At 43.8% G+C, this 576,716-nt stretch overlaps 1 protein-coding gene, 1 non-coding gene and 1 pseudogene across 3 annotated transcripts; 2 read left to right on the plus strand and 1 right to left on the minus strand.

Moving 5' to 3' along the window:
- Nucleotides 1-72,489: 72,489 nt before the first annotated feature.
- CREB5 (cAMP responsive element binding protein 5) lies at nucleotides 72,490-452,798 on the minus strand. 2 transcript variants are annotated; one of them, XM_040965059.1, is made up of 11 exons: nucleotides 452,710-452,798; nucleotides 386,441-386,512; nucleotides 381,250-381,343; nucleotides 367,441-367,562; nucleotides 305,762-305,934; nucleotides 164,609-164,735; nucleotides 159,047-159,157; nucleotides 86,226-86,543; nucleotides 81,709-81,936; nucleotides 74,235-74,343; nucleotides 72,490-73,373 (listed from the first exon to the last, which is right to left on the minus strand). In XM_040965059.1, the coding sequence occupies exons 2-11, from the start codon at nucleotides 386,492-386,494 to the stop codon at nucleotides 73,210-73,212; spliced, it is 1,500 nt and encodes a 499-aa protein (XP_040820993.1). In that variant the 5' UTR covers nucleotides 386,495-386,512; nucleotides 452,710-452,798; the 3' UTR covers nucleotides 72,490-73,209. The 2 variants fall into 2 exon arrangements, with proteins under 2 accessions (XP_040820993.1, XP_040820994.1); XM_040965060.1 differs by lacking the exons at nucleotides 305,762-305,934; nucleotides 367,441-367,562; nucleotides 381,250-381,343; nucleotides 386,441-386,512; nucleotides 452,710-452,798 and adding an exon at nucleotides 197,102-197,313.
- LOC121145572 lies at nucleotides 266,288-266,723 on the plus strand (annotated as a pseudogene).
- A 24,112-nt stretch (nucleotides 452,799-476,910) lies between the features above and the next one.
- Nucleotides 476,911-477,028, plus strand: LOC121145946. Its single transcript, XR_005882108.1, has one exon. It is a non-coding gene; the product is annotated as a U5 spliceosomal RNA (small nuclear RNA).
- The last annotated feature ends 99,688 nt before the right edge of the window (nucleotides 477,029-576,716 follow it).

Genomic DNA, 576,716 nt, shown 5'->3' on the forward strand with positions numbered 1-576,716 from the left:
AACGTTACAACGAACGGCCCCTGGATGGGGGGAAGAAAAGTGCCTGCCCGGCAGAGAAGCAGAAGCCTGCTCTGGGAAGTCTCTTCCAGGAGGGAATCCTTCAGCTGCCTCTCCGTGGGGGTTCCCTGTCTCAGGCCCCGTGCCTGTGATGTAGAATGTAGGACAGTTTGTTTCCAGACATTCAGACACTCTGGGTTCTTCCAGCAGCTCTGCTGTTCAGGCTGCTGCAGGCAGGATGGGAAGTGGTGGGCGCAGGCCTGGTGAAGCCAAGCGGGGCGTGGACGGCTGGAGGCGGGCACCGCTGGACCTGAGAGGATCCAGGTGGCCCTTCTCGGACTCTGCTCTCTCTAAACAGAGCCTACAGCCACCCCCCTCGCTCCCCGTCTCTCCTCGGGTGCTCAAGCTGTGTTGGAAAGCCTTGTACCAATGCTTTATAAGGGCAAGTAGAGACCAGGCATTTGTTCTGACCCCCTGACACCCTGAGTCTGATGTGAGGCTCTGGGCATGGAATGCCTTCGCCAGGCATGGGTAGCGTGGAGTCAGGATCTGCGTGGCGGGCATGTCAGCACCCTCAGGGGCAGGGTGGAACCACCCAGGCTAGGATGGCCATGAGGTCCCCAGCTCCAGAGGACATGCCCTCACCCTGCCCGGAGCTGTTAGCCGTTGGCAGCCGAAGTGATCTGTGACCAAGGGAATAGGATGCATGGGAAACTTCTAGAACAATCAGAGAAGCAGATGAGGATAGAACAGCTCCCAAGTGATTGTTGCTGGTTCATGACGCTGAGAGGGAGGTCCAGGCCATTACTGCGGCACACCCCAGCAGTGAGCTGGGCGCCCAGCAGCTCGGGGATGAGAACAAAGCTTGGCGGTGGCCTGGGCAAGATTGCGCTAAGCACTGAGGTGTGGGGGTGAACTTAGGGTGCTTCGCCCAGGTTTGGGGTTTCTGTACAGGACACAAGCAGCTGAGATAAGTCCACCCCACATTCCCGGCCTGCAGCCATCAGCCTGTAGACCTTGGCTGGTTTAAAGAGCATCTAACTTTGGTCCTAGAAGTTATTGGCGACCACTCCTGCCCTTCCCGACTCCCCAGCTGCCTCCCGTGGGGACTGCAAGGGGCACAACCCAGTCCCCGGTTAGCCTTCTGCAGCCTGGCTTTGCTGCTATCACACAGTCTTTCCCAGTGAGCACCGTGTTGGGGTTTCTGCGGTTTTTCCATCAGAGGGAGTGGATTCGGGAATGAGATTTCAGCCCCCAGCTGAAGGGTGCAGGCTGAATAAATTGTTCTGCCTCCCGCGGCTGCCAGGCGGGCCTCCCCTGGGCTGTGCGATGGGCGGGGAGGGGACCCCAGGGATGTGGTCTACTCTGGCTCTTGGGGAATGAATGGGAACCCCAGCACTCAGCCCCAGCCCCGTGGGCGGGTGTGTCCTCAATGATGGCCCGACCTCCTTTGTGGCCATGGTTTCGTTCCAGTTGCATTTTCTGTTTATTTGGTAGCTTATGTTTATAGTTAGGTTTTCCTGGATTCTCTCGCTGCACTTGGTCGCTGTGGCGTCTCCGTGTGGAGGGATGGCGCCACCGTGTGGCCTCGGGCCTTCCCGCGCCCGGTGACTGCTCGAATCGGACTCTAAGTCCATGTCAGCTGGTCTGTGTTAGGGCCAGATAACACACAGGTGCTGTTCTACCTGCGCGAAGGGCATGCAAAGGATGGAAAGTGAGGAAGAGCCGAAAGCGTCTCTCCTAGCTGCCTTTGTAAACAACCGTAAAAGAAAGAAGTAAGCGCTTGTTCACTTGTGGTGTGGGTGTGTTGGTCGATTCCGGACTAGGAATGGGCTCTGTGTTGGGCACCGCTGGCTTTTGGGGTCGCTAGGAAGCGCATTTTTTCTCCAGAATGGCAACTCCCCCACGGAAGAGAATGTGTGCCATGCGTGTATTTTACCAAGTACATTTTAGTGGGGGGCAGGAAGATATTGAGCAAAAATTAATCAAAACATTTCAAGAACACGTAGCTGTCAAGAGGTGACCACAGTCTCTCGAGGCTGACTGCTTTGGGAAAGGCGTGTTAGCTCAGTGGGGGAGCCTGAGCGAGGGCACACTCGCTAGGAGTAGGGTAACGGCAGTGGGGCGTTTTGGATGTAAAACTCATAACCAAGTATTTTAGATAAACAGTACAAAAACATTCAACGGCACTGAGTAAGGCATTTCATCTGCAGTGCTGAGCTAACTAACTGGGGAAGGGACTCTGATTTCAGAACAGGACGCTAAGATGGGCAGGCACACCCCACTGAGGAGCTCAGCAGGTGCTTTGCACGCTCGGCGTGGCTGGTGCCCTCTGGTGGCCACTGTGGGAACTTACACATGCAGCGCCAGGAGGAACCCCACCAGGGCAGGGTCTTCCCCAGGGCTCCTGATGCCATCACAACCAACTGGTGACGTTCGTAACCTGCTGCTGTAGGGTAAGGAAGTGGTGAGTGAAGTCAGACCCACTCGTGTGAGGATTCAGTATGAAATGAGGGGCCCCGCTGAGCATAGTGGTGGAGGCTGAACCCGGAGCTGACATAGCTGTCCCGTCAGCTGTGAGATTGGACACGGAGAAGAGCAGACAGGGCCTCACGGTGCTGGATAAGGGAGAGAGAGAATCTCCCGTGTGCTGGTTCGCTCCCCAAATGGCAGCAACAGCCAGAGCTGGGCTGGTCCAGAGCCAGGACCCCCCCTCTGGGTCTCCCCTGCGGGTGCTTTTCCCGGCCAGTAACAGGGACGTGAATCAAAAGTGGGGGATTTGAACCAGCGTCCGTATGGGATGCGTGCTGTGTTGCAGCACGGGCCCTGAAAGCTTGCCTCTGGAACAGCCCTCACCTGGAAGCCCAGGCACGCTGTCTGTGAAGGTGAGAGGGCTCGGCCGGATGCCAGGCGCGTGCTGAGGGTCGTGACCCCTGAGGGTTAAGCTGGGGAGGCAGGGCTGGAAGGCTGTGGCCTTTTCCTGACTGCTCATTCATTTACTGTAAGTGTGTATTTCTTTTGTTCATAAAATACTCTTCAGTGTGGCGTGGCAAACAGAACCAGTGGAGAATTCCCTGTCTGTCTCTGTCCCTGCCTTTCACGTAAATGCAAGAACTTTTTTTTAAAGGTTTATTTATTTTTGAGCCCACTACAGTAGCCTAGTGGCTAAAATCCTTGCCTTGCACATGCCAGGATCCCATATGGACGCCGGTTCATGTCCCAGTGGCCCCGCTTCCCATCCAGCTCCCTGCCTGTGGCCTGGGAAAGCAGTCGAGGATGGCCCAAAGCCTTGGTACCCTGCACCCATCTGGGAGACCTGGAGGAAGTTCCTGGCTCCTGACTTCGGATTAGCTCAGCTCCAGCCGTTGCGGCCACTGAGCGAGTGAACCAGCAGGTGGAAGATCTTTGTTTCTCCTTTTCTCTGTAAAAATCTGCCTTTCCAATAAAAATAAATCCTTTTTTTTAAAAAAAAGATTAATTAATTTTTTTATTGGAAAGCGAGTGCAGGATCCCAAGGTTTGGGGCCATCCTTGACTGCTTTCCCAGACCACAAGCAGAGAGGTGGATGGGAGGTGGAGCAGCTGGGACATGAACTGGCACCCATATGGGATGCTGACAATTGCAAAATGAGGATTTAGCCACTTGGCTATTGCACTGGGCCCAATAAAATGAATAATTAAGAAAAAGGAAAGTATAACATGCTGACCATCAAGGCCGAGTTGTGTCCGTTCCCTGGTGTTTTTCTGGTCCTGAACGGATGGACTAGAAAGGGCTGCTTGATTGCAGGTGGCAAATATTTTCCTGACCTGCTGAGGACTCCGAAGCAGCAGTCTGAGCAGAGAACTTGGAGTCCTTCTTCCAGGTTCCTCTGAGCTATTCCTGGAGTTGTTGGACTAGGGGTGGGAGTGGGCAGTCTTTCTTTACAAGGCTGACACAGCAAGGCCAATCCCATTTCCAAGACCACCATGGCTCAAAGTCATGCTGAGGTCTTCTTTACTGGAGATCTTCGCACCAGCACATTGTGTGTGTGTGTGTGTGTGTGTGTGTTTTTTTCTTTAGAATCCATAAAGCAAGAACGGTGGGGGTCGGGAAGTGCTTCCCCTGGAGTGAAGAGAGATGAGCCTGCACTCCTGAACAGGAGGTGACATAGAGGGAGCTTGGTGAGGTGAGTCATGGGTTTGGTTTGGAGGTGGGCAGGGTCACTCGCAGGGGCTGGAGGTGGCTACGCCAGGCACCGATGAGTCAGTGAGGAAGCAAGAGCCACTGCACTCTGAAGACAGACCCCGCCTCCTTGCTTGATTGGCAGCTGGTGAGAAATCAAACATTGTCCCTCTGATGCCGGGGAAGTCATGAGAAGCAGGTGGGATGTGGTGCTGGTCCACGGTGCCTGGACCCGAGGGAAGACAGCTGGACAGCTGCTGGTCGGTCCTAACCCACCATGTTGTAAAGTCTGGTTTTGATGGCCTGGCTCCAGCCTTACCTTCTCCCTGGGAGGCAGGGTCCCTTTTATCAGGCTGAGCTCCATGCAATGGATCTGCTAGACATTTCGGAATGTGTAAGTGGCCAGCGATGCTGCGTTACCTGCTCCCCACCTGGGGCATTTGTGTTTGGTTTTTTGTTCTCTTGGTTGTGAGGGCTGGGCAGCAGGTGGGTGTCATTGCACGTTCATGACAGTGGGTCGCCTGTGCGAAGTCCCCGTGACTGTGGCATCACACATGAGCCCTCACTGGTCACTTGAAGGCAGCGTTCTGCAGTGCGTCCCGCCCAGTGGCTTCTCCAGGTCTTATTTCAGGACTCGTCGTTTCCGCACAGCCATTGCCCACTGACCCCCACGTCCTCGCATCGCTCATCACACAAGGCCATTCATCTGCACGGGCTAACGGTGTCCTCTCCTCCGTGCGCTGCCTGTGAGCGCGTCCAAGTTCACCTAGAAAAAAACACATTGCGTAATGGCAAACTGTGACGTCCTGACGTGGGGCCATCAATGGACTATTCAGCCCACCAGTGTCTTGGCCTCAGAAGGAGACTTGAAACGAAAATAAACAGAGGCATGAGTTAGTGCTGGTGGACCGTGCACATTTCCTTTCCCAGACAGCACCAGAAAAACCAGGGCTCCATGCCCGTGACAGTGGAGGCCTTGGCACCCTTGGCTCCTGTCTGGCCTTCTTAAACATGGCGTGGACAACGCTGCTGAGCCCATGAAACTTCATCAGCTACACTGTGGGCAGGCCAGTGCAGGGCATGGGGACTCCTCAGTGTGACCGTGTGCCCAGCAGTTCTCTGGAACCCTGAGGGGCTGCCCAAGGTCAAAAGGCAACAGACCTTATATGAACTTAGGCCTTATATAACCTCATCCCCAGTGCTCACTAGCCATATTACTTCCTGGCCACCTCCCAGGCCTCAGACCCCATATGACACGCTCACAAGGTGTAACTTCTCTAGGGAGGAGCTGTGCACCTGTTGATGCCATGGGAAGCAGAGCTGATTTCTGATGCAGTAGGGGCGGTTGGCCCCATAGGTGGACCATTCACGCCGCCAGAGGTCCTGCTGCTGCTGGGAACTCTGTGGTGTGTTTAGGGTTTGGCGTATGTGTGGGGTAGGCTCCACCCTCATCATAGACTTTTGGTGAATATTTTCTCTTTCGTGTACGTAATGAAACTTGATGCATAGAGGTTTGCAGTTGGCTAACCTGCTGTCCTAGAAGGAGCATGCTGAGTCCTGGGAGGCTCCACACCATGGATCTGCCTTTTCTTGTATTCGGGTCACTGCCTCTGCTTACGTTCTGTTTCTTTGAGAACACTGCTGATCATTTTTTAAAGTGATGTATTTATTTTCCTTGAGAGGCTCTCTGGCATGGCATGGGGGCCTTGCTAGAGGCAGCTTAGCCACTGTGCCAGAGCGTTGCCCCTGCACTGGCGGCTGTCTGCTCTCATTCATCTCAATGCATCGCACGCTCATTCATGGCGCGGCACAGAGCAGGAGTGTACTGACACGCTCGTTCCTGAATAGACAGCCGTTCCATTCACTCTGCTGCACTTCATTCATTTAACTGGCACGGTATTCTGGGACAGTTCCAGGGCTGGACAATGGACTATTGCTGCTAGGAACATTCTTACCCTTGTCGCCTGGGCATGCACCTGTATGGTTTTTTTTTTCAAACTGGATTGGAATTGTTGGATCATTGGATAGGCTGAAATGAAGAGTTTATAGAGAGCCGGGCAGTCTTCTGGCATACTTGTAATGATTTCTCTCCCAGCAGCACTGGGTTCGAGCCCCAGCAGCCCCACACTCTTGGTCCTGTCAGCCCTTCCACTTGCAAGTGACCTTAGTCAATACGTGGTGGCATCTTATTGTGGGTTCAAGGTCAGTGTCCCTTATGTGTAATAACATCAGACACTTGCTCACTGCCTATTTACCAATTGAACATTCTCTTCTATAAGGCTATTTGAGCCTTTTCCTCATTTTCCTTTGTTGGTAAGGTCTTTTAAAAGTATCTATTTGTTTTAAAATCAGAGGGACAAAGAGAGAAGGACAGAGGTCTCCCAGTGGGTGGACCCAAGTGCTTGAGCCATCACATGCTGCCTTCCTGCACATGGGCAGGGAGCGGGCCTGGGGAGCAGAGCTGGGCGCTCAGCTGGGGCTGTGGGTCTTCCAGGCAGCACCCTATACAAAATGCCTACATATTGCCTATTTTTCTCTTTGGTTGTATGCCTTTTCCGCAACACTTTTTAAAATTTATGCTCTTTTCATGAAAAGGTCCCATCGTGAATGCAGAGGGCGGTGAGATGTGCTGGGATCCGCGTTCCTGCAGCTGAAATGACAGGCAGGTGTGGCCCGGCTCCAGGTAAGGCAGGTGTGGCCCGGCTCCAGGTAAGGCAGGTGTGGCCCGGCTCCAGGTGAGGCAGGTGTGGCCCGGCTCCAGGTGAGGCAGGTGTGGCCCGGCTCCAGGTAAGACAGGGCTCAGAAACCCTGTGTTTATTTCTGTGGAAGGTCACAGGGCACAAGACCACTTACATCAGACAAGTGTGGGGTGCCCAGAGACGGCATGGCCAAACTACACGGACACTTAAACACCAGGAAATTTTTAAAGATTTATTTATTTTTACTGCAAAGTCAGATATATGCAGAGAGGAGGAGAGACAGAGAGGAAGATCTTCCATCCGATGATTCACTCCCCAAGTGACTGCGATGGCCGGTGCTGCGTTGATCCAAAGCCAGGGGCCAGGAGCTCTTCCGGGTCTCCCACACGGGTGCAGGGTCCCAAGGCTTTGGGCCATCCTTGACTGCTTTCCCAGGCCACAGGCAGGGAGCTGGATGGGAAGCGGGGCCACGGGGACACAAACCGACGCCCATGTGGGATCCGGGTGTGTTCAAGGCGAGGACTTTGGACACTAGGCCACAGTGCTGGGCCCAGGGAAATTTTCAAACGAGAAAAGTTGGTAGTGTGAGTTTCTAACAAGATCACTGTTTTGAGGGTTTTTTAACCAAGCCAATCAGAATTGAAGATGATTTAGTAACCAAAGAGGGCCAAAAGTAGCCAGAAAGAAAGTAGTGTTTTAAGTATGTCTTCGAGCTGTTACCTCCTAACCCAGGCATTACTGGGGCTCTGTGTGAGAGAGGGTGCGGGGCATCGTCTGGTCCTCCGTGTTTCACCTTCCGTAAGCTCACAGTCGTGGATTGCCATGCAGAAGGGAACACTGCGGCCCGTGGAGTGATTTCTGAGATCTCGGGGAAGCAGCAGCTGTCTTTGAGGGTCACAGGTTGCTCTGAGAATTTGACAAAGCCCAGCCACACAGTCGGTCCCCTTGCAGAGCAGGAATCCTGGCCCCGCTCAGATGCGAGCCGTGCTGGAGGTCTTAGGACCAGGTTGACTACACCAGGGCTGGGGATCTCTTCTGAAGATTTTCTGAGGGCAGAGGTTCTCCAGGTCCACTTCTGTGGTCGCTCCCAGCATTCTTGGTTACCGCGCTGGAGGGTTCGGTTTCTCCTGACGTCAGCTGTAAGTCAGCACAGGTGCTAATGCAGTGGATGTCACTGTTTTCTAACCTGCGTCAGCTTCGCCACAGACAGACGATTAGGGGCCAGCTCCTTGTTCCAGCCCACACACAGAGGAAGAGGACAATATGCGATCACAAGTACCAGTGTGCTGCACTGTGCTGGAGCGGGTTAAGCTGCAGCCTGTAGAACTTGCATCCCATGTGGACACTGGCTTGGATCCTGCCTGCTCTGTCTCTAACCCAGTTCCCTGTTTATGTGCCTGGGGAAGCAGTAGAAGATGGCCCAAGTGCTTGGGTCCTTGCTGCCCACATGGGGGGCCTGAAAGAAGTTCCTGGTTTCAGCGAGGCTCTGGCTACTGTGACCATTTAAGGAGTGAAACAGCGGATGGAAGATTGGTCAGGGACTCTTCCCCTCTCCCTCCCACCTTCCTCTTCCCCCTCTCACCTTCTCTCCCCCATAGTTCTGTCTTTGGATAAATAAGTCTTTTTTAAAAAATCACAAAACCAAGAGGCGGAGATCTCTGCGGGTTACCTTAGAAGTCTGTCTATTGGACCTGGCCCAATGGCTAAATCCTCATCTTGCAAGTACTGGGATCGCATACGGGTGCCAGTTTGTGTTCCGTCTGCTCCACTTCCCATCCAGCTCCCTGATTACGGCTTGGGGAATCAGCAGAGGAAGGCCTGAGGCCTTGGGACCCTGCACCCACGTGGAAGATAGGAAGAAGCTCCTGGCTCCTAGCTTCAGATCAGCTCAGCTCCGGCTGTTGTGGGGAATAAACTGGCAGATGGAAGATCTTTCTCTCTGTCTCTCCTGCTCTCTATAAATCTGACATGGCTTTCCAATAAAAATAAAAATAAATTTAAAAAAAGTCTGTCTACTACACCAGCATAAATGGCAGGACCTCAAATGTACTGTGATGTGTTCTCTCTGCTACAGACACGATACAATTGAAGTAAAGGACAGTGACAGCTGTCAGACACTATCATATCAGAAATACAGGTGATGTCTAGTCACATGGTTATTCTTTTATAATCTCATACATTGCTTAGCAGTTTAGTGAAGTGATTAAAGCTGCTTTCACTACAGCAGCCTGAATCCAAGGGCCTTTTCCCTCTCCTCTCCACACTAATCCACTTGAAGTGGATAGATTTAACCTCTGAGCTGGGGTGCACGTGGGAGAGTGAGGCGGTGCCCTTGGTGACTGCGTGAGAATCTTCGGTGGTCAGCCGGTGCCATTCCCGGGTCCATTGGACCATGCAGCCACCTAAACTCAGTAAAAACAGAAAAGTACTCATTGTTCCCATGTGCAAGGTCAAAGCTTGGATGACGAGGGAGGAAAGAGGCATAGGACCCCTCCTGGCCAGCCACACGGCCAGAGAATCCTGCATTCTGCATCTGAGTTGGCCTCTCTGGAGACTGTTTACGAAACCCGGAAATTCTGAGAGCATCTCAGATGCTCTTGCACCACGCCCCTTTCCTGGCCCCCTTTTCACTCTGTGCTGTTTTTATGAATGGGTAAATGATGAACAGTTTGGGGATGGCTTGTTTTTCTTGGTTTGTGAATTTATTGGGTCTGAGCCCTTTTGTCTGTTTGCAGACAAAAACAGTTCCAATGCAGTTGTTCAGGTCAGATGACTGGGTTTACCAGGAATTGATATTTGAATGAATGGGATATTTCTTGATGAGAGATCGATATTCCACTTTCAATGGAAAACGGTGTTTCAGCAAATACTTATTTATTTAAAAATGAACTGTGAAACAAAGCTGTTTCACCTTTGTTCACTTCTCTTCCCCTTTCCCCACTCCTGCGATGTTCTTTCAAACTCAGTGCCTCCCAAGCATTTGTAGAATGAACTGTTAGCTCCTGAAAGGCAGCGAGCATTGGAAAATATGTGATGGCGCTCATGGAAATGATTGCTGATGCAAAGTGTTTCTTCAGTAACACTATCTGTTGAAATGAATACTTTCACTGGGAAACCAACTCTGCTAAAGCACTTACTTTGTTGGAATTGATTTACCTTCAACAGAAGTTAGACGTGGAGATCATTTCAGTATGTGTGTGGCATCAAAGAAAAGTGAGATCCAGAGAAATGTCCCTTCCACGGGGCCTTTCGGGATGGAGAGTCACTGTGAGTGGGTCGCGTGCAGGGCAGTTCTTGAAGAAGAGCGCTCCCTTTGTGTCTACTGCCTGCTCAACTTCTCACGCTTGTTTTCCGTCCACTTAGCTCACGGAACCATCGTCATCTCCAGGGTCATCAGTACATGTGTATACTGAATGGGCGTCAACATTTTATGGAAGTGTGTATTTCTTTTTGAATTTCATTTCCCACAAACTTTTTGAAGCCCTCTTATATGCAATTGTATGTGTGGATTTTTGGTATAGAAGTAAGCTTATAATTTAATTTTATTTTTTGTAAGCATTAAATTTTTTAAAAAAAACTTATTTATTTGAAAAAAGAGAGAAAAAAAAACAAGGGAAGAGTGAGCAGCTATCCACCTGTTCGCTTCCCCAAAGCCTGCAGTGACAAGGACCACCAGGGGTGACCAAGACTGGGAGCCAGGAACTCAGTCCCTGGCTGTGGGTGGCAGGGCCCCAGGGACTTGGGCCATCACCTGTTGCCTCCCAGCTTCCCCATTACCAGGAAGCTGCCATCAGGATATAGAGCAGAAGTCAGGTATCCAGCCCAGGCACTCTGACGTGGGTTGCAAGTATGCTAACGCTCATGTTAACTGCTAGGCCAAACACCTGCCTCCATGTGTGTGCGTGTGTGTGTGTAACTGACAAAATACTTCCAACAAAAAGGCCTATAACCAAAGGCAATCATCACCCCCATTTCCCAGAGACAGACATTAACAATCCCTTGTGTACGCTTCTAAAATGTTGCTACATATTTACATATTTATTGACGTGTTTCCTTTTACACTAAGGGATGGATAGTATCATAGTCTGCAAAGCTTCACAGTATTCTTTGATGATTTCTCCAAGTCAGTCCATATTTATTCATTGGCCTCGTTCTCCATAGCAACACTTCTAGTGTTCCACTAATGGACCTACCGTATTGAGCACAGGCCAACCCTGAATGTTTCCATTGCCTTCTGTGGTATAATCTTGCTTGTGCCAGCATTCCTGCCCCATGGGTTACTGCAAGGTTATTCATTTGCAACCCCCCAGAAGTGGAAGGGCAGGACCAAAGAATATAAATATCTGTTTTATTAATTTTTAATAATAAATTTATTTTCGATGTTGTTTACATAGTTGAGAAGGATGTATATCTATATGAAGCACTGATTAGGGTGGGGGTGTTGAGGAATGGAGGAAAGTGGATGAGACAATTGCTTCCAATTTTTAAAAAATTTTGTATCTGGGGCTAGTGTGGAGAGAAGGGGAGAGGGTCGCTCCCAGCCCCCCAGCACCAGTACTTGGGGGTGGGGTATGGTCTCTTGATGTCATCCTGGGGTCCCCAGTGAGGGGCATGTTCTGAGGGTACTGCCTAAGTGGTTTCGATAGTTCTGAGATGTTGTTGATTTTGTAGCTCCAAGGTTGAGGAAATTCTTCCAAGGTTCACTGACTGACATGGTCCACTTTAGTGTCTTGACTCTCCCAGATACTTGCTGTCAAAGCTTGGCCAGGAGGGTGGCCTAACTTGTTCTTCCCTCCGTCATACCAGATGTCCTCCTTAAGCCTCAGGTACCTGTCATGTGCTCCATGTCATGTGCTCCATGTGCAGCTGGGCACACGGTCCACAGCACATTTATTCAGATGAATACTGCCAAGCTGAGACTGCCACTGGCACTCACTACATCTGAGTAAGGGGCCAGCTCACATGTTCATGTATGAAGAGAAATGTCCTGACTCTCTTCTTATGTCTTACGAAGGCATCACTAGCTCGTCACTGTTTTGCATGTTTTCTGGTTAGATTAGTTTGATGCACTGGTTCCCTTTATATTCATTTTCTGTGAGCTGCATGCTTTCACATCTTTTTCCCCATTTCCCATCAGATGGATGGTTTCCACCTTCTACAATTTGACAAGTTCCCCGTGGGTGGAGTCACACGTTTGTACAGTTCTGTACCCCATCCTGGATCAGCCTCCCTTGGGAACAGCCTAAGCACCATCATATTCTTATATATGATTTTTTTATTACCCTTCAGCTGCGATAGCTCTGGGTTTAAAAAAAATGAATGTTCTAAGTCTGTCTTTTACAGAATGGGTTGCAACTTTAATGTTAGCTCTTAAGCAGGCCTTACTCCTTTCTTTGCCTTAATGAAGTGTGGGCGCTTAGCGTCAGGGAACAGCATTCTGTTCCTGGGAAGGCACTGCCCTGGTTCTGCCTTTCATTGCCTTTCTCTGAATTGCTCTCAAACAGTGTGATGTTAATAAAAGCAACCCTGGGCTTGACTTTGAAGTGTGAAAGTTGAGGGTCACTCGGAGACTGGTTTTATCTGGCCAACCTGGAAAGGGCTTGCGCAAGGAGGATGTGTGCGTTTGTCTTGCTCTGGCAAAGGCTACTCCTCTGAGAGGCTATGCAAATAGAATCTATTTATCCATTCTTTGCATTTATATGTTTTCTTAAAGGTCATCATTTACATTCTGGCTGTCTCCTTAAGCTGCTTTCTGAGCAATACAAAAAAACCAACAGGCTGGGGATAGGGGCGGGAAGAGGGGGAATCCTGAATTCCAGGATCCGGCTTTGGGTCGATTTTTCAAATGCAATTCTTTTTCATAGCTTTGGGGCTGGGGCTCCCCAGCCCTTCTCACCGAGGCTGAATGCCTGGAAAGCAGTGGACTATTGTCCTCTCCGCAGACTCCATAGGAGATAGTCTCAGTGGGCTGTGCGTGCTGGCTGGACTGCAGGGAGGAATCCTTCTGTGTTCTCCAGCACAGGTCCGCTGGGAGCGGGTCTGGCTCCCCGAGTGTAAACCCGTGTACTGTGGAAGGAAAATCAAGGGCCGAGTTGACGTGAAGTGGTTGTTCAAAAGTTTCCAACTGTTCTAAGTTTTCAATAACAGAGAGTGAGCTCTTGTTACATGAGCCTTAGGGAATGCTCGAAGGTGTCTTTAATCACCCTCTCCAAATGCCCAGATTTTAACTGGAGAAGAGAAAACCAGAATGGGAAGCAGAGCTATCCATTTCACTTTGTAGTAAAAAAAAAAAAAAAAAAAAAAAAAACCCAGAAAGGCCGGAAAAGAACTCACAGAATCTTCCAGAACAGATTTTTTTTTTCTGTTTCAGCAGGAGGCATTTTCAAACTGCAGCCAAACAATGGGCGATCATTTGATAGCTCACAAATATCTCCTTGACATGTAATTGTATTACAGTTGAGTTTAGGTATCTATAACATCCTTTGTGAAGAAGCAAGAGCTATGTTTAGTATATGAATAATATGCTTTTGGGAAAACCAACCCGAACAACTTTAAGTGCAATCTAAAGGAGCAAAGGAACTTTCTGGAAAATAAATAAATGAAATTCTCTGAGGTGGAGTTGTTTCTGCCTGACAGTCCTGGGTGGGATATTGGAAGATGGACGCTGTTACTGTGCACAGTGTCAGGTGTTTGTGGTGCTTTTACTGAGCTAAACGACAAAAGGTTAGCAAACCCTTACATTACTGATCACGTGAAGCTTTTGTTTCGTGATCCCCAGTCTCTGGGGAGGCTGACAGTTTTGGGCTTGAATTGATAGAAAGCAGATTCAGGGAATTACTTATTTTGCTCCTTTTTTTTTTTTTTTTCATCTGTGCTTCCACATTAATTGAGTGAATTGATTTGGTGGCATATTTTGTTTTCGTTAAAATTTTGGTCCTGAAAATTACGAATCGCAGTTGTAGCATCTCCGTCGGTGAGTCATGGCAGGATACTTTATGGCTCTGACCTTTTTGGTTTTCTCAGATTTGATTTGCTGAATTCTTTCCTCCTTTTTCTTGCAGTTTACTTATTATGATTATTAATGAGGAAGCAGAAAAAATGGCCATTCAGTCAAACTTCAGGGAATGGATGTAATAAATGGTCTCTGTCTAGGATCTAACATTTGCCCCTAAATACAGTAATTATTAGGTTGTTTGATGATATGCCGAGTTTTACTAGGCTCTTATTAGGGAAAGAAAAAGAACATAATAAATCCACTAATGTGGGGTAATGACTGGTATGGAAATTGAAAATGGTTCAACATTAACCCACTCCGTTTTTCCATCTTCTAAATGCCCTGTGGGCTGTAATATTATTCATCATGTAAGTATACTTTCTTTTCTCTCATTTCAACTAACTCCATTGCCAAGAAGTTCCAGAATTATTTGCAATTAAGTGCCTTACTCAGGCATTGCCAGCAAATTAAACTGACTCTGAGGGAGAAAATAGAGCACATTTGCATTGGTAGCTTGATTCATACACTGGCTGGGAGCCCTTGGTGTCTTGGTTAGTTCCACAGAACTGACACCAGGACTGGGAGGCAGCCACTGAGGGGCAGCCTGTGGCCTTAGCAGTAGGTGCTCCCTGGTGACTGCATTTCCACTTTTGCATGACCAAAGGCAATCCTGAAATGCAGGACTTTGTATGTGCTATATGCAGGAGCCAAAAGACAATCCATACAGAGGGCATAGTGGAACCTGGGGAGGGGAACGGTGGGGTAAAGCCAGGAGACTCTTACAGGGCTGAGTCTTGCTGCTGACTTTCAGGTCCTCAAAAAGTGTGCTGTTGACACAATGTGTCTTTGGGATAAATTACATGTTTCTCCAAATGTAGTTGTTTGTTGAGGGTAAAACTGAAAAAAAAGTATTGAAAAAGGACCCTGAAGTCACCTCAAGTTCCCTTTCTATGTATTTCCCATTGGTATTTGAAAGTTTTTAAAGAATTCATTGAAATTAAGGTAGGGCAAAAGTTAAAACACAACTAGGAGTGATTTCCAGCCCTAGAAAATGAAAGTGAAACAACAAAATAATAACCAGATACAGAAAAATAATAATAATAATAATAATAATAATAAGCCAAAAATAATCTAGGCCTTTAGTAAGCCATGAAGTTAAGGAATTTGGTGAACTAGAGATCTTTCACAAAACAGTGGCAACCATCAGACTGAGTTGGGAAATGTTGGAAGTCTCCCTGTTAAAATTGTAAAAAAGAAAAATATGTTATTACCTTGTAATTCAACACGGTATTAGAGAGCCTTACAGTGTAATAAGACAAGAAAAAGAAATAAGAAGTATAAATAGAAAAGGAGGGAGAGCGAACTGTCACTGTGGACAGCCACCCCCTACAATCCCCTCCCTCCAAGCTGGTGTTTTGAAGTCCCAAGTGTTGTATCTTGGAAAGACATCGGCTCTGTTAGGGTGATTCCTAATTCCCTATGCTGGAACAAGGTGTTTGGACACGGACTTTAGAAGCATTCCAGCAGAGGGACTGCCAGGTGGGGACATGGCAGCATAGCAGCCAGACAGAAAGATTTAAGAAAGCAAATTTTCTGATACCTCCATCTGTGATTGAGATAATCTGCAGAACTTTGAGAAAGTAAATATCTGTTGTTTAAGCCACCCAGTTGGTGGCATTTGTTATGGACAATCTAGGAAACTTTACTGAGTGGGTAAAGCAAACAGTATGGGCAGATGAGTGATCAAAGCATGAAATCAGTTATGTTTTCCTACACAAATGTATTGAAGAAAAGATCCTATGCAGTACACCAAAAAAAAAAAATTAAGTTTTATTGAAAGACATTAGAATGACTTATATAAGGAAAAAACTATCACATTCTCGGAGAGTGATATCAATGGTAAAAGTGACAGTTATTCCAAATTAATCTAAACTGTAGTGCAATTTCCATAAAATTCCCATCAAAATGCTTTTATAAGGTTTTCTAGAAAGAATGTAAAAATGTAGAAGGGAGCTATAAAGGAATTGATAAGCAGTTTTTGAAAAGTTAGAAGAAATTTTCTTATTAGGTATTAATATACCATAAAGTTAAATCATGTTAATGAGGACTAGATCAAATGAGCAGAATAGAATGTTTATATAAGTATGTGGGAGTTTTTAAAAAGTAGACGACATAAAGTGAGTGAGAATAAGAGGTGACTGGACAACTGAGTCACCATTAAAACTAAACTTGAACCGGTGTCATGGCTTAACAGGCTAATCCTTCACCTTCAACCATTGGCATCCCATAAGGGGGCCGGTTTAGACCCGGCTGCTCCACTTCTGATTCAACTCCCTGTTTATGCCCTGGGAAAGTAGCTGAGGATGGCCCAAGTCCTTGGACCCCTGTTCCTGCATGGGAGATCTGGAAGAAGCTCCTGGCTCCTGAGTTTGGATCAGCTCAGCTCTGTCCATTCTGGCCACTGGAGAGTGATCACAGTAGATGGAAAATCTTTCTCTCTTTCTCTCCTTCTCTCTGTACATCTGCCTGTCCAATAAAAATGAATAATTCTTAAAAAAAATAAAAGTAAACTCCTACAACACCAGGCTCTTAAGTAGCTTCCTGACATTTTAAAATATTGAACATTGAGAATGAGCTGAAGGAACGTCCAGAAGAAAATGTAAGAGTTTTTGCCCTACTGTAATCCTGATGCAAAGTGAAGACTGGGAAGAGGCTGAGCTGGAGGGTAGAGTAGGGGGTAAAGGCCAAAATGAAGGCTTTGCTCTCTGTATTCTATTTGCTTGAATATTTACTATGGGAATGAAACACTGAGTACTTAAATAATCCACCCACATATCCCAAAGGAAATTTATGATCATGGAACACTGTGCGTGCTTTCCAGATTCTGCTCTATATGGCTGGGAGCAGCCCTGAACCAGTCTCGCTTCTCTCTGCTATTTGTTTCCAAGTGGAAGATGGATCCAAGCTCTGCTGAACTGGCCAAGTGAGATTGATGCACACACTGCAAGGGTGGGACTGCAAGAGGTGCCTCTGGACTGTTTCCAAGGAGACACTCCTCTGGCAGGCAGCTAGGAGGACAGGCATCTTGCTAGCCAGGCAGGGCCAGTCGTGATTTTTCTGGTTTTTGTACCTGACCTTGGCCTGAGATCCAAGGAGGTGTCAGTGAAAGATTATGGTAGCAGCTGGCTCTGAGCTAAATCTTCAGGACTGGCTGCAGATTAAGCCATGCCTGTTGGGATGCTGGGAACTGGGGCTCGGCAGGAAATCACTCCGATGGAGAGGGTGCTCCAGGCTGGCAAAGCTCGTAATGCAGACATGAGCTGTCACCCTCACACAGCCTTCTGAGAGAATATCTCCATCATGGTCATCTAGCCCATGGTTTAAGCAAGGGTGGGAATACATGATTTGTCTTTTCGTAGAGTGTGACTTCTAAGGCCCTCGCCTTCTCAGCAAAGGTGGATCTATTTAGTTATTTATTAAAGATTTATTTATTTTTATTGAAAAGTCAGATATACGGAGAGAAGGAGAGACAGAGAGCAAAAATCTTCCATCTGCTGAATCACTCCCCAAGTGGCTGCGACAGCCGGAGCTGAGCTGATCCAAAGCCAGGAGCCAGGAACTTCCTTTGGGTCTCCCATGCAGGTACAGGGTCCCAAGGCTTTGGACCGTCCTTGACTGCTTTCCCAGGCCACAAGCAGGGAGCTGGATGGGAAGTGGGGCATCTGGGATATGATCCTGGTGAATGCAGGGCAAGGACTTCAGCCACTCTGCACCAGGCCCTTTTTAATTTCTTTTTAATTCCAAAGTGGTTTCTTCCCACAGATACTGCCCAGGCAGGGGAAGGAAACAGTACATGTAACAGGAAGGACTTGTAGGTGTTCAACTTTATTCAGTAGAAGTTCAGTATATATATATTTTTTTAATGTATCATGGGGTTAAATGCGTTAGCACTGTGGAGTTTTCTAAGGAATATGGAGCTTGCCCTGTGATTTCAAGGGCACGGTAGGCTCTCCAAATGCTGAGGGTGGCCGACTGTTGTGGTAAAATAAGTGGGAAGAAGGGAATTAGAGCGAAGGTTCAGGTGTGACAGTGTGGTCAATTTTTTTAAGATTTAGTTATTTTTTTATTGGGAAGGCAGATTTACAGAGGAGAGACAGGAAGGTTTTCCATTTGTTGGTTCATTACCCAAATGGATGCAGTGCTGGAGCTGAGCCGATCCAAACTCAGGTGCCAGGAGCCAGGAGCCAGGAGCCTGGGTCTCCTGTGTGGGTGTAGTGTCCCATCCTCTGCTGCTTTCCCAGGTATATCAGCAGGGAGCAGGATGGAAGTGGGGGAGCCGGGACATGAACTCGTGCCTATATGGGATGCTAGCGTTGCCAGTGTGCTGGCCTGAGTGTGGTCAGTTTCAGGACCTGTGTGCAGAGGGTGGAAGGTGTTCCCTGGGGAGGATCAGGTTGCTGATGCCAAGTACTTTAGTCTTGTCATGTGACTTTTGGTGGTTTTCTAACATGTCTTCCTTCATTTTCTTGGTTGGGAGAGTCCTGTAGCCAATGCTTTTACAGCTTCCTGGGGATCTCTAAATCCAATCTCTGTTGTGTTGTGAATTATCGAAGCTCTCGTGATCACACACACTGTTTTGTTATGTGACTGTTGTTAGAACTTCTCCCAATTTCCTGGAACAGTGTGGTCGAGGGGCACTGCCTCTGAAGTAGCCCAAGGAGGTAAAAAAAAAAATCTGCTTTTGCAGTGGCCCCCACTGCAGCCTCCCTTCCATGAGAGGCACAGCCAGGAGAAGGGGGTTATCAGAAATGTGTACAGTAAGTGAAGCCATCCGCATTTCCTCCTTCTCGTCTTCTTTCCCAATGGAAAGGACTGGAAGGAAGGAGATGTGCTCAAATGAGTGTCCGCTATGGTGATCATGGCCCCCGAGAAGTGGTCCTGAGTGACGCTGATGTATAGTCTTGTCCATTGTCCCTAGCATTCACACCTGCTCCAACCTGCAGGTATGTGGGATAGGGCGGTAGTTGGAATAGATCATGCTTGATAGATAGGCACCACTGGGAACTAGACCATCTGATCATGGACTCCTCCTATCTCCCTCTTTTTTTTTTTTTTTAACAAAGCCTTTATTTATTGAAATCTAATTCATGTATTCAGTCCACTCATTTTTAAATGGAAATTTAACAAAGTAACTGCATGGAAATAAAAATATAAAATCCCCATTCTCCTCGTGCTTGCTCCCCATCCCTAAATTTCTCTTGAAGGTAACCCCAGTCCTGACTTTTACATCTGTGGGCTTATTTTTGCTTGACTCAGATCATTCCAGGCTCTTCTGCCTGGCTGCTTTGCTCAGCTGCACGCCTGTGAATGTCTTCCCCTCGGTTCCCTGAAGGGATGCTCTTTTGACTGTTCTGTAGCATCTCCTCACATGGCAACAGAAGCCAGTGTGAGTATTTGTTCATTCTGTTGGTGAGGCATGTTAAGGTCTATCTACAGTTTTGGACTTGAACTTTTATGGACACCTATCACAACAGGATTGGAACTATTGATCCATAGAGTCTGTGTCTATAAGCTTTAGCAGGTACTGACAAAGGTTTTCCAAAGAGGTTGTACCAATTTATACTGCCACTAACAGTGTGTGAGGTTTTCTTGCTTTCCAGGAATTTGAAACTTTTGAGGGCTACCAGTCAGTTCTTTTGTAGAATTGCCCCAACTTGAGTGTGTTGGATGTTATCTCTTTTTGGCACATGTGCAAGGTCATCTTATGTCTTGTCAGGGGTTCATGTGTTTGTAAATCTTACTCGTGTTGACATAATTTCTGACTACTTGATAAAGGTGGTGTTTCTATCTGCCTTGTAGTAAATACTTCCCTTCAGAGCCATGCTTGCAAGAGCAAAGTCTACCTGGTTTTTACAGACAGGAACATCTGCAAATTTCTTCTTCTTTTTAAAATATTTATTTATTTTTATTGGAAAGTCAGATTTACAGAGAGAAGGAGAGACAGAGAGGAAGATCTTCCATCTGCTGGTTCACTCCCTAAGTGGCTGCAACAGCCAGAGCTGAACCTATCTGAAGCCGGGAACCAGGAGCTTCTTCTGGGTCTCCCATGTGGGTGCAGGGTTTCCAAGGCTTTGGGCTGTCCTCTACTGCTTTTCCAGCAGTTGGATGGGAAGTGGAGCAGCCAGGACACAAACCAGCACCCATATGGGATGCAGACGCATTAAGGCAAGGATTTAACCACTGAGCCATATGCTGGACCCACAACCGCATATTTTGAGATCCACAGGGCTCCCATGGTTCCTAAGGGATTGATTGTCTTCCGTGTCACTTCCATCTTTGCCTACAGGAGATGGTGGCTCCTGACTGGTAATGCCTTTCTGTTCCCATCTCCATCATCTCTTCTGTCATGGAAAGTTCTCGATACAGAAGCATAATCCCGGGCATGGCACAATAGTGTAGTGGTTAAAGTCCTCACATTATATGCTCCAGGATCCCATATGGGCGTTAGTTCTTATCCCAGCAGCCCCACTTCCCATCCAGCTCCCTGAATGTGGCCTGGAAAAGCAGTCAAGAACGGCCCAAAGTGTTGGGGCCCTGCACCTGTGTGGGAGACCTGGAAGAGGCTCCTGGCTCTGGTGTGGATTGGCTCAGCATTATCCCTATTCCCTATCTGAGCTAGGTGCTAATGTGTACCCTGATGGGTCCACGGCTATCAGTTCTAGCTCTGGGTTCCAGTCCAAAGCTATTGTCACCAATCACTCAAACCTTCCCAGCATTGGCCCTGAGGAGCAACTTGATATTGGCTCTGGGGTCCTTTGGAGAAGACCCCACACTTGGAACATTTCCATATTTTCTGCCACCACAGATATTCCAGGCTCAGTTAATTCTTTCCTTGCCCAGCTGTGAGGTCAACCACTGCTTCCCAGAGCAGTGGCTCCTTTAGGGGGACAGTGTTCACATGTGAGGATCCAAGTGCCACATGGACTGGCTGTTTCTAGGCCCTTTCAGCGAAGAGGTATGGAATAGATCCTGTGTGGGTACGTGTGAGTATCAAAAAAATGTATGGAAAATGTGTAGTATGGTGTTTAAAACAGATACATGGCTTAAAAAAATGTTTGTACTAAAATGCACTGATCTTTGAATTCCCTTTTCTGGGATCGTTTGGAGTACTCACTTATACTTCTAAAATATCAAATTATAATGAAAGCTCAGACCTCCGCCAGCACCGTGGCTTTTGTTGTTGTTTTGGTTTGGTTTTGCCTGCCCTTGGCTTTGTCCATTTATCATCTCTTTCTCTGACAGTGAAACTTCTAGTTTTCATCTTCTACAATGTATCAACCTATTTCCTCAGGCTTAGCAGACACGTACTAGCTGCAGAACTGTTGGCCTGTGCTTATCTGAGAAGCAAAGTTACTAAGTAGTCTGCATAACTTGGGTACTTCTTTCTCCAGCCTCCTAGTATCATCACAAATCCTGTGTTCTGGCTTGTCCCAGGCCCCTCAGTGCGGTTCTGACACTCACTAGTAATGCAGTTAAATTTTTTTTCTAGTACTTTTTTTTTCTTTTATTATCAGATGATACAGTTTCATAGGCTCTGGGATTTCCCTTATCCCCTCTCCAAGTTCCCCTCCCTGGCTCTACTAGTTTCCCTATGTTATTATAATATTATAGTTCTTCATAAACAGTCATAAGTCCATCATTCTGCTATTTAAGTGTGGCCTGAAATTGTGGGTATGGACAATGACAGAAGAGTTCAGCCTCTGATTGTCAAGATATATTTAACAGTTTCATTGGGAGTCCATCTTTGATGTGGAAATAGAGATGCATACTGCATTGTATCTTCACATCTGGATATGATAGTCTCTATTACAGTTACTATACATCCCCTTAAATGAAAAGCCACAAAACAAAATCAACAACAGGAAGAAAAATAGAAATTCACAATGCCATGAAGTTAAATAACATGCTACTGAGTTTCTATTGTGTCACTAAAGAAATGAAAAAGAAAATCAAGAACCTTCTTGAAGCAAATGATACTAATATATGACCTATAAGTCAATGGAGAATTTAATGAGAAAAAAACTGTTTTGAAGAAATGAAAAAAAAATACATAAAAAAATCCATGAGATATAGCTTCTGCTGATCTTTGTTGCTGAGCTGTCTCTCCTGTAGGCAACAGATAGATGGGCTTTGCTTTTTTTTTTAAAAGATTTATTTTTATTATTTTTTTATTGGAAAGGCGGATATACAGAGAGGAGAGACAGAGAGGAAGATCTTCAGTCCAATGATTCACTCCCCAAGTGAGCGCAACAGCCGATACTATGCCGATCCAAAGCCAGGAGCCTCTTCCGGGTCTCCCACGCGGGTACAGGGTCCCAAAGCTTTGGGCCGTCCTCGACTGCTTTCCTGGGCCACAAGCAGGGAGCTGGAAGGGAAGCGGGGCTGCCGGGATAGAACAGGCACCCATATGGGATCCCGGGTGTGCAAGGTGAGGACCTTAACCACTTGCGCCACCTCGCCGGGCCCGGGTTTTGCTTTTTAAATCCAGTCTACTAATCTATGATGTTTGATTGATGGGTTTAAGCCATTTAAATTCAGGGTTAATATTTATGAGTGGTAGTTTGGTCCTGTCATTTTAGCAATGGGTTTGTTTGATTTAGTCTTCTATTATACTGGGATGCTCTTCACATTTGCCTTTGGTTTTGGTGGGTGCTATTTTTTTTCTCTGTCAAGAGAACATCTTTAAATATCATTTATAGGACAGGTCTGGAAGAGGCATATTCTTTTAACTTTACTGTGGGAGATTTTATTTCATTTTCAAAGACAAAGGAGAATTTTGCTGGGTACATTGTTTTGGGATGACAATTTTTTGCTTTTAGAATCTGGAATATGTTGCTCCATTCTCTTCTGGTCTTTAGAGTTTCCTGTGAGAGATTAGCTGTGACTCTGATTGTCATTTCTCTACATGTCAGTTGATTTAAGAATCTTTTCCTTATGTTCGATTGAAGAGAGCTTGGTTATCATGTGTCATGGTGAAGATCGCTTTTGGTTAGCTTTGTTGGGAGTTCTGTGCCCCTCCTGTATTCTGTTTCCCAATTCTTTCTCCATATTAGGGAAGTTTTCATTTATTATTTTGTTGACTACATCTTTAAACCTAGCTTATCTTTTTGTGTCTTCTGGAACTCCCATAACTCTTATATTTGGCCTTTTAATAGTATCCCTTAATTCTTGGATACTTGTCTTAGTTTGATCAATTATTTCTACTTTCAGTTCTGACTATGTGTGTTTATTTTGAAATTCAGCCTTGCCATGTGTGACTGAGCTGCAGTGTGCCTCTGTCTGTGGTCCTACGCTGAGCAGAGTGGGCCCTGTGGTCCAGGGTGTGCAATGCAGATTCTTATTTTTTTGGCGTTTGGTATTATGTTTTGTTCTGTTTTGTTTTGTTTTCCTCCCTGTCCTGTGTACAACATACCCATCTGTGTGTGCTTGTGTGATTGTCAACCCTTTTTAAAAATTGGGCTGATTTTTGCCCAGCGATGATCTTTTTGCTCATGTGAGTGTTTCGAGCATGTCCAAACTGCACCAGACTACGCTGTGATATTCAATAGGTTTGGTTTCTTCAATGCATTTGCGACTTAAGAAATTTCAGCTTATGATGGATTTTATTACAAGGGTATATAATTCAAGAGTCAACTGAGGGGTATTTATTCACTGGCCTGTGTTCCAGTGAACTAGCTGCAGAGTCTGTGTTGGTAATAGGCTGTTGAGTAGAGTTTTCTAGGTTGCAGGGCACCAAGAACTGTGTGAGGAGACAGGGGCCTCTGCACCTGGGAAGGATGGGGAGTTTGTGAGAATTGAGAGAAGCCAGGCACTTTGGAGCACCAAAGCTAAGTTTTTGAGTATTGATTTCAAACTATTCCTACTTACCAAACATATGAAAAGTCAAACTTGGCTTTTGCTGCTCTTCCCCTGTTGGATCTCATGCATTGTGACCTATTTGTCATGACAGCACCCGTGGAAAAGGTCCGTGTCTATGGACACCTGCTATTTTCTTGTTCAGGCTGAGGGTTCTGGAAAGTCATCCCGTTTTGTGGTCGTACTTCCCTTGGCTGTGGAAGAGGCTTCTTGATGGCTGGTTTCAACTCTGCTTCCTTCACATTGTTTCTTTTGCTGCCTTTATTCCCTGCCTGTACCTGACTTTTCATGTATCTGTCCATTTTCTTCTTAGTAGTCCATTGGTTCCCTCTCTTGAAGTATGATCACTTTCTCTCCAGTGGGTTCTATTTAAGTATATTCCAATTCTTTGTCTCTTTACTATTTGTTTATACATCAGTTATCAGTGTTCCTTAAGGACCTCCTGGACATAGAGTATGTCCAAGGCAACTTACTGTGTGTTCACCATGCCCTCAGGTGAACTGTGAGTACTGTGCATATCACATTCTCTTTCTTCCCACACCTGCCTAGAGGATAGAAAACCCCATTTGTACACATGAGTTGAAATGCATATCAGGCAGCACGCTTAAAAGATTGCTTGGTTTGTATATCTCTACTAAAGAAGGCCAAATAAACAGCCTAAGGAGTCTGTGTCACCAGTGAAAAGATTTTATTCAACATTCACCACATGGAAAATGCTCAAAAATGCTCAAAAGTTCTGCTGTTTACACAGAAGGAGTTGTAAAGTGTGTGGTCCACAAAGAACCAGGAGAGTTTGCAGCAGACTCCCTAAGGCCCCCCTGAGCGAGCTCCCAGTTCATCCAGCCACCTTGTCCTGGTTCTATAAACACGAGCCTTGTGTAAATAACACAGAAAAGCAAAGATACACTGGCATAGCCCTCCCTGGGGAAAAAATGCCAATAACGTGTGAAGGTGGCTTCATTTTCTGAGGGAGGAGAATGGGTTGATTTTTTTTCCCCACAAGGTCACTCAGCTGATGGGTTAACCAAACCAGGAAATGTCAAGTCAGATCTCACCACCTTCACTGGGATCCCTGGGAAGGCTGAAGGATTTGTATGGCATGCAACAGCTTGATTATCTGACAAGGAAGTATACACAGCAGCTATAAAAACTAACATGCAGTTGCAGGGGCAGCTATTTTATGACAGCCTTAAGCAGCAGGAGCTAGGTAGCAGATGTCATTTGTCAATAAACCGTGTGCCAAAAGCTCTTTATCATGGTCTCCCTTGTTTTCTTGGTTAGATGGTTTGAACCTTATTATAACACTTAAAATCCAGTTGTAACCCAGTCGTAACAATAGGAAGCCTTACCAGACATCAAGATGAACTGTAAAGCCAGGGTAATTGAGAAGGTGTGGTTTTGGTACCAGTCAAAATGAATGAGCTAGCACATGGAAGATCTCTTTCACTCTGCCTCCACCCTCTGTCCTGCCCCCATCCCTTTCAAACAAATAAATAAATAAATCTTTAAAGAAAAGTACAGAGCAAAGTTGATACCTCTGATGATATCAAAGCTGAGAATTTCTGTTTAGTAAAAGTCATCCATGAAAAATGAGGGGAAAGAGTTGTCACATAGAGGATAAAGTATTTGACCACTCATAATCAGCAAAAAGATAAAAAGTAAAGGAAGTAAGTCAAGAAACTACATCTCACTGCCAGGAAAATACACATGGTAACTTGAACTGTGAAAAGATTGTGCCTCTCACCATGAATCAGGGGAATACAAACAAAACTACTGTGAGATTTGTTTGATGTCTGCTTAATTGGCAAGGATTTGTATAGTGTGTTTGATAGCATACAGTATGATGAAACTGTGGTTCAACAAGGACTCTCATGCTCTCCTTCTGGCTTTATGAATCAACACAATTACTGAGAATTACAATTTTAAATATTTGAGCACTCCATAATTCAGGAATTCCATTCTAAATGACATAGCCTAGAGGAAACTCTTAGACATGTGTTCTTGGAGATACACTCAAGTTTGCTTGGAAGAGAATTGTTCATGATCCAGAAACAGAACAGCTTAAATGTTTATGAATGGGAGAATGAATGCATAAACTAGGGTATGTGTCTAATAAAGCATAGGGTGTAGCCATGGAAATGAAAGACCTGCAATAGTGTCTCCACAAATGAATGATAATTTCATGGAAGACTTCAGGAACCACCGCACAGGAGACTCTGTCTATAACTTGGAATCAATTTTGGGAAATGGAAATTACAAGGCAGTGGAATCAGCACCTTACCCAAGACTCTACATATACAGGGTAACACATGTTTACACAGCGACAAGAGAAGGACAGATGTAAGACTCTACTAGTGGTTTCCTTCAGGTAGGAGATAGGACACCCAGGAAGATGCTGTAGGATGCTGGTGTTTAGGTTGAGTGGTGAGGTCACTGAGTGGTTATGTTTCAAAGCTGCTGTGTGCAAAATAGCTTCTCTTTCATGTGTCAGATACTTAATTGTCATCATCGTCATCATAGTCATCAGATAATCTTACAGCCTTTAGCTGTAAGGTCTCAATTTTAGTCTTCTTTAAGGATGAGTCATGTGAAAACTCACTCTCCTCACACTTGTCTTTACAGAAGAATCTCCTCAGGAATGGCTTCTGTGCACCTGGCTCCTCCACATTCTCCAGTATTTTGCTTTTCAGCCTCATAAAATGAGCATACCCATTTTCCAAGGCAATGCTTGGTCTATGTGGTAACTCCATTCAAAGCCTTTAATGGGTCTTGAATTCTCTTGAGTAGAGGCCTTCTGTCTAGGCTTCCCACACCACAGTCACAGGTGTCTTTCCAAGGACCACTACCTGGCTGTGTTGTTGAACTCCTGCTTCATGCACCTTTCCTGTGAAGAATTTCTGGCTCTCCCCAGCTATCACAGATTCCCTGGGAAGTGATCTTTGAGTGGCAGTTTGGCATTCAAGATGTTCATAAGGAGCTCTTGGGTCAATTCCCACAGAAGAGAGAAGAAAGCAAGAGCTGCAATGAATAACAGATTCAGCCAACAAGTAGGGAGGTTTGGGGAGGGTGGCCCCTAGGTGCTGTCCTGAGTGCGTGAGGTGATCAAACCATTTCCTGTCACCTCAGTCAGTGGATGTGCACTTGGGAGGGATCATGCTCTCAGAGAAGGTGGCTTTCTGTGGGGGATGTTATCTGCAGAATCTGATAGCTGAAGGTCTTGTGTCACCAGCACTCAAGGCAGCTGGGACAAGTCCTTCATCATAAAGGGATTGTTTAAGTGTCTGGCCACATCAACTGTATGGTCCAATCTCTTTATAAACCCTTAGCTTAAATGTTCTTACACGATTGATTTAAATTTGCTTTGTAGGACAGTTCTATGTTTGCTTGTGTCTCTATATTTCCATAGCTCTATCATTCTTTTCTGTGTGAGCTTTTTATATGGTGTGGCATGGAGAGAGCATGAGTGACAGAGTCTGATACTGCTGGTGTGGGTCTCAGCTTTGTGAGTCTAGGAAAACTTATGCCCTCTGGGGTTCTGTTTCCTGATGTTCAAAACTGCTGTGTTTTTTTTTCACCAAGTCATTATATGAAAAACAGAACATGATACGTACAAGGGGACAGGCTCAACTGAATAGTGGATAAATGTTAGCTTATTCCTTTGAAGGGAAGAAACTCATTGTGGTATCACTTAAAGCAACTCTCATGGTTTATGAACATATGTCACTTGAGGCACCTTTGTTAAGTTGTCTTTGAAGGCTTTCTTAAGCTCATTTCTGCTACTGATGTAAATGTTCATGCATAGGAACCCATGTGGACTCTAATATGGAGACACTAGAACGAAAAAAAGAGAAAGAGAGTAAAGGATGGGGTTGCAATGGGAAGGCAAAGGTTGCTTAAGGTTGATTGGTTTGTATGGTTTTAAGTGTTTGTATATGCAGAAGGCTACTGGGACCACTGGGTAAACACTTCCTGAGTGTCTGTTGTGGAAAATTCATTGCTAAAAAGCAATCTGTCTTAGGAGCCATGGGAAAGCAACGGAATCACCAAACTGTAGCCAGGGTCTTTGTTCTCATTGCTGGCAGTGCAAATGACAGTGCTGGCCCTCCTCTGGAGGCTGCAATCTCTTTCAGCGCAAACAGCAGTAAATGTCAGCTCTGAAAGCTACCCAGTTTGACAGCAAATGATTTAAGCACTAAGGGTGACGAGAAGACTATATTTTACTGAGCTATTGGGCTGGCTTTGAAAACTTACTTGGCGTGTTATATTAGATGAACGAAAATGCGTACAGTAGCAATGGGGGTGTTAGCTTGGGGTTTATGTTGTTTTTAATATCTCATTGAGCTATTTTGCTACATAAAAAACACTCCAGTTTTAGACATTTTATCTTCTATGTGTTAAAGCCAATTATTCCTGAGAAAGACAACTTCCCTATTTCCAACTAAAAGCTAATCATGTACCTTGGATGTACTATCACTCATAAATTTCCACTTCCTGATTTATCAGGAGAAAATCATTTTATTGAATATTATCAACTGAATATTCCAAAAATGAAGCTCAATAACACACATGCCTCTTTTCTTTTAAAAAGTATTTTATTTATTTGAAAAGTAGGGTTGCAGAGAGATGGAAAGAGAGAGAGATCAAGATCACGCTTGATCTTTTGATTCATTCCCCACATAGGTACAGTGGCTGGAACCAGGCACTGGAAGTCAGCAGCCTGGGACTCCAGATGGGTCTCCAACACAGTGACAAGGAGCCACATTCCTCTGCCAGCCTGAGTGCGTTAGCAGGGAGCTGGTTGGAAATGGAGCAGTTGGGACTTGAACTGGCACTGTGATGGGATGCTGCATTGTAAACTGTGACATAGCCTACTGTGCCACGACACAGCCCCAGTGCCTCTTATCACTGTTGATGCCTTGACTGCAGAACTGCAGCACACATTTGGGTAGCTGTGATCTGCACAGAGGGGCCCACCCAGGGAGGCACACAGGGACTTAAACCCAGTCTGTTGTCAGAATTCAACTCTGGCTGCATCTACCACAATGGGAAGCATTTCCCCCTCAAAGCTCAAAAGCTTTCAATGGTGGTAAATCATTTTCGTAATTCTGTTTCTCTGGATGATGCATCACATTTCAAAAAAGGTTAAATAGAAGTAGCTACCCAAGAGCAGGGGAGAGAAGGGAAGTGCGCGTGGTTATCAAGGAGCAACAGGAGGGATTCTTCTGCTAGGTGGGCTGTTCCAGATCTTAACTTTGGGAGATTCACAAATCTACCCATGGAATAAAACTGCATAGGATCTAAATAGCTATGACAGGTGTCATAGGGAAAATAGAAAATGGATGTAGTCTATCAGTCGATAATCTCACTGAGAAATCATCTTTTTTTTTTTTTTTACTGGATGTTCACATAAAGGATACAGGGCACATGTGATTTCTATTGTATCTTACAACTCCATGTTAATTTTCTATAATCTCAACATTTAAAAATGTTTCATTTAAACAGGAAATAGATGCTCTGGGCTACATACTTAGCTATGCCTCTCCCTGAGTAATCCCCTCCCTATTGATGATAAACCTTGCTCAGAAAGTGGGAAAAGGTGAATGACCAATGCCATTTTATTAATAGTAGCATAGCTCGGCCAGGAAGACGGGGAAATGATTCTTGAGCACTGTCTCTGTGCATTACAACGGCTTCATTGCCAAGAGTTCTTCCATTGACAGTTAAGACAGCGTATAAATATGGGTGTGTGTGTTTTAAGTAAGTCCCAAGAGGCAGAACTAGAGATTACAAATCTTCGGAAGTGTTTTAATTGTCTGTCAGATTCAGTTGACAATGTTTTATCAATTATGGAAGCTATTTCCATAATGATAAAAATTAATGGGTTAGGAGGAGATGGAGGATTTTTTTTGACATCTCAGCACAAAAGTCATCCCGAGAGCTTGTGAATAAATCAACCCAGCATTCCTTCAGTTAATGAAGAGAACCCCTTTCCAGAACATTCCAGAAACATCAGTGGGGGGAGAAATTATTGAAGCACACGGAAATGTTCCAGGAAGCCAGATAAAAGGCAGTCCAGAGTTAGAGAGAGAGAGAATAGAGAGAGATATATTTTCCATCCATTCTCCAAGTACCACACTCTCCAAGTACCACAATGGCCAGAGCAGAACCAATCTGAAGCCAGGAGCCAGGAGCTTCCTCCAGGTCTTCTGTGTAGGTGCAGGGGCACAAGGACTTGGGCTTTCTTCTGCTGCTTTCCCAGACCACAAGCAGTGAGCTGGAGTGGAAGTGCACGAAAAGGCATCCATGTGGCATGTTAGCACTGAAGGCAGAAGCCTAGCCTACTATGTATGCCTTGGCGCTGGCTCTAGATGTCACCAGTTCTTGTACTACTGTCTTTATTATTTTATTTTATTTTCTGTTCAGGATCTCCCATTGCACTTAGTCATTCCTTGGTCTTGAAGCAGTTTTCATTGGTTTTAATTCAGACTTGAGTGGCCCCTACTCAATGAACATGATGCTGTGGAGTGTATAAAGCCCAGTTGAAACCCACTGTGCCTTCCCTGATTCTGAGCACAGCCCTGTGAGTGGCCGCTGTTATCTGCCAGCCTGCAGAGGAGAGGTGGGAGGTCTGGCCAGGCAGTGACTTATGCTTGTCACATCCCAATTGAGCACTAAAGTGGCTGAAAGCTTCCAGGGCTTTGTGTCCCTTGCATGCATTTTGCACTCCAGCACAGCTGCTTCCCCAGTGACACAGGGTGGCTTGAAGCTCACAGGAGATGCTGCAGCAACATTTATTACTAAGATATGTGGCAAAATCTATATGGCTTAGGACATCATTGCAGAAGCAAACAGCCCTTTAGAGTGGAAAAGGTCTCAGTGTTATAGAGGGACAGCCCCTCCCCTCGCTGACCTGCAAATCGATATTGGATCTGAGGCCCCAGTCTTGGGACCCCGTCTGTATTTACGCGCTCTCCCTAAATGATCTCATTCTCTTCTGTGGCCTTAAATAATGCTTCTCAATTGATGAGACCCAAATTTATATCTCTGAGGCCTAACCTTGCCCTGGGACCCCCACCTGCTTCCCTTCCATGGTCGCGTGCCTGTCTTACCAGGCTTTGTAAATGTAAGTCTTGGTAGCTCATTCTCCCCCATGCTGCTGGCTCAATGGCACCTGCTACGCTTCTCTCATCCAAGCCAAAGAATTACAAGTGTTCTTGACTCATTTTCCTTTCATTCTCACCTGCCACTTCCAAGCTGTCTGTTTCTCCAAAATATAAGGTACATCAAAGCAGTTCAGAGATATTGTGTATTATGAGAAACTTATGTACAGATTTCAAACTTCTTTGCACCAAAATAAACTGTTTAATTTTCAACAACTTTTGAAACACCCTGCTATACCCATGATCATTCACTTTCTATGAATCCCCATTTGTTCTTACCCAGCTCCTGGCATAAATTCCCCCTGATCAGTATTCAATCAAACCCTCCTTTAAGTCATCACATGGCTTTCAATTGCTCTTAAAATACTATCCAACCACCTGGATGGTTTAACGGTCCTAAATGCTCTTTCTCAGCTCCCACGTCTCATTCTTTTTATGCCAGATGTTCTGGCCAATCTACACTTCCATCAGATTGAAAGCTCAGATCCATCCACTAGGAACCTATCTCCCTTGCAACTGGGGGTCTCTCTGCCTAAAGTTCCACCTGCACTTCTTTTCATGGCTGAGTCCTGTTACAAGGGTCTTCATTTATCCTCAGAACTCCCCTGCCCACCCACTCACCATCTATAGCATTGCCCTTGACTGTTTTCCTTGTAGATTCTCTCCACTTTGAAATGACCTGATTTATTCTTTTTGCTTCCTTGGTTATCCTAACTAGACCACTAACTCCATGAGACCAGGGATCTTATCTCTCTGGGGGACTGTAACTCAACTGTCTGCAGACACTATATGCTTAGAAGCCTGATAAGTCCTGTTGAACAATGAATGAAAGAGTCTTATTCACTAATATTTGTGTGTTGCACCCTCGTTAGTGATAGAAATGCTTTTCTGTTGCCTGCTTAATGATGTTTTTGTGTGTGTGGCACTCTGGGTTCAGCGTATTATTAAATGTCTCCCTGTAGTGAGATTATTATTGTGGCCAGCCACAGCTCGCTGAGTCTCATAGTTGTACAGACAACAAAAATGACACATCAGAGGTCAAAGGCTTTGGATTAGTCCAGGTTGAGCAAGGCACTCATGACAAAGATCCTCCAAGCCCCAGGGGCTTCATGCAATAAGCGTCTCTATTTACACCTACTCCACAGTCGGCTGGGACCCTAGAACAAGTCTGTATCATGGAAACCATGTCTTCCTGTCTGCATGTGGCAGGGAAAGAGAGCTGGCACTTCACTCTTCTACGTGCTTGACTGCAGAAGTGACAAGCCCTGATAGCTTTACAAGAGGGTTATCTCACAAGTGGTGCCCGTGAGCTTTCCACGAACATGATCTGGTCATCGCTTCAAAATCAAGGTGGGGTGTCTAAGTGATGGGCTGTGTATGATGCCTCAGGACAGCAGGAGGCAGGTCATGGGTCAAAGACCTAGGAACCAAGGTCAGGGTCAGAAATACATTACCTTTGGGAAAAGAGAGGATGAGGCCACATAGAGCAGTTGTGTTGGTAACAGCCTCCTGCGGTCCGCATGGCTTCAGGCTCACCCCATGAGTCCCTTCCTCTTCCCAGTTTCCTTGGCTTCGTGAGTGCTGAGGATTACGCCCTCAGTTTTCTCACCCATCTGCCTCCAGTCAGTTCTAGGATCCAGCAACCACACCTACCCACAGTTCTCATAGAGAAGTGATCTAATCTTTTTTCCCCTCGCTTTTTAATTCCCCTGGCCCTTGATGTCTCAACTTGATGGAGCTTCCTGCTTTGGTGAAAAGCTCCACCCATGTAGTATTTGCCTTTAATGTTTTTATCCAATGAAGGCTTATTAGGTACCATACCATTAGTCTAATGTTTTTGTGTCCTGAGTTGCTTTTTTGAATCTTTATTGCTCTTACGTGTTCTCAGTACTATTAAGAATCAAGAAGTACACCTTAGCCAGCGATCGGTCTCAGATTTTCTGGATTACGTTGCCTTTCTTTCCCACTTGCACAATGGCCATTTCTAGCTTGAGCTCATCTCCTTCTAAAGCCTTGTCATGCATCGTTGGTGGAGGCTTCTTTTCTTGCAGCTCAGTGTTCTTAGCCCTGCCGTCTCCCACCTCCTGGCCTCCTACCTTATAGCAAGCCGCAGACCGCACACCAGCCGTCAGCATTTTCTCAAAACTTGATGATCATTTCCTCACTGTCTTCAACCTAACTAAGACAGTGTCACGTATTTCAGCTCCGAATTCTTGTACCCCAGATTAGGTCCAGATCCCTTCTAAGATGCAAAGATGATGATGCATTTTGGTTGCTCCTACAGTGAAACTTTATGGCTGAAACGTTATCGTCAAAGCGTGTGAATTACACTCAGAAAGAAGCTAAACATGGAGTAAGTACTGCAGTGTGCTTTCCTTCTGTGTAGTGGTAGAAAATATGGAGGAAAATTGAAGGAAAATATGGAGGAAAAATGACCAATGACAAAAATTGGTCATACCCAGGGAGAACCATCATGAAGTTTGAAGTATTTGCTTCTTCCAGTCTTTGTTTTAAGTATGGCTATGGAAATGTGTAAGGATGTACTTTTAAGTGCAAATTTCAGTTTTTCATACTAAAAGGGGAGCATTAGCGAGCTGGTAAGTTTCCTTACTCTGAGTGTAACGGTTCCATGTTAATCCAGTAAAGGAAGGAAGAGAGGCAGAGAGCAATGGAAAAAGCAGACCATCATGAGAGCAAGGGAGGCAGGGAGGGACAGCATGCACAAGAGGGTCATTGAGAGGACTAATTTCTATAGTCAAAGAGGGTGTGGTGGGCGGAGGCGAGAGGGCCCCACCTTTCAATGACTCTGGCAGTCACTCGGGCAAGGAATTTATGGCAAATTTCAGAAAATGACTCCATAAAAGAAACCGAGAACAGGGTCTTAAAGAGTGCTGGTGATGCCGCCTCCAGTGACTTCTTTGAAGGGCATTTGAAATTCTCTTTGTCTCAGACTTGGAAAGAACCAGAGTGAAGTTGGGGGGAGGCGAGGAGAGGGAGGGGATGTGATTATGGTCTTGGTGGCAGGTGGCAGAGCCCACGAAGGGCCCTCAGGAGATGGTATCTTGTTGAAGTTTCCAGAACTGCAGGGGAAGTGGTGTTTCCCTAGAGAGACTCAGGGTGGTTTAGGGTGAACTCTAGCATTAGATTAGTGACTTGGCTTGGGGAAAGTTCCTGGACCATCTGGCTGTTACTTTCCTCATCTGGAAAACATGGATAAACAAATCTTTAGGTTGTGGGCCGGAATAAGACAGTGTCCCTACACAGCCTCTATTGAGTGCTCCCCAGTTACGAGTGCTGGTGAAGGTGATGATGCCACGGAGGACGTATGGGGCGTTCTCAGCTTTGAATCCCCATTCAGAGCTCCAGGGGAGCTTGTAGCAATATGTGTCACACCCATTACATCAGAATTTTCCGGGGTGAAATCCAGATATTAATGCTCTAATAGCCTCCCAGCCGACACCAATGTATAGTCAAAGAAGAGAGCCATGGGTTAAATGAACACTTGGGCCTGGCCTGGATGGGAAGCAATGCCACCAGGATTAAAACCAGCACCCACATGGGATCCCAGTGAATTTAAGGCACTGGGATCCAGCTCCCTGGGATCCAGCTCCACAGGGATCCAGCTCCCTGCTTGTGGTCTGAGAAAGCAGTGGAGGATGGCCCAAAGCCTTGGGACCCTGCACCCACATGGGAGACCCAGAAGAAGCTCCTGGTTCCTGGCTTTGGATAGGCTCAGCTCTGGCCATTGCAGCTGCTTGGGGAGTGAATCATCAGATGGAAGATCTTCCTGTCTCTACTCTGTAAATCTGACTTTGTACTAAGAAAAGTTTTTTTGTTTTTTTTTTTTTAAAGAGGACACTTCTAGAAAATGTGATTAACTTATTAGAATCAAATACCCTTGAAAACATATTGTGTTAACTGGGTAGCATTTGGGGAGATTGCATTATAATGTGTTGAAGGATTGCCAACAAGAACTGTGTGTGTTGATTCACTCATGCATTGGTTAACACGTATTCACTAGGTCCCTTTAGGTGCCAAGCGAGTACTAGGACTGCAGGAGTGAGCAAGGGAGAGAAAGAATTCCTGGGAGTAGACTGTGAAGGGCAGGAGCTAAGTGAAAGTAATCCACACACTTGAACTTCAATGCAAGATTGACCACTACAGGATCCAAGCTGTCCCCTTGAAGTAAACTTCTTTCACAAAGTACTTGAATTGACACATTGAAGATTTGTTTCATTTTGGTAGAACAAAATGTGGTTATTTTTGATGCTGTTTTGGGCCACTTCTTGGGTGTATGAAATATTTCACTGAAGAGGAAAATACTGCATGATGTTGATGGCTAACGATTGTGGCATAGGCTTAGGATACCATAGGATGTGGGGAAGGCCTCCCATCCATCAGCCCCAAGCAAGGCTGGGATGATGGGGAAAAAAGGCATGCAACGGTGGTGAGGAACCATGGACGCTTTTAGAAAGCTCCAGTTTTGCACCCAGCACAGTAGCCTGGTGGCTTAAGACCTTACCTTGAATACACTGGGATCCCATATGGGTGTCAGTTTGTATCTGGCTGCTACACTTCCATTCCAGCTCCCTGCTTGTGGTCTGGGAAGGAGTCTGGGATGGCTCACAGCCTTGGGACCCTGTGCCCATGTGGGAGACCTGGAAGAAGCTCCTGTCTCCTGGCTTCAGATTGGTGCAGCTCTGGCCGCTGTGGCCACTTAGGAGTGAACCAGTGGATGGAAGATCTTTCTCTCTATATCTCCTTTTCTCTGTATATCTGTCTTTGCAATAAAAAAATAAATCTTTTAAAAGAAGAAATCTCTAGTCTGACTTGGCAGATAATAAGTCTTATGACACATGCATCCAGTTTGGAATGACTGAATGAGGCCAATGTGTCCATCTCTTTACTGCTTGTCATTTTATTGTGAGAGCATATACCACCTGCTTTGTCAGTAATTTTGAAATATACGGTACATTATTACTAACCATTTGAGTGTGTTGTGTGACACATGTCTAGAGCTGATTCCTTCTGTCTAACTCAGCTCTGTACGCTTTGACTAACATGCCTCCATCCGCAGACACCACTACCTCTGGCCATCACTGTCACACTCCTTCTGTGAGGTCAGCTCCTCTAGGTCCCACACATTGTTGAGACCTTTCTGTGTTTGTCTTTTTGTGTCTTTATTTAACACAAAGTCCTCTAGATCCATGTGTCATGTACAGTAGACAGAAAATGTATGTGTACCCAATGGAATACTATTTAGCTTTCAAGTGTAAGGGCATCCTCTTGCTGACACTTGTGAAGCAGGAAGTATGGCAGGGACCTCTGCATTTGGGGAGGTGGACTGGAGAGAGCAGAAATCTGGGATCAGGGTCAGGGCTGTCACAAGAGGACCCTGTGTCCCCAAGAGGAGATCTGTGGTCAAGAAGTCTTTTGTGGAGACTAGAGACACTTGGCAGTGAACCCATCAACCTTGCATAGTACCTGGATGTAGGGGTGAAGGAAGAGGAAATGGGAGTGTCTCCAGCACTAGGGAGCAGGGCAGAACATAGGAGTTGGGGCCATTGATTCAGGGTGGAGCTTTCTGCAGGGACAGCAGGCTAGAAGCAGCGGCAGGAGATGGCGAATTCTGCTGGTGAAATGCTGAGGTTGTGATGGTTGTGGGACACTCAGGTGCTTACAGCAAAAGAACACATGGGTTTAAGAGAGGAGTCCGAGCTAGAGAAACAGGTAGTTGTAAGAATGCCAGTCAGAGGGAAGAGATGGACAGGAAGACAGCCAACACAGGGTCCCCAGATACACCTCATTGTTTTTAAAGGAATGAAATGCTTATCCTTTAAAAAAATATTTTTGAGGAATTGTTGTGGCCTAGCATGTAAAGTCACCTCCAGCATCCCATAAAAGTACCGGTTCATGTCTCGGCTGCTCCATTTCTGATCTAGCTCATTGCTAATAGCCTGGAAAAAAATTCTAGACAATGATTCAGGTGTTTGGGTCCTTGCACCCAAAGCAGAGATCTGGATGAAGCTCCTGGCTCCGGACTTTAGCCTGGTCCAGTGGCTATCTGGGGAGTGAACCAGTGGTGAAAGATATCATCTTTGTGAATTTCAAAATACATAAATATGTAACAAATTGTGTTCCATTTGCTGGTTCACTCTCCAAATGTACACAGTTGCCCACTCTGGGTCAGGTTGGAAACAGGAGCACAGAATCCCATCTGGGTCACTCCCATGTGTGGCAGAGGCCCATGTGCTTGAACCAGTGCCTGTTGCTTTTCAGAGTGTGTGTGAGTAGGAAGCTGAGGTAGAAAAAGGGCTGGAACTCGTACCCAGGCACAATGATATGGGGTGCCAACACCCAAAGCAGTAGTCTTCATTTTATTAAGACTTATTTATTTGTTTATTTGAAAGGCAGTGTTACATGTGGAGAGATATATAAACAAAGATAGAAATACTCCATCACCAGTGGTTCATTCCCCAAATGACCGCCATGGTCTCAACCGGGAACCCAGAACTCCTCCTATCTCCCACATGGGTGGCAGTGGCCCAAGCACTCAGGCTACCTTCTGCTTTGCCAGGCACATTAGCAGAGAGAGGGATCAAAAGTGGGACAGCTGAGACTTGAACTGGCCCTCACATGGGGTGCTGGCATTGCAGGCCACGGCTTCACCCATTGCCCCACAGTCCCCCAGGCAGTGTTTTAGCTGCTGTGTCAAAGACCTGTCCTGAACATGCCTGTTTTACAGCAGGGAAGATCGGGGTGAGAGGAAAGCCCTCCAAAGAGGGCTGCTAGGGAACAGACTAATAAGAAGTAAAACTAGGTAAGACTCATAACTCTTACCCAAGCCCACAGGACATGAATCTGCAAAAGTCAACAGTCTCCTGATGAAGTTGTCACTTGCAGGCTGACAGTGATGGTGGCAGCTAGTTTAGGACTGCTGATGTGGAGTGTGGGAAGGGCCTGTCACACAGTTGTGAGGTTGAAATGTGCTAACATCTTGCAATGATGGAGAAGGCCTTGAGCCCAGGTCAGCAGTAAGGGACATCAGAGGAAGTCTTTCATCAGAGGTTCAAGTGTGGCCTGGGACCAGTGGTCCTGTTGACATCTCCTTCCCGGCCTGGCAGGGTTGGCTTTTGCCAACATCCTACAACACTGACCCCTGATTAATAAATTCTGCCTCTGTGCCATCTGTATAGAAACACCCGTGGAAGCAGAGGACTCAGTGGCTTGGGCAAGGAGATAAACAGACATTTTACCTCTAGTGGTGACACTGGAGGCAAGCAGTGTTGTCTGCCGTTCTTCCATGCATATTCTTGTAAAGCTCTAAGCATGCCACTAGCCCCCATGACAAGCCATTCATTCATGCTGGCTTCTAGTGCAGGTTTGACAACCGTGGTATTGCTCTATTGTGTGTGTGTGTGTGTGTGTGACAAGCTGTATGTGGGACAAGCTTCATGACACCTGACAGCCACTGCTCACTCAGGCAGGACCTACTTCTCACTCTAACTTCACAGCAGGGACTGAAGCCCAAATAACAGAAGACACCCATGTGCTCTGCCCCACATCCACTCTCCTGTGCCTTCCAGATCGTTGGATTGACGGTGGGGAGGGATGGGCTGGAGGTCTTCTGCCTGTTGGCGTGTCCTTAGTATTTTCTCTGATGTGGGCTGTGTGAGTTCAACCAGAGCCACAATCTATCCAGCCAAACTTCTATCTATGCATCCTTTCATCCATTCATGTATCCACCTGTCATCTATATTAAGACATTACAAGGGGATTTATGGCAACTGTGTAATGGAGACTATCATGTCCAGATGTGAGGATACAAAGCAGTATGCATCTCTGCTTCCAAAGATGGACTCCCAATGAAACTGTTTACTATATCTTGACAATAGGATGCTGGACTCTCTGCCAGTGTCTATGCCCACAATGATGGATATAAGACTATGTATGAAGAAGTATACTATAGTAATGATATAGGGGAACTCAGTGAGGGGAGAGGGAATTGGGGAGGGGATAAGGGAAATCCCAAGGCTTATGGAACTATATCATAAAATGGTAATAATAAAAAGAAGTGTTTTTTTTAAAAAAAAAAAAAAGTTACAAGGAACTGGCTTATACTGTTGTGGAGAGCTGATTAAGTCCAAAATTCAGAGGTCAGGCAGGCAAGAAGATAGCCAGGCGAGTGGACTCTCTTTCTTTCCTTCCCCTGTTTTCAGACCCCCAGCTGGTTCATCAGGTCCTCCCACAGTGTCCTGTGTAATTTCCCTTGTGACTGTTTAGTGACTTTAATGGCACCTGCAGACCCGTTCTTAGCAGCACCTGGGTTAGCATCACATGGATGAACTGGCGACTTTAGAACAGGCCTTGCGCACATGGCCCGGTAGGTTTACTGTTATCTTCACGCCTTGCCCAGGGACCTGGCAGAAGCCAGGCTTTTATTCCAGGCGCAGCACATCCTGCTCTCTGTGTAGCAGAACTGTTTGCCTCCAGTGCGAACAGGGGAGGAGACGGACTTTCCCATCAGGTCGCCAGAGGGCGCCCTAGCTGAGCAAAACACCGCAGGGAGCCTGGAGGAGCGCGGCAGGTGCTGCGAGGCCCAGGACTCTGGGGCAAGCAGGGCTCCCAGGCTCTCGCTGCGGAGCCTGGCTGCCTGGGCACCCGCAGCAGAGTCCCTCCGCTTTGGCGTGGGTGGATGGACTCCGGGTGACGGGAGCCTGTCACTTGGGTAAGAAAGTGGCTCCTGCTAGCCAGATGTCAGGATCAGGGGCGAGGGACAGACCGGGACATTTCCTGCTTGCCAACCAACCTGTGTTTTCCACTCCTATTCAGAATGGTCCCGGGTGTCGCGCAGAACTCCATGTCCCCTAAGATCTGAATCTTCCTGGCGTGGAAAGCCTTTGGGGTCAGGGGCTGTAGACAAGGACGAGCAGGTTCCGGTTTCGTAGCTAGAATCTGGGGACTCAATGAAGGGCGTTTGCTAACGAGTCTCTACTTGAACATGCAGCATTCCAGAGCGAGAAAACCCGCACAGGCAGTGAGCAGCGGGCCTGTCCCAAACCGCCGGCCTGCTGCCTGGGCCTAGAACGTGTCATGTATTCCCCCTGACCAGGGTGCAACTAATCCTGAAGCTTCAATCTGGAAGTGAATGCCACCTGTGAGAGGCTGGTGAGATTTGTACGGGAAATATGCAAAGATATTCTCAGATCAGGAAATATGAGAGAATTTTATTTATTTTTATTTATTATTATTCTTTTTGAGAAAGTAATGATTTGAGCCATGGAATCCCAAATCTCCTCTCACAGGCTTTGAGGAAATAAGTATCATCTTTCTCTCTCTCTCTTTCTCTCTCTCTCTCTCTCTTTTTTTTTTTTTTTTGAGTCACTTCGGAAGATGTTTCTAGACAGCGCTCAGCAAGGAGGTTCTTTGAAAAAGCTTGCTAATGTCTGTTACCGAAAGGCCAGCCCTTGGGTCTGATTTACTTTTTCTTTTCTTTGCTGAAATTGTAGACCCGCATGAAGGATTTTCCGCGTCCTTTATAAACAAGAGCACAGCCCCATAACTTCCTTTACTTGCACTCAGTTTATCCCATGGTTAACAAAGAACTGTTCAGAGGGGGGAAAAATGTGCCCTCATGAAACTCAGTGATTCTTTATAAAAAGAAAAAAGGGTCTTTTATATGCATTTTTTATATGCATTGAATATTTAGGCACCAAGTGTCCCTGGTCAAGCTGATTTCTGCTGATGGCGGGGTCCAGGTAATCAACATGGAGTCCACAGCGCACTACAAATGCACTTTATGGGGTTTTACCTTCAGGTAAAGGCTTCTATTAAGAATATACAAGTGGCTGTGCACCTAGCCTGCCTTGTTTTCCATGGCTGTGTACATAATCCTGCTTTTCACGTTTCTTTAATCAGCGCTGGCTATGTTGAATGCGTTTAATTGGAATCCGGCGGGTCAGAAGTATAAAACGTTTACTGCCACAGCGCAGTTTTCATTAGTACTTTCCATTGGTGAGTGTTGTGGAAGAAAGCCTCTCCCAGCACATTTGTATTCAGACAAGAACCGACTCGGCCCAAGCGGTGATGCTTTCAACTGCACCAATATATTATTTCCCATAAATATTCCTAATGAAGGAGGTGGTCTGTCTCCGAGGAAGTAGCTGCACAAAGGCTCTTCAGTAATCCGGGGGGGCACGCGTTGCCCACCTTGATAAATGTGTCAATGGGGACTTGGAAGGTGAGTGAGGAGGTGCGGAAAGGTAAAGTCTAGAAACTTCTCCCATGTCCAATGGAAAATAAGCCCCATGCCAGCATGGCACGTGTCATCTGCAAAGCAAGATCACTGTCTCGTCTTTGCTCTTGTGGGTGTTCGGGGTGATGGTAAAGGTCCTGCTCAAGTGGCACGTATCCCACGTCAGAGTGCCTGCTTTGCTTCCAGCCCGGCTTCCGCCCAGCACGCACCCTGAGGAGCTGCAGGTGATAATGGCTCGTGGGCTTGGGTCCCTGACACGTGTAAGGGAGACCCTAGTGGGATCTGCGCTCCTGGCATTGGTCCGACCCCAGTCCTGGCTGTCGCAGACCTCTAAGGAGTGGATCAGAGGGCGGAAGATCGCTTTCTGTCTCTCTGCCTTTCAAGTAAAATCAAAGGTACATTAAGAAAAATTTTAAGAAGAAATAAAGTACAAAGAAAGCATGTTTTACCTGATGTAATGTTTTGGGCATAACATAGTTTGTGCTGGAATAAGGCTTCACTGGGAAATAAAGAAGATAAGAAGGAGATATTTCTAAACAAAACTAAAATGCAAAATCTTTGGCTCTGAGGCTTTTGGCTTGATCTTCATGCCATGCTAGTGATCAGCTGGAGTTCACTAGCTCACAGCAGAAGAAGATGGGGCTGTCAAGGGATGGTGGCCGCTTCTGTTGCAGTTCAGGAGGGGCTTGGTGTTTCCACCGCAGGTCTCAGGGTAGCCTCAAGGTGGGCATGTCTGTGCTGCTGGCCAGATGGTCAGGACAAAGCAGGTTCTGTGTCTCACGGACAGCGGACTCCTAACAACATGTGGAAATGCCCAGGTACAACAGTGACAGAGTTCACATCAAAATTCCCTAGGACAAAACTCCAGCCGTTCCTTGGGGAGAGTTAAGGGCGGTGAATAGTGCTCAGTTTGTGGCTGTTGCTATGCTCTGGTAAATGTTACAAGAGTAATATCGTGTGTGTGTGTGTGTGTGTGTGTGTGAGAAAGAGAGAGAGAGAGAGAAAGAGAGAGAGGGAGGGAGGGAGAGAGAAGCCAGAAATGGGTCACGTGGCACTGGCATTGCAGATTCAGCAGGCAAAGGCTTGGAATATTTTCTGCCACCTTTTCCACAATGAATTCGAAGAAAGGGACATAAATCCCTTCTTTTTCAAAATTGGTGATAGTTGGAGAAGAGGCTTCTGTTCGTCCGTGTTCTGATGCAGTTGTGTACGGCATGGTGTATGCAATGAATGGCTGACTGTATGTGTGATACAGATTGAAAACCAAAGATGCTCCGAGGGACAAACATGTGCACGCACATTTCACTCTGTCTCTTGAGTCAGCATCTCGGTTGACTGGCATGGAAACGTGGCCAGCTCATTTTTTGTGGCAACTCTGTATTCTTTCTTCACAAAATTGATTCCTCAAAGGCACTATGGTAGTTCTATGACAATGGGGGAAAATGCTCAGAACAAGGCTGTGTAAGGAGAATGTGCAGTGTAGGAGTTCCTGGCAGGAAAAGGCCATCTCATCTCAGAACTGTTTGATGTGATTGTGCTAGAAGCAAGATGTTCATGTGTTCAGATCGAATAGTAAGGAGGCAAAGAAGCAAAATGCCTGGAAGAATCTGTTTTCAAATGAAATACAACTGACTCCTCCTCCTGTATCACTTCGCTTCCATTCTCAATGTATTCATGAAATTTAAAGTTGCATACTTGTCTTGTAGTTGAATCAAGGAGGAGTAGTTGAGAGCCTGAATGGGATGTGCTTGGATTACTTCTGTGTGTAAAAGCCCCTCCTTACAGCAGTGTCATGCTGAGTGGCTTTGACCCAGTGAACATTGATAGCTGGCACTTGTAGGAAGCAGTGGGGCCATTGTCACGCTCCACAGCAGGACGGGGACTTCTTTGATGTGGTCCCTGGGACGTCCCTGCTCAGCACAGAGCGAGTCACACACCAGATGACAGTACGGGGTCGCTGCCTTGGCCCAGCCTGGGGCTGCCTTCAGGAGATGGAACAGCTCATGGTGGAGCCCAGCCTCCTTGTTGCTAAGCCTTTCTTAACTGCTGACTTTTGAAAGGTAACTTCTAACAGTCTGCCCCAGACTTTGGGCAAATTCTGAGTTTGAGAGGTTTGAGCTGACGCACAGGGTTGCTAGCATTTGAACTGTTGCGAAGAACTGTTCAGGCAGAGAATTTTGAAGCATTTGTATTCAGTGCCTTCTTTATTGCTGCGCATGCATCACACCAAGTTGCCTGTGCAGTTTTCACCCCCGTGCCATTGTTGTTCAGAATCAAGCCCTTCCCGGTCATCCACGAGCTGGTGTTGAGCGAAAGAACGTGTGAATGAACTGTATTACGCTTATTCTTTTCCATGATGCAGTTTTGTAGGGTAGGGGTCCCTCCTTTCCTTGTCTTATTCATTCTCCCCCTACCCCATGTCATCACAGTAGTATAATTCTGTAGTAACAGTTACAGGTTTAACATCCTGCTATTTATGCGCATCATGGCATTGTAGGTAAAGGCGAAGGTATAAAATCTTGTAACATTCTGTCAAGGTGTATTTAACCTTTTCATTTCCTTTTGTTCAGGAGTTGGAATGCCTGGGGCAGTGTATCTTCATTTCCAGTAGGTTCATCTCCTTTATCTGTGATGACACATACAAATGAACTTTAGAAGGGAATGGCTAGAACCACTCTTTTTTTTTTTTTTAAGATTTTTATTGCAAAGTCAGATATACAGAGAGGAGGAGAGACAGACAGGAAGATCTTCCATCTGATGATTCACTCCCCAAGTGTCCACAACAGCTGGTGCTGCACTGATCTGAAGCCAGGAGCCCAGATTCTCTTCTGTGTTTCCCAAGCGGGTGCAGGGTCCCAAGGCTTTGGGCTGTCCTGGACTGCTTTTCCAGGCCACAAGCAGGGATCTGGGTGGGGAAGTGGAGCTGCCAGGACTAGAACCGGCGCCTGTATGGGATCCTGATGCTTTCAAGGCAAGGACTTTAGCTGCTAGGCCATGGCGCCGGACCCAAGACCACTCTTTAAGAGAAAAATGCCTTCATTGAAAATATTCTTTTAAATGCAAAGTCATGGATATTTTAAATGGAAATGAAAGTCATATCATAAAGAAAAATCCGAAAAATAAAATTAATGTTTCTTTTATTATTATTGTTTTTTTTTTAATAATCTGGCTTAGTTGATTAGGATACAAAGGGTTAAGAGCTATAGGAAAGTGGGTAATACCATGTTTCCACACTAATATCATCATTTTTCCCCCTGTATCTGAGGTCAGGGGAGAAACAAAAGGAAAAGCCCCACCCAGCCTCCCACCCAACCCAGGTCCCCGATGTGAGACATGGTCTGAGGGTCCTGCTTAAGCAGTTTTAATAGTTCAACATGTCTGAATTGCTGCCAATCTCGCCATTCCAAGCACAATGAAACCTATTCAGAATCCCCTGGCTGACATAGTCTCTTCATGGTTGGGGCTCTGAGATCAGCAGTTCAGTTGGAGGGATCTCCAAAGAAACTTCATCTGAGGTGATCCCAGACCTGATTCTTGTGTGTACTTGCCAGTACAGGGTCCGGCACCATCGGTCGCCCCAATCAGCTTATTCACATGCTGGGCGTTGCGATTACTGGGTCAGTTCTGTTTCCAGCCCTGTCTTCCACTTGAGCCAATGGGTGTTGTAGTCCAGCTCTAAATGTTTCTTATAACAGCACCCAATACTCACGAATAACCACTGTTATAATTTTGACATATAACAGTGCAGATATTTTTATGGATATATATATACATGTTTTCAAAGTGAAAATAATCCTTCAAAAAAAAAGAGTGGCACGGGGCACAGTGGGCTATAGTTCCGACATGCCAGAGCAGGGTGCCAGTTTGAACCCCAGCTGCTCTGCTTCCCATCCAGTTCCCTAGTGGCATGCCTGGAAAGCAAAGGAAGATTGGCCAATCACATGGCCCCTGTTATCTCTGTTAGAGGGGACACTCAGAAGGAGTTGCTGGCTCCTGGCTCCAGCCCTAGTGTGGTCATGGCCATGGAAAAAGAACCAGTGAACAAAATGTCCCTCTCTCCCTCTCCATCTGTCACTCTGCCTTTCAAATAAATCACATAAATCTTAAAAAGAAAGAAAGCAAAATGACATTTGCACTGTAATCTAACCTGCTTTGACATTTACCAATGTCCCAGGAGAATATTCCTGATATCAATAAACACAGCTCTTTCTCACCACTTTAAAGGGTACCACAAATGTCTTTTAAATTACATGAAATAGTTCAGCCATGATGTGTAGCCACTTTGTTTTCTCAAGTTTTCTTGTTTCTCCTAAGTTATATAAAATATTTCATCCTTGATCTAGACCCATTTTGTTATTTCAGGTTCTCTTGGTTTACTATTTTTGTTTGTTTGTTTGTTTTTGGATGAAATCACAATTTAAAAACAGCGACTAGGAGGGCTTCACCCTTCGCAGTGCAGGACTGGTTTGAACAACTCCAGGCAAACTATCAAAAGCCCATTTGGCATTCCTTCAGGACTCTGTGTTGCAATGCGGTTCCAAGGTCAACGTGATCAAGCTCCTGTCCCTGACTGGAGGGTGAGAAAATATCTCGGAGGATGTGTACTGCCTGCTCAGATTGCTTGCTCGGACTAAGACATTCGCAGAGGGCAAGCCGATTATCAGTCTGCACACTTGTCCCAACAGAGCGGAACACCCTGCTGAAGTCAAGATTTAAATGGAACCACATAGTACATGAAGAATCCAATTTCTTTTTAAGATTTTAAAAAATTTATTTGAAAGGCAGAGTTAGAGAATGAGCCGATCATCTGTTTTTTGGTTTACTCCCCAAAAGGCCATAACAGCTAGGACTGGGTCAGCCTGAAGCCAGAAGCCAGGAGCTTCTTCAGGGTCTCTCTTGCAGGTTCAGGGGCCCAAACACTTGGGCCATTCTTTGCTGCTTTCCCAGGTGCATTAGGAAGGAGCTGGACCAAAAGTGAAGTAGCTGGGTTTTGAGCCGGTACTCAGTATGGGATGCCAGCATCGCAGATGGCAGGTGGCTTCACCTGATATGCCTGAAGAAACCTGTTTCTAAAACCAGTTACCTGGTTACATAAGTAGCATTGACAAGGTGTCAGAGAAAGCCGTTTGTCATGTACCTGCTTCCTTGTTTGGAAATGATAGGTGATCAAAATAGATGACTTTTAAAAAGGACTCTTATTTTGCAGATGATCAAATCACAAAGTGATTGCTTCACAAAGTCAAGAAAGAAGAAATATTTAGAAGATTTCTCTGCCTTTGATCTTTGTTTCTCAGGGCCTTAGGCGAATTACCCAGCTGTTGGCTTCAATGCAGCTTTTCTGTTCCTTTGCTGTTCCACAAGAGTGGTCACTGTTGTCCCTGGCCTACAGCCACTGGACTTTTTCTAGAATACTATGGAGTGGACACACCCAGGCCACTCCCTGGAGAACATGAGCCAAAGCAAGAGGGGACTCTTACTTCCAGCTGTATTCAGAAAGTTCTAGAAAGAAAAGGAATGTCCCTTAGTCAAGATCACTTGGGATCATTCTCATGTGGCTCTGGAGTTCTCGTGTTTCCTGGAAATCTGCACTTAAGGGTAGGTCCTAACTGCAGCCTCAGCCTGGCCATGGACTGGGCCAGGAGGCCGGATGCTCTTGGTTCTTGTACTGACTCAGGAGGTCAGGCCCCATTTGGCTGGTGCTCTGCACTGTGCTGACTGAGGCCTGAGCAGCCTCTTCTGCCATCAGAGCCTCACATTTCCCTCCTGTTTGTCTCGGGCAGAGGAGGAGGGGCGAGCTTCCGAGGGGCAAGGTTCTGCTTCTCTTTTTAGATGTCCACTAGGGTTGATGATCCCAGGCCTGGGTGGAGTAACAGGGAGGACCTGGCTGACACCCTGACTGGGGTCGCCTAAGAGTGCGCCCCACCTACAGACTGACAGAACACATGCTCCCAAGCCAAGCTGTTGCACAGATATGAGGGCCAGCTGAGCTGATGCTTTCCTCTTGGGAACTTCCATCCATGCTGCCTGCAAGGTAGTCTGTCACATTCATCCCTTGGGTGATCTCAGAAAAGGAAAGGCCCATGACAGCTAAAGTTCCCAGGTAGCCGTATCCCCTCCTTGTGGGTATTGAGAGCACTGCTGCTGGTGTGGGAGCTGGCCTGTGCCAGGACTGGGATGGGGCAACAGAACAGGTTAGACCCCCATCCGCCTCTGTGGCTTGGGTGGGTATTTATTATTTTACCCTGTCCCACTGGATGACAGGGCTTCCTTCATCCCAGCAGGCTGGCATCCATGGAACATATTTCTGGTGTGAATCGCCCAAGAAATAACAAAACTATGAAATGGCTAATTAGAGAACCGGCTCCCCAGAGTCCTGCTGGATGACAAGGTCAGTCTGGCTGTATGCTGATTTCCAAGTAGATGAAGTCAGGACCCCTGGATCCTGGGCTCAGCCTGGGCTGTCGAGGTGGAGTGGTGGGGGCAAGCAGGAATGAAGGGGTGAGGTAGAGAATTCTGAACACACAGAGATGCTCAAAATGAACTAGGTGAGTTCATGACTGTGGGGGACACGCAGGTATATGGTGGGAGGCATGGGCCCCCACTCACGTAGCTTTGCTAAGTCTAGCCCCATATTCTTGTCCAAAGATGGTGCCTTGAGATGAGACTGCAGCTTCCTGGGAGATTTCAAAACCCTTATCACAGCAAGGCACATGAATCAAGTCACAACAGCTAGAGCTGCAGCCACTAGTTATCCAAGCTGACTTCTTCCCTTCCATGCCTGATAGCGCTGGGCCTCTTGGCCTGTACTGTCCTCCTGTTCCTCCACTCCCCTCTCCCTGCCTATCCCTGCCATCCTGTGAAGCCTGTTTGCAGCAGCATGCAATGGCTTGAGCTTTTCCCAGTGTGCTGCACTCAGGCCAGGTTTGCTTCTCCCCGGGGGGCTGTTGTCCATGAATCAGGGAACAAGTGGAAGCAGCCAAGCCAGTTGCAGGCTATGCCCATAACTGCCAAAGGTCACTTCTGTCATGGTGTTGATAAGAGCAGTATCACAAGACCCATCTCCATCCAGGGCTGGGATGTTCACTCCTCTTTGTGGGATAGTGCGGGTAGGTATCTGGGATGGCGAATCCTTAGATCTGTCATGGGGCGAGGCCAAAGTCTACAAGCAAATCAGAGCAGAGTCTGTGGTCAGGGGCCAAGGCACTGCTTGGGATGCCCATAACTGCGTATCAGACTGCCTGGTCCAAGGCCCAGCTGCTCTGCCTCACATCCTGATAATACATCCTGGCAGGCAGCTGGGGATGACTGCAATATTTTGTTTCCTGCCACCCACATAGGTGGCCTGAAAGGAATTCCTGGCTTTGGCTTGGCTTGGCTTGGCACTGGCTGTTTCAGGCATCTGGGAAGTAAACCAGCAGATGGAAGATTCTCTCCAGTGTTCCCAATAAATAAATACATCATAAAAATATAAATCTATACATGAGAAGATTAGTATTTTATTGATTTTAAGGTGTAATTTACAGGGGTGAGTGTTATGGTTCAGCAGGTTCAAAAATGGAACAAGTTAGGGTCAGTGCTGTTTAGGGTCAGTGCTGTGGCAGAGTGCATAAAGCTGTTCCCTGTGATGCTGTATCCCATATGTGTTGATTTGAGCCCTGGCTGTTCCAATTCTGATCCACCTTGGAGAAGCAGCAGAAGGTGGCCCAAGTTCTTGGGCCCCTCCCTGCACCCACACTGGGTACTCCAAAGATGCTCATGGCTGCTGGCTTCTGCTAGGTTCAGCCATTGAGGCCATTTGAGTCACCAGTGATGGAAATGTCTCTTTCTGTAACTCTACCGTTCAAATAAATGAAGTACAAAAAAAAAAAAAAAACAAACCCACTTAAAAAAAAAAGAATTGGATTACTCTAACACTTGTCAAATCTAGATCATCTTAGAGGGTGTTTTACCCACATGATTTTCTCCAAGTGCATTTTTACCAACAAAGGAACAACCCGAGGACCAGGCTAGGTAGACTTTGCCTGCCTGGGTGTGGGAAGGCAGAGCATGCATATCTCCTTCTGTGGTGACACCATTGATGAAAGAGATGTGACGGCAGCTGACCACTGTGATGGCAGCTGACCACTGTTGCTTGTTCACATCCAGACTTGAACTCACCATTCTCCTCCAAGTTCTAACTGGTCAGGGTCTGGGCTGCTCTGGCCACCAAGAATTGGGAGACAAGGATTGGAAGAAAGCTAATTTTCTCCATCTCAAAATAGGAGTAAGGAAAACATGGAAACAAATAGTTTTGATCTTGTGTTAGGCAATTTTAAAATTCCATAGTCAACACTCTGTCTGCTTTTACCGTTAAACCAAATGTTGCTTTTGCTTCAAAGATTTTAAGGTAGTTTTAGGATGTTTTTAGAAAATTCGCTAATCTGAAAGCTCTTGTTTGATATTACATATCCCCAGTACCCACATCAGAGGGTCCTGGGCCAGACTGAAACTGGAGAACCAGGAATTGAATCTGGGTCTTTCACATGGGTGACTGGGACCTGACTGCTCAAGCCATCCCTTGCTGCCTCAGGGTCTGCATTAGCAGCAGCTGGTAACAAGAGTGGAGCTGGGACTGAAACCCAAGTTCCAACTGGCAGGTTAGCCACCGGGCCAAATACCTGCCTGCTATGTTTTTGCAATGTATCTCCTTGGAGCTTTGCCGATTGTGTAGAATGAAGACTTTCTTTGCTACATGGAGCAAAGTGCAGATGCAAGTTTGAGCTTGCTTCTTTGTGAGCCAGATTGGAGTGACCAGAGTGAGAGGGTAAGCTGGTGCTTGGCTGTCCATGTGCAGAAGGTCCTCAGCCAGGGGAAATTACTTTACAATCTTGTTTTAAAAAAAAACCAAAACCAAAACTGGGCAGTTAGGAAGCCCCTCCCAACTTCTGTGAGCAGGATTGGAGATAATCACTAACAACAAGGTCAGCTATTGGGATGAAGCTAGAAAATGGCTGATCTGGGGAAAGGAGAACCCCAGGTCTGAGGGAGGGTAGCCCCATTAGGGCTGAGGGGCTCCAGGGAGCTCAGTGTGACCGCATGAAGCAGTGTATGCTAGGGGCATTTGGGGCAGAGAGTGCTGGTGCATGAATGGGCTCTTCTGGCACCAAGTCAGTAGGAGATGGTCAGAAGCAGCACCTCTCAATGACACAGCTTCCATGGAGCTGGTGAGCTGCCTGTGCTTCACGCTGGGATGCGCCACCTGCCTGGAGGAGAGGCCGAGTAATGTGAGGGCTGTTAGAGAAGATGGTCTTCGTATCAGTGCCAAAGTCCCCAGGTAGGGTTTCCCTGTCGTTCTGCTGTGTTGGGGCTAATTGTGTGTGTGTATGCTACGTGAAAGGGTGCCTCAAAAGCTTTCTGGAAAATAGAGTTAAAAGATGGGTTTATTTTGGTGCAAAATCTTTTGAGATTCATGTATAGATTTTTCAGAACACACACTTTTCTTGAACTTTTTTGAGAGTCCTCCTAGATGAGAGACTTTGCGTAGATGGAAGATGATTAATAGATGCATGCCAGATAAAATATCCAACATTTCCATAGAGTTTAATGAGATTTATTCAAACATATTTCTGAGCCATTTCTTAGCGTGGGGCTCAGTGCTCGATGCCATATGGGATTCTAGAAATGAGTCAGCTACAACATTGATTTCACAGATGCTATGGTCTAGTGGGGAGCAGAAAACACATGGAGATGTGGATTTGAAGCATATTGTAATAATGCGATGAGAAAAGCTTGAAGACAGCACTGTAAGAGTAGGCAGACTCCACTCGGCAGTATCTCAGAAAGGCTATGTGGCAGAATGGGCAGGTGCCCTGGGCTGGGACGGTGTGACAGCTGGTCGGGCAGCCATAGAGCTGGAGGGACTGGTGGAGAGAGGCCTGGCAGTGGCAACTGCACCAAAAAATCCAATCACAGAGGAGTTTCAGGCTTTGTACTGAGAGACGTGTCCTTGGACGTGGCATGACGGTGGGAGAGGCAAGTGAGGATGACAGGTGCTAGGGGCACAGGCAGTGTGGGGGTGATGCTGCAGAATCTTAATGCACCAGTCACAGTCTAGACTTTGTTGGTGCTGAGTGAAGAGGCACGAGAAATGTGCACGTGAAGTGTGCATCGGGGCAGGAGTACACGTGTGCCAATTGTCTGTTTTCAGTTACCATAACAAAAATACTGGAGATGGGAGCTTCATACGGAGAGGAGGCTTGTCTGGCTCATGGTTGGTTAGGCATCCAAGGGAACTGCACTGGCAGGGACCTCATGGTGATGATATCACGTAGGTGGGAGTGTGTTTGAGGGAGGCATCACGTTGTGAGACATGAAGTCAGAGATCAGGCAGAACGGGGTGTTTTTGTAACAACAACCTTCTGAGAACTAATCAAGCCACAAGAACTAGGTTTCTAGCAGTAGGACTTCTCACTGGGATCCACCCCTGCACATTTGGCACTGTCCTCCACACTGAGAACCAGTGTCCCAGTACATGGCCCCTGAGGGATGCTGTCAGCCATCTGGGAACGAGGAGAGCATGTTTGGTCAGGTGTGTGCATGCATGTGTGTGCATGCATGTGTGTGTGTGTGTGTGTGTGTGTGCATGCATGCATGCGCATGCGTGCTATGTGACTTTGTGGTGAATGTCACAGTTCAAGGGAAAAGGTGTTTGAGGGAGACAAACAGATTTGAATTAAAGTCTGTATTTTTAAAGGAACTTCTGTGGTGAACGGTATTTGGCTCAGTCATTAAGATTCAGCCAAATGTGCATGTTCCAGATTGGAGTACCTGAGTTCTGCTGTGGACTCCGGCCCCTGACTTCAGCTTCCTGCTAATCCAGACCCTGGGAGTCAGCAAATGACAGCGCAGGTAGTTGGGTTCCTGCCTCCTGCCTGGGAGATGTGGTCGAGTTCCTGGCTTTTTGTTGAAACCTGGCGCAGTCCTGCCTGTTGCTGGCACTAGGGGAGTGCACAAGCAGATGGAAGGGCTCTGTTGGTCTGTGTTTGTGTCTTTCATCTTTCTGCCTCTCAATTATAGCAACAAAGGTGTAAAAGGAACTGGCTTGGCAGTTTAGAAACAAGGCGTGGATGGAAACAGGTGAGGTCAGTTAGAATACTGCACTCATGCAGCTTAGAGCTTTGGAGAGTCTGCAGAGCAGAAGTGGATATGCTGAAGAGGAGGCAATTTGAGTTTTATTCTGAAAGCAAAAGTAACTTAGAAAATACTCATCCTAACTGAGAGGGATGGAGGAGGATGAAGGAATAGGAAATCAGAACGGGGGCTTGTCACAACCACGTCTGCGGGGGATGAGAAGGAACATGCTCACCTGTCCGTGGAACTGCTCGTTAATCCATTCAGAGAAGACCCAGTGTGCTGCAGGCACGGGAGCAGAAAATGGGATACCACCGAGGACTAGCATGGACACAGCCCTCCTATGGCACCGGTGAATTTGGGATCAGGAAAGGATAGACCAAATTAGGTTCTGAATCACAAGCTTGATAGTTGGTCTTCCAGAAGTGATTGGTGACTGAATGAATGACGGCTCAAGGAGGTCAGTCACCGCAGAGGGTCTCAAAATTACCCGACCCGAACCTCGTTCTCCAGGTTTTGTGCAGCGTATTTGTGGGTTTGTTCTGTCTTTTTTTTCTTTGCTCAGAGAAAGAAAGCATGAAGAGCAAATTTTTTCAGAGAGTTTCCCTACTAAGGAAGAGTCTAAGAGGCGTATGTGTGTATTTGTAAACACATGTACCGCTGTGTGGCTCTTGAGAAACACTTGAAGTAGATCACCTTTCTTTGCTTTTTCCTGCCACTGCAGTGGCATAGGCACAAATATTTAGTTTTTGTTGAGTGACATTCAGCCAAATGCAGTGTCTCTTGAACCTGGATTGCTTTCAACTTAGATGAAATCCCAGCCCTTGGAGATTAGCCTGCTCAGGTTCATTAGCCACTGGACTTCTCTTGGTATCTGGTTACATCACACTGTCAGGACATAGAGCTTCAGTATTTTATCAGACTTAGAGGGGAGTTTTCATTTCATGGCATATGTGACCAGCAAAACTGGCTAGGAAGGAGAAGGAAGGGTTTTGGTCTGTAGTAAAAGGCATGACTTTGATGTGCATTGGATACTAGGCGTGTGACAAGCAGGTGCAGGTGGACCACTGTGATGCTGCCTTTCCCTGTGTAGTGAGAGCCACTGTTAAGGCACCGTGCATGCTACTTATCTGCATCTCCCCCGCCTGGAATGACAGACTCCTGAACATGCAAATCACGTGGTCCTGAGCTGCGCCCATGCTGCCCTTGTTGTAGAAATCAGGCTGGGTCAAACTGCATGATTGCATGATTTCCAAAAGAAAAGTTCAAAAGCAATATTTTTTTTAAGAGTGAGCACTTGGAAGGAAATATATCCATTAGCTGAGAGGGCTGGATGTACTACTATAGGAAGCAGAAGAACCATTCTGTCTGATAATAATCAGTGTTTAGTTAGCAGAAACTGTTAATAAAAATAAAATGAAATGACCTGGTTAAAATCTTAAGATGAGAAAACAGCTTCACTTGTGGCTACTCAGAGGCTGTGAGGTTCTTTTAGATATTTTCTAGTTTGCTAGCTGATTATAAAAGTGAATCTGCATTAAAAGCATCTTTGTTTAAATAGATATTTCCTCCTCTTGCATGGTGCATAGGTTTGAAGAGAGGAGCTGGAATGCCTGTACTCCCTGCGTGTTGATGCTATCTCTTTAACATGCCCACCTTCCCAGGATGCACCTGGTGTCATCAAGACCACTCCAAATGCATATCCAATCAGGGCACCGCCCCCTTCCAGATAAAACGAGGCAGAAGGCGGGATGAGAGCTCAGTTTCTGCTGCGGCCTGGCTTGGAGGTGCCGTTCCCGGTTCGCGTTTCCGCCGTCTCCCCATGGCGCGCTCGGCTTCTGCGCTTTCCATCTCAGACCAGTGTCGGACAGACTTCTCCCACTCTCCTGCTGCCCCCGTGTCGGGCCAAACTTTCCCGTTTCAGGTACTGTTTTCGGATTTTGCTTTCTCCTTTACGGGCAATAGTTTGGTCCAGTCATGTTGGGTGTCTCTCTGTGTGGTGGAAAATCTCAATAATTTGCGTTGGACTACGTCAGCTTTGAGAGTCGGCCGTGATCAGAGTTGGAAAGGCTTGTCGCAGGCATATTCTAGTTTTTGCTTGTAAATTTTATGAGAGGTCAAGAGAGTGGTTCCATCTGTGTGTTGGCTCTTCTTATTGGCTGGAGCTGGGTTGGGAGCCAGGGACTCAATCCAGGTCTCCTGTGTAGGGAGCAGGAACCCAGTACTGTGAGCTATGACCACTGCCTCTTAGACTCTGTTAGCAGAAAGCTGAAGTGGGGCTCTGACCAAGAACCCATGGAGATGCTTTGATATGGGCTGCCCTAACTGGCAGCTGAACAGGGTCCACCTGCTCAATGAGCAGTTTGCAAATTTGAGTCACCTGTAGGGTTTGACTGAGCGCCTCTGTGACTTGGAGCGTTCAGTGGGTGCTGAGTGTGGGATGTCTCCTGGTTTTCAGGTGGTGCTGCTGCTGGTGCTAGGCTCACATTTGAAAAACAAAAAACAAAAAACAAAAACCACTGGCCTTAGTGATTTCTAGGACTCTTCAGCTGCTCTAAGCAACCCAATAAGCCTAATGGAAACTCTACTTTTAAAATTGATCTTCTGAACCCTCTCCACCTCCCACCAAACTCCTTCATTTTCCCTTTAATCACGAAACTACTTGTTTTCTACGAGAAAATAGATTTTTTTATGATATTTCTAGATGTCTGAAGGCACTTTAAAAATTCACAGAAAAATGAGGTTGAAAGGACAAAGTCTATTTTGACGCAAAATTGTTTTTGAAACCTATGTATGTTTTGCCTTGAGAGACTTTTCATTGCATCAGAATAAACTCGTGTTTTAGATCTGTCCGTTTTTCACTAACTTTTCGAAGTACCTTGTGTTTTTGTGGAATAAATGTTAGATTAATGTGACCTGAATTGTTGGACTCTGTGCCCATGAAGAGTGAATGGGCTCTTGAAATCCCTATACAAGAGGTTGTTTCTCAACACAGAGTTGCTACTTTATAACAGACAAACACAAAAATGGGAAGGGTATGTTTAATATAAATAATCTTTTCTGGTGATGGAGGCCAGTGAACTAAATTTGGACTGAGTGGTGCTGTTGAATTAAAGGAAGTTCTGAAGTACCTGTTGGGCTAGGGAGTAGAAAGGCAGCACACAGAAGCAAAATGAGAATAAACTGAGAAGACACACTGCGTGGAGGAGCGATGGCACCTGCTGAAGCGTAGTTTTCTTCAACCAGGGCCACCTGGTGGAGAAGCTCCAACTACAAGAATGCCTTTCAGCCTTGCATATGCTTAGCAGTGACCTGGAGATTTTGTTACGGTGTGGTTTTGGATTCACTGGTCCTGGCCTGGAGTTGAACACTTGGGAGCCGATATAATATCCCCAGGCAGGGCTGGCTGCCCCGGCTGGCACCATGATGCTGTGCAGGGAGAGATGCTATAGCATCAGATGGCTTTGTTTTCATCTTGGTTCTTGTCTTATGGCCACACTGTGCACTACTGTTGGCCTGCAGAACTACTGCATGCTAAGCGAGAGGATTTCTGTTCCTTTTCCGCCTTGATCTTAGGGCTCCGCAGACTGTGTGGTTCCATGTGTAGATTATTTAGCAGATGCAAACCCTTGAGCTTTTTTTTTTTTTTTCCAAATTTCTCTCTGATAGGCATCTTTTCCTGTTGTGATTTGTTCGATGGCTTCATTTTGCAATTGAGTATGATTAACTAACTGGCTTGTGGATTTTGAAGTCAGGAGTATTTTGCTGGATCTTTCCATTGCTTCTGTGTGGTAAAGATGAACCAAGACAATTCAGGTGAGGTTCACCCTGCCTACATTTTGGTGTGTGTGTGTGTGTGGGGAGGGGTCCCTCCCTTCTGAGGGAGTGGTTGAAATCTTGTGATAGCATGTCAAATTTTGTTGGCAAAGTTTTAGTTCTTTTCAGTGCCTGATATCTTCAACCCCAGCATGCTAGTCAGGGCAGATCAAAATGTGTTTATAGAGCACATTCTAGATTTAAGGTACTCAAGAGTTTGTTCATCTAGGTTCTTAAGTTGGTTATGAACCAGGAGAAAAACTTAGATGGAAGGGAACTTTGTAAAAGTGCAGACTTGGTGTGCTCCTTCTGCATGTTGGTGTGAGAACAAAAACCCCACAAGTCAGCATGGCTAGGTAAGGTTTCTTCTCCGTGATCCTTCCAGAAATGTCCCAAATTAAAGGGCTCAGCATCCACAGTAGCCAAAGATAGCTCTGGCCACTTCTATGAAATCTTAAGCTTTTGTAGAGTTTTCCTATGGGCAATATACTAAGTGACTGGATTTTGTAATTAACTTGAACTTTCCCTGCGCCAATTTTTTTTTCCCATGGTTTTGCAAAACTGATGTGTCCTCAACACAGCACTGGCGTTCGTCTTGTGTCTCAGACACCTTATGAGATGTGTGTTGCTGTCCTGATTTTACAGGTGCAGTCACTGAGGCCTTTTGGGAGAGTGATTCACAGGGGGGAACAGCCAATGGCAGAACCTGCTTTCAGCTTAGAAATGCTGACTTTTGGCCATTGTACTTTTCGACCGACTCATGGAACTTAGGAAGTTAAAAATGTTCCTTAATATGGTGCACATTTTCAATTTGTTTCATTTCTGATGAATTCACGCTTTACTTCACTGTTCCGAAGAACTTTCAAAATTCTTCATTAAATAAACAGAGCTAAGTGACTTTGGGAGATTGGTTTTGAAAACAGTTTAATTTGAATCTAAATATTTAAGTATCTTATTAGTTAATGGTATTTGGATTTAATCAAGAAGTGGCCATGACACAACAGGGTAAATGCCATCGTTGTGTCTTTAGTGTTGAGTGCTCAGTGCTTGGGTTTGAAGGTTATTTTTGTAGTAACCAGATCTCAGTCCATGGTTCCTAGGATTTGAGAAGTTGCCTATTCAAACATCAAAGATGGTCCATGTCACTTGGACAATGTTAGATTTTCTTTTGGATGAACCAAAGCAGTAAATGTGTAACTAATTTTATCTTTGCGGTTAAGTGCCATCTCCTATCCCCTTTCCTGTTTTGTTTTTACAAGAAAGTTCCATTATTGTGCATTAAGCTTGGATCACACATATGTTTAATTTCTAGTGCCAATAGGAAAAGAGAAACAAAATATTGATCTAGAAGTCAGGAGATCTGGTGTCAAGTTTCAGCGGTATGACCTTGAATGAGTCTTGTAATGACCGTGGGCCTCCAATCCTTGACTGTAGAGAAATTTGGACAAAATGCTCTCAACATGTTTCATCCAGTTCTAAGTGTTACTTTTCCTATTAGACAAAAAGTGTGAAAGTAAATTCTCCTTTTCTCTCTTCTTTGGCATTCATTTGACTGCTACTTTAAAAATTCTACACTCTCGGGCTCAGCACAATAGCCTAGCAGCTAAAGTCCTCACATTGTATGCGCCGGGAACCCATATGGACACCGGTTCTCGTCCTGGTGACCCCTCTTCCCATCCAGCTCCCTGCTTGTGGCTTGGGAAAGCAGTCGAGGACAGTCTAGGGCCTTGGGACCCTGCACCCATGTGGGATATCCAGAGGAGTCTCCAGGCTCCTGGCTTTGGATTGATGCAGCTCCTGCCATTTTGACCACTTGGGGAATGAATCAACAAATGGAAGCTATTTCTCTCTGTCAGTCCTTCTCTCTGTATAACTGACTTACCAATAAAATTAAAATAAATCTTTTTATAAAAGCACTTCTACATTCTCAGTGGGTCAACACAATGGAAGTCAAGTTCTTGCTTCTGGAAGCTCCAGCATGGCTATCTGGCCAGTTAGTTCTCTTGGGTACCTGTCTGCAGCGCAGTAACTCGGACATCAAGCACCCTCCCTCTGGTACTGCTTTTTCATCCGTTAGGGCCACAGAGTCCTGTGAGGATCCTTGTCGGGGGTTGTGAAGAGGGTTCGGAGTGCGTTCCACCTGGACTGAGTGGGTTTAAGAAGTTAGTCACCTGGGATTGCCCAGGAAGGAAATGGAAAGGATGAAGCCATGCCTTGAGTTTTATCTGTGGTTTGTTCATTCAACAGATACTGAGTGGCAACTATACTCTGCATGCAGCTGGCACTGGAATGTTGTTGACTGTTCTCTTCCTGTGGGTTTTGATTCTATGAAGAATGTGCCTATGATGTATTTGTGTGTGCCTATGATGTATTTGTATCTGTAATATTGATTCAAAACACTCATTATGAACTCTGAGATTACAAATATTTTCACCAAGGAGTACTTAAATTGGGTTTCTTATGTCAATAATGAGTCTAAGGACTGTATTTATCTGTTCACACCTTTTTTTTCCCATGTAATCATCCCAGCAACCCTGTGGGTAGATACGATGGTTAGCCTCATCTTGCATATTAAGTAGCCGAGAGAATGAGTTTAGGATACTGCCTGGTTTCATACAATTAGAAAATGATGGAGCAGAGATAGGAACCCAGGGGGTCTGCAGCCAGAGCTGTGCTCTTCCTAGTTCTGAAAACCTGTGCTTGACAGGAGGGTAAACTCACTTAGCTGTGACTCGCTTGGTGCTTGCCTCTAGTTAATTGCCTGCAAACCTACGAACACAGAAGGAATGTTAAAGCACTTTGTGTCCTGGGAAACAATGTGTCATAACCTGGAATTTCCTCAAACCATCTCCTGCCTCAAAATCTTCCTGTTGTTGGCAATTTAAAGCTTGCTTTGTTTATTTAAATAAAGACTTGCTTGTTAGGCAGAGTTCTAGAGGAAGGAAGAGACAGATTTTTCATCTGCTGGTTCACTTCCCAAATGGCTGCAGTAGCTAGGGCTAAGCCAGGTGCAAGGCAGGGACTACCTCTGGGTCTCCCACGTGGGAGGCAGAGGCCCAAGTGCTTGGATCCTTCTGCAGCTTTCCTAGTTGCATTAGCAGGGAGCTGGATTGGAAATAGGGCAGCCAGGACTAGAACTAGGCTCATATGGGCTGCCAGCATTGCAGATGGGCTTAATCTATCATGCTTTAGTTTCCTTCTCCTCCTGCTTGCCAGCTTCTACAAATCACCTTTCCAAAATCGGACCTGCATAGACTCACTTGTTTGTCCAGTTTTTCTCTCTGGATATTTCTTTTTTTTTTAAAGATTTATTTTTATTATTTTTTTCATTGGAAAGGCGGATATACAGAGAGGAGAGACAGAGAGGAAGATCTTCCGTCCGATGATTCACTCCCCAAGTGAGCGCAACGGGCCGATACTATGCCGATCCAAAGCCAGGAGCCTCTTCTGGGTCTCCCACGCGGGTGCAGGGTCCCAAAGCTTTGGGCCGTCCTCAACTGCTTTCCCAGGCCACAGGCAGGGAGCTGGAAGGGAAGCGGGGCTGCTGGGATTAGAACCGGTGCCCATATGGGATCCCGGGTGTGCAAGGTGAGGACCTTTAACCACTTGCGCCACCGCTCCGGGCCCCTCTCTGGATATTTCTTTGAATCTAAAACATCTGTGGATCCATTGTCATCCCCCACATAAAAGAAGCATTAAAAGAGGGCTTGACTCAGTGAGAAGGGAAGCCCGATTAGTACAAATTTAATGTCAGCAAAGTAGAATAAACCTAATAGAAAATCAAAGGTAATTAAGATCCTCCCGCGCAGTCCCCTTGCACCATGAAATACAGGTAGCTTGACTTTGCACAAGACATTTTTTCTTGCAACTGTTTTCAGAGGCTGAAAAGGAAACACTGGCGCTCCCACAGTTCTGCCCATATTTTCCGCTGATGCTTTGCAAGGGGGTTAATCCGGATTACTTGGCAGTACTGTTACGAGGGCCACAGGACCGCTCTCTGAGATGTGTTCCTGGTGGGTGGAGCTATACAAGTGTGGAGAGACTTCATTTGATTGAGTAGCTCAGGGGTCCTAGCCTATCTTGGGATACTTTTAAATGCAAGCCAAAGCAGAAAGCATGTACAATTGATGCTTTGAATTCACTCATGGAAATGCAGTATGCACTGTGGTAGTTGCTACGTTCTCTGTCATCTTTACTGAAAGAACCTCAGTGTGTTTGAATGGTGATGCTGGGGCTTGGTGCTGGGTGGTCTCGGCTGCTGTTGTCGAGCTTTCTTCATGACTTTACACTTAGGATGGGATTCTATCTTCCTAATGCCCTATGCTAGTCTGGAGCAGATTTGGAAGCATCAAAATAGGCTTGCAGGAAATTAAAAAAAAAACTGTTATGTTCCCTTTTTATTAAGAAGAAAATATCTAAATATTTTGAAATTTAAGAATGATTAAATCCAGATACAGTACTCAAATTCTTTAATATTTTAAGGTGAGACGCTAATCTCACTGCCAGCAGCCCAAAATAGAGTGTCAGATTTTAGACTGAAAATGGTAAAATATCAGTTCTCATCCAGCATTTTTGCAGTGATCTTTTCAAATTCTTGGTAGTCATCACAATTTTGCTAACACCAACTGGTGACTAACAAAATTAGAACCATATTTATAACCATTTAGAATTTATAGCAGTTGAAAGGACTTTTTTTTTTTTAAAATCTAGCATCTCTGTGCTTATGACGTGATGGGCACACAGCATTGTGCAGTGCTGTTCTTCATCCATCCTCCAAGGAGCTTGGAAAGAGCAGAGCTGCAGCCCTCGACAATCCTGGTATACCACGGAGTGAGGGCATGGGTTTGCCTTGGGGTAACTGCATCTCACAGGTCTCCCCAAGAAAGCACACTGGTTGGAAATTTTAGGTGCACACCAGTGTGAAGAGCCGTGACCAACTTTCTGGCCTTCTTGGAGCCTAAAGGAGGCAGAGTGGCCCAGGAACACCCAGCTAGATTTGGTTGTTCTATGAAAGTTGCTGTTTAGTTTTCTAGACATGAAAGGATGTTGCTGGCACTGATCATTCCCTTTTATTTCTGCCTTGACTGGGAATGAGATGGAGAGTTTCAGCGACTATCTTGTGATCAGTAGGTAGAAAATCTGAGGCCGAGAGTGTACTACAGAGCTGGGGGCACTGACATGACCCAAACTCAGGGATTCTGTTTTCAGTTTGCTTATTAAGAAACAAACTCCCATTTACTCAAGCTGCTGGAAGCTAGGTTGTATTATTTATAGCTAAGTGTACTCCTTACGTTTATTTTACTATGCACCTGAGGACATACAGGGAATGAAAGACATTAGTTTGTTAGCCATTCATCAAAGTGTTGTTTAGAACAGTTCCATACCTAGGCAAGTACTATGATTATTTTGTAAACATTCCATAAGCAGAGTAACTTGAGTTTGACTTGTCACTGTGAAATAGGCATGGATAGCCTACAATACCTGAAGAATGTTGGTCTAGAGGCCACCTGTGTCGTGTTCTCCTAAGGTGTGCAGAAGGAGTGCATTCCTTTGTGTGGATTGTGTAATATCTCATCTTCCTATATCAGTGTGGTACAGATGCAAAGTGCTGAAGGAAATCTGCAAGAAGATTCTCATGGAAGATACAGGCACAGAACCTTGGGTATCTAGTTTCTAGTGGTCAAGAACCGATCTGAGCTAGCTTGTGTCAAAGCAGGCATCTATCAGAGGGGCTGCAGGCTATCTTATGGTGAAACCATGTGGTGAGGATGGGTGTGGTGGCAGTGAGTCATCGAGAAATGCTTAAATAGGAAACTGCCATTTCCAGAGCTCTCCTTTGGTCTCATGTATATCTGTGTTGACTCCATTTCTCTTCCTGGCTGCGCACTTTCTTTGGTAAAATGATCCCTGGTAATGCTAAGATTTGTGTCTGTTAGATTCAGCCACTTGAGAGACAGACAGTTCAGCTCTTTCTGTGTTCTCTGTCCTGGTATCCAGTTGTTCTCATGATGGCACTGTGAACTAAGGGCAAAATATTAGCCAAAGTGCCTAGGGCTGGGGAATGAGGCAGGGGCTCTGTTGTGGGAGTCAGGTGGATAGGGTTGGTGGGAAGAGAACTTTTGGAGAGGAGGTGGCAGTGGGCAGAGTTGCATAGTGAGCCATTCCAGAAAGTCTTCCCACACCATCCTAGACAAGGCACAAGAAGTGGGTTTATTTAGTACAGGAAGTCAACAACAAAGTGTAATGAAAATGTGGAGCTGTTCACTTTTTAGAAGTTATTTGAGGGAAGGACAGGCAGAGAGAGAAGGAAAAAGGTTTCCCATCCTCTGGTTCCCTTCCCAAATGTCTGTAATGGTCAGAGTGGAAGTTGAAGCTGGAAGCTAGAAAATACAAGTCTGCTCTGTGGGTGTCAGGAACTCAGTTACTTGAGGCATCACTACTTCCTGCCAGGGCCTGCATTACTAGGAAGCTAGAGGGAGCAAGGAGTCAGAGCTGGGAATCAAACCCAGGGAGTTAGATGTGGGGCAAGGGCATAGTGAGCAGTGGGTGTCACACCCACTCCAAAACTCTTATTCCAGGTTGTTGGATTCATCTTAAAGCTCCTGTGCTACTTTCTCTAGAAACTCCCATTGCTTTCTTGGAAGCTTGTTGGTTAACATCTGTCCTGTTTTCCTTGCTACAAAGATCTCTTCGCATTGTTATTATAGTACCTGGCTAGAAAAATTGAGAGGCAGGAGTCTTAGCCTTCTGAGAAGACATTGTGCCATCATCCTTACAAAGTCAAAGACATTAGAATCACCTATGTAATTCTAAAAAAATATGACAATGATATTTCTTGGAAAATGTACATGTGAATTCAATTTGAAATGAAACCCTCTCCTTTAAGTTTTGTAGTTTACTGTTGCCTAAAATAAGCTAAGCTGCAAAATCTAGAAAATCATTTAGTTTTATCAAATTACTTCTGTGTACTTTTAAAAAAACATTTATTTTTGATTGGAAAGTTAGATTTAGAGAGAAGGAGATATAGAGAAAGATCTTCCATCTGCTGACTCACAGCCCAAGTGGCCACAAGGGCTGGAGCTGAGCCGATCTGAAGCCAAGAGCTAGAAGCCTCCTCCAGGCCTCCAACGGAGCTGCAGGGTCCCCAAGGCTTTGGGTCGTCCTCAACTGCCCTCTCAGGCCATAAGAAAGGAGCTGGAAAGAAAGTGGAGCAGCCAGAACACAACCTGGCACCCACATGAGGTCTCTGGCACATGTAAGGCTAGGACTCTAGCCACCAGGCTACTACACTGAATCCTCTTCTGTGTAATCTTTAATGAATGCTTCTTTCCATTCCAAGTTTTCAATGTAACAAGAGTTTGTCAACCATTCTTTCATTCAATATGCGTGTGAGGTCATACTGTATGCCTAATTTTATGCTACTGTCATTGCACTTCCATCTCGATGATATAAGGTAGTTTTAGAAATACCAACTTTTAGGAATCTTTTGTAGGTTTTTGTTCTTGCTTGAAAGGTAGAGCTCTTCCATATTCTGGGCCAGGCCAAATCCAGGAGCCTCATCTAGGTCTCCTACGTGGGTAGCAGTGGCCCACATACTTGGCTATTTCCTGTGACTTTCCAGGTGCATTAGCAGAGAGTTGGATAGTACACAAGGCAGCTGGATTCGAACCAGTGCTCCAATAGGGGGTGTTAGTGTTGCAGGCAGTGGGTGCCTGTGTCATGACCCCATCCTCTTTAGTAATCACCTATTCTGCTTCCAGGAGTGGGAGTTTTAAATATATGTAGTCCTGCTTCTCCGGATGTAGCAGAATGGCCTAGAGAGACAAGGTTGTGTTGGTAACATGCAATCTGATATTTTCTGGGGAAAATGGGATGGAAAGCTGGAGACACTCCAAGTTGGTATTGGGTACTTGTCAGTCATAGGTAGGGTGTTAGGTGAGGTTATCATTGTGGACTAGCTCTGATGGGTCCCCAGAGAGGCAAATGAGGGAGTGCACAAACCAGTCCATGCATGAGAGAGGCAAACCCAGAGAAGAACGGGAAACCATGTGGCCTCATGTCTAGACTTAAACCATAGAGATTAACCCTGATGATTTCTCACCAATCTCCTGATTACTGACTGCTACAAAACTGGGCTGGGCACCAGAGCTAACCCTTATATCCTTATTAGAGACCCTTTCTCACTGGAGCCTACTCAACTATAGTTTTTCAACCAAAACTCACTGTGAGTAGGAGATCAACCAATCAAAGTCAAAGTTAGCTCATTTTAAATAGACAGAGCTCCTATTAAAATAACTCAGGAAATGACAGTGGACCAAGGACTGGTCCTGTGCAAATGCAACACAATCCATTGTAGGGATTCGGAACAGTTTGCTTGCTGTAAAAGTATTGAGGACTAGGAATGTGTTGTGAATGATCTAAGATCTTCCAATTGAATTCATTGCAAGCAACATGCAGCCAGATCTCCTTTGAGAAAGTACAAGTGACATAAAGGAGGGCTTTTATAGGCTTGGTGTTGTGTTGACGTTAGTTTCAAGAGGTTTATAGATGGATGGCTGCTGCCATGGCTCTGCCTCCAACTGGTATGAGGAAATACGGTTCATGACAGGTGTAAGTATATCCAATTTCAATAATAGTATCTCAGTAGGAAAACTAGTTAACAGGAAGCTATTTTTGTGTAATCTTAATTATCCATTCTTATGACCATTTTAAAAAGTCATCTATGATAGCCACAAGGAAGCAGCTTCTGAACAATCTAAATTCAAACGTTGTCTTTAGGTTTAAAATTAGTTTCCTCCTACCCTTTCCAGCTTTATTTTCATGACTGTTTTGATAAAGTCTGCATTCCTCTACGAAAACAGGTTTTTTCAAATGACTTGCTTTCAATGACTTAAAGACTGGGCCCATGCTCCTTCAAATTCTGTGAGTTTGTAATGAACACAGTCATGTATTATTAAATGTTGGGAATCTATTCTGAGAACCGGGCCACTAGATGACTCTGTCATTGTGTGAACATCAAACTAAGATGATTTCAAATGCCAGGTGATGGAATTTTATGGTGCCACCATCTCAGGTGCCACAATCATGTGCAGCCTGCTGTTGAGTAAAATGTTATTTTCTAGTGTGTAATTGTAGTTAAATCTCCAAACACAAGATTCAATAAGTAACTTGTTGGATAATAGGTGGAGCACAACTACACTATATCTGGTAACCTACATGTATTGAACTGTAATTGCAAATATAAGATAGAGGAAACTCCAGGGACACACAGGCAGAGAAAATGGAATAGGCATTAGAGCCTGAGTCTTGCAAAAATATAAATGTGAGATTACAAGTGATTTTTTTTTAAGATTTGTTTTTATTATTTTTTTTATTGGAAAGGCGGATATACAGAGAGGAAAGACAGAGAGGAAGATCTTCCGTCCGATGATTCACTCCCCAAGTGAGCGCAACGGGCCGATACTATGCCGATCCAAAGCCAGGAGCCTCTTCTGGGTCTCCCACGCGGGTGCAGGGTCCCAAAGCTTTGGGCTGTCCTCGACTGCTTTCCCAGGCCACAGGCAGGGAGCTGGAAGGGAAGCGGGGCTGCTGGGATTAGAACTGGCGCCCATATGGGATCCCGGGCGTTCAAGGTGAGGACCTTAACCACTTGCGCCACCGCTCTGGGCCCACAAGTGATTTTTTTTAAAAAAAAATTATTATAATGACTTTTGGGATTGTAGGCGAGTGCGGAATGAACATTGGAAAGATTTATAGGAACTATGGGAACCCTGAGCAGTCTTAAGTGTAAATGTAGCTAGCAGGATTGTTATTAGAACAGCAATCATTTCCCCAAATTGTGTGTGTGTCGGTTTGAAATACCCTGTCCCACTCAGGCTGTGTGTCAGCTGACCTGTCCTTGTAACAAGTTTTAAAGTATGACTGCTATGGCCACAGGATCAGGGGGGTTCATTTGGAATGTTCTGAACACAAGGAAGAAGGCAAGAAAAGGGCTAGATCAACCATTCCACAAATCCTTATCCTGTATCCATTGTGTGTCCACTCTTCTAGAACTTAGATCACAAGAAGCAAAATTGAAAATGTCCTTTCTATTGTATAACCCCTTTTGAGATGCCCAAATTGCATATTAGAGTGCCTAATTTGGGGGCTGGGCAGGGCTAGAATTCTGAACTGCTGGCTTTGGCCCTGCCCAGCTGTTGGCTGTTGCGGACATCTTGTGTTGCAACTGAAATAAAAAATATTGGCAAAACTTAATTAGATAAAACTGTGTTACATACGGTCAACACTGTGGAAAAGATAGTTGCAGCAAGGCAGATGAGAATGAAGAATGAAGATGCAATGATTCCCCGTGGGACGCTCTGGCCTCCATTTGACAAGGGTTCCTCTGGTTGCTGGTTTGGAGATGCTTTCAGTAAAGCAGGTTGGAGAAGTTGATGGGTTGGAGAGGACATAATGATAGCACTGTGGTTAAATGGTGGTCAGAATCGTACTCGGTGTAAAAGAATGATCAGGGTGTCTTAAAAGGAATAAAGAAAGGCAAAATTGGGAGTGGTCCAGGAATGTTTAGAGCACTTAAAGGGGCTAAGACTTCATTGGGAGTGGTCCAGGAATTGATTGTTTGAATAACCAGATGTGTCTTGGTCTGAGTCTTGGTTCTCAGACACAACTGGAAGTTGGAGGCTGACTCTATTGACTGTGAGACTACAAATTCCCAAGTCCCTTTCCGTCAATTCTCCTTAAGTAGAAGGAACGTAGATGGAAGAGGTGGTGGTACTTGAGTGATCTAGGAAGAGGAAAATATCTTTTTGTTCCTAGATCATGGAGACCTGTAAGCTTTGGTTTACAAACTGTGACTGTGACCACATAAAGAACATGTGTCACCATCCCCACCCCCAAATCACACAATGGCTATGTATATTATTTGCATTTGAGTGCTTTATTATATTGGAATTGCAGTGATATTAACATTTGTACAAATGCACAAAATCTTGTCTCTTCTTGCTAGAAAGAGATGTAAAAATCTGACCTAGTCAAACAGTCTTAATGAGTTCATTGTCCATTGGTAACAATAAATGTGTTCACGATGCAACGGAAAGCTTAACATAAAATTAAACATATTAAATGCTGTAGCAAGTATTTACATGTATGTACCCCAAATTTGTTTTTCCCCTTCCAATAAGGAAGGTGGTTTTGCTTTACAAATAGACAAACACACATACACACACACCAATGTTTTGCTCTTCCATACAAATACCCCCCAAGTCCGGAACTTAGAGTGACAGCACCTTTTTATTTATTTTATTTATTTTGTTTTGGGACTTCCTTAGTTAACACTCTTGACAATGCTGAACTTTTTCCTTGCCATTATATTTTTGCTACTAGCTATAATCCAATTTTCTTAGAACATGGTGCTTGAAGTATGTTTCTGTGCCTTTTCAGAAGATGCTAATCCCTCATCCTCTCCAGGGAGCACGGTTCAAGCTCAGGTTTGCTCAAGACAAATTCAAAGGCAGCACTCCTGGTGAGGTGTGACTTAGCAGAATTCAGGAGGGATGAGGGGTGTAGGTCTTATCTCCTGGCTGGCTGCTTGGAAAGAGTTCCTCCTCGCCCTGAAGTCTCCTCTTGTCGGCACTCCTGATACCTTTCCTTAATTCCTGTAGTGTCTCGTATTGGTGTTTTCCCAGAGCAAACGGGAATCTAATGAGCACAATGTACATAAAGTTCTAATGATGTATTTAAAGCTAATTAATTCAGGTTCCACATTCTCAGTCCTGAGGCTAAATGATTATATCTTTTAAAAAAAATTCTATAATTTGAATCTCAATATAAAAAAAGATTTTAAGTGACTTCAGAGCTTTCTAGATTCTGGTTTCTAATGAGCTACATATTGTAAATGTTCTAAATATAACAGTTGGGTAATTATTGATTTCTTTCTGCTGATAAACTTGGAAAGGCATCAGAGCGCCACTTAAGAGTATTAATCTTTTAACAAATGCTAGCAATTTGGCCTTACTCACCTCTTCAGCTTGTGGTTAAATAGGTTTGTTTATTTTCTTTAAAAAATAGACCATTTATAAGGAAAAAATATATAGAGATTTGGCTTTAAATAATTTGGCTACAAGCATTACATCACTGCAAAGTTCCACAACAAATAGTATGATATTTTGAGCAGACACACACTGTACACGTCCACAACCCGATGGGCCAGGCATTTGGTTTCTCCATCGTGTGTGTGTGTGTGTGTGTGTGTGTGTGTGTGTGTGTGTGTGTGTGTGTGTGTTTTGGTATAGGGATTTTCCTTGTAAGTTTATTGCTTCTGTGTGGTGTTCTTTCCTTAGATTACAATTGTAAATCAGAGGTGCTGTCCCTATGGTACAAGGCAACGTTGTAGTTTTGAGACTTAGGAATGACACTGATAGGGCCACTGTCATTTCAGCAGCCTCCAAGGAACTATGGCTAGGACAGCAGTCAGATGCGCACAAATGCACGCGAGTGAAGTCTCCTGGCCTGATCAGGACACTTTGGTTTGCAGAATGAGATACAAAACTCTTAGCTGCTGCCTCACATCTGTTGCATAATAGAATATTAGAAAAAAAATCAACTTGCTATGGATAAAGGGATCAAGAAATAAGCCACGCAGGGTACTGGCTCTTCTTGGACTTCTCGTAGCAGGCTTCTTCTAGGCTGATGAAAGAAGTCTTTGCTATGCTGCTAAATGAACGCACTCAGTTGTGCCTGGTGCGGAGGGTCTGTGGAGGGTGCAGCTCAGAGCCTTGAAGGAAAGGCAGGGGAGTGGAGAGAAGAGCAAGAACAGGTTGGAGGACAAGGAAGAGGTTAGTTAGAAAGCAAAGATGAGAATTGGAAAGGGATCAAAAAAGCTAAAGTGCAATCTTAAAATATAAATTATTTTAAAAACAGAACAGAGATCCTAAATTGCTACGGTTCACATAGGCACTGTTGTATTCAAATCGAGATGCACTGTTCTCTTTCCCTTCTCAGTTTCTGCTGCATCACGGAGATTGCATGGCTTAAAGCTACTGCATATTTTCTTTGTGGCGGGGGGGAGGGGGGATAAAAAGCAGTAAGGAAACTGAATATAGTGCAAGGCATTCCAGGAAATTGGGTGGGGAGGAGAGAAGCAGAGTGGAAGTTATCTGTGCACTTCTACAAGAGAGCTCTTCCAGTTCCAGTTAGATTCCCTTTAGCAGAACTCTGCTTCTTAAATGAAAAAGCTTATTTTTAAAATAAAGAAAAAAAGATTTTTTTAAAAACCTATTCAGAATGTAGATTTAAAAACAATAAAAATTCTTGACAGGTGTACACACAGAGATCTAAGCAAATATATCTATCAAATGATGGAGAAGAGCCCTTTGAAACCCTGAAAAATGAAAATACACACAACCAGTCTAGTTTATTATGGACTAAGAACTTTAAAAAAAAAAGTAGATCCTACAGAATATTGTTCAAATGGAATGTTTGAAAATAACATTTATTAATAAATATCTTCTAAAATTCTAAATAGATTCCTGTTTGGATTTTGCTTTGGTCCTTGAATTCCACTGTATACACACATACATACATTATATATTTTCTTAGATGGTTTTTTTCTTAACTAGAGAGAAGCACATTGTACCCTCACTGGATATCTAGTTTTATAGCAGTTATTGATGCGTAAAACTCCCGAGCCAAGGACTGGTCTTTTACTGTGGCTGGTTTAAGGTTTCAGTGAGGACCCCAACTATCATGCTAAAACTCACTTAACAGGCCCCTGAATCTAAAGCATTGATGCTCCTCTCAGACTAAGGCCCCCAAGAGCAGTGAGTCTTGAATAAGTCCTTCTGATCATAGTAGCCTGTGCTGTGACAGCACACCAGTCTGTTGTTCCCCAGGGACTGTGTCACATTGGTGGCTTATGCGTTGCTGTGAGCGGAAGAGGTATAGGACTATAAAATGAAATCACTTGGCATTCACATCACTACCTTCATGCACAGCTGGGTTTTTCACCAGATCTGTCCTGGATCATGGATAAGAAGTGTGTCAAAACGAAACAAGACAATGTGGATGCCTCGGTGTGGGCAGGGAGTCCCTGCCTGGGAAGGATGGTCTCCAGTGAACCTAAGTGGTTAGCACCCACACAGCAAGTGTGGGTGGGGAGTGTGGGTGCTGACACTATTTTTTTTTTTTAATACCAGAGGCAGAGCCTGCCCTTGAAGGCAACCATCAGGGAGGCGGTGAGGCAGTGGCACAGCAACCTCTCTTCTGTAGGATGAACACCTCCAGGTTGTCACCATGGACTTATAAAAATAGGCCTGGGGGACCCAGTAACTAGTTGGGAGAGGAGGATGGAAAAGTCTCCCATATTGGATTAAAGTGTTGGGCCAGAAGGAATTTTTAGGCAGACTGATTTATTCTGTGGTCTGGTGAAGGTTGGACCTTGAGCTGAAATTCCTAATGTTGATAACCCAAGTGTTGAACTTGACCCACCAGTCTGTCTGTCTGAGGAGTTCAAGAAATACTGAGAACTGGCTGCTTCCTTTACTGACTGCATTTCCACTCCGTGAATGAACACACCTAAAGGCCTGAGGTTTACAAGCAGACGGTTTACTCTAATTATAGATTGAGGCTGGGCTTGCTAACGTGTGAGGTTGGTTTGCCTACTTAGCATAAAAAACAGACATAATTGAGCTCTATATAATGCACATCAGTCAACCTGTCAAGTTGCTGAATTAAGAAAACTCGGGCAAGTTCTTCATCGCAGAGGCTTTCAGTTTAACTATTTTAATCAAGAAGTGGAAGAGAAGTAAGCTGAACTGAATTTTAGGGGTAGGTCGCCCCCTTGGGCCTTGTATTACCAGGGACTTTTCTTTTAAAAAAATCCATTTAAGTGCTTTGCATGCAATACAGAAAGAATAGCTTTGTTAAAACAAAATACAAATTAAAAATTTAAAAACCCAACAAACATACACTCCAATACTTTTTCCTTTTCTGGGGGTGGAGGCGAGTCAGGGAAAGAGAGGAGATATGTGGATGATCCTAGAAAGGAATTTTTAAAATATTTCTGATTCCAAACAGCTATAAGCAAAAATAAATATTTCTTATGAAGCTAGTCAGGTTTAACCTGACGACTATTGCTGCTGGAATAACAATTTTAAAAAACCCTATGAATTCATTTAAAATACTGATGTTTGTCTAAAACATAATAGAAAATCCTTTTTCTTTTTCTTTTTCTTTTTTTTTTTTTTTGGTATTGGATCCTATAACCAAGTCCTAAGTTTCACTGAACACCCAAAACTGTCTTTTGAAAGCGCTTTCTACCCCGAATGACTGTTGATAGACATTGCTTTGAAAAGTAAGTTATTTGATAAAACTGAAGCTAGGTATAAAAATTATGCTTTTGTAGCCCTCGTGTTTTCTTTTTCCTTTCCTTTAAAATAGATTCTTATACCATAGTAAGAGAAACAGGCATATCCTTCCCTTTTCTGAACTCTTATAAAAAGCTACACCTTTTATGCAAAATACTGTTCTTTTAAAACACACACACACACACACACACACACACACACACACACACACACACACACACAGCATTCATATGGAGATGAGAACCAGCACTCTTGAGAAACCTTGGCCCCTGTCATCTGAGATGTGACGCTAAAAGGTTAGCACAACACAATGGTGTGTGAATTGTGTGTGAAGGAGGCACGACTGTGGCTGGGGTCTTCCTGCTTTTTATAAATGGGTAGGTCTGCAGAAGTTGTTGAAAACAGACATCAGGATTATGGAGAAGAGTGGGGTAGCCTATGGCAGACCCCTGGGGGTTCCTTCAGCAGCCGTGGGGTGGGGCGGGTGCCTGACAGCACCCCGTAGAAATGCAGGAGGTCCTTTGTTTCTGCAGGTTACTTACACCCACCCTAATGGCAAAGCCAGTTCCATAGGCTTAAGAGAAATAATAATAATAATAATAATAATAATAAATCTTCGGCTATTAGCAGCTGATGATTCAACAGTGTAACCTGTGGAGTGAATAGAGCCCTTCTGACTTATATAGTGCATGGATTTTCAACAATATAGACAGGCCACATAAAGCCCGTTGTAATTCAAGGGTGTGATGTTATAGCCCAGCATCTTAATTTGGGCTCACAATGGAGGCTTACAGAGCACCCCGCCCCACCCCCCCCAACCTAGTGTCTCCACAGCTGGCATTTAACAGTGCTTCACTGTAATTCAACCACCTTTTATTTGCTCTGATTATTAAAAGCATTAAATCAGGCACATTAAACATCTCCCAGTTACTATTTTGTGAAAAGCAAAGAGTTGAATGAACTCCAGCTGTGGGTTAATGCTAGGTCCACATTTTTGAGGTTTACTTCTTTTTTTTTTTCCTTTAAACATTATTTTCTTTGCATGCAGTGCTAAAGGGAAAAACAGTAAAACAGGAGTCCGGCAAAATGCTTAGCAAATGGGGAGCCTGAGGAAAACTGGAAGTGGACAGGAAACCTGGGTGTTTGAGCAGATGGACCAACAGGAGGAAGGAGAGGGACTGAGATGCCTGGCAATTTTATTTGCATATTGGTGGATCTTAGCATCTTTTTTTTTTTCTAGTAAAAGAGAAAGTAGAGGGAAAGGCTTTGTCTGGGATTCTGGTGCCATTACAGCACAAAGTCGACATGAATTGCAATATCACCAGATTCCTGAAAAGTTACCTTGGATCTGTATTACTTATGTATGCCTCATTTTTGGCTTAAAAGCTGTGGTTTCACACGATTCCTCGTCTCAGGCAAAGGCTTGGGCCGATAAAAATGAAACCATGACTATATACAGACAAGGTTCAGTTTATAAACAAGTAACTGGTACCAGAAAATGGGAGGAAAGCACCAAAGCATTCCCCAAGCTGATAGATATTAATTGCATAACTCCCTTTTGTGTTTTCTTAGATAACTAAGTATAAAAGTCGACATTTTCATAGTAACTATAAAAATGAAAGCCAGTCTTTGAAGGGCTGAGGAGTCTTCCAGGTCGGAGTTAATTCTACAAATGCCCTTATGAGAAAGGATGCATGGTACGGGCTGGGTCTTCTTAGAGGCCAGATGTGAGCCTTATGTTTTAAAGGATAGGATTCAGGTCTGTTCTGTGTGAGGTGAGCTGACTGAGCGTGGAGCTGCCCACCACCTCACTGACCGCTGAGGAGGTGGTGATGGTGTTATGCTGGATGACTTGCTGCTGGGAGCAGGCTGGCACAGGACTTGGAGGAGGGCTGCTCTCCGGACCTAGGAGAAAACACACACAGACACACACCCCAGTATAGCTCGCTCTTGTGAAGACGAGGCAGGCACTTTCAAACAAATGGTATTAGATGTTTACTGGAAATAGAAGAGCTTCCCACATGGGCTTCTGGAAATTAATTTCAAACCGTGGTGGTCACCAAGCTATGCCTCTGCCCAACGTTGAGCTACGAGCAAAGCCATGCTTTCTAGGTTGGCAAAATCATTCGATAGGGTGGAGGCCTGGTATGTGAACTAGCCCATCCTGTGTTTTCCAATAGCCATATATCAAATGTGGGAAAAATACTCACATGAGGTGGGAGCATCTGTGTTGCTCAATCTAAAAAATTATTTGAAAATAAATTGACCTTCAGTCATGAATCCTTGCTCCTCCCACCACCCCATGCTCAACTAGCATTTGATCTTTTGATCTTCTAGATGCATGAATTGGGGTCTATGAGAAGTGGTCCACTTGGATAAACACTAGCTTTTTAGTTCCACAAGGAGCATACACTGCATCCTGAGGCAATGGAGGCATTATGTACCCAAAGCCTGGTCCCCAGCCCACAGACTATTCCAGAAGATTCCAAGTTCCTGATAAATGGCCTCAAGAAACTCTTGCCTCAGTTGGCTGCAAAACTGAAATTTGGTAGGATTTTGCAATTGTTAAGACAGGGAAAATATGACCAGAAACTAGCAGGGGGTAGTGGCCATCGTGTTTGGGACTAGAAAGATTACACCCAGTTGAGTAGTCTGGAAGCCACTGGAAACCTAGTGTGACATCTGCCTAGGCATACTAGTTTTTCCTCTTAAATTCAATGCAGAATTAGTGGCAAAACACTGGACATGAAAAATTTTGTGACTTACTTAGATAGCCTTGTGACTCTTTCTGCATGGCTGTGATTGGACAATCTTTGTGTGTTAACAACAGCTGTTTCAGTTGGGCAACCTCGTTTTTCAACATGGACACCTCGTTCTGGAAAGAAACATTAAAGCCACATTGAGAAGACCAGAGAATAAAACCTAGAGCCTTGTATACCTTCAACAAACTATCCCCATAAAATATTTCTTTGTGGCTATATTCAAATGTCTAAGAAAATTATCTAGCAAGATTCTCCTGAAAAATTTTTAATGTGCCATTAATTTGACCCTTACATTTGCCAAGGGTTTCCTGAAGAATTTTGGGTCTAATTGTAAGACTGAACCTTAATAAAACGTCACAGCACACCCATGAGGTGCTGGATTCTGGAACCACAAAAGAATCCCATTCCAGACTTACTGGGTAATACTTGACAAGTAACAGTGCACCTGAGCTCCAGCAAACTCATGGCAAGAGGAGGGTAGAATGCATGAAATTCCTTGGGCTGCTGTCATCAATATAAAATACTCAAGGCAGTCATGTGGAAGGCATTTCCTAACCCAAGCAGTGCAGACGGTTTTATGTAAGATGGGTAGCTTCAGACTGAAATGCAACCTGGAAATATTGACAGTTTTCCCACCAGATCTTCCCCCCACCCCCAAGAAGTTCCATATGGCTGTAGGTGAGAAAGACTGACTGACAAGCCCACATCACCCAGAGGCTTGACATACATGATGTGAATATCTGTCCTATGCTGATGGGGTGACAGCAGGGCAAGAAGGTAAATGGCAGTGAAGTTTGGGACCCCAACCAGATTAATTCACCAGTGTAGGGGTTCATGGGGCTCATTGTAATCTATAAGCTTCTCTCCCTCTCTGAGCATTCTAAATCATTTCCCCCTCTTACTTATGCAGAAAAAAAGTCTCAGACCTCTACTAATTCTCAAAGGCATGTTTATAGCTTTGCAGGATGATGGACTGGGCACCTGATGTCCACAAGTATCGAGGCAGAATGGGTCATTTGCTCCACGGTGCTTCCACTTGATAAATGTAAACTGCACTCTCTCCAGTAAGCTATTTAGAAGTTGCGCTAACTCATATGCTTTTCTTTGGCCGCAATTCATTAGCAGCTGCCAGGCAGCTTGCATACAGAAAAGGGCGTTTAACAGTGGCTGTCGTTACATTGTGTCTACACTTGCAACATAAACCTGGCTTTTCAGGCATGTATTTATCACCTCGAAAAATAAAGTTTTGGAAAAACTGAACCCATTTTAATGAAATTCTCCCATTTTCAAATTCACTTCAACTACATCACAGGCAAACACATAGTAACATAAATAACCGAGTAATAGAAATAGAAACACAAAAAGGCTTTTTCTTTCTGCTTATGAACTATAAGAAATGCTTATTTGAGAAATTGGCCTTAATGAAGATTAAATGCCTTAACTGCTTTGCTACTTGATAGTGTTCTTGAAAATGAACGACACCTACTCCCAAGGATAGTGATTGAGAAGGGCCTTTGTCACCGTTCCAAATGAACTTTGTCAAATCAGGCTCGACTTTATGTATAGGACACTGCATTTTAGCCTCAAATGCTAACCCAGTGCTGTCTGATTTTTCCACCTATCTGAACTCCCATAACCTTCCTCATTTTCCTTCTCCTTCGAACAGCATGTAGAGAAGGAAAGCCACTCATAGACATTATATGAAAGCAATTTCTGATGCAAAACAGGAAACTGAGAGAGTGTGTGTGTGTGTGTGTGTGTGTGTGTGTGTGTGCATTTGGCTCCATGTGAAATGTCATGTTGTTTGCATTTGGATCACAGAGCAACACTTGGCTGAAGCCACCACAGGCACTTGGACTCTGAATTAGGAGCTCTGAGATGCAGATACTAGAGACAAGGATTCTTAGAAAATGGAATTCCAGTTGTTAGTGATTCCACATTTCTGGACTGCTACCTATAACATAGTAACTGGGGGGAAATATTAAACACAAAATCAGATTCTCTTGCTTTCCTGTGCCTCTGGCCAGCTTGCATAGGATGCATTTAGGCTCCTTTTTGTTTCTCCTGCTATGATGGGATCACCAAGTGTTCATTGCCTCTCCTTTAAGAGAGCCCTCCGGATTCCACTTTCTTGGTTTCTACATGGGATCTACTGCCTATGCTACTTGGTGCACTGCAAAATGTTTCACAGTAGTAAATGTTTTGCTATAAAAGAGCCCCAAACACAGCTCTGAACAGTGTACTTCGTGATCTGGCATTAGTGAGGCCCTATAGAGAATGTCTGACTTGAGTGGAATTTTATCAATGGATAACAAGATGTTCTATTCATAAACTGGTATGTTGTAGGGCTAGAACCCAAGGCAGTGCATTCTGTAAGAAAGTGGGAGTCGTGAGTACTGAGACAATTGATGACCACTTAAAGGTATATGTGCTTCCTAATGCTACATGCTTGATGATTCCATCAGCACAGCAGGTTGAGCCACAACTCGGGATGCCTGGATCCTATGCCACAGTGCCAGTTTGAGTCCTGGAAACCCTGCTTACAATCCAGTTTCCTTCTAAGGCAGCTGGGAGACAGGAATGACGGCTCTAGTGCTTAAGCCTCTGCCTCCAACTTGAGAGACCTAGATGGGGTTCCATGCAGCCCCAGCTACCACAGGCATTGGGATGTGAACCAGCAGACTGAAGATCTCTGTCTGAATGTTTTTCTTTATCTACTGGAGAGGCAAAGACATAAAAAGTAAACATGGAAAAAATGAACACCCGTAAGTATCCTTGGTAGGGCACAATACATCTCCTGTGTAGGTTGCACACACATTGAGGGTCTAAGAACCAAATAAAGGGACTATAGGCAAAGGAATTCTCAACAGAAAGTTGAGAAGAAGGTTTGAGGCGGAAGCACTTGATCTGGCAGGGAAGTGGTATCTTGCGACATCTATGCTCCACATGGGAGTGCCTGGGTTCAAGTCCCAGCTTCAGCTTCTGCTCTTCCTATCAGGGAACAAGTTGTGTAGGCAGAACTGATATATCAGGTAGGTTGTTCCCTGCCACTTATGTGGGAGACCTAGATTTGTATTCCTGGCACAACTTTGGCCCTGCCAGGCCATAGCTATGGGAGGCATTTAGGGCATGAAGTAGTGCATGGGAGAGCTTTGTGTGACTTCTACCTCTCAAAATAGCAATTAAAATAAATAAGGCTTGAGTTCCCAATCTGCTGTCACAACCAAAGCTGCTTAGCTTAGTTCTGCATGTTCCTTCCAGAAAGGTGTTTTTTAATTCAGTGTTTTGGGTTCTGAGAAAGCACACTGTCTAATGAAGGATTCGATCTTGACTTGTATACATTAAATACTAGGCTTGTATTTCCTAGGAGAGCTTGTTGTAGCAGCTTTGGTACCTTTAGATCCTATCATGGCAGACTCCAAAGCGGCCTTCACAGTTTTAGTGCAAAACTTTGCCGTCTCCATGTGTGTGTCCACATTGTTAGGGAAGTCTACAGAACTGTTACCAGAATCTGCAGGGGCCTTTGGCTTCAACAAGATCAAGAACCCCCGTTTTAGAGAAACAAAGATAATGGTGTGCTGTGTGCTTAATCATCCTCGGGATTTCATAAGGAAAGACTGGCTGGTCTAGGGAATGCACAAATGACTAGCCTGTATTTTAAGTAAAACTCCTTTTTAAGGTAATGTAAGTAGAATCACCTTGAATTCATTTTGGAGGACAATGGCCAGATAGCAAGTGTTTTTAAATGCATGAAAGGAAGCAAATGTGGCCCACTAGTCCAATAGGGAAATAACAGCCAGGATTCCCGGAAACATTGGCTTGCTCTGAATTACCTTGCTTTATGACTCAGAAAACCACTAATATCTTTATTCTCCTGTGTAGGGATAAATAATAATAGTCTGGTTTTTGCAAACAAGTATTCCAAAGAAGCCAAGTACTGATCCCTTTACTGAGATCAACTTTTTTTTTTTTTTTTTGGTTATTGTTGTTGTCTAAGCTCATTTGCGTATGTTACTCATAAGCAGTTGCTGCTTGGTGACCATCATCAGACTATCAGATGGATCTGTTTGAGTTGATCTACTTGTAAATCTGTAAATTCTCTTTAGGATGGAGTCATGCCTTAAAAGCAATAGTCAATACTGTAATAACACTTCAGACAACTAGTTTCCAAGTTGAGCTTTGGGTATGTTATCTTGCTATATGACAAATTCAGATTGCCTTTGCCATAAATAGAAGTTTGCTCCCCAAAAAGTCCTATGATAACACCTCCTTCCCCTGCCCCTTAGAGGTTTTTCTTTTTTTGTACATTAGTTGAGACCTAATTTGATTTTGTGTGTGTGTGTGTGTGTGTGCAACAAAGGACTTTGAATCTCTCAACAACAGTTCCCATCTGGCCTATTCTTTTGCCAAGTCTCAGACCTGGGCTCTTGTGTCTAAAATTTCAGCAGCAACTCTGACCATGTGTCTTTGCACTGAGAGAGAAAAGCAATTATTTTCATGGGTGACCAGATGAGTTCCATACCCTCTACTAAGCCCTGACGCTATAGCGAGGGCCACAACAGCAGCTGATGGATTGAGAAGTGGTCTTAGTCATTGTGGCTTCGAAAAAGAATGGGGAGTCCTTACGTTTCAGAACTTTGTAGAATGGAAAGCCACAAGGTGGTGGGTTGTGTCACTGGGAGACTTGAGTCCCCACTCTGCCATTTACGGAGACTCCTCATTTCCTTGACCTCGGCGTCTCCCTCCGTAAAATGTCAAATTGGGTGGATTCCAATGCTTCCCCCTATTCCTTCCTACGCTTGTGCTGACCTCTTGGGCAGCTATTTATTGTGAGATTAGGAAATGAAGTCTGGGAGTCTGATTTTGTTTTCTTAGGTCTGGTTTTTCCAATCGAATCTCTGCAGCCTAGGTAGAAGGTTCTATGCTGGGAAACAACTCAAAAGTGGCAACTGGCCATCCAGACCTTGGATATTCCGTTTGGCTGGAGTTTGTTTGCTTAGCACCTTCCATTTCTGTTTACTTAAAGTTTGGCTCACTGCAGCAGCCTCAAGAGAGACACCTTTTTCTTTGGACAAAGTTTCAGTGAAAGGGAAAGGTCACTCAGAGGTAGCCGAGTCGGCTGCACCCTCTCCAGCACAGCAGGGCAGGAGCTGAGCGCCTGTGTTCCAGACAGCTCCACTTGAGGTTTCAATCCCCCTGGAGCAAAGCAGTGCCTGGAAAAGGCCAACTGTTCAGACTTTGTCGAGGTCCTCCTTTCCTGGGGCATGTCTCTCAAAGCAAAACGAACCAAACCAACCAAACTAAAGAATTCATGCCTTTTATTGGCTTCAGTAGGAATCTACATAGTTCTGTCTGGTTTTTGAACAGTTAAGAGTGCTAGGATCTTTGTAGCTATGTTGACTCCAAGGAAATGTTTTTATTACAAAAACAGGCTTAGCATAAATTCACCTGAGTGCGCCACAGAGGCAGTCATAGCTGTGTGCATGCCACATCATCATCACATCTGACCTCAAAGTCAGCTGGTTGCTTTCCATTCCTGGCCCTCCACAGTGAGCCAGACACGGTTCCGTGGACTGAGACGTCGATGCCCTGGAGTCAGGCTAAAAGGGCTCATGTCAAAGCCAATGAAAAGAGCAGGTGGCATCTGTGACATGTCAGCTGGCTGCTGACAGCTCCCCAGGTGAGGAGTGGTTGTCAATGTTAGTCTGTTCTGCACCACCACCCCTTTCCCATTCAGGAGACAACTGGCTAGCTCTAGACTGTCACAATCTCACAGCCATCTAATCAGTGGGGGGCCAACAATGCTGCTAGATACTCTACAATGCACAGGAATCAATGATGCCAACACCAAGAAGACCTGAGTGTGCCCATCAGTCTCCCACAGACCACTGAGCTACTAGAAAATGCTCAGTCACCCACTGCCACCCCTGCAGAGCCACTGCTGTAGTGCTTGCTGGGTTCATGCAAACCAGCATGCTACAGAACGTCACCCATGAACTCATTTTTAAGGATTTAACTTTGCCCTTACCAGAAGGATGGCTGTGAAATTATGCTTTGATATTCTTATTGCCTTTTCCTATATTCATCAAAATAGAAATAGGACTCAGTATTTCAAAATGCATATGTATGATTTCCCTAAAAGTTTCTCAGATGCTGCCGTACCTGCCAGGATTTTACAAGTGGCTTTAAAGGTGTTTGCACAACCATTCCCTGTGGGCTTAACTCCCTGAAGTCATAGCATTGCCAAGTGGGTGGGCAGCCAATTCTTGGACACTCCAGGGAAGGGAAACTTAGTTGTTTATCAAATAATTCATGTTTTAGACCCTTTGTCAGCAGAAGGGGATAGATGGAAAGGGGAGTAACAACACCCATATGACATTCTGGTAGCATACAAGTAGGGGGATTCTTGCCTACTTGATTCAATTTCTGTATATTTTCCAGCACGAGTTTCTTGTTCACTTCTATCACATATGGAATGAAATGTCTTGAGGGCGAGGCAAAGCCTCATGCAAGATATTGAGCCTGTGCATAGCTTATATACTTTGTACACTGGCTGTTCCAAGGCCCTTTCTGGGGATGCACAGAAATCCAGGTGGCAGCAGAGGGTGACAAAGTGTTCTGAGCTAGACAGGTGTAACTTTCCCTTACTTGCAGCCATCTCCTTTTTACACAATACTCTGGCCATTCTCTGAATTCCTAGGTTGAGTGCTGGGCTAGTACTGAGTACTGCACACTGACTGCTAATCTCTAGACTGTCAATTGCCTGGTGGAAGGGGAAGCACTTGATGCAGAATGGATGTGTTTTGAGGTCTGTTGGAGTTCTCTTGGGAACCAGACTTTCTTTCCCTTATCTGACACTTACAGAAGAGGCCTCATTAGAAAATGTCCCCAGTCAAGCTACCCATGGAAAGCACAACTCAGGTGAGATTTAGGAAATAGAGTAATGCCCCAAAGCCTGTCTTTCTTTGAGGGAGTTGCTTTGGTTTATACTAGAGTGTCTATTTTCTTCAGTCAAACTCCCTGCTGGATAGAAGTATGGCTGTTCTCCAGGCGAATATTTCGTCTTACATGCTAGGCATGGTGCTACTTGCTTTGCATACCTTAGATCATTTATTCCTCTTTGAAGCTCTATAAAACGGTTTCCCACATTTTATAAATGAGGAAACAGGGCCAGAGAGGTTAAACTCAGTGAGGCATTGCCAAAGCAAGGTTTAGATCTCAGAGTGATGGGAGCCTAGGCACCCTACCCCATGACTGAGCAGGCATGTCCTCCTGCTTAAAGGAGATGGACTGAAAACAGAATGAGTCATTTGGGGTTGAGCATTCCAGAATTCACAGGGCACCATGAGAAGACTTCAGTGGCTCTGGGGGTAAGGTGTGTGGCATGACTGTAGAGGTCAACAAGGTCCCGTGGAGCTGGCTATACCAGCTGTGCCCAAGGCCTTTGGAGTTCCCAAGAAAGTGACCGTGGCCTGCACCTGAAGCTGCATGTTGGTCTGGGTGAGTTCTTCTGCTTTCTTTTCCAGTGACATCACCCAGACCTTCCTCTTCTGTCTGCAGCGGGTAGCAGCTGCCCGGTTCCGTTCCAGAAATTTCCGTCGCCTCTCATCGGGATCCTCATCCACCACCCTCCGCCGCCGCCCCCCTGTGGGCTGGGGTGGCTGTATTGTCTGGGTGGGCTGCATCTGTTGTGTTGCTGGTGAAACCTGTGGGGACAGAGAGGTTGTGGGTGAGGAGGGTTGGGGAAAACCCAATGTGAAAATGCAAAGTATAGCAAATCAGCTGCTCTAGTGAACACATCAAATTTGTTCACTGTGAATAAAGTAAATGAAGTCACACTCCTGAAAGATGAGTGCTAATCTATATTCTAATTTGACATGTACTGTGTAGGCTCATGAGAAGACAGGAGAATTTTTCCTTGAAGTATTGGCCAAACACTGGCAGAGGAAACATTTTTCCCCCCCTCTTTATGGCATAACATTTTTTAAATTACAGATTTAAAAACTTTAAAGTAGGGCTAGGTTAAGATACCACCTGCTTCACTGGTTTCTCACCAAGAGTGCAGATGGGAGTCCTGGTTGCTCTGCTTCCTGTCCAGCTTCATGCTCATGTTGCTTGTCGAGCAGCAGAAGATGGACCAAATGCTTGGACCTCTGTCTCCAATGTGGGTAACAGGGATGGAGGTCTGGATCCAGGCTTTGGCCTGGCTCAGCCTCAGCCATTGTGGAGTAAAGTAGCAAATGCAAGATCTCTCTCTCTCTCTCTCTCTCTCTCTCTCTCTCTCTCTCTCTCTCTCTCTGTTATTTGTATTCATTTTTGCTCTTTCAAATAAATAAACTTAATATTTGAAGTAGCCAATAGATAGCTATTGAGTAAACACAGAAGGGTCAGGGTCATTACCATAGTAGTGACAAGACACTGGTCATATGCAGAAAAATGTCCTACCCTCAAGGAAGGCAGTTGCAATCCTGCCTGCATAAGACTTGGTTCAGAGACCTGGACTGGGCCTGCAGATGGCAGAAGGATCTGCTCACTCCTTAGGGCTCCAAGGTGGAGATCCAGGGGGAAGTGGGGCCTTTGGAAGCATGTGTCTGTACCCGGGGAAACAACGTGGAGTGCTATAGGCTGCATGTGTGAGATATGAGTGTGGTGGTGCCTAGCTGTGTTCTTACATTATTAGGAAATCCTAGGAGTGGCTGACCACTTCATTAAAAAGTTTTACTGTGCTTATGGATGCCTTGTAAGGTCTGCACAAGATTCAGCAACATCTAAGGTTTGGGGAGACCCCCACACATAGAACTTTATTTGCCTCCAAGAGGCAGACACACAGCACCTTGTGAAATTTGTACGACTGAGTCTTTATATGTCTGGACACCTAATGCTTTCCCTAATGCACTTTCCTCTTTCCTCTTTTTTCATTTTCCATAAAGGCTGGGTGTTTTTTTTTTTTTTCTCCTCATTCCCCCATTTCTCAGTCACTCAGGTTTATGACTGTAATACCTATAAAGTTGTTTTACAAGAGACATTTAACCCACAGAAATAACAGGCACAAAGTTTGAAAAATGAAGCCCAACAACCTTTCCTACCACATTCCAACCCCATGATTGAAATCAATCAGACTGACTGCAATGGCACTGATAACAGCTACGGGTTGACATCAGCTGACTCACGGTGATATATTTTCATCCCAAACGGTATCAAACTTTGTTACTGTCAAAGATATAAGTTCAAGACGGAGCTTGGATCACATCTTGTAATCTTATTTAAAGAGAAAGTGGCTTCTGAAAGTGGTGGTTCTTTATTTCCTCTAGATAGTAAAGGAGTAACAAATCAGTGGTCTCAGGTCTCCCATCACTAGAGTGACTAGTGAAGGACTGAGTGGGTGGTGTTAGCAAAGCTTTATCTCTTGTCCATTCTAGATGCTACTACAGTGACACAGCATAAAGAGATACTTGCTGACTGCGTGCTGTTCTTGCTTTTACCATTTTACTTTATTGTGAATTAGTGATCTCCTATTGCCAACTCTAGGTAAAACTGGTCTTTAATCTCCAGTGCAAAGATCTGTCTTTCAATGCCAGATTTCTTTCGATACCATATCTTCCTATTCACTTGTGCTTTTGTTTAAAGAGGTAAGAAATGGGTCTTGGTACTATTCAGGGTTTAAGATGTAGATCAGCTAAACTGTTTCTGCTGGCCACAAAGGGACTCCAGGACTTTGAAACCGTGTCCTTATATGTAGGATAATCATAAGAAGCTAGGAGAGCTGGCAGATGTAATCCTGAAGCCAGAATTCATGTGCCTGGTTGAGTTACTGTTAGTTTTCTTTTCAAAATGAGCTTTTCTTGGTATAGATACTCAAACTTTAGTTCAAAAATAATAATAAATTGTGGGGCCAATGTTGAGATGCTGGCATCCCATATCATATTCCTGTCCTAGTCCTGGATGCCCCCTTCCTATCTAGCTCCCTGCTCTACCGCTTGGAAGGCGGCAGCAGACGGCCCAAGTGCCACTCCTGTAGGAGACCCAGACGGAGGTCTAGGCTTTGGCTTAGTCCAGCTGTGGAGGCCATTTGGGGAGAAAACCAGAAGATGGATGATCTTGGTCTTTCAAATACGTACACTATAAATCTTTAAAATAGCAGTCATCAATAATTACACAATGACAGATGAGATTCTCAGTTGAAGGAAGCAGAAAAGTATCTACTCGCATTATTAATATAATTATCAGATAAAACTCATTCTATGAAGCAAAATGACACGACCTCAGTAATTGGCCAAGTTCATACTTTGAGTGAGATTTTTGAATCTTATGTAAGTCAACTTGTTCAAATTTTAACCAGGCCAGTCTGGATTCTTTGCTTTTAGTATAGAATAAATAAGCAACTGTTTGTGTAGCTAATTACAATAGCAATTAACTAATTGCATATACAATTGGCCACTTACTGACTTGAAACAGAAGGCAATTGGCTAATTGGTACTCAGCTAATGAATGGCTTTTACATTCAAAGCACTGTTAAACTTGTTTGCGTAATAACTTGCCCATAAAAGCAACCAAACCTTGGTGCTCTTTTCCATACTAAATAAGCACAGTGTGAAGTGATTGGCCTACTCTTGGCTTCGTAGTTCTACTTATCCCTTGTATGGCATTTTACTACAAAATAGCACTCGAAAGGTAAGGTTTTAGACAGCATTTTATGGTTAGACTATGGTTTAAACTTCTATAAAATTACTTTGGTTTGGAATGAACCATGACTAGCATGTCAAGACAGTGCTGAGGGTTTTACACAGATACTGTGACCTGATTTTCATGGACCTAGTATGTTATTGTTACCCCACAGTCACACACCAGAAAAGGTGGAAAAGAAACACTTCCTTACTCTAAAGCTCCATTATTATTGGCTGTGTATAACACATCTGGGGATTTTTCAAAAGAATGGACTACAGCCCTATTTAGGACATGTCAGGATTGGGGGTAGGATTGTTCTTAAGGGCTGAAGGCTGCCAGGAGTGTGATCTTAGGTCCATGGCAGCTGCTGGAGGTGCATAGTGTTATTTGGAGATCCTCTAGCTTCTGCTACCATGGGACCCAGCTTGCTGGAACTGTGCACTATGGCAAGGGAAGAGGAGCTGACAAAAGCCTGTCCTGCTTGAGGATTCAAAGGGTCTAGTGCTGGCAAAGGTCTTGGACAGGGCCTTCATGCACTTAGGAAATATCCCCTCCCGACTGGGGACTCATCTGTCATTTGGGACTGAGTGACATCACGTCTGCCTGGTCCCCAAGTCCCTTCAGTTTAGTCTAAATACTGGCTTGTTCTCAGCTGCTTTCAGTGACTTTACACCCCTGGGATTTGGCCTTTCTCCTCACAGTCCAAGCATCGACAGAGCCTGGCTCTCTGCTCCCTCCAACGCATTTCACAGTCGGGAGATGAGTCACCTCTCTTCACCATTCACACAGCACCTTACACCCTACAGCATCGTTTCCCCTGTGTGTGCGTCTGTCTTGAATTGCTACCCTTGAACTTCTTAACATCCATCTATCTAAATAAAAAAGATGCTCATTGTATTTCCCATTTTATGGGGGACAAAAGTCTTTATGATGTTATAAAGCATAGAAGCTGGGACTGGGGTTTGGGTGAACTTGTATTTTTCTCACACACTTTAATTCTTCCTAATCCTCTGATTAGCATTATGTGTTTTAGGTCTAACTTTGTAATATACTACAAAAATAGAACAAAATATCAAAAAACCCCCCCAGATTTGGAATGACCTAACATTTACCTTTGACCCTACATGAGACTTTCAGTTTGTTCTTTATAGAAGTCAATGTTTAATAGGCTCTTGTGAGAAATGCTTACCTCCTAGACAATGAACGAAGCCCTCTTGGAGGTTAGGGACACCTGAGCTTGTCAGACAAGGCTGCTGCGATGACCCTTGCATTAGACATTGTGCTGTTAACAAGAACAAGAAGGGACAAGGAGAACATGGAAGAGGCCTACCTGTGCTTGGTTGCCGGTGTGCAGGGGTGGGTGGGGCGAGGTCTGGTGATGTGCTGGATGTGCATGAAGGTGGGAATGGGAGTGGTGATGTGGGTGGTTCTGCTGGTGATGGGGCTGAGGGTGAGGATGGTGTGCTGGGTGCTGGTGCTGGTGCGGGTAGGGGTGATGGGGCGGCAGTGACTGGTGCTGATGCGGGTGCATGTGATGGTGCGGCGTCTGGTCCTGCCGGGAGCCCATCATTTCCATCATGTGTCCCATGGTGTTCATATTCCCATTGGACATGGCAGCAGGGTGATGAGTCAGGGCCGCCTTCAACCTCTGCAACAGAACAGAACAAGAGGGGACAGCCGAAGTCAGTCATGTACACAGCAGGCGTGTTGAGGCACAGTGACTCACATTCAATTAACATCTGTTGGAAGCAGAATAGCTTTGGTGTCCATCACAGATTGTGACAGGTAGAATGGGGTATGGCAAATTCAGCTATCACAGCAAATACACAGGATGTCCTATCACAATATATGCATTCCACTAAAAGGTATGTCCTGCTATGTATCCCATCAAGAGTCAAATTCTTGTACAAATCTAATAGAAGCAAGCAATTTAATAACGCCAGTGAATGTAGGTTCCTCTTTGAACATGCCACTGTGTTTTGAAAGGATCTCAAGAATGAAAGACTTTGCCTCGCAGAATATTTGTTTTTATGTGAGGAAGTAATAGCTGCAAATTTGAGAATACTCATTATTGCAGGGTTTCCAGGCAATGTTCAGGGTTTTGCCATTTGTTACTGTCCTGCTCCCCAGTAGACCAAGTTTTATGATGATAACTTCTATCTAACTTTAAGAAAGTGAGAAGTAGAAATAGTTAGGATAAACACATTAGTCATTAATGAGCAAAGAGGCACACACACAGGTAACTGTTACCTACACCTAAAGCAGGTGTTCAATCAACATCTTCCAGGAAGAACAAGATAGGACTTTGATCCTCACACTTCAGTAGTGTGAGGATCATTGTGGCTCAAATACAGCTGTAGACAATATGGAAATGAATGACCAACGTATGTTCCAGTGCAACTTGGTGTAGCGGCAGAAAGTTGGAATTTCCTATAATTTTCAGATACCATCAGATGCCATATACCTTTGATTTTTGTTCCTCAGTTGCTTAAATGTAAAAGCTATTCTCAGCTTAAGGGTTGCGCAGTGTGAGGCGGTGGCCCACATTTGGCCCACAGGCTGCGGTTTGCTAGCCCTGTCTTAGCTTAGTCTAGGTGCCTGCAAAACAGTGTTTTCTTCCACACAGGCAATTAGCACCCTTTCCTAAGGGGCACAGAGTGCTACGCAGTGTCTAATGCATTCACTCCTTGGAAATGTATCTTCGGCAGAGATGGCGTGCCTGGCAAGCTTGCATGGGTCTCATGAAGTATTTAGGAGGAGACTGAGCATTCCCTACTGATTTGTGATCTTATCTGATGGATGGGAGTGCTGTGCAGTCACTGAGAACATGAGCAGTGGTCCTGAAAGGATAATCAAAGCCACCTTGCTCTCGCCCTCAACAACAGGAATGGCTCTAACACAAATGATTTTCACCAGCAAAACAATTGGAAAATGCCAATTCATTTAACCAAAATTTGTAGTTGCACAGAGGGAGCAGAGAAGGAGGGAGGGTAGGCATGAAGTAATCATCACTTAAAAGCATTTTCCCTTCCTGAAACAAAACCACTCCATCTTCTCTCCTCCTTCATGAGCCACAACTAACGCACAACAGAAAGACCATCCAGAGGAAGAGAAGCTTCCGGAATCCCTGGGAAAGATTTGATGCAGGGTGTTGTTTCCTAAACAGAAAGGTGAATAAAAACGCCTCCTCTCCTGTGGCTAGAAATGATTTCATTGTTTTCATAAAAATGCTCATTATAAAAAAATGGAAGCAATGTTTAAAGTACAGTGAGGTCAGTCCCAAATGTGCCAAATGCATTGTTTGTGTTCCAGACAGCTCTAAACATGCACATGTAGATATGGAAGAACAAACAGAATAATTGTATAATAAGATCAGAATAATTCCCTTGTGAAAAAAATTGACCATGGTATAGAACAGAAGTGAAAAATCAAATGAATTATGGACCTCAGACATGTGTTACTTTGCCCCAAGAAAAGTTTCTGTATGATTTTAAGGATGAGAAAACACAGAAAAATATGGGGTTGGCATCATTTTAAAAATCAACATATAGAATAGTCTTTGATAGTCTAAGTACTTCTTTGTAGTTTTTTTAAAGCTATACAGCCATAAACTTTTTATAAATTTAAAAATTTTTTAATTTTTAATTTATTTTTAAAAATATCTATAAAACTACTAGGTGAAAGCGTAAAAGCCAGCCACCTGCTACCTGAAAGTCCCAAATCCCATTTCTCGGTTGTAAGAACCATATATATCCAGGGACTGTGAATATGTTTGCACAAGCTCTTCCTAGGATAATTTTTATATTCTGCTTTTTGTCATGAAACTAACTTACCTGACATCTTTCTATATTACTTACATAGTTTGGCGTACATAGTCGATGTAACGGTTAATACATTGCTATAGGAGCCCCTGCTTCTCATCTCACGATGCCTGGGTTTGATGCTTGGCTCTGGCCCTGTCTCCTCATTCCAGCTTCTGGCTAATGGGTCCCCTGGGAGGCAACAGGTGATGCTCAAGGACTTGGGTCCACACCACTCATCCTGGAGAGACCTGGATGGAGCTTCCAGCATTAGCCTGGCTCAGCCCCAGCAGTTTTAAGCATTTGGGGAGTGAACAAATAAGTAATACCTCATTGCCTGTTTCTCTGTCTTTCAAGCAAAATACATGAATTTTAAACATAGCAAATGAGTAGCATTAATTGAACATTCGTGATGTAACAGATCTCCTCCTATGTCTTACAAACAGGAGTGCCCTCATCTGCAAGACAACCCTGTGAGATGGAAAGAAAAGTGAAACCATGGGCATACGCTCTACCTCTGCAGGTATGTGCTCTCTTGAAAGCCTGTTCTCTCAGTAGGTGTGAAGGTGTTGGAAGGCATGTCATTTCACAGAAAAAAAAATTATTTCTGTTTGGGTTTTTTTTTTTATGTCTCCTCCCCCAGATCCTGAGTTTGTATAAAAAAAGTTATTGTATAAAAGTCATTTTTTGAAGCAGATTGTGAGCATACAGCTTTTTCCCATTGGATCAGGGCAGTCAATCCAGATTAGCAGAAGCAGTGACAGAAGTCCTGGAGGCAGATGAGCTGACAAAGCATTGCCAGTGGAGTTCACACGTATACACCTACCTGACCTCCAGAAAAATGACAGAAACCATGAATACAAGCACAAGGAACACACACTGACTTTGTCTTGCCACATTTCAAGGAAAATGTGGCAAGGCAAAGTGAAGCACTGCTTAGGGGTGGGTCATTCCACGGTCCCCTTCAGTGCTGCAAATGACTTTTCCACCTTTTCATTAAGAGCAAATGGAGCCCGACAAATAAATACCACAGCCCAGATCTTCATCTCTCCAATAATTAGCTTGTACTGTTAAGGGAAATTACTTGATTGCCTCAAGTCTATTCTTGCATGCTTCATGCCAAGACAATAACACTAAGCAGTGCTTATAACATTCCACTTAACTATTTATTCACTCGACAAATATTTATTGGGCTCTGACGAGGTGCCAGACACCACGCTAGGCACATCATTATCTGCCTGCTATCGGGAAGGAAAAGGGAGGCATGAAAAATCGGGGCCTCTTAAAAAGCAAGGATACCCCCAGGCCCTGGGTTGAGCCCACCCTGCAGGCCTTAGCCTCTCTCTTATTCAAAGGGAAGAAAGCAGTGAAAATACTTGTTTCCTGAGCTGCTGTGTAGATGGCACATTTAATGTTGTTCATGTCATTTCCAAACAGCTTGCGACTCTTCTGAAAGTGCTAAGGAGCCAAATGCCTCCTTGTCTGTGGGTGCCAGCCAGGGCACCACACTGTAAATCACAAAAATATACAAATATAGATCTTTGTACCCTACTCCCTTGGGGATGATAAATGACCAGTCTATGAGTCCACGCTGAGTTCTGCAGAATGATTTTTTTTTTCTTTCTCAAGCTGAATCTGTGTCTTGTTTTAAATAACATTCTGCCAAGAGCAAACAAAAGGCAAGGGAATGAGAAAGAAATGAAGCAAATAGAAAGAAAATAAGCAAATGTTTTTTCAGTTTTTAAAAGCCAGGGCCAGGACTAAGACGACGACTATATATGAGGGAGAGGATTCTGTGGATGGGCGATGCCTTAAACTAGGCAGATCGAGGGGAGACGTGAGAAGCTACCACACAGCTGGTTTCAGGCTGCAGGGGTCATTTTCATCCAAGCAGCAGTTTTTACCAGCTCTGTTGTTAGTTCCCAACGGGGAAGGTAGGCCTGATAGCTGGGATTCACATCCTAGTACAGTCCAGCTCTTCCCATCCCCACATGGCTGTAGCTGCACTGGACCAGCCCACACCCCTCTTTAATTTTCTGCTTAGCTCAGTTGTGTCTTTAGCACGCTGTGTGAAGCCCAGGTACGCTCACACATCTTTCCCACACCGCTTCCCCCCCCCCCCCCGTGTACATGCTTGTATGCCTGCATGAATGTACAAGCACGCTACACACCCACCCACGCCCACCCCTGGCAATTTCTCTATTAGCAACACACTCCTGCCAATGAGAAACATTTGTGGAACTGTAAAAACGTTTCTCCATCCTCAGCAAGGCTGATTGTTCAGATATACTTAGCTGAATTACTGCATATGATACGAAATCCATTTGAGGTGGCAGTGAGGAAACTGGAGCATTTTTTTCTAGAAAGGTCTTAATAACAGCTTTTGTTAATAAGCTTTTGTTCCAGGAAAGAATATGACCCTCTCAACATGTAGTGCTTCTGGGTTGACCACAAGTAAGAGGCTATCTAGAAACAAATACAACAAGACCAGAGTTCATATTTCCTTTCCAACACAACATATTTGCTGTTAATGGCCTCTCAAGGGGTTGCTATCAAAGCTAACCTGTCTCATTCCCAGACATATTTGGTCCAAAGATATGGTCAGTACAGGTTGCTGGTTGAACCAGACGGTCGGGGGTTGAAGACTAGGACCTTTTGTCAGACGGGTGCACTTCACATCAGTGATGACTGACTTGTTCTTAGTGTCTAGGAGTTCTGAGATTAAGTTGCTGAACTAATAAATTATCAGGTTTTCTTGACACCTAATACTTACTGAATTTAATGCCCATAAACGACCACCTTAGATCTCCCAGTTTTTCTAGACTTGTGAAGCAGGTGGAGAGAGAACTGTCCATGTTGACCATGAAACAGCTGCCTCAACTGCTCTGGTTGAGTTTTAATATCCAGGACATCAACTCTGAAATTATCTCTTGACCCTGACAGCACAATGTCTCTTGAAATCCTCATATATAAGGAGTTTGTAGTTATCTTAAGAGCAACTGAAATTATACTTGACTTAACCACTCAGAATAAAGAGTGTTCCTTTCAAGATTTTCCTAAGGTACTTCAGCTCCGATGTGTTCACAATTTAAGTAGAATAGCTTAAATAGTTTGCAGAACAGAGTAATTAAGGTTTATCTTAGTGCGAAAATGGAAAATTGTCAATTTTTTTTCATAATGTGCATTTTCCATGAATTTTCTGGATACTCTTGTATTTGCCTGCTGTAGATACTGGTTTGGTGATGAAATGCCAACCAAAGCTCCCAAGTTGGGAGGTAAAAGACCCAGAAAGGACTCGCATGCTTTTCCTGTTACAAGACTAGAAAGTATTCAGACTGATGCTATTAGAAATGAGGTAATTTCAAGCTCCATAATTGACTTTTTGCATGATAAATCAGAACTGTAGTTCACTGGAAAATAGTGCATATCCCTCATCGGTGGCTGTCTGTTACAACTCAGTAGAATGGGGAGCACTTGAACAGCTTGTGCATTGTAGTGAATTTCACAAAATGCTGCTCTAAGATTTAGTTCTGCTCTGGGATCCTGGAAAAGTAGACCAGTTCTCCATGTGCATTCTCCTGCCTAAGGAAGGAAAGCTGAATTAGAGAGAGGGTTGGAGTCAATGTTGGTCAATCAGTGGGTGTCTATCAGAGAAATGAGCTGTGCCAACGTTTGCAGTTAACATAGGAAAACCATTATTGCTGAAACTTAAGGACAGACTTGGAGAGCAAGAAGTCTTGATTTTAAAGCCCAGTTCTACCAGCTCAGTCACCTGGTGCTTGGCATTCTCCCTTTATGAAAAGAGGATTCAGAATGAGACGAAACTATACCTATATCTGGATGAACAGGACACAGAGATGGACGGAGGAGTGTCTGGATTGGGGTTAATATCAGCTTTTGACCAAAAAAAAGCCTTTTTGTCTTGGGAAAATGTATTTGGATTTTTAAAAATCCATGATAAAGCAAAGAGAAAATTATATCTAAAAGAAAATGAAATGCTAATGCAGTGCCATAAGAATGAATCTCAAAAACATGATGTAAAATGAAAGAGGCTAAATGCAACAAGTCACAATTTTATGACTCCATTGATGTGAGGTATCTAGAATAAGTAAATCCCTAAAGACAAACAGCTGGCTTGTGGTTGCCAGGGACTGGGAAGAGGTTTGAATGACTGCTGAATGGTTATGTGGTTTCCTTTTTAAGTGATGAAATCTGTTGGATCTAGATAGATGGTGACATTAGCATGTTGAATGAATTAAATGCCACTGAAACATTCCCTTTGAAATGGAGTGGGTGTTTGGCACCGTGGTTAAGGTATTGGCTTGGATGGCTGCATCCAAACCCAGGAGTGCCTGGGTTTAAGTTGGCTCCTCTCGCCTTTCTAGCTTCCTGCCAGTGTGTACCCTGGAAGGCAGTGCCCCGACATCTACCTGGGTGACCTGGATTCAATTCTGGGCTTCTGGCTTTGGTAGACATTGGAAGAGTGAACCAGTGGATGGTAAGTCTCTCCCTGCCTGCCTTTCAAATAAATACATATTTTTAAAAATGGTAAAATGGTTAATTTTGTGTGAATTTTACTTCAATACTTTTCTTTCAAATAAAACCAAAATAAGAATGTCCTTTCCTTGCATAAGGTGCTGACAGGAACTCAACATTATCTGAGAAATACACTTGTTAATAATGCCATTTTGAGTGACAAGTATTATGCTGTGAAACAAAGGCCTAGGATAGATTTCGGCCTAGTGTGACTGACTGGTCAGTGCCTGGTTTTCAGTATTTGTCTCATGGACTTTGACTTCTTTGCAAGATACTGTCAGCTTCTTGTTCTTGTGGTTCTTTTCGCCCAGCTGGCTTAGCACTGAATTGAAAATGCAGATGCCACAGCCATTAATTGTGTATGACACATAGCTAGGAGAGCTGGGAAGGAGTGTTTAATACACTGGTTGAGGAATCAGGATATGCAAAGAACATGTCTAATAAGAAATTAAACAAGACTCAGTGTTAACATCCTAAGCTTGGTTAGCAGAGACAAAGCAACAACAAAAGCACCTGCTGGATAAAGCAACTTATGATGGATTAGCTTAGAACCAACATTTACCAAGTGCTTCAAAAGGTTTGTGGAATTAAAATAAACTCCTTATGTGCAAAATTTGAATCCATACATAGTTACATACTGCATAGATTTTCCATGAACTTTTTGAAGGCCTTCGTGTACCCGAAGGGACAAGATATTTGGCTTTGTGTAGTATCATTGCATTATGCAGCCATCGAAAGAGCTGAGCAATGAAACTAAATTAGATAATTTGATACCTGATACTTGAGGTCCTGGCTTGCTCAGCTGAAGATGTGCTGTGTGCCCTTTGAGTGCAGGTCCCTTACATGCCAGCCCCACCAGCCATCTAAGCATCACATGTCACACCTGTTGGATTTTTCCCTAGGGAGTCTCTCAGTCCTCCACTGATAGGCCATATGCTGTTTGCAGTTTTCTCTCACAACATTAGGGTAAATATCTTGTGTTCACACATCCTGGCATGTTTGCCTATTTTTTTAAGAGTTGATTACTGATAAAACTGGTGCAGGCATTTTTGGCATAGTGGCTAAGTAATTGCTTTGGATGCCCACAACCCATATCAGAATGGCTGGTATGAGTTCCAGCTATTCCACTTCTGATCCAGCTTCCTGCTAATGTGCACCCCAGAAGGGAGCAAATAAACCAAGTCATTGGGTTTGTGCTACACACCTGGGAGACTTAAGCTGAGTTCCTGAATCATCCATCCCAGCTCTGGTTTGACCACGTTCTGGTTGTTCTGGACATTTTCAGCATGAACCAGTAGATAGATCTCAGTGTTTTTCTGTCTCTTTTTCAAATAAAGAAAAAAAAAATTGAAAGCTTCTGAATTGACTCATCCATTTGGGTTTACTATCTGGCTAAAGATGGGGGACCTCTGATAATAAAGTTTTCAATGTTCTGCTGTGTTTGTGACTAGGGGGTCTGGTAAGAAGAGTGTAAAGGGAAGATGGGGCACCTGACCAGTTAGGGATTTAAAGAACCTTTGCTAGGTTTCACTTTCCTACTCTCTCAAATTCCCACATTCAGATGGAATGTTCTCAACTGATGTCCTGTTTCCTCAGGGCAGGTCCTGCAGCGTTATGAGATGGCCTCTGTGCCAGTGGGGCCTCCTGAAGTCTTGTGCACTGCTCTCCCTGGGAATGTGCAAAGCACTAAATACACAACGGCCATAGTTTGCTGGTTGCCTGCCTGCTGCCTACCAGGCTCTGGCAGTGATGCCGACCCATGGCAGGGTTTTGAAGTACTCGCCTCTAATTTTCCCCACAGAAAGAACACTTCTTGTGCTGAATGCTGGGAGTGGAATGACCTTGGTCTTGTGAGCACACATTCTTCACACCCCAGACACCCAGCACCTGCAAACGTGGGCAACATTAGGGGAGAGGCAACTTCCAACTTTGACAGAAGAAGAAATTTCTATTGGGGAAAAAGTAATCCCTCGTTATTTTATGTGGGACGAGCTTTTAATCAGAAACACAGGTGGTAATATATGTTAGAAAAATACCTGAGACAGAGCTTTGCATTTATAACTCACTATGGAAAATCCATGCTAATACAGCACTCAGTTCAGGATTTTAATTGCCCAGAAGTCAGAAAATGCAGAGTTCAAGTTCCCACAGCAAACTCCATTCTACATGTGCATCCTTGAGCCTTTCTTGAGTGGGTGACCTAATGATCTGGCAAAAGGTGGTGCAGTGAACAGGATCTCTCTTAAAAGCCACACTTCCCATCATCCACAGCAAGACAGAGTCTAGCAACTGTAGCTATAGCACTTAAATACTTTAAGACATTTTTAGTTTACTTATTAGAGAGAGGTATCTTCTGTATACTAGTTCATGCTCCAAATGCCCACCCCCAACAAAGTGGGGCAGGTAGGGCTTGTCCAGGCTGAAACCAAAGGCCCTGATCTCAATCTGGGTCTCCCACATGGGAAGCCATTCCTTACTGCCCTCTAGGGTGAACATGAACAGGTAGCTGGAATCAGAAGCACAGCCTGGTCTCAAGCACAGGTGTTTCAAAGTGGGGTACAGGTATCCCAAGGGGGCATTTTAACCACCCTGCCAAGTGCCCACCCTACCATCTCTCCTTAAGAATGCCTGCACAGTGGTCCTCCATCACTGTTATGACACCAAACTTAGTAAAGGGCCTAACTCAAGAGACACAAGACTTGGCAGACTGCTGTAACTGTCATCTCAGGCAGATCTTTCTGTGCACATTGGCAAAGGCAATGGTGCTCAGCAGGTGCTGCCCACACAGCGCATCTCAATAACTCAGATGGCCACACCCAAGAATTTCAAAGTTTGATGAAGAGGCCCTGAGGTCCTGGAGGAAGAAGCTTCTCCGAACAGACTTCTGTGTGCCACTGGGAGAGTTGGCCAGGGCAGCTGTTCTAAATGTCATCTCTGGCTTCACACCATGAGTTCAGTGATGGCACAAAATGCCCCCCATTGAATGATTCCTATTAGAGCTAGTAGATGTTATGGCCCTAAAGCCTTGAACTTAGAGTAAGCAGTCTCAAAATGTTTCTCTTGAATTATGAGAGAGTTCATCATAGGGAGGGATTGGGGTTTGGTTGTCCTGTCCTCAGGTGCCACATCTTGGTCTATCTAACGTGCTTTAAGCGTCTGTTTCTTTTTTTTTCCCTCTCCTTGGGAGCATGGCAATGGTAGATTCAGATCTGTGCTGGCTTCTTCCACCTTTTCCTTTGAAGCCTGCCTAACACCCCCAAAGTCTTTTTAATATTAATATTTACCACTTGACACTGGGAAAAAGACTGGGAAGAGAAGGAAAGCATTTGTAAAAAGGCCTGATTCTTAAGCACCTGTTTCACTTTTTTTTTCCAAGGCTCTGTGAGTGTTACCGGTTCAAAGTCACTCAATTGAGAGGGAAATCAGCTTGCTGAGCTGGTTGTTCCCAGGCCTGCCTCTGTGTTATATGGCGCCCACTGCAGTGGTGATGCAACAACACACAGCACACTTATAAATAGTTCCAAGCTCTGAACACATCACTCATCCAAGAGATCGCTTATAAACAGAATGGTGTCCCCGAGAAGGGAGGACCTGCAGACACCTCTAAGAAATTCAAAATAAAGGCGCAACTGGAGCAATAAATGCCTCCACCATCCCACAGTCTGTAGCACTTCAGACAAAATTACACCAGGAAGAAAAGAGAGCTGAGCATGTGGAAGCAGAAACCAACTGTGGAATCTTTTCTTTCCACCCCCTGCCCGTGTATGTAAGGCATCCAAGAAGAACCACTCATCATTTGTGCAGAATCTGGCCAACTGCATGAGTGCATAGTAGAAAGTAGCTTTAAGAACGTTGGAGATAGGCCAAGAAGATGGAGGCACTGAGCATTTCCAACCAGACACTGAAAACGACATCCGACTGAACCGAAAAGCATCCACATCATGTTACTTCTCACCTATGTTCCTGAAATGCCACGAATACAAGGGGAATGGAAAACATTGCGTATTCTCTGCTTTTCTGTAACTGCATGATTTGGCTGATGTTTGTTTTTCAGTGCTACAACAGTCAGAGTGCATGAACTGTTTGGCATACTTTTCACAACGGAGTCCCAGGCCCTTGCCAGCTTCTAGTCCCTCTCCACTCCTGTTATCACCATGCTGGACAACCTCTGTGAGTTCAAATCTAAACTCATCGCTTCACTGCCTGCAACACAAGTGACATAACTGGTGGGTTGTGGAATGTGGGACCACCTCTTTTTTAGAAAGATCAACTTATTTGAAAGTTGGCAAGACAGAAAGAGACATAGCGGAAGGGAGGGATAGAGGGAATGGGGGTAGAGAGCAAGCGAGAGAGAGCACAGTTCCATCTTCTGGCTCACTTCCCAGGTGGCTACAACTGCCAGGGGCCAAGAGCCTCATCTGGCCCAAGTGAATGGCCCAAACACTTGGACCATCTTCCACTGCTTCTCCCAGGCTATTAGCACGGAGCTGGATCAGCCGTGGAACAGCCAAGATAATCATTGTTGCCCACATGAGGTGTTACCACGGGTAGTAGCTTTACTCACTACACCACAGTGCCAGCCTTAAGGTGGAACCATCTCTCTTTTTTCAAAAAATATTTACATTTATTGGAAAGGCAGATACACAGAAAGAAGAGAGACAGAAAGATCGATCTTACATCCATTGGTTCACTCCACAGCTGGAGCCAAGCTGATCCAAGGCCAGGAGCTTCTTCTAGGTCTCCCATGAGGGTTCAGGGTTCTAAGGCTTTGGGCTGTCCTCTACTGCTTTCCCAGGCCACAAACATGGAGCTGGATGGGAAGTGGAGCAGCTCAGACATGAACTGGCGCCCATAAGGGATCCTGGCAGATGCAAGGCGAGGACTTTTGCCACTAAGCTATCATGCTGGGCCCAGAACTCTTCCTTAAATCACATTGCCATCACTCAGTGCCCTTTTGAACATGCTCAATAGAAAGCTTTCTGTCACATGTATTCATTAAAAGTGGCCTTTTAAAGAACTTATCTTCATATAAACATAAAATATAATTTTTCATGATTGATACTCTTGTAGCACCTGCTCACTGTAGACTGACAATCTCAGAGTAGAATATTTCCCTTAAGGTCAGTCCCTTCCTGTTAGGACAAAGCTCTCTGCAGGTGTGATTCCTACAACACAGGTGACAAAGCTCATGTCTGCCATGTAGGAATGTGGAGAAAGGTCCCTGCACAGGGGTTAATCAAGATCTTGCCTCTTGCTGCTGTTTTTTTCTGGTGCAATCTGCCATGTCAACAAAAGATGATTCAAAAAAAAAAGGTGGCAGAAAAGATGTTGGAGAAGTCAAGAAGGAGAAAAGATGTAAGATTGGGCCGGCGGGGGGCAGGGGGGAGGATGGCAGGGAGAAAACATGGAGAGGAGCGAAAGTGGGAGAAAGGGGCAGCAGAGCGAGCAAGAGAGCAAGAATGCTCTTAAGGGTTCTGGAATTTGTTAGTTTACAGTGAAAAGGCAAAATCAGTATAAAAGAGAAGGGAAGACAAGCTTGAGTCAAAGCATTCCAATCTCAAAACAAGTTTGATTCCCTTTTTTGGTGTGCATGCTGCCCAACTTTCTAGATAAATTAATCACCAAAAGGGTATTATTACCAAAGTTTTTCTTTCCACCATATGCTAGCAAGAGTCTGGATTTGGTGTAGAAGACAAGTAATAATTACATCCTGTGAGTTTTTTTTTAATATATACAAAACCTTATATATAGAACTGTGCCCACTTCTGTAAGGTTTTCAAACCATGCGTGGTTAACCAGAGGCTAACAGGATGGTTAACCTCATGTGTCAACCATGAAGCCAAATGGAAATAGTGATGGTGCGTTCTAGCAACGGAGAGCTGTTCTCCCCTTTCTGTGACACACTCTAACCAGCATGCCGCCTGGCTCTCAGATACTGTCTGAGTTCAGAGCATGTTTAAGTCTGCGGAGCCCACGTGGGAAAGGCCTCCCACGTTTAAGGGCTACTTCTCCTGCAGGGCAGATATTGCCCCCCTGGGTATAGGTTGAAAATATTTCTTCACTGTGTCCAACATGTCCACCTGGCTTTGGTCTGACTCACTGATGGGACCAAGCCCTTTTGAGAAGGAATATTTAAGAGTGTTTTTCTTGGTACCATTTCAGTACCTGCTAAACTTTTCCCTTTTCTTTCTTTCTGCTCAAAAGTATCCTTTGATTGCCTTCCAATATCCATTTGGCATGGGAAGGATATCATCATCAAGCTTCCTTGGTGGGAACTACTTACTGGATGCTTAGCCAAAAGGACAACTGCCAGTCAAATTCTCAATTTATTACACCTGGATAATGTCATCTGATTAGGATTACTTTTTCTCTTTTGTAATGTTGAATTTGTTTTAGAAGCAAAGAGATGAGAGATGTCCCATCTCTAATTCATTTCCCTAATATCTACAACAGTTGAGACTGGGCCAGGCTGGAGCTGGGAGTCCCAGATGCAATTCTGATCTCTCATGAACATGGTAGGAGCCCAATGGCTGCATTCGAGGGTTCTGTATTGGCAGGAAGCTAGTGTCAAGACCAGGGGATGGGAATTGAACACGGGCCTGAATTCTGGAGCACAAGAATCTTAACCATTAGGCAAAGTGCCTGCTCCAGGACTGTAGTATTTAGTAACTCAAAATCTTTGAGGGAAGTAGGATACACACACACACCCCATTTCAATTTGTAAACCAAGAAAGGAACAAATAAAAGGTTTACAATCCAGTCTAATAAAATACATCTAAGTACATCTGCACATTCTATTTCAGAATATTAAATTCTGTTTGAATGCCCAGCTTTGCCTCCTCTGCTGTTGCTAAGTTGAATATGGGAGAGATTGAGCTAGGGACAGAGGAAGAGACTGGGAGAGACAAAGTAGTGGTATTGGCAAAAATGTAAAGCCCTTTGACTGCTTCCTCTTTCCATGCACTGCTCATTGCCTAGCTTTGATCTTGGATGTACTTCAGATCTCTTTAACCCCAGAAGTCAATGAATAAAGAATGTTCTTGGGGCCCAGTGGCGTGGCCTACTGGCTAAAGATCTCGCCTTGAACGTGCCAGGATCCCATATGGGCGCTGGTTCTCATCCAGGCAACTCCACTTCCCATCCAGCTCCCTGTTTGTGGCCTGGGAAAGCAGTTGAGGACAGCACAATGCTTTGGGATCCTGCACCTGTGTGGGAGACCTGGAGAAGGTTCCTGGCTCCTGGCTCTGGATGGGCACAGTACTGGCCGTTGCACTCACTTGGGGAGTGAATCATCGGACAGAAGATCTTTCTCTCTACCTCTCTTTCTCTCTATATATCTGACTTTGTAATAAAAGATAAATAAATAAATAAATCTTTAAAAAATAAAGAATGTTCTTGGAAGGATACTACAGTAAAGAACTTCTAACTGGTGCTGATACAGCATGGCATCTCTTACTGTTTAACTCAACAAATGAATGATCAGCTGAAAAGCATAATTATTTAAAAAGGAAGACGCCACTAACAAGGCTGCAGGAAAGGGACTGGAAAGTCTGGTGAAGCATTATTTGAGTAATTTCCTCCTAGTTGACATTAACGACTCAGGCAAGAGACAAACACCCTTGTGTGAAGTCAACTTAGATCATTTCAGAACTTAATGGCTACAAAACAATGTCATCTGAAATGCTAAAATTTCATACATCAGCCACATGACTGCCTTAAATGATTCAGAAACTTAGATTTCACATTTCTGTGGCACCTAGTTTCAGCACTGGTTCAAAGAATACCCACAAAACCAACTGTGAGAACAAACTTGATGTGGTCCTAGTGTCCATATCGACAGATGTAGGTGGATTCTGTTTATTCAGAGAAGAGTTGTCAAGACAACGAGTGGAACATTTCAAATGTGATTTAAAGTCACACTCCTTGAGTATACTAGGAAAAACAGTGAGTGAGAGTACCATTTTAGAGAGAAGAACATGTCAGTTGCACATCTGAGATTTCCATAATCCCATGCTACCAAAATATAAAATCAAGTACTGTGGAAGCCCTACGGTAACTAATCTGCCCTCAACACTTCTTGGTGGAGTATGGATGATGCATAGCTTGGGCACTGAGGATTTGAGGCTAGCCACTAAATGTTCCAGGACTTTTTTCTTTTAACCAGAAGAGGGTTTTAACCTGGCTGCACTTCAACTGGGGTGATGGCAGCCTGCCTCCTACAGATTCCTTCTGCCCTTCCAACTGGCAAACACTTGCTCCCTTCCTTTCTGTGGATCATGCAGAGTGACTGGCTGGGCATGGCAGCTTCTCCTTCAGCACTTGCATGGCGTTTGAGGGAAAGATATTCATTCTTTCAACACACACTTACTGAACATTTGCACCGTGCACCATAAGACAGGGACTGGCTTTGTGGCACTGTGGTTTAAGCCACTGCCTGTGAGGCTGGCATCCTTTATTCAAACACTGGCTCAAGGCCTGGCTACTCTGCTTCCCATTTAGCTCCCTGCCTTTGGATGTGGGAAGGTGATGGGAGATGCTCCAAGTGCTTGGGTCCCTGCTGCCTAAGTGGGAGACGAGGTTGCAGTTTCTGGCTTCTTGCTTGGGCATGGCCTAGCTGTGGGTATCTGTAGAATGAACAGACACATGGATAGAATCTCTCTCCTTCTATCACTCTACCTTTCAAATAAAACAGATCTCTAAAACCAGAAAGAAATACTGGGACAGAGAAGACGCTGCCCACCTCCAAGTTTCCAAATGTATCATCATTGTCTGTGACACAATGTGGTGAGATCGAGGAAATGGCTTTTCTCTCTCAGGATTTCAGACAGGTTAAACTGCTCTATTATGGATGAAATAGGGGCTGTTGATGCTCTGGGGGCGACTAGGGTGTTGGCATAAAATATTAAAACCAACTAAGTAACTTTGGCCTAAGCGATGATTTTTAAGTCATGGTTTAACTCAGTGGTTCTCAATTTGAGTAATTTTGCCCACAAGGGACACCTACAAAGATCTGCATTTTTCATTGTCACAGCTAGCTGGAGGGGATGGGAGAGGTGCCACCAGGGCATAATGGGTAGAAACCAGGGGTGCTGATAAATATTCTACTCACGCATATAAGGACAACCCACCAAACAAAAAAATGACCCAGTCCAAAATGTTAGTAGTATCAAAGCTGAAAAACCTTGCCTTTTCCTGACAGCCAAATAAACAAACATGACTAAATGACACTTATCAATTGGTTATCTATTTTATGGCTCTGAAAGGAACACCATAGTCCACTGTGTTAAAACTGTTAGCAAAATCAAAATAAATAACAATATATCTTCTTTGTGACTATTCCTGTTCTTTATGAACGCATTGATTTACTCTTTGGCTCAGGAATGGCCATAATAGCAACATCAAGAATTCAGTTTTTTATAATCACAGACCCTGATAACTGGAAGAGTTTGGCTGCTCACTTGGTCCAAAGCGGTTTTATTTTACATGAAAATGCTGAGGGCTTGTGAGATTAAGGGTCACACGTTCAAATGACAGGTTCAGGTTGAAAGAGTATTGGAGGAGCCTTTGGATAACTGCTTCAGGGTTCCTCTAGACACTGGGACTAGTCCAGCACTCAACTACATCTTGAATGTTAAATAAGAAACAGAGATGACATCTGAAAATGCTCACGGGCCATGTGCTGCATGTTTCTCGTGACATTGACTCATTGTGTTTAAGGCTGGAGCCTCATCAGCAGCTGCAGAGATAGACTGAGCCACTGAGCCACAGGAGAGAAAGGGGGCAGGGTTTGCTAAGCCACAGGCATCTGTGCCTCCTCAGCAGGCAACAGGTGCTGCCTTGGAGGATCTGCCGACCTTCTGGTCTGCACTGTAGGGAAGGACAGTCCGAGACTGCTAAGGGAAGAGTTCTCAGAGCTGTCCCAGCCTCCCTGTTAACCAATGAGAGCTAGAACATTTCTCTGAGCTTTCTCTCTCTGGCTTCCTACACTGGTTATTTGCTTACATTTTGTTATGTTTCAAATAACCCAGTTCTGGGAAGGGCACTAAGTGAAACCTCGGCTCTGACAGCCTTACTCCTTTAGTACAGGAGCGGTAGCCTATAGTATCCCAGGAGCACAGACTCCATCTGTCTGCAGAAAAGCTCTGCTTGTGGGCTCGTAAGGCAGTAGTGAACTCAACACTTGTGCTCCTTTCCAGGCATCAACCCAAACACGGCTGTGACAATAGCATTCTCATGGGCCTTTTTATCAGTAGACTCAGAATCTGTCTAGTCAGGAAAGGAAGGGAGGGAACCTTTCCTCCCGTGCCTACCCTACCTTTAGTCTACAAAAGATTTCCTGGGCCTAGAAATACCTAGAGAGAAGCATCTATAGAACTGCTGCTCATTCAGGGTATGTCAAAGCCGACGTCATTCTTTAGCTTTCCTGTTTTCATGTTGCTCTTTTCTTTATTGTAAGACATGTGCTCATGAAGGTCAATGCAATTGGGCTGCCTCCTCTTAGCCTCTGCTAATATCAACAGCATTCTTAACCTGTCACCTTCTGTCTCTCTGACACCATTGGGACTTGGAACTGCCAAACAGCCGAGGAATGGGAACTCACTATGAGGGTGGTGGTGGTAGTAGTAGTATGAGAGAGAGAGAGAGAGAGAGAGAGAGAGAGAGAGAGAGAGAGAGAGAGAGAGAGTGTGTGTGTGTGTGTGTGTAGGGTGATACAGAGGTCAGGGGAGGAGAACAGCCCCTGCCCAGGTTCTAGAAATAATGTGGAGGCCAAACCTGGGCTGAGATTTTTCTCTGGCCATTTAAGAAGGCTCCTTACTGGAATGTTTTGGCTTCTGTCCCATGGAGTTCAAGTGCATTCTTCAGGGCAACCTTTATAGTGCCACAGAGGTGTGAATGTCCGGGAGTTTTCAGGAGCACAATGCTTCACGTTGTTGGTTCAAAATGACTTTAATTCCTCTCTTGCTCTCGGCCCCACTCCCACCCCATTAAGAAGGTATTGGACCTGCAGTGAAGCCTAGCACAGCTGGAAATGAATATGCCAGTGAAAGTATTAAACAATAAAACACAAAAGCAACTAGTAAACCTTCTAGTCTAATAATACAATCAAACATTAACAAGCATCAAGGTTCCTATTTTCATTTGATAATGACTGAGCTCTGACTTTACCAATTACATGAAGTTTACCTGAACAGTTCCATTTCCCTGGATAAACAAATACAAGCCATCACTTTTCCCATCTCAAAGCAGTCTCTTGAAGGGGAGTAGACTGAAGTTCTGATTTCTACAGACAGGGAAGCCAGAATGCTCTGGAGAAACTCCATGGAAGTTTAAGCCTTGGAAGCGCCAGAACGCAACAGAAGAAACACTCAGCATTTACCCAGCTGCCCTCCGATGCTAGTTCTGTAGAGTTGCCTGCCCCTGGTGTGTGTATTATTTCACAAGGCAGCATCCTCAGATGCATGCATCTTTTATGAGAATCAGCAATGTGAAACAGGGACAGATACTCCAAATGCATCAGTTCAAGTGAACCCAGGAAGGTCTCCCCGTCCAGAACCAACGGACCAGGAAGCCTAATGCCATTCACTCATGATGGCCCCAGATGGGGATTGTTTGTCCAACATTGAGAAACCGCACTGGAGACCATAGCAAAGTGGATGAACTAGAAAACTGTCCTGCAGAACAGCTTGTAGGAAGTCAGTGACTTTACCAGTGGTGACTTGGGGTGAAAACTTAGGACTCCGAAGGGGTGCAGGGGAACGCCAAAGGAAGTTGCCAAGGAACAAAGATATGCACACAAGACAGAACAAAGTCTCCAGTGACTGCTTCCACTCCAGGGGAATCCCCGTGCACTCAGACCGTGGGCCCCTAAGCTGTCTGCCGTTCCAGGTGGGGCAAGAGAAAGCTGGCATCAGAACTCCTCTCTCCTACACTGCATCCCGACTCCTCCCTTAGTCAGTTCAACTACAGTCTCATAGGAAATACTCCTGCCAGGGCACAGCTCCTTTCTACTTTCCTACAGGTCAGCGTGGGGGCTCAAGGCTTTAGCCTTCCGGGTAACCCAAAGTGTTTGTCCACACACACAGAGTAACTCCATCCTGGACCTCGGTCAGAGAGAGAAGACCAGAGAGGGAGAGACAAAGGGGAACAGCAAAAAAAGGGGAGGAGGGGTTGAAGTGGCTAATTTTTCCCACTTTTCCTTCTGCTGTGGTTAAAGAAACAATGAATAATTTATCACATATTTTGATTGCATGCCAGCTGGCTGTTAATATACATATATATATGTACATACACACACACATATATATATATGTAAGAAAGTTGTTTATTAATTCAGTTAGCTGGCTTATTTATCAGGGCTGGGTTAGCAGGGGCGGTGAGAAGGCTGAAGGACGGCCGTGTCAAGCTGTCTCTCGCAGGCCCTACAGGCAAACAGAGACACACATTCAAGACTTGCCATGTCCCAGAGCTCACTGTGTGTCCCTGGATGCGCAGAGCGTGGCAAGAAGCCCATCAATTGCAATGAAATACGAGGGTGGGAAGAGGCTCGCAGCAGGACAAAGTCATCTGAGTGATGACAGTCATTAATGTTTATCACCCTCGCACGGGCCACTCTGAGACAGAACGCCGCATCCCTTCCCCAGTCATTTGGCTGGTTGCTTTGGTTGTTTTTCCCCTCATTCGTTGGTGGTTGCTTATGCACAAGGCTGCCAGCATATGCACAGCCTGTCCAGGCTAGCATGCTTAGGATCAGGGATCTCACTTATTCTCTTATTAAGGAAAATCCACACATGATTATTAATCATCTGTTTCATGCCAGGCTCTGTCTGCAGTTTTTTTGTTTTTGTTTTTGAATAGGATGACTGGTTAGAATGAGTCCTCCTGGGGTGGATGTGATTAGGCCCATTTTGCCAGCACCTCCCCCAAAGTAGAGGATTTTAACTCATTTATACGAGGTCTTCTCCAAGGCCTTCCTGCTGTCACTGTCCCTACTGCTAAGTGGCCCTGGGGACTCAATGACGTCAGACTGCATCTGCCACTCACCCAGTGTTGTCAGGCAGTAAAAGAAGGGGAGAAGAATGAACAGATCTAATATTTCATTTTTTTTAATTAAAAATTTCAGAACAATGCAATTGTTGGTAATGGTTATCATGGACACATGTAAATGTGCTTTCATTTAGAATATTGCGTTTTCCCTCCTGAGCCTTACCAATAAAGCATCTCACAAACTGGAAGAAAGATGAGTCTAAACCAAGATCAGTATGGTAACTTTCCTACCTGATTTAATCTATGTGATATTGCAGAAAACACACGATGAGAGAGGAATCTACTAGAATTTGATAAACATTCTGGTTATCGGACTAATTAGGCAGCAAATGTGATGTAAAGATGATGTCACAGGGAAGGTCACAGCGGGAAGTCACCTGTTAAGGGGACAATGTGATCTCTATGTCTATACTAGGGTGAGAGTGATAGCATTGAGGCCTTCAGATGTTTTATTAAACTTTAGTCCAAGTCAAGCACTCATAATCCAAAGATCTATGAAACCTGAAATTCTCTAGAATCCCAATTCTCTGCAGTATCAACATGACACTACCAGTGGATGACCTCACCTCTGGCCTCAGGGGATGAGTTGTAACTGAAATGTAGCAGAACTAAAAAATACTGGAGAAAATTACTTTGAGGCTCTGTGTATAAAGTACATATGAAATGTGAATGGATTTCGAGTTTAAACGTGCATCTCAGCTCCGAACTTTCTCACTATTTACCAGGCTAATTCAAAATGCTCCCGGGGAAATACTTTACTTTGATGAAAAAAACTAATTGAAATCCATATGCAGAAGAGCTCTTCAAGATGTTCACGGGAAATCACACATGGATTTCAACATTACATATATCATCCTTCCTAGTACTTTTTGAGGTGATTTCCTATTTTCAAGTATCTGAATCCAAATACACACACACACGCACACACAATATCCTTGAAATCTAAAATAACTCTGGCCCTGAGAATTTTGCATAAGAGACATACAACTTCTGTTCTGGAGCTACATGCACCTGTTTCTTCTCTATGTCAAGCTGATAATAGCTCTTCATTGTGTCATATGAACCACTCATTACAAGGGCAAAAGGGTTCTCCCCCAGCTTCTGTGGTATCTTAAATCACCACAACTCCCTCCAGCTCTACCTTCCTTTCTTCCATATACCTTGCCTGCCTACATTACCATGGTTAAGAATGAGACAAAGCCACAGGTGCATAAGTGAGTGTGTGCCATCTGCCTATCCCACACCACCTACCAAGGAACTTCTGTCCTCCCTTCTCATTGGCCGACTCAGGTTTTGGCCTCATTGGTTGCTACCTGTAGCTTTTTGATTGCTGATTTCTGGATGGCCCCCAAAGCCCTAAATCTGATCCCAACACCCCCCATACCTGCCTTCTACTATAAAACACATCTGCTGAGTTGGAGGAAGTGAAGTGGCAGCAAATCTCTCTGGCCCCATCAGTTGCCACTAGTAGGAAGCCCCTGCTTTCCAAACCAGGAAGGAAATTTTAGGATATGTCAAATAAACTCATTTATTTTCAGACCAGTTTTAGTTAAAAAATATTTAAGTGATATTTTTGCCTCGTTTTGAGTATGCTCTTATCTTTCCATGTTTCTAACTTTTCTAATCAACTCTGCTGTTTGCAGCATGTCCACGTGGCATTTCACACACTCTCTGGGACTATCCTGTCTGGCCAAAATCATCATCACCCATTTCTTTTTATAAAAGTTTCTACATCCTTACTTAGTCTCCAAAGCCTTGGTTCCAGCAAACACAGAGGTGTCCCTTCAGTAGATACGCGTGCAAGCACTGCTCACTGTTTTGAAAATTCACTTAGGTATAGGAAAACCTGCTCTATGTAAAATTCACATGGTTGATTCCTGATACATCCTTTTGACTCAACATCATCTTGGGTAAAATGTTCAGTTTCTGAAGTTTGTTTTCAGTTTTCTAAAATATAGGAAAGTCCAAAGCCACTGTTTCAGCACAGTCTAAGTCCTATGTATAGCATTTTCAGGAAAGAAAAAAAAATCTTGTACCAGGTAATAAACTACTTGATTGGTAGGAAACTTCACAAGTGGATTCATAGCTTCTCTATTTTGTCTGATCTCTGGGTTAATTTCAAATAAGTGAGGGTTTTCATGGTGAGGCAAATATTCCTGCAACTAGTAGAAACCACTTTAATGGCTGATCAGTCTGGCTTCTCCTACTTGGTAACAGGTACTATAGACAGTTCATCTCTTACTTAAATGAGCTACCCTTCTCAGATTGAATTCTGGGGTTTTCCTCCAAATGATTCTTACAAATTGCTAAACACAAGTTCTATATTTTTTTAAATCCTTTTTAAAGATTTATTTCTATTGGACAGTCAGATATACAAAGAGGAGCAAAGACAGAGAGGAAGATCTTCTATCCACTGACTCACTCTCCTAGTGGTCACAACGGCTAGAGCTGAGCCAATTCAAAGCCAGGAGCCTGGAGCCTCTTGTGGGTCTCCGTCATAGGTGCAGGGTCCCAAGGCTTTGGGCTGTCCTCGACTGCTTTCCTAAGCCACAAGCAGGGAGCTGGGTGGGAAGCGGGGCTGCCGGGATTAGAACTGGTGCCCATATGGTATCTTCATGTGTGTGAGGCGAGAACTTTAGCCACTAGGCTATCATGCCAGGCCCCTCAAGTTCCACCTTTGAACCTCATTCCCTTGGAAAAGGAAACTCTGCCAGTGACTTTTATTCCCAGAGATTCCTCAACGCCACACACAAACATGTTAGGAATCCCCAATTTTCCCACTAGAGCCTACTGAGAAACTCTTTTGAAAGATGACTTAAAATTTCCATATAAGTTGGACACACTAGCAACCACTTTTATTTTGTGGATTTCTGTTCCTATCTTCCTGAAGCTTGGGAATCCCATCAGCTTTGCTGAATATTTGAAGAACAATATTTGAAAGAACTTCTAGTTATCAAAGTAGTGACCTTATCAGATTTGATGCGGGGCCATTTTAACACAGTAGTCATTGCACTCTGAAATGTGGAATGTTTCTTTCTATTACTTAGTACAAGGCTGTTCCCATCCAAGGAACAGGAAGGTTATGTTTTCTGTCCAGCAGTACACACCAACTAGGGCAGGGGCTTGTTGGGGTGGTTCTGTTGCCATCCTGTTTGCTCACCTTCTTTCCTGCGAGGCAGTTAACTTTATCAGAGGCACAGGAACTGACCAGTTAGGATCAACATTATGTGAGAAATGGCTAGAATCAGAGATACGCAGGAGACCCAGCTGCTTCCTACAGGAAATTGCCTTATTAGGGGACACAAGGCCTATACGTTGCAACTTAATCATCAAGGCAATCAGTGCAGGTGCCACATCAGTGGCTGAAACACAGTGGCTTGAGACTGAGCCCAAGGCACCCAGGGGGCCAGAACACAAGCCTCAGACAGGTGATTTTCAGCTGGGTCCCACAGGAAGGTTGGAGGGACACACATTCCAAGGCTTAGTGACCTGGACTGGGTAACAATCAGAGATTCTTGGAAGTTGTCTTCTGTTCACTGCCAAGACTCATTATTAAAATGACACTGGATGGGGGCCCGGCGCGGTGGCGCAAGTGGTTAAAGGTCCTCGTCTTGCACACCCGGGATCCCATATGGGCGCTGGTTCTAATCCCAGCAGCCCTGCTTCCCTTCCAGCTCCCTGCCTGTGGCCTGGGAAAGCAGTCAAGGACGGCCCAAAGCTTTGGGAACCTGCACCCGCGTGGGAGACCCGGAAGAGGCTCCTGGCTTTGGATTGGCATAGTATCGGCCCGTTGTGCTCACTTGGGGAGTGAATCATCGGATGGAAGATCTTCCTCTCTGTCTCCCCTCTCTGTATATCCGCCTTTCCAATGAAAAAATAATAAAAATAAATCTTTATAAAAAAATGACACTGGATGGTTATCACCTACTGAAGTCCACGCTCTAACCAGAAGCAGGTCATGTCTTTATTTGAACAGTATCATTGATTAGAAGAAAAGCATGGGTCACTGCTACCAACAGATGGAGGTCAGGGTAGGCTGGTCTGGACAGGAGAGTTTGTGCTGGAAGAATATTCATTTTCTTTCTTTTCCTGAACTAAGAGCTGTATGGAAAAAAAAAAATCCTCCCTGTTCACACGCATCCTGGGACAATACATCCGGTGAGTCCTTTATGGATTTTAAACTGAGGTCTCGCTTTGTGTCTTCCCCTCCTCCCTTCTTTTGCCTCTGTATCCAAGCTGGAGCCCGCAGGCTGGGTTCCAGACAGTACCCTTTACTCCTCTTCCAGGAAAGAACTTCTCAAACAAGGTTCTCAAGGCTCACGCCGTATTAGTGAGCACACACACACCTACACATGGCTACTGCGTGCCAGCTGCTGGCATGGGACGCTTCAGAAGCACACCAAAGTCTCTGTTTGATTCAAATTTATTTTTAATCACATGAAATCCAATTTGGAAAATGGATCCCCGGGATGCTGTGAGTCACCAAGGAGCTCTTTAGAAGACTGAATGCACAGAGAAGGGAGAAATCTGTCTTGGCACGGCCCTTGTTTCACAACAAGGATAAAAATGAGCAGTTTCCTTAGTTTAGAATGGAGGAGTTTTAAAATTTAGAAAAAAAAAATAACATGCTAATAAATCCTAACATAAATTCTAACTCACTTGAGCTATTTGACTCATGAAGTTGAGAAGTCATCGTTTTGAAACAGATTTGTTTAACTTTTTGATCTTACTTAATTATCCAATTGATATTTAATACTCTGAATCATATTAATTACCAACTAGTTGTTGTTGTTGTTGTTTTGGGCAGCATATCTGTACATTTTCTGATTTCTTATGGAATTCCCAAAGGATTCATCTCCTTCTCACACTTGTCATTTGTGTGTTCATGGAGAGAGTCCTAGTATCTGTGAATTAATTTCTTGTAGGAAGACATGAAGATTTTATTAAGTCTATTCTACCTCCAATGCGACTGAAAAGCAGGTTTTCAGCAACAATTATTTCGAATGGCAGTTGATAGTCATGTTTCTAGATGGGGTTGCAAGAGGAGGAGTTTCATACCCTTACGTACTTGATGTGTCAACGTCTTTACTATGTTATTTGGCTTCTTGGTGTGCACCCGCGGTCCCCCTGCCTTTAAATTACAAGCTATGGCCTTGCAACTGGTAGACTTAAACATTTCACAACTTTTCCTTACCTGCCCATTAATAGCAGAGGGCAGCTAGTTAATTCTGTTCACGTGAAAATGTTTCTCAAGTTACTACAAGTTCTCCACATTTTCCTAGGAAATTTCCTGGGATGGTTGGGTAAGTTCTTTATGTCTGTGCCCCCTTTCCCACCTAATGTGAGAAGAAGTTAAAGGTATTCGCCCATCAGTGTGGAAACATCAACAAGCAGTAAGGAAAAGATCAATAAGCAACTCCCCATCAGGGCAGTGGCCCCATCAGTCACGACGACGACGTATCATTCAGCCAGAGAAATCGTGTTTTCAGAGAACACGCATGGACAGACAAAAGACCAGAAGAAAATGTCCTGTTGACGGCAGTTGCCTCTGAGTAACTGAGTTATAGTTTGCTTACTTCTATGCAGGTTTATTTGCTTTTATCTTTCTTCTGCCTTTTTGAAAACTTGTTCTTGCCATTCATAGGTATTGTTCATTAAAAACAAATATAATTTTAAAATGTTCCAAGTCTCAAAAAACAGTCAAAAGACACACTGTGAAGATTTATGTTTATGCAATTAAAGTGCTCCCTCCAAAACAGTGATGATTCACAAGTCCCAAGAACTTTCAATGGGCAAGCATCTGGCCAGCAGATTAATTTGTTCCCTGTCGGATTGTTTTGCAGAACTTCTATCTTATTTTTGTTTCTCTTCATGTGAATAAGAATCCCTTATTTTGTTACTGCCATGTGATTTCATATATCACTCTGGCGGTACTTTTCTACTCAACTGGTAAACTTTGGATGGGAATTACTATAAAGATTTTCCCTTTACTAAAATTATATCAGATTTGGGTTAATATATAAAATGCAGCCTGGAAGCAGATTCCTTCTTTACATAAAATGGAAAGGCAAGGATAAACTTGTTTGGCAAGTAAAAGCACACTTGCACGTCAAAGGAATGAAACGGCGAGTCCAGATTTTTTTTTTCAAAACTCAGAACATTAAATTGGTGACCACAATAATGACAATTAAGCTAGGAGTGACTTTGGAGTGTTGATTTTTTTTTTTTTAATGAAGGAGCTGCTTTGGGAAACAGTTTGGCAGGTTCTCAAAAACTTAAACAGAGTTACCATATGACCCAGCAAAGTTTGCTCCTAGGTATATACTCAAGAGAATCGAAAACATTTGCTCACACAAAAGCTTGCGCTAAAGGTTCATAGCAGTGCTATTTATAATCATCTGATGTGGAAATGAGCCAAATGGCCATCAGTTGATGGAGGGATGGGTACAATGTGGACTAGCTGCACAAAGGCACACTATTTCACAATTACAGGCAGTGAGATACGGATGCACGCTACAACATGAACTCTGACGTTGACACATAAGTGAAAGATACCAGTCATAAAAGACCAAATATACTAGGACTCTATGAATCCCATACAGATGATCCATGGAAACAAAAAAAGTCCATTGGGGTTGTCAGAGGTAGGAAAGGGAAACGGGATGAGTGACAACTCAGGGTTAAAGATCTTTAGGGGAAAGAGTGTTGATGATTCCAGAACTTTGTGAACATAAAAGTCACCAAAGTGTACACTCCAAAAGAGTGAATTTGGATATGAATTATACATCAGTTAAACATTAAGTTTTATTATTGGTTTTCCTATTATGAGAAGTAGACAATATGATTTCATTATGAGAGGCAGACAATAAGAATTTTACTTTTTTCCCCCCCAAAAATGTCAAACTCTTGGCTTAAAAGTTTAGTTTTTTATGACTATAATTAGAAAAATATTTAGAAAAATTGCGGTCTGCACTAGTAAGTGACAGAAGTTAACAAGATTGCTTTAATTTCCTAGTCAGCGGAATCACACGGTCTAGCTTCTAGTTGCATATTAGAGGTTTCCTTGCTATGCTCATGGCACCACGTCATTGCGCCATCCATGAAAAGCAGATAACACTCGCTGATTCTCTCACAGGGAATTGATCCAAAGGAACGTGAATATATGGAGATGGCAGGATGGTGGCCAACTGAGAATAAAATCCATTCAAATAGCTGGTCTACAATACAATGTAGTAGGCATCAGAGCATTTATTTAAAAGTTGTTTGAAATGGAGTGGAAATACCTTAAGAGACTGGGCAATTACTTTTGAGAATGGACTATCAGATAGCAGTACAAATAAATACATGATGATTAGTGTGAGGGATCTGATAAACAGAGTGAGAAAAACAAGATCAAATTTCCAATGAATACATAAGCTATAAAATCATTTATAGAAAGCTTAACGTATGTTAACAAGCACTTATGATTAAGGAATATGCAGATATATTAAATGAGCGTAAGAATGAGAAGAGTAAAGATGGAGGAGAAGGTGGTCTTTGAGTCCCCCGAGACATAAGTATGGGGTTATTGTTTCTTCTATGATTTCTTAAATAGTGTATGACTGTTACTTTTTTAAAAAACGGGTTTAGAGGAAACCACATAGGTTTTTTTTTTTTTTTTGTCCTGGGTGAGGCTGGGGAATGAGGGCTGACTTCATAGAAGAGATGTCTGAGTTGGGCCCACAAGCCCCACTATCGCAGCAGGTAGAGGGAAAGGCAAGGGACTGTGAAAGAACAGAAGAGTGTCAGTGAAGAAAACCAGAAGGGTTAAGCAATAGGAACTTCAAGATTTTTTTTTATTCACAGACATTTTGTATTTCAGCTTCTTGCAGATCTTTTTTTTTCTTTTAGATGCTAGAACACAAAAGCCAAGAAGCTGGGCATCATGCTTGGTATGCTGAAAGGCGGGACCAAACCAGAATCTCCAATGGAGTTTGGAGATTTGTAAACTTGTTCTTCTAGTGACCAGTGAGAACAAATTGGGATGCCTGGGATATACCACTTGGGAGATGGCGGGGAGAATAATTTTGTCCCCAAGTATTAAGTTGTTGCCTGAGGACAGCTGAGTAAACACATTGCTGAAGTCTGTTGAGCACTGCCAGCTAGTTACACCCATAATTTCATCTCTATTAACAAAAACAACTCAGACCGCCACAGTGCCCGGCGCTGGCTACCCCGTGGTTTGCAGGGTTTGAATTATGGAGTGTCACTTGAGGAACATTCTATAGCAGTGGGGGCTGTGTTTTGATGTCCTTTCATTACCCACCCCCACTCTGCTGATTTATGGCATCCCACGCAGAGACCTAAATCAAAACTAGAAAATAACGTGTGAAATAATGCAAAACAGAGTAGAAGGGCTGGCCGTTCAATAATTATACCTAAAGGGAAAATAATTATGTAATGCCATATGGCAACAGTAAGTCTCAGAGTAATACATGCCCATACTGTACATGTAGATTTCTGGGAAAGATGGGCCAGGTCTCTGTGGGGGAGCCAAGGGAAAGCTTGCCTGCATCAGAGGGTCCAGACACAGCTACTTGAGTGACATCTGGCCTTTGATAAAGATGTTTAAGCCCAAGAGAGGAAGGCCCAAGTGAATCAAGTGACATAGCCCTGACAAATGACTGCAGGAAAAATGGGTCAAAACTCGAGTTATTTATTGTTTCTGCTCAGTCTAGACTCTCGCCTGCGGTAGCCATTGGTTTTAGCCACGGGTGAAAAATCTGTCAATGGGAAAGTAGCATACTGATGGAAAACAGAGAACCTGCCGACTCTTAAGAGCAACTATGAAATGGAAACTAAGTCAACATAAGAGGCAACACATACTGGTGACCTTTCCACTGGAAATAAGAAAGGAGAGAAAGATGAAAGAATTCCTCAGTAGTCAAGAATAGGAAATTCTCCCCCTATAAGTCTATCAGTTAATGAACAACCTTTAAGTAGAGGGAAATATGAGAAAAATGACCCTGGGCAAGGTTCCAGCTTAAATCTTCATGTTCAAAAACAAGCCCCCATGCACCTCTGCATGGTGAAGCCCTGGCAGGAGAATGGAAATGAAAGATGCGAGGGAAAGATTAGGTGACTAAAGCTCCAAGTGGCCAATTTCCTTCATGAACAATGAGTCCCGAATGCACATATCCCAGTCAGTCACCTGGGTGGAGCTGGGCAGAGGCTGGGCAGAAATCGTGTGAACTCAGGGGTCTAGGGTGACAATCAAAACCACTCCAAACAGAGAAGCCAGCAGAAAGAGGTGGAGAAGACAGGGCTTAGCAAAGTGCAGCCCTCAGGCCAAATCTGGCCAGCTATTTACTTTTGTAAATTAACTTTTATCTAAACGTAGTCATGTCCATTCGTGCAAAAGGATCGTCCGTGGTATGGCAGTCACGGGGGACACACAATGGTAGACTGGGTAATTGTCACAAACACCAGTTAGCTCTGAAAGTCCCAAGATACTGGTTATCTGGTTCTTTTCAGAAAAACAGAACACAACAACCAGAAAAACTTGCCTGCATCTACTTTAACATAGCAGGTATCTGTAAGAAGTTTAGCAAGAGTAGCTGAGGCCAGGCACATTGTCAGGGAATTCAACTTAAGATTTAAAGCTGAAAACGACATTCCTAGTTATCATCCTTTCCTAATTAAATGTATATTATGTATTCAGTCAGGCTATAAGAGCTGAAACCCAGTCTTCTTCATCATTGTCATCATCATTATTATTTGCTCCACATGAAATAATTTGATAACAGAGGTAAAGACAGTTCAGGAATCATAACAATCTTAAGGTGGCTTGCTTTTGGAAACCAAACCGTTTAAGAAAGAATTAATAAAACCAGATAGCAAAAAGAAGAATGTGGAATGGCAGCTTAAAAGAGGAACTTACATGCTAGAAGGTTGCAGGAACCATGTTTAAAGCTGCTGAAAACATTACCTTGTGACAAGAACACGGCTTTGTAATATGGTCTTTGCAATATGGTAGGAGCTGGATGCTGGATTGGCCAGCTTATGAAAGTGACATTGTCCCTAGAACTATAAAATCTATCATGGGAAATAAAAAAATCCATAAAAAAGTAAGTGAACTTGAGATTAGAGAGGTTAAGAAAACTGTCAGTCAGCATTTCCGGGGCACAGGTGTCACTTGCAAACTCTAACTTTCCAGTTTTGTCCCCTCGTTTCCCGAAAGGAAACAGATGGAAGAGGCAGCCTTGCTAAGGTTGAGTGAGCTTGGCCAAGTCTTTTAGTCTCCTCCAGGATCAATTTATCAAAAGTGCTAATGTTTTCAGTGAAATTGAGAATGAACCTACTCCATTTATATGAAAAAATGTTTTTGAAAGAAAATGTACTATCCCCTGCTTCTGCCACTTTCCACTCCTGCTGCCCTTAAAAGGGCTGGGATGAGGGGTAGCCTCAGAGCGCCCAGTTTCTCAGTCCTCAGGCACTCCAGTGTACCCTGCTCCCTGTGTCCACTTTTGCCCCCGACCAGCTGTCCCCCTTGTGGTCCGGGTCACACTGCTAATGTGGTGATTCTTGGGCTCCCAACTCTTTGGGTCATGGATTTGAGCACTCCTACAAGTCCCTTGCCCCCAGCCATCTGCCCAAGCTGGGAAACTGCATGTGTGTCAGCTCTGCAAGAAGGTAGGTTTGTAACTCACAGTGCCTCCTATCCCCTAGCATCTAGGCTCAGCGGCGCAGAGATGGCTGCTGAGAAAGTGGGTTTCAGAGGATGACCAGCTGCCCTTTGCTCTCGAGTGTTTACCAGGCCAGGAAGAAAAAATGACCCTTCCCTCCTGACAGATTTATTACTGGGGGAAAATAGAGACTCACACACCAGCCATGCCCGCAGAGGAGAGCTGGGTTGCTCTCTAATCCCACGGAGCATTTCTGTAAATGACCAAAGCAAAATGCCTTTTCCTGAGAGATTGGACCCCACCTTCCTATCCACCCACCCACCCACAGGGAACTATAAATCAGATATTACAAGCACAGCAAATTGGCAGCCAATGCTTTAAACATTATGAAGTGCCAGGTCTGGACCTCAGCACAGATACTTTTTTGTTTCAGGTCCTTGCCACTTTGAGAAAAAAAAATGCACTTAGAAGTTTCTGGAAGGGGTAGGGCTAGAGATGAAGTGCCCACACAGAGAGAGGATGCTGTGAGTGGGGACGTCCTGCTCTTTGTGTGTCCTGGGGGCCTGGTGAGAAGGCACTAGATGAAGGCAGATCACATGGAGAGGACCTCACCCTGGATCACTTGCTATCCTGTACCCCATTAAGAGACATTTGAGCAACTTGCCCTACTCTGTGTCCCCTCCACAAAGGACGTTTGCCTATGCTAAGTTCTGGGAAATGTGACCTGGAATTTCAGGCTCTCAACATCTTTCTTTCCACCAAGATCTCAGAAATCCCTTCAACCTTCATTGTCCACCAGGCTAGTGATCCTTTACTGACAAGGCCCCATCCTTGATGTCACTGCCCTCATCCTCTTTGGGTTTTCCTCCTCTTCTCCTCTGCTAACCCAAACTGACTAGACTGTTCTTACATATATGGATATTTTTAAGAGTTTCCTTCTTTCTCCTTCTGAGGCTTTCTTCAGGAGGGCTGACTTACAAAGGTGGTTTGGGGCAAGGGAATCTGTCAGTATTCTTGTTTTTGTTTTTCTTCCTTCATTGCCCGTGTTGGCAGTGGCATCTAGTTTTCCTTGGTAACCAGCAGCAGGTGCTCCTGTGTAACAGATTTCCACATAAATGCCCCAGAAAGCTTGGAGGGAGTGTGGGCCTCCAAGGACCACAGTCCTGCTCTCCAACACAGAACAGTTGAAGCCCTACGGGTCACCTCTATTCTCTCCCCTTTGCTCCAGGGCTCAATTTCCTTGTAGCTCACTGGCCCAGAACCCTCCCTTCTATGGTACTCCATTTCCATTGGGGCAGGAATGAGGATGCTGTGAGAAGTCACTACTGAGGTCCCTTGTAAGTCAGTGGACAGCAGGAACTCATGCTGGGCATCCTTGGGAAGCTTCTTGCCAAGAACTGGCCTAGTTTTGCCTCTTGCCAGCATTGCCTGTCTTCTGTAGAAACAGAAATGTTAAAGATGAAAGAATGCTCCATGGATCCTATTCCTCTTTTAAGTCTAATTCCCATTTCCAGCTTCCTAGATTGTCTGACGGAACTGAACCACACATCTTTTGATTTTGCGTAGGTCAACAGGTTCAATTGTCTTCCACAAGGTCCAGGAAATTCCATGTCAATCAGAGATGAAATAAACCTGATGCCCGATCCTGTCCACCTGAATGTGCAGTTAGCTAAAACTGTTTATAGTTTCAACTTGGGAGCTCTATGACAAGTTTTTTTTTTTTGCATGCATGAGAGGTTCAAAAACCAGTAAGGGACCCACTCAAGGAGGCTGTGCAGGAGCAGTCATGATCAAAAGAGGGGCAACTTATCCAACCACATTTCATGGAAAATAATAAAGTTAAAAAGACAGACTGGTATTATGGAATAGCAGGTTGGGCTGCTGCTAGCAATGCCAGCATCCCATTTCAGAGTACCAGTTCTAGTTCAGGCTGCCCCATTGCTGGTTCAGCTCCCTGCTAAATGTGCCTGAAAAAAAAAATAGTAAAGGATAGCTCAAGTGCTTGAGTCCCTACCATTCATGTGGGAAACCCAGATGGAGTTCCTCGGTCATGGCTTCAGCCTGGCACATGGCCACTGGGCCCATCTGGGAAGTAAACCAGTAGTTAGAGGATATCTCTTTGTCTCTCCTGTTCTCCCTCACTCACTAATGTTCTGTCTTTCAAATATAAAAAAATAAGAAATTTTAAGAGTATGAAAGCACATAAATCTCTCCAACTGTTTGCACATTAATTTTTTATCGCTTAACAAACAAACAAACATATTTGCTTCATGGGGTTAAGTTTTACTCAGGGGAACAAGGCTGGGAATCTGTATTCACTTGTTCACAGGACAGAGTCTTCCAAATGTTCTGGAAGACTGCATAAGGTCCTGCTTTGCCCAGGGGACTTCCTGAGGTGAGGGGCTGAGACTCAGGGAAGGCAGACCTCAATTTCGATCTTATCAACTGGTCGAAACTGCCTCGCTCTGGGAAGACGGCCAAGGCGAGTAACTCATTAGGGCAGAATTTCTCCATATGGCTTCATCGTAGGTCAGAATAGAATGGACTTGTGAACAGAATCAGGGTCTGTGGGACTCCTCTGACAATTGCCAGGAAGTGAACACTTAAAACCTTAGCAGTCATGACTTACTCATAGAACTATAAAAGAGTTTAGGCAGGAATCCTTCCCAGACCCCCAAAACACTCTCTGCAGATTTTGAAACCCACCATATGACTTGTTACATCGCAGGCTAAGTTCCTGGTCTCCCCTTCTTCATACAAAGTGGCACGCCAATCCTACAACCAATTTGCTGAGGGGAAAGTTCTAAGAGCTTCACCCTATTGCCCATCCTTAGGAGTGGACAGCACAGTGGACAGAGGTGTTCCCACTCAGCACTGTCACCTGCCTGAAACCTCTCTCTGTCTCGAAATCTGGCTTCCTCCCGAGAATCTTCCTCTGCACAAGACCAAGGTTGGACTTTCACCTTTGGTTCCTGACTCCAGCATCCTAGGAACGCAACCTTGGGAGGCACCTCGATGGTGCAAATAATTGTGTTCCTGCCAACCACACAGGAGACTTGTTCTGAGTGCCCAGCACCCAGCTTCACCCTGGCTAGGGCCTTTTGTAGGCATCTGGGGAGTAAATCAGCAGATGAGATTTCTCTCTCCTCAAATAATCTTTAAAAATTTAAAATGGGTCATGGTCAGGTTTGAACTTTCAAAAACTACTTTTAGGGGAAGTGGTTTTGGATAAAATGGCCTCCTTTCCACTATTTAATTGAAAGCTCTGAGGCAGAGGCTGGATGGGCACAAATGCTATGAAACTTAGTAATTTTGAAAGTATCTTTCTTTCATATGGAAAACAGCACAAAAATAAAATTGAGGGTGGTAGAAAGGGTGTATCCCAATACACAGTGTGCCCATCCCCTCCCAACTCCCAGCCCACCTTAAAGGTCAAAAACGCTCATTAGCTCATGCCAATATCTGCCCTGACTCATCTTGGACTCTTAAGGGCCATGTTGGGTAAATGGTTATTTTGCAACAGCTTTCATCAGAACCACTGCCAAGCTCCAAATAAACCCATGTTTGTTGAGATATTTACTAACAGGAAGATTGCTTCGAAGATAGAGCAAGAGCAAAACACAAACAAATGAAAAATAGTGTTGGGGTGGCGGTGGTGATCATTAGCCTGCTGATTAAGATGCTCAAATCCTACACGAGGGTATCTGGGCTCAAGCCTAAGTCCAGGTTCCTGCCCAGCTTCCTGCAAACATAGACCCTGAGAGGTAGTAGTGGTGGTGGTGGTGGTCAGGCTCCTGCTGCTTGGTGGGAGACTGGGACTGAGTGCCTGGCTTCCCGCTCTGTCCAGCTGAGCACCAGATGGGCATTTAGGGAGTGAACCAAAGGAGGGTTAACCTCTTATTTTTTCTCTCTTCCTCTCCTCTTGCATACATAAATCACTTAAAATAATATTTTGGATACATCTACCCAAAGATGCTAGCTAACCCATCTCAGAATTTCCATTCTTTCTTACATATGGTTTCCAATTTGTCAGTGTCCTGTGGGCCATATAAACAGGGCCTTCATTCCCTCCGCCCTGGGCGTTGCTGGTATATCATAACACACAACCACAGGAGATGAAGAGCTAAGGGCTAAGTCTGCTCCAGGGCCTCCTTTCAAATACTTCATGGTAAAAATCATGAAGATGACACTCCCATAAATGATACTCAGGCAGCTCAGTTTTGTCATCATTTTGATGACAAAGTTTCTAGAAATTTCATGGCTGTTTAAGCAGAGAATGTGACTATAAACTTTGTGATATGCAAGTCTATGAAGCCCACGCAAAGCAAAACTGATCAAGAGAATGTTCAAGTGACTGAAGGTGATTTATTTGCTATCGCCAGAGTGAAATGACAGTTTTAAACCTCATAATTGTCAGAAATAAACTCTTAGCAACGACAGAAGCAGAGTGACCGATATTTCTATTAAATTTCCAAAAGGAAGGATGAAATCTTCAGTTACTTTTTAAAACAGATCCAAATGACACAGGTTTTTTTTTTTTAATTTTCTATAGTCTAACAGTCGATCCACAGAGTTTTACTTTAATCACCAGGTGATAGCGGCTTTACGAGCCAATAATATTTGCAAGGAGTTTAAACGTGGAAAAGTAGAATATGAAAATAGAAAATAAATAAATTACAGCTTAGATTTTCTTTTTAACCCACCAGAACCAAACAGCCTAAGACCATCCAACAGGAATATTTGCACCAAGCAAATATTTGTACGTATAAACTCTGTTGCTTCAGTTTTGATCTTTCTCTTACACATTACGAATTTTACAGCTTGGCAAAGTGTTATGTTTGCCATCCAAAACCTAAAAGCCTAATGGTAGATTCAAAGTGTACACTTCTAGGTCAGCCTTTTTTTTTTTTTAAACAGATGACCTAGAACTTTTCCTGTATTTCAGCTCTGCTTTATGTGTAACACCAGACAACTTATTATCATTATTTATTATATAATTTATACCTTGTTGAAATTCCAAAAAAAAAAAACCCCAAGTAATGTAGGAGATTGTTAGAGAACTTAAGCAGCTGAACTCAGGTCAACAGAAATTAATTTTTAAATCCAGTAAAAGAAATCTCTCCAGCACTATGAATGCAATTTCACTTGTTTGCAAGTGATAGTCCCCAGTCCTGATTATATTATGCTTTCAAGATCTCAAAGAAGAAGGTAAAAAATTGTAAACAATTTGAATGGGAAAATTGTCTGTTATAAACCAACAGACCCGGAGAGTAATTAAGTGCAGGAGACTTTGTAGGAATGTTGAGAATCTACCAAATATATAATTGAGAGCTCCTCTGATTTTCCAGTCGATGTGAGGAAGTGGCGAAACACAAAGGGAAAGTTGTGTGTGGAGGCAGAGCAAGCGTTTCCAGGCTGCCGTGGGAGGATCGCCGACAGCCCAGGGGGAAGGGTGTTTATCTGAAACCTCCCAGGTTGCCTGAAACCTTCAAGCCTCGAGCCCAACGAATGTGTATTCCTGAGCAGCGGCATTCCTCCCCTGTGTCACGCTCCTAAGAAAAAGCGGTCTGTCTTTAGAAACCAAGTACAGAAAGAAAGGCAGGCACTCTTGCAAAAAGCTGGGAGAGGGCTCCGAGAAAGGAGCCATGTCTGCAGGACGTGCGCACAGCTCAGCACGGCTCTCCTGTAGAGGCGGCAGAGGCGTGGGTCAGGGATTCTCATGGTTGAAAGGGCCGAAGTGATTACTGGGAGAGACTGTTAGGAAAGACAGGTGCACCTCTGCCTGGGTTACTCTCGGGGTGCTTAAAGGCCACTGAAGGTACATCAGTTAAGCTTTGAACAAAGTTGACCAACTTTTTGTTACAATTCCAACTTTGTGCTAACTGCTGACAATGGGTATCTTTTTGGGCTAAACTCTTGGGAAGAAGGTAAGGACCAAGACCTACCTTCTGGCTGAACATGCTAATAGAAATGACCATTTAGAACCTTGTGTTTATGTGAGTCACTCATTAAAACCAAGAGTCTGCAGCAATGGGTTAGAGGTCTCAGTGGTAAAGCAAAGTGAAGCACTAAAGACATAAGGGGAAAGAAATGAATAAAAACTAAATATACTGTCTATCACTCAGTTCTTTATAAAGCTCCTCTGTGAATTTCAAAATGAGGGAAAGATCCCCAAGTTTAGGCCAGACTATTATTTTGCCAAAGGAACAATAAATCCACTTAAGTGTGTTGGGTTTAGATTTTGCCTTCTTTTTCTGTTGAGTAGAAAGAATGGTTCAAGCTGCAGAAGGTTACAGGTACCTGGTAACATGAAAGCAAGAACAATTCTCCAGGGGTCATTACAAAGACCCAAATCACATTGCAGCACTGTTTCAGGTTCCACAGAACTAGTGACCATAATGGCAGGACATTTGCACTGGATCCTGTGAAGACAGCTTCAGGTCACCAGCATTCTTTGCAGCAGCAACAAACTAGCAGGGCCCTGTGCTGTAGCCTAGTGGCTAAAGTCCTTGAATGCACCAGGATCCCATATGCGTGCTTCTTATAATCCCAGTGGCCCTGCTTCCCATCCAGCTCCCTGCTTGTAGCCTGGGAAAGCAGTCAAGGACGGCCCAAAGCCTTGGGACCCTGTAACCATGTGGGAGACCCAGAAGAGGCTCCTGGCTCCTGGATTTGGATCAGCTCTGGCCATTGCAGCCACCTGGGGAGTGAATCATCAGATGGAAGATTTTCTTCTCTGTCTCTCCTCCTCTTTACATATATCTGACTCTGCAATAAAAAAATAAATAAATCTTAAAAAAAACCTGGTAAAGCTGCTTAGCTAAAATTTCCCAGAAAATTCAAGCCACCAAATGGAACATATTGAACGTAGCTTAAAAATCATGTCATCTGTGTGGCCTGGAAAGATGAGTACAACACATATTCCAAATTTAGAAAGCTGTAATCCATGAGGTTATCTTGATACTTGCTGTGAAATTCAGGTTTAGGTTTTTGTTTGTTTTCCATTTCAGAGGGAGAGACAGAAAGAAAGAAACAGATAACAGAGATCCTACCCACTGGGTCACTTTTCAAGTGCCCACAATAGCTGGTATTAGGCCAGGCTAACGTCAAACCAGGAACTCGGTGTCACCCACCACTCTCAGCTGCCAGGGGACACGTTGGGAGGAAGCTGAGCTCAAGAGTCAGAGGTGGGAACTGAACCCTGGTCCTTTGAGAGGAGGCCAAATGTGGGGGGTGGGGTGGGAATTAATTGCTATAAGTTGATAACTAAAATAGAAGTTTGACAAATAAGGTAACTTTAGAAAAACAAATATGGGTTGTATCTTTATAACGCTGCATAGATATTTGGGAAAAATCCATATTTTTAAAATATTTATCTATTTTTATTGGAAAGTGAAATATACAGAGAGGAGAGACAGAGAAGAAGATCTTCCGTTTACTGATTCAGTCCCCTAGTGGCCACAACGTCCAGAGGTGAGCCAATCTGAAGCCAGGAGCCAGGAGCCTCTCTGGGTCTCCCAGGCAGGTGCAGGCTCCCAAGGCTTTGGGCCGCCCTTGACTGCTTTCCCAGGCCACAAGTAGGGAGCTGGATGGGAAGCAGGGCTGCTGGGATTAGAACCGGCATCCATATGGGAACCCAGCATGTGCAAGATGAGGACTTTAGCCACTAGGCCACAGCATTAGACCCAGAAAATCTATAGTTTTAATTTAAAGAACACAGTTGGTGAGTTTGCCTTTCTCATCATTGCAAACTTTCTTCCTATGAGAATCAAAAGTTTGATCCTCAACCAGTTGTAGCACAACATACATTCAGGCATCTCCCACTCTTGTATCTTTATGTCACCAAATTCTATTTGAAAAAACACCCTGCTTCCAAAATCAACCAGGAGGATCACACTGTTTTTAAAGCGTGATTTACGTAGTTAAGAAATTTTCAAAAATCGTCTCAAGCCTTGGAATATGTAACTGGCTCATTTTCCCAAGTATCACTTTTGCCCAACTTCAATACAAACATTTCCATAGAACAAATGCTAACCACACACACACACACACACACAAACACACACACACACACACACACACACACACACACACTCCCCCCCCATCAGCTCCAGTGATGTGGAACCTCTCCCAGTCACCCGAAATCTTAGCTCTACGATTTGTTCCAGGGAAAAAGCCTCCACTCCATCTGCATTTGTGAGGTTGGTCCTGTGCCATGAGAGAGTAATTGTTAATGAAGGCTGGAGTTTCAATCTGATTGGAAAAAGTACTGGGTAAAGACTTATGCCACATTCCTGCTCAGCATCTAAAAAGTTACTGACCCAGGACATCTTCCACGGAGGCCCTTCCTAGGAACTAAGCCAGACTCCGACACACACCACGCTTCGAGCAAAAAACTGTGAGTTTTAAAAGCAGAGGCACAATAGAGTCCATCTCTCCCACATCCATAGAAACCTGAAGTTGAATGTTTAAGGTGTTGCTCAGGAGGTCCACTCCTGGGTAAAAGCAGATGTGGACGTCCAACTAGGTTTCACCCGAGTTCTCCTCTGTTCTAAAGAACACATGTGACAACTGTCTATGAGCCTACATTTCTTTCCACTTCCAGAACCTGGGCTATTGGGCATGGCTGCCTTATTCAGAATTCCTGGATATTTGAGTCCCTTTCCTTTGGCTCTCTTCCTAGCCCTGTTGATCTTACCCTGTTTACACCTGTCAGCACGCACCCCTTGGCAATATCCACTTAAACAGGTGAGCTACAAGAGCATGGCTGCGCGGGGTCTCTGTGCAGTGAGCACCCTAGACATACTGCCCATAGTTCAAGCAGAATATATTTTCCTGCCACAGGGAAATACAATGGAGTGTTCATTAGTTAGCAATTTCAACATACGTTGAAAAAATAAAATTACTTTTACTGCATCTAATTAAATTTCCACTTATATATTCAGAAAGAACAAAAGAACAGCACTTCATCTGTATTTGTTTCTGTACCATGAAAACAGGTGTCCATAGGGCATCACTAGGAAAACTAGTCCTTTGGATATTGTGTCCTTTTTTGTTCTTATTCTCTTGCTTTGTCTTACCATTTGCTACAAAGCATGCACCAAACGGGCATGAATCCGTACATTGATGCTGTAGCTTGGAGTGAAGTGTTTTTTAATAAATAGGTTTTCATGTGTGGCAAAACGATCTCCTCACGAGGCAAATGCTGATTCACAAAGAGACAACCACAAATGATAATATTTGTCCCACATCAGTTACGGTAAGACTGCCCATCAGATGAATGCAAACATGCAGAGGCAACACTGGTGGAAGCGAGCACTTTGGCTCGTCTGAGTCATCCCCTGGGATCTTCAAGGTGGTATCGTCAGGAGGACCTTGTAAACACCTTTGCCCACTGGGCAGGCTACTGTCCTAACCTGCCAGGATGCCTTAGAACTGCAGAATAATTTAGTCGGTCTGGTTCTGCTGCCACATGTAGATACCCAACAGAGTCTCCAGGGAGAGGAGGAGGTGTGTGTGTGTGTGTGTGTGTGTGTGTGTGTGTGTGTGTGGAAACTCAATCTGATTTAGAAATCAGCTCCCCGGTAGGTAATGTTGTGTTCTAATAAAGACCTGGAAATACAGACTCAGAGGGTGTAATTAACAGAGTTGGGAAATCAACAAGCCTGAAAACTGTTGATAGAGAAGTATTTCTATTGTTCCAAACATGTTTTGTTGCATTAGGAAAACAAACCCAAATTCTTTCTCTTGGCATCTACTTTTCAAAGCACACCAGCTAATGAAGGGGGCATCAAAACTGACATCACGGCATAACTAGCAGTCTCCGACCTATTTCTGTGTGGTTCCATCCTAGCTCCGACTCTACCGCTGATGTCACTCGCCAAGCTTGCATGGGTGATGTGGGCTGGCAAGCTCTCCACTTCTTCCACATCAGAAACAAGCAAGGCCTGTCACAGACATGAACCTGAGCATGTCCTGGGTGGTGTCAAGTTGCATGGCACCTCCTTGCTGAGCAGCTCCCAACTGCCCAGAAGCAGGGACGGCAGTGATGACCCGTTTGCCTTCTCTCTCCAAAGGCTCTGGGCCCTCTCTCCCCGCCTGAACACAACGGATGCAAATGGTTTTGCGGTGACTTAGTTCACCAGATAAAGCTGGCAGCCGGTGCTCTGCTCAGTACACAAATTTGGCAGGGGCCGGGGAGAGGGGGAGGCCAAGCCCTTATTTAAGCAGCATGGTCTGATCAGCCTGAATGTGGACATTGTAAAAATCTAATTGTGCATCTCTAATTTCTGGTAGACTGCACGTATCTCCTGGAAAAGCCACAAAGCGCACAGCACAGCTGCTCTAGCTGTTCACATTTGCAGACAGCCTTCTTCAAATACTTTTTTTTTTTCTAAGAAATCCCATGTAAGGATAAATAACTCGAGTCAGACTTCGCAGATCTGGCAAAAGTAAATGTCAAAATTGGGTGAATTTATATTTTATTGCTCACTGTCTTTATTTTGGACTGATTTCCTTTCTACTTGGCACAGACGTGGGTGTTAGAGCCCAAACCCAGTTGAGTTTCCAAAACAATCTCTGTGGTGTATAAGTTAACAGAAGTACGCAGGGGAGGTCTTCCAAAATCTCTGAATTTACTTGTTACAAGTTTAAAAATGTGAGTGAGTATGCCCATGTCTGTATCCATGCATACGTGTGTGCACATAACACACATCTACCCACCGCTTCAATAATCTGCAGGGGGTTCTCCTGGAGTGTTCTCTACCAAGAGAAGGTGCACAGCTAATTACTCCAGAACAAATTAGGGGTACTCAGGAGTGACCCATTTGCTTCTCCAGCGGCCTCCTGACAGCGGGTATTTTTCAGCAATGCCATAACTTCAGTGGAATAACTGACGTCTCCCTTTAAATATACTTTTCTGTAAGTCAACTAACAAAACTAATTAGGAGCTGTGAAAGACCACATTGAGAGGAAAAATACATAAAGCAGCTCTGACAATCCTCCTGGAGGACTCCATACATCATGGGGCTGTAGGCTCGACTTTGCACCCCCTTTGGGCTAGAATATAAATAAATGAAAAGTAAAATCTCACATTTTAAAATGACTTTAGAGAACCACACATTTCCTGAAAGAACCATTTTCAAATTACATATAAACACGTTTAATCAGTCTTTACTGCTCTAAGTGGCTGGAGGATTTCACACGGGCACAGCCTGGGGACCTGGCCAAGGAGGCACAGACTCTGGCTGCGTCCACGTGAGGCCAAGGCGCAATCAGTGTCATTGAATCAACGGGAGGGTTCTGTCTCAATGGCTTTGATTGGCACAGGGCTCCTCTGCAATCACATGGTAACTTGTAAAAGACAAGAGACTCAAGCAAGGACAGGAATCAGAGCAGAGCACTCAGGCATGGCACAGGGAGGCGGTGCTCTGCAGGAAGCCAAAGCACTGCCTCAGTGGGATCCACCGGCTGTACAGATTGGCCGACTCCACCTGATGCAGAGGACTCAGGCATGGGTGGGTGCAGGTGCTTTCTGCCCCTTTACGATGACAGCCTCAGCTGTGAAGGAACGGTGCGAAGACTAGGGCCAATAGAGACAACCACATTCCTACTGTTGCTGAGACAACACTGCTGTGCTCACACTGCTGCTGCAGCCATGACACCATCATTCTGGTAACGGTTACGTTACCGCACTTGGCTATGGCAATACGGCCACCGTTGTGACTCCCATGACAACATGACTGCCACTACTGCTGCTACGTTGTTGTTAAAACTACAACATGACCACTTCCGCACCCACCACCACGACTTTGTTCACTCCTGACACTCCAACTCTCCTACCCTTACCAGACCATCTCATCACTACATTATTTCAATATGATGATATCACCACCAGCACTACTATTACCATTATTACTATGATTCTGTCGCTTCATTATGACAATGTTACTGGTAATATTAGGGGCACTACTGTCATCATTTCTAATATACTATTGTTATGACTGCAATACTTCTGCTACTCCCACTATGGCTTACATTACAACTACAACCATACTGCTATTACGATACTCCCATAGCACTACAATAAGAAGATGGGTCTCATAGGTTGTTAAGAGACCATTTCAATCTTCAACCAGTTTAAAAGATACTTTCTTATTTGAAATATTTGGAGTAGTTGTACATAATAACGTATCTTCCAGATGGAACCCAGGTTTAAACAAGAAATTCACTTGTGGTTTATGTCCATGCTAACATGAAGAAGATAATTTCATACAACATTAATGATCATGTGCTTGGAATGGAGTTTTGCCCTGCGTGGAAATTTGTTTGTTGGCATCATTCAGCACCCAACATTTTTTGAGTGGATTTTGAAGCATTCGTTCCACAGCTCAGATTTGCAGATTAGGGATATTGTTGTTGCCATGATCACCACGACTGCTGTGGGTGCTTTACTGTCACTAAAGCATCGCAATGCCACCAGTCCTGCCACCACCATCATTACTGCCCTAATTCATGACGAGTCTGCACACTTCTTCCCTCACACAGCTGCCTATCACTATAGTTTTAAAGTATTTAGAAGCATGAATGCTAAGAGTAAGTCAGCTAGGTTTTAATTTTTTTATTTTAATGTTATTTGAAAGACAGAGAAAGACGGAGAGGGTTCTTCTGTTTCCTGGTTACTCCCCCAAATGACTACCATAGCCAAGGTTGGGTCCAGACGGAATTATAGTCTGGAATTCTACTGGGTCTCCCACAAAAGTTACAGGGACCCAAGTACTTGTGCCATCTCCTATGTCTTCTGGGTGCACATTACAGGAAGCTGATCAGGGAGTAGAGCAGCTTGGTGTTGGAAACAAGGGGCTCTGCTCTAGGGGCAAAGGCAGTCCCCAGTGGCAATTTAACTGTTGCATCAGACAGCTGGATTGAAATACCAGTTCTTCAGTTGACTATCTGGGTGACCTGGATAAATCACTTAATCTTTCTGAGCCCCGGTCTTCCCTGTAAAATAAGAATGGCCTTGGTAAATAACTCAGGAGACTGTTAGAAGACTCCTGTGTGTTCATACTCATAGAGCATGTAAACAGGGCTTGGCTCAGTGTGCTCCCAAAATGAGCATGGGAAATTGATAACTGGCAGTAACAACGCGATGGGCAGTGCCTGTGCTTGGCTTGGTCCCCATAAACAACCTGTTGCAGACTGTCACAATTCATTTATTAATGGTTGATTACACAATCTTGGGAAGGTGAGTGTCTAAACCAATTATCCTCATAGCTGCTGAATTGCTGTAACTAGTGATTTACACTGCTTCTGGCAGTGACCTGCCTTCAAGAGCATTCTGTCTCAGATGCAGGCTTCCAGAGTCACAGACCCTCAGCATGGTGAGGAAGCCAGTTCTAGTAGGTAAGAATGTCCACTGAAGTCAGAAAACTTACACGGTGTCCTATGAATTCTTATCTCTGCACCTGCCTACGTTCTACACACACACACACACACACACACACACACACACACACACTATAGCAAGTACACAGGAGTGCTTAGAATAGAATATCTCATTTGTCTCGACATCCTTATCATAGTGATCAGCACATAGCAGGTTTGAAGAAACGTCTCGTACATGAATGAATGCACAGACTTGAAGATCTCTGAACACACGTCAGAAGTCACTCTCACCTCTAACACTTACAGGCTTTAGGGGTAACAACTGGGTCTTTGGTAGGCAACAGTCATTTAATTCGTGTCCCAGTCAGCAGCTGTCAGGAACAATGTCCCGCAGTCAGCAGCAGAAATGAGCAGCGTTCATTGTTTAATCATCGTTTACCACTGCTCAAAGTGGGACTTGCAATATTCCCAGGTTTGTGAGGATTTTTTTTTTCTCCTTATTAGCTGGTAAGTGCTTCTTGCTCATTATTGCCAGATTCATCTTCCAGAAAAACTGATTTCATCCTTTCCCTCTCTACTCATAATCCTCGAATGACTCACCACTGCCTACAAGATAATGACCGTTTCCATAGGCTGGCACTGCAGAGCCCGCATGGCCTTGCTGGAACCCCATGTGCCCTGCCAACTGGACCTCTAGCCTCTCTCATGGCTCAGAGGTCAACCAGTGATTCTATCCAGAGATTTGATCATCTGTCAGTTGAATGATCTATTTGTGAGTGTGCACCTTGAGCAGTTATTATAAATCAGCTCCCTTTCTGCACATGCTGGCCCCTACTGGAGGAGCCGATGCCTGTTCCCCATTCACTGACCTGCTCACTTCTCACTTCCTTTACCAAATCTGCTCTGTGCACCAAGGTCAGATGTGTGCTTCCTCTCCCTGAACACCTGCAGCACATCCTCTAACTACCATGCATGTGGAGTACGTCAAAGGGTCCTCAAAATGTACACGGAAAACACATAGTATGGAAAAGCTATGTATTTTTGGGGGAGTAACAAAAATAAAGCCATCTTTTAGTTCTACCTTCTGTGAACTTTTAGGTTGACCTAGGGTTGGAATCCTGTTCTTCCACTTGAATGAAGCTATATATTACCCAAGGCCTTGGAGCATGTCTCTGATGTATCATGATGTGCAACATAGCTGTAGGCTTTCCCTTACGCACTTGAGGCAGAAATCAGCCCCTTTAGGGAATCAGCCTTACGCACACTTACAATTTCACACTTTCAGCAGGGAGGGAAATGAAGAGTGTATGTTCATGCCTCAGGTGAGAGTTTTCCAGGAGAGATTTTTTTAAGCTGCTATTGGAGCAGACATTCAGCCTAGCAGTTAAGACACCTCAGTCCCACACTGAAGAACCTGGATTTGATTCCTGCCTACCACAGACCATGGGAGCCAACCACGACGGCTCAAGCACTTGGGTCCCATCTCCTATGTGGAACATCTTTATTGTCTTTCTAGTTTCCCATATGGGCCCTGACTCTAGCCCAGCCCAAGCCATTGCAGGCATCTGGAGAATGAACCAGCAGCTGGGAGCTCTCCTTGCTCTCCCCCTAACCCCATCCCCTTTCCCTCTGTCAAAGCAGAAACAAATTGAAATCCAGTGTTATTCCTCCTATGATGACACAAACACATGGTATCTGCATTTTGGAAATTTCTTCTTTAAATTGGATAATGCTTAATGTTAGATGGAGGGGGGAAAACAGCTCTCTTGCTATGGGAAGCAAGAGGTGAAAAGGTTGGAGTACTTGCTCATGGAGAGAAGAAGCGGAGTTTTTCGGTGTTCCCACAGCTCTAATAAAGATGAGGTTGGCAAGGGCTGTTTGCCAGTGTGTTCTTGGCAATGGACTCACCCTTCTGCGTAAGTGACTAGGCCGAGTAGGTAATGCACAACCTGACATGCATCTCAAACCCTTGTGTGGGTGAGTCAGCCTGCAGCTGCGCAGGAGGCAAGCCGCCTGTTGCGAGGTCCGCCAGTTGCAGCCCGGGGCCCTTGTGCTTCTGGAAGTGGAAGGTGCAGTCTTTGCCCCCTGGGAACAGGTGGCCAATGTGCATGCTAGCGGCAGGAGCCCTGCTCTGCTGTGGTTCTGGCCACAGGCTCCTCCTGGTGCTCTCTCAGAACACTTGAATTATTCATGATGCACCGTGCCATCGCCACACACAGAGGCCAGCAGAGCCGCAGCCCGGCACAAACAAACCGGGGGCCTCTGGTGTGAGAATGGCCGTTGTGTGGCTTTAAGAAGGAGCTGGTGCACCACGCAGCAGCAAAGCCTGTAGATTCAGCTGTGGTCTTACCTCATCTCCCTTCTGTGGTGACCTCACCCGGTCACAATGCTACCATTCATGCAGATGGAGTGGAACACGGCATACAAAAGTTTCATTTAGACACATAAACATGAATATTTAGCCTGTTTGATTAAAACTGAGACCTAGATTTTTGGCTTTCTGTGATACGATGGAGTGAAAGGATTTTAAAAATAAGTTGAAGGAACTACCTTAAAAAGAAGTAAGAATAATAGAGTGACCATATCCTCTCTTTTTTTTTCTCTTGAAAGCCTATATTCCCTGGTAAGACCTGCCTTCTCTCATTCTTTTTTGGCATCATAGTTCTTAGATCTTAAAGACTTTCTATTTTCTTCTATTTACTTTTGAATAGTCAACTGTGGAAGACCTAGGAGGCTTGCCTCAGATGCTTTTTGTTTTTCAAAGCCTTCATTCATTTTAATCAACCAGTAAGTTCATTCTGGCTGTGTGTATGTCCATAGACTCACATAAACCCAAAAGGCCCAAGCTCTTAGGTTGCTTTCCCAGTTATAACCCAGACAGGGTTGACACAGGGAACTGGAAAGAAGTTTCAAGAAAACACATCCCTGTAGAGGGTACCTGTGGAACAATTGCTAATTTCAGTTTCTCCCAAAATACTTTTTTTCTTGACCAAAGAATCCCATAGCAGAAGAATTGGCAAACAAGTAAGCAAAGAAGGGGGCAGCTTCAGTTCTGACTTTATCACTAAAGATAACTTTCTGATCTTTAGTGTTCTTGCCTGTGTGTGTGTGTGTGTGTGAGAGAGAGAGAGAGAGAAAGAGAGAGAGACTAATATTACATAATATTACAGACATACTACACAGACAAACATTATTTCTATTTTTTTCCCCATGTAGGTGATTACTATGATTGTATGTGAAGATTTTGTCATGGCATTATTTGCTTTTTGAATGCACTATTTTAATTGTTACCTGACATCCCATTATTTCCTTAATATTAGGTATGTAGATTATTATCAACTTCCCTGGTTACTGTCCCAACATGTTATCATGGCACTGCAGTGATTATCCTGAAATATGCATCTCTGCTTGGATCTGGGATGATTTTCTTAGGATGAGTTCTGTTAGATAGAACTGAAGGCTACAGGTAACACCAAGGCTAACACCTTCAGAGTGCTTGGTGTATCCCAGTGGCTTCAGAAAAAGGAAACATGAGTATAGTGTATATAATTAATATTCTGAATAGCATCTTTGGAAACACTTATGTAAAAAAATTTTCTTTCCCCCGAACTTCTATCTATTCCTCACACTAGTCTATCTTCAGAGTGACCAGCAGTAGTACATAGTGCCTCACTGCTGTATGAGAAATTCTACTCATTTTTCTAGTTGTAAGAGGATGAAAGTATACACATGCATTATTGGAGGAGACTGACATTTTCCTCAAAGAGGACATGGCCAAAGACATTGTCTGCAAACGCTGCAGAATTCTAAGTATTTATTAGAACAGCCATATTTAAATGGATTAGGACTGAAATCCCTATTTAAAATGGAATATGTGGATGAATCCTTCAGAAACATGAAGACTTCCTCTGCTAACACATGATATGACATCAATGCTGATTTCACAAGTTCAGATTTCTGTGTAAAGATGATTCTCAGAAGAGTGTTGCTTCCTCTATATCATTCTCCTGGGGCCAGCATTCGGTGAGGTGGCTTGGGGTGCCCAGGTCCCATAATGGAATACCTGACTGGAGTCCCAGCATTCTGCTTCTAATCCCACTCCTGGTAATGTGAATCCTAGGAAACAGCACCTGCTGGCTCAAGTCCTTGTGTTCCCATTCTTCAATGGCAGGCCTGAGCACATTTTGGGTCTTCAGTCTGGCCCAGCCCTGGGTGTTGTAGGCATTCGGGAATGGACTAGTAGCTGGAGATCTCTCTCACCATCAGTCTCTTTGACTTTCAAATTTAAAAAAAAAATGAATAAATAGACATATACATTTGAAAAAAATTCTCCCAATATATTAATTACAAAAGGAAAGACAGAAACTTTTACAATTAGGGAACTTGGAGGCTGACACCTTAACCAAGTGATCAGGGATCAATATCACCAGTAAGGACATTTCTCAATGCCATGTGCTTCCCAGCATGGCACACTGTAAAGGGTACAATCACACCTTTGGAATACTCTTCTAAAGCCAAGGAAGCTTTAGGCCAACACAGAGAGAGGGACACGGTACCATGTGACTGACCAGAACTCTGAAGAATGTCAGTATCACCAATGACAAGGAAAAACAGGAAGTTGTCATGGATTGGAAAATGCAACATAGCTCCAGGTATTGCAACAGAGAAAAAGATGTTAACGAGAAAAAGATGTTAACAAGAAAATGTGGAAATCTGAAAAAGTTTACAGGTAAGTAATTACATTGCAGCAATGCTTTGATATATTATTACATTACATAAGATGTTAATATTAGGGAATGCTTGGTACACATGGAAACTCACTATACTCCATTAACAACTTTCTATGAGTCGAACGTGATCCAAAAGCTTAGAAATTTCAAAACTACAGAAAAACAAAACAACCTAGATGCTCTTGCAGTACACAAAATGTTCATGGAGCTAAGTAGGTTGTAGACGCCTGCAAACCACACATGAAACAAGTGGAAAGCCACTGCAGTTCTGAAATGGGCCCTTTTAACTTCCTTTGCTAGAATCCAAGAACAGGTTCTAGGTGGAATCCACTGGATCTTCACCTGGCCAAAGTGCAAATCCCAAATGTGTCTGCTTCTTTTTTTGCTGACAAATGCTGACTATGGCAATCTCTCCACGGAGGGCTGTGGCTTTCTTGGAACGCTGGGAATGATGTAGAGAAGAGGGGGGAGGGAACACTTCTCCTTTGCACACCATGCCCACTGGCCCATGCTCAGTGAGCATGTGCCACCTGCTGTTTCCCAGGCTTGTGGGCAGCCTTTACTTCTGTTTTTTTTTTTTTCTAATGAGGAAGGGGGAAAAATTACCTTGATACTTTGCTTGCAAGAAACCTAGAAAATCTAAACTGAGATCTTTCACTTGCACATATGTCATTTGCCTCTTGAATATCAAACATTCCCTCTCTAATCTTAAAATTTTTCAGAATTTGTACTCAACCAGCTAACTGAAAGATTCCATAGGGACAATTAGGCCTATATTTAGCATCATTCTGATAGCTCCAGGTGTCATTATCTGATAAATCCATTCGAAAAAATTAGATTACACTTCATAACACTTCAATTATATATTTAAAATGGGTAATTAATATGTACTTAATTTGGTGATTATTAGGTTATAATTAAGTGTCAGTATATTGTCGAAAATATATCTTCTCTAGATTTAATTACCAGCTACAGAAACATCAAAATAAGACTTAATTCTTACATTTCAAACATCTTCTACTAATTAAAATATAATAAGCATACAAAGCAAATCTAACTCTAATAGCAACAGAATTAATTGTTACATTAACCCTCAAGATGTATTCCTGGCAGATCAAGTACCTACAGTACATATTAAAAAATAATCAGTATATATATATATATTCTCTTCTTTAAAGATGAGATGCTCACATTTTCTTGTCAGAAACTTGAAATCCAGGTAATTCCTTATCATGCACCATTTCATATAAAGCTCAGAAAGCAAGAAAAATTGAACAGCAAGGACAAGCACACACATGTGACACTAACACTCTTGAATACCAAGGAATGCTGAGCATGAATTTCTGGACAGTGGTGACCTCCAGGGTAAGGGAACAAAGACGTTGGAGAAAGACATCAGAAGTTGGACAATGACAAGTATGTTCTCACTCTGGGCTGGGGTCACAGGGACTTATGTCATTGTGTGTGGTAACATACACATATCCTATAGATAGTCTCATCTCAAAACTACACGTATTTCCATCTATCTATCTACTATTGTGATCAACAGTAATGAAATAAAATAATGCTCTCCCCTTTCCACAACTTCAACCTGAAAACATCACATTGGAAATTCCAGAAATATAGGATTCATAAGTTTTAACTTCTATACTATTTTGAATACAGAATGAACTCTTCTGCCCTCTCTGGCTTGCCTGGGGGCGTGAGTCATTCCTCTGTGTGGGGAATCCACACAATATACTCTGCATGTATTTTAGTTACTTACTGGCCATCCTCATGGCAAGACCAACAGTATGAGCACATTTCCTATTCATGAAATTGAAGAGCAAAAAGAAATTGGTGCTACTTTTTGCTGACACACCTCAAACTGTGGAAGTTGTGGAGGTCATTTGTGATGAGTGCTTATTTAAGATGAAAAAGGAATAGAATGACAAGCCTTGGTACTATCCATGGTTTCAGGCACTCACATTCTAGGATCTTATAATGTGTCACTAAGCTGATAAGAAAGCCTATCATATACTTGATCACTTTTATACACAGATCATGAAGATATTTTATATATTTTAGTCTAGTATCTAGAAAAGATATAGCATATTTTCTACACATTAAAAAAAACTATTAGTTGCCAAGAATGATGTCAAATTTCAGCTTTTGGCCAACTGGATTCTACTTCTAAGACATATAAAACTATCTTGCATAAAAATCTGGCAACTACATTAAACACTTTACTCACACTGATGTATTAGGTACCCCCTAGCAACCTACTAAACACAAAACAACCTTCAAGATGGTTCAAAAATCAGCCGATTTCATCTTTATGGACTTTGGTATAATGAGACCTAAAAATACATGATGATTCTTGATAGCATTCAAAAGAATATTTTCAAGTCTGACATAATAGTAGCATCTGTAGACTTTTGTTTTAACATGGGCAACACAGAGTGAATCTGTGGAAATGATCTGGCTAATATACATCTGCCCCACAATTTGTAGTTATCAACGATTTGTTGTTCGGGAATAAAGTCATCGAAGTTTGTTTTGTTCAACTCACCCACTTCTGTTAACTTTCACTTTATGAGGGCGGATGCACCCAAAGCTGAGTGTCACTCAGCAGCGCTCACCAGAGAGGAGGCAAGAATGACTCAGCGGAGCCACAAACGGCACGGAGACACCCATCAGGGTGGTGAGCCCTTTCTGCACTAGATCAGCCATGAAGTCATGGACCTGCTGTGCAGCTAACATATGATTAAAATAAATCATTGGCCTGAAGACTTGTGTTTAAATACCAATTAACTCATAAGTAAATGGGAAGGAGCTGACTTGTCTCACCCAGAACGTTGTTTGGAGCAGTTGCTGAAATTAGTACTCTGTTGGGTCCAATGCTTTCACAGATGCCAACATGCTCAGAGAATGACGGGCAGAGAATGAACTTTAGAAGGTCAGCTTTGGATTCTAGTTACAGATTTCACACCCCCTCCTCCCCACCTCCCATCTCATACACTGTCCTACTTCATCCGTATGGGAAAGTTACAAATAGCTCAAGATTGCTTTAGCACCAGCCTGAACTTACAAGACCATTACATCCTGATCCCCGGTTGAATAACCCCAGTAACTACATGGCCACTGGCCCTTTGGCTGCTTGCATTTATCTATGTAAAACAAGCTGTGAAGGCTCTGGGCCTTTGACATACGGATTAATGTACAGGTTGGGACATTAGTATATAGTTTATGTTGGAGTGCCTGGATTAGAGTGCTGACTCCATTTCTGATCCCAGCTTCCTGTTAATGTGCACCCTGGTGGCTAACAGGTGACGGTGCACAGGTGACTCAAGTCCTTAGATCCATGCACTTACAACGTAGATCTGCATGGAGCTTGTTACAGGCATTTGGGGAGTGAACCAGTGGATGGAAGAGTTGCCTGTCTCTCTCTCAATCTCACTTTTCTCCACCTTTCAAATAAATAAATGAAGCTTTAAAAACAAAACAAAACAAAGTAGCTTTGATACTGGAGAACCCACTGGATATAGACTGTACTGGAATTTCCCTACCCTTGCTTTTGTTGAGTTTTTCTCTCAGGTAAAATAAATCTCACAGAGGAATAAAAACTCAGTCTGTAAGACCTAAGACTCACAAACAACCCCACAGTCCTAACTGGGCTGCGTGGGCTGCTTTTCCGCACTGGCAAGCCACTGTAACTCAGGCTGTTTAACAAGACATTTCCTTGCTCCGCATTAGGCTCCAATGCCAAGCTCTAGCTTCTTTTGCTCTGTGGATATGGGGACTCACTGATCAGGCATGCTTCCATCAAGGATGCCCCAGGAACCTGAAGACATCTTTTTCTTCCTGTTGTTTTGTTTTGTGGCTTTTCATTAAGGGGATTTATGGCAACTGTGTAATGGAGACTATCATATCCAGATGTGAGGATACAATGCCATATGCATCTCTACTTTCACACTATAGATGGACTCCCAATGAAACTGTTTGCTATATCTTGACAATAGGATGCTGGACTCTATGCCTGCAATGATGGACATATGACTGTGTATGAAGAACTATACTATAGTAATAATATAGAGGAATTCAGTGAGGAGGGAGGGATTTGGGAAGGGGATAAGGGAAATCCCAGGGCCTTTGGAACTGTGTCATAAAATGATAACAACAACAATAAAAAGAAGTAAAATTAAAAGAAAAACTTAGAACCTACAAAGTCCTTATCTTTTATCTTGCACTTGCAAAGCCCTGTAGGAAGCCAGACCCAGGGCCCCAGGCCCAAGCCTTAGATTCTTATGGACTCAGGACTAAGGCCTGACTTTCCCCTGCAGCCCCAGGAGCCCCATGCTTAGTGCTGACTCTAGAGGGGCCCAGGGCGTCTTTAGCATTCTTGCGCCCTGCTGGTTTCCAGCTGAGAAAGCGTGTTCTTCAGGGGAGGGGTGCTGTTCACCAATGGAAGAGCAGATCTGTTCAACAAAGGCTGTTTTCAGCATCTAGAACAGACCCGAGGCTTTGATCTGTGTGTTATGCAAAGAAGGGTTAAAGTTGTGCCTCTCCATCATTTATGGCCAAGGCCACAGGCTCCATTTCAGTCTGGCTGGCCCAGCCTTGCCTTGTGTCTGCCCCACACTGAGGGAGAGACGGGAAGACGTGCTGGGACTGGTCCTTCTAGCCCGAGTGTCTGGCTTCAAATTAGGGTCCAAGAACAAGAATGTGTGTGTCTTTTCTCCGCTGGGCTTGGGAACAGAAAGAGGAATGTCTTTAGCCCTTGCAGGTTCCAGGCAGGCAAAGGAGCCCTAAGGACGTGGCTTCCCTCCTCTCCGTTCCCGGGAGCCAGCCCTGACTTTGGACAAAGTTCTGCCTGGTGGCAGATAACTGCTTGGTCACACAAGCCACACTGCATCTTTAAGTGCTGCTTTCTCATGATGGGATTTGTTTTGGCTTTAGCCTTAACGAGGAGTGATTGATCCATATCCGAGATGCCGGCACCCATATGGCACTAAAATAACATGGCATCGCAGAGCAAGCACTATGCATTTTCACATGTTTGTGTGTGTGTGCACACGTATGTTTCTATGTTTTCTTTTGTGCTTCTCACCTACCTGCCTTTCTTGTTCCCAAAGCATTGCACTTGGGGTAAAATGTGTATGTATTTACCTATGGCAGAAGTAAAGAGTTCCAGAACTTTCTCAGGAAAGAAAGTCTTGTTTTCTCCAACTCAGGATATGATTGGAAACATGAGGTCCAAAAAAACAAAAGCCTTATTTGATTTTTTTTTTTTTGAAGGGGAAGGTGTATCGCACTTGTTTTGAACTGAATATCATCTTCACACCACAGGCCAAAGCTCCTCCTGCTGCAGTTTCTGCCCTTACATCCTAAGACTTGTCTGCAAACCAATAACCTTCCCTCATGGGATTTCGTTACTGAAAGGGCTCATTAGGAAAGACATTACAATGCGAATTACCTCATAAACTATTTAGCTGTGTTCCCAGGGGGAGTGCGCTTATGAGGGTCCAGCTCCCGTACAAACAAAGCTCATCAATTAAGCTTCATTAGAAAGTAAGGAAGACTCCAGGAGCAGGGAAAAGCCAGTCCCTGGACTGCAAAAGGACCCAACAGGGAAGGCCCAGTAACCTTGTTGAGGCGTCACATGGGTGTCTGGGCCATTGGGTGAAGTCCCTGCTGAAATGAAGACTAGCACAAGGGCCCTACCAGAGCAGAGAAGAAAATGCTGGCTCACCCCTGAGGGCTGCCTTCCACCCAGGTGTCTACTGGAGGTAGCTCCAAAATGGCCCCCAACACCAGCCATTAACAAGAAGGCCTGATTTCAATTCCTGCCTCTCCCTCGGCAGACCAATCAAAAGCGTGTATTTCCAAGAACCTTTCTGATTGGACAGAGCTTCAATCCTTCACACTGGCCAATGAAAGAACAACGTGTTCCTTGGGGACCCATTTGGTGATGAAAGAGTTCTCCCTTATAGGCACATCGGCAGCTCCTCTTTTGGGGATACCTGCCTGATCACTGCAACACGTGGCTTCTTGATTTCAAGGAAACATCTACTTTGTTCACTCTTGCTTTCCACATGTTCTCCCACATGGGTCTTCTCCCATGTGTTCACATCGCACAATGCAGAGATGCTGGGACGGGGTGAAGCAACAGAAGTACCCAGAGCACCAGCTTTAAAGAGGGTGAATCCTCAAGGGTCCTGCACATGTATCAAGGGCATTGCCAGAATTCACACAAGCCTTGGAGGAGTACTTTCTTTAACGTACACCCTGGATGCCTCTCTGGTCTGCATTCAAGCTTCCGGAGTGGACATGATGCTAAGATCTTGGTCAAGGAAGAACTGTTGACTGGCAAGATGACCCCTGCACAGCCAGGTGTAGGGTGCTCAGAGAACCTCAAGATCTGGCTCGTGGGGATCTGGATAAGTTTTTGCTTTAGATTGTAAGCCTTAAGTCACTCTCAGCCTCTAATCGCCGTGGACCCTGTGCCGTATGACTAGGTTCTACACGACCATCCATTTGAATCTCCACTCTCATTCAGTGCAAGGGCAGCATGGAAAAGCAACGGTCTATGACATTGGCTGAAAAACTGCCAAGGACAATCATGCTGGGTGAATGAGGGTTGGTGGAGCACTGATGTGTGTCTGGAAGATCCATGGACACAGTTTCTAGGGGGCTACAAATGGTAGAAAATGGTGGCATTGTTAATAACAAAGGGTGGATGAACAACCAGCTCAATTTCTACATTAGAGCAAGCAATACAATTTCTTCCAACAGCTTGGCTCTTACAGGAGTGGGTGAGTGGCTAAGTGACTGGGTACCGTTAATCCTCCTGTGGAACACCTCCATCACTCCTTATCTCTGATTTTGACACTAAAAAGATTCGCTCAATTGCTCTCACATCAAGAAGTTCCAACATGACATTCGGATAGCGACAGCACACTGCAGCCATTTTTAAGTGCTATGACACTTTCTTCAACTAGTGGTGTCACATGTGTCCCTGCTAATCAGGGACATTGATTTCTATTGTAGTCTTCATTCCTGCAGGGTCTAATTCAAGCAACCGTGCAGGGCAGTCACAATGGAACTTGAGGTGATAAAAACAAAGTTCAGAATGTACTTAATTCCAGGGTGCTAGGGCTATCTGAAGGTAAGTGTGCATGATCTAGAAGGCTGTGCCAGATATCATTAGGCCAGGAGGTGGGGAGAATTATGCTTCTTCCCCTTCTCCTTGAGGTGCAGGTAGCAGTCTTCAGGGCAAACAACAAGTGCTGTCCTCATTGGTGGGGGACAAAGCCTGGTCCCTTCCGCTCCATCTTCTGACAACACACGTAGGGGCACCCTTGCAGATACGTTGGGAAATAAAAGGCTTTTGTGGGAAGCCCTGGGAACGTAACCATCTCTGGCATTTCTTGCGAGGAGAACTCTGTTTTGAGTTCTGAATGACTGAGTTTCAAACATACGCTGAGAACACCACCCACGTGTGAGAAGCCAGGCTGACCTTGACTGGAATGATTTACAAAAAATCCACCTTGGAATTAAGTTCTAGGGGCAACACTGAGTCTTTCAGAATGCTCTCAATTCAACCATCTTTAGTCTGGATGAAGCCAGTTCATTTAACAAGTGTGTAAAAATAAACAAAAAAATCCAACTCCGTTCATCCTGTGGGCCAGTCCTGGGAAACTCCAAACCTAGGACCCCGACAAAACATGGGCCTTTGAAACAGCAAACTGCACTGAACTCAATTTTAGAAATTGCATACCAGGTGACCTTGGGACAGTGGGGGCAGGGAACAAAAATCACTCATTTTTCCCAAACCATTCGTGATGTCTTTCCAATTGCCCTTTTATGTCTGAAAGAGGGGGTATATGTCATGAAGGATTTTCCACTGGAAAAAAAAAGTGTTCCCCCATTTCAAAAGTGAATCATAAATAGTGATTTCAAAATCTTCCCCCCCCCTCTTTATTGCACAATTTTTAGGGCTCTGATCTCAATCTAAATCATAGCAGCTTTGAGTGTATTTCTGGGGGGAGAGGGGGAAGGAGATCTCTTTCATTTTCACAGATCTTTCTGGAGGGTTTCTGTGACTGGAAATGAAAGGCCGCCTGGTATGTGTGATAAGCAAGACCTCACTTGCACTTTGCAGGCGCTCCCAGCCCAGGAAAACTTGCCCGCAGAAAGGGGAAGGATACAGCTTTGGCTACCAAGAAATCTGCGTGTAATTTCAGGAAAGAAACAACCACGGACGTGTGTTTTGTGCGCTGAACAGCACGATTCAGGGAATTACAATGTATGTGCCTTCCGTGGTTGTTGACTGCCATTGTCACTGACCTTGCCTCGCTTGTCTAGCTCATACTCCACCTAGAACTGCTCCCTCACCTACTGGTGCATAAAAGCTGCCTTTTCAGACCTCTGCAGCTCCCCTCCTGCACAGCAGCCAGTGATCTGCATAATCCGTAACACCCGCCTTCCCTAACCAAATCCTTTTTTTTCAGCCAAGGAATGCAAACAAAATCTGGCTCAAGCTTCCCTAAACTAATCCTTGCTCCTACCATTGACAAGGGAGACTATTCCGGGTAAGTTGGCACCGGCAAATAAACTCCCCATTGTATGAATGGCAGTCTTAGCAGAAAGAGAAATGAGAATGCCAGTGGGGGGAGCCCCAGCCATGCTTGCTGGTCCCCAAAGCTCTAAGAACTTTGGGAAACTTAAACATTTCATCCCTCTTCCCTACCTGAATCCTAACAGCACTTCAAAACGCACATAATAGCAGCAACTTCACTAAGAAGGAAGACTGGCCTGGCCCTCCCCTTCTTTCCCACCCCTATACACACTTCCTCACTCTTGAACTAACCAATCTCTTCTCCCATGGAATATGATTTTTGGGGCGGCAATTTCCTATGAGCTTGACCTTGTCCCTAGGTGGGTGTGCCACTTAAAGGCCAAGACTGTGCCTCCTGAACCTTTGTGAAAATTTCACCCTGAGACAGACTATAGCATGGTCACAAATACTGCCATGGAGGCTCAATCCAGCTCTCTGCTTAAGGCCTGGGAAAGCAGCAGTTGATGGTTCAAGTCCTTGGGCCCCTGCACCGATATGTGGAAGGCTGGGAAGAAGCTCCTGGCTTCCAGTTTTGGATCAGCTCCGCTCTGGCAGTTGCACCCATTTGGGGAGTGAACTAGCAAGTGGAAAACCTCTCTGTTTTCCTTCTCTCTGTTAATCTGCCTTGCCAATAAAAATAAATAAATCTTGTTTAAAAAGGTAGTTTATCTTAATATTATTGATTTTATTTTGAAAGGTAAAGACAGTGAGAGAGGGAGAGAGAGATTGAGAGCGAGTGCTCTGCCATCTGTATATTCACCCCCCCCAAGTGCCTCCAACATCAAGCACTGGGCCAAGGCCAAACCAGGAGCCAGGAACTGACCTTGGGTCTCCCACTGGGGCTGGGACACAGCTATCTGCATCATTATGTTTGTTTCCTAAGAGTCTTCATTAGCAGGAAGCTGAAATCAGGGCCAGAGCCAGGGCTTGAACCCATTTCAACATGGGGCACAGACATCCCAAGTTGCGCTCTAACTGTCCACTAAATGCTCACTCTTAGTGTAATTTCCCCTGGCAGCTCCAGGGCTCAGCTTTCCATTTACACTCCCTGGAAAACCCCCGACCTCTCAAATCTGCATGTACTATGACTACTGAATGAAAATGTCTGTCAGGATAGACACAATCCAGTGTGACAGGACTGAGGAATTGCAGTGTGGCTCATTGGATTCAGTTTTCAATTTCCTTTCCTTTTCATGGGTTTAAGCTTAGTCACATGTCACAGGTAGCTGCAGCATTGGAGAGGTGTGTATGGCTCTGACTTCTCTTGGAGGGACCATTTTTGCAGGTCTCACTGCTGCCACCGGGAAAGTGGATTAGCCACTGAACTTGGTACTTGTCTTCATCACATTTATCACAACTTACTCAGCCCTCTGCTTGTTCATTCGACTCCCCCACTGGACTGTTGGTCCCTGACAGTCTTCGGGGAACCAAGTTTAAGACTGGCTCCTTAAAGATTATTTGAGTGAAAGAATGAATGAGGGAACAGATTTACTCAATGGAATGCCAAGGACATTTCACAACATACAATAAATCTACAAACCAGATCTCTTGGAAGGAAGGAGCTGGGAGAGATTAATAGTGCTGATGTGACAAATTATCTCTGCTGAAGGAGCACATGCAGTTCTTTATCTTATCTTAAAAACTCAGACCTTGTCTTCGGCTTCGCTGAAACTTAGAAGCAACTCATGTGTAGCCCCCCAGCTAGGAAGCCATGACTCCGTCCAGGCTTGCTCTTTAAGAAAATTCCCAGGAGATAAAGTTCACTACAATGATGGAGTGAGATAATCGGGCGTTTTGTTGCGATCCCATGTTCTCACATACCCCATACTGGTCTGCGCAACAGCTGGACTCATTCATCAGATTTGAAAATAATCAGGTTTTCACACCCCGTTATCACGGGTGTGCTTGTTCCAAGGGGAATGTTGGCAAAGAGCCTACAGAACACTGTCCCAGATACTCAACCACCTTTTTTTTTTTTTTTTTACGAAGAGATCAGTAAGATCCATCTTCCTAACTAAGCATTTCTTCCAAAGTTACATGCAGAGCATAAGGGAAACTCTCATAGAAACCAAAAATGGTCCTAGGTACTTTGGAAAAAAGAAATCAGTGCCACAGTTGGCACGGCAGTACTTGTGTCATGTTAGGGTACCTAGCTGAGTCTCAGGACTACATATATCCCCAATATATATATATAATTTAAAGCAGGTTGTATTGTATAAAATCTATTTTAGGCAATGTAATATGTATCTTGATGAGCCGCTGGTCTTCTGTGTGATTTTAGCCTTTAATGTTTTAGCATTAAAATATTTAGTGGCATAAGATGGAACTTGGGGACATGTTTTTGTATGTTTGTGAACTAATAAGCTATAATAGAACAGTAACATGTTTGAAATTTTAAAAATATGATGCACTGAACTCTATTTTTAAAAATAAGTTTAACTGAAAAGCTTAACAGTCATCTTAACTCGTACGTGTTTCCATTAATTGGCAAATTCAAAGTAGCAGCTGTACAACTCCTCTGGGTTTTTATGGCCACATCTCATTAAAGGCACAGTATAAAACACACACCTAAGTGTGTTCAGCAACACGAGGAGCCGAGTTCTAGAACTGGCTTTTACCATAGCTATGCTGGACAGCTAGAAGTTACCGAATCTCTCCTAGTCTTAGCTTTCTTCTGAGGCTGTGTATCTTGTGCGAGTATGTTTCAAAAAGCATGAATTCAATCTGGGAGTAAAAGAGAAGTGTCATTTGAAACAGGAAAAAAAGAAAAATATCAAAATCACTGTAAGGTAAATAATGTCCCTATGGTACTTCACTTCATCATCAAAACAGTAAGACAGGCCCCACTTTATTCCCTTTTTATAGATGGGAGAGTGAGTAACAGAGACAACCACGCCACACAGCTAGGCTCTGAAAGCAGGCCATCTGACTCCAGTGTTTTGCTTTTTAACTAATGTTCTATTCCTGCATTTCAAAAAGAAAAGAAAAAAAAGAAAGAAACCAAACCTCTTCTTCCTGATTCTTGTTAGAGAGCTCCAGAATGCATAGGAGGAAAGGGTTATTGGTGAACTGGTTAAGGAGTGACATTATGATGAGTGATATAAGAAAAAGGCATCCAGTGTGATAGGAAGGGGCGCTGAGGACCCAGACACTCAGAGCAGGCCATGTGGCCAGCCAGGGAGAAGGCTGGAAGAGAGGACCCAATAGAGCCTTGCTTCCCCAGTCCTGTGAAGGAGCCACCTGTACTGCTACCTCTCTCTAGGCCTTCCAGTCTCAAGCATCGCTAGACCATGCATTCTGGTGATGTTGTAGCCTCCCACGCTGTGACTCTTTAAGGCAGCCTGACCAAGCCAATCAACAAACAGGCATGGAAGTGTGGCCATTGGGGTGAAGACACTGCTTGGCATGTTTGGATTGCACATTGGAGTGTGTGATGTTGGAGTCTGGACTCTGCCTCCTGCTAGTGCAAAGCCCGAGAAGCAGCTCGTCGAGGCTCAAGGACTCGCCAGGAACTGAGCTCTCCTGGCAAGAGAATGTCTCTGTGCTTTTCAAAGGAAATAAAAATAAAAATGAGAAATAGATTATTGAAACCCTTCAAAATCTGTGACCTATAGCAAATTATAGCAAGTTTGATCTGCATTTTCTCCCCAATGGGGTATGCCAGTCAGTCTGAGTTTCCCCAGGCAGGGTTAGGACTGCAGTGGGCCTCCAGTCTCTGCTTGTTGGCCTGGGTGTAGTGAAATGCTTGCCGCACGCATGGCCCTGGAGGATTCACAGCAGTGCCAGGAATACCTACTGGAATAATGAAAGACCTTGTGGAGAAGAGATACTACTTGCTGAGAAGCTGTCACGGACTCCACACTTCTACCCCTACCAGAATATGGCCACTGCAGTGTTTAGATAAACAAAGCATAGTTCTAACCTGGAAGGGTTCTACGAACCAGAACTGGGTTCCAGTCCTTGATCTGCCACTTGCTGAGTGGGTGAGATTGAGCACTGTTGTCTGTATATGAGTTCATCTCCCTGCTTAAACAGGGATGCCTAGCTTGTCCTGAGGTTGGGAGGACACATAGGAAAACACTGGCAGGTGCATGGTGTTCTGGGCTCCCTCAAGGACCCCCGCCACACAGAGCATATTCTAACGTGACGGCAGATCAGCACTGAAGACGTGCTTGCTACGATTACATAGCGAATCCCTCACAGTCACTCATCAGAAGAGCAGGAATTTTGCTCCAGCTGCATGCCAAGCATTCAGACCTGCCCCTTGGGGAGTTGAGGATTCTAGCAAGAGGACCACAGCCTGGTTAGCAGAGGACTTACAGCCCTAAAATAGTGCTCCACTAGTATCATCCCCTGGGATTCACACTGTTTATGTGCTTAACTCTCTAGCTTGAGAACAGATTCAGCAACAATAAACTAGGCAGTAATGATGACAAGGCTCAAACTAGTGTAAATCTGTAATAGGCAGACCATGCCTCATGAGACGAACATTTTTGGGGGTTGATTTTGTCATCAATGGAGCGAGGACTGCCTCTATGTGATCCCATCTCAGGCAATTGCGAATGACAAAAGCACGTGTCTTTGGCTTAGCTAAGTTACGCAGGCAGTAGGTACACATTTAAGTAAACAACGGCTTGGTGAGATGGAAACAAACATGGCAGAGCTACGTTCATATGCCTAGGGAGGCCAATACTGCAGTGACAGACAAGTTGGGTAACTATTGAAATGAGAAAGCTTACGAAGACTAGAAAACAACAAACTTCAAATGACTGCTTCCAAGCCAAACAGGGAAACACACAACCCTCCCCACACTCCAAGAATTATGAAACATATTGTGAAGTATTTATTAATCTTAGAGAACAAAAGTATAATTAGTAAAGTAAGGTAGTAAAGCCAGTTAATTAGCCAGGATTTTTTTTAATGTCGTAGGGGGAGGTCCAATTGCTCTGCCATTAGTGTTCTGGGTTCTGGCACTAATTCCAAATAAGAAAAAAATCACCCTGATGTATACTGTTATCGAAGAGGAAGAGCAAGGGGCCAAAACACAGCGAGAGATATTCAACATCACCTGTAAGACATGACCAACTTGCTTAAAATGACAATGCCTAATATTTCTGAAAATGTTATGAGATGGACATCCTCGTGTATTATTGGGTGGAATAAGATATTTAAGAAATTTGGATGTATACGAACATATAGAGAGAAATTTGGCTGAACACATGCACGCGCACACACACAAACACACATACACATGCACGCACACACACACAAACACACATACACATGCACGCGCACACACACACATACACATGCACGTGCACACACACACAAACACACATACACATGCACGCGCACACACACACACACAGAATTTTTCATATAAACATTTATCTTCAACATCTTTACCTTTCGACCTGCTAATTCTGAACTTTAAAAAAAATTTTTTTTAAAGATTTATGTATTTTTCTTGGAAAGGCAGATTTCAGAGAGAAGGACAGAAGGACAGACAGAAAGATCTTCCATCTGCTGTTTCACTCCCCTAAGTAACCACAACAGCCAGAGCTGAGCTGATCCGAAGCCAGGAGCCAGGAGATTTTTCTAGGTCTCCCATGTGGGTGCAGTGTTCCAAGGCTTTGGGCTGTCTTTGACTGCTTTCCCAGGCCTCAGCCAGGGAGCTGGATGGGAAGTAGAGTCGGGGCACAAACTGGCACCCAGGTGGGTTCCTGGTGCAGGCAATGCCAGGACTTTATCCAGTAGGCTTTTGTGCTGGACCCAATCCTAATCTTGGAATCAATGCTGATGCAATAGTTAAAGCAGTAACCAAATACCTTTAGATAAGTTTTTTTGTCATTTTATTTTTTGATAACCAAAGGGCTACTTGTAGTAGAGAACAGGACAATATCCAGAAATAGAAATAAGTGATTAGTTAAATTTTTATGTGGTAGCAGTGAGATAATTATTAACATATGTAAGTCTTTCAAAAGCACAACTCAGGATAAAAGAAAATGCTCTCACTGTAATATAAAGTTTAACAAGGAAGAAACTGGGCATTTAGTATGAATTTGTTTTTATGTACTTGTATTACATGTACAAGTATACATAAAAGTTTGTGGAAGACTGAATTAAAACAATTTTGATGCAAAAAGTTTTGAAACTCAAGCATGGTATGTAGTGGTTCATTATATGTGCTTTCCATGAACTTTTTAAAGTGCTCTCATACGAAGAGGAAAGAAAATCTGCATTTTAACATATTTCCAAAAGCTTCCTATCATTTATTATAACTGAAACTGTGTTGGAACCCACTAATTTTTAGTTGCTAAGTCTTGGGCCACAGTGGAGATATGTCAAAGCACTTGATTTAATAACTACCTCAAATTCTGCTGATGTAATCCCACAACCCTGAAGGTCTCCTGCAGGGCTTCCATGCAGGCCTGGCTGCATGTGGCTGTGACTGGCAGTGCCCGGGTACCCATTCAGTGATTTGGAACATTGCCCAAATATCACCCTCTCACACACTTACTCTGGGTGCTTAAATTCTACTACTATTTACCAATCAGCGATTTGAATTAAGTCCATTTTTGTTGTTTGTTTGTTGGTTTTTTGTTTGTTTTTTTCCCCCGTAGGAACTTGACAAAGCCAACAGGCCACAGCAGACTATGACAAAGTCACAAAAGCACTCCCTCAAGATGAGTTTATAAAACTTTCTTTCCTTTATTCCTGGCATTAACATTTGCTGTGTACCTAGCATGTATGTATGTCAAACTAGAGACTTGGGATGGCCTCATTAAAGCTCTTGAGTAATGGACAGACAAAATGCAAAGAGTCTGCCCTAGCAGGAGGCGGGTCTCCTGTCCACCAGGGCAGGTGAGAAGACGTCCCAGGAAAGCTGCCTTTGAGCCAAATCTGGAAAAAGAGTAGCAGTGACATTGGCAGAGACAAAGGGATTTCCAACTGATGAAAACAGAGCAGGATAAGCAAGGTAGCCAGACAAAGCCAGAGGCCCTGGGGGAAGGACCTGCTCCTGGGGGGCTTCCGAGAACGATGGCACTGTGCAGAGACGAGTGAGGGAAGGGAGGTTGGCAGGGGGACAGAGAAAGGTGCAAGCCAAACACTGTGCCAACTTGGGAATTCTACCCAAGCATGTTCCTTGCTTCTCCTGAGATCCTGCCTCTATATGGAAATCAGGGACTGACTTGTCTCTGCGTGTACTTTCAATTTCTGGAACTGAAGGCCAGAAGAATCTCATGTGTTTTGAGCACATCTCTATCTGAGGATAATGCTTATGGGTTCACAATGAGACAGATGACGTATGCCTTTACTGTGTGGGACTGAACAAGTCTGAGACCCTAACAATTCATCTTCACACTAAGGCAAATAAAACCATGGCATGGTACTAACCAGCTAGACTTCCACAGACAGGAGGTAAAAAGAAAGTTTTCCAAGGATGCCAACGTGGAAACAGTGCTGTCTGTTATTTTTTAGATTTAAATATATTGTAATCCTTCTTTACTTGATTTTTTCTTTCTCTCCTTTTTCAAGAAATAAAAATCCCACATCTTTAGAAAACTTGGCTTCCTCTATCCTACCCCAAGAGTCCACCTCCCCTCCTCCTTCTCCCACAAATTTTCTAACAGATCCTTCATGTTTCCCCATGAAAAACCAAATCAAGGTCGAGCTGCCATCACCCCAGAGTGTAAAGCAAACTTTTGTTCTTAGTTGTGCCGGCCAAAATCTTGGAAAGGGGAAGCTTCATCCATTCCAAGAAAAAGACTGGAACCTATCTTTGCAAAGCAGAACTTCCCTGTAACAAGATGTATGAGGTTTCTGTCTTTGTCTTTTTAATTTCCTTTGCTGGCTTTTCTGATACAAGTCAAACTCACTTGAGCCATGTTCCAAAGCATACCGGGACACACGTGTGTGCACACATACACAGACACGCAGGGAAGTCACACCTGTGAACTGTGTCTGTGAGGTGTTCAGCACCACCCCTCGTGCCATCTCCTTGCCCGGATTCATCTGACTTCAGGCTTGTGAATGTTAAACACAAAAACGAGACCCAGCAACGCTGTGCGTGCTGGGCTGGATGACAGGGACAGCCAGCAAATGTTGGGGTTGGAGTCCACCCGTTGCCATGGTTACTACACAGGGTGGATCCTGACAGTTGGAGAAAGACAAAACTGGGAAGACAGCAAGCCTGTGGGGACTGGCTGAGGGTGTGCAGGGGAAGCGGGCGGGGAGGGTGGAGAGGGCAGAGGGCGGAGAAGAGATGAGGCAAGGGATGCTTTCATATCCCTTTGTGTTGGTGTGAGCAGGGGGCTCAGGCACCATTCCACACTCAGCACAACACTGGGCTCCATTCGCCAAGGACCAGGATCCAGGTAGGATCAAAGAAAGCTGGGAGGAGGTACGGCAATGCCAGCTGGTGGCAGGCAAACTCAAGGCAGTGCCTGCAAGATGCCCAGAGATGAGACACTCAATGTGTGTTCACATGCTGCCGGCACACAGGACAGTGTGGATGTCTCATGTTAAGACCACCAAGCGTCAGGAAGGATCCTGAAGACCTGAGCCCCCGCAGCCAGGGATGGGGAACCTTTCCCTGCCAAGGGCCATTTGGGCATTTGTGACATCATCCGTGGGGCCATGTAGAACAATCAAATTAAAAACGAGCCTGCTATAGATGTAGTGAATATCCAATTCTGTCTGTGGTCTCCTTGGCAGGGCCAGAGCCAATGGCTGCATGGTCCTTTTGCAGCCCATAGGCCAGATTTCCCCACCCTCAAGGTTAGCTTTAATTCCCAGTTGACGTGGAAGGGAAGGTGACTTGACTTTTTCTCACCCCGGTTGTTTGTCATGCGGGCCAAACTCTGTAGGAAACATTTCCAGAGCGGGTCACTCCCACAGCAGCCAGCAGATGGCTTTCCTTGCCTGTTCCTGACTGGACTCCTGACAGCAAAGTTCAAGGAACTCAGACATCAGGAGTCAGTTGCTAAATCTCCTTTGCCTGTTCAACAGCAAGTTGCTTGACCTGAAGCAAGTTATTAAGTTGAACTTTAGGCTTATGTTACTCAAAGAAAAGTATATTGTTAAAGTAGTCTCAACTCCTTTCCTACTGTGGGATTTGGTGATTCAGAGCTAATCCACGATCTCTAAATTCTTGTCTTCAATACAAATAGAACCAAACATAGAATCTCATGTATTTGGGGTTCTGACCAGCACAGGAAATGTAAATTCTGTTGGAACTTAACGGGCTCTATTGCAATACAAATAAAGGCTTGATTGCTGTCCTCTCATCAAAGACTTCCAATCATTTATATTTTACAGAAAAGGATCATGGTGTGTATTCCTGAATAAAACCTTCTATGGTGAGAGGGGAGAACTGTCAAAGGCAGAAGACTACACATTCCGCCAACAGAAGGGGGCCGGAGCTTCTACTCACTCTCAAAACACTGCTGCTTTTAGTTCCATCAATCTCAGCACTGCATTTTGTTAGCTGTGTGTTCTTGCACAAGTTGCCCAACCTCCCTGTTTTCACATTTATAAAAAGTGATTAAAAATAGTAATGCTTTCCTCAGACTATTGTCAGGATTAAATAAATATGGACAGCAACAAGCTCAACACACTTCCTGCTATGTGCTTGCCCAATTTCGACAATTACAGGTTTCTACCAAGGTGCTTTTGTGAAAGACAAAAATTGTCCTTAAAACGAGACACATCAAACAATGTCAGTGACTGTGCTGTTTCTACCATTGCCATCGGATCTTTGTAATTTCGATTCGTCCCATGTGGCGAGGGAAGAGAAATGCAAAAAGTGGTCACCTTAGTTCATTCTCTCATGTTAGGATCACTGGCTACAGGCATGCATGGCTGCTGGCCCCATTCACAGCTTGGATACCGTTTCTTGAAAGTCCACTGCATTTCCTGCCTGGCCATCAAGTTTCTGAGAAGCCGACAGCCTTACTCATTCACAGCTTTTTCTCCTTGCACTTGCAGGAAGTAGAGCCACAGGATGATGACAGTAAACAGGCCAAGGGCAGAGTGACGTGTCTCCTGCATGCCCGAGGGTTGTTACCTGGAGACTGTCTCTACACGTGCAGAAACTTTGCAGGCAACCCCACTTGGAATCGAGCACCTCTGGTTTATTTGCAGGACAGTGGGTGGCCAAGGGGCACAGTAGGCAAACAGCTATCCAGCTGGATAATTAGGGCGTGGAAAGGCAAACACAAACACACCCAGGGTTGACATTCAAAGCAAAGTAGATATGTAAGCTTGGATTGCTCAGTCTACCACCCCAGGTCTTGTCTGCTCATCTGCAAGGAAGGACCCAGGAGCCAAGAGCATCACTGTTCAGGACGCATCCAGGGTAGTGGATAGAGACGGCACTGATGCTGGCAAAAACACCAAAGCCCAGCTCGGTGTGTAAGTGACAGCTTGACTACCTCCATCTTCAGTAGGCCTTGAGGCCCTCACTGGAGAAAATAGGGTACCTGCAAAGGGGTTTTGGCATGTTCCCTTTCATTCCCGAATGTATACATCTTTTCACTCAACAGCAAACCCAGCTATACAGGAGGTATTGGCAATCTGTGACCAAAATACTCATGACCAGGCCATCACCTGTAAGACCGACATTCAGAATTGATAGCTTGTAATTCTTGCCACTATTTTCTGAAGAACATAGTGCTTTTTCAAGGAAAAAATAATATGATGGATATTATTTCTGTTGTTTTTAGAAGAAATCATAATTAGTCTCTGCTGATTACTCTTTCAGAATTTATCTAGCTTTATCCTTTCCTTTTCAGCCCCACCCTTCCTCACCACCCACTCTAGTCAACCTCTTCCCTTTTCTAGAATTTAACTGCTTCTCATTATTTCAATTCAGTTCAGCTCAACTCAGTCAGTTCTCAGGGCTACTGTCTGGCACCAGTTGGGATGGCCACATCCCACATCAGAGTAAGTAGCTGAGTTGAAGTCCTGTTCCACTTCGGATTCTTGCTTCCTACTGACACTCACCCTGGGAGGCGGCAGGCAGTGGCTCTCCTTGTCTAGTGCCTGTCACTCAAACAGGAGACCCAGCTTGAGTTTCAGGCTCCCAACTTCAGTGTGGCCCATGCAGACTGTATTGGGCTTCTGGAAAGTAAGTGAATCGGACATCTCTGTCTATTCCCCTGCACTTCCAATAAATAAAACTAGACCACTAAAATTGTTTTAAAAATTCCCAAGGCTTTCCAAGGAACAAGGAGCTTATGAGGCATAAGGATTATCTTCCAGTTCACCAGATGAGACACACGTATAAATTAAGAAAAATCAGACAAAATCAAGAAACAGTGAAGTTGACCATTCAGTGAAGCCACAAGAGTCAGAGGTCGGGTAATCCCACACTACCAACCATTCATCTTCTCCAGACTACTGGGGTTCTGTGTTACCATTGCCATTTATGTCTCCAGTTTGTGGGTAAATACACATCAGCCTTTTCAAATCAGGTGTAATCTCCCTGGTGCTGACATCTGGTCACTGTCTACTTTTACCCAGAAATCAACGTTGTGAACAAACAACTTTGGCTTTTGCAAGATGACTCCGTGGGCAAGAATTTTCACCTTGTGCAGCCTCAGTTGCCTCTGAGGTGAGAGAGGGGTCTGCCATGGGACTGAGGACAGAGCCACATCCCAGCTACACATAACTCCTTCCTAGTGTTAATACACCCCACCCACTCAATTGTCCTGTCCAGACAAGGTCCAACTGAACACAATGGCCAACATGCTCCCCAAGCAGTCCTTGGCATGCCTTCCTGAATGGGAATCAGTTTCCTGTGGGAGTAGTCACCTCAGTGTTAATGAGACACGAGATGGGCCATTTTTCTCCCTCCCTTGGAAATCACTAGGCTTCCAGAACCTATTCCAATCACTTTCAAGCAAAACCTTCTTCCAAAGCCAGAGAGCTAGTTGGTCCGATTTCAAGAGAAACGCACACAGATTGACACAACTCTGAGCATACCATAAACACATCACTACAGAGCCAGGAAACGCGTCTCCATCCAACAGCTAGAAACAGGATTGGCTAAATCTTAAGCCCTTTCTGATCCCATATGTCCATCTCCTGACCTGACTATGCATCCATCTCCAACTCCAAACCCATCAGGATCAAGGACCACCTAGTCTCTAATGGCAAAAGTTTGCCTACTTTCCTATTAGGGACCTCCGATCCCAACCTGTGCCTGTCTACTAGCTAGGCTAGTACTACTGGAAATACCCCCCGTCCACTGGAATGTAGGTGCATGCAACAGCTGCACACAGAATGTGCTGTGTGCCACAGCAGCAACCGCATCTGCACAGGACAGTGAGCCCCATCCGGACCCCAGAAAACCCCTGTTCAGCTCCCATTCAAAAGCTGGTTGACTGAACCCTTTCCCACTGTATGTGTTTCCTTGTGTTCAGGCAGAAGCTCCTAATACACCTATCTGGATTACACATTGGCTCCCTTGTCAATTTCCATTACAACTGAGTCAAAGAACTTAGGGGGTCAGTATTACCAGTGTGGCTCGTTCTTGCCCTAACTTCCCTGTCTCCTTCTCCCTTCCTTTTCTCATTGCTCTGCCTCTTCCTTTGCTCTATTTTCCCTTTGAATGCCGAAATGCTCACCACATATCCCAAGAATCTGGAAGATTTCTTTCTAGTAGATTCCATTTTCATCGAAGACACACAGATCCCAGGACTATGGAAAGAAGAAATCTACTATTTCGGTTTGTCACATACACAGAGATCCTGGACTGTGGCTTTTCTCTGACCCTCAAGCAAAACGCACTGTGTACATCTGCACAGATATTCTTTGGAAAAAGAACAAATCCAACTAAACTGTAATCAGTTGGAAGCATAATAAAACTTGCTTGGAGGAGGAGACATCATGTGTGTTTCTTGACTTGGGATAGCCCAGAACCATGCTCCACAGAGCTTGTTAAGAAAGTCCATGTTGCTCTCTCCTACAATAGAAATTACAGATATGGGCCAAGCAAAACAGACACACTGTAATGTAAAGCCACTAGTCAGGGTTCCTCAGAAATCCGTGCATTTAAAGCAATTCTGCTGCAAGCTTTTGTCCACCTGCAAGATCTCAAAGTTTCACCGGCGATTCAGGATGAGGGCTTTCGTGCATGGCCAGCGGGGAGTCAGAAACGATCAATCGGACACACTGTCCCTGGGAGAATGGGGCTGCGGGGCTGTGGTGGGGGCCACACCTCCCCTGTAATTCTCAGAACACACCCTGCCGAGTGCATTCATCACCATAGCCCATGTGTGACCTTTGGAAAAGTCCTTGAAAACAGTGAAACCAGAGTCTTAGTTGAAATCTGGAATCCATTCCAGTCTTACACAGGAAGAAAATTAGGCATAGAACAACAAAGCCCACAGTTCGTAGAATCCTGGGGAGGCTCTGGCTGACATTACAATTGGGGAAGTTTCTTTTTTCTACACTACTTTGTATTTCATAGAAGTTTTTCATCTGAGCAGCCCTTAAACATGTTAGAAAATACCACATGGTTAGTGGATGGCAAGCACAGGTTTCTTCAGCAAATAAAGCAAGATATTAAGCGACATATTAAAAATCTACTTAATATGTTTCCAAGTTACTATTGAAATGCTATTCTTCCCAGCTTAAGTGGGCAACACGACTATCCTTCATTTTAGATTGATGTATTGGCAATAACAGGGATAGTGGTAGGGGCTTAGGATAGAGAAAACAGCTGCATTCCCTAAACCCCAAGTCTATGACCAAGTTCATTTGCCCAGACATTCTGGGCCTGGAAATATTTATTCACTTAGAACATGAATCAGCATAGTAGTGGGCTTGCTCAGGAAATTCAACTTAGCAAACATTTTGTGGGGTGATGATATTTTTGTAAGGACCGACCCATTCCCTTTAGTTTCTAGTCACTGCTGCTCCTACTAATATGTCATACATGTGATTTATTTCTTGGGCACCAATAAATCATAAACTTGCACTACTGTTGGAAGCACTTCCTTTTTCTGCCAGCAAGAAGAGAGGAAGGACATTTGTAAATCAAGAGGAGGCATGAGATTCAGTGAAAATCAACTGGCAGAGAAACCTGGCTGGGAATGACACCTTAGAACCCCTGTGAAGTCTGTCTGGAAGGTCCCTCAACAGGGACCCTGAAGCCAAGGAGAAGATTCAAGAACAATCCAGCCAAGGGGCAGCCTCTGACACCAACCCAGAACATTTCTTCATTCACACGAAGAACTTAATTTTGTTGTTGTCTTAAGTACATTTACAGCTCATTTTTTATTTTCCTTACAAAAAAAAAAAGGTAAATGGCATTGCTTTGGTCTCCAAAACAGATGCCAGTCTGAACTTTATTCTGCCAGCAAGTATTTGGTTTGGCTCTGCGGAGCTTGGGTTGAAAAAATATTTGCCAATTCCAAAAAGATTTAACGAGCTTTGCAGCAGATGCTGGTGCCATTTGGCACGTCCCAGGAACTGTGGCCCAGCAGAGAGAACTCTCTAGACCACAGATTTTATTTGCTTGAGGTAGCCAACACTGAGAGCTTAGTTGAGTTCTCGGATCAAGAAGCTGCAGGCCAATGAGTAAAGTTTCCAAGAGAAAGTGACCAGCTCAGGCATCAAAAACCCTTCTTGTTGACACTGAAAAGGAAGTCACTGGGCCGGACTCCACCCCCAATGCAGGAATTGATGGCCAAACTTCAGAACTGTCAGTTGCATCCCAACTGTCTAGCAAAGCTATCCTCATCCATTATCAGACATGGCAAAGTTTGCATGCAGTGGTTTTTTGCTGTCATCTGATGCCTTACTAATTATGGTGTAAAAATTTAACTAACTTAAAAGCATATGACCTACTTCCAGTAACTCCACTAAAGATCACCAAAAAAAAAAAAAAACCAGTTAACTCTATATGATAAAGATGGACATGCACTGCTTTTGGGAATATTCAATGGAATATAAGTGTTTAAAACTATCACCGTGGTTGGACAGAATGAACCACCAGCACACAAAAGCCTAAGTTAAAGGTCACTGAGGTTGCCACCTAGAATTGCACATCTTAGTAAGAGCTGCAAGAAATGAACACCACATGACAACCATAATGCAAAACATTTCCATAGTGGTATGGGTATAAAATTCACACGCAGCATTTTGTGGCACTGATGCTGTGACTGCTTACAGAAAAGAGGAGTTTACACCCTTCTCATTACTCCACATGTTGCACAAACACCCTCCAGGAATGCCAACTTCTTGCAACTGCCTTCCAAAATAGACTTAGTCACCAATGCACAGATGGAGCCTTCTACCTGCGTAGGCTGACATGCTGGAATTTGAGTAGAAGTCAAAAGAAAAAGTCATGCAATGGAAGGAGGAAGATGACAGTGGCTATTTACCATTTTGGCTTCTGAGTGCATTGGCTGGACTTGGGGAGACGCACAGGGGTCACTGAGATTTGGCCCTTGCATGCCCATGATGCTGGAGTTCACTGACATTTGTCTCTCCATCTAAGAGAAAGGAAAGCAACAGAATTAGAAGGCGGAGAAAAGGCAGTCTAGGTGCTAGACAAAGCTGTTTCTCTTTTAAATGGATCATTCAGCATCCTTCTGAGCAAGTGCAGAGCAAACCCGCACTTTGGCAAATGGTCAGCAACAGCACCCTCACACCCTGAATGCGAGTGCCTCAAAGACTCCTTGAAAGCTGTGTCTATTGTAAAAGATCCCTCATGCCAGAAGAAACTGCACTCTTGGTGGATCATTTCCCAGCAAAACTATGGCAAGACTTCCAACGACCACTAGTCAAGCTAATGTTTAAGACAGTAAGGAAAAATGCATGCATAGGAAAGTGCTGGAAGAACATGTGCTATGCCAAATGGTCATCTCAGGATATACATAGCACTTTTTTGCTTCCTAGATTTTATATGGGTAAGTGAGGAAAGCAGTTGAGAGCTCTGCCTCAGGTATCTACAAATGCTCCCACATGGTCCTCCTGCCAGCCTGTCTATTAGTAACACTCTTCAAAGCACCAGAATTGAGTTCTGGCAACTGGTCTACAGCATGCCCTATTCAGGCCAACAAGTAGAACACCCTTTGTCCAAAATACATGGGACCAAATGCGTTTGGGATTTTGAATTTTTTTTTTTTCAGATTTTGGAATGCTTGCAAATACACAAAATTTTCTTGAGGATGGAAGCCCAGTCTGAACACGAAATTCACTTGTGTTTCATATAGACCTTGCAGACGCATTGTGGAGGAACTGTAGGCAGCAATTTTAGTGGCCTCTGTTTTGACTCTGCCCCATCCTGGAAGTCAGGTACAGAATTTCCCATCTGTGCCATCACACTGACACACACACGATTTTGGGTTTCAGATTAGGGATGCGAACTTGTACTGCAAAATTTCCATTTGAGTCCTGAAAGGATGTGTCTGATTAATAATGTTGTTCAGCTACCTGAAAAGTAAGACTTTTTACAGAACGAGCTCAAGCATGTGCACTGGATATTAATCACACAGAAGATAATTTTAGAGGGGAAAAAATAGGCCCTTCCACACGAATGTGATTTGTTTGTCAAAAGACGGAAGAGCAAAGGAAGGTTTGGAATTTCAGGAATCTGATTTCTGTTCAAAGGCGGCCTGGTTACTTTTCTCTGAGTTAGAGAGCTTCTTGGATTGGTGTTGTGGCACAGCAAGTTAAGTCACCATCTGTGATGTGGGCATCTCCTATTGCAGCACTGGCGTGAGTTCCGCTGCTCTCTTTTCAACCCAGCTCCCTGCTAACATGCCTGGGAAAGCTGCTGTAGGTGACTCAAGTACTTAGGCCTTGCCACCTACATCAAAGACCAGGATGCAAGTCTAGGTTCCCAGGTTTTGGCCTGATCCAGCCCTGGCTATTACAAACATCTGAGGAGTGACCCAGCAGAGGAAAAGTCTCTGTGTCTTTCAAAAAATAAAAATAAATTAAAAACTTGAAAGCTTCTGGGCATCCCAGGCACTCATATTTTTTCATTTAAAAATCCTTTTAAAAGTATAGAAAATACATCATAAATTTTACCACTTCAGCTATTTTTAAGTGCTGCTGAGTACATTAGCATCAGTGGCGTTAAGTACACTCTGTGGTCTAACTAGTAAGTTGTAGAGAATTCTACAGGTTGCAATGCTTTTAAAAAGATGTGTTCCCCTTGTAACAGAGTCTGTGAGATTAGGAAAATTAGAACAGAACCTAACCCTATTCTAATTGGCAACACTTGAGAGGCAGATCAAAGCCCAAATGAGCTTTTGCTTTAGGTTTTGCAAAGAATGAGCTTCCAGAAGTGGGATTGACATCCAAGAGCTATACAAGCTGCTCGGCCTAGCAAGAGGTAAGCATGGACTCCTTGGGGCTTCTGTAGCCAGTCCAATAACACTTCCTACTTCCTGGAAAAGTTACCATCTATGACCATGTCTATCCTGCAGCTACAGAACACTGGTTTTACTTTGTAAAGATGAATTTATTTGAAAGCCAGGGAGACACAAAGAGTTGGAGACTGAAGAGGAGAGGGACCAGAGAGAGATCTTCCATCCTCTGGCTTACCCGCCACATGCTTGCAATAGTCAAGAGTGGGAACAGCCAAAATCAGCAGCCGGCAACTCAGGCAGCGTCTCCCAAGTTCATGGCAGGAACCATGGGCCATCATGCTTGGCTTCCCAGTGCACATCAGGATCGGAACCATATAGTCACTGGGACTCAAAGCATTCATTCTGGTATGGCATGTGGATGTCCCTTAACTCACTGTGCCACAATGCCCACTTCCAAAACACTGGTTCTAAACAGACTGAATTCTCAGTGTGAAAACCGTGAAGGGTTTTTGACACAGAGGTTAATACATTGCTTGGGAAGAATGCATTCCACATCACAGAGCTTGGGTTTGGGTCACCACTGTTCAGATTGCAGCTTCCTGTTAATGTATACCCTCGGAGCTAGCACGTGATGGCTCAAGAGCTTGGCCCCTGCCACCTGTGTGGGTGAGATGGAGTCAGCCTGGCACAGCCCCAACTGATGGGGGTACTTGGGAATTGAACCTTTTCCCTGACCTCCCACCTTTCAAATACATAAAGAATTTTAAAATGGTTTTTTGTCCATTTTAATGACTGCTGACTTACAGAGCGCCAACCAAACCTCCTGAAAACAACTATTTGCTGCTTTGTGCTAGCAAGGCCCTGTCTGCACCGTGGGCTCCACTTTACTGGGTGGACTAGAATTAAGAGGCAGAAGACGGGTGTGGTTTTATGTATCCTGAGCAACACTTACTACTGGAGGTCAGACAACCAAGGAAAGGATTTATTTTTCAGACATGAGAAACCAGGAGCTGGGGTTGCAGCTGGGTTGAGCTCTGCAGCTGACACAGCTTTTGTAATTATAAATGGGATTCTTGTTCCCAAACTGTTAAAGCACTTGACTTTCAAGATAAGATGTCACATCTCAGCGAACATTTTGCAGGTACTGCCTGTCTGCTCTTCCCAGCTTTGCCAGCACCTAGGAAGTGCTCAACAGAAGAATGAATGAACCAACAAATCCATTCTTTGGGCTCAAACCTAGGCCCTGTGGATTGTATGATCTTGCAGCACGCATGTCCCATTGAGTAAGATATACTTAGAGACAAACTTCCATTCTCTACTCATGGTATCATGATTCCAAGAGTAAGAATCTGGGGGAAGAGGTGTGGTCACACATGCCATGCCCAGCACAGGACTCAGTAGATACGAAGGAAAAGACTCAGACCGATTCCTACGACTTGAACACTAGGACTTCTAGCCTCAGCACTGTCTACAATCTTGGGCCTGACAATCCTTTGTTGGGAGTGGCGGCCCTGATCCCTTAAAGATGTTTAAAAGCATCTAGGGCCTTCACTAACTAAATGCCAGCTCACCACTCCCTCCAACTGCAGCTTGGACAACTGGCCCTGCCTACAGACAGTACTCAATATCCCCTGACAGGCACACCACTTGCAGGTAAGACTCACTGCCCTAGCCTTCCATGTATTGCCCTGGCTTCCGTACACATGTTGGGTATAGATCTAGAAACTCCCCACAAGGGTAACATCCCTTTCTGTCTTCACTGGTTCCTAACCTTGCCCTTGAACCTTTGCTTCTACTGTGAAGCCTACATAGGACCTCAAGCTGTAGGATAAGAGATGATGGAGTGCAGAAGTGCCACCACCTTTTTCTGGGTCACTTTTGGCCCAGGTAGCCCAGCTTTGTTCTTGGGAGTAGGACACAGGTTAGACAAGTGGAAAGTCTGTGCAGTGCTAATTGTTTGAGTGACACATCACAGTCCTGAAAGGAAACAAGCTTTGGACAGGAGAATTTACACTCCGGATGAAAACCACGAGCAGTGGAGGTCCTCATGTGATGACGTAGGTTCCAGATAAACCTGCTTGGATGGCATTGTTCTTCTTTGTCAGAAAGGATCTAAGACAGGAATTGCATCCAAAGCCAGTCATCTCAATGTCACAAACACTGCTGCCAGCCTGGACTACCCAGTATTAAGAGAAGGAATGTCCATTTCTCTAAACCAAGTCCATCAAGCCCATTTCCCTGCCCATACTTAGACAATGAAGTCAATTGTTTCACCAGGGATGATCTGAGCTACTTTGTTTGTTGGGATCATCCAACATGAGTCTTCACTCATACACCGTGGAACATGGAACACCCACCACCTTCTCCAAGGCAGCACGGGGGAGAGGACAGGGAAAGGGGCAGAGACAAGACCATCTGGGATGAGGCGGAAGTTCTCTCTGCCATGTCTGTAGGTTTACCTATTGAGTTTAGAGGAAGGTAGTGAATAGAATCATTATGAGTGGAGACCAGGCATCCAGACAAGGATTCAAATTCTGACTCCACCACATGCTAACTCTGTGACCTTAGCCAAGTCATTCAGCCTTCTGCTTTATTCCATCATGTGTACAATGGGTACCATAGCAACCATGCTTTCCTCACGAAAGTGTTGCAAGAAGGAGAGAATGTACACATTATGCTGTGGTCAAGAAACAAGTTCTAGGGCCAAAAGTCTTGGGTGCAAAACAGCTGCCAGGCTGGCCAGCCAAGCGTGACGTCTGCCTTACTCTCGTCACTCCAAGAATGGGGATAATAACAAACTTGGTGGTGGGAGGGTTGTCATGTGTTGAAAAAGTGTTTGAGAAGTGAGTAGTGTATCCTAAGTACTTGGTTAATGCTGCTAGCATGATTAACAGAACACAATATGCATGGACATATGCTAGCAACTTCTATACTCCTGCTATTGTACTAATTATTATTCTGAGATTTGACTTGTCCGCTCATTGACAAGGTGAGGGCACTTTGCACACGGCCCATGCTGAGAAATCTGTAGAGCAGTCATCCCTTGGCATTTTGGGGACACTGGTCTCAAGGGGTCTGCGAAAAATCTATGAATGATGAAGCCCCTGATATAAAATTACAAAGTTTTGCACACAAACTGCACATATCCTCTCTGTACATTTTAAATGATCTCTAGACCGTTTTATTCCCAACACCTGTTGATGTTCTAGAAATAGCTGTTATAGCATATTGTTTAGGAATAATGATCCAATGAGTACATGTATTCAGTACAGTTGCAATCTAAAAGCAATTCAAATCACAATTGGCTGAACAGTAGATATGAAACTCACAGATAATAGAGGACTGAGTTTGACAGCATAAAACACTGTCATACCACACAAATTCCATTCCCTTGGTAGCACAAGCTCCCTTGATACAGCAGGAAGATGGGACTGAGTCTTATAGCACAGCATGAAAAGAAGCAGAACACTAAAGTTATCACCTGGGGAGAGGCAACAGGGACCCCCAGTCAGCTAACTCACAGCTTCACTCTCCATTCTCTGCAGCAGTCAGTTCCTATCCTCATTCTAGCACGGCACCTCAACATGAGCAACAAGTCCCAGCAAAAAACACAAGAACACTTACTGGCATCAAGACGGCCGAAGAGCCAGGCATGGTAGGGTTGGGCAGTGTCCCGGGCATGGAGGCGGGCATGGGTTGTCTCTGTCTGTTGTGGAGGTGTAGCAGAGAAGATAGAGAGCCTGGGACAGGCCTGGGAACAAAGAAAAACACAAGCGTTATTCCCGGTGGCCTGAGCCTGTGTAGCTCGTGTCCAGCACCAGCAGGGACATTGACATCACGTGAGCCACAGATCAGACCCACTGATGGGAGAGCCACATAATTGAGGATATTAGGGAAATAATAACAAATAAGAGACAAGCCTGGTTTCCTTTGCTGCTTCCTACTTAATACATCAAATTTCATTTCATTTCCTGACCTCTGTTATCTAACTAATGTGCAGTAGGAACTAGCCTGTAAACCTCCCCTGTCCCCTCAACCCCCGTTTTAAGGAAAGGGCTTCTGTGATGAAACCCTGAGGCTGTTCTGGGGTTGCAGCTCTCTGCAGTGCCTTAGAACCAAGATCCAAGTGAGCACATGTGTCCAAATCATACGCCGCCCTCTCCTGCACCTCTGCCTGGAAGCCTGCCTGCTTGACTTTGGGTTTGTTTGGAGCTTGCAGAACAAACCTCATTCAGGAATTCCCAAAAGAAATCCATTTTGGCTTCATTATTTACAATTGTGATCAGAATAAATACCTAGGGCACAAAACAAGGCAGCCAGATCTTGGGTCAGGGCAGTTGTGCGGCCAGTTTTTCTGAGGGCAAGTCCAAAGCCTCACCCCATTCACCCATCTCTGATTTCATCAAAACTCGAGGTGTTAGGCCATTGGATGGAAAATGACCTGGAACTGACCTGCAGACTTGAGCAAGCATGCCTCAAGAGGAGGGTATAACATTTGCCTCCATTTGCAAAAGAAAAGAAATTTTAGGATCTTAAATTGATTTCTTGAGCCAAGGAGCATGGGGCCCAGGGAATGCAGGGATTATTTATGTCGATTAAATATGGCAAACAAGTGACCCCCTGGCCAAGTTCTGAGTTTCCTGATGCTCTTGCTCTGGGGAACTATACACATGTCAACCATTTGAATTCAAGACTTAACAACAAACAACAGCAAACCAGCAAAAACCTGGGGTCTCTGAGTCTCCCCCTCTAACAGATTTATTCTGGATTTCATTCTGCATGGCATGAAACTCATATTTCCAGAACGTGAGTATTGGGAGATTTTCTGAAGAAAAAGAAAAAAGAAAGCTCCTGCATGGTAAGACCCTAGATGTCCAGTGTCAGCCGACAGCTTTCTGTACTGCATGAAACAGCCTGTCCAATCTCCTGACCCCGATCTGCAGGAGGAGCCAGAGGGGAGACTCCTGGGATGATGAGAGGACAGAGCTGGGAGGAAGGCGGCCTCACTTTGCAGCTAGCATCCCTGGGAAGATGAACTTCGGTACTCTCTTTGCCTGAGAACTCATTTGGAACTGGAACTATCACATTCGCACCCAAACCACAGAAGGACCCGTCATAAGTCAGTCTGAATTCATAGGCTCAGGAAAGCGTTCATAGGAGAATGTAAAGGTTATATACACTGTAGGGCCCGGCGGCGTGGCCTAACAGCTAAAGTCCTTGCCTTGAACGTGCCTAGGATCCCATATTGGCACCAGTTCTAATCCCAGCAGCTCCACTTCCCATCTAGCTCCCTGCCTGTGGCCTGGGAAAGCAGTCCAGGATGGCCCAAAGCATTGAGCCCCTGCACCCTCGTGGGAGACCTGGAAGTTCCTGGCTCTGGGCTCTGGATCAGCGTAGCACTAACTGTTGCGCTCATTTGGGGAGTGAATCATCGGACAGAAGATCTTCCTCTCTGTCTCTCCTCCTCTCTATCTGACTTTGCAATAAAAGTAAATAAATATTTTTTTTTTAAAAAAGGTTATACCCTGTGTACCAGTGGTACCCCCTTTTATTAATAGAATGTGTTGAACTGATATACAGATAAAAGTAAGTATTTTTTAAAAATGAAAAAAATGTTTTCTTATGAGCAGACAAAGGACTATGGGTATTTCTTGATTCATGTCCGGGGAACTTCTGGAATACAGGTTAAAGACAGGAGCAGCAGAGCCTGGGAAGGCCTGTTAGCTTTTACAGTTCCAGAAGACTTCTAGCTTCAACAGTTCCAAGCTATTACCATGCAGGTGACTTCACTGGGCCTTAACATCTATCCCATGCTGAGGCAGACAGCTCAAACCAGACGATAGGGTCTGTGACTTAGTCAACGGAAATTTGCTTGAAATCCTCTAGTCCTAATGTTTTGTTGGGGAGTTTCATCGTGAGAAAAAACACCTGAATAGCAAAGCATATAATGTTTGGTAAAGATCAATTATTCTAAGCCCAATATTAACAACCTGAGTTCCCTAATTTCACACTGAAAGATTCAGGTAAAGGACCTGCACATATGAGCATAATTATCATGCAAAAAGATGCCCACACACATATCTAGACATACAAATGTACAGCCTTATATTACATGTCTGCTTTCCTGGTCACCAGGGGACAGAGTTTGAATGCAGATGGGGATAAGCAAAAACTGTCATAGGACAGACAGCTGAGAGCATGTCTTTTCATGATGTGGGGTGGCACTGTTAGCCTCACATAAGCCAAGAAATGATCATCATTTACCTTCTGTACCCTGCCTGACATCTTAGACATCATCTCGGTGATCACTTTTTATTGATGCATTCTTTTAAAAAAGAAACCAATTAGATAACTTCATGACTATGTGAATGGGAACGTAAAAGTAAGTAAATCCAAAACAAGCTTTTAATCTTCCCCTAATAATGGAAACTTTCTGTTGTACAGAGCTGCCGAGGGAATTTAATTCAGCTTTCTCATTAGATTGGTTATTTCCATAGCATGTGTAGATCTCCTAGATTTTAAAACATCAAGTATGTCTTCATTAGTTAAAAAAGCTTTTTAAGATGCAGGGATCTCTTGGGATTATAATGATAATTTCCTAATAATACTAATCAGACCAGTTAGCAGTGGATTCTTGCTCGGGAAAACGACTGAGATCCTTGTATATTGGGATTCAGAAGAATTCTGAAGTCAGTCTTTTACAAGCAGATTCTGTAATTTCCCCAACCCCTAACTATCAAACTACTGGAATTTTCTAGACTTCTTGCTTGTGTTTGGAAGATAAACATGGGTTGGGGGGTTTCGGGGAAAGGGAAGGGACAGTGGGTGAGCGAAAGTGGCATCTGTACCTACCTACTAATCAGAAGGGACATAAAGGACGAGATTGAGTGTTATCTAGAGTGAAGATGAAGAAACACTCATTTGTCCAGATTAGGCATGTCATCGCGGCAAGAATATTGAAATAATTAATTGCCTAATTCCTTTTGTGAATATAAATTCAGAATTGAAACAATAACTTTTAATTGCTACACTATAGTTGCATCCAAGATGATATTGCAGACAATGCTTCATTTTTTCAGAAGTTATTTGTTACTATTTTCATGTAATTTGAAATAGTGCAACATGGCAGGCTGGTCCTACTACTCTGAATCCAGAAATACAGAAATTTGTTTATGGTTCCACGTATCACACAGGCCAACAAGGCTTCTGCTCAGCTTGCCTGATATGGCTTCCTGCTTCACACTTTGACAGCTCCAATGACTGATCATGAATTTTGTTGCTGTTGTTGTTAAAATAAATTCATAGTCTATTTCCCTTGATAATCACATGGCTCTCTGGTCTCACAAAATAGTAGAATCCTGTAGTATGGCTAACATGAGAAATAATTCATTTCTCTGAAATTATTATTCTCCCTTAATACAAATACAACTTCCCTAGCAACACATCAATGAGACTCTGAAAATATGATGGTAAATGGCAGTCAGGTTACGCAGACAAAGACCCAACAGTCTTTCTCCAGTGCAGGCTTGCTGCCTTGAGCTAGTAACTGCAGACTTGGAACACGCAGAACCTCCTTTTTAATAACCACATGCCTCTAGGTAAAGTATTTCTACTAAAAATTATTGAGGCATGGAACAAGGTAAGATGTGTGAGCTCATGTTGAATTGTTCAATTACTGCACACAGGCCTGCAGCATTAGGAGTCTTCCAACGTGACAGATTAGGCCTCCTTCTACACTTGTATAAACATACTGCTTACAGCTGAAATCTGTGTAAGCTTTTCTTTCAATTAACATGTCAAGGGTGACAAACTGTGTTTTCACTGTCCTTTGCCGAATGGTAAGTACCGCAGCAAGCGACTTCACATCCTAGTGCTTCCACCCCCCAAAAAGCGTGTGCCAGTCTCAGGTGTCTGAATGGCCAGTACTGTCTGCCGGTCTTTCTGCCCTTGAACAAACCAACTACTTGAGAGGAGTTAAGTTTGGTGTGTCAGTTTGGAGGTCTGGAGATGGTCTTAGCGGACTGTTGTCTTACTACAGGTCTCCCAGTGTTTGCTGGCATCCCAAACTGTCCCTGAACCTATCAGGACGCAGAGGCCAGGAATGTAGAGAAGCAAAAGGAAGAGTGTGAATATCGAGGTCTGCCTAGGATGCAGACAACAAACATAAAAAGATGATGTTGAGAAGATAGGAATTAACACCAAAGGAATTGGTAGGGGAAGATAGATTTTTTTCAAAGCTTCAAAGCAAGTATTTTTTCCTTCAAGCTCCAGAATAAGAAAACAGGAATAACAGTGGGCATAGAGCAGGAGATTCAGGTGTCATAGTTGCCAGGAAATGTCACAAAGTTTCTAGAAAAGTGGAATGAGAAGTATGAGTTTATTTTGGTGCAAAATCATTTTTAAAAATATATGGAAAATACATATCATGAAAAAGGTACTGTGTGAGCTCAAGATAGTTTGCACCAAAACAAACTCACTTAAAAATATCTTTTTAAAAAAATCATGCTTATCTAGAAGAAAGTTGGCTGTCAGAAACTTTTCTTCCATCCTCTAGTTCACTCCTTGAATACCTACCCTAGCTGGTACTGGGTTAAGTTGAGTCTAAGAATCAGGAACCCAATTCAGGATGTCCCTGTGTATGTCAGGAACCAAGTACTTGAGCCATCACCTGCTGCCTACCAAGATGTCCATGAGCAGGAAGCTGGCACTGGAAGCAGAGCCAGAATTCACACCCAGGCAATCTGACATGGGATTTGGGAGTCCCAAGCAACATCTTAACCACCGTACCCAACCCCCAGCCCTAGACTTTTTTGAACTTTTGAACTTCACATTTCATCAGTGTAATGACCAACCCCAACTGAAGCTCTAGCATTCAGATTCTAGGATTTGACATAGTGAACCGGATGTTCTTAATCCAACTGGCCTGTAGCTGCCCTGCGATGAGGGGAGTCACTGCTCTTTGTACCCTTAGTGCCTAACTTAGCATCTGGCACACAGCCGGTATCTATATGGAAGAACACTGAGCCAGTCAAGCACCTGATTCTCAACATCAAGACCACATCTGAAAGACAACTAAACTCTAAGTAGAAAATGTTCTTGAAAAGCAAGTGACATTTGTGAAAAAAGGGTTATATATTCCATAGATTATACTTGCTTCTCCCTGGAAGGTAATACCATTTCACACACATTGGGGGAAAGTGAGTATTGTCTATTGTGTTTCTATTTCCCTAGGACAAGAAATGTGTGCTTCCTAGGCATTTTCTTGAGGGAAGTATTGTATCCTACACTGGCCTAAGCCTTTGCTTGGGATGCGGAGGCTGAAATAAAAGGCCACACAAACTCTTAAATCTTAAGTGGCGCCAGTTCCTAGGCAGAATGCTCATGACTCACTCTTCTCTGAAGTGGAATTTTTAAATTTACATTTCTGTAAAGGAAACAAATCTGAGAATAATCAAGTAGAAGGTGAAACGGAAGGACAATATACTCTCTTCTGCAGTAATAATTCTAGCATCAAACTGGAGACTGGAAGCTGTGGTCTCAGGAGTCAGGCTTCCTAGGTTAGAAGCTGAATTGGGTAACTGAGGAAGCTGTGTAACCCCTGGACAGTGACTGGGCCTCACTGGGTCCCAGTTTCTTCAACTATAAAAGGGAATGGTAGAGTTATTCCACGGAATAGAATTACACGTTAAGTACAGTGAATATGCTTAATAAAAATCAGTTGTTGTTTTTATAATTATTGCAAAACTCTGCTCAAGCAACAAATTAATCCCCGTTGTTCAAGAAACTGTGTTTTAAGCCTAGGAAATTAAAGAACACCAGTTCCTTTGCTCTAACATAGCAGCTACAATCAGGCACGTGTTGGTCTTGCGCATCTAAGTGATTCCTTTAATAAGCCATCCACTTTAGATCATAAATCCTTCTATGGAGGCAAATAGACATCTCTCACCCACAACTTTAGAGAATTGTAAGATGACTTCACATTCTTTCTGAGAAAGGGCCCTTGAAAATATTTCCTCAAATGGAACCGAACTAGTTCCCCCGAGAGCCATCCTCGGTATTTTGTTTTTCCTGAAAACAATGACAACAATCCAACAGAAGCAATAATTAGGGAAATAAGAAAGCTGTCTGACTTGTATTTAAAATGATATCATATTACTGCCCTTTTTTGGAATGAGTTCACTCCCTGTACCAAGTCTCATTGCTAAGCCCCTAAACAGAGATGGCAAGGATGAATTTCCTCTTGGAACAAATGAGACAAAAGCATTTGACTCTAGAAACAGTACCAAAGTACCAGCAGTTTCAATGAACGTATATCCTCTTGTAGTTTTCTTCAATGTAAGAAAGGGCTTCTGTTGAGAGAGCAGATATTCCCCTGCAAGAACTCTACCCCATCAGCTTTTACTTTTGCAGACAGGTAGGGGTAGGGGAGTTTAGAGAACATGGTTTCTTAGTCTGAATCTTTGGTCTTATTCCTAGCCCTCAGGTGGTCTGCAGTAGTGAAGCAGTCAGTGTCAAAGTTCATGGCATGTGTTCTGCAAGGACACCAGGAAACCAATCTCCATGGGATGCAAAATTTCATGGCTGCCCACCACCTAGCCTCTGCCTGTTTCCCAGCTCATGGCCTCGGGTACTGCTGCCCCTGCCACAGCCCTTCCTTCTAGGATCATGGAAGTCCCAGCTTCCCGCTGTAGGCCCTTCACAGGAGTGAACCTCTCCTCCCCCTCTCTGGGCTGCCTCACCAACCAGGTAAGAGCCTTCGTTGGGCAGCTCTCAGTGTACTCTGTACTTCCCCCAGTATCATCTAGCACTATTCAGTCAGCCAAGGACTCAGTCAACCATGAAATTACTAAGCACCTAATATGTGTAAGACAGACTCTGCAAATCCCATTTCAGAGAGGAAAAAAAAAAACAGTTTGATTATGCAGCTCATTTGCATAATAATTCTTTCAAACACTTAAAATAGGTGAGAGTTAGTGATAAGTTAGGTATGAACTGTAGTCTCTTAGAATTTACCATCTGAGCTTCCTGATTAAAAGTTACCCAGGAATTTTTGAAAATGCTTGTTTTTCTTTTTATTTGAAAGAGTTGAGACAGATCTTACACCTTGCTAGTTCACCTCCCAAATGCCTGCAACAGTTAGGAGAGCTTGTTTTTCTTTCTTTCTTGTTTTTTTTAAATTTACTTATTTTTATTGGAAAGGCAGATGTACAGAGAGGAGGAGAGACAGAGGGGAAGATCATCCCTCCGGTGATTCACTCCCCAAGTGGCCACAACGGCTGGTGTTGCGCCTATCCGAAGCCAGGAGACAGGAACTTCTTTCTGGGTCTCCCATGAGGGTGCAGGGTCCCAAGGCTTTGGGCCGTTCTCGACTGCTTTCCCAGGCCACAACAGGGAGCTGGATGGGGAGCAGGGCTGCCGGGATTAGAACTGGCGCCCATATGGGATCCCAGCATGTTCAAGGCAAGAACCTTAACCATTACACTATTGCGCTGGGCCCAGGAGAGCTTGGTTTTCAATCTGATTCTCTCACACGGGTAGCAAGAATCCAACTACTTGAGCTAGTATTTACTGCCTTTCAGAGTGCAACTTTAGCAGAAAGTTGAGTCAGAGCAGAGTTGGGATCTCAAGGATGCATTCTGGTATGGAATGCAGGCATCCCAAGCAGCACCCTCACTATTGCAGCCACTCCTGCACCCAACTAGACCATTAAACTTCATCAACTGAGATCCTATCTGCCTTGTCTCCCAGAGAAGATACTTCTGAAGTTCCAGAAAGCCCAGGGTACCTATAAGATGTGTAATAAATAAATCTTGAATGAATGAAAACACAGATATAAAGAATCCAACTGGCAATGTACATCGCAAGATCAGAGTTCAATAAGTTGTCTTTGCTAAGAATTTAATTAGCTTACAAGTCACAAGCGAAACTGTAGCTTACATGAGCAGCTCTGTGCAACCCATCCCTGTCCTTGAAAAGCATGGTTAACTCAAGGTAATCTATTTCTATCAGTGTCCCTTGAAGTTTTCAGATGAGTTCTAGAGTGATTTAACTTGGAAGCAATTAAATCGATTCCTTTTGAAAGTATAGCTTAGCTCTTTCCTAAGAGGCTCAGAGTAATTCAGAAATATTCATCTGCCTCCAATCTCTACAATGTTCTAAAAACTGGATGTGTGCCCTGCAAATAAAGTTGCACTTTCTATTTCTCAAAGCTCTGTGCCCCAAGGTACCAGTTACGGCTATCCCATGGTTAACTAAACATCCCCTTTCTGCTTTCCACAGACAAGAGCACTTTTGGACTCATCATCACCAGGGATGTTGGAAATTACATTTATCACACAAGGTAAATGTAGCCCTCTTTTTTTAATCAACTTTATACTGGAGATACTTCTTTTATAGCTGTAGTATTTGCTGTCTGAGGTCTTGGCAACATCAATCTCTTTTTCTTTAATGGATGCCTGGTGATGAGAAAGCCGAGAGTGGTAATAAAAGTAATACGGCTAACGGATCTGCGTCCTGCTGGAGTCTTTGCTTAGCTTTGTAGCGTACGTTCTGCCCACATTGAGGGAGAAAGCGGGGTTTACTAGAAATTGCAAGTGTTTTAAAGAGAGAGTGTATGCATGGTAGAAATCCAAATTTACTGCCATTATGTTAAAACTATTAAATCTCTCTCCCCACCCCCTCTCCCTTCTTCCTTTCCCTCCTCTCTCTCTCTCTCTTGCCTCTTTAATGACTGATTTCTGCCCCATTAATCTGAATTAGTCGTGCAGTCAGCCTGATTCATTTAAGTTAACCAAAAACATGGCTGGATTGGTTTTTGAGGTACGATTGCAAAATTAAAAAAAAAAAAAAAAAAAAACAAAAAACCTTTTCTCAAAATGTGATCTTTGTTTCCTTGTAAAAAGCTAAAGGTTCTTTCTGAAAACCTTTTATAAAACATCCTAAATGCCGGAACAGTTTGATTGCAGCAGGGGTCAGATATAGAAACACGAAGAGATGGCTCTTCCATCAGCCAATGACTTCTAATAGGCATCAATTATTCATCAAGTTACACTTAGACAAGGCAAGTCAATGAAGATCCTAAGACAGAAGACACTAGATGATTCAGAGTGCTGTTCAGAGGAGTTGGGCACACCTGTCTACGGCAGAGGGATGCATGTTGCTCTGAAAACTGTCTTCCTGCTGTGAGTTGTTAGTAAGCTTCCTGCCTGCTTCCTAGGGACAAATAATCACCCTCTGATTATAAACCTGATCATTCACAGGGGATTGCTGCTTGCATTCATTTGCCCAAAATGAATAATTCATGAATGTATTCACCAGTGCTTGTCTGGCTACTCCGCCAGCTTACAACAAGCATCGGGGAGCCCCCAGGAACCCAGCCTCTGAGTTCTAGCCAGCAGTGATGTTTTAGTTCTCTCCTGGCCTGTGCACTTGCAAATTGTCATATGTAACTGGTTCATGAGTGGTGGAATCACAGCCCAATCTTCACAGTATCTCTGTTTCCCAGAGACACCAGCCACTTGCAACAACAGCTCTGGTGATAAGTGACATCGGGAAGAGCATGAAACTCTTGCGAGGGTCTGCTGGCTCCAAGGGGCGGCCTTTGTTCATCCTGCACGCTGTGTGATGCTGCTGCCAGCGATGCCCCCTGCTTGTGCCCTCCTTGAACCTCTCTGTTTGAATCTTGTTTCCTCACCTCTCTCCTGGGACACAGAATTTACGATGCCTTTCACCCAATCACTCGCCAGGACCATCTCAGCTCTGTAGGGGGTGGTGCTAGAATTTATGAACTCCACTGATCCACCAGCAGGAGAGGGGACATGGCAGAGGTCCCGAGGGAGCAGCTCTTGGCAGCTCTTACTCTCTGCACAGACAATGCACCTTTAGGCTGCTCAAAGCTTGATTTCTCAACTTATATAAGGGCACTTAAAAAAAAACGCATGGAAAAATGAAAAGGTAAGCTCATTTTGGTGCAAAACAAGACAAAACAAACTAAAATTTCTGCATAGGCACATCTCCAAAAGGAAGTAAGTGTTATGAAAAACTGATGTATAGTTTTAACTTTATTTATTTGCTTTTTGCTCCAAAATGGGCTTCTTCTTTAAATCTACTTCTTACTGACTTCCTGTTGGGCCACATGTTCAAGTAGCAGTCATGCTCTGAGCTTTAGTTATCCTCCCAGGAAACACACACAGTAAAACTGATTCTGCAAATGGAGTCTCAGCATGCTTCTCCCTCAGTGCAGCCCCACTGTGAGCTGCAAACTCAGTGGCCATCAATCATGTAAGCAATCAGACAGCAGAAGCCTAGTGCATGAGTGGGGTGTCCTAAAGAAATCCTAGCCAAGCAAGGGTTAAACATCAAAGAAGGGCCAGGGTAGGAAGGAGAAGACATGGAGAGCTTGGAAAAGGTCCCACCCCATGAAGAGGAAAATGCTGAAGGGCTAGGATGGAAGATCCAAGAAGAAAGTAAAGGAATTAAGCACTTGTTAGCCAATGGGGTTGACATACAGTAAAGTGGTTAAGTCTGTGCTTGGAACTCGCACGTTTCATTTTGGAGTCCCTGGCTTCAAGTCCCAGCCCTGCTTCTAAGCCTTTTCTGTGTTAATGGACATTCTGGATGGTATTAGGTGAAAGCCCAGATACTTGGGTCGGTCCCTGACATACCCACCAAAGGAAATCCAGATTGAGTTCCAGACTTTTGGCTTTGATCTGGCCCAATCTTGGCTGATTCAGGCAACTGAGGAGTAAACTAATGGCAGATAAGAGATACCCCTTTCCCTCTAGAACTCTGCCTTTCAAATAAGTCGACAACAATTCTTTAGTCAATGAAAAGACAGAAATGACAATAACAATCCTAATGCTTCTAGATTTTTAGATTCAGAGAATAGTCACCAGTTACTCTAAAAAAAAGTATGTTATCTATTTGAAAGGCAGAGTGACAGATTAAAAGAGAGGATGAGAGAGCCTGAGTGAGCTTTTATCTGCTTCATTCCCCAAATAGCTGCAATGAATGATGCTGAACCAGACTGAAACTAGCAAACTGGAGATCTACTTCTTTTCCCCCACATTTGTGGCATTTGAGTCAGCTTTCTACTGCTTTCCTAGGCATGTTATCAGGGAGCTGGATTCGAAGTGGATCAGCTGGGACTTAAGTCAGCTCCCCTTCTCTGGAATGCCAGCATCACAGGCAGAGACTTAACCCACTGTGCCACAAGGTTAGCCCCATTATCAGTCCCTTTCAAGCCCAACAGAAGCAAAATAACAATAGTAGATTAATGGCACATGGCATTTCCATTGGAAAAGAGTTTTACTCCTTAGAACAAACAATGAGCCAACAGTTCAATGTCTAACTGTGGTTTTGGAATTTCCTGATTAGGTTCCTATGAAAATCGACATGGCCTTGTCTGGTCCGGCTTCTGGGAGAAGGAGGAGGATCTGGCCGATCTCTCTTACCCTGAATTGGGCCTATTATGTTCCCTTTCTCCAGTGTGACTATCGGAAATGATGGAGATAATGCTGGCTACCATCATTAGCCAGAAAATCGAAAAAAGCAGCTCTGTGTGGCTGACAACGTACAGGCAGTGGGCTGTCTCCTGCCTCTGTGGCAGACCAAGAATGGGTTAACTCCGCAAGTCATTTATCCTGCTTTGTCATTAACAAAATCTATGTGGTCATAATTCCATAATTCCCAAGTCACCGGTACAAAGATTACAGAAAATATTTCAAGTGTGTGGCTGGCTCTTGGAAGGTGATGGAGAGATGATTAACTTGCTCTAGAAAAAAAATGTTGAGTATCATTTAAACAAATGGTATTAGGCCATTGCATTTTGTGCAGGAGTAAAATACCACATGGAGGGGCCAGTGCTACGGGCGCAGTAAAGCCAGCACCTGTAATACTGGCAACTCATCTGGGCACCAGTTCGTGTCCCAACTAACCTGCTTTCCATCCAGCTCCCTGCTTGTGGCCTCGGAAAGCAGTAGAGGATGGCCCAAAGCCTTGGGACCCTAGATTCACATAGGAAATCAGGAAGAAGCTCGCAGCTTTGGCCTTAAGCCATCTAGGGAGTGAATCAACAGATGAAAAATCTCTCTGTCACTCCTTCTCTATCTCTGGCTTTCCAAATAAACACATTAGAAAAAAAAAAACTACCTGGAATTCTTGAGTCCCTGTTTAAGGCCTGAGCTTGACACCTGACTCCAGCTTCCTGCTAGCATGCGTGCATGCTACAAGGCAGCAGAAGGTAATTTAGGTATTTGGCGCCTTGTGACCTACATGGGATGCCTGGATTGAGCCCCAGGCACCTGACGTTAGCCTGGCCCAGTCCAGGCAGTTGTAGGTATTTGGGGAGTGATTCAGTGAATGGAATATCCCTTTTTCACTCTCCACACGCCCCACTCTCTCCTTCCTTCCTTTTCAGCTGATGAAAATAAATTAAAAAGAATAAAAGTCCTGACCTTTTCAGGTTTTTGTTACATAATAAGTAAATAGAAATACGATTTCCAACTACGATGGTTTGAAACTGGGGGGTGGGAGGAAGGAGGGGCAGTGTAAACCATTTGAGGAAAGATCTGGAAGCATCTGTCTTCTCCAAAGAATGTTCTGTGTGGCCACCATTGTAACTGTGGACAAGCCTATGCTGAGCTCTAGGCCAGGAGCTCAAAGCAGGTACCAATCTCCTCCCTGGACTACAGTGCAAGTCTTTGAGAACACTGAGGTTAGAACCTATAGGAGCCTTATGGAGGCATGCTGAATGACTTAATGAAGTCATCGCTCACTATCCTTCATCTCCTGGCACGCTGAACCCCATGACACATCAAGGATCTTTTTGAAGGGCTCTGAAAACGTGAAGCATTATTCTGATTTCTAGGCACTGTCAACTCCTCAAGACTTGGGCAAGGGGCATGGGGTAAGGGCAGAGTTTCTTGGAAAGTGAGCCCTGCATTGTGCAACATTCCCCGAGTCACCTTTCAAGTTCTCTAACTTTGCAAGAGCACTTATCACAAAGTCCAAGTGATATTAATTTAAAACACTTAAGAAAAGAGTAGCAGCAAAATATACAATAATGATAATTGGCATTTATCCTGTGCTTTTCAACCAGGCCTTGCTGGAATCCAACCTACACGTGGACAGGCACTTAAGAAAGTACTGATTGTAGCTTCCCTGTGGACAGATTTGGTTCTGGCACTGTATCCTAAGCTTGAGATTACAGTCATGCTAAGCCCATGAACGTACTCATTACCCCTACAGACACAGACAGACATCTACATGTTTAAAGGAGAAAAAAATAGTTGAAAACTTTTAGAGCTGGTGTTGTGGCATATGAGGGAAAGCTACCACCTGCAGTGCTGGCACCCCCCAATGGACACTGGTTCCAGGCCCAGCTGTTCCACTTCCAATCTAGCCCCCTGCTAATGTGCACAGGACAGCAGAGGACAGCCCAACTGCTGGGGAAGCTACTGACTCCAGGTTTTGAATCAGTCCAGCTCCAGTAGTTGCAGCCATTTGGGAATTGAATCAAAAGATGGAAGAGCTCTCTCTCTCTCTCTCTCTCTCTCACGCTCCCTCGCTCTCACTCTCTCTCTCTCTCTCTGGCTGGCCTTTTAAATAGATAAATCTTGAAAGGGACAAAACAAACAAACAAAAAAACCACTTTTGCTCTCAAAGCTTGAATCTCAGGTTTATACTTTTCAAAGACATTTTATTTGCTTCTGTTATATATTTGAGAGGCAGGGTGACAAGAGATAGATCTCCCGTCATTGCTCTACTTCTAAACCATGACTCACAACAGCCATGGCCAGGCCAGGCCAGGCCAGAGACAGAGACATCTGGTGTCCCATGTAGGTGGCAGAAACATACCTCCTTAAGCCATTGCTTGTTGCCTCCCAGGGTGCGCACTAGCAGGAAGTTGGAATAGATGAGGGGCTGCAACAGGAGTGCTGTCACACCAATGTGAGCCTTCCCAACAGCTGTGTCACAGCTGCCCCTAAGCACACTGCTCTCCTGTCCTGCATTTAGACTCTCACAGGCTTGCTTCATTCCGATATTTCCTTTAACTCCCTTCTTCGGATATTTGTAAGAGTAATTGAAATGTCTGTGTCTGTTCTTTAGAATTGTGACATTTTAAAAGGCTTTTTTTTTTTTAGTTCATTCTGAACCCAATTTTGTTTAGGTTTAAACGATTAGTTAAAAGCCACACAGGGGTTTACATAGAACGTGTCTCTTTCAAGGCACTTTTCCCTTCCCTGGTGGCCTTGCATTTTGCCAGAGAGTGACTTGCTCAGTCTTCCCAAATTATTCCCCAGACAGTCCCACTGCTACTTTCAAACAAATGTGGTATTTGGGGTTTCAAGTTTAAAATGCAATTTGGTATCATTTGAGATGTCTTCTTAAAGCTTAATAAACATCTTCCCCTGAGGGACTTGGGGTCTGATTTTAATTTGTGGTAGGGTTATGGGCAAAGTAAATGTCAATTGTAGCTATAGACAGTAAGTCCCTAATATAAATAGAAAGAGAACGAGATGGACAGTGCCTTTAAAGACCATCTATCTCACTACACTTGCTCCTGGGGAAGTAATCGTTCCCCAAGACATTACTTCCTTAGTTTCTCCTCTGAAATTCAGCCCCTGTGCCCAGACAGAAAGGCCAGAAGGTACTTTCTTGGTCTGCGTCAATGAACATGTGATCACAAAATGAGGAAGCAGAGGGACAGCCCTTTGTGGTTTGGTTGTGTTGATGGAATCTGCTCCCAAGGGTTCTACTGCCTCAGTTACTCATCTGCTTGGTGACCTCAGGCTGTAACCTTGGCATCCCTGAACTTGTATTTCTTCAGACTATGAAGTGGTTGCACCCACAATGCTCAAGGATATTTCAAGTACAGGAGGGATTGAGAGTGGGTCACCCAACTTTGAGAGAGACCCAGAGCTCTGTGTGTCAGGGAAGTGACACAGTCATTGTGAGCAGATTTTCCATAATACAGGTGACATGTGGGTGGGCAGGGCATCATGGACCATTCTTTGATGGAACCCTCCTTAGAGCCTCCAAATAAAGGCACACAGCCTCCCCAGGTCCTGTTGGGAATGAGGGGGTAGCTTCTCCTCACATTGTAACGGTGATCCTTCGAGTAGGCATGAAATTGAGTGTAGTCTTCCGTCCATAAGAGCCAATGGTTTATTATCAACCAGAATAACATCTACAGTAAGAAGGAGGACAGGCCCCTAAATAAGTTAGTTCTGCCTTTTCAGTGTGGTGGTATTAGACCCTCTGCATTTTAAACTTGGCAATGGCAATCATAAAAGTCCTCCAAGCCTCTGAGCCACAAGAACAAATATCGACACCAGTGCAATGCAGACACTGTCTGAATCCACCTGCTGAAAGAGCTAAGATGACATCTGGAAGTGCCTGCCTGGTTTAAATGTTATGGGTGGTGCCATCCTTGGTGCAGGTGATAGTTAATTTTGTGTGTGTGTCAACTTGGCTGGGCCCAACTTGGCTGGGCCCAACGGGCCCAGATTGCTGGTCCAAAATGATTCCTGGGTATGTCTGTGATAGTGTCTCCAGGAGAGAACAGCATTTGAACCGGTGGACAGACAAAGGCAGCCTGCCTTTCCCAAAGTGAGTGGGCTTTCGGCAGCTCACTGAAAGCCTGTGTAGACCACAGAAGGGGACAAAGAGTTGATCTATTTCTGCCCTATTACTTAAACCTCTGTCTTCTGCCCTCAGTCTGGGAATAAACTTCCTTGAACATGGCTGCTTCTCAGCCCTCCAGAGCTCAACCAATATTCACCCCACAGGCTTTCCTAGGTTTGTGCCTGGCGCAGAGTACAGCACAGAACTTTGCAACCTCGATAATTCAGTCAGCTAACTTCCTAGAATAGTTCATAGGTCTTTGATAGGTAGGTAGCCAGGTTCTGTAATTACAATGGAGTTCCATACCATTAAAACCCTCACAAATTGAAAATATCATGTTGATAAAAGCTTTACTATATCCAGCATATCAAACACACATGGCTAAGCTGCCTCCAACATGCTCAAAGTGCTTGCATTAGCCTATACTTATGAAAATCATCCCACACAAAGCCTACGTTGTAATAAACTGTTGATTAGTTATTGACTACACAGTATTGACCCATATTAGTTCTATGGGTATATTTTTATGCCATCATAAAACAGAAAAATTGTAAGTAAAATTATCATGAAGTTTGGTACCCGTTTTAGCTAGCTATCATTTATCCGATTTTCTGCCTGTCTTTAAGTGCATCTGTCACCCATCCATCTGTAACTCTTCTTGGTTTATTGCTACGGAAAATATTAAAACCCAATATTTAGATCCTTTTCCTTAGCAAAGGTCCTATACCCACTTAAATGTATTTGGTAATATTGAGAGAATAGAATTCATACATTGAAGTTGGCATTCCTCATTTTGTACTTGTAATCATTCACCAAGTTCTACTTATCCTATCCCCCAAACAGACCTGCAAGCCAACCAGTTGGCTCCACCCAGTGACGAAAGGCCTGGTCCAAAACCCTGTCATCTCTCACTTAGTTTCTTTCAACAGTGTCTGCCTTTACTTTTGCTTTTCTCCAATTGACGCTCTGCATTACAGACAGAGTGGCATTCATGGACCAAAGATCATAATGTTTTCCCATTCAAAATCTATCTAGGCTCAACTTCGTTTCATTAGCATACTGTAGAATTGAGTAACAAAATCCTTCAGGCATTCAAATGCTCTTTAAAAAATAATTATCAGCTACAGGGAAAGGGAGAGAACGGAGAGAAAGTGAGGGGAGCTGGAAGGAAAGAGGGAAAGAGAGTGAGAGAAAAGACTTCCAAGTGCTGGTTCATTTCCCAGACGATTGGACCAAGCTGAAGCTGGGAACTCACTTCAGGGCTTCCATGGAGACAGCAGGAACGCAGTAGCTCAGCTGTCATGGTTGCCTGCTGGGGCTAGAATAGCAGGAGGTTGGAATCGGGAATTGGAGCCAGATATTGAACCCAGTTACTCTGATGAGGGATGCCATTGTCCTTACTACGACACTAAACTCCTCTCCCTGTTTTGCTTCTTCAGTATTTGGTACTGCTGCTTTTCACTTGGTCTAATACATTCCACATCTGTCCCATGTCCTCCTCCCCTTATTCGTTTCCTAAAATGTACCAGTCTCTTTCCCAACCCAGTTCCTTGACATGTCCTACGGCATTTGTCTGGGACATTTTGGCACCTGTTCTTTTGTTCACCAGCTTTCACTCATCCTTTAGGAAGATTTATTATATTCTTGGAACTTTTCTCTGATGCTCCAACCAGAGGGAGCTCTAATTTAAAAGGGCCCAGCCCCCAGCCTCCAGCCCCCTCTCCTAGCATCTTAGCTGCATGCCATTTACAGCAGTAGTGTTTCTGTGTCATTATGCTGCTCTCTCTCCTGACGGCAGGGCCTGAGTGTCTTTGCACTACAAAAGGCTCCATGTGGGTAAAGAGGAGATGACAGCATAGCAGGAAAAGTTTCTAGAAGCTAAGAGGATTGATTCAGCATAAGTGATTCCCAGAGCATTCTCCTACATGCTATCAGTAATAGACCCTTCTGGTTTTCTGAAGCCTGAGGTTATTTCTCTTGACAAGCATGAAAGCAAGAATACCAAATGATACGTTCATTCCAGAGCTCAAGATTTTTGCTTTACTTAATGCTGGAACTGTCAACTGTTCTTACAATAATTGAGTGTTTTCCATTTTTTTGCCAATGGTTTCCATAGCGGAAGCTCTTCCAGAAGGATCAAAAATCATAACTTTCAAAGTTCCCAAGAATCAGATACATACACCACACAAACCTCTTTAATTAAAATGAGGTGGAAAGAACTGCAGTTCTACATGCCATGGGCTGCTTCCCTTATAAGAAAGCCAACGGAAAAATAGATCGTCTATGTTTTCACTCAGGAACAAAGTAAACAAACCCAGTGGCTTCAGAATCCAGCATGGCTGAGAGAATTCGTTTTTTTTTAATACGGAGTGAGCTTCAGCGTAGTGGGACAGAGCGTGGACATGTGCGAGTGGCTGTTGGATGCAAACTTTTGGCAAAGTCTTGGCCTCTTGGGCAGAAGCCAGTGTTAGTCTTCATAAATGAATTCCACATCTTTGTTAAGTTTAGTAGTTATCGTGCTCTCTTTTTTTAATTATTATTTGAAACATACTTTAAATATTTTGTTCTATGAAGTCCTGGAAAGTGATACAATTCCCTCAGAGCAAGGGAAATAAAAAAAAAAACAGTGATATTTTTATAGGTTTAGAGTGATTATACTCAAATTATGCTCCAATTGATCAGGACAAATGTCACTGGATGTTATAGGTGACCAGCACAGACAGCCAGAAGTAAAGGTGTCCTTCTGATGACTTAAATTTGTCCAGCAAAGCCTGAAGTGATTCCCAGGGTATTCAACAGGAATACCTTCCTAGCCATGAGACAACACAGTAAGAATCACATTTAAAAGGGAAATTAAACCTGTACAAGAAAAACTTGTACAGGAACAAACCAAAAAACAAAAAAGATTCACATTAGCTTCCACTGTCAGCTTCTTCATAAGCCAGAATGTAATCCAGAGAGTGGATCTAATTAAATGAATTTTATCTGACATGGATGGAATTTCAAAGTTGGCCCCTTTACAGATGAGTTAATTGGCTTTGTCCAAAAGAGGAGGAATTTTTAGGGCCATTTAAATCATTAGAATGACTGGTTGAGAAGGCAGAGGAGGGCCAGGGAAACAGCCTAGCCCCAACAGAAACTTCACTTGGCCTCCCCACCCTTTGTCCAAAACCCAGTCCTTAAAATCTCCTAATGGGTTTCACTGTTTTCTTTCCAGTGCTTATCATAATCAGGGAACCACACATTTGCATCCCTAATGGACTCTTTTCATAAGTGTGTTGACATTTCAGTAAGTTTTGCATAGCTCTTAATGCTGCTCACAACTTGGGTAGCTGCCCACAAACCACCTTATATGGATCTTAACATATAGACTGTCTGCTTTACTCACAGAGTCATTATGACTTTTTTTTCTTCTAATCCCTGGGAACCTATCTTAATTATACTCTGAAAAACAGTGAAAACTCCAAAGTCAGATGACTCAGACGGCCAGCATCCATGCAGGTACCCATATACAAGGCAGCAAGTGAACAGCTGAGAAACTCAGGCCCCAGTCAAAAGTATCACCTGCTGTGTGATGCACTCATTTTGCTTTAAGCCATTATTTTTACCAATTAAGGGCACTGAGATAAACATAGGTTGTTGGAGAAAGCTGGGCTCAAGTAGGAAGCTCATCATGGGAGCACAAACTTCCATGCACTTGACTCTCCTGTTTTCTGCAAAGACTGTGACCCCAGAGAACCTGCAGAGGGGGTAGTCTGGATCCCACTAATTATTTTGTGTATGTGACTTCAATAAAAAAAATGAAATCCAACATATACACAACAAAAAAATCATTTTTTAAGTTTTTAATTTAAAACATTGACTCAGCTTCTGCTGTTCTAGGAACTGTGCTGGGAGCCTGGCTTAAAAAAAAAAAAGACTATCTGTGTTCTTAGGAAATTTATCATCTCTCAAGGGAAATTGACAAGGTATGGCAGTCAACTTAGGTTGCAGTGGGAGACAGCTCCCTGGAGTGACACCTGATATCCTGAGAAGTCCTAGAACAGGAGCCATGGGAAGTATAGAAAGTGTTCCAGGAAAGACAAGAAATTAGCACTTGCACCCACTGCACCTGCACAGGTATCTGAGTGGTGCACACACACGTACGTGTGTGTGTGTGTGTGTGTGTGTGTGTGTGTGTGTGTGTGTGTGTGTGTGTGTGTGTGTGTTGAGTGTGGGGGTGGAACTTGGTGATAGGGATTCCAAGCTTAATTAACTCTGAGGGTAAGGCAATTTGTTACAGTCTGTCTGCAAAGGGTGAGAAGGTATTCAATAACGACCACCATTCACAGCTTAACCTGAGTTGAAAGAGACTCCCTGGATGGAACCAACCCTCTACAGAAATGGCAGCTATCTGACAGATCCCATGTCATTCAGGTTGACCAGCCATAGATGCTAAACTGGGAACCACTAACCACTTAGAATGTTTGCATCTGGTTTTCCAGTTGTTTAAGCAGGTGATTGAGGTGCAGGTTAAAAAGAACCAGTGGAGATGGTACTGTGCAAGCTTGGTGCTGCAGGGATTCAAAGGCAAAGAGATAAAAGGAGAGACCATGCTTAGGTGGGAGGGCAGAACTGGGAACTCCTGTACAAGACCCGTGTGTTTTTCAGGCTCTAGGGGGCCCCTTTGGGCCCTACTGTTACATCCTTAGTGGCGTTGGAAAAGGTACAACTGGAGCCAGAATTTGGGCTAACATCTGATTCTGGAGCCTTTTTCCAAGTCACAAGAGTAGCACAGCCAATTTTTCTGCCTAGCCTTTCTAGTTTTCGTCCATTTCTTATTTTGAGCTCAATGAATATGGACAAGAGGAAGATGGTGTAGGCGGGTGACTATAGCCACACAGTCACTATTCTGTGCTATTTTCCCCCACTGGCAGCACAGCAAGCAGCTGGCTGAGTTGAATGTGACTTCTACTCTCCCTTTTGGGTATTTCCCTGGAAACAGATTAATGTCGGCTACTAGAGAGAAAGACGCAGCCCAAACAAGATAATATTTCCTTCCATGGCTTCTAGCATAGAATTTTAAAAAGTTTAAGGATACCAATTAAAAAAAAAACTACAGTGACTTGAAACCTTTGGATAAAAGACATTGTTGTTCCCAAGTTTCCAAACCGATACTGGCAGTCATTGAATGCACTCTTTCTTTGAAAAGGAAAAGAAAGGAAGCAAGGGAAAGGAAGGAAGCAAGGAAGGAAGGAAACAAACCTTGGTCATCTCGGCTTCAGCGCAGAAAAGAAACAAGGATACAACCCCGGTGAGCTGTACAGAACAAATGGCCCAGGCCAACTCCACTCACTCACTCACAGTTCCAACCTTTCTCCTTCACTGCTTTTGCCTATGAAAAATGAGGCTGTAAGAGTGCCAACCTGCTTTTGTCAGGAATATCCTAGTAAAAAATAATTGGAGGCACTTCATATACACGATGCACAATGTTCATTGGATAATGAGCCCAATAGATCTTTACTATATTGTTTCCTCTAGCCAGTAAGAATTCCAAGGCGTGGAGACGTCATCATACAGCTGATCACATAGAGAAGCCAGAACAGAACTCAAGGGACAGAGACCAGGCCTAGCATCTTGGCAAACCTACCCTGAGCCCTGCTGCCATCTCGCGTAACACAGTCCTCCACTACAAACGTGGTCAGGCGTCAGTGGGTCTTCCCCTCAGATGTGCCTTCACTGGGGTTTTCCCCTGTTCTCCAAGCAAGCTGGCACTAATGACTAGAATAGGCAAATTGCTCTCGATACCAGTGAATAGAATGCATCAGATACTGTACTTCCATAGCGTGTTACTCCACTTAGAAAATGGTATAACCAACATTGGGAAGTAAGGAGTAGGGGGAGGGGAGAGGGTGGAAGTTCAAGTCCTTTTGAGATGTGGGGTTATTTTGGGGTAATTGCCTTGCTAAAAACTTTAGTTTGTCAATGAGTTCTCTTAGCCTTTTAAATGCAGGGTTTCATCAAAGGAGAGCTGGGAAAATAGCTGAGGCCCCCAGGCTTTTTTTCACTTGTCACACAGTTGTCCTCAAAGAGTTTCACTATTATGTCCCGGGACAGGGAAACTCTGTAGCATCTTAAATTCCATAAAAATGTTTGAAACCATTTTTCAAACATTTTGAGGTTTGGCGCAAACCTGAAATCCATCTTGGCAAGTACTTTCCCCCCTCTGAAAATTTTAAATGAGTGTGTCTTTCAAGGGAAATTTAATCCGTATGTTTCTGATTCATTTACACTTAACTCATCAAAATGGCGTTTTGTAAGAGCCATTTACTGCTCGAGAAGTCTTCTCCCTTTTTAAGCCTGACAAGCCTTTCTTTCTGAGAACTAGAAAACCTTAATTGAGCAGCTGTAAGCCAAATGATGGGAGCTGCCTTACAAATCAAGAACCTGCTGGATTGAGGTAGCTAAGAAGGCGGCAGACCCACAGGCACAAAGGCACAAGCCAATGTCCTCACCTGTCAGTCCCACAGCTTCCAAAGACTTTCAAACCCACTGTCCCTGAAGAAGTCTGTCCCTAACGACACACAGCGAATGACAATTCTGAAGCAGAAAAGCACTCTCTCATCCCAGAGCAAAAATTCCCCTGGAATCTGGAGGTGTGCAATGGAGTTTCCCAGCTTCGACTCAATGGAAGGGAAACCTACTGCATTTCATGAGACAAACCTGTTACCCAATAAGTTATCACTGAATAACCAGAACTAGAGGAAATTTACAAATTTTTTGATCCAGTAGAATTTCTAAGTCAAAGGTTGCAGGTACCTGAGTGGGATGGGATCTTGGACTTCTCTGAGAAAAATAAAAATCCCTGAATGCTCATTCCAGTTAGAGAAATGCAAGCACAGCATTTACATATGACTTGCCGACATCTTGCCGCATATCTTAAACCATCTCTGGGTTATGCATCACACCAAATACAAGGTAAATGCTATGCAATCCTGGGGTGCTTAGAAAATACAAAAAAAAAAAAAAACCAAAGACCTATGACAATACAGTACAGGGGCTGGGGCTGGGGCATAGAGAGTAAAGTTGCCCAGCCCTGCAATGCCAGCATCCCTTATGGGCACCTGTTGAGTCTTGGCTGCTTCACTTCTCATTCAGCTCCCTGTTAATGCACTTGGGGAAAGAAACAAAAGATAGCCCAAGTCCTGAGGTTCCTGAACCTGTGTAGGAGACCAGCTTCTGGCTCCTGGCTTTATGTGATCCAGCCCTGGCCATGAGGAAAGATCATATGGATAATGGATAGAAATATCTGTGGATAGAAAATATCTGTCTTTCCATTTGTGTCTGGAACTCTGCCTTTCAAATATATAAAAACAAAACCTTAAGAAAAAATTCTTCAGGACAATCATTTTCTGGATGTTTGTAATCCACAGCTGGATTAAAATCCATGAATACTGATCAACTGCACATACACATAGAAACAGCCACAGCTGAGTACAGTGGGTGGTGACATGAAATGTTTCTCATGAAAGTTTCAAGGAGCAGGCATCTGACACAGAAGTTAGGATGTTACTTGGGATGCCAGTACCTCCTATCAGAGTTCCTCCACTTCCAACACAGTATCCTGTTAAGATACACCCTAGGACACAGCAGAGGATGGTCCAAGTACGTGGGTCCCTGCTGCTCCTGTGGGATGTCCAGACCACATGGTAGGGTCCTAGTGTGGCCCAGCCCAGCCTTGGCTGCTGCAGTTATTTAGGGTACAAGCCAATGAGTTCTCTGTTCATCAGTCCCTCTTCCTTTTAAATAAAATCAAAGATAGCTGAAAATTTTTTAAAAGTTCCCCAAATGACTTTACCATACAGAAAACCTTATTTTGTTTACTGATGGCTCAGCCAATGGCACACCTCAATTTGCTGTACTGAATACCACATGGCAAGGGCATGAGCTGTGGCATAGAAGGTAAGCAGTTACTTGGCGTGATTACATCCACCATCAGAGTGTAGTTTGAGAATCTGCTCCTCCATTTCCAATCCAGTTCCCTACTACTGCCCAGGAGGCAGCAGAGCATGGCCTATATATTTTGAGTTGCTGTCACCCACATGGGAAATGCAAGTGCAATTCCTGGCTCCTGGCTTCAGCCTAGCCCTACTCTGGTTGTTGTGGGCATTTGGGAAGTGAATCAGCAGAGGAAAGTGCTCTCTCTTTCTCTCTCCTTCCCTTCCTTTTTTCTCTATTCCGGCCCTTCTCCTGCCCCCCAATATTCTATCTCCCAAAAACTTGAAAACTTGAAAAAAAATCACATGTCAGAAATACTCGTTGTGGCCTTTCTCATTTCATGCAGGAAATCCTACAAAAATGTGGTCTGCTTCACCAGAGGTGGCTTAAGACACGGCTTGGTAGCAGGGGGAGCAAAAAGGAAGGGCAGATCAACAGCTAAGAAGGGATCAAAGTCAGCTCACCATGACTGACACACAGCAAGAATGATTTCCCATTTGCATTCCCTGCACTGCTCAGCTGCAGCACCAGCACAATTCCTAAGTGCATTTCGCAAGCATTCAACAATCATTAATTAGTTAGAAACATCCTTCTGAGGCCACACCTTCGGAGACCCCTGTGCCACTGGATTCTTTTGTACCTGGGAATGACTGCAGGAAGATTAATTGGGCTGGCTAGCAGTGAAGAGTCTCAGAATAAAGCATCATGAACAAGGCCACTCCCTTGCACTGGCCCAGGTCAGGGGCACCCAGAGTTCTTTGTGGGAAAGGATGCAAAGTCAGGAGAACAACACTGAATTTCCCTTTTGCACGCGGTTTCCACAATTGTCATGAAGTGACAAGGTTGCGATTCAAGTACAGAGTGGGCTGGTTGGCAATCAGGGACTAAAACTGTTCCCTCTGTGGGGAGGAAGAGGGAGGAAGCAGTGCCATTCAGAGCCCAGAGGTCACATCCTGTAGGTGGGTGGGTGCTGGCCAAGGGGCAGCTTCCAGCTCTGGGCTCAGTGCAGCCAGAGCTCTGGCAGGGAGAGGACGGAAAGAGGATGATGGTAGGAGCACAGAGCCTGACTAAGGGATGATTACTTCCTCTCATTCATAGCCACAACTCCTACACTCAGGGCAACAGGCTCCACCCCCTGACCAGACCCCTTCTCTTGCTCAGGGTGGAGTCTGTGCAGCAGGTGCCTGAATGCCCTCCAGCTTCTGGGAATGTGGCTAACCTGGGGCACCTGCACATGTCTCATCTGTGCTTCTCCCATCTCAGTCTTTGTCTGCATCCTTCTCACCTTCACTATATGCAGGAGCCCTTTAAAGAAGGATGACAAGTAGAACAAAAGGATGATGTTCTCAGCACTAGAAGTTCACTGGCCTGGCTGGATGGAAGTGCACTTGTCACAGCCTTGGCTTGGTCCTAGTCCCCAGCTGTAGGGCTTTCTGGTCCTGAATAATCCTCTTTGCAAATACTGGGACTTCATATATATTAATTGGTCACCTTGGTTGGGCCAGTTAGCCTCAAAGGCCCCACTTCATCGATGTATTGAGAATCGGGAGGTCATAGTTCTGCTGCTAAGGAAGTTCTGGATGGTGAGAGTGAATCGAAACCAATGTGGTCCTCTGTGATATGTGCACTGGGGCTTCCGCTTTGTGCTTAGAGGAAGGAAATGGTAGAAAGCAGCTGTGTACTAAGCTAAGGCAAGATCTGAATTGAGAAAGAAAATTGGCTGGAGGGAGGCCATCACATAACCTGTATTAGGGCGGATGTCAGTGACAGCAAAACTAAAGGCAAAAATGCAACACGAGAGCAATTTACATCCACATTTATACTAAATGGGTTTATTATAATTGCGGCTATTATGATTAATTCCAGAGGAATTAAATGGGATCAGCCCTTTACTCACAGTGTTGCTGAGTTGACTGAAGCATTGCAACAAATAAGGTGGTCAAGATAAGGGCGATGCAAAAGAAAAAATACTTTTATGCATTAAAAAAAAAATCTATTACTTAACTCTGAGGGATGGGAAAAAAAGAGCCAGCTCTTTCTAGTGCCTAGATATACTGAAGTGAGGTTTTGCAACCTCATTAATCGCCCAATGAAGAGATGGTGGAATAGGGCACAGCCAGGAGTCTGATTTTTCCCTTCACCTGCTCATGGCTACACCTGCACCAGCTTATCTTTACACAAAAACACCACAGCTAAATGGTAGTTTTTTGTTCTACATTTCTGATGTCAAAAAATATTATTCAGATCCCTAAAGTATCAACTGGTTTCATGATTAAATGATAGTAAGAACTAACTTAACGAACTCTCGCTCTGCTAAGCACACTGCAGTCATTATCTCCTGGACTGCATTTCATAAATGAAATACCTGGGGCCCAGGAAGTTTCAGCTGATATTTCTCCCCCAAATCACAAGGCTCAAAAACAGCAAAGCTAGTGCTGGCATTTGGGCCATATCTGCCTGACTGTAAAAACGACATACACAGCACACTCACAGTGGGTACACAGACCATTGAGACTCTACCTTTGCAAAAACAAACAAACAAACAAAACCCCTCATTTTGTAGACCTTTCTTGAGAGTAAAGGGACATAGCCAAGTGGGCAACCTAGTCCAGCAGGCTGCATATGAAGGTCAGCTGGCCTCTGTGCCTTGTCAACAGCCTGGGGCCAGCCCCGCAGGATTTCAAGGCTTCAACGATCTTTGCTTTTTAACCATAAGAAAAAACAAACAAACAAAAAACCTACAAAGTTATGGACTCCTAACACACCGTAACTCAGGGTAGGCATTCCAGATTGTACAACACAGCCTCTTGGTCCTTTTCCCTCTGAAGATGAGTGACTGAGTCCATGCATTCATGGATACCCTGGTATTCCCCTGGAGTCATATTAGTGCTTGTTCTAGGTGTTCTAGGTGTTGCACCTAGTGCTTGTTCTAGGTGTTAAAAGGTAGATTGCAATGCTGGTTATCACTTGGAAAGATAAGACGATTTTGTGAATAGTTGAGTGGGTCTTGGCTCTTCTATAACCTTATTCATAATGATAGCACCCAGTATCCATAATGATAGCAAACTAGTTATTAAATCTTCTTGGGTACAGTGCGCTTGCATCAATCACTCAAAGAGCCCTCTCCTGCCCAGGTATGTCTGGGAAGAAAAGATGTATGACCTTGTTACAAAGTGTTTGTGTACTATATTGTGGACTTTGGACACAAGTCAACTGCAGTTCTTAAGGGTGTGAGGTGTCAAGCAATTTCTATTTGTGCAGCAAAAACTCATGCACCCAATATTTCAGCATTCATTTGCATCAGACTACCACAGTACGCTTAAAATCATACTCTGAAACTCAGGTCACAGGCTTTTTGTTATTCTGGCCAACATGCCCTTTTGTCTTCTCACTTTGGCCTGCTTCCTCTCCCTACTCATAACTGCCCTCCCAAGACCTTGCAAGCACATCTTCCTACCATCCAGTGCAAAAGGATCCCCCTTTGAGGGTCAGGTGCTTGTGGGAAGAAGAAGAGGGCAGAAAAAACCAGCTAAGACTTCAATTCACTGATGCTTCTTTGTTTGAAGCTCAGCTCTAGACTGGCCTAACTTCCTTTCTGCCAGACACATGATAAGTCTCATCCCTAAGTGTCCACATTGCTTCCTCTTGAAGTTGCCCTGGGCTCCCTGATCACTGGTAGCTAAGATTCCCAGAAGATTTTGTATGTCCAGCTCCCCATAGCCCAGGGCCCACTACTAGCACCGACTCAAAGAGCCAGCATATCCCCTGAAGGTGCTTCTGAAAACACGCTGATGTCATGTAGTTCCACTGAGGCTGCCATGCTAAGTCTTTTCCACCTGTTCCCTGAGGGTGGGGGGCTGCCCTTATCATTAGTCTCTGAAACATGATTCTTACCACTGGAAAAGATTTGTGAAGGGGAGGCTGCACATTTAAAAGCTAACCTCATCCAGTTAAGGAAACACATCATACACTCACAGGCTATTTTCATTTTTAGACAAGCCAGAAATAGAATCCAGCTCTCATGACTAAATTCCTCACCTCCACCTCACTTCATTTTCCCATTCACAAAGCCACAGTCAAGCAGGAATGGGATTCCAGAGTCCCTTTTCTAAGCCACTTTGTGCTGTAACTCACCCTCCTCCGGTACATTCTATTGGTGGCAGTCCTCACTTTATTTACATCAGAATACTCCGTTCTCTGTTCTGTTTCTAGTACCTGATAGGATCTCGTGCTTGTTTGACTGCCGTGAATAAAAAGGAGGACACAGCAGAGAGGCAGGTGAAAGAACAGACCTGGCAACAAGATGTGGAAGATGGAGTTCCATGGGCTGCACCTGCAACAGCGAATGAAACCTGGAGAAGCCTGTACTGGCATCGTCACTGGCAGCAAGCTGTAGCTGGGACCTCTTTTTTGCAGTCCTGCTGTGTGCCAGGAATCTTTGCACATGATCTTCACTGTAACAACTTTACAAGGTAGGTTTGGTGATCCTTACTTTATAAAGAAGAAAGATCCTATGGTACAGAGAAGCTGTTTTGTTCTTTTACTTTCTGATAGGGAGCTTAGGTTTTAAATATGACTTGGGGAGAGAACTTCCATGAGAAATGACTGTCTAGGTGCATATATCCAAAGAGTGGCAGTGTACCTTAACCAGGACTAAGTCATGTAGCTGTAACCTGGGCCTTTTTGATCCCGAAGCAGTGCTCTTTCTAGTACATGCCATGATGCTTCTTGGTTCAGTGTGCCCTTGCTTCCTCCTTGGCGTCATCTCCTTCCGTCAAACCAAAGATGTGTCCAACCAGGGAGGCACAGAGAAAGAAGGGAAGGTGAGCACTGACTACACCCACACTCCGACATGGCAGTTGCCAGTGTGCACTAATTGTAAGCCTGGTGGCAGAGGGGAGAGATCTGTGTCCCTTCTACCATCAGTGCCAGCAAAGCCAAGCCTCTTCCTCAACCTGCTGTCATGCTCAAGCATGGCCCCTGGGTCAGCTAGGGAAGGCAAACTTGTCATCAGGCCATGGCCCAAATGAAGGCAAAACACGGTCAAGGAGTTGTTGGTGCCTTTCATCTACAGGTAGAGCCATGAGGCCCTGCCTTCCCTCAAGTTACCATGGTGATGGTGAACCTGCCGGTGGTGGTAGGAGCTAGAAGGAATTGGACTAGAACGTGTGAACATGGGTGAGTCTTACCCTGAGTTTTCATACCCATTAAAATACAAACATGAAGGTTAGTACAGAAAAGACCAAGAAAGCTGGATATGATCAATGCCCATAAGCTGGGCATGATGATATACTAGAGTTTGACAATATACCCCCATTGTGGGTAACTGTGTGAAGGCCACACAGGATGTCTCCATATTCCTTCTTTCAACTGCATGCAAACAATTATCACAACAAGTATTTCAACGAAAAAACGACAACAATGCCAAATGAGATTCTCCAACTAACAGTCACCAAACAGTGCGATTAATGATTTTCACCCAAATGGATTGCCAGGGTACTGTGATGAACAAAGCAATTATTAATACTTTAGCTGGCATGGGCTGGGCACAGCTAGCTCAGCACTCCTGGCCTTGTCCAAGTGTCACTTACAAGCAGAGCATCTCTGATTGTGGGTGAACTATGCAGAATCAACCACATAAATGGTGATTTCCTAAAAAGATAAAATTGTGCCCTCTTTCCTCCTGAAGAGGTGTCAGCATGCCACACAAGGTCACCAACAACCTTCACCATTGGTTTTGGGTCAGGTCTGAGTAATGTTTCCCCATAGATGGGTATGGACATTGGCCTTCCTTATCTACAATTAAGCTAGTTCCATAAATACTAGATGCTTATTTTATACAATGAAGTCTTTACCCTGGATTCATCTATTTTCATCCATCATCCATTTGTGAGAGGCAGAGAGAGAGAGAATGCATACTCATTGGTTTACTTCCCTACATGCCCACAAAGACCAAAGCTGGACTGGCACCAAAGCCAGGAGCTAGAAACTCAATGCAGATTTCCCAGATGACTGGCAGGAATCCATTGATGTGGGCTCTCACTTGTGACTTCTCAGACTCTACTGGCAGGGAGTTAAGCCAAAAGTCAGGGCCAGACTCAGAGAGGGAACTCAGACATTCAGACTTGGGATGTTGGCCTCCTAACAGCATCTTAACTGCCTGGTAGGCCCAATTTCTGCTTCAGATTCATATACATTTTAATAGGGCTGTGAAAGCTTGGCTAAAGAATGGACGTACTGTCCGGGAAAATTATCTTTTTAATAAGTGCATACAGTTTGCCTTTCATGATTGCTGAAGATTTTATCGTCTAACCTCATTTAAAAATGAGAGCGTATGTTCCCATTATGGAAGTCTATCAAGTTACCATGAAGTCTTTGGGGGAGAATAAACCCATTCCAGGAACCCCACAGCCCACCTGAGCATACACTTCTCCAGTGCTCCCAGCACTGTCCTATGCATTTCAAGGGCATGACATACTGTTGGGAATGTTGCTTGTGCAAGTCACTTCTAGCTGATCTTTTCCGCCACTCTTTGGACAGATGCACCTAGACAATCATTTCTCATAGGAGTTCTCCCCTCAAGTATTTGAAAACTAAGCTCCCTGTCAGAAAGTAAAAGAACAAAACAGCCTGCAACATGGAAAAAGGTGCCCTGCTCCTCACCAACCACTCATTTCTTCTTTAGCACCAATTCAACAGCAATTTAAATTGTATGCCAATCATATTTTAGCAATTTTTTTTAATAGATGATGGACAGAGACATGGAATTTTGAAGCTGGAAGAGACGTTAGGGTTATCTGGGTTCCACTTTCAGGAAAGGAACCTGTAAGCCCTTCTCTCATCTTCAAGCCCAGATGCTTTGGTCACTTGTTCAAGCTCAAGGGGAGAATTCCCATTCAGGTTTGTCCCCACTCTCCTACACTTCATGCTGCTTTCTAAAAAAAAAAAAAAAATGGTTATTTGCCCTTCCACTCCCCTTTCCAACCCTGTCGGAAGAAAAGAGGAGAAAAGTCATGATTCATTAGCTACCAAATGTGCATTAAACAAACACCTTTTTGGTCTGTACCCCATGCCTCAGTAGGTAACCAGTTGCAAGATCACAGCCGGGGAGAAGCTGTGGCAGGGAGTGTGGGACAGGCTCTGTTCGAGCCAGCCTGCAGGTTCACAGACCGCCACCAGGCACTACATCCAAATACTACATCTTTTCTGGTCTACTTTGCAAAACACACAGAAATGTGCCAACAATTTTCAGAACATAAACGTTAGTCTTTCCTGCTCTCTTTCCATCCCCAAGATCCTTATAGCATTAAGAATACAACCACCTCTACCTCTCTCTCATATAGCGTGTCCGTTCTAGACTCCCAGTATTAGCTAGCTATTCCTACGGCCAATCAGTGCCAAAGTTTCAATCGACTCTCCTCGTTATTGCAGGATGTCATCTCAAAATTCTTTCGCAAATACAAAAAAGCCTTAGAGACAGTATCAGAACAAGTTCATCGCAAGTGGAGCAACTGAAAGTTAGAATAACACACTGGCTGTTAACTTCAGCTGAAATAACGGCTGGGAGACTGCACGCATGTCTGAGAACCATCCTACATCATCTCAAAACCTACAGCACAGTCAGAACGATCAACAGAATCGCACCACCGCATACTCCTTACAGCAGCAGGTTACAGCAAACAGTTCTCCCAACGTTCAGAATTCACAGGCTCCCCTCCACTCTCACCGACTCCCTCTAAACTCTTACGAAGAGACGACCAGTTTGAGTCATTGAGAAAGCTAGAGTGAGAGATTGACAATCCTGTTGGAAAATAATACACAGCTGTGATAATAATATCGTGGGTTTCTAAAAAATACTGTAATACAGTTTTACTTTTAATAATAAAAGATAAAAAGGTGGCGTCTGTGAATAATTAGAGATTGCAGTCTGAAGCCAGTTACAGTCACTGCAATTGATAATAAACTGAAAACCCCTGGAGAGCAGGTAAATGCTTTGCAACCCTGACCCCCTGGCTCTCACGTTACTTAACCACCCTGCGGTTCTTGCATTACATCACCATTCAAGCGATTGGTTCCTGCGTTTTAACTCTCTCCCTGTCTCCTCTGATTAGGAGCCACACCACGGCAAAGAAACTTCGCCGAACTTTGCGCTTTCTCGCTTCGCTTTTCATTGGTGGCACTGCCGCCCCCCGCCCCCCTTTTATTTTATTTTTTTTTTCCTCCTGTGGCTTTGGTGTGCTCAGGCTTCTTTTTCGCCCAGCTCTGGGGCCTCCATTCTACTCTCATTCAGGTCTCCGTGCTACAACAAAAACTCTGATCAAAGTGAAAAGCGGATGCCTCTTCGGGCGAGAAGAGGAGCCGAGAGAAGAGAAGGAAGAGGACAAACAAAGCTGGCAGAAAAGCGAGACTGGGGGTGGGGGGCGAGGAGGAGGAGGAAGGCGCAAGATCAGAAAAGCAGTTAGGGGCCAAAAAGTGCCTAAAATTGGGAAAAGGAAAATAAAGTGAAAAACAAACCTCATGGACATCACTGGGGCTGAATTTCCTCCTGAGGTGCAGAACATGAGAGCTCTGGAATGAGTGTGTGTGGAACTGGAGCCAAGGCTTAACTAGCTTGAGTGAGTCACATCCTTCCCACTTGATTCCAGGCCAAGAGATGATGTAATGCGCTGGCCCTTCTTTTTTGCGCCTAGCTCTGGCGCTCTGGCTCCCCTCGCTGCTTTCTTTCTCCCGGGCTCACCCTCCTCCCCCTTCTCCTTTTTAAGCTCAGTGCTGGTGAAGTCACCATTTAAATCTGGCAGAACTGAAGCAAAAACTTCAATGTAACCAAAACAGCCCCAGGCCGAGTTCCAGGCTCGGGGAGCCTTCGCGGTCCGATTGCCCTTAGAAACGGGTAAACAGGGAGAGAAACAGTGTGGGCTCCGGATGGCCCCATCTCTTGCCCTCCAACGGGGACCCTGAAGTTCTGCAGTGTGGAGTCCCCTGGTTCTGATAAAAAAAAGTCACGTCCTTTGTGTTTGGAGAAAGGGGAAGTGACGAGGGAGGTGTATGTATAGAGATGGAGAAGTGGCGAGGAAGATCATGTTGGGAAATGCAAAGAAAACGCAGGACCAGTAACCTGGGGTCCCAGTCCTGGCCGCCTCTGCTGCAGCAACAGGTGACAAGGTTTCCGCGGCTTGGGGGACTTTTCTTTTTTTTTTTTCCTGGAGTTGGATGACATTTTCTGTTGTCCCATGCTCTAGCCAGCCAGCCTTCTACCATCCTTCCAGAGTATTCTTTCAGCTGACCTCCCTGTCAGCCAGGCTAAAACCCTTCCTGGTGCAAACACATGTTTGGAGCCCTCAGTGACTGGGAAGTCAAAGTCACTCTGCTGGCTTGTGCTGGGGACGGACCTCCTTGAGCGCGAGGCTAGCCTGGTGGACACGTGCGTGCAGTGCGCTGGCTATCAGGTGAGCCATCCCAAGAAGGAGTGCAGGAAAGCTCACGCCCCCCCTCAAATGTCAGTGACGGACCGGGCAGCCCCGCACCCCACTGACAAGCCAGCGCAGGCAGGCAGGCAGTGGATCAGGGTGAACAGTGTGTTTCTTTTGTAATTATGGGGGCAGAAAAGCCAGGCTGAGCTGGGCTGGGGGGAGTCCAGTATTTTCCTTTGCAGCTGACAAGGGAACCCTTCTCGTGGCTCAATTCCACCCTTGCTAGCTCAAGTCTCTACTCAGCACTTCACACCATCTAGGATTCCAAGAGCCCTGCTCGTTTTTTCTGCCCTGTTAAGTTTCTATTTCTCCTCAACCTTCATGTCTCCTTCTACAACAACAAAGCTTTTTTTTTTTTTAGTAGGAAGTTTGACGGACTTTTTTTTTTTAAGACCACAAAAGCAGAAGGAAAACATGAAGCTGCAATGGATTGCAATTTTTTCTTCCACCTATACCCACGGCTTTTGCCTGCGCAGCTACTGCCCACTCCTCATCCATTGCCTTTGTGGTTAGCCAATCAGGCAGGTGCACTGGACATCCGTCTCTGCCCATCACTAAGCAGAGAGGACTTGGACTTGAAACTCAATTTTTGGTATCTGTGGCCTGCAAGGGGTCAGGGTTGTGGATCTGAATCCCTTGGAATTTAACTCATAGCTTCCCAGGATGATCACTGTGTCCAGTGTTAAGTGCTAAAGAATTTACCCCAGTCAGCCTAACACCCTCCCCACCTTGGGGGTGGGAGGTGGTTAAGGCTGGAGTGCTGGGACGACCATAGGGAATGGATTTGGGGAACAGCATTCCCCAGCAGGCTGTCTGTTAGCTTGACATCCTCGGTTCACACTGAGGCTGGACGGTGGCTCACTGTGACACCTTTATCAAGGCAGGCAGCTCAGAATTAGAGGTGATCGTCTATAATTACAGCTGGCGCCACCAAAGCCCCGTGGCCTGACAGCGGCAAATGCGGTTGTTATAAAGTTGGGTCCACCATGTCAGCAGCCTGTGTAACTCATTTACGTCTGCCTCACCAAAAGCCATCAATTTTTCATCCATTGCAGGGAATAAATAAAGCAACGTGCCCCATAGCTCCTCTGAACCTTCACAATGGGAACAGGCAGGTTGACACGATTTGGTACAAACGGCTTTCTCCTCTGTTAAGAGACATGGTTCATCACTGCGTTGGGCAGAGGCCTTCTGTTTTTTTTTCCTTTGCTCTCTCCTGCAGCAAACCCACATCACATTTGTACATTTAAGCGTTTTCTGCCCATTGTTTTCTTAGGCATATCAACGTGCCCATGTGATAATCTTCCCATAAACTCCAGGGAAGAATCAGGGTTGTTTTTCTGGGTGTCCCCTCAAGAAAGGAGACAACCAGGCAGCTTGGAGTACTGGGCAGGCCCCCAGCTGGTATCCCTGCTCCAGCCAAGGAGAAGGAGCGACCAGGAGGCAAGCAGCTATCTTCTGCTCAACGAGTCATGTGGCCCATGGGTTTAAGCTTCTAGAACCCAGACAAGATCATATAGTTGGAAACAGAATGTGATTGTACCCTGGGAGGGTGATGTCGCTAAAAGCCACCAACCTTCTGAACACATTGCCACCCCAGTGAAAGTCCATCAGAGGGCTGGCCTGGGCACAACCCAACATCCAAGTTCAAAGGCGTCTGGATATTTCCCTTTGGAGCTCTGGAATCCCCTCCTGCCACTTTCCAACCCAGGCACACATGTGCTTGTTTGCAGTGGCTTTTGGGTACCTCGGCACATGAAAAGAACTGCTGCTTTCCCATTTCCCTTCCTATGACAGAGTATATCCTGCTTTCCCAAGCAGGTCCCCTCTCCCCTGACTGCAGAGCTTCCCCTCTTGTTTTACCGTGGGGTCCTCTGCTCGCCTGCCTACCTTCCCGCCCTCAGCCATTACTTCCTTCTGCATCTAAGCTGCTCCCCAGAAGCAGAGGCAGGATTTGGAGCTAGGAGTCCTAAGATGCTGCAGCTCCAGCAGGGGAGCAGTGAGCCCCTGGCCAGCAGGCCAGGCCAGCAGATGAGCTGGTCTGTTCAGGAATGCTTGCAACACCCTCTTTTGCACAGCGCGTCATCCTCAGGGAGAGGGTGGCGGGCACTGCACAGCTGTTCCCCGTAACTCACTCACACACTCCCAGCTCCTGATGAAACGTTCGGCTCTGGGGAAGTGGGACCTCTGAGATCTGAGCTCCAAGTTCAAAACATTCTTGGCCTTTCTCCAAAACAACCCAACAGAGAAGGCACACTATGAACGGGGGTGGGGGGGCACAGCAGGCAATGAGCGGGAACTTATGGCGTGCCTGGCTGAATTTCTCATTGCAAGCGTGTTATAGAACTCACCACAAATCCCCCTCTCTCTCTCACCCCGCACACACAAGATCCCTTTTCCAAGAGAGCTTTCTCCCCCTACCCCTTAGGTTTGAACTTACTCTCTGCAAAGAAAACCATATCATCTTCTTTCAGACACTGTTTTTAGAATTTAACCCGTGATTCCCGCAGTCTCAGTGGAATTGGAAGGGCCAGATTATTTCAGAGTTAAATAAGCCGTAATGACTATCACATGGACCCAGCCATAAACCTAGCATTAAAAATTATTCAGGAAAAAAAAAGTGGCATCTCTTCCTTTTTTCATTTACAACAAGGCATCCAGGTGGTTTTCTCTGGGCCCCCTTCGCAAATTGCTTCCAGCGAACCTTCCGGTCACAGACTACCGCACACCCACGCGGTGTCAGCCAGCAATCGCTTCAACTTGGGTGTCCTGGGTGTTTATCGTGGACAGAGGCAGACAGGCTGTCTGCGTGACCCTGTGCAGCGCGAATCCTAAACCACATGGAAGCAGGCAGGATCTGATAGCCCAGATGGTTGGCCTTGTTAAAGCCAACTCCAGGGGCTCCCAGAGAGAAATGCCGGAGCCACCTCTCTTTGGTTTACTCCTCTCTTGTGCATAGATACAGTAACATCTCTAGCCCAACCCCAGCTCCAAATCACCCTGGGGTCAAAGTGGACTTACAAGTGGTAGCATTGAATGCACTTCTAACAAAGGAATGAAGCTCTAATGATGGAAGCATGGGCAGCTTTAGAGCAGCCACAATGAGGGAGTTAGAACTCTCTGATTAGCTCTAAAACTATACCATCGATTCAGCCTACTTAGAGTTCTTGGTGGGGAGTGGTTTATAACTTGGACTACACCAGAGAAACATGTAGACTGTTACATCTCTGAAACTTAACACGGGATATGCAAGGTAACTGATGCTAAATGACAAATAAGTGAATGAATGAATGAATGCATCCATCAACTCAGGTTGGTTCTTTTTCACAATTTTCTTGCTTGGCTACCAGGCTGGCATAGGAATGCTCAGGCCTCTGCAGAACCAGGTCATCCTTGCTCAGACTGTATGCCAGCAACAAGCCAGGAAGGGAACATGCCTATGCTGTCTTTTGCAACAGTTATTAGTTCCCTGAGTCAAAGGCTCCTCTTTGCCTGTCCAGTGCCCAGCAGGTCCTGCCTCCCATGGAACAGGTGCTTAAGGAATCCTGCCACTGTTCCTGGTACTCTCTCTTGGATACAGAAAATCTAATACTACCAGAACTGGACCTGAACCATTATTTTTCAGGATTTCCTTCTTAACCTCAAAAACCATTCATGGAACATTTCAAAATCACTGAAAAACACCATCCATTTATAGAGGATAAATTCAGATAATTCTGGTATCTTCTTTTTTAGTCCTCTACTTCCCTCATCCTCTCCTCCCCCCGTAATACCTTGCAACTACACATAAAGGCCTTCCAGAAAAAGGCTACAGTCACCCATTGGTGCCTACAGGAGCACTGGCTGTGGAGTCCCACAGAAACCAAATCCACAAATGCCCCAGTCCATTATGTTATTTGCAAGAAATTTACATATATCTCCTGTATACTGTACTCCCCTGTCAGAGTTAACAGTTCCTGCAAGTATGCTCTGCTGGCTGTTTTCATTGTTAAACATTTTTAAATGGAAGAAACAAGTAACCAAAGTCAGAATGAGCTTGATGAGGTTTGGAGGGTATTAGGAATACAAAGGCAGGCTTAAACGAAGGAATTGTATTTGTGGTTTCGTGGCTTTTCACAAAGACTTCAGCTGCGGGGCTTTGTGTGTTTTTAATAACTGACCTTCCCTTCCACTGAGCAGAGAAGTTCACCAGCACTGATTTATTAAGAGGGGGGGACCTGCCAGAGGGATTAACCCTCCAACACTCTTGCCTGGAGGGAAAGGGAAGACTATTTTTTTCCTTTTTAAACCCCAAACATGAAGCTCATGGGCCTTCCAAATGAAATTATCCATGTTTTTATTAACTGGACCCCGGAGTTTAAAAAAAAAATTTGGTTTTGATAAGGGAGAAAAAAAAATGAAAGAGAAAACTGCTGACATAATATTTTGCTTTCCAAACCCACTTCCACATTCTATTGCCCTTCTCGGGCCTGGACACAACTATGGTGTCTCCGTTTACACCACAGTCTTGGAGAGAAAGGTACCATTAATCCTACCTTATTCTGAAATGCCTTTCCACTTTAAGGGAATGACTGGAGCAACGCCTTCTAATGCATTTGTATATGTATCTTTCTGGAGGATAGATGCTACAATTTACATGGTGTTCTTCAGGTATGGTGATCCAAGATCTGAAACTTATCATCTCTCATCCTGAGAACGCCTCTGACATTACAAAGGGAAAGGAGGAAGAGAGGCACACACTTTGTCAAATAGTCCCAGGGCCTGCCTATCATCTTTGCATTCCATAGAAATGCAGAGAGAGAACTTAGAGAGGTGAGTCTTAGCACCGTTCAAGGCTGCTCTCAGACCTGGGACTCTGACCAGCCAATATGGGTCTGTCTTTGGCTCAGGGGTTTGTAGCCTTGGTGTGTCTGAGGCCTTCTGAGGGAGCCAATGATGCAGATTTTCTCTTGCCTCAGACAACGTATAGGTCAACTGATACCTGACAGCATGTGTTTCCATATGCTTAGTTATCTATTTATTTTTTGAAAGACACAGCAGGGGAGCAAGTGTAAGCACACTTTCATCAGATGCCACACTTCCACGATACCTACCACTCGGACAAGGTCAGGGCCAAAGTTGGGAGCTGGGGATTTAATCCAGGTCTCCCATTTAGGAGGTAGCAACTCAACCACGTGCATCATCGACACTGCCTTTTAGGGTCTGCATTAGCAGGAAGCTGGTGCTAAGAGGGGAGCTGAGTAGTTACCCCATGTAAAGCATTCCAATATGGGGCAAAGATGTCTTAACTGGTATTTTAACCAGTAGGTCAACCACCTGATCCAAAAATATTTGTCCTTAATTAATATTCCCAAAAATGTTGATGCCTATGATCTAAAGACCACATCTCAAGAGAGATTGAATTCTAGGGAATCATTTTGTGGTCACATAGATTTTATAAATCAGAAATTTAAGTGAGTAAGTACAGGAAAAATAATACAAACATATGGATATTTTCCTTCTGATTAGAATCTGAAGGAGCTGTGATTTTTCTACACCTCATTTTTAAACATATACTTTTTATTTGAAGGGCAGAATTACAGACAGCATGAGAGGCAGAGAAAAAGAGAGCGAGCGAGAGAGAGAGATTGATGTACATTCACTGATTCACTATTCAAATGGCTGCAGCAGTTGGAACTGGACCAGGCTGAAGCCAGGAGCCTGGAATTTTATCCAATCTCCCACATGGGTTGCAGGATTCCAAGTACTTGGGTCTTCCTACCAGGTGCACTAGCAGGGAGCTGGCTAAAAACTGGAACATGTGGAATTTAGATTGGCACTCACATTGCAGGTGGCAGCTGAACTTGCTATGTAGCAATGCCACCCCCCATATCTTTTAGTTCTTAAGATTAAAAATTATATAGTGTCCTGTGCTAAGAAGATCAAACCTTTAAATATTGGTTATAGAAGCATTTTCTTCCCAAATGGAATGCCTACCTGGGGTGGACAGAAAGTACACATGTTCACAGGAACCTAACCACCATCTGAACAATCTATAGAATTGCAGTCTCCAAGACCTGTGGTAAGACTAGGAGTTTTTGATCTATTGCTCCTGGTGTAAGCTATCTCTCTTCTGTGTTGACCATCAATTCTTTTGATGTTTCTTTTGTAATATTCATAGTTTCTTAACGAGACAATCATGCAGAGGTTGCCACATGGAGGGGCAGGGTGGTGACTGATGAGTCTGGTGCACAGTGCTAATCCAACACACTTCTGGTGTATCCTGGTTATGTTCTTGAATTTGACCATCAACTCTGGTCATGAGCCTGGATACTGATGAATGCCACAAAGTTCCCAACTCCTTGACTCTTTTCTCCTTATACGCCCCCCAAAAAGATGTGAAAAGCACTTTCCCAAAGTCTTTCATTGTTAATTTTGTTCAGCACCATGTACTTGACAGGACAAAGTGCCATTTATCTATGGGCCCAAAGACAAGAGTGACTGATGAAGGAGCCTGAGGATCAGCACCTGTGAGTCACCCATAGCTGCTTTCACGGCTACGTGGGAATCCAGCGTCTGCATTGCAATGACCCTCCTTGCAATACTTCTGTTTTCCCACCTCCGTGTCATACTAATAGGGTTACAGACCGGCAGAGACAGACACCACACACCAGCCCAGGGAAGAGACACAACAAAAAATCTTGCCGAATGTCTGGGAAAATATGAACACTAATATAATAATTCCCTTGCAGATACAGGCAAGGATGTGTGTACAGACAGAACATGGGGCTTTCTCGGAGGTAGAGGGCAAAGCAGAGAAGATAGTGATGATTCTGACCTAACCAGGAAGGCCTCAGAGAATTTCTTTGGTCTCCCTCCCACCTTTCTAGCCTGGGACCATTCAAGCCTCTTCCATCTGACAGCTAAGTTTTTCACCTCACTTTGCCCTGAGAAACTCTGTGTTCATAAGACAGAGTATCCAAGATTGCCAGACTGTAGAAGCATGAATTCTTGTCAATGTCACCAATCTCTGGATGACACAGAGTCATCAAAATGATCTCAGATGACATATAATATGAAAAATGATTTCAACATTATGTGCACCAAAATAAGCTTAGCATAAAATTCCACTTTTCCATGACTGTTTTGACGTAGCTATCTAAAGATGTGTGTTTTCAGAAAACAATAGCACACAATAGCCAGCAAATTTCATTTACCATTTGGTAGGGGAAATATTTTTGGTGGTGAATTCAAGGCAAACCCAGTCTTCCCTGTCTTAAATTGGAACAGGTCTCAGGTACATGAATTTATATGCTTCCTGTCCCAAGTTGAAACAGCATCCACAATGCATAATTGCATAGGGTAGTATAATTTTGCCAGGGTAGATGCTTCAGAAAAAAAATATATCTTAAAAAAAAAAAACCAAAATGAAAATAACCTCCCTTCTCCCCCCCCAAAAAAAACCCCAACTTTTGCAGTGGTCCAGATGAGAAGTGTTGGAGGAGAATTCTTGGCTTGAAATAAGGGTGAGGACAGAGCCAGGAGGGACTGTGCTGGGGACCCATAGCACAGTGGAGTGAGGAGGAGGATGCCCATGGTTTTGACCTCATTAGGGCATACATGCTGCTGCCACTCACTGAGATGAAAACAACTGCTATTCTAGAAGTTTACAGAAGGTCAAGAGTTTTGTTTGGGCCATGTTCTACAGAAGCCGCCTAGGAGCCACACGGTGGGAGGCATCTGAAAGGCAAAGGGTGGAAACTTCTGAGCTCAGCAGGGTGGTCAGACCTACCCACGTCCACCCGGCCCTGGTACTGCTGGGTTGACTCAAAGGCTCAGACTCAAAACTGACTCATACAGGATGCTGGCTGTAGGACGTATGCAGAGCAGGATCGGCCAGAGAGGGGGGAACAACAGATGAGCTCAGGAGGGTCTCGGAAGCCTGTGTCCAGGCCCCAGAGATGACCCACCCAGGGAAAAGATGACATGAAAGCTCACTCTCAGTGGAGGAAAAGATATAGAGATACTCTAACCTTTCTAGAACCACCCCACCCCATCCCATTTCCCTGTGGTTCAAAACATCGGGCGTTTGGCACAGTAATTCCAATATCGCTGGGGATGCCCACATTGTGTGTCTGGGAGTGTCTGAGTGGCAGGTTCCTGGGCCCCCTGGGAGGCAGTGACAGGTGTGTGAGATCCTATCACTCAGATGGGAGGGCTGATGAGAGCTCCTGGCTCCAAGCTTCAGCCAGTTCAGCCCCAGGCATTGCAGGTATTTTAGAAGTGATACATAAGATGTGATCTCTCTCTCTCTCTCTTCCTCTGTCCTTCTGTCTTTCAAAGGGAAAAGAAAAAAATAATAACGAAAGAAAATATCATGGAAAAAAAACCACATCACTTGTACTGTGGGAAATTTGAAGATCGTCTTTGGAAACAAGAACGAACAGTTTTAAAACACTGCTTTGAGGTACCTACTGCTGTTCTACAAGGCACTGCTCCCTTTTATAATTACTGTCTTTGGGGAAGCTAAAACATTGCTCTAACACCTACATAAATACATGTCACTTTTATTTGCGTGAGACAAACTTCACATTGGCAAGGGATCTGCTTTGTTCATTACCGCCTCTGAGACAGCCAAAATGATCCCATTAGAATTATGGGTGAGCGTTTGCTGCAGACCTTCTGTTATTTCTTCAGGCAAGGAGGAAAGTGGAAAAAGAAAACCCACAGCACACTTTACATGGATGAGCTTTGCCCGTGTGTGTATGTGATTTTAATACTTCCATGGCATTTCTACTTCAGGATGGGGTTAGGCAAGTCTGAGAGTGGGGGTTGCCCAGGAGGTTCTGAGAGCCTCTTTTCATGGAAGAATAGGAAGCAACTTCTTGTACAGTTAACAGGTATCTGGGGAGAGGTTTTAATGTGGGAAGGTCTTTTAGATGTTGTGTGATTCGTGTTGTGTTAAACCCAGGGAGTCCTGGGTAAAATGAATGGAGAAATTGAGACATTCACCACTCCAAATTGTAAACCCTAAATAACATCTAAAAGGTAAAAGCTAAATTGTGGCTCGTTGTGAAAAATCTTTCCATTGTTCTAAGATAAATCAAAGCGGACTAAACAGTGGTGGTGTTAGGTCTTCTATGTAAGGTGTACAAAGTGCTCTCAAAGTGTTTTAAAACTGTTCTTTCTTGCTTCCAAGACAACACTTTGTACACCTGTGGTTTCCTTCCACCCCATCTTCGCTTTGGGCTCTTGGGACTAGAGCTGGTGCCCTGAGCATGCAAGCTGAGCCTGTGTGTAGGGGCCCTGGGCATGACCGTTAACCGGGTCAACACAGCCGGTCTCTGTCAGCAGAGTTTGTCAGAGCCTGTTTCATAGTGCATTATTAAATGCCCTGATGTTTCTTGTAACCGAATAAATGCATTACCAACAGGACACTTTTCCTGCAGTTCTCTGTAACATCCTGGATCTGTTCTCAGAAGCGAATAAAAGGCAGTAAAGACTCTGGCCACAAGGCTAACGATTCATCCAAGTCACAAAGCAATTTGTTACCTTGTGTAATCCTCTTCAGGCTCATCCCAAGGAGGATGCTAAGGTCAGAGAGGCCACCCCGCTTGGCCAAGGACACAGGGTTATTAACCAGATCCCAAATGCTTGACACCTGACACCTGTTGTTCTCACTAGTGTCCTAGATGTGTGTTTTATTTTGAGAAGTGATTCTTGCATTCGATTGGCTGGAACTTTCATTCATTTCTATTTATTTGAAAGTCAGAGAGAAAGAGATGGAAAGGAGAGAAGGAGAGAGAGGGGAGGGAGGGTGAAAGAACAGACACCTGTTGAACACCACATCCACCTGCTCACTAAATGCCTGCAACAGCTAGGTCTGTGCTATGCTAAAGCCAGGAACAACTTCTGGGTCTCTCACATGAATAGCAGGGACACAGTACCTGTGCCATCCCAACTGTCTCCAAGATTGTGCATTAGCACGAAGTAGAGCAAAGTCAATTCGCATTCCAAGTGAGATCGGAAGCACTGTGTCAAATGCCCACTGTGCAACTTTCTGCACATTGATTTGGTCAAATATACACAGCGTAAAACTCACCATCTTATGTGTACAATTCAGTGGTTCTAAGTACAAGGTTGAAAACATTTGAGGAAGGAAAGAATAATAAGGGGGTGATTTTAAACAAACAAAAGCTGATAGTATATCCTTACTGGATGCCAAACAATACGTCTGGAAGACCTCACCAAATTGCAAACTCCAGGATGACTGCCATTCCTGCCCCGCTTTACAGAAGCAGCAGCCAAAGTTCAGAGAGGTTAAATCACTTGCCCACGGTCACACAGCTGACACATGGCAGTCTCGTGACAAACTCAGAACCTCGATCTCTGTGTTAACCATCTAACCCAGCACACCTTAGTTTTTGTTTTGCTTTTCTTTTTCTGAAGGCAATAAGCAAAACCAAAAGGGATTAAAAGACCCCATTTTGCTGTACTCTATACTGGTATATGCTTACAATGAAGGAATCTCAACTGAACTTGAACTGTGGTCACGCAACAAGGTGGAGGAATCTACCATGGGGGGAGGCCTATGGGAGGGGTGTGGAGAATCCCAGTACCTATAAAACTGTGTCACATAATACAATGTTATTAATTTTTAAAAAGACCCCATTTTCTTGCTTTTCCTTGTCTGGTTTTAACCCTCATATGTTGACTAGCAAGTATTCAAACAAATTCCCACTTGAATCTTAGAAAAGGTGCCTGAGATAGAAAAAGCCAACTGTCTTGCCTCTCCCGAGACCAATCTAAAATACAAGGTTAGCCACTTTCTAGATCAAACTGGCAACATTAAGATTGGCCCCAAAGTCCCCCAGATCATGCTCACACTGATGCAAGTTGCAGAGAACTAGCAAGAGCTCACAGGATTCAAGAAACATCTCTCAATGGGATGAGTTTCATTTCCCGGTATATGGCAGTTATTAACTCAACCCAGCACACTCTTTTGATAGTAGGTAGTGGCAGAAAAGAGAGCTGTGGCTTCATCAATAAAAGAGGCTTCTGCAGGCTGGAGGAACCCACACACCTGCGTGCTTTTCTATCAGTGAAAGTTTTTGTTTGACTAGTATTTAATTTTAGAAGACACATGGGAGATAGAATTAAACATTGGGCAGTTACTTTCTACAAGCTACCTATTTCCTCACACCCTTTTCTTTGTATATGAACATTCCTGCATGAACTGTGTAGATATTATCTCTGGATGGACAACCAGCTTCCCTTAGTGTGTATTATGGCTACAGAACACATTTCTAATGAGAGAAGAGCAGCTGTTCCAATTCAGGTAAATGGTAGTGGTGGAAAGCTGTATTTAAAAGTCCCCGTCAAAAGGCAGTGAGCTCAAAGCAGCACCTTTCAGCTAGCTGGTCTTAAACACTTGTACTTCCTGCACATGTGGCAGAGAAATTCCACCTGCTGTCTCAGCCACAGGGCTCGCAGGAGAATGGCTACCACAGTAAGAAAAGCAGCCTGAGTTTCAGTGCTTTTTCTGCAGGACTTGGTTCATCTGTACCCAGAGCAGCCTGTGGTTTTGAACTGAATTGCGTCCTTATTCACAGACGGAAGCATATCCGAGGGGCAGGTGGAATCACAAAGAGTCTTGACACAGGAAACAGAGCCCGCAGGAAAACAAATGCTTCACTTCTATGAGCCTGGCTTGGAGCCAGTAATAAAAACCCAGCCACACTGTCCAGTGATGTGCCCTCCCTGTGTTGGCGACAGAGTCCCAGGGGGCTGTGGTGTTGCTGTTTGTTGTTGTTGTTGTTTGTTTTGAAACAACTCCCCCTTATTCTGAAGACAAAAGGAGAGCCCTGCCTTCCTGTAAGCCCTTCCCTGGGTTCCCCTGACATTAAGGTCTTCCATAACCTGGTACACTCACTGACCAAAACTCAGACATTATTCTGGGTCTAACATTATTAACTCAACTACAGATGGTATTTGGATTTCATCCGTCCTCTTTCACTAATTTCTTTTCTTTTCCAGGAACCAATCCAGGACACTAACATAATGGGATTTTAATCACTTTATTCCCTTGCTCAAAAACAAGCTTTCAATTGCTAACCAAAGTAAATGCTGCCCAGCTATTGGGTCACATCCTATGGTTTGAGAGTCATCTCCCACTGTATACCCACATGGACCCTACAAAGTTTGGCCAGAGCCAAACCGGATATGCTGACTTTGTCTCCAGCTACCCCATTTTTGACTCCCTCTACAACTTTGCTGCATCTATTTCCTCTGCTGCAATAACATGCACTGTTGGACCTTTCAAAGAGGCTCATATCAAATGCTTCTGCTTCAACAGGTGCATTCTTTCTTGCCTAAGAATGCGTGGTGCGCAGTATTAGCCATTTCTTGTACTGTAGGCTAGCAGCGACACACTTATCAAAGCAGGGTCAAGGTGAAGGGCAAGGCTTGAGCACAGGGTCAGCAAGAGGGCCTGCCATCTGGCAGAGGGAGAATGCTCCGGATGTAGCCATCTCATGACCTTGAAAAGAACTTCCACTCTCACTGGTAAGGCCCCCTGCCATAGTATGCTTGAGGCATAGCATTATAATTTGATTCTGATGTAGATTGAAATCATATCATAAAAATGTTATTAAAAGAACCAGTTACGCCTACCTGTAATATTGTATCACTCTGGTTTGGAATGAAGATCTGTTTTCATCCAACCTCTGTTTAGACAAAAACAAAACAAACAAAAAACCCCAAAAAACCCTACCTCTTTGTAAACTTATTTTACATTTTGTTTTTGCTTCTCCCTTTCTTATAAATGTTACAGATTAAGTCAGCAATTTTATAACAAATTAGAGGGGGAAACATATGTGTCATTGATTACAGCACTTATTTAGCAGTTTTATGAAACTACATTCACTTCTGCATAGTGACAATGGAATTCTATACAGTCATATACAGCTAATAACAGTGAAAGAAAACTTTCCATATCCAGGGATACTTGCAAAATGCACAGAATGATGAGGAATGTGTAGCCATGCACACTGGAATTCAGATCATTGATGTGTTTTCCTCCATTGAAAAGATGTTTTTTATTAGCTCCTTCTCATATCTTTACACATAAAGATAGCAAAGAAATTGACTAAAAATGAAATCATTTATTTGAGCATAATGGTCTCTAATTGGGACCCTCTAGTTGCAAATTGTATAATTTTACTCTTTTTAATGGCTGGATAATATTCCATGGAGTGGATGTTTAGTTTTTTTAGCCACTCCTCTTTGGATGGGCATCTGGGTTGTTTCAATGTCTTTGCTAGTGTAGATTGTGCTGCTGTAAAAATAGGATTACAGATCCTCTTCTCATATGTAGTTTTAAGTTCTTTTGGTTATATTTCTAGGAGTGGGATAGCTGGATCATATGACAGGTTTAATTGCAATTCTTTAATCACTCTCCATACTGATTTCCGGTTGTACTAGCCTACACTCCCAGCAGCAGTTAAAGAGGGTACTTTACTCCTCACATCCACACCAGCAGGTGTTGTTAGTTGAATTCTGAATGAAATAAGTCAATCACAAAAAGAGAAATACCATATGTTCTTTCTAATATAAGGAATCCATCGTGCAAATTGGAATGTATAGTGGTGGAGTAATGGAGACTATCCTTTCCAGAAGTGAAGACATAATGCAACATGCATCTCTGCTTCCAAACAAAAGATGGACTCCCAGCGAAAGTGTTGGATATGTCTAGACAATGGGATGATGGTCTGTCTGACATTGTCTCTACCAGCAATGTCGGGGCACACTTAAACAGCAGACTGATGCAATTGTAACTCCTTATGAAGACGTGTGACATAATGGCTAAGATCAATTGGGGGTGGGAAATGGGGGTGGGAAATTCCAAACTATACAGAATTGTATAATAAATTTCAAAACTAAAAACTAAAAAAAAAAAAAATGAAACCACACCCTAGACATGCGAACTTCATGAAATTTCTTTCAGAGTCCTCATGACAAGTTCTAAAGCAAGTAGAGTTTAACAGAGACTTAGAAGTAATCCCCCTGACTATGGAACAATATATGAAAAAGTTTGACTTTTGTATACAGTTATGGACACCAAAATACACGGTATTCAATGTTGGGGAAATGATGCAAGGAAACAGATGGGTAACTTAATGCAACTCAAAGCCAGTCATACATGTTTCAATCTTTAATTATCTTACAGACTACGATTCTTTCTCTTTAAAAGGCAAACCAAAAGCTTATGGAGAGAGCTGTTATTAAAAACCAAATATTTACTGCTGGTAGTTTTTTAGAAAGTGCAACACATTCTTCACATAGAAACAAATACACGCAAACTTGAGGCTGGGAACAGATGTTTGTGTTGTTTCCTGGTCTTTATCATTTTAGGGAGACATGTTGGATGTGACTTCAAAAATGACTGCATAGAAAAATGTTTATTTTTGGTTTTGGTAAGTGTAGAAATATTTTGCAAGTTAACAAATAAATAGAATTTGCCTTTGTAATGTCAAGATAATTTTTTAAAGGTCTGTTTAATTTTTTTTTACTTTTATTTCATTTTTTTTAACATCTTGGAGTTACTTGGAGAATGATTCTTCCCCCAAAGAAAATATTTGAGCAGATTTATTTGTATCCTGTGTTTAATAAGGATCTAAGCAGAAGAACCATATTTCATTGAAGAAAGAAAATATACCCACAGTTCCTCTAACATATTAACAAGTGCTTTTTATTACAAAACCTCAAAAACCTTCTCTATTTTTAAAATTTTGAACATTCTCAAGACGCCAGCTTTCTGGAGAATCCCAGTAGCATTTTAACAATCCATGGCAGTCTGATGGAAATCTCATATAAGTGGATATCAAAGGTAAGGACATTAAAGAACACACTTACACTAATAAATAGTATCCTTTTCAATGTATTTTAACTTATAGGATCATGAAGTTCTCAGATCTAGGGTGTGGTTTCATTTTTTTTTTAAAAATGATGGTCAACATTAAAAGCCTGTATTTGCATGTCAGCTAACTCAGAAAAGATTCTAGTACATGGAATCTATTGGATGATAAAAATGTTACAAATACCTTTAAATTGCTATTAATAAGAAATGTGTTTCTATCACCTCCAGATGCTGGCATGACTTAGAATATAAATGTAACTAGTGTATCATAATTGTTTTACAGATACACAGTAACTTTTCCAATGAAGTGTTCTGATTTCCACCAAGGCTCTATCTTCTTGGGTTAATCTTGAAAATTCACACATAAATGAACATAGAAGTACAGCCAATACCTGATTTCATTCACAAATCATAGGTTTAGGTCCCTGTTGATTTCACAGAAAAAAAATGATCCAACATACAGATTTATTAATAACACAAGTGGAGAAAAACATCATTTTTTAGACCTGACATGTTTCCCATAAGAGTGGATTCTTCAGCATGTTCTCCAGGTAGAATGTCTTTTGCGCACATTCAGTATGGAAAGCACCGAATGGGTGTCTACTAAAAAGCAAATCAGACATGCCTTCCTTCCCCTTGCTCATCACCAATAGTGGTGTTCCAGGAACACAGATCTATTTTGAAGTCCTGGGTCATTTCTTACCCAGACACTGAAAGGGGAGCTTGCAAATCATAATTTGTTTATTTATTTCTGCAACATCTGATATCATGGACCAGGCCCAGAATGACGTTTCTTCCCTCTCCTGTAGATGGCATATTCTTTTTTTTTTTAGGATTTATTTTTATTGAAAACTCAGATTATATATATATATATATAGAGAGAGAGAGAGAGAGAGAGAGAGAGAGAGAGAGAGAGAAAGAGAGAGAGAGAGAAAGAGAGGAGAGAGACAGAGGAAGATCTTCCATCCAATGATTCACTCCCTAAGTGACTGCAATGGCCGGTGCTACGCCAATCCAAAGCCAGAGCTCTTCTGGGTCTCCTACGTGGGTGCAAGGTCCCAAGGCCTTGGGCCATCCTCAACTTCCCTCTTAGGCCACAAGCAGGGAGCTGAATGGGAAGAGGAGCTGTCAGGACTAGAACCAGCGCACATATGGGATCCCAGCACATTCAAGGTGAGGACCTTAGCCACTAGGCCATTGTGCCGGGCCCTAGAGGGCATATTCTTATTAACAACATCTGTAACCACTGACTTTTGGGTACTTTCCCTTGGGTCAGTTGGTAGGCAGACTTATTTTATGAATCCTGGTATAGACACCTGCTTACTTGTTCCATTTTACATCAACTGGAGCTTGGTGAGCTAGGGGCAGCGCTGGCACTATAGTATGGCCAAGAAATTTTGTCCTTGATAACTGTGGCTGGCACTGCAATGCTCACAGTGGAACTAAAAGCTCCCCCTAGACACACCACATGTGCCAGAATCTTTTGGGAGAAGCTTGTCTCCTGGATGTCTGTACAGTGGACCTTCAGGGGCAGGTCAGAATTTTCCAAGAGCACTTTGTCTTGATTTTATTCTCCATGTAAAAGCCGATGTCCGAACCATGTCATTGGCAACCAACTGGATTCAAGCAAAACCTCCTATTTACCAAGTCCCTATATAATCGGACAATCCAAGTTTGTAGGAACACAGTTTAGTCTCCAATATGTCACTCATCTCCTGTTTTTGCTGCTTCTTTCTCCCTTATCTTCCCCCTCTAGACAACCCCATTCTAACTTCCATATTTTTATACTTTATTTTTTAAAAAGACTTTGGGCTGAGTCTCAAAAAAACACGCACACCTGCCTGTGGAGAAGACCCGTTAGCACCAGGGAAGGAAAGTGATTTAGGCTGACTCAAAGCAGGGAACTACACACTGAATCATCGCTGACACCTCCAGCCTTTCCTTGGAGGTCTCCCATAAGACGCAAAACCAGCCCAACCCTGCTCACTGATGGGAGCTCAGCTCTAGGTGGTGTGGCCGCCAGCCACATGACTCATTGGAGATACTGAGTCATACATGTTTAGTGGGGTGGGCACAGAATGTGAAATATCCCTAAGGTGTTTTGCAGCTGGAATGATGGGGCTGAACCAGCAACGGTGCTCTGTGTCTGATTCTGAACTGAACAAGCCAGATTCATCTCCCCAACATGCCTGCTTACGCCACCCAGCATCTAACAATCATCCTTTGTAATTACGATTCACAAATGTCCAAATTAGAATGTTTACCACTGCTTGTGCGATGGAAATTAAAACACACACACACACACACAGAGCAAAAAAGTGGATTCTTTCACTGTTTAGACCATTTGATCCACTGTGAATAGAATAAACTATATGTAAGGGACACTCTTGCATACATCAAAGGGTATGAAATCCATTCCCAATTCTTTCTTGGGTTTTCAACTTGCTTCTTAACCCTACTCATATGAGTTACCTTCAAAAGTTAGATAAGGCTCTCAGTATCCTGCACAAGTTTCTTCTACCAGATACCTGCACATTACTTTGCATTTAGGCTGGGGGTAGAGTTTGAATAGTAGCTTCACAAGGGGAGGAAATCTCTGCCATCTATCTTCTTGACCACTCTTTGCTGACACTTAAGTGGCCAAGCCATTTCCCCCTGTCTGCCACAACATTTCCTAATTCCTCTTTCTGAGAGAGAGAGAGAGAGAGAGAGAGAGAGAGAGAGAGAGAGAGAGAGAGAGATACCTTGCTTGTCTGTCCTCCCTACCCCTACCCCCGCTTTCTTTATAAAGTTCTTAAATACATTCTTTTAAGTTGCATTGAAACTGGGGCATTTGGTAAGCTGATAGTTATAGCATGCTCACAGCTGTGGGAAAACTGACATAAAAAATAACCAGCTCAGAAAAATGGCCCCATGCACAGCATCTTTGAGTTTTTATGTTTTATTAGCAATTTGGACTCATTACTGTTTGGGGGAGGAAGGAAAGGGAGGTAGATGTTTCTGCAAGCTGTTTCTTTAATGTATTAAGCAGACTTTTCCAACTGGGCTGAATGCAATGCTGCCTGGCCCTGTTAGCAGGGCTGCAGGGGAAGCAGGCAGTGCTAACCAGCAGACCCCACTGTCCCTCCACAGCCCTCCTCCCATTCTCCTTCACTGCCAGTCATTAGCAAGTGGCAGAGGTCAATCTAGGTATTTTATTAAGCTTCCATTAAAACAACAACGAGATAACCTTCTTATCACAACTCAATATGCTCTCTGATCTTCCCCAGCTTTTGTTGTTTTCTTAGTCCTTTGGGCAATGGCAAGATTGCTCACATGGGTCCCAACCACTACACCGTCACTGTGGTTTTGAATTATGATGGCCAGAAAAAGCAAAGATAATGTTTAAGAGCCTGAGATCACAGACTTTGCTGATGTAATACTCCGCTGGGTCTGTCTGCCTCACTGTTTGTACCTGTGCTGTGACTTCTGGCAGAATTCACTGTCTCTAAAACTTTTCTTGCCCTTCCCTGCTTGCTGAGGGGTGACTCTTCCCCATCCCCACCCAGAAGGGAGGCTCACTGGGTTATGGAAAAGCACCGATATGGATTAGAAGCATTCTGTTCCTGATCTCTCATGATTCTGGGCCAATCTTTGGAATGTCAAATCCAACTGCACGCTGAACAATCATCCATAGCCTGCCTGGAAAACATCATCAGTGACCACATTTTGAGAAAACCTTGAATGCAAGGACACAAGCCTCAGGTGCTCCAACTGCATGCTACCTCTCCTTGGAGAGAATGGCAGACACAAGAACCAGAGAGACGAAGGAGGAAATTTCATCTGAGTTGAACCCTTGGCCTTGCAGGGAGGGAGGAAGGAAAATAGGGGAGAGGGAAACGGAGAAAGAGAAGGGAAACGACCTGAGAGTACTGTCCATATTTCCTTAGACATTCTTAAGAATGCTATTCAGAATTGAAACTGGAAATGATTTTGAATCCAAAATATCACATTTTACCAGAAGGGCTGAATTAGCTCAATTCTCTTTTATTTGAGGCATGACTAAGCCACAGGAGCACTAACTTTACCTCCGTGACTACAATCACTGGTCCAGCTTTTCATGACCACACTGATGGCTCTCAGACAGGCTTGGAGCTGAATGGGCAGAAAAGTTCTGGATGACAGATTTCTATGGTACTGTGAATCACTCTTATGTGTGTACTTACTAGAACCATGAAATCTTGGATCTCAAGCCAGGCTCAATGGCATGGGGTCCAATCTGTGAAACAGCTTTCCAGGGTAGTTCTGCATACTTAGTGTGAGAGTCCCTGAAAATACCTTATCCTCCAACAATCTGTCCATAGCAGAAATACTGAAGTACAAATCACACACAAGAATACAAGATAAGGCACAGAACATGGTCGTTGGAGCAAATGAGAGTAGAGTATAGAATAAAACAGCACACATGCACACAGGCTAGAGTCTAACTACAAACCAGAAATGCTAGAAATACATGTGATGAAGAGAGATCACCATGGGAGTAAAAGATTTTCTGTCTTCAACATCTCTGTGCAGAAGTTAGAGACAAGGTGCCCATGAGTGAGAGATGACTTGAACCAGAGAGAAGTGTGGCTCCCATCTTGCCTTAGAGAATCCTTTAACCTTACTCGGGGAGAGAGGTTCTTCCAGGTCTTACCATCTCCAGTCTACTGACACAAAGAGTAGATTTGAGCATTTGGGGGATATTCTGACCTTTTATCTGTGCTGATTCCTGCATATATGTCTTCCTCCACAGCAGTCAAGGGATATTAAACAGTGACCTTGGCAGGCAAGGTCAATGGGGAGACAATGGCTAACGCATCATCCAGTGGCTCCATACTCCTTCAGTACTCCCCAGACTGATAGCAAAAGACAGAAGCTGTCCAGTACAGAGAGGTCCAGACTGGCTTCCCTCATGTCTCACAAGCCATCAGGTGTGTTTGTGTGTTTATGCTTTGCAGTCTAGACCCCAAAGACTCCCTATGGAGAGTGTTACACAGGCTGGAGGGGGCCAAATCTAACCTCTACCATTTCCTGCAGGGCTAGCACAGAGTGTGCTGTTCATGTGGCCCTGGAGCCCACCACCCCCACTACCCCCCAACAGTGGGGTGGGGATTCCTGAGTAGCAGCTAGTGGAGGTGAAGCCACCTGGTGAAGTCACTGACTGGTAGAACTGTTCAGGCACTCGCAGTTCTCCAGCTCACAGAAACTCAGATCACTGAAATATCTCATCCAAACCCTGGCAGGCTTGTTCCCATCTTTTCCATCAAAATCAACAGCTGATCTGAGCCAGCAATACACTGTTTTAATTTATAACTGTCCAAGGAGTGACTGGCTTTCTCTACCTGCATTCTTGTACCCTCCTTGTCTAATGCAATCTTACAGACCTCTCTGAATGACCGGGTCTGGGCAGCTGGAAGAGCAGCCAATGTTTTCCTGCTATTTGCTTAGGGACACCATCCTGTCCCCAGGGGCTGGCAGGGACAGGCCTAATAAGAACATCACCCGTAGGAAATGGATTCAAAGCCTTGTGTTTCCCTGTTACACGATATTCCGGCGCAAGCTCAGTCTGTTTCCTTCACAGCTGGCGTGTTTGTCTATTGTTCCAGGAAAGATAGTTGTCATTGATAACCTGAATAATTTGCCTGCAATTTTCCTATTAAACTCTCATTATCTTTCCCTTCAAAAAAATCATGTATTAAATTTCCAGCATTTTGTAAACCCCAGGGAAGGATCCTGATTCTTTGGGCAAATGAATGAAAGGACACTAGAAACTAGACAGGAACCAAAACCAACCTGAGCGAGCAACTCATGTATGTTTACTTGAGAGAGAAAAACCAAGCTGAGAAAACACCAACACTCCCCTGGATTTGGTGACTCCACGTGAATAAAGAATTCTGTTTGTAAGATGGACTTGCTCTACACCCAGAAAGTCATTTATGCTATGAAATGTGCAAAAAGGCCAGAGAACACAGAGGAAATGATGATAACATTTGACTTCTGTGCAGAAAGGCAAAGAAGCAATTTCCTTCTTGACATGATTGACATGGAGTCTGGGCTCCCTGGAAGTCAGAAGGGTTGGAAGGGTGGAGAAAGAATGAGAGACAAGTTCCAGAAAAATCTTTATGCCCATTGCTTATATACATATATATATTCAAGAGACATATATTCCTTATATATATATTCAAGCAGCTAATGATAGCCATGCACATAAGTCATAAACAACTATGATGTCATAATTGTTATGGGGGTGGGCATCTGATGTAGGCAGTCAAGATGCTGATTAAAATTCAGGTTCAAACCCAAGGCACCTGGGTTCAAGGCTGGACTCCGACTGAATCCGAGTCTGGGCTCTTCTCATCCATGTGGGAGACTTGGATTCAGTTCCCAGCTCTGGGCTTCCACATGTTGCATGCATATATATGAGTGTGCACATGCACACACAGACACACACACACAGGGCCGGGAAGACATCTTCAAAAATTTCATGGAAGCTGCATATGATGAAAAAAATCCATGCAGATAATTTTAAAATGTTTGTCTTACAATAGACTGACCATTTTTGTCTATTTTCCATGAACTTTTTGAAGTATCCTAGGAGGCATCATTTCCCTGTTTTCAAAGGAGAAGAGGAAGATGGGTGTCTAGATTGGTGCTTGTATTTGTGCTTTGTATTTCATCTTAGGATGTGATAATCCTCAGTCATTAGCAGTATTTTAATCACACTGAAATTTAATTAGATACTGGAGTGTGTGTATGTGTGTGTGTATGCACGTCCATGTTAGGAAGCACTTTAAAAATTAAAAATAATGGCAACATAGGTTGTCACAAAACATTGTACATTTTTATGACTCAGTTTCTAGCTCCTCAGGCCAGAAGGTATGAGTAGCAGCAGTGAAGTCCTGCTCAGGACCTGGGGACTCCATACACAGAGTTGCATGTGGCCACAGAACGCTGTCATGCTACCTTCAAGGGAGAACCCAGGAGTCCCTGAAATGGATGCAGGAAGAATGTTCTGCATCTAAGACCTTCCTTCCGTTTCCCAATTCGTGCATCAAGTGCCTCTCTGGATGTTCAATTTGCCCTCTTTCGCTTCACACATTCCAACACCTTACCAAGCATTTGACTCTATAACACCATCCCCAGCTTCTGAAGTGCCCCAGGAACCAGCTCCAGCTGCTGAGGTTGGGGGTTAGGGACTTGCCACATGCTAACTCTGTGCCTGCGAAGGCTTTGCTGCAGCATGCCTAATAAACAGGAAAAATCCCTTCCGCTCAGGACATGGACGGAGAAGGCTGCTCCAAACACCCAGCACTTTCCACATTTGTGTAAGGAATGTGATCAGTGTTTGGAGCCCAAGGACCAAGCCATGTCATTTTCATTCTAGAGTTCTCAGGGTAGGTACCAAGATTTGCTACAAATTAGGACTGATGCCATACATGGTACAAGGATGGAAAGACAAGACTTTACTGGTAAAAGGACACCAAAGGAGGCATTCATTTATGGAAATGGTCTACCGCATAGCTCCGTGCCTTTTGCCCCAACAACAGGCGGCTGTGATGTCTACTCATGTTTTGCACCAGTTGTGCAGCAGCTGTCAGCCCTTTCCGTGCACCCCTCCCCAAACGAGAGACTCAACATGGCCTTCCTATCACCCCTGGCTCTAATCAGCCTGGAGTCTGAGAAAAGCAGGCTGCATCCTCCAGGGAATGCCCGGAACTGCTGGTGGGCCCCTGAGCCAGGTCCCGGTCAGCTCTCTTTGATAGTGTCGCTCAGTCAGTATGTGTGCCTGTGTACAGGCAGGCTCTGCTCTGGGGGAGGGGTGCGGCTGAGCTTCCCGGGGTTAGTGCAGGGCCTGGCTTCCTTGGCGTGGAGGATAATTGCTGTGTATGCATGGCAGAAAGCCTTACCTCCTGCACCATTGCTATGCATCTACAGCCTGGGTGACTTAATCAGTTTATCTACTCAAATAACCCTTTACAAAGAGACAGACATGTACACTACATTAGTTCACAGGCAGAGGGAGACAGCAGCTATTTCACTATTTTGACCACAATTCTCTGTCTGGATTCATTCTTTGACTTTGGAAAATGTGTTCATCTTCTTGATAAAAATGAAAGCCTGGGGCTTGGGTGGAAGAACTGGCTCCAAAAAAGCCATTAAAAAGTTATTCTGTCATTTGTCCCGAGCCAGAATTCCTGATGTGTAAACTGTCTTCCTCCCTTATCAGTAATTGGCTTATGTCGTGTGTTCTGCGTTAAGGAGGATGGAGGTGCAGAATGGATGATGCCCACTGGCACAAATACACCGTGCAAGAGTATCCTTGGATAGGCTGCATCACGCCTACGCTGAGCAGACAGCAAACAGAGCCAGCATTTCATACTGTTTGGTTAAATCGGTGTTCTCTGTATGCAAACAAGGAGATTTACACACAGAGAAAGCAATAAAAACATCCTTCGCAATATCTCTATGAATGAGTTTATGATGGCATTCAAATGAGCACAGCCGGGGTATTTTGAGGCAGCTGGCTTAGCATAGCAGATTGGTTCCACTCCTTTACCAAGGAGACACAATTACCAAAATAGAGAGCTTTGGAGGATTTTTAAAAGTGTAAACCAAAAGATATTGAGAGGGATGGTGGTTTGGAGCAGAGCTGCAGACAGTAAGAAGGACCAAGCTCTGATATCGCCAGCAGGAACTGTCAGAACAGGCGCTAGCCTGGCCCCCATATTCCTCCTGACAGGTGCTACCAGCAGGTTTCAACAAACTCAGAGAACTGAAATTAAAAGATCAGTTTATTTTGTGGTGAAACATTTATGAAATTCATGTGATTTTATTTTTATAATGTAGATTTTCTAGGAACTTAAAAAAAAAAGAGTAGTTATTTGAAAAAATAGTTAAAGAGCAAGACAGGGAGAGAACAAAAGAGTATCTTTCCTCCCCTAGCTAACACCCCATATGGCCACAATGGTCAGGGCTAGACCAGGTCAAAGCTGGAGCCAGAAACTCCACTTGGGTCTTCCATATGGGTACTGCACAGATACCTAAGCCATTTTCCGCCACCTTTCCAGGATGCGTTAGCAGAAAGCTGGGTCACATGAAGATCAGACAGGACTTCAGCTGGCTCTCTGATACAGAATTCCAGAATTACAAGAGACCCTTAACCTGCTGTCCACAAGGCTAGTCCTACCGTGAATTTTCTGAAGACTTTACGTTTGGAAAGCAGGTATTAAGAGATACCCTACTGGAACTTCGAACTGGTCACCTGCTTCTTCACTCCCTGGCATGAAGCACGTTTTACATCCCCGTTCAACACGCACTTAGACCCTTTGTAAGCAGGGCAGGTGAGGATAGCAGAGTTTTTACATGTGATTCAGGAGGAATTCCTGTGTTTGGGATTCTGTCTGCATGGAGAAACATACCATGCACTGCATCATTAGACACTCTCTCTGAAAGTTCCCTTTTCTTTACTTTCATTCTCTCACTGATGGTCTCGTGTTGTCCTATGATCTAGCTGCTCTGAAAGATTTTTGCAAAAGACACTGACAGAATAATCAAAACCTTCTTACAAGCAATGCACATGGTCTTAGCAGTGGTTTCTCACAATCAAGGAGAAACACATTACAATCAAGGGCCCAGGAATCAAACGCTCTCAATGAGACAAACGGGCGTGCTGGCTGAGGATGGCGTACCTTACAAAGATCTTTCCTGTTCTCGAGTTCTTCAGCTCTTCTCCCAGAAGGAAGCAGTCTGGAGTTTGAACTGACATGTGCAGAAGGCCCTTAAGGCTGTATGTGATGAACCAAGCTAGGATATTGCTTTCTGTTTCACAGGTTGGATCATTTGGGCATCATGCTGCTGGGAAAATCATCTGGCTTTAGCTTCAGAACATGGCAGAGGAGGCAATTCTGACATGCATAGGAATGCAAGGGTTTTTTGGTGGGGGTGCGGCAGGTGCAAAAATAGGGTGAATGCTTTCCCTTAGGAGTCCAACATCATACTGATAATGGGAATGAGTGGCGCTCTGCCTAAGAGTGAAGTTAATTTGTTAGGTGCGATGATTATCCTAACAAAACTTTTTTTTGTGTCCTTACCTTCATGAATTTTTTTATCTGGTGCTTTCATTTCCAGCTAGCTAACTTTAAAACACAAATTTGTGTCCAATCAGAATCTGGCAAATGTGATGGACTGTGATGTGATCAGTTCGTGCTGTGGCAATGCTAGGTTGAATTTTATTTTGCTTTTTAATCCCATTGTATTGGGAAAGTAGAGATACAGACAGACTTCCATCTGCAGGTTCACTGCTCACTGCCTGTAAGAGGCAGGGCTGGGCCAAGCTCAAGTCAGATACCAGGGACTCAGTCCGAGTCTTCCGTGTGGGTGGCAAGGACCCAACTACTTGACCATTCTCTACCATCCCCAACAGGAAGCCAGGACTCACAACACACACTCGAATGTGAGATGCATGCATCCCAAGTGGCAACTCAACTGCAACACCACATGATCGCTCCTAGGCTGAATTTCATAGAACTACCTAAGCATATCATTATTTTTTTTCTCCGTATTAGTTAACAGATTTATTATACAAAAGGCTAATTTTCCTACATTAAAAAATGTTTTAGTATGTGTAAGGAACTGCTGGATTTGCTAGGGATTCAACCCCTGGCTGTTATTCCTGATGGAGTCACTGTACAACACTTAAGACCTTTACAGCTTCCCAAACTGCACCTACAGGTAAAATGAAGACATGAGGGTTCTTCAGAAAGTTCCTGCAAAATTGAGTAAAACAGACACATGAATTCCGGTGTTTCTGAAATCTTCACGTTAGGATTTCAAAAAGTTCATGAAAGTCAAAAGGGTGGAGAAACTAGACACAGCTTTAATTTAATGGTTTTTTTTGCACCAAAATAAGCTCATGGTCTAATTTCATCTATTTGCAAACTTCTGAAGTGCCCTCATACAGACAAAAATTCCTGTGCATTCATTAGGGAATACGATGCCAGCAATGCGAACAAACCTACACAGAGGCTAACAAAAATTATTTTTTGTGATTTAGAAAAGAATCCCTCCTCCCATTCTGAATAGCATAAGGATATAGCATCTTAGCCATTTAAAATGTATAGTTTAACAGAAACCCTTTAAATTGGATTTAAAGGCTTTTTGGTATGAGTTTTCAGACAAGCCAAAAACAAAAACAAAAAACAAACATTTAAAGGGTAATACCATTGAAATCTGCTTGCCCACCATAGAAACCAAGAGCTAAACTCTTATGCAGAAGACTGAGTGTTCTCTATAAAGCCCTCCCAGTTGCTCATCCATCATTGCTTTTTCCTGTCACAGAAGTCACAGGGCCTTCCAAACAGTGATGGTCACCTACGCCCATCTAGAGACATTAGCGCCATATGTGTGCACATCTCGGCCTCACTTTCCATCAAGAAGCCTCATTGATATTCATTATGATGCTTGATTGCATGGCACATAGGAAAAAAACAACTACTTCTCTAGTTAGAATACTGCCCATGCAGCATCCCATGTCCTCACCAAGCCACCTATAATGCCATTGCTGGTAACTCCACTGCACACACATACCAGGCTGAGCAACTCCACTGTGCACACACAACAGGCTGAGCATGACAAGGCAATCAAGAGTCACAGGCCATCTTGGTTGTAGGATGCAGAAGAAAAACACACAGCAAAGGGCTGCCATCCTTGCTGAGCTCTAACTTCATAATATATTTATAAGCACTCCACAATAGTAATCAATCATTATGTATTGATTTAAACAGTGCCATTTGCAAGCCTCAAAGTGCTGTACTGTATGACAGCCATAAAGGAATCAAACCATCTTGCCAGTCTCTGACATGCAGGATAGCTCTGTTTGGAGCACCAGCCTGTTTGATGGGTGTCAGCAAAACTCCTATGTAAGCTGAGATTATAGGAGGGGAAACATGTTCCATCAACTCCACGAGCAGCAGGCTTGTGCTAATTGCTGAGAAAGTATGCAACTGTCTAAGATTTTTAACGGTTTTGATAGAATCTTTTATTACCATAAATCAATGTTTTCATTAGCGGTATCCTCTGAAAATTCACAGGTGTAATGGATAATGGCTCCTGGAAATGAAAGCCAGCTTTACACTATGCCATAAAATCCAGTAAATAGGAAAAAATCTACATCTCAGGTGCAGCCTCAAGTGACACACTCCCATCAGTTTCACTGTTTGGATCCAAAAGAGAACTTGCACCAGATGTTGGGAGCTTGAGATGTCAACCCATGCTCCGAAGGCAGGACCATGCTGGAGTCAGTTGCCACTTCACAAGAGTCACTGGTGAAATATTCAGAAAACTTGCACGTAGTTTCTTAAACTATTGCCAGCTTGAAATAGACCAGGATGAGACCATTTACGTGATGCAAATGAACAAACACTGCAAATTAGAGGCCTGAGCCCAGGGAGCTGGCTTCCCAGCACGTTGCGCCTTCTATGTGTCTTTGGGTGGAGATTACACTCAAAACTCATTTTTTCCTGGATTCTGAAGAGAGTCTTTTGGACAGCCTATGCATTCACATCCACAGATAATTAAATAGAAACAACTTCATTGTACCTGACAGGTAAATAAAGTGATGTGAGGTCTAGCATGTTCTCCTGGGTGAGGGGGGAACTTCTATTTTCCCAAGTATAGCACAGGAAATGGCTAGCATGGAAATAGCTACTTCTAAAGAAACAGAATAAATGTGTAATGAGTATTTTCACCCACGCTCAATCAGGTCCAATAAAACACTAGCTGCCTTCATGCTGGAGATCTGAAAGGGCATGCCACATCAGTGCACTGACATAGATTTTCCTAAGAAAATTGTGCGAACCTCAAAACCCCATCACCTCAAACTGCCTCAAAGGGAAAAACAACACAAACCTACACACAGTGTGTTTAGAGAATCGACTTGATTCTACTTTGCAAATGGTAATTGCAACTTAATTATCTATGGATGGCTTTTCCAGAATAATTCCTGTTGTGAAAGTGGTACCGTTGTGTTGTTTGAGCAAAAGAAGCATCTGTACTTGATGGTAGCATTTCACATGGACATGGTTCAAACTAATCACAACAATCCCTTGCCAAATAAAACACCATTTTTGTTACTCACTTTACTAATTTTACTTTCCTCCTAACTTTAGTTCCGCTCCTATCTGAGGCTATAGAGCTTAAAGCTGTGACTCAAAGAGAAAAGAAACATGATTGGACTTGGAATCATTGTCATCAAGGTTTTCACCTTTGGGCAGGTGTGTAGAGACAACTGGATTCCAGTCATTTTTTGGTTGAATCAGGTTTTCCCTATTCGGAAATGACAGCCTGCAATGAAGTGGCCTATGGGGGTAGCATCACAGGAATTCTTGGCAATGCTGTTGTTAGCCACAGGAACCTATTCCCAAGAGATTTCATTCCAGGAGAGTGAGTTAGTAACAGCCAGATGAGCAGCTCATTTGCGCATACAGCCTGTAGCATGCATCCTGCCCAACCCCTACATTACCAAAAGATATTACCTAATTCCCTTGTACAGATGGGGAAACTAAAGTTCAAAGAACATAGACAAAGGGTAGGAAGGAGACAGAACTTAGATCTGGTATGGCTAGCCTCTTTCTGTTATATCACTTGTCTCAAATAATGTTAATTTAATTAGACCTCACGATAATACTCTCCCTTCTATATTTGTTCTCCATTAATTCATGTTTTGACACTTAAAACATTAGAGCCATTAAAATGTAAATTAGTAGAATAAATTTCCTTTTAAAAACAATTTTTTGCAATTATTTTATTTTGACAATCTTAACATAGTTGATTAGGGCACAAAAGTTCAAGGGCTACAGGAAAGTGGGTAAGACCTTTGTTTCCACATTATTATTATTATTTCTGTATGTAGGATAAGGGGAAAGAAAAAGGGAGAAGCCCCACCCAGCCTCCCATCCATCCCAGGTCCCTGATGTGGGGCATGCTCCACGGGTCCTGCTAAAGTTGTTTCAATCATTCGACAGGTCTGAATTGCTGTCAGTCTCACCATTCCAAGCACGATGAAATCTCTCCAGAATCCGCTGGCTAACACAGGTCACCTTAGAGTCTCCTTTTGCCCAGATTTTCACTGCCAATACATGGCTGAGGTAGTTGATTTGTTCCATCCTCCATTCTTTGTTGTGATAGCAGGTATCCTCTGCAGGTTCCAATGGACTGCCATATTCTCCATGTGCACCTGGATATATGCTGTCCACTGCTTCATCTGAGCCTAGAAGGAAGCTCAGCTTTGACAAATGCACTCCATGGTCAGTCATGGCACCTGTACTTCTCTTTATGATTGGGGTTCTGAGTCCGGCAGTTTGATTGGAGGGATCCCAAAAAAATCTTCATCTGAAGTGATCCCAGACCTGATTCTTGTGTGCTTGCTTGTACAGCGTCCAGCACAGTCTGTCGCCTCAATCAACTTATGTACATGCTGGTGGTTGCAATGGCTGGGTCAGTTTTGTTTCCAGCCCTGTCTTCCACATGAACCAATGGGTGTTGCAGTCCAGCCTGATTCTTCTGCCCAGCACACACTCGGCCCTTACACAAACCAGTGGGAGCTGCAGCCTACTTGGAGTGACCCACAATACCCATCACCAGGCCTGCCCCCTGCTCTTGATCCCATACTGGCCAATATGTATAGCAGACTGATCCAGTCTGTCCCACATCCCATTCAGCTCTCATGCATGTCAATGGGCATTGAAGCCTAATTCAACCCAACCTGCCCTCCTATCCAGCCCACACACATACTGGTGGGTGCCGTTCTGTCTAGCCACCCCTGTCCCTGTCCTGGTTTTCATGCTCTTCTGTAGGAGTGATAATGCAAGAGGGAGGTGCCCACTATTTTCCTACTGGGCCATTCCCACTCCCCGAACATGCACTCTCCAGGTGGTTCTGCAGTTTAACTTGACAGAATTAGCCCCCAGTGCCAGCATCTGCCAGCTGATGCTGTGGCAAAGCCCAACCAACCCTCACCCACTCCAATTTATGCTTGTACCAGTAGAAACAGTCAGCCCCGCCTGGCTTTTCCCTGATCTAGCTCACATGAGGCCCACAAGTGTTACAGCCCTGCCTGGTCTGGTCTGCCCCCATCCTAACTCCCACTCGCCTCCTCCCTCCCTGGTTCCCACATGTGCTGGTTGGACACTGCAGTCCAGTCAGACACAGCCCCCCTGCCTCGGCATTTGCCAGTGGGTGTTGTAGCCTGGCTGGACCTGGCCCACCACCAGTTCCAGCTGACGCTGATAAGGGTTCTAGCTTAGCCCAGTCCAGCAAGCACCCAATCCCAGCCGTAACGTGTATTGGTATGTGCTGCCACCAAACCTGGCCCGAGCCACACTCCTTTTAAAAATAATTGTTATGTTTTTATATGCCATGGAATTTTACACACTTTTAGGTTAACATGTGACACTTCTACATATTTATGGGGTACATGGTGATATTTCAAGACATCCATTGTATGATCAAGTCACAGTAGTTAACATTTCCATTTCGTGATTATTTCTTTATGCCTGCAGCCTTCGAATTCCTATCTCTTCATAAAATATATCATAGATTATGGTAAACCACAGTCACCCTGATGCTGTGAAACATGAAAGCTTATGATTTCTGTCCTTGCTAACTTTGGTACTTACTATGCACTCTGATTCACTTGCTTACCTCCCAACTTCTAGTAATCACTGTAAAAGAAATTCCTTGATAAGTGTAACAAGTGTGTGTGTGTCTGGTTTAATGAAAACACAAGCGACCCACATGACCTGACCATGACCCCAGCTTGCCATCAGTGCAGAACCCCGGGAGGCACCTGTGGTGCCTCAAAACCCTCGCTCCTGCCACCCTCGATGGAGACATGGACTCAGCTTCACTCCAGTTCCAACAACGGGGGAGTGAGCCAGTAATCCAAGTACGCTCTCACACGTGTGCACTGGCTCTCTGGGCCTCTCAAATACATAAAATAAAACCTATGTTGCACCCTAAATTCTGCTGTTACATCGACCATGCCCACAGCTAGGCCACTTTGTGAATGGATTCCTGGAAAACATTCTCTTCACTGGCCTCAGGCCTCAAGGATGCAGTTATAATATTTGTCTTATTTTTAGCCTGGTTTCCATCCTATTCTGAAAACCTAGCTGCAGTAGCATATTCCTAAATTAGCCTACAGTTACTATTGTGATTTTCAGTAACAATTAGCTCACATAGGCTCAAGTGTGTTTGTTAAAAGATGTTTTTGCTTGACCGGTTCATTTCCCAGGAGGAACAAAGCTTGCTTTTCTCAGTAATTTCAAAAAAGAAAAAATCCACCAAAAAACAAAACAAAAAAGTAAAACCAAAGTCACGGCACACAGCAATGAGCTGACTTTACAGCCCCATTCTCCTTCCACCATCAATACTGACCTTGGACGTCAGCCATTCCTGAGAACGCTCATCACGGAGCGCTGTCTTCCCAGGGTATATAGCTCAGCCATCTCTATGGGAACCACATAAACACAGCAGGCAACCTCAGTCCAGTAAGAAACAGGTATTGTCAAAATCTTTGACTTCACATTATAACATTCTGATGATTGGTTTCCGACTCATCTTAACATTAATTTCAGAGGGGGAAAAAATGTACTGGGCTAATTCTTCATGGGCTGCTGTTCTGGTGTGTTAGTGTTTCATCTGAAGGATTTTAGACTACCCAAGTCTATGGGAACAGCACTGTGTGACTGCATCCCGGCAGAAGCAATGAGTTCAGGCAGCTAAACGATGGGTAGTAGAAATGGCCCCACAATTGATCTGACCAAGGCAATCAATACTGCTTATGGAGATGGTGTGTGCACGCACGCACGCACACACACACACACACACTCTCTCTCTCTCTGAATACATCAGTTGGACACCAGTCACAGCAGCTACACACAGGTGTACAGGGAAGGAACAAGATAAAAGAAATTCATTCCAGAGAATGAGGGTACTTTTACGTGTAGTTGAAATGCCTAAGTCATTCTGATAACATAATTTTAAAGCATTATAACTTTTTAAAAGTTTAACAACAAAGGGCCACTGTTGGAAATGGATACCAGGAATACTGACACGGGTGCCACTCCCATGGTGGGAACCCATGTGGAAAGGAGCCACAGGAAATTACAGCCTGATTGTGTGTATTCTCAGGGATGCAGACAGGGCAAATTTTGAAGAGGGTTTGTGAGCGCCCATTGATGAAAGGGAGTGTCCTTGTTACATCTGCTTGGATTTTATGGTATCCTAAATGTTTTCTAGTACTTAAAAGGCTAATTTGCTCATGACTTCATGAACATATTCAAATGCTGATATTTCATATGAGGCAACCAAGAAGAGACGAGATATCTGTCCAAAAAAAATATGGTATTAAGTCATTCATTTAATTGCTTACTTGCCAAATGATTACTGATCACCCTTCTATGTGTAATGCACTATGGAAGACCTCAGAGATAAATTCAGCTCCCCAAAACATGAGAGTTTACTGAGAGGATGGTGAAAAAGTCCCAATTGAAAAAGCAAAATCACTCCTTCTGACAGAGTCTAACACACCCCAAGTGGAATAAGTAACCTCCAGTGGCTTGGAGAATGACTCCTACAGCTGCCCCTCTCCAACATCAGGGGACTGGCAGGCTTTGCTGTAAAATACCAGGAAGCAAATATGATATTCGCAGGCTGTGTGACCTCTACTGCCTCTTCTCCACTCAGCACAGTAGACAATAATGCCCAATGGACACGGCTGTGTCCCAACACAACTTAACTTAAGGATGTCCAAGTTGGAATTTGGGTAGGTTTGTACAAGCCAGGGAATACTGTTCTGCTTTTGGTTTTCCCAACCATTTAAAAATAGAGAAGCTCTTTTGAAAATGTCTTTTCTAAGTTGGATTCTGGTTTCCTAAGGTCACCTCCATTGTCCTTTATCTCCTCTTCAATTTAAATACTACTGACAGAAATCACACATTTTGGTGCTAATCTCTGGTTCTTTTTCAACATATACTCCTTGGGCATTAGTTACCATCCATCTTACCAAGGGAATAAGGGCCTCTACATCAGGGTTTCCTGGTCACTCGTACCACATACACACCTCATTACTTTATAACCAACATACTTTAAGATGAGAATAACAACATTCATGTTTTCTAGAGGAATTTCAATTACCTCTTCCAGTTTTCTACTAAGAAGCTATGACTTTTTTAACTTACAAAGCAAGATTTATTTAGAAAATGGAGAAAGAGGGCTCCTGTCATAGTCGAAGCTATGCTTTTCAGTAAGATTTACTGTGTTAGAGGTGACATTGTGGCGCAGCACATTAAACTGCTGCCTGCAAGAACAGCATCCAATATTCACACCAATTTGAGTGCTGGTTGTTTCGATTCAAATTAGTTTCTTGCTGGGGAGACTGAGAAAGCAGTGAAACATGGCCCAACTGCTTGGATCCCTGACCACTCCCTGTGCGAGAACTGAAAACAGCTGCTAGACCTTGACTTTGGTCGGTCCTAGCCCTAGCTATTTGTGGTCATTTATGGAGTGAACCAGTGCATGGAAGATGCTCATTCACTCTGCCTCTCCTTCTCTTTGTAACTCTGGATTTTCAAATAAATAAATTTTAAAGATGTATTTATTCTTCTTGGAAAGTCAGATATACAGAGAGGAAGATAGAGAAGAACATCTTCCATCCACTGATTCATTCTCCAAGTGACTGCAATGGCAAGAGCTGAGCCCATCCGAAGCCAAGAGCCAGGAGCTTCTTCTGGGTCTCCCACATGGGTGCGGGGTCCCAAGGCTTTGGGCCATCCTTGACTGCTTTTCCGAGCTACAAGAGGGAGCTGGACGGGAAGCGGGGCTGCCGGGATTATAACCAGTGTCCATGTGGGATCCTAGCATGTGCAAGGAGAGGACTTTAGCTGCTAGACTACAGCACTGGACTCAAAACATTACCAGTACAAGTGATGTTTTAGTATTAAAAGGCAACCCTGTACTAGGATGCTGGGATGCTTTTTTTCAGTAAGCCTTTTAGTTCAAGGGCTTAGCATACTGATTCTACTCATAGGATAGGCAATTTTAGAGAAGTATCCAGCAGCTACCCTACCATCCTTTTTGGAGGAAGTCCTGCTGAATTAGGTCTTTGTAGACTCTATAATGCAGACCTAAGAAAGGGCAGATGGAGCCACTGGGAGCCAACTTGAGTGAAGACATCAGTGGTGAAGGTAGGCAGTGGCCACTGGCCAGTGGCAGTGGTTGGGCTCTCCTGGCCTGACTGTTCCTGCTGCAAACATCCAGGACCATCTGGACAGGCTCTGATTGCTGCCAACTTTATCAGGCTCATCCCCTCCAGGCTCTGGCTTCTAATCTTGGAGCGCAGAATGTCTTTGAAAGATTCCTATTTTCTGCTTACAATAACAGGAATGTGCTTTTCACACCAAGGACTCCCCACTGACAGATACCTCCTTGAATGACTTTTACAGGTTAATCTGGTGCTTGTCTAAAGAAAAAGACCGGAATGTAGAACATTTACCATCACAACTAACTGAAAAATAAATATGAAAGCAACACACACTTCCAGAATGGATTCTTTCAACCAAGAAACAATGGAGAACATGCCAAAACAAAACACATTCTGTTATCTTAGTGGTATTTCAAACCTGATTTTGGGTTTCCATGTCAATCCCACTGAAAGTGTTTTTTCTTCATTTTTATTTTTGTTTATGTTTGCATTGAAATGCTTTATTCTCTGTTTTCCTTGGTTCTTGGCTAATGCTCTATGTGGGGACTGGCATAATCTTGCTTCCAAAATACTTTACATAGTCCCAAGCTTAAGGCACTCAGAGGTAACCTTTGTCACAGCCCTCAAGGGGATGGTGTGAGTGGGGCAAGCCTTGAAAGACAAAGTAGCACCTTGAACAATTCTTTCTAAACATAAGGATGGGACTAGGCCTTTGCAGGAAAGTGGGCCTGATGTTCGTGACATCTTCTTGGCATCTGTGGACTGAATATTTGCTCATGGAAATACAAGTTAGAGAAAATTTTCTCAATGAAGTGAAGACTTCATATTTTCCTGACTCCTTCCCAGGACAACCCAGGTTTCTTCAGAAAAATGAAACCAGTAGGATGGACAGAGATATACACAAAGATTTGTCATCAAGGACTGCTTCCTGGGATTACACAGACTGACCTGCTGCCCACGAGCTTGATGTCCAGGAAAGGTAATGGTGAAGTTCTGGCCCAACCTAAAGGCCAAAGAACCATGGCAGCCAAGACTGTGGGTCCTACTCTGAGCCCCAAAGCCCAAGAACCAGGGACACTGGTGTCCAAGGGCAGAAGATGGAGGTCCCAGATCCAACAGAGAACAAACTCAATCTTGCTCTGCTTTTCGATTCTACTCAGCAGATCACAGGATGGCCATTCATTTGGGTTAGGGTGATCTTCCCTCACATGACTGACTGAGATGCTTAGTTCTTTCAGAAACACCTTCCTACATCCAGAAAGAGTACATTATCACCTATCTTGGCATCCCTTTGGCCCAGCTGACAAGCAGCATTAACCATTAGGGACCATTTTCCTCTGAATGGAAGAGGCATCATTTGCATATCACTCATATCCTGGTACACATTAACATCAGTTTATTTAATTATTAAGAAAACCTGAAAGCCCAACCATTGTTACATAGGATATTTTCTTTTCATATTTCTTTTTTTTGAAATCTGTATAAATTCAGATACTTTCAAGATTTATATAGCAAAGATTCTGGGATCAGAAAATACTCTAAGTGAACACAGTAGCATATCACACTAACAACCAGCTCCATCCAAAACTCAGTAGCAAACCAGACATTTCATCAGGTTTCACAGAAAGGAAGTAAAGCAGTGATTGGCAGAACAAATGTAGTTTTATGCTAATGTCCACAGATATCACACTGTCAGTCCACAGTCTTCTCTCTGAGGAAGACTCAAAAGTATTTAGGGTTTTATCACAGTCGTAATTATAATATCCAGGAACCTACAGTTGATACAATGAGATGAAAAGCCACCGTCTTTTCCATGGCTTCAACTCCTTCTAGGCTTACTCTGTATTACTCTTCCACAAGTTGGGCCGAAGCCTGGACACATGACTGAAGAAGACCAGTCAGTGGTACAGAAGGAGAGCTTGATTTAGTTATTCTTATCTTAAAACTGGCACAGGAAATTGTCTATCTGAAAACAGACTTGTCCACAATGAAAGAATTTCCATTCAGGTCTCTTTTCCTATCTTTGTTAAAACAAATATATATACATGCTGGATTTGTAAGCTGGGTATAACTGACTAGCACTCTTAAGGAAGAACATTCTAGAAAAACTGGTAGAAAGGCACTTTGGTAGGGTGACAAAATAAAGTAGTGTCTTCAATAGAGTCCTCTGACTTCTATTTTTTCTTTTTAGCCTTTAAGTAATTTCTGCCATTAAGATTCCTGATTTTAATCTGTTTTGTAATCCATCAGCCCTGCACTCTCCACCCCTCTAAATTCATTCATCGATGGAATGCTGTGCTTTCTGGTTTGTAAGGTGGGAGAATGATATGAACCTGAGGAAGGCTCATATTTCTAGAGAGCGTTATATTTTTGCTAACATGGGAGTCAATTTCACTGCTGAAGTCTGGACTCCCAAAATGGGCTCACACAAACTGATCTGAAATTCCTTCTGGTGGGCCAGAAACACTTGTTCTGGAGCTATAGCGGCAGGTCTGAGACAAGCATCATGACTGGGGTCCTGTTTTTTGAAGTGATAGTGAGTTCTCTTTCATTCAGCCTAGGCTGTGTGTGAAGTGTATTGTTATGGATCCACTCATTCCATGACACTCCGCTGCTTGGTAAGGGCCAATGTTCTTCCTCTTTGTTGTAGACGTCTGCCTGTAGCTCAAAGTAGTGATAGTGATGATGGTCAACAGGAGAGGCTTTCTGAATGCCTACAAGGCACTTCCTAGGCCTGTTACATATACAAGACTCCTCAAAAATTTCATGGAAAATGTATACTGTGATAAAAGCTGGGTGTGGATCTCCAAATGCTTTTCTGACCAAATCAACTTATTCTGTAAGTCTGTTTTTCCCATAGACTTTTTAAAGCCTTTTCATACGATCTCATGTAGTCTTATAATGATCTTTGAGAACGGGTACTCCTATGATCCCCTGTTACAGGAACAGACCTGAGTAACCTTTTTTTTTTAGGTCATTCAGCTTCATCCAATTAAGGGAGAGCGTGTGGTTGTGTGTGGGGCATAGGGATGGGGATGGCCAAAGGCCACTGTTGGGACAGGGTGGACACTTACAGGGAATGAATGACAAAACATTCCTATTGTCTCATGCATGTGGAATGGAAGACGCATGCCAAACACATAGAGACACCTAGAAATTCGACCCATTTATTCCAACCTCTCAGTGACCTTGGACAAATATGTTCTTAGCTTAGCGGGAAGATTCCCTCTGGGAGTTGTGAGCATTTTTAGAACTTTCCAGAAAGGCGGGTTCCAAGGATAGATCAGTGATTCTGCTGCAAGGCACTCAGAGATACTCACATAATCACGTAAAAGGAGAGAGGGGAAGTTTCTGGGCCTAGAGGATCAGAGCAGGTGCTGCTGCACACCTTTAGGACAGACCAATGCAAATTTAGTCTTAAGAAAACCAATTTTCTTATAAGGGCTCTAGAATGTAAATACCAGCAAGCAGAAGGTAGTGTGGTGTGTGTTAGAAGAGAGGAAGCTTGCTCTTGGAGAGTAGGAGACCAACATGAAAATAGGGCTAAAAGCCACTCCCAACCCCGCAGTGTGTGTGGAACAAATCCATCCTAAGAAAAGGGGTAAGTGTGCCTGTTGTTAATCACTCCAACTAAACACTGGTTATAACACATTCATGTCTTCCCTTATTTCTTCTTTATACATGAATGCATTGGAAAGAATGAGAGAGTGACAGGCAGACAAGATTTTCCATTGCCTAGTTTACTCCCCAGTTGCTTACAAGAGCTGGGCCCGGTTGGAGCCAGAAGCCAGCAAGCCCAAGCAAGTCTCCCATGCGGGAGCAAGGACTCAAGTACTCAAGTTATCTGTTGTTTCACAGGCACATCAGCAGGAAGCTGGATTAAAAGCAGTACAGCCAGGACTTTAACCAGGTACCTCGATATTCCAAGTAGTGGATTACTCTTCTAAGCCACAAACCTGCCTCTTCACTTCTATCTTTCTTCTGACTCATACCAGCCTTACAGAGGATACTTTTAGTCCATCAGGACTGAATCAATGAGAGATCAATTTAAACAGTTCCGGTAGGAGTGAAATTCACATCTTCAGTACATATAATAGTCTTAACAGGTATTACACATGGCTGAATAACATGTTTATTCCTTGAGAAATATTAACAAGCTCAGTGGCAAATCATATTGAAGTATCTACTTGCTAAATGAAAAAAAGGCCTTTGTGTGTGAAAGAGAAAAATAAAGTTCAGCTTGGACTCTTTTAAAAGATGAAGTAAAATGAAGTTGGGAAATGCATGAATCAGTTGCACTAAATAGCTATGTTAGTATTAGTAACAGCTTTTCACTTCTCACTTTCTGGAGTTTTAATTATGTCTCCTGGGACTGGGAGAAGGGTGAGGGTGGAGCATATAGATTTTAACAGCTTATTTGGTTGCGCTAGCCACCTTTACTGCTGTGGAACTTAAAAATAATAATAATTATAAAAACCTCCACAGGCGAAAATTCTTTGCATTGCAAATAAAATAGTTTTTCCCTGGTTTTTATCAGCCTAAGTCCCACAAGGAACCGACAGCCGGTTTATGTCAATGAACAAGACTTATTGTTTTCACATTTATTATTCTTTTTTATATAGCAAAGAAAAAGACCTGTTTGTGTTGGACTTGAGACAAAGACAACCAAGAACAATGGAGAATCCAGGTTTGAGTTCCAGCTCTAGTGCTGGGTTGAGTAAAGGCCGTCTCATGTCCAGCTACTTGGGAGAGAACTCATTAATTTCAGATCTGCTCTAACTGGTTTCCCACTGTGGCACACACATACAGGAAGACGCGCAAATCCCCTCTGCCCCCCTACACATACACACATGCTGTTCTTTCTACTCAATGGGTAGACACATTCGCTGTGAATGTAGCTCTCCTTGCTAGGATCCATTAGTAAAAACTAAAGGAATAGGAACGGGAGATCAGAGCAGTAGAGAATGAGGGAGAAACCCCGGAGGACTCAGGATGTTTTCTCTGGGATAAGAAGGGGAGGACAGAATATCCCCTCACTGAGCTGGAATCAAACAAACTTTTTCTGACTTTATTCTAACTCACAATTCTCTTATGCCTAGAAACAGTGGTGTAGCTAGATAATATGAGGGACTGAAGCCCATGTTTGCCTCCAGAAACCCGTCTTCACTCCCCTCCTACCTTTGCCACCCCCGAGAGCACTTTGCCTTGCGAGAGGAAATAGGCTGAACGTTAAAAGAGCTCATTGCTGATTGGCTAAGTGGATATGGGGAAATCATGAAACTCCTTGGGTGTTAAGTTCTCTATTTGACCAATGGACTGTCCCAGGGAGCCAGCTGGGATTACTATTCCCTGACTCTATACTTTCTCTCTCACGGTTTTAGTCCCATCTTTCTTAACCCAGAGCTTCCCTCCAATGATAGAATATTTGTGATCACTTCAATACCAGTTTCTCTATGGATTACTTACAACTTTATTTTTATGAATTGAAACAATGTCCTTTTGTATGAACCTTTACTTATTTGAAAAGAAAAGCAATGGGAGGGAGGGAGAGAACTTCTCTTTGTCAGTTTGCTCTTTAAATGCCCACAACAGGTAGGGCTGGGGCTAGCAACGATCTTGAGTTGGGGTCTGTAGTGGTGGAAACTGCTATCATTGTGTTCGTGATTTTCCAAGTTGCTTTATCAGCTTTGTGCTGCTAACATGGCACTTTTGGCATTCTTAGAGCCCAGGTGTGATCAAAGTCAAAACACCACCAACGTATTGTCATTGAGTTCATGTGGCACAAATGGAAAAATTCCACACGATGCCCTTGGAGGGCCATGGAGGTTTCTTCTCAGATTTTTATGGTGTTGGCAACCTGAGTGGAGAACCCATGTGGAGAATCAGGGCCCTGATTTATGGTCCAGCTCAAACCAAGAGGCTGAGCTGGTTAGACCAAGCATGCAAACGAGGAGGGAAGGTGCCTTGAGTCTGTGAAGTCAACATTCTCAAACAAGTTCTTCCCAGTCCTGCAGCCTTTGAGGCTCAGCATTTATGCAGAGTGGATAGGCATGAGAAACACAGGGAGACACAGTATTCCTGACACTCCAAGGGAACAGCTATCTAGGGTGTCCCACCAATGCTAATGTGTGTGTGTCATTGAGTTTTTGTAGGAGTTGATTCCTAGAAGTCACAAGTACAAAGTGTCATGGGTTCTGAAGTCACAGGCAGGATTTAGTGGCTTCTATTTTGACCTCACAGTACTGAGGCTGGGCTCAGGTTGGGAAACTTGGATTAGCAGCATGTTGTTAAGAACAAATTTTGGCCTGGCTCAGTTCAGACTTACTGGGTAGCTCAGTTCTCCCTAACACTTCAGACACCTCTTGTGGGCTATTCTTGATGACTGTCAGATGAAGCTTTGGGAGACATTTCACCCACATTTACTCAATTTCAGGAAGAAGCCAAACTAGCCAGGAAAGACGCATGGTATGCTTTTAACTCACATGCTACTAATTTTTTTTAAGTGTAGATTTCTTTGATTCAATTTGAATATGCTCTTCAATGTTCATTTTTGAGAAATATTGCACTGCTTGAGGTAGAACCTCAGAAAAACCACACCATCCATATTTATTTATCCATCTTATGTCCTTTGGAACAAAAAAGTCCGTAAGCCTCCTAGGATGCTTAATCCCTTCCCCAGAGCAACAGAAAGCCCTCTGTATTGTAGGACAGAGATTTTGTTCTGAAGGATATAGTTTTGCTGCATTCTGATTTGTTTCCAGCAGAAGCCCATGCTAGCATCAGAATGTTTGTCTTCTTTTAGTAACTGCTGGAGACCAAACAAAGAGAAGACTAAAGCCAAGAAATATATCACATCCTGGTTAAGGATCAGGAGAAATTGGAGCTATATGCTGGATCAGAATTACTCAGTTGATCATAGGAAATCACTCTGGGAAGTATCTGGGGGGGGATATGAGATCAGGCTGTGCACCAGGCTCTTCCAGCTGAATCCATTCTGTATATATTATATACATATGGACTGGTCATTTCCCTCCAATATAACAACTAATTAAGGCAGAAGAAAAAAAATGGACAAGCATTTCTTTTCTATGGAATTTAGGAATAACACAAAAACAACACAAAAATTATTTGCTACCTCCTCAGAGGAGACAAAATGTTTAGCTTTTGTTCTGATTTTCTGTATGAATTGAGACAGGTTATTTGTAGATGATCAGCTTTAGGTATTTCATATCACGACATGGACACATGTCTGCAGGCTACATGGAGCTAATTTTTAACGTTTTATTGATATATTGATGCTCCATCCCCTAGTTCATTCCCCAAATGCCTGCAACAGCCAGGGCTAGGCCATGTTGAAACCAAAAGGGAGGGTAGGAATTCTTGTACAGTTGGCCATGGGTGTGACAGTAACCCAAGCACTTGAGCCAGCTTCTGCTACTTCCCAGGCACATTAAAGGGAAGCTGCATGGGAAGCAGATGTGGAGCTCAGTCCTAGGCATTATGATATGGAATACAGCAATCTACGTGCCATGACATTCACTCCACGTGTCATCTTTAATTACAGGATTTGTTAAGAATAGTAACTGCATTTGTTCTAATTCAGGTGAAAAAGAATATGTATCTGTTCTTAATATGCAAACTTGCATGTCTCAGTGCACTTGTGTGCATGCAGCTCTTTTGTTGAAGCAGTCATTTGAACAATGGCTAGGATCAAGGTTTTTTTTCACCCAACACTAGTTACTGCTATATGTACAAACTCATAGTCCATATCTTTGCTGAAATAACTCACAAGCTTCCCTGCTTCCAACACATATAGTCCTAGAAATTGATATCCCTTGAAAAAATCCAGAAATTATCATTAATCAAACATCATAAATCCAATGAGACTGTATGTCACAAGGCCAGTAATGAAGATTCATAAAAATATATTGAGCTACAAAAAGAAAAGCCATGATTTAACCAGATCATACAGTCTAAGGCACTGAACCATCTGAATTCCTCTTTATTTATGGGTTTAGTCTATTCTTCCTACTTAGCATGCACTTTTGGAAAAGCATGGAAACCCAGTAAAATTTAAAATAAAAATTGCTGGGGCCAACATGGTAGCTCATATCCCATATCTGAGCATTGGTTCATGTCCCAACTTATCAGCTGCTGACCCAGCTTCCTGATACCTGGGAAGGCCATGGAAGATGGCCTCAATGTGTGGTTGGTTCTCTCCTGACCCTTGGCTTTGGTTTGGTCTGATCTCACTAAAGTTTGGTCTGATCTCAGCAGTCTTTTTCTCTCTCTGTTGTTTTGCCTTTCAAACAAATGAATCTTTTAATTTGTATTTGGAAGACAGATTTCCAGAGAGAAGGAGAGACAAAGATCTTCCATTCACCAGTTAATTCTGCAAATGGTCACAATGACCAGAACTGAGCCTATCCAAAGCCACGAGTTTCTTCCGGGTCTCCCATGAGGGTGCAGCAACTCGAGGCCTTGAGCAATTCTTCACTACTTTGCCACAGGCAGGGAGCTGGATGGGAAGTGGAGCAGCCTGGGCATGAAGCGATGCCCTTGTGGAATGCGGGCACTTGCACGTGGAGGATTAGCTAATTGAGTTATCATGCCGGTCCTCCAAATAAATAAATCTTGAAAGCATAATGAAAGCTCTTAATCATTCAATTTTAACTATAGGTTCCTGCATGGCAATTGTGTCAAACTAGATGATCTGAGATAATCACCTACAGGAACAACCTCAAGTCACAGACTGGACAGTGTAAATTCTTCCAGCCTGCTGTGCTACCAGTACAAGTATGTCCTATGGTGGAGATGCTCAATGAGCTTGGCAGTCACTCCTATCCTCATCTGTCCTTCACCATAAAAGCTGGAAATGAAGTGCTTGAAATTCTAGCTAAAAGTTAGGATAGAGTGACATAGTTCTGACGGATGAGCGACAATGGGACAAAGTTTTGAAATAAACAGCCCTACATGAATTCCTTCATAAATGCCTTAGGCTAGCAGCCTAGGATGGCCTACCTCTAGATGTCTCATTTCCTCCCCTCCCTTTTCTCCCATTCCCTCCTGTTTCAGAGTCACACGGAGAGCTCCTGTCCACTGGTTCATAGCCCAAATGCCTACCATGGCTGAGGTTGGGCCAAGTCTAAGTGGAGATCCAGGTACTCAGTCCAGTTTCTCATGCAGATGGCAGAAATCTGATAACTTGCATCATGATTGCTAAAGTCTGCATTAACAGGAAGATGAAGCCAGAACCTAGGGCAAGACATTGAACCTAGGCACTCCAATACCAGCACTTAACTGCTAAGCCAAAGGCAGCCCCAAATTCCTACTCAGCCCCAACCCTTCATTTACAGGCAAACTCATTCTTAATTAGTACAGTGCTATAATATGAAGATGTTTATAGCATTTCAAAAAAGCAGTAATAATAAAGGGCACTTAAAAACAGTGATAGAAAATGAAATTGAAAGATGCTAATACTGGAGCCAATTTTTTAAATGCATGCAAGTGTTTTTTTTTCATACTATGTATGTTTCATAAACTCTTCTAGTTGCCTCATATGCATGGTTTCCAAGATGTTTTACACTGACATTAATGTATTTAAATTCCAATTTCCATAAGCGTCTTGAAGTATCGCAGTATGTAATAAGAAAATGCAGTCATCCCTGGATATCTGCAAGTGATAGGTTCTAGAACCCCCATGGATACCAAACACAAAGATGTTCAAGTCAGTCCTATAAAATGGCATAGCATTTACCTTAATCTATGCATATTCTATATATTTACAATCATTTCTAGATTACTGCTGTTATCTAATACATTGTAAATGCCACAGAGATAGCTGTTACATTGTATTATTTAGGGAATAATAGCAAGAGGAGAAAAATCTGTACATGCTTAGTACAAATGCAACCACTAAAGACATTACTAGAATCTGGAGCTGTGATTGGCTAAATTCAAGGACAAAGAAATCCTGGTGTGAAGGCCTACTGTAAAAACAACAAAACCTAAAGAGAGGATACTAAGGATATAGAAGGCGTGTCTTGGGATTCAGAAAGAAACATGGGCTAGAGATGATGAGTAAGGGAAGAAGGCAGACCTGAAGGATGAATTGCTATAATTTCAATCTACAAAAAAATCCAAGAAGAGCCACATAATTCAGTCTGTAGGCAGGAGGTATTGAGAAGAACAAAGCATGTGACTGAAGCAATAATGCAAGACACAACGAGAAGGCTGGCACAGCCTTAAAAATCAGGCAATGAGAAATTGGTACCATTCACAGGTAAATGTACTTGTTTAAATTTTTATTTGAAAGAGAGAGAAGGAGGGTGGGAGGGAGAGAGGAAGAAAGGAGGGAGGAGGATGGGGAGAGAGAGGAAAGGTAGGAAGGTGGAGGAGAGAGGGAGAGAAGAAGGATATGAGGAGAGAAGGGAAGAGTGGAGAGAAAGAAGGTGAGGAAAGAAAGAAAGGGAAGGAGGCAGGGAGGGAAGTAGGGGTAAGGAATAAGGAGAGAGAAAGAGAAGGAGGTGGGGGAGTGGGAGAGACCTCCCATCCATTGATTGGCTCCCAAAATGCCTACAGCAGCAGGGACTAGGGGGCCGGTTGAAGCCAGGAAGTAGCACCCATTCTGGACCTTCCACATAGGCTGGCATGGACTAAAGTACTTGAGCCATCACTTGCAGCCTCAGGGTATATATACCAGAAAGCTGCAAGCAAAGCAGAGTTGGGTCTTGAAGCCAGGCACTCCGACATAGACTGTGGCATCCCAACATCTTAATCACTATGAAACAAATGTCCGTCTCCATTAAAGGTTTCTGAGCAGCAAATGACTTGAAAATAGTTTCATGATGTATATAGTTACAGTCATTTTTAAAGTTATCAAACTACGACATACTCTTCAAAATAGCTTTCCTGATGAAAAGAGTGAAGCATACCAAAAGCATCCATGTACTTAGCTCTTCCTGTTAAATGTATCCCTTCAATTCCTAAACATGTATTTGTTGATTTCTGTGGTCTGAATCTAAAAGAGATGATTAAAACTTTGGGTGGCAATGTTCTCTTTTTCAAAAGAAGCTTTCTTGGGGGCCATGAGATTCCAGTCAGTTTCCAGGGATGGGCTAGTATACTAAAAATCCGGTGAAGTTTGTGGGGAAATTCATCTCCCATTTGACTAGGCTGTAACAGGAAACACCACCCTCACATTTATAAAACACAGTCTGTCTCTGGGAAAAAAAGGAAAAAGGAGGCTGAGCACTGTTACCAACTACCTTCAGTTTGCTTTATCATTCTGGGAATCTTAACTGATCTGAGAGCCAAGAGCACAGGCTACAACTTCAGACTCATCGATTTCCTTTCTACCCTTTTGTTGAAGAGGCAGATGCCCGGCTACAGATAATGGTGATTTAGAGATCTGGTCTCATTTTATAAGCAGCACTGCATGGGTGCTGGCCAGTAGTCGGAAACAGTTGGACATCCTCAGATTTTAAGATGCATGGTCAAGGGGACCCTGTGGGGACTCAGAGACACTCCTGCATTGTATCGCCTTAAACAAGCTCACAAGCCCATACACTCATAACCCTCCTTTTTCCTACTCCTGTGTCATGAATCCCACTACCACCATCACATTCTAGGTGGACCATCCACTAGGCCAATGGCGCATGGGAAGGATGACCCTGGGAAGGAAGTTCACAGCTCTTCATTCTTAGCCTGTCTTGACTCCTCCATTGTGAGCACTTTACACAGTGTGACCTGACATTAGCTGACAAGGGTCACTTTCTCTTTAGGAATTCTCAAGATTATCTGTGCGCATAAGAGTCATGGAAAGAAATGCAGATGCCTTCAGGTAACCTCAAAGTTTAGATAGGGACATTCACAATGTTGGGTGTTCTGTATTTTGTTTTCCTTGCACATGTTCATACGTGTGTGTACACACACACACACACACACACACACACACACACACACACTGAAACACTTGGGTTATACTGACCACGCTTCTTATTTGCAGAGAATAGTTTTATTTTTACAATATTTATTGGTTTTCTTTTAGTATTACCAGTGTTTCTATTGGAATTGCAAGATGTTCTATCAAATATCAAAACAAAGGCTAAAAACCCAGACTCTATGGCCAGATAATCTAAGCTTTAAATCTTAGTTCTACCACTTATTACTTATGCAACCCTGGGCAATTGATTTCACCTCTCAGTGCTTTAGTTTACTTATTTGCTAATAGCAATCCTACCAGCAACTGCTTCATGTGTTTATCTCAGATTTTAATGAACTAATATGCCCATCATTACTTGGATAAGCACCTGGAACTTGATGAGAATAGTGGCAGTTGGAATTTAATCACTTGGAAAAATCATTCTGCAACCACTGAGTACCTGCAGCATGACACACCTATTCTACAAGCTGGGGACTTGGGGGTGAATAGACAGATCAAAGTTTTGAACTTACAGTGCTTAAGTTGTAGTGGGGGAGCTAGACGATACACAAAATAAGTACACATCATCATTTCCGACAATGATAAATGCTACAAGGAAAATGACACAGAGTGATGTCATAGAGGGTGACTGAGATCAGGGCAGAAGATTCTCTCTAGATGTCACTGAAGTTGAGACCTCAATTACATCCCAAAGCAACACTCAGCAGAAGCAAGTCCCAGCACTCTCTGCTCTCCAAGGATCTCATTACAAAATGAGCTTCCTGATTTTCTAGCTTCAGGCATTTTCTTTAGACATCATGGACGTGTTTAGGGATGGTGAACAAAATACTCTAAGGACAACACAGTTGCCAAGAAAACAAGGGCAGCACTGTGCAGTGCAGTATGTTAAGCTGCTACCTGCAAAGCCAGCATCCTGAAGGAGCACAGTCAAGAACCCTGGCTGCTCCACTTTCAGTCCATCTCCCTGTTAATGTGCCTGAGAAGGAGACAAATGATGCACATGGGAACCCCAGATGCAGCTCCAGGATCATGACTTCAGCCATGCCCAACCCTGACTGCTGTAGACATTTATGTATTGAACCAGCAGATGGAAAATCAATCAATCAATCGATCTCTCTATCTCTGGCTCCACCCTTTAAACAAAAACAGGTAAACCTCTAGAAAAATAAGACAAGTGGACACCCATTCCTGTGAACAGTCAATTCCCAAGAAAACAGTAGCAGGACGGAGGCAGAGAAAAAAGCAGAGGGAGCCTGTTCACCAGCTCCCATTGCAGTGTCCTTTCCTAGCCCCAGCTGGGCAGGTCTGACTAAAATACCCATGTCCTGCCATCAGTCAACTGCAGGAAGCTTTTCAAAATTGCTGCCCAATCTGCAAGGGCAGGAGGTGGGGGAAAGTGCGAGAGGGAGGAAGTCCTGCTCCTTGGCAGATGTTGGCAATCAGGCAACACATCACTCCCTGTGTTTGTTCAGCACAGGCTGCCATTTTGGTGTGAGGGGATAAAGGCTGTTATCTTGTGGAAATGGAACAAACTTCACTGAGTTGGAATGTTACTCTTAAGAAGTAAGCTGCGTGCACTGCCTGTGCCTAAGGCAATGCCAGCTTCGTCAAAGAGTTCAGATTCCTTTTTGTTTATAACACTCTCTTGTACACATTCTGATACATGGTCACTGAATCCTGCTTCCTTTGCAGACAGCACTCCCAGGGGGCTGAACTCCTCCCTGTTCTTCATTTGGCAGGTGGCTCTTTATCCTTCAGACACATTCTCCCTAGGGAGACTCTTGTCTACACAGCTGCTCCCACCCACTCAGTTCCCCAAAGCTGAGAACTCTCCTATCTTTTGGAACCCTGTCTCAGTTCATCATCACTCCTGCGTTTGCTTGCTTCTTTCTTGACTAATCCTCTCACTTGACTGCAAGTTCTACCCAAGAGGCAGCAGTGGCACCTCTTGTGCCTAGGCGCACACACACACCCGGAGCTTAACCAAGCACCTGCCACACACCAGATAGTCAAGGCTTGTTGAATGCAAGAATCCACAGCACAAGCCAGGGAGATGGACATTTTTGTAAAGGAGGAACCTGCATGTCAAGGGATTGGGTGCCTTGCTCAGTGATACACAGCTTGGGACATGGCTGGGGCACTACTTGGGACTTTTTGTGGGTTTTTTTTTTAACATTTATTTATTTATTGGAAAGTCAGATATATAGAGAGGAGGAGAGAGAAAGAAATATCTTCTGTCTGATGATTCACTCCCCAAGTGACCTCAGTGGCTGGTGCTGTGCCCTTCCAAAGCCAGGAGCTAAAAGTTCTTCCCGGTCTCCCACATGGGTGCAGGGTCCCAAGGCTTTGGGCTGTCCTCGACTGCTTTCCCAGGCCACATGCAGGGAGCTGGATGGGAAGCGGGGCTGCCGGGATTAGAACTGGTGCCCATATGGGATCCTGGTACATTCAAGGCGAAGACTTAAGCCACTAGGTCACGGCACTGGGCCCATAGTGTGAGATTTTTAAAGGCTCTTTCTACTCTACCTCACACAGAAGGTAACATGCAAATAGTTATGGAGGGAGTTAAAGGCAGATGCACAGGTTTTCCAACTATCCCTGGGTAAGATGGGGCAGAAGGAATTCACAGCCCTGAAATCTTTCCCCATAGAGAGGAACCAAGGTTCATGCCTGAGATTCATTCTGAGAGCACCATACTAGAAACTTTCTCCATATCTCTGGGTCCCACTGGGGGTTCTATGTGGCTGGCAGCTGAGACCCTGTGCTCAGGGGGCACATCTCAGAGGGCTAACCACCCATTAGACCTGATACTTTGGGTAAATTATTCATGGATAATCCTCACTGGGATCCTCACTGCTAACATGAGACCCACTGTCCTAGAAAGGACCTTCAAATAGTCCATGGAAAATGCATAGTACAGAAAAAAAAATAGGCAAGGATTTCATTTTTGGGAAATGAAATAAACTTATCTTATAAGTCCATTTTTTTCCATGAATGGGTTGATATTCCTTTGTACATATCTTGTGCTGTGGATCCCACATGTATTCTGCTTAGAATACAAGGGATATATTCCATATATAATTGTTGAGTAAATACTCAAAGAACTTAGAAACATCTCCCTTTTGTGCACAAAAAGTCATTCTCTCAGGCAGTAGGGTGGTCATCAAAGTGAATAATGCTTGAAAACAGAAATTTCTGAGACTCTTGATCACATGTAGCCCTTTTACACAGCAATCTATACAAAACAGTCTACACCTTGCCTGCTTTGCCTCTCCCTATGTCCCTATACTGCTATAATTTAAATGCTTACATTTTTTTCCAAGTTTCTCAGCTGCTGCACACCCCAGCATGATGACTTAAAATGCAATATGTCAGGTGAAAATTAAACCCACATGTCTCTCAGTGCTTGGCTTCAAGTACTCATAGGTTTCCAAAAACACAGAATTGAGAGTAAGATTTTCAAACAAGCTGGACAAATGTAGATTTCCCATTGTTTCTAAAGTTATCAGGACTAGATCATTAATCAGCTAGCTGACACTGGAAGTGAGCAAAGTCTGTTACTTTCACAGAGTGGGCAGGCGTTACCAGAGCAATGGGACAAAGTGAACTAAAACCTTTACCAAGCAGGGATATTGGGACTGAAAAACAATCTCAGAAACAACACAGCCATCTTTTGGGAGGATGGACAAATCACTTTAGTATTACAGCAGGTGACTAGAACAAGTCCTAAGAATAGAAATCCCAGAAACATATCATTGGCTCCATAAAAGCCTTATTTCCTAAAAGCTGAACTTACTCAAGTTGAGCATGGTAGGAGCAGGGGTCCATAGGAGCTGCAAAGTCTGTAGTGCCATTGAATGGCTTAGGCAGGAGGTAGGCAGCTGCCTCTCAGGGCACATGAGACAGGCAAGGTTGGGTTGGGAGATCGCCAAGAGTCCTTCTAACCTTGGGAATCCATGTGTCTTGAGTAAGAATCCCATCCTTCCAAATGTTTGCTCGTTCATCCACCATCGGATCAATGTTTAATGTTTACACAAGCATAATCAATACCAAAGCTTTTTCTGAGCGACGGTGGAAACTGACCATAGCCAACAGCCCTGTTGTGTTTATGTCATCTCTGATAAGTAAAGACTAATGTCTAGAAGGCATTTGACACCATCCCATACACAACTCTGAATGGGCTATCCAGAAGAACTGCATTGAGGAGGGCCACAGATTTGCAAACATGATGCACAACCCCCAAGAAGCAAAGTTTATCCCAGAAGTAGAATATTGTGGTACTGTGGTACAGGCACCCTTCCTAACCCATGGCAGCCAGTGAGATTTCTGAAAGCTGCACTGTTCAGTGCTGCCTGTCCCTGCTATCTTTTGGAGCAAAAAACCTCCCTACTTGCCAGCTTGCCTGCTCAATAGAAGAGAAGACAGAATTGTTTGTTGACTGTCCCAGATCTTCTCTGCTCTGTTGAGGCCAGAGAGAAGAATTTGGGGACCAACAGCAGCTGAACAGCTTGGCTGATCCGCACATTGGGTGTGTGACTCCAGAATAAGTCTCCAAGGGAAGGGAGGAGGTGGAGGGAGGATGGGGTAATAAATTAGTCATTTGGATGCCCCCTCAGGACCTGTCTCTGTATGTCCATTCTTCAGTATTTCTTTCTTAACACATTCCAGTGGTTTAGAACAAGCAACCTAACCTCTGTTGAGTCCTCACACTACGTGTTGATCATGTCTCTAAGGACTGGGCACGGATCATGTCATTTAATTTGCATAACAGCCTGTGGATGCTTCTATTGCATCAGTGTCAGACAAGCACACGGCGGCACTATTGGGCCCATGGTGACACAGGTGGAATGGGGTGAACCTAGCACGGAAACAAACAGCCTGATTTAGGAACTTGGGCGAACAAGCTCGTAAAGTAACTGGATAAAGGACTTGAAGTCTGACTTAAGTCTTTTTTTCAGTTTGTTTTTTACATAGTTAAATGTAACAACTACATGCACGTTTAATGACTATTTTTTTGGAGAGACAGAGTCAGACAGACAGAGCTCTCATCTACTAGCTGCTCCTTCTCCTTAAGTCCTCCGCAGGCAGGGTGCATCAAAGCTGAATTGAGGGCGAGACCTCCATCAGTCTCCTATGTGGTGGCAAAAAAGTTCTCTCTTGAACCATCATGGCTGACTCTCAGGGACAGCAGTTGCAGGAAGCAGGAGCCAGAGCTGGGAATGAGTTTTCAGCCCTCTGCCATGGAAATGTGGGCATCTTAACCAGCACCCGAACCATGAGGCCAAACATCCAGCCCCACTGATCTCCTCCACTGGCTGTGTTCCACAAGCCCCAGATTTGCCTCTTGCAGCTGCTTTTCTGCTCTTCCTGCCATACCTGGCCAATGGTGTGCTCTGTCAGGGTTTGGGGAATGAGTGAGCACACTAGTGGCAATGGAAACTTTCCTAAAGAACTTGGAAAGGCATGGAATGGGTCTCAGACACTGTTGTTGGACAGTGACCACCGGCCCTCTGATCTCCACCACAGCCACCCATTCTCCCATAGCATGTGGTAGCCTGCGTCCATGCTTGCCTCTGCCCCATTTCTGCTGCTTCTGGCTGCTGCAAGAGAGACTGCTGGTTTCCACTACAGTCGTCGCCTCCTTGTCTTACCCCTGGAAATGCAGATTTCCTGTGCCATGCCCCCTGGGCACTGGAGGAGCCTGTTTATTTTCTGTCGGTACTGAAACATCTTCTGGAAGGTTTTGAGGGCAAGGAAGATTGACAAATGCTAAGCTCTCTGGGAAAAATCACGACTATGAAAGGTGACCAGACAGGAGACGGACACTAAACAGGCATCCAGGGTTGCTGTGGTGGCCCTGGCAGTAATAGGTTTCAATAAATAAACAGAAGTGAGTTCAGGAAATCTGTACAGTCTTATCATGTGTGCACTAAGTGCAGGCCACTCATGTCGCTGGGTCGCTGTTGACTTCAGGGTCTTCCAAACGAGGGATGTGGAAACTTCTCCCCACCACATTCCTGAGAGATGAAGCTGATAAAGCCAGCCAATGCCATAGGAATAGGAGGTGTGGCCTGTTAGAATGTGAGACATGCCTTCATAGAAGTTTCCAGATCGGTGCCAGAGAAAGGCATTTCCACTGTGTGGTAGCCAACAGACCAGGGGCATTCACCTACCCGTTATCATTTAGATTGCAAATATGCCTATAAGGCAGATATCATGGTGCCTGCTTCATGGAAGAGAAACTCATACGCTTTGGCAAACTTACACAGTAGCGATAGCTGCCTGTTCCTGGAACAAAGCCACTTGCACGTTTTGACTTCTTCAGTGCTCTGAAGTCACCACACGTTGTTCTACAGAGTAATTTCTAGAGATTACCCTGGTGTGTCCTGGGCTGAATATAAGCCTTGAAAGCTTTTGGCCACAGGAGGCTTTGGAAGACACCTGACAAGTGTGGTGGCCTTCATGGTTTTCCACTAACCCATGAGGGACTCCAATTGTCCAGGACAAGTTCTTTCTCATGTTGTAAGAGACAGGTCATGGGAACAAGGATTACCCATTGAAATGAATTTTACATATTTCTCAGTCAAGACCTTGAAGGGTCTTGCTATTCACATTTCAGCCAATAACCCTAATTTAGCCTAGTGTTTCTCAATCATGACCTCATAAAAAAAGAATACTGGTGCCTGGGCTCCAACCCCAGAAGAAATGATTCAAACCTTCCAGGGACGGGCCTAAGCACTGGGACTTTTCAAAGCTCCCCGAGTGATAGTAACAGGTAGCCCAGGCTGAGTCTCTCGTTGAATGGTCCAAGTGCCACTGAATTTAAGTTCAAGCCACACTGGAAATTCAAGGTGATCTTACATTTTTCTCCATCAAATGTCAGCTATCGGAAACTCCAAGCCCACAACAACAAGGTGACTGTAACGGACATTTTAGAACAACTGCCCAGCAGGCAGGGTGGAAGACAGGGAAAGAAAGATGATCCGAACCCTCACGTTAATTACGAAAAACCAGATGCCCTGGCTGCAGGCCAGGGGTGGCAGAATGGAGAAGGGGTGGGGGACATGAGAAATTTTAGGAAATTAGAAATGTTAATAACTTTGACTGTCAAGGGTTTGCAACTGGAGGCCAAATTATTCCTAGCTTATTGCAAGGCTTGAGAGCAAAAACAGACAATGAAAGAAAACTCCCGTATCACATTGTACTGCTGTTCATTTCTCAAGCTCAGGGGGGAAAGGAAATAAAACCTTCCTCGGGCTCTTTTCCCCTATACCTGATTCAGAGTCCCCAGTAGGCCCCCTTCCTGAACACCAGGGAGAATAGGCCATATTTTACGTGGCTCACTGGTCTTTCCATTGAGCATGACAAAGAGCTACTTCTTACTTATTGTGCACAGACCTGCTTAATTGGGCTCTACCTGTACATGCTGGCTAAGGTTGATAACTCACAAAGTAAACTTCAAGAAGTTTTTGAGAAAAAAAAAGGATCAAAAGGTAAGTTTAATTGTGTGCAAACTTTTTTGAAATCCCTTGCTTTTCATAATACACGGTTTCCATGAACTTTAGGCAAGCCCCTTGGTATGTGCGAATTCCGAATTTTTTTTACCAACACAAACCTTTAGCATGAACTTTTAGAAATAACCCTCTCTTTGTGGTTATCTGAAAACCTGAGCAAGTACTCTTTAAAAACATTAAAATGGGTTCTATTCTATCAGCTCACAGCTTAAGTTTAATCGACGGGCAGAGTTAAAAGAGTAGAAGGCTTGGTGAGTTGCCTCTTGGGTTTGAATCTCAGAAACAGTACTATGTAGCACCTGGCCAAAGGCGAATTGTTTAATCTCTCATGTCTCTGCTTTCCTACCTGTAGAATGGGAATGAAATCATAGAGATCCTTGTAGGATTACTGTGAAGATCAATGGTGTTGGCATGCATAAAGCTGGGGACCACACAGTCAATGACTATTATTAGCTATTTTGGTTATCAAGAGACTTCCAGCGAATTTCCACTTGAAATTTAAACTCTACTGTATTTCGATCATTCTAAAATCTCGTGTTTTAAAAAAATTAATCTGAGAAGATTGTTGCGGTACAGTACATTAAACTGCCACTTTGGATGCCTGCATCCCATAATGGAGTGCTGGGGTTGGAGTGTTGGCTCCACTTAGAATCCAGCTTCCTGCTAACACACACCCAGAGCGGCTGCAGGTGAGGACAGAGGTACTAAGTCCTACAGCACAGCTTGGAGCAGTTCCTGGCTTCTGGTTTTGGCCTAGCCTGGCCCAGCTCAGCTTGCTGAATGCATTTGGGGAGAGAACCAGTAGATGAAAAATTTCTCTGCCTCTTTAAAATAAATAAAAACAAATGAACTGCAAAAAACATAGAATTCATATCACAAAAATGGCAAAGCCAGTGGTGCATTTGACTAAAAGAAGTAATCTTTTAAGGCAAAAATAAGGGACTTATATTGTAGTGTTCTATACAAGAATATATAGAAAATAATGAAATATAATACTTCATGATGGCTAATAAGAGGGACCTTTAGAAAGTTCATGGGAAATGTGTACTATGAAAAAAAAAACCTGTATATAAATTGTAAAAAAAATTTGCACCCAAACATCTTTTGCTTCCATTTTTCCTAAGCCTTTTGATGTACCTTTGGAAATCCACCACATACAAAATGATGTACCCTCAAAGCAAGAATTCCACAAATGAGCATGCTTGAAAGAAGGCAATACACTGTTAGGATATATTTTTTTCCATCACTATTTCCCAGAGGCAGTAGAAATTAGGTGGAGAAAAGCAGCATGTAATACTTAAGAACAACTGATGCACTTGATTAGTTTGGCAAACAGACTAACAGCTATTCCACTACAATACATGTGCTTTTATGACGCTGCAAGCTTGTTTTCATTGAGACAGATTCGCCTTTTTGATATGATGCTGTCTGAATGAAACAAGGCCAACGAGGGGGACTGATGTTGGTTTTCCATGCTTCACGACTAGTGACACACTATGTGTGGCAGCAGGCCATAGAACCACCACCACCTTACTGGGCATTTCTGACACCGAGGGAGCACTCTGCTCATATTTCCTTTCTGAGCACATAGAACAGTTTTTCCCTGTGGATCTTTAGTGAAGTGGGGCAGTTGCCTTGGCTGTATGGAATTCAGCAAACAGAAATGCATGACCAGTGACCGCATGCTCCCATCTGGATGAGGTTTGGCTAACAATGCCTTGGGATTTTAACTACAGTCACCAATAAGAATCCCCTGCTTTTTGACTATATAAGTCAACTCTGAGAACCACAGGGTAGACCGTTTTTTTGGCAGTTCCTTTCTTGTCAGCAGAGATGGTCTAGAAAGGACAGACTAACTCTGGGATCCTCTGCACTTCTTAGAGTTGAAGGTAGCCAAAGTATGGCAAGACAGTTGAATGATGGGATAGGTATCGTCAAAGGCAGAGTGAAATATCCTTGCGTGCCCATCGGGAGGAAATAGCTGAAAGTCTGGCAGCATCACAAAGAGGGTAAAGCCTCGCCCAAACACCCTAGTCCCATTAACATGGAATGCATTGGCTAATCTCCCAAGCCTCATTTCTTCATCTGTGAGATGGGAGTCAGAATAGATACTGCCTATAGATCCTGTCAATAAGGTGGCCTTACAAAACTTTTACCCCACACATTGTATTTTTCAATCTACTGAAACATCACAGAAGCTTGAAACTACTGCAACGATTGAGCTGATAGGAAGCTGAGGTTTAGAGCCACTTTCTGACTGGCCCAGAGCTGTATGCATCTCAGTGGAAGTGGCCAGGCACGAACTCAGGGCACTGGCTCTTGAGTTGGCGCTCTAGGCACTCACAGACCCCCATCACAGATTCCCTGAAAGGGAGCAGAGGGAGTTCCCTGACTTTCTGGGGCTGCCCGTCCTGGTACAGGGAAGGGAAAACAAAGAGACTCAGAGATATAAAATCAACTTGGAAGTAGGGGATGGATACAAAAAGCCAGCTCTTCAGACACTGCCCAGTTGGACTTTCATTGAATTCAAATTCCTTGCAAGGAACAGCAAACAGGAAATTGAGAAAAATCCTTAGCTTAGCCACTGAAATAGTGATAGCTAGGCAGGAATAGATTAAGAATACTGGAGGAAGATAGAAGTGGAAGATTAAGGGAGGAGTCAGGCTTTTGTAGAAAGCTTGTTGGTTGAGTACAGAGGGATACTGGTTATGCGTGGTATAAAATCCAACCATTTTGAACCGCAGACAAGTTTGAGGTTTCCAAGCCCATTATTATTTATTAATCATTCATTAAATGGTTGTTATCAAAAGCTAATAGATCTTCGCCAAACCAAAGAACAGCTAATGTGTGTGACTATAAACAGAAAACTAGTTTTCAAATTCCAAATTCCCTGTAATGCTTGCCTGCTTCTGACATGGATCTCCACGGTACATGCTCAAAAACTTGGGCAAGAAATTTGGAATGAGGTGCTAAGTGCCTCATTCTTCTTTGTCTTTATATTTCACAGGAATTAACCAGAAAAGCACGAAAGTCTTATTTAGTTGACCTTAATATTTAATTTGCAGCTGTACAGCAGTATGTATATTTGAGAATGCTTATTCTATTTGTTCAGGTTTAATGTTATCCAGTCTAGATTGAGAACCTGTAGGGGGCAGCATGTCATATTCATTCAATGAATGAATTTATCTAATGAATGAATCTTGCGTCTTCACTAGTTGTGATGTCTAATGGTTGTTTTCAATTTTTCCTCCTCCTCATGCTCATTGTTGTTCCAATCCTATCCTGGGGATCCCATCTTGGAGAACATTTCTATTACAAAACTGCAAGGGAGACAACAGATGAACAGTCTTTCTTCCTTTTACAGATTATTCATACTTTTCTGCTGATTTTTTTTTTCAAAGCAGAAAAGTGGCTAACTCGCCACACCACGATACTCCTCTACTGTAAAGGTTGTTCACATACAACCCTACCTTCCTGCTCTCCAATCATTTAAGGCTCTGACAGGCCACTCAAAAACCTATCACCAACACAGGGCCACCGGCAGAGAAATCAGATGCAAAGGAAAAAAAAAAAAAAGTTGTTCACCAGGATACGTTTTCACTCCTATTACTCTGTGGTCAGAAACAAACACTCCCTACAGAATCTGTTTCTTTAAGATTGTAAAAATAAATTGATCTGTAAGTGACTTTGCTGTAATACATACAGTGAGTCAGACAAGGAGTTAGAGTTGTTGATAGAATGTGAACTAAGCACCGGCCAAAGACAACCAGCTAACTCACACACACAGAAGCTGCATTTCAGATTCGGCAGAGTTTGATCTGTGATGTCAATTTGGAACACAAAGACTCCGTCTTATGACTTTGCCTGAAACTATTAGAATATAGCTAGAGGCTACCATGAAGTCAAAAACATTTGGTAATCAGAAGATTGGGCGTGAGAGTTCCATGAGTGCATCTGTGTGGGTGTACTTAGAGCATACTGTGGGAGCTGATGCTCTGGCCCTGTGGATTAAGCTGCCACCTCTGACACTGGCATCTCACGAGTGCCAGTTGGAATCCTGGCTGCTCCACTCAAAATCCAGCTCCCTGCTGATGCACCCAGGAAAGCAGCAGAGGTGACCCAGGTTCTCGGGCTCCTGGCGCCCACACAGAAGACCTGGATGACTTCTGGCCATTTAGAGTGAACCAGCAAGATGGAAGATCTCTGTCTTTTCCTTTCTGTCACACTGCCTTTCAAATCTCTCACATAAATATGAAATTAAAGGAATACATTATAGATATGCCTAGTTCAGCTCTCTGTGACTAAACATTGTATTTGATGTAGAGTAACAAGTTGCCATGGTGAGATACAGTGATTTAGGAAACTGTTGTATTACTCTTAGTATGTCATTTCACTTCCTGGAAGTTCAGTTTCTCTATCTGTAACATGAAAATAAGTGCTCCCTAAGCCAGGAGATTGATGTGAGGATCAATTAGATTCTACATATGATGCAGGCAATGTGCATCACAGCCTTGTAAAACACTGTCAGGGATGATGTTAGCCCTCGTGCAATTTCTTCTCGACTCTGGTGCATGTCTTTGGGTGCCCCATCTTAACAGCCTTGTAAACAGTTGCCTTAGGGAGAAAGCCTGATGGCTACAGGTTGGTAAATATGGCTGATATAATGAATATTTTTAAAGGGATAGACACTGGAGGTGTGTGTGTGTACACTAGAGACAAAGAGAATGAATGCATGAATAGGAATTTACATAGGAATTCACCTTCCTGTCTTGAGTTTCTCTCGCACACACATATATACCCTTGTAGGCAAACACTCTTAGGGGGTCTCACTGTCCCAGACATATGGATCTCAAGTTACCTTTTACATGGAGCTGTACCACATCATACATGACTTCAGAGTATAGGGCTGATCACTGACCCCTGCCATGCTAATTAGCACTCTTCTGGCCCTGGAATAGCAACCATTCACCTGAGATTCCCTACTCATCTCTTTGTAAACCAACAAGCAACAAATATTGAAAAAAGTCACCTTGATGTGTGGGTCATTTCTATTAACATTGCTAGTTTGGATTACAGCTTTTTCCTCAATTAACATAATACAGCAGCAATTTTAGTTTTCTTCTCACCTCTGGGCATGTTGTCCTTACTACAGGAAGTAGCCCGGAGGTGACGCCATCATGCTGTCTTTCAGGTGTGGGCTGAGGGTCACACAGAACACGTGTCTCTCTGGGAGGATGACTTCAGCAGTGCACCACGTTCTGCTCCTCAAGTGAGTGAGATCATGTGCTGGCATGACTGTCTTGCTCCTCTGAATGAATGGGGTTGAAGTCAATCTATTGACCTTGGTCAGGGGGCTAGCGATGCAGGCTGTGTAAAACCCAGCAAGACAAAATGAGCAAAAGCAAAGCATGACACATGGGGCCACACTGTTCATAAGGTGACACTACGGCATTTAGTCTGTGAAGGTCTTGTCACACGAGCGCCTAGAAATAGCTATGACTTAAGCATGAAGGTAGGGGCCAACCCATTTAGAAATGAATGGATACATTCTATTGTGGTTGTATAGTGTTTAAAATCTATTTTGGAGCAAAGGCGATATTGTAAATGTTTTTCTCTTGCTCATAAGTGTCATGGCCCAAACTTTGGCGCTATCAACATCTTTTTATAACCTTGCATATCAATCGTTTTTTACATACCACCTGATTTGGCAAATATTATTCTACTGGACACTCCAGATTCTCTAGTCTCCTTACATAGCCCTAAGTTCACTCAGTTGTGGTGGTCGCTAGAGGATGCTGCCCTGTTAGGCATGTGGAAATGTCAACATCATGAAAAGGAGATTTAACTTAGTTTGGGGGAATCTTTATGTAATTTCAAATTTGGGACTGAGATTTAAGGTAAATAAATTTCAGGGACTTGCCATTGGTTTTGTGAAATTCAGTACCAGCAAGCATGCCCTTTTTCTTAGGTACCATCCAGGCCAGAGTGTGGTCCCTCCCCTATCTGATTCTTTGGTGGCAGCATTTCTGTGGCCAACGTCACAGCCACCCATGTTGACTCTAAAGTGGTCAACTGCCAGGCTTATCATGAAACTCAGATCATTCTGTGGCCTCCTTTCATCACAATGACTAAATGAAACATGGCTTTCCATCTGGAGAATGTCATCTGTGGGCTTACCAGGTTTGCATTTTAGTTTGGAAACATGTGTGCTAAGTTTGACTCCCCAAGTCTCTTAAGTTAATGTCACTGAGGTGATAGAAACTTAATCCACTTACAGGAGGGCCTTCAGGAGGTGATTTTCTGAGTTGGATTGATCTTTTCACATAGAGTCCCCAGGAAAGCGATTATACCTCTCACCCAACCCTACATACACACCTACACAATTGTTCTTGCCATGCAATACTTCTAGGATTCTGCCAGCAACAATGCCTTCACCTGATGCCTCAACCATGGGTCACCTGATCTTGCACTGTGAACCCTCAGAACCACACGCTTCTCCCCAGCATTCCGTCACAGTCACAGAAGGCTGACACTTTCACTGCTTGAGATAACTCATTATGGAAAGAATGATGGCTGGCAACATCAGGACATGATTTCACAGGGAAATTAATTCTGAATTATTTCCCTAAAAATGAAATCTTTCTACAGCACTTGTTTAATGGAACATTCAACAATTGGGTGAGGGATATGCAACAACTTGAACACCCCCGCAACCCATCCCAAGAGGGCTATGGTGTAAAATAAATAAATGGCATGGCAAGACAGCTTTCTTATCTGCCAACCCTACAATAAAGATCTCAATGATATTAGCCTAAAAATCACCCAAATAATTTTCTTTCTTTGGGCAGAGAAAAAGGACAAGGTGCTTTTCTCACAAATAGATTCCTTCTGTTTCTGCTAACTTGATAATAACCCAGAGATGGGCTTGATTTCTCTGCTAAGCTATTAATCTTTTTTAAAGATTTATTTTTATTATTTTTTTTTATTGGAAAGGCGGATATACAGAGAGGAGAGACAGAGAGGAAGATCCTCCATCCGATGATTCACTCCCCAAGTGAGCGCAACGGCCGGATACTATGCCGATCCGAAGCCAGGAGCCTCCTCCGGGTCTCCCACGCAGGTGCAGGGTCCCAAAGCTTTGGGCAGTCCTCGACTGCCCTCCCGGGCCACAGGCAGGGAGCTGGAAGGGAAGCGGGGCTGCCGGGATAGAACCGGCCCCCATATGGGATCCCGGGCGTGCAAGGCGAGGGCCTTAACCACTGCGCCACCGCGCCGGGCCCTAAGCTATTAATTTTTAAGCCTCTCCTTGATTGCAGGTTCCAACTAAAATGTGACGGAAACAAATTTTATTTTTAAGGCATCTCCCTGTTCAGATATTATACAAGATTGATGCTTGCTATTGAGTAGGACTAAGTTTCAGGTGAGGATTCCTTGGGACACATGCCTGAAATTCAACAGAATCATCCTTTAAATGACACCAGCAGGCTACATCACTTGCACAATGTGTCTGAACAGACAAGCTGCTTCATTCCTCAAGATTCAATGCCCTTAAATGTGAATCTTCTAATACAGAAAAGCTACACACACACACACACACACACACACACACACACGAAATATATGAAACATATCCCCAGTTCAAACTAGTACTATTTTTGTGATTTGCAGAGGCAGGTGTTTTCATTCAGCAGGTTACTGTCCCACATTTGGGTGACAGTTTAAGTCCTAGCTGCTCCGTTTGTGGATTCACTCCATGCCATTATACCTGGGAAACAGTGGGTATAGCTAAAGTTCTTGGATTCCTGCCATCTACACAGGAGACTCAGATTGAGTCCTGGTTCTTCCCTTTAATCTGAGTCAAACTAAAGGTTGTGGCTATTTGGAAAATGAACCAATGGATAGAATAGCTCTATTCCATGTCTCCTTGTCATTTGGCTTTTCCAGTAAACCTTCTTCTAATGTGCTGTTTGGAGAATCATCACTTAAGTGCATTTGATCAAAGTGATACCCAAATGACATGAAAGTTTACAAACCTATCAATATTATTTTGAAAGTAGGGTATGCCACATTTCAAGATAAATTTTATAAGTTATTTTGGGCATCAACTGGGCAGAAGAGGCACTCTTTGATACAACTGAGTGTTCAGGGAGATGCGACTATTAACCTAGAATCTCCCCTTTAGCGCCGTGATTTTCTGGCTGTATTGTTCAGTGTTACTTTCCATGTGCCTCTGCACATCTGGAGTACCAGGGGGAGGCTTAGATGTGTGATTTTCTGAAGAGGATGGTGTCTGTCTCAATGCAGAATGAGAAGGAAAACCCAACAGGCATCACATACTTCCTCTTTCCTAGCTCCCTCAAATTCTGCCTCAGTTTTCATAGGCCAGTGACAGTGAAGGTTATGCTCAGGAGAAACATTTGGACTGGGGAATGGTTCCTATGTTGTCTGGGCATTCTCTTTTTTCAGTCAACAACAAGTATGGATGACCCCTGTGTTGCATACCCAAGTGATGGGTCATGTGAGGTAAGCTTGAGCTGCAATGCCTGAGTACAGATCCCATCTCTGCTATTTACAACCTGTGGGCCGTCAAGCCTGTTTTCTTCACAGCAAAATGAGGTCAAGAAAGATGGTGTCTATCTCACAATGCCATTGAAGAACTTAAATGAGCTCCATGTCAAGTGCCTAGAACAGGATTTGGCAGTGTGTCCAATGAAAACAGCTAGTTTTACATTTTGACTTCAAAAAAAAAAATTGTCTTTAGTTCAGAGTAACAGAGAGAAAAAAAAAGGAAGAGTTGGAGATTTTTCATCTGCTGGTTCACTTCCCACATGCCTGAAACTGCTGATTCTTTGCTAGGTGGAAGTCAGGAGCAAGCATCTCTAAGTTGGCCCTGTGGTGACATCTTCCATTGTCTCAAGAGGTGCATTAATAAGCACATCTTCAGACTTAAGTCAGGTTCTTCACATGGGGTGCAGATTGCTGTGAGAATAAGTGTATCATCCTTTTCTTTAAAAAAAAAAAAAAAGGTGGGGAGGGGTTATTGAGGCCTGACTTGTAGCCTAGTGTCTGAAGTCCTCTCTTTGCATATGCCAGCATCCCAGATGGGTGCTGGTTCATGTCCTGGCAGCCCTACTTCCCCTTTCCAGTTCCCTACTTCTGGCATGGGAAAGTAGTTGAGGATGACCCAAACCTTTGGGACCCTGAACCCATGTGGGAGACCTGGAAGATGCTCCTGGCTGCTGGCTTCAGATCAGCTCAGCTCTGTTCTTTAGATGAATCAGTAGATGAAAGATCTTTCTCGGTCTCTCCTCTCTGTATATCTGACTTCCCAAAAAATAAATAAATCTTTTTTTTTTTTTTAAAAAAAAGGTTTATTTGAAAGGTAGAGTTACAGAGACACAACAGAATAGACAGAGATCTTCCATCTGCTGGTTCATGCCACAAATGGTCACAAGGGCCAGGACTGAACCAAGCTAAAGCCAGGATTCAGAAACTCCAACCCAGTGTATGTGAGTGCTGTCCTCAAACACTTGGGCCATCTTCTACTGCTTTTCCAAGCTCATTAGCAGAGAGCTGGATCAGAAGTGAAGCAACCGGGGCTCAAACCAGTACCCTTGTGGGATGCTGACATTGTAGGCTTCAGCTTAGCTGAATATACCACAATGACAACTCCTATTTTCATCATCTTACTAAAGAAGCTTCTCAATGACTTATCTATATAGTGAGAATGATAAATTCTTCCTTCTATCAAGGATCAATGTAGTTCTTATATCTGAGGTTCTTTATACATCATAAAATGCTTTAACAAATTCCTTTGGTGTGTTAAAGATTGTAGTGCCTAATTGTCCCTGCCTTCCTGCTGCAGCACATCTCCCCTTCCTTGTTCAATCAAGAAGAAATGCCATTTCTCTTCACATCTCTAGCCTACACCTGTTGCTCACTTGTTATCCAAAAATCAAGGAGTTGGAACTATTGCTAAGGCAGGGTGCTACCAAGTCAAGGCTTGGTGAATTTTCAGCTCTGAGGGAAAGCTCAGAGAACCTGTTGAATGCTTGGAGGAGAGGCATGTCCCAGCCATGTGGGTCTGTATCTGCATACAGATCTAAGAGTCCTACCGGTCCTACAGGAATTACCTGGGCAGAGAAAGCAGGCATCCAAGAGCCCTAAAAAGCACAACCATTTACTCTGTGTATAGTGACTCAGGGGAGCCTTGGGCAATGCCAGAGCTGACATCAGAGCTGCAACTGATGGAGAAACAAGGCCAGGCTGGCTCAGAGCAAAGAACAAAAAGAAGAGGACTTTTCTGCAGGTTGAGTGTCATGTCACTTCTGATAGGATGAGCAGACCTGCAGTTGGTACAAATGAAGACACTTTTCTCTTGAGTCCATAGCTGTGTCCCTGGTGGCATCATGGGCTTAGCCAGTGACACACACATGGAAAACCAGCTCTGGTGGTCTTCAGGGAAGACCTAGGTGCTATGTGGGGATGGCTATATCCCAATCCCGGTCTTGAATCAAGATACACACTCCACACTGCCACCTACCTGCTGGCCTCTTTGGTTGTAGTTCTACCCAGTTCTCCATATTTTATGCAGTCTCCCTAACTAACCTGTGCTTCCACCCTCTGCTTAGAAGTTATCTATACTTACTGGGGCCTCAGAACATGTATCTCAGTAACCCTTTAATTCAGTGCTATCAAAGTTGGCCTAGTTTCCAGTTGTGGAAAATGTCTCTGCCATGCTAGCTTACAAGCACCTGCTTCTCTTCAGTGTCACAGTGACACCCTATACCACACGCTGCTCCCGAGAGTCACTTGATACATATTTATCAGGGGAATAAATGAATATTTGTTGGTGATAATGAGCTTGAACTGAGATCTTGATGGCTTCCACAAATGGCTCTGAACTGTTGACGGGAAACATTGCTCTTTCTGACCAGTCTCCTGGGCTGTTTTGTGACATCTCGTGTCAGAAAATGCTCCCAACTCCTTTTAGTGAATTATGAAGTGTTAGGAGAACAGTAGCACCTTCTACAGTTAGGAACTGGGTGAAACTGTGAAGAGGGAAAGCCCCCCAATTGCTCCTGGCTGCAGAGGTGAGACTGGTAGATTTTATTTTTGGCAGCTTCTTCTATCGCAAGACAGTGTGACACAAAGGGTGGAACTCAGAATTTATTTTCTGCTTTTCTTGTCCTGTTCTCCACACCCACCCCACTCCTACCACCCTTCACCTTAGCTGCTTTTTACACATACATCCACAGTGGAATTTAAGGTGTACTAGTAAGAAAACAAGTCTTTATTTGGCACCTGTGACTGTTCTAAAACTAGGTTATCTGCTTCTTTGAAAACTTATTTTTCTTTCTTTGAGAGGCAGACACAAACATTTACACACAGAGGCAGTGACAGAGAGCTCTCATTCACTGGTTTATTCCCCAAATACCTGCAACCTACAGGCTGGGCTAAGTGCATAGCTAGAACCTGAAAACACCATTCAGGTCTCCCAAATGGACAGCAGGAACCTGATTTAGCATGAGCCATGACAAGACTACCTTCCAGGGCCTGCTTTAACAGTCAGGCAACAGGCTATGGAACCCAGGAAACAGGATATGGGATGTGGATTCAATCTCTAGGTAGGCCAGATGTGCACCCTGACTTGGTGCTTCTGTCCCGTATTCATTCACCAGCTATGCAGATAAGAGAGAAGTGAGAAATAGGTAGAGGACCAGGAACCACTGTTCATATATATTTTCCTTTACACTTTGAGATCAATGAGATCACATGAACAACTCATAAGAGTGCTCCAGAGTTTTAAAATTGTGTTTTCCTTCACAGAGATGTGGTTAGACATCCCTTCTGTTGGCTCTGACAGTCGAAAGACTGTCCAAGAAAAAATTCCAGATTTAGCTCTCAAGGAGATAGAATCACTCTTGTGGATGATTTTAATAGACACTTCCAGAATCCTGGCAGGCTATCTGCAATTCTTGGAACACCAGGCTGAGATGTCAATAAGGACACCTCCAGGAAACCTCCAAAACGATGCTGCCCATAGTGCCCCCTCTCAATGTTTGCATTTTATAGGATATAGTATAAATGATTAATTAAAGAATGGAAAGACAAATGGACCATTTAATTAGTGGAGATAACTCTTAGCTCTACTGATCACCAGATTGTCTTTAATAAATTTATTTTTCTTGTAAGAATGAACACTTAGCATTTTTGCCACATTCACATCGCACTTAGGTATTACACACATATACAAACATGCTAACCATTCTAGCAAGGACCACTACTTTTTCATCATAAGTGAAAACCATAAAATGTTTTAGCTGAAAGACAGGCTGGTAAGAGGCCACACCCTATTTTGTAAAGCCATAGTCTTGTGCTTCTCTGATTGGAGTGCAGGTGGGGGCTGAGGACCCACCAACTCTGAGGATTCACATGGCTTGAGAAATCACAGAGATCCTAGACTCAAGATCCATGTTGTGAGGTTTCCTGCCACCTGATGCCTCTCTTGGTGAAGAGAGAGCTGTGATGTTTCTTCCCTGTCATTATTTGTAGATACACGAGTTGAAAGGACATCTCTTCAACAATAAGTTAAAAAGACCCAGGCTTTAAGAAGTTTGGAACTGAACTTTAGGATAGCCTTAGAACTTATAAAGAAATGGTTTTCTTTCTGGCTAATACATGAAGCAATGGTGGAATCCGACTTCATCATTCTTAAATCCTTAAAGAAATATCCAGTGACCACCAACATCCCAAAGAGCCAGATAAACACCATACCACCTGGGAAGTATTCCTGCTGCCAAGAACTTGTGCTTGCCTCTAAATCAAGCCTAGAAAGCCCCTAATCACCAATTTGCAAGAAATACAAGCAATAGAAAGCTTGTAAAACTGACACCACGGACACATGCAGCGATGCTCGGATTGCTCAAAACTCGGCCGGCTGTTCAAACAAGGTGCAAGAAAGAACCAAGGGAGGGGCTCACATCTGTGATTTCAGAGTCACATGAGGCATATCAACCAATTTTGATGTTCGAGCCTTATTTCAGTCCCAATTTTCTGAAAAAAATAACACCTCCTGGCGAGGAAGTCAGTTCTGCCCTGAAGCCTGGGAACACAGAGGCAAGGGAAGCATCCTAGAGTAACTGTTGCTGCGGGCCATTACTGGGATACAGATGTGGACTGTGGAGGCAAGCTGGGGGGCAAGCACTGTGTCACTATCATCTCACTGGACTGTCTGGTCAAGGACATGAATGATCAAGCTCTTGGAAAGGACCTAGCTTTTCACTTTTCTCCTGTTCAACAGGGAGTCTGGGATGTTTTTTTTTTTTTCTTTTTTCTGTTTTCTTGGAGATGTTTCTCAAGGATGAAGTTTTAAAGATGAAGCCTACATAAAACAAGCAAACAAAAAACAGACCCACGCCAGCCGGCAAACCAGCCATCAGATACTGTACTGTGCATACTGGCTTGAGTAGCAGCCACCATCATGGTTGGGGTTTTGATCCAACCTCTGCACTGTCCTTATGCGCAGAGCTACCAAGGGAACAAAACCATGGAGGCCCACATGATTACTTGCCAAGTCCACCTTGGAAGGGCATCTTCTAGGGTTCTGGCTCAGTTCTCACCCTATCGTCTGGAAGACATCATGTTAATGGAGCACCATCTCCCATAAGGAGCACCATCTCCCAAGACTCATTCTGGAGTTTGGCTGCCAAGGCCCCAGGCTCCTACAGCTAGCCGTCTCGTGGGATTCTTCCATAAGCAAAAGAAAGCAAAGCTTGCAGAAAATAATCAAGAAAAGAAACTGAAGACTATCAAGGAAACTTATGAGTTTTGGATCTGAAGAAACTATGGGTGATTTTGGTGAAGTGGTACTGTGATTACTTTCCTTGAAGGACTATATCATCTGTATTCCATATTCATTGCATTTGCACAGTGAAATATGAATGAAATGCCCTGATATACGGAACCTGCTCCAAGCAAACTCAAGACAGGCTGAAAGTACATAGAACTGGCTGAAACAGGACTGTCAGTTGATAACTGTTTAATTTACATTACGTGTCCATAGAGGGATCATTTTTTGGATCTTTTGACTTATTTATGAATGCCATGGGGCCTGGCATGATGGCTCAGTAAGTAAATCCTCGCTTTACATGAGCCAACATCCCATACGGGCACTGGTCTGTGTCCCAGCTGCTCCACTTCCTTTCCTGCTCCCTGCTTGCAGCCTAGGAAAGCAGAAGATGGTATAAAGCCTTGGGACCCTGCACCCATGTGGGAGACCCAGAAGAAGTTCCTGGCTCCTGGCTTCAGATTGGCTTAGCTTTGGCCATTGCACCCATGTGGGAAGTGAACTGGCAGATGGAAGCTCTTTCTCTCTGTCTCTCCTTCTTTCTGTAAGTTTGCCTTTCCAATAAAAATGAATAATCCTTTTTAAAGAAAGAATGTTATGGAAAATGGAATGATGTAAGTCTTTTGTAGTGTGAATTGTTGAAAGCAACATTTACTATGGGGTCTTCAGAAAGTGTATGAAAACTGTGCTAGGAGAATACTAAGGACATGAGGATTAACTGTCATCATGAGTGATACAGTTGACTATCTGAACTGGAAAGTTCATGACTAACTTGCTACTTGAGAGGAAACAAGTGGTCATCAATGTGCTCCATCCTGGGAAGGAAACAGAGTCAAAGACAGAGATAAAGGGAAAAACTAGCCAAAATGTACAAAACCCACTCCTGATGTCATCTTTGTGTTTGGATTTGGAATTCACTTTGGTGGTGGCAAGACAATGAACTTTGGCATGATTTGTGATTCCTTGGACTATGGTAAGCAAAATGAACCCAAACAGACTTCCATGATATGACCTGTCTGGAAAAGAAAACTGCAAGAAAACAGTGAAACAAGTATAAGAACAGAATGAAGAATGTCAGGGGAACTGCCATGGTCAACGTTGGCTCTGGCCAGAACAAAAATAAAGAAGTGAGCCAGGGATTGGATAACAGAAAAAGGAATCAAGATTTCACAGTACACTGATCTGTGGTGATTGTTCAAAATGTTTAATTAGAACTAATAAACTTAAAAAATTTTCCAAGAAATATTATGCATGGATCAACTACTCATTTTAAAACTGTTGGTGGCAAAATTAACTTAATTTTTAAATTTCATTTTCCCTGGACTTTCTGAATTTCCTTTGCAGAATACATTTGAAATGAAAATACATGAGATGAAAAAACTTTTCACTAACATAACTAAGGACAGTATTTTAAATGAAACAAATAAGCAGACCACCAAGAGAAGATTTTCACATGATGGTCAGGAGCTTTTGTGAAATGTGAGAACTCTTATCGTGGGTGGAATGTGAGTGGTCTCTGGAAGTGACTGACAGAAAGAGCATCCATACTATGTTTGCCTGAAGCTAGATCAGACCAGAATATGTAACTACTCATGATGAAGATGCCATCCCATGGAAAAGAACATGATATGCAGTTGTGTTGGTCTCATTATCTATGTTGAGGTGACAACAGCAACCTTGGCATGGTATGTTTTAACTATACATTCTACAATATCATTAAAAGATAGTTCCCCAAGCACAAGATCAAATCCCCAGAGGATGATAGGTCAATGGACTCCCATGTGAATGGCCCTACTGTTAAGAGCTGCATGCTCCAAGGAGCAAAAGGTTTGTAAGGTTGCAAGTTGGTCTCAGAAGGTCGTCCAGCCTTTCAATTTGCAAAGGGCATCTCAGATTGCGCCCCCAGGAGCCCACTTGTAAATTATTGCTGGGATCTTTTACTGAAATTGAGTCTACTTGAAGAAATTATGGTTTTCACAAATGCATACCAAGCATGGATAGACACTTGCCAGAAAGATCTGGTTTGAATGTGATGAAACATCAAATATAACCATTTGCCAGAAGCCCAGAGCAGATCATGAGTGACCAATGATTGATGGAAGGAATCAAAGAAGATGGAGAAACCCTTCTATTCAAGTTACATAAAGTCAAAATGACCTTTCATGCTGGGCATGGCGACCCAATGACACCTGTGAATCAATGACGGCCCTTTGTAAAGAGAAAATGATCTGGCCAGTGGCCATGTGCTCGTTCCACGTTAGGCTCAGTGTTACACACTGCTTCCATTCCATCTTCATCATCACTGCCTCTGGGGCCCTGGGTGACTTTGAGGTTCAATCCAGTGTAAGGCAACAAACCTAACAACTCACAGACAGGGGAGAGCACTTGGCACAAAAGTCAAGACATCGTTGGGATGCAAGCATCCCTTAAGAGTGCCTGGGTTCAAATCCCAGTTCTGCTTCTGAGACTTTTGACCCACTTGTAATTCCAATTTCCTGCTGAAGCCCATCTTGGGAGGAAGTAGTGATGGCTCAGGTCCTTAGTTGCCTGCTACCCCCAGGGAAGACCCCTCTCAAGTCCTTGGCTTTTTGGCTTCTACCTGCCTCAGCTGTGGTTGTGTCACAGGCATTTGGGGACTGAATCAAAGAAAGGGAAATTCTCCTTTTGTCTTTCTCACTGTATTTGCAAATAAATAACAAATGTGTTGAGAAAATAATCAGAGCCATACATTTGTAATAATATATATATGTATATATTTTTTGCTTAGGGAAGGAACTATTTTTAATTCTTTAGCCAAAATAAGTACAAATGCTCACAATGTTGAAACAGTGCCCCCCTCCAACTATTCAATGAATGATTTTCTGATATACAGAAATAAAACCACTTCCTGTGAGCTCCAGAAAGCAAACACACAATTCATCAATGAAGGCATTCTACAAGGAGGTGTCTAGCAGACACACAAGTGCTCCAGATAATCCCAAATTGCTGCCTCGAAAGAATTTGGCTTCTTTTCCTAAGACGACTGCATTTTGAGGAATGAACTAAAATGATCCAAACTTTCCATACATCTTGGAGAAGGGTTAAGCATAAAAATCCCGTTAAACAATAATGGGATTTGTGTGTGAAACATTACTCTCTTTGAACATTTTTGAGACTGCTACTTTCCTCTTTTCCCCCACAACTAATAACAATTCAACATTATTTAACATAATCCTACTGACAGGTAATTTCTGACATGAAATTTATTACTGCTTGGCCCTCCAAGGGCAGGTTCCACTATTAATGTTTCCTTTTAAAAGCTATAGCATACATTAGATTCTCCTACAGACTTTTCCCCATGTTTTCCTTGGAAACTCCTACTTTCTGTGGTATTTTACATTGCCCCAGTCTGTTTTAACTGTGTCTACACACACACACACACACACACACACACACACACACACACACACACACACTCCCTCTCTCTCTTCCAAAGTCGAGGTACACACATAACATTGAAGCAGTTTATTCTGATATTGGATTTACCTGTAACTGAACAAACATGAACATGAGTATGGCATAAATTTAAATAAGTTTCTCCTTTCCAGGATGGATATGCAATCGAGTGAATTAGAAGGGGTGAATTTCATTCCATCCTGCCAGGAAATCAGAGAGCATTCAGTCACAGGTGTCCTGCCTATAGGGCCACAGGGACTGGCATGCAGACACAGCCCTCATTGGTTCTTTGAGTCTGGCACCATGCAGGGCATGGGAAACTCTCCTGGATATATCTGGGATTCTGACTCACTCAAAGAAGTGATGTTTACCTGATGAGTCACCATGAAGCCAGGTATTTCCCTACCTGTGCTAACCATAAAAGGGCATTGCTACCTAGGGAGTGAAGTCATCTGCCCCAGAAAGAAGCACATGGCACCTCTGCCTTTCCTGGAACAGCTTTCCTGGCACCGTGAGCCCACAGGCCGGAGTGGGTCATGTAGTGTCCCTCCTTAGAGAAGGGAGCACAGCGGAGAGGCCAGCTGCTGGGCTAAGGGGCTAGGGGGACGAGTGGAAGGATCTGTCCATCCTTTTCTCCCTTCCCTTCCTTTCTCCATCCACTCCTGCCCTCTCTCCTTCCTTCCTTTTTTCCTCTGTCCTCTCTCCCTTTCTCCCTTCTTTCATTTTCTCTCTCTTCCCTCCCACCCTCCTTCCTTCATGTTATATTTATTTGTAATTTTAGGGAGATCATGTTTGTTATGTTATAAATTGTATATAGTATATTTCACTGTTTTTCACACACTGTTCTGTAAAATCTGACAAAGGCACCCAGCCCTGTGGCTGTCACTGAAGGTAGGAGAACTGCTTCACTGTGTCAAGCCCTCTCCTGTGTGGTTAAATCCCACACCAGCAAATTCACACACACACACACACACACACACACACACACACACACATTGATATTCACAAGACTTATCCAGAGGCTTGAATTCACTTGAAGGCTGGTTCATAAACATCCTGGCATTCTTACCACAGTGGTGGGCTTTATTGGTCATGAGCCTTGGGGGACCCTTAAGTTCATCAGGAGACGCAGGGTCTATCAGAGGAGGCATATTGCCTCCACTTTGGCCTAATGGATAATCCATTTTTTGTAGTGAAACACGATCAGGAGTGACTGTGTGTCCATCTGCATGGACAGATTCTTAACTTCTCTCACTCTAAGTTAGGAAGAGTGATATAATAGGTCTGAAAAAGTTCATAAGGGAATGCACTTTCATATTTTCTTTAATTCTGCCTGAAAACTTTTTGAGGTCAATTTAAATGTCACCCTCAACCGAATTCCAACTGAGAAAAGCTAGCAGTGTACACCTGGTCATCTATTGTGGGCTCTGTCTGGCCCCATACATTTACACCTCTGTCAGAGAAATAAAGAGGAAGAGAAGGAGAAGAGGAGAATGGTGGAGAGAGGGGAGAAGAGATGAGAGTGGCTAGCAGGAGCGGACAGGAGAAGAGGGAAGCTAAGAGAGGGAACAGAGAAAGAGGCAATACTAGCAGGACAGACTCCTCCATACTGGTTGTTAAATACTGTAGGCCACTGAGTGAGCATGGCATGCTGAGGCCCAGCAGCAGCCCATGGTGCAGTCCTCCATCTGTGTGAGTAGAACCTGTCAGGGGGCCTCACATGTCAGGGACGAGGTACATTCCTAGGTGACTGGGCCATTAGCAGCTCAGCCATCCATTTTTCATTTGAAGAAATGGTTTTAGAGGTTGAGCTCTTATCTTCGAGAGGCCTGTAAATGCAGCTCTTGTGTTTTCATTGGGTTTATGTAGCCTGGGGGATTTTGGTCCCCCTGTTGAGGCAGTAAATTTCCCCCTTTGTGTGAATGTATGCGGTTAATATACTTAAAAACCCATCAGGCACAGCGAACAAAAATGCAGCCTCCTTCACACAGCAGTCTTTGGCAAGAATATAGTCGCTCAGGATGGCTGGGCAGCGCTTGTAATTGAATTGTGGTCACTAAACCTGATGCTATCAACTTCTGTGAAACCCTGAAGCCAGACACCTCTGAGCAGGGTTTTCACCACCTTTCCTGTTCCCTTGCTGGCAGCTCCCCTCAACTCACCCTGCTGGCAGATGAGGGCAAAGAGAGAAATCCGAGAGCAACAGGAGAGACTCACTAAAGCCTTTTTACTTAACACCAAGAAGAGTTTACTCCAGGGCCTTGAAGGACAAGCTGAAGACCTGACGTTAGCAGGCATGAGTTACGATGCTTGCACAGCCAATGAAAGAGAAGACAGACTTACAACGTTTCTTCCCAGATGCCCCTGGAGGGTTTCCAACCCTTGCTTGAGAACTATGTTGACATTTAGCCAATGCAATCAACATTGTCTGGCACTTGGGCACAGATTCCATGGGCCCCTTGGCAATGACAACTGGGACAAACTGGGATCCATAAGCTGACCTTTTCTGCTCTCTGCTCCAATTCCACGAGTCACCTCTCTACCACCTCCTGGTTCTGGAGTCAGAGTCTCAACAATAGCCATGAGCTTCAGCCTCTGAGCCTACCACTGCATCATTTTAGCAATGGTCTTGCCTGCTGGGGACCAGGCTAACTCCAGGTACCCTGGTGCATCAAATCAACAGGTAATCTTTTGGTCCTGATCTGACAGGAGCCAAAGAGAAAAACAGCTTATTGAACAGAAATATGGCCAGAGGAAAAATAATAAAACTGGCCATACAATTCTCCCTCACTTGAAAATGCAACTGAATCAAAACATGATGACATGTAAGAGGACAGTTCTAGTTTAAAATTACCTTTCTTTCCTTAGCTGAAGTGGCAACAAAATTTTCTAATCAGTTGAGTGCTAATAATCCAGACAGGCACTTTCTAGATGTAGCAATTGTACCAGGGTCCTTGGCATCTGCTACATAATAGGTAGGAAAAAAAGAGGGGACACGCCTGACTCAAATACATGCTAGAGTGAATACTGTTGAAAATGTACTGTTCCCAATTAATGAGCAAACAACACAGGCCATAGCAAAGGGCAAAGGGAGGAGTGTGTGATCTTGTGTGATTGTGTGTGTGTATGTGTTGGAAATCTGTAGGTCCAAGGGGAAGCTATGGCAGATCTCCAAGGCCATAATGTCACAATTAATAAACAGAGGAGAAATCAATATGGCAGAGAGGGACTTCAGGGAAGGGCATAGGCAACCCCAGAACCTATGGAACTGTATCATAAAACAAAGTAAAATATGTTAAAAAAAGGATTTACAAAATAGAGGACTCAACTTGTGTCTGCATATTTCAGTTTCACATGAAATTTATACTTTAAGAATCAATGTGTTATTGATCATTTTGTATCTTGCATTTTAGTGTCAATGTTTTCCAAAGGATTTATGGTCAATGTGCTTAAATCTTTTATTACAAGTTCTTGCCTCTATTTACAAAAATCATATAAACATTAAATCTATTTACCACTGACCACTTAAAAGTGTACCATGTCAAAATCTGAGTTTTCATCACAAAGAATCATTGAAATTACAGCATGACACAAAAAATAACTTTCTGAGATATAATGTAGCTGACTTGAATTGAAGGACTCAGGGTCAAAGATTATATATTTTAAATCAAACCACTTTTTGAAGCTTTACTTAACCCAAAATCTAATATTAAACCTAACTCCTAAACTTAGGAAAAAATTTTAAAAAATAAACAGGGATCATGGCCAATGACATTGCCCAGGAAATACCCTGCTGTGGGCTGCTCTGTATTTGTTTCAAAGACCAAAGTCTGGAAGAAAACATAGGAAGTCAGAGGAAGGAAGTGAAGTCCAGCTTAAACGCGCTGCCCTGAACTCTAAAGCCCAGGCCAACCCAAAGTCTGGCAGTTTTTATTTTGTGAGAAGACCACATTTCCCAGGATACATATAGCATAAAGCAAAAGCCCTTGGAACTGGGAGAGAGAAGATTTGCTAGTCTTCAGCCTTTTGCTGTTTTACAAATAAAAGGTATTTAACCACTTTTCTTCCAATGTATCCACGGTGCAGAATCTGGGACTGAAGCTAATTGAAGGTTGTTGCCTATGTTTGTAATCTCAGATCCAACTTGAATGATAAGACAACTGTTGAAATAAGTAGAATTTTCTCGTAGGAGAGCAAAATGAATTCAGCCTGTTATGAATTGCTTTGGGAACATAGACATGCCTTCCCCTTCCAGCCGTGTGTGTGTGTGTGTGTGTGTGTGTGTGTGTGTGTGTGTGTGTGTGTGTGTGTGTGTGTGTGTGTGTTTTCGCACACTCTCTGCTACCACCCACAGGACACACCAGGCACATCAGCTGCTTCCCAGGTTCCTGTATACATGTATATATTTATATACGCACAAATACAAATTTCTACATAGAATTTCTACAAGGCATAGAATATCTTGAGGAACAGAATGCAAACATCTATAACTGTGTAGGAAACATTCTTTGTCTTTCCACAATCATTCACTGACATAGTCATCTAATGTAAGTGGTGACTGTCAATCAAAAAGTGACCCTGTGAAAATAAACAAATCTTAAAAGAAACAAAAAAAGTGACCCCAGTGATACTGAAGACCCAGCTGTGCACCAGCACTGATGCCTTGTGCATCTTATCCCAATTGCCAATTTTTAAAAATCAACTTTATTAAGACTCTATCATAAAATATATGTCCTACAAATGTACAGTCGCTGAGTTCTGACCAATATGAGTACTTACAAACCACCAAACGCAACCAGACAGACATTTTTCTCACCTAGAAAGCTGTCTTCTGTCCCTTCCCAGTCTCCTTCCCTCACTTCAACTGGAAATCTGCTGCTGCCCGCTGGAAACTTCCACGAGGCATCACATCACGTGATCCGTTTTGCACCTGCTTCCCTGTGCTCAGACTTGCCTCACTCCTCCATCCCGCAGCTCTGGGGCCCAGCCTCCTCTGTGTCATGGCCAAGCAAACCAGCTTCAACTTGGGTAGGAAGACCAGAGATGGATGAATGCCATTTTTGAGAAAGTTGCTAAAATAGCAAGAAGCAAGGAGCAGGAAGCCATAAAGGTCAATCCCAGTTCATTTCCTTTTGGGGCATTAATTTTAGCACATTGTTTGGGTTTCCCTGAAAAGATATTTTTGGAATAAGGGAATTCCAACCATGATGGCCAAAAATAGAAAACCAGTGGACTCTTCGGGTATTCTTTTCCCACAAATGCCTGAGCTGTTATGTCTTTGACACAACAGACATGAGATGAATGGGATGGAATTGGGGCAGAGAAGGCTCTTCTCTCAGAACATACAAGTGTGAAACTATTTTGAACTGTTTCTGAATATGCCAACAATACATTTAAAGTAAGATTTGCCTAAATTGATAAGTGAGTATTTTACTTACCAAACATTAATGCTTTCTTTGACTTGCTAACATCAGAAAAGGGTATCGGTATCCAGTTCTTTTCAGCCATCAGAATACTAGAAGAAGCCAAACTACCAACATTATTTTAGGCATTTTAAATAGCTTTCTGGTTGAGTTGACTTTTTTTTTTAATGAGAAAGGCATCATTGTTTTCTGTGCCCTAAATCCTCATGAAAACCAAATCTGCTGTCCCGGTTTCTCCCCAGTTGCTCTCACACAACTATTGGAAGATTTTTTAAAAAATTCTCCCAGACTCAGGAGAATGAAGCAAATAATAGGCCAATGTATATATCTTTTTTTTTAAATACAGCAAAAAGATAAACTTTGTTAAAAAGAATCTATGTATAGTATCTGCCTAATAGTTTCATATCCAGATGTAAACATAAGATACAGTGTGCATCTCTGCTTCCAAGTCAACAAGGACTCCCAATGAGACTGTTGGATGTCTCTTGACAATAGGATGCTGGACTGTTTGCCATTGTCTGTACCAGTAATGTCAGGACACACTTAAAGCAGAATGATGGACTAATGACTGCTTATGAAGGACTATTGCAATAATATGAGGAAAGTCAGTTCCGGGGAGGGAATTTGGAAATTTGGAATTTGCGGAAGGAGATAAGGGGAGTCCCAGAGCCTAAGGAAATGTATTATAACATTAAAATACAATAGAAAGGAAAATAATTTATTTACAAATAATATCGGTCATTGAGAACCTTCTACTACAAATAAAATAATTCTGATTCCAATGATAGTGTTGCTGTAATGTGTGATATTATCAGAGGCCAAAGAAACCTTGGAGTATAGAGCATAGGTATTTAGTACAAAATTCAGGATATGACACAAGTTGGATGCCTATGTCCCATACCAGAGTATGTGGGTTCAAGTCTTAGCTCCATCCCCCAACTCTGGGTTCCTGGGAGTCAGCAAATGGTGGTAAATGGCCTGGGTCCCTGTCGTTCATATATGACACCTGGACTGAGTTTCTGATTCCCAGTTTCAGCCTGGCCCAGAACTGCCCATGGTAGGCATTTGAGGCAGGGTGGGGGAAGGGATGAACTGTCAGATGGAAGATCACCCATTTGTCTGTCGTCATAAACTGAGTAGTTGGAATTCAAGTCAGGCACTCCCATTCGGGATGTCAGCTTCCCAAGCAGTGATTTAAGCCACACTGCCAAATGCCAGTCCTTGTTATCTAGCTTTAAAGAAAAGGATTTGCAAACTTTCTTCCCTGTGTAATCAAAGGGGCAACAGGGACTAAGAAGGATGCTTTCCTCAGGACTTATCAGGGCTCATCCTCCACCCACATAAGCTCCTGTCACAGGATAGCAGCCTAAATGTCATCATGGATGGAGAATGCCTCAAATACCTCCATCTGATATGAAGAAGAAACAGATTTGGTCATATTTCCTTGGTACCAAAGGGGGTACCAACCCTGACGAGTCACTTCCTGACCTTCAGCAAGTCATGGCTCCTCTAGTCCTTGTCTTTTTCTCTACTTGAAGAAGAAAGAAGAAAAGAAACAGATCATTGAGTGGTGACAGTCCTGACTGATCTGGATTCTGAAATCAAAGAAGATCCATGTGAAATGATTTGAAAAGTTCCAGGTGCCCCAGAAATGAACATAATTAAGCATCCTTTCATGCAAATAATTTCATAAAATCCTATATGCTGCACATGGTCTTATATAAACTCTGCCCTTCACCTTGTGCAACCATTCATTCCTCAGCCACAGATCCCCCAGGCACCCATTCCTTCTTCCATCACACCATGCTTATTCCTCCGCAAATATACATTTTTGTGACCTAAAACCTCTACATTAAAACTATCACTAGCTATAGTTAACCAAGTAACTTGCCAAAAATGTAAGTTAACGCAGTCACCTAAAGCTTCCCGGTTTAGAACTCGAGTGCCAAAAACTACCCAACATACAAGCTGAAAAGCAAAAGCAAGAACTATTTCTGAAAAGCTTCACCTTTCTTGTTGGATCCACAAGCTAAGTGGAAACTCTCACACTTGGATGTCACACACATTCACATCACAGTCACTGCTCATTAGCATGACTGCCAACAAAGACGGCCTGTTAGACGGCTTCCACCTGCTTGGGATGCCCACACTCAGAATTGTCTGCTGAATGTCAAGTGCACCCACCTTCCTGTGCTGCCACATGGCTGAGATGGGAAGGTCAAAGGCCTGGAGATAAGGGTGCTGGTACTGCCTGGAACCAGGATTCAGCTGAGTGACCGCTTCATTCCTCTCCAAATGTAATTAAGGGGCCTCTGATGATAGACTGATCAAAACCAAGCACACTGGATTACTCCGGCTTAGTTCTTGAAGGCTGTGAGAAAATGTTTCTGCATGTCTTTTTAACCATCCAGAAGGCTCCTGCCACAGAACAGCCTGATAGCAGTGGAGTACAGTGACTTTATGAATTTGTGGGGGTAGAATACAATTGCTGGCCCTACAACACTTTTATTCCAAGCACTGCCAGTTTTTTAAGTGATTAGCCTGAGCACCTGCGAGGGAGTTGCCTGATTTTGTTATGGCGGGACTGTGGAAGGCAAGTTAAAAATAAATCTAGCCTTAATTTTGTTTATTTGAAAGTAATTATAGATTTATAGTAAGTTGCATGAAAATGTCCAGGGAGGTCCTGTGCATCCCACACCCTAGGCTAACCCTTCAAGGCTAACATTTGCATAATGGCAGTACCAAATCAAAACCAGATATTGACAGTGGCAATTCACACAGCTCATGTAGCCCTCCCTGTTGGTACATGAACGTGTGTGTGTGTGTGTGTGTGTGTGTGTGTGTGCACGCGCACACATGCTTAGCTCTGTGACATGTTCTCATTGGGTGGACGTGTGTAGCCTTCACCAAAACAAAGACATAAAACTGTCCAGTGTTAAGGATTCCTCCGCATGTCCCTTTGTAAGCACCTGTATCCAGACAACCCTAACACCTGGCAACAACAGATCTGCTCTCCACCTTTATAATCTTAGTCCTTCCCCCCATCTTCACTTTACCGTCATGTTCAGCTCTTGAGACAGCATATCGACAGTGAACTTGTGAAAAGCACTTGCCACGTGCCCCATGCATGCATGTGCCCAGCTCTTCCACACAGACCTAATAGCCCTGGGAGTTGCCTCCACTGTTATTTGCATCTCACAGATAAGCAAACTGAGAGCAGAAGGGCTGAGGTTACCCTCTGGTCACACATCTGGCATATGGTGTAACTAGGATTTCAGCAGTCAGGGAGGCTCTGTGTGCTACCTGTCTTACCACCATCAGAAGGAATCACCTTATTTCTTAGTTTGCCAAATTCTTTTTGTAAAAAGAAATCGAATCTGCTCATCCCCTGGTCTTAGCCAAGCTTCATGCTTCTTGTCTTCTTATGTGTCTATAGCACGATTTTCCTCTTCCTCACTCAGCCAGTAAAATACAAAGTTTCTACCACAACTAGTGGCCAGCACAAGCATCATCTTCTTCACTCCTACACACCCACCTTAGAGAGACACACGACAGAAGGTAGACAGATACATGACATATCCAAGGTTTCCCAGAAATGAAGACCAACATGGCCATCACCCTGAGGGAGATAGATAGCCCATCTGTGGATATTTTACAAGTTCCTACCCTTGCGTTATTTCATGCCCTTATTTTGGACTGAATGCATCCAACTTGAAAACGTTCCAATGAAAAGGAAAAGAACATGAAATATATTGTTTGAAATGCCCAGTTCAAAATCCCTAGAGGGGTAAGGAAGGTGAAGATTCACTCTAACTTATGGCCAAAACATGTTAATCCAGGGTTCACTATTCATTGCTGTGCGTCCAGAGATGAACACATACTAAAGATCCCAGGATATGTATTGAAAATAGTAGCTGTAATGCTTGTTTCGCCAGCACATCACTAAAATTGAAAGTAGCAGCTCCAGCCACCATTGCACTCCATGCCTTTGACTTTGGCACAATATGGATAGGGCTTGGGGCACAAGTCGCTCAGATTTTACCTTTAACTTGTAGGAGAACATATATTTGCTTTTGCCTCACACTTAATCTTAATGCAAACTCATAGCTTCAAAACACCAACATTTGTTCACCTGAAGCCATCCAGGCAAGGCACAAAAAAACCAATACTGCATGTTCTTGCTCAGAGGTGGTATTACAAAAGTAGAAGGTAGAATAGTGGTTCCTGGAGCCTGGGAAGAGCGGAGGAGAGAGCCCAGGTGGGAGAATGAGTACCAAAGTACAGTGAGACAGGAGGGATTCATTCTAGATTTATGGTATTAGGGGAGTGTGGGGGAACTCTGATGGATACCAACAGATAATATAATTCAAAAAGTACTAGAAGAAAGAGGTCTAAGGTTCCCAACACAGGGAAAATAATGAATGTTGAAGGAGATGCATGCATTCATTATTCTGGTTTTCATCATGTTGCACTTGTATGCTTGTATGGAACTATCACACTGTACTCTACAAAGACCTGCAATTATTATATATCAACTGAAAATGCAACACTGGGTGACAAACTCCCAGTTCTTCTTCTTCTGCAACTCCCTCCTTCAGAGCCTCAGTCCCCATGGGATTGAAGGAAACACACAGCTATTTGCCTGCTGCAGGGAACCAAACTTCACACCACACATTGCCCCTCAGGCCCAACCCTTGCAACTCCATGCAGTCAGTCTGCTTCCATGAATGTCAAGTCTGGTGCCTGGGCACTCAACTGGGCACACCAAGGAGAAGTCAAGATAGTTTCCACATGGCTTCTCTACTTCCCATTTAATGACTCCCAGATTCTCTCCCAAGCACTACATTAGGGAGCCCAGGGAGTGGGGAGTGCTGAACAAGAAAAGCACCAGGACCCTGCAACAGTGAGATTGAGTGACACAGAGTAAAGGATGAGGTCACAGAATCCAAATTGAAAAAGGGAGGGAGGGGCAGAAGACATAAAAATGCAAGACCAACCTGACATCCCATGCCACACTCACACCTTCCCAACAAGCTCAGCCTGCTTTTGATTGCTTGGGTTTTGATCACCTATGTACTTTCTAAGAGGTCAGATCACAGGTGGCATATCTACCAAAACAGATCAGGTCTCAAACGCATGACCAACAGTGTCTTCAAGGTCATTGTCTCACACATCCCACGTCTGGGCTGTTCCCAATTTGTATTGCTGGCATGACTAGTGTGATGATCAGAGGAAGTATTCTTTGCTCAAATCATTATTTTTCCCTGAAAAAAATCAAGCCAAAGCAGAACATTTGGGCCTTTCTCACAACTTTTAGAACCGGTTATTCATGTATCATAGAGCAGTAGATTTTTTTTTTAATTTATAGCAATACAGAGCTTCCTGTGCTTTTTTGACACAAGCAGGACTTCAGCTTTCCAGCAGCTGTGCTATGAAATGGGACATGCCATCCGGTGATGGGTGTGTACCGAATCATTCATTTACATCACCCCCAGCCCTCTCCCATTCACAAAGGTTCTTCAGAAAGTTCATGGAAACCGTGTATTATCAAACAGCTATGCCCAGTCCTCAAAATTTTTGTGCTGAAATAAATTTATCTCCATTTTGTTTTCTGCAAACCTCCTGAAGCACCTTTTACAGTCTTATGTGGCAATCAGGCCAAAACGCTAGGAACTATCATCTTTATACAAGCATTTCAAATTTCCAGATACTTTCATTTTTAATGACTGGAAAAAGAGTAAAAGCCAAGCATATATATTTATGAATATACTTTAACATCTTTTTAAATTAGCATTTTTGAGGAAGAAAGCTTCAAACTCTGAGCTAATACAGCATATACATTACAAGCACCCCCTCCTTCTCTGTCATATATCTTCTATGTACTTGAAATGAACTCGAAATGAAACTCTGAGAAGCTTAAGCTATAACGCAGTTCAAAGCTGGAACTTCCATCACATCCTACAGATCAAATTGCCAATACAATCTAAAGAAAAACGAATGTTTCCAATCTCATGTAATTTACCATACCAAAGCAGGCACCTTTTTCTTACAAAAAGTCATGTCAAAATCTGTGAGCCAATAAAACAGGCAGAGGGTTCAAGTTCTGTACCAGTGCATACTAGTTCAGAAAAGTATCCCTTTGCCTTTTCTAAGTCAACTAAGATAATTCTGCTCCCCCCCAATATGCCTCTCATCTACATGAAAATAATGACAGCTCTTTAAAGTATAGAAACAGTTCTGCTCCTTGAAAATCTGCAGAGAAAGCCTGCCAGTCCCAATGTTGTTGTTCCTCTGGGCACGATCAGGTCCCCTTGCAATACCACTGGAATCAGGCATGCTGGACCAAGGATCACAGAATGACAGAATGAGCTAAGGCAGACATGTTTGGCTCACCAAGCACTCAATCACCAGTTCTGGGTTAGGGGTGAGTGATATGACACCAGCTTAATGGACCTGCCGGTGCCAATTAACCTGGGACACTAGGAAGGACCAAATGCTTCACCAGAAGTTGCAATAATTCTTCAAGGAAGTCTAATGACCACAGAAATAATTCACAGGCCAAGAGTCTGAAGATACAGTACCTTTAATCATGTCCCATCCCACACAAAGGCCCTGCTAGCCCTCAGGGTGGTTTCTCATCACTTTCACATAGCTTCTGCTAAATAAGATAGCTCCTTAAAGTACCAGACTCATAAATCAATCAATCTTATGTTCAGCTCCCAGCCCCGCCTTCTTCTAAGGGGAAGCATCATTACTTTGTCAAAGCAGTGTAATTCCAGGCTTCTCTTCCACCGTCTCAGAATGCAAATGTGATGAAGGTGTATGTTCTGTCTTCCCATTGGTAGAAGGAAACTAAGGAAGCATGTTGTCCCTTTGTTCCCCATTCTGTTACCCCGCACCTTAGTAAAGTCAACTGAAGCAAAATGGAAAGAATTTCATCAAATCATAACGACAGAAACAAAGCCATGAATTTACGGAGGAAAGGCTCTCTTGCACACATGTCTGATAACAGGAACTGTCCCCTCAAACTGCCAGTAGCTTCACTGCACAGGGGACACTACCACCTTATACAAAGAGTACTTCCGGGAAGTGGGCATTTATCTTAGTGGTGAAGATGCTCTCATCCCACATTGGAATATCAGAGTTCCATTTCCAAATCTAACTCTCGACTCCAGCTTCCTGCTAGTGTAAATCCAAGAGGCAGAAGGGATGGCTCAAATAACTGAGCCTCTGCCACTCACCTGGGAGAACCGGATGAGAATTCCCAGCTCCTGGCTTCAGTCCCAGCCCAGTTCAGCCTCTGCAGGTGTTTGGGGAGTGAGCTAGGAAACGGGACTATTCTCCTTTCCTCCCCCACCAAGTAAGTAAAAATCCACCCCCCCAAAGAAAATCTCTGTAAGGACATTTAACTTTGAAATGACACCATCTCTGCTATGAAACTAATTTACATAATCTCCTCATTTTGCCTTAAAAGTTCCCCTTTTGCATCTACCTCCTTGAATACACTCTTGATTTACTCTGCCATATATGCTCCCATTGCAATGCACTGCTTCTCCCCGATATATCTAACACCTTTGGCAGGTCACTTTTTGTTACTTAGATCAACATCTTGGTCACCATCCCGGCAGAACCAGTAGACTCAGCCATGCTGAAGTTGAGGTTGATGTGACTCTAATAAGAACTAAGAGGACTTGTAACTTAACCCCCTTCCATCTGGTCTATACTAAAAACATTCAACTGCCCCTGGCCTCCTCTCGGGCTCATCTGTACAAAGCACAACATACCTCCAGGCCAGCCTCTCCTCATTCAGTGTTCATCATTCCTCATCAGGAATCAGATCCTCCCGACACACCCCAAGGGCACTGTTATCACATTTTACTGGTGGACAGATGCTGGAAAGGACAGCTCCTTTGGAGTTTCCAGTGGATAGCTGAGGAACAATTGTGGGCCAGAGAGCAGGGCCAGGGGACCAGCTTTCCCTTCACCATGAGGTGTGTTCTCATCTTGTACTGCTCCTCAGAGGATGTCTGCTCTGGGTGGCCAAATGTCTACACCTCATCAGAAAGCATAACAGAGAATCAAATGGAAGGTTTCATGCAACATCCGTAGTCTGCTGTCCTTCCATGTGGATTTTATAGCTGGGAAAGAAGAAGAGTTGGCTTCTCCTGCCAAGAGGATAATGGAACTGTTTCTGAGCATCTCTCTGGAAGGCTTGACTATCTATTAACCACACCTTTTAAGCTCAGCCTAGGACACCACGCATTGCAGCTTTCATGCTAGATCTTGGGCTTGGCCAGAAAGCAAATCAAAAGCAGTCAATGTAGTAGGATTTGCCACATACAGTACTATCGTGCCCTCATGGCTCACAAGTCATTAACCAAATCAGAATGCTTTCCATCCTTCAAACTCACTTTCACAGGATCACAACAAAAGCAACAGTAACCATCATGTCTGATAACATTGCATCCTTACAGCAAATACAATGCTAAACTCATAGGTATGATTTCATCTCCTTCTGAGGATGACATGGTGAGCCCATGGCTCATTCTGACTTCAGAGATGAGGTAACCAAGACACAGAGGAAGTAAGCAAGCAGGTCCAAGGACACAGATCCGTTAACGGGCAGCCGGGCTTGGGCCCAGGCTCTCTGGTGTTCAACTCTGCTTCCGGAGAGTTTACTTCCAGCATAGAGAATTTGTTTGATTGAATATAGCAAAATGGCAACAGACAAGGCTAGTACATTCTCTTTTCAATAATTTAATAGGAATTGCTCAAAGTGAGCCACGGAGTGGTTTCTCAGCATCTGTGACTCACTCCTCCCGGAGCCCAGCGTGCGGTTATGGAAAGCAGCTGCAGGGTACTGTGCACTTCCGGCTGCTGCTTCGATAGATGCAGTGCATAACAAGAAATTACGTCTGAGATGTCCGGAGTGCCTGCATCCCCTTTCTCTTGCCCTTCGGCTGAGGAATGTCTCTGTTGCTTTCAGTCACTTTGTCCTGAACGTGATCACCTTTATCTTAGTTTCTGCTGGCCTGCCTTGCCACACATTTTGTCAACATGATTTGGAGGAGCATTTACTCCAAGTTGAGAACTGCGAAAAGCTCACCCAACACATTCTATGTGGCTGGGCCCACAGTCCCAAGTCGAAAATTTGTATCAGATCATTACCGAGAACAATAACCCAGTCAGGAAGTAGTCCCTCCCCAAAGGAAGGGGCCCTCAAGTTCCAATATTTAGGTCCTCCGGATGGAGGGGGGTTGCAGGATGGATGTTGTGATTTTAGGATGTCTTGGCCTGAAACGCTGTGGTAGGCATAATGAAAGCAACACCAAGGATCACATTTCCCAAGGAACCCAAGACACTATACCAGCGGTGGGTGGGGGAGAACTGTTTGCTGAGCTTGTGTTGCCTTAGAACTCCAATTGGAATAGCTTGAAAACCGGCCTGGCCCCTCCAATTTCAAAAGCCTCAGTTCCTGTCCACTTGCTTTGATGATGTGCAAAAATGGGTCTGAAATGTGATCTCTAAATTACTCAAGGTCGCTGCTGCCAAAAGAAAAGAGCCAGACCCTTTTCCATGTTCAGTCCTCATCACCAGCTTTGAAATTAAGACCGTGCTGGTGGTGGGAAGGGTCGAGAAATAAAGAGGAGGCTTCTTTTTGTTCCAACTTTGGCTAAAGTTAAAAGTCATTTGCTTCTAAAAAAAAAATTCTGTTTAGATGCACTGTGGGGGTGCTTGCTGCAAAAAATAGGAGATGAGACATGTGGAGAATTGACCAGAGAAAATGGGTGCATCAAGAGACTTGAGATACTAACAGAAATGTTGAAGTACTTAAGATGTATTTCAAATCAGAACCTAGACTATTCATCACATATAGTGTATGCATACATAAAGACAGTCATGTGGGAAAAATCTGCACGTATGTAAAGAACCTACTATGTGTCGGGCACTGAGCTGAGTTCTGTGACAATCACGGAGGGGAAAAACTCAATGAATACAGTCTAGGGAAGGGGATAGCCATTAGTTAAATTTTTACTGCAACTATCTACAAATTCACATTCCTCTAAAGAATAAACACAGGTTGCTTTTAGAGTATCTGTTAGGGGACCTTGACTAGGAATAGCAAAGCTTAAGAAGACTTTTTTGCAACATTTTAAAAGGTGGCATTATCACTTCAAGCAAGGGGATGCTGTGTTCTAGCAAGTAGGCACAGAATAGGTTTCAAAGCAAACAGAACACATCAGAAGGGGGACCAGCAAATATTTGTTCATGAAGATTGAAGTGTAGAGTAAGAAGATCTATGTTAACTCCCAAGCCTGAACCACAGTGAGCCCTGACAGCCTCATGCCTTCATGTAGTGGTTCTGCAGCTATTTGCTATTCTAGAAGAGCAAGTTGAGTAAGGACGTGGGGATTCACTGAAAGCTCCCTAGAAGTCAAGGAGTTTGGTTATCTTGGCCTTACTTCCAGGAAGAGCCCGTCTCAGGATGGGCTTTCTGAAAGCAGATGGCGTGAAGGTCTTGATATGAAAAATATTAGGGAGAAAAACAGATGTCTATGCTGATTGCTACTTCGGGAACCAGTTCACTTTGTTGTAGTCCCCAGTGATTTTTCAGTAAGTATTTTCTCACCATAGATTGATCTCCAGGCACATGATGAGCCCATAGGAAAAGACACACAAAATGTCATACAGCCAGGCTGTTGCATGAGGACAGAATCAAAGTAAATCCAAAGAACCAAAAACTTTTCTAGAAAGTTCCCTGTGGCTAGACCAATAACCCGAGGATTATTTAGGAGACCAGGCTGCCTATATTTATCTAGGCCTTAAAGAAAGTTAAGTGGGCAGTAATCCCTAAAAACAGAGCTGTGCAGCAAGGTAACTAGATTTCCATCACCTGCTAGGAGAACAGACATCACATTCATCAAGTGTTTAAATCCATTCCTCCCCCCAGAAACCACAGAGCTGGAGCTGTGAAAGCAGTGACCTGTTCCAACATACTTGAATAACCACACTGCACCTGTAAGGTTAAGAATGAGGAGCCAGCAATGAGACTGGACTTTTTTTTTTTTGGTTTGTAACTTTAATCTTTGTTTAGGGAGTCCAGTGGGCATCACCAACACTGGCTCTCACTTTGTGGAGAGAAAGGAAGCAAATTATCAAATGCGGGAGTGATCGCTGAGGTCAGGCATGGGAACTGGCTGAGCCTTTTACAGTGACTGCCAAACTGCCTTCCCACTGCTCTGGAAGGAAGGAAACGGAATGGAGGGTCTCAGAAGAGCCTCCCTGCCCACCAGTGCTCCCTCAGCTCCCTGCCACTAAGGCTAATCTCTCAGGAGCTTGCAAATAAAGTTTCTTCCTGAAGTTTTACTCTTTCCCACTTTGGCAAGCTTTCTGTCACTAATGGATCTGAAATTAATGAATCCTTCTTCCCTTCCTCCCTTGGAGCTCTGACAAAGTCAGCACATTCTGGGAAATGTGGCAAGCAGTTACTTATCACCGATGGGCCAAGCCATCTCACCCATCACTGCAGCATCCAGTGGCTAGAGTTGCATGGAAATAAATTCAAAGCACATTTGGCATCCCTTGAGGTTTTTAATTCATAGAAATCTCTCCCTTGCGGGATAGAACACGGCATGTACTCCTCAGGAGACAGTGTCAAGGTGTGCAGAAAATTGAATTCCATCAACAAGGATGGAGAGGCCGTAGGACCCTGCATGCTGACCACGGCGAGAACTCTGGGTATGGTTACAATTATGGTCACTCCCTTGACAAGAGGCTGACGCTCATGTTATCTGTCCTTGTTATCAGTAGCTGCAGTTATTTGAGTAGCTTTGCCTTGCTCCAAAGATAATAGGGTGGTTGTGCTGACGCTTTTCACACCAGACTAAGCTTTCAATGCTGACCCTGCCAATGATTTTCTATGCGACTGGGGCAAGCAGGTTAACCTATGTGTGCCTATATCTCACCACCTGTAAACTAGGCATTCATAATAGTATCTCCATTTTACAGATAAGAAAGCTGAGACACGGCAGGCGGGGGGGGGGGGGGGATCAGTAACTAAGTTATGTAACAGGGACTGGGTTCTCTAGGTTCTAGATGCAGCACAGCACCTGACATACAAAACATATCCACAGATCACTCATGATAACTTAGCTTCTCCTTCCTTGGGGGTTCCTGGAGAAACACAGGCTATGGTCCTAAAGCAGGTTTTGCTTCTCTGCCTCCTGTAGTTGAGGCTAACTGACCCATGCAAGACTGAACTCTTGACCTCTGCAGGCACAGGGCTGTGCTCACTGAGCTAACCATGCAGACGGCATAAGGGGTGAGGTATGGTTACTAACTGACCCAGCTCTCAGTTCCAAAAGATGTCAACCTCCTTTGCTCTGTCAGCCACAAATCCCTTCAAGACTTAAGCACACCTTCTAACTTAATCTGCTTCAAACATTTGCTTAAGAAATAAAAGTACCCACTGATTTATTCAAAGCTGAAAATGGGGATATCGGTCTCTTTCCCCCACCACTTCTATATTCTATTTCCCTCTAAGTTCTCTGCAAGAAAAAAAAAATATATGTTGGCCACAGTTGCAATCAGCTTTAATTCATTCTTTATTGCTGCTCTGGTTTTGTGTTATTTGAGCTGGTTTAACTGTTAAAAGCGTTTCAAATGTTCACATGGTCTGCATTAGGTTACCGAATTAAAACAGGAACACTCCACCAAATGGAGCTCTCTGAAATGCAAACCACATGAGTTTGATTTCTTTGTGGTATAACTTTAATTGGGTTCAGGGGTCTCAGAGACTTACCTGTCTATCTGCTCCATGATGGCCTGATCTGATAAGACTGGCCTACAGGGGCTGGGGGCTTGGAGCTGCTTCAGCTCGGGTTTCAGAGAACTGCTGCTGACCACTGACTCTACATTGTAGCTTCATCCAATTCAGGACCCCTGAGAAGGCAGCACATCCTCTGTGGGCCTCTGCACTGACTGCTGTAGCAAGTGTCTGGCACGTAGAGTACACAGAATACAGGGAAATGATCATGATAGTAATACGTGTCCAGTGTGGCTTGTCCTTAGACTGCTTGACTACCTCCATGCTCCATGCCCATAGTCAGCTAAGCCAAATACCTGTCTTCCCACCCCCACCCCAGCTCCCTTTTCTGATTCCACAGTAGAGTGCTTGGGACCCCGGTGTCCTTTTTGGGCCTCTGGATGGTGCTATGAGCCAGTGTGCCTCGTAAACCGGCCAATCCTCAGAGTTTCCAGATTTGCAGTTTTTAAAACCTAACTTCCTCTTCTCTCACTGACACCATTAGGTGGAAACAGCAACTAACTTTGGTTCACTTCTTCAAAAGAGCTGAACATCTCATGTGGAAGTCATCTTAGGATATAAGACTTCCAAGCAAGGTGCCATGTGGGCTACCACTAAGCATGTGACCTGGGAGGCAAGAAGGTAGACAAAACTCCCCTTGAACTTGTGGTGGATCTGCTACAAAAAACACCACAAAGGAGAAGCCGAGGAAAGCTCCTGAGTTTCAGCAATGGTGCTCTGCCTGAATGAAAAATGAACCCTCTGGAACTTCAGAGACCTGAGGACCGTGGAGAAGACAGGACACTACACAGCACCGGGTACATCCGACAGCTTACCCTGCGTGGAATAAGAATGGACATCTCATCTGAGGCTACAAGGTGCTCAATTTTCATGAAAACACTTGGGGGAAAGACACTTTCGGCATTTCCTCTCAAGGTCATTGATGACCTGGAAGATTCCCTTGATTGATGTGAAAACTGTTGAAGTCTTTCTCAATTAATGATACCCACAAGCACATTGACCTCTACTCCCACACTGAGCTGGTATTTAAGTGGTTACAGCAATAACAGTTAAAGCCATAGACACTTTACTATGTGCCAGGTCCTGTTCGCCCCTGACCTCACTGGATTATCACTACAATTGTCTTCTAACAGATGTGGGAAACCAAGGTACTAAGTGGGAAAGGATAATGCGCCCAAAGTCCATGCAACATGGATGTGCATTTAGGTTCAAGGATGCTAAAGTACACGTAGCTCCCCACAAGACTGATGGCCTTTCCCACTGTCAGCAGCAAGACAAAGGAGATGGACACAGAGGTGGCAGAAGGAGCTGGCATCAGTGTGCCACTAAGTCAGACCTTCAGCTTGGAAGCCTCACATAGTCTTTTATTACTCCTTCCTGACAAGAATCAACAGACTGCGAACACATGGATGTGGCTCCTCGGCACCGAGACAGGATTGCTGGGTGTTACCGAGATCACTTCATTGTTAATTACTAGCAATGGAAAAAGCTAGAGAGGAAAATGGCATCCTAAATGAGAAGTGGTTGTAGGGTAGACAGAGGGATGGGTAGCCCATGGAGTTCCTGGATTCCATTGGAGAATGCAGCTTCAGGTCCTGGATGCTCTGCTTTCAATTTAGTTTCCTGATAATGCATCCTGTGAGGCAGGTGATGGCTCAGATGCTTGGGTCCCTGCCACCCAGATGAAATTCTGGGATCCTGGCATAGGTCCCAGCCTGTAGCTATCATAGGTCCTCAAGAAGTAAGCCAGCAGATACTACCCTTTCCTTCCTTCTTTCCTTTTTCTTTCCCTTTCCTTTCCTTCCTCCCTTCTTCCCTCCCTTCCTATTTCCTTTCTTCTCTCCTTCCTTCCTTTCTTTTTCCCTTCTTTCTGTTCTCTCCCCCTACCCTTCAAGTGGATGAAAATTAAAAATAAGCCCTTTTCTTCTTGAAAGTGGCCATAAGGGGACCATGTTGTTCTATCCCATATAAGCACCAGTTACTTCCTAACTGTTCAATTTCTAATGTAGTTCCCTGCTAAGGTACCTGGGAAAGCAGTGGAAGATGTCTCATATGCCTGCACCCTGCCATTCCCACAGGGGACCTGGATGACGTTTTCAGTTCCTGGTTTCAGCTTGTTCAGTTGTTCTGGCCATTGGGGGAACAGCCAGCCAATGGAAGATCTGTATCTGTAACTCCCTCTAACTCTGCCTTTCAAGTTCTTTTTCCTATTAAAAGGCGGTCATATTGTCATGCCTTGCTATAAGATGGGAACATGTTCGGAGAAATTCATCACTGCCTGACATCATCATGTGCCCACATCACCGAGTACAATTGCACACGCTACAGCTAGCAAGTCACCAAGTGATGCACCCTCACAGGTTGAGAATACAGCCCTTCTTTGAAATCTCACAATGCAGCACATAACTGTATTTGTGCATTTTCACTCTCCAGGAACTCCAACCACAAAAGGAAAAAATGAACAAACACTGAACTCTTGTTAATGATACATATTCAGAAGTGGTTAGGGGGTCAAGTCACTGGTGTCTGCAACTTACTTTGAAATACATCCAGAAGACAAGCTGGATGGCTGGCTGGGCAGAAGCCAGATAGACACCTGAGGAGGTATGGTGAAATTGTCACCCTAGAAGGAGGATCACAGGAGTCTTACATCCAAGGGGCCGGTTTCCCGATATCACACTTGAGTTATTTGGAGAGTAGGGCAAGTGAGAGCAGAGAAACTAACCTGGAGGCAGGGATGGAAATGGAAGCTAGGAGTGTCCACAGTCATTTTTAGTTTGGAAGCCTTGTATATATTAGAAAATTTTGGGGGAAAAAAAGCCTTGGTAAAAGTTTGCTGGGTGAAGAATGATTATTTTGCTGAAAGGTACTGAAAACAACAAAAACACTTATGCAAATAAATATATCACCTATGGGTCTCTGTTTAAATTAAAGAACTTCACTTAGCTCTTTTCAACCCTCTTATACCCATATGGGTATGCACATCGACACCAACTGAGTCCTTCCATTGTACCAGGTATTGAAGGAAGATACAGAAAGGAAAGTATTGTAGAACCTGAGTAGCAACAAACTCCAGGTAACTTTAATACAAAGTCTGAGACAGTAGGTACTGTATGTAAGAGAGACCTCCTCTAGCCTGCCTAAGGTCCAATTTTACAATGTAGGTCTCACATTCTGACTTCAGGTCACCAGTAACGTTACTGCCAGGTGTACAGGAAAGGACTCCATCTTAGAGATGGTCTGGTACAGACCACCAGGGTCCAAAATCAGAACTGAGTGCTGCTTATCAGAGTCGATGGGAGGACCGGACAAGATTCCTCAGGCAGATTTATTCCTTTGCGTTGAGAACTTGACACTTTACCAAGGGGTTAGCAGATCAGCCCAACACAGCCCTGGACACCTGATCAGGAGCAAAGAAATCCAGCCACAGCTGCATAAATCAAAGCAACCACAAGCTGAGAAAGCCAGGGGACAGAAAAGCAGGCAGGAGCCTGGTGGAGGCCACAGCAGTGTGTGTGCCCACAAAACCATTTGAGGTATTGAAAAAGGAGGTAATGTTTTCCACTAAGGGGCATCCAGTTGGAGACCAGCCTGGGCTAGCTCTGGTTTCATAACCTCTCAACACATATGTGCAGTCAGGGCTGAATTTAAAACCTATACCGTGAACCTTAAGAAAATAAACCACATTAAACAAGCACAAATTGAAAATATTACACAAGAGATTTCACAGGAAATTGGTCCAAATTTAGCCTTGCTCTTTATGTATTTAAGCCTCTTATTTGCTGCTTAGAACTTTCTATCAGGATTTTAATAGGCATCCGCCCTCCCTCCAGCCCTCCTTCATCCTCAGTCCACCATCACAACACATTGCTTCATTTTCTAAAACTTAGTTAGACTCCCAGAAAATCCTGCTACTTTGGGTCTCTCCTTTACAGTGCTCATTAGCACATGTTCCAGAACCAGGCACTGAGGACCCATGGCCTGGATGGCATGGTGAGGCAGAGGGCAGGCGAGCTTTGTTCTCCAGGCTAGTGTAACTCCTCCACATATGCACTTAGGAAACACTATTTTACATGGGTGAACTTCTCTGTGAACTTAACTGAAAGCAACAGTGCAACCATGGCAAATGTGGACAGTGGTGGACAAGGCAAGAGTTCTTCAGTCTCATGTAGAATTCTCTCACACTCCATTCTTTCCTCCCCAAGGTAATTCTTAGCCTTGTTGCGTTATGCTTTTTCTGAGATGCCTGAAAATCCTTTTTTAAAAAAAATAGAGTTGGGCAGAAAAGATTCTATGAACTACTTACAATTCTGTAGCTATCCATCTACACTTGACACTATCAGATACTGAAGTTAGTTGGTCATACAGCAAGAGTCATTCCTAAAAGCTCTAGCTGGACCACTCTCCATACCCAGTTGTCCGAAGTGTCTCACGGGATGCTGCCAGGACACTCAGTCTGCAGCCCTGCAGAGGCAGGAAGTTGCCAGGAGTGGAAAGTGATGCCAAACCAGAAGGTGGTTTTGTGGACTAGACCCACATACCCTGAGGCCTCGCTGGGCCAGCCTGTTCTTTCTCACTCCCTTGCTGTCAGCCAGCGTGTAATGACGACTGCAGTTTGCTTACAAACCACTTTCAGAATTCTCAATAAATTAGAATGTCAACTCAGAATGGGATGTTTCAAAAATTTTGAGGTCTGCAATTCAATGAGCTTTCCCTAATTCCCTTTATCACACCAAAAGAAAACACCCAGGAACCAATGCGATAGCCTAGTGGTTAAATCCTCACCTTGCAACTACTGGGATTCCATATAGGCACTGGTTCCTATCCCGGCTGCTCCACTTCCCTTCCAGCTCCCTGCTTGTGGCTTGGGAAAGCAATTGAGGATGGCCCAAAGCCTTGGGACACTGGATCTGCATGGGAGACCCGGAAGAAACTCTTGGCTCCTGGCTTTAGGTCACCTCAGCTCCAGCCATAGCAGCCACTTGGGGAGTGAACCAGGGGATGGAAAATCTTCCTCTCCGTCTCTCCTCCTCCCTGTTTATCTGACTTTCCAATAAAAATAAGTCTTAAAAAAAAAAAGAAAAAGAAAATGCTCTCCAGTAAAGGCAAGGAAATCTATCCTGATCCCGTTTCTTAACTCTTAAAATGGTCTGTTTCTTATAGAAGCTATGAAGCTCCAAAAGGCTAGAGTAACTCATACCAGGCATCAGTGAAGGCATCCCAGTGGTTGCAGTGGGAGGGGCAGGCAGTTGCGGGGAGGGGCAGGGGTTTTTCAGTGTGCTCACAAGGACAAGGGCCAAGACACTTGGAAGTTTCTCTTGCCCTTGTCTTCCATACAGCTCAGCTGCAACTGTTGAGGGCATGTCCACTTCTCTCTCACTCGCTGACAGGCACACACTTTTGCTGGCATTAAAAAAAAAATAGCAAATATTCAAAGGATCAAGGTAAGATACTGAGTTGATGAGCCATTAAGACAAAGAAAAGCCAGGTTTATTCTTCTTTCAAAAATGCCAAGTTCATAAGATTCCAGAAGTCAAGCATGGCTACTAAGTGAACAAGAGGTCAGTAAGAGTCCTTTGTCCCCATTCTACTGAGAGGAAACTGAACCCTGTTGGTAGAAAATACTCCATTTACAATGGATTCCCTAAGTGCTAACCTAGTGCCAGCCTCACCAATGACTGCAGCTCTCCTTGCCTTGGGAATGTCAGTCAGGGGATCCTCCCTCTGGGAGGTCACCTCCTGCCCCAGTTGTCCCCATGCTCTCCTGAAGGTGGCACTATGCTCGACTTCCAAGAGCATTACGTTTCTTGGAGTGCATAAACTGGAAGGTTTACCCTTAAATCCTTCAGAACCAGAGGAGGAGGCAGAAGGATGCCTCAACAAGAATTGGGCAACCTTAGCAGATCTAAACAATAGTGTTGCCACATAAACGACTTGCTCTTTCAGAAACATACAGTAGAAGCACAGCAGCTCAGACTGTGCTTGCTCATGAAAATTGGCTGCAGCCACAGGCCGAGGGGCTTCAGGAGGCAACTCCAAGAGGTGTGGTGGTGTTGAAGATCTGGAGCTGGAGAAACCGGACCCCCACCCCACCCACAAACAAGGCCCACCTCTGGACACTGTCCCTCAGATGGGTCCCTGATGCACTTCCCGGTAGTGTTAAGGCACTCTCCAGATTCTGAACTGTCCCAAGCTGCTCCAACTTTAAGTGAGACTGAAAAAGCCCCCAGATGGACCAACACAGTGACATAACAGGCTAATCCTCTGCCTGCAAGCATCGACATGCCATATGGGCACCGACTTGTGTCCAGGCTTCTCCAGTTGTGATCCAGCTTTCTACCTACAGCCTGGAAAAGCAGTAGAAGATGGTCTAGCTCTGTTGTGTCCACTTTGCAAGGCAAGGGGGAGAGAGGCAGAGTTGAATAAGGTCATAGGAAACCTTGCTCTCTGTAAAAGCTGCCTTTCAAATAAAAATAAATCTTCAAAAATATTCTCTGTGTATGTACAATGCCACGTCTCCCATTCTTCGCAAGTGAATGGGCAGACAGCTTGAACATCGGGAAGTGTCCACTGCAGGATCCAGCGGGACCCCTGAGCACGTGGCTACGGCAAGGCCATGGTCTTGCTTAGTCACCTCAGAGTGCACGTTTATGTGCACGGGGTTACAGTCAAGGCATGCCACATCTCTACTAAGAGCCATCAACAGAGGATATTAACAGTGGGAATGTTGCATCTGCAACAGCCTTCTTCATGCCCTCTTTGCAGGACTCTGACCAAGCAGGTACCATCTACAGCATGGCTGTTCCCTGGGGATTGGGGTGTGAGGAGGGTGGGGCAGGCGGAAGTACTTTGTTTTTTATGCTTAGTTGACTTTTGCACTCCCCATGTTTTAGCCCATATCTGTTACCATTCAATGAAAGGAGAATGGAATGATGGGTGTTTTTTTCAACTTTGCAATTCCAACGACAAAGCAGACAGGTTTATGTATCTTCCTAGGATGGCAGGCACAAGCCTACCCCAATCGGGTGCTTGGAAAATGACAGGAATTTGGGGAGCTGAGAGGTCTGCTCCTGTGGTGTGGCCAGGGCTGGCTTCTTCTGCTTGGATTTCAGAGGTGCTCAGTGTCCTGTCTCTCGGCCTGGGCAGGAGGAAACCTCAGAAGGATGGGGTGTGATATTCTACTCTGGACACCTGCAGGCAGGGTTCAGGCTGGACCGTGGCGCAGTGAAGTGGGAGGGAGAAATGAAAGCAATAATAGTCAAAGAGAGAAAAGAGTGGAGACCAGAAGACTCAAAGGGGCAGGGAGGTGAAGCCGGGGTGCTCCAGTGCTGTCCTCCCTACTGCCTCCTGGTGGTTACTCTCCATCCTGAATTCCTCCCACAAATGAAAAACAAAAGCAGCAACCCCGCAGTTTGATGAAATCGTACCCGAGGACAGCTCTAACACCACTGAGAAAAGCCCTAGATTTCTATTTCTCTACAGGACTATTTTTTTCATCTTTTACGAAAACCCAGACAGACACATTTTTTGGTAATATTTTCCCACTAAGCAGCTTCTCTATGTAATAACCAGGACTACAAAACCCTGAAAATTGTTACAATGAGACTTTCATTTGCTTCATATTTGAACAGGGGAATTCATTTGCTCAAGGAGCTTGTGTAGTGAAGGGTAGCAACCAAGGCAATCTCTCACTCCTGGAAAGATGGAGAGTGGGAAAGACTCCCCCATGCCCTGATCCCACATCAGTGACAAGGGGAGCCTTCAATGGCTTTGCTCCCGACTGGCTGAAGGTGTTCACGTCACAGGTATGGCATCCCTTCTCACTCCCAAGCAGGCTCCCAAACCTGGGAGTCTCTGCACAGAGAACTGACTCTCAGTTCACTGCATTGGGTCTGCGGCTCCCACTGGAGGCCATATGGGTGTCTCCTCCTTCTCTGACAGATTTTAGAAAGTTCTTCGGAGAGTCTGACTGGAGCTAGCGTGGACTGCTCTGGGAGGAAGTGGCCTGCAAGGAGAGAGGTGCTGGCCCACGAAGGTGTTTACTGTCCTCGGCAAGCACCTGGAAGCCTCCACCTGAGGCTGTAATTGAACCTGGAAAAAGTGCTGGAAACCATCATGATGCGGATGTGCTCCTCTTTTTGGGGTTGGTGAGCTTTCCTGCCTGGTACAGCATCCGTGTTGGGCACGGGCTCCTGGCTACCAAATGCCAAGTACTTACCTGGGGGGCATACTTATTTCAGAAGCATTCAATAAAATAAGAAGGAAACCATGCAGAAATCTGGGGAGTGTGAATATAAGGAGGCCAAATAAATCCAAGAAAACTGGTGTGATCAACATTGTGCTCCTAATCAGGACAGTGGCTTTCCTCTATCTACACTTGCCTTCTCAGACCATTTCAAACCTAACCTCTCACAGAGGATCCCTCTTGTTCATGATTTTTCTGTTTTCAAAAAAAGGGTTAATGTAATTTTAGAAGAGAAATGTACAAGTGAGAGTCCCTTTATTTTTGTGTTTTAAATGCTATTGATTTATTTTCAAGACAGAGAGGAGAGAAAGAGTCCATCTATTGGCTCTCTCCCCAAATGCTTGCAATGGCCTCGGCTTGCAATGGCCAAGACTGGGCAGGGGCCAGAACTAGGAGCCAGGAATTCAAGCTACATGTTCCACAAAGGTGCCACATACCCAATTCACTGAGCCATCACTGTGCCTGCCTGTTACAGACCGCATTAGCAGGAAGCTGGAATTAGCAGCCAGAGTCAGGTGTTAAATCCAGGCACATATGCAGTGCGGGCATCTTAACTTCTAAGCTAAACACCTGCATCTTTTATTCCATTTATATATTTACTTACTTTTTCATTTATTTTATTTAGCAGAGGAGAGAAAGAGACAGACACATAGAAGGACTGGCAGAGAACTTCCATCTGATAGTTCATTTCCTAAATATCCACAGTAGCTGACTATAGTTGGGTTGTGCCAAAGTCATGAGCCCAGGACTCAGTCCTAGTTCTCCCACCTTCATAATAGGGATCAAACCATCAGTCCTCACCTTCTGCATTAACCAGAAGCTGGAGTTGAGAACTGAGCAGGACTCACAGTCAGGCATCCCTACTAGCATCATCACTACTAGGACCAACACCCCCTTGCCTCTGCTGTTCATGGAAAGAACACAATGGCATAAAGAGAGGTATGAACCACCTCCAGATCTGGGAAAAGCCAAGAATTCACACATCTAATCAGAACTGTTCCTGTGTGTGCATGCTCACAGGCTGCTTTTGTAGCTGCAGAACTTTCATTCAATTGAAAACTCAATGAATATTAAGCCCAACGAAGGGACACAAGAGAGGGGTGATGCCTAAACATGTTAAAGCACTTGTGGCTGATTGCTCCCTGCTTTGGGTTCCCAAGGTCCTGGGAGAAGCATCTGTCTCAGGCAGCCTCCCAACCGCCAACTCAGTGAGGCAAATAATAATTACTCCTAATGGCAATCATAATTAGGGAACACAGCAGACCCAACTAGGTTGGCTGTCTGTGACTTCAGATGGGGCAGCCAGCATTTCACATACTCCTTATAAAAATATCTCTTTCTTTCTCTCTCTTTTTCTCTCTCTTTCTCTCTCTCTCACTCACACACACTTGCCAAAAGAGATCTGGACAAACTCATTCTTTCGTAAAATGCCTGGCTACACAGCTAAATTAAATAAATAGTGACTATCCACACAATGAGGTGAGAAGGGGTGAAAGACTTGGACCCATCAATAATTGACACCAAATACACACACACACACACACACACACACACACACACACACGTATGTTCCTTTTAGTTTGGAGCTTCCTCCAATTCCACACTCACATAGGCATGGCCAACATCAGACATGAACGATTAGATGCAATCCTCCTTTCTTTCCAGGGGAGATGGGGAGGAAGGGAAAGAGAGGGAAGGCAGAGTTCTGGATGAGTTCCCCCCATTCACCTTCCTCTAGTGATAAATGACACTTTCCTCATCCATAGACAAAACCTCCTTTGGGAAGCCCCAAGCCCATGACTAGTGCTGCAGCCGATTTCCCATGAAATAGCCACCCAGCCTCGTTTTCCCAACTAAGCTGACATGCACGCCCCCAGGCCTAGATTGGGCTGTCACCACCTTCCAGGGACCTTAGCATTAACACTTAAGTATCTCATGACACATGCCAATGATGTCAAGGTGATAGAGAAACTAGAAGCAGCTCCCCTTGAAAACATACTCCACCAGCCAAACAGTCAGCTGCTAGATAACTGGGAACTGTTTCTATTTTCTACAGATGAAGGGAACAGGTCCCCAGGAATCTGTGCGAGTCTTTCTTTCTTCATCTTCTGCTTGTCCATCACCCCAAGTATTCATTAACAGCAGTGCTGAGGCCAGGAAAGGAGCAGATTACACCGGGATATGCAGGGCTTTAGGAACACTCTGCTGCGTACAACACAGAACACACCTGGAAAAATTCTTCAAGTGTTTTTGGATAAGGTTACGTGTGTGTCCAAGGCCCTAAATTATGGCTAAGTAAAGCAAAATATTATGAAATGTGTGTACATACACACAGAGACCATTTTCACGTGGGCGCACCTGCACTGGAGAATTCCCTGGCCACTTTTAACAGCATGCAGCTTAGTCAAAAGTATCTTAAATTCATTCCTTTGATGTTTAAGACTGATTTGGAACATGCACCTACCAAGTTGCACTTTCGCTGTAACTTGGTGCTAAGAATATATTCTACTCAGTGCAGGACTCTTGAAAGACTCTAGAAGTGGGATGTCAGCTTAGCTGAATGGCTTCATTTGGACAAAAATCAGTTCCTGCTTAATTTATCTTGTTTTAATCAAGCCCTTACTCCTTTGCTACTCAGCCTGGGTAAGGCTTTGGAGGAAACCAAGAATAATGTCATGCTAAGCAGAGATCCTTAAGAGTCGGCTAATGAGTTGGGCTTCTTCCCTTCACAGATTCTGAGAGTCAAGTTTTGTGTTTCACAAGCATTTTATGGCTTGGTGACTTATAACTACGGCTTTGTAACTATTATTATGACTTGCGTCAAATTCGTTCATGGGATCCAGGACTGAAAAGGAGACATTGGAAGTCAGCTGTAAAGTGCTGCATATTGGACGTGTGAATGACCATATCTGCATCAAGATATGATGAGTGTTGGTTAACCGAGGAAATTTCTAGTTATTTCCATGGTACCTGGGGCCATCTGTTCTCTGTAGAGGTTTACAAACATGCAAGAGCCCTCCAAGTACACTGCAGCATGCCTTTAGCCCATGCTTCTAAGAGCTCCATCACCCACAGTCCTCACCAGTGTATGTGCTAGCTAGCCAAAACGCAACTTGTCAAAGGTAGAAAGGGGCAACAGAGGGCAGACACTGAACTGCAAATGCTTTACAATGTGTCTTAGTATCATTAAGAATGTTTATTACTTTACAGACACCTTCAGTTGGTATTTACCAAAAGCACAACATGCTTGGCAAATTGGTTGCTAGATGATCTGCCAAATGCACATGTATTTGTTTCATGGAATTTCATCCTCAGTAGTGTATTATCAGCCAAACGGTGTGGTTGGACACTATGAGTCATGAAAAGGAAGCATTCCTAAATGCTAGTCTGAGAATTATTAAGAATTTGAGCCAGGAGAGAGAGCCCTTATTAAATAGTCAATTTCCAATTTTTCCCTTCCCAAGATGGCAAAGTGGGGCACAGGTCAAGGTCAAGAGTCCTGTTTAAAAGTCCAGGTGCCTGTAAGCACTAGAGTTACCACTCCTGGCTCCCGCCATGCCTGGCACAGTGAGCTCATGCTGCCTTCTTGAAGTTGGAATCTATCTGTGTGTAACTGGATCTCAATATCAAGGATTCTCTGTACAGCCACATTCACAAACAATGTAATCCTGTGTTGTACACACCCAAGCAGAGATGAAATATCAGAGTCTGATCATCTTTAACTTCTCATTAGAAAGGATATACAAATCATGATAGAGACAAATCCACTTGGACCAATAAAAATACATGAGGTGAACATTGGAATGAACTATCTTTTTAATCTCCAAATGTGCACTCCTTGGAACATCATGTGCACGCAATGTGCTTGACATGCTACCCTCAAAGTTTCATAACACTGTTCCACCGGTAATTCAGAACCAGTTAGTTCAGAGAAGTTGTTTGCACTTTGAGAAACATGTACTATGAAAGCACCAAATAACCTGGACCTAGCACCTTGTGGTTGGACCTGTTCAGCTAGTGGTTTGCATTTTCCCATAGAATTGTGTCAAATTGACACAACTCTCATCCAGGTGTCTTATTTCACATCTTTCCCTGTTGTAGGCATTTTCCTACGTAGACATCCAAGAACAAATCACTTGTGTTACATCAGAATAAAATAATTTCTTAATAGGATTCATTCATGCTAAGATACCACACATCGCCATGCATATACACAGTCTTGAGAGATTCCACAAAGCTTGCCCATTTTCAAAATTACCAAATGGTGACAGAATTCATTAGCATTTCCTTTGCTGGAAAAGATTTGAGGAATTTCCTGATGATACCTCCCCGTATTACAGGCCAGGAAAATAAAACCTGGGAAAGTCATCTGTAGACAGGCAAGAGTACAATATGGACAACTGGGTGCCAAGGTCAGCATGACAAGGCCCTCCATCACAGAATCCCACCTCACTCCACTGTAAAATGGGTGCATCTACTTTCACGTTACAGAATTATGAGTACCAAAATACTTTGTCCTTATTCTCCTTTAACCTCACCTGGGCCCCAGGTGTGTTTTTACCCTACACTGCTCCCAAGTATAGCTATCTAGATTCACTCCAGGCTCACACTGGATGACCCAGGGCTACTTGACAGCAAAGTAGAGCCTTACCTGTCCCTGGCAATGTACACACAGAGACAACAGAAAAGCAAGCTTCAAAAACCATGAGCCAGGCCTCTGCTTATAAGATCCAGAAATGGAATCCTTCCCTACCCCAAGAGAAGGACACAAAGTCACCTCTCCCTGCAGGACTCATGCAAGAATGTTGGCGACAAGGGCCATTGACTTCTCTATGCTGACTTTGGTTTTTCTTGCAGTAAAGGCTGTTTAGCCAGAGGGTCTCCCAGGTTCAGACCCACGCTGTGCTTACAGGTCCTAAAGCCATTCTCTGACATCCATGCCTAGCGGGTCACAGAACTCCCGCTTCTGAAAGAACTGAAGTAGCCAGTGACAAGTGGGCCTATGAGGCTCTCCACGTGGTAACTAGAGGGTCAGGGTTTTTTCCATCATACCCACAGACAACACTCAGGGATTGTCTACGGCTCAAGAGCACGGGAAAAGCATGCACTGTTTATCACACCGGAAAGGTGACTGTGGAGAGAGGATGATGTCTCAAGGACCAGGACATCAAGTAAGCAATGCCCACTTCATGGAGATGCTGGAGATTCCAAAGCAGCAGCACACAGAGCTAGTTTGCTTCCTTTTGCTGCTTTAGCATCGGCCTGCTGTTGATAGGCTTTTCTTGTGAAAGCCTGAGCAACCTCCAAGCCAAGCCCACAGACCAGCCTTGCTGTGTTCCAGATGATGAGCAGACCGCCTGCCTGCCTGAGGAGTCAGAAGGGCGAAGGCCAGACCTGAAAACATGAGCAGTTTTTTGGTTTTTTTTTTTTTTTTTTTGCATCCTGGAACACACAGCCATGTGCTCTTGCCCCTCCATCTGGCCACAAGACCCTGTGGTGTTCCAACTTTGGGATGTTGAGAAACATTATGTTTCCTCGAGTACTTAATGTTTTGTTCCACACATAAAACCCTGTGGGTGGAAAGGTTGCTGGCCCCCATGTCAGAGGTAATTTCTCAGGGCTCTGCATGGGATTTCACGGGAGCCACATGGTTAAGCTTGTCACCCCTCCTGAAAGCATCCCCCTGAAGGGCCCTCATAAACCTCAGGGCTGTGAAAGATCCAGCAACTTTCTAACAATAAAACTATGTTCATGGCCACGATATGCAGCGAAACACAAAGCAGGAAATCACAGCTTCTGGTCTGAATTACTCAGAGGGGGTTTCACATTGTCCTGGCCAAGGCCTGAGGACCAGCAACAACATGGGACCTGCCGTTCTGCTGCCTCCTACAAGGAGGAGGCTGCTGCAAGTTGAGTGGTTGGTGACAATCTAGCGGTGCTCAGGAGTTAAGGAAAATCTCCATCATGGATTCACACATGAATGTGCTTACAGAGTAAGCATGTTCTTCCACAGCAGGAGGCTTTGCGGTGGAAATCTAAATTATGCATCATGGGCTCACCTCTTGCCCTTTTAAAAATTGTCCATCTTTAAAAAAAAATAAAAATTGTCCATCTTAATAGTGGCAACACTAACTCCCAACAAAGTCCCATGAACTTCTTTGACCGACAAGTTGCGTCACATGGTCATGGGCAGGTCCCGATTAGTAACACGCTTTCTTGGCGTTTTCCTAGTTGTATTTGTCCCTTTTTTTCCTTAGCCTTGCATGTTGAGCTCCCTCAGAATTCCTGCATATTGCAGAGTGTCAGAAATTGCAGAGAACAAAGGGTTAAAGAAGTGCACAGTGGGTGAGCAGAGGTCTACTTGACCCAAAGCATCAATACCAGAAAATAAGATTTGTTTCTATAACATTTTATATTCATTTCTGCCTAAATCTAGATCTGTGCTAGCTGCAATCCCATGCAGCTATGGTCTGCAACCCAACATCCAAAAGCCACACATCTCAGACACACAAGGTGGTAACATGTTTCATCCAGGCAATCTTCGGTACGTATTTCGAAGCTTCTTGACTCATCAGAATGACTTGTTACCTTAACCAGAACACCCCACATTTTTGTATATCCTAATGTTAGACATAAGACATTCCCATTGGTAAATAAATACTGCAAAGAATTCTCACTCATTACTTAACCCACTTATATATTTGCCAATTCCCTACAGACAATTAAAAGGCAAGAAAAAAAGTAGCAGTGCCCCTATAATGTGTCAGAACTCTGCAGTGAAAACTATCCTGGTTGAGCTCCACACTCCATGTTAACTTCATAGTTCTAAAGAATTACAGAGCATGAATTATCCACTCTCCCTCAAGAGACAGAGACTGCTGCAGCCTCGTGGGGGCCTAGGAAGGTTCTAGCACGGACTCAACTGATCGTCAGCTCCTACAGAGATGTCTCTCAAGGTACGAGAATAGGAGAGAAAGAGAGAGGAGCTCACACCATTGCAACCTGCTTCTCCACCATGCTTCCCTGGCTTTGCTGGCTTAATCCTGAATTAGTGAGCCTGTTACACGATAGCTAATGAAAATGACAGGAGCCCAGATACCGTTTGCAGTCTGCCACAGACTTGGTTCAAGGCAGAATTGCTTCCATCTATATTTCACACAGGCTTGCTCTCTGTCTCGCTCATCTCTCCCACAGTCTGTAGCGCACTTTTTCTCCCCATCTGGGAAACTTATCTCCTCAAAACGCTACCATCAATCAGCCCAAGACACCGTTCCCGACAGAGCGTCTGCCGGTTTGACGGAGCACAAGCAATCACTAGTTGGGGATGCCTCCCACACTCTCCCAGAGCTGTGTGTTTCTCTGGCCTAACCGCACTAGTGCAATTTGGGATATTTATACTTACCTCCCATTTCTATTGACATAATAGCAGCACTTTTACAGAATTGGGCAGGGGGCATGGTTTGAATCTCTGTGCTATGAAGAAAGTTGCACAAGCCACTTGTTCTAAACTATTTTTAATGTCATTTTGGAGGATTTTTGCATTTCCACTAATGTTGGTCTGTGCTCACCCCACACTCACTCAGGGAGGATGCAAACTGAACACTTGAAGCACGCGTCCTGTTGGTCCCCAAAGCCTTCCCTGATAGCTGGCGTCACTTATTTTCCAGATGTTTATGTCAGTCCCACTGCCAGAACATTCTAGTCTCTCAACTTAAGTTGTACAGTGGGAAAGGACAGAAACAAGAGGCAGGGTGGAGGAGAATCGGCCTCAACCGTGTACTGTTAGGGGGGAAGGAAAGTGGGGGTGTGGAGTCAGGCAGCCCCCACTCCCACAGAGTTCCATTTGCGAACAGGAGAACCATGCGTGGGCACAGGTGGGTCCCAGCTCTGGGGCTGGATGTGGCTTAAGCATGGAGTCTGAATGAAGACTTTCACTGCTGTTTGCTGTTTTTGTTGGCTGGTGGCCACGGCAAACATTTGCAGGTGGCTTGGCCAGATTTTGACACTTAAATATTTGAGGTTGTGATAAAAATCAGAATATTACTACAATATGGTTCTGTGCAGCCTCAAAAAAAAAACCCAGAATAATAATTTTTAAAAGCTATCTGCAATTTTAAATACTCATTTAAAGACACAGTCTCCAGAGGGAACTCATGTTTTAAAATAAGTACTCATTTCCTCTTAGCTGAAAGAAATAAAGGTAACATCCCCAAATGTTACCACCTAGAGGTTTGGACTGAAGCCACAGAAAGATGGCTTGGGTTATTTCTTGCTGAGCCCCCGTGATCATCCAGGCAATGTTTTGGATGGGTCCCATGAAGGAGAATGGAAACGACAGGATGTGTGGGTTTGAATCAACATGGTCAACACCCCTGGGAGGAATCCGAAGAAAATTAAACAGCCACCCTCACACTTGGCAATGTGACAGAGTCCCGAAAGTGACAATTATCTCCTCAGATGTACCCGGAAAGACACACAAAAGCTCAGGATGGGGAATCGATGCTAAGATGGGGTGTATGTGTGGGGTTGTGGGATGGGTCCCACATATCAAAGTACCATCTCCATCTATGGCAACTCAGACTACCAAAGTCATCCAAATGCACACAGCCCTGACCAGATGGGTAAATGACTGACAGAGTCAACATGTATCCTAAAATTCAGTGCTAACCCCTAAGAAATTGCTGCATAAAACCCAGTGCTGTGTTAAGAATGACGGACTCCTCGGGGCTGCCAAGCAGGTTGGCAGTGGGAGTGGGGAGCTGTGGGAAAACTCCAGGAGGAAAGAATGCTGCTAAGCCGCTAGTAAACTCCAGCACATTTTATATTGCTTTCCCCCTTGAAATAAAAAGAAAATAATTACAATGAGCTGGTCCAACTGTAAATTTTGTCTCCTCAAAGTCAAGCTGCGGGAGTGAAGGAGTCCCCTAAGACTCAGATACTATCTTTAAGGAATCCACCCCATGCTCTAAGGATATGATGGGTTCTTGCTTTTAATGGTGGCAGCAATTGCTCTCACAAACATTTGAGAATAGAAATACTTCCTAGAGACACTTGGAATTTTCAAATTAACCTCTTAACAAATTTGCAGGGGTATCAGTTAGGACGCTTGTTTCTTAAGGCACCACAAGTATCTACAGGAGCAGAGAAACAAGAGATAAGGCACCTCCTTCTTAGGGGGCCAAACCCCGTGCTGCCCCCAGTGCTGTGTTAGAATGGGATTCTTGCAGGGTGGAAAAGAGCCATTGACAAACGTGGGGTGGCTTCTAATTTTTCTTTGAATCACACTACCCAACATTTGACTGAAAACTGAATCCTGAAGCATGTGCCACCTGCAGTAAGTTCCTCTTCTTCCTGTCAACAGAGAATTCTTGGAACCCAACACCAGCTCTCCACAGCCAGCACCTAAATGGATCAAGGCTCTTTGGCTGAGTAGTTGTCTGGTCTTCCTAAGAACTCGAGAGTTCTTAAATCTTTAATTTCTTCTTCACCCTGTTCAAGTTGCCAAGAACAGGTGTCATTCTCATCCTGGAGATAAGGGAAACTGTGCATTTCCAAGAAGCTGCTGGGCCCTATCCATGAGCGGGTCCTCAGACCACACTCCATGGCAAGGGGACAAAGCTGTCACATGATGCTAACATTTGAGTGCTCTTTCTGTGACATGATGCAGATTGTTTCTGATTCAATGGTCAAATCCTACTGCGAATTTTTCCTCATTGTCCCAGTATGTTTTTTACATACATGCAGAGGGTAGAACCTGTCTACCTGAGAATGAGTACTCATAAAGCGGGCACAGAGACCCAGTGAAGAGATATCAACAAGAAGGGGAGGGCGGGAAGAAGGAACATAGAGAGACAAAACTGCAGAATCACAGAGACCCAGGCAATGGGCTTAGTGATGTCCAGAAAATGGAGGGACACACTCTGCAGAGAGGAGATGGAGCTTTCTGTCAACATCATCAAGCCTTTGCCCTGAACAGTTTGCTCTGGGCTCTGTGACACCCTTGGGTGCTTCCATTATCATCTAAAGGTTGACAAGTCTTCTTTCTTGGAAACAGTGACACAGACTGACTTCCACCTCCCTCACTCCCCTACTGCCTCTCTCCCACGCAGCAAGTTTTTGAGCAAAACATGGTCCACCAAACTTGACTATTTCTCCCAACCAAAGCATCTCTCTGAACTCTAGGCAATATTACACCAGTCCAGGAACAACCAATCAATCTGCACATCAGAAACAAGGAGAAAATCCAGAACATTCTCTGAGCTCCAGAGACAGTCGAGGAGGTCTCCTTACCCAATCTGGCGGTTGGTGGAAGGTGCCTGGGTGATGACAGAACTGGACTGGGGTGACGGCATGGCTTGCTGGATCACAACACTGGTGTCATGACCAGGCATGCGGGAGCTGCCAAGCTGGTGGGCTCCAGGTCCTGTCATGGCTCCGCCCACTGCATTATGCATTGAGATGTTCTGCACAGGGAAGACACAGGAAGAGGGTCAGGAGAAATTAATGTTTCAGCCAAGATTTCAAAGGCTAAAATTGGCAATTTTAACATAGGGAATCATACCAACTAAATAGAGAGTTATGGCTTCTGGTGAGCCTGGGCCCATTTATCTTGTACAGCTGCAAGGTGATGCAAAATAATTACTCACCCTTAGAGTAAAGCATGTAGGAAAAAAAAAAAGCAAAGTTTGCTCACCCTGATGCTGCCTTCTTGATTTGAGGTTGATACTAGGGATGGTTAGGACTTGTCTTATCTGAGTCGGTGTGTTATACCCTGAATTTGAAAATGAGTTCTGAAGTGCATTCTACTATGATTGGTGAACTCAGTTCTGTGTGTTGGTTTGAATGACAAGCACACCAGGTTATTTTTTTTTTTTCACTCTCAGTCCTATAACAGTGGCCAATCTCATTTTTTTATCCCCTGGAAACTCAATGGTTTCCAAATCCTGATCTGGGCATTCATGACACAAACTCAAGAACTTTTGCAGTAAGGGTAGACAATTGAACAGATGACGCAATATCTGGGATCCAACGCAACTTTTTGCCACATTTCCTTAAAATCATCCACTACCTGTTGTATAGAATAATGTAAGACAGAGCAAAGGTCTGCTTACCAACTCACTATATTTTCTTCAAAAACATCAAGTGCTGGTTTTTACCACTCTATCCCATGGAGCCTGGAGCTACAGATACTCAACTGACACATATTATATTGATGAACTAGGAATTGAACAAAGGAGACATCTGAGATGCTTAGGGGATTACATATCATGTGTTGACTTTTAATGACTTGGATAGAAGTTTCTTAGCTTGAAATTCAACTACCAAGTAAAAATAAGTGGGGTAAAACTGATGGAACTGAATAGGTTTGATACCAGAAATTCATGCTAAGGTAGGAGAAGGCTGATGTCCCACACTGGAGTTGAAAATGTGAAAAAAATGCAGAACTCTGCAGAAAGAACATGTAGGGCCAGATAAAGTAACAGGTGAGGGCAGGAGGGAGGCTTCCACTAACAACCAGGTACAGAGGCACAGCTGTAGCCTAGAAGAATAAAGAGCTTGGAGAGGTCAGTTGAACAATGTGTTGAGGATGGGAGGCAAGAACTGCTGCTGTCAAGAACTGTCATTAGCAATTTACTCGGGGAAAAATATGTATCTGTCTGTTCTTTGACATCAGCAAAGAAAAAAAAATAAATGCTACCCAGGAGAATCAGAAGGGTATCTTTAAAGTTCTACTGCAAAGAACAGGATTTCCTGCCCAACTTGTTGATGGAGGGTGACAACATATGTGGCACTGGAGGTGGTGGCGTCCATCACGTTGCACCTTTCCCTGGTGTCTGATGTCTAAATCCTAACCACACAGTTTGTCAGCAGTCCAGACGGAAACTGGCACCTGGCTTAGACTATGAGCCAGGATCCCAAAGGTACGAACAGGCTCATACACTCTCATGGTCCAAAGACTTCTCTTATAGACTGAAAAGTTCCTCTGAAGTAGGAAAATACTGTGTCAAGTAACATGAAAAGAAATGGTGTTTGCCCTGCAGGGGCTGTGGAGGGGCAGACTTCAGTTATTTTCATAAGATCTAGTGATGTAGAAAAGCAGACTAAATAAGGAAAATCACGATGCTTGCATTATTCCTTTCAAAAGCAAACTCTAATATAACCCATCTCACTGGGTCCTAATGAGGTCTTGATGAGGTATAAAAATATCACAGGTATTATTTTTACATCAATTGAATCCTCAAAAGACTTGACATTTGTCATCTTGTTCACACAGTCACTCAATTTGTCAATCGACAATTTGAGACATGGAAAAGTTTCTGGTTCTTTTTAGAATTATTTTCATTGCACTGTGCTAACAGAAGTTACCAACAAGGCTGTACAGCTTAACCATATATTACAATCCTTAAATTCACCATGAAAATTTTAGAGTGCACAAACACCCATCCCTTGAGTTGTTCTGAATGCCTCTCACATTTATGTAGCCCCGAAGTTCTGAACATTTAACCCAAGCATCCTGCACATCCTTCTATCATTCCACCCCTCCTTCTACCAACCTATATTCTCCAAACCTACACCACTGTCTCCTTCCCTATACTAGGCAATGGTTGGTCACTCAAGTAGTCTTAACTCCAGGATGTATGTGGATCCTTCCCAGCTCTCAGCTCTTCTCATACCACCTTCACTCTAGCTCTTTGAGACATCCCACCTAATTAGATTATCCCTGCCCTCTTTAAGACCTTCCTTCATTTTACCAGCATCCCTGGATCTGGTTCCCAGCCGACACCTGTGCTGCTACTGACTGCAGCTTCCCATCCAACAGCATCCCAGGGAAAGGCCTGCCTAGCCACCTTGTGTCAAGCATCATATCTTTCTCCTTTGGGTTCTGTTCATGAGTTTACAGTTGTTTTTAACTGTGTGACTGAGTGTTGCTTCTCTCCTAGACCTGTAAGTACAATGAGAGAAGAAACAGTCTGATTATACCATTCAACATGCCTCCATTGCCAGGGCCAGGGCCTGGCATACCATAGAAGCTCAATGAATAGTGAAGGGATTGCTAAATTCTCAGATGACATTTCTAGAATAGACAGTATGATGAATCTTTGTATGTATTATTTCATCATCAGATTTCTATGAGCCATTATTTTATTTGGAAGGCAGAGTTACAGAGAGAGACAGAGACAGGATGACAGAGACAGCTCCTTCGTGCACTGGCTAATTCCCCAAATGGCCCCAACAGCCAGGAAGGCAGGAGTCTCCATCCATCCGAGTCTCCTGCATGAGTGCTACTGGTTTCGATGGCACATTAGCAGGGAACTCTACTAGAAGTGGAATAACTGGGACTCAACTCAGCTTCCACATGGATGCCACTAAGGTAGTAGCTTAGCCCACCATGTCACAACGATGGTTCAATTCTTGGTCAATTTTCTGATCACCATGTAATTGGGAGGTATACTCCCTTGTTAGGGTGTTTACTCAATTGAAGGCTGCAGAAATAGAAAATATTAGGATGAAGAAAGCTGAAAACACAGCCACTACAAAGCAAAGTAAATCCTGTGAAAACTGTTCAATCAGTGCTTGAGGGAAGATAGGAAGGGATGGGCACCCAATCTGGCTACATGGGTGCAAATGGTAAATTTTGTTTCCATCACAAAATGCAAGGAAACTTACAACGCAGAAAAAAAAATCCTTGTTTTAGTTAAGAGAGAAGGGTGTTAGACAATAGGAAGAATTACCCTCTTCTCCTCCCCACCCCCAGAAAGAGTTTAAAAATCTTTTCTGAGAATCACTGAAAAGAATAAAAATTACTGTAAGAATACATCTCACAACTTCTCCCCTTCATCCTTTAGAGACACATCTGTCTGCAACATCCCAAGCAGAGAGGAGAGGCTCCTGAAACTCCCATTCCAACTCTCCAATAAGCTTCTCCCCAAAGCATTAAATCTACAAATTCTCTGACTTTCCTCTCCCAGCTCCAGAGTATCATGTCAAAACAGCTTGGGAAAGTAAACAAGCAGGCAAATCCATTACCATTTCAGATTAGGCAAAAGTGATTTTTTTTCAAAATAAGCATTACATAGTAGCCAGATAGGAAATAATTTTCTGAGTTCACATCATCCCAATTGCAGATTCAAAATCTGTCACCATTGACAAAATGAGTCCCCTTGTGCCTCTGGATCAATAGCCAGTTTCAAAAACATTAAGTGTGACTGTTTCTTCCCAAGTTATTTGTGACAGTACAGGTGGGTGGATTTGAAGGTGGTGAAGCAATGTCACCCAAACAACAGGCGGAGATCTGTCAGCATGGGGAGAGGGTTAGAGGTACTCCTTAAAGCCCAGCCTTTGGCCTTTCAATGTTCGACATTTTTATCAACAGCTTGGATGAAGATGTGAAAATTGTGCTTGTCAAATCTGCGGTTGACACAAAGTTGGGAGGCAGAGCTAATGTTCTGGATAGCAGAATCAGCTTTGACTTGAGCCAACTGTGTGATCTGGTCTCCAAAAATGTGAACATAAATCTAGGTTGTTTTAGGAGAAGTGAAATGCCCCGATCAAGGGAAGTAATTATCCCACTGTAGAGTACGCTGGACTGACCACATTTGGTCACCATATTTTAAGGGGAAAACTGACAAATAGGAGGGAATGAAAAGCAAAGAAAGGATCCAAGATGCATGGCAGGAGGAACAGTTGAAGAATCAGGGAATATTTAGTCTGAAGATGAGAAGACTTAGGGGGTCATGCTCACTGCCTTCAAATATTTGTGGGATTAGATAGAGTCTGTGTTGCTCCAGACGGCATAATTTCAGAAAATGGAATCGTGATGACAAAAGTCAATAACCACAACACTTCAAGTACCTATTTTCCTGCAGGAACTGCTAAATGTTTTACAAAGTACATTTCTAATACTCTCCGCGATCCTAAGAGGTAGGCATTATTGTTCATTTGAAGAGAAGACTAAGCTTCCCACCATTGCCACTGCCACGCCACCTCTGTTGTCCACACCCTGACTCCCTTATGCCTTAAAGAATCATCTGCCAAGATACATTTACTAATATGTAGAGAGTGCCAATGACAAACAAGATTCTTCGTAAAGCCCTGAACCTTCTGGAACAGGAGTGACCAGAGCTTATGTCCATCTATGAGGAGTATCACCAACAGGATTCCTGCATCAGAAGGGAGATGGCACCAAGTGGCCTCCCACGGTGCCTTCTATAGTTAGAATTCTCTCATTACATGGCTCATACTTGGGCTCCAGTATTTCCACATAATTAGTCATGGGTGATCATTTGGAAAACATACAGGCTTGGGAGTTACAGGGTCTCTTCCAGTGCAGTGCCCCCATGACTCCTGAAAGGTGTGCAACTTGGATGAATCATTCCACTGCCCATGCTTAGTAGCCTCATCAGTCAGAGGAAGAGGCTGGACCACGTGTACCCCATGATGTTTTCCAGCTGATATTACACACACCTCTTCCTTGGCTGCATTTTGAGACATTAAATATGCACACCAATTTTTTAGCTTATGATTCACGACCCTGAAAACACCAACTTTTGCTCCATAACCATAAGCCTTTGTAGAAGCCAGCCTGCTGGAAATTACAGCTTCCTGCAAGTCTCGAGGGATCAAGATTCAAGCAATGGCTGTAACAAAGGGCGCGGTCCCTCAGCCATCGGAGATAAAAGTTCCATAGACAATCTCCATCTAAATTCCTCCCTCTTGGGTTCATGCTTCTCAGAGCGCCCCTTGGCTTCTTCCACCCTTACATCCTGCAATGCTTTGCCCTCCATTCACTGTTGCTCTGAACTATGAAGGGCGGAGATGAGGTGAGAACCAGGAGAATAATGAGGCTTGATTGCACAGTCAGTGAGCTTGAGGCGGAGCAGTAATTGTCTTCCTGCAAGTATGGGCTTGGACTACAATATGAAAAATCTAAACAAAAAAAAAAACCCTGATGTATGTGAACATACATTACATGTTCTTAAATATATATGTGTGTGTGTGTGTGTATACATAATTTCAGAATGTAGTAATGGAGGATGGAGAGAAGTGGATCACAATTGGATGGCAAAGTTGGGGCATACAGGCAAAAGGAGGTGCATTTCCATAAGATTCTAAAATGTTATCTTCAAATCTGTCTTCCATCCAACTGCCAGGGTGTTGACATGTTTCTCTATAAAGAGCTGGGGTCATCCTGACTCATGTTCACAAGTTGGGTTGTGCAATCTTGGGGTTGTCTGTATCTTACTGTTGCCCGGGCATTTGTGAAGACTTTCAGAACTTCTCAGCTATAAACATCCATGGACTTCATCTATAAGAGATCTGAGATATCCCCAGAAAAGATACTGGGTTTTCTGGGGGTAGAGGAAAAATAGTAGATGGTATTGATTCTTCCTTCGATGCTCTTGGGAGCTGTGATACCAGTGCAGGAATTTAGGGGATGGTAATAAGAGGACAGGTACCATGAGAGAGGGAGAGTGAAGTACCAGAAGAAACATGACATCAAGGGGGCCAGTAGGGGCCAGGCAGGCATCCCTTTCTCTAGAGGCTTTCCCTTCACAGTGTCTCACAGGGCAAGAAGGACACCGTGGTATGGTTTGCAGAATGGGAAGAGAGAAGAGCACAGGTCACTGTGGGAACTCCAGACTTGCTGTTCCAGAGTACACATTGTTTTTAATTCTCTGGATAATTAGGAAGGCAGTATGTCATGAAAGAAGCCATGAGCACTAGGCTCTGTTAGACCTAAGTTCAGCTTTTCTGAGCTGTCCTTTGCCTGTCCTTAAGATGGAAATCATCGTCTCCTGGATTGTCATATCCTTAGGGTTGTGGCCCAGTGATTGACACCACACTGGTACTATTTCCTTTGTAGTAAAGTTCAGAAGATGAGATCCAGAGAAAGAGGAGGTATTGTGGTAGTCACTCTCCATGACTAACGTTAATCAAGAATGACAAACTCTTACCCAAGCATTACCATATGTCAGAAAACTCACATAAACTTGGCAACAGACATGAGGTAGATACACTAAGTCATCACCCTTTTATGAATGAAAAAACTGAGAAACAGAAAGGCTGAGTGGCTTGCTCCAAGCCACATAGTAATAAGTCCCACAGCTCTGGCTTCAGAGCACTCAGCAGAGTTCATCACAGACTGTACAGTCTCAGTGCAAACAGAAACCATAACGCCTACCCCTTATCCTTGCAGGAGACCCTGCTAGAAGCCACCATTTAATGCTGGTGTGTGGTCCTGACAATTGCAGCGTGGCCATCATATTACTAATCTGGATCAGTGTCTGCAACACTGCTTTCGTCCTTGAACAAGCCTGAGACTACATTGTGAATTCATTCACAATGCTTGAAGACTGTCTAAAGGTCACATCCATACTGGACAGCTTCCTTCTCAATGGAAGAAAGATGAGACAGGTCAAAGGCAACATGTGACCCTACTTAAGCCACTTCACCAGTGCTGGAAGCCAAAAGAGACCTAAAGGTGAAGTTCCAGACACGAGTCTTGTGAATTGTGAGAAGTAAGATGGACTTGACTGGCTCATGCTCTTCTCCAATTCCCAGATCAACCTCTTTCATCCTTGCTAATGCTGGAGTGGGCCACCAGGGCCTGGAAGCATGCCTGTGGGCTCTCCATGTAACACTGTATAAAATAATAAATACTTTCCCAAGGCCACCCTTGGACAAACAGTGTCCTGGTGTCTCTCAAAGATCCTGCCCCTTCTTCGCCTGGGACTGCTGATGCCTTTGTCCTACTCTTGCCTTAGTTGTGCCTACTAAACGTCAACACACGGGCCATGGGGCAGGAATTGGCCCTACCATATTCAGGTGACCAAAATGATGCCTGAGAATATTATTGGTGTTGATGTATCTACAGTTCCTCAGTTTCATGCTAGTAAAATACACTGATTATTATGGCATTCATGGTTCCTGGTTTTAGTCCAGCTTAGTCCAGTGTCTCAGGAATGTTCCAGTCTCTGGTCCATTTACAATGGCCTGCAAACCCCTCTGTGTTCACTGGAACCTTTTACTTTCTGGTTTTAAATGGTCTATATCACATCATCCGCTGACAGCTCATCTCCCTCTCCCCTTCCCTACCACCTGCAGACTCCACACTGTACCACACCACTCCTTTTGCACACAGAACTCCCCCTTCACTGCTGATTCCTCTCTCAAGACCCAGCTCCAATGGCCCTCCTCAGTGGAGCCTCCCTGCTCTATGCCCTGACACAGCCTTATGCACATCTCCATCCCAGGGGTAACAGCTCCATGGATGTTCCCTCAGGAACAAGGATCAAGGAAAGTGTCAGTCCATCTGAGAAGAGCCCCTCAGTAGGCAAGCCGTATGTCAAATCAGCTGGCACGTGAATGTGGTGTGAGATCTTGAGCAAGTTCAGTTCTCTGTAGCTCCATTTTCTTATGTATTCAATAATACCATCCTACCTGACAAGATTTCTGCAAAGATTAATTCAGGTAATACAGGAGAGAGCATAACACAATGAGAACACAATGAGGGCCACATTCAGTGTCCAGTGAATGTGAGTAGGCATTGTTCTACTGATCATGATCTGTTTCTGTAATTTATAGATTTAATTGAAAACCAGAGAGGGTGGGAGGGAAGGCAGGCAGAGACCTTTCATTTGCTGTTTCATTTTCCAAATGCCCACAACAGCCAGTTCTTGAGCAGGACAAAGCCAGGAGTTTGGAATTCCATCCAGGTCTTCTACATTGGCAGAGCATATTTGGGACATCTTCTGCTGCCTTCCCAGGCAAATTAGCAGGAAGCTGTTTCAGAAGTGAAGCACCCCAAACGAGACATGGGGACACAGAGGTGTTATGCCAGTGTCACTTACGGTGGCTTAACCTTTTGCTCCACAGCCTCCTCTTTATCATTATTCTTATCATTTCTTACAAATGCCAACATCAGCTCTCCATTAGGGCAACAACTCAGCTACTTCTTTGCCTTCCCCCCCACATCACTTTCAAGGTTCTCACCACACATTGCTGTGTTAATTTATTGTTAAGGTCAATCTTCTACAAAACAGAAGACAGACACAGGAGCTGATCTCATATTATTGTCGTCATGTTCGGTGCAATGTCAGTTTCACAAATACCCGCTGAGTGACTATACAGAGATGTGCAGCTGGAACTATGGAAAATGGAAAGTGAGAAAATGAACTCTCTTATAGTTACAGGCTCTGGCCAACAGGGAATATGAAAAGTAAGGGAAACAGGGATGAAAACACATGAACTTTGAAAAACACCTGTACACACTAAAAGCAAAGACACGCCATCCAGAGATGTTTACACCACATTCTGAAAGGCAAGGGACATTTGCTGGACACTTAATGTAAGCCACATGGCATTACCCACTGCACTTGTGTTACCCTAAGGTAGTTTTTACAAAAAACTTGCAGCACAGACTGATCCGTCACCAGAGAGGCTATGAACTTGTTTGGGATCACACATCACTGGTTAGTCTTCTGAGAGTTCTGTGAAACACATGAAATGTGTTAACCCATACTCGATGTGTTTTAAGCCACTCTCAACCATTAAGCAGAGTCATAACTTCCCTGAAAGGTTGACTTTGCCTTCAAGATTCCCACAACTGATGTGTGCTTTTCTTTGTTCTCCCACTGGTTGCAGAAAATTACCACCTCCTCTCCTGAGTATGCAATTCATGGCTTCAGTTCTGGCTCCCAGTCCTTCTGTCCCTTCCCAATCACTCCAAAAATCCTACTGTCCAATTAAATATAACTCAGTGCTTTCTTAATGCCAGTCACCAAACCCCATTTCTTACAACAAAAATCAACACTTAGTCTTAAACTCCCATGGTTCCAGCCCCATCTCCTACCACTCTTTCTTGGACAAATACTCCCATCCAGTCTGACTGGCACATGCACCAAACAGCATGAATTCAAATGTTCACCCATGCTGCTGCCTGTACCTTCCCAGGCTTACAATTCCCTGTATTTCTCTGTCCAGCTAAACCCCATGCGCTGGGCAACACAGCTGTTGAACTCTTGGACAGTGATTTCCCAAGTACAAAATGAGGTTAGTCAGCCCTTACTTTATTTGATCTATAAAGTTAAGATTCACTAATGGCAGAGAGCTTTGGTAACATGCATATGACCTTGCAAACCTGATGTTCTCTCTTCATTTAGATGGCTCCCCTCCTCTTTGTCTTTCATAGTCATCCATTTTAAAAAATTCATTTTCATAAATAATCGGGAAGGGAGAAAAAGGAAGAAAGGGAACTGAAGAGAGAGAGGTAGAGGGAGGGAAAAGAGAGGGAAGGAGGGAGGTAGGAGAGAACCAATCTTCCATCAGCTGGTTCATGCCCCAAATGCTTGTATCAATCAAGGCTGGGCTAGATTGAAGCCAGGGGCCAGGAACTCTTGAGTCTTCCACATGAGTGGCCAGCATGCAAATACTTTAGCCATAATCTGTTGGCTCTGATGATGTATACTAGTAGGAAACTTGATCTGAAGTAGAGTCAGAACTCAAAACTAGTACTTTGATACATGATGCAAACATCTCAAATGGCATCTTAATTCCTGTGGCAAACACCTCTTCCAGGGTCATCTTACATGTCACCTTTACATTGTCACCTACCCAGCTTAAAGCATCTCACCTATTATTTTTACTGTAGGACCCAAACCTTCCCTTTACAGCACATTTCACAGAATGTACTTACTAACACCACAATTGTACAAGTACTACAAAGTTCAGAAAGGACAGGAAAGCAAAGTGCCTATCCTGTTCTCTCCACTGTACCTGGTGCTTTGTTCAGTACCTAGCTCACCACTAAGTGATGGCTGGTTGAATGGATGAGTTATGATGGCCAAGTGATGAAATGGGAACAAAGAGCAGCCTATATACAATTTCTGCCGCTGCCCAAGTTGTTACTCAATCATCCCAAAGCCAGAGAGTCCAACACAAAGAGATAACTCCCATAAGTCACATCAACACAGAGGACAGGACACCACTCAGCAGCCTCATCAGATTGTCATGTGTCTGGTCAACTCAAACCAGAGCCACTGAGTGTTACTGCAAGGCATGCCTTCCTACGAACTAGAACAAAGGCAGGAAAACCAAAGTGAAGACAGTCAGAAATGATCATGTAGATGATGTCTGTCTGTATGTATGATGGGTTGAACGGCAGGTGTGGAGAAGGTAAAAAGTTGGCACGAATGACGTCACCATACTCAGGTCTGTGTGTCATGAGGCAGAAAAGAGTCTTGAAAGTCATGAAAGAAGAGTGGGTGGCTAGTCTAGTGTTTAGTTGGCTCCTGGCTTTAGATTCTGTCTCTAGCAGGTGGTGGATTAACTTGCTATGCCACCGGTACAGACTCTCAAATAATTTTTTATTATTATTTTTTTATTGGAAAGGCGGATATACAGAGAGGAGAGAGAGAGGAAGATCTTCCGTCCATGATTCACTCCCCAAGTGAGCGCAACGGCCGATACTATGCTGATCCGAAGCCAGGAGACTCTTCTGGGTCTCCCACGCGGGTGCAGGGTCCCAAAGCTTTGGGCCGTCCTCAACTGCCTTCCCGGGTCACAGGCAGGGAGCTGGAAGGGAGGCGGGGCTGCCGGGACAGAACCGGCGCCCATATGGGATCCCGGGGGCATGCAAGGTGAGGACCTTAACCACTGCGCCACCGCGCCGGGCCCTCAAATAATTTTAATTAAGAAAAGTCTTACATGGTCATTGTTATATTGCTTAGTTCTTCCAACTTTGAGGCTACCAATTCCCAAAGAATGTAATATCTTTGTTCACTATTTTCTAATATTTGTACAACTTTTAATTTAAAAAAAAGTCATAACAAGGATGCTAAACATTTAGGGAAATGCTGAGAAGTCATTCTGAGAATCAAGACTAATGATTCAAGAGACAAGTAGCCCATTCCACAATCTCTACACAAATCTGTCTCCTTTCTTTACCAAGACTGTGTACATATATTTTTAAAAAGAATGCATATCAATAGGTCTTATTCTTTCATATTTCAAAGAAAATCAAAGACTTAACGGCCAGCAGGAGAAAAGCAGTGCTCTTTTGAAAGCTGTTAATGACATGTGGCAATCTGGGAAGAATCTGCCTTTGGCTTCGCCCTTGCCCCAGCCCCTCCTCTACAGCTCCTGATCTGTCCTGGACAAAACAGGAGGGCTAGCCAGCAAAGGTGAACTTGCTCGAAAATTCCTTTGCCTGGAGCACCTGCATTCCTAAATATTTGGCAATATGATGCTCTTACTGTAAAATACCATATCATCAGTGAAAGGGAAATGTGCTACAAGACAGACTTCCTTCTCCAAAACAATAGAAAGGGGGGGCAGCTTTTGGCTGGTAGAACCTGTCAAGTGGCTCCCTCCATGAATAGCTGTGCTTTGTAAATTGTTTAGGGTTCCACAAACAGAAGTGACTGTAAGGCTGTCCTGCTGATGGATACCAAGCCAGCAGCCTCTATTTAACCTTGGGCAGTTGCCGTTTTCCTGAAGGACAAAGCACCTTTACATTGCTGTTGCTTCCAGTCCAACAGAACTGTTGCTCCTGGTGTTCATTCAAGCTCACAGCAAAAACCAAGCTAAATCAATGGGAAGTTCAGTCCTGTCATATTTGCTGACCTCCTGATACAGAACATTTCCCTTTTAGCCACAGCAAGCCAAGCAGCACTTGTTACATAGCACAGGGGACACTGGTCACCATCAAGCATGGCAATCCTTGGGAAACTTCTGAAAACTCTATCAGACAATGAATAGTAAACTTGAGACATGTCATCCTCGCATCAACATTGGTCCTCTGAACCCTTGAGGTTCCAGAAGAGTGCTAAAGGAGTCAATGAGATAATTTCCATTTTTATAATGCAGACAGGGCATTCCAACTACCTACATGATGTCACCCACTGCCACTCTGATCTCATTCCCACTTCTCTTTATACTATTCACTCCGTTGTTCCAGACCCAAGTTGACCTCCTTCATATTCTGCTAATACATTAGAGCCTTAGAACCAACTGCCCCTCCAACTCCAAAATGGAAATCTTTTTCCCCTGTAGCCTCATAGCTCCAGCCTTTGCCTCTCCCAGGAATCTGAATTGTGAAGCTCACACACAAGGCCTAAGCACTTTACTGTAAATTACAACTGCCTCCTTAATCCCTTTGCATGTTAACCTAATCGAGTGGTTCCTAGCAATAGCCACTTCCTCTACCCAACCCAATCCAAAAATAATAAATAGTGGCCATCTCTGGTCCTCATTCTTACACCAGGAATTGGAGAAGAGAAACACACAGAAAATGTACTGGCTTTAACCACCCAATGTCTCTTCTATGAGTTTTCTCTCTTGGAGCCTGTTTTTGTAAAGAGACTTTTTAAATATATAGATAGATCAATAGATAGAGATAAATATATTGTGTGTATATATATAGTATATATGTAAATATATATCTATTTGTTTATTTTTTAGAGGCATACTGAGAGGAAGAGAGCATGAGAGAATGAAAATGAGACAGACAAGGAGAGAGAGAGAGAAGTGCTCTGTTGCACTCGATGTCCATAGTGGCCAGGATTGGGCCAGGACAAGCCAGAAGCCAGTGACTCCATCTGGGTTTCCCATTCAGAAGGCAGGAGCCCAACTACTTGAGCCATCGCCACCAACCCACCCCAGGGTGCACATTAGCAGGAAACCAGAATTAAAAGTGGAGTCAGGACTCAAACACAGGCACTGTCATCTGGAGTAGAGGTACTGCATGCTATGTCTCAACCACTAAGCCAAAAGCCAACCCCCAAAATACTTCAGTTGAACTCTGAATTATTTTTCCTACACAATCTCATGCCTTGTCACCCCACTACATTCTTTAATGTCTAAGCCTGCAAGTAGTATCGAATTCACTGTTGCCCAGTGGTGATAAAATTCTAGTCAACAGAAAGAAAGCGATGCTCTACTTAGGAAACCTTCACAAAGGTCCACACAGTATGGGGAAGCACCTGGCTGAGCAGTGTCTGTTAGTGCCCCTGCACCTACAGGAGGAAGAGAAGGGAGATGTCACCAAATGACAGATCCACAGTGAGAGGTTGAGGGGCTGGACTAGGGGAGGAGAAAAAGTTTTGTGGAGAGGGTGGCTGGCCAGAGCTGTGGGTGCTTTGACCTGAATAGGAAAACTCTTAGACTCTTGCAATTTGATTTCCATGTGAGCATGTAATGTCACTCTCATTGGGGCTAGGTTAATCCTCAAAATAGTGAACAAGTTCTTCCTCACAAGGAACTGGACAGAACAGGCATTCAATGAGGCTACCTCTCATGTTTTGTGTCTTGGGCACTCATCTCTTTGCCCTTCAGCTTTTCCACCATGAGATGAGCAAACACAAGCCCCTTATCAGAAGCCAAAACCGTAGTCTTCAACTCTCAGAGCTCCACAACCATGAGCTCATCAAACTTCATAGCTTCACCTAGTCACAGATCCAGCAACAACACAGAAAATGGTCTGCAGTTAAAGAAGGCAGCCAACAGAAGACACTGGGAGAGTGGCTGCCTGAGCTTTCTCCATTTTCTCAGGAAGCTGGTGTAGTGCTCCCAGGCCAACTGGCCCAGATGCAGAGAAAAACAGGACTTGCAATGCACTGAGATACCCTAGGCACAAGCAGCCTTTCTGAGCAGAGCACAAACTAGGAATGGGCCTGGACAACCCCAAAATACCCAAGGTAACTAGGGTGAAACTTGGATTTATTTTTATTTTATTTATTCAGGAAGTCTTTCAAAAGCTTGGAGGGAATGGAGTTAGAGGTCATTTGGAAGGCCAAGAATTGCAGTGCAGTAGGTTAAACCATCACTGGGAATACCTGCATCCTGTATCACACTGTCTGGGACCAAGTTCCACCTCCACTTTCAATTAAGCTTCCTGCCAACGTACCTGGGAGCCAGCAGATGAAGACCCCAGTACTTTAGTCCTTGCCACCCACATGGGAGATCTGGAAGGAACTCCCAGTCCTGGCTTTGACCTGCCTTAGTCCTGGCTTAGTGCTGGCACTTGGGGAGTGAACCAACCGATGAAAAATATCTATATCCCCATCCCCTTCTCTATCTCACTTTTTCTTTCAAATAAATAAAAACACAAGTTTTTCTTAAGATTTAGTGTGAAAAATGGAATCCCATGCATATCTTTTCAAAATACATGTTTTTGAGGACTTTTTAAGATTGCATGTATTCATGATTAACTTTTTCACTGGAGAAAATCTGTAAGTAGAAAAATCAAGTGGGAAGAAGGAACAGGCACTCCTTATCCTAACATTCAGAACGTACAATTAACTTCTATCTCATCGTCTCTCCTTGGATGTATTCCGTAGGCACACATACATATGATGGCATATGTAAACATTAATGAAGGTGAACATATATGACAGCATACATAAGTATACTGTGGCTTCCACGGGTCCAAGAGCAGCTTGGGCCCTAGTGGTGTATTTTCATTCCACTGCACCTGCCAAGATTTTAACAAAATCCCACCTGTAATATCATTTTCCTTCTTTTGATTTTAAGAGCGGAATTGTCTCTAACTAGATGGGTCTGCATCCACCTATGTGCCTCAAAAATCATGACTGGACTGATAAAAAGAATGAGAGGCAAGGCCAAGATGTGCCCATCCCTAAGTGTGCCTGGCGCCAGCCCACAAAGATGAGCCCAGGCAAGCATGCCTCCTCTGAACCCAGTCACACACCCTGAACACCAGGCCTCCCTTGAAGGCCACGGCTTCCTATTTGTCTACATTCCTCCTGGCGAAACAATCAGGCTTGGAATAAGAAGGGCTTTATATGTGGGAGTCACACAGGGAAGAATTTGGCACCTGGTGTTTATGTACCATAAAGCCATTACAGGGGAGAGCTCGCCTCTGCTTTCTGCCAGAATTATTGAAAGTGCATTTTTCTACCCTAGACAGCCAGGATTTATGGGTTGACTCACTATGCAGAAGCACTAATGCCAGGAATACTTTTATTTAGGCGTTCCCACTAGCCACCTCTGACTCCAGTGTTGTGACACCAAGTGTGTAGGTCCCTGGGTCTTGGTGAATTGGAACATTCTGGAATATTCCATCCTGAGCCCATCTTCATCCTGTTAGGCACCATTGACAGGGTCAATATAGAACAATTGCTCGGTGATCAATAAATCCAGGCAGAGTTTGTTTGTAATGCTTATTTTCATGAATTTTTGGAAGCTGTCTCACATGCATAGATTGCAAAAAAAAAAATCTGCACTAAAATGCAAATACCTTTGAAGTCTGTTTTCAATGGACTTCTTAAAAATCTATCATAGTCACTTGTTTGGGTTCCCCGCCCTCCCCCCCCCCCCATAGAGCTACTAGCTTAAAAAAGATCTGAGATTGTTCAGTTACTTTAAAAGAAACCTAAATATAGGTGTATGTGTAGAGAAATGCATCTCTAATGTGAAATCTATATTTTTCACTAGTAATTTTCTGACATGGTTTTCAAACCCCTATAGATAACTTGAGAAATGTTAACCTGCCCTAAAAAGCCAAACAGAATCTTGGTGCAAAAAGTCATTTTAAATGTTTTTATGCATTGGTAAAAGACACTTTCTTGGTAAAATATAAACCACAAAGTGCTCAATTTTCACCCAGGAAGGTATTTCATCAAATTTATGGAAATTATAATTAAAAAGTAAGTTTATTTTGGTGCAAAAAAAGCTGCAAATTTATGCAGTAAGTGCTCTCCCCGCCCCCCAATAATACAGCTGTTGTGTGAGCTTTCTGAGGGTCCCTGCATATAACAGCCGGCTGGTGAAGCAATTTTACCACTTACACATTCACATCCTTGACGGAGTCCTTGGGGAAGTCACCTAACTCTGTCCTCTCCATCCCCCTTTTTAGTGCAATAAAAATAATTGTAATCAAATCTAATCTTCTATTTTCTGCCACAGGAAGCTACACCAATCTCCCTCTCCCAGAGCCCTGTTGAACACCACCTCCTGCCTGTTGCTCCACTTACTCCAACATCCTTCCATATCCCTGCTTTCAGCAGAGACTAAGGTGGCCATATTTGGAGGCATCTTACTACAGACACTCCCAAGACATGCCCAGGAAGATGTGTACTACATCTCAGACCACAGAAAAGCTTCTATTGAATCCCAGCACAAACTGAATAAGACTCAAGGGGTGGCCAGTGACCAGTCAACCATCGGTGGAAGAAGAGGGTAGAGTACTGCCAATCTGTTCATTTTCGTAACATGATCCAATTATATCTGTCCAAGGGTGGTGCTAATCACCAGTTTGGATGAATATCAAACATTCCCCTTGTATCCACGCTGCTTCCCCCAGCTCAGTCAGGTGAACATTCCAGATTCACCTACAGAGCTTACCTAGAAGTTGGGCAAGTCCAGCCAAATAAGGAGTCACTTAGAAAAGTTAGAGTCCTTGGGCTTTCTAGGAGAGGCTGTGGCTAACAACTAGCCACATCAGCACCATCATGAATAGCAAGGGAGGGATCTTGTCCTGCTCCCGGCACTGTGTGTGTGACCCAGGGTGCTGGCCTCCACACTGTCACACCTTTCATGTCCAGACATTCATTGTTAGGTTTCAGTACAGCTTAGAGAAATGGAAAGGAACAAAGAACAAGCTGTCATTACGAACAGAGGGAGCTAGGGCAGTGAAGCAAAGGGAAGAATGTGTCTCCATCTGAACAGGACAGGCCTGCAGCTGCGTAAGCCATTGGAGGCAATCCAGCTTGGACATGGGCAGGCAAGAGCTTCAAGTTCAAGTGCAGATTTTCTAATGAAACTTAGATGTCTCTGTTCTTAGGGTTCTACAGGTCAAAGATACAAGCAGAGCACAGAAGCCAACTCTCAACCTGACAGATGACAGAGTCCACCAGCCAAGTGGAGGTGGGAGTTCAGGGGTACAAAGGTCTGGATCTCCTAAGTCCTTGAACAGTGCTCCATCTGTCAGAACTGGGGCGGAAGGGGCGTTGAGAGTCATGTTTCTGCCAAGTACAAGGAAATTGCTTTGTCTCACATCTCTTTTTAGACCTCGCCATATTGAACCCATGAGGAAATCACTTCATCTTGGTGAAGAAAAAGAGACACTCCAAGGGGGCAGAGGAGGAGATAGAGTCAAGTTCAAAAACCATGGTCCTTGGCACCCACATGGGTGGTGGAAGGATCAAGGAAGAGAAATGGACACAGTGTTGATGGACACAGTGACATGCAAGCCCAACCAACGCAAGCTCTAATGACAGAATGTCTGAGGACTCCCTGCATGCCATCAAGGGAAAATTCAAACAGCCCCATGCATAGCACAGACACCAGACTGTCTTCAGACAGCCACTGGAGGTATCCTCTCAACACACACACACACACACACACACACACACACACACACACACACACACACACACAAGGCACATCATGTACACACAAAGAAAAAAGCAAGCTGGTAACAGCACCAATTCTGACAGCTCTGCTTCACACTCAAAGCCCCCAGCACCATTAAAGCCACTTAAGCTAGTGCAGTCTGGGCTGATGCTTTGATAAAGTGCTTAAACTACAGAGTGTGGCTGTGGGGACAGGAAAACACAACCACCTCCATGGTTTCATATACAGATTGTGTCATACTTAATGCTGAAATCATAAACTATATATATTTTTACCCCCTCCAAGCTGCCTATTGTGTGTTATAAACAGGAACCTGGCAGCATGTCAGGGGTGCAAATTGATTTCCTTTCCCAAATAAAATTTTAAAAAGCAAATAAACAAGGTTATGTTGGCTAATGAAACACTGCATGCCAGGCTGGGGAGAATTCTTTTAAAATGTCTTTTCTTGAGCGCAGGCAGTGCAAAGCATCTATGAACGGGCTCTTTCATAAACAACATGTTTACACAAAAATGCATTACTTTGAAAGAAAGCAAAAGCTCTGGTGCATCTCCCATGATCTATTTGGATTATGTTATAGGAAACGAATAGGTGCTGGGTGACATGGAGGAGGCTCGGTGGTACTGCAGAGTTTGCGAATTAACTGAAGCTGCTGCAAAAAAAAGATCAGACGGTTTAAGTTTGGGAAAGGTTTGGATGGTAGTGTTTCTATAATTTATCACCGAGACTTAGGAAGTGCACCTTGAATGCACCTTATTGGCAGGGAGAAAGCTGAGAGGAAACTATCCAACCTCATCCACCTCAGAGATACGAGGAGACTTGAAGTAGTTGGTGGGAAAACTGAACTAAAATGTATGTTTGCCTTGCTTCCAACATTTTTGAATACCGTGCACACATGGGGGGAAGGTATTCCAAAGGTTTGCAGAAAATACATATTATGGAAGGTGAATACATCTATTTTTTTTTAAAGATGTATTTATATATTCGACAGCAGAATGACAAAGAGATAATACAGAAACTTCCCATCTGGCTGGTTTACTTCCCAAACGAGCAGGGTAGAGCCAGGCTGAAGGCAGGAGTTCCTTCTGGGTCTCCCATGTTTGTCAGAGGTCTAAGTACTTGGGCCATCTTCTGCTGCTTTCCCAGACACATGAACAGGGAGTCGGATCAGAAGCAAAGTAGCCAGGATGCCAAGCAGAGCTCTGGTATGGCATGCTAGCACTGTGGGCAGTGGCTTAACCCATTGTGCTAAGATGCCAGCCACAGGCATGGTGTTAAAAACTCTTTGCCCAAAACACATTGAAATTATCCTTCTGTTTTCCATGAGCATTTCAAAGTCCCCTTGCTTGTACCTAGGCGGCCTGGCTTATTAGTAAACATGGAAACATCTGGATTTTTCCCAACAGGATTGCCTAGCCCAGCTTATGCAGTCAGAGTGACCTAGTGGGTAAGAAGTCTCCCCTAGAAACCACCTACCTTATAGCTCATCAGACAGATGGGAGCTCTCTTGCTTGCTCTCTCTCTGCTCAAAGCCACAGCCCCAAAGTTCCCACCAGACAGTCCAAGTGGCGTTTGGCATGGCAGGTGCGAGGTCAAGGTGATGGAATAGTGTCTGCGATGACGGGCTCCCTCCTCTCCTGTCCCTGACTCCCTGAGAAACGCGGATCAGGTCTGCAGACCATTCAAGCTTTCTTCTTTCATTTTTTCCACCACTTTTAAATAGAAGGCAAACACTGTCAGTGTGATGGCTGTGGTGATTAATGAGGTAACATTTGTAAAATGCTAAGCGCTTTCCAGCTCAAATGCTCAAATGCAAATGCCTGAGACCAAATACTCCAGATAATAGTTAACACAAAAAAAAGGGTTAGTCACCAGTTGGCTGAGAATATGAACCCGGGGAGGAATAACAGAGAGGGGTGTGTTGTGGGGAAGGCTTTGGCTAGGGGTAAGTGGACTTGGGGGGGTGGGTGATGGGGTCGGTTGGGGGTGGGGAGTAGAAAAGATGAGAAAGGCATCTTGGAAGTTGCAGAATCTAAAATATGAACCATATTGCTTCTGAGATTAACTTTTAAAACTCCGGATCCTTTTCAGCAATACCAAAGATAATTTCATTACAACAAATCTTTTCCTAGATACATAGTCCCACAGGGTATCATTCAGTGGGTAGGAGTAGATTCTGCTGAAATGTTTGCTCTTATCTCAAGAACATGCTACGGCATGAATCCAAGGAGGCAGGGAGAGGGAGATACCAATAGTCTTGGCACTTGGCAAACTTTGCCTCACCTGCCCCTTTGCCCTGGCAACGGAAGAATCCAGCTCATCATTGGCAATTCTGATAACAGATGTGTTTCCCAGCAAACCTGAACGAAGCCTCCAGCAAAGGCTGACCTCCCCCACCCCACCCCCAAGCTTGTTCCTGGGAACATTTGGCATCAACTAAATCCTTGAGCCACTTTGTTTCTATCTGACTTGAAGCTGAACCCCTCCAGGGTGACCCTCCAAGTGCTGCTTTCCATTATAAAGTCTTAACAGCCTCTTGCTTGAGGGCACTGTGTTTATTGATGCTATGTAAGCAATTTACAGTCCCTTAACAGTGCATTCACCACAATGTTACAGTGTTTAACTTGTTAAATTATATTTAGAGCTTCAGGGAAAATTACCTCATTGGCCTCACTAGCGTGGGTTATTGATAGCATGCGGGAGTTACGGCAACATCCACCTGACAGGGCACAGCCACAGGAACGTTGGACAGGCGGGAACCAAAGGTGGAGGACAACATTTCAGCAGAGAGGGGCTGGAGAGGCAAAGGGCTGATGAGAGAGAATGAGGAAGGGTTAAAAGGAAGGGATCACAGAGGGCAGATCAGCATCCATGGGAATCCAACTTAAGCCACCTGAGCAGTGACCTCCCCTGCCCATAAGAAAGATGTCCCTGGAACCAAGGCCCTGGGGGATGACATTGATCTCCAACTGCAAATGCCATTCATCCAATGACATGGTGTTCAGAGTGGAACTCTGGGAGGCTAAAGCACTAAAAATGAAATGATGGAAGTGCTCAGAAGAAGAGTGAGCAGGAGGAGGAAGAGGTGGGTTAAAGAGCAGGAGAGGAGAGAGGAGGGGAGCATGAGGAGGAGGGGAGGTAAGAGAGCAAGAGCAGCAAGTGCAAAGGCAGAATCTTCATTCGAATAAAAAGAGACATAAAGTAAGGATAAAATATCTCTGTGCTTGGAGCCCAGTGATGTCATGAGGCTTCTTCAGAAAGGCAGTCAAAGGGCAAGGCATTACAAATCCACCAAGGGACAAGAGAAGAGGCATGCGGACTCAGCCAAGGGCTGCGTGCTCTGGGGTCTCAGCTCCTGTATTGTCTGCTGTGTCACATGCAGAGCAAAGGGTTGGAAGGAAATCAGCTAAACTGACATGTGGTCCAGCACGTAACTTCTCCGAGAACACAGCCTTTTCCCCCTCAGAGGTGAGTTTTATACTGCATTTCTCCTGCTGAGTTTCCTTCAGAAAGATGAATAACCAAAATTAAACAGAACTTGCCAATGACAGGAAGTTATGAAACAGACAAAATCACTAACCATGTCATTTTGGCTGATGTGATGGTTAGCACAGCATCAGGGTGGGGAAAAGAGGCTGTGTGTATTACAAAAGGTGTGGAGAATGGCAAGAAGGAAAACGCAGTCCTGATGGCAAGCACTCCCTTTCACGGGGACTAGCTGTGAGTGAAGTTGCTACATCTCTATATGGGACCTCTTGACTAGTGATGTCGCTGTTAAGTAGAAATCACAAATTCTCCCTTCCTCTTGGATTTCACAGATTGGAAGGTGAGATCCAATAGTTCATGTTCAATGTCTAGGGCTGCATTGTCTCAGCTGTGTGCCTGGGTGTCACATAAGGTGCCACACTGAACTTGAAAGGGATGCACTGTTAGGAAACTTGACACCTGCTGGGTTCTGGGCTTACTAGAGATTGCCAGTGTTTAGCATTGGGTCATACTACATTCCATCATAGCTTCATCAAGCTGGAGGGCTGGTGGTTTCAGTCAGAGAAGATGAATGTCATGAAAAAAAAAATTACATATGGATCAGAAAATGAAGGTGGTAATGTCCTACTAAATTCAAGGTTTGTGAAGTTGTGTGAGGCCCAACAAGTGCACACACATCCTACTCAAAGGCAATTGTGGTGAATGAAAGCATTCTTTATTCTCTATCATGCATTATTTATTTGAAGTAACTACTAAGGCACTCATATACTTATTAAGTTGTTTGAACCTAATAGCTTAATAAGCAGAATGGTGCAAGGTTTCTATTGGCCTAAGCATGCTAGGAAAATAACTGATATGCTGAGGGTATCTGGAACTGGAAACACTGAAGAATCTCTAGCCTAGGGTAAACTAAGAGAAAATAATTTGTGACGACTGGCATTGTAGCAGTGAGTTAAGCTGCCACATGGTTCAAGTCCCAGCTACTCTTCCTCCAATCCAGATCACTCTTAACAAGTCTGCTGATCAACAAACGATGTGCTTGGCCTCTGTCCCTCATGGAACTCCTGGCTGCTGATGTGCCTGGGCTAGCTAGCCACAGCCATGGAGAGCATTTGGGAAGTGAACCAGCAGATGGAAGCTCTCTCCCTCCCTCCATGTCTTCAGATAAATCAACCTCAAAAACATAGTTTGTGGTACTATTCAACAAATTTAGGAACCTTGGAAAAAATTGCAACTTGAGTTAATGGGCCTTTAGGACAGCTGGTGATGTTGGTCACTGAAGAATCTGCTAGGTTTTCTAAAGGTTAGCAGAGACTCAGATGGTGTGGAAATTTACTGAGCTAGCATCATGTGGATTTCTGTGCTCTGAATTTTGGAAAGTTCCCAATACATATAAGACCTAGAGCCAGCACTTTCTGCATGTTTAACTTTCTCCATCCATTTGGCCCCACCAATGCCCTGGTGTTTAATTATCAGCCTATAATTATTCTTTGCTTTTAGGGTGGTACCATGTCATCTGTCACTAACAATGGTCATTCACTGGGTGAGGGTGAAGCAGTTTAATACATCCTCAGAGACCGTTCACCAAGGGTTAAGGAAATCATAGAGGTCAGGTCTATTGGTGTTGACCCAAGACAGGATCCAATATTCCAGAGTATTTGCAGGCATCATGCCTTTAATTGCAGTGGGTATGGAGAGCCAGACAAGATGAAGCTATTTTTATAGAAAGGGACCTTCTAAGCAAGGAATGCCCCATCAGTAACCAAATATTTTTGTTGTGAAAAGACCCAAAGAACAGCATCAAACTCATGGGCCAGTTTCAATGATTTTAAACTTAGATCGGTGTCAGAGATAGGAAGTGAAATCCTTGCCTGGTCAAACTGACCCAAAGCAAAATTTCAAGTCAAGCATCCTATGGGGAATTTGCGAGAATTTGATCTGTAGATACCAAGTAGAAAACAAAACAACAACAACAAAAACTTTGTGGATTTATTAGTCAGCTATTTGTTACTTTAAGTAACATTCAGGAAACTTTGTGAAGAAAAAAGATTTAACTAACAGTTTGAGAAGGTTCAAGTCCAAGAGCATGTAGTCCTCTTGGGTTGGCCTCTTTGATGACAGCAGATCCTATGGGAGGAAGGTGCGCCTCAAGGAAACATCACCAGGCAAGTCCGGAAGCAAAGAAATGAAGAGGTCACACAAAAACCGTCTCCTGGGAGCACACCCCTGAAGACCTAAGACCTTTCTGCCAGGCTCCCACTCCTAATTATACCCCAACAGTAGGTACTGTTCTGGGAACTATGCTTTAAACATATGCACCTCTTATGGATACCCAAATTATTCAAGCCATAGTAGTAGAGGATACAAAATACTGAAGTTCTACTTTCAACTCCAAACATTGGCATCATGTTTGAAAAGCCACTTAAACTGTGTGTTTTTCTGTGGACAGTTTATTCAGCAAGACATGTGTCGCATGCTGTTTGCTACATACCCCAGTTAGAAAGTCTAATCCATACATTTAGAAAGTGAACTTTCAAGGGAAGACAATGCCAGATGGTTATCAGCATGTTTGCATGCAATGACAGGTCATGTAAGTGGTTCAGACTACCAGAGTCCAGATGGCAACTTTTGTGTATTAACTTGGCAAGGCTATGCTGACCAGTTTGTTCAAACACAAGTCTAGACATCGACGGGAAGACTTGTTGTTTTTAGAATTACCAATTAAATCGCTTTGAATGAAAGAACTGACTATATAACATATGTAGGATTCATGTCATCAATTGAGGGTATTAGAAGCAAAGGCTGAAGTTTCCCAAAGCAGGAACCAACCAACAATTGTGCCACAGTAGAACTTTGAGTCTGCAGCCTATTCAGTTTGGTCTCAGGACTCCAATATCTATTCTTTCCACGTGGCTGGCCAATTGTACAGACTTTAGACTTGCCTGGCCCCAACTCCTTGCCTTGTAACGGATCTGAGGATCGATAGGGGGACAGGGTCATGGGGCAGAGCTCCTGTTGGTTCTATTTCCTGGGAGAACCCCACACAAGAGGCAAGCAAAATCACTGTTAACCAGTATAGTCAGCTCTTCAACAGAAGACTAACTAGAGATGGGCCTTAAAGAGCAAATAGGATTTAGATGAGGCTGAGCTTTCCCAAAGCATCCCTGCTGTTAAGGAAAAAGCAGCAAAATCCGATGCAAGATGTGACCTTCTGAACTACACAGAAAAATAAAATAGATGAGATAAACTTCAAGTGGATCCTATTCCAAACAAGAAGATCAAGGAAGTCATGATGGCCAAACACACAACTTGGAGATGTTAAAAGAATTCTGGTGGGAATTAAGAAGGGTTCTGCCTCAATTTCTCCACCACACTAACTGTGATGTGACCACCTCCAGCAACTACTTTACCTTCTCCCACCAATCCAAGACGAATTAATGTAATGTCCAGGAATCTGTGATAGCATTTCTGCCACTGTGCAGGTGATTTGCCATAAGCAGCAGGGACAGAGAGAAGAGTAAAAGAGTTACACCCCACAATCACATGGGAGTCACACCAGTCGCTCTCGGACTCAGAAACAAAATACTTGATTTTAACTGAGAAGGCAGCAATCTGGAAAGATATATCCTGAGTCTACATAAACCATGAGGAATCATTTCCTTGGGCTCATTTATGACTAATGAGAAACCTTTCAAAAGTTCATGGAAAATGGAATTAAAACATAAGCTTATTTTGGTGCAAAATTTTTTTAAATAATAATTTTAATTCAACACATTTTTCATGAACTTTTAGAAGATTCCTCATATGTACATATTTCAAAAAAATTGTGTACCAAATATAAACTTATCTCTTAATTCAAATTCAATAATTTTGATGTGTCCTCATTTCTCTCAAATATGTGCACATAATAAGTATATATAACAGTGTCAGATGTGCTACTTTTTGACGCCATTGCAGTTTAGAGGGTCTGTTTCCTCTTATTCTCTCCAGATATCTATTCACATGTACCCTGAGAATAGGCAAAAGAGACTGTGATCCTACAGAAAATACACCTAAAAAAATAGGCTTAAATAGGAATCCAAAAAGATAGAACTTACTAGATCAGAGTACACAGAAATACTCAAACTTACCAGTAATCAGAGAGCAAAAAATATAGAAAGAGGGAAAATTTATGATAGGTGTTGATGGTGGGGATCTGGGAACCATGAGATCACAGTGTAAATTTCCATGGCCATTATGAAAATCAAACTGGATGGATTTAGTGACATTAAATATGTATAAATTCTATATTCTCAAGATTCCTACAAGGTTTGTGACCATGATAAATCCCAATATTTGTAGGGTCCAAGTCAAACAGACAAAAGTCCATAGAGTATGTGTCCAAGTTGTTTTAACTTCCCAATCAAGTAACAATGTGTTTGACATCCCACCTTGACACACACATATTCTTAACCTTGAATTAATCCTTCTCTGCTTTTAGGGATCCAACTCCAGTCTTTAACGATAAGCAAAATGTGGTACCTCCATATCACAGAATATTATTTGGCCATTAAAGACAATGGAATTCTGATCCAGTCTACAACACTGATGGACCCTGACAACACAATGTGAAGAGGGCAATCACAGTGGATTGTATGCAGTATGATTGCATATGGCAAATCCATGGAGATAGAACTTAGGTTGCCAGGACTAAGGAGCTTGCAGATGAGGACTGACACCCAACGGGGGTGAGCAAAATGCTTCTCAGTTGACTATGGTAAAGGACTGATGAAATGAGGGATTCAGTCAATGGAAGGCTATGGAGCAATTAGAAATCAAGTGTGTAGTGAGTACAGACTTTCAAACAGTATTGTATTAACCAAGTCATAGAGCAAGTGGCAGTGCCTTATCAACTTACAACCATGTGTTTTACAAGGAGAGGTGTCCATCCTCACCTGGTAATAGGAGGAAAGAAGGGAGAGAGCGAGCTCAAAACACAGGAGTGGGGACAGAGAGCAAGCCAATTTTCTCAGACCTGTGATTACAGTTTACTCTGACCTCAAAAGTTACGGCACAAACCAACTCAAGTCTACACTGGAGGATTCAAAGAAAAACTGAAGACAGCCAAAGAAAAAATGCTTAATATACAGAATTTAAAGAGGCAGAAGTGAATGACTTTCTAAGTAGATACAAAGAAAAGACATGCAACTCAGCTTCCCTTCACAGGGCTCAAGTACCACTTGCCCTTGAGCAGGCAAGCAGGAAAGCATGTCCCACACACGCACCACACAAAGACCTGCAGGCCAGGTGACAACACAGCGGCTCAGTCACCGGGAATTTTTCCAGACACTAACAGAGTAGATGAGTAAAGGGAGAGGAAAGCCTTCCATTTTTTTCCCCCATATCGCTTTACTCTGATTTAAGTTTGAGCCTCAGTTGGGTAGTGGGTGTAAAGCAGGCTTTCAGGTTTCATTTTACAAAGAAGCAATTTTTCAAAAATGAGAACTTGACTCCCTTCAAGAGGGTCTTCACTGGGACTGTAGCACTCAGCCATGTAGTTGTGAAAAGGAAGACAGTGACAGACAAAACGCTGCCCATCAATTCCTTATCTGCCTCTCCCTGCATCCCCTTGGCTAAGGCTCCCCAAGAGGGGCTGACCCTGTCAGCCAATTACATTATGCTAATTGGTCTGCTACTTTAACTCCTAGCAGGGCATCGAGTGTACAGGCAGTCCTCAGATTTACACCACTGTCTCTGGCTGCCTGTGCACACCCACTGGGTTAATGGATCTCCCCTCCCAGCCCCCTACCACCCTGTCCCTTCCACAGCTTCCACTGGAGGCACACAAGAACATCTTCAAGAGACAACTGTGTGCTCTCTGAGTGCCAGTCCTGCACACTTAGGGCAGAGGCCATGATGGGCATCATGACCCAGGCATCCTCCTAATGCAGTAGTTATTGCAAGAGCCCCCTCAGAGAAACCTGTATTCCTAAGAAAATAAATGGATCCTCCACTCCCCTTTCACAGATTGCAAAGAAGAAGGCAAATGGGCCAACCTACTGAAGTTCCTATATTTTATGGGGCACATATCACCTCGCAGAAAGTCTATTAGAGCAGAAGTTAAATTAAAAAGTCATGCATGCGAGTTAATTGGACATTATTCTCCTCTTCAAAAGAGACAGTGCTGGAGCTATGGAAGGCATGTACTACACAGCTGAGGGGGGGATTTCTCTTTCAAAACTTAGTAATTCTTGCAATTCTTCTATCTTAGGTAACCAGCATCTCAACATGATAGCCAAAGCTCACATGCTTCCAAAGCAACCAGGACTTGCAAAGCACCAGCCATGCGCCAGGCTGTGAGAGAGAACAACAAGAAACCTGTAACAGAGTGAGAAGACTAGATTCTGCGAACCTAATTTCAAGGCCAAGACCCCTACATCAGAGGCACACCAACATTCAACTCTGAGTTATGGAAAGAAAAGAGTTATGGAGAACTTTAACTCTGCCAAGGAAGATGTGAACATGAAGGAAGGTGAGAATATTCGTAAAACCCACTGTAGACCACAACAAGAACAATCATCAGACCATTGAACAATCACAGCACTCCTAGCATGATGCACCCTATCGCACAGGTGACAAAACGGAGCTCAACTGGGGCTGAATAACAATGGGGCTCACACATCCTTCTGGTGTCTGCTCTGCCAGGTGCTCCCTCAACCCTGTGTCCGCTCTGAGTGGACTTCTACCAGCTACACGGCAAAGTGCTGTACTGATGACAGGTTCAGAATGGCCCAGTTTCAATACTTAGCATAGAATACGGGAGATTATGTTGAAAACAAGCAAACAAAAAAAGCAACTTCTTTTTTCTCCAACAGATTGAGATCTGGCTAACAAGTTATCTCTTCAACCCAAGACAGAAAACAGAAAACAGACAATATTTAATTGACAGTTATTATTATTATTATCATTATTATTATTATTATGACTGAGTGAATGGCTGAGCAAGAGACAGAGTACTGCCATCTACTGGTTTACTCCCCAAATGCCCACTACATTGTCAGGGTGGAAACTGGGAGTAGGGAAACTCAAGCCAGGTTTCCGGGAGGGGTAGCAGGGGCCCATACAGTTGAGTCATCCTCTGTTGCCTCCCAAGCTATACAATACATTAGCAGGAGGCTGGAATTGAGAGCACAACTGGGCTTAGAAGCTAGGTCCTCTAAAATGGGATGCTAACATCACAATCAACTTCCTAATCATGAGGCCAAATATCCACTCCATCCACAGACTATTAAATGGTTGGTGTTGCTGTGGGGCAGTTACAAAGGATGATAGCAACCCCCTTGTCGCGGCAGAGGGAGCATTTGGATCTATGAGCAGTGAGAACTGATGTGCAAGCACTGGAAACAGACATGAGAAGATCATCTCATCTGGAGAAGCAGAAAAAAGGAGAAATGGAGCGATAAGTGGATAGGCAAGCAGCTACACATGCCTAACATTTTTCCTAGCATGCTATAAATTACAGTGTATGATACATTTCTTTGGAACAATATAAAAGAAGTGATTAATAGAGATCACCTGCAGGAAGACGCTTGTGGCAAGGCAGAAGGAAATTTTCCTTTTCATTTTATACCTTCCTGCACTGTCTGAAAGTTTGAACCATGCAGACATTGCTTTGATTCTTAGAAACCGGCCAAAAGACATTTGTTCCACATAACACAAATAATTGAACCTCATGTGCCCCAGCAAAGAGGAAAAAAGCATGGAGTTTATGAAGAGACTACCAGGGTCAGGTTTGAGAAAGTCCTCTGTAAATAACAACAACTGTGGACACATGATGTTCACAATGATGGCAATCAGGACAATTATGACGACGAAGGAAGGAATGGCCAGGAATGACCACAAACACCACAGTGATGGAGAACAAAGATCCAAAACTGTGTGGGGGCTGGGAGGCCACTGTGCAATGGAAATAGCCAGACGGCATCCACTGATTTGTTTTTAACAGGATTTAACATTAAGCCATGTATCCCCCCAAATGTATACCCAGTAAATTAAGGCTGTAATTCCATCTTGGTGTTATGGTGACATGAAAATCCACTCAGGCTTTGCTGTCGGGGTTTATGAAGTTAGCAAAGCCTCTTGATGGAATTACAGCACTATTATGTTCAGCTGGAGGGACATCGCTGCTTATCTTAACAGCAGTTAAAAGCACAGTGGCACAAAAGGGCACTAAAACGCCAGCTCCCTATTAGCGAATAGCATGGCAAGGGGACGTGTGTGTGTGTGTGTGTGTGCACACACACTCCTGCATCTACATGTCCCTCTATAATTCTGGTCACTGGGCAGAGGTACAATCTGCTGCATTGAACACACCGTCTCTTTTACAAGATGTAACAGAATTGTGCCCAGATAACAGTGTCTGAAGCAGCCAGTGTTTCACCACCTTCTGGACAGACAGAACATTAGCAGCTCATCAATCTCCGTTCCCCAGCTCCCTCGTGTCTGAAAAGGAGCCATAAATATATTCAGTAGGAAAAGCTACCGAAGATATTTAAAAATAAATAGTGCGCCATGGTTCTAAGCACAGCGTCTGGACTGTGTCTGAGTTGCATTTGGACCCTACCACCCACTACCTGAGTTCCTCTGGGCAAACTCCTTTCCCTTATTACACCTCAGGTGCCTATAAGACAGACGAAAATGGGATTTTCTCCCTCGGTAGCTGTGGGGATAAAGTCAGTGAAATGCTTCAATATGAAGTGCGACATCATTGTTTTCTTCATCTACCATCAAGGAAGCATATTTGTTAAGATTTGGGAAAGCCATCAGTAACTTTAAATAAGGCAATAGTAGATGTAGTAATCATGGATCCACAGTGGGGTTTGCAGGGGGAATTAGAAGGAGCAGAGCAAGGAGGCTCACCTGCAGAACAGTACAACTTTCTCAACTGCATGAGAAGCCAGGAAGTCAATGACGTCTACGTGGAGAATTATTCTTAAAGAAAAAAAAATGCCTATGAGCAAGAGAGAGAGGGGGAAGGAAAGGAAAGGAAGAGAGGGAGAGAGAGAAGAGTGAGAAGAGAGCGGAGGAGAGGAGTGACAGGAAAGGAGAGAAGAGAAGCAGGAGAAGGAAGGAGAAGAGGGGAGGAGGGGGAGAGAGGGAGAAGAGGGCAGGGGAGAGAGATGAAGAGTGCTGCCAGTCCTCTAGTTTATTACCCATGGGCCCATAATGGCCAGTACTGGGCTGAGAATTCAACCCAGGTTTTGCACATCAGCGACAGAAACCCAGTTACCTAAGCAACCACTACTACATCCCAGGGTTGGCATGACCAAGGAGCTAACGGCACCTGTTCAGCTCAGGAATCAAACCCAGGTCCTCCAACACGGCATCATAGCCAGCATCTTCCCCACCAGGTTGCCTGCTCACTTCTCCACTTGTATTCTAACAGCAGAGCAAAAGGCTTCAAAACCACAGGGAAGCAACAGGAAAGCAGAAGCAGGGTGTTATTCATAAACATGTTCACAAGCTCTCACAGCTCTTCCTAAGCTGACAGCATTTCTGTCAGAGTCTCTGGTATTTCCTAAGCAGTCAAATGAGGTCTTTGTTTTCATATTCACATTTAATGCATCTACACATTCCAAATGAAGTTATAGGACTGTAGCCATAGGGACAGTTTGGAAACACAGCTGAGTTTTAGTGACTCAAACACTGGTGGCTTCAAACCCTCAAGTTTTTCCTGGGCACAAGAATCAAGGGATTGCATCTTCCTGGCCAGAGAACTGACTCCACCACATGCTCCTAAATGTCAAGATAGAGGCAGGCAAGTGGGCTGAAAGACACCTGACATTCTTAAACTCTCACCTGACTTCCTGTTCTCAGCTCTTCGTCACCACCACAAAGAAACCCTAAAGCCAAAGAGGAATACAAATTCACACCAAAGAGTCAGAAAAAGAGCAATGTTTGATACAAACTCTGGATGTGGTGATCCAACAACAGCACTGTGATCACTAAAGCCCCACGACACTTAATCTAATTAAATGGTGCTCGATGCAGGATTCTTTGGGATGTGTGGTTAGAAGGTGTGGGCAGAAGCAGCCGCGGGCCAAAAACGAAGCCTCATTCACTTTGGCAAGCCCAGCCTCAGACGGGAAGACTGTTTTGCCAAGCACTTCCAAATCCAGACACCCCCTGAAGCTAGACGCCCCCCTTTTGTTCCTGCCCCTCCTCAATCTTCATCAAAACACGTTCTTAGGAGTCAATCTAATGAATTCAGTCACCCACGGTATGAACAATTAATGAGACTTGATGTTACTTTCCCCAAGGGATTATGCACTAGAACCAAATACACACAAGTTTTGAGGAAGCCTATTCAGAGAAGAAAGCTCAAATTGGGAGGTGGGGGCGGTTACAAGACATCCAGACAGATTTAGGATGCTCAGAAAAAGTGTGCTAACCCATAAAGAATCACATGAAGCAAGATACCAGGTGCTCCAGAGTGAAAAAGTTTGAGGAACTGGGCATATGTTTTTAGAAATGTCCTTTATAAAATATGGTAAGTCTTCAATGTTCCTTGAAAATATATACTGGTCTCTCAAGCCCCTGGGCTTGATGTCAAATTCCCCTGAAAGAGCCCCATATTGCACGTGCACCATGCATCCTTGGAAATAGTCATAACAATTTATGCCCAATGAATGGGAAAGAATGTCAATTTCACTTGCTTTATGACTTGGGTGATGGTGGGCTGGTCACCAAAAATGTCTATGCTTATTTTTAGAATTGATACCATGACGGCCCATCAATTACCATTTGCTGAGTTCCCACAGGCAGTGATGGTGGAATTTTTTTGTCCTTGGAAAATGTTAAGGACTAGGGAGCTTCACTCGCTTTCAACTCAAAGGGACTTTGTCTTTACTTAAGAAGACACCGACTGCCTTAAGGTTAGGCCTGGCTGCTGAGCAGGGAACAGATCTTTTCCTAGTCGGATGAATGTAGAAATCTTCAAGACAGTCAGGACAAAGATATCAACCACAAAATCACTTAATTGCAAAGCTACTATGTATTTAAAAAAAAAAACAACTTATTTTCATTGGAAGAGATATAGACAAAGATCTTCCACTCAATCATTCCCCTGATGCCCACAGCAGGCCAGAGCAGGAGCTGGAGGCTCCATCTCCTCCTCCCTCGTATATGGAAGCAATCCAAGGACTTAAGGCATCACCTGCATCAAAGAGGCTGGATCAGAGGTCGAGGAGCCTGTGTTCAAATCAGAGGCTCCAATGTGGGGTTTGGATGTTCTCCCTTGGGGGCTTACTTGCTGCATTAAACACTTGTCCCTACTTCTTTTCTTTATACAGAACAAAACACAGACTAGAGAGATGTGAATTAGAGAACAAGCTGCTGCTAATACAGCAACAGAAGTTTCTTAACCACTTACTGCCCTGATTCCTGCATGGAAAATAACAGTATTTACCTCTTAGAAGACTTTGACACATCAATGATATTTAAGACACTTGCCTAAACAGTATAACAAGGTGGGCAATACACAGGAAAACCAAGTAATTACAATACTAGAAAGTAGTTAACTCAATCATGGGTTAACTTGATCGAGTATTTACCATGTACTGGGTAATCATCTAAAAACTTCCAGAATTTATGAAATTTTAATGCTCAGAAGACCTCTTGGAGGGAGACATGCTTATTATTTCCATTTTATAAAAAAAGAAATCTGAGATAGAGAGATCGAGAAACTCACCAATGATATGTGCAATAGTGCTTCCTGTTGGTGTTCCAACAGAGTATCAAACTATCAAAGTCAAGTACAACGGCAGACTGTTAGTTTAAGCTATGAAGTCACTCTCAGCAAATTTCACAGGATTAAAATCATATTAAGTAGGTTCTCTGATCACAATGGAATTAAACTAGAATCATTGAAAGAAAGAGATCTAGGAAATTCCCAAGTCTCTGGAATTCAAACAATCCACTTTTATGTAACCACAGGCTAAAGATGAAACCACAGTGAAAGTTAGAAAGTATTTTAACCGGATGATAAAAAAAATACATCAAAATTTGTGAGATGCAGCTAACGTTGCACTTAGAATTATAAGGTTTTAAATGCACATATTACAAAGAAAGAATGGCTGAAAACCAGTGAGTTAATTCCCTGGCTCATGAAAAGGGCCAGTCGCACCTAAGGAAACCTGGAATTATAAAAAAGAAAGAAAGAAATCAACAAAACAGAAAACACATAAGGAAAACTCAAAAGTTTTCCAAACTCTAGCCAGACAAGTGAAAGGAAAAAAGAGAGAAACCATAAATTTTATCAGGAATAAAATAGGGGATTTAGCAACATGTGCCACAGAAAGATTAAAAAGAGTATTTTTGAAAGCCATATGCTAATAAATTTAAAAAACATGTATTTGAAGGAACGAGTTTTTAGAGAATCTTAACTTCTAAAATTAACATCAAAAGAAACAAAATCTTAGTTGCTGGAGACGGAATTTACATTTTCCACCAGCTTTTAAATACTGCTTTGCAAAAGAGCTGTGTCAATAGATCTTGACCACTCCTAAAATATTATGATAGCATTACCATTGGAAGGAGCGCTTGCAGGCTGGCAAGAACAGAGCCAATGCCCCTCTCTGTGGCTACATTTCTCAGCTTGGCATCCTGGGACTCTACTTACAAGGAGACCAAAATCCAAGCCAAGATTCCAAGTTCCAAAGCATCTGAAATTGTTCATGTTAACTTCACTCTGCAGGTGTCTATGAAAAGATACAACATCCAGCTCCTTTGCCTGTCAAGTTTACAAAGTCTCAAAACTACGATGACATTGGAATTTATCCTTGATTCTCCATCTCCATGGATTTTAGGACCATTTTCAAATTTTGCGCACAAATCAGTTTTCATTTCAGCCCACTGCCATCCTGCGAAGCAGACAGAAACACACTATCTTCCTATTTACTTGATCGGCTTGTTCAAAGTTCTCAGAGTCTTGAATACAGGGCTTCAGACCCTAGATGTGGTGCTATTGTCTGTTTCCTGGCACATTGCTACAGAAGCCAAAATATTGGCAGGCTATTTCATGAAATTTCAACCAATGCACAGAATTGACAAATTCATAGAAATCTCTTACACTTTTGGTGCAAACACAGGATGAGGCTGCAATAAACTTGGGGTATTTTTTCAGTGAATTTCTTGTAAAGTAAAATTTTCTTCATGGGGGGGGGTGTGTACCTGAAAAGTATAAAGGGACCTTATTTCCTTAAAATATAATTTAAACACAGTGTCTAATTTGGAAATAAGCTCGCCTAGATTGAACATCTAACTCCACTGACCAGTTGTGTGACTTGGAATATCCTGCTGAATCTTTCTCATTCTCAGTTTGCTTATCTGTGAAGTGGGAGTGATCACATTATCTATCTCACAGATTTAGGAGAGGGGTTTTTTTTTTTTAGTTTCATGTTTGTTTTTTTTTTTTAGTTTCATGTGTTTTTCCATCAAACGTAATAGAAGAGCACACACTGGCACACAAAATTAAGTTCTCAATAAAAATCAAAAACAATGGTATTTCATAAAGCTTGTGGAAAATAACTGAAAACAGTTTATTGGAGCCAGCATGGTGGCATAGTGAGTCAAGTTACTCCCTACAGAGTCGGTATCCCCTTTCAGCCAACACTCTGAGTTCCAGCTCTCTGTACTTAATTAATGCACTTGGGGGACCTAGAAGAAGGTTCTGGCTATTGCTTTTGACCTGGTCCATTTCTGGCCATTGTGACTGGTAGATGAGCCAGCGGGTGGATGGAAGAGCTCTCTGTCTCTCTCTCTCTCTCTATCCCTCTCTCTAACTCTGCCTTTCAAATAATTAAATGAATAAAAATCTGAAAAAAAAAAAGTTTATTGGGGAGCAAAAACAACTTCAAATCCATATATGTAAAGAATCTTCAAATAGTTCATAAAAATGTATATTGTGAAAAACCTACTTAAAGTCTGCACTAAAAAAAACATTTTTTAAAAATTATTTTTCACAGAACTTTCTGAGGAACCATCTCATACCCACTACTCATCTTTCTTCTTCTAATCCATCACCACCTCTAACTTTATTTTGGCTTTAAGTTTTAAGAACCAAAGTCTGCTTTTGCCCACTGTTCCTTAAAGAAAACACTGGCATTTAAACCAAAATGCCCCTCTGAATGCTCACACGGTACCCAGAATAGAGAATTTACAGCTGAACAAATGACGTTAACTCCATGGCAAACACTTTCAGGAAATAGCAACGGGAGAGAGATTTCAACACCAGGTCAGCTCCTTGTGCCCTGTTTAAATGAGTTGAGAAACCAAGGAGACAACCTATAGGTGCTCTTCCACCCAGTGTTGGGGGCTATTTTAAAACATTTCACTTGAACTTGGCCACATTTGCCTCCAGAGACTTCTTGGCAAAAAGGTCTAAACCTTCCCATACATGAAGGAAAAATGGAAGGCCAGTGGGTGTGTGGTGAGGAATTCCCCCTGTGCCCCAAACAGCTAAGAAGAAAACAGGACAGGGATGGGCACAGACCAAGTCTGAGAGCAGGACATGGTTGTCCTCTCTCAGGGCACAGGCCTGGTTCTTCTGTTCCCATCATTGGAAGATCAGCTATGAGGCTCCAAGACTTGTGAGCATAAACTTTAGGTCAAAGTGTCTTGCCCATCTCCTGCCTGTTATTTTTCACAGCCAACAGTGTCCAGCAAAGCTGCCCTTTGGTTCATTCCTGTTGTATTCACTCCCTGTAAAATCTGCCTTTCAAATAGAATTTTTTTAAAAAATGCAGGCACTGCACAATGTCAAAAAAAAGAACTTCTGAAATGCACTTGAAATCAAATTCATTTGTGTTTTGGTGGGAAGTTCAGATGTACTCTTTACTTAAAAAAAAAAGATGTGCCAACCTGCTTCATTTGAGTGGCCATTGTACTGTTTTTATGTAACTCATGAGATGATGAACCTCAAATATACTCAACAGTTTATTTTTAAAAAACATCTGGACTCTGTTGAATGTTTCACAGAAGCACAACACAACTTCTTTACACCTCAATTTCCTCACCTAAAATGCAATCGGTCCTCCCACTACTAGCAGGATTGTGAGAATTAAATCAAGCATCCCACACAGTTACAGTACATGGCACAGGCTTACCTTGTTGTACCTGCTACTGTGAGCCACACACATGGGCAAGCAGGTATGTTTCAACAATGATACTCATTTTTAGAAAATAAGCAAGCCAGGGTTAGTGAGACTCTGAACTTCAACTCTCTACCTCTGCGAAAATAGGTACAAGTGGGTCCTTTTTAGAATTGTAAGGGAACAGCTGGGTAAGACTTTGGACATGAATAATACTGATGAATGACAAGTCTTGTGCACTGAAGCAACTAGCTGGCAAATGTTCCATAAATAGTGCTGGTAACATTGGTAAAGGCAATTGTTTAAAACTGATGGTGAAGTGTTGGAGGCAAACTTTAATCACTAAATGATTCCACAAGCCTGGGGCTGGTGAGGCCAGCACAGTGTGGCCTTGTGACGCTGCTAACTCCTGCAGCAAAGAACTAGAGATCTGAGTTGGCTCAAGCCTGGGTTTGCAGGGGGCAGTTTCCACAGTTGGAGCATCAACGAGTTTCAGGGATTGAAGAGAACTTGGTACTCAATAGGCAGGAGGCAAACACTTCAGGAACATACACTTCTCATGGTGGAGTATAAGCAGAAAACTCAATAGATCCCCAAGACGGGATAGAAACACTGGTGCATGCAATGGCTGAGCCATGTATTCCCTCCTGGTCCTTTGAAACCATTCTCTGTCTTTGAAATTGAATGACTAAGCTAAGAGAGAGTGGCCCTAATGCATCTTAGGAGTTCAAGATGCATTGCTAGTGACAGCTTGCTAGTTTCTGAGCACTGGTGAAACTGGCTGGCAGCAGGTCTTCCTTGCTACTCACATGGGTAAACTGCATCACTCCATGAGGGCCAGTTGTGACAATGAACACTAAATAGTTGCCAGACAGATCCAACCCTTCTCTGAGGCACCCGCGTACAACTTGAACTCAGAACCCCGACTTGATCCAATGTGTTTCAATGGACATATAACTTGCTTTTTCTCTCATTTCTTCCTTTAATGGTTGCAAATTTGAACTACATGGCCAGATGTGAGTATTCCTGCAGGAAGCAAGTTGGTCACCTAAGCAAATTTGCCCTGGCATTCCCAGCAGGGCTGACCTTGTTTAAGGAGAAGCTGCAAATTTGGGGAGCATTGTAGGTTCCAAGTTCCACCTTTTCTCACCAACAGCCCACTCAAGACTGGGAGGTCCTGAGTTTGAGCTTCAATGCATCAGTCTTGGCTAGGAGACAAATTGGTGGAAAGGACAGCTTTAAAAACTAAACAGCAGGGTAGAAGTGATCAAAATCCCAAGCACTTGAAACCAAGGACTCTGGAACCAGATTAGTTGAGTTCAAATCCACCCTTTGCTACTTAGTAGTGGTTCAGGGAATGTCACTTTCTTTTGCCATACTGCAGTGTCCTCACCTCCAAACTGAAAGAAATGGTGCCTAACTCATAAGCTGGAGTATGGACTAAATGGATGAGTATCTTAACACGTAGATCTTACATAACATATCTTAATGTAAGTATCTGTTAAGACCATCTTGAAGATTGTATCTGAAAAGCTAGCCTTTTTTTTTTAAATACACATAGGTGAAAGGGAAATAAATGAAAGACTGCACCGAGAAGAGCAGAAGGAAAGTTCTAAGGTTTCTATTCCCATTGAGGAATTCTAACCCTCAAGGCAGAGATAATGGGGAGAATGGTTACCTGCCCCCCACTCGTGGCAGGGGTGGCTTTTACAGCTTCAGGGTTGCCAACAGCTCTTTCCCTTCTGCCCAAGGTATAGGGTCCACACAACCTTTCCCTCTCCCCTTGGAGGGCTTCCTGAGGATGCCTAGGGCAGAGCCAAGATCTGGAAGCCAGGGCATCCTTTGGCTCCTCCTAGGAGGTGGCGCCTCCCTAGGCTGTAAATGCAGCCGAGGAAAGCATTTTGGAAAGACTGTGTTCCAGTGTGAGAGCCAGCCATGGGCCAGTGGGAAATTCTCTTAGTAAAGCAAACAGGGAGGAGACAAAGTGAAGGCCCCCAGGATCAAAATGTGCTCACTGCAGACAGAAGGACAATCAGGCACAGCAAGGTCAAGTTCTAGATGAGAAGAGCAGGCAGTCTTATCCCAATGTAGGACTAAGTCTACTGAAAGCTGCTTTGAGAACATCAAGTCAAGTGGGAATTCAACCACCAATGCGAATGCCCTCTGACCCTCTGGAAATGTTCAGTGGGGGGATGTCTCAGCAAGGCAATTCTGAAAACTCTTCAACGATTCCTGTGGTGCTCTCTGACGCAACTCACCATGTTAGGTGGCAAGCACAAATGGAAAGCAGCAGCTCTGTTAAAACTGAAGCAACCTGGATTCCCATCTATCTGATGCCCCTAACAAGTACCCTGGTCTTGGTACCCCTCTGTCACTGGGAACATAGATTCTTTAAGTTGCCCTACACTTACATGTTTGTGCAAAATGGAGTAGCTAGCTTGTGAAAACATGAACTTGATTCATCACTCAAGCTGAGTTCTTGTTTTCATAGAGGCTGTCTCCCCCAAAACAGACATTCTACCTCCACCCTGGATTCTTATGTCCAAGGTGGATATTGCTAAAGCAGAAAATGTATCTGTCACCTATCGTTCCAAGTTATTTCCTGCAAGGGTTTTTTAAGAAGTTGGTCTTGCGACTCTTCTGTCTGTACAGATAAGAACATTAAGACTGACAGATACTCCTCCAGAGTACACAGCTGGGTACTCTGGGACTAGAATACAATTTGCCTGGGCCTTCTGTGTGTGATCTTCCCATTACACTATGCTGATAATCCCTTGGCCAAACTTGTCACGCTAGCCTATTGTGCTCACAATGGATGAAATACCTGTTCCCCATCACTTTTCAAGTATAGTTTTCTCTATTTCCTTAAAAAAATCAAAAGGAAGCTAGAGAATCATAAAGCCAAGAGGCTGCTCTGAGACTCCTCCCTCTGGGTTTTTTAGCCGTTTTTTGACCAGGGTTAGCCGCTATCCGGCTAACCCTGGTCACTGATTAGACAGCAATTTGCTTTTCCGGACTTTAGTGGCCAGTGTCATATAAACCTCAGATCGCCAATGCTGCGACGCAGATCACCTCAAAGCTTAGTCATTTCAATCTATGGAAGTTGGCTACTTCACTATCTGTCAGGAATTCAGCAGCAGCTTAGCTGGCTGGTTCAGGCTAAAGGTCTCTCATGAGGTTGCCCTTGAGATATTGGCCTGAAGCTGCGGCACCTACTTGCAACAGGGGATGCTCCTTGCTGTGCGTCACACAGAAGACTTCAGTTCCCAGCCACTTGGACATCTTCTTGGGGTTGCTTCAGGACTTTTGTGACAAGGTTCTGGATTCCCTACCAAACCCCTGTTTTACAAGCAAATGTTGGAGGTCTCCAATTAAATCAATATGGATAGGCATCTGGCATAGCAATGAAGACACTAATTAAAGTGCCCACAAGCAACACTAGATTATCTAGGTTTGGTTCCAACTCCAGGTTCTTGCTAATGCAATGGTGAGACCTCAAGTAGTTGAATTCCCTACCACTTATGAAGGGTACCTGGTTGGGTTTCCATCTCCTAGCTTTGACCCTTTCCAGCCCTAGGCACTTTCAGGCACTGGGAGAATGAACCAACAGACAGAAGCTCTCTCACTCTCTCAAATATAAATTAGATCTTTTTTAAAATCCCATACGGTTGTAACCTTTGTTTTGAGTTAGAATTCCTGTATTCCTCCATGTTGGCCCAATTTCAGGTGAGTCTGAAATAGTGTATTGAATCCTGTTCCCACCCTTTAATCCATATTAAATTCTTAACTCTAAGCACCCCCAAATGTGGCCTTGTTTACAAACAAGGTCATCTGATACACAGTAAGTTGTGGCAAGGGCTTAGTGGAGGGACTAATCAAGGATGTGCAGGGAAATTGAGCTGAACACATAGGGAGAACACCAAATGGAGAGGAAGGCATAGCAGGTTGGCTCCCACACAAGTCAGGGAAGGCCACAGATTTGCAGCAAAATGGCTGGGAGCCGCATCTCTCCTCCCAGCTCTCAGAGGGAGGCAAGCTGGCCCATGCCTTCATCTTGGACTCCCAGACTCCTGAACGATGAGCCAATCAATACCTGTGGTCCTTAGCCTACAGCCTACCATCTTTAGCTACAGAAGTCCTGGAAAATTAGCCGAGACAGACAAGGGGAAAAAAGCTGGAGAGCACCAACAGGCAGGGTTATCTCACATCCAGGGACCAGGGACCCACGGAGCAACTCTCCTCCAGATGTTGTTTCTATCGCCTTCCTGCCACACATAAAACACAAAGCAAAATAAAACAAAACAAACAAAAAAACCCACTTGACCTTCAATAAGCACACTCCCGAGTCAAACTGGCAGACACTCCAAATGGACAGTCAAGGTTTCCTGGTCTCACCCAAGAAAGAGGAAATTTTATTACATTTCATGACCACAAGGTATTTCCTAAGCTCGTTAGACACTTTTTTCCCCCTGAAGAAGGTCGTGTCTTAATCAGGCCACTGCCATCCTTCTCCTCTGGCCTCTGCCATCGGAAAGGATAAAAGACACGAGGGTGGGTGGAGTGAAGAGGCGATTCTGGAGAGCCGTCTCTGCTTGTTTATTTTGAGACACACTTGTGCGCCATCCCAGCATCTGAAGAACACAAACAAAGCTTGCTATGGCTGGAGGCCAGGGTAAAGTTTGCTTCAGCAGTGTACCGGGAGGACCATTTTTGCATAGCCTTTTATATGATAATCGTAGCTCCCTTGCTTGTATTGAACTTTGCAGCACGAAGGAAAAATAAATAAATAAGGCTGACTAATGGCTTGTTTCCCTAGAGGCAGCTTTTCATGGGATCATATGTTTTTTCAGCTTTTCAGTCACAGTTTCCTGCTTGAACACGAGGAGCCTTTGACACTGACTGTGACTTAGCGCTCTCTGGCCGGCAGCCCAGGCTGCCCCGAGCGGCAGCTCTGGGGTCCAGCTGGACCCGGGCACCTTCCCAGGTCACAGCCACGGCCACCTTTGTCCCTTTCTATGAGCAGCGCGCAGCAGCAGGTCTTTCAACACTTTCCAGGTCAGGCAGGGCACTTCTCATCTGGTGCGGCATGGAAAGCCAAGGTGAGGTGGATGGGGAGCCCGTGATAAACAGGCTGTTGGGAATTCAAAAGCAACCACAGCGTCCGAGGATTGCTTTCGCTCCTGTTCTATTCATCACTGCCCCTTCTCATCTTGGGAGGGTTTCTGGGTGTGTGGGGTACCTGGGCTTGAGATGAAATCCCTGCTCTGACATGGGTGACTAAGAATCAAGAAGAACTTCTCAGTTTAATTTCTGATGAGAAAAGTCATAGGTGAGAAAACCTGCCTTGTGGCAGCAAGGAAGACAACAAGGACAGTTTTGTAAGCCACCTGGCAGGTAGCAGGCACTTGCTCAATAAATGACAGGGGAAGGTCTTATCAGATGTTTCTGTCTGCAACTGTAAAGTAAGGAGTGTCAGTGCCCAACAATGCACAAGCAAAACCACTTCTACTCAATAAAGAAATGATTCTGCAACGATTTCTCTCTCCCCGCTTTTCAGAAGGCCATGGTGCAAAGGGGGTTGAATTGGGAAGAAAGGAGAGGGACAGGTTGTTTTGTTCGTTCATCCCCCCACCTTGGAATTGGTGGTAGTGGGGATGTGGGAGTTGATTAAAAGGGCAGCCCCCTGTTTTGGGTAATTGCAGTTTAATTATATTTCGGCAGTGGTTTTATCACGTTAAATTTGGGGAGAATTTACCCGATGAGTCATGGAAACATTTCTGATAAAATTGTGGAAACTTGGGACAGCTGTGATTTTTTTCCCCCTTGCTTCACTCCTTCCCCTACTTTCCTGGTCCACCCAGTTCTGCCTGCCAACAGGCCCCCTGCAAGGAGCTGAGCAGAGAAAGTTCCTTTCCTTCCTCAGCCCCAGGCACTGCCTCATCGGGCCACCAGCTGAGCCTCACCAGTTCACCTCTTCCTTGTCTTCTGGGTCAAAAAACCAGATGACCCAGCCAGTGTCAGAACCCAAGGACCTGGACCGGCACACCACATGCACAAGCTGCACAGATAATGCCAAGGAAACCTGTTGGCTGTTCTAGGCCAGAGCTCTAGCTTGTTGCTGCCATAGATGAACCCAGGAATCTAGCTTTCCTCCAGAAATCAATGTCTCTGGCTGCCAAGTGGGGGAGGGGTGGGTTTCTTTATTAGGGGGATTCATTGCAAAGTCATTTGATGTTCTTGGCTCTCTGAGGTCCAACCTTAAAGAGACAGGCTCAGAAAACTCCTTAGTGGTTGGGTTCCCCAGGAGACTCTGAGATGAGGATCAAAGGATGGCCAAATCAGAGACAGAAATACATGCTCCTTGGAAAAGTGGGAAATGCCCCGATTCAGCAGTGCCGAACCTTTTCTTTGGTATCCCAAAACAGTAGTGAAGAGAACAATAAGTGTAATGACAATCACTCATTCTTACAGCCCACTGCCTCCTAAAATGGCTCTCATATAGTTTAGGGTTGAAAAGTTAAGCACACCTGATGTCATTGCATCCTCAAAATCTGTCTGATTAGTTTGTCTTTCTTCATGAGGAAAGACATCTCATGGGCCTTACAGAGCACCTGATGCTGCTTCAATGACAACCCCCACAGGGGAGATGCACTAACTGGAGACAGATGCAAGTCATGGGCCCTAGGTGTCAGAAAAACACTGGACACATCCAAAGTGCCCTGAAGTGTCAAGGGTGGAACATGTGTCTCTGGCAGCTCTGGTTCACTCCTTACTCAACAAGTCTATTCTGAGTGTAAGGCCATGTGTAGGATTTTGTCTAGTTACATGCCTGCATCTCCCCCTACTGTAAAAAGTCAAGAAAAAATGGAGTCTTAGAAAAGTTCTTTGTCTTGGGAAGGCCTTGTGGTCAGAAGATCAGGCTGTCACTAGGGTTTCCCATTACGATAGGGCTTCTGAGTTTCCAGTGTCCCCCAGCTGGAATCTGGGATCCCAAGGCAAGTAAGTTCAGAGAATAATGAGTTAAATCCAACTTACACAAGATTTCCTGTGCCCCTTATAAGGAATGCCAAGGTTCACTGTGACATTCTAGAGACGCTAGAAAGCCAATAGTGAACAAACCTGACAAAGGGATTCTCTGTACAGCATTTCCCTAGAATAGCAGACCAGAGACACACTGCTTCCTTGAGAACTTGCCCCACTCCAGACTAACAGAATTGGGGTCATGGAACTTGGGTTCCATGACATACTGGGTCCCTGGAACTTGGCTTTTGAGTAAAGTCCCAGGAACACCAAGCATCCTCTGAGAGCACTCTTTGTAAGAGCAGCAGGCCATGGAAAGCATACTGTCAAACACTGAGTCAGAAGTGTTGTTGTGTCACTGAACATGGTGGATACCACCCCAGTAACACAAAGAACAGAACAGAGGGCAGGCTCTCAGTGGGGCTAAAAGCTGGTCTTTCCAGCTCTAAGGAACAAGACAATGCTAATTGTGGTTGTTGATAGAATATGGAATGCCCATCCAGCTCAACAACAGCAAATCTTATTTTCATCAAAAAAAATCAATGGTATTAGCCATACTTCTCATTCCCTGATGAGCTGTCACTCTCTAGGACATGGTGGCAAAGTCAAGATTTTGCCAATAGCATTACTTTAGCAATTCAGAATTTTCCCTGAATTGGGAAGAGCTGCAGAATGCAAAGCAATGTCCATATGTGAAGCACATGCGATCACAGGATAATACAGTGTAGATTAATTAGACAGTGCAAGAATAGAATGGAAGGTCTCCCTGGATCTGTACCCTGTTGAGCCAAAAAAAAAAAAAAGGGCAAAAAGAATGTGCTTTGTCTTGAAAACCCTGGAGGGTTTATGTTCCAAGCTGGTTCAGGGTCTGCATGTGGATAAGGATTCTTCATTGGTCCCCTCTGCAGTGGAACAGGACTGGCAGGCAAGTGACACCTCCATGATGTCCAGCTGGCCTTGGGTCTTTTCAGCATCATCAGTCCACATGGCTGTTTTCTCCAGCCTGGACACACATGCCTAAATCATAAACTCAGCTTTGACGATAGATGCGACCAATGGAAGGGCTTGCTTGCTTTCTCAACGGAGCCCTCTAGTCACCAACACTCTGAGAATCCGATGCAGCCTTTCCAGAAAGTTACTCCAAAGCCAAAGGATGCAAAATGGGAGAGTAAGAGCAGGTGTTCTGGCAAAGAAGGAAGAGATTGTAGGATAGAGATGGCAAAGCTTAATTACAATTTGCCAATGGAAATCATCATCTTACAGCTTGGACCAAATCATCTTTGAATGTTTGTTCTGACCTAGAATTCAACCTAGCTAAAAAATTTTAACTTCCAAACTTTCCTAAATATGACTCTGGGATGCATATACTACTTTGTCCGTGCAGTGAAGCAAAACTTTGGGGAAGCCCTTGGATACCTGATTTTTATAATAATTATCAATAATGAATAGAGTACGTTGTCCATGTAGTGAAAGAAAACTTTGGGGAAATCCCCAGATTTTAACAGTACCAGGTTAATACTATGTACATAGCTATTATACCACATTGTTTAGAAAGAGTTAAAAGAGGGGAAAAAGTCTGCATGTTCAATACAGACATAATTTTTTTCTTTGGCATTTGAAATTGCAGTTGGCTGAGACCACAGCTGGGAACCCCACAGATCCAAAATGCAAAAATCCCATACTTTCCATTTGAGGTTTCATTTATCACCAACAATATCTTGCAAAATAAGTGACTATTACCACTTAACAGGTGGGGCTCATAATGCTAGGCTGTGCACCCAAGGTCTGCTATTGCCTCCAACCATTCTCTCCAACCTATCTACGTGCACGCACACACACACAAACACACACACACACACACTCACACACACACACGTGTGCACTCATGTACAATACTAGGTCAGGAATTCCTTGGCTCAACCTTATTAAATTAGGGCTCACAAAATTGGCTACACTTTGTTTCTGGGTGGTATTTTACTGGAACCCAACAACACACACACCTGTAAAACTGTTGAATACATCAATGAATTTCTAATTCCAACATTTGATGCTTTTAATTCAAGATCCTGTGAACAGTATGGCTATGAACCAACAATCATGTTTTTTGCTGTTTTTTTCATTCCTGTAATCCGAGTTCCTTCATAAATTAGCAAACTTGTTGAAAATGGGTATTGAAGCTATCTCAGGGTTGGAAAGGCACATTCATTCTTGCCTCTGATACACTAGGTAATGTCATTCTGTTGGGTCAGGCCATTTGTTCACACTTACAAATTACTTCAGTCATTCACTCCTTTATGTGTATTTGTTAGCTCATTTATGTGCATTCATTCACTTTTTCCAATACTCATTGTAGTGTCTTCCTTGTGTCAGGCCCAGGGGACAGACTTAGCCAATATCATAAGACAAGGAAGGAAGTCAGATGTGCCATTTGTAGAAAGTTCAGTTGGAACTTAGAGGAGGCCACGACTTTGCCAAATGGGAGGAAATCATCGCTTCTCAGCCTTTGGGCCAAGATTAAGTGTAGTAAATCAGAGTAAAGTGGAGGAATCAGAGATGGCTTCATGGAAGTGGCATTTGCCACTGGGTTTCCCAGATGGGTTAGATTTGATGAAAAACAAAGCTTTGTCATACAAAGCACAATAAGCAAGCCACAGAAAGTTTCAGGGATGGGTGACTTACAGAAAGAAAAAGAGAAAGAACTGGGAAAGAAAGCTGGAAATTAAGATGGGAGTCAAATCTTGAAGAATATAGAGCTAAACTGAGCCATCACAGCCATGGCAAGTTCCACTGTACATGGGATGACAGCAGAGCTTAGGACCAGAAAGTCAAACCTTCCCCCACTAGCCTTGGCACCTGGCCTACTTGGCACAGCACCTGGGCCATATTAAGTCCTGCATAAATGTTTGTTCGATTAAATTGGGGAGGCTATCATGGAAACATTCCCAGTGGTGGAAGCTGAGGGTAAAGGGAGGGGTATGGCCTGGTGTTACTTTAAGAGCCAACATTTAAACATACAATACCAACCACAGCCCGTATCCCTGCAATTACTCTCTTTCCTACTGCCAAACTCTTTTGATACCAAAGAATAACAGTGCAGCAATGTTCTGAATCCAGAGGCTATGTCCTGAGACACCCAATGTATCACCCTTCCAAGCACGCTGCCCCACAGAGGCAGGCATTCAAGCCAAAGCTACCCTGCTAGATTTCTCCAGAATCCTCTCCACTTAACCTGTGTTCCTCTTCCTGCCAGAAGGCTGTAGTGATAAGGACTGGACATGGATGCACACTGCAGGCTGTCTGCATAACTCTACAGGCAAGAGAAGGACCCCCATGGCCTGATTGGGAGTTGGACCTGAGGGTGCTGGTGAGCAGGGCAGACATGATGAGCAGGTACAATGCATGCCTTTTGGTGACATTGAAATCTGCCGTGTGGAGAGCAGGTGTCCTTCACTGTGAGGCTGTAGGGGCTGCCACACTGCCCGTAGCTGCATCTGCAGAAGGCAGGTGAGGCTAGGGCTGAGGCTGAACTGCAATCCCTTCAGCAGGCTGGGCATGGGGGTGCTTTGGAAATCCTAGAATATAGCCAGTCAAGAGGTTTCTCCATATTTGTGGAGGCCAACATGGTTCCCAAAACTGCTATCAGGCATTTTGTAAAAAGCAAGATGTCCTGAAACACCTATGTGCCATTGGGAAATGCAGAAAGGAAGAACCCCTCTGAAAAAAATGAGATTCACTAGATTTTTCTAGCTGGCAGTCCCATATACAAATACCAGGCATGAAACCTTCTACCTTTGCAACTTTCAGCAATTTAACTTTTTTCCTTATTGTTTGAAAAAACGATTAAGAGTGAGAAAAAAAGGAGAAAACAAGAGAACCATCTGCTGCTTCACACCTCAACTTTCTGCAAGAGCCAGGCCTAGCCCAAACCGAAGCAGAGAGCTGGGGCCCAGCAAGTTTCTCATGTAGGTGCTGAGGCCTGTCACCACTGTCTCCCAGAATCTGCATTAGCAGGAAGCTAGAGACAGGAGCCAGAGCTGGGAACCGAACCAAGGGAGGACCTGGCTGTCTTAACCACTAAGCCAAAATGCCCACCCTATATCAACTTTTAGGTTCTACCGTCTTAGCATGTAATCACAGTACTGATCCAGCTGGAGGTCATACAAACACAATTTGGAGAACAGGGCCTGACAAATAGAAGAAGCCCAATGAATGATGAATCTCACTATGCATTCCTAATCACAACTTTTAAGTCATTTGACGTTGTTCCCCAACTTTGCCTCAGTGTATATTAAAAAGGGGTTTTCACATATGCTTCTATCTCAGAAAATGTGAGTTGGGAGTCCTATGATCCCACTTGGATAAATGAGTGTCCTTAGAACACTGCACACACACAAACACACACACACACACACACACAGACACACACACTGTGCCCTGATGTATGGTGGGAGGCACAGCACCCTTGGGAACCCAGTGCCTGGGGCAGGGGGACAAGTGCTCCCAAGAATGGTCAACTGAGATTCACAAACATGACTTCCCCTTGCGGGAAGGTAAAAAGGCATGCGGTCATTCAGTCAAAGCTATTGCTGTTTTAAAATCTACTAAATACAGGGATTGAAGTCGTAGCCGGGTTATAAATAAACAATAAATCATGCAATTATTACTGTTTGAATTCTGGCAAGATAATAAAAAGAGCAAGGGTCTAATCAGGAAATAATAGAAAAGAGCTGCGAGGCACCCCTGCAATTAGTGATAAACAGAGCTTGGCTCGAGCTGGAGGCCCAATATGGCTCTCATTAAACAGCCTGGGGGCCTGTTCCTAGGGCAGACCTCCGCTGGCTTGGGGAGGGGTGAGGTAACCAGAATGTCAGAGCTCAGTCCACCCCCCCTTCAGATAATCTTCTACTTCAGTATTATAACCACCTGGGCCCAAATGACTACCTTATGCCAAGCGAGCGCCAATCCTCTGCCTTCCGATACTCTAATTGAGATGTTTCCTGTTCTCAGCTTCTTAACGCTCTGCTTTGTAACTCCATAAATGCACACGCACACACACGCAATGAAGGCACACAGGCAAACACGCTGGCGCCGGGCGAGGAGCACCTTCACACCCTTCTCCCTCTGCCTTGCCTTTCACCTTCTTTTATTAATGGTCCCTCTTAAAAGAGATAAATGCTCCCACACAAGCGATCCCACTTCAACAGATAAATAGTCCATGCTGAGAGCCGCAGAGTGTGGCAGAGAAAATGCTGTCGTCTTAGACTAGAAGCAGACGCACCGTCTTAATGCAAAAAAATCAGCATATGGTTCTAATAGACTTTCGTAAAATGATTTATCAGCTGTGATTAAGCCCTCAACCAGCATGTCTATCTTCATAAATAAAGCAAAAGTGCACCTTGCTCGAAAATGTATCTGCAGTATCTTATTACCCGACCCTGCACACGGCACTCCATTTACAACGCGGCTCTGGGGAGCTGAGCGTTTGTGTGCAGTCACACGGAGTGTGGGTTCTGAAGAGACTGCCAAGATTTAGGACTCTTATCTGTGAGATAGTCTTACTAAAAATCCATTACAATGAGGGCTTATCCCTGCTCCGTGTGCCACAGCGCGCAGCACTGTTGAAATATGAACAGGTAATTAAAAGGCCATGCCCGATTTTACAGTCAGCCTGGTGACACCAAATCACCAAACAGCTGTGGGGAAAGGGATTTGGCATTGGGAGCAGGCTACCTCTGCCAGGGGGTCATAGGAAATGGGGACCACTAAAACATCAACCTTGGCCTCTTTTTTCTAGGGATAGGAAAAGTGAATGCAAAGAGGAGTATAATCCTGGTGGAGACCTCCTTCCCTGGCTGCCTAATCTATCCAGTGATCTCAGCGGCAAGCTTGAAAGGAAACCCACCCCCCCAACACACACCCCCTCCCCCGCCAATGCCCGAGGCATGAGGATGACAAAGCGAATGCTATGAACTTGGAAATGAAGGAGACTTAAAGCGGGTGAGCAGAGTTAGGTCATAAAGTGATGTTCAGAACTTGGGCTGCATGGACAGGTGACTCTTGCCCTTGGATAAAAAGCCAGCAGGTTGGGGAGGATGAATAAATCCTACAGAGCAATTGAACCAAGTCATGACCAAGTGCCTCCCAAGGCCTTCCCAACCTGCAGCTGAAGCACTGTGTAGCCCCACTCTTCGCATGCCAACATGAAAGCCAGGCACACACATGGTAGTATGTTGACAAGTTGGTGGAGAAACACAATTCAAGCATAAGATTATTTTGGTGCCCAAAACATTGACATTCATTCATTTTTTCACAATGCACATTTTTAAAGATCCTGAGTACACATGGATTTTCAAACATTTTGGCATCAAAATAAATGCACCTCTTAGTTCTACATTCCATTGATATCCGCTTTCTATATATGAGCTTCTTAGGTACACCTTCACACATCCATTTTCTATGAAGTCACGCTGTTTCCCCATCCCAACAAACTACCATTGTACAATTTTGATATATGTATGGATGGAGGCATTGAGAGATGCTGTCAAAAGGCAGAACCCAGAAGGGTGGGGGGAGGAGGATGCATCATCTTGGAAGAAAAGATTACGTGGGGACTATTCCCTCAGTGTTACTAACAGATGTTTGGATGCCTTTCCTGCCAAACACAGCAGTGCACTGCAGGAGACACGGGCCCCCGTCGTCACGGCCTGCCTTGGCGTTGCACTCGATTGTGAGAATTGTATTAATGAGGTCAAAGTGGCTTCTCTCTCTTGTGATGCACAGACTGCACTCCTGGCCCTGGCCAGCTGTCTTTGCAATATGTGCCCCTGGTCATAGGGGGACCCGGGCAGGGCCTGTGCATTTGGATCTGCACAAACCCATCACTGCTAAGAGGGAAAGGCACCTGCAAGCTCCCACTCGGCTGATGTATACAGTGGGCTGCTTTCATCACTAGTGGAGGGCAGCAGGGAGCTGCTTTCCGACAGCCCATGTCTGCCAGAGCTGCTGGGGTTGGACTCCCTAGAAATTAGCAAGGATTTATTCCCCAGGCTTGGGTTGCCCGCTTTCCCTCGACATCCTTGGGATATTAATGATCATTTTCTAATTTTTCAATTTGATAATTCAAAAAAGGAAAAATCCCCAGCAGAGTTCTAGAACAAAGTGTTGCTCCAGCCTTCTCTATTTCTGGTGTGTAAGGCAGACATTGCTTTCACACATGTCACAAATGCTATGCTCTCTGTGAAGGAAGAATTTGGGCCATTGGTTCCTAGTCCTCTCAGAATGCTCCTGTGTCAACACCAGAAACCACTTTAAAGGTGAGACGCTGTAGTGATCGGATAACTTCATACCCTCTGCCCAGGAGGAAGCTTTTACTTCCATCCTCAAGATCGGTATTTTCAGATTATCTATTCCAAGGTTGTTGAAAAGCCCTTTGAAAGGGGTAACCTTTGGGGCACGGTTCAACAGCCTAGTGGTTAAATCCTCACCTTGCATTTGCCAGGATCCCATAAGGGTGCTAGTTCATGTCCTGCCTGCTCCTCTTCCAATCAAGCTCCCTGCTTGTGGCCTGGGAAAGCACTAAGGGATGGCTTTGGAACCCTGCATCCATGTGAGAGACCCAGAGGAAGCTCCTGGCTTCTGGCTTCGGGGGACTCAGCTCCAGATGAGCTACATCTACTTGAAGATTGAACCAGTAGACTGAAGATCTTTGCCTCTTCTTCTCTGTAAAATCTTAGGAAAGAAAGAGGGAGGGAGCATCACACCATGCAGCAGTGGTTCCCTGTGATCTAGCCATGGACTGGTGTAAACACTGCAGAAATCAGGACATTTTCAGATGAACTGACATTACAGGGAGGAGCTCTTAGGCACATCACCTGCCAGGATGGAGACAGAACACTGAAGACTTCAGGCACTGGAGCTCCTACAGCCCTGATTAGAGAGGTCGTGGGTAACAAATACCTGAGCCATATGCACCAACTGCCTTGCCATCACCTGATGCTCCTAAGCCCTCTGGGAACATTGCCAAGCACGGGGCTAAACAACTCTAACCCAGGGAGGCCAGGAAGATGTGATTTCCTGGGGGGTGTGGGGGGCGGTGGGCTACTGTGATTCAAAATGCAGCACCACCTCATCTGTGGTGCTCAGTCAAGCCACTGGCCATGCCACACACCACTACTGTTCTTCTTAGCATGGAGAGGGCAGGATGAGTTCTGGCAGAACCTGCACCAGTCCCCACCCAAATATGAAGCCACACTCCCAGAACAGATGGGAACAGCAGGGACATGTGGGCTGTGGCCATGCTAAATGCATAATGCAAAGATCTCTTAAGACAGGTCTGTGGGGGCTCCTGCAGAGCTAGACAATGCAGGAAGAGCCTGCACCAGCCACATCCCTCCTAAGTTTCCAAACCATCACACAAGACAGTTCAAGTCAAAGACCAAAAATGTCATCCTGCACACTCACAGTGAACTTCGTTTTATTGGAAATATGCAAAGAAGGTGATAAGAGTAAAGTCCTTGGGAGCCATACAGCAGATTAAACCACCTGCAGTGCCAGCTTCCCACGTGAGCACTGTTTCCAGGTCCTACTGCTCTGCTTCTGATCCTGCTCCCTGCTAAGGCACCTGGGAAGACAGCAGATGGCCCCCAGTGGGCTCTTGCATTCACATGGAGACACTGTGGAATTCCTGGCTCCTGGGTTCAGCCTGGCCCAAACCTAGCTATTGTGATCATTACAGGAGTGAACCAGTGGATAGAACATCTCTTTGTTTCTTTTCCTCTTTCTGTCCCCCCACAGCCCTATCCCCACTCTCTCGTTCAGAGTGGGAACAAAATCACATGTTCTATCAGACTTTAAGCATGCCAAGAAATAAACCAAAAACAAAAATTAAGCAAGGCCAAACAATCTGGCACCTTCTTCTCACTGCTCCCTCAGGTCACGGGAACAACTACCATTTCACAAACTCTCCTAGGTCTTTGGACTTGGGTAGTGTTTGCAAAGAACAAGGAGAAACATTCGTGGCTCTGATGTTCACATCAGCAATCGCCCCGAAGGTTCAAGTTGACAGCCAACGTGCTAGAAATATGGACAGGAGGAATGCCCGGAATCCCAGTTCCTGGCCTCAGGCTTATCAGTATGGAAATAACTTAACCACACACAAATGCTAAAGCAAGCTTCCCAGAGAAAATCACTCCCATACCTGCTCCTAACACACTCCATGGTCACCTGGATTTATGAGACCATTCCTTGCAACTATTATGTTCTTTTCCTTTCCTCTTTTTACAGCATCCATTTTTTCACATCTCGCTCTGAGGGGCCCAGGTAAGTGATTTTGCTACATATGGCTCATGGACTCTACTATTTCGTTCAATTTTCCAAATGGGAAGTCTGTTTTTTGCCAAGAATGGAAGCTTCATCTTTTAGCCATTTTGGTTTCATCCAGCCCCCAAAACAGGCCTATTTTCCTATCGCCTGTGGGAGTATTAACACAAAAGCCTGGCTGAGGACAGCAAGTGCAGGGACCTTGTGCACCCAGGTACACACCAACCCTGTCTGGGTGCCTGTCTAGCACAAGGTAGAGCCTCAAATTACCCTTAGCTGGAAAGCGATTGCTTCGGATGACAGCATCCACCCTGGGGTGTGATTCCACCTGGGCCATCGCCTGTGATTCCCCAGCCCATCAGAGGACAGGTAAGAGATGACAGACACGAACAGAGACCTCCCAACCCAGCCTGGAACACACAAGTCATCCTGAGGAGACCGCCCCTGTGCTGGGAAGTGCCCGTAGCATTGAGCTTTGTAATTGTTTTAGCAAGGCTCATCCTAGCCCGATAATTCAATTGGACTAATTTTCAGCTACAGTAAGGCGGACTTATGGGAAGATGGGGCAGATCAAACCAGTGGCCCTCCCAGCTTGTCTGCATTCACTGTTACATCTGCACAGTTACTGGGTTTGGCTGTGACTTTGGGTTTTTTGAGTTTTTTTGGTTTTGGGTGCCTTCTTCCACCATTCTTGGTCCTTTCTGATGGATCCCCTGCACTAGATGCTGACTACATGTTGCTGGCCACGAGGCTCCATTTCTGAAGCTCCCATAGCATGCCTTGCTGCCCTTGACATTCCAAACCAGCAGTTCCTGGACCTCCCAACAATATGAGTGGGAGCGGCTTTTCACTTCACCACACATACGGGATGAACCATTTCAATATTTTTTTTTAAATCATAGTATTCATTTTTTTAAATGCACATCATCAAGAATACACAATGCTAGGCATCTCTTTAAAGTTACAGTAAAGGAGAAGTAGCTTTGTTAACATTCACAGTGATAACCCAGGAGGAGGTGACCTTCATTAGCGCTGTTTACCTCTAATGGAATCAGGACATCCAGACACGGCTTTAGGCTTTAGCTCCAAGTGCCTTGGTCCTTAACCCTAACCCAGGGTCCAATGGCTCTCCCTGTCTCTTCTACTCCTGAAGCTTCAGGTAGGAACAGTGGCATCTTGAGTGAGAGGCCCCAGCACAGGCACAAAATGTGTGTGTCATCTTTCCAACTGTCTCAACCTCTGAAAGCTTTCGACCAGTCCTCAGCAAGACAGGTGGACAGAGTTCTGTCTTGCCACAACAAATGTCATGAGAACAGATATAAATCAAATCTCTGACAATTTAAATGCTGAATTCAAACAACAATAAAAGCTGCCACAGGCTAGTAGATATTCTTCTGAATTACTGCCACATCCAATCCTTCCTCCTAAAAAAAAAAAGCTATTTATTCATTTGAAACTCAGACTTCCAGAAAACAGAAAGACATTTGTCTTTCACCATTGGGATAAAGGCTAAGCTACAAACGGCCAAATAACTCACCTTTAGAAGTTCATTCCGGGGCTGTTCTGTGGGGGGTAAAGTGCCTAGATCCAAGTCCTTGCTCTGCTCCTGATTCCAGCTTCCTGTTAATGTGCACATCTTGGGAAGCAGCAAGTGATGGCTCGTGTAGTGGAATCCCTGCTACCCATATGGGAAACCCAGATGGTGTGCCAGGCTCCTGGCATTGGTCTGGCCTAGCCCTGGCTGTTGGGGCCATTTGGGCAAGTGATCCAGCAGATGGAAGACATCTTGTCTTTCTTCCTTCTTTCCATCCTTGCTATTCTCCCTTCCTCCCTCCCTCCTTTCCATCCCTGTGAAGTAAACCACAACCAAATAAAGCATGTATTAAGGAGAAATTAAGTCTTCAGCTTTTTTTTTTAATGAAATTAGGCTGTAAGGACTCATCTGTTAAGGTCCACATGATCCAGATCTACAAACTCTCCTAAAGAGATGATGAACAAATCAATACTTGGTACCCATCTCAGTTTCCTCCAAACCATGGGCTTCTCTCATCACCCTCATCAAACAGCTGGTGCTGTGGCCCAATAGGTTAAGCCACTGCCTGTGGTGCCAGTTTCCTCTACATACACTAGGGTTCATCTGCTCTGCTTCTGATCCTGCTTCCCTGCTAATTGTACCTGAGAAAGCAGCAGAAAATAGCCCACATGTTTGGGCTTTTGCCACCCTCCTGGGATTGGGCAGCATGGGGTTCTGCTTTCCTGGTTTCAGCCTGGAGCACACACCTGGCCATTGTGGCCATTTGGAAAGTGGACCAGTGGATAAAACTACTCTGTTGGGCTCTATCTCTTGTTCTAACTCTGCCTTCCCAATAAATAATACTGTTCAAAGACTTCTTATATAATGCTAAGGGTTCACGCTTGGCAAGTCAAAAAGCCATATATTTTATTGCTTTGGGGATACCCTGATGTCTCATTAAAAAAAAAGAAAAAAGAAAAAAAAAGCAACCACACACACAAGCCAACACAAGAAAAACCCTGGGAGCTTTGTCAATCACAATTCCACTTTAAAACTGAGGCAGAATCTAACTACAATTACCTCTTAACGCATTCACATATGTGGAAGTGGATACTAACTTCTCATAAACCCTGTTAAGATGGTACTCGTTATTCCTAAATCCAGTGACCTATGCCACATGAAATCGCTTGCTGTTTATCCACAGCTTTAGTCATTCCCCTGAGTGGGATGCAAAGATCAGGCCAAGTTCTCTTCCAGAGTCAAATTCCACCCAAGACAAGAGCATAATTCTAACCTATAAAGAAAATAGTTGAAAGTGATTTACATTTGTAGTGTGCTGAGGTGGGAGAACAGAAAGAATCCTTCTAAGGCAAACCCTAGGCTTCCCAGTCATTGGGGGTGGAGGGAAATAAATGGGTTTTCATCTTCTAGATCCATCGTCCATGGGTGTTTCCTTTCCGTCACGCTGATCAAAAAATGGAAAAGATCAAAAACAGTCTCATCTACTCGGATTAAGCAAACACGGAGACCTTTTGGAAACCTGGATAAAACCAAGTTTCAATTTCAGAATGTCCCTTTTCTCTAGACTTTTGGAGGAAGGGGGGATTAATTTACACAAACAGCTTAGAAGTTACACTGGTGACATGCAGCTGTTGTAGGTTTATTCGGCTCGGTGGCAGATTTCCACTCAGGACTTCCGGCACCTTCCACCCGCAAGGGCCAGGCTATGCCAGGCAGGCCAATGGTCTTTTGCTCCACACCCTTCCCCCCTCCCCAAGCATGTGGCGGCGTTAGGCAACATGATGTCCAGGTACAGAATTCACTCCAATTGAACACCCTTCTCTTGTGAGTCATGGCAGACGTGGCCAGGCCCTGCATGGTGACTCATGCTGAGACGGGAGCCAAGATCTTAAGCTTGCAGCTTGTCCCCTGTGCCTGTGTGTTCAACGGCCCACACCCTCTGGGGATACGCTGCACTTTTCATCGTTTGGGTAGGAATTCTTGAGCATGGAAATGCCCTAATTTGCTATTGCTGCATCAGCATAATCAGTCAGATGTGGGTCCTGGGAGAAAATCAGAGCCTCACACTTGCTCAGAGCTTTTCATCTCCCAGGCTTGAAGTAAGCCGGGCTGTAACAGTATCTTTCTCTGGACAAGACAAAAGAACTCATTTCTAGTCCCTACAATTGCCCTGCCTTCCTTTCTATACATACACATACACACACACACACACACACACACACACACACACACACACTCACAAGATACAGCTATCTTCCAATTCCTAGATGGGCCTTACTGGGTCGTTTTCTTCTTTTGAAAGGTCATTAAACACAGGAGGGCAATGCACCTTTTTCTTTCCTTCACATCAGCATCTTGTTTCTCTTTCCTCTCACACAGCACATGTATTCAGCAAGCAATGGTCCCGTCAGCATTTCTAATATGGCTGGGGCTTCCTGCCAGAGGTGCCTCCTCCAGCTCTGTGCTCCTATCTGCGTCATCACTGGCCATGGAAGAGGGACAGACATTTTGTTTTGGAACATTCCAGAAGGTGCTACCCAGCTCCATGCTCAGATCTCACTCCATCTCTGGGCACTCCCAGCCCAAGTGATTCCATCTGGTGTCATGTCCCTAATCCCCATCTCTACATGACCCCTCCCACCTCTGCGTCTCCTCCTGGATGGCAGACCTCTACAAGCGTCTGCTGACCCAGCAGCTATGCATGCCAGGACTGCAGGCAGGATAGCCCCCCCACCCCCCGCCCGCCCCGCAACACAAAAAGTTTCCATCCAACCTGCTTCTCTCACAGGCAACCCCATCTTGCTTCCAGTTGCACAGGCCAAACTCCAAGCTCACCCTTGAACCCACTCTTCTTCTTACTCCCTAAGTGAGCTATGGGCTCTTTCTCCAGCACAATTTCACCATCTCACCACCTTCTCTATCTCTACCTTGGACCACTGAACTATCATCTGGAGGCCAGCTCCTTTCTGTACCCTTATGATGGGTTTTACTGCCCTCCAGTCATTTACTTTCAACTCAGCAGCAGCAGTGAGCTTTGTCAAACAGAAGTCAGATCCTCTCACTCTTTCAGCTCAGAACTGTCCTATAACTCCCCACTCCACTCAAAGTTAAAGCTCTTGCAATAGTCTCTTAGGTCACTCTAATCCCCTCCTCCCAGCTTCCCAGCCTCAACAATGCTCCCTCCTCTGGTCCAACCAACTTCTGTGACTTTTCCGACACAGAGACCAACGTCCAGCCTCACATCTTTGCAGATATGTCCTCTGACCTTGGCAAAGCTTCAAGTATGCACCTGGCTTTGACCTTCTATGCTCATGAGTGTGCTGTGAAACCTACATGCCAGAGACACTCTGACCAGTGATACTCTGCCCCTCCATAGCACTTGCCATGTGACACATTACATGCCTTTCCTGTTGTTTATTGTCTACTAGAATCAAACCACCTAAAAGCAGAGGTTTTTGTATTTTTGCCATTGTTAAGCACAAATGCCTGGCAGGGGTGGGCACTCTCAAATGGTTCTTGAATGGAAACTGATGAACAAAAGCATCTCACGTGCTTCAGGATGCAGACGAGCCTGAGTTCTGAGATTGATGATACCTGCTAGTGAGTTACACGGCTTTCCAAGAGAAAGAAAAAAAAAATCTTTTATTAAAACATCATGAGGCAGAGCTGGCGTTTGGCCTAGCAGCTGCAGTGCAGAATAAAATGCCCACATGCCACACTGCAGTAGTTGGGTTGCAGTCCTGGTTCTGGATTCTGGCTCCAGCTCCCTGCTGAATACACCACGAGAGCAGTGATGGTTCAAGTGGATGGGCTCCTGCCATCCACACGGAGACTTTGAATACCTAGTCCCTGGCTTCTCCTGGCCCAGCCTCAGCTTTCTCAGGCATCTGAGTGAACCTGAAGATGAGAGGGGCATCTATCTCCCTCTGGATTTTTGAAATAACATTTTAAATAAGAGGCTATCGGCTTAAATTGACACAGAAAATTAAGACAGTTATAGAAACTTTGGTCTGTTTCAAATAATGGTGACACAGATCCTGGAGTCTTTGAGTGGTCAAGACCTGCCTTTTCCTTTTCTTTCTTTCTTTTTTTTTTTTTTTAAATTCTGGGCACCCTGGGAAGCTTGAGAAAGGAGGTTGGGATTCTGTAAAACAAAATCTCCCAGGGTTGTCACAAGAACTAAACAAGGACCAATGCTCTGAGTCTAATTGAAGCTAGAGATTTAGAGGCTTTTCAACATTTTCTTACGAAAAATACTTAGAAAGTTTAAAATCTTTTTTTAAAAACAATGGTCTAGTTAACACTAGGACAAAAACTTGATGAACATGTGTCTTTTAGCAAAGGTAACCAGAAGAGTGCTCACTGATGGTTCAAGGACATCACACGCAAAACAAAAGGAAAATTAGAAACTACAATACTTGGGAATCTGAATGTATTTCTGGAATAAAGAATGAATGCCTCTACTTTTAAACAGGTTAAGAAAAAAATGAGGTAGGGACCAGAGGTGGCAGTGTGCCAGGAATGGTGGCAGCTACCAAGACACGGTCAAAGAAACAGGGAGAAGAACATTGTCATGTTGGAACTATTATTCCTTCCCATGCCCTGGGTCTTGCAGAGACACAAGAAGGCAGAAGTGATCAACACAGCTCATGCTACTGTGCTGTAGGCCTCAAGAAGATGCTCTCAGCTATGGCCACGGTCACCCAAGGCCAGACTTGGTTCCGCCAGTTTGAACACGGCAAAGGGAAAGGAATAGGATCCAACTTCCAGAGCATATGGATGAGAGTGAAGCAACAAATGGGGCTTCCTGAGAGGCCAGCCCCAAACCACAAGCAGACAGGTTCCAGGATCCCCCACCCACAGCCCCATCATGAAGTCATCCTAGGATGACGGCTATGAGCAACACTGCCAAAGAGAGAAATTGCCCAATTCCACTGAGGCAATGGTCATCCTCTTTTGCTATATTGCTTGCCTCATTATTTCAATTGCTTAAAATTTCATGATTTATATGCTTTCTCAACCCACCGGGAATTTAAAGAAACTCACCCAATATGTAAAGCATGAAACACCTTTTATGATAAAAATCAGGTGCAAAGGAAATACATATTAGAACTGCAAGTCTCATCTAAGGAACTGGCACAACATGCTCCACCCAGGATTCTAAAAAGTTCTGAGTTGAGAGCGAACTTGGCCATGTGCTCTCTGAGCAATCAGAGCAGCAAGAGAAACAAAACAAATTGCATGATGCTCATATCCGCAAGGAGAAGTATTTCGGTTCCTCAGACAGAGGAAGAAAATCATTTCCTGGAATTCAGAGCTGCAAGAACTTCCTCACTCAGGGCGTCTTGTAGGAAGCCATGCACAGTGACTGCTGCAGAGAACATCCACAGCCACACCCCTAGCCTGCGCTGCATGAGGCTGCTCTTGGTCAGATGTCTTTAGGGAAACCAAGGGTGTGCACTCAAAAACCGTTCCATCAGAAGGCTATGCTTTGAGTTTACTCAAAGAGGCCAATATTGACCACTCTAATAAATTCATGAAGCCGAGTTTCCAAGCACTCCGACACCTGCCAGCTTACCTGGAGAACTAAAGTGGTTACCCACCGAGAGGATACTTATTACCAGGAATGTCCCTCTTCACCATCATTGCTTTCATAGGTTCTGATTTTTAAAAAGTCTACTTCTACTGAATGAAATAGAGAACGTATGTCTTCCATTTTTATTAATCTTTTAAAGTACCCAGAACCTTCTGACTTGCTTGCCACGTAATAGTTTCTACGTAAGGAAAAAGGCACTCCATAGCAATTGGCGTGGGAGTTAGGAGATAGTCAAGTGTAAACGACATAACAAAAACACAAACAGATTTGATTCATTTTCATATTTTTTCTAAAACAGTTCAGACAGAACACAAGTACCAGACTATGAAGATGTGAGAATGTTTCATGAAAAACATACTAGAGAGAGATTATTGTAATTGCACAGAGGATGTAAAGGCTCTGAAACACTTGGAGAAATACAAGGACCTTTAAAAATTGGGGCAGGAATTGTGGCATGGTAGATTAAGCCACTGCCTGTAAAGCCAGATTCCCATATTGGAGCATTGTCCATGTGGGGAGAACAAGATGCTACTTCAGGCTCCTGATGTCAGCCTGGTCCAGCTCCCGCAGTTGCAGCTTTTTGAGGAGGTGAATCAGGAAATGAAAGCACTTACATTCTCACTTGTTCCCTCCCTTTCCCTACCATCCAACCTATAAAATAAAAATACTATCTTTAAACAAAATTTCTGAGTATAGCTTCCAAACTTGTTCTTGCCCCCTTGTTCTTCCCTTTCTGTATGCATTCACATTTCAAGTTTTTGCTTGTGGATTGTGTCTGATTTGTTAGGTTCAGTGGGAACATTCAACAACGCTAACAGCAACAGAAAACCACTCTCCAAAGCCTGTCACATTGACTTCCCATCTTGTCTCCTCTATCTTGAAAAGGTGTTGACAGTTCCAGCTCAACATTCAGATAAAAACTGAAGATACTCCAGAGGGTGCCAGAAAGTCAATTTGTTATAGTTTTAAGGACAATGGATCCACTCTTGCAGCTAACCTAGCTGTTTCCACAACAACAGATGTCCAATGATGGGGCCAGGAAGGAATTCTGAATGTGGTTGTGTGTGACTGGAAGATCGAAGACCCTAATCACGGGACACAGAATGCAATCAAGTTCCCTGACCCACTGTAGATTAGTCACCTCTTTGCTTATCATTTAAGTCTTGTCATCTGCATTTAGCAGTCACATAAGACTTTTTATTAAATACACAGCACAAAAAGATGATTTATTGGGACCAGAAAAAGCATATTAGTTTATCTTGTTCAGGTCAACTATTAGCTGAGGGGGGCTTACATCTCCCATCTCAGATTGTTTTTCCCAGGATTTCTCTAGCATTGCACTTTAATCCAACTCATCAATGTTTGGTAACATCAGACATGCACTAGCAGACAGGTAAAACATTGTTTTGAGACCGCATCCACGCATCAATCTGCAGTGCCACCTAGTTGTCACATGGAAGTTTCTAGCAGATGTTAGAAAGGTACCTGGCAAAGTGTCCACCCAAATCAACCTACCCGCTTGCTGCTCTCCTCCTCCTGCGCCTTCCTAAACTCGTGGTCCAGAGAGCAGTCCAGCTCATTGAAGAGGCCCACCTCCTCACAGTTCTTCAGGAATCTCGTTGGAGTTGGAGTCTGATCTGAAAGCAGAAACCGAGTGATTGTCCGTGGGCCTTTTCCCCAGAAACCATGGCACATAGAAGCAAGAGATGCTCATCCACCTCCTCTTGCTCCCCCATAATGAAGAGTCGTACTAGCTATCTACCAATAAAATAAACCACAAATGCAAGAACCTAGGTGGGGGCTGCAGTTGTGGAGCAGCCACTTCAGCTTGCGACACCAACATTCCAGTGCACATGCTGGCTGATTGGCTTATGATCCAGCACCCATGCTCTGGGGTCCAAGCAGTAGCACCTCTGCCAGCTGCATGGGAATCCCACATGGAGTTCCTGGCTTCTGGCTCAGTTCTGGCTGGTCCAGCCATCTGGAGAGTAGACAGGTTCATAGAGAATCTCTGTCTCTCCATCTCTCTCCCTCCCTCTCCGGCTTGACTTTCAAACCAGTAAGTACATTTTTAAAAGAACACAATGGATAGAGGGTATAATATGTGGGGGCTTCCCAATCTCCTTCTGGACACTTTTCAGAGCTCTTGCCCTTGACTAATCTGGCTAGAATCCATATCATTTGAAAACACACTGCAACAAGTAGAATCGCCTCTTTTTTTTTTTTTTTAAGACTACAAAGAAAATCATTGAACTAAAGTCAGGGCAAAACTCTTCTGACTGAATGTGAAGCCCAACTGCTGGGGACTGGAAAGAAAAAAAGACTTTGTAAGTTTTTATATCAAACTAAAAGAAACAAACAAGCCTGTTAATTCCTTTTTGTTAATGGAAAAAGGAAACTTCACAATTTTCTCATTCTAGAATCAAAGGCGGAGGCTGACAGGTTCCAAGTCAAACACACTCAGCTCCCATCTTTTCAAAACATCATTATTACATTTATTTTTCCTTGCTAGGACCAAAAGCATGCTAAGAGAATGTTCTCCGAAAGGAAGGGACTAGCTCTCATCTCTGACTTCTAGCAAGCTGATTACTTAGAAAACCAGAGAAGCTGGTGCCACTGTTGGTGGTTTACTGTTTAGGTACCATTGGGCATTCACAAAAATGCTCATGTACTTTCCCCAGAATCCAGACCTTACAGAACCTGAACAGGGAAAAGCACGCCTTAGTGGTCAGGGCAGTTATCTTTGATGAAAGCACACCTGAGTGGACTTGAGTAACACTGCACAAACCAGAAGTACAACTGAGGGGTTGGCTTCATGACACAGTGTGTGGTACTGCAGCCTATAACGTGACCTGCCATGATCAGGCTTAAGTCCCAGCTGCTCTGCCTCCCTTGCAGCTCCCTGCTCATGGTCTGAGAAAGCAGCAGTGAATAGCCCACGTCCTGGGCTCCTGCCACTCATGTGGGAAACCTGGAAGGAGTTTCCGGAGTTCAATTCCTGGCATCAACCTGATCATTGTGGCCACTGGGAGTGAATCAGCAGATAAGTCTGTCTCTCTCCCCCCGCCCCTCTGTCTCCCAAATAAAACACATCTGTTAAAGAAGTTTTAAAAAATGGCTAGATACTTCTATTCAGTCAGTACCTCTTGACTGCCTCTAAGCAAGGAACATTAACTACTGCAATGGTTATCTTGGATTCCAGGGCACCATTATTCTACCTGCACTGTTCTCCCTTCTTAGCCAGGTCTCCAAGACACTGAGCTCTTTGCAGCTGAGAGCCCATCACAGATGAAAAGAAATGAGGCATTATGGGTAAGAGGTACATGAACGCTTGTGGCCTTTAAATATAGTTTTACAAGCATAGTGACTAAAGTGCACCAGGTATGTGTCCAACGAATGTGAACAGCTGTTGTGTGCTTATAGAAGAAAAAAATGCTTATGCAAGATGGTCTTACAAATATTTTTATCTTCCTTGTCTAGAATCTAGGTCTCACTATGAAATAAGTAGATACTATTTTAGAAATGGAGACACAGGTTCCATTCTCCGGATACAGTTTACACACTTCTCATTCACTAAGTCCTCTCTAAGTCCTCTGAGATTCAGACGCCATTGTTTCTCAAACTAACCAAGGCCCAGAAGGTTCTAACGTGTATTTAAAGGACAATTTTAACCACCAAAGAAATCCAGGTTTCAAAATTGTGTGATTTTCTCCCTAGGCTACATAACTTATCTTTCAAATAATTTTCTAAAATGCCATGATCTTATAAATTCTAAAACCACCACCATGTTGTGTTAGCTTCAAAAATCACTGTTGATAACACAAAGAAATATCTGACTATTTAAACAATATTCACATGGGAATCTCATTGTCAATTGGAAGCAAGACACTGTATTGGACAAGAGGTAAGGGTTACACAGACACACAAAGGAGATTTTTCTGAATGTAAGTTGTATAAACACAATCCTGAAAATGGAAATGAAAGCAGTGTGTCTTTTGGTGTGCATCATCCAGTTGTTGGAAATTTTACTTCATGCTGGGCATTGTGCTAAGTGCTTTGCCTATAATATTTCACTCATTTTCATGCCAAATGAGGGGAAAAAGTGGTCTCCTTGGGGCGAAATTTGGCTATGCCATGTGGAGACTCAGCTCAAAATCCCTGTTCTTATTGGCATGCCCCTGTCCCAGGCACAGTGTGCACTGGGAAGTAAACCAGCATGCGAGAGGAACTTCTGCCTAGCCTCAGCCTCATCTCTTCCCCTGTGTGTGTCTGCATTTCAAATAATGTAAATTAAATTGTAAAATGAGTCTTTCACTTATGAGGAAATGGAGATTTATCCCAGGTTTACTATCAGAGGCAGCTACATAATTTTATTAGCAATTGATAATGCCAGCAGTCTTTAATTCTTTGGAAGGATCTCAGTGTTGTTTATATCCTCCATATGACAGAGTTGTGTCACAATCGTGCAGGCTCTCTATCAGCTTTCAGAAACAGTTTGGTGACTTAGAAAACATATAACAGAACTAAAACATCAGACCACTCATCATCAATAGGAATTTCGCTTGCTAGGTTTCAATTTTTTTTTTCTATTTCTCCATCCTTCTTTGCCAAGGATTTGGGGTAGAGAGAGCAGTCACCCAACTCATTCCCAAGATGCCTCTGAACTCAGAGCTGAGGTCATGAGATGGTCCATGAAGTTGAATTGAGGCTGCAGGAGAGGGTGCTAAGTCCTAAGCCACACTGAGCAATGCTTCCCACCAGCTCTAAAGCAAAATGATTCTCGGATACCAGCATGCACCCACACACTTGGCTAAGGAGGTTGAAGCAGAATGGGGATGCTGCTGGAGTGGTCTATGATCAAGGTTCTGGTCACAACAGGAAAACAAAAACTAAGGGACAAAAGGAGCCACAAGCAGGGAAAACAGGTGTTTTTCTCCCATCCATACACTACGGCCAAAGGCCCAGTGGCAGGCCCCAGGGTACTTGCCAAGTCCCACTGCCTGCTATAGCTCAGGGACAGCCAAGCAGATACCTATGTCCACATTTTGAAGAAGTAAGACACAATGCTCCTAGTTTTTAACTTGTTTTCTTCTTGTGAATGAGCTATTCTTTCCCATTACAACAGGAACCAGAAAGCACAGCTTAACTTTTGCTTGAACATTTATTAGAATCAATACAGGCTCTCCTGTTGTCTTTGATCTCACATGGTATCGGTTCCAAGTAAGCCAGGAAATGTGCAAGTGTTCAAAAAGGGGGATAGCTAAATCTATCAGCCACTTAAAATAAAAGAGGCACATGGTTCCAAGCCACATGAACGCCCTTCTGAAATGAGACTAAGTAAGCAGGGCAATATAACCATGGCCATCAATTCAAACTCTTGCAAACCACGCTTTATGTAGAATCAAGAGCATATGCCAGTCAACTACTACAGCAGCAGTTTCTGTATCCTTACTAATCACGGCTGATGCTCTGTGGGCAGGATCGAAGGTGCATTCACACAGTTGTAACAGGTGGCATGTGGGGCATAGAGGAAGTGGTTTTGATAAGAACTCAGATGATTGTGTCTGATCTTCTGCTCGCCTTGCATGAAGTGACTGCAACCAACCCCTTCTGAACAAGAGAAGGGGACAGCCTCAAGCTAAACTGAAAGCTAGCTGCTCTTGACTGAGCTTTATCTGAATTGAAAGTGTTCTCATGGATGCGATGTGGTGCTACATTAGCAGCTGCCCGGCACCACCTGCCAGTTTGTGAATGTCCCAAGGGCCTCAGACACTTGGAGCTAATACAGGTGGGAGACCTTAGCCACTTCTGTCAGTGTTTCACATGTCTTCCCAGATTGCTTGAAACGGACCAACAAGACAGGGATCAAAGAGACAAGAATGAAATCTATCGCTTGCTACCAGAGGGCATTTTATCTGCAAAACATGCCAGGCACAGAAAGAAAACATTGCACATTCAAACTCACATGTAGACCACTAGCAAGTTGATCTCATGTAAGCAGAAAGTAGAACAGCAATCACCACAGGCCGGGAAGTAGAGGCACTCGTTAGGGAGGATGGAAAAAAGATGGGGAACATGTCTCCAATCCAGGTGACAAGGGCACAACTGTCGGAGCTGTTACCTGCAACTTTCCCAAGATCTGTATTATAGCAAAGGAACATGTAGAATTGAGCCAGACATTCTGATAGGATGAGGCAGGTGTTCCAAGTGGAGTCTAGGAAGAATGACTTTTGAAATTCTAAAGCACAGTAGGGTAGCTATAGTAGACAACAACTACATTTTTAAAAATTAACTATTAGAAAGCATATTAAATGCTCTCAATGTAGAGAAATCAAATAATTCAGGTGATGGACCAATCAATTACTCTGATCTGATTATTACACATTGCATACTTGCAAGGAAATCACACTGTACCCCCTATAACTATCAACTAAAACTTTAAGAAGATAATAAAAATTGGTACCAAGAGATATTGAAATATCCACATGCAAACTTTGTCATATTTCATTATAGCAAGTCCTTGCTGGATCTGTTAGGTGAAAGTGAAAGCTCCCCTTCTGAGAGCCATGGTTGCCCTGTTGGGACCTTGCTTGTGTATCTGCTTGGAAGAGAATCACAAATTTGACCATATGATTTAAAAACTCACCCATTAGCTCCATGACAGGAAACTGTCATATTATCTAGCTAGGCTGGCAACAAATGCATGGCTATAACTGAATTTTTAAAAAATCAACCTTCACAGTTTCCCATGAGTTTATGATCTGCCTGGCATCAAAAGTCCAGCAAGTATGACAAAGATGACATAAAATCATGTGGCAAACTCTAAGCTAAACTCTGAAACCTGGTTCTTCTTAAACATATTTAGTCTGCTCTTTGTTTAACAAGTCATCTTCCTCATTCAGCTTCAGAGCTGTGTTTGAGTTGTATGTTTATGTTTCATTTTCCTCAATGATAACATAAAAATAGGAGGATGAAGGGGAACCCATCATATTGCAGAAAGAAATGTGCACTTCCTCAACAAAATGTCATTTTTCTATTTGCCTGATAGTCTCAGCTATAAAATCTCTAGAAGACTGTATCAAGTAATTTTACATCAATTCTATGTGATATTAACTGACAGTGGCCACTGTTACTGGGAGAGCCTCACTAGTTCTGACAAGTTGTATTAGAGGCTAGTTTGAATCAAGTTCATTCTAATTATAGGTTAATGTTTACAAGATTTACTTATTTGGAAGGCAGAGTAACAAAAAGACAGGGAGAGAGGTAGATAAATCTTCCAAATGCTGGTTCACTTCCCAAATGGCCACAAAAACCCAGGTCAAGCCAGGTTGAAGACAGGAACCCAAAATTCCATCCACCTGGGCCTCCCACGCAAGGGACCCTTGGATGATCATGTATTGCTTTCTCAGGAATATGAGCAGGGAACTGGATCAAAAGCAGAGCAACTAGGCCTCAAACTGGCCCTTGGCAATGGGATACCAACACTTAGTCCTCTGTGCCACAACCCCAGCCCCTACAGGGTATTATTAAAAGCAATGCAGAAGGGAGAATCAAGATAGTGGAATAGGGTAAGGACACATTTAAACAAATGGAGAAACATTTAATCAGGATGAAGCAGAGAGGACACATTCCAGGAAATACTAGAGGACAGAATAATAGCAGAGGGGTACCTGGAGACTGACAGACACAGGAAAGCAGCAGACATAACTGTGTGGTGTTGCCGTGACTGATACTCCAATGGCATTCAGCTAATGGTGATATGAACTCCACCAGCAGCTGGAACTCCACCAGCAACCAGGTGGGAAGGGACTTTCACTGGGAGCTTGGGAGGTGAATCCAGACAAAGAACTGTCTGTCCTGCCAGCCCATTTGATTTGACCAGGAGCAGAGACAGAGCAGCAGATCCCAGATGGGCAGTGTGAGAACAGGGTGGATTTCACACCCCAGTTTGTCCCCTAGAGCTGAAGTGGGCACCATTTTGCTTAAGGAGGCAAAGGCAAAGGAAAGGACTGAGCATATGCTGAGCCGGGAGTGAACTCATTTCTGATTCAGTGAACTGCATCAACATGGCATCCCACAGGTTCCACCCAAGACAGGTCTGGGTAGCCCTCAGACCTGATGGCCAGTAGATCAAGAACTCTAGTAGGAGCATGTCAGGTGCCATTTTGTACACTGTGGCAATAGCATTAGGACTGCAGGGGACAACAGGGAACTGAGCATCTGTTGAGTTCGCGAGAACTCACTGAGTTCCATGGATTGCACTAGTCCCACAGGAAAATAATACCAACTGCGGCATCGTATGGGTCAAAAGAGGTCCGTGTGGCACCCAGACCTAACGTCCAACAGGTTCCGGCAAGATCATCACCACCAACAACCTAGCTATATAGGACACCTGGTGTCTCCCTAATCCTGGGACCTGCTCCAACCAGAAGTTGGACAAAGGTTGCAGAGACAACGGTGCAGGCTCAGCACAGTATCACAGGAGGAAGAGAGTGGTGAGCCAGGAGCTGGGGCTGTGGAGACACAGTGGAAATCTAACATAAGAACCCAGACCTGGAATTTTCTGGAAGGAGTAGCACAATTGGTTGTAAGCGAAGAGTTGTATACAAACTGCAATAAGTAAAATCAAACTGTAGACCTGTGGGTGACACAGCTTAGAAACCTGCCCCAAGGAGAAGACTATGCTAACCAGAAGTACAACGGCCAAGAGTAAAAAAAGAGACAAAAGCATAATGATTATTGAAAATTCCTCTGCAAAGGAGCAAAACCCTATGCCAACCTCAGAGTTAACTGAGGAACACATCGAGAAAATGGGGGGCACAGAATTCAGAAAACTCATTTTAAAGCTCTGATCAACAATGAGAAGCAGACACAAGAGTTCAAAGAATTTAAGGAATATTTTACACAAGCAATAGCAGCAATAAAGCAAATCAAGGCTGATATATCAGAAATTAAGAACACAGTAGAGCAAATTAAAAGTACAGTGAAGAATCTCCAAAATTGAATGAAGCAAGCAGAAGAAAGAATCTCAGAATTGGAAGGTATTTCCTGTCATCAGGGGGAATCAAACAAAAAGCTGGAAGCAGAGCTGGATCAGCCTTAAAAAAAAAAAATTTCAAGAATTTAAAGACACTATTAAGAGGCCTAATATAAGAGTGTGGAAGTCCCAGAAGGTTCAGAAAGAGAAACTGGTATTACAAATATATTTAATGAAATAATAAAAGAAAAATTTCCCTAATCTGGAGAAAGAATTGGGAAACAAGATCCAGGGGGACACAGAACTCCCAATAGGCTTGATCAAAAGCAATCTTCACCAAGACACATGATCATGAAGCTCTCTTCAATAGAAGATAAGAAAAAAATCCTTAAATGTGCACATGAAAAAAATCAATTGACATATAAAGGAATGCCAATTAAACTCACAGGAGATCTCTCACAGGAAACTCTACAGGCGAGAAGAGAATGGAGTGACATATTCCAGATTCTAAAAGAAAAAAATTGTCTGCCTAGAATAACATATCCAGAAAAGCTTTCTTTTGTCTTTAAAAATAAAATTCCTCCACAGTAAAGTTAAAAAGGATTTGCCTCTTCCAAACCTACCCTACAAATGATACTTCAAGATGTTCCCTTGACAGAGAAGGACTAGCATCAAACAAAACCAAAGGCAAATGTGAAGAACATCCCAGTAAAATAACAGAAGACTAAACCAATGAACAACCCATTCCTAAAATGACAGGACCAAAGTACCACCCACATATATTAAGCCTGAATATAAATGGCTTAAGCTCAATCAAACATCTTAGATTACTACACTGGATTTAAAAACAAATTCCATCTATTTGTTGTCTAGAAGAGACATTTCACCAACAAAAAACAAACTATCACATGAATTTTGGTGTTTTCTGTTAGTTTCATCTCTTCAAAACTTTTTCTGATTATTCAATGACTCATAAATCATACAGTAGCATCATTTTCTGCAAAAAGGTTCTTGATTTTCATTTCTTCAGCTACACGTTAGTCATTTAGTAGCATGTTATTTAACTTCATGGTATTGATTTCTTTTTTCTCCCTGATGTTGATTTTGTTTTGTGGCTTTTCATTTAAGGGGTTTAAAGCAGCTGTGTAATGGAGACTGCCATATCTAGTAACATGTTATTTAACTTAATGCCATTGTAAATTTCTATTTTACTTTCTATTGTTGATTTTGTATTATGACTTTTCATTTGAGATGTACAGTAGCTGTGAAATGGAGACTAACATATCCAGATGTGAGGATACAATGTAGTATGCATTTCTACTTCCAAAGATGGACTTACAATGAAACTGTTTACTGTATCTTGACAATAGGATGCTGGACTCTCTGCCATTGTCCATGCCTGCAATGATGGACATATGACTGTGTATGAAGAACTATACTTTAGTAATGATAGAGGAACTAGGTGGCGGGGCCGGGGGGAATTGGGGCTGGGATAAGGGAAATACCAGGAGCCTATGGTACTGTATCATAAAATAATAAAATGTAAAATGTGAAAAAAAAAGAAAAAAGGCAATGCATTTTTAAAAAACTACTTGCTTGGCTCATATTCAGCCAACACAGTAGGTCTTAATGGAATTCGTCAAAAGGCTGCTGAAATCAAGAGAGAAAAGCACTGGGTTTTAGCATATTTATGTTAGTGAGAGATAAGGTCGCTCAAAAAAACATTCTGAGCTTGTATCCGAATTTTAATGAAGTTCTAATTAGTAGAGTTTTATAGCATCAAATCCCTCATAAGAGCAGTTATCCATTATAACTCAGAATTCCTTGATATTTGAGATGGGCTGCTTGTTGGCAGTAAACGAGCCTTTTGTTGCGTGTGAATGCACAATAGGAACAACAGAATTCTCTCAGTAACACTAACAATGCTCTTGCCCTGCACCCATCCCAAGCCACTGTGCTACCATGGAACAAACCAAGGCAAGTCTGCTTCGCTAGCAAGAGCTAGGGGAGGCTGGCTGGACCATTCAGTTCAGTGACCAAGTAGGACATGCTTTCCTACTCTGGAATCTTAGCAATCTGATGGGCTAGATGCAGATGTAGATTTAGATTTAAGTCTAGCAAGTACCCCTATTCAACCCTAGACTAGCCAAGTGTCCCTATAGCAGGCAAGCCACAGGAAGAAAAGTTTGCATTTGCCTTAAAGGCACCACACTGGGGAAAGATTAATACTACCTTGAGATCATGTCTCTGCTGGCCTGGTGAACCAAGGGTTCCAAAGCAACTTTACTGTCAAACATGGCCCTTAAGAGCAGAAGCTAAAGCTTAATTGTCTGACTCTCTAGTTTTATCAAAACTGGCTTCTAGGTAAAACAGTTAAAGAACAGAACAGAATAAGGCTTCCAAAGAACCCAGCTTATTCAAAATTGTGCTGGACCAGCTGGAAATATGGATAAGAAATCAGCAACTCTTATAAATACCAATAGCCGCTCACATTGGGTGTCACCATGGCCCGCAGTTTAACTTGAAAATGTAACTTCATTCCTTACAGAGCTAATGCATTAACATACTCTTCTTCCAAAAAAACTTTTAACTTTGCAACTATGGAAGATAAAAGTAAAAGCAAATTTTAACAGAAGTTCCTAGGTTTATAGTCAAAAATAAATTTAAAACTAAGAAGTCTTCTTGGTATGCGAGGCATACCTAATCTGGGTATGTAATGACAAAAGCTCTGGATATGCGACTTGGATAAGCTGCTATTCTCTCGACCTAGTTTGTGTGTACACAAAACATTGTCAGGATTATATGGCAGGATGTATAGAAATCATAAGGCCCTCTATAGACATAAAATAAGGTAATAAATACTAGCTGTTATTATCTTGCAACCTCGCCGGTACAAGCCCCCTCTATCCATCTCTGTGCTAAAAAGACCCAACTTACACAGTGAGACGTTACTACATAAGCACCAGAGCAGCTGCCCAACAGCCAAGGTTAATGTAGGCTAGGTAGGAGCATTCACTTTGGTTCCCTATCCCAACTTCTTCCTCATGAACATCCTGGGAGGTACAAGGGATGGCTTGAGAAGTTGGTTCTCCAGCGTGTACCTCAGATATCCAGATGGAGTTCAGGGCTCCTGGCTTCAGCCTGACACAGCCCTGGCTATTAAAGCATTTGGTGAGTGAACCAGCAGATGGAAGAGCTTCCTCTTTCAACTAAAATGAATATTTTTGAAATGTAAAATGTTGCAACCATCACTTCTACTCTTTTCCATTGTGTCTCAATCATTTAGAATCACTGTCTAATAGTAAACTCTACCAGGCCTAAAGAAAATAGACTTTATAGCAAAGCTATAGAACTATTCAGATCTCCCAATCCTTTGGAAATTCATGCTTGACGAGTATATCTGACACCCTAACACCTGCCCCAACCACAGTATTGGCAACTAATTTAACATGAACCGATTTAAAAAAAAAAAAAAATACTGACCAGATACCCTAAATTAGCCATGTAAAAACCTACCATATACTACTCTTACAAATTAAGCGCCAATTCATCTGAAATGAAATTTTACAAAATTCAGTGTTATTCAGGAGAAACAGTTCAAAAGCAACTTGAGGATTTTGCTCTGATGCTTGTTTATTTGGGTTTTGCAATCTTTATTTTTGTTATATTTCAAGCCATATGAAACATGCATCTTCATAAGAAGTCCAAATTGGCTTAAGATAAATGAAATTCTAATGGACATGTTTTAATAGAAGTCTATTCCAAGTTTTTGGCAAATGTCAATTTAAATAAATCAAGATATAGAAAGCAAATCTTTGGTCACATTTAAAATTACAACCCAATTTACTATCATCATGAAAAATAAGCTTAGATAAATAAATATTGGTGTATTTCCTAGGGGAAAATAGCAAAAGACAAAACACCCAAGAGAGCCTATCAAAATTCAATATGGACAGCATGGGTCTATTACAGAGTGAACCTCAGTTAGTCCTTCAAGTGCAAAGAAAATGGAACCTAGTCAAATAGCTGTGTGCTGCTTGCCAATAAGAAAATTCTACAAGATTATAAAGGCGCAAAGTGGATAACATGTTTTAAAATGCACTTCTTCATTTCATTGGGAATATTAACCTGCTTCAAAACAACATAAAACATTAACAACCAAAAGAAAGTATGCCAATATGCTATTCATGCTATTTTTCTTCATGTTTATTTCTCACTTCCTTTTCTCTTTCCAAGTTCGACAGAGTCACTGTTAAAGTCAATTCTTTCAATAAATTTCCACCTAAGCTTGCCCAAGATTGACAGCAGCAGGCTTAAACAAACAAGGATTTGGTAGCAACGATGCAAAAGCTGCAAAAGATGACCCAAAAGTCTGTTGAACACTAGAGAGGGGAAGGAGTCAGCCCAGAGTTGAGCTGCTTGCTTTCAGGCCTTCACAGGGGAACTGCATGTAAGGGTTGTCCCAGCACCAATATCTATACATAATTATCACTCATTAATATGCTCTCATAGTCCTCCGCCAACCTATTTCAAGTCTACAATTTGAAAAAAAAAAAGGGGTGTGTGTGTGTGTGATGCCCCCAAGGCATAGAACATGATAAATACCAAAGAACAAGCCAACTTAATCCTTCCAGGCTCGTACACATTTGAGTTTCTGCATCTCTCACTGCAGACTTGGGGCATAACCAAGCCAACTCTCAAGAGCAGAGGCCTTTTCCAAGCAGCACAGACGGGGCTGAGAGCAAGCAGGTAGCTGGGCGTGGTGAGGATGGGGAGCACAGCCTTTGAACTCTAAGGCTCTGTCAAACCCCACTAGTTGAGGGCAGGCATGTTTGACCATGTGTATCAGCTGGTGCAGGCCACGGCACCTGCCTAGTGGATTCGAGGGTCTCATCTTTGCCATACCTGGAAACACTGTTCAATGCCCCTGGGTCCCTCTTCCTTGCCATGACACAGAGGGTGTGAACACCTGCCTTAGTCGATTTCTTAGCAGATTTGTCAATAGTCATGACAATCCTGTACTTGGAGAATCAGAAAGCACATGCGTAATGCTGAACTGTAGCACCAGACTTGCCAGGGTGATGGATCTTCCTCCTAGTTCATTTACAGCAAGTTTAATGGTGCATCAACTCTTGCACCACGCCCAGGTGACAAGGCTAGTTGAAATATTTCTAACCTAAGGTAACAAGAAATTGCTGAATCTCCTTGCTAGGGCTATGAAACACTTTCAGTTATATTTTTTCACAGGATCATCACATGATCTGTCGACTGGGCATATACACTCACCCCTGTTTTGCAGGGAAAGCAACTGAAGCCCTCAAAGACTCAATGTTATGGCAGATGAGACAAAGACAAGACCGAAGTCCAGGCTCGTTGTTACTCTACATTCTTTCTTATGAATTATAGCACCCCTCACAGGGGAGGGAATGGCTATTAACTGATAGGTTATCTGGTTTTATTTTTTACTCACATCTGCCGAATATACTGTGCATGCGATATCTGAATCTCTTCCTGATGATGCTAATGCTGTTTCCTAAGGGAACTTTAGTAGACCATCTCAATTCAGAAAAACGGTTCCTGGGTGCAATGTGATTTGGCTCAGTGGCTAAATCTTTGCCTTACACACACTGTGATCCCATGTGGGTGCTGGTTCGTGTCCTGATGCTCCACTTCCTTTCCAGCTCCTGCTTGTGCCCTGGGAAAGCAGTAGAGGATGGCCCAAAGCCTTGGGATCATATACATGCATGGGAGAGCCAGAAGAAGCTCTTGGCTTTTAGCTTTGGTTTAGCTCTGACTGTTGCAGCCACTCAGAGTGAACCAGTAGAATGGGAAATCTTTCTGTCTCTCCTTCTTTGTAAATCTGATCTGCCTTTCCAAAAAATAAATAAATAAATAAATCCTAACAAGAAAGGGCTCTTTCTACCACAGTGAGTTACCATTTTCTCTAATACTTATTTGACATACTTCATTAGTAATTGTTTCAGCCAACTTTTCACATGCATGCTATCTTATGACAAGCTTAAGGACAATTGGCACACAACTTGTGCATGTCCAATGCTGCTCTGAAGAGCCCCACTGATGCTCATTTAACATTGTTGCTTCAGAGTATACAGGTATGTGATTAAAATCCAAGGTCATTGTCATTGGTAAGTCACATTCCAGAAAAAAAATGAGGCGTCACAGTTCAATGATTTGGACAATTACGACATTAGCCGACTTTTTTTTGGCTATACCTTAGAAATGTGTTTCTAAGGTACAGCTATACCATGGGCAATGGTAAAAGGAGTGTAACTAACTGTAGCAGAACTGATCAACACCCAAAGCCTCATTGTTCGGTGGCTCCTTACCTGATAACATATTGTCTGTTTTTATGGAAGGGAACTTCAAAGTCATTTCGTGCTTGTGCCTATGAATCATCAGATGGTCCTCTGTTGGGAAGCGCTGTCAGAAAAAAATTGGAAAAAAGGGGGGGAGGGGAGAGAGGAGCCATTGAGTATTGTGATGTACATTTGCCACCGTAGAGAAAGATCGATTCAGCATTGCAAACATGACTGGTAAAAAAAAGTCAAGTGACAAGTTGGTTGACGCAAGCCCATGTGCTGGGGTGTTCCTTGGGTTGACAGCAAGACACACATGCATTGAAATGTCCATCAGAGACCACCAAAGGAGTTTTCACCAGGGACTATGAAGATGAAGTAGGAGGTCTGTGCTTTCTATCATGCTCTGACTCCCCTGTAGCTTACCTGAACTTTCTCCAAGGGCCCTTTTGCTTAGATAGTCCCTGGAAATAACCAACTGCGCTAATCGGGTAAATTATATATTTCTTTTAGAAACTAGAGGTTTACCTCTGAGGGTAAATTAACATTGTGCTTAGTTAGAGGTTTAAACAGGAAAAAGTCATTGAAATACTGACGGTATTTAAAGAATGTACATACTAAAAATAAATTGATCCCCAACACCTATTCGATATTAGATGGTTTCTTAAAAAAAAAAAAAAGAAAGAGGAAGGAAGGAAGGAAGGTAGGTAGGTTGTTTACATGGAAGCCAATTTATGGTCATAAAGCAGAACCAACAATAGCAGCTTGATAAAATTTTCCCATTTCTTCTTATCCATTTGAGAAAACCACATCGAAAATAGCAGTGGGATTGTGATCCAAGCAGCACTGGAACTGTGCAAAAAAAAAAAAAAAACCTTTTCTTTCAATCACTGTTATACATAATATCGTAAAATTTAGTCTGAGATATGATAAGTATGCCAGACATTACACAGAGGTAAGCCAAATCACCAGAAATGCATGATGTAAGAATTCTGATTCAAGTCAGACTTGGGAAGGAATTATACGCCATGCTTCATTATTTGACCTGTATATCCACAAATCCACACCGTGACATTTACATAGGATGTTTTCAGTTAGGAATACATGGCCACCCATTATTGAATTTTTTCATAATTATACATGATTTTATAGTAACATGACAAATTATTTTCAGTATTCTACCCACTGTACTATGTGGCAAACCAACATTTTATGTTTAATTTTGAGGGAATTATAATGTGGTTTTTCAAAAACATTCCCAAATGTTTTGGGTGTCTGACTTCTGGTCATATGGTGCAACTGAATTTTCTGGTTCTCTTGGGATTGGGTGAGGTCATGTGACTAGTTTGTCCACTGAGTTAGAAATGACAGTGACGCATCAGCCAGTGGCAAGTGTCTGATTCCTGTACCCTCCGCCAGCCCATCCTTCCCTCTTCCAGGCAGCATGGTAACTTGCAATATTAGAAATACTGATCCCTTTGTCCATTTAACTCTGAAGGATTATAAAGAGCAGGTCTGAATTATAAAAAGGTTTTTGAAAAGCTTCCTGCCCATTTACAATGGAGATGGATCTTTGAGTCACAGAAGTAAGCCTCTATTGGTTTAAGCCACTGAGTGTTTAGGCGATTTGTAATCGCAGCAGATCCTAGCCTGTCTGGACTCCAACTACTATGTCAGTAATAACTAAACCTTTCAGAGTTTGTCTTATCAAGGTCAGATGAAAATGCATAACAATTCATTCTGCTGAGCAGTATTGAAACTGACAATTTAGAAAATTTTTGGAGCTTCCTACTTCCTTGGGTTAGTTAGTGTAAGACTAGTTGCACTGTGTGAAGTTTGGAAGAAATCCTGAGGACAATGGTGATGAGGTACTGTCCAAGTAGCGTAGAGACAATGCGGTTGTCATGTTGTCATAAATTGGAGCGCGTAGAATTTACACAGCGTGTTCATTATGCCCTATTTCTGAATGCAGGGCTACTTATATGAGAAGCACTTCTGCTGCTGCTGGCTTATCTACCGTCTTACTCTTCAGTAAGACTACATAATAACTACACCAAATACGACACTGCTATGTGTGACTTAGACTTTCCTACATCTTTTCATCACAATTTCTTGCGATACATACTTATTCAACAAACCACAGGGTGATAGTCATTTCATGATGGGCCATTTTTTACTCCATAAAAGTAATAGCCTAAATTATTCGTATATGTGTCAGTTTGCTTATTAATCATCTCTGTATCACATATAATTACCTCTCAAAGAAGATAATATAGGGCATGCTATATTGTTTGGTTATTTATAGCTGGCTGCTGTTTCCTACCTAACTGTGCCGTCTGCAAGACATCCAGAGCTGAGAGAGGATGCTAGAACTAAAAATATGGTGAATGCAGGGGACCAAAGGAAGAGGCACAGTGACGCTGGGATCTGTGACAACAGAAGGGGCCAGGGAAGCCAGCTCCTCCTTGCTCAATGAGAATATGCAATAGTAAGCTGTCACATGAAAGCTCTCCCAAGCAACATGGGCCATTCCTGATACAAAATTGTTCTTACCAATAGAATAAAGAAAAAAACCACCAACCACTATTCACAGTCCCCAGCATCTTTCTTCTCCAGATTCCCAGGCTACAAGCAGTCACCCAAACCAACAGCACAATCACATCAATCAATCGAGTGTCCCTCCCCACCCACGAGCAGATCCTGAGGGCTCCCTGGTGTCCAACGCATTTATAAAATTCTAACATTTCTTCCACTTTTAAAATTCGTCCATTTTTAAAATTCTAACATTTCTTCCACTGTAAGAGGCACAAAAACACACATTTCCACGAGAAATGTGGTCAAGTTTCAGATGCCACCTGAACAGTGACACTTAAGGCAGACGGGCTTGGGACTGCACTTTAAAAAAATCAGAGTTTCTTAGAAATCCTCGACCTTGGGTTTGCCCAGGATTTTTCTCCGCCCCCTTGCCCTTATCAAGGCAATGTTCTGTTCCTTCTGAGATGCTCAGGGTCTTTCAACGAGGAAGCTTCTTCAACCTTACGGCCTCTCCTTCCTCAGAGGCGGACTCCCTTTGCAGCTGCTCCTGGCTCAGATGTGAAACCATCCACGGGACTTTCCACACACCTGCACTCCTGGGATTGCTCCTTCAAGCCAGCATGCTCACTCCTTCCCTCTCAACTGCCCTTCACCAAGCCCCATTTAGTTCTCTTTTAATTTTAAAAAAGGCTACCTCTTTCCCAGGCTGCCATTATATCATTCTCCTTCCTGTCACCGCCTTAGGGCTCTGAATGGCTCTTCTGTCTTTACTCCTCCGCTTCCTCACTGCCCACTCACTCGTTAATCCCTGGCGATCTGGCCTCCGCCCCAGTCCTCTCTCCTTGGTCACCACCGCGCGCCCAATGCCAAATCCAACAGCTCCTGCTCATTTCTCCAACTCTCCCAGCCCTCGCAGCATCTGACGTGACTGGTGACCACATGTCTGTGGCATGTTTATGTACACCCTGCCTCGCACTAAAAAGGCTCAGGGTGGTATCTCAAATAGAGGGGAGTGCATCGACCCAGAAGAGGAGGGCATCCAAAAGAACTGAGGCTCAAGGCCAAATGCAGACCCCAAGGCAGTCATTGTCACTTGGGGGCAATATTAGTGCCAGGTGACATCTGGTGGAATCTAGAGATGCTTCCAGTTAGCTCAGTCAAGAAGTGTATCTGGGGCCCGGCGCGGTGGCGCAAGTGGTTAAAGGTCCTCGCCTTGCACGCCCCCGGGATCCCATATGGGCACCGGTTCTAATCCCGGCAGCCCCGCTTCCCTTCCAGCTCCCTGCCTGTGGCCCGGGAAAGCAGTCGAGGACGGCCCAAAGCTTTGGGACCCTGCACCCGCGTGGGAGACCCGGAAGAGGCTCCTGGCTTCGGATCAGCATAGTATCGGCCCGTTGCACTCAGTGGGGGAGTGAATCATCGGACGGAAGATCTTCCTCTCTGTCTCTCCTCTCTGTATATCCGCCTTTCCAATGAAAAAATAATAAAAATAAATCTTTAAAAAAAAAAAAAAAAGAAGTGTATCTGGCCACTGGGGCATACAGACTCTAAGTGCTGCTGAATATTCCAGAATACCCAGAATTTCCACCCTAAGAGAATCACCTAGCCCCTAGAAACTGCCAACCTGGGGAAACTCAGCCATCTGGTCTCTTTGAGTTAACATGCAGCTGCCTTTTGACTCACCTCCATATCAATATGGCTAAAAGCTTCTGATTACAGAGATGGGCTGCAGTGTAATAGCAGCAGCAGCAGGTTGCTATCAACCTTTGATGCGAATTGAGGACTTACTGTGTGTGCATAGGCCCTAGACTCATTCACTTGACAGGTAGAAAGTTTTATCCACCCTAATTCCACTTATAAAGGCTATAAGATTTAATCTAGCACAAGGTTAACTTCTGAAGTTTAAACACTTGGCAAAACTGTAAGTTCTAGAAGAGTGATAGGCATGTCTTTTACCCAGAAAAGAAAAATCAATAGTGAGTTTTTGCTATAGCACCTGAGTCTTCACTTGAATGCTAGCACATGCCTGTTTGAATGTTGGCTCAAGTTCCTTACTCTAGTTTCCTGATAATGTTAAGTTCTCAAAAGGCAACAGTGGTGGCTAAGCAAGTCAGGCGCCTGCCAACCATACAGCAGACCTTAGCGCTTGGCTCCTGGCTTCAACTTGTCCCAGCCTTGGCCATCCACTGCAGCCATTTCTGTACTTAACAAATGGGGGAGCTCTGCCTCTCAAAAAGTTCAAGAGGGGAAAACAAGATCAAGGCAGGCTTTGGAAATTTAGTAGAACATGGAGTTCAGATATGTATTTTCCTTGGAATTTGGGGGGGGGGGTTCCCTCCTGGAGCATCCCTGCTCCAGAAGCCCAGCCTGTATTCAAGTAGTCACTGTCAAAATATGCCCCCTCCATTCTGAAATGGCAGCTGTGCCTGTGTGGTGGGCAGGGTGTCACTGGCTTGCATCCAGAGAGAATTCTTGGATGGAAATTCCCAACCCTCCCAGATCCCAGGGAACACGAAGGAATCCTTCACACTACTCAAAGGGTTGAGGACCACAAGGATGATGATGGTGTGGGAAAATGGATCAACGTCCTGGGCAAGAAGGAGAGCTGAGGGTGGACCTCAAGGCCAGGGGAGAGCTGCCTGCCTCTCTGTTGGAGGCACAGCCTGCGTGCATGCCGTACACTCACCTGGGAGCAGCCGGGGGCACTGCAGACAAATGGCCTCTCCTGCTCCAAATTCATCTTGGATTCCTCATAAATCTGCAGGGGCAGAGGAAGAGGGAGAGAGGAAAACAGAAATCCATGAATACCACCTGCTTCTGGCCGAGAAAGCAATCACTCAGGCTAGGCAAGCAAAGCACTAACAACAAAAGGACACAGGTCCTGCCTGGCTGAAGGTCATCATCAGGCAAGGCCCCAAGTGGGGAATCCTACAACAACAAATTATTTTTTCAAAAATCTTAAGATGTTCAGTGCACATCAGTTAAAAAATTCAAAGCATTTGCAACTAATATTTTTGGGTAAATATTCAAGTTGGATTTACATAAGAGCCATGCCCTGCTAATGGCTCTCACACTGGGTTAAAACCCAGTGCCTTTACTCTGAGCACGGAAGCAATCTACTTTTAAAATGCTGCTTCCAGGTGACTCCCAAAGGAGTTCCAAGGAGTCCTTGTTCCAGGAAGAGGGAACTTGCCTGAAGTCAGGCAACAGCTATCTTCTACCTAAAGGGAGCTTCATAAGCATGTCACCAAAGCCAAGTCTAAATTGCATGCCATCACACCTTTTTCCAAAATGACTAATGTATCCAACATTTGAAGGGGCTTCAAAGAGCTCATGGAAAATTTAATAGGCAAGGGTTTTGTTTGTTTGTTTTGTTCCAAAAAGAAAAATCTCCAAAGTCAAGTGTAGTTTTTGGATTACATGCTTTTTCCCATGAACCATGCTTAGACCCTTCACATGCATGGACTTCAAAACTTTTTGCAAGAAAATAAACAAAACCTTTAGTTTCATTTTCTATATACTTTCTAAAAGTGTACATATGTTCTTTGGGAAATATGTCATTTTGTGCTTCAAAAAAGAAAGCACAAGACTTGCCTTAGCTAATACTGCCAGTAAGATATTTTAAAAATAAACAAAATCTTGAAGTTATGACCCTCTTTACACTATCTATTCCATCCTCACAGTTTTCATAATGCAACGTCTTTGCTAGCCACTGGGATAACTTCCCAGACTGCGCCAACACAGTGAGCAGCATAATTACAGTTTTCCCATCTCAAGTGTATCATGTTAACTCATTTACTGTATTATACTTACAAGATAAGATCATCATCTTTGGGATGTTGGGATCTTTCTGCTTACCTCTATCTCAGCAAAGTTGTAAGCAATTCGAGTAACTTCTCATACACTATTACTCATCTGATATTGCCATTATTGATCACAGAGAACCCTTCCTCTCCACAATGAATACTGGCAATTTATTTCCATCTTAAAATGTAGGGTGACTGGGCCCACCATAGTAGCCTAGCTGCTAAAGTCCTCACTTTGCATGTGCTGGGATCCTAAATGGGTACCAGTTTGTATCCTGGCCACCCCACTTCCCATCCAGCTCCCTGCTTGTGGCCTGGGAAAGCAGTTGAGGACAACCCAAGGTCTTGGGACCCTGTACCAGTGTGGGAGACCTGGAAGAAGCTTCTGGCTCCTGGTTTCAGATCAAGCTCAACTCTGACTGTTGAGGCCACTTGGGGCATTGATCAATGGACAGAAGATCTTCCTCTGTTTCTTCTCTTCTCTGTATAACTGACTTTACAATTAAAATGAGAATTTTCTAAAATGTAGGGTGACTTTTGGGGGCTGGCATTGTGGCACAGTGGGTCAAGCTACCACCTGTGATGTATGCAGTCCATATGGACACTGGTTCATGTTTTGGCTGTTCCAATCCAGATCCCTGCTAATGAGCTGGGCAAAGAAGTAGAAGATGGACCAAGTATTTGATCCACTGCTACCCACTTGGGAGACTTGGAAGAGCAAGGTTCCTGACTTCAGCCTGCCCAACCCTAACTCCCCAAATGGCCACAGTAGCTAATCTATAGATGGAGACCTCTGTCGCTTCCTTTGTTACTCCAACTTTAAAATAAATTTTTAAGAAAATGAAGGGTGACTGTAAAATTGAGAAATGGCTTTGATCCAAGGTGGAATAAACAGAATAACTGGGTGATTTAACAGTTCAGCATATTAGTTTTTCCAGTAAATTTAGCTTAAGATTTTTTCTTATTTGAAAGGGTTATGGAGAGAGGAGAGAGAAAGAAGCATATCTTCAATTTGTTGATTCACTTTCCAAATGGTCACAATGGCCAGAGCTGGGCTTGGCTAAGCCAGGCTGAAGCAAGGAGCCTGAACACCTGGGCCATCCTCTACCACTTTCTCAGGAGCGTTAGCAGGAAGCTGGATCAGAAATGGAGAAGGTAGGACTCAAACCTGCACCCTTAGGGCATGCTGGAGCCTTGCAGCTTAGCTAGGAGCTTAGCCTGCTATGCCATGATGTTAAGTTATTCTTTAAAGCTCACGCTGGGTAACAAGGAGGAGTCCAGCCACAAAAACTTCATTCTGTCTTATTAAGCTGTCATAAAACAGGTCTTGGATTTCGAGATTAGATGCTTCAATATCCATCGAGACACTAATGCAAAACACTGTTCCTTAGGAGATGCGGTTAGAGACAAGCAGCATCTGTCCCCAAATCCTTTAGAATGTGGTCATCAAGAGCTGTTATTGAATCACTGTTGTCATCTCATTATTTCAAAGTATAAATGACTATCTATGCATTAAATGTTCTGAATCCCATGGCTAAAATATGTTTGGGCAGCATAATATTGGAATAACAGTGTACAGGTGAAATGGCAGTTGCTAATAAAAGTTTTAAGTGAGTGGGCGTATGTATGTAAGTGTGTAAACCTCAACTGCTTTATTTTGATGCTGTGCAGTTCCCACATGGAGCCCTGCAAACAGCATAGCCTCGCTAATTCCTTACTGTGTAGGTGTTCACAATAGCTTAACTAAGTGGTATCACTCAACCACATAGCCTCATTACTTTTATCAACTGGTATGATCTGGTCTGATGTATTAGTCAAGGGTCATGATTTATTTTTATGGTCTATGATTAGGGTTCTTTTCTAGCACATATTGCAATAATTATTCTCAAACAGACTCTTACTTGAGGCTTGCTTAGATTGTTCTATCATCCATCAAGTAGAGGCAAATTACTCAGACATGATTTTAGCCACGTTGCTCCACATTCAATCCTCAGAAGTCAGGCCTCATCCTCTCATTTCCCTTTCAGCTGTTTTACTGGCTGGGATTTTTTTTTTTAATGAACCAAGTTTTGCTTGGCAATCACCATACCCCAGGTTTCACTGCCTACTGCTTCCATAGTGGGCATTCAATAAATATTTGTGGAATGGATAATGAATCCCGATTCATCCCTGTAAATTCTTCCACACAGCTTGCCTGTGCTGTACTTCTCAGGCAGTGGTTTGCAAACTTTTTTTTTGGCCAAGAATAAGTGTTCAGTGAGACCAAAGTTTGGGCTAGCCACCCACTCCACCTGTCCCAGTTACAGCCAGAGAAGAAAACTCTCCAGACTTAAGCAGAAAAAAAATCAAAATTGATGAGGGGTGGAAGCAATGAGATGGAGCTGGTTCTCATTAGATTTTACATGCAAATTCATTCATTCATTATTCATCCAATCTGTTCTTTTTGCCATAGGTATTGGCGGTTCCAATGTTGGACCCCATGAGCCCCAGTGAGGACCCTTTTAGAAAACATCAAGTGATGCCATAACTTTCATTTGATGCAACCATCATTGTTGCAGAGCAGACACTGGCTCCTCACTGAACACTTTCCAGATAGCAATGTTTTTTTTCCAAATACTCAATACTCAATCAGAACACAGACCTCAAGAGTTTAAGTTTCCCTTCAAACTTTTGGAAAAACAGCAACAAAAAATAGGCTTAATCACAGGCACTAATCATGCATAAAGATTTTTCAGAATCGACAAGGAGAGGACAGGTTTGATTTACAAGTCAAGCCCCAACTGCCACTGGATTCCTCTGGCCTCAAAATGAGCAAGAATCTCTTTCATTGTTCAGCATTTGACCTCACAAATTCCTGGTCTAAAATGGGAAATAGTCCACAATGGCTGGTGCAATCCATGTGAATGCTTTGCCAGTCATTAGGGACAGACTCAGAATTACCACTCCACGAAGGACAAACACCACTGCAAAGGCAAATGGTGCTGAAAGAAACCCTGTGGTGTCTACCCAGAACACTATAAATATGCATTTTAGACTGCAGGAACACAGACCAGAATGAACAAACAGCACACACACACACACACACACACACACACACACACACACACACACACAAAATCAGCCAAGAGGGATGCTTCATCTCTAAATCACAAGAAATCCTCATCTACTTAGTGAACACCAAGCTCTAGTACAAGGGCACTGGTCCCTCTCCCCCTGACAGCCAAATAACAGCAGACAGACTCAGTGATAGACATAGTATTGACCTGCAGGTCTGATGTGCACACTTAATGCTTACAGGTATGGGGATGTCGGAGCTGCACTCTGGAAATTCAACAATCAATGACACTGACCATACTGTTGATTTATGTCCATCAGTCCTGGTGTTACTAACTTACTTCTGGATTACTATAGGTCTGACCAATCCTGATTTTGAGCAGTGATGTTCAAACACCTATCAGTACTGATCGCGTCTCTGAGGGTACAGGAAGCCTTCCTGGTGGCATTTACAAGACAAGGTCAACCACTGGAGCCGAGGCAGGGAGGGGCCCTAGGGGAAGACCCTGGTTCATCCTCAAGGGGCCCAGGACAGCAAAGAGCACCTTGACTCAGCTTCCAGGTAACTCCAGCCTCACTTTCTCTCTGGGAGTAAAGGTTGTTCGTTAGTTATTTTGGACACAGCCAATTCACACATGCTGTTTCTGAAGAAAGCAAAGAACTCTTTCCATGAGTTGGTCAGAAAAGCAGGGAGCCACATAAAAGGGTAACTCAGCACTCACAGAATCCACGTTAACTTTATTCTAAGGTATCCGATTCCACTTTGGGGAAAGTTTTCTCGGTACTTGCTCAACTCTTAGAAAGGAATCATATATTCAATCTGGAGCAAAGACTGGCTTTGATTGAAAGGACTAAAGTACTTCGTTGTCTTGTGTCTGATCCAGGACTGGCGTGGTGAGACAGAATCACTCCAAGAGGTGTGATTTTTAAAAGATAGCTGATGGAAGCCACTGGCAAAATAAAAACAGTCCTTTGGATTCCTAATATACCTGTAGTTTTCAAATCTGAATGTAACTTCAAAAAAAGAATAACCTTGAATTTCAGTCCAGGGCAGTCAATTATTTAGTCAATGTCTGCATTTCTGCATTTCTCTTTCAAACTCTGCCCCATTTGCAGGTCTATTTCTGTGTGTTGCTGCCTGGTTGTGTATGTCTTTATGACACACATACACACACATTTCATCAGCAGTTACTTTACTGGTCAAAGTCTGGTGAGTTTGTTTCCTGTTCAGTACTATTGAGTGTTATTCTTGAGGTGGGCTGCAGTCCGAATCTGAATTTCACTGGGCTATTATTTGCAGCTGGGTAACCTTTTTAACCCTGCTTTTCAAGTGGCATGTCAGCCCTCGAGCTTAAAACGCTGAACACTGTGAAGTTCTCTAGAAATTTATACAAGGAATGAGACCCAGGGTGGCACAGCACCTTCCTGGTAGAATTTTTTCCCCCCGGCATGTGGCATGGAGAGAATACACGTGTGGGCAGTTTACAGGCAGACCTACACCCAAGGTGCAGAACATTCCAAGAAACACTCAAGTTCGATACCACAATTCCCTTTAAACCAGAAGAAAATCCCTACCCACATAGATCACCAGTCCCTGGAATCCCCAAAGCTCCAACTCCTACAATCCAAGTCAGAGACCTTTTTGACACTGTGTGACATGCTTAAGTTAGGGACCATTCAAGGTTTCCTACACACTGTGTCTGTCTTGGGGACTGGCAAAGTTTCCCTGGGCAGGAAGCTAGCTGTTCCCAGAAGGAAGCTTTCCAAATGGTTCTTACCTCTGGAAACAAACCCCAATCTTACTTCCCAAAGGAGGCCCTGATGGGGGGTTGGAGGGGAGTGTTGGGATATCTCTGTACGCAGCCTCTGCAAAGACCCCTGCACAGCTCTGTAGCTTGACATGTGGCCTCTGTCATGCGCTGTGGGATTGAACTTTCTTATGCCATCTTCTGCTTCCTTTTTTCCCATGTATTTCTTTTGAAATGCAGCCTCTTTTCAACGTTATTGGTTAATTTTCAAAGTAACTAGTTAATTTCAATGTGTGTGATATAATCCTGTCTCATCACCTTTCCTGTCTATGGGCTCAGTGGTCCAGAACTTGCTTGCTAAGCACCAGTGTGCAGTGAGAGTGTGTGGTAGGGAGCATGCCACTGCACGTGTGTGCCTGAGTAGGGATTTAAGCCTGGAGTTCTCTTGCTCCCATCTTGCCCCATCTCTAAAGGCCCATTTGACATATGTGTAGTTAACTACATACATGTCACATTAAGTAGATTCATGTCTTAACAAAACACTAGCTTAGAAATTTGCCAGCTGAAGAAAAAAAAAATTACTAGGTTTCTTCCTAACGGGTTGGAGCACAATGTCAAAAGCAAGCTGAGAGGTGGAGAATTCCTCTTCCTTTATATACATGAAAAGGAAAGAAAAATTGGAATGAGGAGTGACCAAGAATTTAGATTAGCATTGCTCACTTTCACCTATCCAGAAACTCTGTCCCTCCAATTTAAAGTAATGGTGCCATGAAATCCCGAGGGGGGAAGAACAATTATAGGAAGGAAATTAAATGAGAAACTGGGTCCATCCTTTCTACTGGTCAAAAACAGCTCAGCTTCTAGAAACTGCAGAAAAGAAAAAAGAATGTTTTTTACACCACTAAGGCCAAATGTGCCAAGTAGGATGATTGTGCCCCCAGGCACCTTTCAATATATCTTCTGCACCTTTAGTTTTTGAGTCTATTTTTATGTAAGAGGGATAGTGTGAACCATCCTAAAAATCGCCAATTTTTAGTCTCTCCCTCGTTCTCACACACACATGATTTTATGGAATAGAACTGCTGCCTTTGCATCTTCGCTCTAAGTATCCTGGCCTCTCTAGGTCCGTCAAATGTGTAGACTGCAGTAATAAACAACACCTCCAGAAGGCTTGCTCCTTGTGCTTGAATCTGAGCTACAATATGTGAGACCATATATAGCGGCAAGCATTACACCAGACCTCTGCATGTTCAAGACTGGCGAGAAACTGTTTCCTCTTACTTTACAGCTTGCATGTACTATTACTGTCATGGTATTAAGTCATTTCAGAATGACCTCCACAAACTGGACACTCTTCTGACAGTCCCAGACTGGCTTCTGAATAGCAGTTGTACTCAGAGCCGGTTACATCACACGGTGTCTGTTGACAGAGGCTAGACAAGATTCCTAACAGTATGCCTCACATGAAGTTGGTCACTTGAAGGCTGTAGTCAGGCAAAACTATGTCCTTTGAAGAATCTGTCATGCTCACATTTCCATTTCAAATCTTAGCAAAAAGTACATTTTCTGCCTTTCTAGAGAAGGCATCTTTTGCTTACATGATACATAGGGAAAGATCTAGATACATGCAAAGCCAATGTTAAGTTGCTACTGTTCCTGAGGGTTTGGGGCAAGGTCATTGCTGACACTTGAGAGGCAGGGTCAGAGATGACAGAATATTCTGAGAGGTACAGAATTGGAAACCCCATGCAACATTCACATCTCCTTGCAGAAGATGCCATGTGGATGCTCAATAACAAAGTGTCTGGGATCATGTCCCAGCTCCACTTCTGATTCCAGCTTCCAGCTAACGTGCTGGGAGGCAGCAGGTAATGGCTCAAGTACTTGGATCGCCATCACCCACAGGGGAGACCTAGATGCAGTTTGTGGCTCCTGGTTTAGGTCTGCTCCAGGTCAGGGTGTCAGATACTTGGGTAGTAAGACCAGGGAATTGTTTTTCTTTCTGTCTTTCCAATAAGATAGGATGCTGGACTCTGCCATTGTCTACATCTACAATATCAGGATACACTTAAGTAGCAGAATGATGGACTTAGGACTGTTTATGAAGGACTGTACTATTACAAATAATATAGGTGAAATCAGGGGAAAAGGACTTGGGGAAGAGAGGAAATCCCAGAGCCTATGGGATGGCATCATAAAATAAAAAGAAAAAGATGACTTGCAGAGAGCTCTGAGAAACCCAGACCTAGTGCCTCCTATAAGTCAAGGCCAAACTGATCTCACAAGGAAGCAGAATGGAGTCCAATTTCTCTTGCTCAGAGTTGACCAGAGTTAAGCATCATTAAACTTGTATTTTTGAAGTGCAGAAACAAGCTGTGTTTTGAGGATCACTAGATGGTTTCCATGGACTCCAAAAGTCCATGTTTTTCTCAACTTCCAATCCAACCATCACTCAAAGTCTCCACATCCACCGAGACCTCCTGGACAAAGAGCCAGGAAAGAGAGGCTCTCCCAGAGGTTACCATTGATCCAGGCTCCAATTCCCCAAGAGGCCCAAGTCATTCACACATACCCATGGCCTCCCTTGCTTGGTCCCCCAGACAGCCCCATTTGTGAGTCAACATCCCAAATCTGCACAAAAGGGGAAGGAGGACTCTAAGAAATGTGTGTATTCTCTGAAACATAGGGGCCTTCTGAGCATGAATGTTGGTCTCATGGCTTGGGACATGAAGATCAGGCCCCAAGAAGGACCCTGAGCCTCGATCTCCCCTGGATGAACAGACAAAAAAAAAAAAATGAGAGAAGGAGGTAAGGATGCAGGCAGAACCTGCAGGAAATTCGAAGGCAGACAGACCACCTCATCCAGCCTTTCTACCAAAAGGCAGAATGAAGGGGGAGGGAGGAGGCTAGCTCCCCAATCCACATGGGTCAGTTACAGCTGTGGGGGCAGGCAGTTCAAGGGCTCCCGGCAAGGCATTGTTCCCAGGCTGCTGGAGGGAATGTGGGCTGTAGACAGTGATTGATTACCCGGCCCAGCTCACCCCTGCAAATATGATTCACCCTGGGCATGCTCCAGGGGCAGGATCAGAGAGAGGGGACATTGGACTCATTCATTCACTTTTTCCTCCCCAACTCATCCAGTACCTACCATTGATGAGGTCCCACGCTAGGAGCAGAAAGATCCAGCCAACATCACCCCTTGCCCTCTGACCATTGAGGACCAGTAGGCAGCAGAGGTGTGCCCACATGTCTAGGATGGAAGGAAAAACTTGACATGCCACAAAATCGGCTTAAGCCAAGTACCATTAGAGTTCAGAGGCCATGAGAAAGAAAGGATGTTTCAGTTAACTAAGTTAAATCTCAAATTCCCAGTAAGTGTTTTTCATAAGATGCCCCTCCACTACACACACACTCAAACATGTGCAGTGAAGCAGTATTTTAGTTGAATTAAAAAGTAAGGCTTGTTTGATTCAGGTTATATTTTGCTTTTCATCTTGATGCTACTCATTTTTTCTGTGATAGCATAAAGTCTCAGCTCCCTGGCTTACCAGCTGTGTAATCTTGGCGAGTTACTGAACTTCTCTGAACATTACTTTTCTCATCACCAGAAGATGGTATTGACAGTAACTGACTCAATAATATTGGGTTGACAGGGAATATCTGGAAAAACACTCCACGGGCTATAAAAATGCTAGGAAATGTCGATTACTGCGTCAATGACATGATCAGTGGCTGGGCCCTGGAGTTGCTAAGATTTCGGATGGCACAGAGAAATATATGCACTTGATGGCATGTATAGGCAAACTAATAAGAGAGGCTGGAGGCAGAACTTTTAAAGAGATCTTGACCTTCTGCAGCTCCGTAAAACCCCAGCAATTATTTAGCACATTCACCTGCTTTTTCTTCAAAGGCACCCAAGAAAACTTTATCATTTACGACAGAGGCTGGAGGAAGACTTGGGAGTCAGTCTGTTCAAACCCTGACCTACACCCTCCTCAAACTCCACATCACAATAGGATGTTTTAGTTAGTTTCTTATTCAACAAGCATTAGGTTCTTTTCAAACAATGGCGCAAATACCTCTGTTCCATTGTGATTATAGAAGTGAAATAATAGCCTACAAGTGGGTTTCATAGGTTTCCTAAGCCTGGGATAATATTTGGTTTCTTCCAGCTAAAGAGGCCAACCCAGGAAAGCTGGCCCTCACACCCTTTGGTTTACAGGGACAAAGCTGAAGCTTCCCACGTGTGCCCAACTGTCAGTAGCCTGGAGCTGACCACAGGAATTTTGAGCAAGTGCCTTGGTGGCAAGTCTGCACCTTACTCTGGGCCTGGGCATGCTGCCCCTATAGCTACAGACTTTGACCACGATGAAGCGCGCAAAGAGTGAAGTTGGGAAGGGAACAGGATCCGCTGAGCTCAGTACCTCTCCTCCACAGGTGCTTTAAGTTCACTCGGAGACATCAAGACTACACAGTTAACAGGTGGGAGCGCTTTCTGCTTCTGCTCTCCCCACACTCGCCCTCCCAATCCCTTCAAAAAGAAACATTGTCTGGGCTTGTGACATGCTCTTTAGCAAACTGTATTGTCTTCCATCATCTTAACGTTTAGTCTTTTTCTCGCTCTATATTTTTGCTTTTCTTCCTCTTTTTATTCCCAAAGACGCCCCCTGTGATGTTTAATACAAACAACATGTATGTATCCTTCTGCCGAACGTATGCGGTATACATCAGCCTTGAAGACAAGGGAGAAATAGCCTGATCTGTGAGTTGATTTACACTTGTAAAGATGAACAAGATGTCGCCTTCAGTTGCAATCCTGCTAACTCCAGGCCCTGGGAGCACAAGGTCATACAGGCCAATGTCTCCCCTATAGAAGGGCTGCTCTACACACAGAAAGCCTAACAGACGGAGAATTTCTTACAAATGGCCAAAATTCTACCAAATGAAAAACTCTCTCCACCTTCCTACACCTCCCATGCGACAGGCATTTTTAATCTCACAAAAGTGTTTTCCATCAAGCCCAGTGAAAGCCATGATTAGATCCAGCTTTGATTTATTTGCTCAGCTAAGTGCCTCCATAGAAACACAGCAGAGCAAAGCAGCCAGAATATGGTGAAGAAGTAATTCTCCCAGTTGTTCCATAACCCTTCAGTTTTCCAATCTACCTTTGCCATGCTGACATCCAAGGCATTCAGGTAACATTCACGTGCTAAGATCGTGTCAATAGTGACCTCAAATTAACGTGTCTAAGATACCTTAAGGATCTATAACACACGTCTCCAACAGCAAGAGCGTCATGATTTCCTCATCTTTTTGCTGTTTCCAGAGAAACAGAACCAACCGCTTACACAAACACACACACGACTTCCCAGGACACCCAAGTGAACCAATGTCTCCTTCCTTCCCAAACTGCCAATCAACCAGTCACCAGGCAAACATGTTATTTTTCCGGGCAAGCTGTAACTTCGCTGCCTACAAAACACAGCCCCTACAGGGCACATCCCACACATGGGGAGATTAAACCTCCCATCTCTCCTTTGAAACCAATAGTTACCAGTCAACACCCACGCAACTGAGATTAGAATTCACCAGTCACTGTGCACCCTGAACTCAGGCTCGTCTAATTCTCAAGATTTCCACCACACAGACCAGGAGGTGTATGTCCAGTCATTCCTACAATTTCCCCTCCCCTAAAACCACCCAACAAAAGCACCAAAAAGTCACATCAGAGAAAACTGGCCTCTTCCTGCACTCACCCACAGCCCAGCAGGCTTCCCAGACTGCCTCAGTTGCTTACTACCATGGCCAGATGGGGAGCTCACCTGGAGGGCTAGCTATCTTCTGACACAGGTGAGTCCGTGAGCTAAGGTAAATAAAAGCCAAGAGCAAAACCAGGCTTCAGAGTCCAGGACAAATTGATGCTACCAGGAGCCAAATTCCACAGGGCACACAGCCATTACAGTCATACCCCAAAACACACAGTAGAAAGATCTGGGGGGGCTTATGTGATGGCTCAATTAGCTAATCCTCCCCCTGCAAGTGCCAGGATTCCATAAGGGTGCTGGTTCATGTCCCACTTGCTCCACTTCCCAACCCAGCTCCCTGCTTGTGGCATGGGAAGAATGGCCCAAAGTCTTGGAACCCTGAACCCACATGGGAGACCTGAAAGAGGCTCCTACCTGGCTTCTAAGGCTTCGGGCTCCTAGCTTCAGATCAGCTCAGCTCTAGCTGTTGCGACCATTTGGGGAGTAAAACAGCGAATTGAAAATCTTTCTGTCACTCTCTTTATTGGATATGCCTTTCCAATAAAAATAGTGTGTAAAAAACAAACAAACAAACAAACAAAAAAAAAAAACCCTAAAGTTCATGGCAGGCTCCTCCAGCACAGTCCCAGATCAAAGACCAAAAGATGACAATGAGATACTTGCAGCTGAAGGCTCCCCAGGATTGACCAGGGCAGGCACCCAGGGTGTGTGGGGGCCAAGACAAGTGAAGGAGGAGGATGAGGCTCCTGTTCTGATAGAGTCCACTTGACAAGGGAGAAAGAGCAAAATCATCAAGAAACAGACACAAGCATGCAAGTCAAGGAAGGGACACATACAAGCAAGGGCCTACCTCGAACGCCTTTGTTGTGAGCTCCGGAGAGAGCCATGGTGAGGGAAGCACTGACGGCAGAATCACGCTCACCTCCCTGAAATGAGGCTCGGACAATGCCAAGCAGCTGTTGACTGAGCCATCAAGAGAAGGAGTTCCAGCTGGATGGGACCACAAAGGCCAGTGCTGGGTATGTGAAGGCACTGCAAGATAGCTGTTGAGGCGGGAGGGTAGGGGGGCCGACTAGCAAGAGAAGGTTCTGGGCAGGAATAAGAAGCAAGCTGCCCTGGAAGCTTCTAAGAGGGCTTAGAAGAAAGAGAGCAGTTCAGGCTACGGAGAGCTGTACTGAGCAGGTTATCTGCAGGTGAAACACGAATACCATCACCAGCACCTGTGGCTGTGGGGAAGGTGAAAAGCTGATGCATGGCACACGCCCACCCTTTCTCGAGCAAGCCTAAACAGCCTCTCTCATGCTGAGAGAAGCATTGGCACTTCCTCCAAAGTAGGAGCCCGCGAGAACCCAGGAGAGTACAGCCAGCCAACAGGACTAGCACCGGCCAACAGGGGCAAGACTACAGACTAGCCTTGGGGTTGGTTCTTACAGGCATCATGGTAGGTGCAGCTTGAGGTCATGCTCCCTGGTTTCAAATCATTGCTATGTGGCTGTGGGGGAAATCAGCTAACCTATCTGAGCATACTTCCTCATCTATAAACACGGGGTATAATTCCATAAGCTGGTACTGAGAACTAAATGAGTCTACACACACACACCGACCACACATCACAGAATACGTAGAACAATGTCTACAGTGCAGTGACTATATAGTACATATTAACTATAGGCATAGCAATCATTTTTTCCTAAGATAAAGAACACTGATTATTTTTCAAGCAAGACATTTTAGCCATTCAGTACCGTATAGCCACATTTAGAACTATCTCAACCACTATTTATTTTTAACTTCACTGCTGACATTTTTAATGAGATAAAAAGTACATTAAATAATATATTTTATTTCTATGGTCTAGATTTATTTTGATCTTTGGTTTTCTACAGAACTGAGTTCTTTGTTTTAATGTAAACACTTTGGCTATCACTTGAAAGTTGGTCAAGAAAACTTTTATCACTGATGAAACATGCTTTATCTCAAGTGGTCATGTTCTGAGAAACCTTTTTAAAAAATATTTATTTTTATTTGAAAGGCAGATTTACAGGGAGAAAGTCAGAGAGGAAAGATCTTCCATCTGCTAGTTCATTCCCCAAATGTCTGGAGCTAAGTGGACCCAAAGAGCTTCCCAAGGGTCTCCCACATGGGTGCAGGAGCTGAAGGAATTAAGTGATTCTCCAGGGCTTTCCTAGGCCATTAGCAGGGAGCTGGATCAAAAGTGGAACAGCCAGGACCAGAACCAGTATTTATATGGGATGCCAGTGCTGCAGGCTGAAGATTATCCTGTCGAGCCACCACATGAGCCCCTCTAAGAAATCTTGAAAAATGTAAGCCAAAATACGGGCACATTAATTATGGTCACAGTTGGACAATAACATTTTCTATATTTTTCTGATGGTAAACATTGATTTCTTGTGTACCACATGAATCAAAATCTCAAAGTAAGATACATGTAACATATCAGGAAACCCATAAAGACAGCAGCAATAACATTATGAGAATCGGGGGGGCTAAGCCTTGCCTGGGCAACTGACCACCTGTTCTAAAAGGACAAATTACTGAGACTCTTTGGGCTTTGATTTTCTCACTGTGAAATGAACAAAACAGTCCTTTTCTTTTTTCTCTTTGCAAACAGTTAAAGATGAAATGAGGTATATCATGACTACCAGCATCTTAGGTTGGTGATATTGTATAGTCTCCTATTTATTTTTTAAGGTTTTATTTATTTTTATTAGAAATACAGATCCATGGAGAGAAGCAGAGACAGAGAAAAAGATCTTCCCCCAAATGGCTGCAATGGCCAGAGCTGAGGTGATCCAAAGCCAGAAGACTAGACCGTCCCCTGGGTCTCTCACAAAGGTGAAGGGTCCCAAGGCTCTGGGCCATGCTCCAATGCACCACCCCCTTCCAGGCCACAACAAGCAAGGAGCTGGAAGGGAAATGAAGCACCCATGAACCAGCACCCACATGGGATGCTGGTACTTACATACGGAGGACTAGTTAGTTGAGGAACCATGCCAGCCCCTATTGTATAATCTTTTAAAGTGTTTGGATTCAAATCTTGAGTCTTTCACTAATTAGCTGGGTGATTATAGATACAGCACATAACCTTTCTGTGCCTCCTTTTCCTTCTATCTTCTAAGAACTACGAATATGTGAGGATGAAAGGAGTTAACACATGTAAACAATTTACAACAGTGCCTGGCACATGGTAAGTGTGGTGTAACTGCCAACTCTTATTACTATTATGAAACATGAATCCCACATTTCTGAAAAGCATATGGTTGTATAATTATGGAAATGTGGCTTATTTTTCTGGTGACAGAAATAACAAGCAAGAATAGCATGGCTCTTTGTCATTCATTGGCAACGACATTAATTTTTCTTCACGTATGAACTTAGGTTTATGTGGCCAAAAAAATCAAAGTTCTAATTTTTTAATTTGTTTCCATATATTTAAACACAAGCTATAATTTCGGGACTACCCAACCAACTCTGTGTTGCGTAAGCTCATTTTGCCAATGAGCATTTTCTTTGCCATCATTCTGTCTCTCTGCTCTTCCCTTAGTGTATGACAGGAGTCAGCATTTGAACACGCATGCGTGATAGCATCTTAAGTCACAACATATGGCAAGTGCACACCTAGGGCACTGGTCACCCACTTTACACATACAGTTATTCTTGGATACCTCCATTGCCTGGGACCATGCTGGGTGCTGGGAAGATCCTGACAGGTAAAAAGACTTACTCCTTCAAGAGTTAACGTAATAGCCAACAGTAATAGATGTGGCCCCAGAGGCAGGCAGACACCAGTAGATGGCCACACATCCATGTGGAAAAGTGAGATCAGGTGTCAAGGAGGAGACCGTGAGAGCACAGGAAAGAGAGCAACTCATTGACCTGTAGGAGGAGTCAGGATTTAATAAAGTGGGACTCAGTTGCTTAGGACACTTTCTGTCCCTACTCTAGTACCTATCCAACCCTTGATCTTATGATGTAGAGCAGGTGTACCCCTGTCTCAGACATGTAAGACTCCATGCTCCATGTCTCTGGACCCAGATCCTATCGAAGCTTCCCCACCATAGGGGAATGACACACACCTGATGCTTGAGCTCATTTAACAACACCCCAAAGAGCTCACCAGCCAGATGCAGTTAGAAACCCTGTGATGATGGTAACCTTAGTCCTATCAGTCTTGGAGATGCTCAGCATTAGGGGCTGACAGGCCCTGGCTGCAACTCCAGAAATGAGCCCAGAACTTCAGGGCAGTGGATGATCTGCAAAGCTCACAGGCTCTGCTTCTATTCCACTACGAAGCTCTCCAATACTACAACCTGTGACATTTCTTCAGGACACAGGGCACTGCTTCCTGTATCTAAAATCTCTGCATCCTTGGACCTGCCCTTGATCATGGGCATGCCCTTGGCCTTGCTGTCTGGAATGCTGATCCTTGCACATAAAACTGCACAGAAGCATGCACTCCTTCTAAGGCTACTTGTCTGTCATCATTGCTCTCATAGCTCATTCCTCCTCCTAGCAAGCCAAACCTACATCCCCAAAAGTTGCACTCACCAGGCTCTCTCCCATCTTAGGAGTCATCCCGAGGAAGTGCCCAGTTTTTTTAACATGGCGGAGTTTCAAATGCCTGAAGACAACTCCTCACTCCCCGATGAACCCTGAGACAGACCAAACATTCCAGGTTCCTTCCCTTGGGATGATCTCTCATTTATCCCACTTCTTTGCAAGGTTGCAGTCTTAGGTCAACTCCATAAAGACATTAGGCTAATGATGGTTTTTCTGTGTTATTGATCTCATGGAACATTTGTATTTGCATAGCAGCTTCCATACCTTCTCCCCAGGAAGGGAGCAACAGGACAAAACCTAATGAGTGTGGAAGCTGCTGTGACCTGAAATGACTTCTGCATGCCTTAGGTCACCCCACAAGAGTAACACCCCAAGCAACAGTAACCCATGTACTTCAGTTCTCAAGGTCTAGCGAGCAAGTGCTCTCTCTTCTCTGAAATATCTACAGCCAGAGAGGAGCCCAGGAATGTAAAAAATAAATGAGACTTCGGGAGCCTAACTCTGTCAAGTTTCACCTCTTTTCCTTTCTTGGTGTGCAAAAGGACAGAAAACAAAAAGAAATTGGAGGAAAGGGCTGCGTCATTGGATTCTAAAGACTGAGGTGATTCCATGTGATGCCACAGCAGGGCCTCATGACCCTCCCTCAATGAGAGGACACTTCTGCTGGACAGACTTCCTCTGCCCTTCCTGATCTCTTCTCTTTCTTTTCTGTTCGGCTCTTGACTCTAGCAGACTGCCCTTACCCACTGCCCCACACCCCTCCCCAGACTCTTCCTGCTGAAGGGTGTGCCCACTCCCTACACAGCCATTTGGGCCCTTGGTGGCAATGGTTGTGGGTCTCCATGTCTGGCTGGCAGCTCCTCTCCCACAGCTGCCATCTGCCCCAGTGGGGTCTTCCCTTGGCCCTCTGTCAATGCAAACAAGGGCTTCCAGTGGCTCCTTTCTGAGGTCAGGTCCTGGTCAGCATACCTGTAACTCTGTACTTTCATCCTTTGGTGCATGGTCTTTGATGCTCTTTGGAGTGTGCCACCTGTTGGTGGAAGACTGTGTTTGAGGAACATTTCCTTGGGGTTCCTCTGCTTAGAATGATTGGGAATCCTCAGTCTTTTGGCTCATCACCGAGTTTGGGTCTCTGAGGAACTCAGAAGTCCACAGAGGAGTCAGTAGACAAGGCAGACATCATGCCAACACTCAGCTCCAAGCATCCAAGTGACCATGAACGAGAAAAGTCAGACCCCCTCAGGACATGTCTGAGTGGAAGGACTGTCCAGAGATGCTTCCTAATTGGCAATATTGGCCTTGCAAATCAACAGGCTAATTCAGAAAGAAATGAGGAAAGGCAACAAGGATGGAAAAGGCATCTTATGACTCCTAGTTTGTAATTGGGAAAATTTGAGGTCAACTTTCCCAAGGACACACCTGAAAGGGAAAGGTGAGGAAATTAACTCAGATTTGCCAACTCTGTCACCTCTGAGCTTTTTGTCACTCTCACCACCTTTTTCTTTCAAGACTGATTGAAATTTTCCCCACAAAGTGAGAATTCCCTTGAGCAGAGGACAGATACAACAAAATGTTGGGGAAGGGTAGAATTTAGTTTCCAGAAATACCAAGCTAAAAATTGGAATGCTTTCTTTCTTTTTCTTCCCCAGTTGTACATTTAGTTAAAAAAAAAAAAGATCAGGTAATAACTACATAGCATTTACTAGAAAGACCACAAGAGAAACATAAGAACCCACTTAGGTTAGGCACATTTATTCTAAGTGAAAGTGCTATTATACCCTTCAGGGCTGTTTTTATTTCATTTCTTCAATTTGCCTGCGTCTGGCTTCTCGGTTGTCCTTATTTTGACTCTTTCTGCCCCAAGCAGTACTGCTGGTTCTATGAAATCACTACCTTTGCAGCTGCGCTCACTTCATGACAGAGAAGTAAGAGAAATACGGTCACTCTGCTTCCTTTTTAAAACCTGACAGTCACACCTTCTACACTTCAAAGCCACACCATATGACCTCAACAGGCTGACAGAAATGGACACTCATGCAAAGGATTATTCACCCAATGGGTTTTTCCATACGGGAGGGAAAATGGCCATTAGTGAGACTTCGGAGAGTTCAGCAATTTGCAAAGCCATTTTCCATGCATTAATTTAATGTGGTCCTTAGAATGATGTATGGGGCGCATGTTTTTCTTTTCTCATTTTTTAGATGATGACTCTCAGATTTGGATTGGGAAAGGTATAGTAACACTGAGGTCACACCACCAAAAAAGGCAGAGCCAGGACTTGAATCCAGGTCCTCTGCCCGCAAGATCAAGAGCAGTATTAGATCAGTGGAGCAACCAATTTTCTGATGCATCTGATGGAAATTATTCCTAGAACCTAGGTACCTGTGAATCCTGAAAATATATTTGTGATACAAAGATACTTCAAACAGTTCATGGAAAAAAAATGGAACTGAAAGATAAGTCTTCTTATGTTAAAAAAAAAAAAGAAAAATTGAAATTCACACATTCGTTTCATTACATACATTTCCCATGAACTTTTCAAAGATCCCTTACATTCATGGATTTCAAAATCCTTTTATATAAGTAAAATGTTTCTTTTGATTCCATTTTCCATGAACTTTTTGAAACTTTCTTGGGCAGATACAGGAATATTGCTTGAACTGGTTGAATGGGCTCTGGGCTGTTTCTGAAGATAGAGTGAATACAGGTGATTCTCTTATCCTCGAGGCTAAAGAAAGTGCATCAGGCAGCTTTCCAGCATCCACAGCCCCAAGTCCGATAGTAACATCTCTGTAGCACTTCCCTCCATCCAAGCCCCAAGAACTGCCTGCATCAGAGCTTTGAGGTCACCTGTAGAGAATAATGTGGGGAAAACTGAACATGATCCTCCTGTGCAATTCTACCTCTGTGGTACCTACTGCAACCTACAGTTTCCTGGGGCTTTGCCACCACCTCTCCACTTAACCTTTTTGGCAGGACCGCCTCAAGAAAGAGGCAACCTCAAAATCCCTACTCTCCCAAAATAAGATATGCAGAGGGCGGATTAAGTGCCTCTTATTATAAATTTATTCTAAATGTTTAGGTTTTATGAGAACATCAAGAATCAGATATAGCAACCTGGTGTTGTCTGCATTTCCAGAATAACATCATGGAATCTTCTTGAAAGACTTGAAATGTACATTATATTATATATGTCCAGTGTTTGGCTAAATACCCCAAATATAGTAAGCACTCTATAATATTTAATATAATAGCACCTGCACGTCAGAGCTACATAACTGTGTGCAGATATCCTCATATTCATCCTTTCAAAAAGTAAAATGCTCATTTTTACATAATGACTTATGACATGCAGCTAGAACAACTGTGCACAAACTAGATAATCTAGACGAAATAGAAAAAGTCCTAAAATGACACAAACTACCAAGACTGATTCAAGAAAATACAGAAAGACTGAATAAATCTATAATTAATAAACAGATTAATTGAATAACACACACACACAATATTCTCACAAAGACAATCTCAGGCCCAGATGACTGCATTGCTGAATTCTATCAAACTATTTTAAAAAGAATTAACACTAGTAATCCACAAACTCTTGGAAAACATGAAGATAGGAGATCTCCAACTAATTTTATGAGGTCACCATTGCCCTAACGCCCCAAAAATATAAAGGCATCACATGAAAACTGCAGAGCAACACAGGGTGGCTTCAGAAGATTCATAGAAAATGCAATTCAAAGGTAAAATTATTTGGTTGAAGGAATCCTGGAATCCTGTCGTTTTCTTCATCATACAAATTATCACAAACTTTTTGAAGACTCCTCATATGTGCACAGGTTTCAAGTGTTTCAAGATTTATTTTATTTTTATTGGAGAGTCAGAATACAGAGAGGAAAATCTCCCATCCATTGATTCACTCCCCAAGTGGCTGCAATGGCTGGAGCTGAGCCAACCCAAAGCCAGGAGCCTGGAGCCTCTTCCAGGTCTCCCACATGGTTACAGGGTCCCAAGGCTTTGGGCCATCCTCGACTACTTTCCCAGGCCACAAGCAGGGAGCTGGATGGAAAGCAGGACCAGTAGGATTAGAACCAGCACCCATATGGGATCCTGGCATGGGCAAGGCGAGGACTTTAGCCGCAAGGCTACTGAGCTGGGTCTGTATGTGTGTGTGTGTGTGTGTGTGTGTGTGTACCCACATACACTTAAGCTTTAAAAAAAAATCTTCCACAAAGCCCTACCAAACCAAATTCAGCAATATATGTAAAGGACTAAATCCGCAAACTAAATATTATTTACCGTACAAGGGCAAGATTGGTTTAATATCTGAAAATTGGTCAATAACATATACCATACTAGCAGAATAAAGCGAAAAACCACATCACCATCTCCATAGACACAGAAAAAGCACTGGCAAAATCCAAGAGCTTTTCATGATAAAAACATTCAAAAGGAGGAAATGAAAATGGAATTTTCTCCATTCCTACAGATAAATTCTTACAGCTAAAACCATAGTGAAACGCTAAATGCTTTGCCCATAAAATCAGAAACAAGAAACAGATAAAAGCTATCAATACTCAGGATCCTCTGGAGATTCTAGGTAAGGAAATTAGGCAAGAAAAAGAAATCAAAGTTACTCAGATTGGAAAGGATCAATTAAAACTATCTCTATTCACAAAAGAAATAATCTTATATAGAGAAAATACTAAGAAATCTACCAATTTTAAAAAGAAACTATTATAAGTAATAAATACATCTAGCAACCTGGTAGAATACAATATATAAAAATTCAGTTGTGTTTCTATACAATAGCAATGAACAATCAGAAAATAAAATTAAAAACTCACTTCAGAGAGCACCAAAATAGTAAAATAAAATATAATGCAAAGATTCATGAATTGTGCACTGAAGACAACATAATATCATTAAAAGCAATTAAAGAATACTTCCATTTAAAGACATTTATGAATTGAAAGGATAAATATTGTTATGTGGCATATTCCCTATGTGATCTACAAATTCAATGCTATTTCATTTGAAATCCCAGCTGCCTATCACTGCAAATGAATCCTGAAAGTCACAATTCAAGGGACCCAGAATAGCCAAAATAATCTTAAGAAGAATAAAGCTGGAGAAAGTACACATTTTGATTTTAAAAATTACAAAGCAACAATAATCAAGACAGTGCAACATTAGAGTAACAACAGATCTTTAGATCAATGAAATACAGTCACAAGTCCAGAAATAAACCCTTAGTTGTTTCATTAATTGATTCTTCAGGAAGAGTGTCAAGACTATCCAATAGAGTAAAAAAAACAAAAAGAAATACAAAAAACAACCTTTTCACCAAATGATGCTTGGACTTCGAGATACCGACATATACAACAATGAAGTTGAACCACTACTTTATGCCACATATAAAAATTACCTCAAAATCAATGACAGAACTTAATATAACATACCAAGATATAAAACTCCAAGCAGATATCACAGGCTTAAATCTTTATGACTTTGAATTAGTCGGTAAATTCTTAGACATAATGCTAACAACAACAACCAAAAATATAGATTTCATTTCATCAAAGTTAATTGTTTTTGTGCCTCAAGCAAAACCATCAAGAAAGAGGAAAGATGGGACGGGAACTTGGTGCCATTGGAAGAATGCGGCTTGGGACACCCACATCCCAGGTTAGAGTCTCTGGATTCCAATCCCAACTCTGATTTCAGCCTGAACTTCCTGCTAAGGCACACTCCGGGAGGGGACAGGTGATGGCTCAGGTTGTATCCCTGCCGCCCATTATGGAAAATCTCGATTGAGTTCAGAGTCCCTGGCCTCGGCTTCATCCAGCTCCAGCTGTTGCAGGCATTTAAGGAGGGAATCAGTACATGAGCGTTTTTTGTGTGTCCCTCCCTCTTTCTCAGCCTTTCAAATAAATAAAATTTAAAGAAAAAAAAAAGGAAGGAAGGAAAGAGAGAGAAAAAAATGAGAGAGAGAGAGAAAGATACCACATGATTGGAGAAAATACTTACACATCATAGATTGAGTACCAGTGTAGTATCCAGAATATATAAATAACTTACAACCCAATAAAAGGGGATAAATTATTTAAATAAACATTTTCCTGAAAAAGAGATACAAATGCTCAATAAGCACATGAATAGATGTTCAGTAGTAGCCATTAGGGAAATACAATCAGAAGAAAACTGAGATACTTCACACCACCAAAATCAACGTCACATGACAACTCCCTCTGTGGCACCATGTAACTCCTTGACCTTAACCCCCTGAAAACCCTGGGAAAGCAAAACACAACATCTCAGAGTTAAGAGTGTGGAAGTGCAGGCCCTGCCGTCAGATTCCTGGGCTTCAACTCCAGTTGTGTATTCCCCAGCAAAGCGATCATGTGCGCATGCTCCACTGCTTGCTCGTCAGTTGTAGGGAGACAGCATGAGCAGGCACCTTACTGGGTTGCTAACACAGGTAAACAAAGCAGCACATGTGAAGGAACAAGATCTGCTAGTCATTGCAGCATATCTTTCCTATTCAAAGCAATCCTGTGAAATAGGACCAATTATTTTATCGCAAAATCGCATGTTTTATGTATCATGTGACAGTCACGAGATGGTTAAAACTAGCATGTAGCAAGGTCAGTGTCAGAAACCATAACGAAATGCGTAAGAGCAGTAACAGGGTCTGCAGCCAGAGGAAAATCAGATTCACAGCTCTATTTATGTATGTGCTTCCCTGACACTCATTTTCTTAAAAGGGGTAAGACTATGGGGAGGATTCTACAACACAACCGGACCTCAGGTTCAATGCCAGCAACATGCTGAAGTCACTATCAGTGAGTGACAATAGGACTCCAGCAGAGCCATGTTATAAGCTGACCAAGGGCAAGGCCAGCACAAGCCCGAGTTGGACTACATGCTTCCTGCCATGTCAGACCACCTTGCCCCTGAACGCTGCTTGGTCATGTGCAGCCCATCAGTCCCTCCACCACCTATAGCTGGGTATTCACACTGTCCTATGCCTTGGATTGAAGAAACAAGAAGGGACAAAGGGCAAGAATAGTCTGGGAGAAAGAATTTAATGTAAGCAATGACGGTAAAATTCCAGAACAAAAACTTGGTCCCCTGGGCCCTGACGTTGAGAGTGACCCTAATGAAACAACATGCCATGTGTGTGACCCAACAAGTGACCTCGCCAACCCAAGTTCTCCTACAACAGGACAGCAGTTCCCTGTCCATTGATTCTGGAGTTTTCTTTCCGTGTTCTCTCACCCCTTCAAACCAGAAGGAAGGGGTGGCCAATGTGTCTCTCAAGCTCTGATGCTGAAAACAAGAACACTGGAGAGAGCCGGGTGGAGAATGAGAGGGTGGGGTGTGCAGAGGTGGCTGAGCGCCAGGGGCTCCCTCCCTAAGAACGTGACCGCCACGAGGCATGCATAGCGATTGTTCCCAGAGGATGAGACAAGAACCCAGTTCCACGGGCGTTAATGTGGAAGGCAGTGAGGAGTGCCGTGAGGCTCTGACAGCCACAGTCTTTCTTGGCAAGGGAGAGTGACAGGGTGTGGGTGTCCTGTCATCGAATCTGCAAGCCATCGACCCAGCCCATTACATCAGCAAGCGAACAGGGAAGGCGAGGCCCACCAGCCCCAGCACACCCTGCACAGAGCTAGCACGAACAACAGCCTTGGCCTGGCTTTTTCCAGGCCCTCAGGACTAAGGGAAATGTGAGGTCTCAGGCACCACCTAGGCATTGAACGTATGCTCACGCCTTCAAGTCGCATTGAAGTCCCACAGCACGCCTTCCAAGAATGCAATCACCCTCATATTTCGCTGGTGACTTCAGGCCCGCTCAGAGCGGTGAAGTCACTGGCCATGATCACACAGGGGAGAGTCTGACAAAGTGGGGATTCAAACCTGGTCTGGTCGAAGCTGTACCTTATGGTGTTTTTCACTAGGCAGCACAGCCTGTGCAGTGACCTCATGGGCCTTCTCTTGGAACCATCTTTCCCTGCCTTGCCTATATTTGAATTACATCAAAGTTTTCAAAAAGTTCATAGAAAATACACAGATCTTTAGACTCTTTTTTCATACACTTTTAAAGTCCCTCATTTAGCCTCAATAGTACTAAAAGGCTACTTTGTAAAATATCCCTACAAACTGAACTGTTCATTTGGTATCTTGTTTATTTATTAGAGAAAGAATGAAGCAGACATATAGAAAGAGCTCTCCAAATGATGGCAATAGCCAGGACCAGACCTCTGGATATCAGAAACACAATCTAGGTCTCCCTTATGGATAGCAAAAACCCAATTAGATGAGCCATCCCCCTCTGCCTCCCAGGGGGCTCCTTACGATGAAGTTAAAATCAGGCATTATAATGTGGGAGATGGGTATCCTAGCTCAAATCTGTATCACTAGACCAGCCTTTCCTGCAAACCTAAAACAAACTTTATACAAATTCCAATTTATATAAATTCTAATACAAGTTCACACAAATAATGAAAAGCCATTCATTTAAGGCCCTTGTCAAATCCAGTTTGACATTATGTTTTTAACTGCTTTTATACATGTTCAAACACTAGCATTGATTGCATGCTGCCATCTATGAAGCCAGATCCCAGTTCCGTGCACCTCTTTTTGGAAATGTCTGGAGTCACGTTTGCAATCACATTGAAGTAATCAGATCCATGGCCATTTAGGTCTTCTCACCACCCTGCATGGTTCATTTCCCAGCTCCCTTGTTCAACAAATATTTACTTAGGGAGGTCTACATTTCCAGGCATCTTGGTAAATGCTGAGGATATATAAAAGCAGTAAAACAGGCTCATGCCTTCCTTGCAAGACCCAAAACTAGGACTGTCTCCAACTCCAGGTTTCCATTATAGTGCCCTGCATTGGCTCCTACCCCTGAGTATCTGTCATTGTCACACAGTATTCTCAGAAAGGGGGCAGAGTCCAGCTACCCCTCTTCCAGGTCCCCTTTCCAAATCTGGAGGTCTTTCCAATGCCAAGAACCCTGCTGGGACTACTAGCGTCCACCATGGCATTTCAGCCTTCCAACCTTTGGGGAAACCACTTCCTCCTGTGGAGTGTCCGTTGCAAATCTCTGAACAGCACAAGCACCAGGCACCACCAGTCAGTCACTGCACTGGCCCTAGATTATGCAGTGAGGAAAGGGGCAAACCTAAGTGTGAGCCCTCTCCCCACCAATCCCACCTGTGCCAGTAAGCAGGTCCTGCTGAGACTCAACAAGCCACAAGTGGCCTCTTTGTTGTACCGTCTGCAAACCAGTCCTTTACAAACCCAAGATTCTCTGCTTGTATCTGATAGCCTCTAGCACATCCTCATAAAATCCAATCCCTGGCTTTGTGCCGTGTCAGGAATGTTTAATTTATTTTGTTTACATATTGTACAGTATCTTCTCAAATTAAAAAGCAAATGTTCAGATATTTTTTGGCAGGAGAGAGCTAAGAGTCACTTACAGGTCAACGACTCCCTAAGACGTACAAATATATGCCCCTGAACACACAGGACAGGAGGAGGCCCTTGTCTGTCTGAGCAACAAGGCAATTTGCTACACGACATATGCAGATTTAGGTCCCTGAAACTAGCAGGGCATTCCAGAGACCTAGCCATGATAAAATTCAGAAGTGTTGTAGAAGCAGTGGTCAGCAGTTGTGACGGTGACCAAAAAAAAAAAAAGGAGGAGGAGTGTCCAGCACATGTGTATAAAGGACAGCAAGAATAAGATGGGTATGAGAGTGAGACAGGCAAGGACTTTTCATGAGCATAATTGCACCTGTACTGCCAAGACCTGCTTGCCTACCACCATGATCTTTGAAGAAGTTTCTTTCATGTAGCCAAGAACTCAAGAACTTCATACAAAGAGCTTGAACCATGTGAGGCTCCCTTGTTGGGGAGAATTATATTGCCAAGAGGTCCTTTCAAAGCAACCTCTTGGCTGGAGGAGTAGTGTCCCTGGTAGCAGCCAGTTCCTCCCAGCTAAGCCCCCATGATCACATGGCTGCCCATGTCAACCCACCCCAGTGAGTGAGTGCACTCAAACACAGGACTGAAGGGTTTTTTTTTTTTTTCCATCAGCAAAAGAACCAGCCTAAGAGACAATTCTCCGCAGACTGAACATTCACCACCAGTAAATGCCTGCTGGAGATTTATAGGCTGTGAGTGTAAAAGCAGTGAAATCCGATCATCTCAAAGCCACAGATTTGTAACTTGCACTTATGTAAATATTTATGGATTCTTTGGGGGGAAAAAAATCAATCCTCCCAGCCTTTCTCCTTAGTGCATGCTTCAGAGGAAAGGATGTAAACCGTAGCCTGGGCTTAGGAAAACTAAGCCATCCACCTGCCTGAGACCAGTCTGAGGGTATTCACAAATTCAGTGAGCTTCTGTCACATGCTTCTCCCCAGAGAGAGTACAGAGATGGATAATGCTCCCAGTGTGCCATGGCCTCAGTGAGACTGAGTGAGGCTTCCTACATACTAAGCTATAAAGGCATGTGTTTATCTCCCATCTTTACCAAGCAGGGATATGCGCACAGCTCTCTATCTGTGTCTGACACAACCATGTGAGGGTTTTTTGCTCATTTCAGCCTGGCCAGAACCCAGACAATAGCCTGTTTATCTCCTTTTCCCACCTCTCCCTGATGCTTTCTTCCACTGTCCGCAAGACAACCGGCCATAAGCTTTGGTTTTGCCATGTTTCACTCTCCTCTCCCCCTTGAGGCATCAAAACCCCAAAGCAGAGTTTCCACTGCTTAGCAGACATGGCCCTGTTGTAGCATTGCACTTTTTCTGTTCACCTAGTAGCCTAATGTCATGTCCCACTGCCTACATCATTCACCTCACTAGCTCATCACATATGCATTGATTCATCTCACATCACCACAAGCAGGATGAGGACTGCACAAGCTATTGAGAGAGAAAGACCATAGTCACATGGCTTTTATTACTGTATTTGGTTATAACACATCCTGTTTTATTATTGTTCTTGTTACTCTCTCACTGCACCTGGCCTATGAGTTAAACTTTGCTATAGCTCTGTATGCATGAGAAGAACACAGGACTATGGGGTTCAATATCACATGAGGTTTCAGCCATTGGCAGTGGAGGAGTGTCTCAGGACACATGCCTTGCAGATGAGCGGGAACACTGTTGTGTTGGTTTCTCCACTCAGTTGTCCTTCCATGATTCCTTCACTGCTTTGTTCAGACTGGCTCTCTGGGCCAGGAGAATGAGCTCTATGGACTGCATCCCCCAGGCTTCCTTGCCCTTTGTCAGGCAGCAGTCTGCCAATGAGAGGCCATAGCAGCAGGAGCAGAGAGATGCTGTCATTCATTCTCTGCTCCCCCTGAGCTTCCCCTCTCTTCTAGCCCCTGTTCTCACTACCCTCTGTGCCCTTGTTTGCTTCCATCTCTGATACTGCAGATTTCAAAGTGGTTATAGCTTCCAGCCTTGATGGAATCCCTGCCCCTACCCTCATATTCCTTCAAGTCTTTCTGGATAAACTCTCCTTAGGCTGTTTCCCATCAGGACCGTGACTCTGATGCATGATATTGCCCCTTGATATCTGGAGACTTGGTTCCAGGATCCCTATGGGTAGAAAATGCACAGGTGCTCAAGTCCCTTGTATAAAATGACCTAATGTTTGCTTATAATCTGTACACACCCTCCCATATACTTTGGTTCATCTCTAAGTAACTCACAATACCTAATAGTCACACCTTAAATGCTGTGTAAACAGCTGTAATACTGTATCAGGTAGGGGACAAAACACACACATAACTGTGCCCACATTCAGTACAGAGGTAACTTCTTAAAATTTTGGCCCAAGGTTGTTTGAATCTATGGATAAGGAAACTGAATGCAGAGGGCTGCCTATGCATGTTGTATCATCAAAACTGTGTAATTCTTATGTCTTTATTAAATCAAAAATGGCATTCTCGGTAGCATAGTCATCTTTGAGATCATTACATATTTTAATGCTTTATTACAAAATATCTGTCTTCAGAAAGAATGTTTGGACTCTGATGGGATTAATGATAAGGAAGATAGAGTATAAGGTGACTCTGATTGACTTCAGGCGGAGAGCTGAACTTCCACAGTGAAGAAAGTGAACAATCAACACGGAGCGAAGTCACCAGTTCAAGATGGGCTGCCGCAGCTCCGAGGGAGCAAGAAAGACAGAATCGGCACCATGACCTTGATCTTGGACTTCCCACATCTAGCAGGTGGCCAATGTCAGAATCACATGCAGGGTCACCTTCATACCACCTAACTGCTTTGTATCCACATGTATGTCACACGTGTGTACACGCTAAAATGCATGATCTGCTTGGGAAAGCTCATGGAGATTATTCACGGATTTTTAAGACATGCATCAGTTACTTATAAAGTAAGGCAACTGAGCTGCATAGAGAGTTGGCCTACAGTGACATGGCAGCTCCCAGAGCCAGGATGGAAGGAACAGGTTAGCAAACTCTGTAGAGAAAATATACACTGGACGATGATTTTGTAGGACTTCCAAACATGTGTACACACACACACACAAACCTTGGATTTCATTGTCCCACATCCACTGTATTTATATCTACAGTCTGTGTTCTCTAACTTGTGCAAGTACACACATGTATACACATACATGCATCTTTGAGGCAGGTTCAGATTATGATGTTTGTAAGTTATGACCCTAACATTCAACTTAAGATCAATTTTCTAATTTTATCCCCAAAACTACATGTATAGTACACACACAGACAGAGATTTGGGAAAAAAAAGACAAACTGATGGGCCCCATGTAGTAGCCTGGTGGTTAAAGTCCTCTCCTTGCATACGCCTGGATCCCATATGGGCACCGGTTCTTATCCTGGCTGCTCCATTTCCCATCCAGCTTTCTGCTTGTGGACCAGGAAAGCAGTGGACGATGGCCCAAAGCCTTGGGACCCTGCACCCATGTGGGAGACCCAGAAGAAGCTCCTGCCTCCTAACTTCAGATCAGCTCAGCTCCAGCTACTGTGGCCACTTCAGGAGTGAACTAGTGGATGGATGATCTTTCTCTCTGTCTCTCCTTCTCTCTGTGCATCTGACTTTCCAATAAAAATCAATAAAACTTAAAAGACACACTGATATAAAAAAAAAGTGGCTAGAAATAAGATCAACTGTAAGATATCAGAAGGGGTACAAAGTTGGGATGAAGAATGTCTGGACATGTGGATTTGGCTCCTGTGGCAGCCGTGGAAAATTACAGCTGAACACTAACTATCTGAGTTGCTGCAAGTACCCTATTCCAAAGCTATGCTGGGCATTTCCCAATTGCATATTTTCTCCAGCATGAGAAATTGCAAGCTTGGTAAACCCCTTATTTCAGTATTTCACACAGTACACAAATCAAAGAACAGAATGGCAGTTTAGAACAGCAGGTATCACGCTGTGGAACCGGGAAAATTTTTGAGATTTTCCAAGCTCTTTTCTCAGTAGCTATTTGTAAGGATGCATTATGTAAAGCCCTCAGATACCCACTAATTGATTTAAAACCCAGCTAGGCATGTTATAAATACCCTGGAGCTTTTGATGATCTTGGTCCAACAGAAAGCATCAGAATTATCATGATCAATCACAACAGGAGCCATCAAACGGCATCTATTACACTGACATTCTCCTTTGTGAAGCAAAGATTAAGAACAAATGAAAGGAAAATTAAAACTCATCAGCAATATCAATTGATCCTTCCAAATAACAGCCTCTCTTATGATGGTAGGGAACAGACAATTTCATTCCAGGGATCCAAAAGAAGACTAAAGAGTCAGTCTCAGCATTGACTACATTCAACTCACAGAGCTGATCTTGAACTTCAACAGTTCCAAAGTCTAAGAGAATAGCACTGTTTGATTTTCTCAGTGAAGTAAAAGGTAGGAGGGAGAGGAGAGAAAAAGAGAAGCAAAAATTAAAAGAAAGGCTAGCAAAGAACGTTTTCAGAAGAAACACAGGATTCTCAATCTTGATCAAACTATTTCAAGCCAAAATACAGTCCTCAAAAAGTTAAGCAATTTGATTTTGATGTTAGGAGTATTCCTCTTTGAGAAGTTCTCTGGTTATGACATGAGGTCCCCTAGAAAAGAATCCTAATATTTTGTTGGGCTGAGTAAGAAACAAAACCTGTGCCATTATAACATTAAAGATGACTGGAAGTGACGGTATCTTCTTGCTGTAAGAATTCCAGACATGAAACTGAGAGTAGTGGTCAGTAAGGTGGCAAAGCTCAACTAGGCACGGCAGCCATCAAAGCAGACCCATTTCAGAGACTGTGCCTGGTCTACATTCAACCAGGGTCTCATATAGTGAATACAGGTGAACATGCAAATACAGAGGAGTTTGGTTTGGTTGTCCACTATTAGAGTTAACCAATGCACAGATGACATAGTTAGAGGTACAAAATAAGTCACCTGGTCAATAAGACAGGAGCTCTGGAGGTGGAAAACGGCCGACTATGGAAGGGAGCAGGGTCAGCAAAGACTCCTGAGAGACACAGAGTTTCATGTTCAGTAGTATAATTGAAAGTTGGTGCATCAGAAAGTTAATGAGCAACAGAGGACTGCAAAGAGTTTGTGGAAAATGGAATTAAAGCAACTTCAGTTTCATGCAAGACTTTTTTTTTTTTTTTTGAGAACCATGCACGAAAGGGATCTTCAAAAGTTCAAGGAAAAGGTACATTACAAACAAACAAAAAAACTAGGTACAGATTTCTATTTTTGTTTTGCTTAGTTTTATTTCATGTTTTGGAGCATCTTTTACACAGACTTCTTTATTTTTTAAGTGGCCCCATCCATAAGTCAGAAGTCATCTTTTCATTATGACCATGAAATACCAAAGACAACTGTATAAGAGAGAAGGTTTACTCTGGCTCATGGTTCTGTGGAATCAAGCGTCCTGACAGGTGAAGGACTTGGGGAGGGTGCAGACAGCAATGGCAGAGCCTCTGCAGAGTTAGAATCGAGCGGCAGAGACTGAGCTCTAACCAATCCTCTCCCAAGCGTTACCTTCCAAGGACTCACTCCAAAGGATACCCCAACAGGTTCACCTCTAATCATCATGATTTGAGTAAGCTTCCACATTTTTGAGCTTTTAAAGTCTAACACAAGTTGAGGAGCCAAGTTATATTCAAACCACAGCACCCCCAATAACCAAAAACGACCCTGTACGTATTCATCATGGATGCATTTTTTCTGAATATTTCTGCTGGTGGTTGATTACACTTAAGGACAGAAAATCTATGGGTATGAAAGCCTGTTGTATGTGCCAGGCATTGGGCTTATCAAGTTAGTAACAGCAGCCACTAACATCCTTAAGGAGTGCCATCTGAGCCTTAGCCTGTGTGAGTATTATCTGTTAGTATTCACATGAACTCTACAAGGTAAGTTGATCTCCACTTTCCAGGTGCGGGGTTTACGATTTGCCCAAGTCCAGAGACCTCGCAAAGGACAGAGTCATCACCCAATCCCAAATAGATAGCACTGCCAGCCCTGTGAGAACAGGAAATGACCTTGCCTTTCAAGTTCAGTAGAGAAGTTCCTTCACCACATAACATCTGGCAGGTCATAGGCTCGCAACGGATCATTTTTTTTTAAATAAAAAGAAATAGCATCTTGTGAGGAGGGCCGAATGGTTGCTGTGTTATAAAGAATTGGGTTCAGAAATGTCACCTGGCTGTGAAGAGACGGGACCAGGACAGAAACACAGAGTTAGAATTGTGACCCTTTCCATAGTCTCTGTTCTCAGGGAGAAGGCAGTGATGAAGTCTTCACACTCCAACAGATGAGGGACATTTGGTTCATATTTTTCACTGTGTCATATTTTGGAAGCTGCCAGCAGCCACTTCATCCTGCCAAGTTAGCCCCAAATGCTCCAGTTTGTGTACAGCTTCCTGGAGCTGGGGGCCAGGGATGGGGAGGAGGGGGCCCAAAACAAACAGATCCACCAAAAGCAACAAGGAAATTGTGGGCAGAGCCGTCAGAGGGAACAAAGCAGGAGGGAACATGGTCTGCCCCGGAGGTTTCTCTGGTGCCACACATGCTTGTGGGTATCTTGAACAGTTCATGCCAGCAGAGAGGCCCTGGCTACAGGGACTTTCTCTGGGAAGAAAGGAGCAGAACCAACTCATTACAGAAGGGACACTGCAACAGTTGTTGGCTGTGTTTCTATTGGGCTTTGATATTGGGGTTGTTTTGCCCCTGCTGTGAGGAGGTCTTAGAGATCTGGAACAATGTAACCATCATTCCTTCACCTTCTTTGTTGAAAAGGAAATTTTAAAATAAATGCTTTTGATCCAAAATTGTTTTGTAAATCCATGTGTAATAGCTTTTTTAAAGATTCCTGGTATATATTGGGAGCATGCTGGCTCCTGGGGCAGGCATACTTTTTGTTCTTCAATAAAACGCTGCTCCATAAAAGTCTTACTTTCTTTCTCTGCTTGGTTTTTCTGTTGAGGTGCTCAACCTCATGCTCTCTTCCTGCGGCCTAGTCTACAACCAGAGAAGAGTACATCTAAAAGGAAAACTCTGTTTGCAAGACAAATGACTCCAGCCTCATCTGGAACCACGTATTTTGGTTGAGGCTGGTTCCAACACAGAGAGTGTGTATATAAACTATCTTTTTTGTCTACATTTAAGATTTGGAAGAAGTAATTAAGCACCCCACAGGCAGTCACAGCCCCCACTGGGCTGTGGCTTTGGGGTGACAGGGTTCCTTCTAAAATTATTGCCTCTAAATTCTTTGCCAATTAGATTTGCTCTTTGGCAAGAAGGGGAGCTGAGAGGAGCTCCGGAAACAACACCAATAGCTTCAGGTGCTTTGGGGGCAGGCAAGCCAGTAGGACAGAATTGCTCACCCATGTTGTAATCACCCATGACCACAGTGGCTGAGCTAAACACCCAGCAGAAGACTCCTTTCCTTTGCATTTTACAACGTACAGCTTCTTCCCTGTTGGAGAGAAGCCAATGGAAGGATTTTTCTCTGCATAAAAGGTGAAAAGGACAATGTTGGACTGTTTCACTTGGATTCTTTCCTACAATTCAAAGACAATCATCAATCCTCTTCATCATTCTAAGTCCATCCTTTTATTCCCCCAAGAAAACAGACAACCTGGCTGCCTTAGATGGGCCTGTGTTAAGGGACAAAAGAATGTACAGTCTGGGGCTCCATGCTTCAGGGGAGGAGCGGGGAAGTAGCTTTTGTTGTTGTTTAGAAAAGTTGCTTCTAGTTGAAGTGTTGTCAAGACCCTTTTCTTGTCCTGAGGGTCCCTCTCCCCATTGGTTTACTACTTTACGGCAGGTGGATTCAGGCATGCAGCCAAGAGAATTCCACAAGCTAGCATGGCATCACAAAAATCTTCACCAAGTCACCAAATGATCCCATTGAATGATGCAAAGCTGTTCAATGGGCAGAGAGCCAGTAAGGGGAAAGATTCCGGGGAATTTTGTACAATCATCCAACGATCCCCAAGTTATAAAATGAGATTTTTCCCCTATTGCAACATTATTCATGTCTAATCCAACTTTCAAATCACCCAGCCCTGTTGTCTTCTGCAGGCTGCTGAATGCAAGTCTTCAGCCCATGCCAACTTCATCAGCATCTGCAAATACCTCTCCCACAACCCAGGCAAAGCCTTTGCAGCATTTGGGCACCTAAGCTGGATCAAATTACAGAGGGAAAGCTTAACAACAGGGGAAATGCTTGTCCCAAATGGGCCTTATTCCTTATGTAGATTGTAGTTTGATGTAGTCAGTCATTTGGTGGGGATGCAGGATGGGATGGTGGCTAAGGGGGCAGGTGGGGAGGGACACAAGTTAGAGCCTATGCTGGCTCCACTCCCCTTTGCTTTGTAGCTATTTAACCTTCACATATACAGGCATTTTGAAAACATTTCTAAACTAAGTTCATTTCAGTCTCTAAGATCAACATCTTTCTGTAAAATGGAAAGACCAACCATTGCAAGGCAGTTCTCAATGGGTCTCTGGCTGCTGCACATAACTTGAAAGCAGAAGCTCAGACTACCTACATTCAGGACTTTTTCAAAGGCATTTGTTTCTCCAGCAAGAAGGTGGAGAAGACAGAATGGCGTGGCTCTTTGCAACAAAGCAAATCTGTTTACTGTTTGGTATCATAAAGGTAATATCTCCTTCTGGAGCAAAGAACAAGCAGGTTTGCTCATTCCAACATTAAAGAGAGCAGGGTTGCTAAGCCTGAGATGGTCAGCCTATTGCCGACCTAACCTATTGCACACTCACGGTCCACCTGGGCCACTGCATCTTACTTCCTCTAGGGACTAGGGACAAGAGGAACTGAGATGAAGCCAAGAGGGTTGCTGCTTGCTGACTGTAAGTTATAAAGAACTTTACATCTGACCCAGGAATCTCAAAGCTTCTGTCAGCACCCATGAAGCTGGGAGCCTAGTGAGCTTCTATGTAGGATAATAATTGCTCAACTTTTCCCAGTTCTTGACATTAACCATATCTAGCTTGTAGAGCTGTTGGAAGGATTATGTGAGATAAAGTGTGCAGAGAGCTCTGCAATACCAAATCTAAAGTATTTAGTGAAAATCAGCGTCCATTCCTGCCCTTTGTTATGAATGATCCTTTATGCTATCTATATGCAAGCACCATGCTCTTATGAACACACTTGTATTACTCAATCAGCGAATGTAATACAAAATGCAACCAAGCAATCTCAACAATATGGAACAAGTATGGCTGACACTGATTCAAGATAAACTCTGATATCGAGTCACCACATTACAGTGATTAACATGGCTTCAACCATTTACTAGACAACTTAGTGGCAAAAAGAACACAATATTTTGCTCAAAAAAAATAAATAAATAACATAACCTCGAGACAAGGGATGTATTTTCCAATATGTTTTCCTATTCGCTCTTTTAATTCTCTCAATAATTCAGGGTTGCAGGCAAGACAAATATCAGCCCCACTCTACAGGTAGGAAATTAGAGCTAAGTCCAGGAAAGTGAGTTTCCCAAGATCAAAGATGTAGGCAACAAAATGTGCAATGTATGCTAAGGTTGCTTTCCATGTGGACCGTCGCCAGAGATAATGGTACCAAATATCTCTGTGCTTTTGAGTACCACTTCACACATGACCTGGAGCTGGAGAATGCATGTTGCTCAGCTTCCCAACGTTATAGGCTTGGAGGCTTCAACCAAATGCAAACTTGTGGTGTGTGTGTATCTGAGGTTGCCAAAAGTAGATGGTGTTCTGTTTTGAAAAGCAAAGAGGAAACATTTTGGAAGGTATTTAAACCAAGCTCGAAAATCTTCTTGGACATCAAATAACTCTTAGAAAACAACATTTTAATGAGTTAAATATAAATGAATCAGAAACATATGGGCTAAATTTCCCTTGAAATACACACGGGTCTAAAAATTAAGGGGGGAAATGCAGTGATAAAATACATTTGGGGTTTTATTGAAACCAAAGCATGCCCAAAGCCATTACAGCTCCCATGCTCCCCACATCAGCATGTGTTCTTCTGATGGCCACAGCCAGTCTCCTCAGTCCTACCCATTAATTGGAGGCCAAGCATTATTTTTCTTGCTGCCCACAAAACACCACTGGACTCCAAGTCAACTCACAAGGCTCAGGTCTTGTCTTGTGTGCAGCCGATGAAACACTTTTAGTCCCAGAGGAACAAACTCCAATTCTCCCATATTTTGAAAAATCAGCCTAGATCTTCCATCTCCATATCCCATCAGACTGAAGTCTATTAACCAATTTCTACTTACATGTTTTTCTGAGTGGTGATTACATTAAAACTTTTAACTTGCAGTTCTTAAGGAAGTCAACAATGGGCTCACTTTCCAGGCTTGTAAAATTAGCTAAAGATAAATTTAAAAGCCAGGGCAGAGACTAGCAAAGGACAAATGAGCTGAAGCATATCCCCCAAGTGTGCATACCACTGCATCGCCTCCCAGCAAGCTGGGAGTAAGCATGTGATATTAACCGAAGCCCCTCATTTAAGGAAACTGAATCAACCAACTAGTAATTAACAAATTATTCTTAAACAGGCCTCTCTTAAAAATTAAGTTGAACTACCATTTTTCTATAACTTGTCAGAAAAACGCTGACTGGTACTTCAAGTAAACACAATTTAAGCAGATGGTGAGCTCAAACAGAACACCAAACCTGTATTTAAATAAATCAATGTTGTCGGGCTGGAGTGCTCCACAGATACTCAGCAGAATTCATGGGCATCTTTGCGAGGTTTAGCAATGATTTGCTGTCACGTGATGAGGACCACTGAGAGCCTACAGTCTTCAGGTTGGAATATTTTATATCACTGAGAAAGGTTCAGTCTACTGGAAGAAGAGGTTCTCCAATTGATCTCCCAGAGTGTGTCTTGGAAAATGAGAGGATCCTGATCCTTCTGTGTCTGCCTGTTCATTCATCATTCAGCAAATAGCTACTAAGTATTCACCAGGTGACAGGCCTTCTACTAGAATTTGGGCATACAAAAATGACTGATACTCAAAATTCCTTACAAATCACACATATGGAAAGAGATTCAAGAAGGCAACTTATCAAATGTTATTCCAAGCATTCTTTAGAAATCAATGTGGGAATCTGAAAGAATCTGCACAGTATAATTTGAAATATTTAGAAAAGAGATTCCATCTTCAGAGACATGTCATGCAGCCCTGAGGCAGATGCAAAAGCAGTTTGCTCAACCAGTTCGGCTCCCGACTCCATCATTCGCTGCCTGTGTTGCCTTGGTAAATCTAGCTAACCTCTCCAAGCTAGTTTTCCCTTCTGCAAAAATGGGACTAATAATGGCCACCAATTCATTATAAGGATTAAATTAATTTCTAGTACTAAACTAATGCTGTTCTAATAATTGGATATTCCAGGAACCTATGCAACAGAGTTGGAATACAGTGAATATTTAAGTTAGTAGAATAGCATATGCAAAGCCAGAAGTTTTATGAAAGATCTGGTGGTCTGTAAGAACAGTGAGAAAATCAGCATAGCAAGTTCATAAAAACATACCTGGGGAAGAATCAGAGATAGAATAGGGCCATTTTATAACAAACAAACAAACCTTGTACATCAAGCTTAAAAGGTTAAATTTCATCCTTTGGAAGTTGAAACCCAAGCAAGGTTTGATATGGTCAGCTCTGGGTTCTCAGTTCATTGTTCACAGTGTGCAGCCCAGAAGAGAGCGGATAGTATCAGGTCCACTCAGGACCATGAGACAAAGTTTTACGGAAGGGCCTGGTGTTTGGTTTTGCTTTTCATTTTAATCACAGTCAATGATTTCTGTCTGTGGTCAAGAATGACAGCATCCACATTGCTAGTTTGGGTGCTTACCAAGGAAATTTGTGGAGCACAGCAACGTCCAACTATTCCCAATCCTTACTCAGCTCTCTAAGGCTTGGGAGTCTGTCTGTATATCTCTTCTGCCACCCTACAAATGTTGAACCTGAATTTTAAAACCCACTGTCAGGAGTTCATTTGTCACTGGGTTTTAATGGCATTCGCAAATCACGGAATGGCAAAAGTAAATGGGAATTTATGGCAATCACTAAATCTAGCTGCTGCCCTCTTGAGGGGGGCTCTCGGATTCCTGGGAGGACTGTGAAAATCATAAGAGAGATCAGTTCTCTTCTCAGTATTTTCAACAGCTTAACACAGCTTTAATCATTTGGCCATTTGCATGCATGTGTGTGCACACACAAACAGCACACATAGCAAGTAAAAGGCAAGACTTCTTTTCCATTAGCTGTAATCACTTTTCATTCCATATGGCAGCATCAAGGACCTCAGGTTTATCGCAGTTTCTAATTCACAATTGTAAATGAGATATTGGTTTTAAAAGAAAGATATATTGATTAATATTTAACATGTAGAAAAATAAACCCTTTCAATACAAAAGGAAAATGAAGATGATATAAAGTTGGGGATCATGTACTCTACTTCAACAACCCATCCCCAACTCTCCCTTTTAAAAGTAACTCAGTCTACACCACCATTCCCATATAGCTTTCCATCTACTTCTAGAGTGTAGAAATAAAAAATGTGTTTGAGGTTATCTGCCTGTTAAAGGAAACCTGAACTTCAGCTCTCAAGCCATGAATGAGTTAAGCCAGACTCACTCTTGGGTGGAATTCCATTACACAACAGATAATGTGTCCCTAGATAGGAAGGTCTTTGGGTTAGATTCTTATGCTTTGTCTCTTGCACATGCTACAAAGCCAACACTTAAGGCACTGCATAAATGATGCATCAAAATACATCTGCACCACAAATGGCTCTTGGATGAGAGCCTTTCCAGATAGATGGGAAATATCAGGTGGAAATGGATGACTCACCTGATTTTGTAAACCCACCCTGAGCCTGAAAGTTAACAGATCTTAATCTCACCAATATCTTTATTCTCTTTTCTGTTTCAGAACAGATTTAGGACTGCTCGTTCCAAAAAATCATACAGAGAATAGTGAAAGAGTTCATCTCTTTGAGGGTCTACATGAAAGAAGTAAGAAGATATGACAGTGATAGAAGAGAGGTGATGGCCTAGGAATGAACATATTCATTAAAGATGTGCAGTTCTGATAACAAAGTGGCTGGATTTGACTCCAGTGTGCTGTTACTACAGGCCCCGAGAGGCTCTGCCACAGAGCCACAAGAGAGAATTGGATTGGTTTCCAACTGGCTTGTTGTTATTTTGCATCTCTCAGAGATGTGCTTTTTCTGTCTCTGAAATAAATAACTTACTAATAACTATTAGTAATAACCATAGAGATAATTTTATTTGGTTAAATCATGATGCCAGCTATACTTTGTTTCCTATTATTGGGAAAAAATGAGCAGTGGTTTTTTTAAATCAGTGGTCACTAAAGTTAGGCATTTGCAGGCACGAGGTGGAACCACTTGGTTGAAATAACTAAGATCTTCTACTGGTAAAGGTAATGGAAACAAGCTCAAAGGAACCAAGACTTCATGGATATTCCTGCCATCATCCAAAGGAGATGGGGAAGTGATCTCTCCTGACAAGTTTGTCAACACAGGCATATAGAGTGGAGTAATGAGCAGATTATGGAGGAGGCACCCAAGATAGAGTAAATCTTGACTCCAATACTTTCAACATGCAAGGACAATAACATGAGGTCATTAATCATGGCTCTTAAGAGATGCTCACCAGACAAGTGGGATCTTATGCATAAAAGCTGAATTTCTGTAAGGGACATAGTAACAGCCAAAATGGAGACCAAACCATGACCGGACCATTTGGGACCTCCTCACCTCAAAGTGAGAGATGTTTTATCAATTGCCTCTAACATGGCAGAGCATACAATTTCATTTCTGGGAGGTCAGTTTGCAGTACAAATGCGCTTTCTTCCCACATCCCACCATTCTTGGTAACAATCCTTACATCTCACCAATAAATGTTAGGAAAAAATAGGTGGGTCCTACTTCACGAGAGGTAGTGACTAGTCCAGGTAAATCTTAAAGAACCTCAGAGTCCTTACTTGGGATTCTAATCCTAAAATTCAAAGTTTGACTATTGCCTAGGAAAAGAAAATTACCATAGCAACTCCATTTTATTGGGAGAAAAAAAACCCTGCACATTAGCAAAGGCAAATAATTTGCCTTCACAATGCTTTGAATCTTTGACCTTGGCATACCTAAGATCATAGAGTTCAAGTCTGAGGAGGAAGAAGACGGTTTTAAATTTTGCTACACTTGCTGAAATCTTGTAGTTCTCTGACTGAAGGAATCCAGAGGCTGAGTCACAGATCTGCTTGCTCCACGGGGGAGGTAGTTCTCAAACACAACACAAGGAAGCCACTCACAAACCAATGGAGTTTGTCACTGGAGCTCAGGGCTCACAAACGTTTAAGAAACACTGGAAAACACAGATGACAAAAGACCATGTGCCCAAATGCGCACAAGCAGCACAGGCTCCATCAGCCCTCTGCAGCTGCAGCTACAAGAGCAAGAAGCATTGATTTTTTTTTTTTACTGGAGAAAGGGGATCAAGTTTCAGCAATGCACACATTTAATTTTTATGAGACTGGAGGCTTAGAGAAACAGAAAAAAAAATTTCACTTTGTGACACATTAATGAAGCCAGAAAAGGTCTACCTTAAAATAAAACAAAGAAAAAAAAAACCCTTGATGGTGTTATGAAAATAAATATGATGGTTTTTGAAAATAAACGCTAACATCACAAGGCAGGCTGACGTGTCCCGTGGCACGTTTAGTCCCCTGGCCAGGCAGGTCACATTCCCCAGATCTTTTCTATATGAACACATACATGTATGTAGCATTACCCTTTCTCTTTCTGGTTTCTATGAAGAGTGGGGTTTTTTTGTTTGTTTGGGTTTGTATTTTGTTTTTTTTCTTTTCTAGGTGAATCCAAGAGTCACCAATCTTCCAGCTCCCGGCCCTAATCCAAGAAGAGCAGGCAAGCAACAGCAGAAATGTGGTTCACATCCGAGAATCCTCTTCCAGCCAAATGCAATTTACAGCCGAGTGTTTGGCTCATCTGTCACATGAGAATTATACAACCTCATCACTTACTCTGAGAATAAATACACGCTCCTCATTCAAGTAAATGAGGCTCTTTCAGAAATAAATTGGCTCTACCACCAGAACTCGCCTTGTGCAAAGAAAACAAATGTTGGAAATTTTCCTTCCAATGGAGAAGATACAACTGGTGGTTAAACAGAGGGCATTTCAGGTAGGCATTGTGGCACAGCACATTAACCCATTGCTTGAGACAATCATATAATACATTAAGTGCCTGGGTTGTAGTCTGCTTCCGATCCAGCTTCCTGCTAATGTCCCAGGGAGGCATAAAATGATGGCTTAAGTACTTGGGTGCCTGACACCCAAATAGAAGACCCACATTTTCAAGATGCCTGGATTTAGCCTGGCTCAGCCTGGCTATAGGAAGCATTTGGGGAATGAATTAATGGATAGATAATAAGCCATATTCTCTCTCTCTCTCTGCAAGTGGTGAATATAAAGAAACTATGTGACTCTCATTCAAGTGAAGACAAACCCAGAAGCTGGAAACCACTTGAGTTAGAAACACCTGCAAATAACTCTGCCTTATCAACTCTCAGCGCTCAAAACACACATCTCCACTGCCAATCACGCATCTGGAAAGACAACATCGCCAAAACCCTGGGTTTTTACTAGCCCACACATCGCTTTTACTATCCACTCCCTCCTGGGGAGTGCCCTTGATTTGAGCTTCACAACTGCCTTGTAAATTAGAAAAGGTCTCATTTTCCTGTTTACAGATTTAGAAACTGAGTCAGTGCACAATTATCCAAGGATCCATGACCAGTCATAGTTTGAGTCAGAGTTTAAAAAAAAAAAGCATGGAGGATATGCTGTGGTATGTTGGGAGGTGGGGGACAAGACATAGTATTGGGGAGCAGGGGCTTATGGTTAAGGAGCGGTATATGGCATAAGGGGTCAAGAGGATCGTGTGGTAAATGAGATCATGTGGTGCAGGGGGACATGTGGTGTAGGGGACAATTCCAGCAGTTGTTCAATCTCTCTGATTTTACAAGAACCATGACACGTGGCCTCTAAAGGTGATATGACATAACTGGAAAAAAAAAAAAAGACACTCAAACATTAAATTAAACATCACCAGCCAAGAAAATCACCAATACTAACTACACACTCTTAATTATTAATGCAGAAGCACATTCCTTTCATGAAATTATCAAAACCAGTCTTAAATGCCTCTTTTCAAGGTTGGAGCTGCACGGTTAAAGCCAGGGCCTCTGTTCAGAGCACATCATTTGTTAAGTCATTTATACCCACACAACTTTCCTGCCTCAACCATGATTGTTTACTAGGAAGCTAACCACCCCAGATAATATGACTCATACTGAAGGAAAAAGACGCTCACATGCTGTAAAAATTCAAGTCTCAAGCATTTTAGCTATTTTGATTATTTTGTGACAAAGATTTATGAAGCAAAAATGTTGTACTAATTTTTTGGCATTCCCAGTTCTTGGAACTCCACAATTCCGAAATACTTTGGACAAGCTTTCAAATTTCTGTATCTTGAGAAATCCACTCAGCATGAGGCAAAACAGACGTTAGTAAGAAGGTATAACATTAAACAGCAAAAAAAAAAAAAAAAAAACGAACCCAGGTGTTGAAAATTGGCATTTGACTAAAATTCTACAAATGAGTGAAGAAATTAATTATCTAATCATTAAAATTAGTAATTATATTTTCAGAGTCTCTCGGGATAATTAATTAGAGCATACCTTGGAGGCATTATTATCTCCATCATAAAAGGAGGCAGCCGAGATGCAGCAAAGATGAACTAAGTCTCCTCCGGCTAAGAGGAGGGGGGTGGAGAGGGGGTTTCAGAGATCTGGGATTCCTGAGCCTGGTGGGTAACTGAGCTGGCTCCCTCTGGGCTGGCCCTGGGAAGGTCACTCATTAAGTGGCATCAACAAGAAGCTGTCCTTTTTCTCTGCCAACTCTTCCTTGCTAGTGACCCTCCTCCTCGGGTCTCATGCAAGATTCTTTTCAGACTGTGGTTTCCTTGGCAAGCTGCCACCTGAAAGTGTAGCTGAGTAAAAGGGAGATGAGTAGAAGTCTGGATCTTTAAAAACTTTTATTACAGTAAAAGGAAGAGGGCAGGAGGAAAACGCAAGGAAACTTGGCCTAGCTGAAATAAGAGCAAGCAGAAGTGGAATTAATGGAAAAGTCAACGGCACGCATGCAGTGAGCAACTTAAAGATAATTTTATCAGGAATTAAGAATCTAAAGATTTTATATATATATATATATATATATATATATATATTCTTATATATACATAAAACCTAAAGATAAAAACATATATATACTTAAATTGTGGCTGCACTCCTATTTGTATTTCTAAACTTTGAAAAAAAAAGTGTTAAAGAAATGTGTTTTCCATGAGCAAACTACTTCAATGTTCTTGGGAAAATTAAATTAAAAGATATGTTTATTTGGGTGCAAAAAAAATGCCTCATCTTATACATTATGTGGATGTCCCAAGAAGCTTTCAAAAGCTCTCTTGCATTAACATCCTCAGAGAACAATTGCCAGACAGAAACGATTAACAACAGCAAACAGCATTAAAAAAAACCCCAAAACTGGAAATCATGCTCAGCCTTCTCTGTTAAGCAAATGAAAGCAAATTAAACAATTTTAACCTAAAAATTGGCAAATATTTTTTTCTGTTGACAGTATGAAAATCTTGGCCAGAGATCAGGTGCTATGGGCAAAAGCCTTGATTGATGAGGGAATCAATACACTCTGTTGGGAAGATAATTCAGGAAAATGGATTGAAATTGGATGGTCAGACTAATTCCTTTGTGGAAAAAGAAGACGCAGATGAAGGATTATGTGCAAGAAGGTTCATCACCATAGTATTTATTGCCAATTAAAAATACAAAAGAGACTATGCATTTAATAAGAAGTTAGATGGCTCACATAATAGATATCTACAGTATTGTGTTGTCATTAAAATCATGTTTAAAAAAATAAACCACGACTTGTGGAAAATGTTCACAAAATAAAACAAAGTAGAAAAAAGATCCAAGCCCAAAATTGCAAATAAGATGAAATAACACTAAATGGTTTCAATGAATATTCATAGATTATGCAGTAGAGATATATCAAAATCACCATCAGTGAGTATCTTTGACAAAATATTTCCTCTTTGTACTTTTATGCATTTTCCATGAATATCTTAACATATTTCTGAAAGAATAACAGGGAAAAGAAATTTCTAAAGTCCAAACATTAGATGTCAACTAATCCCAATCCTAAAATTTACTTGCTGGAATGTTCCATTCTGAGTGAACATGAATTTTTGCTGTCTTGGAACAAAAATAGTGAAAAAAAATGATGACTGTAATCATTATTTGAAATGGATAGGGAGGGAATGTATGTGAGTGTGTATGTGTGTGCAAGAGAGAGAGAGAAATCTTATATCCTCCAACTCTCTCACCAAATGGCTAGAACGGATTGGATTGGGCCAGGCCGAGCTAGGAGCTTCTTCCGGGTCTTCCATTGGGTATGAGGCCTAAGCACTGATCTTCAGGCCAAGATCAGCTTCGGGAGAAATGTGGAGGAAAGAAAAGCTAGTGTGACCACTATTTTAAATGGTGTACTCTCCTTTTTAAAATCCCAGGTGACTCCTGCCAAATTGCCCGTGTGCCTGCTGGCTTATAAAAGAGCCATGGGACTACATTAAGACAACAAATATACATGATACGACTAAGAAAAGATGGCTACTTATTCAAAAAAAATATGCACAGAATAAGCTAAAAGGCTCCTACACTTGAGTGTTCTTCTGAATGAATTTCCTGTAAGTCCTGCCACATGTAACTAACATCATGCAAGCAATCCCTATGATACGAGGACTTCATACCAAATGTATCCAGCACACTGTCTTGACCGTGGGTGGATGGAAATATACAGCTCTTCAACTCTGTGTAAGACATATTGCATAATTATGACATCCAATTATAGCTTCAGTGCTTGTTTTATCTTTGCCCAAATAAAGCTTTTGGTTAATGGAAGTCAGAATCTCTTTCAAAAATAGCTTCATGTAATATAGCTAGTGCAATCAGTATCTTTCTCTCTCTCTCTGTCTCTCTCTCTCTCTCTCTCTCACACACATACACACACACACACACACATCTCACAGCTGTTTGCAACCATCTCCAATCCTACAATGATTCTTCTCTGTGTTTCAGATTTAAATCTAAATAAATGCTGAGCCTGGCTCACCCCAGCTCACATGCCCAGATAGGATCCAAAGTCTCAAGTGCAACTTGTAGCTTTTGCTTCTTGGCCACTACACTCTGAGCATACTAGCTGGGTTCCCTCCCCACCTCACCACCCCACCCTCGGTTTATAGCAAGTTAATCTCATAGCATTAGGGTCTAGAATGTTCTTTATCTTCCGGTAGTTGTATCAACTCAATTTTTCAGGTCTAGGTCAAATGAATTCAAGATACCAATCAGTGAGCTGGCTAATTAAAATGCAGGTCACTTCGTTGACCAGCAACATCGGAAATGTACTTCCCAAAGCTTTTCCTGCTCAACAGAGAGGGTGTACATGTCAAGGCAGGAGCCAGCACCAGAAGCTTAAGAATGAATTCAGTGGTCTTGACTGGTTGCAACTCAAATACAGAAGGTTTTACACCTTGTGTCTTGCAGGAACCAAGTGATTTACTTTTCTTATTTCTTTCATTGCTGACAAGGTGACACCGTGCATGTCCTAGGTCAAGCATCGACTCACAGTGTTGCTTACAAACTTCTGCCATGGCAGGTGTCTTGGGGGTGATCCCTGATTTCCAGTGTACATTTGCCATCCCCTCAGCTGGAGCACAGATTTACCCTAAGGAATTGCTCCCATTGAATAGAATATGCTAAGTATCAGGGGAGTGTCAGTTCTGAAATTTTATCATTATTTTTAAAAAGCAAAAAGACTGAGAATTCTCTCTCACTTTCTATTTCTTGGAGGCCAGGCTTGATCCTGAAGAAATCAGTTCCCTCTTGACAAAAAGGAACCAACAGCCAGACCAACAGCTTTCAGGCCCTGAAGCCTTTCAACAAAACTATACAAAGAAGCTCGGCCGTGAATCATCAGAGGCTGGCCAAACAGCGATGTGAGTTTGGAAATAGATATGCTGCCTGCACACACAGATTCCAGCCACCCATATGTAAGATCTGGATTGAGGTCTCAGCTCCCAACATGGGCCCCCTGTCCACTGCAGGGGGCTCCACTGCATCTGGGGGGTGGGCCAACAAATGGGAGCTCTTTCTGTCTGTCTCTCTGTCTCTCAGAGAAGTAAATTTTTAAAAACAATTTTTAAGTGTGTGGGAAAAATTGAATCGAATGATACATCTATTTTGAAGCAAAAACAATTTTGAAAACCACACAATTTCGTTCATAACACCCATTTTCCTTGAATTTTTTTGCCACCCTTTTGCATGCATGCATTTCAAAATTTCTTTGACCTTAAATCAACTTATCTTTTAATTCCAGTTTCCACAGCCTTTGTGAAGTGCCCTCATATGCACGCATCGATTGTCAAAAGTCTCCACATACATATGTAACACGTAAATGTGCGTGTATGTGTGTGTTTTCCAAGCAACACAGGCTCCGTGGAAAACTCACTCTGCCTTTTCGAAGACTGCAAAGGACCAGCTGCTCACTTCATCCTGTTTTTAACACAGCTCTGCACTGCCAGAGATCTAGAGCTCTTGGGTGAACTGACAAGTTTTTCTTGGGAAATCAAATCTCTCCCCCTGAGCATCATTTCCTACAATCTCATACAAGAGGCTAGAAGTGCCAGCTTTCTAACAAGCAGTAGAAGGAGCTCACCAGCCAACTCACACCCCTTCATCCAATACGGTGCCCCCAGCTTGCCCTGCCTGCCACCGTGGCCTCTGTCACCTTGATAAACATGGCAGTCATTAGACATGGGTCTTACCAAGGTCACTATAAAATAACCCCAGGCAGTGTTCGGCAGAAGTGTGCCCAGAAATGCAACCAAGTTGCTGACAAGGAAACAGAGGGGGTCTTTGCTGAGGAAGTTTACACAGCCTGCACTTCCTTTCCTTTTCAAAGTTTCACAGTCAGGTGATCGTTCACTTGTCAACCACAGCCCAGTCTCTCCTCACACAATACTTCAAGAGGTATGGGGAGCCATCAAATAGTCAACGAGTTTATATTTGAAGATCAAAAAAATCATCAGGCCTGATTACTCTTGAAATCTTCCCGTTACAAGTAAAAATCGTGGGACATCCCATATATACAGTAGTACATTAGTAACAGCCACCCATTCATTCAGTAACTATCACAGAAGCATTTTCAAGGTGCTGTACAGGTGCTGCAAAAATGATGAACAAAAGCATCCCTCATGCCTTGCATTTCAGAAGTCTGATTTCAGGACACGTAGATTTTAATAAATTAAATAAAAAACTACATCAAGGGACATAAACCTGACTGGTGATAAGTGCTACAAATGAGACACTCAGGGTCATGGTAATGTCCAATGGATGTCTATTTAGGTTAGGGAGCCAGAGGGAAGCAGCTGGCCACACAGGAAGAGACTAAGTAAAGGGGACAGCATATTCAAAGGCCCTGCAGCTGAGAAGGGCATGGCTTCTAGTGTGGCTGGGGGCCATGGTTAAATAAGGCTGGCTCTCTGAGGTCCAAACCTGTGACCCCCAATTCTAGCAGCCCAGGCCCCTCCCTGACCTCCACACTCAGTATCTCCAGTCACTTCAGCATCTCACACATAACACGCCCCAAACTGAACTCTGAGCCACCCAGCTCCTACCAAACCCGTTCCATCTGTCAACTTGCCCATCTCAGCCTATGGCAACTCCATCTTTGCAGAATCCCAGGTTGAAAACCTTAGCTTTCCTGTCTCCTTGCTCACTCCTGCACCCAATCTATCAACCAGTCATGTCAGTTTTGCTTTCAAAGTTAACCAAAATCCAGCTCCTCCTCACCATCTCTCTCACAGCCACCCCTGGCACTTGCCTTCTATTAAACCCAACTGCTGCCATCCTTGTTCCTGTAATGTGCACTCTAACAACAACAGAGAAGACTTTATAAGTGATGGACTCTCTACTTACAACTAGCACAGAGATAGGTGTTGTGGCACAGTGGGTTAAGCTGCCACTTGGGATATTCACTTCCATATCAGAGTGCTTGGGACTGAGTACTGATTCCACTTCTGGTCCACCTTCCTGACAATGTGTACTTTGGTTCCTGATATATGGATCTCAGATGGCCTCTGGCTTCAGCCTGGCCCATTTCTGACTGTTGTGAGCATTTGGAAAACGAATCAACAGATGGTACAGGTGTCTCTGTTTTGTTGTTATCTACCTTTCAAATAAGTAAAAAAAAAAAAATTACAAAATAGTTAAATAAAACCTACCCAGAACTGGAGGGAGGACACCTAGGCCACCCATTAAGCCATATCACTTAGGGCAACTGAATCTCATATCACGGTGCCTGGATGTGAGTGTAGCTGTCTTTACACTCCAGTGCCTTGCTAATGAACACCCCAAGAGAGAACAGGTGATGACTCAAGCACTGGGGTCTTGCACCTGTCTGTGAGAACTAAACAGAACTACTGATCTCTCTTGGCCCAGACTCTGTTGTTGTGGGAATTTAGGAAGTGAAATGACAGATGGGATATCTTTATGTATGTCTGTCTCACTCTCCATTTCCTCACTTCCAATCAATCAAGCAATCAACAAATAAATTTTTTTGAAACTGCCCAATGGCTTCCAGTATTATTGAGACTGCTAGCCTTAGTCCACAGCAAGGCCCACAGTCCCTGTGGAACAAGCAACCACAGCTCCCCCTCCTTCCCTTACTTGTTCCATATCTGTTCCCTTGAAGTTCCCTGAGATCAGCATCAGACACACCAGGTGTTGGTCCTAGCAGCTCCCTTGCTGGAAAATTCTTTTCCCAGCATGCTCCAGCAAAGCCCTTCACTTCAACAGTATCATAAGTATTCATGTTACCTTACTAGAAAGATTGTACTTGACTACTTCATCCACTCACCTTGTTACATCATTCTTTTTAGCACTTACTACTAAAAGGTGCACTATTGATTTACCAATTAGTTTAGAGACTTGGTCTATTTGTTTCACTGCCATATCCTTAGAACCAGAAGAAATCTAGCTAACGAGCCAAAGGTCTACCTTTCACGGTGCCCTCCGTGGGGTTGCCATACAGTCATCTCTAGAAGTCTTGTATAATAAAATATCAGTGCCCTAAAATTAGGAAACAGATCGAGTGCTGTTGATCTTACAAACACTGAGGCTATAGAGAAGTCAGAGAAGTTTGGAGAAGAGGGGATGGACAGGGTGCATTGTAGATAAGTCACCTCACGAGCTCCTGTGACAGGCACTGTGGAGGAATAGAATGCACAGCCAGGAAGAGGGGCAACACCAGAAGGATGGAGAGGACAATGGTGATGTCCAATTGGTCTCTACCACAAGTTTCCTATGCTCTACCTTGAAAGATTTTTCAAGCTACATGAAGGAAGACCATGAGTTGTCTGCAGAGTACCTCTGTCTTGCCAAAGCACTGGTAAGAGATGTGTTTTACAGAATCACAAAGAAATCCACAGCAAACTTAAATGTCAAACAAAAGGAGATGATTAAGAAATTATGGTATAGCAACTCAATAGAATCTTATGCATAACCATGGATTTGAAAACTATGTAGCAATATGGAAAAAAAATCTGTGGTAGAATTTTAAGTGAAGAAAGCACAATTTTCACATGTTTCTATGCTCTGATTCAGACTGTTCAAGAATCATGATTCTTGCAACAACATAAACAAAGGAATATATAAAAACTAAAAACTCAGAGATTTTTTTTCTTTTGTAATTTTATTATTATTATCATTTTATGATACAGTTTCATAGGCCATGGGACTTCCCTTTCCCTTTCCCCCCTCCCTAAGTAACCTCCCCACAGTCATATGTCCATCATTGCAGGCATGGACAATGGCAAAGAGTCCAGCATCCTATTGTCAAGATACAATTAACAGTTTCATAGGGAGTCCATCTTTGATATGGAAGTAGAGATGCATACTGCATTGTATCCTCACATCTGGATATGATAGTCTCCATTATACAGTTACTATACATCCCCTTAAATGCAAAAAGTTCTTAGTGTTATAAGATTCTCTGAGATTTGCTCATCTTGCCTTCTTTAACTTATAGAGTCCTAAATCAAATTGCTGCTAAAGGAAGGGAATTTATTTTGTCAATATATCTAAAAGTTCTCCATGGGTTGGTCCCCTCAGGGGCTCTCACAAGACACATATAATCTCATGTGGTGAATAGATTTCTGACAATAATCTCCCACAGTCCCTTAACCAACTCGCTCAGCATGAGTTGCCCATCTACTACATGTTATGTTTAACCACTAACTATAGGTTAGATATAGCCAACTACTATATGCTCTGTATAACCACTAACTATATGCCATGCATAATCATCAACTATATATTATGCGCAAGCCTCAAATATACACTAAGCATAACTATCGACTATGTTCTATGCATATGCTATGTGTTTCCTACTGTATGGTACCTTCTAGGAGGGACGACTCAGTCAATAATTCTATTCTCCCTAGATGTCAGTTCACAGAAGGTGCCACAGCAGAAAAAAACAAAATCACAAGACATTGTTACAGCAGTATCTGTTAAGACTTAGCATCCCAGAGGACAGTGTTGGCCCCTACAGAAATAGGCATTCTAGGAGGACAACTGACAGGAGGATCTGTCGGTGTTTGGACCACTGGAAAAATTGCAAAGCAGCAGCATTTCCTCCAGAAGAAAACGTTTGGTGTGGCATTGGGAGTTGGTGATCTTGTCCCCAAAGAAGTGTGAGCTATACATATATGACATACATTGTAGGATATTTAGTAATCGTGTCTGGAATACCTTATTAACTTCTCTCTTCTTGATATATTCATCCCAAATATGTAGAGGAGTTATTGGATCAAAGTTTTCTATTTGTGGTATACTCCAACTGAATTTAATATTATCTGTTTTTCAACACGATGTGTTCTTTAAGTTTTCTTGAACCATGTCATATGAACTTCAACCATCTGACACGCACAATCCAGTGACCTTAGGATGTTCACAGATTGTTTACAACCATCATCACAATCAATCTTAAAAATATCTTCATCACCCTCAAAAGAAATCAAGTATCCTGTAGCTGGTTCCTCTGAGCCCTCAGCTCAGCCCTAGACAACCACACCTCCACCTCTGTGTCCCATAACCTTGCCTGTGCTGGGCCTGTTATAAAAACAGAATTCCACCACATGCGGTCCTTGTGTCTAATTTGTTTACTTAGTATAACGTTTTTAGAATTTACCTGTGTTACAGGAGACGTTGGGTTTGCTGTCACTTTTTGACTATTACAAATACCCCCCTAGTATGACCATTTGTACAGTTTGACATGTGTTTCCATTTCCCTTGGGTATTTACCTTGCAGTGGAACTGCTGGGTCACAGGGCTGAGCTTTTTGAGGAACTGTCAAGCTATTTTCCAACATGGCAGTGCCATCTCTCACCAGTTGTCTGAGAGGTTATTTTCTTAAAAATTGCCCTTGTGGATTGAAAGTGTTGTGTCAGGGTACTTTCATTCCACCTTCTCCTGATAGATAGTGATGTGGAACACTCAGATGCTTACTGGCCACCTGTATTTCTGCGTTGAAAAGCTGTGTATTCAGATCTCAGCTCAATTTTAAGTGAGCTATTTGTCTCTTTTATATGCTTTTAAGATCAAATTTCACCTTCCTTTTTTGTTTCTTTTTTTTCTATTTTTAAAATTGTTTTCATTTTTTATTCTGTACTTGGGTTTTGTCTTCCTTGTCTTCACTGTGAAAAGTAAAGGCAGCGTAAAGCTATATACATTGTTCCAGATCTAGCCACAATCAGATAACCAGAATTTTTGTTTTTATTCTCACACATACTCATTCTGGTATATGTGTGTATGTCTATGAGAACTGACGTTTTTGGTCCCTGTCACTATTAGCACAACAAAACAATGATTATTAACCCTGCCAGGGTGACAAGCTCAAGGTTAAAAGCAGGTGTTGGCCTGGAGAACATTTAAGGCCAAACCAAGGACAGTGCCCACAATGCCAGCTTCATTACAGTTTAATCTGGTCACATCTATTTTCAAGGGTGGCCTTGGTTTGGTTTCGTTATATTTTGCTGGCTTGGGCCCCTTCTCAGGGGACTTGATTCAAGTTTTTCTTTAAGCCCAACAAAGCATATTTTTAGCATGTGTTAAAAAAAAACAGATATGGTTATAATCACCCTCACTCCCAATCTGCCAGCTCTAATAGGGTCCCATGACTACTTGTATTGGGTGCTGCCGTCTTAAGGGGTGTGCTTGTTGTTATGTATTAATCATATTCTCCCCACATGTATGTGTGTAAGTTCCAACCCCAGCATGTGACTATTTTTACATAAGATATTTACAGGGGATGATACACCAAGAAGATCATCAGGGAATGTTTCAATCCATCAAGAACTGGCATCCCCAAAAAGGAGACATTTTAGAAATGCATTCACAAAGGAGAAGCCACATGGAGACACAGAGAAGGTTGTACAAGCCCAGGCCTGGGACAGATTCTCGCTTGGAGCTTTCAGCAGAGCTCAACCTTCCTAAGATCTTGACCTCCACCTGCCAGCAGTGTGACAGAGCTCTGGCTGTCACTGAAGGCACTCATACATGTGGCCACATCCTGGACCCATCCTCAGGCTGTGGCTACCTTAGGGGTATCCTTTATCCGAGATGGGGCTCAGCTCTGGCAGAAGTCACACAAACAGCACTGCCATGGTGCACGGTAGTCTCCAGCTCAGAGTGAGAACTGGTTTAGGAGGTTTTGTTCACAGTTCCTAAGCCCCTAGGTCACTGGGCCACAATCTCTCCCCTCCCATCCCATCCCATTTCACTACTAAGAACAACCCAGACTTCATAACTGGGCCAGGCTTCCTCCAATTTCATCTTCCCCTAAAATCAGCAGCTCTCACTCCCCTCCACTCATTTTCCACTTAATCAACACCCAAGCCAGATGTGTTCTACCTCTTACTCAGCTTGAATCTGACATGGGCACAGCCAAGGACCCTGTTACCGCTGGCTGAACTGGGCCCTTTGCCTCTAGCTTTGTCCCCCCTCGCCCCCTCCCCCCCCCACACCACCACCACTTTCCTCCTAAAAGATGTTAGAGTGATCCATTTTGTGTTTCACTTCACAAAAAGTTCTGGAGACAAAGGACTCTGTCCCAATTTGATCCTGTACTCCTAGTCCCTGGTACAGCATAGACACACAGCAGATAATTCATGTGGAGAGGGAGGCATGGCGGATGGCTGGGAATCCTCAGCACTTCACAAACACAACTTTTCCAGGAACCACCCCCACATAGCAACTTCTTCACACAGAGGAACTTGGAACTTGATATTTTGGTTGGACGTAAGCTTCTGAGATTAGTCATGGTTATTGCTACTTCTTAGTAACAAAATGCACACTTTGGGAAGTACCTGGGCCTAGCATGGAGGCCAATGGAGAGGAACAAGAGCAAGAGAAAGGGTGGGAGGGAGGCCAGTGCTCCAACTCTACAATCACATGTGTGACACTGATTTTCTCTGAGCTCTGCATGTCACTAACTCCTGCATGTCCTGGTTTTCTTCATCTATTGCAAGAGAATGATAATACCCATCCTGTGTACTTCCACTACACTGCACTGCATGCTAATAAGATGGTTTGCATGAAATGATCTTGACAATCTTGAAAAGTAACTGGTTTTCTAAGCCCAAGCTCTCCAGCAAACAGGAAATGAGCCTCCCAGAATTACAAATGCTAAAGGAGCTATCTTTTCAACTTAAAATAAGGCCACGCAGTGTACTCACAAGCATAAGTCATTTTAACCTATTGCTTATATAGTCAGGCATGGAAGTTCAAGGTTTATACAGCCATAGAACACTGGAACACATCTCAGGCAAGAATCACCAAGCCCAGTTTTCTTTCTGGGGTGTGTGGACCTTCTCATGAACATTTGCCTCCATCCCATTTTTCTGAAAACTGGCTCCCAGTACACACTTGATTGATGAAATCCATCATCCACAAAACCCAGCAGCTGGTCCAGCCCTTGCTCACTACTGCTAGAAACACCTCTTACTAATTCAGACACTCCCTGTCCAGGAGGTCACTAAATTCTGACACAGTCCATTCCATTGGTGTGCAGGTCTACTTGTTTCAACATTCATGCCTGTTTGGAACCAACATAGTAAACACACACCCTCCTCCCTCCTCGAATTTCCACTGTTTCCCCCTGAACCACGGAGAAAAAGTCAGAAAACAGAGTACCCCTTGTCCATACAATGTTCCTTGACATTACACACAAACCCACGTTTCCTGCTTTCCAAGTCAAACACCTCTCATTTCCTCCTCCATCCCACCTGTGATCTGCTGCCAGAACCTCCAGCTCACAGACTGTCCCCTTCAAACAACGTCTCCCTGGTCAGTGTCCCTATGAAGTACAGGCAGTAGAGACACCCCTCCATAACACACAAGGCTGCGTTCCCTGACTCTTCTCCCCATCTCAGTTGAGAATCTCCTTGTACTGAAAAATGCAATTAAGTAAATTCAAAGAGAAACACTCAAAAAAAGGACAAATGAGTATATATTCAAATTAAAGGGCAGCTGCTTCTGTAAGCAGAGTCCAAAGGGATCCAAGTCAGGATCTAGAGGGAAGTATCTGGTATTGTAAGCCTCATTATTAGCATCTCTGGGACTCTACAGTTTGTCAAAATGACATCTCCCCGTCTCCCTCTTTCTCTCTTTTCTCTCTTTCTCCCTCTCTCTCTCTGCATTTCTATCTGTCTCTCTATCTGTCTTTGTCTCTCTCTCTCACACACACACAGACTGATATCACCTCTTATATTATATTACTCCACCCCCAAAAGAACAAAAGACCTCTTTAGATTTTAAATCTTCTCATTAAAACACTATAATCCCTCTATTTGGAACAATTGGTCTGTGTATGCATTTTTCCATCTGGGGAATGGGTACACTCTTAATTCTCCCCTTTTGTATAAATATGTTAAAATAAATAAGATACAAAAAATAGGACCAACCCTATAGTGTAGTGAGTAAAGCTACAGCCTTTGGTGCCAACAGCCTTTATGGACACCAATTCAAGTCCCAGCTGTTCCATGTCCCACTCAACTCCCTGTTGATGCGCCTGGGAAAGTAGCAGAAATTGAGCCTCCATGAATTCCACAGGAGAGCCTTGGAAGAAGCTCCTGGCTCTTGCTGCAGTGTGGCCTAGCCCTGACCACTGAGGCCACTTGAGGAGTGAGCCCGTAGGTGAAAGATCTCTGTCTCTCCCTCCCCTTCTAACTATGCCTTTCAAATAAATTGAATAAGTCCTTTTTAGAAAGATACAAAAATTATTGTAATTAAGCATTTTTTAAAATACAGTTCAATAATGCCAGAAATATTCAAATGGTTAAACAACCAAGTTCCTCTATTTAGTATTAAATAGCTAAAACAATGTAAAATATCCTAGATCATTTAAACAGAGCTCCCAGAATATCTAATAACTCTTAAAGATCAAGCATCTGTATAATTCACTCTTACAGTGCTCCTTTTAATGGCCCAATAGTTCTTGTACATTAAAACACACACACACACACACACCCTATATGCATATCCCCTGGAAAGGATAAAAACAGGTTCAAACATTAATCTACCTGCCTCTAGGATGTCCCTTCCAAAGTGCATGCCAAGTAATTCTGTGTAATTTTTTTCTCCCCGGTTTTTGCAAGTGTTTGTGAAACACACACACAAAATAAACGATCATATTTCATTGCCAGTGCTGCCTCCATGCAATCAGCAGACATCTCTGTTTTGATTTAATTTTTTTAACGTTCTGAATGGTCAGCATGGGTAATGGTTTGGATGATTAACACAGGTATTTAACAACAACAAAAAAAATACAATTTCAAATTACACACCATTTCATGGTGCCAAAACACACACCATCATCTCTGATGACGTCCATCCAGCATGGCACTGTGAGTGGTGGCTCAGTCATCGGCCTTGTGAAGCTGGAAGATGCAAGTGTTAACAATGTATGCTTGGGGAAAAAAATGTCTGAAATATAGCTTCCCTCTTTTTCCACTTAGACAAGATTTAATCAACAATATATATCTAAATTGGTGTACTAATACAAACTAGCCCAGAAGGAGGGATAACCAAAGTTACAAGCATATGCCCCAGTAACATTCTAGTCATTCATGGTCAGTGTTTTTAATGTGTATGTGTGTGTGTGTGTGTGTGTAGAGTTTGAGACTTTAACTTGATGCCTAGAAAAAACATCTTAAAGCACCACTCCCTGTCCCTGATTTCAAATTGTACTATCAGCTGTGACTTGGAGCTCACCTATGAAAGACACAGAAATGCAGGGAAAAGCTGTAAGGAGGAGTGGCACAGTGGACTAAACCATTGTTTATGGCATTGACTTCCCATAACAGCATGCCCTATTGCACCTGAGAAAGTATTTCTGAGATGGCCTGAGTATTTTTGTCCTTGTCACACAAGTGGGAGAGTCCTGATGGAGTTCCCAGGTTTCTAGGTTCTTCCTGGCCCAGCCCCAGCTTCAGCTATTGCAATCTTTTGGAGAGTAAACCATTGAATGGGGGATCTCTCTCTCTTCTGTCACTCTGCCTTTCAAATACGTAAAGTAACTTTAACAAAGAAGAAGAAAACTACAGGGGGAAGTCCAACTTACTACCACCCTTAGGAGAAAACAAAATCCAAATAACTCAAAAACTGATCTTCAAGGCCAAGTGTGATGGTGCTACCTTGGAAGAGCAAGAACAAAGGGTATTTGATGAAAGAGAATTCTGAAGCTGGGGCTAGAGTGGATCGGGCTAAAGGAATGAATCGCTGAAGCTCTTTACCTTCAGTTCACTACTCAGATGAACAACTATGTCATTCATCTCAGCACCTTCACACACTGGCCTTTAGCAATCAATCACAAAGTAGCCTGAGAGGGAAATTCCCCAGAGACCACCACACACACACACACACACACACACACACACACACACACACACAACTCAATGGCCACAAATGGCTCCATGCAACTTTCAGAACAGATGCCATGTTAGGAAGTAAATGTGCCTGTCCGTATCTGTTAATCAAGCCAGGGATACAGAGTCTGAAACCTGGGAGTGAGAGAATATTTTAGAACACCTGTGAAACATGAAAACTATAGGTGGATTTCAAAATTCCTTGACAACAAAATGAGCTTCGCTTGCAGTTCCTTACATTGCCCTCATCCTCAGCAAGGAAATCATGTGAGTACAAACAATGCAGAGGAAAGCATCAAAATGGATGTGATTTTGTGGGACCAGAGAGCAGTGGTAGAGTGAACTCATCCTCTATTTGTGTCATACGGACACTGGTTCATGGCCAAGCCGTTCCACTCCCAATCTAGCTTCCTAGTTATGGTGTGGGAAAGCAGCAGAGAATGGCTCCAGACCCTGGGTGCCTAAGCCATGTGAAAGACCAGGAGAAAACTCCTGGCTTGCAACTTAGGATAGGATATAGTAGCCATTAAAAAAAAAAGTTGTTAAAAGGTTTCTATAAACAGTATACATAATGGAAAAAGCCCCACTTACTAGCTAACCAGTGTAGTGTTCATGCTTGGGTTATGTGGTTCTGTAAGCCTGTCCCTCCACCCCCGGGTAACAGATGAGCAAAATGTCAAGTCCTGTTAATCTTTTGGTTTCTCCGTTTATAGGACGGGAGGCAGATTAGAACTATTGTGTTGATAAAAGGACATTAAGATTCTCCCACAGCATGGCATTTCAGAAAACACAAACATCATCACCTCAATAGGTAGCAAAGCATGGAGCCTGGAGTCTACAACTGTGTCAAAGACACGTGGTCAGCTTGACATGAACTTGGAAATAGATGGCCCTGAAGAAAACAGGAAAGGGGATCAGGGTGAAATGACTCAAACGTTCGGGAACTGGGAGGATTCCAACAGCAAGAGGTTACAAGAGATCTGCCCTGAGATCCCAGTGCAAGCAACACTGGCTACACAAGAAGGTATGTGAAGAGTCTGGAAATAACTATTTCATGTTTTTTTGCATCGTTTGCTGAATGCCCAGACTGAAAATACTGTGAACCAGTCAAAATAAGCCTTTCTGGTGTACATTGAGAAACCTTCATTCTTCTAATGCTTGAAGTTTATTATTATTATTCATGCTTATTCACTAGTTTCACTTTTACATGCTCAAAGATGACAAACAGAGTGAGTACCTAGGGGTGGGGGTGACCAGGAACACCTCAACCTGAGTTGAGTTGCCCAGGGCAGCTGCATAAATTTGAGAAAAAGCTCAGGCTCAGAGACAAGAAACACGGGGAGGTCCAGGTATCCCAAATACGAGAAGATTTTCTCCCTTCCTGAAAACAGCTTAAGGTAAGTAGGATCCAGAGGCAAAAAAAAAAAAATCACCATCATGTCCGGTTGATTTCTACAGGACTGTCTGTAAATCAGAACCTAAACGAAGATGCTCAAGGTAGCAGGCCCTTCCAGACACCCAGATTTGAAACTTAACACCGGGCTTATGTAGGGTACAAGGAATGATCTAACCTGCTCACCCCGTAGGAGGTTTTACCAATTACATATTCTTAAATATGTGCTGTAGGGTGCAGCCCCTCCTAGCCCCTGGCTGCCTTTGAACTTGAAGAAATCCTTCTTTACACTCTCTTTCCTTAAATGGAATTGTACACTGAGTGTACAGGACTGCATGGAGATTAGTTAGAACTCCACCTTGATTATGCATTGGAAACCCCAGAGAACCTTGGAAAACATGCAGAGGAGCCCCACCCCAAACCAATTAAGTGGGACTCTCAGAGGAGAGGGGCACTCTATCTTTCATTAGCTCCACAGGGGGTTGCAATGAGCTGCCAGCCTCAGCAAGCACTGGTGCAGACAGACCTACATGGTCTGACACCACTAGGGCACCAGTCACAGTGGGTATGGAGCACTTGAACTGCCACTGTTCTAAAATGAGCTCTGCGCTAGTTGTAAAACACACACTGGATTGCAGAGATTTTAATACCAAAAAAAAAAAAAGGAAAGAAAAAGAAAGAACAATGTCTCATTAATGTTTTGTGTTGATAATTAATGATAATCTGTGGATACAAATGGTTACTAAAATTAACTCTATCTGTTTATTTTTTCCTTTTCTGGTGTACTACTAGAACACTCACTGACATACAAGGGAGATTCAAAAAGTCCTTGAAAAAGGGGTATGAAGAGATAGTCTGTTGGGGTCCGACAAGCAATTTCTCCTTCATGCCCATCTTCCCGGAGCTTTTGAAGCTTCTTCCCGGGTAACTTGCATTTGTGGCTCCTGCTGTTGGCCAATAATCTCTTATAACAACGGAGGAAACTGTGGCAGTCAAGTTCAAGGCAGCACACTTCTTTCAGTCTGGGAATTTTCTTCTTTCATAACACATTTTCCGTGAATGTTTGGACGATTCATCCTGTCATTCCACGCTCAGAATGTACAAACATGAACCTTGACTGTTGCTGTCGATATCGTCTTGGACAATGCTACTGCAGCAAGGTACACCTGGCCCTTCTAGCACCACACCGCTTCACACCACAGCACCCTGGTGACAGTGGACTTGACCCTCAGTGCCTTCCACACTCTGACACATGGAAGTCATTACTGCTCCTACAATAGCCAACCTCCCCTTAAGGAGGTTTTGGTAAAATGCAGTGAGTCCTGATCAGACTTGGTACACAGAGATAAAGTATATTTTTTCTATTAAACATGTAATTCACCCCCTCCCAAATATTTTTTTTGTTGCATAATGTTTCCCCCTTGGGAAGCCAAAAGAGAGAGAAATGCCTAAAACTAGCTGAAATGTGTTATGTTCAGGAAATCACGCCTGCAATACAGGGCCTCCTCAGTGTAATAAAAGAATAAGAGAGACTTCAATTCTGGTATAAACCCTTCAAGTAAAGAGCTAGGAAAGGGAACCCCCAGGTGAGGCCCAACAGCACACAGAGTGGAGGCCCTGAAGGATTCTATTTAGATAATGTTATTGCCCAGCTTAGGCATATCCTGGTCTCAATATCATCTCCAGTCAAAGGCCTGGTGCTCTGGAGCCCTCTACGTTTGCGTGCAGGATTCGTGCTAGTAACAATGAGCCAAGCTTTGCCAATCAAATCTCCAAACAGTCTTACATATGCTGACCTAGACAGATAATATATTACAAATTGGGTTTCTGGGCAAAAACACACCTGCTAGAGTGAAAATAACTTTTTTGGCTCTGTGAGATGAGCATAAAATTGTTTCTGGTACTACCAAATAATGTTCCAGATCTCTTCCTAATGATGGCATTCCTGCCTCATCCCAAGACGGTTTCAGATCATTTTTAGTTCTACGAGTTTTACTTTCAGATGAAATCTGTGTGATTTGCAATTCCGAACTGTATGTTTAGTAACAATAACAAAGAGAAAGAATTTAAGTTACAATCAGTTTGGGAGAGCAATACTAGGAAAATTAACACTGCAGAGAATCTGCACGTAGGATAAAAAATGGATCAAGGAATCCATTCACAAATTCTGGCTTTAAAAAAAAGTCATTGAAAAATTAGTGGCAAATGTCAGAGGAATGTAGAAGGCAAAGCCATGGGTTATGCTTCATTTGTGATGATGGCATTCATGATTGTTTGGCTCATGGATAGACAACACAGTCCGGGGGCAGACTCCCTAATTGTGGGCCTCGGGACACACTTGTGAGCTGGTGTCTTCTCCGTAAAGGAAGAGGGATCGATCCACAGGATCTCCTTGTTCTAGCATCAGCCAGCCCCCATCCCACCAGCAGGACCTCAGGGCTACAAGAATCTCTTTCACCTTCTCTTAGACCAATGCAAGGCAAACACCAGCATGGTCGTAGACAATCCTTGCTAATTCTAGGGTGCAGGATAAACACGCAGCCCTTAAAGGAACAGAAAAAATTGAAACACGTATTTTTAAAGTGCTCCATTGATCCAAATTGATTTCTCAGATGAGAAAAGGGAAAACTAGAGTGAACCTGGGGCAAATAAATATCAAACTGTCCATGTAATATATATTTAGGAATTTACCGATTTACCGTAAACTTCATGTTTTCTGAAAGTGACAGAAATCTCAGTAAGACCTGTGCAAACATTATTCATGTTTCTGGCAGCATATTATCACTACCTGAAAAGTTCCAAAAGCTTGGTCTTTCTTTTTAAATTTTCTGACATTAAATCCATGATTTGTGATTCCCAACAATGGACTACTAATGGATGCTTAAAAAACACTAATCGCATATTTTTCCCCAATTATAAAATGTAATAACTCTTTCGTGAAAACATGAAACATGATGTCATTTTTAAAGTGCCATACTTCCTGTTGAAGGCAGTTCCACAGAGTAGATAGCTTATTTAGTTTACAAACAACAGCACAGAATGCTTCTTTAAATCCGTGTGGTGTATCTGTAAGAGCATATCTCTCACACTTCATATTTGAAACTATTGCACCCCACTTTTCATGATCTTATCTCAATTACATAATTTAAAAAATAGTCCTAGATTTACATCTTTAGACACTCATTTATAGAAACAGCAGTTGATTCCCATAGTCAAAAGGACAAGATAATGAATTGGCTGAGATCATTGTTCCATCTCCATCCAAGAAAGCTGCCTCTAAAAAAAGATCTTAAATTGCTGTAGAAATCCAATTTGTAAGAGGCAAAAGAGGCATATAGAAGGGGAACACCAGCCATAATCACATTAATTTTGTGACTAACGGCCCTTCTTTGAAGTGAGGACGAAGGGGTGGGAGGAGAAGATGACCAAAAGAAAAAGTGCACTCAACGCCCAATTTTCATCCAACGATACAACTTGCAAGACAAAGTTCACTTTTGCGGGATACAGCGAACATCACATGCCATCAGCAACATTTTCAGTTCCGTAACAAGAATCCTCTGCTACTCAGGAAATGCTATAGAATGGTGAGGAATCTTGGCAAAAAAAAAAAAAAGTGAGTCATGGTAAGAAATTAAAAAAAAAAAACAAAAACAGAAATCTATAGCAGAAGAGCCATTGACACACCAGGATTGACTGGTTTTGAATGTGCAGGTGTGAGAAACTGACAAGCAGTTAGAACAAAAACATTCCAGGTACTATAACCCAAAAGCCATCCAGGGGAGAAAGCATCTAACAACATACCATGCAACAGACTCCCCAATTCAAAGGAAAGCCTCAGTGTCACAGACAGAAGGCCCGGCTTCTACCGCTCTGCAGGACTGCTGGAATAAGCTTCCTGCTCAGGGATCAGCACAACGCACTTTTAATAGGCAATCGACAGGTACCCTCAAGAAACATGCAAAAAAAGAATGGCTAAAATGGAGCTATTTTCAACGGAATTGGCATGTTGGCCCCATGTAAAGTGGGGGAAAAGAGTACATGATTCAGTGAGGATTTCACATAAAACGCAGTGAGTCTGTATGCAACTCATAAGATAAATGCTGAGGAGACACCAGTAAGTTCCTTTGTTTCAAGTTTTAAAACTAGTGTAAGAGTTGATACACAATCAGTAGTAGCATCCTTCTTCTAGCCTTGGAGGTGGAAAATGTCTTTTTGTTGTTTTTGGCTTTTTTGCATTTTCAGTTTTCCCTTTCAAGCGCTCCTTTCTTATTAAAACATAATTACTTATTGAAGGGGTCCATGAAAGGGTCTTCCCCAAATGGGGACTCTTACCTAACACCTCACAGCCACCCATCTCTAATCCACATGTTTACGAACATATTTCACCCCCAAATAATTGTCTTTTTCACACTCGTGCACATGCACCATCTTCCACAGCACACAAAAATGCTACAAGTCCCAGGAAACTGACTAACGCAACATCAAACTTTTGTGCAGCCTAAGAATCCCATCTCTGAATCCATGAAAACCCACGAGTCCGCCCCTCCGGCCCAGGGCAGTCTTCTCTGCTTCAGCAAGCATCACCTTACCATGATCTGCAGAATAAAATCAGCCACGTGTTGCTTCTTGCCGTTACCACGTCAAAGTCCTTTCCACCAACTTCCTTCTCACCGGCAAGATTAGGAAGAAAATCAGACTGTGAAACCAGCTCTTAGCAGAAAGAACAAGTCTGGGATTTTCACAATCAATCCTACAACTTTCCTCGGGGGTTCAGGTCCCTGCTTCCTTCTCTACCTCTCTCTCTCTTCGGAATGAGCCTAATTTTTCCAGTAGCCTTGAACTCCCTAGATTTAGCTGACATGGAAAATGTGACTACAAACTTGTCGAACTGTCTCGCCTCCGACGCTGCACAGAATCCACTTTGTTGCAGGGAAGAACACCTCGCAAGCAGTAAGCAGCAAGCAGCTACACGCTCGGTGGAGACTTCTGCGCCGTGCAGCCCAGAACACCAAATCACAGTGCGCCATCTAGTTAGCAAACAGCCATCTCCATCCTGGAAGGGGGTGGGGTGGGGGTGGGGGACACCTTCAAATCCCTCCGCGGTTTTGGAGGGGAGGGACTCAGAGCTTGTCAGCAGTTTCTAAAGGTTCAATTGTTTATTTAAATTTTAAAATATATATATATCGCTACTGAGATAATCTACATCTAGTGGATATGGGAAAATTTAGGTTATAATGGCGCTACAAACTTTTACATCTAACTTTGATTTACAAGATAAAAGCAAGTTTTAAATTAAAAGGGCTTTCTGTTAATAGAGCTTATTATTCCGAAGACGGGGGGAATGAGTTTCTTCGAAAGTTGTCCCTGTGTGCATGCCCTATTATCTTTGCCTTTCCACTTCCACTAATGAGCATTCTTCTAAAGAGGCTGTTAATCCTCTGATGTGAGCTTCTGGTCAGAGGTAAGAGTTTGAATAAAACCACTAATCACTGATCACTAAATTACTGATCATTCATCACGCCCTCCAGTGCCTGCGACCCGGACCATTTTTCGCTTTAGCGTCTATGCATCGCCCAACAAGAACTTTCTAATTTTCCGATGCGCATGCAGGGAAGGGTGGAGGGGGGAGCACACGATTTCATCTCTGCGTGTGAACCAATCATGAATACCTCCGCAAAAACTGGGGCGGAGTGGGGGGGAGTTGTCAATTAGCACGCAGGCAGGAGTCGCACAAATGCCTGCCCGGCGGCATCACTTTCATTGAGAAGAAAGTTTAAACCTGGTGATAAAACGCGGGCTCCGCAGCAGTCTCGCAAATTCAGAAACTAAACACCGCTTTCGCCGGTAGTCACGAATTCCAAGTCCAAGCGCAAGCTCCGGTCCACCCTCATCCCTAGTCATGGCTTTTGCAGGCAAGTGTTCTTGCTGCGTGCCTAACCCCCTGCCACCATCACCACCACCCCAACCCCCAAACGCTCGCCTCCTCCTGAAAGGTTCTTTTTCCTTTTGTCCCTTGCACAAGTCACACACTCGGGGGCTTCTATGCGTGCAACCAGAAATAGAGGTTCCGGCTCCCTCCCATGCCGGAGGGTAGTCCACTGCTTGAAACACACTTAGGAGCAGGAAAAGCTACACACGCAGCGGTTTGCTGCGTGATCCTTTGGCCTCCGTGGCGATTCCCTCGGCCTCGTTTTGCAAAGGAAACGGCTTGTCTCGCTCTTGCACGGTGCGCGGCCCCCGCCCTGTTTCCCAATCTCCCCAGCTTGCCAGGGCGGGTGTTGCGCCCTGAGGGTGCAGGGTTAGCGGTGCGGGTGACCACAGAATAGAGAGCGGCGTCACCGCGCGGCCAAACGCTTCCCGGAAAGCCTTTTGGATCCCCAACACCCACACGCCCGACTCCCAGGAAGGGGAAGGCGGCTCTGCTGGGGTTGGGTGTCTGTAACACCAGAGCGCAAATTGCGCGCCCGTCAGGTGCCGCGGTCTCTGGGACGCCGGAAGCTCTCACCCACTCTCCGGGGACTGTGCGCGCCCCGTGGGAAGCTGGAACAGGCGGGGCGGGACCGGGGGCGGCTGCAAGGTGGGTAGGGGTAAAGAGCAGGGGTAGGGGGAAGAGTTGCTGGGTCAGCATTCTCAGTCCCTGAACCCTGGAATCTCTGGAGCTTTGCACATCAAACGTTCCCTGGCCTGCAGAATGACGTCATGGACCTGGATCCGGCCCTTTATTCCTTGACACATGTCAGAGCGGGAGGGAAAGACGAAAAATCAAACACATTGCAGACTTGGAGCACGCCAGGTACACGCCGCCCCCCGCAGTTTCAGGTGGGGTCTGGGCGGCAGCGGCGCTTGCAGGGAGGGGCTGGGGGCTGCAGAGCAGGTCTGGGGTCGCAACTACCAGACTCCCCCCAGTTCTTCCCCGCAAAGAAATTCGTAGCCGAGAGGCGCCCCGCGTATCCCCCCATGCCGGGAACGAACGTCAGCTCGGTTCCTGCGCGTCTCGCGCCTCCCCAAACTCGGTGAAAAGTTGCAGCGTTCGGGGTCCAGAGTCCACCGCAGAGCTGAGCGCTGCCGGGGCGTTACCGCGGCTCCAGCCCGAGCTGTCATTGGGGGGCGGGAGCCGGGGACAAGATGGTGATGAGGCTGTGTCCGGCGAGTGGCGCGCGGGGATCGGCACATAGACCCCCGCTGCAGCCGAATCCCCCCACCCCAAACGCCCCCTCTTCCCCCGGCAAGCGCTCTCCGAGAGCGACCTCCAGTCTGGGCCACTCGCGCCCCCACTTTCCCCGGCTGCGGTGGGGAGTTCTGGCCGCACCCGCTGTAAGTTTTCAAACTTTCTCCGAAGATGGGGGAAAGGGGTTCCGCGGCATCTCAAGGAAGCCGAGGGGCGCGGGCCGGAGGTTCCTGACTCGCCGTCTCCGCCGCCGCCACTTGACCACACTTCTGAAGGACTCCGCACCTTGTCAGGTCTCTGGAGGCAAGCACACACCCCCCGGTTCACAACTGTCCCCCCCTCCCCCGTGCAGGGAAACGCGCGCGCTGCCACACGCACACGCACGCCGGGGCGGCCGCGGCGCGGGCTCCACGTTAGCATCCCTCGGCAAGCGGCTCGGAGGCGAGCCTCCGGACGCCGCGCACTTCCACGGTCCAGCAGCACTGGGCCGGACCTGCCTCGGGCCGGCCAGACTGTTTACAAACACAGCGCGCCCTCCTCGGATTGCATCGTGTCTGCCCTGCTCCTCGCCCTGTGACCTGCGCCCTGGACCCCGGGAGCCGCTGCCGCCCAGAGCCAACCCCTGCAGGCGAGCACGCGCCAGGGGTGGCTCCCGCGGCAAGTGCAACAAAGTGCCTCGGCGCGAAAGCACCCAGAAGTGGCCGAGCCGTATTTTTAGGAACTTACCAAACAAGTGTGGAGAAGGCAAGAGCCGAGCCCGGGTGAAGGGACCACGTTGGACTGAGCAAAGATTACAATACATTCTATTTAGAGTGCATTACATCACCCCCCCGGTGACGTCACGTGGGATTCCTGAACTTCTAAATCATTGCGGTCCGCGGGGGAGGGCGGCGGAGGGGCGGGGTCGGCTGGCCGAGGAGGCGGGCCCCACCCCCAACCCCGCCCCGACCCCGCCCCGGCCCGCGCGCGGACCCTGGTGCCCCCGGTGGCCGGGAGCGACGGCGGCGGCTGCGACCGCGCAAGCAACAGCTTGCAGCGCCCAGCGCCGTGTGACACGACTCCCTGACATTAGTGGTGTGAGTCAGCTTGGAAACAATCCTGATGCTTTCAGAAAGGACCACGGAGGAGGAAGGGGCGCTCCCGCGAGAGAGGGCTTGGGGGAGGGAGAGTAGTTGAACCCAAGAGAGGGAACTTGGTGCCAACACTAGGGCGCGACGCACCCCTCCCCCGGCCGGAGATGTCCGGCTTCTTTCTGCCTGCCTGTGCCAGTCCTGACCTCATTCTCGTGTTCCCTGCATCCTGGCAGCTCTGGAGAGCTCTCACCTACACCCCTCCTGCGCCGCCCCTGGCCCATCTTACTTCCCCAGGAGGAGCTTCCTGGTGATGCCCAGTCACAGGGAATGTGCAACCTCCCCACCCGCTACCCCAACCCTCTCCAAACTCCCCGCTTGGTGCATCTGGGAAGCTCAAGGGGAGAGGAGCTCCTGCAAGCAAAAGGTGAGTCACAGCTCAACCAAAGGTTGAGCCTGATTTAGACTCAGGCGTCAGAGCCGGAAGGGCCCTTGGCAATCGCTCCCAGAGCCTCCTCAGTAACTGGCCCAAGTTCATGGGCTGGGAAGCGCCAAGCCAGGGCCAGAAGGCAGGTCTGCAGCAGAAAGCAGCTCAGCGTTTTCGAGCAGGCCATCACCACTATGCTCACCACTTTCTTGCCTTCATTTCCATTGCCTGGGAGTCAGACTTCAAAGGCTGACTGTGTAGACTGCCTTTTAGATCCATCCTACACCATCATGGGCATCTCTCACCTGCCACAGCATTTGCAACAGTGGAAACTCACTGGTACCTTCCAGTAATCTAGGGAACAATTAGGAGAAGGAGGACACAGATTTTCTAACTATCCTGCAATTTACAGGTGAGACAAGGTCAACTCCAGATCAGGGAACCTGGCGGCAGATCACCTGATGAGCAAGGGGGGACCCTGGAAACACTCCAACCCCTGTTTTCCACCCTAGACTCCCTCCAACTGGGCTGTCTCTTGTAGAATCAAGTGAGTGCTGCAGCTTGGTGGCAACTAGCACTTCTGGGCATTGTGGTTTGCTCAGGAAATATTTAGCACCTGTTGGCAGTCAACACTCCTGCCATTTATGTAACCTTGAATGCTTACCCAGCACCTTGCATCCCAACACATCACCACCATGACCGTGCGCTTTGCCCAGTATCATGACCAGACTGGCTACCAGTGCGCTGCATTGTCACTTCCCAGCTGCTTTGGACTCGTTCAGTGGAAAGCATATCTCTTCTCAATGCTGAAGTGACCCACTCTTCCTTGTGCTCGAAGCCACAGGGAACAGGCTGTTTGTTCCTCACAGCCCTGGAGTTGGTGACCTGCTCTTTTTTGCATGGAGCCCTGAAGGAACTATGAAGAAAGAACCCCTGTGCAGATCCAAATGGTCCCAAATAAAAGTTGAACTAGGACAGCTCCCGTGCCCGGATGGAGGGAAGGAAGCAGCAGTCTACCAGACAACAGGTTGTTTGTCCACATTCTACACTCGGTTACCAGCATAGATTTCCCCACCCAAAGTTGGGATCTACCTTCTGTACAACAAACAGAAAACAGATTAAGACACAAGTGGAAACCAGACCAGAAGCAAACTTGAGGCAAAAATACAGGAGGGAGAAGGGGGCACAATACAACAGATTAGAGTTTGTTCTAATGGCATATCTTTTTCCCAGCCTGCAAGTACAGACCCAAGACTAGAATGGCAAATGGAAGAAGCAACCCTGCATGAGAATTGAAATGCTTTAGATTCTATATGTAATCACCATGTAAATGTAAAGCATTGAATCTCTAGCATTCTCTAAGCAAACCAGGGGGGTAGGAAGGAGGTCAACATGAAAACACATGGTCCTGGGTTCTCACACCCTCCTTGCTTCTGCATACATCACTCAGAGCGATCTTGTCCCCTTGTGGTTTTTTACCTGAGGCCTTTATAACTAAGCTAGCAGTGGTGGCAGCAAGGGTGCTCCTGGGGTCCACTTGTAGTAATAGGCCTGCTGGGAAGCTTCCATCCTGGTGGCTTCATTAGTGTATTTGGAGGGATCAAGGTTTCCAAATCAATGCAACTGTTAAGGCATCCCAAGACAGAAGCCAGCATGCTACAGCCAGCTCTCCTTCTCCGTGCCAAGCTCTAGGCTAAAGGCTTTGTGTATATTTTCTCAGATAATCCTCAATACAACACTGTGAGGCTGTCAGAAGCATTCTCATCTTGCAAAGAGGAAATTTGAGTCTTACAGAGTAACTTGCCCACGATCCCAGAGATGTGGCAAGGCCAAGTCTTGCCACAGAACCCATGCCATGGGTTCCTGTTCTGGTACATTCCTGAAGACAGCCCACACAGTCAGTGTGAGCAGGGGAAGGACCAGGACAGTCAAGAAGAAGAGCTGGTAAGGAAGGAGGGCCACCAGCTTCTACCTAAACTCTAGTTCTGCTCACTGAAGGCACCTCCAGGCAAGACCTATGCCCAGGTCACCAAGGGCCTCATGCTGAAAAGAAGCCCACGTTAATGGAAGGCTCTGTTGTTGCCAACTTGAATTTGTTTTTTATTTTATTTTTGATGATGTTTACATCATTCAGAAGGATGCATGCCTGTGGGAACCACTGTTTTAGAGTGGGAAGGGTTGCGGAATGGGGAAAGTGGATGAGACCATTGTTTCCAATTTCCTTTTTCTTCTTCCTGTATCTGGAGGAATGAGGGAGAAAAGGGGAGAAGCCGCGTCCAGCAGCCTAACCACATCAGTACCTTGGCATGAGGGATGGCCACCCGATACCATCCCATGCTTGATGTAGAGCATGCTCTGAGGGTTCTGCACAAGTGGGTTCAATAGTTCTGAAATGCTCTTTATTTCATTGCTCCAACAATGAGAAATCCTTCCAAGGTCCATTAGCTGACATAGTTTACCTTAGACTCTCCATTTATCCAGATACTTGGTATCAACACGTGGTTGGGAGAGTTGTTCAATTTGTTCTGCCCTCTGTCCTCTGCTATGGTACTAGATGTCCTCAGTAGGCCTCAATGGACTGCAGTGGGCCCCATGTGCAGCTGGGCATGCTGTCCACTACACCGTCTCCAACAACTGAGCAGGCCCAGTTTATGCACACCATGATCATACCACAGATCCTACAATTTTTCCTGTGGTTGGAGTTCTGAGTCCAATAGTTGAGGGCTTCCCCAAAGAAACCTTATCTAAGGTGACCCTAGACAAGGTGACCGTATGTGTGCTAGTCAATACAGGGTCCAAATCAGTCTGTCACCCACATCAGCCTACACACACTGGTTGTTGCAGTTGCTGGGTCAGTTCTGTCTCTAGTCCCACTTCTTACTCAAACCAATGGATGTTGTGGCCCAGCCCAACCCTTTCTACCACACACTCAGCCCTCATATACCAGTGGGAACTGCAGCCCAGTCAGAGTGACCCCCAATAACCTCCACCAGGCCTGTCCCCAGCTCAGGTTCTTGCACATAATGATATTTTTAGCAGACCAGACCACATCCCATTTGGCTTTTGTACAGACCAATAGGCACTAAAGCCCACCTCAGCCTAACTGACCCCACTATCCAGCCTACACTTATGCCAGTGGATGCTACCGCCCCTCCAGCCGGGTCCATTCCCAGGCCTAGTTCTCATGCTCACCAGTGGTAGCTGTAGCCCATCAGAGAGGTACCCACAGTTTCCCTGCTAGGCCCACTACCTGCACATTCTGTACTTTAACGTTTCTACTTCCACTTATAGAACTTCCCCCATTATCACCCTTAACATCTGATGCTTGAAAACCTAATACCCTGCCTTAAACTCTGCTTCAATGCATACAGCACTGTACAGTTGCTTAGCCTATCCTGAACACTCCTCCGAACCCACTACACAATAGTCAAAATGTTGCTAACCCTACCCCCTGATCTACCCCCACTCATTCCATTCTCACTATAGGAGGCATTGGCTCACTGAGTCCTCACTGAACTCCCACGCCCGCCCCCCCACCCCACCGTCCTATCTTGCTGATGCTTCAACCTACCCCGTCCCTGGACTCCCCCCGTCCCTCATATGTTGAAAATGGCTCTGTTAGCTCAACTCAACCTGTCTCAACCCTCTCCTGCGTATCCATTGCCAGTGATGTTATGAAACTGACCCAACCAGCCACCTCCAACCTACCCCACTCGTCATCAACCATGTATCCTTCCTGCAGCGATGGCCCCACCTTGATTCTTGTGCTCATCTTCAACCCGTATCCCGAACAGAATTTATCCCCTCTCTCCCTCTAAATTTTACCTCCATGGGCATAGCTCACACATACCCAATGAACTGCCCAGACTGCTAGCCCATCTCCTAACCTGGCAGAACAGTGGCATATCTGACCTCCTAAAAACCCATCTGTTATTACCCATTGGATGTTACAGCACAACTATACCTGGCGTACTCCCAGACCCAACTCTTGCATGATTCAGTGGGTGCTAAGATTTATTCCAGTCTATCACATACCCCCCTGCCCCCGCAACCACAGCAGTGCTAGCTTACCTGACCTGCTACCCCAGACTATCCAACCCACCAGGTATACTGCAAACCATGTTCAACCCAGTTCTGGGCTGTCACTATTCTGGCTCTCATACTCACTAGTGGGTATCACAACCTAGCGAGGGTGTACCGCTAACTCCCTGACCAGGCCTGCTCCTAGCCATAGACCTTGTGTTTGCCAGTGGTTGCTGTAATCCAGCCTGGCATGCCCATCACCCAGATTGGCCTTTGCCATCAGATGCTGCAGCCTGACCTGGCCTGCTTCTAGTCCCAACTCTTGCTGCTGGGTGCTGCAGCCTAGCCCTGCCCAGCATACATACATCCCTGACTTTCATGCAAAATGGTAGGTATCATACCCTAGCCTAGCATGGCCCACACTCCATTCTGGCTCCTGTACATGCCAGTGTGCTAAGGTTTTACCTGGCCCTGCCCAGTCTGTTCCCCTCCCCAGACTGAACTGATACACTTCTTGAAAAGAGGAGCTGCCCTGCCCAGCCTTACCAACATTTAGGCCTGAATCACATGCTTATCAGTGATAGCTGTGGCCCATCAGGGCACTATGGTCTAGGCCTGCCAGGTTGGCCCTTAGCCCTAGCTTTAGAGCGCACCAGTGGGTGGTGGTTAGCAATGCTCAATGCTGACTATCCCAGCTCAGGTCTCCCACGTGAGCAGGTACATCAGTCTGACCCAGAAAGTTCCTCCAGCTTCCCTCCTCCAAACCTCTTGGTCTCAGTCCCCTTGCTTACCTGTAAATACAGTGGCCTTGTCCGCGGAAATTCCCGTGAAGACATTGCTCACACATGCAGCATACTTCCTCGGTGGGCCTCTCCGCCTCCACCGCCTCCATCTCCAGACCTCCTTTTCTGGACAATCTAAAGTCCCTGCACCTGGGAGTGCATGGGTTCCCTAGCCCAGTCTTCTCAAATCTAGTCTTCTGGTAGGGTGGGGTGCTGTCAGGGGCTCTGCCCACCCGCTAGTGACGCAAGATCCTGGCACACTTCCTGGCCTGGGATACTACCCCTCTGCCCATCCAAGATCCAATCACATTCATAGTTCCTCAAGACTGGCACCAGCATACCATGCCATCCTGCTAACCTAGGGTTCTCCCCTTATCCCCCCACCACCTGTCTGGGATCAAAAATGTGCGACAGTCCCCAGGCTTGCTCCATTTGCCTGGGCACGAGTCCATAGGTTTGTACATGCTTCTGCCAGCACCATCCTCCAGGGCCCTGCAAACACACACCCCCACGCCTTGATGAGCCCACCTGCACTGGTGGAAGCCAGGTGTTCATTTTGAGTTTTTTAAAAGATTTGTTTATTTTTATCAGAAAGACAGATTTATATAGAGAGACAGACAGAGATGAAGATCTTCCATCTGCTGCTTCATTCCCCAAATGGCCACAATGGCCAGAGCTGAGCTGAGCTGAAGCCAGGAGCTTCCTCCAAGTCTCTCACATAGGTACAGGGTCCCGAGGCTTTGAGCCACCCTCTGCTATTTTCCCAAGCCATAAGCAGGGAGCTAGATCAGAAGTGAAACAGCCAGAACATGAACCGACATCCAATGAGATGCTGGCACTATATTGTGGAGGATTAACCAGTTGATCTATCATGCCAGCCCCACCAACTTGCAACTTTTAATAATTTCATCTCTGTCCTTGTGAGAGCTGAGGAGCTGGTAGTGATTCAGATACAATGAGTGTCTGCTTTCCTCAAAATTTATTTGCATGAAGCAGTCGGGACACCTTGGGAGCAAAAAATCCTGATGGACCCACATTGCATGGACACTAAGTCAGAGTCCAATCAAGTGTAAGGTCAACTAATGACCTCTGTGACCCTGGAGTTGGAGCAAGGAATGGGGAAGCCAGTAGCCCTGAAGCCACACTTTCCTTTTCAACCAGAACTTTGTGGGGATTGCAAGGGGGAAAAAAAAAAGACAATTGCATTCTAAGACACACAATTAATCAGGGATTCTATCTTTTGTGAGATCCTGTGTCAGGTACACACATACACCGAAAAAGATGCCAATACAAAGAAAGGGGAAGACCAGCAGTCCATAGTTCCTTGACCATAGGTCCCTTTTTTCCTTACCCATGTGTAAACCAAAAGCAAAGAGCTGCAAAAATGGGTGCATGTCAAGAAATGATTGATATAGACAGTTGTATCCATTTGAATCATACAACAGTCACATAGGTCTGTTTTGTGCAGCATATCCATTGTCCTGATAAGAAGGAAATGAAACACATATGGATGTAAGAGCTATGAGATAAAAACCATGTGATTTGAGTGATTTTACATTCAAGTTAACTGGTCTTCAAACTGATATCATGCTACAGAAAAACGAATGGTAAAGTGAATACTAAAAATTCAACACTGTGATTTTTTTTTTACTTCAAAATGACATCAAACAGCAACTGAAAAAGAGCAAGATATTGACACTGGAATAGAAGGGAATGTAATATATTTTATTTATCTCTTTGAAAGACAAATGGCAAGATCTCAGTCTGCTTGTTCACTCCTCAAACGCACGCAGCAGCTGGGGCTGGGCCAGGCCGAAGCCAGAAGCCACAATTCAACCACGGTCTTCCATCGCAGAGGGCTGAGCTCAGTTACATGAGCCATCACCGATTCTCATCACCAGGAGTCTGAATTTGCAGAAACGAGTCAAAAGGCAGAGGTGGGGATGAAGAGGTGGGGATACCTTTAAGCAATTTTTTCTACCTCTTTTTAAAAAAATTTATTTTATGTATTTGAAAGGTAGATTTACAAAGAGAGAGAAGGGGAGAAGGAGAGAGAAACTTCCGTTTCCTAGTTTACTGTACAAATGATCGCAATGGCTAGGGCTAGCCTAGATCAAAGCCAGGAGTTTCTTTCAGGTCTCCCAGGGGCTCAAGCCCTTGGGCCATCTGCTGCTGCTTCTCTAGGCACATTAGCAGGGAGCTGGATCGGAAGTGGAGCAGCTGGAACATGAACTGGTGTCCTTATGCAATGCTAGCATCATAGGCAGTGGCTTTATTTGCAGGCCATAATGCCAGCCCCTTTGCCTGTCTTTCTTTTTTTTTTTTAAGATTTATTTATTTTTATTATAAAGTCAGATATATATATAGAGAGAGAGAGGAAGAGAGACAGAGAGAAGGACAGACAGAGAGGAATATCTTCCGTCCAATGATTCACTCCCCAAGTGGTTGCAACGGCTGGAGCTGAGGTGACCTGAAGCCAGGTACCCAGATCTTCTTCCAGGTCTCCCACACGGGTGCAGGGTCTCAAGGCTTTGGACCATCCTCGACTGTTTTCCCAGGCCATAAGCAGTGAGCTGGATGGGAAGCAGTGCTGTTGGGATTAGAACTGGTGCCCATTTGGGATCCCGGCGTGTGCAAAGCGAGGACTTCAACCACCAGGTTACTGCACCGGGCCCTTGACTGTCTTTCTAACAAGAGGCCCTGCTCTCTCAGTTAGCACAGGATCCAAAAATGAGGTAGTTGACCCTGACTACAGATGTCAGATGATGCATCTGCCACAACCGCAGTTCCGCGCTCACCACGTCAAGAGTGAGGACAGCAGAGCGGGCGCATTGACAAGCTCAGTGTTGTCATTCGTTAGGACTGTGACCTTGACCAGCTCTTTAACCTCTCTGAGCTTCAAACTGTTTGTCTGTAATGGAGATCTGCATCTATTCTGCAGGATAGTGCAAGGATTGATGGGTTAATACAGGTGTCACACATTCTACAACGTGCCACACGTGTCAATAACTGGAGGATATGCTAGTAAGGTCTCAGAGAATTTACCCAGATCACTCATGCCACAGACCTGGCACCGTGCCTGACATTCAGAATGTGCTCAGTAAATGTTGGCAGGTAAGGTGTCCTATAGAACTTCTCTGGATTGGAATGGATGCATCAATCCACAGCGTGCTCAGATGAAGGGTCTTAACATTGGCCCCTGATGTTTGAAAGAGATGATGCTTTTAGATAAGCAAGTCCGCTCTGAGCTTGGGGGCAGCAAAGCCATGTGATAACATGGCGACTTGTGCTTCTTGTCTGGCTATGCAAATGCATTTTTGTACCCATGGTTATGTAATGACTCACCCTGGTATGCTCTAGAGTTTCCAGAATTGGTTCTTGAATTCCAAACAGATATGATTTTTGAATGCCATATGGCTGGCTGGGAATGGGAGAGGGAGGTACAAGTCAGCCCTCAAATACTGCTGAACAAGGGGTTCCCGGGTCTGTTGGCCCAAGATGGGAGAACTCCATCTGGATGGCATCACCTATTCCGGTGGGAATTGTTACATTCACCACCTTATGAAATTTAATGCTTTCTCTTGAACTTGGATGAAAATCAAAAGCTTCACCCACTCCTAAGTGTCTTACAGTGTTAACATCTCCATTAAACTTCCACTCATCTTAATGTGTCCACTCCCCGCCTTTTTCGTGAGAGACTTGATTAAAGGAATAATTACTCCATTTTTTTTTTCTTGCTTGCTTTGGATTTCAGTGGGAGAGATTGACACCTACTCTGAATAATGACCCAGGATAATTCTGCTGCATCAGCACACTCCAAAAATTTGAGTCATTTCCTTAAGATCAATGGGTAAGTGGAAAGTAACGGTTTAACAATAATTAGGACTGTTTTATCTATGGGGAAGGTTCATTTAGACTAAAACATTATTGATATCACGTAAATTAGTATTGAACGTAGACTCACATGAGCTGGTATTTCACATCCCATCCCTTTTTATATCATCGTTCACTGCATGTTTAACTCGTGTACTGCTGATGTGGAAGCTTATTCTCATCTCTTTAGGGGCATTTAGAAGTCCTTTATCTCAATGATTTTCAAAAAGTCCAGTAGCTTTTAGACCTAATGTATAAGCAATTTCTCCCCACTCCCTTCCAGCTTCAGACAAGGTGTGCAAAGCCTGGAAAGTAATTCTGAATCTTACTGAGGAAGTCAAAGGGGACAAGAGGCTCCTGGTTCCTCCTCGCCCCCAGTCCCAGTCTTAAAATATTCCATCTGCAGCTCTTAGTTGACACTTGGAGAGCCTGCAGCCCTTGGCAAAACATCTGTTTTCAGAGCTCCATGGGCAGTTTAATCCTATGTCAAAGTCCGAGGGGAAGGAAAGAACACCATGAAATGTAAGCACCAACACAGGGTCAAGCCCATGGTATCTTTTATGTCACTGAATCCTCAGAACTTGGGTGAGAGTATCATTTTTCCTGTTTTCTTGATGGGAAAACTACAGCCCAGAAAAGCAAAGTAATTGGAACCAAAATCAGCAGGCTGATGGATAAGGTAGTTGGGCTTCAACCCCAAGTCTGGATCCAGTATCCCTTCTGTCTAACATAGCCTGCTGTGTTCTTCCAATGAAGACACTCCATCTCACCATTCAGTACCCTCCTGCATAACCTTATTTCAGATTCTCCAGCCACACTCTCACCCACATCTGTGCACAGAAAAACTGAAAAATGTTGTGCCACTCATCCATCACTTTTCTGGGAGTTGTATTCTGTTTTAGGCTGATTGCTGCGTTTGTCGGGGGGAATAAGTAGGTCTGCTTGATTGAGAACAGCAGGTCCTTAGGGTGAGAATTTAGGGCAGCAGTTAAGATACCTCCTGGTGTGCCCGTATCCTACATCACAATGCATGGTTCCAGTCCTGGCTCTGCTCCAGGTTCCAGCTTCCTGCTAATGTCCACCCTGGGAGGCAGCAGGTGCTGGCTCAAGTATTTTGGTCCTGGGTAGAGTTCCCAACTCCCGACTGGCTTGGTCCAGCTTGGCTGTTGTAGGCATTTGGGATAGGAGCTTTCCTCTTTCTCTCTCTCTGTTTTACAAATCAACAAGTTATTAATTTTTGTTAAAACTTGAGGAACAGGGAAACCCATAGAGCAAATCCTGCTTATCATTGCTGACTCAGGCATATACAGCCCCATTTGTGCTGGGGAGACTATGGTCTGAGAAGCAGCAACTGATATAAGCACATATACTTTTAAAAATTCACAGAAACAAAATATTTTAAAAATATATTTATTGATTTTCAGCAGAAGGGCAGATTCATAGACAGAAGGAGAGAGAGAGGAAGATCTTCCATCTGCTGATTCACTCCCCAAGTGGCCACAATAGCCAGAGCTGAGCCAATATGAAGCTAGGAGCCAGGAGCTTCTTCCGGGTCTCCCACACAGGTGCAGGGTCACAGGCTGTGGGCCATCTTTGACTTCTTTCCCAGGCCACAAGCAGGGTGCTGGCAGGGAAATGGAGCAGCCAGGACACAGTGCCCATATGAGATCCCAGTACTTGACGTGGGAGGATTAGCCAACTGAGTCACTGCACTGGGCCCACATTGTGTTTTCATTAAATGAATGAAAGAATGAATGAACGAGTAAAGTTCTGTTTTCTTTTTCAAAAATTCACAGAATATACATATTATGAAAATGCTAGGCATGGATTTCAAAAGAAATCAACTATTCTTTCAACTCCCCCCTCATCCCTGAATCTTTTGTTTTTTTTTTTTTTTTTACTTTTTAAAGTTTTTATTTTAAATTTTGAATTTTACGATACAGTTTTGTAGAATCAGGGATTCTGCCTCCCCCCATTTCCACCTCCAACTGATTTCCCCCAGATTTTTAAAATAGTATAGTCCATCAGTCTATTATTTAAGTGTGCCCTGACATTGCTGGCACAGATCCCTGAATTTTTTGAAGAACATTCACTTGATGGGAGTAGGCCGAGTCACGGCTGAGAAGTTGAATGAGCAGGCAGGGGAGGGAGAAGTGGCCTGTGGAGGCTGCAAGGATACCAGGAACACAGCCTTGGTTTGCCAGCAGAAGACAATCCCAGAGGCCACTGTGGGTCATCTAACGATCCTGGGAACCCTAGAACCCCATTTATTCTTCCTTTGTAAGAATCGCTCATTCTTTGACCTCGTATGAACCCTCATCTTGGGAGATGCCACATTCCTGTAAGAAGATTTAAATGGGGGGGGGGGGTCTGAGGACTGTGAGGGGCTTGCTTTCCTTCTTCATAGCCAAAAAGTCCCCTTGATGGTCGCTCTTGCATTTTTTTTCATGGAAATATTTTTATTGTTTTTGCAGGTTATAAAAGTAATGTGTGCTTACAAAAACTTCAGGTGACAGAGAAATACATAAAACAGAAATAACTCCTATAATTCCATCCAGAGATAAATATCATTAACAACCAGATGAATGTCCTTCCAGAAATTATTTTGCACACTTATAATGCTTGACTATGACCAAGCTGCATGTGCTGTGCAGACTTCCCTATTTTACTTTATAATTCTTGATGGACTGCTATCCATGAGAATATCATCATACGACGCCCTCCTTTTTAATGGTTACATAAGCTTCCATTGTTTGAGTTTAGTTCATCCATGTATTATTAACGAATATTCATGTAGTTTTCAATTATTTAAAAAATATTTCTATTTATTGGAAAGGCATATTTACAGAAAGACAGAGTTTTCCCCCTTACTGGTTCACTCCCCAAACGGCCACAATAGTTGGGGTTGAGCTACAGTGAAGCCAGAAGTCTAGATTTCTGGGGCATCGTCTGTTGCTTTTCCAGACACATTAGCAGGGAACTGGATCAAAAGTGAAGAGCTGGGACTTGAACAGGTGCCTTAGGCAATGGTTTAACATGCTAAGCTACAACGTCAGCCCCATAGTTTCCAATTTCTTGCTATTGTAAGCAGCGCTTCAATGGTGGCCAACCTTGTTCCTACGCAAATGCTTCTATAGAAATGGTATATTGCTGGGTTATAGGCTACGGATATTTTTCATATCTGTTTTTATTTATTTCCTTATTTGGATGGATGGCTGATAGAGGAAAGAGAAAGAAACATTTCCATTCACTGGTTCACTCCTCAAATGCCAGCAATAACTAGGGCTGTACTAGGTCAAAACCAGAAACCAGGAAATCTCTCCAAGTCTACTGCTGGGGGCCAGGACCCACGTGCTTGGGCAGTCATCTCCTGCCTCCCAGTTGCATGAACAGACAATCCAGTATGGGATGTGGCCATTCCAAGTGGCAGCTTAGCCATGCCTTCTTATATTCAAAAGACAGAGAAATGCCCTCCTCTGCTTTACGCCCTCGTGTCCAGCTAATTATCCATCTAATTCCATCTAATTTTCCTAGAAGGGTGGCAGGAATCAAGTATGTGAACTGTTACCTCTTACTCCCAGAGTGCATGTTAGTAGGAAGTGGAATGCGAAGTGCAGCCTTGCCTTAAACTCAGGCTCTCTGACATGGCACGCAGGCATTCCAAGCAGCATCCCCACGACTGCACTAAACATCTGCCACAGCTGTTTCATTGTTGTTGTTGCTAAGCATTTCTTTTTGACCCTCCAAAATCACAATTGCCAATTGAATCTGCGATTTTCATTGAGTTTGAGGATCTCTACCTCCCTATGTTTGTTAACGAGGGGCATTACCAGGGCTCTTCATATGCTGCAAAATAAAAAGCAACAAAAATCTGTTATCTCTTAATTGGCACTCATGGATTCCTAGCTTCTACTGAGCACCTTTTCGAGGATAACTTCGGTTTGCATCTCTTTGGGTGTTTGTCTTTCGTTGGATTTGTAGGAGTGGGGGAGCGAAGGTCACAATCAGAAAGGCTTGTGCCTCTAGAGGTGTGACTTGCCTTGTCGGCCCCTTGCGTTGTTCTCCTACTCTGAGTTTAACAATTGCAAGGTGATGGCATGGTGGTAGGTGTGTAAAATAGAACATATGGAAGAAGATATGTTCGTTGTGGTTTTTCTTTTTTAAAGAGAACACTTTTTAATATTTAAGTACACAATAAAGCACAGAAAAACACTATTGTCCAGGGTGCCATCTAATTTAAACAAGAATATATCCTCTGGGTTAACCATAAAAATAGCAGCCAGTGTCCTTTAAACTGGAGACCCATGATGATTCCATTGATACAGAAAAGTTCAATATGAACAGATTCATCAACCTTCATGTTTGGTTGTCAGAACTACCTAATGCCTCAAGAGATGCTGAACAAGCAATACTAAGGTTTTGTCTATACTCTGACTTCTGCCTTTGTCCAGTGGATGAAGGATTCTGCACCTGCTATTCTTTTACCACCCAAGGCACTACCTCAAGGTAGGACACAAAGGAAACACTGAGGCAGGGTGTAATTCAAACACACTATCAGGAGAATAGCAGTGATACAGTTGGAAGCTGTAGAGCTGGATGCTGGTCTCCATCACCAGGTGTCAAGAGTTTAAATCCAAGTGGAGGAATGGGGAATTACTGCTTAGTGAGAATGAAACTTTTGTTCAAGATGATACATCCTGGAAATAAGCCATGATGATGGCTAGTCCATGAAATACACACTTAAAAATGGTGCATTTTATGCTGTCTATATTTTAATAGAAATAGAAGACTGAGTGGGGCAGGAAGAATTCCAGTCTTTCCTCTTACAGATAAGTGACCAGACGTGGTTTTAGACCTCAGTTTCCTCGTTTGTATAATAGAAGAAATCATCATGGTGCTGTCATCACAGGATTGATAGGATTCAATGGGACAGACAGACGGGATGGACTTTCCCTGACACGTGAGTCCTGTTGTTCAGATCTCTTGGGTTTGTGGGATGGTCCTTTATTTGTAGGGTTTTACGCAGAAAATACCGATTTTTGTTTTGCTTCTAAGGCAAACTTTCTGTTTAATGGCTCATGTCAGATTTTAATTACTTTTCAATGAAGCCAAAGAAAGTGACCAAGGGCAGCTGCATACGAGCAGGTCTGCTTAGAGCAAACCCTCAACACCCCACAATGTGGCGGGAGATGGAGCTGCTGGCTCCAGCCCAAGAGGGCCAGACAGATGGGATCCTTTCGTCTCCTTATCTTTTTATGTTGGTCCCACCCTACCCCAAGTCTTGTTTCCCCAAAATAGATCCTTCTGGACTACAGCTGCCATCACTCATTCTATTTACAAGGGATGAATGGCGGCCTTCTTGGAGAGAAACCCCACTGCGTAAATCAGCCACCATCACTGCTGATCCCAGGGAGGGATATCACACATCCACACATATGGGAACAGAACCAAAGCTGGAGCTGGAGGCTTTTTCTTTTTCCCTCCTCCATATCATGGATTTATTGTACTGCTTTCCAAAGTACATTATCCTTGAGAAATCAGTTTCCAGGTATATCATTGAAGCCTCCAAACCTTGGCACAGATAAGAAAATTGCACCAAAAAAAAAAAAAAACTAGACAGTCTGACATTCAAAATGACTTTATAATCTGTGTTTTTCAAAACATACACTTTTTTTTTGGTCTTTTTATACATAAGGCCCAGTGAAATAAGCAGTAGCTAAATAATTCAGAATATCAGGGGAAATAGAAGGGAAATGAGGCAAATGGAGAAAGAAACGTAGACTGGGAGAGAGAAAAGGGAGACAGAAGCAGCCATGGCTTCAGCCTTCCTATTCACCTGCTGGTCCTTAAATTTGCCAGGATAAAAAAGAAATAAAGGCAGCCCAGAGCTATGGCCCTATTTTAAAAATAAGAAAGAAATTACAGTTGAAATGATGAAACAGACACAGGAAACATATAGAAAAAAAATATATTTCCTGTGCGCTAAGCCTCTGATCCCATTAAGTACTTAAATAATATCTTCCTGACATCATGGCCATATAAATAACATGTTACTTTCATATTTATGACATTGGGAGCTCATATTACTAGTTTATGAAAAATATGTCTCATTTTGCTAGTTTTAAATGACACTGATAGAGGTTAGTTTATCTTATAGAATTACATACAAATGTCATAGAGACTAGTTTTATATTTTATGATAAACATCCCCAACAAGTGCAAAAAAATACCACCTAAGATAAAACATAAGATACTGTGTCTAATGCTAATAGAAGCTTCTCTGTCTTGCATGTTAAAAGGAGCAAAAATGTAGGTATACGCCTTCTCTCTGGAGCTTTATCGAACGCTTTCGCGGGCATAGAGCCATCCGTCTATAAGCCTTTGTATCTTCTGATTGAAAGAAAATAAGTGTAGAATCATGTTTGCTACATTCTGCTGCCAAAAGCCCATGTCCATAATCCATCATTAAAATGTGACAGAGTGTGGCTACAAAGAAAGAAAAGTCTCAGTTGTCATGCTCATTTGCAAATGGTTCAGGGGCTGAAGATTGTTTGGTAATCTTGCTGTTTCCAGGTTATTTGTGGAATAACCAGTTTAATTGAGCTGATGATTGCCTTGTATCTACATTGCACTCCTGACTTAGATCTTGATTTTGGCAGTTGGCATGAGTTGGTGCGATGTGGCAAGGGAATGGCACGCATTCAGCAAGCCCAAATTCCAGGGTTCCAGCCCACCCTTTCTTTTCCTGTGCCAATCTGATTTCTAAGGAATTTGCCTAGAGTTGGGGCAAAGGAGGGGAAAAAAAAAAGGAAAAGGAACTCATTGCCCTATTTTGCAGACTCCTTGCCCTTTTTTTGCAGACTGGTTCACAGAATGCCTTCTTTGGGTTGGGATTCTTGGCTACACGAATGCAAAAGGAGATTTTATATCTTCATGAAAGTGAAGGCCTGTTTGGGATGTTCTTTGTAATTGGAGCATGTCCCACTGCGTGCAGGATACAATGTAAACCAACCTGTTGCAACGTGGAGAATAGTGCTACCCAGTGAAGCCAGTTGGAAAAAGACAGTGCAGGCGGGTGGGGGGGGGAGGAGTGTTAACACCAACCTTGTCCTAACATGCACGGAGTCTGCAGCAGGAGGGAAAATTGAAAACAGAAACACGAGGAAGAATCATGCCCTGGCGTGAGGGCTATGTCACAGAGAAGCTCATGCTGCAAAGACAGGACAGAAAGCAACTACCCTTGACCGTCCCAGCAATGGCTCCACCCTGCATGGGCGAGGACTTGTACCTCCTGGAGAGGCATTGCCTGTCCCAGGCTAGCTAAAACCGTGGGTGAGAGATTATTGTAAAAATCAACAGACATCATCGGAAATGTTTATGTTCAAAAAAAGACCCAAAGACTGACCCCTGCCCAAGGAAATCTCATTAGACATGTTCCTTGCATACATTTGTAGAATTTTATCTGCAAACCTCCAAACGCTTTCTTTAGAAGATCTGTCCCCCCATATCTGTACTTCCATGTCCTCCCCAGAACTAGTGCATCCTGTTTTGCCTTTCACGGATAGGAAGAAAGTGGTATCCTTTCAAGGGTGGAAAGTAACTTTGATGAATATTTTCTTTCTTTCCTTCACACATCAATTACACTTTTTTTGTTTCAATATAGACTTTTCCAGAATTTGCAATATACATTTACAACTAGTTGAAGTCCACCTTCACTGTTGTATCACCTCACGGGTAGTCCAGGTTCTAAACCAAGTCCTAGCTCCTCCCTCTCATCATTTGTAATGTTACGGTCATTGCTTTCACTTCGCTGAGGGCTGCAGTCACCCATTCTAGCTGTGCCTCTTTTGAACAGTTGTCTGTTCGTGGTTGGCATTCGTAAGAAAGGAAATAGTGACTCTTTACATTTCAGACTGGAAGGCAAATGTGGCTCTTCACCGACACCCTAATGAGGCTCACAGGGAACAGAAAACAGATCACCAAGACCCACCGCCCCGGAGACCAGAATCCCTACTCAATGACTGCAACAGCAAAGATATCGGCACTCATGGAAATGAGTAAGGAGATGGGCAGAAGTCCGGCAGAGAAGGGCTGAGGGGAGAGATGAAAACCTCAGCTTGCTGCTCTGTAAAACGCAGTGTGCGGGGAGGCAAGGATTCAGAAAGCAGAGTCAGAGCCAAGGGCAAGAACAGAAATATCTTGGCTGAAACAAAATGGCTACGTGGTGGCTTCAGAGAGGGTGCTGTGATCAAATAAGACAGATGGGTAAACAAGGAGGGTCGTGGAGACATTAGCGCTGACCTCGCTAATGCCGAAGCCGTGTCGCGAGACAGACACAGGCCTGAGTTATGGGGCTGAGGTGCCACCGGTACCTAGCCCATCTCCTCACCTCCCCCTGGCCTCCTTTTTTTTCTGGGCTTATAAAAATGAGCATTTGCCCGAACCACACAATCACTCTCGGCTGATGTTCTAAGAGTCCACAAAGGGTGGGTGCACGGTGGAAATACTGATCTGTCATCAGTCAAGGGCCAGAGTGAGTTAGAAAGGCCCAAGGGTGGAACCCTAGAAGAGGGAGAGATTGCGTAACCTATGAGATGTAATCCCACTAAGCCGGGGCTGCCAGGAACCAGGCCACGACATGCAGCATGAACCTGCTCCTCCGGGAGAGTCAAAGAAGAGGCGATCATGGCCCAGAATCCTGGAGGCCGGGCTACACTGGGGCGTGTGCAGCCCCTCTGGTCAGGAAAGGGGTGAGAAGCAGACACATGGGCTATGTAAGAAATAAGGATCATTGGGCTGGGGTGGAGGAGGGACACCCAGAACGGCTGATGAGAAAAGTCCGTGCCAGTCTATTCTGGGGGCCATGAGGGTACGTTTGGATTGAGGTGACATCAGGCCTAAGAGGTGGCTGTCCCATACACAGACCTGATCTGTGACATCAGAACTGCTGTAGCCCTGTGTAACACCAAAGTCACAGTGACACGGAGCAGCCCTCCCACAGGCCTGTTAGGGCTTCAGTTGTTCCATGCTTTCTGTCTGTACGAAGTGCAAAACATGGAGAATGCAGCTTCGACTTGCCCAAGCAATTGTTCTCCAAAAGATTCATTCGACAGCACCTAAAATGGCCTATGCACAGCTACAGAGAAAATAAAATGAAGTCACCTGGGAAAGAAGGGGAGAGAAGGGAGAAAAAAGAAATCTGTTGTGTACTTTTGTGGCAGGCATTGTGCTGAGTCTCATGAGGCAGACTTTAAAAAGTGTGTGGAGGGGCCCGCCGCAGTAGCCTAGCAGCTAAATTCTGGCCTTGCACACACCAGAGCCCCATGTGGGCACCAGTTTGTGTCCTAGCAGCTCCACTTCCCTTCCAGCTCCCTGCTTGTGGCCTGGGAAGGCAGTTGAGGACAGCCCACAGACTTGGGACCTGCACCCAAGTGGGAGACCCGGAAGAGGCTCCCAGCTCCTGGCTTCAGATCAGCATAGCTCCAGCCATAGTGGCCACTTGGGGAGTGAATAACCGGATGAAAGATCTTTCTCTCCGTCTAGCCTTAAATCTGTATATCTGACTTTCCAGTAAATAAATAAATCTTTTTTTAAAAAAGTGCATGGAAATGAGTAGAAGGGAAAAAAATTGTGTGCATTTCAATGTTTTTTGCAGCAAAGTAAAATTTTGTGATCCCATTTTTTCTATGATTCTTGGCACCATAACAAGCTCGTTGGCTGTTCAGACCTCTGCTTCTGCAGGGTAATTGTACCATCTGGTCACGACTAATGGCAATGCTTAATGCCCAAGGGCACCTGTGACACTCCCTCGCCCAAATCCACGGGGTGTCTGTTGAGCTCACCAACACAAGACAATAAAAACCTTTCTGGTGAAATTAGGACATGGCTGTGCGTTCTAAATAAGACGGAGAACAGATGATGGTTTGAGCGGCGCTCTCAGCCTCCTGCCGGTGGATGCATCCAGGTGAGGAGACGCCAATAACTCGCTCTTTTCTTTTTCAAGAAGCTCTAAAGCAGAATGCTCAGTGAAGACCAAGCAATGCAACCGACAATGACACAAAGACAACAAGAGGCGCCACCACCTGTACTGCGCTTGGCCCATCTTTCAAAGAGTTAAAAACGCACGCCGAAAGTCTGAATTAGAGTCCGAATCATAAACTCAATTTGAACTCTGTTGTCAATTGCCAGGGAAAGCATTCCAGACTCTAAGAAACTAATTTTTTTTTTTCTTTCATAGCATCTAGAAAGCGCTGGAGGCTTATAGGGCTCCTGGTATGTAAATTGTAGCCAGCAGGAAAAAAAAAAAAAAAAAACCCACTGTCCTTCTGAGGCATCCATTCCCATCCCACTTCCTGGCGTCCCTTAAAATGCTGCCACCCAGGCCAAAGGGCAAAGCAAATTTGTGCACTTGGAAATGGCTGGGAGCCAGAGCAGAGGAAAAAAAAAAAAGGACCATACCAAAACCTCAAACCCAGAGATGACAAGTCACAGAGAAAGAGAGAGAGAGAGAGGTCTAGAAAAGTTATGTGCACATTAGACAAGTTACAGGCAGCACAGCCTGTAACAGGGACACCTCCTTTTCCAAGAGTGAGCAGGCGCACTGCGTCTCCGGCTTGCTGCAGTTATTAACCGTTTGTTTTTAAAGAGCAGCGCAAGGACGCCGTCCGTGAAGGTTTGCCGATAAGCACTGGCGTGGGGAAGCATCAGGCGCCTTTTCCCCCCAACAGGCTGCACAGTAGGAGCAAACCTTATCTCTACGAGCCTTCACGCAGCAGAGCAATTAATTAAGTTATCTCCGTGAACATTGTTCTCGCTGAAACTTATTAAAAGTCTGATTCATCGCCAAAACCCCAGGCAAACACCCGTTGCCTTGTAATAATACACAAGAAAAAAGAAGCCAGGGTCACGTTCCCCTTTCATATCCCAAGAAGATCCTCTTGACCCTCTGTCTTTGTTGGAAAATATCTCTATTAAGAGTTTAGGGAAAAAAAGATTTTTCTCCCGGACGTGAAATATGTTATGGCGGGGAACTGTGGGAGTAATTGACAGAGCCTCGGGGACTCCAGATGAAGAGGAGAAGCTGGACTTTCTCAAAGACACACAAATCATTCAACATGTAGCACAACAGGGCATACAGTGTGTTAGCCAGGCTGGATTCCAAGCACCATTGTTAAGACAGACCAGAGGAGGGATTGTTCGTGAAATAATAAAAGGGGGGAGGGGAGGATCGCTCGGGCTCCAAGTCCGGAACAAGCCAGCCGGGGCGCAGGCTCCCAAAGTATTAAACAGCTTAATAGCTATTAGTCTGCCTGGGCTTTGAGTTTCAGTTCGGCTCCCAAAGATCAACCTAATGACTTTTAAACAGAAACTAGTTTACGGACCTTTTTTTTTTTTTTTTTTGCATGTTTAGTATATTTGGCAAATATCAATAGCGCCCTCTACAGGACGTTTCAGACTCACGCTCTCTTCCTTCAGTTGGAGAAAAGGCTACGCGAGGTGAACATCGCCTGAGCACGAGATGAAGAGACAAAACCCGGAATGCTCGTGCAGTTTTTATTTCACGTGAAGATTTCGGAATATGGGGTGAAGCAACGCAGAACTGCAATTGGTAGCGCTGAACACACACACACACACACAGTTGGCGAAGGTTTGTTGATGCGTGTTTGGTCACAATGTTACAGAGCATTGCTCAGATTCCTTCTAAGATGCAATAGAGCATACTTTCTGAACATGCCCACATAACGTGTTTCCATACGTTTTCATAACGTGCTCCTAAAATGTGATCATTTGGGACTTTGACACATGAGAAAATTCTCTGAGCGTACTGACAAGCTTTGTGTGAATTCTAGCAGCGTATTCGACAACAGCTCCCCTCTAGGACAAGTGGTCTCCAATCTAGACTAGAAGCTGGGATGTCCTAGCAGCAATAGCTACAACTGAGTTTGCTATTCCTGTTGCAGCAGCTTTGAACACCAAACATGCAGGATTCTTATTTCAGCTGCAATATATCTAATCACTCCGTGACGGTGATTTTTCACCCCACTTTGCTTTCTCAAGTTATCCCAATTTGTGGGAGATTTACTTCTGATTCCAGAGCTGCCTGGGGAGTTATTAGGAGTGACATGACAGATGCTGGCTCTAGGAGTTGAGGCATCCTTATTTTTGCATTATCAATGTCAAAGTGAGCCAGGAGCTCAGACGCTCGGCTCTGGTTTCCACTTTCCTGTGTGTTTTGAAATCCAAGGAATTCTTCTTAGTTTCTTCAACTAGAGAAACTAATGAAAAACTTGTGTTTGGAGAAATGTTTAGAACTAAGAACTAAGAACCTAGCCCAATGAAATAGAATAAACATTGTCTCCATAACTGAGCTCCTGGAAAGGGCGAGCAAACTAGTAGTGGAGCTCACAAAAGTTAGATAGCAGGTGTTCGGGTGCACCTGTGGATGTCCCGTAGGCCTCCGCCCATCTTGACACCCAGGTGACTTGGATCTTAGTGGCCCCACCACAGCCTTTGCAAAATGGGGAACCACAATACGAAGTGCCAGCAAGGAGCGCGCCTGCTCCCCACGTGTGCCACATCAACAGGAGTAACGGGAAAGTCTCTGACATCGTGCGTGAATATTCATAACTACGGGTCTGTCCTTCAAAGATCTGGAGGGCAACAACCGTTGCGTGTGCATGCCCAGTGATGTCAAAGCAAAAAGATTAACCGAAAATGGAGCCTGCTGGGCGGTGAGCTGGCTGCAGGGCCCGGAGAAGCACGCAGGGATTTTTCTTGGGGACTCACCCTCCACCCAACTTTCGTTGGATTTCTGTAGCGATAGCTGACTAGGAACTTGCAATGCAAAGTACACGGGGAGACAGGTGCCGCAGGCAGAACCAGCACGGACAACAAAAGCTGTGTTGGAGCTGGAGGGATCGTCAGCACGTGTCCGGACGCCACAGACTCAAGCTGCAGAGAACGAATGTTAGTGGGATACGTAACTGAGTGAAAATACGAGAAAAAATATTTTCAGAACATCAGGTACATATTTTAAAAACGAAAAGAGCCCCCACAAGATGGCTTCATGCAGTTCTCTAATCAAAGCAAAAGAAAGAATTGGTAACCTGGAAGAAAACACTGAGGAAGTTAACCAAAACGGATGAAGGGGAAACAAACAAAAGGAAAATGTGAAGGGATATTTAAGAAATTGATAGAATGAAAAGCTGAAAAATGTCCAGTTGGAGTTGAAGATGATTTAAAAAAAAAAAATCGTGCTGACCCTGGCATGGAGTTTCTGGGAACAGATGGAGGACGATGATTTTTCAGATCAAGAAAGAACGGATTCCAAAGAGAGTTAATAAAAAGACGTCTACACCCAGATCCCTCTCAGTACAGTTACAAAAGGACAAGATGATAGAAAGCAATTGGAGGACAGGGCTAGATCATCCCTAAAGCAGGTATAATTAAGCCAGCAAGAGACTCTCCAACAGCAACAGCAAGAACCAGGCTGTTGTGGAATAAAATCTACAAAGTACTAAGAGGAGCAACCAAGCTAGGAAAGTACCTACAGCATAAGTGCAAGAGTTGGGCCCAGTGCGGTAGCCTAGTGGCTAAAGCCCTCGCCTTGCGTGCACCGGGGGATCCTAACTGGGTGCTGGTTCGTATCCTGGTGGCCCCGCTTCCCATCCAGCTCCCTGCTTATGGCCTGGAAAGGCAGTGGAGGATGGCCCAAAGCCTTGCGACCCTGTACCCATGTGAGAAACTCCGGAAGAAGTTCCTGGTCCCTGGTTTCAGATTGGCTGAGCTCTGACAGTTGTGGCCACGTGGGGAGTGAATCAGCAGGTGGGAGATCTTTTTCTCTGTCTCTTCTCCTCTCTGTATATCTGACTTTCCAAGGGAAATAAATAAATCTTTAAAACAAAAAAAGTACATTAAAAAGTCCATGGAGAGGGGACAGCCTTTGAGATGCAGCCAGAGCCACTGGCTGTGATGTGCATCAGCTTTCTTTATGGGCACCCGTTCCTCTCCCAGCGCTGTGGGGTCCGTTCCCTGTTGATGACCTGGGGAAGCAGTGGAAGACGGCCCCAGGGGAAGATCTGGATGAATCCCCTGACTTCCGGTGAGTCACTAGCAGGTGAGCCAGTGGCTGGATGACCTTTTGTTGTTCCTCCCTCTTTCTTTGTAACTCTTTCAAATGAATCAATAAGCATGTAAGAAATAATGGAATTAAGAGATAAACTCATTTTGGTGCAAAAATATTGAAATCTGTGCCTATAAACATTCATACCAAAGGTGCGTGGAAAAGGCAATGTGTAAAATCTATGCATGGGCTTCAATATTTTTTTTTGGTACCAAAATAGACTTTAATTCCATTCTCCACAGGTATGTTGAAATGCTCTTGTATGTATGACTTATTTGGAAAACACAGACACACATAGTAAGTCAAAGTCCTTTCTCAGAGGTTGATGATGTCAATACTTCCACCAGTTTGTTTGTTTTAAAGCCAGGACTCAAAATTATAATCTACTGATTTGGTGTTTCCCAGTGAATTGAAAACCTCCTTAAGATCTCTGGATTCGCACAAAGGGCTTCAATCTGTAACTTTGACATGAAATCATTTTCATTTTTAACAAGATGGCCTAGGAGTTGAAAGTGATCACAGCATCCAAAGGCGAAGGGTTTCCAGGAAATCTGATGAACGACCCATTTATTTCAGTGGGAAAATAAGAACTGGGAAAACACCTCCACAGTGGTCTCAGGTAGCGCCATCAGGTCTTTAATTAAGACTAGACCAGGTGAGAGCGTATAAATCTTTCGCCTTTTACTAAAGATTTCCGCGGAGAAAACTTTAGACCAGGTTCAAGTTTCTCCCGGCCAGGCCACAGGCGGAAAGCAAGGCACGGGCTGCTTTCTAGGATCCCCAAACAGGGACCAAACAACTCACCTCTTATCTTCTAGGTCAGTCCGGATAACCACTCGGACAGCAAACTTTTGAGTGAAATGATCCATTCAACATACGCAGAGCTGGCCCTTGCTCCTGCTGAGCTGGGGGGTGAGGATGGAGCCCTCTGCGGAAGTGGAACAGAGAGCCATCGGAAGCCACTACACTTGCGGTCTTCTGTTCCAACAGCGGCAGCAGAGACAGATGCCGCTCAAAGGACGAGTTCAACGCTGTCACACCGTGAGCTGTGAAAGCGAATTTGCTGCTGTGTCTTAATCTGTTATATGATATCATACGCTCATTTTCCACGAGCAGCCATGCACGCTGTGGTGCCTATTGTTAATCTTGCAATTGTACTTTTCCAGTTCAAGACGCTTGGCCTTCGGCCCCTCTCTCCTTCCCAGCGTGTCCAGTGGGTGGCCGATGATGTCTGGCTGCTCAACCCCAGCGATATTTCATCCGATCTAATAAGCACTCAGCTCGGACGGTCGGCTGTGCAAATGCCACAAGGAACGGCTCCCGTGGGACTCTGAAAAATATTCATTTTCCAGAGAGAATTAAAGCCTATATTGACAGCGTATAAAATAAGAACTCCTTAAAATGTAAGGAGCCATGGGGTTATCCCAGCCCCCTCCTTATGCTTTTAGGAAAGGGTAAAATTTAAATCTTAAAAGATCCTGATGGCCATTTGATGCTACAGAGACAGGAACCCAACTGATGGAATGCACCATAACTTCCTTCCCTGCTTTCTGCACTCCCCAAAGAGGCTGCAGTTTTGCCACTAGCTTTTCTATTCAGCTGATTTTCAGAACTAGAAGCTCCTGTGTCTTGATTTTGTTCACCCCCTGTTACTCTGCATGCATTAGAGCCGACACCGCTCCCCGGACACGCTGCGTCCAGAGGCCTGGGCATCGGTCTCTGGCTCCACACGCTGTGCTTGGGCTCAGCCTGTGCAAGCTATGCCCCTTCTCCTTTCCTGCCCACATCACTCGCTCAGCCATCCGCAATGGCTCCCCGCTGTCTCCACCTCCAAATCCGTCTGCTTGATTTCCACAGTGGCTCCTTCAACTCGGCTCCCCTCTCCTTCCGCAAGCCAGGCAGTCGTCACCGGTTTCTTCGAGAGAACTCGAGAGAAAACCACAAAGCTAAAGAAGGCCTTGTGATTCCTCCCCCCTTGTTTTTGACAAGATAGTAAAGAGATGGAGTGGGCAGAAACCAACTGAATTTTCATTTTTAATTCTCATTTTATTCGAAATGCAGAGAAATAGAGATCTGCCGGTTCACTCTCCGAATGCGCTTGGTAATCAAGTCTGGGCCAAGACAAAGGCAAGAACCCAATGCTAGGTGTCAGGGCTACGAAAGAGAAGCCCAAATCACCCCTCAACACACCACGGGTCACACAAGAGATTTTACTGTCAGGTAACTGAGTTAACTGACCTTGACCATCGGGGAGGGTGCGGAAGGAGAACAGCCGGTGCTGCAGGCGAGAGGGGCTTATAGTGAGTCTAAAAACAGCGCGAACGAGCAGGTAGCCCTGATTGGCTGGGAGTGTGGCACGAACGTAGATGCAGTCCTAATTGGCTGGGATTGTGGCGCGAACGAGCAGGTAGCCCTGATTGGCTGGGAGTGTGGCGCAAACGAGCATGCAGTCCCAATTGGCTGAGAGTGTGGCGTGACCGAAGATGCATTCCTGATTGGCTGGAAATGTGGCGCGAACCAGCATGTAGCCTTGATTGGCTGGGAGTGCAGCACAAACGAGCATGCAGTCCTGATTGGCTGGGAGTGTGGAGCGAATGTAGATGCAGCCCTGATTGGCTGGGAGTGTGGCGCGAACGAGCATGCAGTCCTGATTGGCCAGGAGTGTGGCGTGACCATAGATGCAGTCCTGATTGGCTGGGAGTATGGCGCGAAAGTGGATGCAGCCTTGATTGGCTGGAAATGTGGCGCTGACCGAGCAGGTATCCCTGATTGGCTGAGAATGTGGTGGTGCGAACGAGCAGGCAGTCCTGATTGGCTGAGAGTGCCTGCTTTTCTGGAAAAGGCTGAGGGTCTTAGCGGAAGTGGGCGATTTTGAAAAAAACGCGACACCAAGCGGCAGAGAAATTTGGGCTCGAGAAGGCAAGACCGAAACGCGAGCAAGTGAAACCGCTGTCAAGGTCTAGTTACGTCCCTAAACCCAGACTCCACCCCGTCTCCCACACAGGCGACAGGGACGCACGTCCTGGAGCCGTCTCCTGCTCTCTCTCACGGCGCCAGGGCAGGAAGAGTAGCTGGGACTTGAACCAGGCCCGGTGACATCGGTCCGGGCGCCCGAGCAGTGCTCTGAACTGCTGCATGGCGGCTCGCGCCGTTCCGGAGGTGTGTGGGGTGGGCTTCAGGCGGACAGTCACACCGACCTCGGTGGGGAATGAGGCGCGCCCCGAAACCGACCAACCATGGACTGGGGCGCGAGCAGAGGCCGGGCCAGCACCCACATCAGGAGGGGCATAAACCCCTCACCCGCTCCACTGTGCCTGCCTCTCCTCCACACCCTTCCCTCCTCAGAGCGGAGAAGAAACCCGAAAGCGCATCTCAAGCCTCTGAACGTGTATATATATAATTTTAGACCGCCGGCCGACGTGTCCTTTGCACGGGAGGCCGACTAAGCAACGCTGCACCGAGCACCTGCCCCACTACCCGGCGCTGCAGGTGCCGTGGTGAACGCCTTCTGTGAGAGCACGCGCCTGCAAAGGCTGAAGGGATGGATGGTTCTTCGGCTGAGGAAGGATGGGAAGAATTCTGGAGCGGGATTGGCTGAAGATGAGTTGCCCTTTTGAGGAGTTGCCGTTTTCCAGAACATTCTGCAGCGGACAATAGACTCTTAAAACTCACTTAGATGATGTGTGATAGCCGATCCGACTGGTTACAGCGACATTCAGATGGTAAAGAATAATTCATTCTCAATTAGTTCCTTCAATCGGCACAATTCGTGCCCCGGTGGCATGGCACCCTCCGACTGCCCGGGCACCCGGACGGAACGGTGGGTGGGTGAAGGGCCGGTTCTCTTTGCCACTTGCTGTGCTCAGTTGCACTTCGTCTCGTGCCACCGGACCCCCGGACCCCAAACCCGCGGCCTTCGCCCCGAGGCCGGTGGTCCCCCCCCGACTGTCCATCTCACACTCCCCGGCTCCGACGTCAGAGCTGGGCGGGCCGTGCCACCAGCTGCCCACTCGTCCTTCGCCGACTCAGTCTTCTTAACCAGGTAAGTCCGTTTCCCTGATGACTCCGTGCCCGTTTCTCTCCTTTCTCTTGATGTTTTCCTCCCCATCTCTCGGAGCATCCTGGCTGAGACAGCCGATGGAGAGAAGCAGAGCTCAGCCACAGTAAGTAGCTTCTCCTGGCGGGGAGGAGCGATCGGCCGCGCCGTGCTGCTGCTTTGCACCGAGGCGTCGGGTGGGTCGAGAAAAGGTCAGACTTGGCGAAGGACCGACCGGTCGGCAGAGCAGTCCGACTGCCGCTTGCCACCTGGCGGAGGGCGAAGCGGCGTGCCTCGCGAGCTTCCGGCTGCCCACGGGCAGCGCTGGCATTCGGATGTGCTTCTCCACCACGTGCCTCTCGTCCCCCGGCTTCAGTTAGCGCCCCGACTGGTGAATGAGGGTGAAATTTCAGAAGGGTGAAGAGAAGCCGGGATTGCGGCTCAAAGGAGACCGAGGGTGCTAGGAATAAATATATAAATAAGTATATAAATAAGTAAAGAATGTTCTGAAATCAGGATCCAACGAGGCGCTGCAGGCCACCCCGGGTGCCTGATTTTCCCGAGCCTTCGATCTCAGGAACTTTCTCGAGGCCGTCTGACTCGATGATGAGTAGTGTCTGGGGGGCTCACGGAGTAAGCAGGATTAATTACGATTGTTCTGGATGTTTCTATGTGAGGATATCTCGGTCTTCATCACAGCCCAGGAGGAAGTAGCTGTGTACCCCCTCCCCCGGCCTTTGTTTGTTTGTTTATTTTCTACTAAATGAGGAAGCTGGGGTTCAGATTGCCTGAACCACTCAAGGTCACACTACCAGAAAGAGCCTGGAACGGTCACAGCATTCTCCCAGGCTATCGCAGCTGCATCCTTCTGACTCTGCAGCCCCACAGAGCGGAGATCTGGGTTCATTTCCTCCAAAGCCCTGCAGGCAGCCCTGCCCCGCGGGCGTGGCACCGGATGGCTTCCGCTCCTGTCTGACAGCCTGCCCAGGTCTCCACAAGTGCCTCAAATGGTGGCAACACGAAGGTATTCCCATCCACACTGGTTTTCCTTCTTGATTTGTTGGTAGCGATTGAAAATTGCCACAGCAGACCTTGGGTCTGTCACGGTAGGTCAATCAATTTGCCATAAAAAACCAAACCAAATGACTGGCAAGAAGGGAGGGCGCAGTGCCGCGTGGGTGGGAACCCTCTGCTGCAGTGGCCATCGCAGGGCGCCAGCACGGGAGCAGAGTGTTCCTGGGACCTTCTGCAGGCCAATTCGCTGGCTGGCCACTCCAAGCTGCCTGCTTTCACGTACCTGTGAGCTTAGCTTTAATTGGCCTCTGACTACACATCTTTAGGGTCAGGAGCATTTGTTAGAGCAGCCTTTTTTCCAAGGAGAAAAAAAAATGGTTTTCTCATCTTGGTAAGCGTCAGGACCACTCAGAGGACCTCTCACTGCTGAGTTCTGGGTCCCTCTCCCAAGGGACCTCTCCAAGGGACCCAGAAATCCTGCAAGTCTGAGAGCGGAGCTAAACAAGACCCAGGTATATGGATGCTGTAGGGACAGAACATATTTCACTTTGAGAATTACCAACAAGAGCAATGCAATGTGGGCTTTAGAATTCTTGGAGAGGTTTTTTGTTTGTTTGTTTTTAATCCTGATGGCCCAATTACACCTGCATGAGCAAATCTGGACCTCTGGGGCGTGATCAAGTGCTAGGATTTTCCATCCAGGCACGTTGACGATGGGGCCCCACTGGCCCTGAGTCTTTGAGAACCCAGTCTGGGTTTTTCTAATAACCTTTGAGAGCCAAACAGAAGAAACCTCCTGGCATGCGCTCTCTGTGACAGAAGAGAAATGGTGATGACTCTTAGCGGAAAACTATTTGATCTTCAAACAAAAACTATGTATGTGGCAAAGATAACTCTTAAAACCTGAAAACTTTAAGAATCACCACAAATTATGCTTTACAGATTTGTGTTTGGGAAGCCAATGGCTTAAATTGATGATTAGAGCCTGTTTGGACAGTGGCGTGTGTCTGGATGTGGACCCCTCATAGGATGTAATTTTATCCTGTGACAATACTTTATTGTTCAGCATCACCACTACGTACTGGGACTCAGCTAAATCTGAAGCCAACCAATGTAAAGTTTATTTTTCAACCAACCCTCTATCAAGATAATTGTTTAATTTTTCAGAACAGTATTAGCTAATGGGGATAGTACGTTCCAGAAACTATAGCCTAGCAAGTTTGACGTCAACCTTCTAATAACATTCTGAAATTTACTACTTAAACAGTGAGCAATAACCCAGAGTTTTCCCCCAAAACGTCTTTCACTAAAGCAGTCACAGTCCCCTCTGGAATAGGCTTATAGATCAGGACTATCAGGGAAATCTCACCGACAAAACTGTGTCCTGATTTCAGCAAAGATTGTGACATCCTGTGGACAAGTCCAAGCTACGAATGACAAAGCACTTGAGTAGGTTTGTAGCTGCCGGAACAGCTCTACCCAAAGAATGCTGGCAGCCTGATGAATTCTCCTACATGAAAGGTAGTCAGCGAGGCCGGCTTCCAGGTGCCAGCTCTGATTTACCTTGTCTGAACGGCAACAAATGAGGAGTGAAGACCTAGTCACATGCTGATCAAAACTGCAGCTGTGGCAACACCAGGACACTCATTGAATGTCAAGTGAGCCGGGGGCAGCATGTTGTAACAAGTGAAAAAAGTAGGCTGACTTGACTAAGAATGCCACTGATAGGGGCAAGAATAAAACCAAGCAGGCAGCTGGCTGGGAAGTGGGGCTGCCAGGATTAGAACCAGTGCCCATATGGGATCCCCTGTGTGCGAATCTTCCATGTACATCAACTGCAGAAGTATGGGGGCATAAAAGGCTACGATTCAAACGCAGTTTTGTGAGGAGAAAAAAATTTCAGGAGTTGAAAGTAACTGCAATCTCCATACAATATCTAGGAAAATTAGCCAGTCTCACAGGTAAATGCTCATAACCCTAAAATTTTGATTATGATTTCAGGCAGGTTATGGAATCCCTGGAGCCATCTTACCAGATCTCAAGTTAGAGAGCCTAATATAGTATAATTGAACCACCATATAAGTTACAGCAAACTGGCAGTTTTGACAAAGGTATTATTAATAAAGCAAGAAAAAAGAATGGTCCCAAAAGATTTGATAGATCTTAATTATAGACTTCCATTTACCATAGTCAGCCTAATATAGAGATTGAAAAACTGCAGCAAGTGGGCCCGACGCCGAGGCCTAGCAGCTAAAGTCTTGGCCTTAAACACACCAGGATCCCATATGGGCACCGGTTCTAATCCTGGCATCCCCGCTTCCCATCCAGCTCCCTGCTTGTGGCCTGGGAAGGCAGTTTAGGACAGCCCAAAGCCTTGGGACTCTGCACCCGTGTGGGAGACCCAGAAGAAGCTCCTGGCTCCTGACTTCGGAATGGCGCAGCACTGGCTGACGTAGTTTCCTGTGGATTCATCCAGATATTCACAAATGATGGGATTTCATTCTTTTTGCAGCTGTGATATTGCATTATACGTATTCATCCCTAAGTGTCAATTAATCCATCAGTGGTCCGTGTGTTGGTTATTGGGAGCCAGTGCTGCCATCAACATGGAGGTGCCAGTGTCTCCTGAGCAGACTGCTGTCCTTTCCTGGGACTGTAAATCCAGTAGTGGCATTTCTAGATCATACAGTAATTCTGAGTTTAGTTTTTGGAGATCCACATTGCGCTCTGTGGTTTCTGGAATGAACGCTCCCACCAGCAGGGTCTAAAGAGCTTCCCTTTCTTTGCATCCTCACCAGCGTTTTTTTTTTTTGTTTTTTTTTTTTTTGTTTGTTTTGTCTTTGTGATACCAATCACTCTAACATGTGACGTGATTTGTATTTTCTTGATGATGAAATTGTCGGATGTTTTCTCAGATATTGGTTGGCTCTATGCATGCCACCTATTTTCTGTTGTTTATTCATCCTTAAGAGGATGAGAAGAGGTTTTGCGTTGCTTCTCGGATGACATTTGCAAATAATTTCTTCCATTCTATCAGTTGTCTCTTTAGCCCGTGGATTCTTGTGCTTGGCAGAAGCCTTTTAATTTAGTGCAGTCCCATTTGTCTGGTTTGACCTTTATTTCCTGTGTTTTTGAGCTATTATAAAAAAAAAAAAAAAGGAAGCAAAAGAAAAGAAAACTTTTCCTAGAACTGTGTTTTGTTCTAGGCGTTTTGTAGCTGCAGGCCTCACGTCCAAGCCTCTGATCCGTCGTGCGTTGGCTGCTTTTTGTGCATGGTAAGAGACATAGGGAATGAGAAACACAGCGTCCGCTTTTATTATGCATGTGGATGTGCAGTTTTCCAGGACCATTTGTTGAAGAACCTTTTCTACAAGAAGCTTGGCACTTTTTGCCCAAAGAAATTTAGTTGGCCACATATTTACATTTATTTCTGGGTTCTATTTGTACTTCTGTTTTTATGCCAGTGTCCTGATATTTTGGTTACTATATCTTTGAATTAAGTGTATTTTGAAATCAGTTGTCTCGTTGCTTCCAGATTTGTGCTTTTTGTGTTGTTGTGGGATTTTGTTTGTTTGCTTAAAATCTCTTTGCTTTCTCAGGATCACCTATAATTCTGTGCAGTTTAGTATTTTACTAATTTCTATGAAGTTTGCCATTAGAATTTTACCTCATTGAATCGACATTAAATTAGAAAGTATGGGTAGTTTATTAATTCTTCCGGAATATGAACATGGGATGTCTTTCCAGTTTTTTGTTGTCTCTAATTCATTTTCCTCAGTATTTTTTTTATAGTTTTCATTGAGTAGAGTTCATAATCATAGCTTAGTTCAAGGTGTGAACTAAACTGTGCCTTGGACCAGAGGAAGTATATTTCAATTAAGACTACCTGTATTAAACTGTGTCATAAAATAAGATTTAAAAAAAAAGACTAACTGTATTTCAGTGCTTAATAGCCACATGTGACTGCTACTGTCAAGTTTGGACAATACAGTTCTACGGCAGCTTGGGGCAGAATAGAAAAAATTAATAGAGGGTAAGGAAGAACTTACTAACATAACAGTTGAAAAAATGAAGTGAATCCCCTCCCAGAGAGATGGGGTACGTCATTGATTGTTGAGACTGCCTCATCGTGTGTCAAAGGCTATTTGGACTAGTATAAATGAGCCCCAGAGCCCACTCTCCCTCTGACGCTGTAATCCAATGATTGACAAGTTTGAGCATTGAGATTGTTTGAATCATTGACTTTACAATGCTCTGGGATAAGTGGCCAACCAGCATTTTCTAAAAAGAGTTTGCCAAATCAGTTACGAAAATACATGGCAAGTCTCTGCAACAGGACCAGTTTGCCCATGCTCCTCCTTGCGTGGAGCCCAGCCTAAGTTATCCATGAAGACAGCCATATGCTTGGCTCCGGCTCTGACACAAGGTTGGAGAGGGACTATTATCACATCACGCAGCTAAGCTCAGTCTGGAAATAACCCATAGAGAACATGTGTCCAACATACACACTTAATTGCTGCACTCATCCAACCAGCTCACCTTTAGTTCCATTTTTGCATTGCATTCATTAATCGAAACTTAAGTGTTTAGCTATGCTGAGAACAGAAAGGAACCTCTCTGGAGAGTATCCCAAAAGTGCTTTTCCTAAAAGATCCCATTTGTTTGCATTTAACCGAGTCTCAGTCTTCACCAGCTGTGGCAGCTGGGGATTGACTTCAGCATACAATCAGTCTGACACAATTTGGGTACACAGTGTGTGTTCAAGCCAGCCCTCTTGCAACCAGCGTGCAGCTTCGTTCCGTCTGGAGAAGCTGGGGAAGGTGTGGTGGGGATTCATGGCTCTGGAATTTATGGCAATCCGCATTCAAGCCCTGTGATTGTGAATAAGTTGTTAAAGCTTCCTTGTGCCTCACTCTGCTCATATGTAAAACCGGAAAGAGGATATCTTGGAGCTGTGAGAATGAGCTAGCTCGTGTCAAACACTTGTTGCCTACTGGGCACTGCCTCTTTCTGTTACCAGTTGGAAAAATCTGGATCTGGAAATGTCCCCGTCCCTAAAAGATAAAGTTGGGTCATTTTGAAGTATACTCCCTTCTCGGAAACGAACAGTGATATCCTCACTGAAGCTGCACGGAAAACCCACCTCAAAGCAGCTGCCTTCATGATGCTTCCCTGAGCCATCAAGAGTGCATTTTAAAAAGTCACCCTTCCTAAACCAAATAGAATAAAATCTTAGACAGCCAAGCTTGTTTGTTGCAGTTATTGTTGGAAGGAAATCTTAGGTCTAAGGCATGGTTGGATTTCATTTTTTTCTCAGCTTTATTGAGGTGTAATTTGCAAGCCATAAAACTAACCCCCTTTGAATTCAATGGGTTTCAGTAACACATTCCAGTTTTAAATGCTTCCATTTCTTCGCTCTTCCCTTCACAAATTCCCTCACGTTCTCTGCCTCTGAAGGCAAAAGAGACCCAATAGTGGCAGTTAGAAAGGGAAAAACTTTCTAACAGAAGTACCCCAAGTGTGGAGATCCTTGAGGAGTGGTGAGCTCCCAGTCGTCGTGTATATTGTGGTGGGGACTGGGGATCATCTGTCAGGGGCTCCTTGGGCATTCCACACAAGGAGGGGCTGAGATGGGTGACCCCAAGGGCCCATCTCATCCTGAGGTTATGGTGCTCTGACTGATTAGTTGGGAACTGAGATGGTTTTAAACAACCAGCACCCTCAGACCCAGGCACCTAGCTGCCATCTTTGCAGTAACCCTTCTCCAGAAATTTCATACAAATGAAATTATATGAGCAGAATCATTGCTTTATGCCTCTGGATTTTTTCATTCACCATACTTTTGAAATTTATGATGCTCTTGTATGTCTCAGTCTTTCTTGCTATATTATTCCTTTATATGGGTATTCTACGTTTTAAAAATCCAGTCCATTATAAAGGGGTTTTTGATTTATCTCTAGTGTGGGATTAATATTAATAATGCTGCTATTAGCATTTTAATGCAAGCATTTATGCAGAACTAGGCTTGGAATAAAATGGTTAAACAATACTTTAACTGTATTTAATTTTTTTTTTTTTTTTTTACAAAATGGCTAACTTTCTTTTTCCAAAGTCACTGTGCCACTTTGTCCTACCAGCATTGTACCCAACTCTGGGTGTGCTCCAACCGCAGCGTTAGCTGTGCTGCTGGCAGTGTAGTTGTGTGTCTGTGGTCCTAACTGGCATTGTCTTAGTGAATTGAGATGGTGAGCTCAACGACAAGTTGCTTAACTGTCTTTTAATTGCCCTTAATAAAGCAATTATTGAAATCATTTGAAGACCAGGCATTTTAAAGAATAAATTCTGATCAATAATTTTGGTATTCATTAATTCACCCCCCTTTCACTTCCGTATGCATGCCAGGTATTTCAGTGTTTAGTCATGTATGGAGTAAGAAATGTTAGCGGTGATTCAGTTTATTTGTTGTACTTATTAACAACACCTTTTTTTTTCTTTTCTGAAAGTATTTGTTTTATTTACTTAATAGGCAGAATTTCAGAGAGAAAGAGAGAGGGACAGACAGATCTTTCTACCTGCTGATTCCCTCCCCAAATGACTGCAATGGCCAGGGCTGGACCAAGACCAAGCCAGGAGTTTGGTCTGAGTCTCTCCCTTCTGGGTGGTTGCAGATGAAAGCGCTTGGATCATCCTCCTCCACACTGGCCCAATGCATGATGAGCAGGTAGCTGAATTGGAAGCTCAAACCGGCACCCATGTGGGATGCTGCTGTTGTAGGCAGAGGCTTAGGCCTCGAAAACACAGCTTCTAATACATTTCTAAGTTATAACAGAAGACCTTGCTGTTATCTCTGAAGTTTCACCTTTTCTCCTGTTAGCCTTTTCTATCACATGGAGGACACATCTCTACTGTTCTGATGTCCTGAACGTAGGAATACTATGGGTCTACCTTTGTCCCAAAAGTAGGGGCGACAAGCCAGGCCCAGGAACTAATAACATACAAGACTGCTGGAGCAGGACTTCAATTTACCTGTACCTTTCCTCCTCACTACATTGCTTCATGTGGCATAATTAGACCCTATCCCTTCTAGCACATTCCCACTCACTCTTGGGCAGGGATTTTATAATGAGAAATGACATGTTTCCACATACTTTTAAAATAGTTGTGTGGTACTTAATTTGATAACAGCAAAGTCATTTATCTTACGAAAGACACATTCTAAGACCATCTTTCCAAACCAAGAAGCTTTCAAGAATTTTTTCTCCATGTGCAAAGTATCTCCATAATTAACATGGACACTCATATTACTAGGCAATTAAAATGATTTATTCAAAGAACCTTGTAGTCATGCCTTAATTTCCATGTGTAAACCTGGAGAAATAATACTTACTATTGTCCTAGTCAAGTATAAATGTCATATATACTATCTTTACCTTTTAGCAAGTCGTCTATCCTCTCCAAATAGTAAGATTTGAATGTGGAGCTTTTGTTTTTATCCTCTTATTTAGTTTGTGGAGCTTTGTCTTGTTTATTGTTGGGGTTTTTGTCTTTATGCTTTTTTTGTAAGGTGGCCTCTCATGGGAGAATGTCAACTGGTCTACTTTAGACTATTTTCTTCTTGATGAAAAATAAGCTTAGAATCACAGCAACAGCCCCATTATTTCCTGGCCACCCCTCCTAGAGAAAGCTCTCCCCAAATGTCGGGAAGCAAAAAGGTTCCGGGAAAGGTTCCCACGTTTTTACATTTATTACCTGCTACCTTGCAAAATCTATTTGTTTATTAGTGATGTGTTTAACGGCCTCTCTCATGAAATCATTGATCCATGCTCCTTGAGGACAGAGCATGGCTGGGAGAGTTAACTCACTGTCCATGTAATCCTTGCATTGCTGGCTCCCAGCCTCTCGCCTGGTCCATCCTCAGCTACTGCAGCTGTTTAGGGAGTAAACCAGCAGATGGGAGTGTTTTCTCTTACGAAAACAACACAACCCCAACAACAACAAAACCTGCAGCTTTTAAAAAATATTTATTTATTTTTATTGGAAAGGCAGATATACAGAGAGGAAGACCTTCCATCCAATGGTTCACTCCCCAAGTGTCCGCAACAGCTGGAGCTGAGCCAGCTGAACCCAGGAGCCAGGAGATTCTTCCGGGTCCCCCCACCCCCGCCACTTCCACCCCCCTATGGGTGTAGGGTCCCAAGGCTTTGGACCGTCCTCAACTGCTTTCCCAGGCCTCAAGCAGGGAGCTGGATGGAAAGTGGGGCTGCTGAGATTAGAACCAGTGCCCACATGGCATCCCGGTGCGTTCAAGGTGAGGACTTTAACTGCTACACTATTGCTCCAGGCCCAAAACCTGCAGCTTTTGTCCTGGCCTGGCCTTCTCCAGCCCCACCCCACACTATTTGTAGTCCTTAGCTTCCTCTAGCTTCTCCCAGCTAACATAAGCATTTGGCCACTCTTTCCATCTTCCCTGCTCCTGCTCTCTGTGGTTGCTCCTCTCTGTCTCCTGGCATTATTCTCTTGTGTCTTGACTTTGTCCAATCCCTTGCTTTCTTTCTCTTTAGGGTGAAAGCTCATTCCCAGGCCTCCAAGATGCCTTTCAATAGAGAATTCCTCAAAGTTTTGGGTTCCCATTTTCAAGGCTGCACCTTCCATAAAATACCCCAGAAATGGGCTCATTTTTCTTACTTCTGCATTTGGCAATGCTTGAGGGGCTGTAACACAATCTTTGAATAATTAAAGCCTTATGTGGACAGCTCTGGGGACTTCCTCCTACTAATAAATTCTATGAAATATTATTGCTTCAACTCCCTCGAGTAATTCTCAGCCATTACGGGAGCTATAGTGTGTGTGTTTGTATTTGGCAGGTTAGGAACTAGATGTGTATGCTTTTTATCACAAAGTGCTGCAATCTTATTCTGCTATTAAAATATGAAAAGTAGGTTTCCCCCCCCAAGAAAGCTCTTTAATTCATAAAACCCTAACACCATTTCCCTGACTTCTCTGCATTTAAAGAACCTCGTGCTTTTGTGCAGTATCTCAATGCCTTTGTTTCCAACTCCTGACCTGATCAGAATGTCACTTTGATACACCCAAACACCTTGCCTTTATGAAGTGTGCTGTAATTAGTAAGCACTTTGATGTATGGGGTTTGATTTACTGTACTCAACAAGTACGTTTTTCTCATCTCTCAAATGACAAAGCAAGGAGGCCAAGAGATGCTGAGCTTTTCTTCTCAGACCTCATAGTTCAGAGCGGCTACGGCTTGGGCTCTTCCTGCTGCCTCTGTCACAGGAGAGGTTAGAAAGTCCCAGACAGCTAAGGTTTAGGTCTTATCTTTCATTCCTGTACTGAGAAATATAACCAGCACTTTCCATTCTTCTGCTAGCAGGCAGCTTCTCTGATCAATGTCAAATTAGTACAATGATACACTAATTCTCTTTCCTACCTATGGCCCTTGTTATGAGTAATGAATGCACTTAATATTACTAGAAAGATGGGGTGGAGAAGAATAGCTGTCAGGCTTATAAACCTCAGAAGTGTTTTCTGGCAGAACAAAAGGCTATGACCCCCACCTTGGCAGGTTCCCCAGAAGGGAGCCTGCGGCAGGAATTCACACAGATGTTCTGGGACTTCATCGAGGCACCAGTCTCAGGAGCCCTTGATTGCTTCAGGAGTAAAGCAGTCAGAATAGAGATGGGGAAAGAGGTGGGCACACCTCCCTTTACGGGGAGATTCTGCTCCAGTGTTACAGGATTCCTAAGAATCTTCTCTGCCTTGAGACACAGAGCTAGGTTTCAAGGGACAAACCAGTAGAAGGAGCTCAGGGTGACTGGATGGGGGCAAAAGCTTACTACTGCCTTGGTTGTGTACCAGTCATTTACCTCTGTTTTCAATTCCTATAATAATCCTACAAGTCAGTGTCTCCATTTTTACAAATAAAGAAGCTGAAGTATAAAACTGACAGGGCTGGGTCCTGGAAACTCTAGGGATACATTTTTATTTGACTCCAGAGATCTTGAGTGTCCCCTGTTCTGATGCTAGCCTCAGCCTTAGGACAGAGCTCAGTAGCATGATGCAATGAGAACTATTACCTAGGTCTGTATTGCTGATTCTTTTTAAATCCCACTACAGGGCCTAGTGCAATAGCCTGGTGGCTAAATCCTCACCTTGCATTGGCTGAGAATCCTTATAGGTGCTGGTTCGTGTCCCGGCTGCTCTACTTCCCATCCACTCCCTGTTTCCCAAGGCCTGGGAAAGCCTTGGGACCCTGCATGCACGTGGGAGACCCTAAAGATGCTCCTGACTCCTGGCTTCAGATCAGCACAGCTCTAGCCATTGTGGCCACTTTGGGAGTAAATTAGTGGATGGATGATCTTTCTCTCCTTCTCTCTGTAAATCTGACTTTCCAATAAACATCAATAAATCCTACTAGGACAAGCTCTTGTGTTTAAGTGAAACTGCAGCAGTGAGCATTATGTATCTTCTCCATATGTTGAGCACGTATGGTGCATTGAACTCATTTCTGGTATTGAGGACACGAAGACAAATTAAGCAGGGAAGTCTCTTTCCTGGGGCTTATATCAGCCATTCCCTGTAAGTTATTTGCTATTTAAAAACGGAGGATAATGGGATAGTGGAAGATAGTTAGGCAGGCTTCTAAAAGTAGATGTGATATGAGCCAAAGATTTCAGGAAAAACAGGAGCTTTAGTGGAACTACCTGGGGGGAGAGACACAGCAAGAAAGACTCTCAAGAAAGAAAATAAACCTGACATTTTTAAAAGGATTCATTTGAAAGACAGAGACACAGGGAGAGAGAGAGAGAGAGAGAGAGAGAGAGAGAGATCTTCCTTCTGCTGGTTCACTTTGCAAATGGCTGCAACAGCCAGGTCTGGGCTTAGCCAAAACCAGATGTCTACACCTCCACAATGGTCTTTCTCATTGGTAGCAAGGGGCCAAGCACTTTAGCCGTCCTCTGCTGCCTGCCAGGTCTCCTAAGTAGGGAAGTAGATCAGATACAGAGCGGCCAGTACTTGCGCCCTGAGCTGCCAGCCACATGGCTGCCTAACCTGCTGTGGAGAGTGTTTGTGTGCCTGGAGTTCAGTGACCAAGGGAGCAAGACATGGGCATTCAACTGGGATCAGGAAAAGAGGCTGAGTCCAAAGGAGCTGCACTGCAGACCAGCCGTGGGACTGGAATTGTTTCTCATATAGCATTTAGGCAATGGTGTAACATGATTTGATTGACACTTTCAAAAGCCACTGCAGCCACTTCAGCCACTTTGTGAAGTGTTGATCATTTGGGAGGTAGGAGGCAGGAAGAAAGCAGGAAAACTGGCCAGGAGCTGTGAAACCTTCCAGATGAGCCTAGACAGTGGCTTTCTGGCCAGACAGGAGACCCTGGAGAAGACAAAGAGAACTGGATGGATGCAGGATACATTGTTAAAGTCAAGTCAGCTTGATGAAATTATTAAGTAATAAGTAATTAATAAAGTAATTTAGGTAACAAATCCTTGGACTCATCAGCCAGTATCCAATTTTAATTACTTTCCATAAAATTGGGGTTATCTTGGGGGACCTTCTAAAGGGGACTGAGACTCAAGGTGTGGTGACTGCGCCGAGAAGAATCGGGGCACAGGGGGGTGCAAAGGCAGCATGAGCCAGTGCATACTTTATTGAGTCTTACTGGGCAACTTATACCATGATTTTTGAAGGGCAAGTAGGCAGATAAAATTACTAGTTAACTAAACATTAGCATACAAGCTACTCTAACGGTAGATCACAAGGGATTTGGGAAACAATTACTAGGCTCCACGCGGCAGTATAAGCAAACCTGAGTTACAGGAATCGATACTGGTGAACAGAGAGATCTAACAGAACTTTGTACTCAGATACATTTAGGCCACAATCACTAAACGAAGAGGAAATGATGGTGAAGACGCCTCACACCTCCAGGCACACTTCGTCAGCAAGGCGTCCCACAGTCTCAGCAGGACGTTTGTTTCCTGCAGAATTCTCAGTCTGCTGAGACCGTTTTGGGATTTGGGATCCTCAGGCATTTGGTGCTCTGGTTTTTTAGAGGGGCATACCTTCAACTCAGTAAGAGTTGGTAGCTGTGACCTAGATCATTAGAAACTTTTATTGGTGGGGACCTAGCATTTTGATGCAGTGGATTAAACTGCTGCCCGTAGCCGCATCCCATATTGGAGTACAGGCTCGAGTCTGCAGTTTCTGAGCCGAACTGCTAGTGGACCTGGGGAAGAAGGGGAAATAGCCAAAGTATGCAGGCCCCCACCACCCACGAGAGAGGCCTGGGTGTGATTCTGGCCTCCTGCCCCAGATGTGGCCATTTGGGGAGTGAAACAGCATATGGAAGATCGTTCTACCTTCCCTCCCTCCCTCTGTCACTCAGCCTTTCAGATCTCCTCCGGAAAAAAAGACACCGTTGATTCATTACGCTAATGACACTATAACTCAGAAGGAGTTTAAAGAATTGAATGGTATTTCTGTCTGTAGGTCTCTGTCTACTTACTGACTTATTGATATAAACAGGGAGTTCTCTCAAGCTCATATCCTTTAAAAGATAGTTGATCCTGAACTCTGATGCAGGTCAATAAACGTTAGAATTCATGGTTACATAGCTAACAGCAAATATTTTGTTTGAATATTCTTTTTTTTAGGTTAGTATTTTTTCATCAAAATTTGGGACCTATGCCTGTGAGAGCACCTGGCACAGCAGTTGAGTGTTTGCTTCAGATACCAACAGGTCTTATTGAATTTCAGACTCCAGATTTCAGTTTTCTGCTCATGCATTCCCTTGGAGGCAGTTGATGATAGCTCAAGTACTTGGTTCCCTAACACCTACCGAGGAAGCCTGGTTCAGCCACAGGCTTCTGGCTTCAGCCTGGTCCAGCACTGGCTGCTGTAGGCATTTGGGGTGTGACCATTGTGATAGAACTAACTGCCTCCATCCCTATCCACCCCCACCCAATCCTTTTTGTCCTTTCCATGCTCGCATCCCTCTTCCTCCCATTCCCTTGAAAATAAATCAAAAATAAATCAGAATCCTCTATACATTATTTAGATCAGGTAATTTAACCTAAAAGAAATACTGATAGAAACTTAGAAGGATTGAAAAAGTCTTGATGTCAACTGGTAGACACAGAACTTTGTTGCAAAGAATTTGGTGAAGTGATAAAATATATCGCCTTGGGAAAAATCTTTTGTGGGGAATGTTGAATGAAAATAGAAACCCAAGGGAAGAGGAAGTAGTGGCAAGTTTCTAACTGTGAAAGATGTCTGTGAGCTTTCTAAGTGGATTATGATCAGTATCAAATTTCTATGGTGTTTAGATTCCACTGGGATCATTTGAAAAAGAGCAATAAAACAGCTTTATTTTGAAATGTCAATATTTACAACATAGTGGAAATTCTATCCTCAAGCAACTATTTAAACTTACAATGAAAAATATAGATGTCAGCTCTACAAATGTGTAAGGCTCTACAAATTTTTACAAATTCTTGTTGAAGCTCTATAAGTAAAAATGCTGGAAAACAACACATGTAAGCCAAGAGAGAAAAAGAAAAAAGTTTCAGTGAAGGAGTGGGAATCTGTGTCAAGTCCTGCTGAGAAGTGCACGAGAATACAGAGGGACTAGCAGCAAGCAGATCCTTCCTTGGAAACCTCCTTGAAAACAATTTCAGTGAACCAAATGAGTGAGCAGTCCAGTTGGAATTGGCTCAAGAGAAAATGGAAGGTGAGAAAGTAGGGGCTGCAAGCAAAGACCACTTCTACTAAAATTTGCTATGAAGGGTACCAGGGAAAGGAAATAGTAGCTATAAGGACAAGAGAGATGGGAAGGAAAAGGTAGATGAAGCGTGGAGACACCACAACATGCTTTTCTGGTGATGGGAAGAATCTTGTAGAAGAATCTAGTAGAGAAGAAAAAACATATAGGAAAGGCTATAATTCCAGGAAGAAGGGGAGGGTCAGGATCCAGAGCACAGCTTTCATTGTAGTCAGAAGGAATGTGATGTTGAGTACCATATCGTTACAGAACAGAACAAAGCCAATACTTGGGATGCTAGCCGCCCATATGGGTACTGGTTCATGTCCTAGATGCTCCATAACCAGTCCAGTTCCCTCAGAATGGTATGGAAAAAGCAACAGAGTACCACCCAAGTACTCTGACCCCTGCTGCCTTCATAAGTGAACTGAGGCAAGCTGCTGGCTCCTGGCTTCAGCTGGAACCAGTGCTGACTGTTGGGACTATCTGGGGGAGTAAACCAGTGGATGGAAGATCTCCCTCTCCCTGGATTCCCCCTCCCCCACCTCTCTCTGTAACTGACTTGTGGATATAGAGGTTGGGACTATCACATTTATAAATGAAGATAGTGGATAGTGAAAAATGTTATAGAATCAAGGAACTTTGATTTGGTCCAAACATTATTCTGGTGAAAATAGAATAAATGTGGTAAGATAAGAAGCACCCAAGATAAGCATGGCTGAGACCATTATTGCAGAAGAGATATAATTACTGCTTTGATGGGGAAGGGCCATGGAGGAAAAAAAAGTCACTGGAGGTGATGAAGTTAAAGATCTGGGAGCCCAGAATATCCAAAAGATCATACACATGGGTGTTGAGAGCACCAAGAATAGAAATAAGGGTAGAATGAAGGATACAGTAAATTGGGAACCAGTCTTATAAAGAAACATGATAGGAAGGTTAATAGAAAAGACAACGTAGGGTAGAAGAGAGGCAATGTGAGCTTCAAAGCAGTGTAGGTTCCTAAGAGATGAAAAGAATGCAATCGTTTGTAGCAGGTAGTAGGCAACCAGGAGGTTGTCTATCACATCTCAATGCCCCAAGGGATATGAACAATGAGCGCAAAAGCAGCTGGCACTTCTGTGAGAGGAAGGTAGGTGGAGAAGGAGCAAGAGGGTCAAGGGCAGTTCAGTGAGGAAGTTGAGGGTCTGCAGGGGTTTGCTGAGATGGCTGGAGAGTGTTGGTGTGCACGATGGGAACATGTGAGAAGGAGTCTGGATGCTGTTGGATGCTTCCAGAGCCTTGTGCTTTTGGCGGTGATGTCAGTCAAGGTGGAATCTGCCCTGTTGGTACCTATGAGAAGGAGCAGCGATCAGTGCATTCTGAAGTCCAGAGGATTTAGCTGGAAGGCAAATCAGCAAGTGTTCCTGACACTCCATGCCCTCACTATTAGAAAAACCAACAGATAGAAGGGAAATGGTCAAAAAGCAACTCCCCCTAGGAATGGCCTTCTTTTCACTTACCCTCCATGAACTGGGAACTTTTTCTTCTTAATGCAAGATGTCTTCAAAAAGTCCATGGATATGCATATTGCAGAAAGAGCTTTACATGCATTTCAAAAACTTTAAAAATCAAAGCAAACATCTTTTCATTCTATTTCCATGAACTGAGTATCTTCATCTTCCTCTAATTTGGGTATGCCACCACCAGGGAGCAGTGATTCCACAATCAGATGGCCTTAAAATGGACATTTTTCTCTATTCCAGGCCCAGGCTTCTGCAGATTTCCAGCATAAAGTTTTTATGCCCAGTTGAGTGAAAAAGTTCATTATAAGTTAACCTGATATTACCAAACATGAAGCCGTTCACAGACAAGACTTCAGAACAAATTGTTAATGAAATAAGCAATCAGATTTTTATCCATTTTGATGAATCCAACTGTAGTTTTGATATTTTTAGTTTAATGTAATTGCACTTACTATAAACAGTGGTGCTCTCCAAATATGGAGTCAAACAATTTTTGTGCTTGTCTACTCCCTGGACTCTGAAATGGTGCACACCAAGGGAATATTAAGGAAGTAGCTAATATTTGAGACCTATACTAATTTTCTCCTCAAATTATGCTTGATCAGCGTCATTCACTTCATTTCACAAGAGCAAGAAAAGGTTTCAGAAAGGTTAAGTTGCATCCTGAAGTTGTAGGAAGCGAAAATTCAAGCCACGTTATGCTGACCTACAAACTCAATTGTTCTGTCGTGCCAAAATGCTTCCCTGTGCACACCGCCATGTTGAGAACTGAAAGGATACGCAGATGACCACAGTTCTCACCCTCGATGTGTTTCCTAAATTCTCCCTGGAAATATGTGACTGCTCTAGAGGCGCCGTTATCATACTCATCTTTTTCCATCAACTTCAGGTGAAACACAATAGCTGTTCCAGGGCTTCATTGAGTTTCCGCACCACAAAAGGTCTTCACTGACCAAGTGCTTGCTTCCTCTGGCTTTAGAAATTAGAAAATATCTATAATAGTGATTTAAAGTCGTGTACACATATGGTCTCATTTAGCCATCAAAACCATCAGCTGCAATCATTACTATTATTATATCCACTTTAGAGATGAGAAAACTGGAACTCAGAAGTCTTGCACTTTTAAGTAGCTTTATCAGAGACTTAATTTATTAAAAAAAAAACAGTTCAAAGCTTGTTCATCCAGTTTTCTTTTTGTGGACATGCTGCTATTCGAAGATCACACTAAATACATGACTTGATGTGGTAAATACAGTTCATGCTATCCAGTCTAAATTTGGTGGCACTGTTAGTTTGTGTGTTGCAAACAATGGGCAAAATACAAAATTACAATTCTTTTTATTCCATTCCAATTATTCTTTCTCATCTATGGAATATAAAAGGTGTTCGAATCTCCTGTAGGCGATGTTATTACAAAAAATTAAATACACACTTTTCTCTTTCAATTCTCTGGAAACTTGGTATATTGTGGACTCAATAAGTGCAATTTGTCATTAAGCACTTATTTCAAACCAGGGATGTGCAGTTTATTGAATATTTGTTTGCAATCACACTTCCAATCCAAAGAGACAGCCTAAATTAAAAGCCACAGTTAATGAATTTGTTTTTTTTCTTTCTTCCACTTATCGCCAGCCAGTGTCATTGCTTGGCTAGACTATTCCCAGATGAGCGCAATGTGTACATTTCCACTCAATGTAGTTATTAAAATACAGTCTGGAACACACTCAGGATAAAAAGTGTGCGTTGGAGGGGGCAGGGGGAATAGATCCAAAAGTGTACTTTACAATAAATATACCCTGTACTTCTGAGAATTTGCTTAAATCAATAATTTTTAGTCATATTGTTGCCCAATTCTATTAGCCAAATGTAAAGAGTCCATTGCAGGACAGAGCTAAAACACTTTGCTAATTTATGTGAATTGATAAGGGCTTGGCTTAGCTTGCAACAGGAAGATTCAGCTTTTATTCACACTTCAATAAAGAATTTGGCTTGAGAGCATGGGACTTAACATTGCTGCAATGCCAGTGGGGAAAACAGTGAGAAGCTCTTGTTTGCTTTGCTGCATTTTAGACCTCCTCCCCACCAAACCCTATACCCAATAGGCATGATACTTACACAGTGCCAGGGTTCTATGCCTTGGGGTGTTGGTGGGCGGGGGATCAGTTAAGAGTTTTGGCTGTAAGCAACTCTGGAAGCAATCCTGGAAAAGTATGGACATGGCTGTGGGTGCCTGGCTGAGTCCATGGGGTCTGGCTACAAGAGCTCAGCAGCAGAATCCAAAGGGCTATGACGTGGAGAAGCAGACCCCCAAGGAATAGAGGAAAGCAAGTGTCATCACTTCTCATGCTAAGGTGTCAACATCATGGGAGACATTGTTTGGCCAAGTTGCATAGTCACTCCCTGGCTGGAACAGGGCAAGGAAAAGAGAGAAATGGCATCTTTGCCTTCCTTAGAGAAAGGCATCTACAATTGTTGCTTCCAAAATCCTACATGATTTGAAGGAGAAAGATGTTCTTGAAAAGAAAACTGATCATCTGGGCCCGGCGTGATTGCGTAGTGGTTAAGGTCCTAGCCTTGCACGCACCGGTTCTAATCCCGGCCAGCCCTGCTTCTCATCCAGCTCCCTACTTGTGGCCTGGGAAAGCAGTTGAGGACTGTCCAAAGCCTTGGGACCCTGCGCGCACACGGGAGACCTGGAAGAGCTCCTGGCTCCTGGCTTCGGATCAGCATAGCACTGGCTGTTGCGGTCACTTGGGGAGTGAAGCATCGGATGGAAGATCTTCCTCTCTGTCTCTCCTCCTCTTTGTATATACACCATTCCAATAAAAATAAATAAGTCTTAAAAAAGAAAGAAAGAAAACTGATACTCTGTCGAAGACGGGGACTGCATTTAAAGTAGCCAAAGCAATATGTATATTTACTTAATAGAAGTCGGGGAAGGTGGATTGTCAGAAATTGCAGACCAGGAGGACAGAACCTGGGGAGAACTGTCACAGAACACTAACGAACATGACATATGCCATGCCTTATGTTGTATGACATTACTCAGCCTGCACAGCTCTATAATTCTAACAGCAAGATGAAAGGAAGAATGGACACTGAATCAGGCAGGACTAGCGGACTGGCCTTTGGCATGGGATGATTGTTGGTTGGTCCCTTGTGCTGTAGGATGGTAAAAGCAGCATCTGTGGCTTCTTCCCCTTGGCTGCTCATCCTTGGCATCCTGACCATCAGTTGTGGAGACCTACAAGGTCTCTGGAAACTTCACTGTTGATTGTATACATGGGCTTTTGTGGAGAGTACTATCATAAATTCCCCAATATTCCAAGATGGTCCCCGTTGAGAACTACTAAAGTGATTTTCCCCAAGTTACACCACAGGTAAGGATTACTCCAGGACGTCTCTGGAGACCCCACACTGCCAGCTGTGTGATTTACTTTACAGTTTACAATGTTCTTCTTAAAAATGTTATTGAGGGGCCAGTGCGGTTGGCTCAATTGGCTAATAATCTGCTTGTAAGTGCCGGCATCCCATATGGATACCAGTTTGTATCCCAGCTGCTTCACTTCCCATCCAGCTCTCTGCTTGTGGCCTGGGAAAGCAGCAAGGATTGCTCAAGGCCTTAGGACCCTGTACCCTCATAGGAGACCCAGTAGAAACTTCTGGCTTCGGATCGGCTCAGCTCTGGCCGTGTGGCCACTGGGGAGTGAGCCAGTGGATAGAAGATCATCCTGTCTCTTCTCTCTGTAAATCTGCCTTTCCCATAAGAAAATGTTATTGAGTATTTACCAGTTAAAATCATTCATGGGGTACAAAGCAATGTTGTGACTTATAAACAATACAGAATGACTAAATCAAGCTCATTAGCATATCCATTATTTCAATTACTTACTTATTTCTTTAACAGAAAAATTGTAACCTTTGAGCAACATGTCCCCATTTGCCTATCTCTCCAGCCTCTGCTAACAGCCACCCTATTCTCTGCGTCTGAATTCAGTTCCTTTAGATTCCAGACAGAGTCTGTGTGGGACATGTGGCATTTTTCCTTCTCTTCTTGACGTACTGTGATTAATGTGACACCCTCTAGACTCATCTATGTTGTCACAAATAGCAGAACTTCTCTTGAAGTAGCCTTCCATTGTGAGTATATACCATGTTTTCTTTTTTTAAAAAGATTTATTTCTTGTTATTGGAGAGACAGAAAGGAAGACCTTCTGTCTGATGGTTCACTCCCCAAGTGGCCGCAATGGCTACAGCTGCGTCCATCTGAAGCCAGGAGCCAGGATCTTCTTCCAGGTCTCCCGTGCAAGTGCAGGGTCCTAAAGCTTTGGGCTGTCCTTCACTGCTTTCCCAGGCCACAAGCAGGGAACCGGATGGGAGGTAGGGCTGCCAGGATTAGAACCGGGATCCTGGCACATTCAAAGCGAGGACTTTAGCCACTAGGCTATCGCACCAGACTCTATACTATGCTTTCTTTAACCATTCATGTATTTTTGGCAGACACATGTTGATTTCATGAATTGTTTATGATGAATAGTGTTGCAATAAACATCACAATCTGGGTATCTCTGACATACCGATCTCATATCCTTAGGATACAGGCCAAAAAGAGAAATGGCTGAATCATAGGGATTCTACATTAGGCATTGTGTGGCATCTGCATATAGTTTTCCACAAAAGCCATACTAATTCACATGCCCACCAGCCGTGTGTAGGTTTCCTCTTTCCCAACATACTCACCAACAATTGCTGGTTTTCATCTTTATGGTGACAGCTCTTCTGGCAGGTGTGAGGTGGTTGGTTTGGCAGTAGTGGCCGTCAGGTCTCTCCAGCATCCTTTTCCCACTGTGTGTTCTTGGCAACTTTGCCAGCATCACCTGACCGCAAGTGCCTGGATTCAGAAAATATTTGCACACAGATTATGATTATCTGAGAGTGCTCTGTGGAGAAGGCAAGATGACTTCTGTTGTCTTCGTGTATATATTTCACAAGAAGTGGAGCTTCACAGATTTTGTAGCTGACCTAAGGTCTCCCATCCTCAATTTTTCAAGCCAGCATTCAAGCGAAGCGGCCGAGGGTTTGGGGGTTTCTGTTGTTTGTTATTTTATTCCTAAGACGTATCTGCTTCATTCCAAGTGGTTTCCCCTCCCCTCTGCAGTCTGCTACAATTTTGCTGAAAGCTAGGAATAAATTCCTTAATTGAAATGTTATACATAAATTATCTTTAATTGACTTGGTCCTATTATTCTGAAAAAAAATTTAAAAGAAAGAAAAAAAAACAGGAAGAAGAAAGGAGTGAATAAGAAAGAAAAGACAGAAAAGCACATGCATGTGGCTGCCCTAAGCTGTCCTCATACCAGCAACAGCCTGCCTTCCAGGATGCGTATATGTTACAAGCAAACTTGTACTCCGACAGGACAAAGAAGGAAATGTTCTTTGGGCTGCATTACAGAGTGGCTCCCTCCAATGCGCTGAGGCGTAGCTTAGCTTCTGACTCAGGGGGAGGACTGACTCACAAATGCCACTTCACCACTTAGCCTTTCATTGAAGGTCTCCTGGCCAAGATCCGGTCCAAAGGAAGGCAGCTCTGAGCCAGAAGCAGAGGAACTCACAGCCCCAGGCAGAAAGAAGGTTGCAGATGCTCTGGAGAGAAAGACTTTGACAGCTGGGATGTTCGTGACTTAAAAACAAAAACAAAACTCCTGGCTAATCCAAAACGAAGGCAGTGCCTACAAAGAAAACAACACGCTTTGGCTAGCCACCATAGCTTGTCAAGCCTGTTGCATATGCAAATAGCGACCAGCAGTGATATGCAAGAACCACTAACAATCCTGATGTACCTCCATGACTGGAGGCTGTGTTGTGTCCCACTTAGAAGCTGCCCTAGCCAGGATGTCTCTGTGGCTACTAAGGGGTGTGTGAGGTGTGAGGATTGTATGAGCAGGAGGCAGAGGTTATCCCAGCTCACCACCTTTCTCCTTTATGTCCTAACCAGTATAGTGAGGTAGATGGAGCCTGTGAAGCCAGCAGACTCCACTGAAGAAATCTCAACTCCGACCAAGTGGATATGAACTTGACCATGGTCCTTCATTTCTGTTGGACTTGGTTTCCTTATCTATAACATATTGAGAGCTGATGAAGATTTATATGCAAAACCAGTAGGACAATGCATGTCATACAGCTGGTATTCAATGGAAAATAGAGTGTCCCTTTGCTATAGGACCCGAAAACACAGCCTCTTTCCTCCCCAGTGGCTGCCACCTCTGCTGTCAGTAAGCACCTACTGAATGCAGTGATACGAGTTTAAAGTCTGCCCCCTCCTTTGATTTTAGGAATTAGTTCTCCATTTCAGGAAACCGCAACCATTTTCCAAGATTCTTTAAAGGAAAGAAGCAGAGTAGCAAATGCTGCTCTAGACAAGTACTTCCACAGTGAATTGCTGGCTCCACACTGTATTTACTTATGCCTTGTCTTCTATAGAACGGCTCCAAAGATTGCTCCCCATGCTCTAAAGGAGCAGATCCTACCTGACCCACCATCGTGCACGTGGGATCATAACTCTTTAGAGAGACAAAAGCTTGGGCAAAGAATCAAAGAACTTGAAACTTCTTTTTTTTAATCTAAAACAAAACAATAAAAAAGATTCCATGAAAGAAAGCTTCTTTTAAAAAAAATTTAGGGCCTGGCATGGTAGCCTAGTGGCTAAAGTCCTCACCCTTAAGGGCATTGGTTCTAATCCCAGCTGCCTCCCTTCCCATCCAGCTCCTTGCTTGTGGCTTGGGAAAGCAGTGAAGGACAGCCCGAAGCTTTGGGACCCTGCACCTGCATGGAAGACCTGGAAGAAGCTCCTGGCTTCGGATCAGATTAGCTCTGGCTGTCACAGCCATCTCTGGGGAGTGAATCAGTGGACGGAAAATCTTCCTCTCTGTTCTCCTCTCTGTATCTCTGACTTTCCAATAATAATAAATAAATCTTTTTTAAAAATTCAGATGAAAAGAATTTTTAACCAATCACTACAAAAATCGAAGTCCTAAATGATTCATGCAACCAACTCAACAGCTAATAGATGATGAGAGCACTGCAGAAAGTCTGGGAAAATTGAATTCAAAGCTAAGTTTATTTGGGGGCAGACACGTTTTTTTTTTTTAAGTTTGATATATAGTTTTTCACAATAAGTATTTTTTCCCCTGAACTTTTTGGAAATCCTGTGAACACCTGCATTTATCTCCAACAAGCTGCGTGGGTAGACCCAGTTTTACTCTCCCAGTAGAGAGTGGTCTCCTGAAAGGCTGGGAGACTCAAATACTTTTACAAAGAAGTGTGAGGAACTGATGGGCATGCAAAGTGGCTCTCTGGGGAAGTTCCTCCTTCAGGCTGGACTGGACACGTACTGCAGAAAGATGTGCTGCAGAAGGTGAGCTTTGAGAAGAACCAACAGAAAACCTTCCCAAGTCTCCTGCCGAGCTTAATTTAGGATTGGGTTTGGACCCACACCTAGTGAGAGGCTCAGGGAAGAAGGTGCTTGCGTTCCAGAGCCCTGGCTCTTCTGATTTTTCCAAAAGCAGCCTCCTTCCTCCAGACTAGAATGGCTGGTTGTCTTTATCTGTCGCTGTCTTATCAGGATGACATTCTTGAGTCCCAGAAAGGGAAGAAGGTTGTTGAATCCCCTACTGCTAGATAGAGCCACGTGACTCATCCCTGACCAAGAACAAGGATCCTGCGGCGGCTCCCCCAGGAGCCTCATTCAGAACTCATGCCAACGCGTCCTTTGGTTCTTCTCTATCCTGTTGCTGAAATGCGGCACTCATGGTGGTCATTCCTGGCGCTTGGCCCAACCTGGCTTGCAGGGTAGAGCAGGGGTGGGGAGTAATGCAGTGTGGACAGTCTGACTTCCTGTCTGTGAGTACCAGCCCTGAGCCATCTGCCTGTTAGATATAAAGAATTTTTTTCTTATCCAAGCTGTTACATTGAGGTTCCTGCACTTGCAGCTATGTTATAATTCTAACTTATAACATAGCTTAACCCCTCAGAGCTAATTGACAAGCCATAAATAAGTATGCTCTTTTTTTGCTCTTATTTGTTAATTTATTCTTTGAATAAATCAATACACATATGAGGAAAACTGAATGGTTCAGCTCCAGCTGTTGTGGCTGCTTGGGGAGTGAACCATCGGATGGAAGATCTTCCTCTCTGTCTCTCCTCCTTTCTGTATATCTGCCTTTCCAATAAAAAATAAATAAAAATCTTTAAAAAAAAAAGAAAAGAAAAATGAAATTAAAGATAAATTTGCTATGGTGTAAAAAAAATTTGAAACTCATGCATAACTTCTTCATAATACACACTTTTTATGAGTTTTTAGAAGAACCGCCCCCCACTACAGTATCACTTCTTGTCATACTCAGAGCATCACTGCTGAAAATGATGATGTGAAATAAAATCTAGTTTTTAAAGGATTTATTTGTCTGAAAGGCAGTGACAGGGAGAGACAGAGATCTTCCATCTGCTGATCATTATTCCTTCAAATAACCAGAGTGGGCTGAGCCAAGCCAGAGCCAAGGCTGGGAACTCCCACTAAGTTGCCTGCATTGAAGCAGGGGCCGTCTTCTACTGCCTCCCAGGTGCCTTAGCAGGAGGCTGAATCCAAAGTGGAGCAGCTGGGACTCAAACTAGAACTCTAATGGGGGATGCCAACTTTGCAAGTAGCAATTTAACCCCCTGAGTTACAACACTGCCCCAGTAGAACCCATTTCTAAGTCAAGAGAGTCGTGCACACCCCTGAAGGTACTGCATGCCTGTGTTGTAATATATGGCCACTTGCCATGGAGACAGTGGCTGTCTGGCTGAGAAGGCTTCTTTCTAGCATGTGGCATCTAGGTAAACTCTGAGAGCCAGTTGTCTTTGCCCCTTGTCAGGGAGTAGAAAATGACTCATTGTATCTAACACAGACTTAAGTGCCTCCCTGATTTATTTACCTATCTGCGTTCAATTAGCAAAGCGCCGTTATTTTCTATTTATGCACAGATGTCATTTTGGTTATTCCGACGCTTTACCGTGTTGGTGTTCACTTCCCCACCAAACACAGAGGTGTGTTTACAAAGCCCTTACCCATAATTAGTGTCACTCAGTGGGACAAGGGACCTCTGTTCCATGCCTGCCACAGCTGTCATGCTCTCCTCAGCGCGAATGGCACCGACAGGTGACTTGAGTCCCCCATTGCTTCTGAAAGCTGCCTACACAGTGTTATTGCAGTGGGCACAGGGGCTCCAGGAAGCCGTATCAGGTGTTACACCCTGTGACAACCCCAAGCTCAGGGAAAGTCTCCTCGATTACATTTCCAGTTAATTATGCCTTTACTTTTCAATAGCTCTGTGTCATAAAATCATGGCAGGTCGTCGATTTGGATTAGCTTTATCCTGGCAGGCGACGACAGACCTCAGACGACACGTTAATCAGTGACTGTAGGCTTGGGTGTCCTGTGGCTGTGCCTGCCACGAAGCATGCGTAAGTGGTGGGGCAAGTGGTGGGGCAAGGGGTGGGGAAAGCACTTTTATGGGTGTATATTTCATTAAGATTCCCATAAAAGGGCTGTGTCTGTTTGGAAAAGTATAACATACTCCATGGCTGTATTTAAATTTTCTTTAGGACATTTTACCATTAACATAAATTGCCTGAAGGAAAAGCATATTGTAAGTAATATTTCTCTCCAAACACAGAACCTTATTAAAATTTCAAAGTACCTTTTTTAAAAAAAAAAAAAAATAAGCATAATGATGCTTCTGCTGTGGGTGTCCCAGATTTAATCACAGACCAAATGTACCCTGCACCAATGCCATCTTGATGGTCAACAACAAAACATCAGACCATGGCTAAAGGAATTCAACAGGCTCTCCCTGCTAGGCAGAGCAAGTGCTCCATGTACCCATTTTTATCCCCAAGTGAAAAGCTTCATAGAGTTAACTCGTCAACAAAAAAATATACTAGAGAAAACTACCCTTTCTCAAAGGACCCAAGCCGTGTACACACAGTCAAAATGCAACAGAAAATCATACCCTGTTGGATTCATGCATATTACTGACAGCACACGGATTGCTTGTTTACCAAGACATCTGGAGTCTTAGTTTGGAGAATTCATGTCAGTATGGATCAGACATGGCACTCCACGGTCAAAACGTGGTTCCAGCACTTGATTCTGACATGCCCTCTAGTGTGTCTCCTGCTGTCAACCTCTTAAATGAGTATTTTCCTAGAAAAGACTGCAGTGAATCTGGGCTATGTGACCACCACTAGCCAGCTGGGAAAGCAAGTATCTGGATATTTTTTAGTCTCTGGATTGGGATGTGGACAAAAGAGAAGAATTAGGAATGACTGATGAGCCAAACAAGAAAATCTGGCACAGGGAGGGCTTGCTGATGCAGTAAGGGGGAAAGTCCGAATTAGTCACAGAGCAACTTTCATCTCCCATCTAATGTGGCTCTGTAAGAACAGCCTAATACAGCAGGAATCTACTCTTCTCTGCAGTTGGAGGAATCATGCTATACTTTCATCTTGATCAAGTCCTTCACCTTTTGTAGAAACCTACTAAGCTTAGGATATGGTTCAAACTGTTTAATGTATCTGATGATATCTTCAATATTGTATTTCTAAGTAATGCTAGAACGTAACGCTCTATGTTTGTCACTCTGATTATATGGAATTGTTTCGCTTCTCCAAGTGTATCCCACTGTCCCACTTCTGTACGCTGACCCCCTCTGCCTGGGAATCCTTATCCCACATGTGAGCTTATACACACTTTTTACTAGTCTTTCTTGCTCTTCAGATCTCATGAGAAAACATTTCCTCCCTCCAAGCCAAGTCCATTGCCCTTGCCATAGATTCTCATAAATTCCTAGGCTTGCCTTACAGAGCAAGGAACTTTGGGAAAAAAGGGCGGGGGGCATTTCTGTGGGAAATAGCAAAGATGGGAAAAAGGCCAGTTTTACCTATGTTACATGAACTGACTCTGGAGCTCTATTCAGGGGCTAGAACCTAGCACTTTGGTACACTGACTATAAAGATATATTGTGAAGTCAAACTATCTTGGTTCAAATCTCTGTTTCAATTCTTATTAGCTGAGGGACACTGGATATGTTACTTGCCATTCACAAGTTTCCATTTCATCAGGGTTTTTAAAATTATTGTTAGTGTTCTTGACTTGATTAAAAAGGTTTAGCTTGTTTATTTAAAAGGCAAAGTTTCAAATAAAAAAAAAGAAAGGGAGGAAGATTCAGACCTTGGATCTGCAGGTTCATTCCCAAATGGATGCAATGGCTGGTGCTAAGCCAGGCTAAAGCCAGGAGGCTGGAAATCCATGTGGTCTTTCATGTGAGTGCAATTGTGGCATCTTCTGCTGCTTTCCCATACACATTACCAGGGAGCTCGATTGGAGGTGGAGCAGCCAACACTCAGACAGGCACCCATATGGGATGTCACCAGTGTTTTAAACCTGATATGCCATAATTCTGCCTCACTTTATTTGTAAAATGGGGATAATATTCACATATATCTGTAGTCAGTATGACTAGTTGCCTACTCAGCATCAATCACCTTCCTACATTGAGAAACTTCTGCAAAACTCTTTACAGCAAAGAGATCAAGGTAAAGTTGATCCCTTTGGTGTCTGCTGGGAGTTGACTGAAGGAATGTGACCCCCAAGATTGTAGCAGACATCATGTGACCTTGTAGGCAGCTGAGGCCAAGGCAAAATCATACACTGAGGTCAACAGAACAAGAAGAAAGAACCCAGTGCCAAGCAATAAATTTACCAATCCTATGGATGCCCAACCTTTAGACTTTTTACTGTGAGAGAATTTGTTTCTTATCACTTAAGTTATTTCTGGTTAGTATTTTTCATATGTACAACTGTGAAGATCTTGGATAAAACACTCCCCCTCAAGACTGCACGAATGAAGAGAATTAGACAGGTGAAGTGATTAAGGCAGGACCAAGCCTAGAGGAAGTCCTTGGCAAGTGATGTCAACCATCCTTACCAACCAGGAGACTCCTCCATATCCAAGAACAGAGACTTGTCCATCGTAACTGGAGTTGGGAAGAGAGGGAACAGAGTTGGGAAGGATAAAGTCTTTGAAGGAAACAACCTTATATGAGTAAAACTCTGTAATTTCCACCCTTACCCAGCCCAATGCCAAAGACTCTATGCTGAGTAGTCAGAATAATTGTTGATTATCACTTGGCAGGTCCCACAGCTCTAGGCCTGTCAGATGATACCCAAATCATAAGCCTCAAATCATGTCTATTTGTTTTTTAAACACCAATTTTAAGGAAACTAAAATCAGACACTTAAAAACTGGCAATTATGACCCGTTGCATGTGGTTGTCATGAATGACCCAGTCTTCTAAGCTGCTTGATTTATTTGGGGGATGTTAATTTACATTTGTCCCCCTCACTCATCACTATCCCTTTATTACCAGACTTTATTGCTGTGGACTATAAATTCCTTCATAGCATATGGACCGCATAACTTTCCCGGGTACCTAATTAACAGCAATTTTTTTCCTAACCTGTAATTATAACAAAATATGGTACATTTAGCTTCATTTTCAATTTAATGCTTGAAGGTGCATAGGAAATTTAGCTCTGTGGCTCTGAGAAGGGGAAAGCTGCCATGTATACACTCCATTCCCAAGAGCAGGTCTGGGCAACAGATGTTCATAGGAGCCAAGGAGAGAGGAGGATAATGAAAACGTGTATATGAAATGATATCAATGATTAAAGGCCAGGATGTAGTTCATGCTCATTAATAGAAGGGGAGAAAGGAATAGGAAAGGGAAATCTCAGAGTTATCAGAGAACATAAAAGACACTCCACTCTTGGCGCAGGCAGCCGGCCTTCCTCCGGGCTGCTTCACAAACATCTTTCTTCCGCTTTCATGCATGCCAGCAGCATAGACCTGCAGCCGCTGGCTGTGTGTCCTAAAGCGGGCTACCTCATGTGAGTGAGAGAACACAGGGCACTTTGAAAACTATCATCAATAACTCCACTTCCTAGGATTAGTTTTGTAGGTTGGTTTTGTGAAGGTGCTCAGGGCAATAGAAACTATTCCAAACAGTCATGTGTCACCCAACAAAGCAATTTGAACTTTTAGATGCATTTTTTTATTTATGCATAGGTTGAGTTCTTACTTCTTGTCATCTCACCCACTTCTCACACTTAGACCTTAATTTGTGTGGACAGAAATGAATGTAGCTTCCATCTTTGGAATACATTTTCCTCCTGTCAATATATAAAAGTGACTCATATAAATGGTATTCAGAAGAGCTCAAAAATCTATGATAACCATGGGAACTCTTTATAGCATAATTGGCACAAGGTTCAATTTCCAAATTCAAGCTAGCCAGACTTTGCCACACAGCATGTTAAGTCATCCCTTGGGATACCTGTATCCCACACCAGAGTGTCTAGGGCAGAGTCCTGCCTCTGTTTCCAATCAAGCTCCCTGCTGATACTCAGAAAATGATGCTTCAAGAACTTGAGTTCCTACCACTGCATGGGAGACATCTGAATGGAGTTCCTGGCTTCTGTTGCGGGCATTTGGGAAGTGAACCAGAGGATGGGAGATTTCTCCATTTCACCCTCCATTCCTCCCTCTCTACTCCTCTCTCTACTCAGTCCCCTTTAAATAAGTAAAAACAAACTTTAAAAATCAAAATCACCCAAAAAAGGTAATATATTGGCTCACGTGACTGGGAAGTGTAGAGATACGGCACGATAGGGCAACTCAAGGCAGTGTCACCAATGATCTGGTTTCTTTTTTTTCCCCCTTTTTTCTGTGGTTTGACTTAATTCTCAAGTTCCTCTAAATGCCCTCACCTCTCTACCTCAACCCTACAGCTCAGGGTCCTTCCTGGGGACACAAAATACAAGTGCCTGATCTGTCTCTTCACATTCTTCCTCGTGCAGTGTAGCAGATTCCGCTGAAGAGAGGGTGAAATCTTGCTCTTCTAAAAATTCTAGTTCAGGGTTTTTTTTCCAACCTGTTCCTAGATTGAGAATCTTCCCCTGAGCCAATGGAAACAGAGAGTGGTTGATTGAAGCCAACTGGGACCCTCCAACGTCGTTAGAAGAAGGCTAAAATTGCACCCAACTGTGTGATCATTGAGAAGAAGGGACGCTCTCTTAGAAGACATTTGAGAAGCAACCTGCTCCGAGCAGCCAATGTAGCACCCTCTCTTCTCCGGTTGCTTGCCCTCTATGGTTGCCCAGTTTTCTCTCAAGAGTCACCCTGTGTTGGTGAGTGTCAATAGGACAAACAAGAAGCTATCTTTACAATGGAGATGTCAATACAAATGAACATGTGGGTACGGATATAGGTGTATTTTATTGGTGTGCTCCTTGGGTTAACCTCCCCCAGTCTGACCCTGAAAAATGGGAGTAAGTGCTGCATTTTGCTTACATTCCTACCAGGTATAGTTGGGCACCCGTATCCTTAGGGAAGATTCACAATGACTTTTCTCTCTATATATAGTTAGTTAGCTAGCTGAGTAAACACTCATGCTGTGGTTTAAAAGGCAATGAGTAGAATCACTAGAAAGAATACAGTATTCATCTGCAAATAAAATAAGAATTGATCATTTTCCCCAGAACTATCACACGGGGAACAAAACTTTTTACGACTCTTAGATGTCCAGAACATGGTGACTTTCCACAAGATTCTACTTATAAGAAGAATACACACAGATATCGAAGTGTACAAAAAGGGAGCAATCCCAGTCACATTCCCTGGTTACACATTTCCAGGTGTGTCCCCCATCATTAAGGTCCCCGATTAAACACATAACCATTACATTGACATTACTTTAAAAATAATTAAGTCTTGGGCCCAACACAGTTAGCCTGGCAGCTAAAATCCTTGCCTTACATGTGCCGGGATCCCCTGTGGACACCAATTTGTGTCCCGGCAGTCCTACTTTCCATCCAGCTCCCTGCTTGTGGCCTGGGAAAGCAGTTGAGGACAACCCAAGGCCTTGGGACCCTGTACCTGCGTGGTAGACCCAAAAGAGGCTCCTGGCTTCAGATCAGCACAGCTCTGGCCATTGTGGCTGCTTGAGGAGTGAGTCAATGGACAGAAGATCTTCCTCTCTGTCTCTTCTCCTTTGTGTATACCTGCCTTTCCAACAAAAATAAATAAATCATCATCATGAACATAGTTAAGTCTTCCTGACCAGTTTGGGGCCTACTCCCCGAGTTCAATCATAAGGTTTAAGAACATTGAACAGAAACAAAATCATAAGTTTCTGTAAATCCACAACTTTTTTATTAATCCATTCTCCTAAAATAAAGCTAAGGCTTAAAACTCCTTTTTCTTGGGCCTGGCATGATGGCCTAGTGGCTAAATCCTCACCTTGTATCTGCTGGAATACCATGTGAGCACTGATTTGTGTCCCGGCTGCTTCACTTCCCATCTGACTCCCTACTTGTGACGTGGGAAAGCAGTGGAGAATGGCACAAGGCCTTGGGACTCTGCGTCCGTGTGGGAGACCTGGAAGAAGCCTCTGGCTCCTGGCTTTGGATCTGCTCAGCTCCAGCTATTGTGACCACATGGGAGGTAAACCAGCAGATAGAAGAAGATCTTTTTGTCTCTATAAATCTGACTTTCCAATAAAAAAAAATAAGTCATTTTTTGAAGCTTCTCTTTCCAGTCTCTCTAGCACAAAAGGACACTGGGTTGAATGGAAGTGAGAAGAATTTAGATCAAAGTCAGTCAAACCCAGTGCACTTGTTCTGTGGCTTCCAATAGATCTCTAATTTGACTTGAAATCTGGGGAAAGCTAAGATTAAACATCGTTTCATCTATCCAAATTTCTCTAGATGAAGAGAGACCCAAAAGGCAATCAGAAGTATCATGGGTACTTTGTAATATTTTCCTTTAACCGCCTGTTAGAACTATTGTCCATAAACCCTGCTGGAGGCTCTCAGAACAGTAAAATGATCGAAAAAAAAAAATCAAAGCATTCCTCTTCTCCCAGCAACCACTGATGTGCAGTGGGCTGTTCTCACATAGGGTGGTCATTGCCACCCCAGAGCCTGGAATTACATAGCAGACAATAGACTGACAAGACCCAGTGCAATCCAGTTGGTAAAGTGAGCACCTGGCAACATCTGTGGAATTCAGTTTCTTACAGCATTATGTCTTCTCCAAGCACTAACACTATCATTTAAGAAAGGAAACCAAGAGCCAAGCCAATGTCATAAATAACCTCATGTACAAAGCCTTGTGTGCAGCTCCCTGGTGATCCAGGCCCTGGAGGCTGTCACATGAAGCTGCCATGCCTATGGCCCAGTTGGGGAATGTTCTGGGCATGCAATGTGGTTGCTGGCACCACTGTGTTTTGTGCCTGGATCCAGATCAATGGCTGTCTCTTTGCCAGGAAACCTAGCAGACCTTTGGGAACCCTGTAGGAAAAAGGCCATATATTTCATGTGACTTGGGGCTGGAGAGATGGAAGCTGTCAGCAAACTACTTCTTGCTCCCAGATTGGGCATGAGACAGTGTAATGAGTATTTAAGTTACATAGAAAGCCCTTTTTCATAGACCTCATTTACTGACTGCTAACAATAACAGCTTCCAGTATTGAATGCCTAATATGACCCAGGTAATATGCTAGCGTGTTGGAACTATAGCTATCCCTTCACATCGGGGGTGTGATGATTCTAGGGTCCCCACAGATGCCAAAAACCCGTGGGTGCTCAAGTCCCTTATATGGCATGTTTGCAAAGAACCCCCATACCTCCTCTTAGACGCTTTAAGTCATCATCAGATTACTTAGAACTCCTAGTTTAACATGAACCCTACATAAACAATTATCACACTGCATTGTTTAGGAGAAGGCATGACAACCTCTGTGTTTGTTCAGCAAAATGATAGTCTTTCAAATGTTTCTGAGCAATGATTGTTTGAATCCTGAGATTCAGCAGATACCAAGAACAACTCTGGGATCTCTGTTTCTCACCACTATCATGCAAGGTGTACGTGTGTGTACGTGTGTATATGCGTGTGACTTGTTTGGCGCTGGCAACAGCCCAATGGTGAGACATGGAACCATTTTCCTTTTGCTCCTTTACCCATATTTTTTGCCCAAGCCATGCTGTCTGTCTCAGTCTGTGTAGAATGATAAGCTGCATGGGTTCCCAGTGATGCTATGTACCACAAAGCCCTGCACTGACCATGACAGTGTTGGTCAAAGAACACAAGGCCACTGTATGAACACAGTACTTTGCCTTGTCCAGGTCAGCATTTGCTCGGTGTCACCTGGAAACCCCCTCTCAGGGGCATCATTTCCTGCATGTGCTTACAAACAGGCTGGATGGTTTGGGACACAGCAAGCCCTCCAGCACCCCAGTCTTCCCAGCTGGGGATGGAAAGCCCTACTGACAAATGGTTTGAATTACAGGGAATTTAAATATGTTCCCTTTTCTTGGACAGAGTCAGTGCAATTATGAAATAACCTCATTTTTAAAGTGTGTTGTCCATATGCCACTACAGCTGAGTCTTTTCACCAACAACAGACGCCCGATCATTGCATGCAGGGTCACACCCTGCATGCCAAGTGGACATCCATAATCTGTCAAATGATTCCAAGGTGAAATGGAAGAGGTTGCATTGAGATGTCAAGCAACAGAAACCTCAACAGACCAGGGAAGAGAGGTGGAGGAGAATCAGTATCATTGAGGAACGAAGCAACAGCTGTTTAATGATACTCTAGGAATTAGAAAAATCTCATAATTTATCTGGAGGAGCCAGTGTTATAACACACTAAATGTTGACAGCAAAACATGTTCTTCCATTCTCTTTTGCTGTAAGAATTTTTCTATTTGTGGACTGTTATTTAAAAATAAACAGTGTTTCCTCCTTAGTGTCTCTAGGTAATATTATGTCAGATTACTTTGAGCTGGTCAGAGAGTGATAGGTCTTCTGGAAAGTAAATTAATAAAAGCTCTCCCACTTGGGTCTTAACGTGCAAAGTTACTGAAATGTCACCCTGGAAATCTCACAATAAAAAAAGCTTTTTGTGTGCGTAAGTCTTAGGAACTAAATTACATCCATGCCTTGAGAAATATTCAAAATTAAAATGGCATGTCTGTATTAGTGCATTTGATGTTTTGAACTTTTTGTGCATAGTGCATTTGATGTATTGTGAGCCTGAAGGCCATGATGGACAAGATGGGTTAAAATTCATGGGGAAAGTTGTCCCATAGGTATCCATGGAGTTCCTTTCCCTCCCTGTCTCTGAGTTCCTCATCTCTTCCTAGCTGGAGTTCTTGGGTCACTAGCCTTTATTGGCTTATCCCTTTTGCCTCTTTTTCTATCCTGGCCCAGCCCAGTGCATAAGCCAGAACAACTAGCATTTGAAAAATGATGCATACAAATAGTTTGAGCCAGTTTCCACCATTTTTCCTACTTTCTCTTTCACCTTTGCCTCCCCAACTCATCATGGCTAATCTCATGGGACTTTATATTATTCCCTTTCATGAAAGTAAAAAATCTGATATTCATGGCCACTGGGCACCAGTGGATGTTGCCTGGATTCCTTGAAAAGAAGGTAGGGCTTATTTCCACCTAATGGGAGAGTTCCCAGAAGCTGATCCTTAGCTGGTAGCCATCTTTTAGGATTACTTCTTGTGCAGAGAAGTGGCCTAAAGTCATGTCTGTACCAGCAGCAGCTGGTATCTGAAGACTGATGAATGTGAAAAGGTATGGCCCTGTTATTCCCCAGCTTGAGACTGTTCTGAGCATTCTGCTCAGTTTTTTCCCACAGAGTGAACCAGGGCCTTTGTTGGGATAATGCTATAGTCTGAATGTTCGTGTTCCTCCCACAACCCAATTTTTATGTGGAGATTCAAGGCCTAATGTGTTGGTTTGCTCTGTGATGTGATTAGGTCACTAGGATGAAGCCCTCATGGACTGGATCATTGCCCTGGTACAAGAGAACCAAGGGAAGCAGCTTGGCCTCATGCACAGTGAGGTTACAGAAGGTGCCACCCTCAGACAAGAACATAAGCTCTCCCCAAACACAGGATCTTCTAGCAGCTTCATCTTGCACTTGTCAGCTACTGGGAGAAATATTTGCTGTTGAATAAGCCATTCAATACTGGGCATCTTGTTATAGCAGTAAATAGTATCTCAGATCACTTCTCCCTCTGCTCAGGCCTGCTTCGCATCACTTTCTTCCACTTGGTGTTGATCGTGACAGCATTCTGAAAGAAGTCTATTTGCTGATTTGCATCTCTGAGTGGACATAGGGAGCGCTACCTGGACTACTTAGTTGTCCTTGTGCTGCCCCCTTCTGGTAATGCAGCATTTATGTCTGAATTTTGAGCCTTAACTGAGACACCACCTATAATTTGCATGTTGAGCATAGATTACTGGCTCCAGACCAAATCAGTGCCTGTTGTGTTGCCTGCCTTCATCCTCCACACTCCTTGGGGAAATGCATCCATAGATTCCATTGTGTTTTCACACTTGACCCTGGAAATTAGAGAAGGATTCTGACTCCACCCTTTCTTCATCTAGTATCAGCTGTGCCCACCCTTCTAGTGGACAGCCTTAGTCACTTCCAGGACAGGATCTTGGTGGCAGTGTGCTTCGTTCACACTCCACAATGACCAGGAACACCCCTTCAACACCTATATGTGGCCTACCCATCCCTCAAGGGTTGATTGGAACAAGTCCAGCTCCTGTCAATAACATCTAGCCCCACCCAACCTATCGTGACACAAGCTGTCAGGCAGTAAGTGGCACGGATAGCTCAGTGAAACCACACAAGTGAAGCTCTAATATGGTCTGATTGCTCCTATTACCTGTGACCAGGCCTGGTCGGAGATGAGTCAGAAGAAGTTACAGTTACAGAAGGGATGATACTGGGGCTGGTTTGGTGTGCAAAGCCTTTACCTGCCTCTATGGGTACTGATTTGTGTCCAAACCGCTCCTCTTTCTATCCAGCTTTCTGCTTATGACTTGTGAAAGCAGAGGATAGTTCAAGTCCATAGGCCCCTACAACCATGTGAGAGACATGGAAGAAGTTCCTGGCTCTTGACTTTGGATCAGCTCTACTCTGGCCATTGTGATCATTAAGTGAATGGAAAAACATCTTGCTTTCTCATCTTCTCTCTGTAACTCTGCCTGTCAAACGAAAAGAAAATAAATCTTTAAAAACAGAAAAAGAGGGATGACATTAGCAGGAATGAAGAATTCTTACAACTATACAGAAGTCTAAACTTAAAAAAATTTATATTTGGTGGCCTTGCCATTCCAACTTGATGATCACTATGCTGTGTTACAATGAGTATCTGTTAATTTTGGTTTATTAAACATCAACAAATTCCCTTTTATATTTTTTAATTTTTTTGCTTATTTGAAAGAGATCTTCCATCTGCTTGGTCACTGTCCAAATACCTGCCACTGCTGGGACTAGACAAATCCAACACGAGGAACCAGGAACCTCCCACACAGGGGGGCCGTGGAGTTCTAAGTACTTGAATTATGCATTCCCTTAAGCTTCCCAAGGTGTACATTAGAAAGAAGCGGGACTGGAAGTAGAGGCAAAACATGAACTCTGGCATTTGTATGTGTGTTACAGATGTCCCAAACAGCTTTGCCACTAAACCACAGCTTCTACTCCTTTTTTGTTTACTTAGAAAATCAGAAACACCCAGAGAGAAAGAGATCTACTATCTGGTGCTTCATTCTTCAAAAGCCCGCAATGGCCAGAACTGGATCAATCAAAAACTAAGAATCAAAAACTCAACCAGGATGTCAAAGATGCAACTCCTTGAGCTGTCATCTGCTGCTGCCCTGGGTGCACACCAGCAGGAAGCAGCAGACTCAGGCATCCTAACATGAGTGACAGGCCTCACAAATGATGTCTTAACTGCTCTCCCAAATGCCCACCCAGCCTATCTTCCTAAGTGTTCATGAATTCAGACTTTGCTCTTCTCCTTGGACACTTATCCGTTAGTCCGAATCGATTAGGTTTGTATCTCATGTGGTCATGCCCCAAGCCAACCTCAGTCATGACAAAAAGAAGTGTTCCTCACTCTGGCTGAGAACTAGAGCTACGAGCAGGTGGCAGTCAAGTGACAAAAATGTTATAGACAAACACAGTTCACAAACTTTGGGGTAGACACAGACTCTTCTCTGTGTATGTGAACAAGTCTTTCACCCACATTTTGTAAGAAATGTAACGTCTTTCCATTCCAAAAATCATACCTATCCATTAAGGCCAACTCCAAGGCCCACTTTATAAACCAAGAGGACTGTAATCTGCTGTCAATTCCCTGTGTATTCCAGGATGGACTTTTGCAGATAAAATTCAACGGCGAGAATAAGAGAAAATACTGATTGCTAAGAGGCTGTGTATGGATCCAAAGCATTAAAAGTCTTATGAGAACAAGTCAATGTGAAACAAGTGTCTATGGGACCCTCTCGGGTTGCATATGTTCTAAGCACACCAGGAAAGCAGACCAAAGAAAGGTGTGTGCTCTTTGCTGTGTGCTCTAATTGCTAACCCAATTAGAAAGAGGTATTATATGAGAGGGGATGGCAGAATACCCATTAAGAATTTAGTACCAACCAGCAGGACTTGATCTCGTGCTTATACTAGCCTACACTTCAATCCCTAACTAAAAGAAAACCACAAACTACCTGCTAACTGGTTGTGAGTGAATAGTATGATGGAGTACAAGTTTCAGTTCTAGAATTAGCTCAGTGAATTGAAACAATGGGAGAAAACCAATTTTCCCTAACAATAAGCAAATGATCACCATAAAATATTAAAAGCGTAAATGTTTAAATAAAAAAGCAGCATAGGAAAAGCTTTTTATGATATATAGTTCAACTTAAAAACAGAAACAAAACCATATCTAAGCTGTGATAACAGTCATATAAAAATCCTACATTAATTCTTTATAAGTACACACACACACACACACACACACACACAATCAATGATTCAACTACAACTTACAAGCTCTCCTACTTTATCACTGTTCAGGTCCAAAGAGTACAGGTTTTAGTTAATGGCAGGGTCAAAAGGAAATAGCACCCTGCTATCGAAAGAAAGTAACAACTACCTTATACAGCTAATGAAATCATCAACCACATTAAAATGAGTGTTCAAGTCAAGAGCAATAATAGTTTCACTCTATTGGTGAGGCCAGATTTATGGTATCTTATGTCATAATCGCTATTCCATTTTAAGAAGGAAATGAGCATCTATCCGTAGAAGATTGGTTAGATAAATTATGGTGATCCACATAGTGGAAACTAGGTAACTATTAAAGTGATTATGTGGAACTGCTTTTATTGACCTAGGGAGAAGCCCCATGACAAATTCTTTAATGAGAACAGGGAACCTATGTCACATGTATCAGATACATGTAATTTGTATGAAGTTATGTGTGTCTATATATCTTAGCGTATTAACAATACTTATTTCTAAGTGAAGTATAAGACACAGGGGCAGCCTAACTGGCCTGGGCGAAGACTGTTAAAAGGAGATGGGCAAAGGGATATGGCCTTTGTCTTCAAAGACTTCAAGTCTGTTCAACATCAGCAAACCTGGGGTCATTTCCTACTCATTCAGCAAACAGAGCACCTGCTTTATCCAAACCATCTGCTCACACATTAGGAGTCTTCTAAGAGAGCCCCTATGGGTGCCAGTTTATGTCCCAGTTTCTCCACTTCACATGTAGGTCCCTGCTTATACCCTGGGAAAGCAGTAGAGGATGGCCTAAAGCCTTAGGACTCAGCACCCATGTGGGAGTCCCGGAAGAAGCTCCTGGCTCCAGATAGGCTCAGCTCCAGCCATTGCAACCATTTGGGGAGTGAACCAACAAATGGAAGATCTTTCTCTCTGCTTCTTCTCTCCATAAATCTGCCTTTCTAATAAAAGGAAGTTTAAAAATTTTTATTTTAGAGAGATCACATATGAGAAAGCTGTCTGTGGATTTCACAGTTGTTTTTACATCAGAAAAAAACCTTTCTTTTCCCATTAACGTTTTTGAAGTCCTCTCATGCACAGATCAAATGGTGCACCTTTGGAAGACCAGGTGGAGCAGAGGCAGAGAATGGCATATTCATTTCCTGTGGCTTCCATAACAATTACTATTAACTAGGTGGCTTTAAACAACAAACATTTATTCTCTCATAGTTCTAGACGCCTGTAGCCAGCAGTCAGGGTTGAGGCTAGATCACCCTCTTTGCAGTGGCTCTAAGGGGGAATTCCCCATTTCTGGTGACTGTTGTCATTTATCTTTACTTAAAGCACACTCTGATCATTTCTTCCATTTTCTGTGGCTTTTTATTCTTTGTCTCAAACCACCCTCTGTCGTTCTTTTATAAGAATATTTATCACTAGCCAATAATCCAGGACAGCGTCATCCCAGGCTCATTAACTTAATTACATCTGCAAAAGTTGTGTTTACAAATAAGTTAACATTTATAGATTTTGGATGGTCACAGCTATGGGGGGGGGCACATTAGACTCAACAGTAATGAATAAGCAAATAAAGAGGGTGAAATACACAGCAGTATTTCTAGAAGTACACAAAACAATGTGAGAATAGAAGAATAGAGGAGTGTTCTGGCATGCACACATTGGGGTATAGTCATTTGCTCCTGCCTGTAGCTTCCACTAAACCATTATTCTCAGTTGGGGGTGCTGTCACCCTCAAAAGGCAAAAACTGACTTATGGACAGCAAAACTCATGTAAAAGTCAGACACAGCACATGAGCAGATGTGCAGTGTATTTACAGCATTAGAGTTTCATGGGATATAACAGTGATTAGGGGGACAAAACATCCTAAAATCTCCTTAAAGAATAATAAAAAGTGACTGAGAAACCCCATGTAAAGCTAGAAGCCCCACAAAACTAAGGTCTATGGCATAGTCATTAGTGAGCAGGCCAAGTGCTCACTAATAAACTACTGTTAACTCAGTAATTCAAGAAATGGATAACAAGCAGAGACTAAATGAGGATTTTTATGAGATCACTGTCAGAATTTGTATAGCAATATCTGAGCTTCGTCCATGAGTGATAGACAGTTCTCACAACACCATGAGCACCCTTGGATACTGACCCAGCTGGAATAGCTTTTAGATTAACCAAGTCAGATTATCACAAATCTGAATGCCTGTTGATCATATGTAAACCCTGCCGATCCCTTCCAGATTTCTACCATGAAGCAGACACAGAAACCCGCCATATTCCAGCAAGCTGGCTGAAGAGCTGGGAGACCCAGCCCATAGTCTGTGGTTGTTTCTGTTATGCTGCTTTCACTCATCTATTTTTCAAAAACCCCAAAGATACTGAAAAATCAATGAATTACCAAATAATGCAGATCATACATAAATGAATGAATTACCAAAAATCAATGAATTACCAAATAATGCAGATCTTTCACCTTCAGTCTCATCAACAACATGCCCAGCTTAGTCCCACCTCAAGGCAAATATCCCCACTGATAAAGCAAACTAAATATGTAAAACAAGAACAGGGCTCTGTAATGCTACAAGAAGGGATTTAAAAAAATAATGTCTTGTGTTTACACACAGGGATAATTTAACCTTCCTCTCAATTATCTGGAAATTGGATAACAGGACGAGATAATTGATCAAAGGGTCTATAAAAGTTGAGTCACTCAGAACAGCTGTTGTTTCACCGACAATGTGTGATACCAAGGAAACCTTCAAAACAGGAAATATCAGACTCAACTCAAGAGAGCCGAGCTGGGGTGAATTTGTACTTCTTGGTTTCGCACAATGATTTGCAGATGTCCTCGGAAACCTGTGGCCAAGTGAGGGCGGCTTGGGCCACATTTGCCAGGCAGTGAACCTGACCTTGCAGATGCTGGAAAGTGGGAGGCCTCTCTGCACAACTTGGCTGCTGCCAGAATGAATGAACCGGTGGGAAGGGGGATGCAGATGATCCCATTCTTAAAACAACCCCAGGAAGCCATCAGTTACCAAAGAGCTAAGGTCTTTATGAAGGTGCTAGATTGGGTTTTACTTCTTTGACCAGAGTCACAAATGGGTTGGTTGGTACAGCCAAAGCTGTGAGATCTACTCTTGTGTTAGCATCAGGACAGTTGTTGTCTCCTGGCCCTGTTCATGTTGCAAGGTGGCAAGGGCAAAAATCATCACATTATATGGGGAGAGTTGGACTCCATCACTGACAAAGAGTTGCACCCTTTAGGCATTTTAGTGGCTAAAATCAAGTCCTACATTTCTTTTCTGCAACAGGAGTCGGGGTTTGGGGGGTGGGGCAGGGAATGTTAACTCTAAAATCTCACCTACCATATTCTAACAATTCAATTTAGAGAAAATGCCTAAGAAAGTTGGCAACAGGTTAAAAAAATTCCCATTTTTTATTTCTGTGATTGTTTAAAATTTGAGTTTGTTTGCTTTCTGAGTGACACAGCCTTGGGCACAGACCCGGGCTAAAAAGGTGATGGGCCCAACTCAAATCTCTTCTGCTCAGTGTTACCCTGTTCTGTCACTGAGAGAGTAGACTCCAGGAACACAATCACATGTACAGCCTACACCCCAGCCTTGAGGGCTGCTGACAGCATGGCTGTCACCACCTCTGTAGTGAAGAATGGCAAGTCATGTGGGAAATGCAAGCTTGGGATGTTTTGATAGTGGACTTGACAACTGACAATTGCCATCATTTGGTCAAGATGAGACTAATTTTTTTTTTTTCTGTAAGAAACTATCCTCACCTACTAATCTGTATCCATCTATTGGAGGGTGGTTCTTCAGCCCAGAAATGGATTCTTGGCTTTATAAAATGAACCACTAAGCGATTGCTTAGAATGGAGAACTTCTCGGGTGACAGTCAAGTGCAGAATAAGCAGCAAGGAGGCTAGTAGGCATGGGCCAAAGTCTTCTGGCTTCACCCAATGAGTATTTTCAAACTACTTGCTGAAGCATTCTCTGGCACAAAGAATGCTTGTGACAACCAAGTGCTCCCTCAATAACCTAACAGTGCTCTTTAAAAGTGTGGCCCTGCCTTGCTGATTAATGCTGGGAGCTTGTACAAATTTTACATGCCTGAGTTCCATCTTGAGCTTAAAAGTGGGATCCCTAGTGGTAATCTCTGGTTCACTCTGGTAAAGTTTGGGACCCATTTCCTCAAAGCAGGCAGTACTTGCCGACAATTGATGGGATATGATACACCGCATTTATTCATTCAAACACCCATTTGAAGGCTTTCTCTTGCCTAGGAGATTTAACATCATTTGAAAGCAAAGTCTGCACCTCAGTACCCACTATCCAGTGATGGGGACATGGCCTTAAGTCTTTTGTGTTCGGGCCTGTTTCAATGTCTAAATTTTTTTCTTTCTGTGGCCAACTGCAGACGTAATATATAATGAATCTATAGTTTATAAATTGGATTTTACTAGAAAGAAAATCTAGAAACAAATGAGGACTTCAGATTTAGATTGAGTACAGTCTTGGAAAGTTGCCATCTAAAGAGTGGCTTGCATTTATCCAGCCTTCAGAGTTCACTTGATACACCAGACAACTGCCTGTGTCTGTAAGAAATCCTAGAAGCAAGTGGAGATGAGTCCACATGGTATAGGGGTATTGCGGTTATTTAAGCAGCATGCTTCAAACAGGGAAACTTATTTTTATTTTTTGATCTCCCAGCTAGTAATTTTGATGGATTATAAGAACAGAAGCTAAATATAATAAGAGGTCTAAACAAAACCAGACTTTTTTTGAAAAAAGGAAATGGAATATAAAGTAACTCACTTATCCCCAAATTGAGTCTCAAAGAAGCCATCTTATCTGCTACAAATCAGGCCTCATAAACAATTTCTAATATCCGTGCTAGCATTTTCTCTCTCGGGGGAGGTGTAAAGCTGATTTCAGGACCTATATGCACAGATGTTAAAACTAGGAGAAGGATTTTGCCAAGACTATTCAGCTGGAGATGTAGCCACAGTACATAGGAAAATGGAAGAAAGAATTAAAAGCTCTCAAGGGCTCAGGCTGCAAAAGTAACAGAAATGTCAAATTGTGGGAGAAGAAGGAAAACTAGAGACTGACAAGAAATGCTACAAATAAATGTCTTGGTTGACATCCTCTGGTATAGTAGGTAAGTTTTATAACATGTTTCTAGTTAAATAGCCAAGTTCCAGCCAACAATGATGTATAAGAAACACTGCTAACTTGCAGAACAGTGTTGAGAGGACCTCGAAGAGCTGGTGACAAATGGAATGAAAAGTGAAAAAAAAATTAAACATTATGTCTCACCTAGGCTGAATAAGTTTCACGACAGTTGCTGCAATAATAATTTTTAAAGCGTCTCATTAGCTGTTGTGTTTAGATAAGGTTGTAGTGGTACAAGAATAGAAGAAAAAATTTGGATTCTTCCAAAATTATTTGAACTAATGAAAATGGCATAAGGTAGAGTAATGGTATTGGAAGTAGAAGAAGTTGGAAATTTGAGGATAGGTTCTGAAGGGAGCATTGACAAGTGTTGTTCAAGATTTGACCTGAAAGATTAGTACACAAAATCAAGACAGTTCCATGCAGCTAAGTGGATAGCCAGGCTGCTTTCTGAATGGAACACTAGGAAGAGAAGCAGACATGGGGCAATGAGTGCAAACTCAGCAGTTCTGCTTTAGCCATGACAACTTTATGCTCCCTGCAAATATCCAGGTGATGAAACAGCTACATAATTGGACGCAGAAAACTCCAAATTCCAAGAAAGTATAAAAGTTAAAGACAAAGATTTGAGGGACATTGATATGTAAATGACACTGAAGACCCAACCTTTGGATGAGATCATTCACAGGAAAACTACTGCTTAGGATTACAAGAGGGTTCAGTAATGTTTCCCCCAAGCCTCTAGTATTTAGAGATCTAACAGGGAGAAGAAGCCAGCAAAAGTACCGAAGAAGGATCTGGAGTCATGGATAGAAAAATAGGGGTCCATGGCATCCTAGAAGTCAAGGGTGTTTTTAAGGAATACCAAAAATGAGTCCCTACTGTATAAAGTGAAACCATTGTGTTTGGCAGCATGAAGGTAATCATGTCTCACCATGAGCACTCTCATCGGAAGATCAGGGTTGGGAACACAACTGAAATGGCACAGAAAGAAAGTGCGTTGAAAGCGAAGAGCCAGCAGCTGCAACTCTCAAAGACGGCAATGAATGGCAACAGAAAAATGCAACAGAAGCTAGTAGGCTAGTGAAGTCAAGTGAAGTTTGTTTTCTATTCTGGTTTCTTTCTTTTTTGGCCAGGAGATAGCAGATCATTCTCTTGCTGTAGTTGTATATCCTCTAGACAGAGTATGGATGTTAGTGATGTAACGAATGACACCAGAGAAGGGGAATATTTGTGAGACTTTCAACACTGAACAATGAGTGGACAGATACTGAATACATGTCACTCCTTAATAGGATGAATGGGGGACACAATTTGTGATCTAATGAGGACAGAGAAAGTGTGTGTATATTAACTGCTTAAAACAAGGAAGAATTTTTGCCTAGTTGCTTCCAATGTTCCAAAGAAAAACAAAACAAGAAGAGAATAAAAAGGAGATGAAATAAGTTAGTAATTCTTAAGGATGGGTAATTGAAGTAAATAGGATTGCAACTATGTTTAATATCCATTTGATATACAAGAGTCAAATGTTAGAGCAGTCAGCATGTTGTGGGTTCCATGCAATGCAGTGGCAAGCACAGAATCCATAGCTGTGGGTTTTACCAAGATTGAGGCACTGCTGGTCAAGTGAGGAGTGGAGGGCAGGTGAACGAATGGAGTGTGTTGATGTCTGTTACGAAGGAGCAGGGCAGTTAAGGGGAGTGCAGAGAGGTATAAGGGCCTCGGGAGGATTGCTGTTCCATGGCTTGTTCATGACCAGTTCATCCACATGGTTGATGAGTCTCTAAGTGAGTACAGGAGATGAGCTAAAGGACAGAAGAAAAAGATCAAGAATTTGGCCTTGGGTATGGATAGCTGTTGAAAGTGCAAGAATGGATATTGCGAGGTGATGGAGTTGAAGAACTGAGAGCCCACGTTAGCCACAAGATCCCATGTTGTTTTTGCATTGTGACAATACTTTGGTTTGTTAAAATGGATGCTCCTCGTCCATGTTTCTCCACTTCTTCTAAAACCTAAGATGAATAATTAGAAAGGAGTAAGACAAAAGGGAAATAATCAGGAAAAAAAAATGTAGTCCTACTAAGAGGTGGAACTCCTATAGGCTCTCATAGGTAGAGGATTAGTCCACTGAGCTGTCGTGCTGGCTGCTCGGCTCTGATCCTGATGCCAGCTGCCAACTAATACGTACCCTGGAAGACAGCAGTTGATGACTGAAACACTGGGGCTCCTGTTGTCTATATAGGAGACCTGAGTGGAATTCCTCACCAGGGTCTTCAGTTTGGTCAAGCCTTAGCCATTATGGATATTCTCTCTCTCAAATAAATAAATATATATATATATTCAAATAGGGAAAGATGTGCACAAGGAAAAGACAGAAGATGGAGAGTAGGGGGAGGAGAGCAGCTTCCATGGAAACATGTCTCCTTGGACAGCACTGTCCAAGTGTCAGACAAGGTTTCTAAAGGTTCTCTCAGCTCTCCTCTAAGGGAAGTATTACTCTGGCCCAACTGTACAAATGAGAAGATGAGGCTCAGAGAGGTGAAGCAACTTGCTAGGGCGTCCTAAACAGGAAGTGTCAGAGTCAGATCCTCATCCCTACATCATATGCCAGGTATGGAGACAATGCGCGCATCTTCACATAGAACTCTTGGAATATGAATTCAGTTTGCTTAGGCTTGCTTTCCCACTCAAAACCCCCTCTTTTTTTTTTCTTAATTAAGGATTGATTTCTGCTCTTAGAACCCACAACCCATGAAAGCATGGAATCATCTCGACTCTGTAGAGTGGAGGGAGAGTCATGACAGTGCAAGTGTTGTTTTGGCTACAGTAGACAAGTGTAGGCAAGTGTCATGAATTCACCCACCTGTAATTACCTTGTCTGAGAGTATGGGCCTGCACTTGGCCTGAACCCTCAACAGAGAAGTAACTTTAACAACTTTAACAAACTTTGCATATTCTGGAATAAGGTGTGTACACAAGTCCTGCTGTCAGGGTACAGGAAGGATGGGGAGCTGTTACCCAGCAAGAGGAAAGGAAAGTCAGAAAGAAAATCATGGAGTAAGACTCTCACGTGGCCCAGGATCCATGTCTTTACAAAGCACCAGCTTCTATTCCTGTAGCCAAAGCTTCCTTAGATGGTATCCTCTGAAATTTAGAAAGGTTCTGGCATTCCTGTATGGAACTTTATCCTCTTTGAGAAGGGAGCTGTTTCTTCATTAGGCACTTATCGTTTTATCTTCTATGCTTAAATACAAGAGGTTGGTGCTAAAGTTCATGAATGTACATGTATATACAGGCACATGAGATTACCTTAAGTGAAAGGCAAAGGCAGCTCGCAATAAAAAGGCTTAGAAAGTGAAGTTGCTCCCATACAAATACACATGTGAAAGTCTAGCTACTTTCCCAACCCTCTAGCAGCTCAAGCCCATCATAAATTAACACTACTCCCAAAACGTGGGAGAACTCTTAAAGCAGATGGTAGAGGTTATAATGAAGCAAACGTGGAAGCACAGGGGTAAGGAGGAACATTGGGAATCGCAGGATAACATGCTTTGGCTTTTTTTTTACTCCAGACTCCCCGGCTACATATCAATACCGAGAGGCATCAAAATACTCCAGCTTGTGGATGAACCTTGTCCATGTTATTATGTATCACCATTGAAAAAGATATATGGCACCCAGGATTCATATTAAAAAAAAAGATTTATTTATTTTTATTGCAAAGTTAGATATACAGAGAGGAAGATCTCCTGTCTAATGACCCACTCCCTAAGTGACTGCAACAGCCAGTGCTGCGCCAATCCAAAGTCAGGGTCCAGGAACCTCCTCCAGGTCTCCTACGCGGGTGCAGGGTCCTAAGGCTTTGGGCCATCCTCAACTGCTTTCCCAGGCCACAAGCAGGGAACTGGATGGGAAGTGGAGCTGCTGGGATTAGAACCAGTGCCTATATGGGATCCTGGTGCGTTCAAGGTGAGGACCCTAGCCGCCAGGCCCCACCCAGGATTCATCTTTAAAGCAAAGCCCTTTTGTCCTTCTTAGCCAGTTGTCCCATAGCCCTTTGATCCATTTTCCCTGTAATGAGTGGCTCTAATAGGAGGTATCATTTTCTTTTCCTCTCTGTCCTGAGGTTTCCATCTTTCCCAAGCTAGGGAGCAAGTCTTAGAAGCACCTTTCAGACCCTGACCTCAAAGAAACCAGAATAGAGATTTGGATCAATCCCACGTGTCACAGCCTAGACAGCATATTTAACGTCTAGATAACCATGCCTCCTTTATCTCCCTTGATTGAAATGCCACAGGCATGAATGTCATTCCAGAATGGGAATATGTTGAGTAGGAGACATTTAGAAGAACTTGCCTGGCTCTTTCCATTTTTCTTCCCCCCATGTAATCATTTCCAGGTGTGATATCCAACTACAAACAACCAAGCCATTCGACTTTGGTGAAACTTGAAACGTCTCCCTCTTCAGTAGAGCAGCTTAGAACACAGGGTGGTGGTATGCCCCTCGCCTCAGAAAGTTTTCAGTATTTGCTGGGTGCAGGATGTTTTTGGCACAATCCTTAGAACATAAACTGGCTCTACTTTGCAGACTCTCCCAGCCTGAATGTGCCTCCATGTGGACTGGATCTGCTCTTCAGAACTCTGGGAGTGAGGCGTGTGGTGAGGGGAGGCCTTAGAGAGGCTCAGTGAGGTTGAAAATATGTGGACCGTTAATCATACCTTATTTTGCAATAAATAATACCGACATTTTCAATTTAAACCACTAATTCCTTGAGGGGTCCAATGAGCATAGTTTGAAACTTAGAAAAGAATTTCATATACTCCTACAAATGGCACCTATTCATTTCTGCAGCACACTTGTTGGAATGGGCGTTTCAAGAACATCTGTATCTGGTTTGCAGAGGCATCATTATTCCTGCCTATTCTCGAACCAATACAATGCAGATTTGGCTACATCAGCAGTATAACATTCACGTATCCAATTGAGCATCCCTCCATGGTAATCAGAACTGAAGGAATGAACTTAATGTCACAGGACTTATAGAAAGGACACATAGACATTGGAATGTCAAAACTATTCAAAACTTAAAAAAAAAAACAGGGATAAAGGTAAGAAATATCTGGCTGATTTTAAAACTAGATCACTTCATATGTTTGGAAAGTAGTTGGCCAGATATAGAAGAGTTTATTGGAAATTTTGGAATGCTGTCAGGTTATTACTGGCAAATTCCAGAAACTTGTCTGTAACCTTTAAAAAATAATCTGAAGGACTTACAGGAGATACTATCTCCAATCTTTTGCTTTGTCAAGAGAGGCCAGTTTTGTTTTTTTTTTCAAATGCCAGGAGACCATCAGGAATCCTCTGGGGAAATTGAGATACGGTCCTTCTCTTTAAGATATTTAGAACTGAAAGTAAGAGATTAGCCTGACATGTACAGACCAATAATATAATATCACCACTGTGTATGGTGATCAATAAACATTGATGCTTCCTAATATGCAATGTTCTATGCTCAATACATGCATTGCTTTTTAACCTCACAGCATAAAGAAAGAGGAGATACAGGAACTAGAAGTAAATAAAGTAAATAAGCATGATTCAAATCACATTAACTGTGGATTGTGATGCAGAACTTCCAACCCTGTTTGCCTGAACAAATGCAAGGCCATTGCTTTTAGCTTCTGTGTTTTTATTTCTTAATGCACATGGCACAGCATCAGCTATTATTGCTTCAGGAAGTCAAAAACAGTTGGAAGATGCCTTTTTTTTTTCTGCTGTCAACCCCTAGAAGATTTGAAAGTTTGAGATTTATGGATGCCCCAGATAGAAGGAGGATAAAAATCAGGTTCACTCTTAAACACATAGGACAAAGCAACATGCACCTCTGATTCCAAGGCTGTACCAGCTAGTGCCTACTTTAGTGTCATCCAACTGGTATCTCCACATGGCACTCCCATTAGGTGATCCTAAGGCTGTGATCAACGTCTCTCAGCCTCTTCCATACAAAATGTCATTTTACACTGAGCCAAAGGGAGAAACTGAGCCAGTGGCACAGGCAGCAGAAAAGGAATAGTCAACAGGTAAATAATATCTGAGGAGGATATGGGATGGTTCGTGTTCAAGGGTCTCCTTAAATTTCTGCTACCCATGCATATGGAACTTACATTGTCTTATATTAGGACTTTAGAATAAAAAAATTGATACTTTCCTGCACTCAAAGCCATTTTTATGAATGGCCTAAGTATGCACAGGCTGTGTTCATCATCTGGCTGGAAAAGTATGAGCCCATTTTAAAGATTCAGACTTTGAGACTTGATGATGCCCTGAACATCCAGCTACCTTTTCCCATTTCTCTACTCGAAAGACCACCAAACACATTTTCTGGAAGTATTTTACAAATAACAGTAACTACCATGGACTTAAGTGTGCTAAGCAGCAGAGTAATATAAAACAGCAAATGAATCTTCCATCAGCTCCAGACTAAGAAAGATGAGACACTCCAGTGAAGACATCTCTGAATCCACGTCCCCGGTGAATTCCCAGGCCTTGTTGCTCAGTGAAGGCCAGGCTGGTGGCAGAGCTGTCCCAAGAGGCCCAACGCTGCCAGGAAGCGAGACTGCATTTCTGAAGCATTTGTTGACTCCTAACACAAACAGTGTTTAGTTCCCAAGCTCTCATGATCCTGATTGATTTGTCTCTCTCCTGCCCCCTTTCTCCTTTTAGCTCCAAATCTAAATGACCAACCGTTTATTACTGACACATCCTTTTCCCCCTGCCCAGCAGTCTCCGTGGGGGTGATCTTTTCGGCTCAGCTTTTCCCAGGCATGGTCAGGCATTTTCTTGGCTGCGATGACTCTCCAGTGTCTGTAAATACTGCGGGCAGATGTCTGAAAATCACCCACTGACAGATTTATGTGTGTCCCACCTCTGCAGCACCCTCTGCCCCACCCTAAGACCATATCTTGCTTGTGGGTGAAAGAACTTGAAGGCCAAGTTCACCCAAGTGCTCCTAAGCACATGCGGAGCTCAGACATGGAATTGCGATGGCATCCTGCCGGCCTCCCCCTCCTTGGCTGGTTTCCCTGCAAGCCCCAGACTCCTCTGCAATGCACATTTCTCCAGGCTGTTTTCTGCCCCAGATCTGGAAGGACATGGGTCTCTAGGTTTTTGAAACAAGATTAAAAGGTCTCTTTTACAACACTTGCTGAAAAACTCCTCCGAGGAAACGTGGTTGGCAGGTAGAAAAACCAGGACCTGTCTCGTTGAAAACCACAGCTGTGTTATCTTTTTCCTCCACTGATCGCTTCCAGATTATAACTGGGGCAGTGAGCCAAGGAGCCAGGCCTCCGGGTCCCACAGCCCAGCTCTGGCAACAGCCTGCTTCCCTGCCGAAGGGAACAGAGACTTAGAGAGGTATAGGTGGGCAATGTGCTGAGCCCAGGAAGGGAGACCTTGTAAATGAAGTGTGGCCTCACTGCCCAGGCAAGTCAATACATGAAGGCCAATGAAGAGCTGCTGGGACAGGAGGAAGTTGACTGAGCATCAGGAAGAAGCCAAAGATTTCTTTCTGTAGAGGGAAAGAGGACTGGAACTGCAGGGAGAAGCAAAATGAAAACACATGTTGTGTGCACCTCGCAAGGATAAAATCTGTGGTTGAGAAGCAGAGGCCTTGATAGAGTGTCTTCTGCTGCCCCCCTATGATGGACATGCTCTCTGCCAAGACCAGCTGCAAACATCCTCTTCCCCCAGGATCTGCTGACACCTGCCAGACCCCGTGAAACTGACCAATGAGGGTGGTTGACAGAATGCAGCAGCCTCAGTTTTGTGTAACTGCTGCATTTGTCATCTTGACCTTTCCAAGGAAAACTGACCAGATCACGACCTTAGCTGATGGGAAATCTGGTCCGTGAAACTCCTTAAACTGGCAGCCTCATAGGCACACTGGCTTTCAGGAGAAGACACGTGCTGTAGTCCCTGTTAGTGGTGGCAATGCAAACAAACTATGTCCACAGGAAGTCACTGTTTGCGCTAGAATCGCCAGGAAGTTGACAAAGGGAGCTGTTTATTCAAGCAACCTCCGTTGTGTACCTGCCACAGGCTAGGACTACACTAAGCCCCAAGGACAATGTGCCTTCCCCTGATTTAAAGAGCTTGCATCATCAGATTCCAAATCATGCTCGGAGACATCCAATGTGTCCCACTGCAGGGGTCCCTGGTCTTGTCAGGAAATCAAGAAAATAAATCACTGGAAGAAGATAGAAAAAATATTTCTGTGTTAAGCAAAGTTGATCCAGCTTTTTTTCCTGATTGGGCTCTTCATTGCCTTTAGTATGCTAGCAGTTCTTGCAGAAGCATTCACAACCCAACAGATCAGAGTCGTTTTGTATAGTGTGCTTCTTCAAATCTAATTGGTCCTAACATGATCCACGTTGGAAAAAACTGCTACCTGCCTTCAGTCAAGAGGTGATGGGAACCTGGCTTTTTTTTTTTTTCTGTAGGGCTAGCATGAAACTGCTCACTGCCTCTTTCTCATAGGCATAGGAACCAATACAAGGATAGGTGCTGGTTGCCACACACAATGCTGAGTGTATCATATGTAACATCACATTCTATCTCACAACAGTCTAAGGGCCTGGGGTTGTTGTCCTAATATTGACCAGAAAATGAAAAGAGAAGAGTTTAAAGTCTCTTAGAAATAACACTGGCACCTGATAGTCAATGTCAAGAAACCAGTCGGCCTTTTTAGCTCGGACTAAGTGGTAGAGATGGGTGAGAAAGATAGAGCCATGGTTAGGGGACAGGAAAATGCTGAGTTGCCTAAGAGTCACACATCACCTGATGTTTCCATCAACAGTGGACTATACATATGATGACTGTCCCTTATAGTTATAGGACCCGGCGATGTTGCAGCCATCTCAGTTTGTGCATGCCCACTAAGTGACATTTACACCATGATGAAATTGTCCAGTATTACTCAGGTTGTGTCCCCACAGTTGAGTAACACATGCCTGGACTTAAATTTCCACCTCTGAATGCACAAGATTGATGTCACTTCACCTTGAGGTATTTTCCTAAACCAAAAAATGTTTTGATGTGGTTACTCATTGTTAATGTGGGTTTTTCACCAAATATATACAAAACAGCATTCCTGACCTTTCCCTGCATCACAAGCGTCAGTAAGATAGCCTTTTTCATAAGCAGCAAATTCTTGCATCTTCCTTGGAAACTTAGGTGCTTCCTTTAAAATGAGGCCCCGTCTGAAGTCCAGTAGAAAAATCGGTCTTCATAGTTCTCTGATTCTGTTCTGAAGGATTCTGCAAACTTTTATGGGGGTTGCTTTGGCACGGGTCAGTATTTTTTCAGTGGTGTCAACGTTTTGTGCTTACCTATTCCTATCCCTATTAAAAGTATACATTTTTGCAGTTCCTAATAAAACTCATTATATGGTATGCTAGAATAAATCTTGGAATCTCCCTGAAGTGTTAGAAACTTTCAGATATATGTCTATGAAATTTTTATTTCTTCAGCAAGTGACTCGTGTGCCAAAATATGCATTTAATTGCTGGAATGGTCAGAAAGCTGTGGTAGGACCATGGAGAGGCGCTAAATTGTTTGTCACCAGAAACCCGTTGGCACGGAGCTAGGGGTGGCTCTCCCAGCTGTTCACAGGAATTACTTCATGGTGTGTCTTTCGCCTCTCAACCCACTAAGCACTCAAAATGCACTTGTCTCATGAAGTTGTTTTCCCAGGAACAGAGTAGTTTTCTTTTTTTTTTTTTCCCTTTCCTTAGAACATCCTGAGGTTTTCACCGTGAAGTCAGAGTGCCTCGGAGTCAGGTTCTCTTCTGCCCTTAGAATAGTGAATCACAAACAAAAGCTCGTAAAAAATGCTCTCTGTTGAAGCTGTGCTGAACCATGGCTAACTTTGCTGCCGGAGGGGCAAGACAAAGAGCCTGTGGGTCAAGAGGCAAATGGAGACAGATTTCAGACTCTGATGAAAAAGAGCTCTCCATGAGATTTGGCATGTTAGATGATCAGCAGCATGAATGAGGAGGCTGGTAGGCAGGGAGTTCTCTCTCTCTGCAAATTTTCAGCACGAGTCTCAAGGGGTGGTTCTTGGAGATGGTCTTGAGATGAGCAGCATCAGCAAGACCAGGAACCTTCCAGAATGAGTATCTCAAGGAGCACTAAGGAAACGAAGCCCCAGTAGCTGGGACCTACACGGATTTCTGAGAATTGAACCTGCACTTAATGTGTTTAAGGTTCTGTTTATTGATGAGTAAGACATAGAGAGAGATCTGCCATCCACTGGTTCCCTCCCCAAAATGCCCTCAGCTACTGGGCCTGGGCCAGAGGGAAGCCAGGAGACAGGCCAACTCAGGTCTCCCAAGTGAGTGGCAGGGTTCTAAGCACTGAAGCCATCTTCTGCTGCCTCCCAGGGTGCTCATTACAAGGAAGGTGAAATTAGATGCAGAGCCAAGATTTGAACCCAGGCACTCTGGTATCCCAAGCTGTCTTAACAATTGCACAAAATAGCTGCTTTCATAGCAGCTACTTTCATGCTAATTACTTCATTAAGTCTCTATAATAATTTCCTAAGTTAGTTTCCTCACCATCTCCACTGCTACAGATGAACACAATTGTCTGAGTTCTCAGAGCCGGAAAAGGCCAAACAAGGATTCAAAGTCAGTACAAACTCACTATCTGTGTTCTTTCCCCTCCACCCTCTCCCTTCCTCTTCCCCATGCCAAAAATGCCCTGGTTGCATGGAATCCCCAAGACTTAATGTTGCTGTCTGCCCACACAGGTCTGATCACTCAGCCTCCCAACTCACGGCCCACATCCTACAGCTCCCTTGCACTCTGCATTCCTGCCAGATGCAGTGGGTGTTGCAAGTGCCTTCAGTGGGCTGCACTCAAAACCCGCCTTCCTTGAGCAGAACAGAAACTGCCTTCAGGCCGTGATCTGAGGGGACAACCAGGAAGACCTGTATCAGCCAACAGGGCTTCAAGAGCTAAGAACACTGTTTCCTATCAATTCACTAGATATTTACACTATGAATCCAAGGTGACTGTGTAACAAGTTTTACCAGAGTGTCAAGTCACTAAGTTTAGATCTTTTCCAACTCAAATGAGAATCTCTTGGAGAGGTGGAGAAATAAGAGATCTGAAGTGTAGCATCTTTGCAAGGAGGACCTGCTCTGATGAGGGTGGAGGGGAATAGAGCAGCAATGGTTCAGTCATGAGCATCCCTGAAAAGATAGGAGCATAAACAATGCAGGTATATGGCAATTTTGCAGAAGAAAAGGTTCTGGTTGGCTTTTCCCTCTGATGGTCCAGGATCTTTAGTGACAAATAGCGCAAGTCTAAGAGGTGACATGTCATGCCCTAGCTAGGTTGTGAAAGATCCAGGGCCAGCTCCCAGGACTTCTGGCTTTCTGTTTTTCACAGGAATGTTACCTAACTAGGGATTCAAGCCTGTGGTAGACTGGTGAGCATATTAAGGAAGGGAGCAGGCACTTTGGTGGCTCCAAATATTTCCTGGGGTAGAATGGAAAAGAATTCTATAGGAGTGAGAACCGCTTGAACCTAATAGAAAGGGAACAGAGGTCTGTTCCTGACCCCTGCTCCATAGGAATGGTTGCATGGGAACCACAGAGACATGCTTTCCAGACATCACATGGGGTTTGCCTGACTCAGTTCCCATTGATGATCACAGCTGAAACTCTGCAAGTTACTTTGTGAATAATTCTGAAAGGCCTAATAGTCCATGACAGAGCTCCTGCACCAAGCTGTCATCAAAGAAGTATAAAAATGTGGGCTTTCTACTCTTTGTGGTATTAACTCTCAGGCCAAGTTCTTCACCAAGATTTGGTTAAGGGCCAAAGGAGAAGCTCCTTTGCTTATCTAGAACAAATGTTTGCACTGAGTATTTCTGCCCCATTCTCTCCAGCCTGCCCCATACTCCCACACCAACTTTTATTCCACACCTCCAGCCTCCTTCCATCCTTTACCACTCTTGAGCAAGCACTGTACTTTGACGTATCTCTGGCCACCATTTAATTTCTAGCTCCTCCTGTTGGAATCTTGCTTAGTTTCATAGCCACATACAACCCTGCCACCTTTATGAAGTTTTCCCGCTTCCACTGGATGTTCCTAGTCCTTGGATTAAGGCTCTGTTAGAGTCCTTGTCTACTTCCATCTTTGTAGATCAGCGCAGATACACCTGCCGTTTTGATGCTCTCAGGTCAGGCACACTGACATGCAGTGGCAGTAATCAGAGGAGAAGAGCGAGCCAGGACCCAAGAGATACCTCATGGAGCCAGGAATCATCATGTAGGTATATGACTGGCATAGGCATTGTTGAAGGAAAGAGGTGGAGCTTCAGGCAAAACTCCAAATACTATTTCTGTCAGCTATAAAGGAAACCTGAGCTGTTCCTAGCTGGGATCCCCAGAATCCAAAAGGGGAGTACTAGTAGGTTGGCACTCTTGGAGTTGGCAAAATCCAGCCAGGCAGGCCTTTGATGGGAGTAATACAACACTAGCCAGTCCCTCAAACTGGAAGCTGGTGAGAGGTAAGCAAGAAATAACCCAAGAGGCCTGGGTCTACAGCCAGCCTCTGTTGTAGCAGAGCAAATTGGGCATGAGCCAGAAGGGTGAGCCACAAAGCCAGGCAGAGAAATTGGGTGTGTGAAGTGGGAGGAGAGAGGAAAGCTCTACAGATAGATGCTTATATTTAGGCAGACAGTACTCTAAGCAAGATACCAAAGCTATCTGCTATGCTCTTCAGAGGACCACAACCAATATGGAAGAGGGAGATCCTTTTTGAGAAATTAGTTCACACAAAATACAGAGACTGACAAATCCAAAACCAGCAGGCTGGGGCCCCAGGCAGGCTGCTGTTCCAATGTGAGTTCCAGGGCTACAGAGTCCTATCCCTGCTCAGGAAAGCTCCACTTTTGTGTTCTTCAACTGCTTAGATCAGTTACACCCTGTGAAGCAGAGCCATTGATGTTATTCACTGGTCATCATGTTAGAGATAAATGGCATCCAAAAATCCCCCTACAGCAATAGCCCCTGTGAACTTGGTGACAATCAAACCACACCCTGGCCGAATACACAAATGTCTCATCTTGAGCAACCTCGGCAGCATCTGAGAGTCACCAGGTGAGAACAAACATCTCATCTGTCTTTTTATTTGCTGAGTGTGGGAGGAGTAGGGAACACTGCTTCTGGCTTGACAACCCACAATACAGTTACATAGAATGAAGGTGACTTCTGGAACTTGACTGCCTGCAAACATGTGTGCTGTGATTCGGCTGTGTGTTAGACACCTGCTTCAGCCAACACTCTTCACACCTAACACTCATGCATGAAGACCTTTGTGTGTCTGTAAAATTGCATCTGTATGTGCTATTGAATTTTTTCATTGCTTTACAAACAGTAAGGACTTTGATTTGGGATTCTGTCCTGTACTTAGGAACAGCCTGTAGTTGTACAGTGGATGGGAAATAGATGGGTCAGATGTTTCAAGTTGTATGAGTGCGCACAAGTCACTGTCCCTTGTGAGCCTCAGTATCTTCTGTAAGATGAAGCCTATGGGAGAGTAACAGCAGGTACATAAAAAACACTCAGTACATGGTAACTACTGCAGCTTGTTTTTCGTTTCACCACCTGTGGCTTTCTGCACATTGCAGGCATTAATGGCAAGTGTGACAATGAATGACACTATAGATGGTTGTACCTGGAGTTCTAGAAGTACAAAGATGCCCTCTGGGGAGACATTTACTGCAATTGATCAAAACAATTCGCTCAATTACTATAAGCAACAGAACCATTAAATAAAAGCAAATTACAGAGGAGCGTGATTTCATTTTTCAAAAAAAAATGTGAACACGCACACACACATACAGATGTGTAGACAAATATTTCAATGGTTCCACACATCACAATAGCTGTAACCTCCTAGGAAACCTTCTGTGCTTCAGATGTGTTGAGTTCATTTACAAGGAGTATTCATTACTGGAATCAATCAGAAAGTAAATAAATAAATGGATTGATGAATGAAATAGTCCATTAAAACAAATGAAGTTTCAAAGTGAAGCAGACAAGGGATGTGCACACTGCTGGCTAACAGACTGACCCTGAGAGATGGGAAACGGGGCTTCAGGGAGGTGTGGAGGAATGAGTCACTCCTGACTCAATGAAGTCATACATGAGGTCGCCAAGTATGAGCCCTCTCCTTCCTGCAGTCAGACTCTTCGCTGTGTCAGACAGAAAGCAACAGCTCCAGCTGAAGCTCCCGACCCTTCTCCAAGAGTGCAGGGTTGTGTCATGGCGTTGTACATCCACTGGAGTAGCTGGGCTACCCTGACATCCACCTTGACAAAAGAGATAGAAAATGGTCTTCCACACCTTGCTCAGTAGCAAAATGCACATCTTCCTGAGATGTTCTTGGAGGAGATACAGAGAAGAAGAAACAGCCAAAAGTTAGAAACAAGAAGCTAGGAAGATTGGAGATGAGACAGCCAAGATGTGGATTTAGGATTGAGTTTCAAACGCACAGGTCTTTATAGAGAAAGTGATTCACTTTCTAAGTAAGCACAGGCAGGGCCATGAAGGTGAATGGCAGATGAGTGGACTTGATGAACTTCACTGCTCAAGATTGCATAGCAATATTTCCACACAATGTTGGCAACTCAGAGCTCTGTGATTTAGAACAGGAGGCTGGAAAGCATGAACTTTAAAGCCCCCCACCATGTGTTTTTCCTTAGTTAAGAAATTTGATGAGTATGTTGCAACTTTGAAAAACATTGAAGATTTTCAATAATGAAAGACATCCAGACATGAATTACTCAGGGCTCATCATCGTGCACACTTCATGTCCTTCCAAACCTGTTTCTACAGCTATTTGCGTGTTTGTATTAAAATCACAGCCTCACTGGCTTGCCTATTTCACAGCCTGGGTTTACTGTCTTAATGTTGGAAAAGTATTTCCATTCCATCGACTCTTCCACAACATGAATTTTCATGACTGCACAGTATCCCATAGTTTAGGTCCACAAAGGTGTTTTGAAAAGTTCATAAGGAAAAAAAAATGGACTTAAAGATTTCAGTTTATCTGGGCAAGTGTTTGCCTAAGATGCCGCTTGAGACCCCTGTATCCCACATGGAAGTGCCTGGATTCAAGGTCCTTCTTCAACCCCAATTCCAGCTTCCTGTTCATGCACACCATGGGAGGCAGCAGTAATGCCCTCAGTACTAGGGTCTCTGCCACTCCTGTGGAGGACCTGGATTGAGTTCCAGGCTGTGTGCTTTGGCCAGCCCAGCCCCAGCTACTGCAAGAAACAGAAGGTGGTAGTTTTCTCTCTGCCCCTTTCTGTCTTCCCAATAAATAAAATCATTTTAAAAAGAGAGCTTTATTTTAAAGCAAACTTTTTTAAAAGATTCGTTTATTTTTATTGGAAAATGAGATATACGGAGAGGAGGAGAGACAGAAAGGAAGATCTTCTGTCTGTTGATTCACTCCCCAAGTGGCTACAACAGCCAGAGCTGAACCGATCTGAAGCCAGGAGATTATTTCTGGGTCCCCAACGTGGGTACAGGGTCCCAAAGCTTTGGGCCATCCTCAATTGCTTTCCCAGACCACAAGCAGGGAGCTGGATGGGAAGCAGGGCTGCTGGAACACGATCTGGCTCTCATATGGGATCCCAGCATGTGCAAGGTGAGGACTTTAGCACTAGGCTACACCACACCCTAAAGCAAACTTTTTTGAGCCTGTCCAGTTTTTTCATAGTACGCATTTTCTATGAATTTTTAAAATACCTTTCATGTGCTTGGATTCAACATTCTGTCAAAAAAATACTGGTTATTTTAATTTGAAAGGCTGATTTATAGAGAGAAGAAGAGAGAGAAAAATGCTCCATCTGCTGGTTCACTTCCCAAATGGCCCGAAATGGCCAGAGCTGAGTTGATCTGAAGCCAGGAATGTCCTCTGGGTCTCACATGCAGGTACAGGGTCCCAAGGCTTTGGTATATCCTCCACTACTGTCCCAGGAAGCCATAAGCAGGGAGCTGGATGGGAAATGTAGCATCCAGGTCACGAACTGGTGTTCATATGGAATGTCAATGCTTGCGGATATAGAAAATTAGCCTGTTGTGCTGTCAGGCCCCAAGGAATCAACATGTTTGTATCAACATATGCATCTTTTCTTAATAGTTCATTATGCTTTAGTTATTTGTGAGGCAGAGGTACAAACAGGGAACTCTCGTCCATTGGGTTTACTCCCCAAACACTTGCAATGGCCAACACTGGGCCCGGGCTGGAGTCAGGAACTAGAAATTAAACCAGGTCTCCCATAGGGGTAGCAGGAACCCAATTAATTGAGCCATGACTGCTGCTAATAGGATCAGAATTGATAGAAATCTGGGGTCAGGAACCAGAGCTGGGAACCAATTCCAGACACTTCTATGTGAGTTTCCCTTCCATCACTCCATGCTCAATGAAGAGGAACAATTTCATAAATGGGGAAGAGGATACCTTGTTTGCGTGATGATTTGTTCACTTGCTTGTACAACTTACAATGCTGATGGTTAGATGGATTTTTTTACTTGAACCCTTATGCTCTGGATCTGTGACTACAGAATCAAACATGCCCATTTATTGCTTTATCATTCTTTATGGTTTGATACTTGTTTAAATTTGGGATCTTCTTTTATACTCTGGCTACACATAAAAATTAGCAGGACCCTTGCTTTTGATCAGGCTCAGATTTTCATAAGGGACTTTTAGATAAAGAAAACAGAATGAACGCTTATGTCTGTTCTTGCTGTTGAGTGTTGTAATAACACCATTTAATTTATACAGTTGAGCTACGTTATTGCATTTTCAATGTCAATGCTGGAATCGTAAAACAGCAGATGTTCTTTTGAGCAATACATTCTCTTATTAACAAGTTTGCCTGATTTTTGTGTTTTAAAACTATTTCATTTCACATTTATTGCCAATGTAAACTAAAGGGGTGTTTTCCTTTGCATATATTTAAATTATACTTTTGTACACTTGTGGAAAAAAATTGTATAAAATCCAGTGAACATTAATCAAGTCCACATTTCTTAAATTCCTACTGGCAATAGCGTTCAGTTAAATATATATGCATATCTTTAGGATTATATCCATACGGTTTTTAGAAAGTGAGAAATTGGCCACAGGGAAGAAAGCTGGATATTGATATATTTTTTCTGATCTGTACAAGTTCCAGCACAGTATACAATTCCTATTCCTCTTCAACAATCATGCAAATATTTGTATCAAGCCACCTAATCAGAGAGAGTGTGTGTGTGTGTGTGTGTATTAGGTGTTAGTATATTTTTATCTACGGCAATAAGAAAACAATCTCTACATTAAAGTACTTGAGCATCAACTAAATAAAAGCTGAAGAATTCTCCCCTCTTGATTTATGGTTATAATGTTTTAAAAGAAGGTTTTATTGCATCTTTTTTGTAGTGAAATGAAACCATGGTCCTGTGTTACTTTGTCTTTCTATTGTGTTTCAGTTAACAGCGCCAAAATGTAAGTGAGGGTCCACATCTTTAACTGCTTTCCAAAAAAGCATGCCCTAGGAATCAGGCCAGTCAGCTATTATATTTTCAAGAGCCAAGAGCACTTACCCTCAATAATGTCTGCTTACTAAACATACACTGCACAAACAGTTGGAATTAGACAAATTGCAATCCAGTCTAGGATTAGAACTAACCGTGTTATGCTCTGAATTTGTTTCCAAAATCACTGGGGGAAGGTGGGAGAGCAGCTCTACCCTCTGCCATCATCTGGTGAAACAGCATTCCTTTTCTCTCTACTTTGATTTTTCTAGTAATTTAATCACCATAATTGGTGGGCAAAGGAGAGGTGATTTCTGTAATTCTCTTCGGTCCAAAGCCAAACAGATGTGGCTTTCTAAAGTGATTTTCCATATCGGTCTGTAAAGGTGCTGATTTAGGGTCTGTTTCTGTGCTGGGCTTTTCGTGGAAGGTTGAGGGGTTGTGCCCATAGGGCCCAACAAACTCAGGAGCAGGACTTTCAAGTCCCTGCCTGGCCCACTTGGCTCCCACTCATGGCACTCGGAATCCTTCTTTCTGGGACTTGAAGACTTTCTGGGCCTCTGTTTCCTCATCTATAAAATGAAGGAGTTGGACTCAAAAGCGGAGATTTCTTCCAGCTCTCAATTCTATGAATTTGTTCTATTAAAATCCCACAGTTTAGATCATTATAATCCATACTTTGACTTTTTAAAAAAAGTAAACACAGCAAAAACACATTAAAGTCCAGTGTAGGTTTTAGCTTTAATAGGTATGAATCATGCATGTTAAGGCAGATTTTTAAAAACACGATATTCACTAAAGAGAATTATATAAATGCTTTTTATAATAACTTGATATTTGGTATTTCTTTTCAATAGAGACTAATATTCAGCCCCCTCAAATCCCTTGAATTATTACCGAAGCACTAAATCTGATGTAGAATAACCAGCTTTGTTATTTTCTAATGCAGCACCAGGGGATGAATATTTTAATGTGGTATATAGGGATGCTGAAATTTCACACTTTGTTACTTTTAGCATAAACAATAATGCCACATTTATTATAAAAGAAATTGAAGGTTTTAATGATGCATAGGTCATTTAAATATCCTGTAGCAGTATTTCCAACCCAATTGCTTATTATTTTCTGAGGTAACGTCAGTTTAAAATCCCCATTGTTACAGGGAAGCTCTCACCTTACTCACTTTAACTGTGTAGCCAGCCTTCAGGGATTTTTGTCTCAATGTTAAACACACACAAAGACAAATTTTAAGCAACAACAAAAACTATTTACTTGAAAAAAAGAGATTTGTGTGCTTAAAAGGCAGAATTCTAGAAAGAGGGAAAGAGAAAATGCAATGACACAACAAACAGTAATATTTCATCCACTGTATCACTCCCCAAAGGGCCACAATGAATGGGGTTGGGCCAAGCTGAAACCAGGTGTCAGGAACTCAGTCTGGGTGTCCCCCATGGGTGGCAGGGCCCCAGGTTCTTGAGCCATCTTCTATTTCCCTCCCAGGCAATTAGCAAGGAACCAGATTGAAAACAGACCAGCTGGCAGTGGTATGGGAGGCTAGCATCACAGGTGGCAGTCTTATTACAGTTGCTGTCTTATTACAGAGCAGCCCCAGGACCCCATTCACATCACCACATCTTGTACCTGCTCCTCATCTGTGCACAACAAAAATTTCTACAAAGGCCCTATCTTTTAGAGATTCCAATGTGTTCTTTTCCCCTCTAGTAGAGGGTAGCTTTGCACATCAGGACGATACTGGAATGTTGAACCTGTCAGCATTCATCTCAGAACGGAACTGAGTCTTAGTTTCCAATTTACTATTCCAAGGGGCAGAGCCAACAGCCTTGTGGAAATGCAGATTCTCAGGCCCATCCCACAATTGCTACTTAGAATCTGAATCCCCAAGATCCTCAGCTGATGGTTATGGATGTTAGTGTTTGTATAGCACAGGTCTGGCGCAGGTTAGGGATAGTTCCCAGTTGATCGTGACCAATTCTGAATTTTGCTCCCCACCTACACACACACACACACTAGTGTAGAGTTGGTGAGTTCTTCACCCTCCACCCCATGTACTTGAAAGGCATGAAAATGCCTTCTAGCCAGTTTGACCAGAGTCCAAGGACAGCTGGAACAGCTGGCTCTTGCTCTTTGATGTCATACCAATCTAGATGGTTTCCAATGGAAAGGGAGCTCTGAACAACGTTTCCCTTCTGGTAGTGCTTCTCAAAGCTGCCCACACTTCAGAATCACCTGGCAAACTTTTCAACAAATGCCGAAACTAAACACCCACCTTGAATCTATTAAACAGAGTCTGCAACAACAGTGCTTTCTCAAACTTTGGGGGTACAGCAGACTCCCTGAAGGACTTGTCATATCACACAGGGCAAGGTCCCAAACTCAGTATCTGATACAACAGGTCTGGGATAGGACCTGGCAATATGCATTTCCATCCAGCTCCCAGATTGTCCTTATGTTATTGTTCGTGGGTCACACTTTGAGAACAGCGGCTCAGGAAGTTGGTCCTGAGGATCAATACGTCTTTACAAGTTTTTTATACGGCCAAGTTTGATAACTACTATCCTAAAGAAAGGTCAGTCTAGAAGAATCAGATTGGCTCCCCATATAGTTTGTAAAATCCTTTTCACCACAGTGAATCACACACATTAACACTCAACCAATTTCATCACACACCATCCACAATTCCAAAAGATCTTGACCTACTGAAATGTTCCAGAGTTTCTTTGTTCACTACTTATGTGCAAAACCCTGAGAAGTAGGGCGATGACTTGTTATATTTTCCTACCCCAGGTCCTGTGTATGTAAACTGTCTCATAAACCATGATACGCAGCTATACAATTAAGTGTATTCTTTGTCCATCCCACATGAGCTACTTGAACATGGCCATACCTTGTGTTAGGAAAAAGACACGATTGCTTAAAACTTTAATTTTTCACCCAATTGCATATGCCTATAATTTAAAAAATGTGCATGGTGCTGTAAATATTAGAAAAGAAAATAATTTTCTCATAGCCCATTTGGGCAATATGTGAATACAATGCTCTCCCTAGGAGCCAAACTTAAGAGCCCGCATCCCATAGGGAAGGTGGAATGCATGATGTAAGAAAACCCCAAAGAGCGACCAGCGAGTCGAGGGTCAAAGGAGGTGAGCAGCCCTCCGTGCAGAACTGAAATGAAACACCTAAGGTGAAAAATCAAGTCAAATTAAGCTCTAAATTAAAAAAAAAAAATTAAAGAACAAAACTGTGTAGCAAGCATCATAGGAATCAAAAAGGAAACCTCTGACATAAAAAAATAAATGGGTCCAGGAATAACAGGAAAACGACATTCAGTGAGGAGGCTCTTAGTGATGGAGATTTGGACCTGATTCTTTGCATGGGTGACAGGAAAATTCACTTTGGAGATCATCTAGGTGTCAATGTAGTGTATTGTCTAAAGTGCATGTTAATGTACCCCAGTGCCTCACCTTGTTGACACAACCTTGTGGGAGTGTGAAGTGTACCTGTTTTGCATGGGGAAAATGTTAAGCAAATGTTTGTGGTTCACATTGCACAGTTGATCCGTGTGCAGAACACTCTCTGCGGTCTGCAGGTGAGCAGGACTTGCCTGTTACTTTGAGAACTGTAAGGAAGGACTGTCAGCAGTACAGTCTGACGAGACTGTGTAATTAGGGACATGTTTGTGCTCTGCATTATACAATATGATAGCCTCTGGCCCCAATTAGGTAATGAACAATTGAAAGATGGCTAGCATAGCTGAGGAGCTAAGTTTTTCACAAATCCAATTTTAATTCATTTAAATAGAAGCTTATATAACTATCCGTGACTGGTGCTTACAACCCTGGATCTCCAAGAATAAAAGAATCGTGCCAGACATAAATACTTTTAGCCTTAGCCACTGATACAATTCACAAGCTTCTAAACGCATCCAGAAATCTGCCTCTTGCTCCACTGCTTGCATTCACCAGATCGAAAAGAAGACAGAGCTAAAATAATCCTTCAATTCATTTCATACAGAATTACAACACAAAGATGTCCAATATGAAATCCACACTGTTGGCCAAGCCACACACTTTCTTACTTCTGTAAACAAACCCGAAGCGAAAGTCATCACAACGGGCCACAGCCTTGGTGTTTCTAAATCTCCTTCAGAAAGAGCCTGCACTTCTTTTCAGACTTCCAATTGTGCCACCCAGTGGCAACAGGCTTGCTTGAATTTCTGACTCCAACACAATCCTTTCTGGCCAAGTGAGAATCTTGCATCACCAGGACACAAAGCAGTAAGACAGTCAGGGGGTGATGTCACCTGTCTGCCCACGTCGTGACTTTTGCCACATTTATTTCCATCGTTAAGTTCATCCCCCTCTTTGTCCTCTAGTGTGTCTTAGAAGGAATATGAAACAGCATTGATGGCCTTGGGAGACTATTCTGATGGTGAAGATTCGAGAAGATTCTCTCTGAATTCTTTCAGCCAACTATATTTACACCGCTGGAAACGGATCTCCTGTTCCTGCAAATTGGGAGGAAGGTGCTGGGTGAATCTTTGCTTTTGATGAAGAGTATTTAAAAATAAAACCCTTAGTGAGCCAAAAGCATTTGGCAACATCATTTTCTGGGGATTTAAAAACATTTCAACATAAAATTAAACCCAGATGTATAATTTGAGAGTTCATGAATCATCAGTTATGTACATTTATAATTGCACTAACCCCAAGTATTCCAAAAGCCACATTAGTTTCTGGCTTTTACAGCTAATCCTTTGGTCAAGAATTTTTTGAATGCTTTTAGTATTGCGTTTTACCTAGAATATGCTATAATAGAATTGTGTGTTGCATTGGCTGATTTTTTTTTTCCAATTCTGTATCTCTACTCATGGGAAAAAATGTTTCATGTGACATCCAGATAAGATTGTTGTAGATTCGCAATGACTCATGTCTAATGCACAAAGTTAACAGCTACTGAAAGTACAGCATTTGTTGTCATTGTGAGGTAAGCAGGTGGCACATCCCTGGCTTCCATGACAGCCAAAGGCCCAAGTCTATACTAAATCCAGCAGAGAAACTTCCTGGGGCTCCAGATTTTACACAAGGTTAACTTCTGGGGTGGATATTTTAAATTGACAAGAACTCCTAATCTTTTGGAGCAAAAGCAGGGAAAGCAAGCATACACACAGGAAAACAACAAGACTGTAACGTTGGCTTGGTGTGCCTCAGTGGACCTTTGTCAGTTCCAGCACAAAGGCAAGGACTATAGGAATACAGGCACTCCTAATCAAGGCCTACAAGAGCCCTGCTTTATGTGCCCAGATTTGCTCTGGGTGCATCACACGAACATGTTTGTCACCTCCTGAGAATGCCTAGGTCCTGCAGTACCTTCCTTAGGGCCCATTCTCAGGACACAGTGGGAACTTGTCTTTCTGGACCCTAGGATCCAATTCATTGCTGACTCCCTGTTGGCAGGACCTTGCGCAGGCCACTTACAGTGTCAGATCATGTAAGGAGCCACAACTCCAAAGAAGGTACCAAGTCTTTTGGCTGCTGGGACAACACTGAGATAAATAGAAGAGGAAGATTCTGCCAGGTGGGAGGCCACAGAACAAGTCTAAGTTTAAAGAAAGAAGTATCTACAGAACCTTCCATCCTCTACATCCATGGGTTCTGGATTCAAGCAACCTTGGATTTAAAAAAAAAAAAGTGACAAATGACCTCTGTGCTAAACATGGGCAGACTTTGTTTTCCTGGCCATGATTCCCTAGTAGATAGGCCTTCATAAAGTTCATGGAAAACTTTATATTATAAAAAATCTGCAAAGACTTCTCATTCCATACCCCATAAAAATAACTGACAAGTCATCCACCCAGTGCTTAGGCTTCTGAAAATCGTCATTCGGCTTTCTCTCTCTGTGAATTTGACCTCCACAGGCCCCATGCTTAAGTGGGATTGTGCATTGTCTGTCCTTTTCATGACTGATGTATCAGTTTGTGAAAATCCTTAAGGTTCATCCGTGTCATAGCACGGGTTAGAGTTTCCTTCATTTTAAGAGTGAACGACATTCCATCATGTATCTCTGCCATGTTGCATTGGTCCGTTTGCCTGTTGGCCGATGCTTGGGTTGCTCTTGCTTTTGTCTGTTGTGTATCATACTGCTGTGAACATGGTCTTACAAGTATCTGATCAAGTCCTTGCTTTTCATTTCTTGTGGGCATATATACAGAAGTGGAATTGCTGAACCATGCAATGAGTTTATGCTTAATTTTTTCGGCATCGATATTTACTCTTGATGCTATTTTTCAAAAACACTTTTAATTAAAACAAAATATGACAGAATATTCCATCCCAGCTACAAAGTCAACATTATGTGTAAAGGAGAAAGTGAGATGATTTACATCCACATCAAAACCGTTTGTGTCACTATCATCTAATACTATTTTGGAGCTATTATTTAATGCAACAGAGAAGAATAGGGGGCAAGAGAAGAAATAAGAACATTTGGAATCAGGAGATCAGGTTATCACTGTGTGCCTGGAAAACTGAAGAATCAACTAAAACCTATTATAAGAGCATGTATAAGTTAGCTGAACACAACTATCAATAGCTTTAGCGCACAAATAACCATGAGTTATAAAAATATAAATGCACAGTGTAAAGGGAAAGAAAAGATGAAATGTGAAGACACTAGTGTTGTTCAAGCCTGGCTGTAATGAGAGATGGAAAATGGAGACGTTAACCAGTCTGCTACGTTATCTCCCATCGAGTCCTGCATCCATCTCCCCATCGATCAGTGCTCGGTGCATGCTCACCATGTGGTGTTGGTGTACCCTCTGTGAGGTTTGGATAGGAAGATAGGAGACCCAGATTCTAGCTTCAGCTGCCTCTAATCCGCCTCCTGTCCCTCCCCCATCGCTGCAATAGTTTTCTCATCTCAGAGGCTGATCTGCTAATGTGATTGCGGAACAAACATGCTCATCCATAGTTGGTGAAAAGTGAATTTGTGCAGTCCCTGTGACTCAGGGTGGGGAACATCCAGCCCCCAGATCATTTGATCTGATTCTACCAAGGAAACTGCAGGTGGGCCTCGAAATTCAATATTATCTACAGCAGGTTAATTTTGCATGGATGTTAGAAATATCCAGTTGGCCCTCAGCAGACAAAAAGCGTCACTAGCCTTGCTGGCTTCACTGTGTGTCAAAATGTAATTTGTATAATACTTTTTGACTTGGTTTTGGTAACTATTAGCCAGTTCCAGTACCGATTCCTGTTCATACATCAGGGTATAAGAAAGGCAAAGTTTATGTGAAGTGATGCATTGCATATTGTTTGTAAAAACAAAAGCAGGAAACACATCCGCCAAGGCCAACTGGCTAGATGCATGATGAGAAATCCACAAGATGATATGCTGGGGGAAACTTAAAATCATTGGGGGATTTCTGTTTGTGCTGATACTTAACAATTGCCAAGAAATATTATTATTCGAAAAACACATTAAGAACAGTGGATATAGTGTGTCGTCATCTACTTTTTTCTAAGAAGGAAACAAATAATATGTGTTTTTGCTCTTATATGAGTTTATATCTCCTGGGCCAACAGACACCTGCAAAGACTAAAACAAGCACCTGAAGGTCCAAAGAGGGGAAGGCCGTTCTCTGTGTCTCTTTTTTACTTTTCTGATTTTTACAACATCTGACTGGGTTATCTACTTTTTAAAAATCATTTATGGAAAAAGAAAAGTATTTACTCAGATCCTGACCTAATTTACCAAGAGAGTTTTTATCCATCTTCAATGACAAAGACTGTAATTTTAGGTTAAATAAATTCTCCTTGACTTTTTGTGAAAACTGTTGTCAAGACAACCTTCCCTTTGTCCACAACACTGAGGAATTAGGTGTCAACTTGGCTTCTAGACAGAAATAGCTGCCTAATTCCAGACATGGATGGGTTAGGAGTCCTGTGACACCTTGTAAATAGCTTCTTGCCTAGTGGGAGCTCAGGAAAATGTTGCTGACTCATGTGTCATGCAGCAGCAATAGTAACTCCAAAGGAGGAACCCAGGGCGTCTCATCAGAAAATCAATTTCATTCACCTTGTCATGGGGAAAATATTTCTATTAAGTCAAGAGGAATGTGGAGATAATTTTATTGTTTCAGGCATTCATCTGGGAAGCTGGCAATTAAAATAGTGTGAACTGCATAGATGCAAAATCAGTGTGCTTTGCCTGACAGATTGGTGGTATCGGACACACTTTGTCACATATGGCAGACAGGTTTTTGGTTTCAAGGACATAGTATCCCTTTACAGAGCTTGTTGTACAAAGTCCCACATGATACTGGGTTTTTAAAAAATACATTTTGAGTGATTTCTGGGTTCATGTTTGGCATAAGGGTAACTAGCACCCTGTATTCATTGCAAACTCGCTAACCTTCTTAGCCCTTTACTTCCTGTGGTCCTGAGACCATGATGGTATCAGATATTAATCTACAACATCCACCACCAAATGTACTTTATTGAAGCTGCTGTAATCCACCACCAGAACACGTGACCAAGAGCCAGCATGTCCCTGAAGATTTACACTTTTTTTTCTTAACACTTGGTCTTGAAACCCGTTATCTTTTAGGAAATATTGCATAGCATGATTCGCTGAGTGGTAGCAGTCTCGTATACCCCAAGGTTTCTCTGGATTGATTTCACAGCGTGGTTATTACAGACCTTGCTGTCTGCGCTTCACTGGACTCACACAATTCAAACCCAAATCCGCTTCAGGGATCATTAGCGAGATCGAAATGTATCCTGACACACTAAGAGTCTCAAGCTGTGCTCCCCTTCCCTAGGCTAGGAGTAAGGCAGCTTCCACAGCCCCCAGCCCCACCGCCCCTCTGAGACAGGCAGACATGTCGCTTTGACGAATTTGACTGAACAACAGCTAGGCACGCTGCTTCTCACTGCTGGGAAATTGCTCCTGAGCTCTAGTGTTGGAGTCTGAAGGGACTCTGGATCCACCAGTCTTCACCTCTCCTCTTGCATTAGCTGAGGCTGAGAGATGACATGACTGCAGGCCCCCGTGTCCTGCCTCCCCTCTGCTGTACATGCAAGCTCTTTTCCATGCCTGCTATGGAAGGGAGGCATCTCAAGGGACCACACAGGTGGAACAAGACTATGGTCCTGTCCACTTTGCTGGAGATTGGGGTCAGGGGATCCTCTTGACCAGTTGGATGAAGGTGTTACACCCTGAACAAGAGAAAGCTCAGGCCTCAGCCATTCAGAGGGAGACTGGGAGGGAAGAGGATGAGGAACGCAATGGTAGAGTTACCCTTAGGGACCATGTAAACCAGCTGCTCTCGGTGCTTGCCCGAGCACCAGCTTGTTTGCAGCTCATGAAAATGCTCTCGCTTTGGCAACCTGCACTCTCTGCTCAACTGTTTTGTGCTTGGTCGGCACGCCATCAGCATACCTGGCCAGCTTCTGCCTTATAAATGACAGTAACGTTTGCCTAAAATAACACCTAGCTGCTTCCCAGAAAATGTCTGATGCCTCCTTGACCATGGTCAGTGGATACTGATAATTAATTAATCCTGTGAAAGAATGAAGTTAGAAAATTCATGCTCACTCATGTGGGAAGGGGATGAGCTGGGTCTAAATTCCTGGAGACATGCTTTCCGGGCTGATGATGGGCTGTAACTTGCCCCTCTCCCTGTTAGTCAGTCTCTACTCAACAAGTTGCCCACAAACAGCAGCCCACCACTGTTTAGCCTTGCATTATCTCATTTAATGGTCAAATGATAACCCAGTGAGCATCAGAGGCACTGTGGTTAGCCCCATTTCATAGAGGAAAGAACTGAGACTGAGAGGATGTTGACAGTGAATACCCACCCAGTCAATCAATCCATTGGAAAATGGGCAGACTGGGACCGGAATCCAGTTCTGTTGGACAACTGAGCACCACTGTTAGTTATTTAAAACAGTTGAAGTTCTAGTTTTTTACATTATTAGGCACAGCTAATTACTGCAGCCTGGTTGTTTTACCGTGAACTGAAAACACCAGATGCAACAAGGCACTTTAGGAGGTTTATTCCAGTGAGGGGGGAATGGGACGGAGGTGGTGGGAAGAGCAGCTAGGAAAAGAACATGGAGGCACCTCCAATGGGGCAGGAACAAGACTGAGGTGGTGGAAGGGCGATAATGGCACCTGGGGCTCCTTATGTTCAGGTGAGCCCACAAGGTGCAGGGAGATGGAGGGGCGGGATTGGGAGGGATTGAGGGCCGGCCCCAGGGGATTGGTGCCTACAAGTGAATGCCTAAGGATGATTGGTAAATGGGCAAGGTTGGGGAAGGGGCTTGGAGATAGGGGGTGAGATTCTCAGGTAAAATGCTGGACTGTCTGATTGGTGAATAGGTGGCCCAGGCGAATTTCATGAACTGTCCAGGTCCAGGGTGGCAGGGCCTCAGTCTCCATGACAACCTTCAAATCACTCCCCTCAAACACAGCCTGTGCTTCTCTGAATAAACCTTCTACATCACAGATTTGCTAGTTTTCTTCATGGACAAATCATTTAATAACAAGAACCACCTCATAGAATGTCAGTAGAGAAAAGGGAGCTGTGAGCAGGTGCACAGAACATTTTCTGGTATGTTTCTCAGACCGCACACCAACTCTCAGGTGTTGGAAATCTTGCATCCCAAGTGCCAAAAGGCTATGAACAGGAGGGCCTGCGTGCTGGTGCAGCTGGTTAGGCATCAGCTGCCGACTCCAGTATCCCATATGCTGATTCTAGTCCCAGCTTCCCTGCTTCTGCTCCAGCCCTCTGCCACTGTGCTTGGAAAGGAGGTGGAGAATGGATGGACTAAGTGCTTGGGCCTCTGTCACTCTGGTGAGAGACCGGGATGGCGCTCCTGGTTTCAGCCTGGTTGAAACCTGGTCACTTAAGGTATGAATGGTGAATAGAAAATGCTTTCCCTCTCTTATCTCTTCCTCCCTATTTCCCTGGCCTTGCCTCTTTTTGTCCCCTTCCCTCCCTTCTTTCTCCACTTCACCCTACTTTCTTCTCCTTCATATTTCATCTGTTTCTTTTTCTTCTCATGTCCTCTCCATCTCTTTCTCTTTTTCCCCTTTTAAACAAGTTAATCTTGAAAAGGGCCAGGAAAGGGACTTGGCGCAGCACCTCTGTGAGTGGTATGGATCTCTGCCACCCCTCTTCCATCTCAGGCTTCTCTCCTCAGTCTCTGTTCTCTCACAACCAATGACTGAAGCACCCAGTGGTCCACAGGACCTTGTTCCCTTCTGGAGAGCTCTTCCAAATGGGTTTCCGTTTGGATGCTGAAGCTGGAGCTCTCTTTACTATTGGCCCCATGTGGGAGGCATGTTAGCACCTTGTCTGTTTCTATGGCACCTGAAGCTAAATAAACATCATATCAAACTAGAACAGGGGGTAGAAATGTTTGCTTTTGGCTTTGCCCTCCACTAAGAACATAAATTGTGCAACAGAAAGAAAGTATAGAAGACTTTGTGTGAAGCCTCACAGGCAAGGTAATGGAGCAAACAAGCCCATCCCTTCCGGGACAGTCAGCCCAGCTGTCCTGCTCTCCTGTTGAGTGTTCTAATGCAAGGTGCAAGCAGATGAAGTCATTTGGTTTTTACTAGTGAGTACATAGCACTAGCGAGTTAATGATGCTGCTTGGATGCCTGCATTCCATAGTGTGGTACCTGGGTTCAAGTCCTGGCTCCACTCCTAATTTCCACTTCTGCTTATTAGCACCCTGGAGAGGGGGAAGCTGACGATGGTTCATGTGGGAGACCTGGATTGAATTCCAGCGTCTGGCTTTGGTCTGGTTCAACCCTGGCTATTGTGGGGATGTGGGAAATGAACCAATGGATGGGAGATCTCTCTATGTCTCTTTTTTCTTTTTCTTTTTCTTTTTTTTTTTTATTGGAAAGGCGGATATACAGAGAGGAGAGACAAAGAAGAAGATCTTCCGTCCGATGATTCACTCCCCAAGTGAGCGCAACGGCCGATACTATGCCGATCCGAAGCCAGGAGCCTCTTCCGGGTCTCCCACATGGGTGCAGTGCCCCAAAGCTTTGGGCCGTCCTCGACTGCTTTCCCAGGCCACAGGCAGGGAGCTGGAAGGGAAGCGGGGCTGCCGGGATAGAACCGGTGCCCATATGGGATCCCGGGCGTGCAAGGAGAGGACCTTAACCACTGCGCCACCACACCGGGCCCTCTCTCTATGTCTCTTTCCCTGCATCTATATGCCTTTCAAATGTAGAAGCTATTTTGTATGAAGAGACTATTCATTATTGAAGATTTACTCATTGTTTGAAATACTTAGAATTGAGGCAGAGAGGGGTAACACTTAAAAGAACTTGATACACACAGACACTATTTCAATCTGTAAAAGAAAAGGGAAGATGGTGTTGCTAGAACCTCTGAAATGGGAATGTTACCACTGTAGAGGGGGCAATGTAGGATAACATACACACACACATAAACATATGCACACATGCAAAAAGAGTTAACATTTACTGAGCAAATGTCAGGCTAAGCACTCTAAACGTATTAGCTCATTTCATTCTCATCCTCCACTGCCTGTGAGTTTTGAATATTCTTTGCCTCATTGCCCAGAGGAAATTACTTGCCTATGCCTCTCCACTAATGCATAGCAAAGCAGGAGAGCTCCTGGCTCAACCACCATGCTATCTATAGAAAGACACTTTTCTTGCTAGGGGTAGGGTCCAGCATATGGACCCACTTCATGGGTACAGAACTTGATTCTTTGCAACTGAGCTTTGGCTCAGGAGCCCCAACGCTCGGATGAATGCTCTGCCGCCACAGTCTTGAAATTGTACCTGGTGTGAACAAGGGACCTTGAATTTGCATTTTGCTCTGTGCCCAGATTTTGGGTGTTCTGCCCTGAGTGCTGAGCAGAATCGTTTTGTGAGAACTTTAATTTGAGATAGACTTCCTTAATTATTTAGCATCTTTAAAAATTGAGCACCTCTGCTTTTCCATCTGCCATCCGTACCCTTTGGCTGTGCTTGAACTCCCACCAGAATCTGAGTATAATTTCGGCTTACAAAGATTTGCCTTTTGCCAACATTCGAATGGTAATTAACTGATTCAGGGATGGTTACTCACATCCCCAGACACTAAGTTCTAATCAGTCTTGGGCAAGGATACCTAATAGTCCCAAAGACAGGAGCCAGACAACCCCCTCCAGATTTAAATTAGTTCTGGACAAGTGCCAAAGAGGAAGGACTAAGATGGCCTCCAGGGCTCTCAGCCCTGTAGCCTAGCAGCTAAATCCTGACCTTGGACGTGTCAGGATCCCATATGGGCACCGATTCATGTCCCAGCTGCTCCACTTCCCTTCCAGCTCCCTGCTTGTGGCCTGGGGAAGTAGTAGAGGATGGTCCAAAACCTTGGGACCCTGCTCGCATGTGGAAGACCTGGAAGAAGCTCCTGGCTCCTGACTTCAGATGGGGGATAACTGCAGCCATTGTGACCACCTAGGGAGTGAACCAGTGGATGGAAGATCTTTCTCTGTGTCTCTCCTCCTCTCTGTAAATCTGCCTTTCCAATTAAAATAAATAAAACTTTTTCAAAAAAAATAGCCTTCAAAGAACAGCTTTTCCACACTGACAGCATTCAAGAGTTATTCAATAGCAAGGAGGGCTCCTGAGAAAGCAGCCAATCACTGAGTTTAACACAATCAGCAGTGTTTGCCTGCCCAACTTTACTGAGCCTGTTTGTGTGTGTGAGATTGCGACCCGTTATGTATGAACAGGAAGAAATGAAATCATCAACGGGGAAAGCTACTCTCAAAGAAAGCAAAACGGGGTGAACAGGTAAGCCTCTCACCCCATTCCTGACTCCAGACTCAATTGAAACCCTGTTATTTGTCTCACATGAATCTGCCTACAGGTATTGAGGGCTAGCTGTGTGCCTTTACTTTTAAAGAGGGAAAAGGAAGAGGCAGCTAAAATACATTAAAACTGAATATTTAAACCAGAAAATCTGAGACATAATTGACATTACAACAGCTAAAGAGATGTCAGTCTAATGAAGGATTGAAAATACACAAAATGTAAATGTTTTCCTTTATTTCAATGGTAATAATGAACCATTTCAAAAAAGATGAAGGGTATTAATCATGTATTTTTCTATTCACCCATATCCCCAAAACAAGATTGGGAAGTAAAAAAGCGGTTGTAATTTTTTTTTCAGTTAATCTAAATTGCAGCATATTTCAATGAAAAGTATCTTGGTGTAATACTTTTTTAAGATTGATAATTATTTTGAATTTGTTCTTTCTTTGTTTCGAAAGTAAAGAGAGACTAACAGAGAGAGATTCCAGCTACTAATTCATATCCCAAATGCCTGAAATAGCCAGAGCTGAGCCGGGTCAAAGCCAGGAAGCTGAAACTCCATCCAGTCTCCGTTGTGGGCAGTAGGAATGCAAGTACTTTAGCCAACTTCTGCTGCTTCCCAGGTTGCACGTTAGCAGGAAGCTGGAATCAGAAGGGGAATCAGGATTCAACCCCAGGCAGTCAGATATGGGATGTAGACAGCCCAAGTGTTATTTTAACCTTTTTTTATGATTATTATTTATCATTTTATGATATAGTTCCATAGGCTCCTGGCATTTCCCTTAATCCTTCCCCAGTCCCCCCACTTAGTTCCTCTATATCATTACTAAAGTATAGTTCTTCGTACACAGTCATATGTCCATCATTGCAGGCATGGACAATGGCAGAGAGTCCAGCACCCAATTGTCAAGATATAGTAAACAGTTTCATTGTAAGTCCAACTTTGTCTGGAAGTAGAGATGCATACTACATTGTATCCTCACATCTGGATATGTTAGTCTCCAATTCATAGTTACTGTGCATCCCCTTAAATGAAAAGTCATAATATAAAATCAACAACAGGAAGAAAAGTAGAAATTTACAATGCCATGTAGTTAAATAACATGTTACTAGATGAGAGTCTCCATTGCACAGCTATTATACATCCCCTTAAATGAGAAGCCACAAAACAAAATCAACAACAGGAAGACAAAAGAAATGCATTCCATTCTTATTCCAAACCACAGATAAAGGGGGAAAAAAAAAAGCACTGTATGAAAAGAAAGAGTTAAGCCTAACCAAAAATACCAGGTACCCTTTCAACCATGAGCACAGTGACTGCTCCTAGGTGGATGTGACAGGCAGTGCCTACAACCTGAACAGATTACAATGCTGTCTTTCCAACAGGGCATTCTACTTTTTGTAGGAATGAAAGTTTGATGCTCAAACCAAACATTCAGGTAACATTCATCCTTTCATTCACTCAATGAAAAACATATCTACTTTTTAAAAAAGACTTTTTTAAAGATTTGCTTATTTTTATTGGAAAGTCAGATATACAGAGAGGAGGAGAGTCAGAGAGGAAGATCTTTCATCCACTGGCTTACTTTCCAAGTAAAGGCCAGAGCTGAGCTGGTCCAAAGCCAGTAGCCAGAAGCTTCTTCTAGGTCACCCAGGCAGGTGCAGGGTCCAAAAGCTTTGGGCCATCCTCTACTGCTTCCCCAGGCCACAAGCAGGGAGCTGGATGAGAGGTGGGGCTCCCAGGACACAAACCAACATCCATATGGGTTCCCGGCGCGTGCAAGGTGAGGATTTAGCTGCTAGGCTACTGCGCTGGACCCAAAAACATATCTGCCTCTTACAACAAACTGTCTGAGAGGCAAAGAGAGACAGGCAGAATTCCCATCCCCAATTCATAACACACCCACAAAGGCTGAGGCTGGGCTAAAGCGGACAGCCCAGAATTTAATCCAGGTCTCTCACATGGAAGGCAGGAACACAACTATCTGAGCCATCGCCATGATGCACATTAGCAGGAAGCTGGAGCCGGGAACTGCACCTGCAGCTTGGACCAAGTACTCTAACAAAAGATGCAGTGCTCTTGGCTGCACTCAAAATGCACGCGTTGGACCACATGAGCATCAGCATCACCTGAAATGCAGATTCCCAGGCCTTGCCCCAGACATGCAGAGCCAAGGTCTGCATTTCCAGGACATCCATCCCTGGATAATCTGTGTGCCCATAAAAGTGCCTGCCCCCTGAAAAGGGTGGCTTTCTTCTGTGAAAGTAATTTTCTCAGCCTTGGGCCTCTGACCGTGTTTACAGGATGCAGAACCTCCTAGTAGAAAGCCAATGTTTCCACTCCCCACCCCCCCATGTGTTAATGTCAAGACGTTGATGAATATATCACAGGGGCAGCCTTCATCAAATAACTTTGTAATCCCTAGGAAAAGAGAGTCCCGGTTGGCACACTGCAGGGGAAGCCAGGGGACATGTGCTCTGGGGGATGACCCTAGCCTGACCCCCTGTGATTCAGACCGAAGATAAGCCTCCAAATCCAGGCCCTGGTCAGCTGTTCAGATAGGGGATTTGTCTCCTGCATTCTAATTGGTCTCCCGCTTACATTCTGAGCAGGTGGTTTAGAGGCCAGGGAAACTTCGCCGTGTTTGTCTAAGCAGTTGGATAAAGGAAGCGTCTCTTTGCAAAAGGAAAAAGGCACAACCAGGTTGGCCTGGTAACTGGGGAGAGGAGGAAGTGACGGGGAGAACAGTGGGCAGCTCTCTGAGCACAGGTAAACAGCCGCTGGGTTGCTTGAAACACAGTCAAATGTACTTCAAAGCTAAATTCAATTTTGCATGATGGAAAAAGAAGGAGCCCAAGGGAGCACTTGATGTGTAACTGGGGACAAAGGTGTCAGACACCATAGGCTCAAGATACAGAATGTCCCTCAGGCAATGGTCAGGTGGGTGAGGTCAGCTTCCAGGCACCTGCAGAGTGCACACTTCCTGCCTGCACAACAGCTATGATTATTCCATCATGGCTTTAGGAGAAACAAAAGCTGGAGTCCATCTGAACGTATATGTGAAAGATATCACAGGGTATTCCACACAAACACTGGCCGGAGGAATGTTTTACCACCTACCTGGTGAGGCTTCTTGCCCACCATAAGTCTGCTGCTAATTTTCGTTTCAGCTCAACAAACAAACTGCATGATTTGCTTCCATAAGCTGTGCTGCTCAGGGCTGCCTCGTGCAGTTGTTCAGATGCACACTGCTCAATTTCAGCCACTGTTTGGTCTGCACCAGTCTACACAGCTGCCCCGTTGAATGGGAAAAAATAAAAACAATGATGAAGATGCATATGTGCAAAAACCAGTGCCTGACAAAATATACTTAGAAGCAACTCAAATTTATTATGTATTCTAAAATTGGGAACTGTAAAACGTTGAATCCATCTTCATGCAATGTGCATAGAAGTTATTTTTAGGTTCATTTTTGAATACGACTTGGATACTTTTCAAAATTCTGTTGAATTGCCTGCTTATTTACCACTTATCATCTAACTCTATTTGATTGTTTTTCATTTTCTTGTGAATAAGGCAGATGTTATTGGCTGGGGAGAGAGAGGACCAGCAGAGTTAATAGGACCAGCAGGAATGGAATGCTGTGTGGTACAGAATTCCCTGGGCAGCACCCACCAAAGAATTCCATCACCAAATCTTTACGTAAAGGGAAGAGCTCATTACCTACCCTTTATGTTTTTCTAATTCACCTAAAGATGCTCTATTTAAACTTCCAGCCTAAGGACATACAACTTCAGAAGCAACAAATTTTAACCACACATTGCAAATAAAGTTGTCAAATGGTGCAGGAAGGCAGCCAGGTAGCTCCTTAAAAGATTCAATAGTGTTACCATGTGATCCATTCCACAGAGGACTATATACCGAGGATCGAAAACATACTGTCACAATGTACTCTATGTAAATGCTCACAAATGATTATTCAAAATCATTGTTTCCAGAAGTGGAAACAACCCACATACCCATCAATTCATGAGTGGATAAGCACAATGTAGTAGACTATTATGTGGCTATAAAATGAATGAAATATTGATAATGTACTATATATATATATAGTATATAGGTGAACCTTCTAAACATAATGTTACATGTCACAAGCTAGACATAAAAAGTCACGTGTTATATGAATAGATATCTATGAAATGACCAAACTAGGTAATCTACAGAAACAACAGAATCAGTGGCAGCGGGGATTAGAGAGAGGGAAGAATGGAAAATCAGTGCAAATGGGTACAAGGTCTTTTTGCCATCATAAACATCTTGTGTAAGTTGGGGTTGTGACAATTGCACAGCTTATGACTATACTAAAAAGCCACTGAATTGTACACTTCAAAGGGATTTTACATTTTACTACTTAACTCTTATCTTAAAGTGGTTATTTTACTTTTAAGAAAAATATGCATCCATTTCAGAAGGAAAAAAAAATCACAACTGAATGGAAGAAATTCACCCCAAATCCTACTGTTAAAACAAAAACTCACAGTAAATGTGTTTTAGAAAATTAAAAACAAAACAAAAATTCCCAAAGAGAACATGTGTAGGTTAGCAAACTTAGAGTTTGAAAATGGTCAAGTGACACCACAAACAACTAACTCTAGTGGACGTTACGTGAAAGTGACGTGGTGCTTGGCAGATCCAGCAGATTCTTCCATGAGGCTTGCGAGCACATCCTAAAGTGAAGTTCACCCAAAAGTGTGCCTGTACACAGAACAATTTGGGTTTAGAGTCATGCTCTCTTCAAGCTAGTCCCAAATTCATCAGCAGTAACAACACAGTCGTAAGCATAAACAGATTAAAACAAGCATGACAGTAATTGGCATATTGAGATTAAGCACATACAGTAGTTCTTTGTACTTTACATAGTTTTTTTGAGTTTTTTTCAAAGTGAAAAAAAAAATCATGTGCATTAAATAGAGTGAGTTTTATCTTGGTAGAGGAACATGTGATACCAGATCTCCACAACATACTTTGGATATTCACCTGTTACCTGGGACCATGTCTGGAGTAGAGCACAGCAAGGTACAGCAGAAGGCCTGGTCCAGTCCCAACCCACTTGCCAGTCTTGATTTCTGATGCTTCTGGACCACAGGCGGCCCTTGAAGAAGGCACATCCTGCCCTCAGCAGCATCTTAGTCCCTCTCTTAGGTACTGAATGGATCAGTTTGGAAAGCTGCTCTCGTGGTTGTGTTTATGTTTTTTTCCTCCTGTTCTTCAGTCCAAAATTTATTTTCAGTGTTAAATAAGTTTAAAAAATATATATTCCTTGACATAAGAAAATACCTGGAAGACACCCATAAAGCTACAGGGGAGTAGAAGTGAAAGCAGGGCTTCAGTCTCACTTGATGGATGCATGTATGTCTCTGTTATTTATTTTCATATTCATCGAGAGCATATATGACTTCTTTAAGGAAAAAGAAGCACTATGTAAGTGAGGTGAAATTATGTAATTGCCATAATTTGCTTCAAAACAATTCAGCAAAAAGTGAAAGGGGGAAAAACTGAGTGGCAAAATCTTGATAATTACTTAATCTAAGTAATGGGTTTATGGACATACCATACTCTCTGTTTTTGTGTATTATGAATTTTTAATAACAATTTTTCCATAGAAGACAGACTATGTGTTTAAGAATAGAAGTAGAGAAGAAAAGACTAGATTTCGTCTCCTCAAAATAGGAACAATATCATTTTTGCTGTCTTAGTTTTGAAGCATATTCAAGACTATTGGCAAATGTTTATTCTCTACAAAAAGTTGACACACTTTATTCTTAAAGAGCCAAATAGTTAATATTTTAGTTCACAATATTTATGTGAACATTGCCCCAGTGTCTGCTGTACCACCATGATCTAAAACTACAAAGTTGAATTGGATGCTTGTTGGGACAGTGGCCGTTGGCTGGAGGTGGTCCAGGATAGGAGAAGACCAAGTTGGCAAGGTTTATTTAAAGGCAAAGTACACACTCATCACTCATGTGGGAAGGTGGACAATCTCATGAGGTCATAGTGGTCCTCTTCCGGGATCTTGAGGCACCAGGGGTAATGACTTGGATGCTGCTTCTTTAAATATTCAAATAGGGATGGAGTTGGGGGTGGGGTGTAGGTAAAGATGGGAGTGGGTTTTTGGGGCCAGCAGGGCAGGGTGGAATACAGTAAGAAAAACTTCCAAGTGTCATGGATTGAGGCAATGATGAGAGAGGGCCAATTGCTGTAACTTTATTTCAACGACTTTACTTTTTTAAAGATTTATTTATTTTTATAAAAAGGCAGATATACAGAGAGGAGGAGAGACAGAGAAGAAGATCTTCCGTCTGCTGGTTCACTCCCCAAGAAGCCACAATGACTGGAGCTGAGCCAATCTAAAGCCAGGAGCCAGGAGCCAGGAGCCAGGAGCCTCCTCAGGGGTCCCACGGCTTTGGGCCATCCTCGACTGCTTTCCCAGGCCATAAACAGGGAGCTGGATGGGAAGCGGGGCTGACAGGATTAGAACCAGCACCCACGTGGGGTCCTAGTGCACAATAATGAGGACCGTAGCCACTAGGCTATCGAGTGGGCCCTGCAATGACTTTCTAATGACCTAAAGGTCATGGCCAGAACGGAGCCTCCAGCTGTATCAGACATTTCTATCCAGTGAAACCCCAGAGAGCTACCTCCCTGTTAGCATCAGCATCTCCCAGTTAGCATCAACATCGTTCACAGCCCTCAGGCCACACAGGATGTTGTGACAACTCTTGCTTTACACCACTTGAAAGCCTTTGGTTTGTTATCAGTACAGGTGCAATGTATATGTAAGTTGTACATACTTCCTTTCTGTCAAAAAAAAATGCAAGGAGGAGAAAAATCAAGATGTGAATAGTCATCATCTCAGGGTGAAGCGATGATAGGCGATTTTTATTTTCTTTGTGATATTTGTCAGCATTTTCCAAATGTTTTACACATGAGGGGGTGCTCAAAAAGTTCCTGAAAAATGCAAATCGTGAAAGAACAAACTGCATGGACCTTAAAATCTTTTTGCACTCAAACAAGAAACCAACAACAGCCAAAAATAATAATAATAATAAATAAACACCATGCTTTGCTTCTGCTCCCCACAGCTTTCGACAAAACCCTCCTATGCGTCTGTTAAATAATGTTCTTGAAAAAATCATTTCATTCTCCCAGAGAAGGGAGACGGGAAGAGAAAACTAAGAGCTTAGGGTGGCCCCCTCTAATGTCTTCTGGAGTCCAGATTGGATTAAATCACTTCTGAGGATTTCCTTCCTGTTCTGGGAGTGGAATCGGCGTCCTCACACAGTCGGATGCCTGTAACCTAATTCCCGTCCATTTGGAAAGCTATCTTCTCTCTTGCTTTGGAAAATCTATTTCCAAAATCAAGCCCTGGAGGCCCAGGAGCTCCCGCCCTTATGCCCACCTCCCCGGTCCCTGACACCTCTTAGTCCTGGTGATGGTGATCCAGGGTACAGTCTGGTGTTCAAGCAAGCTCCCTCAAAACACAAAGCAATGTTTAAAACAAAAACCGAGAACAGAAAACTACCCCCAAGAAGCCACAAGGGGGCAGAGAATCTACAACCCAAAGGGGAAAGATTTGGCCCAAGACGATACAACACACTCTTCTGTAAATTGCCCAATTACCTGAATTCTTTGCACAAACCAAATGAAGAATACTATGAGGACTTAATTTTGTACTCACATATTGGTAATTCACAAAGCTGGATTTTTTTTTATTGGCGCCTAGCTAACTAAGGTCTTTCAGAAAACCTAAAATGAAACAATTTGTGTTTTGTGGTTTGTTTGTTTTTTTTCCCCCTCACGGTCCAAGGTAAAAGTTCTGGATGCTTTATAAATTTTCCTTCCCAAACAGGGAGGTTTTCTTTAACCTAGTTCATAACCTAGTTCATTGCTTCAAAACAGTATTTTTCATTCTGTCGTGTATATGTGTGTGTACGTGTTGTAAAATACTACCAAATCAAATTTGAAAAGGAAAATCACTTGTAATACACCATTTATTACATCGCACTAGCAAATCCAGGAACCAAATGGAAACATATTGAGATAAGGAAGGAGCAGACATTATGGCATAGCAATGTCACCCCTGCCACCCCTGCTGTTCTGCTTCCTGGCCCTGTCAATGCGCTTAGGGAACACCTTCCACTCCCTGTTACCCACGTGGGAGACCTTGAAGGTGTTCCTGCATGTCTTAAGCCTTGCCCAGCACTGACTGTTGTGTCTGTCTGAAGAGTGAAGCAGTAGACGAAAGGGTTCTTTCCCTGTCTCCTTTTCCTTTCAAGTAAATAAATATGTTAAAAACAAGTACGGATCAGAGAACCACCACTAAACCTATTTTATTCATGTGAGTCATTTCTAATGAAGTAGCCTACATCATTCAAAAAATTTTTAAAGATTTATTTATTATTTTATTTCAAAAGCTGAGTTACAGAGAGAGGGAGAAGAAATGGAAGAGAGAGATCTTCCATCTGCTGCTTCACTCCCCAAATGACTGGAAAAGCTAGAGGTCGGCCTGTCTGAAGCCAGGAGCTTCTTTCAGGTCTCCCACATGGGTGCAAGGGTCCAAAGCAGTTGGGCCATCTTCTACTGTTTTGCCAGGTCATCAGCCAGGCAGCTAGGTTGGAAGCGGTGCAGTAAAGGCTTGCTGGCACTTGCACAGGACACCACAAATAGAGGTTTAGCTGGCCGTGCCAGGGAACCAGCCCAATGATTCACAAAGTTTAAAATATTGTATAGCTTTTGCCTTTTCCAAGGAGCAAATAAATACTGATAACAATTATTCCTTAACGTCCTTTTCAACACAAATTGCCATAGAAAGTAATTTCACATATTTCATTAGCCTAAGATACTATTATTCCATTTTTATAAATGTAAATTTTCATCCACCAATTTTTTCACTTGGACGTTTTGTACTTCAGGCCTAATAGTGTGTATAATCTGCACTCTTATGGACTTCCCACTTGAAGAGGAGAAAATCTGAGCATACTTAACAACCATAATTCTTCATAAGTATGAACCACCACTGTCATAAGAACAAAGCACTCTTGGAACGCCCATGGCCACATGCCAGTGTACCCGGACTATGTCTGCTCTGGATTCCAGCATCCTACCATTGTGTTCTCTCTGAAGCTTCAGGTGATGGCACAACTGTCTGGCTCCTTGCCACCCAGGTAGTGAGACCTGGATTGAGTTCCTGGCTCTCATTTTGGGCCGGCTCTGCCCTGGCTGTTGTAAGGAGTTTGTGAAGGAAATCTCTTTCTCTCCTCACCCCCCCCCCTTGGACCTGCCTTTCAGTTGAATAAAATTAATATTTTTAAAAGGCCCTTGACCTTGCTTTAATTTCTACTTTTCCTCTTCCCTTTATGGGAAACATCCTTTAAAGGTTTGGTACCTTCTGACTCCAATCTTTTACCATTTAACTTTTTTATTTTAACATGAATAACACAAACTTAGTTTTACCTTTCTTGTCCATTACTTTTCAGTTACTTTACCCCTCAAATACAGGATCCAGGTCTCTGATTCACATTTGCTTACTGAATACTACTAACCCATGATTGTTGGACCTTGTTCCTGGGCCAGACCCACCCACAACCCCTGCCATACACACACTGAAGATTTTTCTTACCTGGCTTCATTCCACCTTCACAACCCCCTTGGGAAGTGGGAGCGGATATCCTCTTTGCAGATGGGGAAACTGTAGGTCTATCAGAAAACACCCAAAATCTCACAGGGGCAATTGGAAAATCCAGGAAACAACCTATCTTATGCAACATTAATGTTCCTAACCAAACGTGAAAAAGCAAAAGGAGACACGAAGCACTGAGAATTACCTGCGGGAGATGAAGTGAAGTTGTAAACGGAGACTTTAATTCAATTAAAGGGATCCCGTTGCTTGCTGAGAAATGCAATAGTTCCCAGGAAACTACAAGTAGGCTGTGCTCTCACAGAAAGAGAAAAGAGTTAGGGAGAATTTGACTAATATATAATCACCATCATTAGCCTCCCAGGCGTTGCAGAGGTTTCTGTAAGTGTGGTCCTTGGAGAGCGGCATAGGAGGCATCTGAAAGTCAGAGAGAAAACTCCAAAGAGGTTCTCCAGCAGTGGGTTCTCACACTGTATCTTTGGAGTCCTCTGGACAATTCTGATGCTCACTCAAGGGTGGCAGCCACGGCTTTAGTTAGTTTATGAATGGCTAGGAAAACTTGATCAGCAGTGCTTAGTCCAAACAACTCTTGAATATTAACAAATTTAAGCATATTAATAAAGTCAGCCAAGTGCTTTACCTCTAATCTGTAACTGAATGCTCGAATCCACTAGGCTTAAAGTATCGATAGCAAACACTCCAAAGATTCACTGGATGCCAAGGGTTGTGCTGTGTTTACATTGGTTAGCTCATCTGGTCCTCACAACTACCTGTATAAGTATCTGCTACTTATATTCCCTTATCACAAATGAAAACACCAAGGCCAGGGCAGGTTAAGTTTTGTGTCCAGGTTGGAGAGCAAACAGCTGAGATGCAGGTGGCAGATGAGTTTAGAATTCAGACCACGTGAGGCCAAAATCCTGGTTCCTAACTGTTGGGCTACCTTAGAGTCCAAAACCTTTGTAATTCAATCTATTTAAGGGATATTTCTAAGCAGAAAGAAAAAAAAGAGGGAGAGGAGGAGAAAAGAACAACTATGTTCCTTAAACTTCCAAGAGTATGTGGAAAAGTAGGATTAAAAGATAAACTAAAAAAAAAAATAAAATGAACTTTATTACTCAACATAGTCTCCATCAACTTTAAGGCACTTTTGTAAATGTTGATGCCAACCTTTAAGTCCATTGCTGAAGAACTGAAGTCTTCAGAATTTAATCATATTAATTCAGTCTTTCTTATATTAACTGGATAAAAATGGGTGCATGTTGAAGTCTTTTTTTTTTTTTAATTAGGAAAGAGGGCCTGACTCAGTGGCTGAGTCCTAACATGCAATACTCAGGGATCCCATGTAGGTGTCAGTTCACATCCTGGCTACTGCACTTCCCATCCATCTCCCTGCTTATGGTGTGGAAAAGCAATAGAGAATCGCCCAAAAGCCTTGGGACTCTGAACCCATATGAGAGACCCAGAGGAAATTCCTGGCTTTAGGCTTTGGGTCAGCTCAGCTCTGGCCATTGCAGCCACTTGGGGAGTGAACCAGTGAATGGAAGATCTTTCTTCTGTCTGTATCTCCTTCTTTCTGTGACTCTGCCTTTCCAATAAAACTGAATAAATCTTTTTAAAAATTGAAGAAACAAAAGTCAGTCAGAAGGGGGCAAATAAAGGCTGAGATATGAATAGCTAATAACGTCCCATAGAAACTCTGGGAAACTTGCGCTTTTCACCAGGAAGAACCAGCAGGAATGTTGTCATGAAGAAGGATCCTTTGGAAAAGTTTTCTTGGCATTTTTTGGCTGAGGCTTTGGCTAACATCTCCTAAACTCATTTATTACACTCAGAAATAGGAAAAGTAGGAAATATAGGAGGAACTCACTGAGACACACTGAGGAACAAACATCAAACAAGTTAAAAAAAAAAAAGAGCGTCATTTACATAATTCCCCCTGGTGTTTTTATAGCAGCATTAATTTTGAGAACAAGAGCAAGACAAAGAACTTCTCTGCTGTCTCATCCTCCCAAAGGCCAGGACTAAGCCACTCTGAAGCTGGGAGCCAGAAACTCAATTCAGGTTTCTCCCATGGAAAGCAAGAATCCACCCATTGGAGCTATTAGAGCTGCATCCCAGAGTCTGCCTTCACAGGGTGCTGGAGTTGGGAGCCAGAGCCGGTATCAGACCCAAGCACCCCAACATGGGTTGCAAATATCATATCCTGTGTCCCCAACCCCCAGTAATATTTAATGTGTAGACTAAATGTCACCAATTCATAGAGTTGAATAACTTGGAATTTTTAAGGCCAGTGTCTTCTTTCCATCCTTTCACATTTTTCCAGTCACCAAAATTGTGACAAGTCTACACAGGTGGTATAAGAGAGATCAACAATCCCATGTATGCTTCTTGTTCTCTGTGACTTTAAAAAGAAGTTTTGGTTGATAGAGAGCCAGGCTCAAAGCCAAAGTGTGATTATCCAGGATTCTCCTCGACATCAGCATTCCAGTCCACTTGGGTTTTATCAGGCCTAAAAAGTCTGCTAGTTTGCTGCATTCAGCAGATAGTCTTTATAGATACGATGCTGAATATTCAATAATATCTCCTCTGTTTTCTATGTATGACCTTGATATTCACCTCTTAGCAAGTCAAACATATAAGGGTAGAAAACATTTCTCTTATTTCAGTATGCACAAGGACAGAATTGACTGCTGCTTGCTGCCTGCCCATGTTACTGGAAATGGTAAATCATGCTGGACTTGGGAGAAACTTCTGGGTAAAGTTTTATTAGTGGGGCAGGTGCAGCAGCATGAATGAAGTTGCTGTTGACAAAGACTTCTGCCCAGGTTGAGGCCAAGAGGCAACAATACAGTCAACAAGAGGCCCTGTGACAGCAGTATCAAAGGATGAATCAGAGGGCTGTCTTCCCGTGTGCACTGAGTGGAGAGTGTTTCATTTCATTAAGTTTCTCCAGGCATGTGCAGGAAATTGCAGCCCATTTTAAAAAATGAGGGAAAAGCCCACCTGCCATGCACTATAACCAAATACTGCTGAAGGGAGAACCGTCGTTCAGAGTCTCTATTACAATGAATCTTGTTGCACAGGCTTTTCTTGGGCTTTCAATCATATTCATTGAGTTAATCGGAATTTTAAGAAAAAGGAAATCATGCCAAAAATATTCCATTGCAAGTTTTAAAGTAAAGCAAGTCTGTTAGAGAGCTCTGGGCTTCATATTTTCAGCCCAACAACATCACAGGTTTCTAGAATGAGCACCAAGATTTTCTCTGCTTTTGGAAATATCCCAGTTGGCCTTTTGTATTTTTGCATGCTACTAAGGAAATTGATGAATTGTTTGTTTTAAACTGTAACATCATATCCTGGTTTAAAAGTAACTTTTCAATTAAACTACCTACATTATGTCATTCAAGAAAAATACTGGGAGACTTTGTGTGTATGTAGAATTAAAATAGTCAAACTCATAGAAGCAGAGAATAAAATGGTGGATCCCAGAGGCTGAGGGAGTAAGAACAACAGAGATAGTAGGGAAGCTGGTCAAAGAATGCAAATTTCTAATTAGGGCAGATAAAGTTTAAAGACTGGTTGCACAACTTGATGATTGTACTTAACAATAACACATTGAATACTAGAAGCAGATTTTAACTGTTGTCATAACAAAAAGGATGATGAATATGCTAACTAGCTTCATTTACTCTTTTGAGGTTTTATTTATTTGGAAGAGAGAGAGAGAGCTCCCATCCTCTGGTTGACAGTAATGGCCAGGACTGGTCCAAGCTGAAGCCATGAACCTAGCACCCCATCTCATACTCTCCCGCAGAGCTGGCAAAGGCCAAAGTATTTGGGTTATCTCCTGCTGCTTTCCCGGAAACACCAGTAGGAATCTGGGTCTGAAGTGGAGCAACTGAGATATATAGGACGCTGGCAGCTTAACTTGCAATGCTGACCCCCTTGATTTAATCTTTCTACAATGTACATATAGACTAAAACAGCACATTGCATACCATAAATAGGCACAGTTAAACGACTTACCTATTAAAATTTTGAGGTCAAAATAGAAATGTTTAATTTCATATCCTATGTAATTTTGAATAGAATATTCCAGAATGATGTTAGTTTAATGTGGAAAAATAATGTGTTTGATCTCTTGCCATATAAAAAATTTAAATTGTATTAAAGTATAAATGTAAAAAATGAGCCAAGTTTATAAAACATCTAGAAAAAAATCTTTGTAAACTTGAGACAAAACATTTTTAGATAGGATATACAATGCATGATCCTTAAATCTAATGATTTATTAAGATTAGAAATATTGCTCTTCAAATCATATGATTAAGAAAATGAAAAGGACTAACCACAGATTAGGACAAAATATTTGTAAACTATTCTCTCATAAAATAATTTTATTAAAAATGTATAGTGAACTTTTAAATTCAATGATAATAATACAAACCATCCTTTTAAAAATCAATCTTTATAATAAAAGAATCATGGGAAGATGCTGAGTCTTATTGATCCTAACAAGAAATGCAAATCACAGCCACATATCCATCCAGCTGTTTTTAAAAATATATACCTTATGCCGATGAGGATGATCAATGTAAATTTGTTAACTCCCTGATGAAATTTACCAAATACTAGAATAATTCAAATAAATATCACTGAGTGAAAGAATAAGAGAACTATGCTACAGCCTTCTGATGGAATTCTGTTCCGTAATAAAAAAAGGAATAAGTGGTCTCTTGGTTCATATAGCATGGATGAGTCTCAAATGAATCTTACAAACAGGAAGCCAGGTTCTCAAAATCATGTATCATTTATATATAGGGAATTTTGGGGGTGAAAGAATGGCTCTGTATGTTCACAATGATATGGCAGGACCCCCAAAAAATTCATAGAACAGAAGGTAAATTTTACTGTTAAAAAATTATACCTCAGCCTTGGTGGAGAGGACTGAGTTTGCAAGCCCATATCACAGTGACAGTCAGAAGGCAGCCAATGACACAACCCAGACACTTAAGCTTCGTATTGAGCTACCAACTTTCATCAAGTAAATTTTGTTCTCCTAACTTAACAATATAACTTCAGGATATGTGTAAATGATATGTAAAATGTATGCAAAGCTTAAGATATGTGTAAATGCACATGTAATATATGCATAAAGCTTAATATACATGTGAAGTTTAGTAAGTACAATTTTTACATTTGGGTTTTTTTAATAGATAGAATATGGAAATATTCTATCTAAAATATTCAAGAATACCCAACACAACTGAATTCATTTATTATTCAACATAGATAAATGTTGTGTTGATGTGCTGAGTTATTGTAATAAAGCCATATATATTATTTCATCAATTACATATTTGGACAAAATGAATTTTCGCTGCCTTTATTTTTAGTGCAATGCACAACAAATTTGCTATAACTAGTAATTCCTATGAGTTATGTCCTGTAGATAATAATCACACCAAAAATTTAAATCATACACTGTGGGAGTAGGTGTTTAGCCTGGTGGCTAAGCTATCTGCATCCCACATCAGCATTCCTGGGTTTAGTACTTGTCTCCTGTCCTAACTCCAGCTTCCCACAGTGCAGACCCCGGGAGAATCAGGAGTCATGTTGGTGCTACTCGTATGGGGAACTGGCTTGTGGCTCCAGTCCCAGCCATTCTGGGCATGTAAGGAGTGAGCCAACTAATAGAAGCTTCTGTTTATATCTAGTTCTTCTATTTCTATTTTCTATTCCTATGTCTCTATTTCTCTCTGGTCTCTCAATGAAAAATCTGGATGGTTGAAACAAAGAATCCAAAACTAGAAAACATTTTCTCAAAAATATAAATGAATACACAGACATTTTACTGTGTATGCTTTCCAAAGATATCTTTCTTCTAAGTATTTTTAAAAATCTATTAAAAACAAATATAATTTATTTTTTTAACAAATACCAACATTTCACATAGGATTAGATGAAAAATAGTTAAAGAAGAAGTTGTATTTAATTGAAAATTCAGTGAAAGCCTACTACATTTTTTATAGAAAAAATTCTTTCTAGTGTTTAATATTCACCCAGATGCCTATATAAATATTCAGTATCACATTTCGCATTTCTAGATGAATTATTTAATGTTACAAAATGTGCAGCTGTTATAAAATGCACGAATTCATAAAAATTTCCTGAACCTCAGTTTCTAAGGGTAAGAAAATGGATGTAAGACTTCATTATGCAAGAATGATTTGATGAATTCATTTGCTCTCTCCTAAGCCAGCCCTTACTTCCTCATGCCATGCTGAAGCAGTGTCCTTTTATCATCGGCAAGAAGCACAGCCCTAGCCTTGCAAGGGATTGAGTCACATTCCCTTGGGTTCTAAGAACACAGGTATTGGAAAGCATGGCTGACTTTCTACAAGGTGACTTACTGATATTCTCAAAGCATCAGTATCATGGCTATGAAGTCCAAAATGAGGAGCTCAAGAGACGAAGGACACATACTGGTGAAGACAGCAGGCAAAGCTGACATGTTCCTGGTTCCAAGAAGTCGAACATGTGTAAGAGACTTGAGGAAACTGGAGAAATTTGAAATGCGGCTGCTTATGAGATGATATTAAGAAAATACCAAAGCTCTCAGCTTTTGTTTTTAATTTTCATTTTATTATTTGAAAGTCACAAAGAACACATCTCCATCCACTGCTGAATGGTTGTGCCAAGTGGAAGCCAGAAGCGAGAAACTCAATCCAGGGTGCCAGGGTTCATGGGTGCTAGGGACACAACAGCATGAGCCATCACCTGCTACCTCCCAGGGTACCTATCTAACAGGAACCTGTGTCAAGCGCGGAGCTGAGGCTCAAACCCAAGCACTCTGATATGAGATGCAAGGATCTCAGCTGCCAAAGGCACGCTGCAAGGTTGACAGTTTTAACAATGGCCTCGTGGTTTTACAGGGAATGACTAGCCGATTAGAGTGATGTCTCATGGTAGAATTGATTTACGCTTCATTAACAATTAGTGATGTCAAACATCTTTTCCTGGAGAATTGGCCATGTGTATATCTTCCATATCATCCTTTGAGAAACATCTGTTCCATCTGCTACTCATTTTTTATTGAATTATTTGAGTTTGGAGTTTTGGGGTTGTTTTGTTTGTTTTGCAATTTGAGTGGTTTGAGTTCCGTATATGTTCCGGTTTTTAGCCCCTTGTCAGATTATACTTTGCAAATATTTTCTCCTAGTTTGTAGGTTTTCTCTTCACTCACTCTGGTGATTGCTTCCTTTTCTGTGCAGAAACTTTTTCGTTTGATGAAGTCCCATCTATCTGTCTTTGCGCTTGTTTCTTATGTTTTGGGACTCTGATCCAAAAATTCCTTGCCCATTCCAGTGTCCTGACCTATCTCCCCTATATTTTCTTCCAGTAGATTTAAATATTCAGGAACCACATTTAGTTGTCTAATCCATGTTGAGTTTAGTATTTGCTTGATGAGAGATGTGAGTTCTAACTTCTTTCTTTTCCATGTGAATATTTAGAATTCCCAGCACCGTTTATTGAAAGCATTGTCCTTTTTCCAGTGTGTGTCATTTGTCACTTTGTCAAACATCATTTGGATGGAGACACGTGGGTTTGTTTCCAAAGTCTCTTATTGTGTTTCACAGGTTTATGTGTCTGTTTTTATGCCAGTATCATGCCATTTTAATTACCATAGCTTTGTAATATAACTTAAAGTCAAGTTGTATAGTGTTTCCTATTTTGTTCTTTCTGCTCAATATTGCTTTGACTATTGGAGATCTTTGCAATCCCATACAAATTGTGGTAGGTTTTTTTTTCTCAATTCTGTGAGAAATGTCATTGGTGCTTTTGTAGGAAATACTTTGGCCATTTGATATAGAAAAAAATATTTTAGCAATATTCATCCTTTCAATCTAGCAACATGTAATGCCTTTCAAGTTCATGTGTCTTTTTCAATATTTTCCATCACTTTTTTTATAGTTTTCATTGTAAGTTTATCTCTGATTACATGTATCCACAGTATTTTTTTAAAATAACTATTGGAAATAGAATTACTTTCTTGATTTCTGTTTTGGGTAATTCACTTTCAGACTATAAAAATACTACTAATTTTTATATGTTGACTTTGTATCCTGAAAGTTTACTAAATTTGTTCATTAGGTCTACCACTTTTCTGTAGAATCTTTGGGGACCTCAATATTTAAGACTATGTCACCTACAAACAGTAACAAGATGACTTCCTGCTTTCTAATTTGGATTCCCTCAGATTTTCTTGTCTTGCCTAATTGATATGAGGAGGATTCCTAGTTCTATGCTGAATGAAACTGGTTTAGGTGGATATTACAGATCTTAGAGAAAAACCTTTAGCTTTTTCTCCATTCATTACAATGTTAAGTGTTGGCTTGTTGCATATGGTCTTTATTGTCTGTGCTTCTATACCACTTTTTGAAAAGATTTATTTATTTTTATTGAAAAGGCAGATTTTCAGAGAGAAGGACAGACAGAAAGATCCTCCATGTACTGTTTACTCCTCAAATGACCATGACAGCCAGAGCTGAGCTGAGGCAACCAGGAGCCAGGAACTTTCTCCGTGTTTCCCATGTGGATGCAGGGTCCCAAGGATTTAGGCGATCTACTGCTTTCTCAGACCATAAACAGGAACCTGGATGGGAAGTGGAACAACTGGGACACAAACCAATGCCTATTTTGGATGTCAGTGCTTGAAGGTGGAGGATTAACCAGTTGGCCCTCATCTATAGCAAATTTGTTGAGAGTTTTATGATGTATTAGATTTAATCAAATACTTATTCTTTTCCTCTAGACCTGATAGGCAGAGATCAATGGATCAAATCACTGGAGTCCTACCACTCATGTGGGAAACTTGTGTTTGTGTATTGCATCATCTGTGTATGAAAGAATTTTTTCCCTAGCCTTTATAACCTGATTTCATTTTGTCTTCTTATAAATTTTAAGCAGTTGATTTGCTTTTTGTAAACCTGTGGACTCCTCTGCCATTTCAGCACTAGGTGGGGCCATATGTTGAAGTTTGCTTTAACCTACTTTCTAAGCCTGCTCACTGCCCAGTGATACCCCAAACTTAGATTGGTCACTAATCCACAATTAGCATACTGCTTAGAAATAACCAAGGAGGCATCCAAACAGGTGTAGCCTGTCCCTACCAGCTTTCCCCGGGAACCAGGACAGACCCCCTGCTCAGGCATAGGTGACTAATCCCACAATATAAGGTCACGGTCGGCGCTCACAGCCCACCCAGAGAAGCATAGTGCATGGGTAGGATCATAGTGTTGTGGCCTGTCTCCTGCAGAAATGGACTCACAGCATAGGACCACTGCAACTAGCCACAACTGATGCTGGCTGATATGCAAATTCAATCCACCAGAGCCACAACTCTGGGGTAGATGCAGAGGTCCCACCATGCTACTAAGCCTGGAGACAGGGAACTTTGATTTGCCTAAAGTTGAGTGTCACCAGTTTGACATTCAGCCCCGAAACACAGCCCCATGACTTCTTGCTATCAACACTTTGGTCATCCAAGCAGACACTAATCTGTCATGCTTGGGTCTCACAGTTGCTGTGTCCAACCTCAGGGGCATTCCAGAGCCATGAAAGGCTATGATGATCCATGCCAAGGCAAATCTAGAGGTGCTGTCTGTCAACACTAGCCTAGGCACAGAGGTCCTGGGGTTTTATCAGGTACTGGGTCTTATAGCATTGGTCCAGCTCTAAGTTGTATTCCCTTCCTTACTCTGTGGCAGAAAGAGTTTTACCCTGCCAGATGTTGAAAGCAGGTGGTGGAGACAATCCCTTGGCCATTTGGGCAAAGAGTGTCCAAAATCCCATTCCTCAGGTGAAAATCTGGGGCAAGGGCGATGGGATTGGCACTGGTTTTTATTCTGACAGCCTGGTACTGGATTTCAAGTCCATGGTCTAGACTTAATTTCCTCTCTCAACCCCAAGTGGAAAATGTCCCTCTCTGTATTAGAGCTGGGAGAGGAGGGATGAGGGCAACTTTTATTGTTCTGCTAGAACTAGTCACCTTGGCCTCTATGGTGACATCTGTAGTATTCACGAAGGTGACTTAGTGCATAAATAGCAGTTGAAATTGAGTTTTTGGGAGGACATGACCCAAAGTGGCTCACTCAGTCACTTTCTTGCTCCAGCACTACCAGAGTACTTATCACATTTTTAACTTGGTTCACAGTCAGTGTGTGATACTTTTGTAGTGAGGGGAAAATATAACAAAGGCTTTTGATTCCATTTTTTCCTCTGAAAGGATGGTCATTTAGGAATCTCAAAAAAAATTCTCTCCCCAGCTATAGGCAACTGCCTAGGCTGCATTGCACCTAGGTAAGTGTTCCACTGCTGGGAGGAAAGCAGCTGAGAGCTGGAGGGCATTCTGGACCTGGTTAATTCCAAATTTACCAATATGCCCACATAGCTGCCTATTCTATTTTTTTTTTTAAGATATGTAGAGGACAGATGCCTGCACACCAACAGACAGGGCCTTGGGACTCAGACACTGTGCATATGGGCCCTGGGTAGGCAGGCAGGACCCCAGACTGGCACGGCACTCTGTCAGAGGACTGGGCTTGGGCTTGAGGATCTGTGCACTCATGGTCATGGGGACTGCGGATTGCTCAAGGAAATGGGTCTGAAGATGTGTAGGAGGGAAGACTGCTGAGGGAAAACATGACAGTTGGGGGGTGACTTCTTGGGAACTTCTATTAACCAGGTTACTACACTTGCAGGTAAACAAGGGGACTAAGACTAGAGGCTTTAGAAGAGGTAAACCAGAGGACCTTTTGAGGCCAAAACAATATACCCCCGCCACGTGGGAAACCTGAGCTTGGCTGATTGGCATAGATCACCACCTAAAGGAGCACACAAAAGCCATGGCTGGGGGTCTGTCTGGCAGGGCTTAACCACAGTACCTGGTGGTGAGTGTGGACCATATTAGGCTGGGCCATGACACTAACCAGCACAAGAAAGAACTGGATCTGGGAGCAGATTCTGTGAAGGATCACTGGCTTGAGACTGCCATACTAGCTGTGAGACTGCCATACTAGCTGTTTTGCTTGAGGGCTAGGGGTAGTGATTGGCTGAGCTAGGCATGATCATGGAACTCACCAATACTCATGAGTACTGGGGTTGGAAACAGGCCAGGCTGGTCCAGGCTGTAGTATCCACAGGTGTACCCGAGAAATGAATGTGGGGCAGGCCAGTCCTCAACATCCACAAGCACACACAAAGGATGACACAGTGGGGAGATGGGCAGGGGTAGACTGCCGAGTAAGGGCCTGGTACCCACTGGCACATGTGAGATCTGAGTCTGGGAGTTGGCCTGGAGGGAGAACTTGGGGAACTCTCCTGGTGTACTGACACTGTCACTGGTAAGCGTGTGAGTCAGTTTGCTGGTCAGGCCAGATAGGGTTGCTTCACTTGTTGGCAGATATGAGGGTTGGTTCCGGGGGGCAGATCGGGCAGAACCAGTCCAGGAGCTGGAAAGGGGTGAATGCCATGCCGGGCTAAGCTAGGCTATCATACCTATTGGTTTGCGTGAAAGCCAGAGGTGGGCAAGCTGAGTAGGGCTAGGCTGCAGCACCCTCCAGCAAGAGTTGGGATGCGGGCTAAGCCGAGCCAGATCAGGCTGCAGTATCTGATGGCAAAGGCCAAGCCGGGTGATGGATTATGCCTGTCTGGGTCAGAGCAACCACTGGCAAGCACAAGCTCTGT

Source organism: Ochotona curzoniae, unplaced genomic scaffold (assembly GCF_017591425.1).
Source record: "Ochotona curzoniae isolate NIBS_2020 unplaced genomic scaffold, NIBS_Ocur_1.0 scaffold_3835, whole genome shotgun sequence".
NCBI classification, from domain to species: domain Eukaryota; kingdom Metazoa; phylum Chordata; class Mammalia; order Lagomorpha; family Ochotonidae; genus Ochotona; species Ochotona curzoniae.

What these genes read in the sequence shown, in the direction of transcription:
- CREB5 (XM_040965059.1), bottom strand. Translation starts at nt 386,494, where the DNA reads ATGAATTTGGAGCAGGAGAGGCCATTTGTCTGCAGTGCCCCCGGCTGC. An exon ending in TGCACTCAGAAGCCAAAATG is followed by an intron (nt 86,544 to 159,046) that starts GTAAATAGCCAC and finishes GTTCTGTTGCAG; the next exon opens with AGGTTGAAGGCGGCCCTGAC. An exon ending in ACACCGGCAACCAAGCACAG is followed by an intron (nt 81,937 to 86,225) that starts GTAGGCCTCTTC and finishes CTGTCCCCACAG; the next exon opens with GTTTCACCAGCAACACAACA.